This window comes from Ambystoma mexicanum, chromosome 2q, assembly GCF_040938575.1.
Source record: "Ambystoma mexicanum isolate Mex_15411 chromosome 2q, UKY_AmexF1_1, whole genome shotgun sequence".
Lineage (NCBI taxonomy): Eukaryota > Metazoa > Chordata > Amphibia > Caudata > Ambystomatidae > Ambystoma > Ambystoma mexicanum.
In genome coordinates, this window is record NC_090924.1 from 408716552 (window position 1) to 409167925 (window position 451374).

General features: G+C 45.4%; 1 protein-coding gene across 2 annotated transcripts; it reads left to right on the plus strand.

Annotated features, from left to right (window-relative positions):
• The first annotated feature begins 43933 nt into the window (after positions 1-43933).
• On the plus strand, positions 43934-424002 carry LOC138569454 (metalloproteinase inhibitor 1-like). 2 transcript variants are annotated; one of them, XM_069647435.1, is made up of 6 exons: positions 43934-44035; positions 74892-75064; positions 122790-122887; positions 156574-156682; positions 216886-217007; positions 423760-424002. In XM_069647435.1, the coding sequence occupies exons 2-6, from the start codon at positions 74941-74943 to the stop codon at positions 423880-423882; spliced, it is 576 nt and encodes a 191-aa protein (XP_069503536.1). In that variant the 5' UTR covers positions 43934-44035; positions 74892-74940; the 3' UTR covers positions 423883-424002. The 2 variants fall into 2 exon arrangements, with proteins under 2 accessions (XP_069503536.1, XP_069503535.1); XM_069647434.1 differs by lacking the exon at positions 423760-424002 and adding an exon at positions 275868-278394.
• Positions 424003-451374: the final 27372 nt, after the last annotated feature.

The window sequence follows — 451374 nt, forward strand, 5'->3', positions numbered from 1 at the left end:
TAGAAGTGGGTACAATCGAGTCACCTCTATGGCTCCCTCTTTTCCCTCGTCCTCCTTGCTACTTTCTGCTCGCGCTGATGGGGTAGCCGTGAGGGCGGGTTGATCAAGTGTGGTGTCTATTTTCTTTGGTCGAGGAATTTCCTCGAATAATCGCCATACATCTAGTATCTCCCTCCTATTATGAAATTGTTTTCCCTTGTATTTTAGGAATATGCAGGTGGCTACCATGTCTAGAACACTTTTATCGAAGGACCCTCCTTGTGGCCAGACCTGGGGGAGACCCTCCCTCTTCAGTTCCGTTACCCACTGGTCATGGTACTTAGTTATTCTTTCTGCATGGCCTGGTAAACTTTTACAGATGTGTGCTACGGGTGTCTCCGCTCCCATGCCTAGATATGTGTTATTCTGTTCTCCTGTATTAGTCTGTTCTGTCACTATGTGTGGGTTACTGTGTTCATGCAACTTCAACCCCTTTCACGTTATAATAAACAATTCACACTTTGCTCAATGAAAAAGGTGCTGGTTTGTCAAATCTTACCAGGCCATACTTACAATGACCGTACCCCCCTAGAAAAGTGCTTGAAAACAGTGCAATTTATACCGTGTCACGTAATTACAGAAAATCACAACCATTCAATGTGCACAACACACCCCAGACATTCATCATACCTCAGCATCCACATATAGCATTTACCCTCCGAGTCTTGCTCTTCGCCTTCTACGGCGACCCCCTCTACCCCTTGCACAACTCTTTTTTTGTTTCGTTTTTTTGAGGTCTTATTTCTACCCCGATATGAGAGGAATTTAGAGAAGAATAAGAAGAAGAGCTAGTTCTAACGTATTTTCCATGTCTCTTTACTTAGACACCCTTAGTTTATTTTTTCACAGTTTTACTTATTCCCAGCACTAGTCGAGATAGCACTACGCGTCGCTGCCTTCTAATCCCTTACAGAGTTAGGTTCCCGTCCTCTTTTCCCTTTTCACTTTAGTGTCCTAATGGCCATATGCAAAGAAAGAGAAAGTATTAGAAGTAAGAAAGTTCCCCTTATATTCCCCAATCCCTTTTTCGCATTTCCCCTTGTCCTTCAAAAAACTAAACATTTTCCCTTTTAATATCACTCACACTTAATACTCACGTGCCTGTCTTGATCCGAGACTCTCAGGATTTGGTCCGTCCAAGCTGCGCGGCCTCACACCCAAAGGCCCCACCCGGCTCCGGCGAGCGGTACTAAGGGTTTTTTGAAACAGGACCCGTACCCTCTTGCCCTAACTGCGTGCGCACATCTCTGCGTACCAGTTGCCGTAGGTGGGCGGCTCTGTTGAGCGGGCGCGCCGTGCGTCTCCACTGCAGCCGGGGTCGTCTCATGCCAAGGGGACAGTTTTAAAGTTAACAAAACAAATCACGTCTATGGGGTCACCATTGAATGTAAGTGTCCCCAGAAACGCACCCCCCTTAGTGAGAGGCAATAATGGACACACCCAGAAGGGGAATGAGGCCAGGACCAAGTGCGGGTGAGACCAAAAAGAGCTTTATATAACTCAATATAGGGCATGTAAAGGACTCTGCAAACTCCGAGAGCGCTCTGTCTGACAATAGCAAAGTCAGTCAGTTATATTACAAATACACGTCATGCATGAGGTAAGCGATAGGGGCCACAGAGTCTTAGGGATTGGGTGGTGATGGCTAGGTGGTATACAATGTATACAGTTGCTTCTCCAGGATTGGCGGACGTTGGTGCTGCGCCATGTGCTGCGCCACGTGGGGTGGGAGGTCAGCTGGGCTCATCGCAGTGTAGCGCCGGGCCGGACATGCCTTGTAACAACGATTGATAACTAAACTAACATTTGCCCTTTTGGCCACACATTCCCACCCATTCGTCACACTTCATGTGTCCTGTTGACTTGCAACTCTTGTAAGCGCTGACCTTAGATCAATGCATGGCCAGGAACATTGATATGTGATCTGGGTGTCTCAATATATCAGTTTGGTGGATAGTTCACTTTCAAACAATCAGGTCACATGGGCATGGTCTGGGGTATGGGCGGGGGTGCTTGACAAACCATCCTTGGCAGTTTCGGTGAGGGATGGTATTACGATCTGTTGGTACACGTGTGGGCGCCCCCCTTTCTAGGGTTTTTAACTCGGGGGCGATGGAGGTACTACTGGCCCGTGGGGGGCATGTGACTGGTGCCTGAAAGGCATTGGGATTTAGGACCAGGTAGCTCGTAAATCATGGAGTCAGGCTGTGGCGGCCTTTGACACGGGGGAGGGTGGCGGATGCTTGAAACGGGTCCAGCAGGGTCGGAAGGGAAGGCAGGGCTGTGCCGTTTGAACACCGTCCATCTCGAGAGGGCCTGGGCAGGAGGAGGGGGAAATGGCCTTGCAGCTCCGTGCGTGGCATCTTGCACGAGGCGGTTTTACTGTCGTATGGGTGAGGGGTGACTAACAACACAATGGGTTTCTAAAAGCACTCATATGTATTGTATTTACATGGGATACTAGCTGATGATCATACTTTTTTACATAGCATTTCACATCTACAGCTGACATACGAACATGAGGTAGTGTCAAGCAGGTGTGTGTAAAGAGTTCATAAAGAGAGCAACACAAGTTATTGTTCACAGTTATCAGCTGTCCAGTCTTTGTATATCTCTTCATTACATGTAATATCGGTTGCACAATTTTCTCTTTACCCATTCTCCTTTATATTAGCAGCGAACATTAGTCAACAAGGCACATATTACATAAATGGTTTCTACACGTTGCAAGGGCTTTCGAGATGGGTATGGGTTCGAGGTGCCATGCCGTCTATAGTTGGGGGGCTTGGTGCAGGGGTCAGGGCCTGCCGGGCTGGTCTCAGTTACATCCTAATGTTCCTGTTCATGGCTGGGGCAATGATGTACTGCAGAAGGTTCACAGCTACAGTGTTTTATTTTTTGTTGTTTGCTCGCGTCTGGTGACTTGTGAGAACGAGTCCTCAGCAGATCTGCCATGCAGTGGGAGGTGGGGGAAGTGTGGGCCTCTGTGAGCGCGGTCAGGTGGGGGTCACTCTGCAATGTTCAGTGTCTCTGCCTTGGGTTAGATATGCATGTTTCTAGCAAGATGGGGATGGCTTAATACAAGATGGCATCTATGCTCTGCCACATAACGTGGTGGTGCAGCCCCACGTGTCGGCATGCAGCCTCCCCGCCGCCTGGGCCCAGGAGGCCGGGGGCTGCCAACGAGTTATGGGTCTTAACCAATGTGGGACATGTAGTGGGAGGGGGGTCCTATTGACCTACCCTTCCCTACATTTCGCAAGCAGATGCACAGAGCTTGTGCTCAGATTCCGACAGAAGCAGACGTGTTTTCAGGAGCTCCTGCCAAGGTGAGAAACACAAGGGCACACACCGCAGACTACCTTCCAGCAGGCCACTTGCACATGGATGCTAAGTAGCACCAGTGCTGGGGAAGTTTGCCAGGCATTGTTGGGGAAGCACACAGTACAGCTGACATGCGTTGAGGGCCAAATGCCAATTGCCTTTACAAGTTGTCAGGGGCACACGCAGGGGCCATCAAACATATCCTCCAGTACCCTCTGCTCCATTGAAGCTGAGTAATTAGGGTGGTAGCATTCCTAGCCAGAAACTGATACAGCACACAGGGACGACCAGCGAGGCTCAGACTCGTGGTGAGTGCATGTAATTTGCATGTGCAAATTGCCACGTGCACTGCCTATTTAATTCTGCGGCGGCCAAAACACAACTTGTATTGAAGTTGCATCTTGCTATACGCGTCTTGCAGCTCACCCAGGGACCATTCTATCATGTCTGATTCTTGACCCATTGGTCTTCCATTTCCCGTGCAGCCACATGCGCCGGTCTTACTGCATTGACAGTGTATGTACCATCGGTGGGCCAAGATAACGTATGGGTACATGGCAGCAGACAGGGGTGTTTGTTTGTGGAGAAGTCACTTCATTTGGGGCATGGATGGGGTTGTGGGTGTGTGTTGTAAACACACATTCAGATCAGTAACTCACGCCCTCTTTGCAGCATTGAAGTGCTCCTGTTACCGGACCTGAGAGTGTGCAGGCAGGAGGCCAGCACTCACCCAGAGATAAGTGTCTCTTTGGCTTGCATTTGACTAATTTGGTACAATGTGCATGATGAACATGTTTTCTCTAATTGAGTATGTGTTTTTGTGATTAGTTGTATTTTGCCTACTTTCCCTTGCAAATCCACATGCACTCTCCTGCCCCTCTTTCCGGTTATCCTGAATAACAATGCCTGTCCATGCAACATATCCTTGACCCTCCTTCCCCGCCGGGGTCTCAGAAGCCTGTGTTAGTTTGACTTTGCAGGCGCCCAGACCACGGAGGGGGTGGTTGGTTCGTGCTACTCCTGCGCCTGGACACCGGAACTGTGACACTACCCATCAGTTGTTGCATCATCATTGTATATAATGTACCGTAAATCGTACCCATCCTGTTGCACCATTGTTCAACTGTGCTACCTTGGTTGTTCTATCATTGTGCTTGTACATGTGCTTTGACATTTCCTGCTACTTCAAGTCATCTACTGGAGACTCTTCCAGGGTTTTTGTTGGTGCTTACTGCCTTATACCCTGGTTTGTGGGTTTGCCTACTTGGAGTTCTATGCGATTTGGTGTTTTTAGCAGTCAAGGTGGACTCTTAGCTGGCTGGACCCTATTTACACGCAAGCTGGAACATGGAGACCAAGGGGTAAGGTGATCCTGTGGCCAGGTAGACTTGGAGGAAGAATGCTACATACCCCAGAGACAGTTGTTCAGAAGGTCACGGTGATGTGTAAGGGGGTGGAATTTTGTTGTTGGGCGGTTGGCTTGGCCTACAGTGTTTTGGGAACTCTGACATTGTAGTTGTGGGGTACTATGTACATGATGTGTTGTGCTGCTCAATGCCTGTTCCTGTGTTGTCTTTACTTTTCAGGTATCAGGGGATTGGTGTGGTTTGACATGCTGGGGTGTTCACATGGCCAATGTTCACATGTGATGTATACAGGACACTGAGGGTGACTTGATTTCACATGCATATAATGAGTGCATGTCCCTGATGACACACACAGTTGCACAATGATCCACCATACGTACATCCACACTTCCATGGCCACAGGTGCACACAGATTGCATTCTCATGCCCGCGGTGTCCATGCGGCACATGATCTATTGCCATTTGGGTACCCTGTACATGCATCATTTGGTTCTAGATTTCATTAGTCTTTTTCATGTGATGCTCAAGGTGTATCTTCAACACTATGGCTGCTCAAAGTGCTTTGTGCTGAGCAGTGTGTTGCAGGAGACACACACAGCACACGGGTTCGGGAGTCAGGATTTTGCCATGCCCAATGTGCATGTGAATGTGTTGTGTTCATGCTACGACTGTTGGAAAGCATTTGTGTCTGACTTTGTATGTGTGGGAGGTTGTTGGTTAGTCATTTCATCTGATTCCATGTCAGACCTCATTGTCTCATGCCAGTTTTCATTTATGACATGTCACTTTGTATATTATTGGCCATGTGTTGGCCTATTGTTATTGCATGCCATGTAATGGTGTAGCAGACAAGTGTGATGTGGTTTGGGAGGGTTTGGGTGACATACCAGGGATTGTGATGGACTGTTTTGCAGGGGTGTGTGATACACACCTTGCATGTGTTTCTTTTGGTCACACAGGATTGGTTATGTTTAAGTACCTAGGGATGCACACAATGTAGCACTTCCGTGGCAACGTTCTCAGGGTGGTAAGGTTGTGACAGTTGACTGTCTCTTTGTCATCATCGATTGTCACCTGGTATGTGCCAGGACTGTGTGCACTCTGCAGGGGTGGGAGTTTAGGTGAAGAATGTGGCCACAAGCTGGGTCCGTGCTGCTTCGCCACGTGCCCTGTCCCCTCCCATGGGCAGCGCCTGTACCTGTGGTTGGGGATGTGGGGGCACCACCATGTCCACTGGTACCTCCCGCCGTGTTGCAACATTGTGCAGGACACATGTTGCCACAATGATCCTGCACACTACTGGGGGTGCATATAGTAGCTGCCCACCAGAGTGGTCAAGGGAGCGGAAGCGTGACTTGAGCACTCCGAATGTGCGCTCCACTATGCCCCTGGTTGCAATATGGGCATCGTTGTATCTTACCTGGGGTGGTGTGGTGGGGTTTCCGGATTGGCATCATCATGTGGTTGCTGAGAGGGTAGGCACTGTCCCCTGGGGGGTGATAATGGTTGAGATTATTAGGGTTTGGGTACTTGTCTGTGTGTGACTTGCATGCATGTGCACAGGCATTTGTACTCACCTAGGAGCCATGTGTCGCCATGCTGCCCAGCTTCCAGGGCCCGGCTCAGGGCGGACATTCTGTATATGAAACTGTCATGGGTGGAGCCAGGGTAGTTTGCATAGACAGAGGTGATGATTCCTTTAGCATTGCATACAACCTGCACATTGATGGAATGCCAGCACTTGCGGTTTCGATAGATGTGCTCAGTGGCCCTAGGTGGACGTAGGGCCACATGGGTGCAATCTATGGCACCAAGCACTTTGGGGAAGTGTGCCACCCTGTAAAAGTCCTGGACCACAGCCTGCCTTTCTGCAGATGTTCTGGGCATGTATATGTGCCTGCGGACTGTGGGGCGTGCAGTGATGATTGCCAACACCTGGTGTAGGCAGCGTGACTGCGTGGCCTGTGAGACCCCACCCACTATGGCAGTAGTCTGCTGAAATGACCCAGTGGCCAAAAAATGCAGGACATTGAGAACCTTCTCCAAGGGGCTCAATGCTTGGGAGCACAGGGTGGGGGATGTAAGGTCATCTTCCCACTCCCTGACGAGGTCTAGGATGATACGAGGTGGAAACCTATACCTCCCATAGACGTGGTTGTCAGGCATCCCAAAAAGGCTGGTCCGGGGTAAAGAAATGTGGGCCCTGGCTATTCTCCTCCTGCGGTGTCCCACGATCAGTGCTGTGACAAATGGGGCATTAATCGTAGCTGTATATACGTGTTTGTTGTTTGCGCGCACTTTTGTACTGTGCGCGAGGATGCTTCCGCCTGCCTTCGTGTGGCGGATGCGTTGACGCCTATGCGCGTCTTTTGCCGTGCGCGGGTTTCCCATATTCGAATCCATGAATACGTGTTGTTCGCGTGCGTGTGGGCGTTCCGTGTATTTCCCTGCAGTACTTCCCCAGTGACGCCTTCTTTTTCACGTTGTGCGCTTTACCTGTGAGTGTTGCGCACAGCGTTCGGGATGTTGTAATGACATGTGCGCCCGTATGCGCCACGCATGGGTTTGGCGCACATCCCGAGAAAGACACGCGCAGGGACTTCCATGAATCGTACGCTTGCGCGTGCGCTTCCTTTTTCACGCTTGCGCCTGCTTACGCCAGCTTGCGCCAGCTTGCGCCACTTTTTTCGGCACACGTTTGTTCCATGAATCGGCCCCTAAATTACTTTTTTGAATTATTATTCTTTTATTAGAAACTAAAAATATGCTAGTTACATAGAATAACACGTGCACCCATGTCATAATTCGATATAAGGAAGGATTTTCCTGCAATGGATTTCAACGCTCTATCTGCGATAATGTGCAGAGCGCTGCCTGTTGTCGGCCTTGAACTTCTAAATCACTCTGAATCACAGCAAAACATGGAGAAATATAATCCCAGTTTTACATGCACGTTTAAATTATTATTATTAATGCAGCGCCTAAAAATGAACTGAATTATTTAACCTATGCTACATAGTATCAAAACATCCACTTCAATACGCTGCTCAATTACTTGTATAATTAAATAAATCTGTTGGCGATATTCCCTGACTCAGCTTGGTAGTAACACACAAAAGCCTTTCTGCTTGCCTCGCACAGGATCAATCACAGATAAGGTTGCTTGAGACTGCAGCTTTTCTAAGGATTGCCAACCCAGGAGAGAGACATACAGCGTGCAGCACTGCAGTCAGCAAAAATCAGCCCTCTCTTCCAGCACTTCTGCTCCCTACGTCAGTCAGGGAGGGAAATGACCGAACCCTCTCTGCCTCAAACCTTTTTCTAAAACCCATGTGTCACTCAAAAAGCATCTCGCCTTGACAAATCATCCCATTAAAATAGCATGTGATTTCCTCTGTGCCTTTACCCGAGATACAAACTGCATCACTGAAGATAAATTGTTACATTCCTCCGGTGCTTTCTGGTCCGAGACAATGCTATGGATTTAGCAGAACGGATCTCACATTCCACACTTTAAAACACAGCGCATCAATTGTATCCATATTTTCCTTTTCCATTTCCAGAGAATCATGCATTTTCATCATTCTGCATCCAGTTTATATCATGGACTGGTTTGCACAAAATATTGTTATGGAAGTCTGTTACGTGGGTAATGTAAATTGCTATGTTAGTTTCATGTTTGTTTTATTTTTTTTAGTGCTACTCAGCTCATTAAAATCGCATTGTGGAGCAAAGTGATTATTTTCTAGCAAGTGTTCTGTGCATTGGCATCTATTTAGATTTAGCCTGATTCTCATACCCTTGAGTCACATATATGAGTCTCACACCCTTGGCCGTAGTTAAAAAACAAACCTTCTCTAAAATGTGGATGATGAAATGCAGAGCCTACATTCCTACTGGGCTTTTTAAATGAATCACCATAGGGTACACCTCTACATCACTTAACATTAGATGGGTGTTGGGGTGATGGTCCTTATTAAGTCGCCTGTAACCTGGCAAAAGTTAATCACCTGGTCAGTATGGAGCCTTACTAATCTGACCCTTCGGACAGCAACAGGAGTCCATATTGCCGTATTGTTCAATATTGAGAGTACATGAAGTCGCTGGGAGATCCAGTTGCTACTTTTGGGCTTCCTGATGCATCTGTAGTCAGACAACATCCAGTTGTGTATGTGAGTGTCTAGTCCACTTTCTCAAGGGCTCCCTCAAAGTCATTGAGGGTTCAATGCCCTTTCATTTCTAAAAATTAAACAGAGACTGACCAATGAAAGTACATGTGGTCTCCCCTTTCACGTGTCCCTTGAACACACGTTACAGAAAATAGCCTGAATTGTATATGGCCACTGCATCCTAAAAGTAACACATGACCATAGCTGTGTGCCCAGATTCCCTACTGGGAGACAATGCAGCCACAGAATACAGGCGGGGAGAGTTTGATGCAGGGACTGACACTTTTGGAAGCACATTCTTTAGTGACAAAGGGAGTTGCTTTGAGGGAAAACTGTCTCTGCACTCATTCCCATGTGCCTGGTCTCCCCTATTAAAAACCAGATGCTTGCGGAATATGCTTTGCTGCATGAGTATGTTCATGCCCCTGGTTCATTTCCCTCCCCCAAACCAAACCGATCACGCTTTTAGTGACCAGTCATATTTATTTAATTCATTTCCACATCATGAACAGTGGAGAAACTGCAAAGATTTCATTAGTGGTATTGGGCCCTTGAGGGGCTCATTGGCCCCACATGGGTGAAAGCTTGACCTTAGTTCTCCAACCACTTATGGCTAGTTAGCCAAAGACATACCTAGATATGAGGAGGGCACCTGCCACTCAGGTATGGATGGATAGGCTGGTTGCCGGTACCCTTGGTCCTGCACCTAGTCCCTCCCAGTGTTCAGAAATCCCTTTGGAGAGTCTGCGATTTGGGTGCAGGATGAGAGGCTGTAGAATGGGGTAATGTACTCCAATTACTTGGCTGCTAATTGCTATGGCTGGCATCCAACCATAGCATTATCTAGAACCAGTGCATCTTTAATAAACAGAGCGGGCCAGATTCTCATCAAATGCTCAGGGCACTTTATTCGCAAAGGACCTGAGCATTTCTGGACGGGCTAGACTGTACATCAAAGATGCGCTGTCCAGCACCCTTGCATACATTATTGTCATTAGCGCACCCCCAACATTCATGTATGACAGGCTTCCAGAAACCACCTGGTTGCTGGCAGTGCATTTCACCGAGGCGGCCTATTAAAGGGACCGTCTTGGGCAAATGGCTGAACGAAATAAGCATTTCCATCCCTGTTTGCGAATGGAAATGCAAGTGTGACAGCCACAGTCTGTTTAAAAAAGCACAGGCGGAGGACCCTCCTTTCAGGGCATTTAAAAGTGTATCCCATTTGGTAATTAGGGACGTGCTTTTAAATGTCCATAAACGCCCCATTCTTTGCGCAAATGCAAAGCAAATGCGCAAAGGGTGGATAAGGGCATCTGAATGAGTGTATCTAGGTTGCGCTGATTCAGATGCCCTTTAAGAATAGGGCCAGGAGATGGACTAGCTTATCTTCTCACTTGTACCAAAACAAAATTGAGAATCTGGCCCAGTTCATTTCACACAAAATCCAAATAAGTGCAAGACAATTCCAAATGAAAGATATTTTAAACAAAGATGACATAGCTAAGATACTGGGATTAGAGAGAGAGGGACATCCTTTTGTTAAGCCTAACTGATACTGTTTCAGACTTGCCCTATCATTGGAATTGTCCCATATCGGCCGTAATATCTGCACTGGGATAGCAGAAGATAACCGTTTCTATATCGAATGTCGTGACTTTCCCACAGACTCACAACGGAGGACCGTACAGTTTGGCTTCACTTCTTTATCTTTGACAGATGGTACCTCCATTTGCTTGTGTGCCAACATCTCCACCATCTGCTCTCTACAGTATTATAACGCTCGCTAATCAATCGATGAGTAAAGCTGTGTTTCAGCTCAAATGTTTAGACCCTACCTCATGAGCCATGCACCATACCAGTTATCCTTGTTAGTTTGAACAAGTTTGTCCCCGAGTTTTCTTAACCAACCCTTGCTTTGAGTATCACCCACTTCTAAAATGTTAAAACATACACACTTTTACAAAACCTTCCAAGGCTCTTCATTTTATTTAATTTTAGTTATTGCCATTTCAACACCTGTTTCACAATCCATCATTCGGGTAAAGACACCCATTATTGACTATTAGAGCCAGACGACGTGTTTGGTTTTTGGCTCAAACAGAGGGCGTTCTGTACTTTTCTGGTGACCCATAAATAATCATGACTTTGTAATGTATAGGAAAACATTACAGCCAGTACGCACTAAATCACTCTCCAGCATTTCTTGGTATGTGTGAACTGGGAGACCATCGGTATTTGCTAATGCAGAGCTTCCTGGCACTTTCTCATGTAAACAAAGGGGGGGGGGGGCTGAGTCTGCATATACCAAGGATCATATGCGCCAGAATTCAGCCCACCTCAATAGTAATTGCCAATACAATGGTCATTGCTGGAATTGTAGTTACTGTGGCACACAACACGCCTCTCGTTTACAGGGCCTGTATGTTGGTCCTGAATTCCCATGAGGGACCATTGAAGGCTCTGCCCACTAGCTCGGCTGTAAGATGTCCGAATCCTTTTGCTCAGCTTTGTTATTCTGAAGGGATCTTCCTACATACTTCTCTTTTGTATTACGATTGCCATCATTCTGCAGGTTCCACGGGCTTCTGGGATAATGTCCCCTTTGCCCTGCCATGGATGTACCACTTACACTGCTTTAAAGCTAGAGTGGAGCGAGCACACAATGGCTGACTGCCATGGCCATGAAGCAGCGGAAACAAATTTACCGGAAGTGGTGGGATGACCACTCAGAAGACACTAATGCCTCAACAAGTGATGGTTTAGGATGCCATTTTTTCCTTGAAGGGAAAAAGACACGTGAATCCATGCCTATTATTTCTTGGCTCATTGGCCACATTACAGAAGGTGGATAAGTGCCTTGACCCCCAAAAGACCAGCCTCTCCCAAACCGCTAGGCCAAAACAGGAGGGAATAAGCAACCTGAGATGGGTTTGTACCATTGGGAGGTTAACAGGGAGTTGAGGCTTCAGCCTCAAGGTTTGTCATATCCTCACCACACAGGAAGCATTACGGTGTAGTGTCTGTTAGCGGATTAGCCCTATTGTAGAAGCCAGAGGGGGGCGGGGGGAGTTCTGGAATGTTGCCTATAAGAGTTTCCTTCATTTACACTAGCCATTGGCATTTTTCCACATCTGTGCTTTATTTTTATCTATATATATATTATTTTGTAATCGGTGCTGACTCCTCGATGGTGTGTGTTTAAGCACTGCATTTTTTTTATTTTTAGGCCCAAGGAAACAAAAAAGAAATGCCTCTCTCTCCACCCTAAGTTTGAACATCGGTTGAAAGTAGAGTTGGATACCTGCAACACCGAGGAGAAGCATGATATCTCCCTGAAAAGGACCAACATGGATAATGGATGCATCATGGTGAATGCACTGTTGTGGGATCGACCTTTTTGTATTGGCTTTTGAGTAAGTTGAGAGCAGGAGAGTTTGTAGAATGTTGCTGTTAAGAGCATTTTAAGTTTTTAGCTATTATATATATCAATGCGCAGTGGTTGTTTAAGCTTCTGGCTGGAGAGCGATTTACCTGTATTCCAGAGCTTGTCCAGCAGCATATAGATGGGCCATGGTGTCAAAAAGCTGCCCGTGATGTATTATAGTTGAAAGCTCTGTTATTGTGTCAGCCACTTTATGGCAGTTAGTTAAACTGCCTAAGTTGCAGCAACATTGTTGAATGCTTCTTTTGTTTCCATGCCCCCTCCTACTTCACGTTCATGCTGCCTTATAGTGTTTTGCTCTCACTGTAATTTTTGGAGCCTGATTCATTGATATTTTTTATATTTCTGTTAAGAGAACTTGAGCCTGATTCATCGAAGAGTGCAAAGTCCCTGCAAAGTACTTAGCACCTAAAACAATGTTGTGCCTACTTGGTTTACATGGATTTCAAACCGCAAAGAAACCCGAGGCACAGAGAAAAACAAGCTGCACCTGGAACGGCAACTACACGCCCCACGCAACCAAAAACCATTGCTTTTGTGTCTACCTTTGCCCCATCATCCAGCAACCCAGCAAAACGGCGTGCAGCACCCCGTAACTCAAGGCAGCACCCCGGCAAAACTGAGTTCAATTCCCCCACAATTCAAAGCAGCACCCCAGAAAAACTATGCGAAGTCCCCAAGTAACGCAAGGAAGAACCCTGGCGAAACTGCGGATTGTCACCCCTACTTTCAAGGCACCTAAACAACTGGCTTAAACCCCTAAATCACAGTAGCCCCCTGAAGTTCTGACAGCACGCCCCACAACCCCTTACCTCTGCCACAAACAACAGGCAATCGCCAGTCAGTACAAAACCCCTCACCACCCTAACCTCCCCCACAACCACCTGGCAGTCCCCAGCGAGTACACCCCCCTGTCCCCATCACCCTGACCTCTGCTCACTACCCAAGGCAGTCTACAGCCAGAACACCCCTCCCCTGACCACCCTGTTCTCCGCCACAACCCCAAGGCAGCCCCCAGCCAGTGCACACTCTCCCCTCACCCTCCTGACCTCCGCCACAACCCCAGGCAGTCCCCGGCCAGTACACCCCTATCCCCTCACCCCCTGATCTATGACACAACCTCCAGGCAGTCCTCAGCCAGTACATCCCCCTCCCCGCACCCCCTTGATCTCCGTTTGCTACAGCAGCCAGTCCTTAGCCAGCACACCACCCTCCCCTCTCCCCACTGACCTCCCCTCACTACCCCAGGCAGTCCCCAGCCAGTACACCCCCGCCTCACACCCCCATGACCTTCGCTCACTACCTAAGGCAGTCCCCAGCCAGTACACCACCCGCCCCTCACCCCCTGACCTCCACCACAACCCCCAGGGAGTCCCTAGCCAGTACAGACCCCTCCCCTCATTCCTTGACCTCCAGCACAACCCCCATGCAGTCTCCAGCCAGTAAACCCCCCTTTGCCCCTGACCTTCACTCACTACCCCCAGAAAGCCCCAGCCTCTACACCCCCCCTCACCCTTCTGTCCTCCACCAGAACCCCCGGGCAGTCCCCAGCCAGTAGACCCTCCGCCCATCGCCCCCCTGACCTATGACTCAACCTCCAGGCAGTCCTCAGCCAGTACATCCCTGTCCCCTCACTACCCTGACCTCCGCCCACTACCCCAGGCAGGCCCTGCTAGTCTACCCTCCTCCCACCACCCCCACTCACCTCCGCCCACTACCCCAGGCAGGCCCTGCTAGATTAGACTGCTATCAGTCAAATGTTGAACAACTTAATTCAACTTCTCTGGTCTGCCTCCAACATGAAGTACACAGGCCGTATATCCTCCTCCAACCTAAAGAACTGGGAGCGCTGCTAGCAGAATCTATGCCCGTAGCTCCTTACATGACTCCCTGATACATCATAGTCAGTTGCACATCAACAGGACGGCATAACGTAGCACCAACTACACTTTGACCACACCATATATCTGTGACATAGTTATGCTTTGGAATGCAATGTCACGTATGATTTTGTCCATGTGCCATTGCAATGGCCTCAATGCATTCTAGGTGAATGCCTTTGGAGGACCTAAGTCTGATACAACAGAGATTGGTCTGAGTCATTAGTAAGGTGTGTGTGCATTGTATCCTGTACAAAGGAAGGAATGAAGGTAGTCAAGTAGGTTGGCAGGGGTGGCAAAGTCCCTGCAAGTGACACAAGTAGAACAGGCTTGTGGTTGGGTGATGTGAAGGCTGTCAGAGAGTGTGCAAAACAAGGAGATGTATAATGTGTACATCCAGACAGATTAACCAATCATGTGAATATGCAGCATTTGAGTGGCAGATGTGCACCATCATATGAGAGCAGGTAATGGATCATTGCAGATGTTTTCAGGTGGTTGGCCATGCTTTGAGAGCTTTACATCGACCGAAAATTGAGTGCAAAAGTGATGGGCGTAGCCCACACATACACAATGATGCCCCAACCAACGTGACAGTCACAGAAGAAAGACATCTGTACAACATTGAAAAAGTGATTTTGTTCAGGGACAAAGAGACAGCAAGACGCGTGGTTTCAAGATTCAGAAACTTGTATTCCAACTATTTAAACAACAATGATGAAATATGGGGAAGGGTAAAACTTCTAGGGATGAAAACAAAATAAAAGCCCAAAATGAAACCTAACACTATAGAACTATATACACAGACAGCAGTCTTTCAATTCTTCCTCCGGGGCAGAGTCACACTCTTCAACTTCCACCTGGAGGCGGGCCTTTGTCCTTGCCTGGAAGGCTTGCAGGCCCTCAACCATCTGCCTCTCCTCCGTATCCCTGCAAGCATCCTCCAGGATGGCTGCCCTCCCCGTGGTCCGCCTCTCTGCCACCTCTGCCCTGGTCCTGGCAATGATTGTCTCCCTAGCACGCTGCCTCTCCATCACCAACTGCCAGATCCTTTTCCTTTCCTCCTGCCAGATGTTACACATGTCCTGCCTGATTTGGCTCCTCCGGTGGAATGACCCTGCATTGGCTGTCTCGGCACACTCCTCAACTGCTGCTGCCTGGCAGATTGTAAGCTGTGCAGGTACCCCCGCTGACTGGATGACACCTGTCGGGGGCACAGCACCTGCACTGGCCTGAAGTCCCAGCTGTCCCTCCACTGCCTGTTGCTGTGTTGGGGGCTGGGCAGTTACAGTGGCCACCTCACGTGGCATACTTGGGACTCCTACCACGGCAGAGACCTAAGGACACCCAGACTGGGCAGTGTGGGAGGGATAGGTGCACAGGGGGCTGTGGTGGTATATGGCATGGGACGCTCACTGGAGGATGACTGGGTCACAGAGGAGGAAATGGAGTAGGGGTCAATTGCATGTTATCATTGCACAGAGACTACCCAAGAGCAGTGCTTGTGCCAGCTGGCACAGGAAGTGGCTGATCGACTCATGATACTGAGCCAGCTCCTCGCGAGATGCTGACACAGAATCACCAGCCAGCAGGGCCTGCGAAACATCTCGGGTGGCCCCCTTGGTCTCAAGGAGGCCCTTGTTCTGGGTGAAGGCATCCACAAAGGTGCTCACTGCCACAGCAAATGGCCCAGTGGCACAAGGTTGTGCAGCAACCTCCACGGTGGACTGCACATCCTCATGCCTCTGTGCCAGGTTTGCAGCTTGACCACCCTCCTGGATGCCCCCATCTGACCACGTGGGCTGAACTGCAATTGCCCCTCCTCCACCTCCACCCCCATCATCTGTGATGACTCCAAAGAGTCTTCCACTCTCAATGGCGCCTGTGCCACTGGACCCTGTCCCACAGCTGCTGAGATATCCCCCATCTAAATTACCTCCTAGGACTTCTAGGACTTACTGCCAGCAGCCTCGCCTGATGGTACTGGAGATCCCCCAGCCAACTCACCCTCGGGAGAGTTTGTGTCAATGGGGGCTGGCTACCGTGTGTACCTGGGTCTGGTGGCCCGGTCACTGCCCTTCTGCTCCACAGAAATGCTTTGCCCCCCTTCACGAGCTGCAGCAACTGTGCAAAATGGGACAAAGAACATTGACAGCTGTCAGCAGTGTCAAGGCATGTGTGGCATACATAGCATTAATGGTAACATTCAATCATTACTTCTCAACCAGCAACTGACATGCACACACATGTGCGCACACAGACACACACAAACACAAGAATGTGCATGCCCATCCATGCAATCATCATGACTACTGACACACGACTTTAGGGACAATGATGACTCACAGTCATGACACATACACATGTCAACACAGCACATTGTCATGTGGCCACAAACACATTTCCCAAAACATGCAATGCCACCATAACAATGCCAAAGTGACACAGGTTTGACATGCAGCCAGGGCCATGGGAAGTGCACCTAGGCACTTGTCCACTCAATTAGAGTTAGCAACATGCATCCCCGGCATCTTGACCTGTAAGCATGAAACATGTACCAGTGCATATTTCTGTGGAGCAAGCACTTATGCTGTTTGCACCAGGACATTCATATGGCATAATCACAGATCAACTCGGGCTTCACATGCAGTGGGATGACACATCACATCCCCGTCCCTGAGAGATCAATGCACCAACATGACTTTCACAGACATCCATGCACATGTGTCACTCTCAGTAGATGTGTGTGGATGGACTCACTTGCAGATGTGCAACACATAGAGGTGCCCTGCATGCATATCCCTCACGTGGCCACAACATCGTAAGCCATCATCTGCACTCTCAGCACTTGTTCTCATGATCTCACGTAGCATGTGCACGAGTGCAACAAGTCACCAAGGACAAACAGTGCATGCACCAACGCATGTCCCATAAACATATGTCTGCCACCACATATACCCAGCATTGGCAGGTGTCTGCATGCCGCTGTGGCTCACTGCAACACACATGCTGTATACATGCTGTATACAGAAGGGGACACCTGCAATCATGCATGCTCATGTACAACACACACATACTGTAGAACATTGCAACACATGGGTATCCACCAGCAGCTTCCAGAGGTCATTTCCACTCACCGATCTTGGAGTGAAGTTCTGGATAGAACCACTCAAGGACCACAGCTGGTTTGGTGACAACTTCACATTGATGGCAGCCATGATCTCTTCGCAGATCTGAAGATGTCTGTCATGTCCCAGCTGCACCGCAGGATGGAAGAGGGCGTCACAACTACCCAGGACCCGATCCACCAGGATGCCAACTTCAGTGCTGGTGACGTTGGAAGCCCTCTGCCTCACTGACATGGGGTGCTGTCTCTCCAGGTGAGATAGATGGTGCCACTTACAAGGAGAGGAAGCCCGGTATACTACTGTACTAATAAAAAATTAGCAGTGTATACTCTGTCTATGTCCGGGAGGATAATGATATAGGTATCAGGAGACAAAGTTATATCGCAGGTACTAAAGGAGTGTGGTATATATACTCTCAGTAGAAATATTAACAGGGACCAAGGATGGTTAAAAAGACAATATCAAATTTTAATAATAAACAATTCATTCATATTAAAACCTCAATTAAATAAATAGGTTAGTAATACAGGCATTGTCAAATCCCATGTGCAACGGCAAAAATAGGGGATGCGTAACAGGCTCGGTGGCCAGTTAGAAAGGTGTTGTAACAATCATACGACCACTGGGGGTACTTTTCAAAGTAACAGGGTACCCTATCCAGGTATGGATAAATGTGTCATCAATTATACTCTCTGTTTAGGGTTCAGAGGTCTGTCTCGACATGTTTCTGTTCCTAAAGAGCAAGGTGTGGAACATTCATCAGGAGGAAGTACATAACAATATCACCTATTTAACAATTGGGATGAAGAGCAAAAAAATGCCACTACAGTATCATAGCACCTGCAAGAGAATAAAAACAACAGTCATCAAAGGTTAACTATTAAATAGTTGTATATATTGGAAAGTTCCAAGTATGAACTGGGCAACTATAAAGGAACACAATTACCTTATAGTGTGCCTGTGGGGGCTCTCTACTAACATTAGTAGGCATGGGGTAGTCCAAGTCACGACCCTAAAGCAACAACAAAAGGGATAATAGCCAGTAAATCAGCTATAACCAAGCCTAGTAGTACTCCAAAACAAACAACAGCAGCCTAAACGGAAAGAGACACCAAATATCCAGATGAGTGTGGCGGCGTGCACTGGGAAAACTTCCCTGGTGCAACCTCCCATGCAAGCGAAAGGCGCTTAACAAACACCATGTACAAGGGACGTATATCCATAAAGGAAAGCGGTGTGGGAGTCCAGGTGTAGACCAGAAACTCGTGCCCAGCAATTTAGAAAAAGTGTAAGTCACTATGTGATAATGCATAGGGCAGACAAGCATGCGACCGAGGTTAGTGAATCGAAATGACACCGGAATAGAGTCAGGGTAAGCTGGCATTCAATACCATGTTAATAAACAGGGTGCCCATGTAGCCATAGATATAGGGATGTAAGAAGGGATAATACCTTAAGGCGGTCAGCCTAGTGTCGTCACAGGCGATTTCTAACTATCCGCACTGTAAATGCAAAACAAAAGAGAAATGTGATAAGCTATACAGAGATGGGAAAGCATCGCAACACCGTCAGTAGGTGACGAATCAGAGAGAGTCACAACATATTGCACCAGACTCAATGCGGTGACTTACCCTATGCGGCGGAGTGAAAGGCAAGCAGTTGACTCGCTCGCGAGGAGCTAAACGAAGTGTCCGCTGTCAGCGCGAAGCTGCCGATGCAGGTTCGTAGTCAAGGACAACCCTTGGTTAGTCCTACTATTATGTTCATGTATCTAAAGACATGTGTTGAAGTTATGTCAAACATGGCAGCCATCTTACAATGGAGTAAAAGAGAACATCAAACACTAACTATAAAAATTAATCTCCAGAAATAGAGAGTGTCCCACAAAAATAGTGGCGTAACCCTGATTCAAAGGTAACTACGAATCAGTGGGGGACAAGAGAGTGATGGGCTCAAGAGAGGGGACAGTGAATCTTCGAGTGACACGATAGAGGTGCCAGCATAGGTATCAAAAACATGATGATAAAATTATGACGATATATACACAGAGAAATAGCACGGTCATTAAATATTATGCCAATCAATCGACTCGTTGAGTCCAATAACATCACTGTGTAGTGTAAAAATCATCTTTTGTTCCATTTTCAGCAGTTTCTTTTCTCGTGCTGTGTTCTTAAGTCCTTTCACAACAAACAGGATCGTCCAGGTAAAATCCTCATACTTGTGTTTCAAAAGATGGAAGTGTTTCACAAGGGGGGCGTTCTCAGTTTTATTCTTCAGACAGCTCCGATGTTCCATTATACGGGTTTTAACTTTTCTGATAGTCTTGCCAATATAGTGCAATCCACATTTACAGGTAATCATATATACAACAAAATCAGTGTTACAATTAGTTAAACTCATTTGGGTCCAGGGTTTTGAAAGACCAATATCAACTTCTTTCGTTCTCATGGTTAATTTACAAACGCCACATGAGCCACAAGGGTAGTGTCCCGTGGCTTCTGGGAGCCCCCAGAGTGAGGTTAATTTAGGTTCCGAAGTGTTAATCGGTTTCAATTTACTGTTACTCACTATATTTCCAATGGTGGTACTTCTTTTATAGGCGAAAATCGGCATAGGAATCGGTTGATGGTGCCAACATGGCAATCCTAAAGGCATGGTGTGCTTAAGCATAATCCTGGATATGTGCTGTGGAGCTGTGATGGAGGTGGTTGATGGAGGTGGTAGGGAGATATAATATGATGTGGCATTTATAACGTGCCTGTAAACAAGTGTTTCTAGGCGCGATAAGACAAGAGGTGGAAGTCCCAAATTTCCGGATGATGTGGTCACAGGCCCGACACAGGAGAACAGGCAATGGCAGAACAGCTGGCACTCCAAGCAGTGCTGGTTGGCAGGAAGCACTTACACTCAATCAGGCAGCAGCAGATGTGGAGTAGTGGAGGCAATGCAGGGCAGGAGAAGTCAAAAACCTTGGCATGAAGGCAGGAGGAACTTTGGTGTGCGTCTTGCATTTAAGGCAGCAGATAAAGGCCCTTCGCACATAAATTATGTGCTAGGTGCTGCACACAGCATGCCTATGTGGCTTACGTGGTACACAGCAATGACGGGGATATATAAGAGGTGCGATGTGCATCACTGGTTGCGGCATGAGAAGGTACGAAGACGGACGATTGAGTGTCACTGACACGCATTTGGGGGAGCTACGCCAGCCATTTCCTTCAAGTAGCGCATACTGCATTTTTCTTTTTGGGGGTTGCCTCTGCAGATATGCGCATGTATTTTTGTTCATTGTGAGGCTTTTATGTATCGCATACACATTTTTTCACTTTAGAGGTGCCACTGTGTATTGCAAACCACTTTTGTTCTGGTTTTTCAGAAGCTTTTGCTGTATTGTGTACCCATTGTTTGGTTTTTAGTGTAACACTGCATATCGCGTGCTGCTTCCTCTGTTTCTGTTTCTACAAGCTTTTGGTGGATCGTGCATGCATTTTTGGCATTTTTGGGTGCCACTTCATATTGCATACTGCTTTTGTTCTTGTTTTGAAGATTTGCGAGTAACGCATATGCAATTTCTGGTTTTGGGGTGCCTCTGCGCATTGCATATCACTTTTTTTTGGTTTAGCAGTGCCTTGCAGCCTTGCTGGACCACTTATCTATGTAGCCCATTACGTAGACTGTTCCATTTCATATTTCTTTGTGAGACACATTTGGGGGTGCTTTTTCTCTATTCATTTTGGCTGCACAATGAGTGGGAAGGCCCCAAAAGGGAAAGGGAGAAGACAGGAATGAGGTGAGGACACATGTGTCCCAGCCCCAGGTGGACATGATGTGCCTCAGCCCCCTAGGTGACCCGGAACCTGTATGTGGACATGGTCGTAGGCTGAGAGGTGGACCAGTACCACCAAGGGCCTCTAGGCCCAAAAGGGGATTCCCTGCAGTACAGGAAGAGGCGCCACCCCAAGATCAGGCTCAGGAGATGTGTCCCCCGAGGAAGAAGCACTTCACTGATGAGGAGCTTGAGATGCTCACAAATGATGTGATGGATCACCATGTTGAGATGTACCCCTCGATGGGCAGCAGCCATATTCCCGCCCAGTGAATGGTGCAGTGCGAGCATGTCACACAACTCAAAACCTCTGGTGTGACCAGCCTGCCGGGGTCTCAGTGCCCACAGACCACTGCCTTGTGTTGCAGGTGTTATGTTGAAACTACTTTGCTTGTATGTTGCAAGGGGCAACACTAGGCCAAGCATAGGTACAATTTACTGATAGAGGGTCATCATTCCAAGGTGGACAGTCTGGTACTCTCCTATTGTACTGTCTGAAGATAACACATGAGAAAAGGTAAGGGGATGCATAACATCAATGAGTGTACCTGTCTGCTTTGCATGTAATGAATGTGCATTTTGTAACTGAAGCAATGATCATAGAGCTCTAGGTGCATGTACACCATGTCCCAATGCATCCACAAGAGCACTTTGACAAGGAAACCACAGTTAACCTTCTCAGGCATGTGCAATATTTGATTTATTTATTTATATTATGTGTAGCAATGAAGTGATATTCATGAACCGTTGTCATGCGTGAATTGCAAAGACATGGACATTAAGTACATTGTATCTTTATATGTGTGTTTTGTTTTTCATCTTGAAGGAATTTCTGGATTTAGTCAGCTAACTGATGCTTTTTGCTGGATTTCAGGATTACAATGCCCCATGTGCAGTACATATCACAGAGACCACCAGCTCTGGTCAGGATTGGGTCTGGTCTAGGAAAAACAGCACCTCAGGCACGGGACTGGATCCTCTAGGCCTGTCACCAGATTGGCATAGGATCTGCTCTCCTAGTCTGTAGGTATTTGGATCAGCTGGATGGCGGGTTCCTCAGGCAAGCCTAGTGGTGGCAAGCCAGAGAATTTCTGGATACTAGTTCAAAATGGCTTTCACACACCACACAGCGCTTACTGAGTGGAGAGAATACATTTCAGGATTGTGGCCTTGCTGGAAATCAATAGTCTATATTGCTGGTAAGAGATTTGGCATCTGGATCTGGAAGAACATTTGAAGCTGGATGTAGGAAGCTGGATCAGAGTACTTTGCTGGAGTCAGGAAAGTGGCTGGATCGGTGAGTCCCTATCTGCTCTCAGCTGTCTCTATGTATGCCTTAAAAATGACATCACAAAGGGGGTGTATGGGCTGGTTTAGCTAAGCTTGCCCTATGAAAGGTGATTGGGTCAGAGTCTACTCTCTGCTTTGATAGGAGGAGAGAAAAAGAGTGTCATCTTTATGGTGTTATATTATGATGCTGAGAATACACACCTAGCCACTGGAACACAAAGTCTAATTTTGGCAAAATACATATTTACACATGTGCAACCTCTATAGAAATCACATATGCAGATTGCATATTTTACATAGCAGCTATTCCTCAAAACCCTGTAGCTGTGGGATCTTGTCTCTGCCTTCTACAGAATTTTGCCCTTTTCACTATTAACACAATGTGCAATTTTTCTATAAATTTCCACAAGTGTGCGTGTTTAATATAGGGATATGCGTGTAAGTTTTCACAATTCTAACCGTAATACATTTTGCGTAAAATCACATATCTTGCCGTTCCTGTCCAGAACATGTCACACAGTTCTGGCGCCTCTTCATACGTGCAGCCAGAAATTAAATTAACGACTCTGTCATTTTCATATTTTTTCACCATTTTGAATAGCAAGTTATAAGTCATTTAAAAAGGGTTCTTTGTTTATGTTCAGCAACAGATGGTCGCTTGGCTCCGCCTCTTTTTGTCTCCCTGCAGTCCAGGGGCATGCTTCTTCTTGTTTGTTCCTTCCAGAGGCCATTTACGACCCTCTTCACACTTCCTGAGCTGCAGCTTGTCATTGTTCCTTTGCTCTCTGTAGACCACATTCTGTCCTACCCTGAAATTAACACCTCCCAATGAGTTTCTGCTGGGGGGAAGGCCCTCCTGAGAAGAAACCTGCTTTCCCAGTTTTTTTCAACTTCAGCCAAGCTAATTACATCTGTCATGATGCATGCTCCAAAACCCCCGGAACTGATGGGCCCACCCCAGTCACAAGTACCTATAAGGGCTGTTCAAGCTCCTACGAAGTGCCCGAGGACCCGCTGGACTCAGTCCTGGTGCCGTTGGTGCCAGGCTCATAATATGTGTTGAATTGCATGAGCTATTTACTCAGCCTAGTTAGGCTAAGCCATTCTGTATATCCAGGGTGTGGCTGAGGGACTACTTTACTCGAAAGGCAGGGTGTGGTTAAGGGACTACTTTACCGGGAACTACTTACAAGGCTATTTAAGCCACACCCTGCAGATAGAACACGCTTCGCGTTATTCTGCACTCCTGCAGCTTAACGCTCACCGTGTCTGTCCTGTTCTCGAACTGCTACAGCCACTCCCGTCCAGAAAATCCATCCATCGGTACCTGAGAGAAAAAAGAAAAGAGAACAGGAGTTAGTACAGCAGCAAAGGCCTTACCTGCAGCATTCAATCTCATTGGTTGCGCTTTCAGCCGTTCTCCGGACCACCGCACCTGTAAAAGAAAAGGTACCCGCTCTGGCATCCAATACTCATCCGGTGTCAGCATTCTTCCGGAACACGTCGGAGCGGTTCTTCCATTCACCATCCTGGAGCCGTGCTGCATCTGCACGGAAGGAAAAGAAAATAGCAGGTTAGTCGTACACGGAAGGGAAAAGAGTTATTCAGACATTCAGCGCCACTCTCTCGCACAACTACTCACCTGAAGTAAATCTGCTCAGCATTTTAGGAAGAGTCAATCCTCCATTAAAAAAATCTGCTCGAGACTGCACCTGAAAGAAAAGACAAATACAGGTCAAAAACTAAATAACTAAAATAAAGACTTCAAGCACCTATACCAAGCAATCATTGGCATAGAGACTTACTTGTTTGAACCAGCTCTCCAAGACTCGGCAATCGGATCAGTGAAGTAACTAGATCCGGGAAAGACTGTGCTTATTGCGCCCCTACTAGAGACCGCAGGACGGAGAGCCTACCTCCTTAAACTCTAAGGTGAGATCGAAGAGGAGCAGGGCAGTAAGTGGTTAAGGAGGTAGGTTCAATCCAACACAACCCAGTAGCTAATATCTTATTTGGATCTTGCAAACAAACGCCTCTTGGGGTGATAACAAGGCAGAAGTCATGGCAAGCATCATCATCCGCGGAGTGCCACGCCAGTGCAGACATCATTCGTGCAGCCACGTGCTATGCCCCCGTGGAGACCAGGTGAGCGTGACAACTTCTTAAACCTAACAAAACCCACATTTGTTGCATCACATACAAATACATTCCTTCCTTGGCCTTAAAATCTATGGAATCGCGGGCGTGGCTTGACGCCGACGAAGATGGCGGCGTGACCTGGCAGCTCCGTCTCACCGTGTACTAAATAAGGCATTTCCCATTATTCTTTTCCCCTATTAGTTACCTTTTCCTTCCTGCGCCATGGTCCGGACCTCCTCCACGAACCGCTGAACGAAATTCAGCACAGCTCCACGTTTGCCCGCGCCGGCTCACCAGCTCCAGCTTACAAGCTCCGGGGACCACCGCAGCCGCCTTCCGGCATCCGCCCACAGTGAAGTAAGTGTCGGCGTCACGTGTTACGTGACGCGCCGGCTGCGGCCTGGTCCGCCCTCCTTCTCTTCCCCGCCTCAAAACTGCTGCCTCTGGTGCCGGCACGCAACAGCACCATAAATAAAGCTTTCCCTGAGAAAAAAAAAAAAAGAGGATTAGGAAGCCCAATATGGCTTTATATAAAGCCACACGCCACAAGACACAGAAACGATTTAAATATAACCAATATCTCGGCTATACCCTTCCACACAAAGAAGAAATTGAACATCCCATTTTCATGATCTCTGAGACTTTTGGGACTAAATAAAGAGGAAAAACAACAATAAAGAAACATAGAAAGGAATACTGTTTTATTGCACAGGATCTCCTCCATGTTTTGCCACTCATGTGACACAACCCTTTCTATTTGTTGCTCGATTTTGGTTCTGATAGCGAGCACACATAGGTGAACCACGCATTCTATATGCAGGAATATGCATGGAACTGGGTATAACTACAACTCAAAATTGAACTTGACTGTAACTGGATACCCATATTAACTGGAAGCTTCCTACCACTACAAAGCTTATAGCACTCTCAACTCACACCTAAGTGTACGCCTTATTATTCAACAGTGCTTCTATTAACCTCCTCTATCAGGTGTAGTACTACCTAAATAATATGGACGTAATAATTGTAAACTTTGGTACATAGAACCCCACGAAGTTGCTATTTAAAGACTCTATACATATGTGCTTACCATCACAAGCCCTTCTCAAAATAGCTTCGATTTGAAACGGAACCTACTATTGCTCTACATGTAACAACGTTCTGCAATTCTTTACCTTACATCATTAATATTGCTAACCAAGCTCTTTTCAATTGCTCATATATCCATATTTTGCATCCAATATCATGGCGGCCAACAAAAAAAACAATACTTCAACTACCAAAGAACCTAATACTCCCACCGCCAACCTCAAGAGACCCAAAAGTGACTCACCTCCTCTGTTGGGCATCTCGGACCCTGCTTTGGATGCCATTTTGGCAGAGATTAGATCACTCAAACCCTTCATCGAGACTACAAATTTAAAATTACAACAGTTGGACGACAGATGGAGGGGTTTTGAGAATAGAATGGACGAGGTGGAGAAGAGAGTGGATCTAGTAGAAGAAACTACACCTAAAGTAACACAACTGGAAAATGCAATAAAAGAACTTCAAAAACACAATGAAGATTTGGAAAATCGCAGCAGACGTAATAACCTCCACATTTCAGGGCTGCCAGAGGGATCAGAGAGAACTAATACCATTGTCTTTTTGCAAACATTTTTAGCAAAGCTGCTTCACTTACCCCCTGATCTAACACTTAATATTCAACGTGCTCATAGAGTCGGCCAACTATCTACTTCCACCTCTCCTTGACCTTCGTCCAGAACAATGATCTTTTATCTTCTGGAATACTCCCAACTTCAGCTCATTATATCCGCAGCAAAGGAACGTAAATCCCTTATATGGAATGGCTCTAAGATTTTCATTTCACAGGATGTCGCTAAAAGCACGGCCCAGCGCAGGAAAGTATTCTTATCCTTTCGCCCAGCCTTGAAACAGCTCAATATACGTTATGGGCTATACCACCCTTGTTCTTTCAAAATAACATATGAACGCCGTACCAGAATGTTTGAAGAACCAGCAGACCTAAAAGCATTTATACGATCCATCAAATCCGATAACATGGACACTACCTCGCCTGCAAGTACCTCCACCTCTTTTGTTACATGAACGTTTTACTCCCTTTCTCTCCTTACTATTACAAATTTAATGCCATGATTATCTCCTATATATATGACGTGGGACGGGTGGCCTCGTGACGTCCATCTTCCATCTTGAGTCACTCTACTTCCCTTTTGACGACTCAGCGGGTGTCACCCTTCCCTACAAATTGAAACTCCCCTAGCCTCCTTTTTTTTTCCAGTCTGATCAGTGTTCTATTCCATATCTCCAAGCCACTAGGCAACCGTTTATGATCAGACACCCCAACCCTCATCCTATTACCTCATGTGTTTTCCTAATGTGTCCTTTTCTCATTAATTGGTATTCAAAATATTGTTCTTGGGCACTCATTATTTGCATCTATATGGTTCACAAATGCTATTTCAGACACTGTTCTAGAGCACCTAACATTTGCATGTATATGGTCTTATATTATTGCTATGTTATCATAACATTTAAACTGTTATTATGATTTTTAAATGTGTCACATGGAACATTAAAGGTTGCAATAATCCCATCAAAAGGTGTAAGGTCATCTCGCATCTTAACAAACTAAACCCCTCCATAGCTTGTATACAAGAAACACATTTATCTGTTAGAGAAACACTGAAACTGAAGTCCTGTTGGATCAAAGAAATCATTTCTAGTCCTGCTGTTGCTAAAAAAAATGGGGTAGCTATTTTAATCAGCAAGAAACTATCATAAAAAGTTCTCGACCAAGGTGCGGACACAGATGGCAGATGGGTTTGGGCTAAACTAAAAATAGATTCTACTGATGTTACCATTCTGAATATTTATGGCCCCACCAACCCAGATCCCAAGTTTTGGACCACCATCAAACAAATGATACTTCAAAAAAACTTTACCAATTTAATTATGTGTGGGGATATGAATCAAGTCCTTGATCCTTTTCTGGATAGAAAATCTAGCTGCTTGTTCAAAAATAACAAAACACACAAATCCTTTTCAGGATGCTTAGCCGAAACTGGTCTTATTGATACATGGAGAATATCTCACCCCACTCAACTTGACTGTACTTTCCACTCTTCCCCACATAATACTCTCTCTCGTCTTGACTATATTTTTTCCACTAAAAACCTTACAGGTACCATTATAGATTCCAAAATAGAAAATATCATTATTTCTGATCATGCCCCTGTTTGTACCTCTTTCAGTCTTTCTGATGTTCGGAAACCGTCATCTCGGTGGAAGCTTAACAATTTTCTTTTACAAGACCCTCAATTCATCCTATCCATAGAGTCTTTTGTACAACAATTCTATGCGGATAATCAAGACAGTGACACTTCGGTAGTGAATAATTGGGATGCCTTTAAAGCTGCCTTGAGAGGTCACATCATGGCTTACTCTGGAAAAATGAAAGCTCTACGCAAAAAACACTTAGATGACCTTTATTCTCAGCTAACTACAGCCGAACAACATTACTATAGTGTTTCCAACCCTACCAATCTCCACAAAGTACTGACTTTACGCTTCTCAATTAATAAGGAGATCACAAATCTTGCTGCAGGGACAATTCTTAAATATAAAACGAAAATATATCAAACATCCAACAAAGCTGGAAAAGCACTGGCCTCTTACTTAAAAACCAAAAAGGAACAATTTTTCATATCCCACATCAAAGACCCTTCAGGCAATGTGCATCACCATCCCAAAGATGTACTAAATTGTTTTAGAGACTTCTACACCAAACTATATACTCCCGAGAACTCCATTCCCCATAATAACATCACGTCCTTTTTTGATAATATTAATAGATCCTCCTACCCCCAAGCTGATTTATCCTCTTTAAACTCTGTAATTACTCTTCCAGAGATTTCCAAAGCAATCAAAGGATTGGGTAAAAGCAAGGCTCCAGGCCCAGATGGCCTTTCCACAGAATTCTATGATAGGTTAGCTCAATCTCTCATACCCAAGCTTCAAAATCTATTTTCTTACTTTATTTCCCAAGAAGCGTCCTCAGGTTCCTTCTCAGAAGCCTTGCTTATTCTATTCCCCAAACCCGATAAGGACCCGTCATTACCAGGTAATTATCGGCCCATCTCTCTAATAAACGTAGAAAGTAAAATCTTTGCAAAAATCTTAGCCAACAGGATCGAATCCTCCCTTCCTTCTCTTGTCAAACCTGAACAAGTCGGCTATGTTAAAGGGCGCAACATCTCTTCCAATGCCAGACTCCTTCTAAATGATATCCACCTATCTAATAAAAATAAAAAAGATAAACAGGGCGCAGCGGTTATAGCACTAGATGCAGAAAAAGCCTTTGACCGAGTCAGCTGGGACTTCATGTTTCAATCCCTCCGCTGGCACGGTTGCAGTGACAAGTTCATTTCTCTAGTCAGTTTACTTTACTGATCCCCAAAATCTTCAATATGTATTAATGGTCTTACCTCCCCATTTTTTTCCCTCAGCAGAGGTACTAGACAAGGTTTCCCCCTCTCACCTATTCTAAACATCCTCTCCTTAGAAACGTTACTAGAATTAATCAGATCCAATAAAAATATTCCAGGTATAGCAAGTGGCACATGCCATATTAAAATAGCTGCTTACGCTGATGACATCCTTATTCTCATCAAAAACCCCAAAACACACCTCCCATATTTACTTGAAGTACTATCCCAATTTAGCTCAGTTTCAGGGTACAAACTTAACAAAGATAAGTCAGAAATGATGCCCCTCAATCCCTACTGCTTTAAACATGACATATACCCCTTTGGTTTTAAATGGTGCAGTTCCTCTATTAAATACCTAGGCCTTAGATTTGCTCCTACCATCCAAGACACCATTAAACAGAACACACAATCATTACTAGATAGACTTAAGGAATTAACATCCAGATGGTCCCCCTTATATCTGTCTTGGTGGGGCCGACTAAATACGATCAAGATGATGTTATCACCAATAATTTTATATTATCTACAACTCTTATGTGTTCTGATATCTCCTTACTTTTATAAATCAATTTACTCTATCCTACTAAATTTCCTATGGGGGAGGGCAAAAGCAAAAGAATAGCCTTAATCAAATTGAAGGCACCATATGACAAAGGAGGGGTCAGGTTTCCTGATTTCAAAGCATACCACACTGCTTTTCTTTTGAAGCAAGCTAGATATTGGTTTGCCTGCCCCATAATGTCAGACATTGCCACATGGTGTACCATAGAGAAGCAGTTAATGTATCCTGTAGAAATCACCGACCTCATTTATATATTTAAGCACTCCTCGCTGGCTATATCAGAACCCATTAGAGCCACAATATCAGCCCTCCAACTCTTTTTATTCACACAGATAGACTCCCCAAAAAAAATGCCTTTCTCCTTACCTATGGCATAACAATAAAATACTGATTAAGAATAAAACCCTAAATAGAAAATCCTGGAAGAAAAAGGGTATTAGATTTATACAACAAATCATAAATAAATCATCTATCCTTTCCTTTCAGCAGTTTAAAAATCAATTCTCAATCCCCAACACAGATTACAACTTCTATAATGAATTAGTTAATTCTTGCTTTGACGCTCTCCACAGCTCCTCCAATGATATTCTGACTCCTGATGCCTCAAGATTGCTACATCTTACAATGCCCACTGACACAAAGGCTTCAACATTCTACAACATTCTCATATCATCCCTGAAGTTGTGCTCGATACGCCACAAATGGGAAGATGACTTTGGATACATTTTAAATGATCACACATGGTCTAAGCTCTTCTCTAGAATCAAATATATCTCAACATCAGCAAATAACTCCCAACATTTTTTCTTCTTTATACACAGAGCTTTCATCACACCAGCCAAACTATTTCTATCCAATATCAATAACAATGATAATTGTTGGAGATGTGGAGTCACTCCTGCATCATATGAGCACATGTTCTTCTCATGTTCCTATTCCCTTAAGTTCTGGCAACAAGTGTGGAAATACCTTAACTCTATTTTTTTCACTGACATACCACTTTCATTTATGAATATTGTTTTAGGTAGTCTGGCTATTACCACCCACTTGCCCTCTGGTGCATCCAAGCTCTATGATCTTTTTATTTGTTTGGCTAAGAATTGTATAACTGCCAATTGGAAAGATTCTCGTTCCTTGTGTATAAGAAGCTGGTGGAACAATATATGTCTCACGCAAAAGATGGAAATGTGCATGGCAAACAATCTTAACTCTATACCTAAGTTTAATGCTAAGTGGTCATTTTTCACTCGCTATCTGAATCACTTTAATGTAACCACGCACGGAATGTGACATCCTCAAATATCTCATACTCCTTTGATGCTCCCAAGATCTTTACATGTGAATATTGATCCGATCACTCAACTGAATATTTACTGTAATATATGCCAATGTGCCTCTCTTCATTAATATCTACCTCCCTTCTTTTTCCCCCCTCCCGTCACATCTCGTGTTTGTCAAATGTCAGTCTTGTGTTTGTCTTCCCCTACTTAAGACATCATAATGCAGAAATCGTTCTACACTAAGTTTTGCACAACACTGTGCTATAGTTGTTTCGCGTATGTTTTCAATTGTATTGACAATTTGTTCCTCAAATGCTCAACTCCTAATTATACACAGTGTACTCAATTAACTGCTCTTTCGGAACACTTTCTTTTACCATTGTTTAACCTATACTATTGTAAAGGTTTCACTGCATTATGTTTATGAAGTTATGACTTTATGATTGTATACTACATACCTTAATAAAAAATTATTAAAATAAAAAAAAAAAAATCTATGAAATCTAAAACACAACTAAAACAGTATTCCTTTTTGGCAACAATCCTCTTTATGTTTGCTAATTCAGCAAACATTTGAGTTTTAGGTCATTTTAAAGCTGCCTTAGTACTCCTCTGACAGCTGTCATTCAGGCCGGCGCAGGTACTGCACCCAGATTTTGGCATAGAGGCTGTCAGTTTTCAGATTTTGTATGTTTCACAATGTTTCATTTGATACATGGATTTTAGCACCAGACAAGATTGTGAATGTTGAAGGGGTTGTGTTATAGGCATTTTGGAGTTTTTGGCAACAAAGGAAATGACAATTGTAGGCACATTTTTGGGTTTCAATTGCAAAGTGCTGCTTTTCTCTCTGCACTCTATTTGCTGGTTATGGAACCCACTGGCACATTTCTGCAGGGTGTGCTCTCTTCCACTGCACATGCACCATGGGTGGCAGGTTGTGCATCCCTCTTTTTGTGTGCTGAAGCACACGGTTTTTGTAGGTTTTTGGCGCGCAGCAGGGTTTTTCCGCCATTGTTGCTGTTTCTTTCCCCACAACTGGCAGGGTGATGCCGCATAGCAAAGCAGCGTGGGTCAATACATCCCACATGTCATATGCCATGAACATCCACAGGTGCTAATGACAATCCTCAGTCGTGTTTCTGACTTTTCTGCCTCTGCAAGTGAGGATGCAGACCCAGGTGTGAATGACACATTGAGGGACATGGACGGTGTCCCAATGGCAGGCCATATGGGGCAGTTGAGTCTGAGGAAATGAGCCAGGCTTCAGAGGAGCAGTCAATGGTATGCCCATGTCTGCAGTGGTTACGACTGCAAGATCGCTCTTACCTGAGTTGGGTTCAGATTCAGGGAATGATGTCCAACAGAGGGTTGCAGACCTGCAGCCAAGGACAGGGGTCGCACTGCAATGGGCCTGGACCCTGGTGTCCCACCGGTATCACCCCCACACACATGGTAGACGTGTGTATGCCGAGGAGACAGTGTGGGAGCAGCAGATGTTGAGTGCAGCCATCTTGCATGGCGACAAGTTGCATGAGATTTCCAGGGAAATGACTTGAATGACCGAGAGCATGTCCATAACAGCAGACCAGGATACACAACATCTGGACGGTCAGGGACATCAGCAGCAATTGTTGTCCAGCCTAGAGAAGAAACTGTATGCTGAGCTGAGGTCCTCAAGGCTATCCCACAAACAATCACTACTATGATCAACGCATCTTACTGGCTGCTTCCAGCTCCAAAGAGCTTTTTAGATTCCTCAGAGAGCTTGCGGATCCCCGCCCTCTAACATCACAGACTGCTAAAGATGCCAGATGATGTAATACCATTCAAGAGGCATTATTGGATACATTGAGGAAAATGCAATCCAATATTGCTGTGGAACGTGACGGAGGCAACACAGAACATGCCACAGTAGCCTCCAACACTAATATGACTTGCCCTGAATTCAACGTTGACTCAATATCTGAGCATGATCTTACAGACATTCTTGGTAAATTAAAGCCAGCCATCTGTAAAAGGGACATCTGCCCTGCCATAACAGTCAAATCTTGCTCTTCGCAGTTGGTTCCCCTTATAACTAAGTTTGTGAATGCCTCATGTGTGAAAAATTACATCCCTAATGACATCAAACAGGCTTGTATCCCCCCGCTATTGAAAAAACCCTCCCTGGACCCCAGTGTGCGAGGGAACTATCAGCCCATTACCAATGTTTCCTACCTGCTAAAAATACTCGACAAGGTGGCCTGCTTAAAAATTGAGGAGATCCTCTCTGAGCATGATATCTTGGGAAAGAAACAATCTGGTTTCAGATAAACTCATAGCACGGAGACAGCTCTTCTTCAATTAAAAACAGACATATTAAAGTCTTTGGAAGGTGGCCATACCATCTTGCTTGTGCTACTGGATCTCTTTGCTACATTCGACCTGGTTGATCACTCCATCCTGGCAGAGAGACTATGTAGCACAGCACACTTCTCAGCAGCTACTGAATGGCTGAAGTCCTTTTTGGTGGATTTTAGAGCAAAGGTTTTTTTCAAGGATGCCCAGGCAGAGTATTTTACGGTCACATGTGGGGTGCCGTAGGGCTTGTGCGCGTCACCCACTTTTTTTAAGATCTTCATGCTCCCCCTGTTTGAACAACTGGATAGGGCAGGCATCCTATATAGGAGCTATGCAGACTACACACTATGCCTTGTTCCCCTCACGGGGGATCACACTGCTGATTGCAGCACTCTGAGCATCACTTATGATCTCTTTCAGATATGGATGCAAGCAAATAGGCTCACACTTAATGATTCCAAAACGGAACTCATGGTTCTAGGTACTGCCTCTCAGTTGCATAAGCGTAGTCTTGAGTAGCAATAATTTAAGGTGCACACTGTAGCATTTCCACTGTGTCTAGGGTTAAAATGCTGGATTAGTGTTAGACCAAGAACGGTTCATGAAAGGAAAAGTTAATAACCTTGTTTTCTGTACCTGCTACTATCTGAAACTACTGGTTCAGCTATGCTCTTTTCTTACCTCCACGAATTGCGCCACCATCGCGCGTGCCATTATAAGAGCAAAATTAGATTACTGCTCCAGCCTCCTGCTTGGAATCTGAAAACATGAACTCACCCGCCTATAGGTCATTCAAAACAACACAATGCGGGTTGCTGAGGGCCTACACAGGACAGATCATGTTTCTGCGGCCAGGAGAGCCCTACATGGGCTCCCTGTCTGTGGTAGGATGACCTTTTGCATACAATGTATTAAGCTTAGTTGCCTATATGCACAGGCGCCCAGGTATTTGACCAATTGGCTCACACTGCTGCCATCCCACAGGGCGCTGAGGTTGAACAATTATTACCTTCTGGAGATACCTAGGACCCGACTGTCCTATGTGGCCCAGGGATCTTTTCCCCATGCAGCCCCTCAGATCTGGAATTGGACTTCAGAGCATGTCCCTTGCTTACTTTCTTTAAGTGCAGGCTGAAAACCGCTCTATTCTGCTAGTTCTCATTTGATACTGCATTGTACTGTACTACCCATCTTTCTGTTTTGCGTTGTTATGTCTTGTCTTAGTGCCTCCATGCCTCAGGGTCAGTTTTTCATGCTTTACAAATAAATTAAATAAATAAAAGAAATACATAAAAGTACCGACGGGCTGATCTGAAGTGTTTGCAGGAGTCCCTGCATGAAGAAGCAGGGGCACCCAGACACGCCCTGAAGCAGGAGATGTTGGCATCTAGAGACTCCAATCACTGTGAGACAGAGGGCTTTACGGCTTCACTGCATGAGGAACTGTCAGCTACATGGCCCCAGCTCCACGTGGAGATGGACGCCTTGAGGCAGACACTACCCCAGCAAACTGATGTGTCAAGAGTGAGGGCACATGCAGACTTTTTGGCCACTCGGAAGGAAGTTCATCGTGACCTCTCAGCCATTAGATTGCTGGCGCATACCTCTGTATCACGGGTATCCCTAGACAATGAAGACCAGGCTTTGGCACTGAGTGGATGCAACACCAGCCCTGCCATAACCAGATGATCCACCACAGGATGGCACTCCCAGTTCACCCATATCACCTCAACGACCTGTGCCTGATGTTCATGAGTCCATGGAGGATTTTCTTTTTTTTTGTTGTTTACTTTTTTTTATCCACTCATGTGGATATGGACACACACCTTCCTCCTCCCCCCTCCAGGATGGATGTTTTGTCTCCCCCGCAGTTCAAAATGGACATTTGTTTTAAACCTGTCCAGGACCTGTCCTGCTGACCTACCTGACCTACCTGCCTGCTGTACTGACTGGTTGCTTTGCTACCCTCAGAGTATCACTGGGTACCAGACCCTTTCTTGATCAGTCACCCTTGCACTGCCACCGGGCCTACCAGGCACTTACGGCTGTAACTTTATCCCTACAGCCCCTTGTTCTCCTTGCACTGCCCAGAGCCGCGCTGCCCCGGCTGCACTTACTCAAAGCATTGCTGCCCTGTTTTAACCTCCCCTCTCCCTTGCACTCCCCCCCCTCCCTTTCCCCTTGCACTTCGCGTTCTCACACTTGCACGATCTGAATGACACAAGTCCTAGTAAGATCGCTTGTCTTGTCCTCCCTCAGTCTTCCCTTTCTTGTCTTGTCGCACCTAGAAACACTTGTATACAGTCGTGTTGTAAATGACTTATTATATCATATCAGGATGGACATATTTTTTGTTTCTTTTCAGTGTTGAGAGATGTGTTGTTGCCCTCTCAAGGCCTTATGAGTAAAGGACTGGATATGTAGCTATGCGCAGTGGTGTCAACTGCCATTGTTCACTTGACTGCAACAGGACTGCACAGGTGAATATCAGTCAAAACATTGTGGTACATATGTGCAGTCTGCACGATTTACTCCTATAGCTGGTAGAATCCAATGTTCCATGTTGTTGCAGGGATCCTGACTCATTCAGTGACTGCACTCCTTCTGAGGTCCACCCAGCACCCTTTCACCTTCCTAGTGCCCATGCCCTCTGCCGGGCTCTGGCACATCATTCACAAATTCAGAGGAACAGTGTTCGGTGGAGGTGATGATCGAATCGCATCAGGTCAGCTATGCTGACAGGTAAGGTTGTGCACTGTCAATCATGTCAATGGCTGGTTAAGTGTGCACCACAATATTGGTATGCAGTGGCACACATAGGGCTTGACGGGTAATGTGATTTTGGGATGATGACTGTCAGTGCAGATGTGGGTTTGTCCACATGGTTGTGTGTGTGTGTCCCCTTGAACATCCATGCATGTGCATTCGTTTTCTGGTTGCTCTTCCGTAAAAGACAGGAGTTTCAAGAGACTGTGCAGCACTCACCCCCCTTGATCCATTGGCAGTCTTTGACCCATTCTTTACCACATTCTACGACAGCATCCTCACCCTCAGGCTCTATTCCCTGGACTTCTGAAATCTGCATTCTGATTGTTCAACTCTTGGCACGCTGACCGTTCTCAAGTCTTCTTCCTACCACCCTTCTCCACTCCCCCACCATGTCTCCTACAGGGTCCTGCATGTGTACTCCCTGTCCACACTACTCTTAAACTTGTGCCATACCCCGCTCCATACCCATATTTGCTCACCTGACCTTCACTGCTACAGCTACATGTCTTACACACATCCATTCACAGATCACCAAGACCTCGGCTGATCCACATCGTGATCTTGCCTCGGGAAACGTAGATCTGGCTGTATGTCTCCATGCACTCCACAGACCTGGTTTAGCACACATTGGACCATCAGGATTTGTACTGGTTTGCTCATGTGGACCACTGACAGCCTTTACCTGTGTGCCCCATAAACGTCACTTGTTGTTTATTGTTGTTTTTCTGTATGTTCTCTCCTCTTGAAAGTATAACTTGTTGTTCTGATCTGGCACTTTGAGTGACTGCACTGTATCTGTATATACATTATGGGCACATGCATGTGGAACATCATCCCCTCCTCACAGCATCTGTTTATCTGTCGTCACTGAAAGTGTTCGCAATACATCCTATGATCCCTGACCTCTTGCTGGGAGCGGCTCATCCAGAGTGTGTGATCCTTTAGAGGTGGAGGCAACAGCTGGGGAGTGATGACCTATCCATGAAATGTGGTGTCCAACAGGGGAGGTTGGTGGGTGGTGCAGAGTCTTGAGTGGGGGTGGAACAGCCTTATTTGCACGGATATTGCACACATGGGTCTTTTTCTGGTTTACAACCAATGGTGTGTTGTTCATGTTGTTTTTGTGATGTGAAGCTGAGGAGTCCCTTTTCGTAGGGGGCCTTTGTTTTGCAGTCTGCCCTTCACCCTCACCCCTATTGTCCTTTGACTCCCCAACCTGTGCTATTTTTCCATTGATGTGCCTTCCGGACTCTCTGCCCCGACTGCCATTTTTTCCTGTCCTTCTGTCACTGTCTTCCTCTCTTAACCCCCTTTTGTCTGCCCTCACCCACTGTAACAATCCCCATCTCTCTCCTCATCTCCCCACCAGCCAGATCCTACCTTGCTACCCAAATCCACCCCCTCTCTCATTATCTCTCTCTCTCTCTATTGCCCCCTCTCTGTCTCTTTCTCTCTGCAGCTGCACATTCATCCCTCGGTCTCCTTTCTCTCTCTTGCTCTCTTTCATACTTCATATCAGCTTCCGACTTGTACCTCCACTTCCCAGACCTTCACCTCCTCACTTGGTTTCCTTTTCCCTCCCCTGCATCCAAGGGTGACTCAAAGGCACATGTGACACCAGACGGATGGTGTGCATGGCTTGTATGCTGGCAATCAATGGCCCAGTTTATGCCCTCTTCCCACACCAGACTAAGGACTGTGTCCAGAGTGCATAATGTGCTGTGGTGTACATTTGTTTGCTTCACTGCCAGTGATAACCCTAGCAATGAGTTTGGATTTTGTTGGATTCATTGTTGTTCATGATCTTTGATATGGCCTTCCGGTTGTTGACATTGGGTGGAGCATGGTTGTCAGGTGACCTTGTCCCAAACAGGACAAATCAAGGCTGTCCTGTTTGTTTTCTTTCATGCCATGCAAGTCTTTGCAAGCAAAGGAAGTTATTTCAGGTGAAATGCTGAGGATGTAAGACAGGTGTGTACATTTTGGAGGTAAGTTCAAGGCACTCAGGGGGGCCTGGGTTGCAGTGTCATTGGTGGCAGGGAGGATGCCCCAGTGTGGGGTGTTTTTCATTGCGTTGGCCTGAGGTGAACAGGTCTGGCTGCATTGGGGCAGGGACACATGGTGATGGGACGCTCGCGAGTCATAGCTTGCAGTTTTGGCATGGCACTCAGGGGGGAACAAGTTGCAGTGTCATTGGTGGCGGGGGAGGCCACTGTGTGGGGTGCTTTTCATAGCATTGGCCTGAGGTGAACAGGTCTGGCTGCATGGGTGTGGGGACACATGGTGATGGGAGCTGGCAAGTCAGTGCTTGCAGTTTTTGCATGGCACTCAGGGGGGCATAGGTTGCCATGGCAGGGAGGCATCACTGTGTGGGGTGTTTTTCATTGTGTCGGTCTGAGGTGAGCAGGACTGGGTGGATGGGTATGTTGATGGGAGGCTGGCGAGTCATTTATTGCAGTTTTTGCATGTGTCATGCCTGCCACCCGGCATCCAGTTCATTCACCTTTTCGTGGCGTGTTTACCCATGATGGCAGTCCACTCAGGGTGGAGGTCCATAACAGGGTGGAGGTCATGCCCCCAGACACCAGGCACACGCCATAGACCTGGTGTTGTTCTTAGCCATGGCAACACAAACCATGCACAGTATATCAGCAGCTATTTAGACACCTGTTGATAGCTGCCCATTGGATCTCAATGCTCTATTCAGTTCCCAACGCATTGTTCCCTGTTCAGTACAGCCCCTCTGAGCTCTGCCTTCCCTTCCTCTTGCCTGTTCCCTGCTCCCTTTTGTAAGCCAGTCTCCTTGACCTCTGTTTCTCCTACTTTTATGTTGTCTGCTTGTCTCTTTTCTGACTGTTGCCCGCTGTTCCCTGCCTTCTTCTATGACTGCTGCCTGTTTCTCCAGGTGCCTTCTGACAGATCCTGTCTTCACTGCAATTGATGAGAAGGTCACCTTCCGTCATCTTGGCCATTCCATCATCTTCTCACATGCCAGTGTATCCTGCACTGTCCTGATGCTACGTTAATCAGGGGAAGCCAAAGCATGGCATTGGGTGGGCTCCCAAGGAGATCCTGGGTTTGCAACCTCTCAGTGATCTGTATATGGGAGTTCTCTCAGTGTCATTTTGACTACAGCTGAATCTGAAGGATCACAATGACCCCTCACCAGAACAAAGAGTAAATGGAACCTGGTCCTTCACAGCATGGCACTCGGGGGGCAGGCAGTGGAGGTGTTGTGAGTGGGGATGCTGTCACTGTGTGGGGTATTTTTCATTGCGTTAGGCTGATGTGAGCAGGTCCGGCTGAATGAGTGCAGGGGAGACATGGCGATGGGAGGCTGGCATGACACTCAGGGGGGCACAGGGTGCAGTGTCATTGGGTGCATGGTTGTGTTACCTGCTCTGACCGTGTGTTATTTTTTGGTACTGAGGCATTCTGCAAGGGGAGATGGTTGCTGCTATTCAAAGGAACAGTGCTGTGGGATGCCTGCACGCAACACCTTATCAGTGTACGCTGGTTTGGACACCTAAGTAGGGGAGCATGGATTCATCCTTGAGGACAGCTGAAGCAGGCTCACATGGGGATAGATGTGAGGTGAGATGCGCATCTATCTTGAAATACGCTTGCAATTGTCTCAGTCTGTATGACTAATTAGTTGTAGATGTGTATTGTAAGCATAGTTGTTGTCAGGTAATGGGGTGGACACACCACCTGTATATCGTTTTGAGACACGCATAGGGTGGCCAGAGCAGTGCTCACAAGTGTTAGTTACTGCTTATATTTTAGGCTGTGCCTTCCTACTTGTGTCCTCTTGTGTGTTGTTGGGGGTCTGTGTGAACACTCGTTGGCGGGGTGCATTTGAAAGTGGTAGGGGATTTTGATGATTGTGTTTTGTGCTTTGGTGCGAGCAACATGTATACTGTTGTTTACTCTTGCTATGACTGTATCGGTGGTCGGTGCCGTTGATTTGATGACTATGGACACACAGACAGTTTACCTCTCCCAGACACACATTCTCAGGAATTTGTTGTGGGCACAGTGGATTGACCCTGATTCATCATTGAATGGCACCAGGGATGTGGCTTCACTGTGTGTGCTCCACAGGGGCTAGTATTCATGTGAAGTAGGTTTGCACAAGCTGATTTCATGCAGCCTCTCCCTGTGCCCTTTGGCTGACCAAGGGCATGAGTGGTGCCTCTGGCTGAGGGCGATGTCCCTCCTATATCTCTACTGGTATGCTGCACCATGTGGCAACGTTGTGCTGGACACAAGTTGCTACAATGATTTTGCAAACTACTGGTGGGGCTTATAGCAATAAACCGCCAGAGTGGTTAAGGCAGCAGAAAAGTGACTTGAACACCCGAATGTGGGCTCTACTTTGCCCCTAGTGGCTATGTGTGCTGCATTGTACCCTACCTCAGCTGGTGTGACAGGATTCCTGAATGGCGTGAGCAGGAATGTTGAGAGTGGGTAGGCACTGTCCCCTGCAAATGTGTAAATGGTTGTTGTTGGCATTGATTGTCATGGTCTGTTATTCAATGTGTCATGTGTCTGCATGCATGTGGTGACAGTTGATACTCACCAATGAGTCAGGTCTTGCCAAAGGTTGCCGATGCCACGGCCCAGTACAGTAGTGACTGGTGGTAAATTAGGCTGTCATGTATGCTTCCAGGGAAATTGGCATTGAGATGCATCATGACTCTGTTGTGTCAAAGATGACCTGCACATTGATTGAATGCCAATGCTTCTGGTTGCAGTAAATGTGCTCTGGCAAACGGTGGGCAAGGGCAGTAGCACAAAATATATGTAATCAAAGGCTTAGAGTCCATGTGGAAAGTGTGCTAGTGCATAACACTCCTGGCACACTCTCTGCCTTACCTGCAGTGTGCGTGGCATGTATATGTGCCTATGCATACACAGACCTGATGTGATGCAGCCCAATACCTGGTGTAGAAACCTGGATTGCATGGCCTGCGATATGCCCCCAACAATGGCAGTGGTGTGCTGAAAAGATCCTGTGGCTAGGAAATGTAGCTCTGCCATCACCTTCTCCAGGGGTATGAGAGCATGGGAGAAGATTGTGGTTGGTGCAAGGTCTTCCTCCCACTACCTTGCCAGGTCTAGGTTGACATGCGGTGGTAACCTGTACCTTGCCTGCACCTGGTCATCTGGCATTCCAAAGAGTGTAGTACGCGGTAGGAAAATCCTGTCCCTCTCCATACTCCTCCTCCTCCTTCTTTGGACATGTACATTTGCTCCCAATAAAGCTGCATTAATCCTGGTACAGCGATGTTTGAATGGTGTGCATTGCGTGCTTTAAATACATTTCCTTTTGCGGTTGGTTCCTTTGTGCGTTGTACTTTGCGTCTCCTATCATGTGGTTATAAGATTAGAAGATTTGCATTTGACTTTTCCCAACGCGATGTTGCACATTGGAATCCATGAATTCGGTTAGGTTTGCGCTTGACTGGGCGTGTGATTTTTTTGTGTGGCACGTCCCTCAACACACCATTATTCCTCGTTCTGCCTCATTTTGCGCGGAGAATGGGGAATATGTTTGTTCCTCCCCCTATTTGTTTCTTTGCATAGGCCCATCTCACACTTTGTGAGGTGTACCGTGTAAATCGTTCGACTGCACGCAAAATCATGACAGACCCGTGCAAAGAAGGGGAAAGTTATGCAAAGTCTGATCCATTAATCGGTAAAAGGAGTTTTTCACACTGAAAAGTGAGCCAAGGCACTTATCAGCGCATAAAACATTCTTTGAATTAGGCCCCTTGTCTTTCGGGGGGGGGTGTGCGTGCGTGCGTGTGTGTGTGTCAATCTTGGGCTTCGGCATGTAATGTATCCATACAATTCGGTGAAAGAATCTATGCATTATATAGAGGAGAAATATGGAGGAGAAAATGTTTGCTTACTGATCAGTGTTTATTGCAAGAAAACGTAATTGTTTACTGGGTATCTGGTGGGGGAGGATTATTGCATTCATACTGACTTTGTTGAAACAACTTGTGATCAAGGTAGATCAAGGGCACAGGGAAAGTGGTCCCCCCTCAAGGGGCCACAGGGACACGAAGGCAGCTGCACACCAGGATATGCCAGGGGCCAAAACGATGTAGACATCCGTTAGTCTGAACACGGGAGGGGGGCAAGGAGGAGAAGTCATCAGCCGTAAATAGCCCTGCAGAAAACCCACTAACCGGCACAGAATATAAGAGGGACGCCCCCCTTGCCCCACAGTACACCACAATACGTGACACTGGCAGGGACGTGTACCACAGGTAGCCAAAGTGGAGGAGGTACGATGGAGCACCACCACTAGCAAACCCACTAAAAAACTCATCCCTCTGCTTACATCTCTCAAACTCTAAACAAAACCATACCTATTTTGCACAACAAAACACACACACTTCACTACACCGCAACAACGAAACAAACCACACATAGCCCAACACAACAGCACATGACAACTACCAACTGAAAAATCACACCTGCGCTCATTGAACGGTGTAAACCGAACTGAAGCTACCAACATAGCAGCTCTCTTGCTCTGTTCCTGATGAGCCCTACTAACCTACCCTTCTCTCTTACTTTTCAGATCTGTCAGAGCGCCAGGGGACCACTCCAGTGGTGATAGTGCGAGGTTTAAATATCCTTTAACAGAACATATTAATTCGGAAGAAAGTAGCAGTATCTAATCTAAACAAATGGTGTTTTTGGTACGCAAATGAGACCCTGGGTAACTGGAGTACCCATGATAGAAACCAATCAGACACATTAATACAGCAGTACAGATGCAGTACAAACAGTTATGAAAGGCATCATTAAGTGGAAGCTTTGGGAATTCTCTCCAGTGGAAAATCTACAATGGTACACCAATACATGTATCTTTTCAAATGTTGAAGATAAGCCTTTTTTGTTCTGTGAGGCTTTGAAAAATGTGTTTTCTACATTTAGAACGCAAGAACTATTGTTGCCACTGCCTATCTGTGTTCTTTGCACAATTGCTGGGGATTTGGCCAGCCCTCATTCCATGCTTGCTTGATATGCTTTCTCCATTTGTGCTGGCTGTTTTCTAGCCCCTATCAACATTTGTGGACCGTGTATATTCATCCTTCAACCCGTCTTACTTTGTTTCCTATACGATTTTTGACAATTTTTGTTCAAAATAAAATAGCAGATAACTAATTACTGCTGAAGTATGACAAGTTCCCTTTACTTGTTGTGGCACCACGATGCTCAATATTCCAAAGAGACAATTTATGGATTGTATTTTAACATCTACTGTAAATAAAAATGTACATTTAAAAGAATCAAGAGCTAGAATCAACTTCTGTGTGGCTTTCTTTTTGCTTATTCACTAGCTTTTTAGTTTCTGCGTATGCCATTATTTTGTTTTCTTTATTCTTTTTTTGCCCTTGGGCCATTTTTTCCCTTATGTTGTTTTATTCTTTAATTCGTTGCTCTACACTCTTTCTTTGTTTCTTTTATTTTGTTTTTGTGTTTTTGCTTGTTGTCTTGGAAAATTCATGTTTCTTCCTTTTCCTTAACTGATGTTCTAACTTCTATTTACTCCCACCTGTCTTTCCTGCACTTTTCCATTCCTGCACTCATTCTTCTATTTCTTTCTTTGTTTGTTGTAGTTTTCTTGTCTCCCGCCCCTTGCTTATGTATCTTACTCTCCTTCTTTTCACAGTCTCCCTAATCTTCTCTCTCAAGCTTCTTTTTTTTTTTTAATCCATTAGTAATTGTGTAACTACCGCAGCTGCCAAATTGCCTCCAGGACTAGAACATGCTGTGCCTGACCACTTGCGCCTGACTGTATAAAAGCAGACTCAATAACTGCACTGTGTTGCTTATGTTGACAACTGGACGGGTCTGACAGCTGTTGCAGAACTGTCTGCTAGTTTAAGTCCATAGATTTTTAGGTCACTTCCCTGAGCTTCAAGCTGAGCAGGTCTGTTAATTTAATTATTTTGTTATATTTCTACGTATGTTATTTTCAAGAGGTTGTATTCAGGATGCACAGCTGTTAAGGAGACTGCCCATGGTCACATGATGACATTATAGGTGAAAATGAGGATGATGATGATGAAGATGACTGATGATGACGATCATAACAACACTGTTAGTAATAATAATTATAATTAGTTGTGTGATTATGATGATTGTTCAGCATTATTATTACTATTTACTGGCTTATTTTCATTACATTGCTCTTAAGCTTGTTATTTTTATTATTATTGTTGATATTATTTGTTAGCATGCAATGCTTCAGCGACACTGCAACTAAGCCCTGCTCCAGTCTCTGTGGGGTGTCCAGTATGAACTACAATGTGTCTTTCTGTGCCCGGAAGCACATGCCATCTAGGCCCTCATTATGAGATCGAAGTTAACAGTAAAAATCAGGTGGCATTTGGCAATAATGCCATATTATTACTGCCCCCTTATTATGGGACCAATGATATGCACATAATATATCCTTAAGCAAAATAAGTGGGAGTGAAAAAGTGGGCATCGTATACCCTTTGCAATATAATGCAGGGACAGGTCAATAATGACTCCTCTTTTCATTATAGTATATACAGTATTACGGTGGCAGTATTATCACTAATGCGACAATCATTTTCACATTCAAAACAGAGATGGCAATGGATTATTTTGAAATAGGAAAGAATACAACATGCAGATCTTCCTAAATATGCAGTTTTAGGGACTCCACATCCACTACTAATGTGCCAGTGGCCTTCTTGCAGTGGGGGAGGGGATTTCACAGATTAACTCATAATGTTCAGGACGCTTCAGGTAGGCTTTCCATGAAAGTAAGTTTATTAGTGATCATCTTAAGTTATATCTTAGTAAGTTACAATGGAGCTGGACCCACTGGTGCCCATCACACAGGTTACATCCTTCCAACGGACAATCCTGGAATCCCTGGGTGGAACACCTGGACCACATCCTATGCATTCCGCACAGCACCCGTGACATCACTCATCTACTTAGATAATGTACAGACTTCTGCATTAGTCCAGCAAAACGAGGCATCCAGAGTTTATAAGGGTTGCATTGAGAAGGCATGAACGCACTATGGGCATGATTCATGGATTATTTGCCCGGTTCAAAGTGACTTTGCACTGCCGACACAAACCCTGATTCATGGAACTGTGCAAAGTGTATTTTTTCAGTAAAAAGTCCGGGCAAAGTCAGTGCATAGTCATTTTTGCATTACAAAATGACTTTGCCCGGACTTTGCATGGCAAAATCCACTTTGTACGGTTCCATGAATCAGGGGTTGTGTCGGCAGTGCAAAGTCACTTTTCAGCAGTGCAAAGTCATTTTGAACCAGGCAATTATTCCATGAATCGGGCCCTGTGTTTTTTGTGCATTAAATCATGCTCAAACAACATTCAAATTTTTAGTCATATGTTCCGATCATGAGAAAAAGCTTGAAATGGCTTAGCACACACTCATTAGCATTGCAGCCCCTCTAGCTTCCAGAGTTACTTGAAGTTAAAACATGTGCATTACTGAGCCAATATTAATCGAGGTGGCAGCCTGACGCCAAGGTTAATATCGCCAGTAGGACCCGTGTAGTTCTCTACATGGGTGCTAATGGTGTTTTTTTATGGAAAAAAAATAGAAATGCACATTGGGCCGTGCAGTGCTGCTGTCAATGAAATCCATTTTCAATGTTGATGACTGTGACGTCAACAACATGGAAAACAGACTTGGCTGACAGCAGCTCTTCTCCGTGCCGATGCGCGCAACAAAGGTACGTATTTTGTGTAAAAGAAAAGACATTTACAAAACAAAACGGGTGCTAAGTGGTGAAGGAGGAGCGGGCAATGGAGGGGAAGGGGGCACTGACTGTCCAGGCAGCTCTGAACGTTGTCTTGTTCCATACACTACAGCCCGTTTTCAGAGTCTCCTGATTGGCCAGCACCCCTCCCAGGGTGCTAATGAATGGTATGGCCCCTGTGCCTGTTAACATTTATATTGACGGGTGGTTCCCTTTCAGTCCCTCATAAAACATCTAAAGTAGTAGGCGTGGAAGTTTCTGTGAGGAAGAGAGAGAGAGAGAGAGAGAGAGAGAGAGAGACAGAGAGAGAGAGACAGAGAGACAGAGAGAGAGAGAGAGAGAGAGAGAGAGAAAACCATAACAATAGGTGAGGAGGGTTTGTCTTTAGTCACTGTCAACAACAAATGTCAGTGATTGGGTGTTTAATGGTATGGTAAGAGAGGGATGAATGAGCAGGGCAATATTTCCCCAACCATCAGCCAGGAGCATGCTCTGCTGGTTGATATTGGGTTGTATACGAATTGTTCGTTTTACAACTGTTCGAATGACAATTGACCTTTTCACAATTGACCGAATTGTGAAGGTCAATTGTACCATATATGTGGGGGGGAACCCCCCACAGCCCCCCACCCAACGCCAAACCCCCCAAAACCCATATATATATATATTCGGTCAATTGTGAAAAGGTCAATTGTGACCCTTTAAATTCGGTCAATTGTTCATTCAAACAATTGTAAATGAACAATTTGGGTAATACCTGATATTGTATATGCAGAGTGAGTCTTTCTAGGTGATTTACTTTTCTGCTTCTCATTCAGGGTACAGGGAGCAGAACTATGGGTATATCGTACAGGGAATGCTTTCCACAGAGAGAAAGCAGACAATCTATCAGTAGGCCATGGCATATTCCCTATCACATTTCAAAACCGAGGGACTGTCTGGAAGTGCCACCTATCCCTGTAGTATAGTTAGATATCCCATCATGCCGAATGAGCTGCCTCAAGGCAAAAGAGAATCACGACCTACGGACAAACCAGGATCTAGCGGCAGCTCAGGAAAGCCACAGACCTGTTGAGGGAGGGCCTCAATCTAACGTCTTTCTTGTTTTACCGTATCAGTGAGACTGTTTTAGATATTAGGGCCTGAGAAGCTGAATTCAAAGTGGTTGCTGTGACTGCAATTTGATTTATAGATATTGTAGGGATGATTTTTAAGGGAGCAAATGCCAGGACATTTGCTTCATTTATAATATTGACCATTCACATATTACAGGCTGTCTTTTCAGTTGTTTTTTGGTTTGCTCTTGGATAATCCTCTTGAAAACCTCATCCCTCATCTAATCTCAATTAATGTTCAGACGCGTGCACCTTCCTGGTAAAGTCTAATCAGTATCATCTATCTATGCTATGATATGTGCACTATACTAGTTGCTTCCAATCTGTCTGCTATACCCATGCTTGAACACTTGTATATTTGATTTGTTTTATGTACCTTCCTGAGGATATGCAATCTGAGTTCTGTGTTTCTGCTGGGGTTTATGTTCATTGTTCTTACAGCTGCTGATCTGCATCTTTTATTTGTACTATAGTCTGAATACCTTTTTCAGGGCTGTTGTTGTTAACATGTGTCCTGCACCTCTGCTAGAACACAAGTGCCCTCATCATTTAGTGCTGATGTTGCCCCGGGAATACCATCTGTTTATTATTCTGATTCCCTCACAGTTGAAGGGAGGAAGGGAAATTCAAGGAACTTTCCATATTTAATTTGATGACTGTCAGAGTAGAATACCAGGTTTGTGGATGTGATTGAGAAAAATGGAGGGGAAAGGTGAAGTCAAATTCCTGGTCACCTTAATTTCATTGGTTTGTGATGGGCTAATTCGTCAGTGCCCCAGGCCCCAACAACTGTTAGGAATGAGGCTTAAAGATTATTTTCCAAGCTTCATTCAAGCAACTCAGGTCAGGTGACAGCCCTTCCCTGAAAGATAGGGCTGGGAGGATAGTATAGGGGCAGTGCATATGTCTTGGAAGCAAGACAGCGACAGCAACAATGTTTCAAATCCCAGGCTGGTGCTTAGAGACTGGTCCTCGTATTAAGCGCATTATAAAAGAACAATTACAATGATATCCCTCACTGCCGTTTTCAAAGGGTCATGTAAATAGTTGTTTATCAGGTATTGTGTACTGAGTGGCAAAAATAACATGTGCAGGAAATCTTGAGGAATTCACTGGCAGGAAACATGAACATCACAGCCCTGAGATCAAACTACACAAATCTGGAGAAGCAGGGGAATGAAGCAAGAGATATTTATCATGAAAGCCAGCATGGGGAAAAAGCATGCCACAGCTCTACCTGATCCGATAATTGTGTTCCAAGTGATAACAGATATTGAGCCTCATTACGAGTCTGGCGGGGTTGTCTGGTTGCCAGGAGGCAGTGTGGGTGTGCAACTGGGCGTGTAGGGACCTGAGCCAAAAATCAGAGGGTAGCCAGGTAACCAGTGCAGTATCAGCAGGGGAGAGGAAGAGAGAAAGCAGAAGCAAAGAGGAAGGTCTTGAGGTGCTTCAGGAACCAGAGATGGTTCTCCTCAAGTTTCAGAGAGACAGGGAGGGTGTTCCAGAGGGAGGCCCTAGCTGAAGAAAGTGATTGATCACTAACCGGTTGCTTGAAGAAGCAACTAAACCTGAGGGAGTTGGAGGTGGAGGAGCTCAAGTAGGAAGGTATTTACAAAGAGAGAGTTGTAGGTATTGAGGCCCCAGGCCCCAGAAGGCCTTGTAGATAATGAAGAGAGTCTTGAACTTAATAATTGCAGCTACTGGGAGCCAATGCAGAGATTTCAGTGTTGGAGAGATACAATCCCTGGGCTTGAGGCCACGGACAAGTCTCGCAGTCCTGTTCTGGATGAGTTGTAGAGGGCGGAGAGTAGAATCAGGCAGATTTAGAAAGAGGCTGTTGCAGTAGTACAGCCTAGAGAGTACCAGAGCTCTAGAGACAGTGAGCTTCTGGGGGAAGGAGAGGAAAGGAAGAATACCTCTGAGGAGGTGCAGTTGGTAGTTTGACTTCTTAGAGACATTAGAGATGTGAGGAGAAAAGGAGAGTATGGAGTCGAAGATGACCCGGAGGTTCTTAGCCTCACAGGTGGGCGCAGGAAGAGGGCCAAGGGAGGCCAGCCAGAGAGTGACAGGAAAGGAGGGTGCAGGTGTGCCGATGAGGAGTATACTGGCATTAAAGCAGAGATTGTTGGTGGCACATCATTCCTGGATAACAGACAGACAGTCAGAGATGATATAAGGAGAAGACGTGGCAGTGGGGAGCCTGAAAACAAGCTGAGTGTCATCCGCATTGAACTGAAAGTTGGAGCAGAGTGTGGCAATGCGGTGGGTGAGAGGTGACAGGTATTGGCGTAGAAGTGATTCCCAGTCTTTCCTTGGTACAATGTTTGCTGGTGCCAACACGCAATCATTGCTTGGCCTGAGTGAAGAAATCCCACACAGTGGACCTGCATTGTGGCATAGGCTCTCATCACTGCTTAGTGTCCTGTGCAAAGATTCTGGTGGTGATGTGCTTACCACATGCCAACGATTGGTCCTAGCGCTGCCAGATCTGCACACAATTGTATCTGGCGGCAGCACTTTCAGCCTAAGAATTGTCGTTGAATCAGTCTATGTTATTGTTTCATCCACTCCTCATTGCAATCTGCTAATATTAATGGTGTCCTCTCCACAACAATACTTTATGCAATACAGCTGTGTGAGCTCAAGTGATTTAAATGCATCTTAAATGGTTAGACAGGCCATATTTTGATTGGTAATTGTAATTTTGTAATTGTAATTGGTTATTTGTGTTGCCCCGCTTTGTCTTGCTTCCAAGGTGAACTTGTTGCCCCTGAGCTATCCTCCTGGCCTATTGGTGGATTGAACACCCAGATATACCAATATTGACGGTTGTCCACCCCTTATCTCCATAAACAGCCTTATGTGACAAAACACAGCAATTCAAGGAAATACACTCTCTCAATTCAATGAAATTGATGTTTTCCTAAAATTAGTAAAACAAGCATTGACATTTTAAAAGTGGATCCAGGGTTTGACAGGCAGGCTGCACTCCCAAAGGAGCATACTGTGGTCAGCGCTGATGGCCATTTGGGATGACAGGCTATAATCTTTCGTGTTGCATTTATGCCGGCTATGCCTCGTACTTGGTAGGCAGTCTTGCTCAGGAGGATGCATTCGTTTTGTTTCAGTTGTTTTTATAGAGTAAACATAAAGGTAAGTGCTTTCCTTGCAAGCTTGAATGAGTGAGAGATAGTGTTTAAGCTACTTGATGATATGATCTTCAGGTATAGCTGGATGGCACCTGCATCTTTTATGTGGAGTTTGTGGATATGTTCTCCTAATGGCTATACAAAGAGATTGAAGATGATAGGTAAACGTATGAATCCCTGAGTTATCCTGCTGGTGATAGTTTGTCAGCATAGATGGTTGTTGGCAATTTGAGAGAATGGTTACCTCTTGATGTAGTAAGAGGAGACCCGTATATTCATTGAAAGTCATCTGTTTGGAAAAATGTTGAGAAAGGTTCTGTAGTTGACAGAATTGAATACAGAGAAGGGATTTAAAAGGGCCAATACAGGACCCAGGCCCCTCCAACCAGTATTTGCACTTTCCTCAGGGCCACTGCACTATGCTCAGGACTACTGCACTTTCTGCCTACGCTCTATGAGTGAGGCAGCTCTCTGCACTTAACACAGGGCCCTGTTGGACTGGACGCCTTTGTTCCCCGCAAACCCCTTTTCCTCGGCCCTCCGTCTGTACGCATGCATTAACTAAATGTACTAGGTTTAGTAGGTTTGTCTGTCCTGTCCCACCACCTGCACCTTTTCCTTACCCCCTCCCGAGCTTGGTTGAAACTGTAACACTTATGCAGTTGCATTCGGAGAAATGCCGTCAGGCCTAGTATGCTAATTTTCGGTTTAGATCATTCGGAAACTTCAAAGCCTAAGAATGATTACTGTATCCTTTTGTTCCCTTCCCACCTTGAAGCGCTTTGAAGCACTCCACCTGTGTATAAGCGCTGTATAAATAAACAATTACAATTAAAATAAGAAAGAGTCTTCTTCATCCAGGTTGTAGGATGAATGAGCAATGGCCTTGGTAATGGCTGTTTTAGTTTTGCATCTTGGATGAAACCCAGACTGAAAGTTCCGAAGGAGTTGCTGTTTGGTGCTTCTCTTTTGCAACTGTGTTGTGATGTTTTTTCAAAATGTTGGTGATAAGGGGAAAATGTGTGATTGGTTGGTAGTCAGGTAGTCAACCAGATCGTGTAGGTTTTGTGCGTAGATGAATAATTTGGCATACCATCAGGGATGTGGGATGGAGCCTATAAGCAACATGTCCTTTTCACAGAAGCGAATAGTCTCCTCAACCCAGCCCAATCCGGGTTCAAACCCCTCTTTAAAATTGAATCTTCTCTGGTCTCCATCTGCGATAACCTAAAATGAAACGTCCGACTGAGAAGGGTGTGCCGCATTCATCTTCCTGGATTTATCCTCAGCCTTTGACACAATCGAACGTCAAAATACTGAGGAACAGGCTCCTCACACTAGGCATCAAAGACCCTTTAATTGGATCACTCCCTTTATTTTGAATTACTCACACATCCTTCTCCTGCCCCCTTTCTGCTCCACCACCGCACATTCACAAAAGGGGTGCCACAAGGAGCCCCCCTTTCACCACTCCTTTTCATCCTCTACCTAGGCCCACTGCTAGCTCTCATCTGCTCGTACAGCCTTACTTGCTACAACTTTGCAGACGATACACAGATCATTTGCAAAATCCTCAAGATCCAATCTTCCCCACCTCCCAACCTCGTCTCTTGTCTCTTGGACATCTTCCATTGGCTGACCAACAATCACCTGGTCCTCAACCCGGGCAAATCAGAGATCCGTATATGCTGCAAAACCGCTCTTATCCCCCAAAGTTTACTGTGGCTGACTGCCCTTGGAGCCCCACCTGCCGCCTCCACCTCTGTCAAAATTCTTGGATGCACCATGGACGCAGATCTATCCCTCTCTATGTATATCAACTCCATACCCAAAACCTGCCACTTACACCTACGCATACTAAAATTAATCTTTCCTTACCCCTCTTACCCTCAAAGAGTCTCTGCATACTTGCCATTATCATCTCTGACCTGGACAATGCCAACTCCTTCGATCTCTGTGTCCCTGCACACCAGCTCGGGAAACTTCAAAAAACCTAAAACGCAGCAGCCAGACTGCACCATGCCCTCTCGCCCAGAGAACACATCACCCCCGCACTCAGAATTTTTAACTGGCTCCCGGATAGCCTGAGAGCAACTTTCAAAACTATGTGCATCACACTTCATGCCCTCCATAACCCAGGACCCCAGTTCCTTTCAGAACAAAACCATCTACTACCAGCCCCTCCAGAAACCTCATATCCCCTTCTGGCTATCCCACCGCACCACTCCTCCAGAGTAGGTGGCTTGGCTTTCTCTATTTAGCAACCACCATCTGGAACACTCTGTACATCTGCCACACCGAAAACAACCACTCCTTCAAAAATAAGCCATCGAAATCTGCTATTTACTCCATTAACCTGAAAACCCCTTACAAAAAAAAATACCTTGAAATCCCAAGTAAATGAACGGTCTCCCCAGGCAGGGACGGCTGCATTTGTGTTGTCACCAACCTTTTCCAAACACCTGACCGTGCTGGCTGTATTCCCGGTGGCCCGGACCACACATACACACTATCATACACCTTTCATGACACTGCCTTCCCCCAAGCGTCACTAGATGATTCTCAGCACTCATATAAGTAACGTCACAGGATTGATGGCTGCACCAGGCATGTACTGAAAATGGGCAAACCGCAATAAAAGGGGTGTGATAGAAACAATGCCACCGCCACCACAACCGTACACCCGACCGACCTAGAAGAATCTGGAAGCAAAACCTGTATGCCTTCTGTAGCTATTAGTTGGAGCATAGACTGTTGCTGCTGATAACCATTTTTATCACAGCCGCAAGAACCAACAGAAGAAGTCAAATACCTGAGCGGGTGCCCTGATAGCAAAGTGCCACCAATGGCGGCAAGGTACGTATTATACACCACTCCACAGGCCACAGGTATGGCTAACCACAGCAATGACTACAACAAAAATGTGGTTGTGCTGTTCACATAAACTCTCTGCCTACCGTTTTATAGTGATATTTTCGAATGCCATATTTTCGAAATACCATTTTGTCGACACATAATTGCAGAAAAAAAATGTCAGAATGTTTTGTTTTTTTAAAAAAAAATCCCTTTTTTTTATTGACACTTTTTTATACTCACAAAACAAAAATAAAACATATAAAATAAAAAAAACATTCGAAAATGTTTTCAGCAAAATGGTATTTCGAAAATATAATCGAATACCCTGCATACCTACACCAGACTATGCCTCAACACCTCTGACAGTGGAATGTAGTGCAGACCTACGACAAATTTGAGCACGCTGAACAAATAGTCTCTATCACTGACGCCACCCCTACTCCTCTCAGCACCTATCCACATGCCTGACCACATGGGTTGCTTCTCTACCAGAGCTTGGCCAGACCTGCTCAGACCTTTTGGCCAAATACACACACGTATCATAATCGTGCTCCATGACCTCCAACACTTTGGACCTCAGTCCTTCGAGGGCGTTCCCACCAACAGTGCATTGAGACTTTAATAATGGTAAAATTAGTACTATACAAATGACAAGTACAATACAATACAATACAATAGATGTATTGATAATGTGAAGGAAAACAGTGAGGTCTTCCCATAAGATGATTTGAACAAAGAATGCTGGAAAGCTGCTGTGACATGCTTCATCCTCTGCCGTTGGATCCTTGATGGTCTCCCTTGCTGACCAAAACTCTCGACCCTATCCCATTGATTTTCAGCAATTGATGAGAGTGTTATCATGTCTGTCAACAGAACCTGTGTGGAGTACAGGTACTTTTTGCTAGTAAAAAAATAAAAACATTTTAAAAAACACACCCCTGTAAAAGAAGACAGAAGGTGAAGAACAGAAATATTTAAGCACTCTGAATACTTTTTCATGGAGGAAACACAGGCAAGAAATGCAAGAATGTGCTCAAAAGCATATGTCTTGCTGGAAAAAAGGTGCAAAGGAGATTTAACCAGTCTATAGGGACCCAAAATTTGGATCAGGGGCAGGGGATCAGAGGAAAGTAACTATTTCCAATGTTAGGGGATGTCGAACCAGGCTTTGAGGTGCTGTAGATACAGGTCAAACTATATTTTGGAGCAGCGAGTCGTACTGGTTCAAGCAGATAGCTAGTGTTGAGTAATTTTGAAGGGGGGCTTGGTGTGGTACATGTGCAGCGTTCAAGGGATGTAGTTTGGATGGTTCACCAGCGTGGGTTCATAGGTCCAGTCAGTTTGAGATGTTTGTAAATGCTTGTTCAGGTCAGCGAGCTACGCGATGCCCCAGCGAAGTCGAGGTCCATCAGTTCGAAGCAGTGATCCTTATGCCCTGATGCAATGCTCGAAGAAGCAGCAGTTCGAAGTCATCTGTAGTAACAAACTGGTTGTTCAAGTCGAACAGGTGATGTGCTCTGCTTGGTGTGATGATTGAGTGAGCCAGTTTAACAGATGTAAGCAATTGCAGTTGGAAGTTTGAGTGAGTGCACACAGTTGGATCCTATTGGTTTGAGTGAAGTAAACATAGTTCAAATAGAGCTCAACCTGTTGGATCCAGTGAAACTGGGTGCTTGGCCATTCTGGCTCCCTGGATGCTGTGAGCCCCACTGCATGGGGCTCCAGGTAAAAAAGAGTCTTTCTGTCCCTGTTCTCCATGCCTAGGAAGGTCTGCTAGCAGAGTAGTATGCCCTGAGCAAAAATCCCCCAAATGTGCCCTGGGAGAGGTTAGGTAGTAGAGCCTGCCACTATCTTGGGGCACTCCTTCACCTCGATTGCTGATGTAGTTGGAAAGATCAACTCTCTCTAAAGAGGTCCATATTAATTCTTTCTCATGTACTGGATAGTCCAAAAGTGAATCAAAGATGAGTGGGAGCTTTCTATAAGAAAAATGCCAAATGGGATTGGTGGAAAGGGTTAAATCCCTATCCTTGTGACAAGTGCCCCTTGCCTTCTGATGTAATACCCAAGGTGCCTTGTGTGATGCTGGAAATGTATCGGAGGGACAGGGCCTCCATGTCCTTGTCCTGTACTCCCTGATCATGTATGTTCTGTGTTGTTTTCCACACAGGAGTCCAGTTGGGACTTCCTCGTTTTGGTTGTAGTGAACAGAGACCTTTGGGATACCATTATAGCACCCATGGGTGGGGGTACAACCATATACTCCTAGTGTATGTTTTTGGGCACCAGTGAGTCACCCACAGATCAGGGTATGGGCTGGTGGCAGCTCCATGCTGAATTTGACAGGTGCTCTGAGTATCTTCCATTTTGGGTTACCCAGGCCCTGCCATAGGAATCAGTGGATTCCTGATAGGAAACACGATGGCCCCTGTGGCCTCTTGATTTCTATTACCTGTTACCTAGTTTTCCCAAAGTCCTGGGAAGCCCTGACTTGTACCTTCCCCTGACTGGCTGTTGGGTGGAAGAATCATATGGTAATGTGGGGGAGTCCAGGCCAGACTGGCGGGACTTTATGTTGTGAGTACACCCTTGGGGTGGAACTTGGGTGAATGGAGTGTGTGACCAATATGCATTCCATGTTTTGGGTGTCTGGTATCTGTGTGTGTGTGAGACACAAAGAATGAGACAGCCCTGCCTGAAACTGACATGGATGCAGTGTGGTGTGCTGAAAGGCTGGGTGCTTGCCCCTAAACACATTCCTTGTTATGGGTGTCTGGGTGGAAGGGAATGACCTGAATGCACTGTGAGCCTGATTGGCTGCCTCCCTGCATGAATTCCCTTCTGACTGATAGTCTGACTGAGCCTGGCTCAGCAGTGTGAATGAGAGACAGAACTGTATATCTGGGGAACTCCCACTTACCAGAATTGTTCAGAAGCTGAAGTTGAAACTTGAAACTGCTTATCCTCGAAGCCTAGCTGGAAGAAGAAGAATTGCTGCTGCTTTCCTTTGACCCGATCCGAAAGCTGTCAAGTCTGTCAAGGACTGATCTGAGAGAGGACCAGGCTAGAAGACCTCTCCCAGAGCTATGAGGGAACATCGTCCAGAAGCTGATCTTCATCAAGGCACCCTGTAAGTCAGTCCCGAAAGGCTGTCGAATGGAGACGGGATTCGCCGAGAAATATAAAGTAAAGCACCCAGAATCGAGGCAGTCCATTACCGTCGACCAGGGTTTGGAGGATTGATGTGACTGCTGAAAGACAGTCGAGTTGTGTTGACCAGAAGAAGAGACAGCTTGATGTCGTGTTGTTCGACGACATGAGCTACAACACTCCACCGTTTGCCTGAGAACATTTAAACAAAGGACTCCCTTACCATCACTGTCGACTGCTTTGTCCCACCAGAGAAAGTGGAGGTGATCGATGAACCGAGGAGAATCCACCAGTGGGTTTCCTGCCACCCAAAGTCCACAAAGATGCTGAGAAGGAAGATCCAAAAGCCAGCCGTGGTTGAGTCCCGATCGCTGACGCCGACATCCGACACGACCCTCGATGCCCTCTGCCGGGCCTACGTTCTTCATTAAGTCATCTTTGACGCATCAAACTTTTTTCATCGAGGACTCTCGATGCCAGAGTTCACCTTCTTCGAGGACTCTCGACGCCCTGTGGCTCCTGCTTTAAAGGTAGTTCACGCTAGAGGGATCCCTCAATTAACAGTCAAAGGAACTCTGATAAGGTCAGGTGCATTGGGGTAGTAGAACATTTTAGCAAAAAACAAGACTATTTTAAACATATATGGACTGGACGTGTTGATGCACTTTATTTACAGGTTGCCCAGGTGGGGGGATACTCACAAAGAACTGTGCATTAGTAGCTAAAGTACTATTCTGCCATTGTTTAACCTATCTTGTCTTCCTTCCTATATCTGGTGTTGATTCACATTACTGTTTTATTTGTATGCCATTGGAACTGTCAGCAGTTGGTGCATTTTAAAGAAGTCAATAATTAAATGTGGTACCACATAGACATTGCATATATTTGCCATATTAGATTTAGCAAAGTACAAAGTGTGTTATTGATTGTGTATATATATTGAACCGTATTTATATAAAGAACTGTGATATCACATAACATAGTGTGTGGACATTCCTTTGAGTGGGCTTGGGGACTACACTGTACTTAAGAACCAGTACGCATCACCTCCTGAGAGCTTAAATGGATAGTGCGCTCACAAATTGTACTGCCCCAAAAAATGGGCAATAATCAAAAACATATGTAAAACATATTTTTAAAGAAAGTTCCTGTGTAAAATTTCAGCAAATGAGGCTCAAAGTGTTTACATAGGTGCATCCATTTTGTGATATCAAGCAGCCTCCTCTGTGCATGTTAAGCTCTGACAGCACTAATCAAGCAGCCAGAACAGAGCTTAACATGGAGAGCAGGCTGCCTTCACTTTCATTTTACCTCTTCTGTGCTCCCCAAGCCCAGGGAAGCACAGAAAACATAAAATGAAAGGCAGAGCAATTATAAATACTTTGCCGGGTGCCAGTGGAGTTTTTGTAATTGCTGCTACTTTCTTTTCTAGTTTCCCATGCGCTGGAAACTAGAAAAGAAAGTTGCAGCAATTCTGAATACTCTGCTGGATGCCGGCGAAGTATTCACAATTGCCTGGACTTGCCTACAAGAAAAGGCCCAGCAATTATAAATACAACGTTCTTGTATTTATGACTGCTGTGGTTAGAAAACCACAGAAATCATAAATACAACGAGGGAGCCCGGGAGACTCAAAGCTGAAGCCACCGCAATCATAAATACAACGTGGTTGTACTTATAAATGCTGTGGTTTTCTTTTTAAGTTTCCTGGGCTTCCCCGGAATGGAGGAGCCGGGAAACTTAAAACGAAAACCATGGCAATCATAAATACAACGCGGTTGTATTTATAACTGCTGTGGTTTTCTTTTTAAGTTTCCTGGGCTCCCCCGGGCCGGAGGAGCCCAGGAAACTTAAAAAGAAAACCACTTCATTTATAAATACAACAATGTTGCATTCATAAATGCTGGTACTTTCGCTTTGAGTCTACCGGGCTCCCCCGGCTCAGGGGACCCCGGGAGACTCAAAGCGAAAGCCGCTGCAGTCATACATTTATAATTGCTGTGGTTTTCTTTTTAAGTTTCCTGGGCTCTTCCGGCCCAGTGGATCCCGGGAAACTTAGAAAGAATACCACAGCAATCATAAATACAACGTGGTTGTATTTAAAATTGCTGTGGTTTTCTTTTTAAGTTTCCCAGGCTCCCCCGGGCAGGAGAAGCCTGGGAAACTTAAAAAGAAAACCACAGCATTTATAAATACAACAACATTGTATTTATAAATGCCGGTACTTTCGCTTTGAGTCTCCTGGGCTCTTCTGGTTCGGGGGGAGCCGAGTGAAATCAGTGCAGTCATAAATACAACACAGTTATATTTATAATTGTTGTGGTTTTCTTTTTAGGTTTCCAAGGCTCCACTGGCCTGGGGGAGCCTAGGAAACATAGAAAGAAAAAAATAATAAGCACTTAACCGCATGCAGCCTTCCTGCCTGCATTCTCTGCTTTCTGGCCATAATGAAGCAAAAGGCACTTTTGGTAGCTTTTTTTATTACAGCTGGCTGGCTTTTGCTTCATTAGTGCCGCAAGGGCAGAGCTTAACACAATCACAGGAGGCTCATCCATTTCACAAAATGGATGCCTCCTAGTCCTTGACATTTTCGAGTTTGAGCCCCATTTGCTCAAAACTTTACATAGGAATTTTGTTTAAAAAATATTTTTTATATATATTTTTTACTATGGGCCATCTTTTTAGCCAATAACATTTTGGAGTGAACTATCCCTTTAAGCCTTGGTTGTTCGTCCAAGCTACCAAATAGAGAACATTGGCTGGGGTGCTCTGTGCTTCTACTCTGCCATATAGAGGGCAGGAGTACAGATACCCACTCCAGTATTTACACCTTGTTCTCCAGGAAGTGGAGGGGATTACACTGGTATTCTTTAAATCAGCCGTGGCTGTAATGATTATGTGAACTACCAACCACCACACCAAAATAGTTAATGCTTTTATTTAATGTCACCAGGCCAGCAGTTTATTATAATTAAGATACTAAAACAAAAGGCCACAGGAAGAGGGTGAATCTGTTGAAGAATTCATCGAAACACCCAAGGGTTTTGCTAGAACATACTAATTCTTGGGACACACACTGATGGGAGATTAAGGGATCAATTCATGCAAGAATGTAAATATAGTGAAGTGCGAAAGCAAGAATGGTCTAAAGGTAACCTGTCGGGTGGAAAAGTCCTTCAAAGTACGGAGGTTGAACACACCAAGAAATGTGCAAAGGCCCTGTAGAAGGGGAAATCAGAACGGCCATCTCCATTGAATGATTAGAAAAAAAGGTTATCAGAAACCTCATATATCCATCTGGTACAAAGTAAACAGAAAATTAAGATTTCCAGAAATATAATGTTCACATATGGTAGGCTGCCCCATTATAACGTATTCCAAAACCGGTAGGCATGCACCCCCACAAGCCTATCATCCAATAAAGGTGCTATAAATGTGATGGATTGGGACACCAGCCAACAGCCCCTCAAGTCCAATCATTAATTTATCCTGCAAAGGATGCAAGCATGAAGGTAACCTTGCAAAGCGTTGTAGGTCAACCAAGATATAAATCTAGTTCATGAACTATGTGAGGAGTTAGAAGATTCTTTTTTTGCCATTAGGGGTGGCAAGGATGACCACATGATGTTGTATACATAGACGGCAGCTCAGTGTTGGTGATGAATGACTCAGGAGCCATCTATACGGATCCACCCAAAAAGATGTTTGACTACATTTGTCCAACGTGCGCTCAATAAAGTAGACATCAGCCAGTGGCATATGTAGCATTGAGAATTGATTTAGTTGGGTGGTTTCAAGGGAACTTGACATTTAAGGCAGATCAAACATGGGAGTCCAAACCTCTCCTCATTTGGGCTCATCAAAAGAGATTGGACATAAACTAAATCCCAATGCACTGAGACAATCTTGAGCTGTGAAGACAGAGTCAATGAAGACATCTTCAGAAAAGAAGTAGTTTGCCTAAAGGGATTTGTCCTTCAAAACAGACTTCATCCTGGCTATGCCCCTGTTGTTTACATTTTGCAAAATATCCATCTGCCACAAAGGAAAGAAGTAAAGTTTGAACTTGATAACTTAGAAGTTCAGGGCATCATTGAAAGGATAACACCACTAGTGCTTGTAGCAAACTCACAGGAGAGCTATGTCTGTGCATTGATCTGAGAATGCTAAATCACTGTATCATCCCAGATCGTTAACCACTACCCAACATCTCAGAATTGCTTGCCACGAAGGGGGTTCTCATATCTTCTGTACAGTCGATTTAACATCAACGTACCCCCGCAATCAGACTCCACCAGGTTCTCAACAATTAAAAAGCTCCATCACACCAGAGAGACTTCATCAATTAAGTGAATGCCATCTGAGTTGATCTCTTTAGTTTTCCAATGAATACTGTACAACCTTTTTCAAGGAATACCGCTGAACATGATCAAAGACTGTCAAAGGCACTTCAAACATTAGGAGAGTCTGGATTGATGTTAAGGAAAATGCTAATTTAAAAGGGACAGTATTGAATATCTAGGTCATATCTTCTCTGCTAGGGGCACTGAACTGCACAAAGACTTGGTTAATGTGGTCAAGAGCACTCCCAGACCCAATCAAAAGGTATATCTTTATTCTATTACTGGGGATTGGCAGAATACTATTCCCATTTTATACAAATTCTCATAGATGATACGATTGACTGGAGATATTTGCCCGAGAAGGATGCCCAATTGGAATGGACAAAGATATGCAACTCAACATTGGAACTAGTGAAGCAGTCACTGGGTCAAGCTCCTTATCACAGGAAATGAAAACTTGGAAGGAGAACTATCCTGTCAACAGACAAGAGCATTGTGTCTATGGGTGCAGTCTTATCCCTCATGGTGGGGTAAATAGCTTATAATAGCCTTTGCCCCCTTGCTCCTTAGTGGACAGAGTTGCTTCACTCAACCATTGAAAAGCAACTCTTAGCCATGAAATGAGCAGTTGACAGGTTGATGACATTTCTGTGGGGCACAACTTTCGAAGTCTTTACTGATCAGCCTTTGAGAGAGACACTTATGTCCAAATATCGAGACAACATGTCCATCCGAATTAAGAAATGGGTTACTTTGCTGCAAGAAAATACCTTCAATGTGGAGTATGTTCATGGAACGAGGAGCATACCAGTGGACTTCCTGTCACCACTCTCAGAAAACGAGGATGCTCTAAGTGTGAGGATGAGCAGGTGCTGGCAATAGAATAGTATGCTGTGCTGATGGACGATTGGAGCAAAAACATGACAGAAGAAAAATGTCTCAAAATAGCTAGGAGGGTATTTTATGGGGAAGGTCGCTGAATAAGCCAAACCTTATAAATTGGGGTTTGGAGCTTTTGTGGCCCGTTTGAGATGAAGTACATGCAGAGAAAGTGTATGTCCTAAGGGGTGACTGTATCATTCCTCCCATGAGGTATAAGAGAATATTTTATCAAAGTGGCACATGAGGGTCATCAAGGGGTAATGAAAACCAAACAGTAGGTCTGTGCCGAATTCTGGTGGTCTGGTTGCAATATCCAAATTGAGAGAGTTGTTAGAGGCTTCATTCTTTGTGACAACAGTAAATTAGGTCTCCAGTCCTGCTGCCCGCCCATGACAGATATGACAATCCCTAAACTGTCTTGGGAGATAGTGGGAATGGACCTTGTAAGCCCATGTATACAAACAAGGGGGGTCCTGGTAGTCCCTCTCTAGCGGCCTATATCCCGGGATAGTCTCAACCAGATTCCTTTGCTCACTATCCCTTTCACAGAAGAGAAATGTCCATTGCATATCAGTTTTTGTCCTGCCCAAGGGCAGTGCAGCTCCGAAATGCCAGGCAATTATCTTCTGAATGAGAGTACCAACAGCAACCCTAGACATGTGTTTCGGCCTGGTTAGGCCTTGTCAGTGAGGTGCAGCTGTGCCTCTCTAAGAACAGTGAGCAAGGGATCTGGGATTGCTGTTGGTACTCTTTTTCGTCTGAGAATTGCCTGGCATTTCTGTGCTGGACTGCCCTTGGGCAGGACAAAGTGATATGTAGTGGACATTTCTCTTTTGTGAAGGGATGGCGAGCTAAATAATCTGTTTGAGACTCTAACCCGGGATATAGGCCGGTAGAGAGACACTCCCAGAACACTGCTTACTTGTGCATACTAAGTAGCTTTGGGTTTTCACCCTAAATTACTAGGGTAATCCAGACGTGGAACCCTTGCTCACTGTTTTTAGAGAGAAACAGCTCCACCTCACTAATGAGGCTCAACCAGGCCGAAACATGTGCCTGGGGTTGCTGTTGATACTCTTGTTCAGAAGAGAATTGCCTGGCATTTTGTTGCTGGACTGCCCTTGAGCAGGACAAAGACTGACATTTAGTGGACATTTCTCTTCTGTGAAGGGATGGCAAGCTAAAGAATCTGGTTGAGACTCTAACCCAGGATATAGTCCAGTAGCTAGACACTCCAAGAACACCTCTTGCTTAGGCCCATATATAGCCAACACGTCTACCACTTTTTCATAGTTCTGAATGACCCGTTATCACGATAGGTGGAGGCAGTTTATACTAAGAACTTCTCCACCATAGCCATAATCTAATTTCTAGATGGAGATTATTAAAGGGAGGGATTCCACAATACCCTTTTCAGGGACAATACGGTGGAATTTAATTCTCCTGAGATGTTGTCATTTCTCTCAGAGAATGGAACAGAATATTGCTTCAGCTCAGCCTACCATCCACAATCTATAGACATGGTTGAGAGACATTGAACAATAATGTGGCTTGGCAGAAAGTGGCCTCTAAGAGAGTTGTAGCCCACCATTCTCACCACACTTCACTACAGGGATGTCCCCCTCTGAACTAAGTAGAGATAAAACCCTAAACAAAGCTGTGTTCATCCTGGATACAGGGAGCTTGTACGGTCCGCACTGACCCTGATGACCTGACTAACAAGATCATGAGCCGCCAAGGCTTTAATAAGACACAACATGATTTAAGAAAGGCTGTGATGAAGAGAAGTTTGCAGGTGGAAGGCCAGGTGAAGGTAACATTGCCCTTTGCTCCCGTTCCGAAAGGGCCTCTGCAAAGGTCCTTACCTGTCTGGTTCGAAAGGGTTTTTCACAACTCTCCCTGAGCCAACGAAGACCACAAGTGGAATTTGGATTGGGCATCCTTGCGCTCATTCAATAAATCCTCTAAACCAGCTGGGAGACCCGGTTCAGGAATAGGAGAGAAGGAAAACCGCCCTCACCAGCACAAAAGGCCACTCAGAGCAGTACACACTGCTGAGGGCCAGTCAATGGCCCTAAGGTGAGCTCAACTCTGATACTCTCAGAATCATATACGCATCACATTCAGCCAACATTCTCTAAGCTGTCATTTATCTGGGAGCTAGTCATATTTGTGTTGTTAAAAACCTCGAATTGAAAGATGGAGAACAAAATATATAGACTTTTTGTTTTTTCGATTAAATAAAGTCATATTGTAGGTTAGTGTAACCACAGTTTTGAACAACAAAATAATGATACGGAGGGTTGGGGTAAGGGAAGAGGCAGTAGGGAAAGTTTGTCCCCCCATACATATTTAATAACAAACATAATCTGAATGTAAAACATTAGGCATGTATTATATTATATATGTGGGAGAGGAAATAATAGTTACACTGTCTTGTTATGCCACAAACTTCAACTAGATGGCAGAGGATGACAGAGAAACAATATGGTGTTTTAAAATGAGAACGAAAATAAAATACAACGGAATTAAGAGGTTGGAGGTGAAAGAGGTATTTTTCCAGTGTTATAAATACATATAACCCATTTATCTACACTCACCAACATTATACTGACATGCCTTGACGACCAGAGAACAACACGAGTTCTTTGCGGTCACATTCAAGAACTCAAGGCCAGACACCTCAGAGTTCCATTAATGAGAAGAGAGAACTCCTGTGTTAATGCAGGTCCTGGAGACCGGGATGGGTGCAAGGCCTCCTCTAGTCGTTCCTCTGCAGTTGATGTGGTACATTCTGTACACGTCATGGACGAGTAGGTCTCAAATGCAGAGGTGGAACTAACAATTTTTCTGCATGGTGACCGGGCCCCTGTACCAGTCCCCGCTCCTTCCACACAGCACAGGGGCCTTTCTGTTGTGACGTCACTCCAGTCCATGTTGAGTCGTGTGTGCGTTTGTTCTGCCCTTCTTTCACAGCGTTAAAAGTTTAGCCTAAAATTGTCAAAGAAGAGCAGAACTGTTTAGGGTGTGCGTTTGTTATTGTGGGGATGGGGTGGCAGGACACCAGGTATGAGTTACATGTTGGCTGTGTTGGAGGCAGGAGTCAGGACACCAAGTATGGGCCGAGTTTCTGGTCTTATTGGCTAGCACTGTGGGTTCCTTCCCTAGGCGCCACACTACAGTCCGAAGCCGTGAAGGGGACTCCATTTCTTGGTGGGCTTTTCTTGTGAAAAGCACCCTAAGCTGGGGGCACTCATGAATGAGAAAGCCTCACTCCATCCCACACCCCCATCACGACCTGCACCGGGGAAGGGAAACGCCCACCTTTGGCTGGATGGAGTGAACACTGGCTTCGGCCCTGTGCAGTGCCGCCTGCACTGATGCGCGCCCTGGAGGCTGCCCCAGTGGATGCCCAGGACAGGGACCGTCCCAGGCCGGGTGAGTCAGAGGCTTGGGGCCCGGCTCAGAGAGGAATTCATGGACCGCAGCGGTGCGTATAGCAGCTGCCCGGCTCCCCTGCAGCACACGGGCTGCCATCAGGGGCCCACCTTGTTACTTGTGTGTCTCTCTATCTTTATGTTTTTCTCTATCTTTCTCGTCCTGCCCGCCTTCTTCTCCCTTCCCCTCCATCGCCCTATATCAGTCTTCATCTGTTTCTCTACCCTCCTCTCACCTGTGTTCTTCTCTCACCCCATCGCCTTTCCCCTTCACCCACGACTTCCTCTTCCATCCTATGTTCCGTCTTTCTTTCTCTTTACTCACTTTATATAATCTTTCTCACTCCCTCTCCCAGTCTTTCCTTATATTTCTTTCTCCTTCCTTCCCATCCCTTCATCTCACTTCTCCCTCGCCCCTCTTTCTCATCGCCCTTCTCTTGTGACCACACTTGACTCCGCCCACCCAAAGCTCTGCCTCCATGACCCGCCCACCTAGGGTCTGTGCCAGATGCACCCCAAGGGGCCCTTTGCCTTAAATCTGCCACTGCTCAAATGCCTGACGAGGTTGGAGGGAACTGTGTTTCTGTGATGACAATGGAGTTAAGTGTGGGAAAGGGTGGGAGGTCTGCCGAGCAGAGGACTTAAGGCTGTGTGCTGATGAGCAGGACTACTTGGTGGTTTTGGAGGTAGTGAGCGGAACATGTATGATGTTGAGAGGGTTTGGGAGTTAGGTGCTCGGTGTATAAGAGTTGTTTGCATATTTGAGGGAGGGTTTGGGGTGAGTGTTAATTTATATGCTGTGTTACCTGGTCAAGTAGTAACAGGAGTCCTGGCGCTTGGTTCACAACTGGCCCTGACAAGACCAAAGAAAAGTTGCCCTTCCATCCATTAACCTTTATCTACATGTGTCCGGGCAAGGCTGCCATCTGATGATCAGAAGATAGGTGGATGGGTGGAGCAGTGTCCAGTTTGAGTATAGGCCTTGTAACCCCGTGGGAGGGGGAGGTCTTGTGATCGGTGGATGGAAGTGAATGTCGGGTCTGGAGAGGCTCTGCGACAGGGAAGGAGCAGTGAATGTTTCCTGGTTCTGTGACTGAGGGCCGTGCTGATGCTGCCAGTGGCCATAGCCATTAAAAAGTCGTCTTGGGCAGGCATTGAATCGGGTGCAGGTTTTGCACGCGTCAAAGGTTCTGCTGTATTCTGTCAGGTCATTTGATCCCCAGAGTTATGAATCATGTGATGCCAATGATGATTGGGAACTGGGTTTGAAAGTGGAGCGAAGGCTGAGTGGAGATTGGCCCATGTTACCCAGCAGAACAGTGACGTCACGTGATTTTGCACAGACAAGTGGATGCTGGGTCTAGATAGTAGTTTCTTGCCCAGTGAAGGAGGAGTTAAGAGACAAAATCAAAGTTATAATGAGACCTACATCTAAAATAACTAGAGAAAAGCTGGTGGAACATGTTAGTGGCCTCAGAAATGTAGGTCATAAAAATAGCCGCTGACATTGTGGAGGGAGAACTAGTTGGAACCCTAGATGCCTTAGAATACATGGTTTGATCAAGATCTAGCTGTGAAGAAAAGAGAATTATGAAATTGTAAGAACATTTGGCCCAAGACCCATTAATGAAACAGACAGATTGACTTACAAAAGCAGGAATACTGCATTCCACAAACTGATCAAAAGAAATAAGAACGCGCTCTTCCAAAAACACATCCTATCTGCTGGTAGTGTGCCAACAGAAGTCTTTAGGACCTACTCGGAGCTGAGTAACCCTCAACAGACCAGCACCCAACATCAGCCACTTGCTGATCTGACTGACAAGCTGGCATCACCTTTTAGGGAATGATGACTATGACACAGGATACCCTTAAGCAATAACACAGGCCGAAATCTGCTCCTTCCCCGATCATCTAGACCATGGCTCAGTTTCTGCTCAGTTACATCAATTGCTTTGATAAAGAGACTCAGGGCCTCTCCTGTACAATGCTAGCCTTACCCAACTACCCGACTAAACGAGTATACCTCTATTTTAGCACATCTTTAAATTATTTAGGTTATACTTCTCTGTGCATTGGGATAGTTCGCAAAACACTCAAATCCAGAACCATCATACAAATGGTGAGTAAGTTGAACTGTGATTTTACTAAAACTACTTATTGTCAAATCTCTAATATCCCCTTTTTAGGCAGAATAATCGAAAGATTTGCTACTAATCAACTTATAGACTTTAATACAAAATAGTGAATCTCCGCCAAAGTCACCCTTCAGACTTCCACTCCCGCAAGAGAAATGTGACCCTGCTTGCTATTTGCCAAAGACCAATTGCTGGAGGCAACAGAGCACAATAGTTTTGCTGCACTCATTTTGACAGATTTGCCAGCTGCCTACAATACTGTCAATCATGCCCTGTTTTATAGAGACTCTGAACTGGCATGGAGCTTCAGGGCAATGCATTTAATTGTATAGAGGAGTAACTTCGGGACCGATGGAACCACGTAAAAGTAGGGGGATTTCCATCATCTCCATGCCCTTTATTGCATGCGTCCCAAGGATTCTATAATCTCTGCCTGGCTATTTAAAGCCCCCATGAAACCTTTTGCTAATTTCATAGAATATTTCTCAACAAATTTCCAAATGTAGGCTGACGAATTCCAGAGCACACTAGACTTAGCTACTCAGGAATTGGATAATAGCCCTGTCACAGCCTTCCTGCAACACATCCAGGATTGTTCAGAGGCAGCCATCTCTGCCTGAATGCAGAGAAAATGCAGATGATCTGCTTTGGATTCCCTGCTCTAAGCTCCCTTACATTATCTTGGACTACATTGTTGGGTCATTCGACCTCCGCTGCCAATAAAGATGTGGTCCCGGGTATTTTCTTTGACAGTCAGCTTTCACTTGTCCCGCAAACTAATCGGGTGGTACAAAAAGACACTTTCAACTACATGTGATAGGGAAAATCGGTTCTTAGCTACAGATGCCTCTGAAAATGGAGATTGCTCCAACTCTGGTTGTTTCCCCTCTGTAGTGCTGTAACTCAATGCACAAGGGCCTCAGGGAAGTCCCGATTCACCAGTGACAGCTTCTCATCAGTGACATTTGCATTGAACCATGGGATGCTTTCACTCCTATGCTGAAAGATTAACAGGCCGATTCATGGAATCAACGTGCGCCGAAAAAACGGCGCACGCGTGCGAAAACATGCGATTCGCAGAGAAACAGCGAAAATCGCAGTGCAAGTGTGATTATCGCACAGAAAACATCGAACATCAATTCATGGAAGCCCGTGCACGCGCGAAATATGGGATGTGCGCTGAGAAAGTGGCACACGCTGGCGCACAGGTCATCGAACGCCGTGCGATAAGGCCACAGCGAATTCGCACATAGCGCGGCGCACATAACAAAAGTAGGCGTAACACGGGGCGTCACACGCAGAATGGGGAACAACTCGTGAAAATGTGGGCGTCACGGGGGAAGTACAGGAGGCAAGTGCGCAGAACGCCCACACGCTCGCCTACAACACGTATTCATGGAATCGAATAGGGAAAAACAGCGCACGGCCAAAGACGCGCACAGGCCCATACATGTCCGCCACACGAAAGCAGGCGGTAGCGTCCCTGCGCAGGAAAAAAATGTGCGCCAAAGTCATACACGCGCGAGAAGGCCCACACGCGATAGGGCCTGGGGGAGCGTGTGCGTGTATTACAGGGGTGCGCGTGAAGTTCCACACGCGATTGGCCTGGGCGCGTGTATTTCAGGGGTGCGCGAGAAGTAACTCACACACGATTGGCCTGTGCGCGTGTATTTCAGGGGTGCGCGCAAAGTTTTACACGCGATCTGGCCTGGGGGAGCATGTGCGTGTATTACAGGGGTGCGCGTGAAGTTCCACACGCGATTGGCCTGGGCGCGTGTATTTCAGGGGTGCGCGAGAAGTTACTCACACGCGATTGGCCTGTGCGCGTGTATTTCAGGGGTGCGCGCGAAGTCTTACACGCGATCTGGCCTGGGGGAGCGTGTGCGTGTATTACAGGGGTGCGCGTGAAGTTCCACACGCGATTGGCCTGTGCGCGTGTATTTCAGGGGTGCGCGAGAAGTTACTCACATGCGATTGGCCTGTGCGCATGTATTGCAGGGGCTCGCGGGTGGTTTCACACGCAATCGGGTCTGGGGGAGCGTGTGCGTGTATTTCAGGGGTGCGCGAGAAGTTCCACACGCAATTGGCCTGGGTGCGTGTATTGCAGGGGCTCGCGGGTGGTTTCACACGCGATCGGGCCTGGGGGAGCGTGTGCGTGTATTTCAGGGGCTCGCGGGTGTTTTCACACGCGATCGGGCCTGGGGGAGCGTGTGCGTGTATTTCAGGGGTGCGCGAGAAGGTCCACACGCGATTGGCCTGGGCGCGTGTATTGCAGGGGCTCGCGGGTGGATTCACACGCGATCAGGCCTGGGGGAGCGTGTGCGTGTATTTCAGGGGCTCGCGGGTGTTTTCACATGCGATCGGGCCTGGGGAGCGGGGTACGTGTATTCCAGGGGCTCGCGGGTGTTTTCACACGCGATCGGGCCTGGGGGAGCAGGGTACCACGCACCGTCTGCCTTGCGTGTAGAAGAACGCGTAGCCAACACCCACCCGCTGTGAAGTAATAGCGTGTGAACCCCAATGCCTGCAAGACACACGCACTGCACCCCACGAAAAGCAATGCCCGTGCGCGATACGTACGCGCTAAGGGCCTTTGGTCCAATGGAATCACGTATGCGTGCTGACGCGCTTACGCGCTAAGGGCCTTTCCTCGATTCACACGCTGATGTGCAGAATTTTCACGTGCCAAATCACTCCGTATCAAGCTGGCCACGCGTAAGCACACGGAAGACCACGCTCCTGCCCAGAAGGCCGAACTACTGCCCCCCAGTCCCCTGAGCACGCTCCCATCTGCCATCTGCTGCTGCCTGACTGCCTGCTGCCCACGTGCCCTGTCATTTGCTGCCTGCACATCAGCCAGGGGTGCTGTTGCTGTGACCACCCCTGCTGGAACCGAAGACTCCCGACTGGGATTCCATCGCTCCACAGCCCAGCCCCAGGACCCAGTTGCCCACCCACTCCTGCCTCTGGGGTTGTCATGTCGGGGCAAACACCATCTGAGACCACTGACAACCCCCGGCCAGAGAGGCAGAGGGGCACCAGCTTCAGTGCCACCGAAGTTGGTGTCCTGGTGGAGCAAGTCCTGGGGCAGTATGATGCCCTCTTCGGAAGTCCCCGCGCCGACAAGGAAGGACGGACTCGGATCTGGACTGACATCGTGACTGCCATCAACGCGGAGGGGGTGGCAGTCCGTGACTTACAACATGTCAAGAAGCGCTGGGAGGACTTCAGGTCCAGGACCCTGAACAAGGCCCGGCGCCTCTTGAAGGCAGCGGATGCCAAGGGGCGCCGGGGCCACCTGTCGGAAGAACAGATGAGGGTCCTGGAACGCATATCCCCAGCGCTCCACGTCCAGGTCCTTGAGAGGCAGACCCGTCTGGAGTCGAGCGGTAAGTGTACATGCATCCTGATTGTGAGCAGTGCGTGTGGTGATTTTTCAGTAGTGTGCAGGTTGCAAATCTGTTTGTATGGGGTCGTGTATGGGTGGGGGTGTACAGGGCCGTGGGGCTAACACATGCAAGGGCTGGAATGTGTGAGACATGGATGGTGCTTGTGTGTAGGCTTGCATGCCAAATGCAGTTGTGTGGGCACACATGTTTGGATGAATGTGTATGTAAGTAGACATGTCCGTGATGTCACGCATGTATGTTGTTTTCGGCTGCATGTATCAGCACTGTGTACATGTGCATGTGTGTGTATTTGACAAGGGTGCAACAGTGATGCAACATGGATGCATGTGACAGCGGTATGTGGAAGCCTGATTGGCAGATGTGACATGGATGCCCGTCTGAACACTGCGACACTTGGCAGGGGTGTACACATGCATGCAAGTGTGGTGGTGTGTGTACATGTGTGGTGCACTTCCTGTGTTGCATGTGATGTCTGGCTCACCTTTGCCTGCTCATGCTGTTGTATGTGTATGGATGGTGCTGGCAGTTGCGATATGGCTGTGGTATGGCTCATGTGTGCGAGTTGAAATGACATGTGTGTTGGGGATTCTGATGACATGTCTGAGGTTTGCCAATGCCACTCATGTACAACTGTCATGTGTGTATGTGTCCATTGTACAGTGCCCTGATGCCTGTGTTTTGTTTCTCCCTGTCTGCAGCGTCAACTGATGAAGAGGGCGGAGAAGGTGCTGTGGAGCACAGCGGTGGGGATCCCACCGCCAGCCGGAGACGCAAGGCCCGGCTCCCCTCCCATGTTGCCATCTCGTCGAGGAGTGAGGAGTCCGGTGCCGCGTCCCAGGCCGCAGCTGCCGGGGGGAGGTCCAAGAGGCGGAGGTTGGAGTTGGACTCCTCGGCAGCAGAAGGGGCAGCTGGGACCCCACAGGGCCCAACAGGGGAAGATGCCACGGAGTCATCCAGGTTGGTGGGGGGTTTGGTGGAGGAGGAGGCCGTGCAAGCACCAGAGACGGGGTCTGGAGGTGGGGATCCCACTGGTGCTAGTGGTGCAGTGCAGGACCAGGGACAGGAGGCAGCACAGGCCGCCACGGAGGTGCCTGTGTGCAATCCTGTCCCTGATCCTGTCCCTGCATCATCTTGCACCAGCAGGGATGCCTACGTCCAGACCCATTTTCAGGCAGGGGATGAGCTCACGTCAACTGGCCTTCCTCTGCCTGCGGACGTGGCTATCCGGTTCCGGGTTGAGCCTGTCCTGACTGGTGTGGTGTTGCGTCAACGGGCCATGCGAGGTGACCTGCAGTCTTTTCATGAGGAGACTGCACGTCATCTCGAATGGCTCGTTGACCACGTCAGCCTGCTGGGACAGGTCACCCAGGCCGGATTCCTCCGTCTGATGGGGCTTGCTATGACCCCCTCCTCAACTGGACCCCCTACACGCCAGTCATCCTCCATGCCATCTTCCCACCCATCAGTCACCTGGGTGCCCTGTGGAGCTGCCTCTGACAGTGCGGCCAGGCTGGTGGAGGAGGCATCCCTGCCACAGTCGGGAGTCGGACGTCCAGCAGGGGTGGCCACATCTACGACTGCACCCCAGCCGGCGGAGGATGTTCAGGCAGCAGGAGGCAGTGCACGGGCAGAGGCACAGCAGCAGCAGCAACGTGGTGGGAGCCATGAAGGCTCGGGGCCTTCAACATCGGAGGGGCAGGCATCGGCCGGAGGGCAGGAGGACCCAGGACAGAGAGTGTCTTCCGTGTGGCAGCGGTTGGGCCACACCATAGATGCGGAGCGGCAGCGGGCGGAAGAGGCACGGCTCACAGTGGTCAGGGCGGAGAACTCCATGCGGAGGGCCCTGAGGTGGGCCGAGTGCCTCGAGGCAATCCGCAGGGGTTTGGAGGTGGACACGTCGACAGCCCTGCGGACCCTCGGGGCCATGGAGGAAGACCGCCTCCGGGACATTGAGCAGGAGTTCGATGATGCCCTGGCCCGGGACATCCACAAGTGAGCCGTGAAACTAGCCTGATGCCCTTGTACATAGTTATGTAGGTAGTGTTAGGTTTCCTTTTTTTTTGGATTTATTTTGGACCTTTTGGACATTGGCCACATTTTTGTATATAGTTTATTTTATTAGTTAGTGTAGTTAAATAGGTTTCATTTATTTTGTTGGGATAATGGACCCTGGCTTGTTCGTCTGTACATAGTTCACTGTTGGATTTTATTTTTCTTTCACAATTTACCCATGGAGCAATGGCTTTCAATTATTATTTCCAATTGGATTTTCTTTTGTGGACAGTGACTTTGGACACCATTACTTTGGATTATGATTTTTGGTTTTGCTTTCTTTCACGGACATGCTTCTTTTCATTTTTGTACATTCCCATTTCTGTTTCTTTATTTTTGAATCTATTTATGTTTCCTTTAATACATATTTTTTTATCGAACTTCAATGTGTAGTATCATCTCATTTGTTTCATGCATATCATGATATGGGTTTTGAGATTCACTGACACCCATTGGGTGTATGTGAGGGACATGTGTTTGTTTCGAAACTTGCAATTGGTGTTCTGTCATGTAATTGCCATTTCTGAGTGGGTGGATGCAATACTCGGGTGGGTATTTTGCATTTGGAGGCTGACCATAGTGTGGAACTTCTCGCGCACCCCTGAAATACACGCACACGCTCCCCCAGGCCCGATCGCGTGTGAAACCACCCGCGAGCCCCTGTAATACACGCGCCCAGGCCAATCGCGTGTGGTACTTCTCGCGCACCCCTGAAATACACACACCCAGGCCATTCGCGTGTGGAACTTCCCGCGCACCCCTGAAATACACGCGCCCAGGCCAATCGCGTGTGGAACTTCTCGCGCACCCCTGAAATACACGCACCCAGGCTATTCGCGTGTGGAACTTCCCGCGCACCCCTGAAATACACGCGCCCAGGCCAATCGCGCGTGAAACTTCTCGCGCACCCCTGAAATACACGCACGCAGCCCAATCGCGTGTGGAACTTCCCGCGCACCCCTGTAATACACGCACCCAGCCCAATCGCGTGTGGAACTTCCCGCGCACCCCTGAAATACACGCACCCAGGCCAATCGCGTGTGGAACTTCCCGCGCACCCCTGAAATACACGCGCCCAGGGCAATCGCGTGTGGAACTTCCCGCGCACCCCTGAAATACACGCACCCAGGCCATTCGCGTGTAGTACTTCCCGCGCACCCCTGAAATACACGCACGCAGCCCAATCGCGTGTGGAACTTCCCGCGCACCCCTGAAATACACGCGCCCAGGGCAATCGCGTGTGGAACTTCCCGCACACCCCTGAAATACACGCACCCAGGCCATTCGCGTGTAGAACTTCTCGTGCACCCCTGGAATACACGCATCCAGGCCATTCGCGTGTAGGACTTCTCGCGCACCCCTGAAATACACGCACACGCTCCCCCTGGCCCGATCGCGTGTGAATCTTCTCACGCACGCGTGTTCCCGACACCCGTAATACGCGTTCCCCGCTTTTGCCAGTCCGGTAAACTGGTACAGTGTTGGCGCAGCCCTTTGCGATGGTTTTGCTATCTTGATGGCTTTTCCTTGCGCGAGGGCGTTCTTGGGGGCGTAACTGGCGCTGCTGCAGGGTCGCTGTGCCACTCTGCGCCACGTCTGCTTTTGGAGGCGAGAATCCATGAATACGCTGTGCGCGGGAATTGGTTTTATCGCACGCGGCTGGCGCAGACATTTGCACGGGCACGCTGTGCGCCAGCCGCGTGCGACACTTTTGAGAGGAATTACATGAATCGGCCTATTAAATGGCTTCCCATTGACCAAAGAATCTCTCCTGAAACCCCATGCGCTGCTTCTAAAGTGCTTGAGTATTTGGGACTGGCATATCTGCATACGCAGGCATCAGCCAAGAACAATTTTAAGGTTACCAATGCCAATCAGTTATATATCCCTCCTGTCAGGTCCGGAGGAATTGATATGGGGGAAACACATTGGCAGTGGTAAGGTTCTGGAACTGTAATGTATAAAGGTTTTGGAGACTAACAAATGTTTGATGCTTATGCAAGCCTGGAGGGTTAGGTCCGCACTTTGCTATACTTTAGCTGCTTTCCTCAATATGTGTCCTCCAAGTAGCCCTGCTTAACTTTATGGGTGGTACCTCTGTGCCTAATGATGTGTAGGTGATGCTTTTCCTTTTACATTGTTAATGATGTTCTTCCATCTCCCGCATGTGTAATTGGCAACCCTGCTTGCTGTCTTCCACTGTGATTTGATTTCCATTTGTGTGTTCTCCATTTCCTCATCCCAGTTCCTCTCTTACCCGCACTTCGAAGCAGACTGCGCCGCACTGTGTTGCATTACCAAACCCCAAATAAAATTCAAATGAATAAAATAATGAATAGCCCCAAAATATTGGTGTGAGTTTATGGTCTGTGACATTTTCATAGTGAAATGCTCTGCAACTGCTATTCCTCATTAGAAAACCCACTGGCTAGCCTTCTTCAGGAGCCAGACACCTATTGATACTTGTTCTTGCATTCTTTAGACTCAGAGACAGCCTTTGCTCCTTGCTGATCCCCACCATCAAGAAGACCATGAAGAGCATGATGTGGATGTCGCTGGCGGTGGCTTCCTTGTTCCTGTTGACATGTTCCTCGGTGGAGTCCTGCATCTGCATGGGCATGCACCTGCAGAGGGACGTCTGCACATCCGACATTGGTGAGGCCTATTCTGAGCCCAGTTGCCGACACATGCATTATTCTATTGTAACTTATAGCCCCTGGGATTGATAGCAGTAATAGCATGTGCAGAAAGGAGAGATTGTGTGATGCTTACAATCCTCATTTAAACACTCCAAAACTAAATGTTTGTAAGGGACATTCTACCTGTTACTGGGATTGGATTAGTATGTTAATGTATATTAGTAATTAGGTTCAGTGCAATTCAGTCAATTGAAATATCATCGTGAAATATGCAATTCTAAGCATGTGCTTTGCATTTCTGAACTCTGTGCATTTTCCATCATGCGCGCGCCTTATGCATTGGCAATCATATGCCTTGCATATTTCTGCATTTCTGTGTTTATGTCTTTCTGTATTTCTGTATAAAACCCACACTGCAGCCACATGTGCATGCTAAGCCAATAAGCCCCTGCTATTCAGAGCCCACAGCTATTCCTACACAAGGGAAGGTCATCTACCTGTACCTTGCATGGCCTCGAGCTACTGTTTACAGTCATTCCATCGGCCACAATTTGTTTGTGATCTTTTAGTTTGAGTCTTGTAAGTCGGCTTTTTTTTTCTTTTTTTATATGTGTGTGTGGGAGGTTGTATGGGGATCGGTGGGGTAGGGGTTGTGGTAGGGTGTTATGGGGAACCTCCATTAAAAAAATAAATAATAGAAGAGTCCAACTTCTAGACCACAAACTAGCTGTGGCAGATGTAATCACAAAGAACCCTAAATCTACTTATTGCTATATATTATTATTTTCTCCCAAAATGTCAGCTTAGTGGGCATCAGTGCTGACTGGTAGGGGAAGGGGCAAAGCACCCTTGCCCTACGCCACAAATATGGTACCCAGGATGTGGGCAAATATAGTATAGCATAAATGATTAGCTGCCACCATTCCTATTGATGGTCCATAAGCACGAATATACAAAGTAGAATGAATACATTGTTTCATACATAGGGGGCAGTTTTGAAACCAGTATGGAGAGGACTGCATGCATTTGCATCTCGGTGGACGCAGCTCCCACTGAGCAATGTTCAGTGTTTGCACTTTGAAGGAGGTCATTAAAAAAACGCCCAGGTTGGAAAAGGAATCTGTAATCAAAGTGTAATGCCTGTGTGCCTTTGTGGCCCTACTTCTAAGGGGAAGTAGGACCACGAAGCAGAGTTTCCGTTTCTCCTATGTGTTGGATAAGAACCGCTGCGTTCTATGCCTGCATGAGAATCTATTAGTAAATGGCACGTGCAATGCAGAATTTGCAGGTAGTTCACTTCTTTTTTACAAGATGGAGCATAAAAGTAAAGAGCAGTGGCGATTGTGCCTACTTTTACTCTTTACTTTTGCACAGCGTCTTGTAAAAGTTGAAAATTGCACTCAGGGGACCCAACAGCACATACATCCTAATGCTGGCTGACCCCTGCATGCAGTTTGTATTTAATTTAAATTGACTGCCTAAATGAAACCAATGCATGGAAATTTAGGTGGACCCGGGTTTCCGTGCATTTTTGCACTCTGTAGTGTAAAACCATCATAAGTGCCGCCTGTCATGTTCGTGCATTGCAGGAGACATTTGCATGGATTCCTGAAGAAGCAACTCGTTTTTAACCGGTGCACCTGCTCTGCCTTTCAAAAAATGTAACATTCCCCCTGAGTGGTGAATTAGGAGTAAAATCTTGCATACATCTTTAATTGGTCCACCCTAAGTGCAGTGTGTGCATTCTTGCATGAAACTGCTCCTCATAATAGAGTCTGCAGCTGAAAGGCTCTTTGCAAGGCCGCCAAGGCCCTGACATGATGCTCATGTCTGTGATGGCGTGCAGTAAAAATGAATGTGTAAAATGTATGCGTAAACATTTTATGCAGGAATTTGACTCCAACCATATTGCCATTCATTTGCATGGTGGAGAGAGGGCACAGATCATAATTTACGATTCCACCCCCCTTCCTCTCTGCCACACAACTGCACCATTTACACCAGCTTGTCTTTTACATGCTTGTGTAAATGCTGTTGGTCTCTTTGGAATCTGCCTTTTTTTTCATCAGCAAAAATGCAGGCTAATTCCATATAAATCCATTGTAAACACTGCCATTCATGCGTAAATGGGGTGGCATTTACTCAATTTGGAAATCTGAGTGCAAAAGGAAGTTGAAAAGATGATTTTGCTTCCACTTTACACCTCTATTTTGCACTCTGATGTACAAATGATGAAAAGTTTGCAATGTGCAATTATTTGCATTGAAGTTCAAATGCAACAGGTCACCTCGAACTGAGCTTGCATACATTTAAAATATGTGTATATAGAATGGGATTGCCAGGTAATGAGCGTTCTGGTGATGTGTACGGAAAAACACAGAGGGATTTAAAATATGCTTAAGAACACATTTAGGAGGTTCATTGTTGCACAGTCAGAGGGCAGGAACTCAATGGGCACTGTTATACAGAACAAGTGCCAACAAACAACATGGATTTCACCTTGCACAGTCATTCAAGTTAATGACCTGGGACCTGCAAATGTTCAGTGTCAGTATTATATCTAATTAATATCCGACAAGGGGGGTGGCGGCCTCCCAGCCAATGAGTAATCCTGGAACAGGGTCTTTACCACACAGGGTCTTTACCTCCTCGGCTCGGGAGGCTGCCATCTTTCCTCGCCGGGAATCAGGTAAGTGGGCTCCCCGCTCTCCACACCCCAATCCCTCCCACCCCACTTTTCCACTTATTTAAGGTGCCCCTCTCTCTCCCCAGTTACTTTCTGCTGCATTGTCCCTCGATGGCTCTGGGGATATGACTGTTCCGGGGGAATCTCCATCCTGCGATTAGCCACCATGGAAAGCATGAAGGGACTATGTGCAGTCCCTTCCCCCTTTCCATGGCAGCTATTTTGTTTGTTTACATCTTTTTATTGCCCACCATTGAAAGGGAGAAGGGACTACATGTAGTCGCTTCTCCCTTTCCATGGCGGCCATTTTTATTTCCCCATTAAGTTGAATGGCTGCCATAGAAAGGTAGAAGGGACTACGACCACGAGTTGAGAAACGGTTTCAATGTTTCTTCTCAGTTTGAGAAAAAAAATGATATTAGTACCCTGGTACAACGTGCCAGGGTACTAATAGCAATTAAACCCTCAGAGGGGGGCACTACCGGTCTGGTAGCCAGTTGGGCTACATTAAAGCCCTTGCTTCGCTCTGGCTTGTAACTATCGCCCAGGGGCATTACCCGACAGCTAATCCCCCCTCCTCAGGTTCTATTGCTATATAGGAGGTGTGTCGTAATCAATCAGAGATATTAGAACGCAAGCAGTATCTGCCATCATTGTGCCACATTCTGAGCCATTTGAGGGGTTCCGTGCGCTTCCAGATTTCATACTGATAACCTTTTTGCCCTCCGTAGAGAGCTGTGCAGGTCACCATAGGCATCACAGATCTCATTAAAGGCTCTAACTTCACTTGGGTCTTTTCCTTGCTCTCTGGGCCATATGTCAGAGTCTGTCACACTTTCACACAAGACACAGAATGAAGCAATAGAAGTCTTGGAGTGGGGCATCACTAGTCTGGTAATGACACCGGGGCTATGTTAAAGCCCTTGCTTTGCTCAGGCTTGAAACTATTGCCCCAGTGGCATTACCAGACCAGTAATAGCCCCCTCCGAGGGTTCTATTGTTACGAGTACCCTGGCAAGTCGTATCAGGGTACTAAAATCGTTTTTTTCTCGAGCTGAGAAACAGCATTGGAATCGTTTCTCGACTCGAGAAAAAATAGGCTAAATAAATGGCTGCCAGGGATCAGGCAGAAGGGGCTACACGTAGTCCCTTCTAGCTTTCTATGGCGGGCATTTAACTTAATGGAAAAAAAATAAACAAAGAAAATGCCCAACATGGCGGCCAATGAAAAAATGTAAACAAACAATGTGGTCGCCATGGAAAGAGGGAAGGGACTACACGTAGCCCCTTCGCGCCTTCCATGGCAATTACTCGCAGGGCAGAGATGTGCCGGGAACAATCTTGTTCCAGACGCCAGCGAGGAACAACGCAGCCGAAGGTTAGTTATGTGGGAAAGTGGGGTGGCGAAAGGTGGTGCAGAGAGTGGGGAGTGCACTTACCAGATTCCCGGCGAGGGAAGATGGTGGCATCCCGCTCCAAGGAGGCTTGGAGCGGGGTCTTTCTCTGTGTGGTAAGAACACCGTTCCAAGCCTCCTCATTGGCTGGGAGGACACCATCCCACCCCCCCCTTACAGGTAACTAATGTTAAATGAACCTGGATGAGATGTTGTGTGCTCTGAGGCCCATGTGCATGTGGCACTTTATAAGAATTAAAATAAATAAATGAATAAAGGACACTGTATAAAATAATGAAAACTCTATCTCCCATAAAACAATGAGTATTGGGGCATAAACTGGTTTTATTCCTGTTCTCCATCTTAACATCACAGATGACTGCTGCGTACAAATGCTAGTGACACCGGACGGCCTATCTGACAGTTATTGTAATCAGTGCTGTACTGACCTGGGGGCGCCCTCATTTTCCTGAGACTCAAATTGCTTTCGTCTGTATCCTCCTTACTACATTTGTCGACAAGGGCCATACTCTCACTTCAGCATGGGGAAACCTATTCAGCCAAATTCGGAGTCACCTGAATGTTGCCAGATTCGGCTGAGTTAGACTTTCAAGAACTTCTTTCATGGGTTGGGCAAAGTGGTTTGGGTGAGCTCGGGTTGAAATGCTAGAAATGGGCAACGCATGGTTTGATTTTGTGATTATACTTGTAAGCAGAGGCAAGCATTGATATAACAATTGTGAGAAAGGGAGATAGTTGAAATGGGACTAAATTGAGGGAGAGTTAGATACTTAATATATTTTTAGTTTGAGGTAGAGGTAGAACATTAAAATAGGATTTAGTTGATGGAAAGTGAGAAACTTAATATAGGCTTTAGTTGCCAAAGACGTTTACAATTAAAATAGGATTTAGTGGTTGGAGAGCTAGAATACTGAAATAGTATACAACATCATTTGAGAGGAGAGAATCCCAGCGATCAGCTGACATGCAATACCAGCAAGTGACATTTCTTGTCTATGACTAGGGAGGGAGAAGAACCTCCCACAATTGTTTGCAGACATAAAGGAGATTACATTCAGTGTGCTACACTGCTGTGACAAGACATAATAGTTGTTGCAAAGAGAAAATCATGAATTGTATGGCGCAGGAGATTACGTTCAGTGGCTGTAAAAGAGTGTGACAATGTTTTGTGAAAGACAGACAACATCCAGTTGCTAAGGTCTGCGATGAGACAAAATGCTTGTTGAAAAATAGTCAGAGGCTGTTTTAGAGCAAGAAATTACATTAACGATTCTGAGTGTTCCAACTATTTTGAGACGCATGAGACAAAATAATAATTGCAAAGAGAAAATCACTAAATGAGAAAATCACAAAATCATAGAATCATTTGGGGCAGCTAAGTATATACATGTACTGGAAATGGGTGCGCCCCATTTTTGGGGCAGAAAATACAAAATACTAGATTTGTTTGGATGGGCTGGGGCATTTCATTCAGTGGCTATAACGAAGTGTAGCAACTTTTGACTATGGAGAAGATTTGTTAGGAGTTAAAATAGTAATTGTAAAGAAACATTCTTAAAATTTGTTTGAGGTAGCAGAGGTGCATACAGAGCAGCTGTTGTTCGATCTTCTCTCACACTTGCATGGGCACCTGAGATTTTCAGCGACAAACCACAGAGTACTATGCAGTTGTATGACATTGGCAACACATCTTGAGCAACATAAATGATACAGAACAACCGTCTATCTTGTGGCTGTGCAACTGGTACATGGAAGAGTCTATCCAGTAAACCCAGGTAGGAAATAGGGAAAACCGCCCATGTGCCATGACGATGTAAAAGGAAAAGAAAATAAGAATACAAATGCAGGGCCAGCCTGAAGGCACACAAATGGTCCAGGCACCAGGATACAGTGCTAAAGCAACATGTCCCTGTTCAGAATGACACCCTTTCACCGAAGTAATAGGACAAACCAGGAACAAGTGGGTAGCACTAGTGCAGGCAGTTCCAAGGTTCAGGTCAGCAAATCAAGGGCTTTTCGGAAGCAGGTAGGTTAGCACCAGCAGAGGCAATGCCAAGGTTCGCAACAGCCAGGTCAGCAAAGCAGTAGTAGATAGTTTAGCACAAGGGCAGGCAGGAAATAAGACGGTCAAACAGGGGACACGAACAAGGGGTATAGCGCTAGAGAGCTCACGGTTGTCAAGCACTGGATCCCGGGTCTGCCACTGTTTAACTACTCGGCATCGGCTCTATCCTTCGTGTCCTGGACGTGAGCAGTGTTTGAGGCACCACAGAAAGCGCATGCATGTCATATGAGGCCATGAGTCATCATGTGAGGTGTAGCATTTCCTTGTGCTGCATCATGGCGGCTTGTGCTGGGACTGCCACCTGTTATGAACAAGGGTCAAGTCAGCGGAAACCAAAATATTAATTCACTTCAAGGACATTGTCCTACCGTAGAAGAGATAGAGACAGTACTACTGGTCATAAGTCAGATCACCATACGTCAATCAGCACGTAATAAAAGATAACATGTTTATTACATTTCTTATAAATTTATTTCAATATATTAAAAAGAGATTAAATAGTCTACAATACTTGTGCAATACATGAAATTGTATCGTGCAATTAAAGAAATAAAGTGCATACTGCGGTAAAGTGCTAGTGCCAATTGTGAACCTCGAGGAAATATCAACGGGAAATAAATCGATCGTAATAAATCCTGAATGTAAACACAAGGATGACTAGAGGGTATCCCCAGATGAGTGAAGGGGATCACTCGACTGGGGAAACCCACAGTGACCCAAAAATAATTGGAATGTGCAAATAGCAAATGTCTATTAATGGCACATTCCACACAATGCAAAGAGTCAAAATCGAATCGATTATAATAATCAGCAAACAAGAGGACCAATAGCTAGAAAAAACTCAATACCAGAGTAAAAACACATCTAAAACATATACACATAGTAATACAAGTTAGGGATGCTATGTGTCTGCCACCTGTGCCACAGAGCGCTGCTATTAATGACAAAACATCCCTTCATATTGAAATGCAGTTAAAATGTGCAAAGATTAACAGATGTGGTAGGTGGAAAATAAATTGTGCGAATAAAAAATTCAGTAGGGAAATGCCACAACCCTTGCGATCAACACACCCCCAGATGTGTCAAGTACATTGCCTTTTCATCATCAGGAAGTTCATTCCTCTTGTCACCTATACCCTATTAGCACCCTGGAAGGGGGAGCCAGTCAATCAGATGGATAGGAACGCGGGCTTGAACCTAACCGTACAAGCCTGCGTACCATGCCACCTGACAACTGGATCCCCCCGTTGCCATCTTCCCCCCAACCTCTGTCACTTTATTAAACATTTTTTCAACACTGTCCCCTTACTTACCTTATTTCGGCAGTGCATCCACCCCTTCCCTTGTTCCCGCAGGCCTCTATAGAAAGGGAAGAGGGGCGCTGCCTGAAGCACTGCTTCGCTTCCCATGGCAGCCATCTTGGAAAAAGCTTTTTCTCTTCATACATACCACTGTACGAAGGAAAATCCTTTTCTTTTAGCACCCCGGGTTACCGCTTTGGTAGCACAGGGTGCTAATAGCCTTAATACCCAGTTCCAGTGGCTGGAATGGGGGAAAATGGCCTGGAGCCCTCACTATCTGTCCTCGCTTTGCTTGGGTTGATAACTTGCACTGCCAGGTCGTTATCCCCCGTTCCAGCCACTGAAACGTGGGATTAAGGCCATATTCTGTGTACCTACTATGGTTGTTATATGCCGGGAGACAGCAAGCCTGTGGTATACATTCCTCACTTACTCCAGAATCCTTAATGCTGATGACGATCAGCTAATGGGGTAATAGGAACATACATCCAACCTTCAGTAGCTCAGATGAGGGATGCTTTGATTCTTGATCAGCTCATACGAGATGGGGTTTTGAACCACTACAGTACTGGTTCAGTAAATGGTCCATTTGGCCAGCTGCACTTGGGAGAGGAGCCAAGAATCCTTACACTGTCCCCTGTAGGTGTACAGTCTGAGTGATTCATCAGGGATGCCAGGACTCCTCCATCTGACCATAATAGAAGCCTTCCAGTGACCCATATTGAGCAATTACCATTTATCAAATGGAAATGTCACCATATTGAGGAATACCATTGCAAGCAAACACGTCACTAGCTCTGATGTCTAGTCACACACAAATAAAGTGAACATTTTCTTTAATGGGGCTTGTCGTTGTAAAATAGGGAGCTGCTAGTCACTGTAATGTCATTGGATGTGCTTCTAATGGTCTGTTCTTAAGTCCTACTCCATATATTTCAGAAGCAGAAAGTTAGAAAGTATGACCCCCTTCCCACACATTCCATATAATTGAGAACCTCAAAATGACAACATGTTATTTTAGCGGGGCTTGTGGGGCTCGTGGTTGTAAAAAGGGGAGCTGCTAGTCACTCTAATGTCATTGGATGTGCTTCTAATGGTCTGTTCTTACGTCCTACTCCATGTATTTCAGAAGCAGAAAGTTAGAAAGTATGACCCCCTTCCCACACATTCCATATACATGAGCATATCAAGATGAGAACTTGTCTGGTTCTCCCGGCTACACATGATTGATGCAATGATAACTTTATTTCTCAGGGTATATCTGGTGTACAATAGCTCATTATGCAAATAATTAGCACGTGCTTCCCAAAAATACTTCTCAGGATCTCCCTGCTAATATTTATCAGGGTCCCTTTACTACTATTTCCCAGGGCCTTCTTGTTACTACTTCCTAGACTTGCCTTATGATACAACAGCTGCAGTCGCAAATATTTCACAGGGCCCCCATAGTAAGCTAATTTCTGCCCAGTTTATCTTATATATTTTCCCGTCTCCCCCTTGCTAAATTAGGTGGGGATTTACTGACATGCAGGTGAGCCTCCAGATCACCTTGGATTGCACTGTCCTCTGACTCCCCTTGGATCACTACCACCCTGCAATGCATGAAATGTATTCCAGTATGCTAGAACAGTCGATCAAGTGACAGCTCTCGTATTGCAGCCCTGCCAAGGGGTGCTGGGAGCCAACACAAGCCCTATCACTATGGTCGGTTCCATTGACTTTGGCTGGACCTCTTTCTCCTGCCACCATACTCCACATTGAGGTTGGTACCAACTTGAATCTGCAGAAATCGTAGGTGCTTCATTAATGATAGCAGGGGTAATGGGTGGCAATCGCGTTTTAATTGTCGCTTTATGACAATTGACGATGTTGATGCAAAATAGGGCCAGATTTAAATTTCTTCTCCTGGTTTACAAATCTATCTATTGTAAGGCACCACTGTATTTATACTCCTCTATCCAACTTTACAAGCCTTCTCGTAATCTCTGTTCTGCCTACTCGACTGCCCTAGTGGAACCATGCACACTCCCTGTGCTTCCTCTCCCTTCCACTCTCTCTTTCATCTTGCTCCACTTGCGTGGAATTATCTTCCCTCAGACATTCTAGAACCGGTCCTCACAGATTTGTTCAAAACCAAAGTAAAAGACTACCTCCTCACCACTGAGTTACCATCTTAACCTACCTCTCTTCTGCCATCTAGCTAACATTTATCCCTTGCCTCTGTCCTGCTAACATTTATCCCTTACCTCTGTCCTGCCTCTGTTCACGACTGTCGCTGCCTTCACTCTAGCACTTCTTCCATCATGGTCACATCCCTAACACCGCTGGCTGTACCACTTACGTGCCCTTAAAAATGTCTAATGTTGTTTGTGCTTAACCTATATATGTCCACTATTGTATTATCCCCTATGACTGTTCCATTTCCCCCCTCCACAACCTGGCCAAAACGGCACTAATACTCACCCCATTGTAAGTAGCTCCCTTCTATCCATCAAATCTGATTTCTTATCTATTGTACGTTAATTTGTGAGCAAACCAACATAGTGTTCCCTCTATATAAATAAATAAATAAAAGCAGCACCACAGCATGGGGCTTTCCGGAGCGTTGTCGAGCACTGGCAGACTGTTCTGCACCTCCCTTCTGTGGAGCAGAAAGGCTGCTTCCGGAAGGCTGTGTACGTCCTGTGGCAGAGCATCCATGGCAGCCGCCAGCGGGACCACCATGTTGTGCCACATCTGCAAGCACAGCAGCCCAGACTCCTGACACTATTCCTGAAAGGGGATACACATCATTAAGATTCAGTCAATATGTCTAAGGGCTAACAAGTTAAATGTAGTCCTTGTTATTATGGTGCGCATATATAAAATGAGGGCTCAGCAAGTATTCTGACATTCTAGTAGTGGTAGGAACAATACCCCTTGATTAGAGTATTTAGTCATTTCCTTGTGTTCAAGCTCTGAATCTAAAAAGAAAGTCAAATTCTGACCCACTTTCTTACCGTAGGCTGAAGAATTGTCCGACGGGTCATTAAAACATAAGATTTCATTAACAGAAGCTAGATGTTTTTTGACTTATAAAAGCCAAGGGATCGGTAAACAATTAGCGTCTGAGGCAAAGAGATAGGATAGAAGCAGCTGGGTAAGAGTTTCCTTCCCAGAGCTTCGCCGGTTCCAAGCTTAGCACCTGGGCCAAGGATTTCATGCCAAGCCAGGTCTGGATAGCAAGGTTTGGCGCCGAGCTCGGTAAACCGAGTAGGATTTAACAAAATAATAATTTCCTTCCATTTGGAGACAGGTTGCATCCACTGCAGCCCATATATCAGAACCATATTTTGCAATTGCTTTTGCCCTGGCCGTCGAGATTGTCAGCTGCAATTCTGCAGGCTGAGATTTAAAGGCCTTTGCAAAGCGTTGTGCACCTCCCAAAGTCACTACGCGACAAAACCAAATATTGAACCAATAAGCGAATATGAGCGGGAGAAACTAAAGATTTAATAGCTCTTAAAAACATTAATGAAAATGACCAATTTTAACTAAGGAGTTGGTATGTGGGATCATAGACAAACGTGAAACCAAGAGGAAGTCCAATGATTTAGCATAGGGGGAAAAACAAGATTGTGCTGCTTGAATATTTTCTGAAACCAACCACTTGACAATAGCAAATAATTATTTAAATTGAGAGAATAGTAAAAACTCTGTCTTCGAAGGGTTCAATTTAAAAAAAATAGAAGCAATCCAGTATTTGATGTCATGCAAACAATCAAAAGGCGATACATACCAACCTCAGACAACATCCTAATATAAAGCTGAGCATTGTCAGCATAATGATGCATATTCACATTATGATTCACAGCCAATTCAGCCAAAGGCTCCATATACAAATTACAGAGCATAGGTAATAGGATTGACTTCTGGGGAACTCTAACTGGCGCATGAAAAAGGTCCGGCAGGTCCACCGAGGGTAACTAACTGCCACCTATTGGATGAAAAGGAGCCAAACCACTCCAGAACCTGACCCCTAATACCCAATCACTATGATAACATCTCCAAAAGGACCTCATGATGGATGGTGTCAAATGCAGCGGATAGGCCAAGAAGGACCAATAAGCACACACCCCATCATCCAGGATCTCATATCGTCAAGGATTTGGATTATGGCAGATTCAGTGCCACAACCCTGTCAAAAGCCTAAATGAAAGTTGCCAAGTTATGGCTAATTACACATGTGAGAGGATGCAGTAGGGAGCCTGCGATAGGTTGCCTGCAGGTTGGCCTGGGAGGCAGGCTGATGGGCTTCCTAGAGAGGGGCTTGCAGCTAATGTTGATGGGCTGTCTGCAGGGGGACCTGCAGTAAGGTATGATGGGCTGCCTGCAGGGAGGGTTGGGGGGGGGCAGGCGGATGGGCTGCCTGAGTGGGGCATTGGGAGCAGGCTGGTGGATGCGCTGCCTGCTGTTGTTGCTGCTATGCCATCCATGCCGGTAGGCAGCAATCTTAGCTGGATGAGCTGTTGGGAAAATGCTCCTGCTCTTTTTTTATGGTGGACACGTGAGACTTGGGTGTGTCTGATTTGTATGTACTTTGCCAACCCTGAATTGCTGGTGGTATTCATGTGTCTCCTGTATTGTTGCTGGAGAGCATGTTCAGCTCATTTGACCAAACTGTGTAAAAGGCCATTTGTGCAGCTCCAAATTACCCCTGCTCTAGAGCAGGTTACATTTGTAGCTGTGAAAGGGAGTGCAAATGAAGTCGTAAGGTCTTGCAGTATAGAATGAGGTGCTCTTTATAGGTATTAACGTGAGGTGTAAAATGGAGGAATAAAGAGAAACAGAATCACAAGGTGGTGAAATCGCCTCAGGATTAGGCTTGCTTATGAGGAGTAAAGTTCAGGGGTTAAGGATGCCGTGACCATTATGAGGCAGAGCTCAAAACCAAGGTGTAAACCATTTGCACCTTGGTTTACCACCTCACCTTCTTTTAAAAAGGCAGTCATTTAGGCACGTCACTAAAAAAGCACAATATAAAATAAAATGTCACAAATAAAATGTTGAAAAATACACACAAAATATGCTCTGAATGGTTACACCAAAAGCATTCATGCTCTCCTAGTGTGTGTCAGTGGTATTCCTTCCTTTAACAGCCCATACCAACCCACCAACAATTAGTAGGTGACTCAGAGATGTTATGTATCCACAGTGTAATGACTGGACCTGCGGTCACGCAGGGCAGTCTGCCATCGCTGGGGACACCCAGCACACACTGTGACATTATTATTACAGGCTAGCTCCTGGGCACATGAGCCGGCATGGTTGTGTGGTGGGGGCACCAACCGTCATTGGTTGCAGGGACCACCCTGATGGGGCCGTCATCACATGGACCGAACAATGGCCTGGGGCACCCAGGCTCACATTCAGGACCACCCCGGTGTTGCCCGGCAGGGGCACCGGCGTCCATCAGCAGGGTTGCCCAGCAGGGACTCTGCTGTCGTATGGGAGTAGAGTTGCCTGGCAGGGGCTCTACCGACATGAAGGTGAGCCATCATGGACAGTGTTGCTTAGCAGGGGCATTGTCCTGGTGGAGGGCCCTGCGGGGCAGGCCCTCAGCCAGCTACGTAACGCCAGCATGGCGCTACCAATAGACGACACTGAACACCAGGAGTCAGTTGGTTACCAGACTAATGAGCGGGAGGCCGCTCATTCCTTTTTATTCATTGATGTCGCGTGGTCACTGCCACGAGGCAGGAGTACGAGCCCTGGGAGTTGCCATGCTCCCAGGAGGGGTGACACACTACACACAGAACGTTCTTAGATATTCTAGGGTTCGGTTTGACCCACCAAATCTCTCTGAGAGGTATGGTGGTTGTAAATTGCCTGTCAAATCTGAGCAAGCCTGCTGACCTCACATGCACATTCAATTGGAATATTAGGCCGTCATCAAATCCTGCAGGACCTCGAGAGTCCACAGTATCATAAATACAGTTTGGCTTGACACCATCGAGTTTGACCAGATGGAAGTTCAGCCATTGTGCGTATTGCTCTACATGGGAGTGTTCCTAGAAACGGGTGAGGAAATCACCAAGGATGGCTCAAGAAGGAATCTGAAACTCCTGCAAATTCTTAGGGTATATTGCACAGATTATGGACTGGTTATATGTGATCTTACCGACCACAAAAGCAGAGTGGTACATAGCAGAGTGGACAAAACATCGAAAAATACTACCCTTTATATATTTATTTAATATTTTCTGTGTTTTTCTGTGTTATTGTCCGCTCTGTTATGTAGCACTCTGTTTTGCTTGCAAAAAAAATGACTGGATACCATTGGTAACAGAGCTTGCAACGAGAACTAGCCATTTTGTCCACAGTCGAAAGAGGATTGTTGTAGGTGCTGGTCTGCCTGAGAGTGGGACTGATAAGACTGATCCTGAACTCTTCCCAACCCCCAGAGAGAGGAAGTAGTTATAAACTACTTGGTCACAAAATAACAGATGATCGGGACTGCATCTTTGAAGATGCATCAGATTTACAGATCCAAAATCCGGAATGGATTCCAGAGTGTCTTTCAGGCATTCAGGGAAAGATACGTTAGGGGGAAACCAGCACGTGCAGAGAGACCCCTTTGTCAACGGGTACAGATCCATGAAGGGAAACAACTGACTTTTGTGAACCGCCCAGCTGCATTGCTTGTGAAGGAGAATGTTTTTCTCCCTCCTTTCAGCTGCCGCATTTAAGAAGACACATACTTTCTTCTCCTTTCCCAAAGGAGAAAAGATTTTGCACAGGTGGGAATTTACTAGAGGTTTTCCTCTCCCATCGAATGGCCTTTTAACCACCAGAATTTCCAAACTTCAGGAGCAGGGCAGCAGCCAAACACCAGATCCTGCACTGTAAACCAACTGAACAAAGTACAATATGGACGCACACCTTTTAAAGACATCCTTCCCCTGGCTTGGAATACAAAGTCAATTAACCAATCAATTCAAATGTTTGCCTCAGCTAATTGCAGGATGGTGAGGGCTTTTAAAACAGAGGTTAATAAACACAGAGTACTGGGGCTCATTACATGTATGGCAGTGAGGGTAAAAATGGGCAGTAACGGAATTACTGTCACTTTTCCCGCACAATACCATAAATTTGGCTCTGGATTGGGGGATTTACCTTCAGCATCATGCTAGAGGTAAATCCCCCCATGGTTCGCTGAAAAATCTGCTAAATTGGCGGAATTACTCAAACTGTAATTCCACCAGCATTAATTACGCCAGCAGTAATTCTGCCGAAAAAACCCCATAGATTCTAAAGAATTGGGTTTCACTCTGTCCACCGTCATTTGTAATCTGAGGGTAATTCTCTTGGGCAGTATTCAAGCAGATTTACCACTGGAATACCACTCAACCCGTAATGAGGCCCACTAATGTCTTTTGGGCTGGGAGATTGAGCAGAGGAGCTTGCTTCGGAAGCAGGAGGGCACTAGTGCAGAGCAGACACTTGAGTCCAGAAGAGCAGTGCACTCCAGTGAGGAAGAGAAGAGCCCTTTGAACCCCAGAAGAAGGGTTGCCTTCAGTGAGGATGAGAGGAACTCCCTGAATCCCAAAAGAAGGGTGTGCTCCACTGAATGGGAGAAGAGCCCCCTGAACCTCGTAAGAGGAGTGTGCTGCGTTTAGGGGCAGAAAAGCTCCCTGAAAACCAGAAGAGGGGTGTGCCCCTCTGGGTAAGAGTTGAGCCCCTTGCACCCCGGACGAAGGGTGGGCTCTAGTGAGGGAAAGGAGTGCACCTTCAGACCAAAAAATAGACCACTGACCCAACAGGAGAGAGGATGGGTGAGAAATAGTAGGAGAGAGATTGCCTTTGACCCCAGAAGAAGGGATGTGCAAAATAAGAGAAGAGAGAGAGTGAGCATGGCACTGTTTCCCTTGGAGAGTGAGCAGGACACTGTATGCCTAGGACATTGAGGAGGGCACTGTATCCCTGGGAGAGTGAGCAGGGCACTATATCCCTGGGTGTGGATTAGTGAGTAAGACACTATATCCCTGAGTAAACGAACATATGAGGAGAACCCCTTGACCCGGTAAGAGGGAAATCAGTAACTGGGAGAAAGACAGCCACAGTGAAGGGGAATGCTTTTGGAAACTTGGCAAATAGAGAAAGCACTAAATCCCGAAAGAGCCAGAGAGTTCCCCAGAAGAAGTGATGAAAACAGAACGCTAGAACGACCTAAACAGGAGACCTGCCTGTATAGAACTTCTTGAATGCCTATTTGTTTGCTGTCCTTCATTTATGATCCTGAGTTCAAGGATTACATTTCCCAAGAATATGTATGTTACAGCTATACTGAACCAATTTCCATGCAATAGACTTATATTTTACTATTGTTTAATAAAACACTTTACGTTTTTTCTGGTGTCAGCAGTTGTGTATTCTCTCAGCCATGATACAGAATACAGATATCATAGTAGCAGCATTGGGGACCGGCTGAGCATGAGCCTTTGCACATTAGAGTGGGAAGATGTTGCTAGAAGCCAGTGCGTAAAGTGGCACGTGGCATATCAAGCTGCGGGAGCTTGATGTGTAGCTCAGTGCAAAGAGGCTGTACTGTACCTGGACATTGTGTTTTGTTCGTGTGGTGTGATGGTCACTGTATTTGGAGTGACTGCTACAGTGTGAGAACCTCAAACATATTTCATCACTGAGGGGAAGCATTTACTACAAGCATTCTGTTTGTAGGGGCAGAGACCTTTCATTGACAATGACATTTACCCCATTGATTTCAAATTCCTATGACAATGCTAAGACACTATCACCCTTTATATAATAATTTCAGAGTTCAGTGACCCACTGCCATTAAAGTACTGCAATATCGTCACATAATTACACTATATTGAGTCTATGGTTATTTAGAACACGCAGAATGTAATCATGCCCTGAGCATTTTTATCATTCTATGTGGATCATAATATATTGTGTGAACAACTTTTAGATTTTTTTCCAAGTAGATTTAGAGCCTCCTAGATGGTATTGCACTCTGCATGTGGCTTCATGTTACCTTACATCCTTTATGACATGTAGGGGGACATATTATTTTTTCAGAAAGGACTTTGAACATGTATGCCCAGCAACAGTGCTTCAAAGAAATTGATGCATTATTTGATGGTATGTTACTTCCAGGATTATATATTGATTACTGGAAGGATGACGTTTTGAGCATTTTGACCAAGTGGTGTTAACGGTAAATCCATTTGGTGGTGTTTCAACAGATAGCTGAAATACCACCAAACTTGTAATGAGGCCCATTGCCTGGACCTCGTTGAAGCAACTCAATCACTTTGAGCCGATCACAGGGTTGTTCTTCATCCGATTCAAAATGATCACAGCTACAGGACAGCACCACTTCTCTGTACCACGTCAAACCAACCCAACTCCCTCAATGCCCACTCAATCCATTTCAAGCACCTGACCGGATCATCTCAACACAAATTCGACCCATTTGAAAGTACTAAGAAGCCTGGCTCCATGCTGTCAACCAATTCATGAAGAACATAAAGGTGTTCATGTTATGTTATGTTATTTTATGTTATGTTAAAGGATATCAATACCATGCAGTATCACCACAGAGTGGTCCCCTGACAATCTGACAGATCTAAAAAGCAATAGGGTAGGGTAAGTTAGTAGGACTGATGGGAAGAAAGCGCCAGAGAGCTGTGATGTGCTGTTGGCAGCTTCTGTTCGGTTTACACCATTTGCTGAGCATAGGTGTGATTTTTTTGGGTGGTAGTTGTCATGTGCTGTTGTTCGAGGCTATGGTTTGTTTTGTTGTTGCGGTGTAGAGAAGTTTATGTGGTTTGTTTTGCAATATAGGTATGGTTGTGCTTTGTTTAGAGTTTGAGAGGTGTAAGCAGATTAATTCTTTTTTTAGAGGGTTGCTTAGTGGCGGCGCTCCATCGTAGCTCCTCTGTTTTGGCCACCTACAGTACGTGCCCCTGCCAGTGTCACGTATTGTGGTGTGCTGGGGTGGGATCTCCTCCTATATTTGTGCACGGTTGTGGGTTGTCTGCAAGGCTATTCAGTGGTGATGACTCCTCCACCCCCTGTGTTCAGATTGTTGGATGTCTACACGACTTTGGCCCCTGGCATAACCTGGTGTGCAGCCGCCATCACCTTCCTTGAGCTACCTGGCCCTGGGGTTTATCTGTTCAGTCAAAAGCAAAAATAAATGCCCCGCAAGGCAAACTAATGACTCATTTAGAAATGAATTCTCAAGACTGCTTTGGTGAAGTGGTGATGGAACGATACACAAAATTCCACTCCCATCTACATGACCCAATCCGCGGTAGGTAAGCTACAATCGAATTCTAAATAAATGAGTGGCAACTTGATGTTTTTACCCTACAATGTGCAGATTTTATTTAATTCTGACAGAATAGTTACTCACTGTGAATAATTACAAATAAACATATTTATTTGAAGCATATAAAACATATAATATATACACAATCATTAATAATCATTAAATCATTAATATTCCACATAAATCATTAATAAATATTCAAAATAAACACATGACTGGTTCCAGAAAAATTAGGATAGTAAATACAAGAGATGGGCATATTACAAGGCTGGTGATATGATATGATATGATGTGGCATTCATAATGCGCCTGTACACAAGTGTTTCATCTATGTGTTCTAGGTGGGTCTTCTATTTGAACTCTAAATCCTGTCACTAAAGACCTTACTGGCTAACTAAACCTCTCTAATGACCACTTTAGGGTATAAAGACCCAGTGACAGGTGTCTACGTAAGACACAGCTAGACAAATTGAGGCTGTGCCGCCACGCTGCTGCATGTCAAAAATGTTCAACAGCTGGCTGTACGTTTCGGCGGATAGATTTTTCATGCTCCGCCTTCGTCAGGACTGAGAATGGTAAAAGGTGGACCCCTGAGGATCAAGAAAGCATAAAATCAGATAAGATGCATGGTGCGATACACTCAAAGCACCACCGTGATCATTTATTAAAACATGCCCCTCATGCACAGAAGAAAAAGTGATTTGAAATACCTACACCCGAAAAAACAAAATAAAATAAAGTAGATTAAATTAGGACATCAGTGTCTGCATTTTGTGAAAGGGCTTGAATAAGAGTCCCCATTGGGACGTGAGAAGGCACTCCCTTGTAGTAAACTCACCCTCTGTATTGTGTGGGGTGCTTGTTCTTGATGGGGAGGGTTCTGGACCAGCCTAGGCTCAAGACGGGTGCCAAAGAGAGACACCCCATGTCTAGGACGTAATGCCGATTCTATAGACAAGAAGGGGGACCAGAGTTATTTTAAAGAGACTTGGTGTGGGGATGTCACGTGATCACGGGAGTGTGGTCTCGCAAGATCTGGGCATAACGAGATCTCACGAGCCCGCACTCCCCGAGACAACGTTCCCGCCAGTGTTGGCGAAGCGCGAGTGTTGGCGAAGCGCCAGACCAAGCAGGTCGACCGAGAGCGCTGCTCCATTGAAACTGAGGCACTGAAGAGCCTAATGACTTCAACTTCCAGGGCATAATTCCAAAGCCATAGGAGGCCACATGGGGGCCCTGGAAGCTTGCAGCGTGCCATCCTTGTGCCCACCTTGCCCCCAGTGATGTAACTGGGAGGGCCCTGAACTGAACTGTGAGTAGTTCCCCTGTTGCACTCAGCCAAGTTTATGCCCACCTGTTTGTCTTGCAATAAAGACAGTTAGAACCCACTGCAGCATCCTGTCATCCTTTAAGGCCACAACACTTGGTCTCCAAGGAAGAGACAATATTAGGTCACGTCCCGATGAACGGACATACCCATATTGAGTCTCCTTCTGAGGGTGACAACTTGCGCTCGAATGGAACTTCTCTAGCATTCTACAGATGCAAAGTTAAAACAGAACAGACGTGTGGTAAATTTAAATAAGCCGAGTTGCATCTCTATCTATGAGGTGGAGTCCAAAAGAAATCAAATTACTGGTCTCTATATTACCGGCAATTCTAATACTCAATAAAGGTTGCCATGGAAACCTTGTATTGCTCGCATTCTGTATGCAGGTCTTCCTCCTCAAAATGCTTGGAAATTCGGGCAGTTATATATATGAGAAAAGGGAGAGCGAGGGGGGCATGATCAGGCACTCTTAAATGTCCCTTTTAGATATACAAAAAATGTGCGAGCGCGAGTCATAGAAAACGCTCAAACACACTGCTGCTTACCTTATAAGCCTGAAGCCTACTGTTGCTCTGTGATCCCCCATGCCCTGGTAACCTAGAGAACCAGTATCGACAGAGATGTGGGAAGTGCTGCTTAATGATAGTTCCCAGCAGCTCATACAGGGAAATGACTCCACTCGGCTTGTGAAGAACAGTGGTCACCTAATTGGAGTGGATAAGGCCCCATATGTTTCAATTGGAATATATTCTGATATGTGGCCATTATTACTTGTACTGTATCTGAAAATATAAGCATGCACACTAAGAGTGCATGTAGGTCAAAGTCAAAGCCTCACACACAGTGAGAGGGAAAAGGACACAAAGTGGAATATCCAGCCACAGTTACACACAATACTTACGGTGTGGCCTGCCAGTTCAGATGGAATTGTCCCACTGGATATAGAAAATATATAGGCAAACTCGGCATGTGCTACGGCATGAGTCAATCCTGTTCCCGTGGAGGGAGGGCTTGCTTATGAGGAGTAAAGTTCAGGGGTTAAGGATGCCGTGACCATTATGAGGCAGAGCTCAAAACCAAGGTGTAAACCATTTGCACCTTGGTTTACCACCTCACCTTCTTTTAAAAAGGCAGTCATTTAGGCACGTCACTAAAAAAGCACAATATAAAATAAAATGTCACAAATAAAATGTTGAAAAATACACACAAAATATGCTCTGAATGGTTACACCAAAAGCATTCATGCTCTCCTAGTGTGTGTCAGTGGTATTCCTTCCTTTAACAGCCCATACCAACCCACCAACAATTAGTAGGTGACTCAGAGATGTTATGTATCCACAGTGTAATGACTGGACCTGCGGTCACGCAGGGCAGTCTGCCATCGCTGGGGACACCCAGCACACACTGTGACATTATTATTACAGGCTAGCTCCTGGGCACATGAGCCGGCATGGTTGTGTGGTGGGGGCACCAACCGTCATTGGTTGCAGGGACCACCCTGATGGGGCCGTCATCACATGGACCGAACAATGGCCTGGGGCACCCAGGCTCACATTCAGGACCACCCCGGTGTTGCCCGGCAGGGGCACCGGCGTCCATCAGCAGGGTTGCCCAGCAGGGACTCTGCTGTCGTATGGGAGTAGAGTTGCCTGGCAGGGGCTCTACCGACATGAAGGTGAGCCATCATGGACAGTGTTGCTTAGCAGGGGCATTGTCCTGGTGGAGGGCCCTGCGGGGCAGGCCCTCAGCCAGCTACGTAACGCCAGCATGGCGCTACCAATAGACGACACTGAACACCAGGAGTCAGTTGGTTACCAGACTAATGAGCGGGAGGCCGCTCATTCCTTTTTATTCATTGATGTCGCGTGGTCACTGCCACGAGGCAGGAGTACGAGCCCTGGGAGTTGCCATGCTCCCAGGAGGGGTGACACACTACACACAGAACGTTCTTAGATATTCTAGGGTTCGGTTTGACCCACCAAATCTCTCTGAGAGGTATGGTGGTTGTAAATTGCCTGTCAAATCTGAGCAAGCCTGCTGACCTCACATGCACATTCAATTGGAATATTAGGCCGTCATCAAATCCTGCAGGACCTCGAGAGTCCACAGTATCATAAATACAGTTTGGCTTGACACCATCGAGTTTGACCAGATGGAAGTTCAGCCATTGTGCGTATTGCTCTACATGGGAGTGTTCCTAGAAACAGGTGAGGAAATCACCAAGGATGGCTCAAGAAGGAATCTGAAACTCCTGCAAATTCTTAGGGTATATTGCACAGATTATGGACTGGTTATATGTGATCTTACCGACCACAAAAGCAGAGTGGACAAAACATCGAAAAATACTACCCTTTATATATTTATTTAATATTTTCTGTGTTTTTCTGTGTTATTGTCCGCTCTGTTATGTAGCACTCTGTTTTGCTTGCAAAAAAAATGACTGGATACCATTGGTAACAGAGCTTGCAACGAGAACTAGCCATTTTGTCCACAGTCGAAAGAGGATTGTTGTAGGTGCTGGTCTGCCTGAGAGTGGGACTGATAAGACTGATCCTGAACTCTTCCCAACCCCCAGAGAGAGGAAGTAGTTATAAACTACTTGGTCACAAAATAACAGATGATCGGGACTGCATCTTTGAAGATGCATCAGATTTACAGATCCAAAATCCGGAATGGATTCCAGAGTGTCTTTCAGGCATTCAGGGAAAGATACGTTAGGGGGAAACCAGCACGTGCAGAGAGACCCCTTTGTCAACGGGTACAGATCCATGAAGGGAAACAACTGACTTTTGTGAACCGCCCAGCTGCATTGCTTGTGAAGGAGAATGTTTTTCTCCCTCCTTTCAGCTGCCGCATTTAAGAAGACACATACTTGCTTCTCCTTTCCCAAAGGAGAAAAGATTTTGCACAGGTGGGAATTTACTAGAGGTTTTCCTCTCCCATCGAATGGCCTTTTAACCACCAGAATTTCCAAACTTCAGGAGCAGGGCAGCAGCCAAACACCAGATCCTGCACTGTAAACCAACTGAACAAAGTACAATATGGACGCACACCTTTTAAAGACATCCTTCCCCTGGCTTGGAATACAAAGTCAATTAACCAATCAATTCAAATGTTTGCCTCAGCTAATTGCAGGATGGTGAGGGCTTTTAAAACAGAGGTTAATAAACACAGAGTACTGGGGCTCATTACATGTATGGCAGTGAGGGTAAAAATGGGCAGTAACGGAATTACTGTCACTTTTCCCGCACAATACCATAAATTTGGCTCTGGATTGGGGGATTTACCTTCAGCATCATGCTAGAGGTAAATCCCCCCATGGTTCGCTGAAAAATCTGCTAAATTGGCGGAATTACTCAAACTGTAATTCCACCAGCATTAATTACGCCAGCAGTAATTCTGCCGAAAAAACCCCATAGATTCTAAAGAATTGGGTGTGATTTGTTTCCTCAGAAGCTGCGCTTCACGAACGAAGCAGTGTTGGTACTCTGCAGCCCAGCGTGAACCCGACAGCACTGCGAGCAGAGCTCTTGCTGCTTTCCCCTGCTTCCTGGAGGAGGCGGGGCTTTTCGTGGACACGTGAGTGGTCACGTGATTTCAAGGCCGCAATAACTGCCGGCATATCCGCCCGAGCGGCGTGTGATTTGTTTCCTCAGAAGCTGCGCTTCACGAACGAAGCAGTGTTGGTACTCTGCAGCCCAGCGTGAACCCGACAGCACTGCGAGCAGAGCTCTTGCTGCTTTCCCCTGCTTCCTGGAGGAGGCGGGGCTTTTCGTGGACACGTGAGTGGTCACGTGATTTCAAGGCCGCAATAACTGCCGGCATATCCGCCCGAGCGGCGTGTGATTTGTTTCCTCAGAAGCTGCGCTTCACGAACGAAGCAGTGTTGGTACTCTGCAGCCCAGCGTGAACCCGACAGCACTGCGAGCAGAGCTCTTGCTGCTTTCCCCTGCTTCCTGGAGGAGGCGGGGCTTTTCGTGGACACGTGAGTGGTCACGTGATTTCAAGGCCGCAATAACTGCCGGCATATCCACCCTTGCGGCGTTAAGCCCTGGAGGCAGTAAGGGCTGGAGTCGCTGTTTTGCTGTTTGGCTGTGCCAGCTCCAAGGTACTTAGGTACTTCACGCGAGCCCTATCAACCCTCATTAGCCACAAGGGTAAGGGGGGAGAGACGGACTCTGGCAGCTCCTTAAGCTGTCGGGCGTTCCTTACCCTGTGCCTAGTCATATTGTGATTACATACATGTATTTCGAGAACTCAGTGGTACCTATAATTGTTCTTAATCTGATTTAATATTGTGCTTTTGTTTGTTGTTATACTTTTAAGAAAAGCAAAACTGTGTAATAACTGGGTATAACCTGGAAAAGGAATTGATATTGGAATCGAACGTGCCTGCAATCATCTTCCCGGCACTGCGAGCATTATAGGGCTCTTGCTGGACCCATTCCGCTTTCTGGAGGAGGTAGAGCTTCCCAGGTCACGTGATCTATCACGGGACCTTTCCTCGCCCTGAAAAGGCAGAGGCAACCACCCTTGCGGCGATAGGCCCGGCGGGGACAAGGCCGCGAACTGTAGTTTACCTATTCTTCATTTAGCCCCAACTTAGTAAGTACCTCTTTACCGTAGACTATGAAACGCAACATGAAATCTTTAACAACAGGTATGCCCCCTGTTACTGAGCTGCACAGGCTCAATGGCTCAAACAGTTCCCAGATTCCTCACTCTATACCTACAAAAAAACCACGACTTTGTTCTACGCCAAGGTCTTGTACCATGGCTACTATTAAGAGTCGATCTGAGATGCTCCTAGGAATGGATATTCGTCCCTTTTGTAGAAATCCCACTGGCACTGAAACTAACCCATGCCCCACTAAAAACGCTGTAAAAACTACTCCAGACCAGCCTAAAACGACCTCTCTCAGCCAAAAAGATATTATACATGAGTTGGAGCCAGAATCTGGTATGCCTGAAAAGTGTTTAAGATGGCAAAAGGAGCCTTCAGCCACTGAGACAGACGCCAGACTTGGTGAGACTTTAAAAACTGGTATTATGTCTGGCCAATCTGTCATCTTTGCGAAAGAAAATGTTTCTCTAACTGATAGTGCCATTTTGACAAATGTTCTAACTGGTGTCGCAGTTTTGCACTCTGATGACCCATCAACTGATAATCTACTACTGAACTCAGTTGCTCAGGACATACCTGTAATTAATTTGGACACTATTGTTTCTATTGAGTCATCTCAAGTCCCATTGGCTAATTTGTCAAAATCCCCTGTGCTATTTAGAAATGTTAGCGCCTCAAACTCAGTTACAAATCTGTCCTTTATAGCCCCGACTCCCAGAAAAATGGCTGAAAAAAATCCTGCTACTACTGGCGGCCTTGATCACCAGACTGTCAGTACTAGCATTGCACTTACATCTATGAATAATGCTATTTTAGCCCTTGCTAAACTGTTTGAAGTGCTAGTTGTAAAAGCAGAAACACAATCAACCCAGCTTGATCTGTTGCTCGACAATCAATTTGTAATTTTTGATAGACTTGGGAGCCTGGGTCAGCTTGACGATATCACAAATGGTAAGAGGTCCGTATCTTCACAGACCTCGTACCTGGCTGAACCCAGGGATCAAGTCTTCCAACCTATTCCATTTATACCCGAACCCATAGTCGACACGATGGAAAAGGCAGTCGCGACTAAAACTGACTGGCAGAAGAGACCTTTATATTCCCTTTTTGGCTCTAAACCCAATGCGCCCGATCTTCAGAAGCCCCAGAACCCACTGCCTAAAAAACCTTGCGCGCTAAAACAGGAAAAAAAAACGAAAAATATTAAATCTGTTGCCCCTCACACCTCTCAAATCAAAGCCTTTATTAGCAAATTATCATCCCCAGCATCCTCTTGCGTTTTGGCATCTAAAGCCATCACAAGAAAATATTCACAACAACTTGTAAGGAAAACTAAGTTACAGTCTACTCCCATTGCCACTTCCATGACACATAGTCCTCTAAGCCAATTGATCAGTGCGGCTGAGCAGCTGTCACATACTGATCTCACTAAACCTAAGATGGGCAACTCTAGTGGTGAAGAGGATAATGCATCTAATTTAATCACAAGTAGTCTCATGGGTAAAACTCCTGTGGTACAGAAACAAGATCATGAGTATATGGGGAAAGAGATACGAAGAGCAGTTGACGAATACCTATCCTCAAAAATAATCCCTAAACACGTGACTTTTGCGCCGCTTATCTCAGCTAGTGAACCACTGCCAGGGGTAACTTCAATTTTGAAAAAACCCAGTCCTCCTGTTTGTGAGGACACAGCCACCTCTGGTAACTTTGTCCCTATATGTCCTGGCGGAACTGGTAACACTAAAACAGAATCACTTGGTGATATAGAACGAATTCTACAATCCACCTTCGCCAAGTTTTTAGAAACCTCTTTCGCCCCTCAACTAGCACAACAATCCAAAATAGAGACTAGTTCCTGCACAAACCCTAATGAGCTACTTGTACCAACTAAACAAAAACTATCAAACAAACATTTAAAGCGACCGGCAATTCATTGTCTGACTCTTAGCTGTCAGCCATTGCCGGCTAAGCAGTATAATTTAAATCGGGCTTCTGTTCTCTCGATATTTCGCGAGATTCCAGAGCTCGATGATATTAGCTCCATAGATATAGATCTTGTGGAATTCCCAGACTCCTCTAATCAGTCTGTCGTAAACTTATGGATTAACTCAAGGGTGGTTCTTAATACCATATGGACCGTGAAATCACAAATAGATGAGCTTGGCTTCACGTTGTTTCTCACCCCTGATGCTCCAGATAGAGCTCCTAGGTGTATAGATGCCCCCCTAAATAAACCTTTCAACAATCATCAAGCTTGCTCCGGAAAATCTTGTAGATGTCAAAATCAGAGCAAGCAACCTTAGCATTCATTTTCCCCTATATCAGAACTAGTCTTTGCTAGTTGGAACTCTAGAGGGAATCAGCATTTACTGAATAATTACTCTTCCCATCTGCTGAAGTATGATGTTATACTGTTGCAAGAAACATGGTTGGTTACATCACCGTCTTGGAACAATTACGATGTATGTATATTACCTGCTATAAAACATCAAATGGGTCGCCCAACCTCTGGCTTGTTAACAGCTGTTAAACAGTCATCCGGTCTAAAAATCCTTCCATGGTACTGCCCAAACAACTTCATACAAATGACCAGAATTGTATGTGAAAGCCATATTGGTGCCATTATTAATGTTTATTGGAACCCTCTTGGCATTTCGGATGACTCCTTTATGGAAGCCATATCTAAGGCTTTCGACATAATTATGATGGATGGAACCATAGATATGATCTATCTAGCGGGTGATTTGAACCTACATTGTTTGGGCCCCTACCTTAAATCTGAACAAAAACATTTAGACAGGTGGCTCCTATTCACTAAATCACGGAATCTCTACATGTTGAACGGCGCATATTCACAAGATATACCACCTAGAGCCACGTGGTATCGAGCACGTAGTCATGGGATTATTGACTTTACGTATGTTAACATGTATATGTCAAACATGGTCTCATCCTTCCAAATAATAGAATCAGAGATGAGTGATCATAACCTCTTGTGCACCATCTTTAGCTCGAATATGCCTACCTCCAAACCACATTCTGCCTTTCTTAAGGGAACGTACGAAATAAATCCTGCTAGAAACCGATTAAAGTGGACGGAGCAGTCTCTGAAGGCCTTCTCGGCACAATACCACGACAAACTAAACAATAATGACTTAAATCATCTGACGCCAGACACGGTTTTTGAAGATCTTATGCAGCTCTTTCAAACAAGCTCTACCACTGATAACCACAAACAAACTTCACATTTGCATACCCCCAACCATGAAATAAGACTTAGAAAATCTAGGGTACGTGCGGAAAAAAGGCAAGCGCTAAAATTACCATCACATCTCCGTGGGACTGCTCTCCTACGTATACAAACTGGCTATAGAAATTGGGTAAGGGGAATAAAAGCCAAACTTTACCAAGCAGATGGGAGTAACATGTTAGCATCTCTGGCAGCCAAGAACTCGGCTCAGTCATGGTACATTATAAACCAAACTACATCAGGCCATCAGGTTGCCTGTCAAATAAACGATGTAACAGAGGATGCGTGGGTACGCTATTATTCGGACCTATTTGCAACCCCGCGACCTCATATCTGTGCTACGGAATTAAAATCTAATCACCCGTTTTATCTGCATTTTGATAAAGATGATATCTTGAACTATATCAATCTTGCAAGTAATTCCCGAGCACCTGGTCCTGATGGCCTATCAAATGCACATCTTAAACAATTTCCCAACATATGGTCAGATATATTATTCACCATGTTTGAATCCATCAATACGTCACAAAAAATCCCGATATCATGGACACGATCTGTTGTTATCCCAATATATAAGAAGGGTGACCGTGCCAATCCGTCTAGTTATAGACCTATTTCATTACTCGATGTCTCGGGCAAGATCTATACCCGTCTCATACTGCGAGATCTTAACAAATGGACAAAGGGGAATTTCAAAAGGGATCCGTACCAATCTGGCTTTGTAAGTGGCCTGGGGACGATCCCGAATATCATCACTATTAATATGCTAAAGTCCCAATATGCATCCAGAAAACAAACTTTATATCTTGCGTTTATTGACTTCAGCTCTGCTTTCGACTCCATAAACCGAAATCTCCTCTTTACCAAACTAAAAGATCTCGGCTGCCCATCCTCACTCTTGTCCTTAATTATTCATTTACATACAGATACTACCATGAGAGTACGACTCTCAATGCAGGGACTTTTGTCCACCTCTTTCCCTACCTGTACTGGCTTAAAGCAAGGCTGCACACTAGCAGCCTCACTGTTCAATCTTTTCATTTTAGATTTGGGTTTATCATTTCAAGGAATCATAGCAGATGCTCCAGAGTTAGGGGGCCAACGTATCTCTTGGCTGCTCTATGCAGACGACTTGGTACTGATTTCCCAGACCCCGATAGGTCTACAAAATCTGCTAGCTGCATTGGCAACCTATGTAGAGGCAAATGACCTTATAGTAAATTTAACCAAATCTCAGATTATGGTCTGCAGTTCTACCACTAGACGCAAATCCTATAAGGGATTTTGGTCTTTCCAACAACAAACAATGGACATTGTTCCGGAATACAAATATCTCGGTGTCTCTATACAAAACACGGTTAGTGATGGGAAACTGCTACACATTTTAGACTCGAAATTGCTAAGTCTGACATCCCAAGCGAAAATTTTACTTTATAAATTTGGGAAATTTACGCTAAAACACATTTTGATGTATTATGAACAAAAGGTTGTCCCCATTCTACTTTATGGTGTCGAATCCAGACTGTATGCCAGAGATAGTATGTGGAACAGATTGGAGGCCACCTTTTGGAAAAAGATCTTGCGGCTCCCAAATTGTTCACCGCTTCCAATAATACGTTTTGAATTGGGATTGAATTCTCTCCATAGTAGAGCTAAATGGAGAATGTGTGCCTTTTTTCGCAAAAGCCTCCTCGGTTTGACCAATAATAATATACTGAGCACGGTTGCTCGACATCTATCTGGGTCTACATCTGGTTTCTCGCTAAAATGGAGAAACACTGTTTTGGACACTTTAGTTGGAGCAGATATTTCCTTACAATTTCTTATTGATCATCCGGCACAAGCAAAAAGGAAATTCCTTGATTGGGATTGGATTATAAATTACGATCTATGAGTAAAATATAGAGATTTCGATCCTAACCTCTTTGGTATTAAACGTCGAGGCCAAGCGGCAGGCTATCTTATGAAATGCCCATCTGCACACATACGCAACAAATTTTTGCGGACAAGACTAAATTTATGGCCAACGAGAGAAATCCTGGTCAGACGCAAATCTATCCCAGCAGACCATCACTTCTGCCGTTTTTGTGAGAAACACAATGTAAAGGAAACTCTGCAACACATAATTGTGTCATGCCCAAATTTAACAGCCATCCGTGATAGACACTTTAGTAAGTTACTATCTATGTACATGGAGAAGAATGACAATGAGATATGGAGTATCCTATTTAAGGATGTTAGATTTTCAGTAATGAAAGCCATAATTCACTTTCTAGAGACAGTTTTACCCGACGAGATATCAATCTAAAATAGCCCTCTATTGCTACAACTACTGCCACTAATATGACATTTATTCTTTATAGATCTAAGTATATCGCCATAATGAACTCAAAATTTTAATTTATAGATCTAATCTTAACCCTGCTTTCTCTGGTCATTCTTTTCCATTATGCTGATCTCTGCTGATCTTGTGGCTTGTTGATTGTATGTATGTATATACTGTGTTAACAATTTTTGTAATGATCCTATTTTTATGTCAATAATTTTTTGAAAAGTTGATGTTCTCAGCTATATCAAAATAATAAAAATAAAAAAAAAATAAAAAAAATAAAGAATTGGGTTTCACTCTGTCCACCGTCATTTGTAATCTGAGGGTAATTCTCTTGGGCAGTATTCAAGCAGATTTACCACTGGAATACCACTCAACCCGTAATGAGGCCCACTAATGTCTTTTGGGCTGGGAGATTGAGCAGAGGAGCTTGCTTCGGAAGCAGGAGGGCACTAGTGCAGAGCAGACACTTGAGTCCAGAAGAGCAGTGCACTCCAGTGAGGAAGAGAAGAGCCCTTTGAACCCCAGAAGAAGGGTTGCCTTCAGTGAGGATGAGAGGAACTCCCTGAATCCCAAAAGAAGGGTGTGCTCCACTGAATGGGAGAAGAGCCCCCTGAACCTCGTAAGAGGAGTGTGCTGCGTTTAGGGGCAGAAAAGCTCCCTGAAAACCAGAAGAGGGGTGTGCCCCTCTGGGTAAGAGTTGAGCCCCTTGCACCCCGGACGAAGGGTGGGCTCTAGTGAGGGAAAGGAGTGCACCTTCAGACCAAAAAAATAGACCACTGACCCAACAGGAGAGAGGATGGGTGAGAAATAGTAGGAGAGAGATTGCCTTTGACCCCAGAAGAAGGGATGTGCAAAATAAGAGAAGAGAGAGAGTGAGCATGGCACTGTTTCCCTTGGAGAGTGAGCAGGACACTGTATGCCTAGGACATTGAGGAGGGCACTGTATCCCTGGGAGAGTGAGCAGGGCACTATATCCCTGGGTGTGGATTAGTGAGTAAGACACTATATCCCTGAGTAAACGAACATATGAGGAGAACCCCTTGACCCGGTAAGAGGGAAATCAGTAACTGGGAGAAAGACAGCCACAGTGAAGGGGAATGCTTTTGGAAACTTGGCAAATAGAGAAAGCACTAAATCCCGAAAGAGCCAGAGAGTTCCCCAGAAGAAGTGATGAAAACAGAACGCTAGAACGACCTAAACAGGAGACCTGCCTGTATAGAACTTCTTGAATGCCTATTTGTTTGCTGTCCTTCATTTATGATCCTGAGTTCAAGGATTACATTTCCCAAGAATATGTATGTTACAGCTATACTGAACCAATTTCCATGCAATAGACTTATATTTTACTATTGTTTAATAAAACACTTTACGTTTTTTCTGGTGTCAGCAGTTGTGTATTCTCTCAGCCATGATACAGAATACAGATATCATAGTAGCAGCATTGGGGACCGGCTGAGCATGAGCCTTTGCACATTAGAGTGGGAAGATGTTGCTAGAAGCCAGTGCGTAAAGTGGCACGTGGCATATCAAGCTGCGGGAGCTTGATGTGTAGCTCAGTGCAAAGAGGCTGTACTGTACCTGGACATTGTGTTTTGTTCGTGTGGTGTGATGGTCACTGTATTTGGAGTGACTGCTACAGTGTGAGAACCTCAAATATATTTCATCACTGAGGGGAAGCATTTACTACAAGCATTCTGTTTGTAGGGGCAGAGACCTTTCATTGACAATGACATTTACCCCATTGATTTCAAATTCCTATGACAATGCTAAGACACTATCACCCTTTATATAATAATTTCAGAGTTCAGTGACCCACTGCCATTAAAGTACTGCAATATCGTCACATAATTACACTATATTGAGTCTATGGTTATTTAGAACATGCAGAATGTAATCATGCCCTGAGCATTTTTATCATTCTATGTGGATCATAATATATTGTGTGAACAACTTTTAGATTTTTTTCCAAGTAGATTTAGAGCCTCCTAGATGGTATTGCACTCTGCATGTGGCTTCATGTTACCTTACATCCTTTATGACATGTAGGGGGACATATTATTTTTTCAGAAAGGACTTTGAACATGTATGCCCAGCAACAGTGCTTCAAAGAAATTGATGCATTATTTGATGGTATGTTACTTCCAGGATTATATATTGATTACTGGAAGGATGACGTTTTGAGCATTTTGACCAAGTGGTGTTAACGGTAAATCCATTTGGTGGTGTTTCAACAGATAGCTGAAATACCACCAAACTTGTAATGAGGCCCATTGCCTGGACCTCGTTGAAGCAACTCAATCACTTTGAGCCGATCACAGGGTTGTTCTTCATCCGATTCAAAATGATCACAGCTACAGGACAGCACCACTTCTCTGTACCACGTCAAACCAACCCAACTCCCTCAATGCCCACTCAATCCATTTCAAGCACCTGACCGGATCATCTCAACACAAATTCGACCCATTTGAAAGTACTAAGAAGCCTGGCTCCATGCTGTCAACCAATTCATGAAGAACATAAAGGTGTTCATGTTATGTTATGTTATTTTATGTTATGTTAAAGGATATCAATACCATGCAGTATCACCACAGAGTGGTCCCCTGACAATCTGACAGATCTAAAAAGCAATAGGGCAGGGTAAGTTAGTAGGACTGATGGGAAGAAAGCGCCAGAGAGCTGTGATGTGCTGTTGGCAGCTTCTGTTCGGTTTACACCATTTGCTGAGCATAGGTGTGATTTTTTTGGGTGGTAGTTGTCATGTGCTGTTGTTCGAGGCTATGGTTTGTTTTGTTGTTGCGGTGTAGAGAAGTTTATGTGGTTTGTTTTGCAATATAGGTATGGTTGTGCTTTGTTTAGAGTTTGAGAGGTGTAAGCAGATTAATTCTTTTTTTAGAGGGTTGCTTAGTGGCGGCGCTCCATCGTAGCTCCTCTGTTTTGGCCACCTATAGTACGTGCCCCTGCCAGTGTCACGTATTGTGGTGTGCTGGGGTGGGATCTCCTCCTATATTTGTGCACGGTTGTGGGTTGTCTGCAAGGCTATTCAGTGGTGATGACTCCTCCACCCCCTGTGTTCAGATTGTTGGATGTCTACACGACTTTGGCCCCTGGCATAACCTGGTGTGCAGCCGCCATCACCTTCCTTGAGCTACCTGGCCCTGGGGTTTACCTGTTCAGTCAAAAGCAAAAATAAATGCCCCGCAAGGCAAACTAATGACTCATTTAGAAATGAATTCTCAAGACTGCTTTGGTGAAGTGGTGATGGAACGATACACAAAATTCCACTCCCATCTACATGACCCAATCCGCGGTAGGTAAGCTACAATCGAATTCTAAATAAATGAGTGGCAACTTGATGTTTTTACCCTACAATGTGCAGATTTTATTTAATTCTGACAGAATAGTTACTCACTGTGAATAATTACAAATAAACATATTTATTTGAAGCATATAAAACATATAATATATACACAATCATTAATAATCATTAAATCATTAATATTCCACATAAATCATTAATAAATATTCAAAATAAACACATGACTGGTTCCAGAAAAATTAGGATTTTAAATACAAGAGATGGGCATATTACAAGGCTGGTGATATGATATGATATGATGTGGCATTCATAATGCGCCTGTACACAAGTGTTTCATCTATGTGTTCTAGGTGGGTCTTCTATTTGAACTCTAAATCCTGTCACTAAAGACCTTACTGGCTAACTAAACCTCTCTAATGACCACTTTAGGGTATAAAGACCCAGTGACAGGTGTCTACGTAAGACACAGCTAGACAAATTGAGGCTGTGCCGCCACGCTGCTGCATGTCAAAAATGTTCAACAGCTGGCTGTACGTTTCGGCGGATAGATTTTTCATGCTCCGCCTTCGTCAGGACTGAGAATGGTAAAAGGTGGACCCCTGAGGATCAAGAAAGCATAAAATCAGATAAGATGCATGGTGCGATACACTCAAAGCACCACCGTGATCATTTATTAAAACATGCCCCTCATGCACAGAAGAAAAAGTGATTTGAAATACCTACACCCGAAAAAACAAAATAAAATAAAGTAGATTAAATTAGGACATCAGTGTCTGCATTTTGTGAAAGGGCTTGAATAAGAGTCCCCATTGGGACGTGAGAAGGCACTCCCTTGTAGTAAACTCACCCTCTGTATTGTGTGGGGTGCTTGTTCTTGATGGGGAGGGTTCTGGACCAGCCTAGGCTCAAGACGGGTGCCAAAGAGAGACACCCCATGTCTAGGACGTAATGCCGATTCTATAGACAAGAAGGGGGACCAGAGTTATTTTAAAGAGACTTGGTGTGGGGATGTCACGTGATCACGGGAGTGTGGTCTCGCAAGATCTGGGCATAACGAGATCTCACGAGCCCGCACTCCCCGAGACAACGTTCCCGCCAGTGTTGGCGAAGCGCGAGTGTTGGCGAAGCGCCAGACCAAGCAGGTCGACCGAGAGCGCTGCTCCATTGAAACTGAGGCACTGAAGAGCCTAATGACTTCAACTTCCAGGGCATAAGTCCAAAGCCATAGGAGGCCACATGGGGGCCCTGGAAGCTTGCAGCGTGCCATCCTTGTGCCCACCTTGCCCCCAGTGATGTAACTGGGAGGGCCCTGAACTGAACTGTGAGTAGTTCCCCTGTTGCACTCAGCCAAGTTTATGCCCACCTGTTTGTCTTGCAATAAAGACAGTTAGAACCCACTGCAGCATCCTGTCATCCTTTAAGGCCACAACACTTGGTCTCCAAGGAAGAGACAATATTAGGTCACGTCCCGATGAACGGACATACCCATATTGAGTCTCCTTCTGAGGGTGACAACTTGCGCTCGAATGGAACTTCTCTAGCATTCTACAGATGCAAAGTTAAAACAGAACAGACGTGTGGTAAATTTAAATAAGCCGAGTTGCATCTCTATCTATGAGGTGGAGTCCAAAAGAAATCAAATTACTGGTCTCTATATTACCGGCAATTCTAATACTCAATAAAGGTTGCCATGGAAACCTTGTATTGCTCGCATTCTGTATGCAGGTCTTCCTCCTCAAAATGCTTGGAAATTCGGGCAGTTATATATATGAGAAAAGGGAGAGCGAGGGGGGCATGATCAGGCACTCTTAAATGTCCCTTTTAGATATACAAAAAATGTGCGAGCGCGAGTCATAGAAAACGCTCAAACACACTGCTGCTTACCTTATAAGCCTGAAGCCTACTGTTGCTCTGTGATCCCCCATGCCCTGGTAACCTAGAGAACCAGTATCGACAGAGATGTGGGAAGTGCTGCTTAATGATAGTTCCCAGCAGCTCATACAGGGAAATGACTCCACTCGGCTTGTGAAGAACAGTGGTCACCTAATTGGAGTGGATAAGGCCCCATATGTTTCAATTGGAATATATTCTGATATGTGGCCATTATTACTTGTACTGTATCTGAAAATATAAGCATGCACACTAAGAGTGCATGTAGGTCAAAGTCAAAGCCTCACACACAGTGAGAGGGAAAAGGACACAAAGTGGAATATCCAGCCACAGTTACACACAATACTTACGGTGTGGCCTGCCAGTTCAGATGGAATTGTCCCACTGGATATAGAAAATATATAGGCAAACTCGGCATGTGCTACGGCATGAGTCAATCCTGTTCCCGTGGAGGGAGGGGTAAATAAGCAAAGGCCAATCTTACACATAGTTTTTTTAGTGTAGCCTATCAGAGCAGAAGGGTTGCTCTCGCTCAGTCTAGAAAGTCTACAGAAAGTATAGTAGTGTGCTTGATGGTCCCCGTGGGTATGGAGTCTGATTGCACATGCTGACTGCTTAGAATTCCTGCACTCCTCATGGAATTGGGAATACTAGATATCTGGGCTGGGTGTTGGTCTATGGTGAGCCCTAGCTAAGGTAGTTGGCCATTTCTTCATTAAGGCCTCTTTCTAGAGGAGGAAGGATAGCACAGGGGCAACGCGTTTGTCTTGAAAGCAAGACAGCACAGCACAACAGAGGTTTGAATCCTGATCCTGCGCTTAGAAACCACCCATGGTATTAAAAGGGAAGTTCACAAAAAAAAATGTATTCTTTTAAAAGATGGGCCATGATAAAAAATATACATACAAAATATTTTTTTTTGTATGTATATTTTTTTTAGCCGGTCAAGTGGCACAGCGAGTAGAGCGCTCGCTTTACGCAGGTTCGAATCCCGGCGGGGCCAAACTCAGCCTTTCATCCTGCCGAGGTCGATAAATGAGCACCACACACCGTGGGTAATAATAAGCAGCGCTCAGATACCTGAGGGTTTGTAGCGCTATATAAGTGCCAAATTATTATTATTATTATTATTTTAAAGTTCGTATGTAAAATTAGGTGGGCGGAACAATATTTATAATTGCAGTTACTATATTTTAAGTATCCAGAAATCCCCGGGCCGAAACTTAAAAGGAAAGTATCTGCAATTATCAATATAACGGCAGCTGTAGCCTGCCAGCATTATCTGCTCCCTGTAAGCAATAAGCAAAAGCTCCGAGTAAGGGGCTTTTGCTTGATTATTGCCCCAAGAGCAAAGTTAACATAAGTACAGGAGGCTCATTCATTTCACAAAATGGATGCCTCCTAGTGTTGACTTTGATGCTCATTTGGTGAAAATTTTACATAGGAACTTTTTATAAAAATATTTAAAATGTACATTTTTTATTTTGGTCCACCTTTTAAAAGAATACAATTTTTGGGATACACTCCCCCTTTAAGTGCTTTATAAATGAACAATTATAATTATAATTCTAGGCTATTGAGGCAATCTATCCACCTTGCCTCCTTGTGTAGGAGGAGTCTCTGAGGATTGGGCATCTGTTTAACTGTATCCAATACCCACCAGATTAAATCATCTGCAGTATGTTGGTATTCCAGAAAGTGGGAAGCTAGTGGATTAGTTATGTTTTTACATCGGATTCTTGAGCGATGCTCGTTTATCTGGTATGCACAGCTCTTGTTGTCAGCATTTGTTGTTTTGCAGTTAGATGTTAACTTCAGTTCCCATGTCCTGTTCTCAATTTTGAAGGAGTGTATCTTCCTGCTAAGGCTCCAAGCCTTACAGTTACCACAGGGGAAATTACCCTTGATTGGGCGTAACTCCCAGTTAGATCTAGTGGCCTATTCCTAGTTGGGTTTAGCACGAACAAATTTATCCTTTAGGCTCTGTGACCTCTTGAAGGCAAAAAAGAGGCAAAGACTCATTAGGTAGGCATGCGCTCACCATGGGCCAGTATTTCCTGACCATCTTTTTGATGTCGAAAGAGTTAGTGTTGTATGTAGTCACAAATGTGAGTTTCATTCTGCCTCCCTGGGTGTAAACCAAGCTTGTTTCATTGATTGTGTGATACATTTCATCGGATATCTCCTCTTTTTTAGGTTAGAGCTGAGGTTCCCTGTATGTTCGTAATAATCTTCCACATACGTACAGTTGCGCCTAAGATGCAAGAGCTGCCCATACGGTAGATTCTCCTTAAGGTCCCTGGGGTGAAAACTGGAGAAGTGTAGAGTAGTATTTCTGTCTGTCATCTTTTTGGCTCCTCCTCCTGCCTTCATAAGAAGGTCCAGAAAGGGTATTGTTTGGTGGTCATACTCCATTGTGAACTTAATCGTGGCATGACATCCATTCTGCCACAGCAGAAAGTTGAGGAATGATTCCTCGGACCCTGACGAGGTGAACACAATGTTGTCAATGTAACAAAACCAATTTTATATTAATTGAAATTGGTTATTTTCGGAGATTACAAATACCTCTTTGAATGATGCCATAAACAATATTGCCAAACTGGGCGCAAAGCCCGCGCCCATGGCAGTCCCTCATGTTTGGACATAGAACTGGTTGGTATTTTGGAAACGTTTCTTTTCAGCGCTATCCTCATAAGTTCCAGAATAAGCTCACCTGGGACCCTTTGCTGTGTTGCCGTGTGCATTGGGTGAACCCTCTGTTGTCTCTGTGACCTGATCTTGTGGAATGTTAGTATACAAGGATCCTATGTCCATGGTCACCAAGAATTTAGAGATAGGGTCAAATTGCAGTCACTGAAAGATTTGAATTGTCACCATAGTTTCTTTAAAATAGTTCAATGTTCCCTTACTTAAAGGTTGAAGAAAGAGATCAACAACTTTCCAAAGGGGCTCCAGAAAGGAGCTGCAAAATAACACTATTGGTCATCCGGGGGGCTTAGATGGATTCTTGTGTATTTCAAGGAGAGCATAGAACATTGGAGTTCTTTGTTCAGAGTAATTTAGAAACTAAAATTCCTCCTTTGTTATTCACCCCCATTTGCACCGAATTGTGTGGTTTCTAATATCTCTTGCTTTATCTCAGGTGAGGGATTCTTCTTAGGGTTTTATACCTGTCATTATCCTCCAAGAGGTCCAGGACCATGCTGTTGCACTGGGCATTATTAAACACCACTACTCCACCTCCTTTATCTGCAGGTTTTATGGTAACCTATGGTCAGTAGCAAGTGTTTGCTGAGCCTCCCTTTCAATATTTGAGAGAATATGTCTGACATGTTTTTGGGTCCATAGTTTTTTCAGGTCCCCTGTCACACATTTCTCAAGGAGGATTAGTTCCTTCGGTACTTGTTTTTCCATTGGTGTAAACAAAGATGGTATACCGAGGCCAGTATCTACAGCTGCCTCTCTCGGGTCATGATCCCGGAAGAAACATTGGAGTCTTAGTTTTCTAGAAAACTTTTTTAGCTCTATTTCCACTGTGAACAAATCTGTCTCGTTTGTTGGAACAAATGATAACCCCTTGCATAGAACCCATAGTTGAATCAGTGTTAGGTCTATAACAGACAGATCAAATGTTGGTATTTCAATGTCAGGTACACTCTCCTGTGGATCCCTTGTCACTCTTACTATCTGTTGTAGGCCCTTTCAGCAGGATTTCTGTCACCTTCTGGCCCATTTCGTAGGGCAACTTTGACTATTTGGTGTACATTGCAATCTCTCTCTGTTTTTTTATTTCCAGAAAATGTTCTCACATATACGGGTAAACCTTTTCAGTTTCACAATCCTATATGTCACGGCTACGTTTTTTGTTTTCCTTGCCAGTGTATTAGCTTTGAAATCTTCAAATTTCTTTGTCACCTCTCCTAGTTTCTTGTTAGCATTAGTAATGGCTGCATTATTGCAGAACATCTGCTCTTTTCCTTCCAGGTCCCTTTGAATTGCTGCCCCTATTCTTTGTGCTGTTGATATCATCAAAACCATTAAGCCCCGGCGCACTTGGTGGCTATATAACTGACGTTAGTTTTGTATGCTTCATCATCGAGAAACAAACTTGGTTCATTGTGTACCACCAAGCCAGCTGGGATAATGCTCAACTTTAGGTATTCCCAAAGGAAATGCCCATGTAATTCCGTTTGGAACACTTTCTTTTTCAGTTTGTGCAATTCTTGAGTATTCAGCTGCTGACTGGTAAAATAGGGATGTACCTCTTATGATGTCAGAAATGTGTGCCTGTCTGTAACTAAGGGTGGCATTCTCTGCAATCCCGGGGGGAGAGCGCCAAGCAAGCCCAGAGAGAACAGAAGGCCAAAAATAGTGTTTGCAGACCCCCCACACTCTCCACGTGTCCTAACTGTAAACAAACAACTGAACAAATTCTGCCTCTAGACCCCTTATGTGAAGGGAGAATACCAGCATGTGGCAATAGAACAGCAAGAACTGTAGATAAAGTATATATACTTGAGAGCACCCCTGTCACTCTAAGTGTGACACATGGCTAAACTTCACAATTCTATCTAAGTGTGACGCATGGTTAATCTTCACATTTCACTCTAAATGTGATGAATAGTGATTCTGCTCCCCTGGAATGGTTTTAAGGGGCTCAGAGACTGTAAATACCTCTTTCTGTACCTTGTAAAGACATATCCTTTGAAAATGAACATTGCTGGAAAGTCTGTTGACTATCCACCCCTTTCTTAAGACCCAGAGTTCCCCTTTTATAGAAAAGTCTCTCTATTATCCTTCTTGCTTCTCCACCGTGGGCTATTAGTGTTTTTATAAGTGTGTGTTTATTTTTACATTGATTATAGTCTGTAGTTTGGATCCTTCTTTACTAGGTCACACACCTCATGAAGAGCATAATCGGCCCTCAGCCCACATTACCACAAGAGACGAAGGAGGCAAACCTGTTGGGCAGTGCCTGTTTCACCCTTATGATTGGGACATGGCTGGTTTAGATCTAGTGTGGTGCTGAGTAAGAGTTTAGAAGCCACTTCTCGTCCCAGTATTCCTACAGAACAGTAGTTATTTCATCACACTGGGAGGTAGAGAAACACAAGATTAGAGAATGGGGATATGCTGTAAGAGGTAGCAGATAGCGAGTGGGATATTCTGCGAGGTGTACCACCCTTTCCCCCCCATTGACTTAAGAGACAACGTTATAGGTTTAGCCCATGTGGGCTGCAGTTTTGCAAAAATATGAGTGGGCGAAGCACGTAACGTGTTCAAGGGCGGATGATCCGAATTGAGAATGTGGTGAAGCACTGTGTTCAGTGTAAGATGAATGGCAAACGGAAATACTTTATTACACCCCCTTTTCACCCATCTGAGGTAACAGACACAATCTGAACCAAGCCTATGATCAGTATTAGGGGACTATTCAAGGTTTTGGGAACCACTCCAGTGTATGTCATGGGAAATGTATTTATTTATTTATTGTGCATTACAGTACAAATCTGTACTTTTCAGGCAAAAACATACATAAAAACAATTTTCCAAAAGAAAAACAAATTTACAAATCCCTAATAAACTTTAAAAGGACATTTGACAGTTTAATTTCATTACCTTACATTTCCCGGAAAGATTCCTACAATATCACCTAGTTTAAAATATTAAAAATATTTAAAGCCCATAAAACTTACTCATTAATTCACATAAATTCACATACATTACAAAATACCACTAAAATTACAAGGAACTTGCTTTTAAATGGGAAAGCATGAGTAGAGTTAGCACTATAAAATCATCAAGTTTTGCCCAAATGTGTTTGTCATGGAAGAATTCCAACCGTTGTCTCTGATAATGGAGACCCATGTCGTTAAGGGGAGATGCAGGAATTCCTGGGAGAAATGGGAATCACCAACACGCCAATGGCATGGCAAGAGTGGACTGACTCATCAAAGGAGCCATGCAGATGTCCGTAATCAACATACTCAATTGAAAGGAAGCTGCTAATGAAACAGTGCCCGCTTATCGGCTGGTGCCCCCTGCCATCAGTGAGAAGCACTGTTTTCTTCAAAGGAGAGGAAGTATACCCAACACGAGAAGGGCACCCCGTTGTAGGGGCAAACAAGGGCATGTGTCATGCATTCCGCATGGCGGCGTTTGTGGGACGTCTGGAAGCGCCATTAGCGGTTCCGTTACGTTAGCGGCCGTTCGGATTCAACGTTCTAGTTGTTATCCAAGATGGCCGCCGCGTCTATTAATGCAGGTTCGATCCTTTCTTCCCCGCGTTGCACCTTCTATGCTCCGTGAAGGTAACGCTTCTGTGTTCGTTCTTAATCCGTTATCACTTTCCTTCTGCTATTGCTTCTCCCCCGTGTCTCTTGCTCCAGACACCGCTAGCGTCCCTTCCATTCAGCCCTGTATCCTGCTTCGGATTTCTTGTGTTTCTCCTTCTGTGTTTCCCAGCTACTTACCCGTCTCTTCTTGCTGTTCTGTCTGGGATATCTCCTCTCTGGGCAGACTTACCTCTCAGTCCTCATTGGAATCTCTTGTGGATCTGCTCCGTTATCAGCCCTAGAATATCCTGCATGCCAAGCATCCATTCATCCGGACTCTACTCACTGCATACGCCTCCAACCGGCCTGCACACCGTGGAACCAACTAGCAGGGTTTTTTCTGCCATTCGGCTTTTTCCCTGCTCCGGAACCGGCTCCCGGGAGGCCCCCCTGTCTGGTTATAACATATACCGACAGCGTGGCATCCCAGGGAGCTCGTCCCTTTTTGCACGATAAAAAGACCAGGAAGAAAATAAACACAGAGAGGCAAGAGAGACTGAAAAAGTACCCAGACGATCCATCAACTCTCTCAGGTGAGGAGAAGGGGAAGGGAGTTAGAGCAGATCGTGACAGAGTGCAACGCCAAAGAAAGACAATGGCTTCGTTAGAACAGTACCAGGAATTGGTAGCTGCTATTCAAGGTCTTACTGTAGAAGTTCAATCCCTTCACGCTGAAAACCAAACATTGAAGCAACAGGTTACTGCTCGAGATGAATCCAGAGGAGATTTACCCCCGCTTCCTTTCCCATTTGGGAAATATGATGGAAACCCCAAGACTCTAACAAAGTTTCTAGACGCCTGTCAACTGTACTTTACCTTTCGTCCTCGGGCTTATGAGACAGCTAAAGCCAAGGTGGGGTTCCTTGTCTCTAATTTAGATGGGAATGCCCTTGCTTGGGCAACACCGCTAATCCTTCAGCCGGACCCCTCTACTCATGAGTACGACCAGTTTATCCAACGATTTAAAACACGTTTTGAAAGACCCGAAGTTTTATACACCACTTATGAGGCCTTTGTAGACATCAGACAAGGATCCCATGATGTCCAGACTTATGTTTCGACATTCATACGTCTAGCAACTGAGGCAGGGTGGCCGGACTATGCACAACAAACATTGTTTCGCCGAGGCCTACATGAAGACATCAAAGATGAGTTGGCCCGCGTAGCCAGACCACAGTCTTTTGAGGAACTTGTCTCTCTGGCCTTACAGATTGAATTCAGATTAGGGGAGAGGAAACAAGAACGAAGGAGACCAAGACTCCCTCTCCCGCCATTGTCTTCACCTTCGGCTGGTAATCATTCTGCGTCCCAGTTAGGGGAAGAACCTATGCAAATTGGCACAGCCAGAGGTCCCCTAACAGCTGAAGAAAGGAAGCGAAGAAGAGATCTGGGATTGTGTATGTATTGTGGCTCCAATAAAAATCTATTGCGCAACTGTCCAGATGTTCCTTCTCGCCGTCAGGGAAATGGTCTTCCCCGAACCTGAACAGGGTCAGGTCGGGGGAAGTTTGTAAGGATCCCTGTAACAGCTCTTTGCCTCTCTCCTCTCAAGAAGATCAGCGGCTGATGGTCTTTCGGATTAAGTTGTCCTGTGGTTCTTCAACAGTCTGGGATGTTATTGCTATGTTAGACTGTGGGGCAGCGGGAAATTTCATTGATGCTTCATGGGCGAGGAGGATGAAGATACCCATTCACTCTAAGGACAGGTCCATCCCGGTTGAAGGGGTGGATGGCACACCTTTGTCTTCCGGACCCATAACGCAAGAGACTCTTCCAATACAAGTGCAATTGTTCCAACATAAGGAAGAGATTGTGTTTGACCTTATAAAGGCAGCCCATTTTCCGGTGATTCTGGGGATTCCATGGCTGCGTCGCCACAACCCTCTCGTAGACTGGTCAGCAAATACCATACAATTCCAGTCCTCCTATTGTCAAGAGTACTGCCTTCATCAGACTTCTTTAACCAGGCTATCCAACAGCAGGTGTTCGTTACTGGCAGCCTCTTTACATCGGGTACCAGAGCATTACCAAGACTTTCTCGAGGTTTTTTTGGATAAGCAGCCACACTCCCTTCCTCCCCACAGGAACGAAGATTGTGCCATTGACACCCTTCCCAATGCTTCCATTCCATTTGGAAGGATGTACCCTCTGTCGCTTCCCGAGCGCAAGGCCCTTAAGGAATACCTCGATAGTAACCTGCAAAACGGTCTCATTCAGGAATCTAAGTCACCCGCGGGGGCTTCATTGTTTTTCATACCCAAGAAAGACTCCTGTGAACTCCGTCCCTGCATTGATTACCGGGGTCTAAATCAACTCACCATAAAGGACCGTTATCCGATGCCTCTGATCAAAGAGATATTGGAGGCAGTTCACGGTGCTTCAATTTTCAGTAAACTGGATTTAAGAGGGGCGTACCATCTGCTCCGCATTAGGCAAGGGGATGAGTGGAAGACAGCCTTTAGGACACCCCTGGGTCATTTTGAGTATCGGGTCATGCCCTTCGGTCTTGTGAATGCTCCAGCGGTGTTCCAACGCTTTATGGACAAACTTCTAGCAGACCTCCTGTTTTCTTCTGTAGTGGTTTATCTAGATGACATTTTGATTTATTCTTCTTCTCCTACCGAACACCGTAAACATGTTCGCGAGGTCTTGGACCGCCTAATGAAGAATCAACTCTATGTTAAACCAGAAAAATGCATTTTCGATTCCCCTTCTGTATCTTATCTGGGTTTCATTCTCTCACAAGAAGGTATCCGTATGGATCCAAGGAAGATACAAGCTATAATTCAGTGGCCTGTACCCAGGAACGTCAAGGAGACCCAACGTTTTCTAGGACTCGCGAATTTCTACAGACAATTTATTTCTGGTTTCTCCAACCTGGTCCTTCCTATCACCTCTTTGCTCAAGAAAGGGAAACAATTCAACTGGACACCAGAAGCAGACATCGCCTTTCAAACTTTTAAGAAGGCATTTACTTCCGCACCCATTCTAATCCAGCCTGATCAAGCATTGCCCTTCATCGTACAAACAGATGCCTCAGGAGGTGCCATTGGGGCAGCTCTTCTCCAAAAGAGCTTAGATGGTCTGGAACATCCAGTGGCCTATTACTCTAAGACTCTCTCTACCAGCGAAAGAAATTACTCCGTGATTGAAAGAGAACTATTAGCCATCAAGCATGCCTGTGAGGAATGGCGACACCTCCTTCAAGGGGCCCGACATCGGTTTACCGTCCGTACAGACCATAGCAATCTTCGAGTTCTTCAGCAGATGGAGTGTCGTAACGCCCGTCATGCTAGATGGGCTTATTATTTTTCACAGTTCGACTTTGAGGTCACCTATCTTCCTGGTAAAGAAAACATTCTGGCCGACGCTTTATCCGGTGGCTATCAAGAAGATGCTGAAAAGAACCTAGTCCATGACTTAATATTAGCAGGCAAGAACTTCAAGACCATAGCTAATGCTTTCCTAAGGGATGTACAACACAGACAACAAGGGAAACTCATGAAGGAATCTGTGGATCCTCGGTTAGAAGACAGAGAAGGCTATCTATTCAAGGGGCGAGCCTTGTATCTACCCGATATTAAATATCAAAGAATGGCCCTCTCCTGGTGTCATGATGCACCGTTAGCCGGCCACAAGGGCATTCGCGCTACCAAGGATCTAATCTCGAGACTGTTCTGGTGGCCGTCTTGGAGCCAAGATGTCCAGTCATATGTCGAATCCTGTCCCGTCTGCGCTTCTAACAAATACTCCACTTCTAAACCTCTTGGTTTACTTCAGCAGGAACCAGCGCCCAAGCAACCCTGGACTCATGTATCTACGGATTTTATTGTTGATCTACCCCGATCAGAAGGCAATACTGCCATTATGGTAACTATAGATTCCTTAAGTAAGTTGGCTCACTTTATTCCACTAAGAGCAGTACCAACTGCCCCTGAAATGGCCAGAGTGTTCCTCAAGGAAATTGTACGGTTACATGGCCTTCCCGACACTATCATTTCAGATCGTGGACCACAGTTCACCTCTTTGTTTTGGGGATCCCTTTGCAAGCAACTGGGTGTTCAGCGGCCTCTTTCATCTGGGTTTCATCCCCAAAGCAATGGGCAGACCGAGAGACTAAATCATACCTTAGAACAATACCTCCGTTGTTTTTGCAGCAAGAAGCAAGAAGACTGGTGTACCTTCCTCCCCATGGCCGAATTCGCCTATAATAACACCAGACATTCCGCCATCCAAATGTCTCCTTTTTTTTGCACTTATGGCTACCATCCTACCCATCTTCCTTTTGCCCAGATGAGACCGTCTAAACTGCCTGCCATCGAACACCTCTTGCAGGAGCTCAAGAATTCTCATAGAACAGCCAGGGAGACTCTGGATGCCAGTCGCCTATCGTACAAGACTTGGGCCGACAAGAAGAGGAAGGCTCCTCCCGCCTGGTCCGAGGGCAGCAAGGTTTGGTTGGCTACTAGGTACCTACCACGATGGATACATACAGGGAAGTTTGCGCCGAGATATATCGGTCCTTTCCAGATCATTAAGAAGATCAATCCGGTAGCCTTTAAGCTCAAACTACCCACCTATTTGAAGCATGTTCATCCTGTGTTCCATGCCTCACTTCTGAAGCCTTATCTACCTGATCCTTATAAGAGAAGATCTAGCAGAACAACCAGAACTGTTCCGGTAGAGCCTGCAGAATATGAAGTCTCTCATCTAGTGGATTCACGCTACCATCATGGTGTACTACAGTACCTGGTTCATTGGAAGGGGTATCCAGTGGCAGAACGATCTTGGGAGCCTGTGCGACACATACACGCATCTTTATTAATCAGGAGATTTCATATGTTACATCCCGGCAAACCGGGAGGCCCCCCGGTGTGGAGGAGGCATACTGTCATGCATTCCGCATGGCGGCGTTTGTGGGACGTCTGGAAGCGCCATTAGCGGTTCCGTTACGTTAGCGGCCGTTCGGATTCAACGTTCTAGTTGTTATCCAAGATGGCCGCCGCGTCTATTAATGCAGGTTCGATCCTTTCTTCCCCGCGTTGCACCTTCTATGCTCCGTGAAGGTAACGCTTCTGTGTTCGTTCTTAATCCGTTATCACTTTCCTTCTGCTATTGCTTCTCCCCCGTGTCTCTTGCTCCAGACACCGCTAGCGTCCCTTCCATTCAGCCCTGTATCCTGCTTCGGATTTCTTGTGTTTCTCCTTCTGTGTTTCCCAGCTACTTACCCGTCTCTTCTTGCTGTTCAGTCTGGGATATCTCCTCTCTGGGCAGACTTACCTCTCAGTCCTCATTGGAATCTCTTGTGGATCTGCTCCGTTATCAGCCCTAGAATATCCTGCATGCCAAGCATCCATTCATCCGGACTCTACTCACCGCATACGCCTCCAACCGGCCTGCACACCGTGGAACCAACTAGCAGGGTTTTTTCTGCCATTCGGCTTTTTCCCTGCTCCGGAACCGGCTCCCGGGAGGCCCCCCTGTCTGGTTATAACATATACCGACAGCGTGGCATCCCAGGGAGCTTGTCCCTTTTTGCACGATAAAAAGACCAGGAAGAAAATAAACACAGAGAGGCAAGAGAGACTGAAGAAGAAGTACCCAGACGATCCATCAACTCTCTCAGGTGAGGAGAAGGGGAAGGGAGTTAGAGCACATCGTGACAGCATGTAGAGGGAACATGGAGAGGGTGGTGCAGAAGATAAGAGACACGGGAAAGAGATGCAAAGTCTCCTTTGGCAAGCACTGTGGTGTCCAAGACATCTCATACAAGGAGCGAGGGGGAAATTCCCAAGGGAGCAAATGGACCTTTGGTTTAGAAGATGGCAAGAGGTGGAGTTGTGGAAATGGTGTAAATGTAAAAGACTCTGTCCCCGCCACAGCGAAGTGGGGAAAGGAAAGGTGAGCAAGGGAAATGAATTGTCAGAACTGTTCTGTGGAAGGTGGAAGACAAACAACTAAAGATTTGAGGTTCTTTAAACTACACCTGCTAATGATGTGCTGTGCCTTGATTACATAAAATTAAATTGTTCTTGTTAGAGTTAATTGACGTGTTCGAAACAATTATTATTTTATCAATTCACTTTGCCAAATTTCGTGTCTGAGAAAGGCGATACAATGTTCCTGCGACGCTCCATCGCCGCATCACAGATGCTGCTCCACGAGGAGCCTGGTCACGCTGGGGTCCACATTTGGCATTTAATGGAAATGTGTGATTAGGCCAAGCAAAATCTTCACTTTTCAGCTTTAATAGGCTGTCAATACCTGGTTGCCTTGTATATGCAATATTTGTATACAGGTATTTAATGTATGTATCTTTTTATTTTTATGTAATGAAGAATGTAAGACCCATAAAAGAAAAACATGTGACTCAATTATTTTCTTTATTATGAAGTGTCCTCTTTCTCCGGACAATAAATCTCATTCATTTTAACTTTCCTCGGTCTGAAGCCTCCATACAGAGTCTTGGCACCAGATTCCTTGCAATCATGATTATGACATGACATATCCAAATACTAGACGTGACAGAAACATACTCATAACCTGATTATAGAATTAGCTGCCAAGTGGCCCCATGTCATGAGTGACACGTAGAGCCAATCCTGGCTTTTAACTTTGCCTGCTGGGACTTGTAGGCCCATACATACAAAGGGAAAACAAAACTACAAATCCCGGCATGCAATGGCAAAAACAGGATTGCCAATTTTAAATACTGCATTTGAGCTGGCGCCTAAAGATGGTAGTTTCCAAACAGGGCAGGCCCATCTGTAGGTGTTCACACATTCAAATAAATGGAATGCTTATTCTCTATACAGTACCTTTGTTGCTGACTCTCTCTCTTTCATTCAACAGTTATTAAGGGCAAGTTTCTTCGCTTCGCCAAGGCATCCCAGACAGCCAATACAGGAAGATCGATGCCGATCTTTACCTTTGATGTTGAAGTCCAGGAGGTAATACTGTGCTTCTCTCATGATCTCAAGTTGTTTTAAACTGCCAGTTTTCATTTGGTATTTAAAAATAGTTGTGTTTTTAATTATTTCTAAAATGGTGGCAGGTAGCAGATTAGCACTGGGACTACCGCAGAGCAATTCTGAATATCAATAGGACAGTCGTAGAATGCCACTTTGCCTGTCAGGTAAAGTTCACTCAACCAAAAACAAAAAACAATCTAAGATACGCTCATTCAGATGCCCTTTGGGAATTGGGCTGCTCTTTTTTTTTGGCGCAAGTGAGGAGTTGCGACAAGTATTAGTGAAGATGACAACTATTCCCATGTACTTGACAACAGAGGCGAACACTCTTGCCGCTTTTCAGCCTGTGTCGACGAAGTCTGGAGAAGCGCAAATTAGCTTAATCCCCACCCCCATGCATCACAATGCACTCAGCTGCTAAGTGGCAATGCACTCAGCCACAAAGTGACAAACTGACAATAACATTGCGCCGTTTTATGTTATGCTTATAGCTGTTCCGAGTGTGTCTCCTTCTGTTTCCGTTTACAGAGCTACAAAAGGAAAATAACTCAGTTGTGGAAACAATGTTCCTCATGGACTGTGTGGTTTCCACCTGGATTCACTGTCCCTGACCAAAAACTATAAATCAATCGCTGAGGCAAAGGGCTTTGTATTGGGGAATGGGTTGCATTGTCTGTTGGCTGATAGTACAATAATGAATAATGAGGTCAGAAATAGCTCACAATGCCATGGCACAGTACACAGGCAACACATTCAGCATCATTTTTTTGCATTATTTCTTAATTACAGCACATCCTTTAATTCTCTTGTTGCTTGTAATCACACCCCACTCGCTGCCCCGGAAGCCCAAGCAGCCCACACTTGAATTGTCTAACCTTTCCATCTCTGATTATTCTTATGAAGGGAGGCACATACACACCTGCTTTCAACTGGTCACTGGTTTCGACTTTAATAATGAAGCTTTAACAGTGTTCAACATAGTGAACGATTGTGTGTCAGGCACTGTAAATGCAACCCCAACACCCCCAGGGCCAGGTGCTTTGAAGTTTCACTTTCATGTTATGGGCCCATGAAACAGATTTTTTACATTGCTACTATTTTTCTGACCCTGCCCCAAAGACATGGAAGTTGCTGCAGTTGCCAATCACTGGTAACTTTATACTCTCATCCCTCTCGCCACTACTCTATCCATTGACTTCAGCCCTCTTTTCCTTAACCACTCTCTCTCTTCGCTTCAATTTCTGCCCACAACTCAAATGGTAACTCCTCTGACCTTATTCTCATCTCCTCTCAACTTTCCTCCTATAATATCTCCACTTCTCCTTCTCCCTCCGATCATTCCATTGTCTGCGCTGCAATCTCCACTCCTACTTCCACACTTCTCTCTCTATCTACCATGCCCATTTTCAAACAAACATTTCCCTTCTCCACATTACCTATCTACCTCTATACCCTACACCACTCACTCTCCTTTAATGCAAAATGTACAGTTCACTAACTTTAATGTTGCTCCTAATGCTCCTTATCCTCTCACTTCCCTCTTACTACATTCCCTCTGAAACCCTGCCCTCCAAGGCCTTGGATTACACCTTCCATCCATACCCTTAAAACAACAATGAGGAAAATCTGCCTGCTACTACACTCTGCCCTCTGCAACGCACCCAGAACAGTACTGCAAGACTTGTCCTTAGCCTCAAGCCCATGGATCGTATCTCTCCAGCCCTGAAAACTCTTCATTGGCTCCCAGTGGCTGCAAAGATTAAGTCATTCTGGGGCTTGGGTCCTAAATACCACCAACTCTACCTTTGGAAATACATTCCTACTCGAGCTCTTTGCTCCTCCACCTCCAACTCCCTCAAGGTCAGTCGCTTCTCCAAGCAAGGAGTTGGTGGTAGATCTCTTTCTTCAGCTGGGGCCTCACACTGGAAAAACCTCCTAGCCTCTCTGATATTTGAGGAGAGCCATCTTCGGTTCTGGAAGCACCTCAAGTCCTTCCTCTTTGCTACTGCCATCTCTCTTCTTCTCCCCTGCTGATCTCTGCCTGTTCCTGCACTGGGCACCTGGCTGCCCTTCTGAATTTTGGGCCAGATCCCTGCCCACCCAGTGCATACCTGCACTGCCTCCTGGCAACCCTTGCACTTTGGTCTGTATCTGCAACCCTACAGTCCCCTTACCTGCACTTACTAGACACCCGTTGTCCGCACTTAACTGGCCAGCTGCTGGACACACTACCTGTTCTTGTTTGATCACGTGTTCAGCACTTTTCACTTCTCCCCTGCTCCTTGCTCTCTCCCCTCCACTATCCCCTGCACTTGAGCGCTCTCAATGTCACTGGGCCTAGTAAGATTGTTGTATTTCCTCCTTTGTACCCCTCCCTTGCCTTGTTGCATCCTGAAACACTTGTGTATGGGCGCAATATAAATAAAATATCATATAAATAAAATATCATATCACTTGGCAAAGAGCTACACTTCTGCTCTTGACTTCTATCTCTCTCCCATTCTGTATCAATCCTCTCAACCTAGGCACCTCCAAAAATCTCTCAACTCAATTCTCTCATCTCCTAAACCTTCATTTCCTCTACTCTTTCTGATAATGATCATCTCTCTGCTTTGCTTCAAAATTTTCCAACATTCAAGATACCATTGCAAATTTCCTTACATACCCCCATCAGCTCACTTTTCTCCACCACTTCTACCCTCCAGTTCTGTGACAATGTCGTCCTTTGCTCCCAATAATCTGGATTATATTCTTGCCCTTCTCCTCAAGGCTAACCCTTCATGTTCCCCCATCAACCTTCTATCTGCACACATAGTGAAACTCATAGCTCCCATTGTTGCTCCATATCGTACTTCCCTCTTCAACTCCTCTCTCGACAGTGACCTTTTCCATCATCCTACAAGTCAGCTACTGTCATCCCTAACTTTAAGAAACCTGGCCTAGATCCTAAATGCCCTGCCAACATCAGTCCTGTCTCTCTTATCTCACTATTCCAAAATCCTTGCATGTGCAGTTTTTAACTGTCTCACTGAGTTCCTGGACCCACAAAACCTCTGGAACCCTCTTCAATTCTAGCTCTGACCTCTGCACTCTACTGCATCAGCTCTCATCAATGTCAGCAACTACATCTCTTCCGCTCATCATGCTTACTATGCATCTTTTCATATTCTTGTCAACCTCTCTGCTGCTTACTATCAACAATTCTGACATTCTCCCAACACTATCTTTCTTAGGTATTGTGGACAAATTTGTACCATATCTCATCCCCGATGCATCCAGGTGTCCTGGAACAGCCTTACCTTTCCACTCAACCCCTTACTGTTCCCCAAGGGACAGTACTGGGTCGACTTCTCTTAACCCTATATACCTCTGCTCGTGGCACGGATATCTCCTCCTACGGGTTCTCCTAATTGTTTGCTAATGACACTCAGATCTTCTTCTTCTTTCCCTCCTTATCTGATGAGCTACAGTAAAAATATCCAACTCTCTCTCTGCCATCAAATATTGGATGTCATCTCACTCGCTCATGCTCAAATCCACTAAGACTGAAGTTCTCCAAATCCCATCCAATAATCTCTCCCGCTTCTATTCTTCTTTCCAGACCACCTTCCCTACTCTGCTTCTGCCCGCATCCTTGGTGTCATCTTCGGCCCACCTCACCTCATCTGCAAATCTACCTCTGTGGACAGACTTATTCTCCTCCACATCAGACAATTAAGGCATCTTCTCCCCTTCAACACTGCTAAGCAATTAATCGTCTCCTTAGAACTCTCTCGATCTGACTACTGTGCTAGTCTCCTCTATGGACTTCAGAAATATATATTTTTGTGTATTCACATTTTTATTGAAACATTTATATTACAATAATACAGACAAAACTTGTGAAATGGGATCTAGCTATTGTCCATGAATAAATCTCCAATCCATTGCACACCCTTCACAAACCAGTGTAGACACAAAGCGGTCTTCCAGTTGATCCACACTCTCTTATTCAGCTAGACTTATGTCCTAGGTGACATTGCGGATTCCTTCCCAGTAATTCCCTCAAACTTGTGCCAGGTCTTTCCCAAGAAATCCATTGCAGGAGAGGGGACATTACCCCTGACCTCCCAGTTGTCAAAAGTGCCTCAGAGACAAGCAGTGTATTCATACTTGATTTTGCCTGTGCCCAAACAACATGAGACTCCTCCAGAAATGGTATTGAATGGAGCACCGCAAAAACCAAATGGTACAATGCATAGTTAGGGACCCCTAAGCCTTCTTGTTCCCAAGGCAGTTGTAGTTTCCAAAGCTTCAGGCATGACTGTTTCTGCTCCCATAAAAAAACACTTCAATTGATTCTCTATATTCAATAAGCGTGTCCTCTTCACATGTAGAGGCAGCATACTCAGTACATAATTGATGTGTGGAGCCAAAGTCATCTTGATGGCGTTGAATATCCTTTTTTACCACTCACCAAGTTCTCAACTTTGCTGTCCACACACTCTTTAACCTTCCACGTTTCACCTCAACTTCTCCATCTTGCTGTCAACTGGGCTGGACATCAATGAGACAGAGGACAAAGTATAAACTCATTCTCATCATCTTCAAAACTATACACAGACTTACCCATCTCACTCCCTACTCTCCCCCTTAGTAGCTACTATCATCCTCACCTCTGCTCCTTGCCCCTTCCGCTCCCTCTCATTTCCACTCTCTCCCTCTCCTCACTCTCCTACTATGGAATGATATTCCTCTCCCTCTCTGCACTACTCTGACTCTACCACTATTTAAATCCAACCTCCTAGCTCCCCTCCTTTCTGAAGAACCATTTTCATAGCATTCTATGCCACCACATCCCTCTGTTCTCCTCTCCCCTACCTCTCTACAACCCCACAACACTTACCCACCACCCCATCATCCTAAACATAGCAATTCCTCCACTATCCCGATTCTATATAATGCTCTACTGTCCTCAACCCTTGTTCATGTTTCTACCTCCCCTGTATCTTCATGTCTTATACCCACATCCTCTCACCCATTATTAAGGACGCTGGTCCTGCGCTCTGTAATCAATGTTACAAATGTTGTAAGCATTGGTGTGCCAAAAATGCATTGCTTTCCCTGTATTTTCCATAAATAAATGAAAATAAATACACTAACTCCCCAATGTGTGTTTGGCAGTTACTCTCAGCTAGTGCCTGTGCTCATGGAAGGAGCTGAGTGGAAAGGCAGCCAACACGCATACATTCAGTAGAACATTAAAACATTCAATTATAGCTAACCACATGCCAAATTTCAGGTTTGTAGCATGTTGGGAAGTATGCTGAACATTTTGAACAGACACACAAAAACATATGCAAGCATTGCAGACTGCTTAAAAAAAATGCTTTCAATAAATAATTAGAAAAATATATGTTATACTTTTTAAACTGTCTACACCAGGGAATCTACCTACATGCCAAATTTCAGGTTTGTAGCATGTTGGGAAGTATGCTGAACATTTTGAGCAGACACACACACATATCCACACATGTTCCTTTTATATATAGAGAGAGATAACACGATGCATGTAGATCTGACTCAGAATGGGTGACTTGCCAACCAGCTCCTCCTTTCTTAAGTGCCATGTTAAACGCATAGAACCTGTGCTCTGCTGGAGCAGTACCCTGATCTGCAGGGCAAGCTCCCCAGTGGAACAGAGCAGGTTCAGGGATCAAAGGTGCCCTCATGACAGCTGCTTTTTACAGCCAAGTTTCTGCAGTGCAGGGGCTGAATTTAAGACATCTACCCCTGTTCCCAAAACCACATAACTATGAGAGTTACTATCCTGGTGGCAGTTGTAAACTTTAAATATGACCCATACCTGTTGTATTGGTCAATACAGGAGAGCTTGACCTCACCAGACACGAACATTGCATCATGTATTACATAAAAGGTACATCTCCCGTAAACACGACAGGCACATATACAGACAGAGACACATCCTGAAATCTTGGAGGCTGACAATACCCTCTGGTGCACCTGGTAATTGCACACACAACATACAAAATAACTGGGAGCAAGGGGTTTCATGTGCTCCATGGTAGAGGGTGCTGTACTAAAGAAATAAGGAAGAGACTACATTACCCATAATGCCGAGCCAACTGCCATCTTAGAGAGCAGCTTATAAAAGCCACGCCCCTTCAATCACCCTTGCTTGTCGTTCACGTTACTTCAAGATTAGAAGGTCTTACAGAGAAGCACTTTTTCTGGGCTGTTTACTGTCTGGGGTTTTGTCGTTGTTACCTTGTTTTTACGGGACGACTCATCACTCTTGGGATCTGTGGCTGGAAGGAAGTACTCTGGTGCTCAGTGCTGCAACAAGGGGGGTCACGCTGCTCTGTGCCTCATTCAGACGTGGAAGCCAAAAGTAAAGAAAAACAGAGAAGTGCTTGCAGCACTGTTGATGCCTGAGAGCTGCGAGAAATAACAAAAGTAATAAGCTGCGTGGAATAACAAAAGTAACAAGCGTGGGCATTGCTAATAGAAAACCATTTGCAAGAGCATTACTTACCTACACAATCAAACCCTGTTATAAATACATTACAGTCAAGTTCTGTGTCCAGGAACATTGAACATGACATCCAGACACTGCGCTGTGCGGTATTGAAGAGTCAAAAGTGGGTGGCTCTGACACAGCGACTGGCCGCTGAGGCTCCCTCCAAAAACAATATAACCCCATCAGAGAGACGCTGCAACCCCCTTGTGAAGAAATCAGAGGTACATACAGTGCAAGGGGGGAAAGGAATTGGATGATAGGGGACGAGTGAGGGTACATACCTACCATCTTTATCTCTCTCCCTTGTGCACAGGAAATGTGCGCCAATATAGGGGCATACAGTCTGAACCATGTCACCAAAGACATCCAGCATAGCGCCAAAACTCTTCCCCCCTTGGGGTCTGAGTGGGGAACGGTCACCCTTTAGGGTGGTCATCCAGACTCTTTCAGGAGAATGGGTGTTGACTTCAGGGAGGGTCCACCGCAGGCACACAAGACTCCAGATAAGGCGTTACCATACGTGAGTTCAAGGTATTGTGGCTAGTATCTCTCTTGATTCAAGCCACATCAATCCGATATCTTACATGTGTCAGCATTGTGAGCCCAACTCTGGTTTATGTGCATTCTGGTCAGACAGCATGGCCCTGCCAAGTGAAGGGCAGGCGACAAGTTGACTATGCCCCTCCTTTTGATCATTTGAGATACAGGAATCAAAGGGCACACCCATCCCAAAAGGACTAGCTTCACCCCAGGTTGCGGCAAACCAAAATGTCCTTTGATACTACTGACAAGGCAAAGGGGCAGAGCTATTATAGACAGGGGAGCTCTGAACAGCTGGAAGACGATTCCACCATGTTGTTTTCTCTATATATTTCTCTTCCATCCTATCCCCCTCGCCCTTCCTTTAACACCATGCACTTTGGGTATGATGTCAGAAGGCTGAGCGGGTGAGTGCAGGGTGAAAAGATCTTTCAATGTTGCCCTCCTGGGCTTGAAAATACTGCGTGTGCCTGAAATTGTTGTGTTCCTGCCCGCTGTCCCCTGATCTCCTGCTTCCCCTTCCCGTTGTTCTCCTACTCCCCACCCACCTCCCATCCTGCCCACACCCCCCTTGATTGGCTCATCCTCCCTTATCACTGACCTTCCCTGGGCAGCCCCGGCCCGGCAGCCCCACGGCTACGGGTGGCTCCCTGTTGGTGCCTGCATGTGTCTGCAGGGGACGCCAGTTGCCAGTCACCTCCCTTCTGACTGCCCTGCTTACCCCCCTTCCACTTACCGGCGGTTTATTCCCTGCTGTTTCAAATTGTATAAATTTGCCTGTATCAGTACAACATAAATTGCATTGTGAAACCTAGGCATTTTCCCCCTCTTTTGGACTCTCAAACCTAGGTGGCCTTCCACTGGTTGTTTTAAATTTGCCTGTATCAGTACCACATACATTGCATTGTGAAACCTAGGCCTTTTCTCCCTCTTTTGGACTCTCAAATTTAGGTCTTCTTTCCTGTCTCAGAATGTGCATTTTTTGAGTTCTCATCCCGAGTGCCATTGTCTTGTCCCATAGCTCTACTCACTTGCCTCTTGCTGTCTTGTCTGTCTACCCTAGGGTCCCCATTTCCCTCCCATCCCCCTCCTCTCCCACCTACTCTATGGTGCCCTCTGTCTATCTTTTCAAACTGCTTCTCTATTGACTATCCTGCTCTCCTCACTATGTCTGGTAGGAAGAAGTTTAAAAAGGACATCCTGGTCTCCAACCCAGGCCTCCCTATCGCTGACACCTACACCACTGCCTCCTCCAAGGAAACTCTCACCGACATCCTCTTTGTCGTTCCCTCCCCATACCTATGGACCCCTCAAATGGTCTCTGTGCTCTCTCCTTTCTCCTCTTCTCAAATTAATGGTGGCACCCATTGGGACGCCCTTGTGGCCTCCTGTTCTGACTTGAGTGTCGTGTAGACCGATGAGACCTCCGTCCCCAAGTGACGCACAGGGGAACAAAATAGAAACCCGCTGTGCGACCCTTGAGGCCACAGGTGAGAGATGTCTTCCCAGATCCACGGAGCCTCTGGAACACCGATGCTGCTGTCAAGAAGGAATGAGGTTAAGCACCAGGCAATCACAATACAGGCAGGTAAACAAAAGAATCTGAAGTGTCTTACCTATCTGGTGTAAGGGAGACCCAGGTAACCTAGTAGGGAGGTTCGAGGCTCAACAAGATACAGCGGTCCCTGGAGTGGTAGAACCGCAGGTAAGCGTGGATCCAGGTAGGCCACCTGTAAGATAGGGCTTGACTTGGGCGTAGAAGTACAGCAAGATACTCAGGGATGATCCAAAGACAAGTCGATGTGCAGTCCAAAAATCCGGCAACAGGTAAACAGTTCCAGGCAAAGGTACAAAGGGGTGTCCAAGAGAGTCCGAGATAGAGTTCCGTGGTCGAGGTAGCAAGGAGCAAGTAATAACGCCAAACAGGGTCCGAAGCCAGCTGAGAAGCAATGATCGTCCTGCCTCTCAGCTTTTTATACTGTGTGTCCCTGGGTCATGTGACGTCTCTGGGCCATGTGACGTCCACCAAGATCACGTGAGGAACGCCACACTGTATCACGTGACCGACGTGATGACGTAACGCCATCCCTTCTGCGATACATCCTCCAAGGCAGTTGCCAGTGCAGGAAAGGCTGTAAACGAGCCCGTACACCAAAGAAGGTACGGTGTCTTCGGTTCTGTGGGTTCACCGAATCCCTTGAGCCTCGAAGCTGGGGTGGAGATGTTTGGGGAATGTGAGCAGTGTTCTGATGTGGGGAGGCCTGATGTGCTGAGGATCGCCTAACATAGCCCCTCCCCAACAGCCCACGACCCCGTGGGCAGGATGGATGGTCTAAATGGAAACGGGCTACCAAGCGAGGGGCGTTCAGGTCAGAGGTGGAAACCCATGAACGTTCCTCCGGGCCGTAACCCTTCCAATCTACCAGATACTGGATCCCCCCCCTAAACCACCTGGAGCCCAAAATGGCCGACACCTCAAAAACATCAGGAGAGGACAAGGACACCGGCGCAACAGGGGTACGAAGACGGACAGAGTCGGGACATGGTTTGAGGAGGGAGACATGAAACACAGGATGGATGCGCCAAGAGCTGGGAAGCACTAGACGGAAAGCCACCGGATTAACAACCTTCGATATCACATAAGGACCGACAAAGCGAGGTAGCAACTTCCGACAACCCACTAGGCGAAGATGACGGGAAGACAACCAGACCCTGGAACCCACCACCAGAGGGGGAGCAGCCCGACGTTTGCCATCCACACGGGCCTTCATAGCAGCCTTTGCTTCAGTGAGATGAACCACGGTACTAGCGTGTAAGGCAGAAAGATCCCTAAGACATGTCGTGGCCGCAGGGTTCGCAGAATCAGAAGCATCAGGGACCGGCAAGACCTTGGGATGTTGGCCATAGAGGGCGTAAAAAGGAGAATAACCAGTGGCTGAATGAGCCGCATTATTATATGCGAACTCCGCAAGCCGTAAAGCGGCCAACCAAGAGGTCTGATGTTGCAATATAAGGCAGCGAAGATATTGTTCCATAGATTGATTCGTCCTTTCAGTCTGTCCATCGGTCTCAGGATGATAGGCCGAAGAATACCGGGTATCAATGCCCAATAGCTTCGTCAGGGATCTCCAAAACCGAGAGGTCAACTGTGACCCTCGATCAGATATGATGACCGAAGGAAGGCCGAATAGCATGAACACATGTTCAAAAAACAAATCCGCTAATACAGGAGCCGAAGGAATACCTTTGCAGGGAACAAAACGGGCCATTTTAGTGAACGTGTCCACCACCACCCAGATGGAGTCGAAGCCCTTCGATTTGGGGAGATCGGTAACAAAATCCATCGTCAACGTATGCCAGGGCCTGGGAGGTACCGGAAGCGGAAGCAACAACCCTATTGGTCGACCCCTTTGATGTTTAGCCTGAGCACATACTGCGCATGATCTAACATAGCATTCTACATCGCGCTTCATAGAAGGCCACCAACACCAACGCTTGAGAAGATCTAAAGTGCGCTCCTGTCCGGGGTGAGCGTTAAAGGGAGCGTCATGAGACCACTCAAGGGCCAGATTACGTGTGTCAGGTGTGGGAAGGAACAGGCGTTCATGTACGAACGGTAACCCATCAGAAAACACTGGGTCCCATTCTCGCAACTGGTCAGAATGATCGCTAGTCCAGGATCGAACCGAGTCTATCAGTGACAATGAGGGAGTACAGAGACAAATCACATGACTCTTTCCGAGAACAGTGTCGGGGAATGTAGGCAATTGAACCCCCCCCCGGGGAACGTGACAAGGCATCCGCCTTCCCATGTGCCGTACCAGGACGGTGCATAATACGGAAGTCAAAAGAGGAAAAGAAAAGATGCCATCGGACCTGTCTGCTATTAATGCATTTCAGAGAGGCCAAATCCTGTAGATTCCGATGATCAGAGTATACTGTGACAGGATATTTAGCCCCCAGAAGATGATGACGCCAAACACGGAAAGCGTCCATGACAGCCAAGAGTTCTTTTTCCGTAACGGTATAATGAGACTCAGTACTGGAAAACTTACGGGAGTGGTATGCCACTGGATGTAATTTGCCTGTATTAGGACATGTTTGTGACAATACCGCCCCGAGGGCAAAGGAAGAGGCATCTGCCTCGACTATGAACGGGAGGTCAGGATTGGGATGTTGGAGTACCGGTGCGGTAGTAAAGGCGGTTTTCAAAGTCTCAAAGGCCTCCTGCTGTTCTCTCTGCCACTGATATGGTACCCGAGGACTAGTCAGGGCCGTGAGTGGGGCTACAATCGTGGAAAAGGAAGAAATGAAACGCCTATAAAAGTTGGCGAATCCTAAAAAGGCCTGCAAGGACTTGAGTGTTTGAGGTACTGGCCAATCCAAGACTGCTTTGACCTTAGACTCGTTCATGGACAACGCCCCAGGGGTGATGTGGAAACCCAAAAACTCAACAGAGGTCTTATGGAACTGACATTTCTCAGGTTTGGCAAATAAGGAATGTTTGCTCAAACGGGTTAATACTTCTCGGACGTGTTTTACATGGTCATCCAGATCACGAGAGAAGATCAGGATGTCGTCCAAATACACAACCATGTACACATCCAGAATATCCCTGAAAATGTCATTCATGAATCGTTGGAACGTGGCCGGGGCGTTACATAAGCCAAAGGGCATGACAAGATATTCGTACAAGCCGTAACGAGTACAGAAAGCAGTTTTCCACTCGTCTCCCTCGCGAACGCGTACCAAATTGTATGCGCCGCGTAGATCAAGTTTGGTAAAGATGGAAGCATGTGTTAAATGATCTAAGAGTGGAGTGATTAACGGGATGGGATATCTATCCTTCTTGGTGATCGCGTTAAGACGCCGATAATCCACACAAGGACGTAAATCCCCCTCCTTCTTGGGTACAAAGAAGATAGGACTTGCCGCTGGTGAAGTGGAGGGGCGGATGTGTCCTAAACGCAGGGCGTTCTGTACATATTCTTTTAACACCAGTTCCTCCGAAGGAGACAAAGAGTAGATCCTGCCCGAAGGAACAGTGGAATCAGGAAGCAATTCGATTGGGCAGTCATAAGTTCTATGTGGAGGAAGTACCTCAGACGAGCCTCGATCGAAAACCGATTCGAAAGCCCGATATTCTGGCGGAATCCCAGACACCAACCCCCCAACAGTATGGGACTGTATGACTTCTGGATCGTCAACTGTCAGTGTGAGTTGTGCTAAGGCTCCCAAGACCCGAGAGGGTGTGTCAGGGGCTTGATGGATCGGGAGACAATAATTCTGACAAATATCGGACTCAAAGAGTACAGTGCCTGCTTGCCAATTGATCAATGGGTTATGTTCACGTAACCAGGGAATCCCTAGTATGATACCGAATTGAGGTGCGGTGATCAAATCAAAACATAAGGTTTCTGTGTGTGTGTCTTGTATGTTCAATAAGAGGGGTGCAGTTTGATGTCTAACAGGACCAGAAACCAATGCGGAGCCGTCTACGGCTTGGACATGTTCCGGTCGTGTTTTTACCACTAAGGGTAGATTGAGGGAATGGGCCAAATCAATATCTATGTAATTACCAGTGGCACCGGAATCAATAATGATATTGACTGCATGTAGAAGGCCAGTAGAGGGACATAGAGTAGCCTTTACGGAGATGGGTTGAACACGAGCAAAGGCAAGAGGGGTTCCCGGAGAAGAAGATGGGAAACTCGACCTGGTCTCCGGTTCTAAGGTCGAGCCATCCGAAAAACCTGACTCTTCTTGGGACGTCGAGGACACTCTTTCACGAAATGTCCAGTGGTGCCACAGTAAAAGCACGCATTATCTACCCTTCTGCGTTCCCTCTCAGATGTTGTAATAGGACTGCGTACCCCTCCTACTTGCATAGGTTCTTCAGTACCGGAAGCGGGAGTATTAACAAGAGTAGGAGAGGATGAGGCCCCCAATTCAGCTCTACGCTCCGATCGGCGTGCATCTACCTGCAGGACGAGATCAACCAATTCCTGATACTGAGTAGGCATAGAAGGGATCACTGCTAAAGCGTCTTTCATGGTGTTACTCAACCCCCTATAAAAGACCACCGCCCGCTTGTTTTCTGGCCATGATGTTTCCGCAACCAGCTGATTGAACCGGGTGATGTAATCTATCAGAGTTCTTTTGCCCTGAGTCAATTCCAACAACTCCAAATCCCTAGACTGTGCCTTGTGTCGAGTATCGAATACTCGGGACATTTCTAGGACCAACAAATCAAAGTCATAAAGAACTGGGCTATTGTTTTCTAACAGGGGATTAGCCCAAGCGGCAGCTGTTCCAGCTAAATGGGAAAGGGCGAAGGCGGCCTTAGCAGTGGACGTGGGAAAGGCCAAGGGCCTGCATAAGAAATGTAACTTGCACTGGTTAACAAAGGTTCTGAATTTCTTGGGATCACCCTGGTAACGTTCAGGAGCAGCCAGGGGGGAAGGAGTTGGGAGGATTATTGGAGTCGGGACTGTAGAAGCAGCCAAGGGAGGGGGTGTAGTGGAGGAGCTGCCATCTCCAAACTCAGGGTCTGCAGGAAGAGAATGCTGAACGCTCTGTATGGTATCCAACCTTTGATGGATCACTGTGTTTGCGGCGGCCATATCTGCCCTTAGTATTGTAATTGCCTGAACTAGAGCAGTTATGGGTTCGTCCGTGGATCCCTGCATCGTCTACACGACTATACGGCTTCTCAGTCTGTTCTGACTTGAGTGTCGTGTAGACCGATGAGACCTCCGTCCCCAAGTGACGCACAGGGGAACAAAATAGAAACCCGCTGTGCGACCCTTGAGGCCACAGGTGAGAGATGTCTTCCCAGATCCACGGAGCCTCTGGAACACCGATGCTGCTGTCAAGAAGGAATGAGGTTAAGCACCAGGCAATCACAATACAGGCAGGTAAACAAAAGAATCTGAAGTGTCTTACCTATCTGGTGTAAGGGAGACCCAGGTAACCTAGTAGGGAGGTTCGAGGCTCAACAAGATACAGCGGTCCCTGGAGTGGTAGAACCGCAGGTAAGCGTGGATCCAGGTAGGCCACCTGTAAGATAGGGCTTGACTTGGGCGTAGAAGTACAGCAAGATACTCAGGGATGATCCAAAGACAAGTCGATGTGCAGTCCAAAAATCCGGCAACAGGTAAACAGTTCCAGGCAAAGGTACAAAGGGGTGTCCAAGAGAGTCCGAGATAGAGTTCCGTGGTCGAGGTAGCAAGGAGCAAGTAATAACGCCAAACAGGGTCCGAAGCCAGCTGAGAAGCAATGATTGTCCTGCTTTTTATACTGTGTGTCCCTGGGTCATGTGACGTCTCTGGGCCATGTGACGTCCACCAAGATCACGTGAGGAACGCCACACTGTATCACGTGACCGACGTGATGACGTAACGCCGTCCCTTCTGCGATACATCCTCCAAGGCAGTTGCCAGTGCAGGAAATGCTGTAAACGAGCCCGTACACCAAAGAAGGTACGGTGTCTTCGGTTCTGTGGGTTCACCGAATCCCTTGAGCCTCGAAGCTGGGGTGGAGATGTTTGGGGAATGTGAGCAGTGTTCTGATGTGGGGAGGCCTGATGTGCTGAGGATCGCCTAACACCTCCTTCCATTCCTCTAAGGTCATCATTAATGTCTACTCTAATGGGACCATCTTGGTCCAAGGCCCTCAGGCCAACCTTCATCTCTTTGATAGACGCTTCCTGTGACCCATCAACTTTCTTTCTTCTCCTGCTGTCCCCTCCCACCTTTCCCTGACTTCCTCACCTCCCCCTTCTGCCTCCTCCTTGGCTACCTTGCCTCCTCCTTCCCTCCCTTCCCCCTCTCTGGATCCTGCTACACCTCCGAAGGGCATACCTGTGAGCTGTACCCATCCCCAGAAGTCCTGCAAGGATGGCAACCTTCTCCATATTGCCACTCTAAACTCTCACTCTGCTGTCAAACACACCTCTGATATCTGCCGCCTTCTGGAAGAACTTGAGCTTGATGTCCTCGGTCTCACCAAGGCATGGTTCATGGCTGGCTCTGTCACTAGCTTTGACACTCTCCTACCTGACGACTACACAATCCTCTCCGTGCCCTGGTCCAACCGCTCTGGTGGTGGTGTAGCCCTGATCTTCCCCCAGTGGATTCCTGCCACTGTCCCTCCTATGCAGGCCTACTCCTCATTTGAATGCCTCATCTGCAGGCTCTCTCTCTCCCCTAGCCACTCCCTTACTGTGGCTACTATCTATCGGCCACCTGATCAGATTTCTTCCTTCCTCTATGAGTGGGCGGACCTCTCCTCCTCACTCCTGGCCTCTACTACTCAACTCCTCCTTCTTGGTGACTTCAACATCCACCTAGATACCTCCTTTCTTCCCTCTGGGCTGTTTCGTGACCTCTGCGACTCTCTCTCACTCGCTATTCTCCCCTCTGGCCAGACTCACTCTGCAGGGCACACTCTCGATGTTCTGATCTCCTCAGACCTTCCCCTCTCTGTCCCTCTCTACACTCCTCTCTCCTGGAGTGATCACTTTCTCCTATCCTCCCACCTCACCCTCCCTACCCCTCATACCAAGCCACCTCCATCACTGCCACCCACCTTCTCGGTCATCCGACCCATGAAGCGCGTGTCAGTTAAGGCTTTCGCCGCCACCTTCTCACCCCTACTCCCCTTTTGGCTGACTCTCACCCTGACATAGCCAGCCTTCTCCACGCTCCACTCTTCTATATCTGATACCCTTGCCCCTGTCATGAGAATCTGCCTGAAGCCCAAAGCCAAGTGTAAATCTTGGTATGACTCAGACCTCGTCACCCTAAAACGCAAGTGCAGGGTGGCCGAGAGGAAATGGTGTGCTTCATGTTCATCCTCTGACAAACTGGCCTGCCGCCTGCTGCAAAGGCCATACTAGCTCTCCATCCTGACCAAGAAGAGAGCTCATATCCAAGCCCGCATCTCTGCGGCATCAGACAACTTGGCTGAACTCTTTAAAATCTGCAAGGAACTGCCAATCCTGCCACAGTCTCTACAGCTCCTGTCCCTTCCCAGGCCCTCTGCACGGCACTGGCTTCTCACTTCATTTCTAAAACTCAGGACATCCTGTCCTCACTCTCCTCATATCGCCTCCCTCCCTCTATTCCCTGCTTTTCTGCTGGCCCTTCTGCAGCCACCCCTACTCCCTCCTTCTCTGCCTTTCCCCTTTTCTCTGCACATGAGGTTTCTAGACAAGTCCGATCTATGAAAGTCTTGTTGAAACAGATTCACCCCTGTTCCTCCAAAACTATCAAGGTCCAGGTCAACTCCCTGGCTCCTGCCCTGGCTGATTTCTGCAATCACTCCTTCGTCACTGGAGTCTTCCCATCCCCCTTGAAGTATTCCCTTGTGCACCCTCTTCTTAAGAAACCCTCTGCCGACCCCTTCTGCCCGGCTCACTATCGCCCAATCTCAATCACTCCCTTTCTGGGCAAGCTCCTGGAGAAACTGCCCATCTCCCAGCTTAATTTCTGCACTGAATCTGTTGGTTGTCTTCATGACCATCAGTCTGGCTTCAGAGCTGTCAGAGCACGGAAACTGCTCTCCTGAACATCTGTGAAGACCTGCTCTCCAACCTTGACTCCAACACCCTGTGCGTTCTCATCTTGCTTAATCTCTCTTCTGCCTTTGACACTGTCAATCATGCCATCCTGCTCAACCGACTCCATGATAACCTTGGTATCACTGGTCAGGCTCTGGCGTGGCTGACTTCTTTCCTCTCCGACCAACCCTCCCAGGTCCAACTTGGGTCCTTCCACTCTGATATCTTTATCTCTACCTGTGGTGTCCCACAGTTGTCTAACCTCTCTCTCTGGCTTTTCAACCAATACCTGGAACTCCTTGCCCACCGCATCGCCACACTTTGACCCAACCTTCAGTGCTATTGGGATGATACCCAGCTCATTTTCAGGCTACCTTTGGCCTCCTCCTCTCCGTCCCTCATCTCTGACTGTCTGCCATCCATGAGTGGTGTGCCGCATACGACCTCTGCCTTAATGCCAGTAAGACTGAGATTCTACTCATCTGCACACCTGCTCCCTCCTTCTCTGCAGCTCTCTGGCCGGCCTCCCTTGGCCCTCTTCCTGCTCCCACCTGCAAGGCTAAAAACCTCAGAGTCATCTTCAATTCCACACTCTCCTTCTCTCCTCACATTTGCAACGTCTCTAAGAAGTCACACTACCAGCTGCACCTCCTCAGAGGAGTTTCCTCTCCTTCCCCCATAAACTCACTGTCTCCAGAGCCTTGGTTCTTTCTAGGCTGACTGTTGTAACAGCCTCTATCTAAATCTGCCTGCCACTATACTCCGCCCTCTACAACTTATCCAGAACAGGACTGCAAGACTTGTCCTTGGCCTCAAGCCCAGGGATCGTATCTCTCCAGGACTGAAATCTCTTCACTGGCTCCCAGTAGCTGCGAGGATTAAGTTCAAAACCCACTGCATTGTCCACAAGGCCTTCTGGGTTGGGGGGGGCGCAAAACCTTCAACTCTCTTCCTAAATATCTTCTTTCTCGAGCTCTTCGCTCATCCGCATCCAACTCCCTCAGGGTCAGTCGCTTCTCCAAGCAATGAGTGGGTGGTAGATCTCTCTCTTCGGCAGGGGCCTCCCTCTGGAACAGCCTTCCTGCCTCCCTGAATCTTGAGGAAAACCATCTCCGGTTCCGGAAGCACCTTAAAACCCTCTTCTTTGCCTCTGCTTTCTCTCCCCTTCTACCCTGCTAAATTCCTGGCAGAAACAGCACTGGTTACCTGGCCACCCTTCTGATTCTCGCGCCCAGGCCTGCCAGTTGCCCACCTGCACTGCCTCCCTGGCAACCCCTGCACCAGGGGGCTGTTTTCTGCATCCCTACAGTTCCCCTACCAGCACCTATGTTTGCACTTACCTTGCAGTTGCCACCAGTGGTTGTTTTTATTTATCTTATTCATTCTACTATTCCGTAACTTTCTCTCTCCTTTCCCCACACACTTTTCCCTTTCCCCCTCCCCATGCACGATCTGAATGATACCTGGCCTAGTAGGATCGCTGTTCTGTCTTCCCTTTGTTCCCTCTCCCTTGCCTCGTCGCGTCTTGAAACACTTGTGTATAGGCGCGTTATCAATGCTATATCATATCATATCATATCATATCATATCAAGGCAAAGTATACTTGTTCCCAGGACAGGGATTGGACCCATAAAGCAGACTTGCTTTAGTCCAATCACCTGTGGGGGTTTTCAAATTCTCTGATTCATCTCTGGACTTCAACCTTGAAGAAAAATGTGTTCGAACCTGCTGGGAGAGCAGTGCTTTCCAGTGATCTCCAGTTGTAAGATGAAGACAGATAGTACAAGACAGAGACACGTTCTGCTCCCTAAGCATCCCATGGGCACAATGGCTGTGACCTGCTGCTGGAGCAAGCCCTCTCTTTCTGGCACCCTGCCCTTACTGTGCTGAAGACTCCTGGAGGTGGGTGCCAGACTCCCCGTGTTTGGGAGTCCGAGAACAAGGACTACTCTTGCCCCTGAAAACCTGTAGTGGGCATATAGCACTTTAGAGCCAAGACAGCCAGGATTCCTGCAACTTCATAGTTCAACCAATACAAACCATGGTTCGAGTCTGTTTGATACTGTTTGAACCAACAGAACCCTCCAGTGGTGGCCTTTGGCAATCGCCGACCTTAGAACTGCTGTCCCACACATTCTAACCAGTTTACTGTTGCACTGCGCCGTTTGAAGCACATCATTGCTTTGGCTCAAACTAAGTATTGCTGCACTTGTAACACACGCAACACTGTTTGTACCGCCTCTGCCTTTTCATTGCTGATCCATTTGATGGTCAATCCAACCTCAATGTTCTCCCCGAACAGGGACCTTCGAATGCAGCATTGAGCCAACTCGCCTTGCGCATCCTGACCTCAGCCACTGAACCTCGACCACCAAACCGAACCTGTCAATCTCCCTAATCCTCATCCCTGCAGCATCGCTTTGAAACACAGCAACATTTAGCTCCACCCTGTCTATACAACTGCTTGCCATCTGGACTACCGTGACTGCCTCATTAAACACCTACGTGAACTGTTAGCACAGTGCTAAGAAGGCTGGTTAACTGTGCTTGAACAGCCAAGACACATCAAAGATATTAGTGATTGATGACTACCTCTGGTCCATTTCTGGGCGCTAGAGACTAGGTCACTTTAATCCCTTTTGCTAAAAGAACATATTATTTTTGAAGAACATTGTATTTGTTTGCCATTCTCCCCCTGCTTCATTACCCAGAGTGTTGCCTCTTATTGTCTTTGCATCATCTGTGTTTTTTCTTCACAGGTGGGTTTTTGTAGTGCTTTATATTTAGGTATTATTGTAAATAGTTTCGGCTCGGCACTTTCTCCTTTCCTTTTCAATATCTATATCCAGCCTCTTGTTAAGTTTATTCACTCTTTTGGGTTTCAGTGTTTCTCATATGGGGATGTCACTCAGATCTTGGTGTGTCTTGATCTCTCTCTTCTTGCTATGGCTGAATGGCGTCATAAGTGTCTGTCGACTGTCCATCTTTGTATGAGAAAAAATGGGCTTTGCCTTAACAGAGATAAAACAGAGGTCTTTCTTGTTGGTGTCACCCTTGAGTCCTCAGGAAATTCTTCAGCCTTCTGGCCGGTCGAACTTGGGCTCTTGCCTTCTCCGTCTTTAGTGGTACAATACCTAGGTGTGAAGCTTTCTGCCTCACTGTCTTGGCAGGCCCAGGTCAGCACTGTATGCCAGTCTGTTAACTATAAACCTGCACATTCTGTGTAAGGTTTTGCCCTACCTCCCTTGCTCACTGCATCCCTTGGTAGTATCTTCTTTTCCATCTGGACCTTTGGATTATTGTAACTCGCTTTTCCTGGAGCAACCCGTTTTTTTACTCCAGCGATTACAAATCCTCCAAAACATTGCAGCCAGGCAGGCCACTGGTGCTGCTCATTATTCATTATTCCTCTGCTTCTCCTATTTTGGATGCTTTGCATTGGCTACCCCTGGCTAAACCGATAAGGTTTAAGGCCCTCTTACTCATCTATCTGGCTTTTTATAAAACATTTTCTACAAGTTAAATCCATTCTCTATGTTCCATCCCACTCTGTGTTCTTCTACCGCCCTCTGGATTTTTGTTCCCTGGTCAAACTTTCCTGTGTGGGAGGTTGTTGCTTTTCTGTGGTAGCAGATCAATTATGGAACTCCTCCCCATTGTCCTTGCAAAACCTTTCTGTTTTCTGCTTAAGCTTTCTTCGTGTCCTCTTTGATCGCTCTCGAGTTTACACCTGAGCACCAGGATGCCGTAGCTGGTGAAGGCTTTGCTTTATAAATGCAGATAATATAACATAACAGTGTTAATTAAAGTATATATATCTATATAGAACCGTGATTGGACATTTGTTTTGGACTGTTGTGCTTTTCTGTTTGGGTTGCTACTGTTTCACATTCACACCCCCTGTTGAGAATGTAGCCTTCCCTTGGCCCGCATTACCACAAATGGCAAAGAAGGTATATTTCTTAGCTGTGCCAGTTTTACCTGTATGGTTGGTTTCACTCTGGTTTTGTCGAAGTGTGAGGGCTGAGTAGGCACTTTTGCTTCTACTCATTCTTGTACACCGGCAGGGCAGGGGTCACTGGTTCTATGCCTGAGGCTGGTGGGCATGCAATGACTTATTGAACATTTAGCATACATTTTATTTATGATAGTTTCTTAATTCAATTACAATTTTTTTCCAATATGTTTCCCTATACTGATTGACCATGCCATGCACTTAGAGGGAGGACTGAGGGTGCCAAGCAGCTTTCAGAGTAGGACAGAGACATATCGGAAAAGGGCAATGAGAAGTCCAGCATATGGCCCATCCCCCCTAAATCCCTTTTCTGTCCCAATGGCGGTGAGTTTTTTTTTTATCTCACCGTCATACTCGTAATGAGGCCCTGATGAGCTGATGTTCAGATCTCCAAGTGTCTGAAATGCTGAACAAACATTGGAAGAGTACCACAGGTGTTGGACAAATTGTGAAGGGGCGCAGGCAGAGATTGAAGAGTGGGGCCTTGAAAGACAGACTAATCCCTGGAGGGAATTCCATCCCTGAAAGGGAATCTGCTGATCAAATTCCCCTTTCATAAATCTCCATGCCAAAGGCATACCGTGTACGTGTGCCCTGCTTCATCTGGATTCTGATCTGCAGCACCTACTCTACCAGTGGCACAGAGCAGGTTCAGGGGTCACAGGTGCCATCGTGACAACTGCAGTAACAGTCAAGTCTCTGGAGCACAGGTGCTGTATTTAAGCTATGCTATACCCATGCTATAGAAATAATGCATACCTGAGTCAGGGTATGGAGTCCAGCTTCTCTTATAGTTATTCAAGTCATGTCAATTTGGTCTCACACATGTGTCAGCCATTTAAGCCCATTTCAGCTGTGGAAGGGTTATGTGTATTCTCCCCAGAAAGACGGAACCTTGCCCCTGCTGGCACGACTGTAGCCTTAGGGGATTGCCTCTCTTTGCTCCTTTCTGAGGGCAGGTACCTCCTCTCCGGAGAGACAGCCACTCCACAGGATGCTGGCCTCGGAACAGGAATCAAAGGACACAACCATCCACAAAAGGCTTGGCCTCGCACTAGTGTGCTGCATATCTAAAGGCCTTTGATTATATTGAGAAGGGAAGGGGAGTAGTGTAGACAGGGGAGAACCTTACAGCTGGACGATGGTTTCACCATCTTGTTTCTCTCTTGCTCTATCTTTCTTTCATGATCGCTTGACTTCCTGTAGCACAAAGCAGTTTGGGTGTGATATCAGAAGACAAAGTCCACTTGTTCTAAGGACAGGGATTTGACCCCTATATCAGGCTTGCTTTAATGCAATCACCTGAAGGCTTTTGCCTTTAAAAGGAGGGATTACCATTTTAATCATCTCTGGACTTCAAACCATTAAGAAGATTGCATTGTCCCTGTTGGTAGAGCAGCCCTTTCTGAAGTCCTCCAGTGGTGAGGTGAAGTCAGCTGGTCCAATGCTGATGAAAGCTCTGCTCTGTCCCCTAACCATTCCATGGTACTTTTGTGGGTGAACTGCTGCTGAAACAAAACATGCATCTCTGCCAGCCACAGCAGTGCCCAGGACCTCATTATTCTTTTCTCAGCGGTGCATTTTTTGTGTAATGTTTTCTAGTTGTTTATTAGTGTGCATGGTGTATTAAATCAAAGTATACATTTTTAAAGAAATTTGATTTGACATTCCTTTATTTTGGACTGTTCTACTTCACTGTTTGGGTTGCTACTGAACCACATTCAATCTCCTCTTTAATGTATAGCTTTCCCTTAGCCCACGTTGCCACAAAAGGTAAAGGAGGTGCATTTCTTAACTGCACCTGTTTTACCTTTATTGTGTTGGCGCTTGGTTTGTGGAAGTGTGAGGGCTGATTAGGCGCTATAGCCTCTACTCATACTCCTGCACGGCAGAAATCAATTTGTCACAGTAGGCCAAAAGGGCAAACAGAATATAATGGGGCAGTGAGGTTTGATAAAGTGCAGCCAAAATAAATCAGGACCAGCCTTGCAAAAGAAAGGAGGAGTCATGTTGTGTACTTGGATCAACAGACCAGACCAATCGTGATGTGTGTGTTGAAGGAGTAACTTGGGCAAAAATCCAACCTAATTCCCCTCCCCTTTAGGCCTGCTTAGGTGGCCCCTCTAATTTCTCTCAAAAGGTATTTTAAGCAATTTCTCCTGTAATAAATAACAGTTCCAAGAAATGCTGCTGTCTGTGGAATTGTCCGGATGAATTTTCCTTCCTCACTCTGTTGGATAGAAATGCAAGACTTGCTACCTCTCATTTTGGAGTACAATTTCCTCAGTCCCAAAATTCAAATTCAATTAAATGGTTCCCACTCCCAATGGGCTCATGTTATGATTCACAAGATGATGGGGTACCTCCCCATCATTAACATTCTCTGTTAATCCTCCATCTTGGATTTGATTGCTGGTGCGATGTAATCACCTCCATTATACTGGCAGCTCCCACAGTCATCATTGTGTCTTTATCCCAGGTTGGAGAAATTGGTGGAGTCTCCAGTTGGTTTTATGACAGAGCCAATTGGTTTTTCGTATCCTCGGTTCTTTAAAAGAGCTAAACAGAGCCTTATCACCTCCTCATCCTGGGGTCCTGGTTTCTACTTTCTGTTGCAGCTCGCTCCTCCTATTCTGATTGTAGGCCACATGCTTGTTCCGCCTTCCTCCATGGGTTTCATACCTTCATATTAGGTCCTCGCCCCTACACACTTCCTCAGGCTTAGCCTGCCCGCTATTTATTTCCAGCTCTCACTATCTAGGCTCTTGCTTGCTATTCGTCCCTTAGCTTGGTTCCAACCTCCGCTGGATGCATTCCTCCTGGAACCACCTGAATATTTCTCCAAAACCCCAGTTGTTGTTGGTATTTTTGCCCAATCTAATCTTGATGTCTCCCTCCTACCACACCCTCTTTACCTTCTTCCTTGACCTCCTGATTTCTTGTTCCAACCACCTACTGGTTTCCTTTTGCAAGAACCTTGTGATGATCCTCTCTTTCCACCTAGTTCGTTCTTCTCCAACTACCCCCCAGTTGTCTGTTCCCAAAAACCTCCTGATGCTTCTCTCTTAAAATCTGTTATTCTTCTCCAGCCATTTGCTGATGTCCTTCCACAACCTCTCCTGGTGCTTGTCTTGTACCAACTCAAATTCTTCTTCTCCAACCCCCTCATGATGTATTTATCCATCCACCTTCTGATGCTTCTCTCTAACCATCTTCTGTTGTTTTTCTTCAACTACATCCTGATGTCTCTTTTTCTCCTCTAGTCCCGAGCCACATTTGCTCTTCACTATTTCGCTCCAAAATTCTTCTGTCTTCTTCAAACTCATGCCACAACATCTTCCTCCAAACAGACACATCTCCTTCCTGGGATGTTCCTTTTATCGATTAGTAGGCCCTTCCCAGGGATTGGTTTTCATTTTAGGGCCAGCAAGTGTGTTGAGCATTCATATTAGTAAGGTTGTGTTATTGGTTAGATTTTAATTCATTTCCTTCCTCTGGTGTAGCATCATTTTCAGTGTTTGTCACAATTCGCAGCATGATTGCAGCTTTCAGAAGCAAGTCTGACATCTTTTGTGATGTCTGTATTTTTTTGGAATGAACATGGTTTGGAAAGAGGGCATTGGTGAGGATGCCAACCTCTTGCTTGAGTCCTTAAAGGGCCGGTATTCTTTTTTTCCAGCACCTGAGATCCCCTGCCCTGCTGCAGGGGCTATGTGAGTGTGACCAGGGGAGATTCCCCTTATACCATTACAGGAGCATTGTTGTTCACTAGCTGAAAGAGCGCCCTGGCCACCTTTGTCAATATACTAGAAGTCCTAAGATAAGGCATAGGACTTATTCACTTATAGAAAAGGAAGATGGAAAGAAAAATATCAGCAATAGCGAAGAGGCCATGAGAAGTGAGAGAACAGGAGAATGCAAGCAGGAAAAAGCACAGACCTCAAGAATGTTCTAGCTCCGAAGGAGGGGGGGATTGTTGTGACTTACCTTTTCCCCATCTGCTCTGCTCATTAGGTATGTGATGTCATGAGTGCCTGGATGTGGAATGTTGTATGAATGTTCTCTGCTGGGTGTTCTCTGGGTGACAGTTCATCAGAGACTGGCTTCGAGAGAGGGTGGCCTTCGGATTTGTACTTATGTGTCCTTATCTACTTGTGACCTATAAAATGTAACTTGAGCTATACAACTTGGAATTGAAGTAAAGAAGTTTCCCTTTTTTACATGGGACTCTGAGACATCTGTCAAGGAAGTCACTTTTCAACAGGGAGCAAGACAGATGAGTAGGAAAATGGAAAATAAGGAAGTAATGCAGCGAAACTCTGAGGAGGCTGGGAAAGATGAAGAAACCATGGGGGCATGACAGGAATATCAAGACAGGAGAATGGGCAAGTGAAAGAATTAAGTGGAAAGAGGGACAAGTAAGTGTCAAGAGGCCAGTGCAGGCTGCAGAGGAGACTGATCATGGAAGGGACTGTTTACCTCTCTATATTGTTATACAGGTAAATCAAATGGGACATCTATCGACCGAGATCCAAACCTCTCAAGTGCCGTGTGATAAAACCTCACAACCCCAGTGGTGTTGTGGGTTTCCCAGGGCTCCTTAAACCATTTCCTCTGACCTCTTTCCTGACAGGTGAACAGTTTCTGCACCAGTAGTACAGTCTTTTCACACAGATTTTTGCACAGCCAGTGTATCTCTGTTGGGGTAATGGTGGTTGTCTTCCTCTGATGACTCTTCACCAACCATCATCTTTGGATCTGCTTTCCCTCAGAACTTGGGGGCTGCACCCCACTACCCTGACTATTCCTCATCTGTCTTCCTGGTCAGGGTTTCACTCTACCACCCACCTCCCCTTAACTGACTTGCACCAGGCCAGCCTCCTTCTTCTTTTTAGTGTTTATTAGCTAATGGTTTGCCCTTATTAATCTTGTCAGATGTGAGTACGTTTTTCTTTTCCTTTATAAACACCTCTTCCATTTTTACTGCCACCTTCTCTCTGTATATTTGTAGGGCCCTAGAAAAGAGAATCTTCAGAGAGGTTTACGGTCTGGAAGAGCATTACACCAAGAGAGGGCGAAGAGGGCCTTGGATAGAAGATGAGGCGGGGGGCCATGAGACTAGATCCCTGGAAGGTACTGTGGACTGGCAAAAGGAGAACGGAGAAGAGGTTAAAAGCCCAAAGAAACCTGAGAAACGAATACCACCAGAAGAATCTGAGAACCCATCTTACGACAGGGCATAGAAAGAAGAGACATAAGCTCTGAAAGAAGAAAAGGAGAAGACAGAAGGGAAAACAGAGCCCTAACCCAGGGAGATGATGGAGAATTAACCCAACCATTATCCCAGCAAGAAAACCAGCTGGAGAAGCCACCTGGGTTTAACCCATTGAGAAGACAAGACAGAAGGAAATACCAGTACCCTGTCCCAGGGCAAACCATGTCCTACCGCAAATGTCTTGTAAAACTACGACTAATCAACGGTTTGCAAATCCATTGATTAGCTCAGCCTTTTTCATGGATTCATGAACCTGCTCCAATTATTCCTTGGAAATCACTTGTGCCATTTGAATCTGATTTATGTCGGAGAAGTCCCGATCATTTGAAGGCCTAGGTTCACCTTGGATCCCTCACCAGAGGAGTAGTATTGTTGTCCTTTATTATTCCTGGATTATCCTGGATTGTTGTCTTGTATTCAGAGTGTTGGGGTTCCTTGGGCAAAACACCTTTTCAGATGCAGACCAGTGGCACACAATGTGCTCTTTGAAGAAGGATGTGTTCATTATCCCTTTAAAGATGAGCATCATGCATGGCCCATGTTTTGAGGTGCCATGCTACAGCTGTGGTTTACTGTAACATTACCCTCTCTTCTGAAACATTATTCTGTTGAATCCTTCTACAGTAATGTCCGTCTCAACTGTAAACAGCATGTCTCAAAGTCCTCCTCAGCCAGGTTTCACTGTTTTGCATGCAATGCATGCTTATGTCATTGATCATAGGTGGCTGCCTAAACTTTAACAACAACACACTGTTAATGTTTTCTATTTTAACAATTGATCCAAACACTGCTCCAAAATTAAGTTTGTCACCTTTTAGGTCTATTAGGGAACCACACGCCTCAGTGCACCAGGGCCCTAAGACGTCCCCAAAACAGTCTTACTTTACTGCAGAAAGACACCTCACAGAAACAAAGCAGACAGCCAAAGCACGTTGTTCCTGCCTCCCCGCCTCCGCAGCCTATCAGGACAATTGTATTGTCATATTTATAATTGTCCTATTTATGTCCTATGATGCCACTTCCAAACCAGAGATAACTGATGATATTAAAATACTCTTGAACCTGAATCCCGTAAAGAGTTGACAGCTGCGATCTGAGATGGGACATAGTTCTTTTGACAGTATGCTAGGACTATTTGTGGTGATGGTCTGCGCTATACCCTAAGATATTATCTTTTGTGAGTCATTCAAAACTCTGCACCTCTTAAAATTAAATGTTATTTATTGTTGTGGTCAAACAGCCGACACGTGTTTCGACCTTAGGTCGTCCTCAAGGCAAATAGTAAACTTCACTTTCTGTCCTCTTATTCCATCATGCTGAGTTCAGCGTTCCTTCTGTTGGCCAGTGTCCTGCCCATACGTGTTACGAAATGGTGAGCTTTGTGGGTCTTGTAATTGTAGCAGTTGTGTTGGCGGTTTGCCTTCTGAAAATATTCTTTACAAAGTTTGCTCACATTTCTTGCAACTGATTGTTTTGCGATATATTTTCTTGCAATACATTATTTAGAAAGAAGTGCAACCGACTTGGGAAATGTGCAGCCAATCACCGCTCCTTATAAAATGACAAGATGAAGGCAGGCCACCGGGGACCCACTACACGTTTCAGTTCTTTGCACACATTTTAAAAACGAGTGCATTCTGGGAGTTCACGTCTTGGAGAATTCAATTGAATCTGGGCGTAAGCAACCAGCACAGAGGCTTCTAAAAGAAATGTCCGGTACTAGGAAAGATGTACAATTAATATGGACGTCCCTGTTCACATCGTCTTTAGTGGTTTGAGTGGCATGTACGTTAAATGGTAGCACTCATGGCTGACCGATAATTAGGGAAATTAAGTACATTACCGCCCATCTCACCACACAGTCAAAGTGTGATAATGCATAAGGGCTGGCTTTTCGTGTCCACACCTACCCTTTTTCCTGCTACAGAAAATCTGGGTCAATTTGGATTTCACTCGGAACCCAGTATTTTCTGTACTGTGCACCTTCTTTCTCAGAATATAAGGTACAAGCCTTAAAACCAGCTGGTGGTATGTCACAGTTGTACTCAGATGACATTAAGAACAACATCCTTTTTTGACCTCACCCTTTACCAATCAACCAACCAGACACAATATATCACATCACATCATTCCACAAGAATAGGGCAGAGCAGGTGAATTCTACACACTTTTCACCATCTTTAGTTTAGCACGTTTTTTTTCGTCTTTTTTAATGTATACTTAAAATGTAATGCATTATGATCAGGAAAACAATTCAGGTATTTTAAATACAAATTAAGGAGTACATAGTTTGCTATGTATTATACAAAGTGTTTCATAAATGTTCATTATGTTACAAGAATGGGCAATGCTGCATGGGCATCCCACAAGCGAGGCAGGGTAACTGCTGTTACCATCAGCAGCTGGGTGAGGGGCAGCCCCAACCTCCCTGCGACTGCTCCTCTCCTGCCCCCAGCTACGGAGACACGCAGTCTCGGCAGCACAAAAGCCACGGAAGGGTAAGGTGCGAATAGTCACTGCACCCTTCCTCCAAACAGCAAGGTGCTAAGCGCCATAAGGAAAACACCTTTGCAGATGTTTCGCCAAACTGACCATGACCTTTGACATTTGTTTGATACAGGGATGTAATTTCACCAAAATACTAGGGGTAGCAGAAGAGACATCACACGACCCTTGACCCCCCTGATGACATCACAAGAATTGATGTCATTTGCCCCCACCCCAAAGTGATAACACGGGAAGCTATGGAACACAACCTGTCACCCGTTGACAAAACGGGAAATGGCATCACATAGCTATGTACTCTACGAAAAATATGGTTACGATATCACTATAATGCGATGTACATTTCATACAAGAATGGATCGCCATATGTATCGTTAAGATCAGTGTGTATAGGCCCATATTACCAAATTACTGTGAATGCAAGCAGACGTCCATGACCAAATGACAATGATGTGTTATTATATAACACTTATGCTTAAGTGCTTTATATAGAAAAAATATAAACCCTATATCACCCAACCTGTGTTGGTACTTATTTATCGACCTCAGAATGATGAAAGGCTGAGTTGAGGCGTTTAAGAACAGACTAAATCAGTGACTCACCACCTGAAGTGTGCCTGAAATCAACCTTTAATAAGTCTAGCAATTATTGTATAGAATTCCAGAAAGACACATTATTTGGTATTCCTATTCTTTCTTATTTAGAGTCAGTGCTGAAAGTATTAGACTTGTGACACTCCTGTTCTTATTTTTCATATTTTTTTAAGGGGCCTGAACAACAAAGCCAGCCACTCCAGAAGTAAAAAGCCACATGGTGCTGGCCACAGCGCAGGAGCTTGCTTTACAAAAAAAAGGGGGACCACATAGTTTGCAAGGGAGACCTCAGAGGTCGCAAATGCGATCTCTTGCGATCCCTAAACAACATCCCTTTTTGATATGAGCCCCTTAACATTCTGTGAACTGCCACCTCCTGCGCCCAGCACCTACAAAGGTGTGATTGAACGGTTACATCCACAGGGAAATATGGACAGACGGGTATGCTTCCATTGATGACATTAATTTCTCATGATTGTAATGCATTGCATATCTCTTTGGGGGCCTCTGTGTAGTGCTCGGTCACTTTCTAGACCTCTCTGGCTGCCGGCACACGTATAGGACAATAAACCGAGTTCAATGTTCTTACCCATTCAGTGTGTTGGCTTTTATCTGACAGATAGTGTGTGTGTGTGTGTGTGTGTGCCAGTTAACCCACCCACCCTTGCCCATTCTCTCTACACCCACCCTTCCCCATTCTCTCTACACCCACCGACCCAACCCCCATTCCCTCTACCCCACCCACCCTACCTCCACTCTCTACCCTCATCCACCGTACCCCCACTCTCAACCCCCAACCACCATACATCCACTCTCTCTACCCCTTCCATCAACCGTACCTCCACGCTCTACCTCCTCCCACCCTACCCCCACTCTTTACCTCCTCCCACCCTACCCCCACTCTCTACCTCCACCCACCCAACCCCCACTCTCTACCCACACACACCCTCCATACCCAGACTCTCTCTTTCCCCAATCACCTATCCTGCTCCCTCTCTCTACCCCACCCTATTCCCACTCTCTGTGCCCCACCCACCCTACCCCCACTCTCTCTTCTCCACACACCCTACCAGAGACGTTTTTATGGGAGGGCAAAAGGGCCACGTGCCCCCACATGGCTGCCTGATTAAAATCAGTCAGTGCCCATTTGTTTTACAAAACTAAAATAATCCATACCATGTACGGTGCGCTGCTGAGGTGCCAAACGTGCAGCCAGGCTGTTGCTAACCAGTACATCTGGTCCTATCAATGAATCCTATCATGCTTTTTGTGATCACTGTAGTACAGTTTGTCCAGTCATTATAGCACAACTCCTGTAGTATTCTCACCCTTCTGTGGTTTATATATAGTTAGTGTGCCATACTGAAAGTTGAAATGCATATTGATATATTTGAGTGCCATGATTGCTCAGAAGATAGGTCAGTTTGTTAGGTACTGGTTACAGACATTTGTGTTCATATGTCAAATCACAGTACTAAATTCCAGCAAGGCCAACTCATCCTTTCCAATGTCTGAGGTTGTTTAATTGCATGTATACATACTTTTGTGATAGTAACACTTAAGTGTGCTACACAGCAATCTAATTGCACCAGTTAGCGCCAGCTATAGAAAGTGACATAGCATCCATCTGGTGCAGGCCTGAAGCTTTGTTCTTCCAAATGAAGGTTGTTAAAATCGCAACCACTTCCCAATGAGGAGCAAAAAGTGTTAGTAGGGCGAGGTGATTAGGTTGTCAAATACGAGACACTGGGACCAAAGTGTTGAGGCTCATATCCCAGCTGTTCCGGTGGAAGATACATTGATCCTGAAAACATCATTTTATGTCACCTTATTGTGCTGTGCTGTCTCGTGTGAAATGGTTTGCCTTCTCACTTATGGGTGGCATTTTTTAGCATAGTGCGTGATCATTCTTTTCATGTATGTCACTTGAGTGCAAGGGGTTCTAGAGAGAAGCAAGCCAACCAAATGTCAAAAGACCTCTGGCAAACGTATTTTCTAGTCTGCAAAAAACAGTCTGCTTTGTTAAACAATTTGAAAGGTACTTCTGCACACACTAAATAGCAGTCGTAAATAATTGAAAATCAAAGATGAAGCCGTTAAAGCTCACATCAATTAATATTGTGGTGCTAATAAACTTGCCTTGGTGATAGTGAAAATGAAGCTAGAATAAAGGTCCTTTTGCCTTAAATACTTCATATTGGGTTATAATGTGAATTGCATACTTTCCAAGTCAGTTCTTAAAACAATAAGGCATTATTTTATTTCATGAAAGTGAAACACAAAAAAATTGCACCTTGCTCTACGATAAAAACTGGGAAACAATGTGGTCAGTTACAGAAATTGCAGATTCGCTCAAATCTCAGCTTCACCTCTTAACCAACATGCGTGATCCTGGGCAACTCATGTAATCTTGTTTTGCCTAACTTGTCCGCGTTTCCAGTCTGTAAACTGTTGAAACTTCTCAGGGCTCGATTCTGTTGAAGGCGCAGTAAGCATGGTAAACACCATGCTTCATTGCGTCTTTTCATGATGTCCAGATACTGTCATCATTCTCAGGGGTTATTGGGCGTCGGCGCAGAGGACGATACTGATGTGTCATAACGATCTGCATTTCGCCTGTTTTTTTAATTAATGGGCGGATTGCACGTTTTTGGCAGCAGTTTTGTATAATTGCACAACATTCGCAATTTAACAAAAGCGCTGCCCAAAACACCCCTTTTTGCATTCCCTTTATTTTTAAGCTTTCCGTAGCACTGTGGAACAATCCTCATCAACCTGTCCCTCCAACACCCCAAAAAACAATAATCCACTCATTACAGGAATATTGCAGAGTTATGTTCAAGTAAGTGCAAAATATCTACTTAAACCAGCACGATTAATATCAGGCGTACTTGTGAGAGTTTCTGTTTTTGTTGAGAAGCACTTAATCTGTTGGATTACCCCTGTTCAAAGGCACATGTCTAGTTAGCTGTGTAAGGTAGGTTGTGACTGGGAGGGGGGATGGGTGACCTAGCCTCTTTTCACTGGTCACACTCCTCCACAATAGCGAAAGTGCAATAAGCGGACCATCACCAAAGGAGGTAGTGTATGCATCTGACATGTTTACACTGTCACTAATGTGGAGCAGTAAAACCAGAATCCATATACAAACAACCTGTTTATGGAACTGGTGATTGCCAGGTTGGTTTCATGCCAATGCTGGCAACAAGCGCAAAGGTTCCTGAGCTAGTGCATTGTGTGCTCCATCAGTGAAATCCGAGACCATCAGAACAGGTATTATTTACCGAACATGTCGGTAAAACATAATCTGAAATTTTCAGCAATTTACACCGAGCCGAGAATCGGGAGTTCGGTCTCTAAGAGCCTTTTGTTCTAAGGGTATGCTCTTCAAAAAAAGTCTCACTCATTGTTTTGCTGGCTACAGTGTTGAATTGTATAGAATAATCATGACCATTGATATATTGCACACCACAAAGTCATTTGTTCTTTGTGGACTAATAGCAAAACTTCTTGAAAACCATAGCTTCTAATTTATATCCACAAACTATGCAATCTGTCTACATGGTTGGGCACTTTTACTTTTAATGAGACTGCCAACCTGAGTCTTCTCTCTATGCTGGAGTAGGTGTGCCTTTTTCATACAGCTACTTATATGTGCCCTGCCTTTGAACTACACCTTTCTCGTGGCTGTTATTTCTAAAAATGTTCCTGTGCCTATGCTTGAACACAACTACCCTGGACTGAAATTATTGCCTTTCAAATGCTGATTGTTTGTTATTCTGATTGCAGCCAGTCTGAAGAGGGTAAGGAGGAGTGGTAGGGAGCCCCACACATATTTTCATTGCTGCAGGACAAAATATCAAGCTGGGGGCTTTGATCGCGATGTGCGTGTTTCATGTAATTTCTTTGGCTCAGAAGTGGGCCGCAAAGGAGTCTGTGCCCCGGTCCCCAAGACTCCTTAAGGTGGCCCGGCCTACCTCCACTCTCTTTTCCCCACCCTAACCCACTCCCTCTACCCCCATTGGCATGGCAGACAGCGTTTACAATGGATCCCTATGGAGTTTGCCTGCTTGCCGGTACAAAAACCCTGCAGGCCGTAGGGATCCCCAGCATTTGTGCAGTGGATGCAGGCACAAATGCTGGAGTTTTTGTGTTGTGGAAAGGAAGGCAGTGGCAGAAACGCAAACTGCATTCCGCCTCTCCTCTCCACAATACAAATTTTTGGGTTTACCGGAAATGCATGCATAAAAACCTTATGCAAGAGTTTTACGCATTGCATTGTTCGGTACACAGTGCAGAAAAGGAGACCCCATGTGTTTAGACAAAACATTGCACATGGGCAGTGCTGTTTGCATCTAGCACCACACCATGGAGAGAGTGCATATGCACTTTTACTTTACGGATCAGAGAAAAAAATATATATATTTCTTCGAAGACACTGAGACAAAGGGATTCTCATCACAGCAAAGGGTGCATCACATTTCGGCTGATATTACAAATGTCATTGACATATATGTATTAGTGATAACATTGGTTGCATGGTTAAATGCTATCTATCCAGAATGTCCTGTCATTGCAAGATTGGAAAATTGGTGGCCCAAAAATCAAAATTAAAGATTTAAAAATTCTGTCACTGTCAATGTCTTCTCACAGGTATTCAAAGGTGGTGAGCAAATTCGGGGAATGAATTTCACAACAACCAGCACAAGATGCACCTTTGAAATGAATCCCAGCAATTTGAATCTCGAGCACGTGATTGCAGGTAAGCTGATGTGATGAGTGGTTATTGGATATGCTGAACCTGGAGAGGATCTTGTGCAGATTATGGTGGTGTATTGTTTCTGCAATATTTGCTTATGTTCCATGAAGGTGTAGAGGACGAGACCCACCCATGAGAAGTGTGCATTTGGGAAAATACCTTTATTTTGTACCAACAAGAAAGAAGGAAACCTCTCTAACCCTACCTCTAAGAAGGGATTCCCTGCCTCAAATAAAACTAAGGAAATGTCAGAATGCACATAACTAAAAAGTCCACCGTTCTGTGTCAAAATCCTACTTCTAACCTTCCCACTTATAACAAAACTAAAAAGTATTTGTCACCTCAGGGACCAGAAGTATAACTCTCTTTTTCTGGATGGTGTGGTTCGCAAAGTAGGCAGAATCTCTCCCTTTTTCAGGTCTTTCTCTGGCTTCTCTTGTCATTCTACTGTGGTTTAGGGGATGTCACCCTTCCCCGGTCCTTTTCTGGTCCTTTCTCAGACACTTCCTTGTAGGTTAATGTGGTTGGCGGAATGGTTCCCTTCCCAGGCCTTTGTTAAGCTTCCCTTGATAGTTCACTGTGTTTGGGGGATTGCCCCCTTCCCAGGGCCTTTCTCAGGCTCTTCATGGTGATTCACTCTGGTTGGAGGAATGTCTCCCTTCCCTAAGCCTTTCTCAGGCTTCCTTTGATAGTTCAATGTGTATGTGGAAAGGTCTTCCTTCGCAGGTCTTTCTTAGGCTTCTCTTGGCAGTTCACTGGACATACCTGGTATACTCTCCTGCCTGGGGCTGTCTTCTTATATGTGGGACCCAGACCCCTTCTGATGCTTCCTCTTGATTGATTGTTCACTAGGCAGCACTGGTGGGCTCTCCTGCCAGGGTCTGCCTTTCACAAATATGGTCCCAAACCGCTTTTTATGCTTCTCTTATTTACAGGTCCCAGACCACCTTGTGTTGACTTCTTATTTGTGGGCCTCAGACCCCTTTATTCAGGCTTCTGAACTGCGGGTCCCAGACCCCTTTGTATCGTTTTTTTAAATACGGGTTGTTCACTGGTCAGCCCTGGTGTACTCTCCTGCCAGGGCTGTTTTTCTCAAATGTGTGTCCCAGACCCCTCCTTTTACCTCCTCTTGATTCTTCACTAGGGGGCCCTGTGTATTCTCCTGCCAGGGTCTGCCTTTCTTAAATGTGGGTCCCAGATCCCTTCTTAGGCTTCTCATATGCAGGTCTCTCCCTCTTTCTATTGACTTATCTGTGGGTTCCAGACCACGTTATTCAGGATTTTCAATGCAGGTCCCAGACCCCTTCATTTTGGTTTCCTGAATCAGACCCCTTCGCATTGGCTTCTGAAGTGTGGGTCCCAGGCCGCTTTATATTGGCTTCTTAAATGTGGTTCCCTGACCCCTTCATATTGGTTTCTTAAATGCGGGTCCCAGACCCCTTTAAAATGGTTTCTTAAGTTTTCCGGGGGTCCCTGGGAAGCTCCCACCCCTTCTGTCTGGGCTCCTGGTCCTTCACCTCCCTCTTGGGCCTCTGTTCGTCTTCCTGTTGCTCTTCTCTGCTGTTTCCTGTTCTCACACTGGTTTCTGTGCTCCATCACTCTACGGTGGAACCGTGCAGCGCCTACATTGTGCAGCGCTCTCCTGCACCCGGGCCTTCAGTCCTGCTTGTTCTCGCCACGTCGCACTTTGGCAAAGCAGGTAGGGATCTGGAACCCTACCTGTTTCGTCCTGGTCAGCAGCTGTAGTCTCATTTCTCCCTGGTATGGTCAAAGACCTCCGCTCGTGGTGCCTCTGAGGAAGGACTGACAACAATGGTACTTCCTCTTCCATCTTCAAGCTACTTGTAACTGGATAACTAGACCATGTGTTTGTTTTCTTCATCACAGTACTTTGAGGGGATGACTCAGTGGAGTTGGTCCTAATGTTCCATATGTCAGTACTTTGAAGAGGCAGCTCAGTGTAGTCTGCCCTAATCTTCTTGGTCCCAGCAGTATTACAACTGCTATAACAGAACTACATAGAGGACCTATAGGATCAAGGGACAACAAAGAAGAAGAGGAAGAAAGGTGGGTGAAGGTGTGCTAATACATGAAGGCTCCTGATGTCCTCCCTGTACCACCCTCAGGCAGACTATTGGGTAGCTGCCTGACTTCCCTGGCTTCAGGGAGGAGGGAAGACATTGTGAGATTCGTCACAGTTCCCAGTTTTCATTAACCTGTATGGTGAAAAAAATAAGCAGTTGTCTGTTTGAACATTGATCATGCTTGTTGGTACAAAGTAAAACCTGTAGCTTTTCTTAATGCCAAAATACCCACTGAGCATCTGCACACCTATGTAGGGTTAATAAAAACTATAAATATTCATACAATTCTCATACAATCTTTATTCAATCAAGATCTAATTTTGTAAACAATATTTCCAGCAAAACAATTGTTAATTACTCAATGCGTTTCGGACCCCAAGTCCTTTCTCAAGACCACGTATCCACAGCAGACATTAAAAGAGTTCCATCATGAGGAAACTTTAAAAAAACAAAAAACTATACTGCCATATTCAATAAATATAAAACAAATATTGCATATACATAACTAACTAAAATACAAATAATGATTACTATCTGCACCTATAATAGCTAACATTTCACTGATGCAAAACTCTGGGAGAATCAGACAACAGATCCTTCAAGATAACCAATCAATTTAGATAATGGTATTGAGCTTACTAATATGTAAAAATATGAATGAAATAAACCAATCTAAAGCTATATATCCCAGCCAAAATATGCAACTAAATAATGGTAACATACTATACAATGCAAAACAGTTCCCAACAAGACATCACTAACGAGAAATACTAAACAACAAGCTCACATGCACCCTGTTCACACAATTATACTGACTATAGACATCACAATATTCTTCACACTGCCCTTTCATTAGGTAATAGACCTAATGTGTAGTTCCCCTCAAATCTGATTTCTTATCTATTGTATATTCTTTTGTGATCAAAAAAGCATTGTTGCTCCCTGTATAAATAAATAAAACAAAAAATAAATAATGAAAAACTATTTCTCAATAGTCTCAAAGAAGAAAGCTAATAGAGACAAAAAATAAACTGTGCTTGTGATTAGCCTGTACATGCTGTTTAACCCCAACAATTCAATCTGCAACTATAGGACATTACTTAGGCAACATCTAATCCACCTAGATAAAAATTGCAAGGAAACCCAAGCAACCTTAGCTTAAAAATTGTACCTAAATCAAATAAGAGATCTGTTCCTAAAATTGTATGCAAGTAATACAAACAATAGGGAACACTCAGGTAGTGCGGGTGTGAAAAACCATGTCTATGTAAATAGCCCATGTAATGAAAGCAAAGAAAGACTTGCCATTCCTCTTGTAGCCATGTTCGATCCTGAAGAGGTTACGTAAAAACTTAGAACCACATGCTCACATTCTACTATGTTGGGTGTTCTGACCCACGTTTGGACTATTATGCTACAAAATTTGGTGCTGTGGGCTTAGGAAATCCAAGACGGCCAAAAAAGCCCACATGTGCGCCAGAATCTATGAAAACCGCGCAGTTTGTGCGCACACCAAAATGGTCGCCTGACTTGCCACCCCCCGGTGAGGGTGTGCTGGGTCAGAAGAGCCATGAGTGAAATGGGGTGCCAAAGAGAAAAACAGCAGTGCCTGTTCGCTAGAAAGCACTTTAAAAATCACCCTTTGTTTCTCTGAAGGCAAGCTCAGAATGCCCATTTCAAACATTGCAGAATATCCAACAATCTCACTGAACACCAGCAGACATTTGACAGAATAAAGTCTTGTGGGCATACAAAATCTGGAAAGAGGATGAGCTTAAAATAATGTTCATAGCAAAACTGGCTGAGCTGTGGATTTCAGCAGTTTAAGTAAATTTGGACTGAAAGACACTAAAAATCTAAATGTTTAAAAGAAATGAGTGACCTACTTTTGAGTGTCACATAGGTTGCAATTGTTTAAATGTCATAGTTTTAAACTTAGAATCAGCATTCTAGCTGCATGCGTAAAAATTGGAAGTTTGATTTTGACAGGAAAACTGGCAGCCAAAGAGACATTTAGCTGAGGCCTGGCTTAAAAAGAGAGGGAATTTTGCCCACCAGCTACCCCCGACAGGAGTTGAGACTTGCACAACAGCTGTGTTCCCAGGCCTAGCTGCCTTTTGCTGTTCCCACCAAAAGGGATATGACACTTCTCTGATTGAATTACCTGGGCTCTGCAGGAAATTGAACAAAGCCCTGTCCTGACTCAGGCAAATGTTTTATTGGGGGGGGGGTTAGGGGGATTCCAAGAGAGGGGTGTTATATAGGGGTAGTCATCCAGAACGCATGAACTGGACGTAAAGATATATCAATAAGGGTTTCCATTCAGTATCCCAGACTAGGCATTGACTTAGCTGTAGTGTTGAATTGAATCCTCTTACAAATTGGGGGCTCGAGCCGGACGTTTGGGTTAGATCTATCACTTGTGCAGATTAATACAGTGTGCCAGCTGACCAGATACACATATCCGGTCGGATCACCACGCTGTGTTACGCTGTAAAGCACTCCTCAAAGGAACGCTCTAAGGAAAAGGTCTGTTTTGCAAAAATAAAATATAAACTTCTGTAAGTCAGGACAGAGACCAATCTCTAGAATGACGACCTTGGTAGATATGAAAATAGCCAGAGAACACTTCTTACATAAGCTATTTGTGAGAGGTGAGTGGACTCATCAGGACCAAACGGTCTGGTTGCAGGCAATCGCGCAACAGGTCACTGAAACAGGGTCAGATACATGGGGAGATCAGGGTCCCCTACATGTGGCCCTGAGTGAACTATACATGGCCCCGAAGGCCAAGGATGAGCCCCACAAGATTGCCAGGGTAGCGGCATATTTATATTTACATATGGGAGCCATGCAGGACAAATGTGCTGAAGGCCAAGATCTGGCAAGTAGGCAACTGCTGGCATTACAGAAGGCCCAATCTGATCTGGACTCTTCTGAGCAGAGGCTGCTCAGGAGCCAGGAGTCAGAAAATGACAGCAGATGGTACATCACTAAAATAAAGGAGGATATGGATGTGCTGCAACAGGAAAAGGCGAACCAGGATACCAGATTTCTGGCCTTGCAGAAGGAGTACCAAGAAGGTTTGGACTCCCTACTGCAGAGCCAGAAAAAGCTGGAGCAACAGTTAGACTTCAATAGGGCATGTGCTGAGCAGGTAGTCACCCTGCAAAGCCACCTAGATAGGGAGAAGGCAGAGAGCAATAAACTGATTTTGAAAGACCTGGATACCCAGGCAGAGTTTGACCAGGAGCGCCAGAAAACTGGTGCCTTCCAAAGGCAAAGGGACGACCTGGCGGCACAGATGCAGGCTCTTAGTCAGGAAAGGGATACCTTAGGCCAGGAAGTCTGCCACTTAAAAAGGAAAATGGAAGAAAATCACCTGGCCCTCCAGGGACTGGGTGACCTCCAAAAAGAACACCAGAACGTGTTAGAGCACACCAGGAAGGTGGAGGATGCTCTGGCAAGAAAGGAGCAGGCCAATAGGGACACAGCTCAGAAGGTAACCCTCCTGCAGCAAAGACTGGCCCAGTGCTCCAGGACCAATCAGGAAACGCAGAGAGAGAATGAGGCTCTCTGCCAGCACAATGATAGGCTCCAACAACAGGTAGCGATGCAGGAGAGACTGATAGAGTCTAGTAAGGCCTTAACTGAGGAACTGAAGGCGCAGGCTCTTGCATTGCAACAGGGAACAGGGGCGGATAGAGACCAGGTTCGCTGGGTAAGGGAAACTCCTGAGCATAACCTCAGGAGCCCTAGTACCAGAGGCATTTATCTCTCTCAGTCCCTGGACTCTGCCACCCCCCTGTCCCCTGGTGCACATGAGCACCGGGCCACAGGGATGGCAGATTACTATCCAGCCAGAAGCATGGGGCTCATAGGCCAGTACCTCCCAGGAATGGATGGGCGGGCATCCGGGTATGGGCACCCAAGCACAGTGCAATTTAGTGGGGAACCCCAGGAGAATAGGCCCATTAAGGGCATCCTGAAAACTTCTGCCCAGTTAGGTCAGTGGGGGGGTACCCATCAAATCCTGGCAGCAAGGAGGAATCTGAAGACTCCTCTGAACGGCGCAGGACACAGGAGACCAGGTCCCCACATTCTGCCAGCCATTCCCAGGCTCGCAGAACCGGGAAAACCTGGAGGATCAGACAGGAACCTCTGGGAGCAGTGCCTCTGAGTCAGAGGATGAATGGACAAGGGTTACCCGAACCAAAAAGGCCAATAAGGCAAAAAGGGCCTTTCTTAAGGACCCATTGAAACAGATTAAGGCAATCAGGAGTGTCATCACGCCTTATCATAAGAACGCCAAGTACTCTGTTTGGGAACACTTGGAGCTCTATGAGCAAATGATGGAGACTTTCCATTTGAAGGACAGCAGTAGCTGCATCCAGTACGTCAAATGGACATTCTCCCCAGAATACTCCAGTTTCTTTGCGGGGCTGGAGGACCAAAATCATTTAAGATGGTCCACCTATAAGGCGGCCATGTTGAAACATTTTTCTGTTCACAGAAATCCTCAAGAGGCTCGCAAGGCAGCCTACAATTTGCAATGTGGGGAGGATCAGGCCCCGCAAGAATTCGTGCAAGAACTGAAACGTGCCTTTGCGCAGACCACCAGAAGGGTGCGCACAGACAGAAGAGAATTTGTCAATACATTTTTCCATGCCTTGCCCAAATATATAATGACCCAGCTCGTGAGAGATTTTCATGAGAAAAGATCTTTAGACTAGGTCATTGAACAGGCTACCCGGATCTACGAGGTGCAGAAGCCCATAGAAAATAAAAGCAATACCCAGAAAAATCCCAAAACCAACAGCACCCCTGCTGCTGCCAAGGTGGCAGAGGTAAAGGTCACCCCCGTTTTGGATTTGGAGATGGGGGAGTCTAAAAACCTACCTGCACCTAATAATGCTAGGCCCAGAAGGTCCTCGGGCCAGTCACAGACAGGGAGTGAAAGAGGTAGTCCCACAAATAAGGTCCCTCGCTCTCCTGACTATGTAAGTCCCGGTTACAAGGGAAACAGACCAATCCTGGGTTATGTGTGGACTCCTCCAGCCCAAGGGGGGGGTCCAGCCAAGCACCTGACCCGGGGAACTTCCCTCCTAACTTCCCCAAGGAGGGCAGAAATTCTCCAAATCCTGGGCAGAACTTTTTCCCCAGGTATCCACCCAATTTCCAGCCCCAAAATCATCCATCCTTCTTTCCCCAATTCCCTGAGCCCAGACAACCTAATCCGGGAAAGGGGAGGCCAAGGGTGGAGGGGTACCAAAATCTTCCCAACCAGGGGTACTACCAGAGAAGGGATAGCTACCCTTCCCGGGATCAGCCCAGGGGAGAAAATAGAGCCCCGTATCAGCCTGAGCGGGTTTCCCAGTTAGAGCGCCAGGTTCAGAACATGGCACAGGAGCTGGGTCGCGTGCTAAGGGCTCAGCAGAACCCTCAGGTGGGCATGCCAGCACAGAATGCACCAAACTCTGGGCCTGGTGCTCCAGAGCAATGACGGGGGCAGCACCCCGATAACACACCGGTTCCCAGGGAGGAGGCACAAGGGGAAGGGGGGTGTAAAGCCTTGGAGGAAGCTTCCTTCCCAACTTGTAAACAGCCCCTGGAAAACCAGGAACCGGAAACAAAATCTCCTGCCCCTGAAAGCCCGCCTCCCAAGGAGCAGAGGGGGGGTAGGAGAAACAAAGGACCCAAACAGACCCTCTTTGTGGAGGAGGTACAGGTCTTCCAATTTGAGGGAGAGGGATCCTTAGAGGATCCTGGGGAAAGGACCTTCGACTTCAGAGATGGGGGAACTCCTCCCAAGAAAAAATGGGTCCCAAGGGATGCCAATTCAGACTGGGGAGATATGGAGACTGAGCTACCACCGCCCATCATCTCATCCCAGAACCCACAATACCAAAATCCCCTGGTTCAAACCCATCCTGATGACTGCCTCCAAAAAGGGGGGGGCGGCCCAGAACCGGAACCAGGGGAACCCACAATGGCTCTGATCTCCAGTTGCCAACTTTTTCTTTCAGATTCCCAAGGCTCTCCACAGAATTCTGCCCAAATTTCTTCTCCAAAACCAGAAAGTTAGCCCACCAGTTGTCCAAAAATGTGCATTATCTGTGCCCCCTTGAGGAGAAGGAGGGAAGATATTATGCCCCGGTACAAGTACAGGGGCAGGGTACGATTTCAGCGCTGGTGGACACGGGATCTCAAGCTACCCTTCTGTCCAGAAGGGCCTTTGATGAACTGAATGCAGGAAGGGGAGGGAATTACCAAATTCCTCTCACCTCACTTCCTGGACAACTCCAGAATTTTGACGGGAAGGAAATTCCCGTCGAGGGGACGGCAGATTTGGACATTAAAATTGGGCGACACAAGTTGAAACACCCGGTCATAGTTGTGACTCCAGAGGGCACCCCTTGTTTACTAGGGAATGACCTCCTGAGAAGGTTGTCACCCCTAATAGATTGCGTAAACAAGGTCCTCTGGACCCAGACTAGCCGCCCCATAAAATTAAAACAGAGTGTCAACCATGTTAGTTTAAACGGCACATGCCACATGGTTGAACAAAATTCTGACCAAGTAGAATTCCACTTCCAGAATAACCAAATTCCAGACGTGACAGTAATAGCAATAGGACAACAGACTGGTGATGGGGGGTCCTCTCTATTTCTGAAAATCAACCTTCCTTCCAGTCTAAAGTGGTATTCCACGCTGGAAGGAAACACTCTGAAATTCTATACTAATCCACAATCAGAAACTCCCACTCCTATAGTCCAGAAAGATGTGAAATCAGCTCAGAGCTTGGCTGATATTCAGCAAATTGGAGAGCAGTTGTTCATCCCTGTTCAGTTAAATGATGGGAAGGACTCTGTTCTCGCTCGAGTGTGTGTGAACAACGGTAAGAGCTTCATCAGCGAAGCCATGTTCCGCCAACTCCCAAAAGATCCAGCCATTCCCACATTCAAACTGATAGACAAATGGGAAATGGACCTGGAAGCACCCAATTCCAAACATCTCCTGCCAAGCAGGTGTATGCTCAAAATCTCCATTGGCAACAAGAGCATAGTCCACAATTGTTGGGTCGTGCGAGACGTCACTGCCGCTTTTTACTTAGGCAGTGACATTCTCAACCGCTTTGCCATTAGTTTGGACCTAATAAACTTCAAAGCTTGGTCCCGATTAGCGGATAATCCCATGGGCTTTGATGATCCAGAAAAAGCATTTAGGTCAGCTCAATTGCTACCTTATGCAGTTGAGATTCAGATCAAAGAGGAAGTCACCATTCCAGAAAGGACCCGACAATTCTCCCTGGAAGTGAAAGTTAAAAGAGGACAACATTTGAAAAACCCTGATGCTTATATACACCTAAATGCTTCTCTCCAACAGCAAGGGTTGGGGGTAAACCCAACTCCATTAGTCAACATAGAACATGACACCATTCTAATAGAGGTGGATAACAGCGACTTAAAGAGTATTACTCTAGCCGCAGGCACCATTATTGGAATGGCGGTTGATGACCGACATTTTTCCATTGATCTAGGAAATGAACTGTTAGGACCAATCCCCAAGGACTGTTTTGACAGTGACAGTGAGGACAATACAACACCAGACAGGATTTTTACCCGGCATGGGGGGAACTTCCTGGTGTACACTTCCTGCCCCTGTGGTAAGGAAGATGTGACTTGTGACTTCAGGAGGGATGAGGTGATTTTCCAGGTCCATGAGGGTTGCCTTTCCCACCTGAGGCCTCCAGTCCAAATCAGCACTCTGACCAGGGACTTCTCCACCAAGCTGGAGGAGGCCGCTGAGATAGCCAAACCAGAAGTCTTTCCAGGCTTCAGGCAGATGGTGGAAGAGAGAGTCAACCTAGCTGATGCCTGTGTGACTCTGGAACAGAAGCAAAAGTTGAAACAAATTTTCTTGGATTTACAAGATCTCTTTGCGGTAGACTCATATGACTGTGGCCGCACCGACATCCACACAACAACAATCCCCACGGACCCTGGCATGACTCCTGTGTTTGTGAAGCAATATCGCTTGCCTCTCCCATCAATGGAGTCCCTTACTGAAATAATTAAGAACCTTGAGTCCAGGGGAATAATCCGTCCCGTCCACAGCACCTTCAATAATCCGGTGCTGGGAATATTAAAGCCAAACGGCCAGTGGAGACTCTGCGCTGACCTTAGGGAGCTCAACAAACGGGTCCATACTTCCCGATGGCCTCTTCCCTACATTGACCAAGGGCTGGCCCAGATTCAGGGGTCTCAGGTATTCACTGCAATAGACCTGACCAATGGATACTGGACCGTGCCGGTCAGTAGGGAGGACCAATACAAGCTGGCTTTTACCTTTGGGGGCCAGCAGTATACAAGGACCCGGACTCCCTTCGGATACCTCAACTCCGGCAATGAATTCAACATTTTCCTACATAAGGCCATGCCCGACCTGGGTGCGAGGGGTAACCTGGCTTATGTAGATGATGTCCTCATCAAAAGTTCATCTGTGGAGGAACACATAGCGGAGAACCGTTATGTTCTGACCCAGTTGAGGGCCGCCGGAGCAAAACTTTCCTTTCAGAAAGCACAGTGGTGTAGAACCCGTGTTAATTTCTTGGGGCATGAGATTACTCCTCAGGGTCTCTGTCCCCAGGAAAAGAAAGTGGAAGCACTTCAGAAACTGAAAGACCCCGCAACTCTGCGGGAACTAAGGAGCCTCCTTGGACTGACTAATTACTGCAGAAAGTTCATTGAGGGCTACGCAGAGATCACCAGACCCCTGATTCATCTCCTGAAGGGGGGGGTCAAGTGGGAATGGGGTCCAGAACAAGCCGAGGCGGTAAAACAACTCAAGAGAAGCCTCTCACAAGCGCCTTGCCTAGCTTACCCTGTCAGAAACAAGGAGTTCTTCCTGGAGACGGGGTTCTCTAATACGTGCTTGACGGCAGTATTATACCAAAAGCATGACAAGGTCAATAAAGTAATCTCCTATGCGAGCAAAACTTTATCCTCTGTGGAGGAAAAATTCAACGATTGTGAGAAGGCACTCCTGGCAACGGTGTGGGCATTGAAGAATTACCGCCTGTTTATCCATGGGGAACACATCATATTGGAGACTCCACACCAGCCTCTGCAATATCTCCAAAGTGACAGAATCCGGGCCGGAAATGTGAGTAATTCCCGAATTACTTCCTGGATTCTGTCAATGCAAGGCTTTCCTGTGGAGGTCAGATATGGCCAAAACAAGAAGAGTCCCCTCGCGCAAGGTCTGGCTGACTTGCATGATTGTGCCAGAGAAAACTGTCTCGAGGACGAAAGTCTAAAAATCAAGGACAACACGGAGGCATACCTTAATTCCCCACACAAAGTCTTTGAAGAGGACAACTGTGAGGGAATGCCCACTGTCTATGTGGATGGATGCTCGTACCATGTTGACAACGACGGGGAGAAAGAACTGGTGGCTGGCGTAGGGAATGCATGGGTGAAGGAGTTCCCAGAACCCTCCGCTGGATACAAAACTGGTCCCCGAAGTAGTCAGGTGGCAGAATTGATGGCTGTGCATCAGGCCATCCTCACTGCTGTCCAGCATCAACTCCACGAACTGGTCATAATCACAGATTCGGATTATGTACAGAACGGGTTCGTGGAGCACCTGGTTAATTGGAAAACCAGAGGCATGTTATGTGCTAATAACAAACCCTTGAAACATGGGAAGTTGATCCAAAACATTGATGATCTGGTCACCTCGAATGAGATGACCATCTATTGGAAAAAGATCAAGGGTCATTCCAAAGTAGAGGGACCAGACAAAACTGGAAATGACTTAGCTGATCAGCTGGCCAAAACCAGGGCCATCCAAGGGGATCTAATAGAAATAGAGTCCCTGTTGGGGGAAATCCAGGTCACTGCTATCACTACGTCCCAGACAAATGCTCACAATGATCTGTCAACTGCCCAATGGAGCAAGGAGACCCCTGATGCTGATTTGATTACCGCTCAGAAGGGGGATCCAATAATTGGTAAATTTTACCAACACATTGAGGACCCTGAGAACTTTCCCCTGACGGAGACTGATTACAACGGGAAAGAGGACCTTAGAGTGTTGATGAAATGTCCAAAAATGTTCCGGATCCAGGACGGTTTGTTGGTAAGGAAATCCAAAGCTGGCCACGATCAGTGGGTGGTTCCTACCTCATTCCGAAGCCTGATGTTAAGTCACGCCCATGATGCGGCCACCGCCGGTGATAGGGGGTTTCACACAACACTGGAAATCTTAAGAGAGGTTGCATACTGGCCACACATGGGCCAGGACCTCAACCAATACTTGAAGGGTTGTCTTGTGTGTGCACAATTTCAGCCAACATCCCTCACACACCGGGCGCCTCTCCAAAAGAGGGGGATGACACTGCCATGGTCAGATTTACAAATCGACTTCGTAGGCCCTGTGATTCGCTCGTCTAGAGGAAATAAGTACATGTTGACTGTGACATGCTTGTTTACCAAGTGGGTGGAATGTCTTCCAGCCCCAAATTGCAAGGCAGAAACAGCAGCTGCCCTGATGATTAACCACATCTTTTCCCGTTTTGGTCTACCTCAAAGGATTGAGTCAGACAGAGGTAGCCACTTTACCAGTGAAGTAATGACAAAGATGTGGGAGATACTGGGGGTCCAGAGAAAGCTACACATTGCTTACAGGCCAGCTTCTTCTGGAGCAGTAGAACGCTACAACCGGACAATTGTGAGCATCTTAAAAAAGTTTGTGGCAGATTCTGGGCCAAGTTGGGATATCCGATTACCTCTGGTCCTAATGGCCATCAGATCTACCCCTTCATCTGCAACCAAAATGTCACCATTTGAGTTGATGACTGGGCGCAAGATGGTGCTTCCTCAGCATTTGCTCTACAGAACCCAAGAGCAAACGTTGATAAATGCCTCCACAACTCATGAGTATGTGGAGAATTTAAGGAAACACCTTCAACATGCTTTTGCCTATGCTCAGCGGAATCTAGAAAGATCAGCTGAGAGTATGAAGACCCACTATGACCTGAAAACTTCCAGGAAGGAATATCAGGTGGGGGACAGGGTCTAGTTATACAATTTCCAAAGGAACCAGGCCAAACAGCGAAAATGTTTGCCTACATGGAAGGGACCCTTTGAGATTATAGACAAGATCTCCCCTGTGGCCTACAAGATTCGCATCCCCAAAGGCGGTTTGGCAGAGGGGGAAGACAAGTGGGTACATATAAATCAGCTAAAGTGTTGCCATCCCAGGCACACTCTGCAACAACTGGAGGAATCCTCTGGAATCCTAGAGGGCACTGTCTCAGATTAATTCAGTTCTAACTTAAAATATCCTACATATGGCCTATCAAATTCTGTGTTTCTCAAGTTTGTGTGTTCCTGTCGCTTAATTTAAAAAAAATGTGCATGTTCATATCTGTGGAGTTCTAAAATATATATGCCACCCCACTATATCAATGGTGGGGGAGAAATGTCCATGAATAGGTATTGCCGCTCTTACTTTGTCGTCCTAGGAGAAAGAAAACCTGGAGACTGGCCAAGGAGGACGATCCGGAGACCGGGAGCAGAGACGCAAGGGGCCGAGTGTACCGCCAAATACTCCCATCAGGACCGGCGAGGAGAACCGACTGATCCACCCCTGATGGAGGAAAGGATGCTGAACTTTGTCATCTGCGGAATTGGAAGAAGATGATGCGGACCTCCCAGCACGTGGGTCAACATCCTTAGCACCCGACATCCCCTCGACTCAATCCAAGTGCAGTCGGGCGGGGGGGGTTTGTTGGGTGTTCTGACCCATGTTTGGACTATTATGCTACAACATTTGGTGCTGTGGGCTTACGAAATCCAAGACGGCCGAAAAAGCCCACATGTGCGCCAGAATCTATGAAAACCGCGCAGTTTGTGCGCACACCAAAATGGTCGCCTGACTTGCCACCCCCCGGTGCGGGTGTGCTGGGTCAGAAGAGCCATGAGTGAAATGGGGTGCCAAAGAGAAAAACAGCAGTGCCTGTTCGCTAGAAAGCACTTTAAAAATCACCCTTTGTTTCTCTGAAGGCAAGCTCAGAATGCCCATTTCAAACATTGCAGAATATCCAACAATCTCACTGAACACCAGCAGACATTTGACAGAATAAAGTCTTGTGGGCATACAAAATCTGGAAAGAGGATGAGCTTAAAATAGTGTTCATAGCAAAACTGGCTGAGCTGTGGATTTCAGCAGTTTAAGTAAATTTGGACTGAAAGACACTAAAAATCTAAATGTTTAAAAGAAATGAGTGACCTACTTTTGAGTGTCACATAGGTTGCAATTGTTTAAATGTCATAGTTTTAAACTTAGAATCAGCATTCTAGCTGCATGCGTAAAAATTGGAAGTTTGATTTGGACAGGAAAACTGGCAGCCGAAGAGACATTTAGCTGAGGCCTGGCTTAAAAAGAGAGGGAATTTTGCCCACCAGCTACCCCCGACAGGAGTTGAGACTTGCACAACAGCTGTGTTCCCAGGCCTAGCTGCCTTTTGCTGTTCCCACCAAAAGGGATATGACACTTCTCTGATTGAATTACCTGGGCTCTGCAGGAAATTGAACAAAGCCCTGTCCTGACTCAGGCAAATGTTTTATTGGGGGGGGTCAGGGGGATTCCAAGAGAGGGGTGTTATGTAGGGGTAGTCATCCAGAACGAATGAACTGGACGTAAAGATATATCAATAAGGGTTTCCATTCAGTATCCCAGACTAGGCATTGACTTAGCTGTAGTGTTGAATTGAATCCTCTTACAAATAATAAAAAACAAAATACAGTTGGATATTCTGCTACTAAAATTAGGCAATCACTACAAGTAAATCACCAAAGGCAAACAAAACACCAATTCAAGTATGCATTACATAACATCCGCTGACATGCAAAACTCACCTTAACTACAAATGCCAGGGGGCCATATTGCGCAAAGACAAAATAAACCTCTTGGTATGCTATAGATGAACCCACCATTTACTCCATCTAAATAATTTGCAACTAACTACTAAATTCAGAAACCAAAAGAACCAATCTTTATTAACGTATTCAATAACAATACAAAACAATACTAAAAATGTTAGCAATGATAAGACAGACAGAATAAAAATGTAAATAAACTCAACATAGAACATTCAAGTCCATGATAACTAATATGTAGCAATAAACACATCTTCAAAAATTCAAAAGTATCAACTACATTCTGTCGTCCAAATATAAAAGTCTCCAAATATGAAAGATTGAAATAAGTAGTAGATCCAATAACCAATCAATAAGATACCTTCAAAAACAGTAAACACACTTGTAAACAATTCCTGAACAATCAAAGGAGAAAACTCCACTCTTAGTGTACCAACGCAATCTCAATACCTTTCCAACATAGGTAAAAATAGCTCTTCTTTTAACAATAAAAACTGAAAAATCAAACTCTTCATTCATTCCTTTCAGAAAAAAGTGCCTTGAATGTAGAGGAGAAGTCTATGGCTGCCTCTCCAATGCCTTTACTTCCTCTCTCATTTTTATCAGAGTTCTAAAATTCCTTGGTTTTAGGAAAGAGAGCTGTCTCCAGAATACCCTGGGCCATTCTCTTACCTGCCTTTACTTGATATTCCTTCTTCCTTCTGTTTTGTACCAACTCTTTTATGTCACCTCTATGATCAGGCTCTATAATGCCTGCTAAGAGGTCTAAACCATATCGACAAGCCAGGCCTGACTTAGAGGCGAGTCTAACATATGTTCCAGTTGGGGGTATAAGGAACAAATCAGTAGGTATTAAAGTTCGATCGCTGGGTTGGATCAATTACCCCCTGTTACCAGGCAAATCAAACCCAATGGAATGCTCTGTAGCTATTGATGGAGTGGAAGCTGAGTTTGTTAAACCTAAGAGTTCCCCAGTTTGTGTCAACTGAGCTTGATCCCACCTCTGACACCATATGTGAGGCATCAGAAACGAAAGTCAGACACAGGTTTGACATGTTTTTAGTTAAATACTTTTATTAAATGAAAAGGGTTTGGGAAAATACCTCTCTGACCCTGCTCTAAGTGTAATTTCCCTACCTAAACCAAAAACTAAGGATTGCTCTATGCTCGGATGTAAAAAAACAAACTGTCATGTGTCAAAAACATCCTATTCTCACCCTCAAAGTACAAACATTACTAAAAGGTGAAAAGGGAAATGTCTTTATGCTTGTAAGGTTCAGAAAAAAAGTGTTCATAAAGAAAAAATGATTCAAACAAAAGTTCCTAAAAGAAGAACGTTCTTGGTTCCAGAGGGTAGTGGCCTTACCCTGGATTCTTCGTTGCTCCTTGAGGCTTTTCCACACAATGGTTCTTTGGGCCTCGCTAAGCCAACTACCACCATTGTAGACAAAAAAATGGTTTGAATTTACAATATTGGTTTCTTTTTTCTTGTTTTATACAATCCTTTCTGAATTGCCTGCTGCACTCTCCTGCAAGGCTATTTGACACACACACTTCAAATGTCCTTGTTTACTCCCCTGCCAGAAATTGTGTTTACACACACTTGCATGGCCTGGTTTACTCTCCTGCCAGGACTTCCGTTTTCACCCACCTGGAGCCTTTGCCCGCTCCCACAAGACCTCAAATATAAGGTTGGATACCATATCCCTGTGATATGTAATCCTCTCACTGTTCTTTAAATGTTTGCACTCCGCACATCCACACATTAGTAGAGTTGTTAGTTGCAAAAGTAAATTCCCCCATTTTCAATATGTCCATATTGTGTATCTGTAAATTGCTTTTCATATGTTTGCATTCTGCGTGATCACCAAAATGCTTCAGTGTCCCCTCTGCTTCTGTGTGGACTCACCAGTCCTTGTTGGTGTTCATTCTCTCTCTCGTTATCTGCAAATTATGGATTCCAGCCTGCTTTCACCTTGCGGCTGCCTTCTCGTCGTTTTGATGGATAAGTGGAGTTGTCAAAGGTGATTCCATCAGGTTGGCATAGTTGGTTTTTAGATTTTATATGAGGGGGTTCCCTGTTCTTCACAGGGAGAGGAGGCATGACAATAGGCCATGAGGGCTTCAGACATGTGGGAGGTTATTTTCAAGGTAAAATTGGGGATACTCAATCTTAACCGACGGAGCCATGGCAAATCCCCAGAGGCTGTCTCCTCCCATGCGATCCTCCCTTATATAGCCACAGCCAGGGTCAGGATCAGGTAGCAGCTGCCGTCCCCTGGCCACATGGGAGGGGGTTATGGCAGGGGGATTAGTGATGACTCTGTCAGATTCCTCGCAATACGTCTAAAATCTGGAACTGAATTTGTGCCATCGTGTGCTGACAGGTCAAGAAATAATGTATTGCGAAAGATTTGGTGTTCCTTGTCCTAACACTCGATCTATGTTCATTCCATCTTACTTGTGCTTTTCACAAAGTTTGCCCCACATAATATAACCCACAAGGGCACTGTATACAATAGATCATACATAAGGTTTCACAAGTTACAAAATTATTCAGTTGAATCTTATAGAGCCATTATAAGGATGATAAACAATAGGTCCTTAAATGATTGAAGGACAGTTCACACTGCTCATCTTGAGAAAAGTATCCTTTGTTTGTCTATATCCAGAGATGACTAAAATAAAGGAGGTTGTTGTGCCATCACTAAAATGCCTTTATAATTTCTAGACCATTTGTAAGCAAAAATACATAAACAAGCTGAGGTTCTCTCTTCACTCTGTTGTAATTGTTCAACCAAATCCAAAAGTACAGAATCTGTATACCTCCTCATACAGAATTTGTGTAACATCTTCTCTTGTTGATACATTTTATATCCAATAAGAGAAGATGTTACACAAATTCTGTATGAGGAGGTATACAGATTCTGTACTTTTGGATTCGGTTGAACAATTACAACAGAGTGAAGAGAGAACCTCGGCTTGTTTACATTCTGAACCAAAAAGGGTGGATGGAAACCTGAAGTTAAAAGTACATTATTCTTATCAGTAGGTATGACATGTAAATCTGTCACAAATTGATGATTATGAATAGAAATTCTTACGTCAATGTAATAGACTTCGGGGTCATCAATAAGATAGGAGAATTCAATCAGCTCATGTAAGCTGTTCAACTGTGTAAAAAAACAAGTAGTCAATCACTATTGCCTGAACAAATACCAAAGATATCATCAATATAGGAGTAAAAACAATTCACATGCTATAACGCCAAATCAAGAAGTAATATATTGTCTTCTTCAAGTTTAGACATGAATACATTAGCATATGCTAGGGAAATGCTGGTCCCCCATCAAAGTACCAGATACTTAAAATATCTCCTTCACAGCAAATGAAGTTGTGGTATAGTAAAATTTGTAATCATTGCATCACAAATAAACATTCAGCAGGTACATTTTCCTTTGTCAAATGTCTGCTTTCAGCTGCCTCCATACCCTACATATGGGGTATGTAAGTGAATAAAATCCAACTATTATCAATATTCTGTAGTCGTACCAAAAGTTGAAAATATTGGGTTGTATCTTTAACACAAGTCTTACTTGATTGAACTAGTAATTGTAGCACAATATAAACTCACAAAATGTCTAAGAAAAAATGTGTGCTGGCCACTATTGGCTGACCCAGAGGGTTGACTAATCTTTTATGAGCCTTCGGTAGAATCTAAAAAATTGGTACTACTGGATGTTTCACCAACAGGGACAAGTTAGTGTGATGGAAATCCACTGATTCTCTTCTGCACTTGCCAAGCAATCCCTATTCATCTATTGTATTTTTATTGTAGGATCGGAATCAAGTCTGGCATAACTCGCAAAATCAGGAAGTAAATGTCTACATTCTTTATCAGAGTCAACACAGTTCAAAATAACTAATGCAACACCCTTGTCTGCTGCTTTGAATATCAGATGAGGATTTGAGCGTAGTCGTCGTAAAACAGACCAGTCAGATTTTATTTGATTACTACGTTTTATATTCTTATAGTAAAACTCCTTCTTATCATCAATGATGCATCTATGAAAGTAATCCAACGTAGCATTATCCATGTGGGGGTTAAATGAACTTTGATGACATAACTCTGAAAATTCCGAGCAAGAAACACTTTCTACTGATATTTCAGTATGAGAAAAGAATACCTTTAGTTGACTCTTCGCATAAACTGTTCAGAATCGGTCTTAGGTGAAAAAATAGTTTTCACAATCCTGAAACTAAAAAAGAACGATTTAGAAAGACCAAATAAAATCAATGATTTGTTCTTACTAAATAACTCCTAAAACCCCTCTCACCCACTTGAACCCTATCTTCACTCACCCCCTTCAGCCCCCCCACCCGCACTTTCCTTGCTCTGTCGAGGCTGTCCTCCTCTTGGTGCACACCCTTTTTGGGATTGACAGTTGCTGCATGAGATGCACACTAGGGTGAGGGACGTTGTTGAAGCAAGGTCAGTCTTTGGGTGTGTGCATGTGTGTGTATATGTATGTGAGGGTGAGGTGTGTGAATGTATGTAGTGGGAATGTGAGGAGGTGGGGCATGAGTTAAAAAAAGTATTTTAAAAAATGTAATAGATGGAGTGAGTGTGAAGGGAAAGTGTCGGGCGGGACAAAAGGGGGCATGAAAGAGGTATTTGGGGGTGAAACCCCCAAATACCTTAAAAACCGAGAGTCAGGCCCAACGTGATATTACAGCATTTTGAAAACGAGACCAAAAACAACTAAAATAAATCAGTATTTTTGGTGTTCGAGTTTTAAAATGCGGTAACATCAAATAGAACCTCAAAGTCAATACGGACTGGAACTCATCAGCTAAATAAGTAGGAACAATAGTCAAGCCTTTATCGAGGGCAGATTGTTCAACTTGTGTTAATTGTGTGATAACTCATGGGAACTCATCACTTCTCCCCAAGAGGAGGCACATGCTGTGAGGATAGGGAGATGAGCTCGCTCCACAACACCCTGCCCAGAGGTCGAGACAAGTGGTAACCCACTGGTAGAGTCTCCCCCTTTGGTGACAAGGACTCCTGTTCCTGTGAGGAACTTACTAGAGAACCTTCCAACAGTACCTCTTCAAACCCATCCAGTAAGGAAATGTGTAAAGAAAATGCCAGTATGTGCTATTGTCAGCAGGAAAGTGTGATTAGTCCTTTAAAAACAAAAAACACCTTTTACTGGGAAGAGGAGGATGGCCTGTGGAGGAGAAGAGAATATGAAATTAACAAAGAGAAAGGAATACGGAATTTCACTGAGGAAGACCCACGGCTAATTAATATATGAGAGGGTAGGATACTGGAGACAGAGAGAGGAAGCTTTTGAGTTATGATTCGTCTCGCTCGCTTACACAGAGAAGATGCTGGACATGTGGCATCCTGTGGCCGCAAGGAAGCAAACTGCAAAAGTAGACGCGGAGCATCGTGAAACCAAAGAGGAGAGAGAAACCACGTTGGATGCATGGCGTCTCAACCCAGAGAGAGAGACTGCAGAATAGTGGCATGACCACAACAGACCACATGGTGGACCAACGGTCTCAGGAACAACGCTGATACCACTACGCTAGAACTAATGTGGAACCTACCGGTAGATGAAGTAAAGAGGTGCCCGCTTATGCAGTGACACAAAGTAAAAGCAGCAGAATAGATCACTAGAGGCCAACCTGACAACCCAGAGAGAAGATCTTATCTGAATAATACACCCAGTGACATTATCCCTAATAACTGCAGGTAATGAGGAAAATGGGAGACCCGGGAGGGGGACGTAGAATAATTATTGGAATGCTCATACTGATCCCAGACAAGATAAACTATTGACAATTAGAGGATTGAATGAGAATCATTATTGGAATGTTCCTACTCGTCCCAGTCTGGAGAGGCTATTGACCCGTAGAGAAGTGAATGAGAATCATTATTGCAGTACTCACACTTGTCCAGTCAAGAGAAAATATTCACTTATAGAGAAGTGAATGAAAATCATTATTGGAGTGCACAAACTTATCCCAGTCATGGAGACAACCTTAGCACACTACAAAAATAAAAGAGTGAACAATCCTCAAGACTGGAATGTTCATATTAGTATTAGACCCGATAAATACAGTCTAATTAAAGAGAAGAGACAGAAGAGAGAAGAAAAGCCTGGAGATAAGGTTGAAACAGAGAATACGAACAAAACACAGAGGGAAACCAAAGACTGTGAACTGTACACCAAAGACCAGAGAGTCTGAGGGTAGAGCCCTAAGTATTGGACAACGTTACCTTGGAAAGAGAGGAGAATAACTATAAATAAAACAGTTCAAGAAAGGAACAAGAACGAAACAGAGAATAGTTACCAAAGAGGGAAGACTCAGTAGATAAATAATGCTGAACAGAATCTGTATGAGCAGATAAAAACAGTCACCAGGAACAACTTTACTGAACTAAACTATGTGAGAAACATGTCCTTAGGAGAAGGGAGCCACTCTCCTGTCTTAAGTTATTATAATGGTGTTAGGGCCAGAAAGGGTTAGTTTAGACAGTGGGCAGATTCTGTTTACACTATCACTAATGACTGACAAGCACCTTAGCTACTTTTGCTAGGTAGGGAAACCCCATAGTATAGGGAAAGATAGGCAGTTATCCTTTTGTTTAAAAAACCTTTCTTTAAAAAAAGACTGCAACTTTTCTCATTTAAGAGTTTTATTAAATTTCATTAAACTAGAAAAGAGGTGCTTCAAAAAGAGAAATGCTATTTTTATAAAGGGGAAAAGTGTGTAGTAGAGTTTAACAGCACCTCACAGATGCCGTATTTTTTAAACTCCTTTATTGACGTGCTGGGAGGAGAATCCTTTACATCCGGCTGCCCTGCCTGCATTCCTGATGGCTGCTAGGGCTGTTTGCAAACCATAAATCAGGCACATGCAAAAGCTGAGGCTTTCATGTCCCCACACCACATCTTGTCTTCATCAGAATATGGTATTTGTAAGTAAAGTGTTCCTCCTTCATTCAAGAACGCTTTCCTAGATTCTCACGCACCCCAGAATCAGCCCCAATGTCATTTTTATGATCAAGAATGTCACATCTAAAGTTCTTCAATTTCTTTGCTTGTAGTTCCTCCTTGTACTTATGTAGTTTCAGAACACTGTATCTGCTAGAACATGCCATGAAGGTCGAAAATGGGATCAAAGTTAACTGTTTGGTATTTGTAATTTCTCCTTTTTTTCAGGACTGTAGTCTGTATGTCATCCTAGACATACAAGCAACAGTCCTGTATACAGTAGAAGGGTATAATGTGATTCACATTATACCCTTCTACTGAATATAGATGCACCTTTGGCATAGTTGCAAGGCAGTACTGGAGCACCTTCCACAATACCAATAATACCAAAGAAAATGTAGAGTTGTTGCAGTCTTTCATTAAGTCCACCTGTGTGGTATAATGATCTCATTGCTGGGAAAGCACTGACCCTGAAATCCAGCAATGTTTTTTTGTAGCAGTTACAGGTTGTGGTTTAGTCATGGGTGGTCCTGTTAATTTAAAACGGATTTTGTATGGAGGGGTCAGCCTCAGGTTGCACTTAAATGAAAAAGGTCACTGCATACAATGTTTCCTCATTTCAACCAAGTGTTGGAAAGGTGAGTAAAGCATAAAGAAAATTGCCTTGACTTTTCACTTTTCCACTGTGTTGATGGAAAACTGTAAATGCTTCCTGCAATTAACAATTACAAGAGTCATTTACAGTGGATTCCTAAGCAATCTACCTGCCTTTACCATGTGGTCATTCTTGCAGATTCCACAGAGATCTATGGCGTTATCGGCAGCTTGAAAATCCATGCATGTGGTAAGGCGCCTGCATTTGTCAGAAGGAGTGGGTAATGGAGGGGGCTACAGTATATCTCCACTGATCCGCCAACTCAGGCTAACAAATGCACAAAAAGTAGGTGAATGAACAAATGCGACAGGAGCAGTGTTTTCCTCCTCTTTTTCTGAACGTTTCTAAGCACAGACCCAGGGATCGAACCTGTGGTGCCCTGCATCGTATTGCTTCTAAGGTGAGCACATTGTCCCTGAGTTATCCTCCCAAGACAAGGTCGACCTGGAAAATGACCCAAATCAAATTGGGGGAAGTCAAAAAGGACAATTGTGGAAGAACTCCTCTGAAATTACAGATTACACTGACACAGCAGCTTTAGTAGGGAACCTTCTGTATTGTTCTATGCATAAAGTGAAAACGCTTTTCCCCACCCGCCCTTACCCTTACATGTCCCCAGCTGCACCACTGCTACATAAATACATGGAATGTCTTAGGCAGTGGTATCTTCCCCAGGTTTATGAGAGGGCATCAGATATCACTGCATCTCTTTAATCCATCTTGGAGGTCATTGCTTTACGCTCAATGAGGAGCCCATTTGAGAGGAAGTCACATTTCCACTGGTTTGAATGGACATCTAAGGATGATAATCATTGTCTGGGAGTTCACTATCTTGGAAGTCACTGGCATCAGGCGAATCTTCAGGTGTAGTCCGAGTTGGCCTTTCTGAAGAAAGATGAATTTTAGAGTGATACATGCATCATCTTTTTGTGCAGTGATCATTGAACCCTTCACATCAGTAATCATCAATGTTTGAGGATCAGTGTGCTCTAGAGGTTACTTAACTTTCAAATTGTGGAATTTTAGCTGTTCAATGCTTATCTGTGTATATTGTGTATATTTTCATGTTGATTTTCTCTGTTGCATTTCTTTCCCTCATATCTTGCATTTTATCAGAGTTGTTAGCATCACATGGGATGCGTGGCATTCACGTACTCCCATTTCTATCACACTGGGAAAGAGCATGCATTATAGATCCTTTGCTAATGTGACAGATCTGAAGGGTCCTCTCCAAGTTACCCATGAATCGGCCAATGGATTTATTGGCTTGAGGCCATAGCATAGTCACCCGACCCAGATATTCCAAAACCAGTTTGAAGTTCTGTTCACTGAGTGGTGGTCAATTGTCAGTTGTGAGTATTTGGGGCAACCCCTAAGTTCCAAACAGTTTATCATAAGTAGGCGCACATTCCAGGTTCCAGGTATCGAGAGATTTCTCTCGAGAGAAAATGAAATCTCTGTACGCACCAGAATGCATTGGTTACAAAAGTCAATGGCCCTCATTCCGAGTTTGGAGGTAGCCATGGCGCTATTTGCGCCATGGCTGCCTCCAAACCCGGGTCTGTGTCCGGTCTGGGTGAATGAGGACTTACCGGGACATTCCGACCTGTGCAGACCTAGTAAGTCCCCATTCACTCAACCATTCCCCATTCCCGTTTGCGCTCCCATAGGGCTCAATGGAATGGGGAAGGCGCTAATTACGGGCCTGCTAGTAGTAGGCCCGTAATTACCACCCTGGTCCCTTCGCGGGACCCGTAAAGAAAATGTGGTCCGACCATATGTCCTCGACGGTTCCCGCTAAGGGACCTCAGAATTGGGTGGTAAGGGATTACCGGCACCAGTCTCCTTACCGGTGCCCGGTATCCCTTACCGCCCAACTCAGAATGAGGCCCAATAGCTTCTTCTTCCCATTTACCTGTGACTAATAGAGTCCTCTGTTGTAGTTGTTGTTGCTTTGGGTGGGAGACAAACTTTTTAAAGGCTGATCCACAATTTTGTATTTCTACTTTCAGCATTTGTTGGATTCTGCTGCTACCTCTGTGTATAAGTGGCCCAGATGGTGAGCAAAGTAAAAGCACTATTGAAATAGGTGGTGCCATTTCCCTGGGAGGGAAAGCCATTTGGGCTCTGTTTATGAAACCAACATGTTGTGCAATTATGAAAGGAAAGTGTTGCATGCTTCTGATGCTGGAGCGTACTCACTTCACAAGGGCCTCTGATGTCTGACTGGGTGCACATTACCTTGCTGGAACAGGGAGAGCATTGGTTTACTGATTGCTTATTGTTTCAGCTACACATGTGTTGCCCTTAATGGTAAGGTGTCCTTAAATATCCTTATGTGACTCTGCTATGCATTAGGGTGGGAACGAAGGGCCTCTTTACAAGTATGACAGTAAATTTGGTGGTAATCCCACCAAATGGATTAACTGTTACTGCTGTGGCATCAGGCGGAATTACTGACATATCACAGGTTGACGGGAGTGTGCACAAACTATTGGTGGTAACAGTAATTCCACACAGTGGAATTACCACAGAAAATCAACTTACAACAGTAAATCTGCCTATTTTTGGCAGAATTACAGAAACAGCTGTAAAAATGGGGGAATTACCGAATGAATTACTGAATGGTAAATGGGAACACTCAGCAGCAGCCATCTTTAAAAACAGAATCCATCTTCAATCCGTAATTTCCCTTTGCCATACAGCAACCAAACCTAGTTGAAACATCTCAGGAGACATGAGCAAGATGAGGGTGCCAGAATTCAGGGTCCACAAACTCAAATGCAGTGAGGCAGAGCTACAGGTATTGGCAGATGTGGTGGTGCCCAATGCCGATGATCTGTTTGGGGCAAATCCTCGCAAATATCTGTCCGCAGCAGAAGCACAATATGGGCCAACATAAGGGACAAGGTAGTGGCAGTGATTACTTTGCAGCGGGATGTGGAAGCCTGCAGGAGGAGGTGGAATGACCTCAAACGCAGGTTCACATTCTCCTCGCCACTCATCACCGTGAGACGACTGCCAATGGAGGAGGCACAGTGGTGCCACTGCACCTTAACCCCTGCGAAGAGAGAGTGGCAAGCCTCTTTAACATGGAAAGAATAAAGGGAATCAGAGCAGCCGAGGCAGGAGCGGGAAGTGAACCAGAACCAAGTGAGTACAAAAGCACACCACAAAATGTGAAGGCAGCACATGTATCCCAGCCAGCATTAGGCTAACACACGTGTCAGTGTTGATGTTGAGTCCCTTGTTGGCTCACTGTCAACGCTGCCACAGGAATACGAATGATGACACATTCCATTTGTACACCTGGAAGATGCTCTATGAGGCAAAATATGTAAACAAATGTGATTACTGAAGACATTGATAGACTAGTCACTTCATGCACCTTTGACAGCCAGAAATGCACAATGTTACGACCAGCATTCCAAAGTACCCCTGGTCATGCCGTATGTACCTTGCTAGATGATTGTTATTACCAGGCCCCCACACATGAGCCAACACATGCGCCATACTGAATCAAAAGGTTTTCCACCGAGTACTATCACATGCATGGCAGGACACATAAGGGCTGGACAGACACCCTCCACAAATGTAGTCCTACGACTGTATCCACCTGTGTCAAGAACCCACAGGACACATCCTAGTGTCAAACAAGGAAGATGAAACACATGCACCCTATAGCAGACATAGACCGCTAGGTAATGTTGAAGGTGCATAGGCAACACACACACCCCAGTGCACTGTGCATAGGAGACCCAGATAAGTGGATGCACCCAGGTACCTGACCATTCACTGTGTTCCATGCATGTACATGCCACAGTACACATGACAACTGAATTTAGGTCTTTTATTTCATTACAGTCACACAAGGCCGCTAGGGTGAAGGTACGATTGGCAGTGATGTAGTGCCTCCAAATGCCATGTCCATCAACACAGCAGTAGACCCTGCTACCCCAAGCACCTCTTATGCCACCCATGCAATCCAGACATCAGGCAGTCAGCGCAAGACCCCAGCCAAAAAAGCTGGATCAAAGATGTACCAGGAAGCAGCTGCCATCTCTACCAGCATTGTCCCCCTATAGTGACCTCTTCACCTGCCACTGCTACCAAGCTGCCTGCCCTCACATCTGCTGCTGCACCAATATACACCTTGGCTGCAATGCCCTTGCTGATTGTACCATCCCTCAACTCAATTGGCAGCAGTGTGCCTGGATCAAGTAAAGCAGGATTGCCACTGACAACCACTATCACCAGGCACCCTTTATCGTCCTCCAGCATCAGCTATTTCTCACCGGTCAGGGGTGGGGCTGGAGTTGACCTGTCGTCGTCCAGGCCCCCCACTCCAGGCCTTGGTTCTCCTGTGATCAGTCCTGTACCCGTTGCTGTAGATCTGCAGTCACTCACACAGCCCAATGGCAGTGATGATGCTTCGGACGGTGTTGATGCAGCAATCTTTGAGAGTGATGTCACACACACCACCTCACCTGTTCGCCCACCTGATGCCCTACCCAGAAATGCCTCATCCACCATCTGGGAGAGGCTTACAAGAATGGTACAGTGGCAGGAAAGGATGGAACTCTGGCAGAGCTCCACCTGCAGCTTGCACAGGCATTGTGGGATGTCGTGCACTGGGCCACAAGGAGAATAGCAAGGGAAATGGCACGTCAAAACCGACACCAATTAGACTCTATAATGACGAATACTCTGCTTGGTCCTAGTGTGCATGAACTTACAGAAACACTGTCATAGAAAATATGCAGAGGGCACTTCTCACGATGCAACCCATGCATTCCCTGCAGTCTGTCGGCTCTGTCTCTGTTACCCTCACAGAAGGGTCACAAGCAGTGAGTCCCCTTAGGAAGTCATTGCCCAACATCACTCAGAGACCAAAGGTGCCTTCCGGCCATGGCATGCGTGTTGGGGATTGAGGGAGGTTGAATGCCATGGATTTTGGGGATTGAGGGAGGTGGGAGGACATAGGTGTAACGCTCACCTGATTCCCGCAGAGGCGCCGGTCTTGACTGGGTGAATGCTGTATCTTCAAAGGTGATGTGTAACACACGGTTGGCTCTTTGGGCTGGTCCTCTGTGCACTGTATGTCTGACTCGAAGAGTAAGATGTCTGCAGATAGAAAATATGGGATTAATGAACTGGGTTTATTGGGTGCCTCTCTCCTCTTCCCTTTCTCTTCTCCTGTAGAACACCAGAGGTTAACGCCCTCACCTTAGGTAAGTGAACGCCGAGCTCTCCATCTGCCTCGGGGCAGGGTGCCGTAACCAGTTTCTTCACTGGATAAGGGTGCAGGCCTCTTGACCTCAGAGGACTGCTGTCCGTCGTTAACTGCACGAACGGTAGGTTCTGGGCACTTCAAATGTCTTAAAAGTCTTTTGTAATGATATCTCTTGTTTTGCAGGGTTCCGGCGATGGCGGATGGCGGGCTGATGAGAATTGAGGATCGAACCCGCGTGAGGAATAGAAGCGCCTGGAAGCACGTAAGTAAGCGCTTGTAGCCTGCTTCACTATGCGCACTAACTGTCCCTTTTATCTTGCAGGTACAAATTCGGAGCTTTAGAGAAGCTGAAGGGTGCTGGAATACCCACTGGATTCGGCGTGGGAAGGAGTAATGGCACGTGAGTAATAAAGTTGCCCAATGTCTTTAAACGCACCTTCTTTTGTCTTTCAGATGCGGGATGCAGCGCCGAAGGCCTCCGGAGCGTGCGAAGAGCTGGTAAGCTTTTGTCTTTCAGATGCCGGAATGCAGTGCGAAGACCTCCGGAGCATGCGAAGAGTAGGTAAGCCTTTGTCTTTTAGATGCCGGAATGCAGCCCGAGGCGTTGGTGACAGCCGATGGACCAGATAAGAGATGCGCTGCCACTGAAGACCGTAGTGCTTACCTGTTCTTTCTTTGTCTTTACAGGTGCTGCTGAAGACTGGATTCCAGGATGGTAAGCCTTTGTTCCCTTAGGCCCAGGATCAGAAGCAGAAGACACGATGAGCGTTCTGCTGCAGAGAATGCAGAATAACGCAAAGCAAGATTCATCGATCGGGTGTGGTTTAAATAGCCTCCTGTAGTGCTTAGGTGTCTCCTTCCACAGCCACGCCTAGGTAAGAAAAGAGTTCCTGCTTTCCAGAAGAGTTCCAGTGTTCTGAACCTAGGGAGTGGCTCCTGCCCCACCCAACAGGAAAAGTAGTCCCAAACAGAAGAGGATCAGGGGTTCAACTGGCAGGTAAGTAAGCAGAATGGTTTGCTGCAGGTAAGTCCACCCAAGCATTATGAGCCCGGCGCTTCCAGCGCTGGGACTGGGCATCTTTATGAGCCTGGTGCCACTGGCGCCAGGACAGGGTCCAAAAGGTCCCAATTGGGACTGGCTGGCACTCGGAACCGGGGTTATGGGTCTGCTTCCAAGGGAGTCGGGCAAGTCGTGATCTTTTGGAAGCAGAGATCATGACAGCACCCCCCCTCAAGGCCCCTCCCAAACCAGGCTTCTCCGGGGGTTTGGGCTTGTTAGGAAATGTTCGATGAAATCTTTTGATTAGACGAGGCGCGTGGACATATTCTGCAGGTTCCCAGGATCTTTCTTGGTGACCGTAGCCTTTCCAGTCAATCAGGTAAAATAGTTTAGATTTGGAGATCTTGGAATCCAGGATGCTTTTGACTTCAAACTCGAGTTCTCCATCAACTAGAATAGGTTTTGGAGATGTAGTTAGTCTGGTTTGAGGTTGCACAGGTTTTAATAGAGAGACGTGGAAGACCGGATGTATCTTCATGTGAGGGGGTAAGTCCAACTTGACCGCTACTGGATTTACTATGGTAGTGATGGAATAGGGACCAAGGTATCTTGGGTTGAATGTGTGTGGTCCTTTTAGAGGTAGATATTTGGTGGATAACCAGACTTGATCTCCTTCTTGATATTGGGGGGCTTCCTTCCGATGTTGGTCTGCTCCTTTCTTGTATTGTTCTTTAGCCCTTTGAAGGTGAGAAACGGCTTGCTTAAAGGCTTGGGTGATTGTAGAATGCAGGTGGTCTACTGCTGGTGTTCCAAGATCTTGGAGTGGATCCAACTCCGAGGTTCGAGGGTGACTACCGTATAAAAGAAAAAACGGGGTCTTCCCAGTTCCCGAGTGGACAGAGTTATTGTAGGCATATTCGGCTATCCAAAGGATATTTTTCCAAGTTTTTTCAGTTTGTTGTAGCATGCAGCACAAATACTGTTCCAGGGTTTGATTGGTCCTCTCGGTTTGTCCGTCGGTTTGAGGGTGGTGGCTGGTCGAAAGTCTCACATCAATTTGAGCCGACCGACAGCAACTTCGCCAAAAATGAGAAATAAATTGACTACCTCGATCCGAAATTAGAACTGAAGGAAAACCGTGCAGTCGGACGATGTTTTCGAGAAATTCTCGGGCCAGAGTTGCTGCTGTTGGTAAGCCTTTGAGTGGAATGAAATGCGCCATCTTGGAGAATAGGTCCACGATTACTAGGATCGTATTGTATCCGGAGCATGGAGGTAGATCGGTGATGAAGTCCATAGAAAGCGTATGCCAAGGGCGAGGCGGGATGTCAATAGGGCGTAAGACGCCGGCTGGTTTTTCCTTTTGACTCTTGTTTTGGGCGCATACTCCACAGGACATTATAAAGTCTCTGATATCTTTTTTCCAAGACGGCCACCAGAAGTAGTGCTTGATCTTTTCCGAGGTCTTGGTCATACCGGGATGTCCTTCCATTAAAGAATCGTGATAACAAGAGATTACCTTTTTCTGTAAATCTGCGCTGGGCAGGTATAACCGTTCTTGGAAATATAATAGGTTGTCCTTCACCGTAAAGTCCTTTCCCTGCAGATGCCAATTCTGTATGTCTGCTGGAGTTACCAGTAGCCCGGTTTTATCCTTAACTTCCTCTATGGATTGTGTGGCGATTACACCTAGAATTCTTTGTTCTGGAATGATAGGTACAGGTTTAGGATTGATCAAATGTACTTCGACTCCCATCCGAGAAAGGGCATCAGCTTTACCGTTTTTTGTACCAGGTCGATAGGTAATTATGAAGTCAAACTCGGCAAAGAATAGTGCCCAACGGAGTTGCCTAGAGGATTGAGCTTTTGCGGTTTTCAAATATTGCAGGTTTCGGTGATCTGTAATCACAGTAACGGTGTGTCGGGCCCCCAGAAGATAATGCCGCCAAGCCTTAAAGGCGGACTTGATAGCTAGAAGTTCCTTATCAGTAATAGTGTAATTGATTTTAGGAGGCGAGAATTTGCGGGACCAAAATGCCACGGGATGCAACTGATTGGTTACTGGGTCCTTTTGTGATAGAACTGCTCCCATGGCAAGGCTCGAAGCATCAGTTTCAACGATGTAGGGGAGTTCTGGGCGAGGATGTTTTAAGATCGGTGCAGAGATAAATCTAGTCTTCAAATTCTGGAAAGCTTGTTCCGCCTCGGTAGACCATTCAAAACGTTTGTTTTTCTTTAACAAGGCGGTGATGGGCTGGACTATTCGAGAGAATTCGGGGATAAACCTGCGGTAAAAGTTAGCGAAGCCTAACATGCTTTGAACACCTTTTACGGAGGATGGCGATGGCCATTTGAGAATTGCATCGACCTTCTTTGAATCCATACGCACTCCTCTAGGTGATAATATGAATCCCAAGAATTCAACTTCAGTCACGTTGAAAACGCATTTTTCCAACTTAGCGAAAAGTTTGTGTTGACGCAATCTCTCGAGGACCATTTTCACGTGTTTCCGATGTTCAGTTTCCGATGAAGAATAAACGAGGATGTCGTCAATGTAAACAACAACACACACATCTATGAGCTCTCTGAGGACATTGTTCATAAAATATTGAAAGGCAGCCGGGGCATTGCAAAGTCCGAAGGGCATGACCTGATATTCAAATAGCCCATACTTGGTGCGGAAGGCCGTCTTCCATTCATCGCCCTCTTTTACTCGTACCAAGTGGTAGGCTCCTCTAAGGTCCAGCTTTGTATATATGCATGCTTTTCTGACTTGGTCCAGGAGTTCAGGGATCAAAGGTAACGGATATCTATTCTTAACAGTGATCTGGTTCAGGGCGCGATAATCTATACAAGTTCTAAGGTCCCCTTCTTTTTTTGGAACGAAGAACTAAGCTGAGGAAGCAGGGGACTTGGAAGGACGAATAAACCCATTCGCTAGGTATTGATCCAGGTATTGTCGGAGGTGAAGATTCTCAGGCTCGGTGAGGGCATAAATTCTACTACAAGGAGGAGTAGATCCAGGTATCAGGTCTATCTGGCAGTCATAAGACCTATGAGGAGGTAGAGAGTTAGCCTGATCCTTCCGGAAAACATCTTGGAATTCTAGGTATTCAGGAGGTAACTGGGGAGCCTCCGAGGAAATTGCTGCCAGTGCAACACCAGGTCGAGGGTGACAAGTAGAGACACATTCTGGAAACTGAACCGTTCTTGCTCGCCAATCGATCTGAGGATTGTGCTTCTCTAACCAAGGAATTCCTAGAATAATCTGGAACTGAGGGGCCTTGATCACATCGAACACGATCTTCTCATGGTGTCCATCTTGACTTACTAGCGTCACTTCTTGGGTGGTATGCGTTACTGGTCCGGAGGCTATCTCCGTACCATCCACCGTAGTAATGACGTCCTTTACAGCCTTTGGACAAAGAGTCAGATTCATCCTCAAAACCATTTCATGATCCACATAATTGCCGATGGCACCGCTGTCGACGTAAGCTTCAATCGCATGTAATCGATCCGGATGTTCAGGGCTAATGAGGACCATAGGTATCACGAAATGCGAGGTCACGGAACTGGTTTTAACGCTCGGCAAGAGGACCTCTATTCTTGTCGGGCGAGGTCGTTTCCCTGCTCAGAGTTTGTGACCCTGGTAACTGCAGCTCCTACTGCCTTCTTGGCTGGTTTCACCGGACAGTCTCGAAGAAAGTGCCCCGAGTTTCCGCAATAGAGGCATAATTGCAGCTGTTTTCTCCTTTCCCGCTCCTTTTGTGTTAGTGGTCCTTTCAGGCCCCCTATTTGCATGGGTTCCCGGAGTCTACTCCTTTGGTAGGAGTTGGTGGTTTGGAAAATACTCGAGCATCAAACTTGGAACGATCGGCCTTCCTGTTCTGCAGTCTGTGGTCAATTTGAACGACTAAGTCAATATAGTCCGAACAGTCTTGCGGGGGATTCACTACTTGGGCTAACACATCTTTGAGCTCTCCACGTAGACCTCTATAAAACAGCGTAATCCTTTTGTCCTCAGGCCATCGAGTTTCCACTATCAGTCTGTTGAAAGACGCAATATAAGCCAAAAGGTCTTGATTACCCTGTCGCAATGAAAGGAGCTCTTTGTCCAAGGCCTGCGCCTGTGAATGTCTTGCAAACAGTTTTTCCATACTGAGCTGAAAAGCTTGAAAATTATGGAGAACCGGATCATCTTGATTAACTAGAGGGATCGACCAGTCTGCCGCATTGCCACTAAGGTACGAAAGGACGAAAGCTACCTTAGCTTGATCAGTTGGAAAGGCTGCTGGCCGGCATAAGAAGTGCAACCGGCACTGATTAATAAATACTGCAAACCTCTTTGGGTCACCAGAAAATCGTTCGGGCGGAGCCAGAGGTACATTCCCAGGTAGGTTGATCTGCACTGGGTTCGTAGAGGATGTTGAAGGAAGATTTGCCCCTGATGCGGGTAACAGTGTTTGTCCGGCTTGTGACCGTAGCAATTGTCTAGCGAGATCGTCTGTTCGCTCCTTGGAAATAATCAGTTCCCTTCTTAGAGCATTCGTTTCCTGACGGGCTGCATGCACTTCTGCTCTTAGTTCCCCAAGTAACTGGGCTAGCTGGTCGGTATCCGAGGTTTCCATAGCGCCTGCGTGGGAGTTTTGCGGTAGGCTTTGCGTTCTGTAACGCTCACCTGATTCCCGCAGAGGCGCCGGTCTTGACTGGGTGAATGCCGTATCTTCAAAGGTGATGTGTAACACCCAGTTGGCTCTTTGGGCTGGACCTCTGTGCACTGTATGTCTGACTCGAAGAGTAAGATGTCTGCAGATAGAAAATATGGGATTAATGAACTGGGTTTATTGGGTGCCTCTCTCCTCTTCCCTTTCTCTTCTCCTGTAGAACCCCAGAGGTTAACGCCCTCACCTTAGGTAAGTGAACGCCGAGCTCTCCATCTGCCTCGGGGCAGAGTGCCGTAACCAGTTTCTTCACTGGATAAGGGTGCAGGCCTCTTGACCTCAGAGGACTGCTGTCCGTCGTTAACTGCACGAACGGTAAGTTCTGGGCACTTCAAATGTCTTAAAAGTCTTTTGTAATGATATCTCTTGTTTTGCAGGGTTCCGGCGATGGCGGATGGAGGGCTGATGAGAGTTGAGGATCGAACCCGCGTGAGGAATAGAAGCGCCTGGAAGCACGTAAGTAAGCGCTTGTAGCCTGCTTCACGATGCGCACTAACTGTCCCTTTTATCTTGCAGGTACAAGTTCGGAGCTTTAGAGAAGCTGAAGGGTGCTGGAATACCCACTGGATTCGGCGTGGGAAGGAGTAATGGCACGTGAGTAATAAAGTTGCCCAATGTCTTTAAACGCACCTTCTTTTGTGTTTCAGATGCGGGATGCAGCGCCGAAGGCCTCCGGAGCGTGCGAAGAGCTGGTAAGCTTTTGTCTTTCAGATGCCGGAATGCAGTGCGAAGACCTCCGGAGCATGCGAAGAGTAGGTAAGCCTTTGTCTTTCAGATGCCGGAATGCAGCGCGAGGCGTTGGTGACAGCCGATGGACCAGGTAAGAGATGCGCTACCACTGAAGACCGTAGTGCTAACCTGTTCTTTCTTTGTCTTTACAGGTGCTGCTGAAGACTGGATTCCAGGATGGTAAGCCTTTGTTCCCTTAGGCCCAGGATCAGAAGCAGAAGACACGATGAGCGTTCTGCTGCAGAGAATGCAGAATAACGCAAAGCAAGATTCATCGATCGGGTGTGGTTTAAATAGCCTCCTGTAGTGCTTAGGTGTCTCCTTCCACAGCCACGCCTAGGTAAGAAAAGAGTTCCTGCTTTCCAGAAGAGTTCCAGTGTTCTGAACCTAGGGAGTGGCTCCTGCCCCACCCAACAGGAAAAGTAATCCCAAACAGAAGAGGATCAGGGGTTCAACTGGCAGGTAAGTAAGCAGCATGGTCTGCTGCAGGTAAGTCCACCCAAGCATTATGAGCCCGGCGCTTCCAGAGCTGGGACTGGGCATCTTTATGAGCCTGGTGCCACTGGCGCCAGGACAGGGTCCAAAAGGTCCCAATTGGGACTGGCTGGCACTCGGAACCGGGGTTATGGGTCTGCTTCCAAGGGAGTCGGGCAAGTCCTGATCTTTTGGAAGCAGAGATCATGACAATAGGTGTTGGGGAATGAGGGGGGTGCAAGCCATGGGTTTTGGTGATTAAGGGAGATGGAAGGGCATGGGTGTTGTGGATTGAGGGAGGTGGGAGGACATAGGTATTGGGGAATGAGGGAAGTGCAAGCCATGGGTTTTGGTGATTAAGGGAGATGGAAGGGCATGGGTGTTGTGGATTGAGGGAGGTGGGAGGGCAAAGGTTTCACAAACTTAATAAATGTTTGTATCGCAAGTGAAGATCTGTAGTCTTTTGGGTTGTGCCATAGAGTTTAATGAAGTGATAGATTATTTACAATGTGTATTGCGGATATTGTTTTCTGACATCATTGTTTATCAATTCTTGATGCTGCATGCACCCATCCCTTAAATCTGCACGGCCATCCTGTGCTGGTCTGCCAGCCATGTCTCGCTACCCTCCTTCTCTGAGTGTGCCTGTGCCTTGTCCTCCACAGCAGGCAATGCTACATTCCTCTTGATGTACATATTGTGCAGCATCACACATACACAGACTACATTCCCAACCTTCTCTGGACTGCACATAGGTACCCCTACAGTCCAGTGGAGGCACTGGAATCTGCTTTTCAAAAGTCCAAATGTGCATCCTATGAATACCCTGGTCCTTGTGTGTGACTCGTAGGCAATTTTATTAGGTGTCCCAGAGTTCCTTATTGGGATCATGAGCCATGGTTTTAGTGGGTATCCAGATTCACCTGTAACTGGAATGAAACTGTGTTACTTTCAAATCGTTAATGGTTGTACTTCCTTGTCCTGATTCCTTGTCCTGACTAAGTGGTGTATGCTTTTCACTTCTATGAAGCTATTTGAGTACACTCTATTTCCATTGGGGGGTGTTTCCCTTGCATTTAACAATGCACACTGGGCCTCATTACGACCCTGGCGGAAATCGAAAAACGATGGCGGAAATGCAATACCGCCATCGAATAGCGCTCGGTGCGATCATGACCCGTCACCGCAAAGTACGATGCCATTAGCGACACCGTAGTGAACGCCAACGCTAACTGCACCAAGTACGCGCGCGCGCGCGCGCCATGCCAAACCGTAATTACCACCATGGCGCAACGGTACGCGAATTCTGACCCTAGCGGACATGCACCTAACGCCATCAAGCACGGCGGAAAGTACCATTCCGCCATGGTGAGAAGTACGGCATCGCGAACCAACCGTAAACGGCCCTACTGAGTGCCTGTACACCGCTCCCTGGCCACATTGTACAACTCCCCGTAGGTGCAATGAAGTCACACAATGCAACCAGTGAAATGTACTAGTCATCCATGCCTGCCAACGAACAAATGAATCTCAAGAGGGGCCAATGGGAGCTGCAGGGCACAGATGGCACGAATACAGAAGCTATACAAATGGACATGACCTCAGTCTCCCACCAAGAAACGCACGCAAACACAGGCACCTGTGACCAGCCATATTCCGATAATCACATCATTCCACCAATCCAACTGGCTGACCGGCATCTGTTACACAAAAGCTAATCCCCCGCCCCTGAGCATGACATCATCAAAACAGTCATATTGGCAGCCCTTATCCCTGACCTCACTGGGCTTCGTAGGCAAACGCGCCCAGCACAGTACCACGCAACTATACTCCGAAGCTGGAACCCAATGCAGATCTCCTCACAATACATCGCTCCCCAAATAGGAATATGCCACATCACTTGCAAAGAAGAACGCTACACGGTTCATATCAGAATAGAAATTTAATGCACAACAAATTCACCAAGCCCATACAGCCATTAGGCCATGAACTCCAAAATACATTTCACCATTGTGGGCTGCATCCGCAATAAATGACCAGCTATTTCTTGTGTGACGCCCTGTTCCTTCATGGTACACAGGGGCTACATTCTCGTACGAAAAGGCAACATGGAAGCGCCTAGAACCGCAGGGCCGTCCCAATAGGGAGGCACTAGTCCAGCTGAAAGGCCGAAATGTTGCTCCTAGCCACTAGTACTGCGTAAGGGCATGTGGCCCATTGGCGATCGTCCCATAAGATCGTAATGCTGCTCCACTAATTAACACGAAGCAGCAGGTGTTGGGAGTAAAATCCATCTGCAGGAGTGGCATACAGATGGCAGTGGCAAAAGGGGAGGAGATACCTGTCACCCAAATGAAATGAAAAAGAATAGTATGGCCATCAGAACTACATTTGAATTACTCACTTCAATGATCACACCAAATCCACAGCCATATGCATGCTAGCGCACTCCAAAGGATCATCACCACCCAAAAACCACTTGCGAATCATAACTATCTATATCGAGGTGAAAACACTATCACAAACGAGTGTACCTGTGCATGCGTCTGTTAAAACAGAATCCATCAGATGGGATTGGTAACGTGCATAGACACAAGTGTCTGAAGGCGCGTCGAGACAGGGAGAGCTCAACAAGGCCAGATAGACGATGGTCCCACTATGGCAGCCCTGCATCACATAGCGCAGGGGAGGCGGATAGATTCCAAGAAGCCCTGTACATGGCAAACTCTGTATCAAATCATCTGTCCATGCATCCATACATCATTCCCTCATCCCGTAATGAAAACGCCTGTTTCCATACTCACATAACATGTGAAATTTCCATTGAGTCTGTGCGTTATGCAGCCTGCAAAATCCACTGTGCCCCAGCCCGTAATTCCAGTGTTGTGAAGTAACATGTATTTGGGAACGTCCGGCCTTATCGCCCACTTCGCTATTGCGCATCCCAAACTATTCATATCAATCATTGCATCCTCGCCATGGCCCCTGTCCCAAGGACATTGAACAATAGAACGTTATATTTGCAGTCAGACCTGTGGGCATCTCCTCGCCGCTAGCTGAAAACCGAAAGCGCCGCCCTTCGAATTCCTCATTTGCAACATCACGTCGAAAAGGCATCTGTGGCCGCTTGAAATCACAAATTAATCCATCTAGTGCGGCTGTGTGTGAAAATGGCAACTGCCTTCACTCACAAATGGGACGCCCCGCCCGTCGGTGAACCTCGGTACAGTGTTGCATGAGGGTCCACCGTTACTCGAGTACTACGTTCCACTGACCCTTCACAAGTCTGTTCGCGACTGCAAAGATAGTATGTGAAACAATGGGACCATAGCAGAATGAACATATCAACCAATGTTACACTGCCATCGGGTACAAATACATGATTGTAATAGCAAGATGCCATTCGTCGAATTGCAGCGTTGTGTGCGGGACGTGCTCGCCCAAAGGGGAGAGCAGCTTGCACAGGTGGAATGAATCACCACAGGTGGAGGCCATACAGCCTGAAAACACATAAATTGCACACCCAGCCTCCTCCCACAACCACACCCACTCCGAAATGCTACCGGCAGGACTAGCTATGTTGGCCCTGGGGGACCTGATAGCACTGCAAGTACTCCAACTTCAAGAAGAAGACGAACACCAACTACAACCGGCCGCACGGAGGAGACGCAGGAGGAGGAGGAGGGCAAGGCAGGGCCAGCAAGGGCCGCCAGCACAGCCACTACCACCACGCAGGCAGCCCGCAATCCCACGCCTCCGAGCACATCCGTTCAACCTCACTGATGAGCAGATCCACACCCTCTACCGTTTGGACCGGGACACCATAACCGCCATTGTGGACATGACACAGGCTGACCTTGTCAGCATGATAGATAGCCCAACCGCCATCCCACCCCTACTGAAGGTGGTGTCTGTACTCCACTTCCTGGCCACAGGCACCTACCAGCACACAGTCGGACAGTTGCATGGCATATCACAGCCACTGTTCTCACGGACACTATTGCAAGTGCTCGATGCCCTCCTGCAGCACGCAGACGACTACATCTCTCTACCACGCTCGGAGCAGGAAATTACCAACACAAAAGTGGGATTCCATGCACTTGCCGGCATACCAGGTTGCATTGGTGCCATCGACTGCACCCATGTGGAATTGGTCGTCCCACATGCCATGGAGGCCCAGTACCGCAACCGAAAACAATTTCATTCTCTGAATGTACAAATGGTGTGTGACTCCAACAGGATCATTACACATTGTTGTGCCCGATTCCCTGGATCAACCCATGATTCTATGGTCTTGAGGAACTCTACAATACCACGCTACATGGAGCGACACGCAGGGAACAGATCCTGGCTACTCGGTGAGTCTCATTTCATGCATGATGATGTGGGGTATGTGATGCGGCAATGACCTGGCAGGAAGGGGGGGGGGTGCGTACGTAGCAATGGCATTCCTCAAAATTCCTTTATTGTCCACATACAGGTGATGCCGGGTATCCACTGAAGAGATGGCTCCTCACACCAGTCCGGAACCCACGGGACCAGCATGAGGAGGACTACAACCATGCCCACTCACGTACCCGTGTAGTCATAGAACAGGCATTCGGCCTACTGAAGACTCGTTTCCGCTGCCTCAGCAGGTCTGGCGGGGCACTCCTGTACCGCCATGTGAAGGTTGCAAAGATGGTCATGGCATGTGTCATGCTCCACAACATGTGCGTACGTAGAAATGTGCCCATGCCCCCTGACGCAGAACTGCAAGCACCTGAAGATGGTCATGATGAGGGTGGAGATGTGGCAGCACCTCAAGGAGTCTGCGAGGCACAGGAGGGCCGTGACATTCGTCAGCATCTCATAGATGCATGCTTCTAGCACTCACGCCTGGTGGCTGATACATGGACACGGGACTCGTGGCACTGTGTGTGTCTGGAACATGCACAATATGGACTGTACGCCTATAATGGCCTCGTACACAAAGATCAATGTCCACACATCTCATTGGATGATCGTGCATTGTTTATGGCATATGTGATATCATGTTAAACACCCTATCGACCCGCCACCCAAGTGAGCCCAACACATCCCCTCCACCCTCCTACCTCCCCCCGAACACCAGTGTCCAAAGATGCTCATTGTCAGTGGGCAGTCGCTATTGCAAGCCCCCTCTCCGGGTATCAGGGGCACCCCTGCCTGTGGAGCGCAGGTTCCTCCCAGATCTACGTTGGGGGCTGCCCTGGACGGAACTTGCAACGGATGATGTCTATGCCTGCTCACGTCCATGCATGTCCCTAAGGGTTTGTGAGAGCTCAGTGAGCACACGGCGCACTGCGGCAAGTTCGGCACATACGTCTTTGGACGTCGCATGCAGTTCCCCCCTCAGGCTCTCGGTGCTTCTCTCCATTTGTACTCTCAGGCTCTCTGTGCTTCTCTCCATTTCTACTCTCAGGCTCTCGGTGCTACTCTCCATTTGTGCCCTTAGTGTCTCTGTACTTCTCTCCATTTCTGCCCTAAGTGTCTCAGTTGATGTTTCTATGTCTGCCTTAGTGCCCCCACATTCATCGGCATGGTCCTTGAGGAGCGTGGCCAGTTGCTGCTGTTGCACGATTACCTGGTCGAGGGACTGTTGCCTCTGCTGGGCCATGGCCATTTGCGGTGGTGTCACAGAGTGGCTGATCACCTCATGTTGCCTTGCCACAGGGCTTGTGGGGGATGGCCAGTCGTCGTCTTGTGGGTGCCCCTGCGTGGTATCCTCATGGTGTACGGGATGGAACAGACAGGGGGATTGAGACAGGTCATGGATGGATCTAACTTCGACATCCCCGTTTTCTGTGTCGGAGCATGCTGCCATTAATGCAGTGTCACCTATGGTGCTGCTGCCACCAGAAGCAGTGCCTACTGTGGCATCCATTGGGGGGACCTGTGGTGGTGCTGTTGTGGGCATGCTGGCTGCTGGGGTGCCTGTTGGAGTTCCCTCCTCTGTGCTGCCACTTGATTTGTGCTGCTTCCGTGTCTTGATGCGTGCAGCTGAGGTGGAGGGTCTTTGGCCGTTGGTCTTGGCCCTCTTTGCAGGTGTGCTGGTAGGGGTGCCCTGGAGCTCGTCGTTTGGATCGGACCCTGTGGTGGAGTAAAGGAGGGCGAGCGTTATTAATGGGTCTGTGGGAATTGGAATGGCAATGTATCACATGCATTGGGGTGGTACCTGAGGGTGATTTGGGTCGGGGCCTTGGAGGTGGTTTCATTTGTGTGTGGAGTGAGGGTGCAGTTGTTTTGCAGCCTGCAGTTAGGGTGTGCCTGCTGCACGTGTAGAGGGTGTTTTTAGGATTTTTAATTATTTATGTATTTGATGTGAGTTTTAAAGTGTGCTATCAGGCCTATGTATGTGGACGTTCTCCTGGACATGTGTTACTGTTGCACTATGTGGACACGTGGTACTTCACATGATTGGACATTGTGGTTTTGGCATTGTTTTATTTGGGACACCTACCTGATTCTTCGGATGTCTGCACTCCTTTCTCCATCCCTCCGACTCCCTCTATGCTCTCCATTCCAATGGTGGAGGCACAGATTTCTTCCCAGGGGGTCAACTTGATGGGTGATTCCGATCCTCCCCCGGTAGCTGTGGCAATGTTGCGGTTGGCAGAAAGTATGCTACGGACGCGTATCCGCAGGTCGTCCCATCGCTTTCTGCATTGCTGTGGGTTGCGGTCCCCACCGCACTTACCCGCTGTGCCACCAGGGCCCATATGGCCTTCTTGTTCGCAAGTGCCGTCCTGGTCATTTGCGTGGAGAAGACGGCGGCAGCATTCTCCTGGAGGATCTCTGTGAGCACGGTGAGTTCCTCACGGGAGAAGTGGACCTGCCGCTTGCGGTCGCACGCTTTCTTCGCTACTTTTCCCATTTTTCTTGGTTTCACTAGGGTGGATGACGGGTTGGGATGTGTCTCAGGGTAGTATTTTTAATGGTTGTGTGGAATTTGTGGTTTTATAGGTGTACGGCGTAATGTTTCCCGTTCCGGGACCATGCTTTTACTTCCGTTTCCGTATATTTCCGGTCACCGTACTTTCCGGTTGGCGCTCACTGCGGTGTCCGCTAAGATGGGTGGCGGTATTGCACCTAGTGCGCCGTACGGCGACGGTGTGGGCCGTTTTGGGGTCATTTCCGCCATCGCGGACTTTGCACTTCCGCCATGGCGTGGTGCTCGTGCCCGATGGGTCGGAATGAGCCGCACTTTGCTCTGTCGTGCAATGGCGGAAACGCTATTTACGCTATGGCGGTCCGGTCGGTTGATTTCCGCCAGGGTCGTAATGAGGGCCACTGACTTTTACACAACCTGCACTGCAGCATATGTAAGTACCCGTATAGTCTGGATTCGCCAATCGTCCCTGCACATCCCAATGGTTACTGTATATGTTGCAGCCTGTGCTGCCTTTTACTTGCCAGTGGTGCATTTGATGTGTGCTTACGGCAGTGTGTTTGCTTGCCCTTTTTTATGTCTCCGTACTGTGTGCTACAGGGTATGGTGAAGTGCTGTTAAGATGGATTTCTAAACTCTGACCTGATGAGCTGAAGTTTAGGAGGCCACCCTAGTTTAGTGGAACAGGGGAACCTTCTGGACAAACCAGACCAGCCTACGGTAGCTTGGCAGGCAGTCAAGACTAAGGGCCTCATTACGAGATTGGTGGTAGTCATGGTGCTATTTGCTCCATGACTGCCACCAATAACGGGACCGAGTCCGGTGTGGTGCAATGGGGATTTACCGGTCTAGTCCGACCCTGGTGGGACCGGTAAGTCCCCATTGCACCAACCATTCCCCATCTCCATTTGAGGCCCCATAGGGCTCAATGGGAATTGGGAGGGCGCAAATAACGGGCTTGCGAATGGCAATTCTGTTATTTGCGCCCTGGTCCCTTAACGGGACCCGTAAGGGACGTGTGGTCCGACCACACGTTCCTTACGGTCCCCGCCAAGGTACCTTGGAATAGGGCGGTCGGGGATTACTGGCAACGGTCTCCTTACCAGTGCCCGGTATCCCCCTACCACCTGACTCGTAATGAGGCCCTAAGTCTCAAGAGGGGTGAGAGTGAACAGAAGCTCACAATGAGCACACACAGTTAAACTCCACAGATTACTCTTAGACAGATGTATATCAAAAATATATTTATTATAGGCCTTATAACTAAACACAAATAACCCACAGTATTAATAAAACTGTTACCACACACGCTTTTCACTATGTAACATATATACAAAATGCAATTAGACTAATGCTGATGAAAAGAGGAAACAACCACAACCTGCAGCAGAAGGGGTAAGTTCAACACACATATCGTATTAGGCAGTTCTTCGAAGTCAATCCCTATCTTATGCAGTCCAGCCCTAAGAAGTGAGGAGTCTTATGCTCAAAGTTCAGCAGTGCGCAAATAATGCGCAGTCGGACGCAAAGTGAAAAGTGTGTTCTCTTCAGGGAGTTTTAACTGTTCAGGAAGGGGGTTGCGGCGATGAAGAATAAAGCCCTACTTCTTGAGGAGGGTCTACCCCTGCAGATAGAACAATTTTTGGAGTTCGGGAATAGCTGGGCCGCGCAGACCAGGCCCAACTAAGGTGAGAATCTTTTGAGGTATTCTTGTGCATAAAAACAGAGGGATGTGCCAGGGGGCCACCGGTAAGTGGTGCAAGTACTCACCGACCCTCGACACAATCTGGACCAAACTTTGCCAGTCTAGTCCACTTTGCTGGTAGGGCCACCCCCCCCTGCAGTTACAGGATGCGCCGGCTCTCAGTGGATGCTGGATGGGATGATTTTCAGTAGCCTTTTCTCAACTCTCAACGAAAGGAGAAGGATAGTTCCGGTGCAGCACAACTCAGGACAGGCTGGGGCAGGTCTGCAGGCACTTACAGTGACAGTCACCACAGCGGGGCGACACAGGGACCTAAAATGCTCATGGCGTGGCACACTCTGATAAATTGTGACCCAGAGAAGCTAGGCCAATGGGTTTTGCGGTAAAGGGCCAAGGACCATAAGTAAGCGATGCCCAGAATCTCGAGTCTCAACTCAGGACAGCAGCGCTGCTGTACGATATCCCGGGTTTGAGCTGGTCAGTTCGCTGGATGGCCCAGGAACACTTCCAAAGAGGCTGTTTGCGAGGGTAAGCAGGAGGTTCCGAGAGTAGGTGGTCCCACTACTCCAAATGGTGAAAGCGCCCTTGCAGGTCTTCTTGGTACGATACAAAAGCAGGGGTCCGATGGGACAAAAGTGGAGTCAGGATGCCAAACCTTCCAGCACGTCTCTGGTGGTTCCACGAGTCTGCTCTTTCGTTCCGGATACTTGGCTCCTTCTGTAGTTTGGTGTGAACTTCATGTGATCGACCTGGAATTTTGCACCAAAATCTCAGATAACCAATGGAAGATCTCCTCTCTTGCATGCCCGCCAGGCCCATAGTGGTTCCAGTCATTCAGGCCTACCAGACATACTCACACCAGTAGTGTGGATTGGTACCAGACAGTCCTAACCCTCTTCCTGGGCACTAGCAAACGTGACATGCAGGAGCCCGCGAAAGATGCGTTTTTCGCTGGAGGCATGCATGCCAACATAAGGAATACACCGGATCTCTCGATCTGGGGGAAGGCAAAGGGACAAAATGGCCATACAACAGAACAAAAGCACACAGTCAGGGGCCAAACGTGGTAAACGCAGTATGGTCTATAAAAATGAAGTAAACATACTTTAAAAGTAAACTGCTGCCACCAGTTCAGCATAGGCACACTTCTACAAACAACACACAAATCCTTAGATGGTGGCTAGGGCCATAAAACAAAAGGCCCCTAATGTATGGTACTGTAAGGTACTTGGCACGTAGATAAAATGTTGCCAAGAAAAGGCAACATAGTCAAAGACTAGGGAAAACATTGTTTCCCAGTACTGACAGCCTGCGGGATGTGTCAGTTTCCCCCTAACAAATGAGCAAAAGCCCCGCGGAGCGCAGCTGAATGCTGTGCTCCAACGTTAAAAGTCAGGTTAGGTAAGCCAAACAAAAGTGCAAAGTTTGGTGGGGTCCATAAATGGAGGGAAAATTGCACCTAAGGGAAATCTTTGCTAACAAGTGCTTTCAATTTCTGCCACCATGGGTGGCTACCTGGGCCCAGCATCATTCCTAAGGGGTAGGGAAGGGGACACTCTACCACAAAAATGCATTTTCAGTTATGTTGCCCTATGCATTCTGGGACTTGTGGTCACTTCAGTCCTACTGCTTTAGTGTGGAGGGGACATGGCAGGTGGAGTTTTCAAGGCCATATGGATCATGCCCCAGGATACTTTGTACTATATGTGTATCTTTAGCGAATGTGGAGCCAAACATGAAACTGTCATTACTGTAATTTAGGCAGTGTGAAATGTGATTTACAACTTTATTTAATTCCTTCTTGAAGATGCCAACAGCCAATGAGACATCGAAATTCAAGGTCTTGTAATACAATTATATGATATGAGTAGGAAACGTGTTTATGTATCTGGAAGAAGGTTTCAATTCCATCTGATGTTATTCTCTTTTTAAATTAAGTTTTGAGAAGGTAGTTGCCCCATTAAGGAAGTAATGCTGGGAAGTTGGTGTCTTCCTCTCTGGATATCATGATTGGGAATGAATATACACATGCAGAAGTGGATGCAACCACCAGAGCCCTTCTTTGGGACAGGGGCTATGGACGAGACCCTGGTCCTCTTGCCAGCTGAATGATAACTTGGTCAAACAATATGCTCAATTCATATTCTAGTTAAGCAATAGAACCCGAGCGGCGGGGGCATTTCCGACTCAGGTAACACCCCGGGGCCCATAGGTAAGTCCCGAGCGAAGCGAGGGACTTACCGAAGGCCCCAGGGCATTACCTGAGTCGTTAATGCCCCCGCCGCGAGGGTTCTATTGCTATTAGTATCCCGGCCCGCAAAATTTGCGTGATCGGGGTACTAAAAGCAATTTTTTTCTGTCCCGAAACGCTGTGGCGTTTTGGGACAGAACAAAAAAATTACCAAGAAAATGCCCACCGCCATGGAAAGGGAAAACGGAGTCCGTTTTACCTTTCCATGGCGGCCATCGGGAGCGGACGCGCTGGGAACACTTGTGTTCCCAGCGCGTCCGCTCCCGAAAAAGGATTAAAAAAAAAGGTAAGTGGGGTTGGGAGGGCGGGAGTGGGACGGGGAAAAAAAAAAGTACCTGCATCCCTGGTGGGGGACGAGGGAAGCCCCCAGCCGTGTGGAGGCATAGAGCGGGAATGGCCCCGCTCCGAGTCTCCACACGGCTGGAGACTTCCCCCGTCCCCCGCCTGGGACGCAGGATCAAGAAGGTAAGTTGGGGGGGCGGGTGGGAGTTAGGGCAGGGAACGGACAAATAAACGAAAAGACTTACCTGAGTCCCCGGCGGGGGGCGAAGGCAGCCTCTCAGCAGAGGGGAGGCTCGGAGCGTGGATGGCCCTGCTTCGAGCCTCCTCATTGGCTGAGGGGCCGCCACACCCCCCGCAGGCTGTGGAATCCTGACAGAGGGATTCCCGGCCGGGTAGGGACCTGGCGAGAGCCAATCAGAATGCTTGTTGCATTCTGATTGTCTCTCGCCGGGGTACTAATTGTTGTTGAATGTTGAACCGTTTGTCACGATAATGTTGAGCTATTGCTTGTCTATCATTTTTTTAGCTTTGCCAGACCTTCGATAGGGAAGGAAATAACTCTTAGTTAGTTACACATATCCATTTTGCTGGCTCACCATCAGTTGATATAGGAAGTGTATCTTATCCCTTTGCACGGGCACCTTAAAATGGAGGCTGCAAATGCTATTTATTTTAGTGTGAATTACATGGATATTTAGGCTGGAGATTTGGTCTTTTCAAGCTGTGGTAGCATAGAAAATTGTTAGACACAGTAACCGGTATGTGGGCCAGAAGGATAAAGGTCCGTGAAGATGGATGAAGAGCAGGTAGCGACCTGAGGGATGGCTATTCCTCTTTCACCGTGGACATTGACAATGATCTCGGTCACTATATGGAATTTTAATGGTTGACTATTGATTTTCAATAAGGTAATTAGAGCGTGCTTGGTTGCTGTAGTGCTTTCTGAAGCAAATAACTAACCTTTTGACCTCTCCTTGCTGGATGAAGACAGTATAACACAGTGCAAAGGAGATTTTGAGACCAAAGCAGTGGACCCTATGACGGGTTTCCGTGTGGTAAGGGTGAGCATTTTAGGTTCTCTTGTGAGTGTCAGTGTTCCTGTTTTGTAGCCATTACTTACTGCCCAGAAGTGGTTTCATGGCCACAAGCATTGCATGAATGACAAACTACTTGTCAGACACCTTCATGAGAGTGCTCTTAGGTGCCTCTGAAGCATGCTTTTGCAGCTTTTTCAATAAAGTATTGATGAAAATCACAATTATTAATTCACTGTCTGTTTTGCCTGAGCCATGATTTGGAGCATGTGATGCTCATAATCCACGATTTTGGCCTGGCACAAAATATTCATCCAGTCTTGTTTTCAGTTGCGCAAACATATCAGTCTTGTCTCTCATATACAATGTTGTGATCAGAAGGACTCACCAAGTGCATCGCAAACCTCTCGTCTCATGCTATTGTCATCCTGCAGATAAATTGCGGCCAAAAACACATCAAAACCACTCTTCCATCTTACCTATTCCACCCAGGTTACACTGAAGTCAGTCAGGGAACTACGGTTTGCATCTCCAACATTACATTGTTTTTATCGGCTGCAAAAAAAGAGTTAATTTTGTATTCTATATTAAAGAAACAGTCAGGTGCAAAGCATTAGTCATTTGCATACGTTGCTTTCTTAGAGCGTCCCACCCATTCCAATTTGTTACTTTTCAGAATAGCCTGTTGGAGTACTACCAAGGGGCATTCTTGGTAAAATATTTGGTAAAATATGCGGCAAACTGTGCATTTGAAAGTATATTTTCTTAGTTATATTTGTTAAACCTAGTGTCGTAACTTATGAAACTGGTCCACTCTGGTCTAAAAAGTGGCCTGTTCTCACCAGAAAAACTGGCCCGTAACAGAATCTTTGGCTGGCACTTCAGGCATTGCCCTATTGCCCTTCAGTCTGTACCTGATGATTATACACAAGTAGAAAGTCCTACACTTCCTTCAGGAAGTTGTAATAGTGCAAAGGGGCAAGCAGACTTTTGATATCATTTGTGCGGTCATTATCTTGTATAAACTGGCATGCATGTCAAATTAGTCTCGGTGAATTTGATTTGGTATTGCCATTGTTATGTAGCTGTTCTTGTGATTTATTATGGTTAATAGATATATGTATATAAAGAGACAGTTTAGTTTAAAGAATTCATCGCAAATAAACCCATGAAACTCTGCAGGTTTTGGAAATGATGCAAACTTAATTCTGAGTGCCCAATTTCTGAGCTCAGAAGCACATTGGTGATGTGCCCTAGCAACTTCAAGTTTCCTCTTTGTGATAGATGGAATAACTAGTAATGATCACAGACCAAATAATCAGACAGACCAAAGAAAGAGGGTAAAATACTGCTTTCATCTCAATGAAAGAAAGCAGGGAGGAATACAGCTATCAAGCAGATGCTCGATATATTCACACCTAAATCTCCTTGCACAGAGTTTATATACTTTCACATTCACCATCCATGACGTCATCCTTCGTGGCATTTCATAAAAAACTAATGCAGGGAGGGATTGGATTAGGGGAACATGTCTACTTATAGAATTATATGTGTTAATATGTCATTGGCTGCCCCTTGTCTGTAGGATACGCCCTGGGCTACTTCTATGTATGTCACATACTGATTATAGCAGAGACATATGGCAGCGGGCTAATAAGTTCAACATTGTATATGAAAGTATGGGCAGGCCTTTTTGATTGGTTGGCAACCCTATACAACTTTGGACTTTCGGCTTGTCCTAGCAACATGTGAACAGAATGAAACCTAGGTGTTCAAGCTGCGTCAACTTGTTCTCTGTTTTTCCATTTAGTCCATCATATGCCATCCACCTGATCCTTAGCCAAGGTCTATTGTTTCTAGTTGACCTGGTAATGTGCTCACTGTTCTGAGACATACGAGGAAGTCTTAACACAAAGCTCTAATAAATAGTCCTTTGGAGTTCTTCTTTCGGAGACCACGGTTTTGCCCATTTCAGCCCCTCAATTACTGCTATTTGATTTCATTGAGCATGGTATCATTACCCGTTCTGGACTTTAGAAACATGTTCACTCCTCCTCACATATACTTTTGCATTTGTGGTTGTCCAATACTTGACATCAGCAAATGTCCTTGCCCTCCTAATCTTAGCAGAAATGTGTTTTGCACACATAGTCTGTTCATTCAACTCGGCTTCTGCCTTGCACCCATCTCTCGAAGTAGCTTCCTTGACTTCTGGTCAATGTACTCCCTTATTCTGCACACGGAAAAAGCTTCTTCATTAATTCTTCAATTTACAATCCTAGGTTTGCATTTTGAGGTAGCTAGGTTGATTCGTTAACATGGGCCATCGTCCATTTTCTTCCAATGGCCGTCCTAAAAGTGTGTATATATATATATATATATATATATATATATATATATATATATATATATATATATACACACACTTCTTTTTAGCAAGCTTCTATATGCTTTATCTACCTTGCGTTACAGCCTATTTACAGTTATTGGTCAACAAGTTAATTCTTCTTCTTATTCTTACAATAACTTACATGGTACATGTTTCTCTTAATGCTTCTGTTACATCGTCAGTTTTAAGATTTTTCATATCGTTTGAGCTTAGGCATTATATTACGGTCGTCAACCTTTTCTTTGAGTTTGTTCATGATTCCCATATCTGCATTCTGGCACATCGGCAATGGACATCCTTCTTGGTAACTTCCTTCCATTGCCTCAACATGAGGGTGTCTTCTGAATGGCTGTCTGAGTCCATATCGTCTTTCGTACAATTAACACAGTATGGACATGTCACATAAACTTGTGCATGAATTCGCAATTGTAGCTCTTAGTCTGCTACTCCAATAGGACGGTGGTGAAGGGACGGGGACTAGAGAAGAGGTACCTGCCTGCTCCTCTACAGTGATATCACAGATGGAATCACCAATGACATCATAGATGAAATTATATATGACATCAACAGGGGACTCAGAGTTAATGTGGCGTTACTTCCAACCTGCAGAATTTTTTGGCTTTTGTTGCATTTCATTGTTTCAACTTAAGGGTCTCTCAATTAAGGGTTTTCTCTGAATTTCAAGTTGTTTATGCATTATCTTACACACCTGTAGTAATAAAAGACCATGTTCTTTGGCCATGGCCAGTGGCAACCATGCACCAATTAAGGCAAACAACAGTGGTGCACTGGCAACTGCCTTTTGCATGGCCAGTAGCCACTTTTCAAACAAAATAATTCTCCATCAACATATTTCTACAGTTTATTCTGGACTCATGTAGTGAAACATCCTTCTCTAGTGGGTAAAAGAAAGACCATTTTATTATATTTATGTAATGAGTGTCAACAATAGGATAGGTAATAGTGTACACTACAATATGCACAGGCAATTATTTCATACAGTTGTAATATATAGCTTAATCAATGAAGCATGAACATACAACTTCATAATTAATTGACAGCATACAATTTTGTCAACATATGTTTCGATAAACGGCAGCAAAGCAGCTCCTTAAAGATCTGTGTCCCTGCCAACCCTCGTCTTCAGGATTTCCTATGCTTGGTGACATTCTCTACTAGTACTTACACACCCTTTTTTGGCACTACAAATCTCATGATGCTCTTTAAAATATCAATTTCGAATATAATAAGTCTTGCTCAAACAGAATCTCTGTTCTGCATTCATAGCAGCGTCCCATTCTTCGAGTCAAGTCGAGTCAACTAGAGAAAGAAGGTGACTGCCAACTCTCATTTATTACATATTGTAAAAACATGTGTACACAGGAGCTCATTTTGGTGCAGGGCGTAACATAAATGGAATGCGTAAAAGCCATGCGTGCAGGTTTTATGCCTTCCATTAACATAGCTTCCCATTTGTATGTATTGTTATCCCTTCCTCTTTGCTATACATACTATAGCATTTGTGCTGGTATGGATTTTTATGCTGGCACATATGCTGCGGAATCCTATGGAGTCCACCCTTTTGCACCAGCAAAAAGCAGGTGAACTCCATATGAATCCATTGTAAACGCTGCTGCCATGTGCACATGCCAGGCAGTGTTAACTCAATCTGTACAGTAGAGTGCAAAAAGGGAGGGTGAAAGGCAGAGTACATTCTTGTACACCGTCTGTTGTGCTCCACATTTTCACTGTGCTGTGAATGGAGCGATTTCTGGAAAAGCACCTGGAGTAGAGTGATTTGTGGGGCACAGATTTATCCACTACTCAGTGGCAGCTGCTATTTACAGCGGTTCAGAAGAGCGGAGGGCATATTGATGTTAATATTTGTAGTATTTATCTAGCATGTGATAGCAGATGGACTCAAATGTCCTCTTCTTGTTCTACGGTGCTTCCAGGTAACCACAACAAAGGGTGGGGATCCAAATGCAGCTTCAGAGTAGGTGAATTTCCCTCCTTCTGGATCACCTCACTTTCCCTACCCCTTTGTGTCTTTTCTTGACCCTTCCCTGCTTCAATCATAGTTTTGCATATCCCCTCTCGTATCGCCCCATGGTGGATCTGGTCAATAATGGTTTATTTATGTCCAATATCGAGTGGTTTTATTGCAGTGCTTGCCCTTCATTGAGTGATTGCTTCCATTTACAGTGATATAGTTATCTTTTATATGTGCTCTACCAAATTTGTTATAGCCACAGTGTGTTATAGCCATAGTGGCCATTCAATTTTATATGCATGTTGATTTTAAATAGGTCTTCAACCGAATAATACCCCTATTCCCATATAAAAACAAACAGAGGGTAAAAAAAGCAGTTAATCTGCCAGACATGTGTTATAATAAATTTGACCATTTGTGAGAGATACTTATATGTTCTTCTACATAGGAAAATCATCATCATAATTTAGCTTTATTCAGCACTATACCTTTAGCATACAAAATCCAACAAAGTATCAATTAATAAGTATACATGACATCCAGGGTACACATTCCATACATAAACACAACAATATTCCAAAAGATAAAAATGCAGATAAATAACTAACAAGTTATAAAAAAAAGATATATTGAGGGTCAGATATGGTTCAGTTCCTCAATCAAAGAATTTCTACATGACCAGGCTCGATAAATAAATCTTGCCACAAAATGTGTCGTTGATTGATACAGCTGATTGACATAAGGCTAAAGCTCCCATGGCATGATTAACATGAGCTCTCTTAAACAACGGCAATAAGTACAGCCTTCTCAAGTCCTTGTATCGATCACAGAATAACATCATATGCATGATTGTCTCTGAAGATGCGTCACACAGCGGGCAGGGTTCCGAATTACTGACTTTCCAACCACAGGTGAATTTCACAGTCCTGAGAGTACGTGTCCAGACCTCCATTAACAGTGAGTGTATACGCTGGCGAGATCAGGTCTAAATATTTTTTCAGCTCCTTGTTCTGTTTTCAAAGATATGTATTCCTGTCACATCCTTCGACCTAAACAGGAGTTTACAAGAGATTCATGCGAAGCCTGTTTAAAAGCAGATTTCACCTTCTCTTTAATACTGTGTGGTAAGTTCTCTGGCGTCTGCCACATGCCACTCAATCCTAATACACTTAGATGATGCTTTACATGTTTCACCCATGGGATTGAAGATCCTCTTTGATAACTAAGTAAGTTTATAAAAGCTTCTCAATATTTCTCAAGCTCTGGCATTACCCATAGTCATATCCAATTAAATACAGGTTTCCAGACTATCTGGGTATCTATCGTTCCAGGCCACATTCCATCAACAAAGCGGCATTTGGAAAATCTCTTGGGAGCCTCAATAATATTTTAAAAACTTGTTCTCCACAATCCCCAGTTTCTGGCAGTTAGTATACCCCCATAATTCAGGTCCTGCATCGTTGGCAAAAAATTATGGTGGAAAGGTTTCAGTGCCTGGCATCGAGGATCAAGCCTGCCATCCTGACATCTCGTCGTCATTTTCAAAATCACCCCATTAATGTAAAGGCAGAACAGGAGCGGGGCAAAGACACAGCCTTGCTGCAGGCCCCTGTCCACCCTAAACTGTGTTTCTCCACCAAAAGCCCACCTCAGCACCGCCTTGTTGTTGTAAATAAAGCTGGCTCATTACTCCTACCAGTTTGGTAGGCACCCCCCGCTTCAATATAATCTGTCACAACTGGTCTTTGAGAACACAGTCGAAGGTGGTCTGGAGGTCTACGAAGACTGCATACACCCTCATCCTCTTTAGTACTGTGTATTTTTGTAAAACAAGGGACAGGTGAAAACATTGATCAATAGTACCTGTCCCTTGCTGAAACTGACCCTGAAGATGAGAGATGAGTTTTTTCGAGGTCAGCCACTCCTGAATCTGCTTTAAAACAATCTTAGCAAATATTTTCTGGTGGCATTAAGTAGGAAGGTAGTCCTGAAATTACCAGGCTTCTCCCTCCCACCTTTTTTGTACACTGGCACAATGTCAGTCGTTCGCTCTGAGTCAGGGACTTTGTTAAGTTCAACCACTGATAGAAACAATTTCATTCAAATGGGTGACCAAACATCTTGCTCATCTTTCAACAAATCGACTGGTATCCTGTCCGGGCCCAGAGCTTTCAGACTTTTGGAGTTCAAGATGGACCTTTTAACTTCTGCCAATGTGATTGTTGGGCTATTATATTCAGTTGACACTGTACATTTTTCACAAGTCCCCTCAATCATTGATCCCCTTCTTGTCAGAAGCCTGTGCCCATAATATCTTTGAGTCTTTCCTACAAGCTGCCTCTAGAAGGTAATCCCATTTAAGCTTCGCAACTTTCCACCTTTTTCTTCCGAATTATGTTCTCATAATTAGTTGTGCAGAAACATAACTATTTGCTCTGCCTTCGATTATGAGGTCCTCTGACAGAGCTCTCTTGGCTGAACTGCACTCGTCATCAAACCAAACATTCTTAGCCACCCCTTTCCTCTTTATCACATTTGCAGGTCTAGTGAAAAGGGGGTAAATGTCAACAACCAGGCGATCAAACTCCGCCAGGACCTCTCTGCTGTTTAGGTCCCCACCACAAATACGCTCGATGCTTGTCAGGACCCTTTGGTAGATAGTGTGTTTAGGCCCAGTCGCCTCTAGTTTGTCCCATTTAATAACATGCCTGGCGTTCCTGGTAATCGTGATCGGTACAGTTGGCAGAGGCATTTCACAGAACCCACCATTTAGTCTCACTAACAACAAGATGGGTTTATGGTCCTTTCTCTATGATCAATAACCGTAAACTGCTCAACAAGTTCCCAATCGCTCATCAATACAAGAATGAAATTGATACTTGAAAAACAGTCAGACCCAAAAAATGTATTCCTACTAGGGTGATGGCCACTACATCTACCATTTTATGATCTTAGATTAAGCCCTTGCAGTATTCAGCCTGAATCTAAAGCATGTGTGTGGGCCCATGATGGATAACTACCCTCTAAGGCAGGGATATTCCACTCCAGGTCAACCTCATTTCATAGACCCTCCTGTTCTTTTAGGGGTTCAAACTGTAGGATGAAATCACCCCTGACTGTAATATGGAGCTTCCCATTTGTCATGTGGTCCTGGCTAATATTTAGTTCCTGCAGGAGTGTTAGGGGTCCCAAGGGGTTAGTCCCATAGGGCCTGTTGAACAAATTGAACACACATAAAGTGTGCCCTTCCTTGTTTTTAATAATTACCAATTGCAAGTCTTGAGTACTCTGATCACTCATCTCTGTTTCCCACCCAGAGTCTACTGCTATTAGGGTTAATAAACCCCTGCCCCATGGTCTTCCTCTAACACCCTTAGTCGCTGGGATATTGAATGCCTTGAAACATTGTACCTCAACCGGTGATAAAGCCCAGGTTTCCTGGATACATATGATCTTACTACTACAGATAAAGGCCATCCAATCCGGTTCTGCCAGTTGCCTTTCTATCCCAGCAACATTGCAAGACAGCACCCTTATTCCTGTGGATTTAATCGGGGCGTCAGTGCTGGGGGAGGAGGGACCTGTCAATTTGCTTCTACTATTTCCTCACCCATTGGTGAGAAGCTACACATAGCTTCAATCCGCAGTTGTCAAGGGATTCCTTGTAGGGTCAAAAAGTCTCAGCGAGATCAGTGTTCCAGGAGGGGGATAGCTTCAATTGTTAATAGACCCTCAACCAGTAGCTTACCTTTCAATGTCAATTGACTAAAGTCACTGTCCATTGGGCATAGTCCCTCTGTCACATGTGATAATGTCCTCTCTTATAACAGAGGTACATCCTCTAGCATGATATACCCAATGCATGCTCTTATTAATTAGCATCTCTCTATTCTTGTATGATCCCAGTCTTAGTTTGAGAACATGAAACATGTAGACATATGCGCCACTTTCTGTCCCACCTTGTTGGCTGGCAACGATCATGGGACTAAATCGACTTGGGTTGGGCAATTTATCATATCTGCCATTGCCAAAACATCTTGGCGGGTGTGTAGGCTCATGCTTATTAATAGTGTCTGTTATTGATGTTGCCCAAGCAGGGGTTTTCCACACCCTTACAGCTTTGGCTTGGGTCAACACTCTCTCCTTTTTTTATTTTTTTTATTTTAACATGTAGCGTAAATAAATACAAACTTTTGCTTTTTAAAAAATAAAAAATAAATGTGTATGTCTCAATTACCCAAACCAACTCTAGGTGTTTTCCTTTTGTTTCTGTATCAGTTCATTCCAAGGGATTCCAATTTTTTGTTTGTCTAATCTTTTCCTCTTCGGTTTGGCCTGTTTTGACATGTCTGGGAATTATGCTTGTTCTACCATTGTGACGTCCTTTTCTGTTTCTCAGTGAGGTGCTTGTTGGTTCTCACTCTCTCCTTTGTGAAACAATTTGCCTTGTGCTGGTACTGTGTCAAGGAGGACCCTTTGTCCTTGCATTGCTTCACAGCCTGCCCGGCTGGAATAACGGGCGGTCGGGGGGTTGATGAATATATGCATTGTGTATCCTAGATAAGTGCTTCCCCTGTTCGGTGGCTATGTTGGTTAAATGGGCCACCATTTCTTTGAGTTCCTAACCTCACACATTATTTCCCCTTAAGTGAATACTTAGGTTACATTTGCGCCCACGGGCCAATGTCCCTTGCACTAGTTCAGAGTTCAATGTCAACTTTTTCTTGTTATTTTGTATTCCCATTCTAGTCGTAGGCGGTACTTTGTTGGAATTACATTTACCCTCAGTGATATCCCTCATGTTAGAGGATTCACCATTAGCAATATCTTTAATTTTCAGCACATTTGGGTTTGCATTCTACTGCATCACTTCCCTGGAGTCCTCTGCCAGCAGTGGAGAATATCTATTTTGCAGTGGAATTTCAGGTGTGATTATGACAGATCCTAATGGCTCTATAGAATTTGTCAAACTTGTCAACTTGACCAAACTTACATCTTGGCCCATCATACAATCCCCCTCTAGGTCATTGGAAGTTAGGTCTATCAGATTCATCTGTTTGTGCGTTTCCCATTACTTTATCTAGTTGACTGTTTACTTCCACCATAGTGGTAGTAGGGGAACCGAAGGATTTGGAACTATGTACAGGGATAAGATGTTTTCCCCCCTCTTGTACCGTGATGTTCTCCACTAGAAAAATATTTAATGGGGCCTCACTACCCAGTCTCCTCGCGCATCTTGAGCTCAGGATTCTTTGGTGGCTAGAGACAGAACTAGCCTCGCCTACTACCTCTATCACACCTATTGCGTTTACACCCTCACCCAGGACTGCACAGTTAGTTTCAATGGCTCTTGCCCCCCCATCTATGTCACGCAAGAAACCTTTGATTTCCGAAATGAGTTCATTCACTTCATTAATAGGCTCAAAGAGTTTGTAACCTCTTTTTCGTCCAATTTCTGGTGAGACAGTAGAATTAACTTTGCCCTTCACCGTCTTTAATGCTAATTCATCACTCCTCTGTGTCAATAATCAGGATTGCGTATCAATGCTTAGGTTCACCTCCTATGTTATGGTTAATTACTATATAAACCTCAACAAGGTCTCTAATCTATAATACTACGTTGCTGCTATTTGAGGCTTTTCATAATTGCAGACTCACAATCTCCAGTCACCAAGGGAAGAGCAGAACTTCAACTTCCACCTAAACAATGAGATAAGGGAATTATTGTTGTTCAGGAAAAAAACACCCCCACCTCTTAACTGTTAGGTTGCTACCTCGCTGAGAAATTGTAACTATTAAAGTGCTGCAGTCCTCTAGTGCTTAAGGTGCTTAATCAATGTAAGGTGCTAAGTACACAATGTAAAGTGCTTATTCCTATTGATATATAAACACACTCGAGCATATTCAAACAGATTAAAACGATATAATGTTCCAATACTTCAAGCAAAGCTATATCTTGGTAATATCAAACCCTTCAAATATTTCCTTCAGAGGGTACAAACAACCTAAATACACCACTAACAAATGCACAATAATTAGTGCAATCCTCTAACTGGTCAAGTTATCGCTCTTTCAGCACAAGTTAATATAGTTACAAAATTCACAATTAGAGTTTATGATTGTTCATAAGATTGTTCATAAAATTGTTGTGCAAGAAAAAGACTCCTTGGTTTCTAAAAGTCTCTATATAATGTCTGGTAAAATGATTTATTTTAAAAATCTTTGAACCAAAAACCAAAAGGTTTTAGAATGTAAAACTAATAGTGTAATAGTGTAACAAAATAACAGCATGGAGTGTGGGGGATGCTTGAGCACGGAGTGCGGGGGATGCTTGAGCACTCAGGCAGCATCCATAGCCTGTCTCCCCCTCCCACTCCTCCCATCACTGTTTGGTGGAAGCCATGTGGATCAGGGTGCTCAATTCAGAAGAGGTTGATCTCCTTAACAGGCCGTGTCAACAGTAGTAGAAATAGATTTAAAAATCGAAGTAAATGTTTTCCCACTACACTATTCTTAGCTGGCTCTGGCCTTTAACTATGGTCATTTTGGTCCATCGCAAGGCGTGGCTTGTATCTTATAGCTAATAGCTGACACTTGGATGCCGCTGCCGTTAGACTGGAGGAAAAAAGGCACTCGCAAAACTTTACTTAAATATATTCATAACGTGCGCCATGTGGCCCGAAGACTTAATGGCACGAGACAAACAAACAGAAATACCAAGGGTAATCCAAAGAAAAGTCCAGATAACAGCCAGGTAAAAATACATTCCTCGAGATACGGGAGAGGTCCTATCTAAATAGCAAGGTCTTCAACTTCTTCTGTATCCAATAAGAAAGTCTCTGCTTGTCCAGGTTGCCTTCCGCCTACAGAGCTGGCACTCTCCAGACAGAAAAAGCTCTCAACGCGGCAAGCCTGGAACATCGCTGGCAGTCCTGACGCGCTAATTAAAATTCACCCAGTTCCCCCAAAACAGTGCCCTTTACCGTAGCATCCTTGGTCACACTGTTGGATATAGGACAGATGCCCCCCTCCGGCGTGATCACCGGCAGAACCAACACCGCCCTTAGCCTTGCTGGGCTTTGCCTCTACAGGGTAATGCTGCAGGAGATGTCCCTTCTGGGGGTGCGCCCTCACAGCAGCTCACTCACAAGCAGTGGCAGCTCATGAAAATGAATGGAAGCAAAGTCAATCACGGCACCAACACCGCCCTTAGACTCGCCAGACTATTTAAAATGTAAAAGATGCATACCTAGATTTTACCAAAAATGTTGACTCACAATCTTATTTCTTAGATAAATAGATTACGCTATTCTGAGGGGATTGCAGGCTCCATTCTAAAACAAGTAGCCTAGAGCTTTAATAATTAATCTCTAAACTTTGACTGTCAAATATCTGGTACCCCTACCTCGCCTAGTCTTCCCATTCCTTACTGAAGTTATTCATCCTGAGTAGCCTAGAGCTTTAATAATTCATTGCTAAACTTTGAGTGTCAAATATCTGGTACCCCTACCTCGCCTAGTCTTCCCATCCATTGCTGAGGTTATTAATCCCGCTGGTCGGGATGGACTGGTCAGAAATGATGTCACAGGTAATTCAGTGTTTCAGAGAATAAATTTGTCCAGGACTAGTAAATGGAACTGACTAGCAGCCAGATTTTAGTATTTAAATGGGGCTAGGTTTACCGAAAAGAAACGACAGAAATAAAATAGAAATGTTGGAACATTATGTACCATGAAACAAAGGGCTTCATTACAGTGTGAGGTTATGTTTTAGGGGGATTCCCAGCTGCGGTAATTACCATTACTGTATGTGGTTATCTGAAGTATCCAACCAGTTACAATAATACCACTATATACGCGGTAACAGTAGCGGATTTCCCGAAAATCTTCTGTGTGGTATTTCAGAAAATCTACTTCGAATATGTTTTCTTTTATTTTTTTGAACCATTTCAACCTTCATTTGGAGAGTGGAAATAGATTGTGTGTGGTATTGGCTGAGACCACTACTTAACATTTTTACCAATGGGCAAAATGTCCAATTTGGACCTTTTTATGCATTACATTAGGGAGGTGGTGAGAAGGTGAGCATCATAGAGGCCCACCTTTTCACCCCTTCCAATGTATCCATGGACACACCATTTCCTATAGAACAAGCACTTACGTCTGTACAGGAAACAACTTTACAAAAGTTCTGGAGACATTTTACAAGTTTTTACCACGACCTGTGTTCTGAAGGTAGAAACTGGTTGATTTTAAAGGTGATTCTGCACCTTGTAATTCGGCGGTATTTTCTGATGATGCTATTCCCTAGAAATAACGCAGGCGTTATTTGCTGCCTACATGAAATATGCTGGGGTTCTGCCTGATTAAGGATTACTACCGAGGGTTTAACGAAGTCCAACATCTTGCCCTACTGTATTTAGTTTTACAGGTCCCATAAGTGTCCATATTTGATTGATCTCTGCAACCACCAAAAATGAAGCCATCGATTTTTTAATTGTTGCTGATACTGTTGTCCTCCCACAATTTGCATGCAGCAAATGGTGCAACCTGTCCTTGCCTATGGGCAGAAGAAACATAGCTGGCATTTTCTTCTTGTGATAAACACCAGGCAAAAAGCTTAGTCAAACAGGCGTACCAAGGCCTGGCAAACTGCCCCTAGCAAAGGTTTAAAAAAATGAAAAGCTGTTTCACATCTAAGTCATTGCATTCAATCCTTGCTATCAACAAAATACATGTCAATAAAGTCTTTTTTTTAATAAAGGTTCTTTTTTGATTAACAACATACAGGTAACATTGGACCTGGCAGTGTGGAGCTGAATAGTTGCAACTACATCAAGCCTTGGAGCGAGCTCTCAAGTGAGCAAGTAGTGGGCCTGCGCGGGGCATATGCAGAAGGTTGCCGCTGTGAGGTGAGTGCATTGGAGCTTCCATTCTTAAGAGGTTCTGTTCACCACATTCTGTTGCTGAGGAAACTTTGATGTTGTTTTTCTTCTGAAGCCCTGACTCCTGCTTGTGATCCAGTGGATCACAGGCATGATTGTTGTGGTTCTTATTAAAGGCAGCCACCATATTGAACTGGAAACGTCTTTGCAGAGGCATTGCTAGGTGGGGGCTGATGGGGATATAGCTCTGGGTCTCTTGGTTGTAGCCTCAAATAGTCGCTCTGGGTCTACAGCCAAAAGGCTAGCTAGCCCTGAGTCGCGACAGTCCCAACATTGGCATAGTCCCAGATCTTTTCCAGGCCTAGCAACACCCCTGCATCTTTGGGTATCCCGAATTCTGGTCCCAGTAACACTTGCCATGTAGATATCGTGTAACCACCTGTGTTAAAATTCCACTGTAGGAGGTTATTAGTGGTGACATGGAAAAAGCTCTTACCCCTTAAGTGCCAAGGACGAGTATGCTTCTCCTATTTGCATAGACCTGCACAGAGCTCTGCATTTAAGGGTTCTGATGGCAACATGCTTTCCCTGCAGGTTGTGCGGCACCTAGTAAGTCAAACCTTACCATTATGTTACCTTTCCATTTTGGCCGCAAACTTGACTCTCCTGGACATTACAATGTCGCATAAATTACAGGTACAGCTATAATAACTATATACCTGAAAGGCGATGTCTCTACCCAGTAAACAAGGACACTTATAAGAGTCCCAGGAAAAAAGCTATTCAAATTGAGGAATAATGTAAACTCCCATGGGGTTGTGCCACAAAGACATTTCCAGGCATACATGTGACACATTAACACGCATCAGAAAATGTATTCAAACATCTGGAAACGGCAAGTGCCTGTGCCATTTCTACATTAAGTTACAATTTCATGAGAGTGATAGGAATGTGTTGGGGGTACAGCCATGCCCATGATGGCCAACCCCTGCACAGGGACATCAAAATGCAAGGAATAGTGGAAGGAACGTCTCCCCCTTGCCATCCCTGAAAATGACAATGGCTATTGATCATTATAACATCACAGGAAGTGATGTCACTGATGTTAAACCAGTGTCCTATGAATGTGCCCTCTGCTGTTGCTGTGCATGTCATTATTTGCTTGTGGGATGCATCTGGTTCAGTTAATTCCCACAAAACACCTTTCTTTCTAATGCTTTGTTCAACGTGTAACTGGGTCTTTAATATTTGTGTTTTGATGGAAAGCCCTAATTTATTCAATGTGTATATGTAATGTGGTTTTGTTTCCTCTTTAAGTCAACATGTGAGGTTGGAACAGGCATCGTTGGGAGATGTTCTATTCTTTGAGGGTGTTTCTGTATTGTGGATGCTTTAGAACATACAGTACATGTGTCCAATGTTGTTCCACGTGCCCTAGGGATTCTGCAGAGCACATCAGGCCAAACAAAATCCAATAGATTTTATCCTGGTATGTGTGGCATGTAAAGACTGGGAATACCTTGCTAAATCGTATTCAGCTGCCACATTCATAGGAACAACACAGTATCCTCATGTCCCATTACGTCCAGGCCTTTAGTAGTGCTCATGTATTCAACACGGCTTATTTTTATTTTATTGTTTAAAGAGCGAACCTTGCTCGAGAGCAGAAGAATGCTGTACAGGGTGTGGGTAGCTAACGTATGGACTGGCATCTTTTAACAGGAGAGCAGTACTGTGAGATGCAGTTTGTGCATCCATTGGGATTAGTCCTTGGTCAGGTGCTGTTGAAAAAGCCACGTTTTGAGAGATTTGTAAAACCAGAGAATTGTGTAGTCATTCCAATCTGATCCCGGGATCGAGTTCCACAGGGTTGATGTCTGGCAAGAGAAGGACTTCTTGTGGGTGCTCTCTTTGTGGATGAGTTCCTGTCGGCTGACCAATTTGCTGGATGAGAATTGTGTGCCACAAGATAAGTGGAGATTAGCCACTATGTACACTGGTGTGCTACTCATGACCGTTTTGTAGATGATACAGGCAGTCTTGAACAGTATCATGGCTTGTTGAGGAAGTAAATGTAGTTTGAGTAGGATGGGGTGATTTAGTTGAATTTCTGCGCACCCATAAAAAGATCTGCTGCAGTGTGCTGAGCTGCTTTTAGGGGAGCCAATCGAGCACCTGGGAGCCCTAACTGGAGAGCATTTCCCTCATTGAAATGTGAGACCACAAGCGCCTACACTACAGTCCAGATGTTTTATGGAGGGATGAAGGGTTTGATTTTGGAAGAGTGGTGATTTGGAGCCATGCCATTTGGGCCTTCTTGGCTATGCGTGTCTGGAAGGAGAGGCTGCTGTCAGAGGTGAAGCCTAATGATTTAGCTGAATCCGAGAGCTGCAGGTCAAATCCTTCTACGCGCATATTACTGAGCCATTGTTTAACAAGTTATTGTTCAGCAGGGGGACAAATGAGGCTGAATTCGGTCTTCGATGGGTTAAGTTTGAGGTAGACAGTCAACCTCCAAGATTGGATGATAGTTATATAATCACGGAAACTACTGATGTCCTGTAGGCTTTTTACTCTCATGTACAACCTAGTATTATCTGTGATTGGTGAAAGGCGACATCCAAGTCTTTTAGGAGTGTGTCCAGAGGATATGTGTAAAGATTAAAAAGGATTGGTGAGAGTGTGGAGCCTTGGGGGACCATGCAGGAGACTGGGAATCGGTTAAAATGCAACATGTTCATCTGGATGGCCTGCTGACTGCCTGAGAGGTAAAATAAATCAAGACAGTACCAGAGAATCCCTTCCTGTTAGCGAGGAGGGAGTGGAGGAGGCAGTGGTTGATGGTGTCGAATGTAGCAGAAAGGTCGAGGAGAATGAGGAGGCATAAGCCCCCGACCAACGTACATGCTCCAAGAAACGGAACAGCTATGCTTCACCATCCCAAGCTACACTCCCCTGCACTCTACCCGCGAGAGCTGTGCCACACCCCGCTTACCACACCATCTTGTCTTCCCCCTTCAATTTCCTCAACCATAAAGATCCCACTAACAACCAAACTATCACCCCGCCCTGCTCATGTACATCTTTACTTCCCTGTCCGACACCATTCCTACTAGCCTTAAAAATAACACCCACCCCGACCTAGCACACCCACCTCTTGCATACCTAGGAGAAACCCAGCCATGTTTCGGTGACTCATGGCTTACCAGATTTATAGCCAGAACAGCCTATCTTCCACATTCCCCTATCAACAAATAAATTGTCTGGGTACAGTAGACCCCCACAAGTCCTCTTCACATAACACCCTCCCCACCACCCCCCTATCTTTCAAATGCCACAGGCCCCTCAACAGCCATTGACTGAACAACCTAACTGCCTCAAAGGTGCTCTGCTGAACATACGATCATTGGGAGCCCATGCTAGAGCTATGCATGACCTTGTACTTGAACACCAACTTGACTTCCTAGCCACCACGGAATCTCAGCTCCATGACACCTTGGGTACTCTCCTGTCCTGGGCCATCCCACCCAACTACACCATCCTGATGGATGACCACCTGAATGCCATAGGAAGTGGAGTGGCACTCATAGCCAAAAGCTCCCTACATTTCAGAGCCTGACCCATTCCCACCACTCCTGGGTCTGAAATCATCCTACTAAAACTGTCAACCAACCTGAAGACCACCATTAATATCCACCTGATCTATCGGCAAGCTAACAATGCCAATCATCCCAACTTCGACATCCCTTTCTGGTCATGCCCCTCTTCAAACCTGCCACCAAATTCATTATCTTAGGCAATATTAACCTGGGATATAATGACATTTCAGACTCCAAAGCCACAACAAATAGTCTCCCCTATACACATCAAAGGTCATATACTTGATTGGCTTCTCACAGCTAATGTTACAGCAGACCTCACTGCCATCAATGAAATCCCGTGGTCAGACCACTACTTGATCCTTTTCAAATGAGTCACCACTTCTCCCATCACCACTCAGACTTCCAAGTTGAGTCCCATATTTGTCAGAAATAACAGGAAAAAAAAATCGCATGAGGTTCTAAAGGCCACCCTGATGGCTACACTGGAATCAGGCTTCACATGCTGTAACTTGACCCCCACAATATGGCTAACCAGTATCATGACTGTCTGCACATTGCCATTGACATTCACACACCTGGCCATGCGAAAACACATAAACCTCTCAAGACAGACCACTGGTTCAATGAGGACCTTATCTCTGTGTAGGAACAAAAGAGCCCTTGAACATCTCTGCTAAAAGAAGCCCTCTCCTAGCAACTACAACGCCCTCCCCACTGCCTCACACAACTACAAGGCTGCTGTCGATTCCCCCAAAACTAACTTGTTTAATGATCGCATCAGCAATGCAGGCTCCAACAAAATAAATATCTTTTTACTATCCTGAGAGAGCCTGCGATATTTGATGTACTACCATACAAGATGCCCTAGCACACAACATCACTTCCCTGCAACTGAAAATGAGTGCAAAGAAAGCCAGCCTTGCAACTAACGCACCCACCCCAACCACATTCTACCCCCCTTTGATGGCCCTGCGCTCTACTATTGCCCTGTTCAAGTTCAACAAAGTCACACAAGAGGAAGTGCTTGCCACCATCCTTGCACTAAAACCATCAAGTTGCAAAGGTGACTCCTGCCTGGCACATAAAGTGACATTCTGTGCGCTCACTTTGTCACCTATTATCACACATTTCGTCAATGCCTCTTTCCTAACCAATGAAGTCCCAATCAACATTAAATCAGCACTTAAACCCACTACTATAAAAAATCATTGCTCGACCCTTCCATTCCTACCAACTACCATCCCATCACAACGGTCCCCTTTCCCCTCAAGATACTAGACCGAGTAGCCTACACACAAGTACAACACTACCTAGAGCTCAATCATCGGCTTGGAAGGAGGCAATCAGGCTTCCGCCCCAAACATAGTACAGAAACAACTCTCCTGGACCTAAAAAAACAAATAGATACCACCAGGGACTCAGGCCGCCTAGGCATTATTCCACTACTAGACTTCTCTGCTGCCTTCGACTGTGTCGACCACAGCCCCATCTGTCAGCACCGAAGCCAGCATTTCCACTTCTCTCTGAATACCACCGCATGGATACACTCTTTCCTCAGTGACCGGACCACTAGAGTTTTCATCGTGGAGGCTGCTGCTGATCCTATCCATGCCCCACCAGGAGTACCACAGGGATCCTGCCTCTCACCCACGCTATACAACACATATACCAAATCTCTCTTCAACCTTCTTGAATCTTTGGGTGTCATCTACACTAATTTTCAGATGATACCCACATACTCATCCCTATCATAGGTAACTTCACCCAGGAGACCAACACTATCAATTATATTTACAGCACCATACAAAATCGGAAGACAACACACACTTTGTGCTTGAACGCCGAAAATAACGGAGCTCCTCATTGTTGACTCCCCCTACCGTTTCAAAGCCCTGGATCCGTCTTCGCCTCTCTTTGCATAGATGGTACCATCATCCCTGACCTGAAACTGGTAATATCCCTGGGAGTACACCTAGAAGCAGAACTAACCATGACAAAACACATAAATGCTCTGCCATGGCCTAGACCTCACGGCTTCTATCACCGAGCAGACAATTCCTGGCTCTCAACAACTGCCTCATGCTTGCACGTGCTCTCATCCTCTCAAAATTTGATTATTGCAATGTGCTTCTCTAGGGCACCTCAGCCGCTAACCTAGCCAAACTACAGCTATTGCAGAATAAAGCAGTGCAAGCAGCATTTGGGCTTAAGCGCTCTGACCATATCTCTGCCACCAGACAAGAGGTCCATTGGCTGCCAGTTAAAGAACAAATTGAGTTTAAAACCTTATCTCTTGCATCTATAAAGAAGAACTCACATATCTCAATGACACACTCTCCCAGAAACCCCCCGTTCAAGTACTTCGATCCAGTGCCAGTATCTCCTTGGTCACCCCCACTTTAGTAGCAAAAGGGCTGGAGGCTCTAGTTTCAGGGTTACTTCACCTGCACTCTGGAACACCCTCCCCATGGAAATCAGAACTGGCCAATCGTATAATGGATGAAAAAAGACGTGTACAAATGTGGCGTTTCAACAAGTATGAGTGATGTGTGACAACCATGTAACCTGGTTCTGCTTTCTCTGTAACAAACACTGTGATACCCCAGGTTTTGGGAGTTATATAAATGCCATAAATCAGATAAATAAGTAAATTATAGCCTGAGATCTGTACACACCCAGTGCCGGGGCAATTGTGTTATTTATCAACTTCTTTGTGAAATTAACAACAGACGTGCCTCCCTTTTCGAGGAGGATCTTGGCTTTCTCAATTTGACTTGATCATTTGCCATTGGAGGTCAATCTAAAGTCGAAGTAGTCAAAAAAGGGGAATTCTTCTGTGGGGAACCTTCCATTTTCATCTGCAGGTAAGAGTGCTTTTTCATTTTATTCCCACATCTCATGTATTTAGTTTTCGCTGTGTCGATGGTCAGGCCCTTCTTAATGCAAAATTCTCTAAAAGGTTTGTGCTATTTTGGAAAGTCCGCTAGGTGTGCCATAGATGAAGACCACATCATCTGCATGTTTTTTTTTCATTCCCCCAATTTAGGGGAGCCAGTGTAATTTACATACAGGTCACACACCACACCATTAAAGTAGATTGAAAAGAGTATGAGGGCAAGGACACACCCCTGCCTAACCCCTTTCTGTACTGGGAATAGTGTGGTGGTTCCCCTCCCATTCCACACGTAACTGCGTAGGTGTTATTTGTGGAAAGTAGTAAGATAGCCCTAAGCAACGGTTGTTGGATATTCTTACTCTTTAGGGCCATTGAATGCCATTGTCAGATCAATAAATAATAAAAATAGCATCCCTGAGAGAGGATCAACATATTTTTCAATCAGAATACTTAGGCTAAATGCCAAATGCCAGACCTGTGGTGCTAGCCCCCCTTTTAAATCCAGCTGATCACTGATGCAATTTGTCACAAAGGCCCATTCTTCTACCCTGTTCAGGATTCATTTTGCCAATATTTTGACAGAGGCATCTAATAGCAGTATGGGATGTTAATTGCCTGGCACTTTTCACCTCCCCAGTCACGACTTGTGTCCATGTGTCCGGGACGTTGCCAAGCTTGCAGGAGAGGTCCATTGTGATTTGGAAATAAGCAATCCACACTTTGGACTCTGCTTTGCACATATCAGCTCGTACCATATCTGGGCCAAGGGATTTGCCTGCATGTTGTGACCTCAGAGTAACTTCTGTCTTCTTTATAGTGAATTCCAGATGAGTAGCCTCATGCGGGTCTGTGGTGGCTGATGTCATATCACTGAATTCTACTCTATCTTCTCTATGTAGGTCAGATAAATATGTATACCACTGATTCTCTGTAATTGCAACCTCAAAGGGACTGCTATCATTTGAGTCTCCCTTATAAGCAATCCTTTTGCCTGACTTTCTCATGTAACTTCTTCCTGTTGTCCAATAAAATATCATATTTTTTCCTTTTGATCAACTTTTTATATTCATTTCTAATTCTTGGAGTGGCCTCTTGTGATTGCCGCTGATTTGATTTTAATGCAACTAATAGTTCTCCTTTTTTGATCTGCACTCACTATCAAACCATCTGCTATTTCTTTTTTGTTTGCCCCTAGAGGCTATGGTTTTACAAAGTCGGCTAGGATGACTATGCAGAGTCCTTGTTATAATCACATCTGTATACCACAAGATCTGGTTGTATGCTCTGACTTGGCAGAGGACTACCTCAAGAAGAGGGAGAATTTCAGAGAGTATTGATGGAATGCTATTATTGGACTTGTTACCCTCCTTCTATTGTTCATAATTTAAATCATCTGGCCAATAGGAGTTGACCCTTTTTTCAGGGGCTATTAAGCTGATGGCAACTGGATAATGGTCACTTTCACTTCTACATTGAACATGCAGATTGTTCAACAGCTTCCAATGTGGTGAATCAATTAAGATGTAGACTATATGACTCTATGCCTCTGTATGTGATGGCGGTATGTCGCCTGTCAACTGATCATATAACCCGCTAGACTCAAGGGATCGAATGCCAACATCTCCTGGAAGCCAATAATATCATAGTTTGGTATGAAGTCCGTCCAGTTTGAATCCTCAAGGTTTTTTGCAAGGCCAACAATGTTCCAGCTGACAACGAGCAGCAGGACCAGGGAATGTACTCACATGGGAATGATTTCTCAGGGGTGAAAGTTATTGCTGCCGAGTGGGAGGGGGAGGGAGTCCTGCCAATTACTTCACTCGTTGTTTGCCTAATTATCTTAATAGTTTTCTTAGTTCGAGGTTCACCTTTCACCTCAATTTGGACGCCCATGGGTGGTAGGATTCTGTAATCGATAGCAAAACTTCTGTTCCATTGAATCCTACTTTAAAATAAAGGCCCTGAATTTGCACTATGCTTCTGATGTTCTCTCTAATCACTGAACAACAGCCTTTTCTTGTTTGTAGCCAATGGATACATTTCTTAACAAGTGAATCTTTTCTTTCTATCTGGCATATTGATAATCTTGGAAGATTGACCGGGTACAGGAAATGGCTGCCAACACCACTGCTAGTTGTAAGGTGTGACCTATTTAACCCAGGTGTTACGGGAGTAGATAGTGCCAGGGAACCTAGATGTGAGCCTTCTCTCTCTTGACTTACATTGGGTCGGGGCAGGGTAAGCCTGGGATGTTATTTCGTGGAGTCCCTCAGTCTTTCCTGATGTTAATATTTGACATGGGAGGTGGATGGTTACTAACAAAATTCCCAATAAAGCCATTCAGGTCGTCAGTCTGACTACTCTGATTGGGTCAACAGGGCCTTCCTCAGCTAGTGGTTCCAATCGATGTGTACCCTTTATGCCATTGGCTAGGGTTATGTGTGTTTTCAGCTCATCTATGTTATCCTCTCCATCAGTTATGCGGACCTCATCAGATGTGGGCTCTTGTTGGGGCACAACAGCCTCATTATGCAAGGGGGTGGCAGAGCCTGCGTGCATGTCTACTGAAAAAGAATATCCGCTGCCCGCCCTTCTGTGTGCCGCTCCTACGGAGAGCTTTGGGGTCATCGTCGTAAAATGTCCCCCCATTTTTTAGTCCTGTGCTTGTAATTCCGAAGTTCATCTTTGTTTGCCTGCTCTTCTCTTCTCTTGTACCCCTGATTTCACAATGGGGGCTTGCCTTTCTGCCTTCATTCGGTCTCGAGCGTTGATTTTGCGAACTATGTCACTATTGTCACTATTGTCGCAATTGTCCATTAGGACTTATTTTTCATCAATTAGGACGCTAACCTCTTTAAGGGGTGCCGGGATGTGGGCAGTCTTTTTTTTTTAGGGTGCGGTTTGGATGGATACATTTCTGTCCACTTTGCGTTTTGTCATACATTGCTGCCCCTATTAGAATGATGCTTGGCCTCTGTGGGGTATGAGAGGTGCAAATATAGAAAAGTGCAGGAACACCCTATAGTGCTAAAGTGCGATGCAACACTACAGTGCAAAAGTGCAACACAAATATTAGGAAATGGTTAAAATAGGGCAACCAGGGCCATGGCTTGCCTCGATAGAAAGACTTGGTTTGAGAAGGGCATGGCGACTTGTGTCTATGCTTCAATGGGCAGGGGGGAGTATACAAATATTAAATGCATGCATTAAAACATTCACAGTGACATTCCCATTTTTTCCATTTGAATGATCGGAATACACAACTTTTCCCTAAAATCATAATTGTAAATTCATGGTTAAAATGCAGGTATGCTCAAAGCCTAGTGAGTAAAATAATTAATGAATACACTGGACCGCAACTGTATAGTCTGTTATCTATTAGAGTGCACATTAATTGACTACACTTACATTGGATCCAATTAGGACCTAGAAGTTTGCTTAAAAGGTCTGAAGAAAACAGCAAAGGGAGAGCTACATTTAAAAACTGGTGTAGGAAATCGAAAAATAGGCAGCGAAAAGGTCGAGATGAAACCCACAGTCGCTGCCACCGTTATTAGGTTCTGTGCATGTGTTTTGTATTCACTTAAAACTCCCGTAGGCAGAAAGTCATAAAATTAAACGATAGCTTTAAGGCTCCATGGCCCGCAGTCGCTGTGTCAAAGTAGCAAAACAAAATCTGTTCCCCAGCTGTTAAAAAAAAACACACACAAAAAAGGTACTTCACTAGCCTTGGTGTCCTCTCTTCTGGAGGCGATCGACCAGACAGCCAGACAACACCTCCATCAGGCTCCAGTCAGTTGTGTGTCCCAGTGCAGGGCTCAGGACAATGTAGCCAAAGTCAGGGGCTGCACAACCTGCAGGATGGCCTTGGAGGCCCCCCCCACCTAATGGGATGCCGACCAGACGCCCGACTGGGACAATGGGGGAGGGAAGAATGGGACATTCAAGGAGGGAGAGAGGGCAAGAGAAGAAGGAGGATCATGGGAACGCCAGGTGTGAGGGGCTGTCCTGGCTGGTGGTAGTGGGATGAGGCAAGGGCCGGATTAAGGAGAGGGAGTAAGGGGAGTAGCCCTCTTTGTTTCCAGCTGTAGATGGCGATGGACAAAGAGTTGGCGGTCCCTGGTGAGTAAGGGCAGAGGTATAGGGTGCCCGGCCCTGTGGTTGGTGTTTAACCAACATCAGCCCCCTGGATTTGGCGTGGTGAGCTCAATCCTACTCTGTCCATTGGCCTCCATTAGCTATGGAATGCTTGGGTTACGAGCGTGATCCTGCAGCTCAGAATTGTGTGTGGCCGTAGTTCAGAACGGAGGCGGGGGAGGGTTAAGATAGGCAGTATACTCCCCACCCCTACGCCACATATCAGACACAAGGGTCAGGGCAGGTTTTTAATGGTACTGACGTTCGGAGGGTTGATGCGCTGCCTTGGCATGGCGGTAGAAGGGGGGGGGGGCTGCTTCTCATCAGGTTATTGGAAATGCAGAGCTCGGGTGGCTCTCGCTCACCCTGTTGCATGGCACACTGTGACCCATATTTGTGACTTTTCTCATTTCCCATGGCTCGCTAGGTGTGCTTTCTGTCAGTCAATGGATATTGGGATTTTTGATTAATTTGGAAGGTGGGCAAGGACCTTTGGTGCTTCAGCCAGAATGAGGGCTGGCAGCTGGCACTATAAGCTCTGTGGGGAGGGGTTGTCTTGATGCTTATTGGCATGTAGCGGGAGGGTGGGGGACCCTGCAGGGGGCGGCACTGAGACCCCATGAGTTTGTGTTGTTGTGTCAACCAGAGTGGAGAGTTTAGGGACTTGGCGATGGTGGCCACAGTTGGGTACCATTGATGTGGTTCGGATGCTCATGTGTACACACAGGGTCGGTCTTAGGATGTGCAGGGGCAACTGCGGCAAGTTAAGTGCGGGCCCCTTAATGTTCATGGGGTAACATCACAGGAAGTGGCGTCACATGAAGTGACATCACAGGAAGTGTTATTTGTGCACAAAGAGTTCTTCATCATTTCAATATTGACTCAGACCGAGAAATTCCAGGGGTTGGGATTGCCTCCAACCCAGAGCAATCACACCCCTCCCCCCTAGGGAAATGTCACCTCCCGCCTCCCTCCGGTCCTGAGCAGCTGTGGGAGGAAGGGAGCCATGCATAGTTGAATCCGTGACTACTATCTAATAAATGTGGCATGCACTGATGAAACCGGGAAGTCATGAGTGATCTCCTTCAGTGCTAACCACTTTCCACGGCCGTTTATGCATACACTCCCCCGATGTTAAATAAGTCTGCACTAAGCCACGACCGAGGGGTCTGCCTTGCTCAGGTAATAGTCTACTAGTGTTTAGCATCATGTGCCCCGCTGGCAGGCACATCCCGATCCCAAAAACAAGAAAACCAGCGCCGGGTCAGGTCTAGCCATAAAACACTTCAGCAGCTCGGTTCTGAAACCGCGCCTAGACTACCTTTCGATATATATGGATAAGAATCCTTGGGCATCTCAGTGGGCATTTGCGCCTGCTTACCACGTCTGGGTGTAGATCACTCTGTAATTGTATTTATCATTCCCAACATTACTCAACTCAATCATTCGCTCAAGGACGGTGTGTTTAACTTATGAGTAACACTGGCTAGAGCTCTGCAGTAGGCACGTTAACCAACCAAGCTGTCGTACAAAATTGAAGCCACAAGGAGGAGATTGGATCACACACACACGTGACTGAGTATCCCCAGCCCTGCTGGTCTTTCGGAGGTATCGGCATGGCAGAGGTTTGCGTTTTTATTGTTATTCACTTAATTTTGATCACCCACATAAGGATGAAAAGTGAACTATCGATCGTTTGGCTTATCATTTTCTTTTCATGGCCTTTAACTTCCTGAGTGCAGCTGCACATACTGCACATGGCTAGCGCAGGCCCTGGGTACATGGATGGTGAAGTGGTGCAAGTCTGCATAGTTGGGGGTCAGCTGGGCTTGGAACTATAGCAGGGCCACGGGATTGACGATCCCCGCCCCATCCCATCGCCTCTTTTATGGTGAGCAGTTTGACCTGGTTGTGCCAGATTAAAGGGGCAGAAGGATGACACCATACCACTGGCCCAAACCGAGGTTTGGAATGTGGGGCACACAATGCAAAAGGGGAGGGGGAGGGCAAAGCTGGCTGGAGAGGGAGTTAAACTGCAACGGCAGTACAATTAATGAATGGGGACCTTTGTACTGGTAGTAACTCTGTGGTAATCCAACAGCAAAGCATTCGTCACAGCCAAAAAAAATGTCAGGCAAAAGTGAGAGGGGAACTGTGTTGGCTTAATGGATGGCAAACTACTTATTTCTACGTGCCAGTTGATGGAGGAGTGTGCTGGACTTTCAATTTAGTAGGGAGAGCATTTTATTTTTATTCAGCGTTTTCAACCTTCATCAGCCTTGACTGGGGTGGGGAAGGATCTATTGGGGGGCATGGGGAGGAAGTCAAGTCCTGAACATCTGAGCAGGCACATTTGCCATTTGAATGCTGAGATCCCGATATCACACTTGGGAAAACTGGAACCCTTCAAGTTAAGCAGTAGTGTGCAATCCACCGTAGATGAAACAGGCTGCGCGCCAGAGAATCGGCCTGCCTGTGGCTGTTGCTTAGCACATATGGATCAGCACAACGTAGGGGCGAGGGCTCACCCACCAGGCACACTTTATACTGACGGGTATTGTGACAAGAGGGTTATAGTAAGAGTCAATCAGCCTGTCCATCCATCACGATATAAGGATAATGGATAAGTGCCTGGGACAGCCTGCCCAACTGAAGTGGTGCAGATACATAGCGGGGCTAACCTCTACTATGGCCCCCTTGCATAGTAACAATAGCATGCATAAATCCCCATACCCTGTTTACCCCCAATGATAAGAGCCAGAGACTTTCTGAAAGTCAGAAACATAATACACTTTATTGGAAACATATTGGTCGCATTAGTAGAGTCACCCTATCGGGCGGCCCCAGCCCAGCTCAGGTCTTATGCCTGCCTGGCCAAACACATAGTCCTTTCCAGGGTGGCTCCGCCAATCCCGTCTAACAAAATCCCATGTCCAAAACATGTGAGCCTTCTCACACCAATTCTGTTCTTGTGAGAACGACCCGCCCTGGTATCCGACTGCCAGTTCAGTCACTCCCATTTGGACAATGGAGCGAACCCAAGGCCGCTGCATGGGTTGTTGAGGAGTCACCACTGTCCCTAGTGGTATCAGTGCCCGTGTCACCCCATCATGACTGAAGCAGTCAGTGGTTGTAGATCACGGGCCAGACTGCAGCATGCCTCCTTCTCTGGGACCGCCCTGTAACTTTGCCATGCTTTGGTGGTGGCCCTCGCAACCCCAATGCCCCCACCAAGTAGGAATCTGTCACCCTGCTCCCTTAGGTATCATGAGCCCACCTGCCTTCTAGAAGCTCCGAACATACCCTTCAGAAACCCCTAGTTGTCCTGTCATCCTGGTGAAACACCGAGCTTAGCAGGGTCTAATGGATCTTCCTTGCCCAATCTCCTAATCCTGAAGCAAACCAATGCTCCAAGCACGTCTGCCTCTCCTGTCCCCCACACCAGGGACCTGTTGCTCTATGTTATTCCCATTACCGGGTGGCCCACTGATATTTCTGGAAGTAACTCTCAAACCGTGCGTGGAGCCTGTCCCGGAGTCCTCAGCTGGTACTTAAATATTCTCCCCTACCTACTTCTGGGTGCTCCATGCCCAGTTGTAATTGTCATCCTGTCAAGACACTAACTTAACGAGATCTAGGGGATCTCCCTTGCCCAATCTCATATTCCTGAGGCAAACCAACACCCCAAGTGCATCATCCTCTCCATCCCACCGCCAGGTACCTGTTGCTCCATCGTATTCCCACTACTGGGTGGCCCATTGATATATCCGGGGGGCAACTTGCAAACTCTGCATTCAGCCATCTTACCCTTTAGTGAGTGGGCCACCGGTACGTAGATATTCACCCTTACTTCAGGGTGACCCATGGCTTTCCCAGGGCATTCCAGGTATCCACGTGCCTTTATCGCTCATCCGCACAAGCAGCCCATTGACAGTGTTACCCACTGTTTACTTTTCAGCACCTCCTGCTAGAACATCATGCAACTCCAGCTGCCACCTGGACCCACTCCTGGCACCGGCAAGAGTGTTGGATCCAAGCATCCCTCGACTGATCCCTGTCTCCACAACATTATGGATCGCCTTTCCGAGAGTTCAGTGCTGCTACACCAACCACTCTGAGCTGTTGCCACACTGTATCTCTTTCCTGGCAACCTTCTGCCTGGTCCTTTGATCCTGCGACACAAATTCCAAAATTAGTAGTTTAGACATCCCTGCCCCCACAAACTCGCAGGCTGCCTGGTGCCTGGGAGGCAGTAGTGCCTGGGAGGCATTAATGCGTCAGTGAATGCTGCAACCTTGTTTCCTATTCCTATACAGCACCCTCCTGCTGTATGTAGCCCATATTCACATATAATTATCTAAATCCAATGTCCACCTATGACGCCAACCCCCCCCCACTTTGTCAACCCTTGATCACCTCTTGCCTTCTACAATAGTGTAGATCTATGCATATTGTAGGCTGTAATTACCTTTTTCTGCACCCTTCCAACCATGCTGACGTCCCTTGTGTCCCTCACCTCAAATGTTCACCAATATTGGGGTGTTATTAATCCACCTAGTCTGATTTCACTTTACCCGCCTTCCAGTGACAGGGGAGCCCACTGAGGAACTCTCTGCTAGTACCTAGTGTTCCGTACATCCAAAGTTCACCTAGGATGCAAACCCATCCCTGTGTCCAGCATTCCTAATAATTTCCCATTTAACCATTGTATAGCTCTGTCCCAACATTCCATTTGCCCCCATTGGTGCGTGGAGACAAAGCGGCTCCTGGTCGCTATGGTTATGCCAAAGAACAACCACGTATCTCAGTTTTAAACATCTGAAGGAAACCTGCACTCTAACGAGGAGTTATTAAGCCATGCCCTACTTAATAAATTAGTACCATTAAACCCAAGGGTAACACTTCTAATAAGTTCCTGTTAAGTCTTTCTTCCACACTTCCTGGGACACACCCTCCTAGCTCCAGGGGGGTGGATTAGGCACGGCCCATCCAGCATACGGCGGTTAGACACGCAACCGAACAGGAATAACCCTAGTACTGGTTAGAGGTAACCCACTTACACACCCTTAACTTTCGTGCTGCAGCGCAGCATATTACCTTGCCCTTAAAGGCTGAAAATTAACTGCATCCCTGGAAGCGTGGCGTTCATGTCAATCTTCCGTACGATGCCCGAGCAAGTCGCTGCAAGCCCTATGCAAAGCAAAATCACCATGTTCTTAAGTTAACTGAGTAAACTTGAACCTGAGCGTCCACAGAATCCCTTTAAAATCATATGCAGTTAAGTTCCCCAATGTTCCCAATGTTCTCCGATCACCTTTCCATTAACATACGTGTAGCTCTGTTCAAAACATCTTGAAATTTACTGGGGAGGGATTGTGCCTGTATTTTACATTTGCCTGCAGATATTTCATACACCTTGCCTGTTCTCCCAATCCTCTCCTGCTTTATCCAGTTTGGAACCTTGATGTGATCTGATAGGTTATTTATAATGCGCTTGATACCCAGAGGTTCCTAAGCGGGGACCGGGGATCAAACCTGTGTTGCTCCTTGTCATCTTGCTTCCAAGGCAAGCATGTTGCCCCTGAGCTATCCAACCTTCACTGTAAAACATGCTCATTAGACACTATCACTCCTAATCACTCGAAGTAATAAAGCAATGCCATAATAATAAGATAATGCCATCAAACCAGAAATGTAATACTGTCTGTGCTGCACAGCAAACTTATCCTCTTGTCCTTTGTTCCTCTTGCAGCAAAGCAAACTCCTTTAAGTGTTGAGGGTGGGGGGGGGTTCCTTTGTAACATATAGCGATACTGTCTTAAGCTTGCATTATTTTCTGGTCTGAAAGTTCTATACTCCCCGAGGGCACCCGCCAGGGAAAAAGCTATCCTTCTATTGCATTCCTCTCGCTTAGTCCGGGAATGAACCCTATCCTCGCCCGCTGCAGCATGACACTTAACCACAAGCTCACCACCCTACGCAACCCTGTCGTGATCCAAATGCACAACCTCCTTGTGATGGCAATTCCCTTAGAAGCCTGCTGCGCTGAAAGGTTGGTTACAGCAACGTACCTTCACGAGCCACCAAGTGAGTTCCTTGATAGAGTATGCCTCACTGACAAAAGCCATACAAGTTCCTTGTGAATTCCACCTCCCTAATCACTTTAAACACACTGTGTCACCCATGTGTCACGTCTATGGCTGCTATAAAAACCCAAAAGCAAATGCTGTCACCCTTGCAGCTCACAAATAATGCCACTGCTACCGCGCCAAGAATACAATCAGCTACAAACTCACTACTTAGCCTTTACATCATGCCATTCTGAGAAGTAACTGTAGTAGTAAATAACAGCCGGGTATGGTTTTGTGTCCCCCACCTGGGACTTTAACTTGGCTCCACCCCTTGCCACACATTGGGCCTCATTACGAGTATGGAGGTAGCCATGCCGCTTTTAACGGCATGGCTACCCCCATACCGGGTACTGGGTCCGGGTTCCTGGAATGGGCAATTATCGGGCCAGTCTGATCTTGGAGGGCCCAGTAATTCCCTTTACCGGGACCCAGACCCGGTACATACCCATTCCCATTTGAGCCCCCATAGGGCTCAATGGGATGGGGAGGATGCTAACAATGGGCCTGTTAATGACGGTCCCGTTTTTAGCATCCTGGTCTGCTAGCGGGACCCGCGAGCAGACCACGTAATGAGGCGGTAGAGGGTTAACGGCACCGGCAGCTCTACCCATGCCGTCAACCCTCTACCGCCTGGGTCCTTATGAGGCCCCTTGTTTGTCTGTGCATTTAAATCTGCCATAATGACAGATACCTTTGCTACCTTTGGGGCCGTCCTGTCCTTCAGGCCGCCCCAAACCTATACCACTAGCTGATTTGCCACTGATGCCCACTGCGTCTGTATGGAAAAAACCTTGTTAAAAATTAAACTGGTGCAACAGGAGGCACCTCAGACATCCTACCTATGGTTTGTAAACCTAAGCCCCCCCCTCCCTCCAGGGTGCTTCATGCAGCTGCACCAGTGAAAATAAGGCAGATAACACACAAAGAAGCCCCCCTGTGGGGGTGGACGCCTTACAAACCCGCTGTAGTTCCTTTGGCATTTGAGTTATGGCAAGTCCCTTCATACCCCATCCTAAGCACAAGGTTGTGCCTGCGTCGCCTCCTGCCCGTTACTCCCTTATCTAGAAGGTTACCCTGTCCCAAGAAACTAGGCTGGCCTTCTGAACCTCTGCCCACCAGGCCAGAGTTCAGTCAGAAGTCCTACCTTCCCAGCATTGGCTACTGTTATAGTTTTAAGTTCTGGCGCTCTGCTGGTCCCAGTCCTATAGAATACCTCCCCAAGAGCACAAATGTTATATAAAATTAAAGCCCTAGACCCGAGTGGTTATAGAATGGCGGCAGTACAACCAACCCCTGCCAACTGCAGCAGCCTCAATTGCACAGAGCGAACTGGCATTTGAAACCTTTAACACCACATTTATGTGCAACAACTACATTACCGGTTGATGTGCAACAACTACATTACCGGTTGAGGACAGTTTAAATGGGTACTTTCAACTAACTGCAAGTAGTTATGGAAAAAGGCGGCAGCATGACCCCACTACAGCGCCGCCAATCGCACCTAGCGAGCCGGCATTCCTGCGTAACCTGGGTACCGAAACACTGTTGCTTGAAACATGTCCTCTAATGTAGGCGTGGTATGTTTCCCCTCAAGCAAGAAATGTGCTCCTTACAGAACGCTCAGCCCCTGCAAACTAGGCCCAACCAAAAGATTTAACACTGTAGTGTGTAGCGGTGCGGGAAAGCGCTACAATTGGAAACAGTCACCATCTTGTAGTTTATCTGCCGCCGCAATTAAACAGGCTAATCCACCAGCCAAAACAAAAAGTGGCACACAAGACATTCCTCAAATTGAAACCTGGCTGTAAACATGAAATATTCCTTAAATGACCCATGCTAGAACACTGCATTGCTAGCCCCTCCAAATGGCTGCACTTGGCAAAATTGTGGGATACCCCTACAATGCTGCTCCAAATGGGTCCAGAACCATAACCTATCCCAAACCCCGTTTGAGAGTCGGCCTTTAGACACCAGGACAGTCCAAGCTGAACCTGAAATATTCCTTAAATTCCCATACGGCTGTAAACATCACTCCTTGTTCAAATGAAACCATTGTAAAATACTGCATTGTTTGGCTATCGTCACGGCGCACGTTAACCCCTGCAACCCTGAAACGCTTGAAATACCTGGCACTCTGCCAGTTGCAGAAAGTGCACCCGCGCCACTCCAAGGGCTGCCCACCGAAAAATAATCTTCCCACCCAATGCAGTCTTTCACCTTGCAAGACTGGCCTTGCCGAAGCCCCTTGCTGTACTTAAGAGCCTTTGCGGCTGGCACCACAGCAGCAATAAAATTGCCTGCATCGTAGCACAGTCCGCACTCATGAATGACGGGCTTCGCTGCCGCGCCACTATCCTGCCCCTGAAATGATACAATGCCATCCCAACCTTTATTACACCTAGCACCGCGACGCCACAGCCGCCGTCCCAACCTTAAATACACATTGTACACTGGCACTGGGGCAGTGCCCCCAGACGGCACAAACCTTCATCGCGGTGCTATGTTAAAGCGCCGTAACAAAGAACCAAACTGAAACTTGCATCTGTTAACCTATAAATAGACGCACCCCATTATCCCTGCTATTAACTCTGGGTAATCCATCGGGAGGCGCACAGTATTGCTGTCTTGGCATCAAGAAAAACCCCATACACCCTGCTCTATCCTCTGCCCCTCCACACACCAGGATTGGAAGCTGTTACCGCGATAGAAATGCCAACGGTCAACTCACTTTTGTGACCTGAGAACAGAGCTGATTGCACAGATGCCAGCCTGCAACACGTGGCACAAAGATTGTTATCACACCTTTCTACGAACTGTGCAGCATGGCGACCACTTTCCTGCCCCCTGCCACAGCCCCCACACCTCAATCCTGATGCGCACCTATCTGGCCCCGAATATTCCCCAGGCGAAACAGTGCCTATCGCTATTCCGAAACATAACGCCATAATGTGGCACATGGGCAGGCCCCCCATGAATTAAAACCTAACTTGTTGCCTGTCACAATTACCCGGTGGTCCCAACGCCCCTGCAGCGTATCTTGCGCTGTATTTTTACACCTCTGTACGGGAGCCGCATGTTGAAAATGCGTCTATCACACATAACGTGAATGGATACAAGACCCGCCTCTCACCATAACATTCACCCACACGTGGCCCTGAGACCACTGTGTTCGCTATCCACACTTTGAACCTGTTTAAACTCAACGAAGGCAAGGGTTTGTGCATGAGAAAGGAAGCCGCAGCATGGAGTCCGCCCCACAGTTCATGGTGCCACAGCTGAGCAATACATGCACTCTGGAGCTACCGCCGTACACATTTATAAAACCTCATGTCGCTCACCTCAATGGCAACCGCCCTTTCACTCCCTTGACAACTGCACACAACACCCCACAATTGCCTCATATTGACCCATCTGCGTAAAACACTTGTTGCACATTCTAAATCAAGCACTTTGGGTTTATAAACAACCAAGAAGACCCAACGACAAGACTTTTGAGCACAAAGAAAACACTTGGCGCGGAGACCGCCTCACAGTTCAGCCAGATATAGCAAAGCAGGGTAGGAAAGCACTGTGCGTACGCCAAGATTCACGTACAGAAACCACCCCCAGCCACCTGCTGCAGCGAGGCGGGATAGGAAATACAGACTCCATGCAAGGGCTCTTGATCAATAAAGGAAACCCGTGGTAGGAGACCGCCACCCGCGCCTCGGTTCACACCGTAAATCAGGAGGGTTGCACCCACCCGTAGACCTTTACCAAAAACGTGCAGCACGGAGACCGCGTTACTCTGCCCCGTCGCCCAAAGCACATCATGGCCCGGCAACCTAACATGCAATAATTTGGCACAGTACACGCACCACTGTGAGGCTGCGCTCCCCAAAATGGGAACCCCATGCAAAACGGCGACACCGCCTGAACACATGGTCATAAGAAGAGAAAAAAAGAAAAGAAAACGACGTATCCTAGCAGATATATGCGGTGTGGTGCAGCGGCAATCTTCTCCCTTGCCCAGGTCCAAGACTGTGGCTACTTTCCCAAGAAGATATATACGCGGCAAGGCGACCACGATAACACGCAATCCCCCGCCGCATGTTTAAATACGGCCACAGCAGCATGACTTTTCCCTGTTCTATATGGCAACCCTAGCCTACATGGAGGAAATGCCGAGGGCTAAATTAAGCCGGCAAAGGTAGACGCAGGCCGCACTAACCTATCCGCTCCATTCACCATACCTTTCTGAACCCCTATTTGCACGTCTGGCTCTCGACCGTAACGTGTCGTAGTTGGAGCGCGCTTGGAATGTTGTTTGGGTTTGTATAGCAACATTCCAGATGGCACATAGTTGGATATTTATGCTGGTCTCGGCGGCGGCTGCTGTGGGGTCTGAATAAACAGTTACTTACCTTACCCGGTGTCTATGCTTTTATCACTGGCGATGAGGAGTCAGACCCTGCATACCCCATGCATGCTGGTGGCCGTATTTGAGGGCCGCCGTCGGAAGGGGTATCCAGCATCGTGGAGGAGGAAGATCGCCGCTTTGGGGACAAAGGATCAGAGAAGGAGGCCTCTCTCTGATTGGAGGGTGCAGGCAGACCAACGGGTAGCTGTCAACGCTCCTTTCCCTTTCTGCAAGTCTTCGCGGAAGTGTGGCTCAGTCTAACGGAGGAGGGGCACTGCTGATTTGGCCAAACTGGCCTGAGGAAAGGACTTTGCGCTTCCATGTCTGCTGTGGTTGGTAGCGCCTTCTGCACCTCTGGGGCTTAGGACCGCCCTATTGGCATGCAGCACTAAACCAGTGTCACACGTGTGCAGGCGCAGGCACACCTTCATTGTCTGTTCATCGGAAGACTACGGGAGACCATCGCCACGTGCGGCAGGCACTGGCACACTGGGACTGCCTGTGCATCGGGAGCTGTGTACCTTTTAAACCTCTGATGTGCCCAGACCCCTCGAGTAGCAGGTGAGGTGGGGTCTGCTAAGCTGTGAGGAAGCAGCCAAAAGTGGACATGGGCTAATGGTCCTAGATTTGCGAGACCAGTATCCGGAGGTTTTCGCTGACAAACTGGGGAAATTGCGAGTGTTTGCATTTCGTATTGTGCTGAAGAGGGGAGCGGTGCCCTAAGTTCAGAAGGTCAGGAGTGTTCCTGTCTTGGCTATGGAGGGATTGAGGTGTGAGCTGTAAAAAATGAAAGGGGAGGGTGTTATTGAAGAAATAGAGAGTTCTGAGTGGTTATTCCCAGTAGTTTTGGCAAGAAAACAGGACAGGGTTTGAGAATGTGCGTTGACCTCAGGGAGCTGAATACCAATATATAGGTGGATCGACATCCCTTACCAAATATTAATGAATTGTTGTTGACTCTGGGGGAGGTGAAATGTTTTTCAACATTTGATTTGTCATCGGCCTATCATCACATTGATTTGCACGTGCAGTCACAACCTTTAACATCTTTTGTAACCCCTTTTGGTGCATTCAGATTTTTCTGTATGCCGTTTGGTTTGGCGTTGGCTTCTGCTGTGTTCCAGCAACTTATGCAGGATTTGTTCAATGGCGTGGCTGGTTTTAGTTATTTTCAAGATGACATTTTAGTTTGGGGCAAAAGTCGCATGGAACATGATGAGAAAGTGCACAAAGTCATGAGGGTGTTGCGGCAGAAGGGGCTCACAGTGAAACTGTCAAAGTGCTATGTCTGTGTATCGAGTGTGTCATATCTGGGCCACACTTTGAGTGCCAAGGGGGTGAGTCGCAAGGCAGAGTTAGTTAAGGTCATGAAAGATGTGCCTGCTCCATTGAACAAGGAGCAGTTGAGGTCGTTCCTAGGTTTGATGGATATTATGTGAAGTTTATTCCCAATTACGTGGAAAAGACTGCATCCATGAGGGGTTTGTTGAAAAAGAGTGTCAGATGTGAGTGGTCTGGTGAGTGCCAGGAGGAATTTGAGTTGGTTAAGGAAGATATAGATCAGGCTCTGTGCCTGCGGCCTTTTGATCCAAAGTTCAAGACAGTCCTCACTGTAGATGCTAGTGAAGTGTATGTCGGGGCGGTTTTGGAACAATGGTATGATGGCGCGTATAGACCTATCACATTTGCTTTATGTGGTTCCAAGTACTTCAGGACATTTTTGGGGGGTATTTCCTACGTAATTAGGACGACTGATCATAAGCCATTAGTGCATGTTCTCACTACTTGGGGTACTACATCTGTGTCCCCTAGGATAACCAGATGAGTGGTGGAATTCCAGGAGTACAATTTTACAGTGGAGTATCTGCCTAGAAGGAGGAATTTAGTTGCTGATAGTTTGTTGCGGTTGCCTGTGGTGGTGCCCAACAATGAACCGGACATGGGTGACGTGGTGTAGGTTGCGAGTGTACTACCTGCCATTGACAAAGGTGAATGGGAAGAGGAAGGTGGCAGTGATTTGGTACTTGGTTGGATTAAGGAGGGTCTTCTCAAGGGTTGGGATTCGGTCAGAGGTAGGGAGGAAGGAAGCATTTATGCCCAAGTTCTTGATGAGTTAATGGAATGGCCACGTGGAGTGTCTAGGGTGACAGGTTGATACCCCCTTTGAGCATAAGGAAAAGGTTGTTTGCGTTGGCACATGAAGGTCATTTGGGAAGGTCGTTAACTAAGAGGCGGTTGCGTGAGAATTATTGGTGGTCCGCCATGGACCAAGATGTTGAAGAGGTGGTGAAGGACTGTAGTGTGTGTGCTGTCAGCGACAACAGCAAGGTTATGCATCCACAGCCTGTTTACCCAGTAGAAGTTCCTAAAGAAGTGTAGTCAAAGGTGGCGTTAGTCATTATGGGCCCTATGGACTGTTTGCAAGCGGAGGCGAGGTTTCTGCTGGTTCTAGTAGACCATACCTCGCGTTGGGTGGAGGTTGCTGCTTTTAGTAGAGTGACATCGGAGGCCTTTATTGGTTTCCTCAAGAAGGTTTTTGACAGGGAAATTGTTCCTGAGAGCATAGTTAGAAACAACAGGGTTTAGTTTGTGTCTAGAGAGATGCAGGAGTTTTTGGAACATTTTAATCAAACATCATCGAACTGCTTTGAATAACCCTCGTGCTAACAGTTTGGTGGAGAGGATGAATGGGGTAATTAAGATAGCAATCCAACTTGCATTGGCTAATGGTTTGGATTGGCAGGGTGTTGTGACAGAGTATATTTTGGCTTACAAGAGGACGTCATCTGTCATGACTGGGAGGACACCTTTTAAGTTAATGTAGGGCAGGAAGGCGGCGTCAAGATTGAGGACAATGACACTGGCAGGGTGGGGGTCTGTGTTATATGGATCTTACCAGGGTGCTGCAAAGTGTGCAGTTGCACCAGGAAGGGGTAAGGATGAGTTAGAGCTGTAAGGAGGCCTTGGTAGTGAGGGTGGGGGATGTAGTATGTTTGAAAAACCCCAGGTTTGTGCCGAAGGGGAGAAGTATCTTCAGGTCTCCTCAGGTGGTGGTTAAATGTGGTTTAGGGTATGTGGAACTGGAGGATGGTTTGAGATGGAGAAAGAGGCGTGTGGTTGTTTTCGATAAGAGCAAGGGTGATGTGCCCATTGGTAATCAGTCAGATAATGGTTCTGACGATGTGGTGTATGATTTTCGGTTTCCGCTGCAGAGGGGTCAGGAGCCTGTGGGAAGTTCGAGTGGTGCAGTTCCGGAGGACATTCCTGGAGCAGCTAGGAGTATGGGTGTTGAAGGTTCTTGCAGCGAGGTTGAGCATGCTATAACGGGTCGTACCAGTGTTGAATGGATTTGCAGCAAAGTTAAGGGTGCTATTACGGGTCGCCTCACTAGGAGATGTGGGCCCCCAGTCAAGTTGAGTGACTATGTGTGGTAGTTAGTGTGGTGAAAGAATTTTACGTTTTAACTTTGTGATTCTTTATCATTCATTGTTTTTATTATTTTCTCATTTTCCCCTTTATTGTACTTAATGTTCTATTGCTATGTATTATTGCTGTGATGTTTATATTTTCCTTTGTTAAGGGGGGGAAGATGAGTCGTAGTTAGAGCGTGCTTGGAATGTTGTTTGGGTTGTATAGCAAAATTCCAGATGGCACACAGTTGGATATTTATGCTGGGCTCGGCAGTGGCTGCTGTGGGGTCTGAATAAACAGTTACATTACCCGGTGTCTCCGCTTTTATCATAACGCTAAGTCTGACCTCGGATCCCTGTCTGCTGCTACCTGGGCTGGAAAAGAGAACTTGATCTCTCAGCCCATGCTATTTATGCCCCTTGAAGGGCTGGCCGTTTCTGGCTGGATGCCCGACGGCACCTGCGCAACGCCCACCTCGAGGAGGTGAGCCCACAGAGGGGGTGGACAGAGGGGCGGCCCACTATGTGAGCTGCACCTCTAGCGCCCCCTGCATGGGCGGGTGCAGCTGCTTATACAGAAAGAGAACACTGTTATGCAGAGAGTAAGACAGACATGGGAATAACAAGCAGTGGGGCAGCACGGCAGAAGGTGGGACACTGTGTGGCTATTGTATGTCAAGATTGTGCAAGCCAGGACCATCTGGACGACTGCCCGGGTTGCCCTGCCATTAGCCCTCCACCTCACCAGCTCGGGGGAGTCTTTCAAAGGCTCCCCCGAGCTGGTGAAGAGGGAGAAGGTATGGCCACACTCTATACGGGAGCAGAGCATATTTAATAACAAATGTGACACCCCCACACCTCCGGCAGGACCAGGGGCGTGTGGTGGGAGGGGTGCCAAATGTTGGTTTTGCTACCGGGGCACTGTGGCTTCTAAGAATTACCCTATGTGCTGGATTGGTGGCCCTGGCATACCATTTTTCCTCATGTACACCTGCCAATGACGTCACATAACTCCTTAGAATTAAGAAAGCATGCTGGCCTTCCTTGACTTACGTCATAATGGCCAAACCTGCCTGAGTGACAGGGCTTGACGCAAGGGAAGAGTGACAGAGTGCTGAGTCCCCTCTGGAGTTTCGCATCCTTCTGGTAAGGTGTAAAGTTCTTCCTGGGGAGAAAGTCAGGGGGGCTGTGTTTCGGGAAATGGAATACATTAGTACGCAGTGTCAGGATTAAATAATGGAAGGCTGCTGCTCTCGCTGACTGTACATTGTGGCCTACATTTCTAGCAAACATTGGGACCCAGTCTGGAAATCTGGGCCATTCAGCGTTTTCAATCTTCATCAGCAGCAGGGGCGCAGTAAGCAAAGCTCTCAGTGTTGAACTATGGGTTTAAAATGTGTATTTTGCTTACAAGACCAAACAGCTATTTTCTCTCTTCGCAACCTGGTGCTTAAAGGCGTGTAATTCCACTGCTTGATCTAATGGTGGGTGGGGGGGCAGGCCATGTGGCGTTTCGCTCGGCTGCCCATTTATCATGCATGTTGGGCAGAGAGTAAAAAAAAAAATATATATATATATATATACGGCTTGGCTTGTAGTGGCCTAAACATGCAGGACGCCTGGGCAGCAGCTCGGCTCATTCAGGCCAAGGATTTGTTTAGCGAACAGCAGGAGTTGCCTACTTCTTTGCCCACCACTGGGGCAAAAAAGGCCAATTCGAAGTATAGTGCCGAGATCACCTTACTCAAAGACATTGAGAAGTTGCGCAAGAAGGAGATCTCGAAATGGTGGGAGGAGCACTCACTGCAGAACTACTTGGACGTTGGACGTATTCCTCGAGGATTGCGCATCATAACAATGCCATCATTTGAGGACCAAGATCCTCGCATGCTCCAAGAATGGGCTGTTCTGCCCATTTTCTTACCATCTTGGTAAAATATGCCAAATTTGATCGTGGCTTGGCCCTTGAAGAACTTGACAAAAAGGAAACAGAACCTAATAAGGTTCCCAGCACAGAGTCGGGCAAGCAGTTACGTACAAAAATTAATGAGGCTCTTATTATATATGAAGAAGACATCAAACAGCGTAAACATCGTAAGTTCATAAGGGACAAACTTGACTATGAAACTGGTAGGATATTCACCTTTGCCAAATGCTTTGATTCTTTGCAGAAACCTGTCAATAAGCCTGCTTCCGTTGCTTCTGATGATCTTGGCACAGCTTCTTCTGAATCCGATGTGTAAGTCTCGGAAAATGAGGAACCTATCATCAAACTTAATTTTTTAGACGAGATGCGGCTACTCTGCCAAGATGGGAAAAACCAAAAACGTGGCAGAGGCCAGGGCAAGCCAAGAGGAAGAGGAAAAGGACAGAGACCTCAAAAAGGACTCACCGAGGCCGACGTGGGAAACGGCTTGGGTGCAAACCAGGAGGGCAGATCAACGCGCTCTGGAGCAAAAAAATAACCATCAATACTATGAAGATGTGTCAAATAATTAATCTGTCCTCCCATATACTTACGAAGCCGGAAACCTTGGTTCTCTCTCTTGGGCTTAATTTTTGCCCCACTAAGGCTTTTGACTACGTCCAAGCCCGTTTAGATCTTGACAAATTCTTTCGGAAGATCAAGCTCAGGAAATTCTTCATTCTAAACCCCACTGTCATGAAGCCTTCTGTACCTCAGACTGGCTGTACCAACCTCCTCATTTCTGATATTCCATCGCTTTTGGATCTTGCCAGTCTTGAAGACACCCAGTTCTATCCTGTCAATGTTGATTTTACTGATTTTGACATTGACCCTTGCTGGGATGTACATACAAAGCTCAAGAGCAAATCCAGATTCAATCCGCAGTTCCCTGTGGGTGGTTGTTTGGAAGCTTTTTATGATTTGTGTGTCAGTGATTTGAGAAAACTACAGACTAGCACTGACAGAGTTAAATATAATCTCACTGCATCACAATTAAAAGCCATAGGTGAATTGCAAAACCTGCCCAATATTGTCATTAAGCAGGCTGACAAGGGATCTAATATCATGATCCAAGATAGAGTCCATTATGTTTCTGAAGCCAACCGGCAATTTAGGGACCGACTGTGTTGTGCCAAATTACTCAAATATCCTTTTCATGATATACAGTCGGAATTAAATAATCTCTGCACCAAGTGGGCTGAAAATGGACTTCATGAGGAGGATCTAGTTAAATTTCTTGTTCCCTCTTGTCACATTGTCCCTACCATCTATTTTCTACCTAAGACACACAAATCTCTTACCCACCCACCCGAGAGACCTATTGTTACCCTATGTGGTTCCCTTCTTGAACACTTGGCCCAATTCATTGATGAGACTTTGTTTCCTTTTGTTTCCGTTTTGCCATCTTATTTCCAGGACACCAGGGATTTTTTACAACATATCAATGATACTCCCTGGGAAGAGGGTTTTCTTTTGGCCGCCCTTGATGTTGTATCATTGAGTACCTCTATTGATCATCAAGTTGGAATGCAAACCTGTCAATTTTTATTGGAAACACGGTCATTGAATTTGCATGGTCACAGTTCTATGATTTTGGAGATGTTGCTTTTTTGCTTCACTAATAATGTCTTTTTGTTTGATGGCACTTTTTACCGGAAAGTCAGGGGTACTGCTATGGGCAGTACCTTTGCCCCATCGTATGCGAACCTGACGATGGATTGGTGGGAGGCTACATTCTTACACAATCTACTTGCATCCAGCTTTTCCACCCAAATTGTTGCCTGGTGCGCTACATCGATGATGTGTTTGTAATATGGAAGGGGACCATCAGTGATTGGCAACCTTTTTGTGAGAACCATCAATACTAACATGGTGAATTAATGCCATAGCACCACAGAGGTAGTCTATCTCGATGTGGTGGTATCCCTGGACACATCCGGTTTCCACACAGTTCTCCACAAGAAACCCTCCAACACTGGCCTACCCTTGCATGCCACCAGTTGTCATCCGTGGCCATGTAAACGCAGTATTCCCTACGTCGAATGTATTTGCTACCGTAGGAATTGCACCGATTTGGTTGCCTTTGACCAGCACTGTGCTTGAGCTGCCACTGATTTTTTGCAACAAGGGTATACCAAAAAGAACATTGAAATGGCCTATAACAAGGCCAGAGGCCTTTGCAGGGACAAATTATTGTATGGCATTCAATCGTGCAAGACTGCTACAGATGATGAACCTAGACTCATTGTCTCCTTCGATAATGCTTCCAAGAATGTACGTAGGATCATTGAGCGACATTGCCGTGTTCTAACTTTGGATCAAGATTTATGCTCTGTACTTTCCAAACGCCCTACCATTACGTACAAAAGAGTACCATCGCTTAGAGGCAAGTTAGTCTCCAGCTTTCTGTCACCTATCGATAAAAGTCCCCCTTCTTCCAATTGGCTGGTGGTCTCCCCCATTGGCTTTACCAAATGTACTAAATGTAAAGCATGTGCCCACGCGTCTCCCTGCAAATTTTACTTGCATCCTGTAACCAAGAGTAAGCAAATCATCAATTATTCCATCAATTGTGACACTACTTACGTTGTCTATGTTCTTACATGCCCCTGCAGGAAGTGGTACATCGGGAGTACCACCTGTAAGCTTAAACTCAGGATTCTCCAGCATCTCAGGGCACTTAAAAACTCTGATCCTGCGTACCCCATGTGCAGGAACATGCGAACGACTCAAGTTTGCTTAATTTTTTTGCAGTGGCACACATCCCTATTCATCCCAGGAGTGGAGACTGTTTTTTAAAGTTAAGACAATTAGAGACACGATTCATTTTGGACCTCGATACCAAGTTCCCTAATGGACACAATCTTGATGAGGAGCTTTATACGTTCCTCGGGACTTGAGGCTGGCTGACATTCTTACTTTCATTTTCTGTCACTCCCTCCCTCTTGCTGACCTATCTCGATTATTCTTTTGGTTTTAGTGGCTTCAGCTTCTATTTTTCTCCATATTTTGCATCCTTGGCCTGATTGTGTTACTCTTTAGATAGCGGAAAGACATCCAAAGGAAACAATTCAAAAATAACGGTATCAAGGATTTTATTAAACCTGATACTAATTTAATATATCAAACAAATCATGATTAAATCTGCACTTGTAATAACAATTTACATAGCAGGAAACAACTTTTATTAAAAAAGACACATCTATATAATAAAAATCATCTTATTCAATCATCCAAGCATACAACCTCATCCATCCATTTAGACAAACCATTCATACTAAACACCAATCAATGTACGACATAAAATCTATAAGAAAATTCATCATAATTAATTCATCTGAAAGATTTATAAAAAGAACATGAAATCAATTTGACGGGCCACAGCAGATAACATCAGTGGCCTAGGCAATTAAGATGGGTCCCAGAGTTTTCTAACCACGACCTCATCTTAGTCCAAACTCGACCGGTTTCGACGTATATACTTTAGTGTAGTGACGTCTTCATCAGGAGTAACAAAAGTATATTCTTCATTCATGCAATGGAAGGCTGTGCGTCTCTTCCTTAAATTGTACGCTGTGTTCACTTATATTAAACAATAGCTTCTCCGTAGAAGTTCCTGCAGATAGCGAAGTGTATGGACGCCAACGTTCTTCTCGAGAATGTCCAAACGCTCGTTCAACCAGCCTTCCATTGCATGAATGAAGAATATACTTTTGTTACTCCTGATGAAGACGTCACTACACTAAAGTATATACGTCGAAACCGGTCGAGTTTGGACTAAGATGAGGTCGTGGTTAGAAAACTCTGGGACCCATCTTAATTGCCTAGGCCACTGATGTCATCTGCTGTGGCCCGTCAAATTGATTTCATGTTCTTTTTATAAATCTTTCAGATGAATTAATTATGATGAATTTTCTTATAGATTTTATGTCGTACATTGATTGGTGTTTAGTATGAATGGTTTGTCTAAATGGATGGATGAGGTTGTATGCTTGGATGATTGAATAAGATGATTTTTATTATATAGATGTGTCTTTTTTAATAAAAGTTGTTTCCTGCTATGTAAATTGTTATTACAAGTGCAGATTTAATCATGATTTGTTTGATATATTAAATTAGTATCAGGTTTAATAAAATCCTTGATACCGTTATTTTTGAATTGTTTCCTTTGGATGTCTTTCCGCTATCTAAATCTTAATTAATACTCCAATCCAAAGCGTGGGGTTTCCTGTGTCTTTCAGAGAATACTGATTGTGTTACTCTACACCTTATTTTCTTGGTATTTTTACATTTATTTTCTCTGTATTAGATTTATGTATGTTTATTTGTCTATCTGCTGCAGCATGATTTGATTGGACTTGAGCTCTTCATTGTTCTTTTTATTCTTAGTTGTCCTTTTTTTCCATTCTTGTGGTCCCACCTTCAGCTTCACAGTCATCCCCCTCTTTTCATTTGTACTTTTGTACCAACATATTTTTGTTAATATTAGCTATTCCATCCTTCCATTACCCTTGTAGGTTCTATGACTCTGGGCATCTTTGACATTAATTTCTTCTTTTTTGGCCAGCCATGTGCTGTGTGATTTTATATGTGTTCCTTGTTATCATTCTGGCTCTTGTATATTACATCTTTCGAGGTTGCGATTGTTTCTTTTTAACGATGCCGACACTTTGCAATTGTTACAATTTTTGACTCTGCAATAATGGCCCGGCATATTTGCACATTAGTATGCTGCTTGCACTTGCACTTTATTACTATTTTTAACAGGGCCATCATGCTGTCCCTTGCATTGTTTTAGATTTGTATACTGCTACCTCGCTGTAGCGCACTGGTGCTACACAACTATGCTGCTAAATTACATGCACTTGCACTTTATTCCATTTGCCTGAATGCTGCTACTTGCCTTGTTTACACATATTGTTATTGTAACTTTTATCTTGCATTTTTGCACACTCATTGACTGCTAGAATTGTTTTTAACATCCTATCATGCTTCATTCATCGACATTAGTCCTATATATCTATGTCCTATGATGCTCCAGATTGATGTCATTTATCCTTTAGTGTTGTTGCTAGACGGTGTGTGTATTTCCATTTTTATATAATGGTTTTATTCATTAGGGGCGGATAAGTAAAAAAAAATGTTTTGGGCTGTGTGAGTACATCATTGATTCCCATTTTGTACTACTACTGTTGTTTATATTTGGTGCTACCCCAGAACCATGGCCCTGTCCCACATGGAAGGCGTGCTCCTGATTATATTTCATGGTCATTTTGCCATGTTTCCCATTTTTTTTATGCACTTACTGCATTCTTTATTGTGGTGCCACTTGGCCTTTAATCCAGCTCATTTTTACCATTCCATTTCAATATGGCCGCCGCCTTCTCCATTTGTCCAGGTACCCATGTAGTTCCAGGGAAATAGTAAAAGGACTTCTTTTGTCAAATTATAAAAGTGCTCTAGTCCTTCCTCTCTTCACGTGAACAAGCACTCAGTTGAGTGTGAAATGCATTGTGTGTGGGTCGTGCATCCTGGCGTCCTGCCTCTGTTTTTGCCGCTGCTCCCCAGCCGTATTTTGTGTATTTCTTGTTTATTTTCTGGTCACATTAAATACTCTAAGACCTTTACTTTCTTTGTGAGCTGTGCTATGTGTGTTTCCTCATGGATTTTCGTCCTTATTGACCGCGGAGAGTGTGGTTCACTCTCTCCTCTTTTTATATATATATATAGGTATATATATATATATATATATATGCACGTCTCAAAAACGTGGTTAAAGCCAAAGCTAAAACATTAGGACACAAACATCATGGGAACGCGGGTTGGAGCATGGTTGGGGGAGGTCGGGGAGCAGCAGCATCATAAAGATAACGGTTGCCATGGACTCAGACTGAAACAATAAATAAGGAGAATGCTTCATTCGCAATTAATTTTGAGCATTACCGTTCTTCCTCTGGCATCACACACCCTGGCTGGTTCAAGGGTTTCCCTGGTGAAGACTCCTTGGCAGCAAGACAGCTAAGATGAACCAAAAATGGCTCTACCGTAGAAAATGTGGTGGAAGGCAACGCTGTAGGCTAAACAAAGAAAACTGCCTCGCTAAAACTAGGAATTGGTCAAATGAAGATTAGAGTGGGGAAGCCTGAGCATTATTTCATTCTAAATGTTGATGTTGGGGCAGTGGCCAGCCTCTCAAGCGGTCCCACCCAGTTGTGTCCAAAGGAAGCTTTTCCTTTTACTTGCTGAAGTTTGTATGGATCCAACAGGCCTCTGACTGGCAGCTTCTGAGTGCTCTGTGTGGCCTCTAGAGTAGAGTTACAGGAAAGTGAAAATGTTCTGCAGAAAATCTATTAATCTTGGTGGTCAGATTTGCATTGAATATGGAATGAAGGGTTATTCATTCATCCATTTAGTCATTTTGTCAGTTGGTATAGTGCCTCTCACCACAATTATGATCCCAATGTGTTTTTGTTCGAACGCACTCGGGGCGGGGTTTGGGGGTTTGGTTTATTCCACAATTTGGGAGAATTTGGGAGGTGTTATTATGTATTTGTGCATTTTTGCGAGGGTGGCCAAGACCCTGCTAGTCATCCATGTCTGTATGGAGTGTGTATGGGCGCAGCAAAAGGATACTATGGACTAAAGAGGGGATTGTGTTTAAGTAGATAGAGAGTTGAAGTGGGAAGCTACAGTTCAATTTTGTCACTTAAAGTAGCTTCATTCGTATGCCAGAGGTGATGTGTGTTTGTGTTATATGTGAGTGCAAGGTGGCTAGAGAGAACTGTGCCTTTCGCTAAGGTTTCAAAGGGGCAGTGCGAGAGTAGATAAGAGTTAGCTGTTGTAAGGAAGGCGTGGTATCAACAGTAAAACACAGAAGTGACCACAGTTCAAGGGTGGTTATTGAATTTTCACAAGGGTGTGAAAAACGCCTATCTGAAGCTAAATCTACAAATGGGAGCAAGCTACGACCATCGAATAATAATAATGCAGTCCTAGTGGAGTCTTGTCAAAATAAAAGAGCCTAAACTTAAAAAAAAACTATTGCCAATCCTTACCCCTAATTTACAAATAGTGTGGGGTAATGTTCATGAAAAAGAAAGAAGTGTTCACAAAATGATATGTCAGGATAATCAAGCCGTTGGCCTCCCTTCCCCATGTTTTCAGCACAGGGCAAAGGCGGTTCCCTCGAGCAAAGTACACACTCTGGCTTCTTCGAAATGAGGACACAGTTTTATTTCCAGCAACAGGGCCTTCAGTGCCCAAGTCTCTTTTCTCATCAAAGTCTCTTGATTCAGAGGGTCTGTTTGTACAAAAATAAGATACATGGTTCTTTTCTACTTACAAGTATTCAACACGAGTGCTTCACTCTGGATCCCCTTCAGCTGGGCTCAGATTCCTGTTATTTTACGGTCGTTTCTGCGGATCCCCATCAGCCGAGCCCAGATCCCTTCCCCTTTTCAATTAGTCTACCTCAGCCGGGCTCGGATCAATTGTAGTTCTATTCATTTTCTCAGGTTACTCACGTTTCACCCCGGATCCCCTTCACCCGGGCTCAGATGTTTCCCCTTTTCAATTAGTCTCCCTTAGCCGGGCTCAGACCAATTGTAGTTCACCTTGGTTTATCGAAGACTTTCGAATGTGCACAGAATTTGGCTTGACCTGTTGCAGGAACACTTCAATACAAAGTTTAATTTTACAATACAGCTGCCATTCAGTTTGATACCTAACAGAGACCTTTGAATGAGCACCCATGTGGTGATGGACCACTATGTATGAGTTTTTCACTTGGCCTCCCAAAGTTCATTCAATCCTTTGGTTTCCAATTATATTTGCGTCGCTCATCACATGCGTTTCACACACTGTCATCTTTGGATTTCTTCATACAATGTTACCTTGGTTCAAACACAAGCTGGTTTGGTATCAGTCTCTGTGACTCACCGGCTGTGCTGTCTTTACTGGCGTTGCTTAGTGGTAGAAGCCAAGGACAGTACCACGGCGGCATTCACTCCTCCCCGCCTTGGTTATCGACGTGTGAATGCCCCGGGCACCTTCCTTGCACAGTGTAGGTTTGTTCAGCTTTAGTTGCCAGCCTTAGGCTTCGTACTTTCTAAGGGTTGTGAAAGTAACAGTCTTTAAAGGCAAGGGCACTACTCTCCTTGAAACCCTCTCTGGTCTCACAGTCTTTCGCCTTGTATTAAACTGCCATCTCGGAACTGTTGCTTCCTCGTGTGCTTTTCCTCGCTTAGAGTATGCTTTCATGCTCTGCATTTTATCCATGTGGGGAATGTGATGGAAGTCAGGTATGTGTAATGATCAGTAATTGCCTGACCTTGCCAGACCATTGTGTTGGGACGTGTCAGGTTATACAGCTCTGGTGTTAGTCCGTTGTCGCTTATGGTGAGCTGTCCGTGAGAAAGTGCTTGTGTCAGGAAAGGGGTTGAGTTCCTAGGTATCCTACCTGGTAGGATGGGGAAAGGTGTTAAAAGGACGGGGATACCGTTTCTCACCATCCGGCGCCCCACTTCCACTCTCAGAACACCCCTCATCCAGATGATCCTCCTGCACTTGTACACCCCCAGGAATTGCATCCAAAAGCGATGGCCGTGTCCTGGCCACCTGGATGACAGAGCCGCGGAGACTAGCCTACATTTCACAGGCAATCTAAGCACTAGATGGGGGTAGATCTCTCTCTTTGGTTGGCGCCTCCCTCTGGAACAGCCTCCCTGCCTCTCCTAAACTTGAGCAGAACCATCTCCGGTTCCGGAAGCAGCTGAAGACTTTCCTCTTTGCTTCTGCCTTCTCTCTTCTGCTACCTTGCTGATCTCCTTTCTGACACTGCACTGGTTACCTAGCTACACTCTGAACCATGGCCCCTGGTCTCTCCCCTCCCAGTTGCACACCAGCACTTCCTCCTGGCAACCCTGCACTTGTGGCGGTATCTGAAACCCCACATCCCCCCTACCTGCACTTATCTAACACTTTATTCTGCACTTACCCCTGCTCTGCCACTTGCTGGCCGCACTTCCTGTTTTCAATGTTTGATCCCATGTCTTGCACTTGCTCCTCCTCCCCTTCCCCTGCCACTTCTCCCCTTCCCTCTCCCCCACACTTGCGCAATCTCAATGTTACTGGGCCTAGTAAGATGGTTCTTGTCCCCACTGTTCCCCTCCCCTGCCTCGTTGTGCCTTGAAACACTTGTGTATAGGCACACTACAAATAAAATATCATATCATATCATGAATGCATAATACTCACCCTCTGAGAGGTTCTTAGCGATTGCCATCCCTAGTTCCTTTTTTCATGATTACATGCAGGTGCATGGCCTACCCTCCTGTGCTTTATAGTCACATGCATTGCCAACAAACAGGCGGAGGGTTAGCTGTGCCGGCATAAGGGTACAGGATCATGGGAATTACAGGGTTCTTTGTCTTTTATGGTACGCAGCATCTCCCAAAGGTAGACCCGGAGTTTCAAGGATGGTGGCAAGAGGCAGCAGAGGGTCGCACAAGTACACAGGTAGACAATGGAACAAGTGGATGGAAGGGGGCATAGTAAGGGCAGCAGGGGGGGAATAAGCTCTAAATGAGGAATAAAGTGTAATAGAAGGGGGGTTGGATAGAAAGGTCGGGGGCTGGGACACCACGTGGAGAGGGGGGCTCTGAGGATCTGGGAGAGATTAAAAGGGGCACATATTGGCAACACTAATAAATGTATAATTCAATTCACAGACAATCATGCTTGGACGTGATAGAGGACCCTTTGATGCAGTCAGAGGAAATATCCATTGATGAGGAATTTCCGAGCACAAGCAGAGGATGCCATACAGATGAGGGATTTTGGGACCGCCTGAATGCATTGGCCAAGGACAAGGGTTGGGAAGCCACAGTGGGAATGATGAGAAAGGAGCAGGGAACAAGGTGGGGAAAGGTGAGACTACCGGAAGAAGTGATTCAGTGATAGGAGAGGATAGCAACGGGGCAGGGTCAAGTAAGGAGACCCAGGGACCAAGGAAAATCCAGGCTAAATGTATTTCGGGGAGCAGAAGCATGATAAAACGGAAGGAGCTGAAGGACGAATTGGCATCAGCGAGGGCATGCATGGGTCATAAAGAAGAGGAACATGACAGAGGGGGTGCGGCAAATGTGGCACCAGTGGCATGAACGAAGGAGCCAGGAAGGAACAGAGCAGAGGGCAGGGAACAGAGATAGGCATGATGGCACCATACGGAATAGAAAATTGGGGTGAGTTGCTAAAGGAATTGTTGGGAAAAATTGATGGCATTGCGGCTGGAGCTAAGGGGGGGATGTAACGGGGCAGGCGACAACTGAACATGACGGAACAGGGGCTATGTGTGGCGGCAAGTTGGGATAGGGCGACCATGCCGAAAGCAGGTCGGGTATGGGAAGGGAGAGGCTGACGGGGTGCAACGGATCGGGCTACAGCACTGGTACTGAAAGAGAAAAGATTAACTTTGGGGGTCAGCGGGACCATGGGTGAAGGGAAGGGACATGGGGAGTTAGGGGACGTATTCGGGCTGCAGCAAAAGGCAGAGGGGGTTTTCCCTCTGGATATCACCCGCCGGAATCACTTAAGTTGGCACATATCAATCGCAGTGAAGGAAAGGCTATGGACATAGGGGTTTATAAAAATCTTTTCCTTGTTAGAATATGAAAGGGAAGGCTATGACACGCTGCAGGGTCACAAGAAGGAGGAAGAGAAGGGGAAGAAATGAGTGAGGCCAGCAAAAACACTGGAGAATTAACTGGACGCATTTGCTTTACTAGCACAGATAATAATGGATAAATACCCGTAGCAGGGGCTAGCATTGCACATGTATGGTAATGGTATTATGGAGTATGCAAGAAGGGAGGGGAGACTGGGTTGGCTGTTATAAGACCAAAAGTTCGGATTAAAGATGAAATCGGATGCTAAGATGTTATGGCCCAACAAAATCATAGACTATTGGATGGATCATATGGGGGCACGCTGAGGGTGGTGGGTCAGGAATAGTAAGGAGCAGGATTGGCCAGCTGGAGGGGTACTTTACAATCAGGACACAAGCAATGGGTCACAAGAGTGGGGGCACCTGGATACGGCAAGCTAACAAGGGGGTACAAGGGCAATGGGACATTATGAGACAGCAGGCATATATGGGAAGGGGTCAGGGGGGAGGAAATGGCACAGAAAGAAATGAGCAACCAATATGCAGGCTGCTCAATGGTGGCGCATGATGGTGGGGGCCCAGTTGCAATTTAAGCACACCTGCTCCAATTGTGGAACAACTGGGCATGGAGCAGGGGCACGCAGGAGGGGGAATGGGGCAAACAGCGGATCAGGCTGAGTAGTGATAGCGCAGCTGCTGAAAGGCAAGCTGGGAGAATTAAGACAGACAGAGTATTACCACCCGCAAGGAGAGGGCGCAAAGTGATGGGTGGATTAGGATCGGCCGGTGGGAGAACGCAATTTGTACTCATTGAAGAAGTGGAATAAAGCATTGTAACTTATGTATTGATGCATTTTGATTCACAGGCACGAGAAAGAGTGGGAATGCTTGGAATGGGAAGGCAAGGCGGTGCCCGTGTGACAAGCAAGAACTGCAGCAAGCATTGAGTAGGAAGAGGAATGAAGGGGCGACATGGGACTGGACAGGGGAGGTCATTGAGGAGCGATGTTGGGGATAGGGGAGGATGGGGGAAGGCAAACAGGGAAAGGGTAGGGCAGATGTTAACAGCACGGTGCCTGAGGGATATCCACTGCCCTTGAGGGGCCCATCTGCCATATGGGTAGGAAAGGTACTAGCATGGTTACAAAAATACCCCCTCAGAAAGGAAATGGGATGCTTTAGTTAGAGGTTTCACAATGGGCTTTGAAATCCCTTATAGAGGTGCTAGGGTGGACAGATGGGCACAACATGCCTTATCAGTGCAGAAGCACCAGTGGTAATGGAAAAGATAGAGAAGGAGTTGAAGCTGGGAAGGGTAGTTGGCCCATACGCAACAAGACCAAGAGAACACTTGATCATTTCACAGTTGGGGGTAATAACAAGGAGGGGGGGCATTTATATTAATTCACAACATGACAAACCCTAAGTGGAACTTAGTGAATGATTGGTTGGAGTCCAGGGATTTGTCTTTGATCTGTACTTACTTTGAAGAGGCAGTCAACCTAACTCAGAAGGCAGGTCGCGGGATTCTGCTGGCTAAAGATGACATAGAGGCAGCATTCTGCTTGTTAGCGGTACACCCAAATATTTTCCTCTTGTTAGGATTCCAATTTCAAGGGGCCGATCCACATTGACCATTGCATGCCAATGGGTTGATCAATTTCCTGTTCTTACTTTGAGCAATTCAGCTCTTTCCTGGAGTGGGTGCTGAATGAGAGGGCACCTGAAGGGGGGAAAACACACTATTTGGACGATTGTTATTTGTAGGCGAGAAAGGAGGAGGATCATGTGCAAGACTGTTGTCCGAGTTTAGCACACTGGCGATGGCGTTAGGGGTCCCACTGGGGGCAGAGAAGAACCAAGGCCCGTGCCCAAGGCTGACATACTTAGGGATAGAAATGGATAGAGAAGGTGGGCTGCCCAGACTACTTCCATAGAAAGTGAAGGAATTTGCAGCTATCATTATGGATGTACTGGGGAAATGGAAAGCAATACTGAAGGAGATACAGGTGCTGCTGGGGTGGTTGAACTTTGCAGCAAAAATTGTACCAGCAGGGAGGGCATTCGGAAGTAGAGTAGCGGGAGCAATAGCAGGTGCAACAGAAGCAGGGCACTACATGAGGTTGAATAGAGGCTTGAAGGAAGACTTGAGAATATGGCTTAGTTCATGATAAACTTTAATGAGGTTAAGGGTGTGGATGACATCTTGGACCCAGTATGGGCAGGAGTGACTATTCACAGACACATCAAGGAAATGGGGGTTCGGGGTGATATTAGGCAGAGAATGGTCCAGGGAGGCATGGCCGCAAGTGGCACATGAAAGGTTGGAGAAAAAACATAAACGCATTAGAACTTTTCCCGGTGGTAGTGGCTTACAGAACTAGCTAATAGATGCTTTACAGCGTGGTCAGACAACACAGGGGTAGTTCAGGCGATTAAAAACCAGACAGCACAATGTGCCTCATTCTAAGTATGCCGGTAAACAGCATCAGTACCGGCATGCCGTTATTACCATTTTCCAGTGGGTCATGTGCCCGATTCACCTACGTACTATGAGTCTGCAGTTGCCTGCACATCCCGCCGGCAATGGCAATACCGGCATGCCGGTGTTACCGGCAACAAAGATAATGTCGGATTCACCAGCACCATAAACTGTGTGACCGCCGGAACAGGAAGGCCTGCAGCGGACATTATTAAAATCATAAACCATACAACTCTCCCTGTTCCTGCAGCCATCCAGGCCCAGAATCAAGGCAGAACCATGTTATAGGACAAAATAACCCAGGCCACAGATCCCCGGCTCAGAAAGCCAAGGTTTACTGATGCTGAGCTACCGCATTGGTGGACACAGTAGTCCTGCAGGCTGAAGAACTGTTTCGGAGAAGGCAGAGGAAGACCAGCATCCAGTGCATGACTGCCATATGGTCTGAGGTGTTAGCAAGTATGACAGGAGTTGGGGCTGTCCCCGCACCAACAGGGACTGCAGAAATAGGTTGGATGTCCTCAAGACGAAGATCTGTGGCCTCATCGCTAAGCAATGAAGGGAGTGTGCTGCCACTGGAGGAGGCACGGTGGACCCCCTTTGCCTCATTTCCTGGGAGGAGAGAGCCCGCGGTATCCTGCATATGGATGGCATAGAGTGCATAGGAAGCGCTGAGGCCAGTGCAGGGACTCAAGGAGATGACAGTAAGTACAACTGCATGTAGACTTGTTTGAACCCCCACCCCCAATTTCATGCTTGATCAGCATATTATGAATAAATGGGCATGTCATATGGTTTGAAACATGCCAAGCACAGCAAATGGGCAGTGAGCGCACACACGTCAAGGGATGTGGTTATACAAAACAATGCACATCCATACACAGTGATCAGGCACCACCACCACCTATACACGGGCAGCCATCTGAGCAATAGCACCCATGTGAGCCACAAGCAATCGACAACTGTGGGACACACACACCATGGCACGGGTGGAATGCAAGACCACAGACATGTCTGCAGAATTACTAACAACAATTCTAACTTTTCCAACAGGTACACTGTCCACAGACAGTGTAGAGGCTGGTCCCTTGAATGCAGCCACTGTAACAGTCCTCAACCAAGCGCAGGCCAAAACAACTGCAAGCAGGAGCAAGCAGCAAGGTGGTGCTGTGGGCCCAGCCACCGGCTATCACACCTGCAACAGCCCAACCACCTCCTCCGATGTCTGCCATTGTTGAGATCCTGACGAGCCCTGAGGTGGACACCACACCCATGCCTGTGTCCAGTGCCCCCCGCACCAGCACGCAAGGACCCCAATCACATTGACTACAGTCCATTGCACAGTTTGACAGGGCCTGTGTGCCTTCCAACTTGTGGGCAGTACAGGCAAGGATGGACAACATAGAGAGGCAGAAGGTGGACATCCACGCACTTGCGGGCCAACAGTTCACAGAAATGCCGGCAATGCGGGCAGGGGCATAGGAGATACTCAAAATCTGGGGGCATAGGGAGCACAGTGGAGACTTTGCTACAGACGCAAAACATTGTCATAGGGCTAAGAGCTGTAGCATTAAAACCCCTATAAACATATGTCTTGTTAGATTTATTTTAAGAAAGAACACCAAATAATGGCAGTTTTAAAAACACAGATACACTTCAAATAAGTTCTAGATTTCTCATCTAGGGCACAAAATGTAAATATGATTGTCATTTTATCAACACAGAAATAAAGTATATGTGCACTGCTTAAACAAATTTTGAAACGTTTGAAATCTAACAACAGGGATTTGAAGGAAACAGTTCTCTAAATCTCTTTGAAGATTTCAATGTGGTTATAGTGAGGGGTATTTTATATTGTTCAACTGATGTGTTGGACTTGAAGAATGTTTTATATAGGGCCACAATAATTGGTTGACTTTTATTCAAAAAAAGGTAAATATCAATATGTCAATGAGGTTCCTCCAAATGAGGAAATAAAGTTCAGAGATCTGTTTCTTCACTTCTGGACTCCTGTAATATTGAGCACAGGAGGGAGAAGCTTAATCTTGTCTAAAAAAAATCAATTTCTTATTCAATCAAATAATCCAGATGTGTTTTTTTAAGTACCTTTGGAGCTATTGTTACACAGACTACTTTGGAGCCTTATATCACTGACAATACATCAGTGGAGAAAGCCCCACTGCCGGTGTCCAATAGCACTACGGTGGCATAGTTCGAAGGAACCCACATGTGATTTCTGTTGCATGGGGTGCCACTTCTGGGAGAAGTTCAGAGTCCTAGGGCCCCAGAGCACTAACAGGACAATATTGATGGAAGCTCACTCAGAGTGTAGGCAATAACACATGGTGAGTGAGAGGAGATCATGACAGTCCCATCCTCACACCATTGACATTGTCACCAACATTCACAGGCAGCATTGAGAGTGTGGTATATGCTGATCTGGTTAATGATAAAACATATCACCTATCCATAAACAATAATGTGAACCACAAAATAAGTTGCATATGTACTGCATAACACATACTGGTTAATTTACAAGAGTATAAAGATCCATAAGTCAGAAATAGAATTCTATAAAATACATTCAATATAACAAGTAGAATAAACATGAAATTCCATCTGGACCGATCATCCCCATCTCCTTGACTGCTGGTTGCCTTCTCCTTCACCATCTCTCTTACGAAGAATAGCCACATAGTCAAAAGGGCCATTTATTTCATGGTCAGTGAGGATCATGAGCATTTGTTACGTTTTTTGTGCCATTCAGTCAGTAGGCAGGACAAATTATTTTGCTATTGCTTATATTGCTTCCGGCTCCATGTTATCTTCATGTATATTGAACACAGCAACATGAGTCAGTCTTTTCTGGGACATTGTTAAATGTAGCAAGGGTTTTAGCCCCTACAAAGCACTGGCGCTTCTATCTGTCTCACAGGAAGAAGCTGGAACAGTTAAGAGGACCCTCAGTGGTTTCACCTGTGCAAAGAAAGCTTTTTCTATCGGAAGGATCCTTCCAAACTTCCAAAAAATTCTACCAGTTCTGAGACTGAAGAATATATTTTGATGCTGGATAAAGTTGTTAATTGTCCAGAGAGATGGAAATATTTGATTTCTGGCTATTTAACAATCGTTTCAAAGCCTCTCACTGGTTGGTGGAAAAGTTGAATGGAAGAGAACGGGAGGTGGGGGGGGGAGTGCAAGAAGGGATTAGACAGGATGAGCGTTGTTAACACATTATTTTAAGAGTGGTGGCAAAAGAAGAGGATCTCGGCGGAGGAGCATTTGAGAGAGGGAGAGGAGTCGCAGATACCTGTGTCCGGAAGATAGCTCAGGAGCAACGTGCTGTTTTGGAAGGAAGTCAACTCCAAGCAGCATGGGTTCAAAACCCAGTCCTGTACTTCGAGGCAGGACTCCAACATGAAGTGATATATAAGAACCCCATTTTTTATAATGAGCGCAATAAAGGTTGTCAGATCCAATTACTTATTTGTCTATGACCATGCCTGCTGTAACATTTTAGACACCACTTAGAACAAGTATTGATCAAACCAATAGTTTTAGCTTATCTTTAAGCATTTTATAGGCACTGTCATCATAACTCTAGACACTAATGCTAATTATCAGCTATTTCCCTCATGAGCCCAGAAAGTACCACAATTTCTCAGGTATTGTCATGACGTACTCTGGTACTCAAACCATGCACCATAATATGCTACCCTATACCAGGTAATGATATCAAAAGCCCTTGCAATCACCATTTCAAGGTTTTCTTATCGGATTTCAAGGTATGCATACAATTACAAGGTACTGCCTTCATTAAACCAGGTTCTTATACCATTACCATTCAATAGACAGGTACTCACGCCATTGTCAAAGCTATGCAAATTACTAAAACAGTACAGGTCTCCATGATTCATTTTAGGGGGCGGTGCCAGGTTCACTGATGCCTAGATAGGAAAGTAGTGAAAGATTTCATTACACCCAACTTATACCAAGTTAGCACAGTGAGGCCAAATTCCATTATTTGCATTCATCACAATAAAGCAAGATAACATTTTGACCACCAGCACCGTAAACCCAGACCTCAGTATGTCTGTTAGCCCTCAAAGACACATCCTGTATGTGTGGGTATGGTGCAGTGGGGTGAACATGTGACTATGTGTTGTGCTGAGGCAGAGTGAGCTGCAGGGAGAAATTTCTGGAGTGCACTGCTGGAACGTTATGTGTGTGTGCACAGTGCAGTTTCTGGGGTGGTGTGCACACAGAGCCTTGGGGGGTGAGTGGTGTTTGTGCAGTACTTGGGCAGTGTGTGTATGCAGTGCTGGACTGGTGGTGTGTGCTTGCATGTTAGTGCTGAGGCCATGTCGAAGCATTGCTGTACGTGCAAGCATTGCTTGGGCAATTTGTGTGTGCAATGTTGGGGCAGTATGTGTGTGTTAGGCAGAATCATATGCAGTACACTTTGGGAACACTACACACAATTAAGACTACAAGTGTCAGTACAATTTCACCTTTGGTGCAAGCCCGTACTACACAGTAATGTGGTAGCAGTGGCTGAGCAGCCAGACCTATCTCTAGAGTAAAGTGAGCAGTAGAACAGGTTACAAAGGATCAGCAAATACAATGATTCAAACAAACACTTAAGGTTTCTTGGTAAAAGAATATACATTTATTTACACAGTCATTTGGAAAACATTCCACTAGTAAGAGCAGCTCAATATCACAATCTAATATACTACAATACACAACCAAACAGTTTCTGAACAAGTTCAGCTCCCCTGAAGTGGGAGCAAAATGGCAGTTACTTTAAAAAGGGGTAAAAAGACAAGGTTTTAAGAATCAACAGCACAACTACTTTCATAGGCAGGGCAATTGGTTTCAGTTCACTACAACCAGCAATTCAATTCAATAGGCCTGGGCCAAAGTCAATAGTTCAGAGTCTTGTATATCTTGTATTGGAAAGCACATTTCTGGTAGTAAACAGTTAAGTCTTTCCCAAGTATCTTAGAAGAATTTGGTGAGACGAAAAGTTAGATGTTGGTTTAGGGAAGGACAAGCCTTCGATGTCGGGAAAGTTTCACAAACTTTCACTGCGGCCGAACAGAGTTCTGCACCGCACTTGCACAGTAAGTGGGGACAAGAAGGAGGACGTCAGGTGGTTCCTGCACTGCCCAGGGAAGAGGCCACAAGCTTGGCAAAAAGTCAGGTTAGGGTGTGAGTGCCTTAAAGTCCACAAGCTGGTTTCCTTCCCCCTGGCTATCTGGTTTTCAACAGCACTCTGAAGAAAATTCGACCAGGTTGGGGACGGTGTCCAGGTGGTTTACGAGTTGGTTGTTCCCACCAAACTCAAGGGAAGAAGTTAACCTTGAAGGGCTTCTTTGTCGATGGAGTTTCAGGCAATTCGGACCTGCAGCAGGGCTTCACCGGTGGACCAGGAGTTGCAGCAGTCGTCTTCCTTCAGCTCGTCTTCGGTTCTTTCGTTCCATGTGTCGACTCTGCTTTCCAGGTCCCAGAGACCTGCTTTTAAACAGTTTTCCCCCATTCATTCCAGCCTGGCTGTCACTCACATGGCAGGGTAGCTGTCCATGCCGGACAGCCAGCCGGCCAATCACGCCAGAGTGCATTTGGGTCTCCTAGGAGACTAGGCACAGGGAGTTTCGGGCACCTCCCTCACATCCTGTCCACCCCAGACACTCAGGCGCCAGAGGAGGGCTTCAGCACTGAAACCCGCCAAAGACCAATGAACAAAGGGACCAAACCTGGTTTGGTGCGCAGAGACAAACAGAAGAAGGACCTTTCCAAAAAGAAATGGCTAAAAAAGTTGACCAGAGTCTGTTTTTACAGATAGGTTTTGGGGGCCATATTGGAAAACATGTCTGACTCGATTTTTAGCTACCGGTGTTCACGGTCGGGAAAAATCATGGTCGTTTGTTTAAAACCACTGCCACCAGCCATTTCAAGTGGGAAAGGGAAACATTTGACTGTTACATGAGTGTTTAGACTCAGGGGAAGCTAGGCAACCCATACAGCACTCTATAGGAAGATAGTGTGTGCTGGGTCTGTAAATTTAAGAAGACTAGTAAAGTCAATTTAACTTTACATGCTCTGGGAGACAGTAGTCAGTCCCAGAGAAGGTATTTAAACCTTGGGGAGTTTGAAAGACACCCCTGTGTCACTGCACTGCGGGTGCTGTGTGACACACAGGAAAAAGATGATGCCTATGGAGTTGTTTTAAAAATCTATATCCAAAGAACACAAAAGTAAAACACACATCAATATAGAGTGGGAAAAAAGGCTCACACTCTTCCCAAGTAAAAAATCAAATCCTAGAAATCCAGCAAAGTTGTTGGGGGTCTCAAAAGGTAAGGGAAATTTGCACATTCTTGAGAATTCTCCCTAACAGTGTGTGCAGTGCTGGGGTAGTGTGTGCACAGTGCTGGGGTTAGTGTGTCTTTGTAAACTACAATGAATTGCTGGGGACAATGTGTGTGGTGGTGAGATTGATTTGTGTGTATAATACAATGTGTGCAGTGAAATAGCCTATATGTGAGTGCTGGAGATAGTGTGTCAGTGTGTGCAGATCAGTTTTGTGGCTGCAAGACTGCATGCAGTTTGGTGATGTGTGAGTGCATAGCAGGAGGAAGTGTGTGAAGAGCAGTGTTGGGGCTGTGTACATTCATGCATTGTGTGGATGATGCAAGATTAGAGCAGTGTTGGGGCTTTGAGCATGTGTGCAGTGTAGTGTATGGTGTGAGTGTAGAGCAGTGTGGGTGTGCAGTGCAGTGGGGTGATGTGTATGAACTGTGCTTGGCAGTGGAGTGTGCAGTGCAGTGGGGAGGTGTGTGTGCACATTGCTAGGTGGTGCATGTGTGCCATGGAGTAGGCTGTATTTTCAGTGCGGGGGCGATGTTGGTGTGCAATGGGTTGGTGTATACACAATGATGAGGAGGTTTGTGTGCGCAGATGTTGGTGTTTGCGAATGTGCAGTTCTATGATTTCCCTGGTCAGTTCTGACATGTTTATAGCCAAAGCACATTTGGGCAAATGTTGTACCTGCTTTATGCTTTATCTTTAAAGGAGGTTCATAATGCTGTACACATCTCAGAACACATTGCTTTTCAATGTACCTAATAAATCGAAAAGAAAAGCCTTTGTCACACTTTTTAAATAAGTTTCGCTTTGCCAAATTCTAGCCAAAATTAAAAATATAACTATGTATATTCAAACAATTACATTGGTGTTATCACTTGCGGACACAAGCATGCAGTTCCTTAGCACTCTTGTAATCAACTAATGCTTCTAAAACTCACTCAATGGCACTCAATTCATCACTTTCTGTAGGGTGTAAGTCTCAGTTGGCCCTGATGGGACGGGATGCAGCTGGTGCATCAACCAACTAAACTATTTTACCACTGCTTCAATGTAGTAAATGTCCAGCAGAATTGCACACACACACATTTACTGAGCGATTTTACATGTGTTTATTAGCAAAGTAGCAAAGCTGGGTTCTGTAGAATTTGGGTCAGTCTGGCAGGTGGCTCTGGGGCAGGGACAGCTGACGATGTATCAAGGCTAGTGGGGATTTTCAGCATGATGTTTGGGACCCTCCTTTGTTTTACAACTGGTAAAAACAGTCAGAGGCGCAGGTGGGGTGGTACATTATAATCAAATTAAAAGAATGCAGTGAGGTTGTTAGTTGCTGTCTATTAACACAGGAAAGGCAGCCAGCAGGAGACTGAATCACTAAATGTCCCCTGAAAAGCTATGAATTGCTCTTTGGCAGCAGGATGCTAATGATGGGAAATTCTGAATAAAAAGGCAACTAGGTGCTAAGAACATTCCTAGAGAAGGAGGTGATGGTCTGCAATGTGTTGCGCTGTGCACTTTTAATGTCCCAAATTTAAGGGTTTTGTTTCTGTTTCACAAGACTTTCAACCTGGGGCACCTGCTCCCAGCCCCCAAAGCTCCATGGGACATTTCAACTGAAAAGGCCCCGACACCATCCCTGCTCTGGTGTGAGGCGAAGTCAGCAGCCAGCAGCTCTCCCCGAGCGGCAAGCAAGTAGGTCCACTAGGAAATGGGACCAAGAAGTAGCGTTTCTAGGGCTGGGGACTGAAAAGCTCCTTCAGGTCCAGGTTGGGAAACTGCAGCACAGACAAGACTCCTCTTGTTCAGATGGTGAATGATGTTTTAGTCAAGCATCTGTCTTTTATCTGTTCTTTCATTCTGTACTTGAGTTGTGATTTGCAGAAGAAATGTTGCCCTCCCAACCAAAATGGTTGGAAGAAGTCACCCCTCTTGTTAAAAGTATGTCTTCCGGTAACAATTGTCACATTTTCTCTGTGTGACAAACTGTGAAATATCAGTTTTGCACCAAATTTCTGGCCAGGCCGTCAGCATGAACTGCTAATAAAGCACCCTCTTTCTGAAAGTGTGACGTTTTATGTATCCTTCTGGTACAAAAGCACAGGTCTCCTCTCCAACCCATCACATACATAAAATAACAAGTATGTGTGTTACAGGAAAGCAATTCTCACCTAGCTAAATCTAAATAAAGAAATTTAACACTAAATGGGGGCAGCCCAATCTGAAATCATTCGGCACTCCAAAGATGCCCCCGTCTGTGCTTTTGTCACAAATCAGTGGATGTGGTAAGGGCGAGGAGGTTTAGATGGATTTTCTTTGCTTTTAATACATTACAAAATTACAGCCATTCGATTTGAATATTATTATCTTTTAAACTCGGAATCACACAAAGAAAATATTACTTAGTGACCTTGTGGGCTTAACATTAAAATCTTTTCACTATCTTGTAAAAAATGCTTTGAAGAATGCCTTTGATTTCTCGGATTTGCTCTCAAGCCTCTGACAGGAAGATGGGATGGGGTGCGACAGCATCCCGCTATGCACCCACTCACTCCCTACTCCACAGAACAATGACTTTAATGGGCAATGCAAAGGAAGGAAATCACATTTGGTTTACATGTCTAGCACTTGGGAAAAGAAAGGCAAGTTTCTAAAAAGAAGGCCATGCTTCCCAATTGTTGAAATAAACAGCCTTTATTTTCACTTGCTCCAGATTCGGGAGGGGGTGGGTAAATATTATTGTATTCCCCCCGCTTAAAATTTTGTGGGGGTTTATCCCTCCTTCCCACCCATTTCTTACACCCATTGATGTGTGACTGCCTGCACCCGGCATATGGGGAGCTCCCGGGGCCCTGCCACTGCTGACATGGGGACACCGGGCTAAAGGGTGCGTGAACATACAAATTTCACCTCATCATCAGGAGTCACTGAACCAGGCAATTCAGTTGACTCTGCAATACATCCATGCCCAGGGATCGGAGCCATCAACCTCCGCAACACCGACTGAGGGCTCACTTGAAATCCCCCCAAGGCTCCGTACACTCTGCCAGCTCACTACCAGGGATCGGGATCATGCTCTCAAGTCTAAGTGTCCACAAAAATGGCTCATGGACACAGCTAAGGTGTAGTTTAGTTGTTTGGGGAGGGTGTGCTAGGGTGGTTGTTTGGGGAGGGTGTGCTGGGGTGGTTGTTTGGGGAGGGTGTGCTGAGCTGCTTGTTTGGGGGGGGTGTGCTGGGGTGGTTGTTTGGGGAGGGTGTGCTGGGGTGGTTGTTTGGGGAGGGTGTACTGGGGTGGTTGTTTGGGAAGGGTGTGCTGGGTGGTTTTTTGTGGAGGGTGTGGTGTTGTGGGGATGAACTCTGCATGTCGTACATAGTTAGATACATTTTTCTACTTGCAGCAATGAGCGGACATTCATCATTGAGTGAATGTGTTTATTGTGCAAAGTCATTCCAAAAAAGGTGCCTGGGTAGTGATACTGGGTGTCCACATCAGAAGAAGTTGTCAATGAGTTCCTTGCGAGCCAGTCACCCAAGTATGGTCTCTGCACGCTCAGTGTGTAGATGTGTGACACCCACAGGAAATTAATCATCCTCCTCAGCGGGTTGCATGTCCACATCCTGGGGCAGGGGTATGTCGCACCAGATGCAAATGTTTCACAACATGGCATATTCTAGCACTACCATGACCGCCTTGTCTGGCCTGTACATTAGCAACTCCCCCATCCGGTGTAGACCTCGGAAGCTGGCCTTCCATAGGCCGAAGGTACGCTCAATTGACACCTTGGTCCTGATGTGGGCCTGGTTGTATGCCACCTCATTTGGCGTCTGGGGATTCCTCAGAGGAGTCATCAACCACTGAAGCTGTAGTTATCCGGAGTCATCTTCAAGGAGGAGAGCCATTGGAGTCTGTCATGGTATACTGTTGATGGGTTCATTATTACTGCAGTTTCACAATAGTCAGCCTGTTCATGCATGTCACGTGTCATCCCACTACGTTGAATCACATTGCAGCCTTTGCATGTGGCGTCTGCTACTCAGCGGGGAGGGTTTGAGCAGGCATGGCACACCTTGCACACAGCCGTTAGTCGTAGCATCCATGGGCGTTGCTTGACAGGTCAGGTCAGGTAAACATGGCGTGTTGTGTGGATTGGGCTTTTCTTTTGCTCCTACGCATGGTTAATAGTGGGGGTCTGGTTTACATGTGCGTGTTGTTTGTGTGCATCAGTTGACTGGGTTAAAATGCGTGGTGCACTGGTCAAATGCCATGTCTATTGCTAGTGTTGTGTCCCTCAGCTGCAGTTCTTTAGGGGAAATGTCATGTATAGCATTGTAATTCAGGCCTTGACATGGTGTACACCTGTAAATTAGGGACCCCCAAAAATACAGTTAAATCTCCCAATGGAGTCAATAATGATGCGTCCCAAGAGGGAAGGAGACCAAGTCTAAGTGCTGGAAGTAAGGAAAGCTTTATCTAAATTAGGGCAAGCAGAACCTACTGTGCTCACGCCGAGAGCGCTCTGTAGAAAACATGTTACAATTTAGTTATATACAAAAAAAACGTCATCAGTTGTGGGAAGGTCTAGGGGGCACAAAAATAGTCAGGATTAGACACTAAGAGTGGTCACCTATAGGTCCCATAGGGTCGGAGGTGCTCGATTGGCTTGAAGGCACGTTGTGAGATGACGTTGTGTCCTGGGTCAATTGGTCAGCTGGGCTCATCGAGCTGGTATGCCGGGTTGACACTTATGTTTTTTCGGTTGCCCTGACCATGTGACATTTGCCCTTGTGGCCACACACTCCCATTCATTCACTACCATAATCTGTTTGTCTGGTAACCGCCAAGACCTGTATCTTGAATACTTGTAAAAACATGGTTCAAAGGTAGGTTATTTATTATTGGTCATAGATTAAACTTCGTCCATTAAATACTGTGCTTGGCTGTTTAGATAATTCAGAATATACTGACTAAGGGGTAGAGCTCATGGGGTCATTGTATGGTCCGGGGTGTCCACCTGGTAACAACAAAGGGGATTCTCAATATATGGCTGAAATGACTGGGTCGCAAAAGGCACATATCACTATGGGTATACATTTCATGGTGGGGGTTCAGTAATTGAATGTCCAAACATCATTAACTCTCTGCTGACCTATTTTGACACCATGATGGCATCGGAAAATCGAGACTTATTTGCGGTACGGTTCTTTGTTGCACAATGAAACAGGGCTTTTAGAACACAATTTTACATACAGGCATTTATACGTGGCTTGCTGTGTTGCACTCAGGTCATACTGGTTTAAAACATATTATATTTTCCATTTGTCTCGGTATTCTTATTATAACAAAGAGAAACAACGGAGTTCATTTAAAAAATACAACATATACTCGAATCAGTGTTCATCTTTTACACATGTAAGAAGGAAGAGGCGGTTCATACTTGTGGCCTGTATGTGCACCCTTAGCAGAGATTATGGATTGCTGAGAGTGATGAGCTGTTGTATTATGTTTACACCGTAATACACATATATTTTCATTTGAATTGCTCAGTGCCAGTGTGTACAGTGTTATATTGATTATGCATTACATTGTTGCAATTTATTTCCATGAGCATTCTTATGTCCCGTGTTAATATACATCATACATTCATCGTTAAGGTTTAACATGAGGATTTCTGGTTATACATTCATATTATATTGTTCACTCGTATACACATTGGCCCTCATTAGGTTTACATGATCCTGTATGTGAGAGGTATGTTGGCTCTGTCTATGTTAGAGCATACATGATCAAAACGAACTCAAGGGCCATTCGTAGCTGTTGACTCTATCCTAAGGGGGCATCATGTTTTTTTATGGCCGGGCTCTGTGGGGGTGTTGGGCAGGTTTATAGAGACAGATAGCTTTTGCTCTGTCCCATGCACAGGGCTGTATCTGGATCAATGAAGTAAGACGGAAGACAGAAGATACAGTTTGGATTTTGTTGCATTCTCACAGCCAGTCTTCTCATGGGAACCGAACAACTGCAGAGATGGCAAAAAGGGGAGGAGGTGGGGGGAGAAAGTCGCTCGCGCTGCGCGTCTGGGTGGGAGAGCTGCAGGCTCGCGTTGGAATCTCACGGTTGTTGTGATATTACAAAATGGAGTTGGTACTTTAAAAAATAGAGTCTTATCCACCTCTGGTTTTATACTGTTATGAGGGGCGTCACAAGGGGGGTCACAGTTCCAAGAGGTATTCCTGCATGGCTGCTGCGGGGCCGGGGCCCTGAACCCAGAGCAGCCGCGACTGGGCCTACCTGGGAAGTGCAGGAATAGGGGGGGGTTAAAAATGTCCCCTCCTTCCACTCACACCCCAGGGGCTTGTTGGTGGGACACGCCCCCTTTCCATACCCCAGTCCCTCAGCATGCACAATGGGTGTCTGGGGCATGGCAGGCCATTCAAGCGCCCAGTGCGCCATCATGCTGGCTGTTCTACTTAATTAATTGGGTGTGTGGTTCTACTTTCCATGGCGGTGACCTTGGTCATCATGTAGGTTGTCTTTGCACCTCTTTGATGGCTCTTGGTGCCCCCTAGACATACATTGGATGCCCCTAGGTGGGCAAGCCCCCACCTTGCAGTTCATGCATACGGTGGGATGTGCACTGTTTGCTATCTGGCACCTGTGGTCCAGTGTGTGTGTCTGGCCTGTTTTGGTTGGATATCTTGGCCCTTCACCTCTGCTTCATGAGTCATGCCCTAGTACGGTGGCCTACAGCCTGTCATGTTTTGGGTGGGTGGGTGGTTCCTGTGTCTATGTGGCCTGGTCAGGGCATGCATTTGCATTGTGGGTGGCCACCTCGCCACTCAAACATCAGGCTTAGTGAGATGGGACATGTACTCACCCAATGCCTAGGTGGGTTGGCCTCTGTGCCCCTCAATGTACGCTGGCAGCATGCTGTTCCACAGGACTATGGCATCATGGGTTGTTCCAAAGAACTTGGCACAGCAGTGGGTGATTGTGAGGTCCGCATCACAGGTGACCTGGACATTGAGTGAATGGTTCTGCTTCTGGTTCCTGTAGACTTCCTCCGAGGCCTGAGGTGCCACCAGCTCGACGTGCATGCAATACAGGGATGCCAGCACATTTGGCAGGTCTGCAATGTCATAGCATCTTGCTTTGGTGGTGATCACCTGTGCCAGGGTGTCAGGGAGTGCAATGTGCTGTCCAACAGGCCACAAGAGTGCGTCCAGCACCTCAACCATCAGTTGTAAGAATGCAGGCGGCGAAATGACATGCAGCTGGCTCACAGTGTGTTGAAACGTGCCCGTGGGAAGGTAGTGCAGGACCAACACCAGCTATACCAGTGGTGGTATGGCTGTCCTGTTGTCAATCCTGCTCCCAATGTCTTCCTGGATCATGTTGAGGACATATGCTCCCTGTCAAAGTGGTACATGGTGAGAATTTGTATTTCCGTGAGGGTACATGTGTGGCCTTCACACGGGGTATGGTTGCATGCCTTGCATGGCCTCTCCTCCTTATATACCTCCTCCTCATCCATGGCCTCCTGTACCCTCTGTTGATCATTCAGTCCCTGCAGCACTATGTTGGCTGGAGCAGCGGCATGTCGATTCTGACTGCAATCAGTGGCAGCATGGTGGCGTTGGGAAGTGTGTCTGTTGAACGTGTGGCCTTTTTCAACTCCTCAATGATGCAGTGGCTGCAATTGGATCCATTAGGTGCATCTGTATCCTCATTTCCCACACCTACTGGTATTTATCGCCTGCTTTCAGGTGGAAGTTTCACCTCCTAGCATTTTCCTGTATTACCGGCATATTTATGCCGGTAATACAGGAAAATACTGGCTCAGAATGTGCCGTTCTTTCCATTGCACCGTCAATACCAGCATGGGTTTTGGGTCCATCCAGTATTTTATGCACCGGCTTTATGGAGGCGTTGATACCAGTGCCGGTGGATTCTTACCAGTAACAGTGTATCCGGCGGCTGTCGTCAGGCACACCGTAGTTGGCTGGTCCAGTAAAAGTATTGGTAAAATGTATTATCTGCACTTTTACTGTATACCGGCCAACTCGTAATGAGGCCCAATATCTGGTAACAATGGGGTTGATTCCCCATGGGCAGGGCTGCACTTGAATATGGAGTTATGGGCAAGACATTTGCCGTGTTTACGGAATACAGCCGCTGACACACTTTCACGTTCACAGATTGAGAGGTTCAGGCAAGCATGTTCCCAGGCGGACAGGGAAATTACACCATTCGATCAGCAGCTATGGGCACTGGTGGAGTGGACGAAAGGGTGAGGGAGCTAGATGAAAAGGCACTGGCGGATGGGACAAGGAATAAATACAAGATATGTATAAACTTGCTATGGGCGGTATGTCTGGAGCTGGGGCAGATCATGGACAATAGGGCCAAGCGTTTGGTGGTCTGGGCAAAGGACTATATGAAGTCAACAACTTGGTTAGCGGAGCACCTGGAGGCCATAGTATTTTCTGAGAATTTGTAGGGTAGAGGAGACCCAACTAAGAGCTTCACATTCAGGACCGCGCTGGAAGGTTGGAACAGAGGGAGGACACTGATCCCATATGACTGACTGTCAATAGACTTCCGGGTGCTGAGGCAGCTGGTCCACCAAGTGGGTGGGTTTTGCAAGTCGCCCTATGATGGTAGGTTATTTAGGGCAGCCTTCTGTGTAGCTTTCTTTGGGGAATTCAGAAACAGTGAGCTGGTTGCCCGCTCCGGGATGGAAACCAGCAGCAGAGCAATGGGAAGAACAGACATAACAATGCACAGGACACACATGAGTATTCTCATTAGATGGTCAAAAACGGACCAGGATGGGACGGGTCAGGAGGTCACATTGGGTGTGCTAGGTGAGGAAGAGAAATATCCAATAATATTTATTCTTGCATCAGGATGGAATACATTTGACACAGTTTGAATTTAGGAGGGTGCTGGCCATGTCATTAGCAAAGATAGGTCTGGGACAGAAGAGATATACGCCACATGGTTCAGGATAGGGACAGCAATCATGGCCTATGTAGAGGGGCTTGAGGAGAAGCGAATAATGTAGTTGGTGAGATGGAGGTCATTCCAATTCCAGAGCTACCTTTGGCCAGGGATCGTCCTGGGGTTAGTGAACAAGGGTACAGGTCAAGGGGTAAGCAAGAGCGGGAATTGAGACAGTGGACAGGCTGACGGGGGAACAGGGCACAAGGGAAGAAACACCACTTCAGAGGAGGAGGCAGGGGCAAAAAAGGGAGGATGGAGCAGGGGGGACACGGAAGCATACAAGCAGATGAAAAAATTTAAAAAACACGAGAAACTGAATCCATACTTTTATTCTCAGGGCAAACTGAAACCTGGCTGGTACGACAGTCGTTCGTCATGCGAGCAGCAAGGAGCATATGATAGGCAAAGCGGAGCATGGAAATGGGGCTTTTGGAGACAAAGGTTGAGTGGAACGGACAGGAGCGTGAGATGGTGCGAGCTAAATGGGCTGGTAATGGGGGGAGGTAGCACGTAAAGGAAGGCTGCACATCCTGGTAATTTACCTTGGGGGGCAATGACTTGACGGCAAAGAGTAGAGGACTGTTGTTACAGCTAACGCGAGGCACACTGAGTCCAAAATTGGGGGACACAGAGATAGTATGGTCGGAATCCATTCCTATACATAAATGGAAGCTGTTGCAGTCACACAGAGCGGTGGAGGGATCACAGAGGCGTTTGAATGCATGCATTGGAACATTTTTGAGAGGCATTGGCTTTGGCAGGGGTCAGGCATACCCTAATCACCCTAAGAACACCAGAGTATTTTAACCAGGACAATGCTCATCTGTCTGATGTGGGAATGGCATTGATGAGAAGCAGTATCAGGGATACGTTGGAAGGGTATGGATGCAAGTAAGAACAGGAAAGGGAGAAGAAAGGCATTATGCAGCATAAAAATGTGGAATCCCCGGTAAGGGGGAGGGCAGTGCAGACAGACATCTGGAAGGTGATGCAACAAAAGAAGAAAGAGGGCTACACATGAAGGGTGGGTTGACAGCAGCAAGGGGTGCACCAGGTGGAGGGAAATAGAAGATAGTCTGTGTGGGGGAACTCGGCGGCAGCGATTGCCGCGGTATAGTCTTGGCGGAGTTACCTGGTGTATCCAAAGATAAAAAGGGCTATAACGGGCAAAAGGGTCTGGCGGTCATAAGGAGGGAGTTGGGGGAGAGGAAACACGCCCCCCAGAGAACAAGGCCTTGGGGAGGCATGGGAGATAAGCAACCGATTGGGGCGAAAGGAAAGGGGGAACATTACTGCTGCAAGCGAGGTCAGGGAAGGCTGGCTATAGTAAATGCAACTCGGGGAGATGGGACCTGGGGAAAGGAGGGGAGGGAGGCAGCGGCCACCAAAGGGGGAGTGTCTGATGCCAAGGGGAGAGGGTCAGCGATATAAGGGGGTGGTTTGAAAAGCCAGTTGGGCTCGGGGAATGGGGACGAGATAACTGGCCACCTACCAGCAAAGGCAAGCAGGGGCATTTAGGGAGGCAAGTGCTACCAGGACGACACAGTGAACCAATGGATTCTATCTCAGTGTAGTTCCTGCGGGTGGGATTGTCAACACAGATCACCTGTAAGCTAACTCTCGCCAAAATAAAGCAGCTGTGTCATGTTGATCATCGACAAAAATGGTGTGGCTGTGACTTATTGGGGGGGGGGAGAATGGGAGGTGATGTATCGGGGAAACTCAGATGGGAGGGGGTCTGGGCAGCCTAGTGTGGGATGTCACCGGATGGGTGACCCCCGACTGTGACATTGGGGGAGGGCAGCTCGGGACATGAAAGGAGGGGGGGCATGCCATCCAGGGTGCAAGGACGTGGGGAGGTATGGGGCATAAGCATGTGAGGTCAGGGAAGGCTGGCTATAGTAAATGCAATTTAAGGGAGGTGGGACCTAGGGAAAGGAGGGGCGGGGGCAGCGGCCACCAAAGGGGGAGTTGCTGACACCAAGGGGCAGCGATATAAGGGGGATGGTCAGAAAAGCCAGTCAGACTCGTGGAATGGGGATGAGATAACTGCCTGCGGGGGGAAACGTGCAGGAGTTGGCGCTTCCAGGGAGTTTGTGGCTGGCAAGGAGGTGAAGGTCCCCTGCTACTTGATTGAAGACGGGAGTAACTCTCTGACGGTATTGTTTGCTTTCGCCGCTGAAGTTGCTGAGTAGGCTGCAAAGCTCCTGGAGGTCATGTGTGTGGCAAGTGGAATTGGCCCAAATACTATGGTTGCCGAATTAGCAAGACACGAGATAAGGCGGGAAGGAATGTTATAACGCTGCTATTTTTAGAGTTGAACGTGGTCATTTGAGTCTGAACAGGCTCTAAGCGGAACTTGATCTGTGCAGTGCGCCCACGTCATATTTTCCAAAAAGGACTTTTTTTATACTCTCCTGACGGTCAACTTAATTTGCGAGATGTTATCACCCGACCTTTCTGCAACGTCCACAGTATTAGATCTGGCACCAGCACCTTTAACAAAGAGGAGACTAAAGGAGACTGCTGACTGTGAAAAGAAAAATCCCTGTAATAATTCATGAAACATCTTCTCCTTTTATAACATGTGTTGCCGAAAAACAGTCTACTTATGCCCCAACACGCCAGGGGAAGCCTTTTCGCTTATAAGCGAAATACATCAGTCCTTGGGTTCATTTAATGTCCCTTTGCTCTTCTCTGCTGGAGGACTTGTGGATATTTAACATGATATTAGCGCTGGCAGCAGTTGTTGATTTCACTTCAGTAAGACTGTCTGTTACAGGCAGAGTCATCATCAGAACCTAAGCCATTTACTAATAGAAATATTGCAATCTGGTCTAGGAAACTGGCAACTCCTAGAGCCTCCTAAGGGCATGCAAACAATTACGCAGCGGCCATCTAATTCAAGGTTTAAAGTGGGAATTCAAGGCTACGATTGTTTATAACACTTCTCGAGTCATGTGAAATAGGACCTGCATTAAGGTTGCCTCTAATTATTTTGTGGACTGTATTTATGTACATTTTGTTTAACGAGCCTTCGTTAATTATATTTACTGTTTACTCATTAGTGCTTTTAGTATTTTGCTCTTGAGTATTGCTTCTATGTATGGATTTCTCTAATGTCATTGAGATTTTTAGATGTATTTCTAATATTTGCTGATTTTTGGTAAATTGGTGTTGCTTTTATGGCAGTTTTTACTGTCGAAATAAAGCATTATTATTAATAATATTAATAATGTAATGTTATTATTAATAAGTAAAAGTGTGAAATACCTGTGAGAAACCCCACACAAGTGTGTCATCATTTCTTCTCTAAAGCTGGTAAACGTTGCTATAGAAACAGGTCGGCACAATGTGGGAGGATCTGCTCAATTGTTTCAGGTCTTTTGGGTCTTCTTGGGGACTAGGATTGCAAGGGAACGTTTTGGCTTCTCTGCATGTAGAATAAGAGGACAAGGGAAAGGAATCACTGATTAGGATCCAGTAACTTAGTGACGCGGCGCGGAAGAACGGCTTGTTAGAAACTCGCAGAAATATAGATTGGGCAGTCGCGTTTGCCTCCCTAACCTGTATACTCTCCTAACTCTCTAGCCCCACTCTCCATATCTTTCTAGCAGCAGCCTTAATTTTCTAGTCTTCTTTAAACCACATTATCGTAGGTTTTACTTGATCTCCTTATGTTCTCAGCTAGAATTGCACTGCATGAAAACACAGCATGTTCTGACTTACATAGATAGATGCTGAAAATAGTGGCCTGAATTGCAGAATGACTAGTGTTTCACCACTATGTTCCTAAACATGTATGTTGTATTTGTTGTTCTTATACACTAGGTTGCTACAAAAAGGTACGTCTTTGGAAAGAACCAGTGCATTTTTGATGAACCCGGGCCACAGCGGACGGATCAGGACCTGACAAAGAGGTGTCTTCTAAACGTTAACGGCACCTGCAGCTGGAAACCTATGGCATAAATTGAATATTAAATTGTCAAAGTGTATGTGGTAGAAGAGGTCACTCGGTTCATTACCCTCATCATGTATTCTTTTGAAGTGTAATTTCTAGAAGATGTAATTAGATGCGTATTGGTGTCAGCTTTTTCTTCGTGCGCGCGCGCGCACGCACACAAAAACACACACACACACACACACACACACACACATACACACACACGCACACACACACACTGCATCCAGATGGTTGCATATGTTATGCAATATATGTCAACATATCCAGGTGTTCCATGTATTCTTGTGTGTGCCACTTCACATCATTTTCTTAGTCCATCACTCAAAAGTATATCTTCCCATGACTCATGCCTAACTTTATACCCACCCAATCACATACAGTTCTTCCACCGTCCCAATGCATCTTAGCGCAAAACAGAAGTAGTAGAGTCTGATGCAAATCTGTGCGCAGCCAATCTCTCTCTTGCAACTCTTGCTGCCACGCTCTTTGCTCTCAGCTGATATCTTAACGTAATCCAGAATAGTGTGGCTAAATCCCGCCAAACACAAGCGGATTAACATTATCTCTTAAATAGCGTCACATTTTAATGAATCACCTGAACAGCAACTATGACTTTAGGCCTTTTGAAAAATAAGTCCACATGTACAGCAACATCATTCCTTCGTCTGCTGATGAATAGAATGGACAAAACAACACCCAGAGCTATGCACTTCCATGACAAAAAGGTTCTATTTGCATATGAAGGACCCATTACATGGGTTAAACGCCTTACCACTTTCACTGCATTCTGCAATCGGATGCTAGTTTGCTTTTGGTTTTGTTAGTGCCCAGTTATTCCTTATGAGCTACTTAGCGACACATTTTCCTGAACGTGTGGAGTGGATTAACCCTTTCACTCCTGCATAGTAGTTCACCTAGACATCTTTCTCACCCATAATTGCCCTGAGCGTTTTGATCTCATTGTGCTAGCGTAGCCCACTCTTCCAACATATCCAATGCATGCTCCACAGTATTCATGAACACCTCATCATCCTTGTGGGCCCTCTCCCAATGACCAGGTTGATTTGCTCTGTAATTCATTTTCTTTGATCAATTCCATTCTTAAGTGTCTTCATTCAAAGGAAATCTGCAATCATGTTCTTGTAACCTGGCAGATATTCAGCCTGGATTTCATCTCCTTGCACTCTGCTTACCCAGAGAGATGTGCCCCAAACTACCCTGCCAATCTCCTTTTCTAAATAAACTAAGCCTAATTTCCAATAAATTGGTACTGCATCTCTTCTCTGCATAACACACTGGAAGCACAGGAAATGGCTACCTTACAGCTATGATGTAGGTATTTGATTAGTCTACTAAATATACACATTAAACCCCTTCCTACTTATTTCCATGCCTCTCTCCTCCATTATTGCCTTCATATTTTCCATTTCATGGCACACTCACTACCCGACAATTCATGTCCTATTCAGTTGCCCTTTCTCTAATCCTGCACTCTCTAGTGTGAGTGCAGCTTACTCTCCACTTTGAATTCACCAATCTGTCTGCAAGAGCAAGATGTCGTGTCAACCAGTCACTGTGTGCTCCCCTCCCCCAATAAACAAGGCTGACACCACACCACCTCCCCCTCAAGTGGGATTCAACTAAAATAAATCATAAACAGAAACAGTTCCACAATGTTTTTCTAATATTATCAACCCTTTCAGAACCAGCACAATGATCTGTGTGCCATAGAGATGTTCACTGACTAACACTCCTCTTCGCTTAAGGCCCCATACTTAACTATGTTCTACCTGTCTGGTTGACTTAAATATTGAATAATAAAGTCCAGATTCAAGGTTATGGTTAACCTAGAATAACAAGGATAGGAGCTGTGCCTAATATTTCTACGAAGAGAGCTTATAAAGGTCTTGTTGGCTAGATCATAACAAACTCGAATCATATTTATTTGACCTTCCACTTGCTGTTGAGTTTCCTTTATTGTAATTGGAGTGTTAATATGTCCAAGCATGCCACTAAGTGGATATCAAAGTGTTATCATCTCTTGAATGAATCAATTAATAGAAATAATTTGATGGTTTGGGAATTTTCATGTTGATGTTACTCAGACTTCATTTCCTCTTGTTCTCCACTTGTCCAGACTCGTTTGTTGCATCTCCCAAGCATGACATAACTTGTATTGTGGAAAACTGTTTAAGGGTCTTGGTGATTGCATGTGTCCTCCTCCTTTCCACATTATGAAGACAAAATAATAAAGATTACTCCAAAAATGAATCTTCTTTATCGCATCATTTTAATGGTAACCTTTTAATAATGATTTTGCAATTGTATTGTTACAAGACTCCGTTGAGTTTAAAGTGCTCCATCAAATAATAAAATCTGTTTTCATCAATCCTCTATATTTGTTTTAAGGATATTTGAAATGAAGATCCTGATGCTCTAAGTTCCCTGAAAAGTTGTATTTGTTTTTTCTATTTAGCATTTGGAATCAAATGTGTATGTGCATTATTTTTTAATTTGATATTATGCCCAGTCATTTTAAAAAATAATCACATCTCTAGCACAGCATTTTTGGTTAAAGTATAGACTTCTGTGTTCTTTGAGAATTAGGGAAGGCCAATGGTTGAAATTATTTATACTTCAATTGAGAAACAGGCATTTCGAGAAGCCACTGACGCAGTGGCTTCATACCATCCATAGATTGATGGTGTTGGCCAACCTGACTAAATAGTGTGTGTTACTCTTACTAGATTTCTAAGTACAAAGAGCAAGTAAAAAAGTTTAGCGAAAATATGAACATGAATGTGCCCCGGTGACTCAATGAACCAAAAAACGAATATGGCATTTGTTGTGGCTGAAAATGTGCTCTTCTCGAAAAGTGTAAAAAAAACTTACATTTTTATGAACATCTTCACTCTGACAAAAAGTGAATCATATAGTTTTTAAACAGTTTGCCAAAACTAAATTCCCCTGGAGGTGTACTTAAAAGACAAACCAAGTCAACGTATATTTACTTTGGCATTTAATTGTTGCCTGTCTGATCTGTTAGTCATATTGCAGCCGCCTCAAAGGATTGGAGGGTACATTTATTTATTTAGCTTGGTCTATTGAATTTATACTGCACTTTCACCAAAGTGCTGGACAAATAAAATACACAAATAGACTGGAGGCAGTCAACACTCCTGAGGATTGGGAGAAGTGAGAAGATAAGTTTTATAAAAAGAAGCAAAAGTAGAGTCGAATGAAAAGAGAAGAAAATTACAGAGCTTAGACGAAAGGAGAAAGAACAGAAACAGGGTGGATGAGGGACAGGTAAAATGTAAATAGAGGAGGAGAAAAGAGTCTGAGGGTGTAAAGCAAGGTAAGAGAGATAATGGGAGGTAAGGCATGAACAGGGTTCTTGCTAGGTCTGGAAAAGATCCGGGGCTATGCTAATTTTGGGACTGTCGGGAATGGGGGCTAGCTAACCTTTTTGGTTGTAACCCCTCAGCTTCTATCCGGGGCTACAACCAAAAGACCCGGGGCTATAGCCCTCTCATCCCCGCTCTAGCAACGCCTCTGGCCATGAATAGATTTCTAAACATTACAGAGTTTATGAAACTGTAGATGAGCAGGAAAAGTAAGCCATCAATGAGAAACTAGGGTAGACAAAGATGGGCAAAATGTGTGTGAGCAGAAATAGAAGAGGAATAGCAGAATTACAGACAACGTAAAACAGAGAGGGAGAATAAACCAGGAGGGCCAAAAAGAAGTGCGAACAGTAGTCAGATCAGAAAAAGAATAACTGTGAGAACAAGCATCTTGGTGGTAAAGAAGGTACAAATCAGACAAATCCTGCAGGTGTTGTATGGTTGAAAGTGGCAGGACTGAGCAAGAGAGGAAATGTAAGAGGAGAAAGACAGTAAAGGATCAAAGTAGCTCCTTTCCCTTGGGCTACTTTCGTGCTCCCGTTCACCTCAGTGCACAGCGTCTCCTGCTGTGGTCCCCTGTTTGCTGGGTCGGCTTCTCCTGGGTTTCCTCGAAAGAGGATGCATCTCTCCATGTTGGTTTCCTTCTGATGTTTTGTAGTTCCTTGAACCAATCAAATGCCTTTAGAGACTAGATTGTTCCCATTGGTTCTCAGAAGGATCTGCATACTTCAGGTCACATTTCTATTAACAGTACTTGTAATGGAGCTATTTGGAAGGCAATTGGTATTTTTAGAGCCACTAGTCTGGTCTAAAGTTAGTTGATATTACCATAGCATATATTGCCACTGGTGGGAAAGAGGGAAGGAGGATTTGTCTTGGTGAAAGAGGGAGGGTCTAACAAGGCGTTTGTATCACACATTCTCTAGGAATGGTTGACCCTAATCCCATAAGGGGCTTCGTCTCCAGTGTGATCTATCTCTGGTGCCCTATCCAAAGGGGCATTGTTGTTCTGTGGACGCACCAACCTGGCCCCATGGAACAGACCTCCCCCTAGGGGAGAAGGGATGACATCCACAGATTCGTCACAAGTTATTAATGTTAAGTTTAACATTCATATCATTTAATTCATATACAAATATATGTATAATCATTATATATCATATTATGCATATTATGTTATGATGATTGGACTGCCAATCAGTTCTAATACTCAAGTCATGTAACACATTGGACACACACATACACACACACACACACACCTTCCCCCCTTGTAGTGTCAAGTGTCAATCAATCAAATCTTTATTTAATTTGGATTTCTCCATTAAACAGAAAACAAATTACAAACATCATCAAATTACATGCATCATACTTTATACTGTGTTTAAAATGAGTGCTCTCCTATTTAGTGCAATAAAACACAGGTATTTAAATTGTACAAAAATACCTCGTCATTATTCTCCATAATGAAATTAATTGCATCACAGTAACATCAGCTAATATGTAGGGCTTTTAAAAAATGATTTAAAAACTGTTTGCGAATATCTAAATAGCATGGACATAGCAGTAAGAAGTGGCCCAAATCCTCAACTCGATTATGATTACTAAAACAGTTCCTCGTCCTTTCACTCGAGCCCCCTATACCTGTCCTTCTGAGGTAACAAATTGAGCCTTGCCATTATGATGAGCCTTCTACATGGCCTTGATCTGATTAAGCAGATCGCCCCACCTCCAAGAGAAGTGTCTCTTGAGGCCGTAAAGAAAGCAAGTGAAGGTAGGGAGCATGCCATTCTAATATTCCTTTCCGAGTCTCACCTCCTTGCTTCCTTTTTTAACATTATATCTACAATGTTGCTTAACGTGTCATGAGACCGGCATTCTTTAAAAGGAATATGCCATCCATCATTAACTTAGTGCCTTCATTATATCATTGAAATTTAGAAAGTGCCAGGGATGTCTCAATTTCCCCAACCAAGTATGCGTTTAGAGATTGGCCCGTCACTACACTTTTTAAAATACGACGCAAACATTCTCTGGGCCTGTTACCTCAATTGACGGGATCCCCAATTCCATAGGCAAAGCACTATTTGGTGTGTCTTGCGGGAGGCTCACACATTTTTTCATTTCATTTTTTCATTGTTCTATTCTGCTGTTTCTCCAATACATAACAATTAGTGAAACCCCAGATCTCACTCCCATAGGTCATCAAGGAGCGGACCATGGCCTTATATACACCAAGGCACTTGCCAAGCATGTGTCCCCCATACATATGATAAAATCTGAGAAGGCCACAAAGCCTAGCTGCGGCCTTCTCTGCAATGGCTTCAACATGTATTGGCCATTGCCCATTCTTTGTGAACAATATGCCAAGATAGCAGTACGATTTTACAACCTCAATCGCTTCTCCTCCAAGAGACTGTTTGGATTCCACTCTTCCTTTGCCAAAGACCAACATTTTTGTCTTTGCTCTATTCAATGTCATTCCGTGGGTGGTGAAATATGTCTGCGGGCTTAATAGTTATTGATCTGTCAGTTTCCAGACTTTTCATGGCAATCCGTTATTCTTTATCTAGATTGTCCTAGTAAAAATGTTCTTTTTTGAAACCAGCCATTACGGTCTTGATGACAATTTTTTCAAAAGTAATTATCTCACCTGGGGTGGAGCCCGGTGGGGGATAGAATTTAGAGTGTTCTTTCAGACCCGTAATGTTCTCTGTGTTTCGGCGTGGGTCTACTGTAGCTTCCGTATTGGATGGTATATACATTTCAAAGAAATGTTTTAAACGAATATTCCTAAAGAATTTCCGTAATTCAAGTTCAATTTCAAAAGGTCGTGTCCTTTGGGCGGGGACAAAAGATAGACCCTTACCTAGGAGCCGCAATTCTGATGCGGTCATGGTCCGGGAGGATAAGATGAAGACTGGTATACCTGATTCTGCCCTTGGTTCTGATACCATTGGCGCGATCTCATGCGCTGCCCTGACTGGGCCGGGGGTCTCTTCGGTCGTCCTCTTTGTCCGCCCCTGGGAAAAAAAGGTTGTGGTGGCTGTCCTGTTAATCCAGTTAAACTAGAGGCACTGCCACTTCCACTCGATGAAGTGCCTGCGAAGTTTACTGATCTGTTTCTCCTGTTAGAATATTGACCCGCTCTCTGTACGCAGCCTTTTGACAGCCTATCTGGCCCACCACCAAAGGTAAATTCGCCAGCATGGGCACTTTTAGTTCCACATGAGCAGTCGTTACATTCAGACACTTAAATGTGACTTTCTGTTTACTTGCAGCCATACCTTTGATGGCTGACCGCTTTACAACACATTGGACCTTTTCACCTGTAGTTATTCGGTGAAAGGTAAGACACGTTTTATGCTTTGTGTACATTTATATTTATTATGTACATAACGGCTGGGGTTTAGACTCACTCCCCCCCCCCTTTTTTCTGTTCAACACAACAGGAGTACCTAGAGACCAGCCCAGTGTGGCGTATGGATCTCTAATACAGTGCCTATCAATTGCTACCTAGGTAATCTGTGTGTTTTCTATTTTGTGACTACACATTTTTGATTCAGTCAATTTAAATTAGTTCTGCGGCTCATACACCCACCTGATTGTGATCTCCCTTCCCCACAGCTTAGACGTCCCGTGTACAGAACCTTGTCCTGATGATGGCCGTCCCAAAGATGAGGCTCATTTAGCCCAATTCTAAACGGCCGAAACACCTGGTGTAGACATACTACTCCCCGAATTCACAGCACATTGATTGCTGTCCACACATGAAAAATCTTATCTGTTGCCTCTTAGTTGTTTTACGTTGTCTTTAGAATTCCGCTTTGAATTGTTTCACAATTGAACTGTGTCTGTTTTGACAAACCTCCACAGAGGTTGGGTTTGTTGCACACACACCATTTTCAACTTTATCCACAGCATTGGTGGTAAATGGTGTTTTAAAGCATTTACGTTTATGTTCTGTTATGGTCCAACACACCATTGATGATGTCTATTCTCTCTCTGTAAATTGTGTTGTTGTGTTTTTGACTCATGCAATTACAACATAAAAAGTCCTCTAGAGATCTTTCTCTATGATAACAATTTGGAAGAGTCATTTTTTTTTAAACCAATTGTGGGAGCCCTTCATGTATGAGTACCCTTGAACCTATTCATTGGTGTATTTTGTTTCTGATTTAACACCTTTACCCAGGCCATATGACCTTTCCCCAGGGGCTCTCCTGGGACCAGTGCTTCAAGGGTAGCACTACCATACCAATGCCCCTTTCACATTCACCCTCTGGTCTTTGGAGTCCCTTTGAAGTCAGCAGGCATGGGAAGTGGGTTAAGAGAAGGGTCCCATCATCTTGGTTTCTATTCCTTTTCTTTTCCATTTCCACTAGGCAAGCTCATCTGGATGTGAAGACAGAAGGCAAAGGGCACTTGTTACAACAACCTCAATAGGATCCCCTTACAGCAGGTTTACTTTGGGCCAACCCCCTCTGACATGTTGCGTTTTACAGGAGAGGGCCTCCTCATATTTCTTTGATTCGTCTTTGGACTTTAACAAGGACAAGACCTCCTTTGGAAGTAGTGGGTACTTCAAAGTCCTCTAGATAGAGGTGAAGACAGAAGCCATCCAGTGGAAGAGAGCTCTGTGCCCTACCCATTCCAAGTGAGATGTGGGGGTGACTGTTGTTGGAAGAAGACCTCACCGCTGACTGCACTGGAACCAGGACCTTGTCCATTGGGTATCAGGTAATATTGTCCCCATATATAATGTCAGCATACATATATTTACCGGGAAATGGCATAGGCGACATTATATATGGTGACAATATATAGGGTAAATGCCCCCTTTAAAAAAAGTTGGGGGTTGCAGGGGTGTTCCCAGCAGGATCCATATGATAATGCAGCCACACAAAAAAAAGCACCATTCTTGTATGGCAACATTATTGCCGGGACATTATCACATGGATCCGTTCATTGTAAGTGAAGGATCCCCTGTAGGTTCCAGTCAAGCTCCCTGGAGAGTGAGTGCAGAACAGAAGGACTCACCTCATCATGAGGCCTCTGAAATGGGACACTCAGCACCCACAAAATCAACTTCAATGCCATCCAAGCTGCTGCACGGGATCTGTGGGAGTCATCTCCAACCTCAAATCCAAACTGCCTCCACATCTCTGAGTTGCTTTTGATGTCAACAATGAAGCTCAGCCATCTCCATATTTGAGACCAAGAGTCTTCCAGTGTCCTGAACTGCCACCTAGTCGCTAGCTTCTTTGAGCTGCAAGTAGATGCCTCAGAAGTACCCCAATGCACTATTGAGACTGCTTGCAGCTGAAGGCCAGTGTTCTCTTCTCCATAACTGACGCTGCCAAGTCTCCCAAGGCTGTAAACTAACATCACCTGTGGTCCACAGCATCTTTGACCCACAAGCTGTTGCCTCTGCTGAACAGCACTGCATCACACTGCCTGTTGCTTCTGCTCCTATCTACTCAACACTAGCCCATTGCTAAAAGCAGCCAGTTCCATGTGATAATGTGCTCACAAAAATGTAGCCATGCAAAAAATGTGCTGAAAGATGGCAGTTTTTCCGGAGACATTATCACATGGAACATGCGGGAGACACCCCCGTAACCCTAAAAAACTCTTTTTTTCCAAGAGGAGTGGGGGGAATCCTGTGCAACCCCCACTCCCTCTGTACCCCTGTCCCTATATATATGATCACAGATATAATGTCACCACAAACCTTTCCCTGCAACATTATGTACGGTGACCATAACTATAGGGATACCTGGTACCAAGCAGCCAGACTAATGGTTCAATACAAAAAAGCCTGGTTCAAAGCTTTTGAGCCCCAAAGACAATAATCAGGTTGTTTGAAGAGGCCCTGTCCCAATGTCCAGTTTTGGGACCATCGTGACATTCAAGCCTCTTCCCCACATTTTCCTTCCAAAAACATTGAAAATTGAGATGTCTTCCCAGTCTGATTGCCTGAACTCCACTGCCCATCTACCAAGACATTCAGATTGCAAAATGTCTGCATGCCCTGTGCTTCTTTGACAAGGGTGGCCTTTTCTAGTGTTTTCTGATTAGTTGTTTGCATTTAATTTTTTCTTTAAAAGTCTATATTTTTATTCAATCTTGACTGCACATTGTTTTAATTTGGAGACGTTGTACTTAAGTTTTTTGATTGCTACTGTTATCAGTTCATACCCCACCTGAGATATAGCCTGTCCTTGGTGTGTGATACCACACAATGCACATCCCTTTCGGGCTCTGCCTGTTTCACCTTTACAAATAGGATTACTGCTGGTTTAGTAGAAGTGTGGAGCTGAACAGGTGATTTAAACACTAATCATCCCTTTTCTCCTGCAGACTAGTAGTCATTTCGTTGCTAGGGCAGGGGTTGGATTTGATACAGACTGCACCTATAGCTCAGTCATCCAAATTAAAAGATGGTTTAAATGTTAGAACAACTGGCAGACATTTTATGATTGCCAATCAATGGAACTGACTGGAAAGGGCTCAGTGAGGAATCATAGGTTTAGGGCTCTCCACCAGCTATGCCAGGAAAGAGGACTAGTCCATGGCAGTGAGGTTAGAAACCTGAAATGCTTGAGAGTCCCAAAACATTTGAGAAAGCTAGGGTAGTGGAGAAGGCCTAGTGGGCCAAAAGAGATCTGGAGCCCTCAGCTTTGGTACCCATTCAACTAGTGGTGGTGTGGGGGAGATGGAGGGAGACAGTGATGGAGACAGTTGTTATTGCCATACTTCACAGAGGATGGGTAGTGTGGTTTCCCAGAGGTTCTAGATATCAGTAACATCCTGAGTTTGAGTTAGATCACCTCAGCCAGTTCCCATGGTGGTCTCTCTAAGGTGGAACCTACTGAAATAAAGCTCCTCCTAAAGGAGAGGAAGCTGGCCCTAGCAGAGAAGAAACAAAAACATGTTTTGATTCTGCTCAAGGTAGAACTTGAGCAACAGAGAGAGGCCCACAAGCCTTTAGTGGGGAGGGGAATGTTTCCAGCGATGCCCTCCAAAGAAAGCGTGGTTCCATATCCTCAAGGACTTAGTTCAACTGTATGAGATGATGAAGGGAATCATTGAATGGTTGAAAGCACTAAAGTTAGCATTCCAGCTCCAGGAGATGGTAGAGGAATTGGGGGAGCAAACCTAATGAGACATCTACCGACAGCTGGAACTGATTTTGATCATTCAGTTGACTCATTAGGAAAGGCCTATTTATATCAAAATGTGGTCCACGTCCTCAGAAGGGGGCTCAAACTTTCATGGAGTTTTCACACATCCTGAATTAGCCAAATCAGTGGGTCACAGTGAGTTGACACTTTGAAGGAATGTTTAATTTGGTTGCATTTGAGCATGAAATTGCGGGGCAGAGTTCCACCAGCATCTAATGAACAAGACACAGATCCTATATAGCTTGAAAGAACTGCTGAGAGGTATGTGAGTAATTGCATCCAGAAGAAGGCTCAGACAAACACACCAGAAACAGAGTCATATGAAATTAAGTCAAACACAACAAGGGTAAGGAGATAGGTTCTGACCTTTTCTCCAAGAAATTCCCCCAAAAACATGAAGGAAAATCCCAGACACATGGCTTGTCCACCACCACAGAAAAGAAGAGTGAGGGTCCCTCTACCAGTGAGGCACCCAAACGCTCAATGTGGGGACTTGCAATTTTGGAAGGGAGATCCATCCAGCCTGTAAGAGTAGACCCAAGCAGATGGGTGTGGCTGCTGGTTTCATGGAAGATGCCATAGTCAGTGTGGGTATCATAGCAGATGATGTCCCATTAGGCTAGGGAGTGGCTGAATGTTCCTTAGATACTCTGAGAGTAGAGGGGAGAGCACTGTGTCTCCAGAGGTGCTGCCAGTTCCCACCAATACTCAAAAATGTGTAGAGCTTGTGTTCACAAATGGGGAAAACCTTCCACTTTGTGACACTCAGCTATCAGTGTCAAAGATGGTGCACAGTGAATGTATACATAGGTGTCACTATATGGATGACAATGATTCAGTTGTGCACACTATGAGCTGACACGCCCATATAGGAATGTACAGAAAAGGGGGAATTCCATATCCTGTATTTCTATCTCAAAGTCAAACACATAAATTAGCCCAAAGGGCTAAATAAAAACACTGTATAAATTATTTGAATGAGTTCATCAAGTACATTTTGTTTGAAAGTAGACAGTTATAGCCAAACACTGTATATTAAAAACATGTTTTTTTAAAAGAAAAAACAAGAACAAACATAAAGATGTTATTGTATTGAACACTAAAAAGAAATAAGGCGAGAGAAAGGAATGGCTGTGGGAAGATACTCAGAACCACCCTGTCTTTGTAAGGCAGAAGACCTCACTTAGAATTGTACCATAACAGTTTGTGCAGAAAAGCAAAAAGGAAAAGTTGTGAATGGAAAGGATAAATCTCAAAGGAATAACATTACATGAACATCATATAATCCAATAGGGATTAACACGCCGAGTTACACACATGTTTGGCCCTCCAGGGAGAGAAGTCTCCAGACCATAGAAAGTAAAGTTTGAATCAACATAGGTCTAGGGACTGACTTTGGCCATGATCCCCTTAGGATGTAAGCAAAGGAATATCAAAGTAACCCATGATGGAATGTCTTTAGGAAAAACAATTTAAATTGGTGTCAACTTGAGTTTCGGCTTGTGGTGCCAAATAAGTCCATGGGGCCCAGCCTTCTTAAGGGCCACAGATTTATTGAGTCTTGAAAATCAAAGACAGATGGTAGTTGGCAGGATATTCCTGTGAGAGATCCAAAAAAGAATGGCCCAATTATAAACATTCTTTCAGTGGACCAATACAACATATGTATGAAGTCTCAATAATTTAAAATGAAAATTAAGTCTGACAAATTCTGAATTTTTACCTGAGAATTATTATGCTGAAAATGCCTTTATTTTACATAATAATAGAACCACCTCATGTGGAAAACCACCTCCAAACTGTAGCTACTACAGATGTGTCTGCAACAATACCAAAAAGCTTCCATGTGTAAACCAAAAAATGAACACCGATCCTGAAAAAACTTTGTACAAGCTGACACCAAATGGCTAAGTACACAGTTGAACCAGACTGCAGTGTCAAGAAGTTTTAACTTACCAAGCAGTCAGTTGTTACATCAGATGACATATAGTCATACAGTACAAAAAGAAATGGCATGAGCCGTATCAAAATGGCAAGAAAGGGGAACACTAACCTGATAACGTCAAGTCCAATACATGTGGAAAAATTACAAGACAAGTAGTCTGTCCAGCTCTATAGGAGCAATGTTTGAGCACTCAGTGCAAAGGTCCTAAGAGGAAGATAAACGGGCCTCATTGAGGTATGACGAGTACAAGTGGACTGGATACAGAGTGTTGTTGCAAATGGAGCTTGCGAAAAGCATCCAGACTTACAGAGTGTCGCGAAAGCTTCAGTTCTTCCTGATCTAAAGTGCTCCGGTCTCTGTGTATCAATTCAAAATGGTGTCTTGTGCATTCTAGCTATGTAAGTGCACAAAAGTGGTGCGCTACTCCAGTCTGGTCTAGCGGGTCGCTATCTTGAAGTGGGCTGAACTCCGGCTAATAACTGTGCAAAAAGCCAGCCTCAATGTAAATTATGGGCTCGGGGCTTTAAACAGGACTTGCAACCAAATGGAGGAAACCTCCAGGGCAGCGTGTAAGTTGTTATGCTCACAAGTGTCACGGCAAGCTGCCGTGTGGTTGGAGATTCACAGAGCATAAAAATAGGGTAAACAATACAAAGGAGATTTGTGAATGTGCCTTTAACTTGTCTGGATCAAAACAAAGTTTAGGATGAGTGCACCAAGTCCACTACTGCAGTTGTGGTTGTAAAAATAATAATAAAGATGGATTGTGGCCGAGGGTTGTCCTATCAGGCATTTTGGGGGTCTCACAATAGAGCGGACCATTGCAGGTCTTCATTCAAACCATCCTGGTGAGACTTCAACCAGAATATATATATTTATGTTCCAAAACAGAACAAATGTATTTATTTATTTGCATTTTTAAAGCACTCACACAGCCTTGGGCATCAAGGCACTGTTACAGGAATTCTTTATTAGTTGCGTAGTTGTTTGTCTTAGTTGCATATTTATAATGCACTTGATGTCTTAGTTGCATATTTATAATGCGCTTAAATACCCAGAGGTTTCTAAGCACGGACCTGGGGATCGAAGCTGTGTTGCTTCGTGTCGTCTTGCTTCCATGGCGAGCACGTTGACGCTGAGCTATCCTCCCAAGGACAAAATGTATGATGGTAATCAAATTGTGTGGGTCAGGAATAACTCACTCCATTGGAATTGGAGTTCTGGAGGTATTGCAATTAAAAAAATGCTGTACCAGTGGGGCTGTGGTCCCCGTTTTGAATGTGGCAACTAAATTCTCCAATACGTATGGAGACTTTGCTGGTAGCCATTCCAACATACATTTCTTGACAAGGACATCTGATGATGTACACCACCAGGTTGGAAGTATTGAAATATGGATAAAATCTCAGAGACCAGTTGATTTCTTTGTGAATGAACACTCACTGGCGAGACTGAACACACAGACAGCGTACAAGCCGCACCGGTAGTGACCAGCAATCAGTTGTTGGTATGTTGCCCACAAAGCCGGTAAAGTAGTTGGTAGAGATGAACGTGCATGGAGCCTAGCTTGTACTATTGGATCTTTATGTTACACCTCCGTTTCAGGGCAAAGAGGGGGGATTTGTCCGTACTGCCAGTGCTAACCAACAAGTTCCAGTGTTATTTGATTCATTTTTTTTAGACCAACCGTAGTTTGTGAAAATGTGATCACCCAAACCCATTGATCATCCTTAAGAGTGTGATCACATGTGGCCAACAGGAAATCCCGATCTGTGTGGTACGCATACTTGGCAGTGTGAGTCAATGTTTTAGAAGGATAGCCCCTGTCAGCGATACAGGAGATCATGGAGTTGGCATGGTCTGCAAAATCATCTTGAAAGAACAATTTCTATGAACCCGCAATAAATTGCCATCCGGCAGGTTGTCTCTCAAAGATTTCAGATGTTGACTACTGTATAGAAGAATGGTATTGCTATTGGTAGTCTTCCAGTATAGGGTAGTGTACATTAGCCCCCGGTCATGTTGGATGAGGAGGTCCAAAAATGGTATTGAGTCCTTGTTGGATTGATGGGTGAACTTTAAATGTGTGTTACAGCTGTTGATCCACAACATAAAACTTTGCAGTTTGTGTCATTTCCTTGCCATACAAGAAACACATAATTGATACATATCTCTTCCAATGTCTTATTTGAGACATGAAGGGATTATTCTGAAAAATGTGTAGACTCTCAAATTCAGCCATACCAACGTTATCTAGGGTGGGGTCAAAGACTGTCCCCATGGCTGTACCTATGCATTGCAAACACAGATAATTCATGAAATAGAAGACCTTCTCACATAGGGCAATCCGAAGTAGTTCCACCAAAAAAGCAGTGGGAAAATTGTGTGGTTGAGCGTGTTGGTCCAACCTGCTGGAGGTCACCCTGAGGGCTTCCACCTGCAGAATGTTAGCATACAGTGCCGTTATGTCACATTTGACAAATGTGCATGTTATACAATTGTAGGATTGACCTTGTAGGTGAGGAATTGTGGTTGCAGTATCTTTCAAATATGAAGAAGAGTGAGGCATTAGTGGTTGTAGAAGGTTGTCGATGTACTTACCACAGGGTTCCCCAACAGGCTCACACAATGAAACAAAAGGGCAACCTACAGGGTCTTCTTGATTTTTGACAATTTTTGCTAGTGAGAATGTGGTTGCAGTGTGGACACCTCTTGGAGTCAGAAACATAGCTTCTTTGTAGCTAAGAATACCACTTTCAACACCTGCTGTGCACATATCATGTAGCCTCTCCATGATGGAGTTGTCAGAACGGTCCAAATTGGCATATAATGGTCATGGTTGTCAATAAGAGCTCTCACCATCTGGATGTATTTGGTGGCATCCATAACCACAATCCCACCTCCTTTGTCAGTGGATTTGATAGTAATGTCGCCGTACTGACCGAGTTGTTTCAATTCAGCGACTTCTTGATTGCTCAAGTTCTTTGTGTTTGAGCTGGCTATTGGATTTAATCACTTTCAGGAAGTCTTTCAGAATCATCTTCTCTAAGGTGATCATTTCCATGGAGAGAGCGTACAGCCAATCAATTTTTTCTAAAAACGGCATGCAACTCCAATTTGGTAGTGTCACCGTCTATGCGCTGAGAAAACTCAGACCACATTAAAGGACACTTATCTGTGTGGCAGATAAAACAGTGGAAGAAAAATTGAAGACTGGGAGATCTAACAGGGGTAGTTGGGATAACTGTGTTGCCGGGTACTAAAGGAGTCCTGGTCGAATCTGGTCGATTGAACCTGATTGTCCTTCTGTGTCAGACGATGCCTGCAGGATTGTCCTCTCCCTAAAAAAGTCCTGTTGGAATTGTCAGACTGATCAGATTCAGTAGGGCTGTTTGTATCTTTGTTGGAAGAACTAGAGGTGTCCGAGAAGGACACCCACTTGAGTCTTGGACCTTCCTGCACTCTCTGCTCCTGCCTAAATTGGAACGGTGGAGGTCGTAGGAGGTCGGTAGTTGGAAAGCAGGTAGGGGTAAACTCGTACTTTGGTAGTTTGAGACATCCTTTTTGAGTTTGCTCCATTTTTTATGTAAGTTGCAGTTTTTGAATTCTTCAATCTCCCTATTTATCTTTTGAGTTTGACAGCAGCAGCAGCTATAGCTATGCTAGTCGGAAAGGCACAAAGGGTTGGTCATTCATTTTTATGTCTTCATTCTTCAATCTCCCTATTTATGTTTTCGAGTTTGAGAGCAGCATCAGCTATAGCCGTGCTAGTCACAAAGGCGCAAAGGGATGGTCATGAATGTTTTGTCTTGTTTAGTTTTCTTCGAATGTCGAATGGCAGTGTTGACAGTGTGGAGCATGAGATCACAACTTCATTTGATCACAATTTTTAAGAAAAACAATTTTGTGTTCTTCATCCTCAAGAAACAAGACCGGAGCCATCTGAATGTGTAGTCCTAAATAAATGACATTAGCTTTTAAGTAATCCATGAACAGATGGCCATGGAGCTCTGTATAGGTATTGTGAGAAACCAGAGGGTATTCTCACTCCTACTCCCCTTCGATCCTTTACGCAGGTGGCCAGGGAAAGGACATTGCTTTTGGATCCTGATCCCTGGGGCAGCAGAAGTGAGGGAGGATCACCTGCATGGAGGGTCTGTGAGGATTGGGAATGGGGTGCCCTTAGGACAGATATGGTATCCCACTTTCCCTAGTGATAAACAACCCAAACCTCACCTAACCTTTATAGGCTATTATAAGCTATTATAAGCAAGTTGCCCTCAGTCATCCACATATCACACTTGACAGTACTGGGACGAAGAAGAGACCACCAAGAACAGTGAAGATTACCTCCTTTCACCACTTGGTACTGGGACGAGGAAAATGACTACTAGAGTTGTGAGGGTCAGGTATGTCCTGCTGATTGTGGCCAGGCAGGGCTAATTGGTCAGCCACACCTGCAGCCTGTCAAGGTGTATACATGGAGATCAGTCAGACAGAGAAGGAGAGAAGAAGCGCGAGATGGGGAGCAGCATGTAAGGAGGCAGCCATGGTGGGACTGGAGCAGCACAAGCCAGGATGCCAGCAATATTTCCAGTGGACTTGGGGGACCTGATGCAGCTGGGCCATGTGAGTTCCCCAAGCCTGGGAACTTCCAGATCCCTGAGCATGCAATAGGAGCAGCCGTGGAGCCGGAGCAGAGAGGACGCTGCCTATACGCCGACCGAGGCACTGAAGCTGCCGGTGTGCAGAGAGATGTAAAAGGCAGGTGAGCTGGGTTTGCGGTGCTAAATCAAAGGAAGCCGGTGAGTGTCGGGAGGGCAGAGTGGCTCCAGGGCGCTCCAACAAGACTGTGAGGCAATATCGGTCTGCAATATGGAAACAACTGTGTGTTAATTAAATAACTAACTAAAGAAAAACGGAACTTTGAACAATTAAATACTTATTGAATACTGAGCACAAATGAAACTTAACTTTGAACAATCAAAGGTTTATTGAATACCAAACTGCAGAGAAACTTATTTATGAACACATTTTCCTTGAATACAGAACTAAAGGTACACTTAAACATTGAAATAAATATGTGCACATTGAATCTTGAACTGAAAAGAACTTTAAATATGAACAATAAACGTGCACACCTGAACACTGAACCAAATTGAGCCCATTTGCCACAGCGATCTAATTAAAACATCAAAGACAAGAGTATTCAAAAGGGGAAAGAGCCAAACAGTGACCGTTTTGAGAGTGAGTGCAATGTGACAAAGCCACAGCTTGGCAGGTGGTAGGGGAAACATGGTGGCAGAGCGACAAGGCTATCAAGGAGAAACCAAGGAAGTGGAATAATACCCACACAGCCAAGAGGCCAATAACAGGAGATAAGCGAAGGTGACTTGGTACATTGGAGCAAGTGCCAAGGAAACCTATGTGCGTGTTCTGAGGAGTCCTGGGGCCCTGGTTCCTTGACCTGTAAGAACACTGAACAGCATCCTAAGGAAACCACTGCATATGAGCTGTCAGAGTGGGCCAGAAAGAAGGTCAGATTGACCTGGTGTTTTGTTAAGACTCTTTTCTTTAGAAAGACTATACCAAGTCTTGGGGTAGGGAAACCAAGGCTTCTAAGAACCACATTTGTTGTCTTGTCCTTTTTCTTTTGGATTGTGTTACTTGAAATTTTGGGAAGGGAACCACAGGATTGGTTCGGAACTATACCACCTTGAACTGGCAAAAAGGTCAACTTTGAGACTTTTTCTTGGAACTTTCTTGTAGTTGGGGAAGGGGTGCAATAAGTAAGCTGTGAGCTCGAAGAACCTCAGAACTTGAACACTATTTCCTTTGACTGTAACATCCCTACACATTGGTTAATTGTAGTGTGAGGGCAACGATAGGTTTTGGACAGTCTTTTAAGTTGAACTCTTTGACTCAGACTTTCCTTAGTTTCGTTCAAGTAGGGAAATCCTACTTTAATGTAGGGCAAGGTAGGCCTTCAACCATCTTGAAATTTAAGTTCATAAACATCTTTTATTTGAACTTTAAGTCTGTTGTCCTGTCATACTTCATGATGCCTTCACAGTATGCAGTGTGAGATGCTTGGATATATCCACCGGAATGGCATGTACACTGGATTAACAAGAGTTGCATATCAATTGTTTGGAACTTTTGGCAGGGTCCTTTGCAATCAAAATCCTCCTCTAATATCATGCAAACTGCTTTGTGTTCCAGTGAATGGACAATTTGTTTGCAATCTAGCATGTGAACTACCTGGGTGATATGAGATCCAGGCTAACTGCAAACATTTCTGGGCATTATTGTCTGGATGTGAGCTTATCAATCAGAGCAAAATATCTATCGGGCAAGAACAATTTGGTGGTGGACTGGAATACCAGGTATGTACGTAAGCATGTGTTTTATAAAGGCCCAAGCTAGCTAGAAAGCAATTGAACGCTGAACAAATTGGATGGACACAAGGGTTGCACGTAGGATGCATAGGCTGCAGAGAAGCTGCAATGGTTGGTTGAGCAGGGAAGGTGGGAATTCCAGAGAGGGAGAAAGGGTTGAGTTGAGCGATCAGTGATTAACGAGATCTTCTTTGAAGCATAGGGTCATCAGGTCCCTCCTGAAGTGTAGGCTGGAGCGGCCAGTCTTGTCTGTGTTGGTAAATTGTTCCAGAGACAGGGTGCATCACAGGAAAAGGCCTATTTTCTTTTTTTTGTCTTTTGCATTTCTTTGTTTACAGTCTGGCGATGTTTGGGCTTTAAGTGGCACACTCAGACAGAGATGGCGAGGGTCTCAGACAAGTTGAATTATGTTTGTTTTGTTTTGATTGTGACTGCTGTTTACCTGAGCCTTGCATTCAAAGCTTTGGATTGGCACCCTCCCACTCGCAGGACTCTGCAACAAATGGAACCAGAGGGTTCCGGCAGTCTCCCCATTCTGTAAAGAGCAAGTGGAAACAGATATTCATTTTGCTTTAACCTGTCCCTTTTACTTAGATCTCAGGTTAAGGTTTCTCAGACCCCTCATGAGAGACACAGGTTAGATCAGTCGCTGAAGCTATGCTACTTTGTTGTTGTAATTCTGATATGCTTGATAGGCAGAGTGTTCTGGTTACCTGATAGCTTTCTCTTGTCATTGCATTACGTTCAACAACGTGGTCACGAGGGCATTTATATGCTGTAGAACAAATTACTGGTGGTTTTTAAACTAGATCTTGTTATCTAATGATTTTAGTCCCTGATACTGTGTATTTATATGTTGAGTGAACAGCCCTGCAAGTTCTGTCTTTGTTGGAGCTGTCAGTGATATGTTTGTATGGTATGATGCTTTTGAACCCGTCAGGGTCCTTCAAGACGAGGTAACAGTATCTGAGATGGATGGGGATGCAGATTTTACTCATACATCAATAATCAGACTGACCCAGGAAGTTGGCAAATATTAACTGTTTTAATAACAAGTCTTTAAAACAGGGAGTACAACGGACATCAACGGACGCCGCACAGCTTGCTCAACGAGTTCCCAAAAACATTTAATAAAAAACAATACTTTATGCTAAAAATGTGTCGTAAGTGATGTCATACTACGTGGCAAAATAAGAAAACCTACTAGGGGATGTGATAGGCTTACAGGAAACATCTACATATACTTTCTATGGGGTAGAGGGTCGTGATTGGGTCTCTAAAATCAGGTGGACAACTAAGCTCATCCCAAGTGCAAGTCATCTTCGGTGTTAGACTAATACACAATATACTATTGGCTTCTCAAACTTTATGGCTCCATAATACGTGCCCCTCTACAATTGGTTGGCATGCCTGTACCCTTCTGGAATATTCCACATGCTAGCAGCACGCAAACTGGTACCCCTTGTGCTGGGGCTTGGCCTGGTCATGCCTCCCCACCCAATCAGCCCAACATCCACGGTCTGCCATTCAATTACTTTGTCTGAACTCGGCCTGCTAAGGCTCATTGTGCCTGAGAATAAAAGGGAGTGAAGGTCTGGTTTTATCTTCTGGTCTTGGTGTAGTTCGCCGCAAAGTCTATTTTCATCTGACCATGTGACTAGAGACCACGTTTGAGCTCCTCCGTTGTATTTTATACTATTAAATGAAGAAATCTTGGCACTTCCAGAGTTATTCTGTTACATCTCAAACAAGAGCTCAGCTTGCTTCTCATGTTATTGTATCTTCTCGAACACGCAACCAGACTCTTGGCGGCCCTGACTCTTGACACTAGGCCAGGCAAGCCTTCTTGAATCTTCATTCGCTGTCAGCTATTTAATTCAACTGTGCCACACTTCCAGCCCTTTCATTCACAGGGTCCAAGTTCCCCAAATACGTTGTAGAACATCCAGATTCTATACATTCCTATATATATACATATATACACATTAGCGCATCGCCAAAAATCTATTCACTACATAGCCAGCCTCATGATTACTTTGTCTATTTGCGTTACTGCGTCTGTACATTTGTAAAATGGCTTTGCATTTTCTTCAGTGCTTCTCCGCACATACAATCTTCATTTCGCTGCCGAAATGTTTCTTACTTTGATACTTCGTCATCAGATTCTTTAAGGTCTATATTCTTTCTTCATTGGCCTCTCTTCTAGGTTCGTCATTTCAGCTTCTTGTGACGTCACCAGTCTTCTCTTTCACTAATTTTCACACTTCTTCCGGAACTTCCTTCAGAATACCGTCATTTCTTTGTGGATACATATAGGGTTTTCTCAATGGATACCTTGTTTCAAGGACTCTTCGCGGTATAGGTGCCATTATTGGCTTTGCACATGTTGAAATTTCCAGTTGCCAAAATATAGGCAGAATGGGGGCGGGACTTCCGGTAGAGATACTTGGCTGCTCCTCTACACTCCCCCCTCTGGTTGATTTATCGACCACTCTCCCATCAGTCTTCACATCTAGACATCCTTCTCTGAAGAAGTGCTTCTTTGGAGTCCATATTTTCATCACTCCTTTCAGACCTCCTGCTGATTTCACATGTTCATCAACACACCAGGTCATAAGACTACATTGTCCATTTAGGCTGCAGTAAATCCATCTTCCCACATACTTCTTGTGGTTCTTCGGACACAGGAACTTTGTTCCTTCAGGTGCATGAATACTGGCCTTTACATAGTCTGTGATTTCCTCATCTGTCAGCTCTTTGGGTGCAAACCCAGACTCAACGTCAATCATGATCTTTATTCCTGTTGCTTTCTTTACGGTCTTCTTGCACTGTGTGATTATCATTCTGATCACACAGAATCCAAACCTGATCATCACCAACAAGGCTCCAAGGAACTTGAAGATATTCACCATCCACTGTGAAACCCATGAGAAGTTTGATGCGAACCAGCTGTCATTAGCAATATCTTTCACTTCATCTTCCATCTTGACATGCAAGTTTGTCAACATCGTTATGTCCTCTGTCAAGGTCCCATTCTCTGCATCGTGAGAAGCTGTAAATGTGCAACATGATTCTATGATATCAGCACAAACATCACCATCCATAGCTGTAATCATTTCCAGGACATATCTGTTCTGAAGAGTGATCAATCTTATTACTCTCAGCTCTTCCTTGATAGCATTGAATCCCTTTATGGTAGTGTTGATCGTCTGCAGGCGCTCCCATCTGGTTATCTGCAACCATCTGGCATTTGCCATCGTCTGAATCCCTGGCATGAAGATTGTCGTGAATACCGCTGACGTCTGGCTGAACAACCTGTGCTCATACGGAATGCCATTAAAAGCTTCTATCGATTTAGCTGAGAAGTAGTTCTCCCTTTTTGTTCGATTGAGGAATACAATTGATCTCTTCTTTCTCAGGTGAGCATCTGCTTTTGGAAACTCTCCAATGTTCAGGTCACTCTTCGGAATCACTAATGCTGGAACATGAACAATCACCATAGAACACAGTCCTCTCCAGTATCTGGGCAGCTTCATTTATGCTCTGGATCCACAGGCCCATTAGTGATCCATTATAACTACTGTCCCATCCTTCATTCCTGGTAAATAGAAGATTCAACCGCACTGCTGATTCTCACCAACTTTTCTTGTGCCAATATTTTGAAACATAGCTCTGCACTAGCTAGAGGTACTATCTGCAACAGACTTCCTTTGTCTTCAACCCATGTCAGCAGATTCACAAGTTTCGGCCTGAGAGGTTTACATCCTTTTTCCACACAAACTATAATTGGTTTGTTATGTCCAGTTAATGCTGCCGCTCTGGTTATGACTATGCCTTCTTCCCAGCCATCTGGAGAAAGTACTGTTCCCCAGATCTGCATCTGTCCTCTTTCCTTGCATCTTTGTATTTCTTCATCATTCTTTCCTTGACAATTGAGCTTCTTATTTATCTCCCATCTGATTTCTGCTCCTTTCATTCCAGGCTGCTCATATCATATCACATGGTCTCTGGTGTGTGCTCTTGCTCTTGTCTTCAAATCTTGAACATGATCATCTTCTTCTGGAGTTGACCATTCAGTCACCCATACCAAAGATGCTGATCGACCTTAGAATTGACCTCTTGTATGGCAGAGTTCAAGGTGAGTCAGGCAATGAGCTGTTTGGACGTCTAACATTATAGCTATGAATATCTTAGACTACCCCATAGATTAAGGTAGGAGAGAACAAACATAGCATTCCTCCTCAGAGCCTCTTTCCCACCTCTTTCATGTGTTGATACCACATGGGGTTCTCCAAATGTGCTGTACGGAGTATGCTGCAGAGTCTTTCAGTCTTTAGGCTCTGCAGGCTCTGCTGCACCGCTGCATGCTCAAAGACTTCCACAAAAGATACCTGCTGTCTAGCAAAACCATGCTGCCACAATGCTACTGTCGAGACCCAGCAAATTCTTTGCAGTGAGTGACACACGACCTTCCCGCTGCCCACCCCCCCAACAATCAGAGCCTCGTCATCCACTGGCACAACTGGACAGCAGAGCACAGTTACAGAAACCGCAACCCTTCCCCGCTCCGCCCACCCCTTCCCACCCCTCCCCGACCTCACCACTGAGCACCTACACACAAATAACCCACATAGCTGCCCGCCGCGATCCTTTTCCTTCCTCCTCCCCAGGCGAGACTTGCGCCAAAGAAGCGATCCTCCCGGTGAGAACCCCCTGCACCCCCCCTCGCCTACCCCACCCCACACGTCGACCCCCCCTGGCCACCATCAATAGCAGCGTTACCCGGCACCTCCACCCTCCCAGCAAAGACCCGTGCCGGCACCAAGCAATCCTCCCACCGAACCCCCGCCTGTCCCCCCTACGCTCCAGCCCTGATCACGAGTGACCCCACACTTACCTCAAAACACACGCCGACCACTAGTCACCAAAAACAACAGCACTACCCGGCACCTCCGACTTTCCACCAAAGACCTGCGCCGGCTTCAAGAGATTCTCCCAGTGAAGCCCTGCCTATCCCCCTGCGCTCCGTGCCTGGCAATGAGTGACACCTCTCACGAAACCCAGCCCGCCACTCTGTGCTCCCGTTCCAGCCCCTCCATGACCTTACCCCTTGAACTGCCCCCCGCATGCTAGAGACAGAGGCTCACCACGAGCGCTCGAACCCCCAGCACTCAACCCAGCAAACCACTTGCAACAGAGTCTGAAACTCCGCACGCCTCACAACAAGGAAATCTTCTCCCTCCAAACCCAGAGACACACGTGAATCGAGACCCCCCCCAAGTCACACAGACCAACCACGGAAAGAAACTCAGCACAGCTCTATTTTCGACATAAAATTACAGAGACCACCTTTCTTCTGATTGCGGTCACCAACAATCAAATACTCCTGTAACAAGAAAAAAATAAATAATTAAACTCTTCAACACAAGACCCCTTTGTGCTGACCGCACTGCAAGAGACCGCAGGGGCTGTCTTTCCCCTCTGATCCTGTCGAGCACCATTAAACAATTGCTCCAACAACAGTTATACATAAACCCTGAATCACAGGAGACTCCAGGGACTTTTTTCCCCTCAATCCTACCGAGTACTACAAATCCACTGTCGCAACAAGAAACAAACCTCCAATACAAGAATTCTCTTGCTGCCTGAACTATAGGAGACTGCAGGGGCTTTCTCCCCTTTGATCCTATCCAGCATTATCTATCCACTGGTGCAACAAGAGATAAACCTTCAAGACAAGATTTCCTTTGCTGCTTGAACTACAAGAGACTGCAGGCGCCCTCTCCCCTTTGACCCCACCCAGCACTACCAATCCACTGCTAAAACCAGAGGCAAACCTTCAACACAAGAATTCATTTGTTGCCCGAATCACAGGAGACTGCAGGGGCCTCTCCCCTTTGATCCTGTCCAGCGCTACCAATCCTTTGCTGCAACAAAAGACAGACTTCAACCCAAGAACCTTGAAATCCACCTTAGTACAGGAGACTGCAGGGGCTTTCTCCCATTTGATCCTGCGTTAACTATAGGAGACTGCAGGGGCTCTCTCCCCTTTGACCCCACCCAGCACTACCAATCCACTGCTAAAACCAGACACAAACCTTCAACACAAGAATTCTTTTGTTGCCCAAATCACAGGAGACTGCAGGGGCCTCTCCCCTTTGATCCTGTCCAGCGCTACTAATCCCCTGCTGCAACAAGAGACAGACTTCAACTCAAGAAACTTGGAATCCACCTTAGTAGAGGAGACTGCAGGGGCTCTATCCTCTTTGATCCTTCTTGAACTACAAGAGACCGCAGGGGCTCTCTCCCCTTGGATCCCACCCAGCACTACCAATCCACTGCTAAAACCAGAGGCAAACCTTCAATACAAGAATTATTTTACCGACCGAACTACAGGAGACTGCATGGGGCTTCTCCCCTTTGATCCTGTCCAGCGCTACCAATCCTTTGCTGCAACAAGAAACAGACTTCAACTCAAGAACCTTGGAATCCACCTCAGTACAGGAGACTGTAGGGGCTTTCTCCCCTTTGATCCTGCACAGCAGCACCCCTTCAGTGCTGCAACAAGAGTCAAATCTCATAACAAAGCCATCCGAATTAACGAGAACACAGGAGACTGCAGGGGCTCTTTCCCCTTTGATCCTGCAATAAAAGACACCCTAGCACAGAAGATCGTAAAAATTACCTCCCACCCCTGATCCTCCCCAGCACAGCGCTTATCGATACAACGATACAAGCACCTGGCAGTGAAACATCACCCACCCAGAGTACAGGCGATTGCCTCCTCCCCCCGCTACCTGACCACCGACTGAAATGCAACAAAAACAGACGACAGGCCCGAACACAAGACTAAGAGGAAAACTGGGCACGGATACCTCACAACCAACGATGAAACAAGTATTCCAAAAAAAGAAACTAACCAGACCTCCCGTAGAAAACCGATCCATCCACAATAAATCGGAAACAACCACCACAAAAAAGAAACAACTAGAGGAACCAGAAAAGATCAGCCCTCAAAACCAACACCAAGCCCTTGCTCAACCCAAGTGGGACCCAGCGAAAAACACAGAAACAGCAAATCGGACCGAAACCGAACCTAAAACGACAAGCACTCTAGAACTGCAGATTCCAACCATCTGGAACCCCATTGAAGACCCACAACCACCAAACAAGGGTGAATCAACAAACGACACAACTCCTAAAAATCAAACAGACAAAATCCGACAAAAGGCAACCCAACCTAACATCCATCACTCAGCAGATACTCATCACGAGACCTCAAACGCAACCAATCAGCAAAATGGATCACCACCAGAACCAGACTCATAAAAGACCCACGCAAACCCACCACTGACAACCTTAAAAGAGCTCTGCAATGCTCAACGACCTAAAACAAAAACAGAAAATGGAGAATTAGAAACAACAACAAATATTCACCACCAAAATACGACCAGTGAACAATCGCTGAACAAACTCAATCCAACTCAGACTTCAAGATTATCCACATCTGGGATCACAAAAAAAGAAAAAGCAAAACAAGCAAAACTGCAGTGGCTTCAAGCTCACACAGCTCAAAAACTTCTCAAGGAAAGCTCACACCTCCAACCGATGGCAGTAATAGGCAAGGCCGTGCGCCTATCCCTAGACATCACCGAAATAGAATCTATCATGTACAGTGCGGAAAGAAGGAAAGAAATCTTTTGGCGAATCGATGCACTCCGTGGCACCCAACTGCACCTCCACGCCCTTGATCAAGAGCACCAACACTCAGAACTATGACAAACATCATTCTAGCAGAGACCCACTGCACTCAACCATAAAAAAAGAACAGAAAACGACCGAATTTACATACAACGCTGAAGAATCGTTCCACACCCCAGCACAAGAACACGACACCAACCACCCAAAACTCAAAACAGGCAACCATACAGAGAGCAACGCCACATACGAGGATATCCAAAATCAGAGACTACCGACAACTATGCTTGAACTTCAAAACATGCTGCTTGCTGTGGACTCACAATCCATGAAATCATTCCTCAAACTGCGAGGCAACCAAAGACAACATACGTGACCAAGGAACATTATTGGCAATGATACATTCTAAGCAAGTACACACAGAAGACGTCATAACAACCATAGAAAAACGCCTAGTTTCAGAGGCCGACCATTCCCGCATCTGGCAACAAAGACTATTCGAGATTGCAAGTGGAGACAGAGAGGAGAAAACCCAACTAACCAAGGAACTCATGGTATGGCTCAAAGGCCAACAACAAAAAAAAAACACACCACAGAATACAGCAAAAGATCACACAGAAAACTCAACACCCATCTGTCTGATAACAGAAAAACTAAACCTTGATCAACAGAGACACACCTCATCAACAGCATCGGACCCCGCACCAAACCAAACTCCAATCCTCTCAAACGCGAACAAAGACAGAACAAAGAAAACAGATCCATCGGAAAACACAACTACAAACAACATTTTTGAGATTTTTGACTTGGAAAAGAAAACTCCCAAAGAACAGCCAAACAAATGCAAAAACAAACCGGCTCGAGAGCCTTTTTACGAAATCTCACAATCCCGAAACCTACCACAGAAAAAACAACAAGCAACCAAGCGAAGAAGCCCACACCGATCCAACCTACACAACCAGGGGCAGGAACGAATAACCCAAAGAAAAAGCAGACAGCAACCTCTGCATCAATCCACAAAGAACCAAGCCCAGAACCAGACAATTTACTCAATCTAACAACTCACAAGGATCCACCAACACAAGAAACCATGAAAACAAAAAGTCAAATAAACGATTCAAGTCTAATAATAGTCGACGAATAGCAACCGCGCCATTCCGTCAGCGACACCCTATCGTGTGAAGACATTTCTGACAGATCCATGACCTACTCAACCGATGACACAAAAAACCACACAACATACGACAAAATCACCACAACTTCGCTAGCCAATGAAACAATGAACACCACCAGAACCAGACTCTGCATAACCTGACCGGCGCAAGAAAGATTCAATGCGAAAAATCAAAGCGAACCCACAGATCCATCTGAAATAAGATTCACAAACCCATGTCGACAAAGAGAAAACCACAGTGTGAACATAGAAAATATCATTCGCAGATCAATTCCATTGGTGCTGAACAGAGCGAACATTCTAATTCTCTTCCAAGCAATTCCAAACCTGAGCAAAATACGCTCCAGAGACATCGAGCTGGTCATCTTCGAAGATGAAAAACGCAATGACAAAATATCACTGAAGCTATATGATAAAACAACCATGGAAACGATACTAACAACAAAGAAGATAGTATACAACCTCAGGTTCAGATGCAGGCCTGGCACGACACCTAAAAACGAACAATCTGAAAATCTAGGTACGCAAACAAGCGACCCCTCACTGACACAAAGAGGAAAATGCTCCCCAAAGCAACGCAAGGCGCAAGACTCAGGCACAAAAAACGATCTATTAATAACGCTGCAAGGAAATCCTACTCAGTTTATCAACCACCACTATGAAAGTGTGCATACCAACGACAGCTACACCAGCAATAAACATCCGATCAGACGAGAATACGTCTCAGAAGACAGATCAGACTACTCAACCAAAACAAACGCGAGCATTATATCATAACAATCAATCGAGCCAAAGAACACCTGGACCCTATGCTCGTGGAACACGAGAGGCAACGGCCACCTATTTTATGAATCATCACCAGAATTTGAAACTTACCAGATCATCTGCTTCCAAGAAACCTGGCTCTCCCAGCCCCCATGCTGCAAAGGCTTCTTAACCTTCCTCCACCCACCACCCACAAGACCTAAAGGAAGGCCATCATCAGGACTACTAACATACTAACATTAATCAAGACTGACCCAACATGGTCCATAATCCAAACTACAAACATCAAACCATGGACACAAAACACTGTCGTAAAAATAAAAGGTAGCCCAGACTTTTCAAACAAAAAACATCAGGACAGAATAATCTCCATCATGAACCTTTACTGGAATCCTGCGCTCATTAAAAATGAAAACTTCCTGGACGGTGTCTTCTTAACAATGGACAAACTTTCCAACGAACACACAACAATCAAATTCATACTATGTGGAGATCTCAATCTCCACCTTTGGGACAAAGATGGACATCCTATTCCACACAAAGACCTGACAGCACGCGCCAAGAGATGGACAAAAGAAATAACCATTCGTAACCTATCACTCATTGAATACCCCACAGACAAAACAAACAAGATACTATCTACATGGCCCCGTGGAAAATCATCTGCCTTCATCGACTACATCTACTTCTCAAAAGAACTAATAGATGCAGTAGAAAAAGTCTGCATAATAGAAACATCAAAGAGCGATCAAAATCAGCTTGTCATACATGGACAAAACATGCTCCAACGACCCCAGTCTCGTCGCACTGTCCCACTCGAAGTCTGCACAGGGGGTGGAACACTACGCATTACTCAACAAGCCACAACTATGCTTACAAATCAATTTCTCCAAACAACACTGCCCGACGCCCAGAAACTTAACTACCAATGGCTACTTATACCACACTACAAGGAAACGATGAACCAACCCAAAAAGACACACCCACATGCCTACAACAGCGAGGTAGTTGAAAGGAAAAGGATACTGAGAAACACAGTGCGAAAACTAAAGGAAAGCAAAGGCAAAGAAGTATTCAAAAAAATCAAAGCTGCAAAACAAAACTACAACAACTGGATCAAAAGCCATCATGGAAACCTACAAAACCCACAATCTCAGAGATTTATGGAACCTACTAAACAACAACTCAGCCGATCAACACAAACTCATGGGAAATGTCACAGAACAGCGATGAATCCAACACTATTCGAACATATATAAAGCCCGAAATTCACAAATCGAAGAAGAAGCCCAGACAAAAAAAATCAAGTGGACAGTACTCTGCAACCATCAAGACATACTGGACATAATACAGAAACTCAATATATCCCGTGCCTATGCCCCGACGGGACCTCAAATGCAATGATCAAGAAAGATCCACAATCATGGGCCAATCTCATGAGCAACATCGTAACACTCATAGACAACCTCAACCAGATACCCTTGACATGGAAAACCGCAACAATAGTGCCCATCCACAAACAAGGACCAAGAGACGACCCGGCCAACTTCTGCCCAATCGCACTTCTAGATCTTTTGGGGAAGCTATTTGCATCCATCCTTCTGAAGAAATTGAACCAATGGGCAACCGCGACACATTGATTCGCAACCAGACAAACTGGCTTCACTCCAAGTGTGGGTACAAACATCAACCTCCTCTTGCTGAACCTGATCAAGCAAGAAGCAATCCACAACAAAACAACCATATATCTGGCCTTCATCCATCTCCACATGGCTTTTGACGGGATCTCTAGACAAAAACTATGGGACAAACTCGAAATATGGAAATGCCCAAACGACATCCTGGGACCAATAAAATAAGTCTATTCAAACACTTCAATAACAATAAGACTCACAAGCAAAGGACAAAGAACATCGAAAATACCCACCGTCAACGGTCTAAAACAAGGCTGTTCCCTAGCGGCCACGCTTTACAACCTCTACACAGCAGATATCGAGATACATCTCCAACCAGACACCATGAACCCACCAAAGATCAACTCAACAGCAGTAAAAATCATGACGTACGCAGACGACATCATTCTGCTGGGCAAGACTCCTTCCAGCCTCCAAAACAGCCTCACACAACTAGACCAATACATGCGCATCAACAAACTCACAATCAACACAAAGAAGATGAAAATCATGCAGAATACCTCATAAAAATGGAAAACAACTGAAAATCTCCCTAAATGGCAACCAGCCAGATGAAGTATCTATATTCAAATACCTAGGGATCAACATAAACCAATCCAAATCCGAAAAAGAATGGACCACGAAACTGGAAGAAAAAACTCAATCATTGGCAAGACAAGGTTGCATAATACAACGAAAGTGCGGAAAATATTAATTCAAGCCAATCAATACATACTACAACCAAAAAGTGATCCCAACCATAGTCTATGGAACAGAAGCAATGATGAATGCGACCGATTATGATTGGACAAAACTAGAAGCCTGCTTCTGGCGCAAAGTCCTACAACTTCCATCCTCTTTTCCTACGCCCAGAATAAGAAACGAGGTAGCAGTGCAATCACTCAGCTAAATCGTCCTATGAAAACATCTCGACCTATACTGCAAGCTGCTGACGGATGAAAAAACACTGGCTATTCAAATTCTAAGATCCCACCCCAACGCAATGAACAACACAACCCTCCGCAAGTGGAAAGACAATCTTGAAGAACAGATGATATCCGAAGAGATCTCCCATGAAATGCTTAAGCTGCAACCTCAACACGCAAAAACAAAGTTGATGAGAAATGACTGGATAAAAACACTCGACCAAAAAACAAAATATAGCCTGAACATACAATGTGAAACAGATATAAGATCAATCCACGAACTCCCCGCCTATCTGGTCATCTTTCCGGACGACAAAATCCGAGCAACATATCTGAGAATACGTATGAACATCATACCCACCCGCTTCTATCTAGCAAAAACAAGGCAAATTCCCATAACAGAGCAATTCTGCTGATTCTGCTCAGACACACAGAAACCAGAGACATTATACAATCTCGTCATGGAATGCATCAACCTCTCAGAACAAAGAACCCGCTTTGGTGCTTTATACAAGATCGCAGACCAGACAATGGAGACAGAAGAAAGATGGATGACAATCCTAAACGGCAAATCAAACAAACTGATCCTTACGATATGCCAATTTCTTCAAGAAATACTAAAACTGGACAAACATACCGCAGACTGAAAAGACAAAAACCTTGCAAAACCGAGACAAATGAAAAGTTTATAAATTAAACTATAACATTTTTTAAAAAAATGTGCTGTACTGTCTAGATCATTATTTAACCCATAATCATCTTCTCTTGAACTTCTTTTGGGTCTCTTTCTTTCCAAAGGGATATATGAAAAATGCTCATGGAGTATATCAGTCATCAACCTTCCTACAGGTGGGATCATAGGTACACTTGTCAAAGAAATAGGTGACCTTTCATGTGTCACAGGTTTAGGGATAATTCTGTATGGCCTTGGTCTCCTTACAACATCTAATTCTGCATAGGTTACTGAAGTGGGGAGAATCAATGGAACTCCTTCCTTTCTGGGACCAGTAGGGTAAGCAGCCTGCATTAGCAAAAACAGAAAAACAAAAATAGATGCTGTTCACACATATATTATGCACCAGTACACGAGACCCCACCACTGGTGTCTCTCCACATGTCATGGAGTCTGCGCACTTTCTGGAACTGCATCATTTTCAATGGACCGCATTGTGCCTGTGTACTACTTTTAAGGAACGAAAAAAAAACTTTTTAATCAGGCAGCCTCGATAGATGCTCAGGTAGCTGCCAAATTTGCTCAATTATTGCTGCCAACAACCTTCTTATCGCAGGGCCATTCTTAGGATCCTGCACAAAAGTATGAATGTCAGTGCTACCCCCAACAAGAGCAGAGTAAGCTCAGAGTATAAAAACAAAGACAGCGAGAAGGAGTCTATGGATATCGACATCAGACAGTACCATAGATCTGACCAAAGAGAAACTCAGTGAGGAAAGAATCAGGGAACTGCTCCCTTTTCCAGTCGTCAAATATGAAGTCAAGATCTGGCATTTTTTGCACAACAGCACTTTCTAAAATACAAATTGTCACGATTCCTGTGGCTTCAGAACAGTTACTTTTTGACATTCCTGCTAAAATATCTATAAAGAGTGCCCGGGCTAAGCCACAGTCCAAATGCACACTTGCATGTATTTAATCAGGAATCTTAGCATCTTTCTTACTCGTCATCGAGTCTGCATGTGCTGAACTGCTTCTTCCCTTCTTGCTTCCGAATCGGGTGGGGGTGTTCCGGTCTCTCCAGCATACACCTTCACGTCACCCAAGTGAATCCAGCCACGCCTTTCTTGGACTTTTTTTGCAGATGGAATAACATTTTCAACTATGTATGGTCCACTCAATTGGGGCTCCTGCCACTTCCTAGTGAAGTTGCAAATTAAAATGGGATCTCCAGCAAATAGTTTAGGTACAGACAATTCTTTAGGTCCGGTTTCTGAATGGTCTTCATCTGTGTCCTGAGACCGACACCCCTTATGCTTGAGTTGATCTGAAATGACAGAGATAATAGCGCGCATACATGTTAAATACACATGTAGCTTATTTCCTAACAATTCTGGCGTAATCTGGGCATCACTTCTACTCCTCGATGGAGGGGGCAGGGGCGTTCTCATTTGTCTTCCCGCCACTAACTCATGGGGTGTGAGGTGGTGGTCCGACCAAGGCTGATTCCTTAATGCATATAATGCAAGGGGCAGGCAATACAGCCATTCCGTCTTCAGTGTTAATTTCAACTTGGCAATTCTCTCTTTGAGAAGTCTGTTGAGACTCAAGTATCCCATTCACTTGCAGGTGACATGCAGAAGAAAACCTGTGGTTTATACGAAGCAATAGACTGATCTGTTCAAATACTTCATTCACAAAATGGCGCCCATTGTCGGTTATCAGCACCTCACATACTCCACATCTAGGAAAGACTTCTCGGACTAAAAACTTTGCAGCACAAGTGTCATCAGGGTGTGTACATGGACCAGCTTCAATCCATCTCGAAAAGGGGCACACCACCACTATCATATACCTATATCCACTACATACTTGCAGCAGGTCAACATAATAGATATGTAAATGCTGAAAAGGACCATTCAGCTGAGGAATTACTCCTCTGATTGTTCGCAATCAGAACCCAGCAGTAAACATTTGACATATGATGCAGTTTACTACATAAAATGACCCTCATTACAACTTTGGAGACAGCCATGCCCTTAATAAGGGCATGGCTGCCTCCAAAACCGTTGTCAAACTGGAATATTAATTATGCCTCCTATTGTAACGATTGTACGTATATTGGCCTAGGCCAAGTTGCTTAAAATTGTATGCAAATAACTCTCTACGGCAAGGTCTTGACCTTTGAAATTGATGTACGCCGCCATCTTGAATCAAGCCTCCATTTTAGGTTAAGAACCGCCATTTTGGGGGTTTTGTACAAAGTCACCCTGTAATCTAAAATGGCCGTCTCTTGTGCTCTTGTTCTTGCCTTAACCTCTTCAACCTCTGTAGGAGAGTTAATGTCCAAACTGCCTTCAGGCTACATGTTAGGGTCATGTAGACCTTGTCCTTTGTTGACCTCGGGAGCAGGGGATTACTTGAATCAGCAATGTTAAACTACAAGTATACAAGAACAGTAAAGCTATCCAAATACGATATGAGAAACATTTGTTTGATCTGTATTAAAACGATATGTGAAGGCAAGCGTACCCAACCAGCACGATCCTCCCCGCAATGAGAGACAATGATGGACTCTCCCAGAATGGGAATAAGGCCAAGACAAGTACGGGTGAGCGTAAATGGGAGTTTATCAATCAGAATAGGGCATGCAAAGAACTCTGCAAACTCAGAGAGCGCTCTGTCTGACAATACCAAAGACAGGCGTATATATTTACAAAAAACGTCATCAAAAACCTACACACTATAGGGGGCACAAGTTCAATGGGATTGGGTGGCGACGACTAGCTATAGGTGCTGCTGTGATGTGGTTGGTCTTGGCTGGAGGACGTCACTGGTCAGCCTCGTGGGTTGGGCTGGGCCTGGCGGGTCAGCTGGGTCCATCTGGGTGGTGTTGTTGTGCCATTGTGGCCAGTGTCAGAGATGAATGTCTTTTCCTGACTTCTTTGCCCTGGGCCATGCACACCGCAGTCATTCAGTCATTTGCAATATTATCCTCTTTAGTAAATCTCCCAATAGGTTATGCTACAGGTTAATGCAACACAGGAGGAATGCACCTTGAGAGGGGTTTGATGGCGATTCATCAGTACATGGTTACCAGTGTCCTGTTGACCGGGTACCATAGGTCGTGGGGCTAGGTCTCAGGACATGGGACAGACGGTACATGTCCTCCTGTCTTGTTAGAAGTCGTTATGAATGTGTTGCTGTAATGTTGCCATAATATTGGGTGTCCTAATTTTACAGGGGCCATTAACCTAAGGTGATCCGGTGGGTTGTGGGGTTTAAGAGAGGGCGCCTCGGGATTTGTGTATTCAGGTGGAGGTTTACTGCTGGGCTGTAAATAATGCAGGTGGCGGGCCGTGGCCTTGGGTGCTGCAGTGGGAACTACAAATCTTTGAAGCGGCTCCAGCCTAGTTGGGGGAGGTGAGGTAGCGCGGCGCGGGCCTCTGCTCTCTCGTCAGACAGGCTTCGCAGGGAGGGAGGGGGAATGGCCTTGCACATATTCACAAAAGGTATCTTCCTCGTGTGTTGCCGATTTTAGGTGAAAGCATCATAAACATTTGAATACTATACAATACTCATTGAATCATTCCAAAGCTTACATTTTAACTTTGCTAAATGCCTCTCAAATATAGCCAGTCCGAGCACATTATTTGTACACTATGTTTTAACAACTACAACATTTTGTTATATGCATATACATTTGCAGTAAGTGAGGTAGTAGTGAGGTTGGTGGATCACATAGAAAACGACTCGCCACCGTACGTGACGTTAGGGGCACATAAGGGGCTTGGACACACAGTATGGTTGCATTTGTCTTCTCTTGCACTCTAGCAGCATTAGTTCGGTTATGGCGCAGGACCGTGGGGTGTAAACTTGTCAATGATACGCATAACAAATATCCCCCCGGGACGCTTCTACTATTTGTACATAACTGCAGTGGTGTGGGTGCTTCATTTCTAATGCCATGTGAACATGCATTCTGCCATATCTATACATCTTACAGGTTTTCTAATCAAAGAGGTTTGTGGAGAAAATGCACCCATCGCAGGTAGTTTTGGCATTAGTATTTGGGAACTCTTGCTTTTATCCGAGGGCCATTTTACAGTTCTTTTTCCACCCAGGCTCTGCTGGCCGGGTCATGTTGGGAGAAGTGATACACCGCGGAAGGTGAAATGTTACAGTGTTGGTATCTTACACTAGCTCATGTCCGTCTTGTTCGTGGGAACGGGCTCACAGCGGATCTGCCAGGGAGCTGTGGCCACAGGGATAATTGAAACTCTCCAAAGGTGGGGGCCGCGCTGCAGTGCGCCGAGCTCACACCATCTTTATTAGACAAAATGGTTTCTGAGGCCTAGCTAAATTCAATACGTTTGGGCAATGTCTTCAGCAGGTGAGCCACCCACCACCTGGGCCCTGGTGGTAAGGAGGGGACACCCGATGAGCCATGGCCCTCACCTGGGGAGGGGATGTAGGCAAGGGGGGTGTTTTGGACCAATCCTCCCCTACATATGTAAAGAGTGTAACATTAAATTAAAGAATAATGGAGTGTGTTAGTAAATGTATTCAAAAGTAAACCGCATACACGAGATATGTAAATTAGAAAAGTGAACCTGGCGCGACCCTAGCCCAATGTGTTATTAACTTGTAAGAGGCTGGACATCATTTTTACAAATTGTATAAATACGTCGAGGTCCAGCTAGGAAATTCTGTTCACTGCTCACATTGAACCCTGCTGGTGGTCTCTGTGATGTATTGACGGCCAAATAGCTATTTGTGTACTTTGTTGAATACTGTTCAGTTTTGTAATAAAGATTCTGGGAATCTTTACAAGCCCGTGTCGGTGTATTTTCCTTTGCTTGGTGTAACAGCCGTAATATTGTATTTTTTCTGATTCCACAGATGGCGCCCGAATAGGGACCCTCAAAATTGACTTCGTCTCGTTGAAGGTTGGCTCGGCTATTGGACCGGGATCGGACGGTGCCAACAGAAATGGCCACTCTAGACGAGAAGCGAATTCCTCGACGAAACTGCACGATCCGATCGGTGAGCTGTAGCCCGAGACGACGTCTTGACGGTCCATATATTTGAGGTGGGTAAATTTGCCGAAAATCACTAGACACGTGGGTCCTTAGCATTTTCCTTAGCAACCCGATCGGGCCTCCCAGTCCTTTGGTCAGGTGAATCATGTCCCGATTCTTAATCTAACCCTGACAATTTGAATTTGGAGCATTGTGCTCGCAAGCACAATTATTTAACCAGGTAACACCAGAACTTTGATATGCCTGGGAAATTGTCTGCATGCTTTAGGGCATTATTCCGCAGAGACAGACAATCTTTGGAAGATAGCCGTCCCGCACCACAGGAGGGGTCGCCGGCATGTACTATGTACTGTAAGAAAGGCTTTGGTAGTATAGCATTTAATGACATTTGGCAAAGACAGACCAGACATTATTCTAATCTTCGTGGCCAACCAATGGTAGTTTTGAAATCCCTCGTATAGAATATCTAGTCTGTATTAGTATAGAAAAAGGCTAGACCTGCAGCATTTGAAGCATTACATATTTGGAAAACAGAAGCTTTGCAGAAAAAAAAGAGTAGAGAGAAACATATGCGTAGACATATGACAAGTGTCGAAAAGGCACGGTTATATGATCAAAATAAACAATTGGAGTCAGTTAGGAACACGGACCGGGCGTTTCAATTAGGCATTCAGAAAATCTACCCTTCAAAAGATTTTCATACGTCAGATGAATTGATTAATAAACTTTTGCATGAACGAAGGCCCGATGCCTCCGCGCCAGCTCCGTACGTCCCTCCTCCTGGCGCTCTGGCCCTTCCCGTTGTTGTTCCCCCTCCTATAGTTCCTCCGGTCCTCCCTGCTGTTCCTCCTGTTGTTCTTCCAGCCGTCGTTCCTTTGCCTGCCCCCTTGCCTTCACCTGTTGATATTCAGCATGTGCCTACTCTTCTTCTTCCAAGTGATTCTGCATCTGCATCAGTTATTCTGATAGACCAGGGAGCGAGACCAAGGGTTGTGACTCGTAATACAGTGTCCCCAGACAAAAAGAGTGAATTGATTGCTTGGGCTAAACATTGTATGGAGAAGGGTGAACAAGCCGATGTTTTTTCCACACTCGAAAATTTAAAAAGTATTCCTGAGAAAAATGTTTTTATTGAAAGATTAGGGACTCATTTGAGTATAATGTGGAATAGACTAAATGATGTAGATTTCCCACAAGGGTTACGGGATTTGAATGCCTTAGCATTGTCCAGAGATACTGCGGAGAAGGTATATGAGCATGTTGAGAGGATGTTTGAGTATAGGAAGGAGTTGGAAGAGTTACAGAATGAGGAAGCAGATGGTGGTAGTTTAGGTATTATGTACTTACAGAAACGGTTTTCTCCTCGCTGAGAATTAAAAGGAGAGGAAGCGCAAATTTGTATAAAGGATGCGATAAGATGGATTTCGGATATGTCGATAACTCCAGATGAAGTATATGACACATATAGTCAGTATACAATAGAAAAGCAAAAGAAAGTGATACAGGTGATGGTAGGGCACCTGCAGAATGAGTGTGTAAGAAGAAAGATTTGTTGTCCCGCAGAATTGTTGAGTGTTTATAAGAGAGCCTTTTCGATTGATACTTCTTCAACTGCCTTAGCGCTTGATTTGGCTCTGTTGCTTAGTAAGCATTCAGAGCTGCCTACTTCTCAGTTGCCTATGAGAGAGGCCCCTCCGACATTTGTCCCAAAGGTTGAGGTTGCGGCCGATGCTGCACATGGTATACTCGCTGTGAACATTCCCGCACATTATGTATCACAGTTTGTTCACGTCCCGTTTTCAAGACAGGAAGTGAACACCATAAAGCAATCTATTCCCGATATAAGAAAGAATCTGACCGGATTCTATAAATAAATACAGTCGTCGGTATTCACCTTAAGTGATATTGTCCTATTATTTCCCGTACTCCTGCCAGTTGATTTGTGGAAATAGATTAGGACTATAGATGACATACCTGGGTTGGGAGATACATGGGATAACATGGTTAGGATAGATAGAGAAAGACCAGCTGGCGAACAACCACCTCAAGTGATATTAATCTTGCCTGATAGAATTATTGTAAAATTGAAAACTATGGTTCCAGAAAAAAAGAATCATTTGGGACAAGCTTACGGCCTGTGTCCAAGGAAAGTCTGAGGGTGCTAATTACGCCATCGCGAACCAACCATAAATGGCCATGTAAAGTGAACCCAGCTGCCACAGGTGCACAGAATCAGCACAGGTGGAGGCAAGAGCACACCCCACCCCTTCCCACACCCAGTCACACTCCACAATGATACCAATAGGACTAGCAATGTTGGGGCTGGAGGACCTGATAGCAATGCAAGTGCTACAACAACAACAACAACAACAACAGGCAGCACAGAGGAGACGCAGGAGGAGAAGGAGGGCAAGGCAGGGCCAGCAAGCCCCACCAGCACAGCCAGTGCCACCACGCAGGCAGCCCCCAATCCCACGCATCAGAGCCAGTCCATTCAACCTCACTGCTGAGCAGATCCACACCCTGTACCGTTTGGACCGGGACACTATCACCGCCATCGTAGACATGACACACAACGACATCGTCAGCATGATAGAAACACCAACCGCCATCCCACCCCTGTGTCGGGGACATGCACACTGTGGACTGTACACCAATAAAGCACACATACACATTGAACAATGTCCATACATTTGATTTGTGCAAAAGGAAAATGCGTATTTTAAATGTGAATTGTTGTGACACACCCACTCCCCCTTCCCCCTCCCCCCTGAACACCCCAACACACCCACTCCCCCCTCCCACCTCCCCCCTGAACACCCCAACACACACACTCCCCCCTCCCCCCTGAACACCCCAACACACCCACTCCGGCCCCTCCCCCTCCCCCCAGAACACCCCAACACACCCACTCCCCCCTCCCCCCTGAACACCCCAACGCACCCACTCCCCCCTCTCCCCTCCCCCCTGGACTCCCCAAAACACACCCTGTGACTAAGTGGCTAATGTTGCATGATAACGGTGGGCAGCCGCTATTGCAAGCACCCTCTCCCGGCCCCCGGGGCACCCCTGCCTGTGCTGTGCAGGTTCCTCCCCGATCGGCAGATGGGGCTGCTTTGGGTGGAACTGGCAGCAGAGGAGGTCCCTGTCTGCTCATGTGCAAACATGTCCCAAATGGAGTTGGCTAGCTCTGAGAGCACGCGCCGCACGGCGGCAAGTTCGGCACACATGTCCTTTGAGGAGGACTGCATTTCAGCCCTCAGGGTCTCTGTGCTCCGCTCCATTTCAGCCCTCAGGGTCTCAGTGCTCCGCTCCATTTCAGCCCTCAGGGTCTCAGTGCTCCGCTCCATTCAAGCCCTCAGGGTCTCTGTACATTGTTCCATAGCTGACCCTGCCCCCCCACATTCTGCAGCATGCTCATTCATAAGCGACGAAAGTTGTTGCTGGCGCGTGATTATCTCCTCCAGGAAATGTTGGCTCTGCTGGCCCATGCCTATTGCAGATGGTGTTACGAAGGGGCTGCTCCCCTCCTGCTGATTTTCTACAGGGCATGGGGTGGATGGCCAGTCCTCATCTTCTGAATGCCCCTGTGTGGGATCCTCATGGGAGCTGCTCTGGGACAGACAGGGGGAATGATGGTGGTCAGTGGGGGGTCCGACGTCGGGATCCTCTGTGTCACTTTCAGAGCATGCTGCAATGGCAGCAGTTTCGCCTATGGTACTGCTTCCTGCAGAACCTGTGTCTTCTGTGGCGAACATTGTGGAGATGTGTGGTGCTGCTGCTGCTGCCATGCTGCCTGCTGGGGTGCCTGTCAGTGGCCCGTCCTGTGTACTGGCAACGGATTTCGGCTGCTGCGGTGTCTTGGTCACTACAGCTGAGGTGGAGGGTGTTGGCACAGTGGTCTTGGCCGTCTTGGCTGGTGTTGTGGCAGGGGTGTCCTCATCCTCGGGGTTGGAATTTGAGCCTGTGGTGGAGCAAAGGAGGGAGAGTGTTATTGGTGGGTCTGCGGACATTGGAATCGCGATGACTGACATAATTTTGGTTACTAGATGCAGCACATTTGAGGCAGGGGCATGCAGGTTGTCTCCTTTTTGTGTGGCTTTAGAATGGAGGTATGTGGGTGCCTGCAGTTAGGGTGTGCATACTACATGTGTACAGGGTGGAGGTCGGATGTGGCTGTGCGCAGTCTCCTGCTGATGTGTTGCATTGACACTGTAGGGCAACACTGTGCTACACATGAATGGACTTCAGTGACTATTGCATGGCTTGATTTGAGGCACCTACCTGCATCGCCTGATGTCGGTGCTCCTCTCTCCATCCCTCCTACCCCTTCTATGCTCTCCATGCCGATTGTGGAGGCACAGATTTCCTCCCATGACTAGAGTTTAATTGGGGAATCCGATCCTCCCCCGTTTGCCAGGCCCAGGTTGCGGTTTGCGGAGAAGATGCTCCTGACGTGGAGCCTCAGGTCGTCCCACTGCTTTCGACACTGCTGTGCGTTGCGGGGTACGGTTCCCACCGCACAGACCCGCTGTGCCACCAGGGCCCATATGGCCTTCTTCTTGGCAATTGCCGGCCTTGTCATTTGTGTGGAGAAGACCACCGCCGCATTCTCCTGGAGGGTCTCCACAAGCATAGTGAGTTCCTCCCGAGTGAAGCGGTCCTGCCGCTGCCGATCGCAGGCTTTTTTGACAACTTTTGGCATTTTGTAGTGGGAAAATGGGTGGGTAATGGGTTTTGACAGGTCTCAGGGTCGGATGTAGACTGGTTGGGGAGGATGGCAATGGATTGTGTTTTTAAAGATGGCCGCCGTGCTCTTTCCCGTTCCTGTGCGATGACGCTACTTCCGGTTCCGCTTATTTACGGTGACCGCTAATTACGGTTTGTTAGAAGCCCTAGAGGGGGTAATCAATTTAGAGGTCGGTACATTCCACAGGGAAGTGCGCCCTTGGCTCCGGTAACCATTAACCAGTGTGCCTATTGCCGGCAGGAAGGCCACTGGCGCGCACAATGTCCAACCTTGCAGCAAAGGTCATTTGGGAACATGGGTAGACGATCCAGAGGTCGCCCAGGTGCAGGGGGCCCTGGCAGAGGTCAGTTTGCACCGGAATCACAGCAACCTCCTTCACAAGATAAGCAAGTTTCGAATGTGGATAAAAGAAACATTTTTTGATCACCCTTCTGCCACGTACCTCTCTGAAGAGCTTCCTTTTGATAATATTCTGTTTCGCTAGGATTGCCCGAAGCAGGATTTGGAACCTATGCCTATTCCCGTTCATCAGAAAGGCCCCTATGTTGAGATGGTGGTGGGAAATAGGAAGCATCTATTTTTAGTAGATACGGGAGCACAGAAATGTTCCATTGATCATTCACGGGTTCCAAATATTCCCCTGTCAGGGCAGTCCAATGTTTCCGTAGGGTTTTCAGGCACACCTGTAGTTTGTCCGGTCTCTTTGCCGGTACCGATAACACTGGGTCCCTTCACGGAACAGTGTCCATTTCTACTTACCACAAACTGGGGGGAGAACTTGCTGGGGCTAAATTTGTTGAAGACATTGCATGCAGTAATACATTGTTCTCCGGACGGAGTTCGGTTAACAATTTCACCTCAGCAATCACTCACCTCTCAGTTTTTGACTCGACCTTTACTGCCAGAATTTAGTAATGTTCCAGAATGCTTATGGGCAATTGATGATAATGATGTGGGCATTCTTCAAATTGAACCTGTTAAAATTATTTTGAAACATGGAGTAAAATTGCCTCGCATCCCGCAATATAAGATCTCAGTTGAAGGCGAACAGGCTTTGAAATGTATAGTTTCTGATTTTGTACATCGTGGAGTAATTGAGGAGATTACGGGTAGCATATGTAACAGCCCCATTTTGCCAGTATACAAAAAAGGTGATAATGCGATTCCCTTTCGTTTTATAATTGATTTACGTGCTATTAACAAAATTGTGGCTCCTCAATTTCCTATTGTACCTGATGTTACAACGATACTAACCATGATTCCGGCTTCTGCCACTCATTTTAGCGTTGTTGATCTTAAAAAGGCGTTTTTCAGTATTCCCATACACAAGGATAGCAGGTATTTGTTTGCGTTTACGCTAGGTGGACGCTCGTTTACATTCACTCGTGCACCACAAGGGTACACTGAGAGTCCAAGTATTTATAGTAGGGCATTGAAAGAGCTGCTCAATACTCTCGAGTTGCCAGCTACCTGCATATTACTACAGTATGTAGATGACCTCCTCTTGGCTGCTGATTCTGAGAGCGCCTGTAAAGAAGGCACCGTGTTGTTGCTTTGTCATCTAGCAAAACATGGCCACAAAGCTTCACTTAAAAAATTCCAATATTGTTGTCAGGAGGTCGCCTATTTAGGCTACCTCCTGTCAAAGGAGGGAAGATGGTTGACACCTGAACGAATAAAGACTATTTCTGGCATGTCTGTCCCAAATACACAGAAGGAAGTTAGAGCCTTGATAGGTATGGCTTCTTATTGTAGATTGTGGATCCCTAACTTTTCGTTAACGATTAAACCAATGCTGGCTTTGACAAAGAAGGGCATTTCTTTGCCATTGCCATGAACTTTGGAACACCAGACAGCATTTGATTTGCTCAAATCCGCGCTGTGTTCAGCGCCGGTTTTAAGAACTCTGAATTATGACAAGGCCTTTGTATTGTTTGTGCATGAACGTGATGGATGTGCTTTGGCTGTATTAACGCAGGAGCATGGAGGGAAGAATAGGCCGTGCGGTTACTATTCCTCCGCCCTTGATCCTGTATCATGTGCTTTGCCAAGATGATTACGCGCTGTTGCTGCTGCTGCTGCGTCTGTAAAACAGAGTGAGGGAATGGTCCTGGGTCATGCGTTAACCCTAATGATACCTCACTCTGTAGATATTTTATTGAATAGAACTCAAACGTAACACCTCACTTCTGCACGATTGACAAGATAAGAACTAATCTTGTTTGCCCCCCACATTCAAATTCAGAGGTGTTGTGTATTAAATCCAGCTGAACTTTTAACTGTTTCGCAAGATACTGTTGATGGTGACGATACATCACACGATTGTCTTTATATAACAGAACAGGAGCCTAAAGGCAGAATTGATCTGAAAGACATGCCTTTGAATAGCCCACAAGGAGAGCTATTTTGTGATGGCTCTTGTTTTAAACTTCCAGACGGTGCATCCACGGCTGTTTATGCTGTCACCGCTCTAAGCACAATTGTGGAAACTAAAAGAAATATGCATAACTCTGCGCAGGCCGCAGAAATTATAGCGTTAACTCGAGCTTGTGAACTTTCTGAAGAGCTTACAGTGAATATATATACTGATAGTCAGTATGCTTTTGGGGTAGCCCACAATTTCGGTAGACTTTGGAAAGAACAAGGTTTCTGATCCTCGCATGGAACGAAAATCCAGCACGGCACTTTAATAGTGCGATTACTTTCAGCACTCGCACTCCCTGTTCAGTTGGCTATCATAAAATGTTTAGCACATCAAAAGGTTACAGATGATGTAGGAAAAGGGAATGCTTTCGCCGATCAGATAGCTAAACAAACTGCCACTGATTTCAGTTCAGAAATATATGCTGTAAAATAAATTATACATGTTTGCACTTTGGGTGAAAGTATCGATGCTGTAAAATATATTCAAGCAGATGCTACCATAGAGGAAACTAAGAGATGGATCGAGGGTGCAGGGAGATTGGATGACGATGGGTGTTGGGTAGACAATATTGAAGGGAAATGGTTACTCCCTGACGCCTACATTACAATGATGGTTGTTATGGCTCATGGTCCGACACATGTTTGTGCGCGAAAATTGACAAAAATGCTACACAGTGTATGGGCCAATGATAGGATTTTTAAAATTGCGGAGCGTTTTGTCCAAAGCTGTATGGTCTGCTTGCAGCACAATGTAGGAAAAGGTACCTCGACTCCTAGAGGAAGTTTTACTCCACCTTCTGTTCCGTTTGAGATTATTCATTTTGATTTTATTGAAATGGAACGTTGTAACAATCTGAAATATGTGCTGGTTGTCATTTGTGCCTTTAGTAAATGGGTCGAGGCCTTCCCGGTTAGAGATGCAACGGCCATAACCACTGCAAAAACTCTGTTAAAATAGTTGTTTCCTAGGTTCGGGCTGCCGAGAGTCATCTGGTCAGATAAAGGGCCACACTTTATTGCCACTGTAATCCTACAAATTTGCAAAGGATTGCAGATTGACAAGCGGTTCCATTCAGCCAGACATGCCCAAAGTGCCGGATTAGTGGAAAGGCACAACGGCATTATAAAGAACAAACTCGCTAAGACGTGTGCTGGCACTAAGCTAAAATGGCCGGACGCCTTACCGATTGTGTTACTGTCGATGAGAACAACCCCTCAAACTAAGACTGGGCTCTTTCCCTTTGAGGTGGTAATATTTGGGGTATGCCAAAAAGTCGCTCATTGCGGGACATAGAACATGTGCTTCTTTCAGATTACTGTAACCAGTTGACTAAAAATCTGTTTTCAATTTATCACCAGGTGCGAGAGGCATTACCTGTGCGCTACGAGGGTCCTGGTCACAGTCTACGACCGGGGGACTGGATCCTCACGAAGGTTTTTGTCTTGCCTTGCACCTCGGTGGAGGGGTCGTTACCAAGTCCTGCTAGTCACCCAGACTGCTGTGCGGGTAGCGGGTCCTGAGAACTGGATCCATGCGACGCACACCAAACGGATCCCACAGCCCGTGCCATACGATACTGAAGACACAGAATCCCTTCCCACTGTTGTAACTAGTGAACCTGAAACAGCAACAACCAACAAGGGAGAATCGGAGACCGCTTCAGAATCCGCAGGGCCGGACAAAACGGCCATCTTGTCTCCGTACTCCCCAACAGTGGAACTTCCGGATCAATCCTTTTCTGATCCCATTTCGCCACTTGCAGGAGGAAGTGACGACACTTTGTCCTCACCAGAAACTGCAAAATATAATTTGCGTCCAAGGAAGTAAACGTACAGCATGGTCTGACTGTGCGATTGAGAAAAATCATTTGAGGGCTTACCTTTTGGCCCGACTGTACGGGAAGATTCTGTTGGCTAAGGGTTGTGGGAAAGACATTAAGAAGACACGCGACTGGAGTCGTCAGCAAACGAACAATTGGTGTTTTTTCGGTTGAAGACGACAATGCCTGCACCCGCTACCGCTCGTACCAAACTTTTAGATAAACATTTGACTAGCAGAGACAATGAGCGACAATGTTTCCTGTCTCCTCTTTTAGTTCCCTCAATGGATACAATCCTTCATCTTCTGTACTATCGCCATTTACTTCGGGTGCGGTAAGGGGAGCAGAAGACCCAACACCTACCTTCCTACACTGATTGAGCATCCAATCCTCAGGAAGAGGATCTTCTCGTTCCTCCTGGTACATTTTCTAGAGCTCTAGACTAGCTAACCTTTTCTCCAATTTCTTCCCTGTGTCCGCAGCATGCAAGTATGTGGTCATGTGTTGTAAAACAACTTTTGACAGCAATCCCCCTTGTGGCCATGGCATGAACATTTTATCAGCGGTGCCCTTAACCCATTCTGCACTATACTGTTTGACCTTGGGTGCGTGTTTTGGCAGTTGCCTGCAAAGATGCATCAGTGGAGTAACATCCCCCATTGCGACGAGTCTCAATAGACCATCAATACTTACCGTTAATTTACACAAAATACATTTTTAGAAAAATAACAAATATGAGTGTGCACCACCAGTCGCCTCTCAAAGCTTCTACTTCACAATTTATTCCAATCTACCTATTCAATCGGCGCCGACAATGACTAAAAAGAAAAATAATAACTTTTCACCTCTATTCAACACAGTCTATTTGTGTCGCTCTTCAATACTTCACTTTTTCAATGCACAAAATATGCAAACAGACAAACTAGTCAACTTCAATATATATCTCCTCAGTGCTGTTCGCTGCTATCTCTTGCCCCTAAGAATTCTATGATAGGAGTTTAAATCATTTCCTCTCATGGACCTTTTCCATGTGCCGCTTATGTACCCCTTGGGTTTTGTAATGACGTCCTCTAAAAGCTCCTTGAGCGTATGAGTCTGGGCTTATACGTACGCTCCCCATCTAGACTCTCCTTGTCATATATTACTCAATCAACCTCGTTACTTCTTTCTGTTACCACAATCCCTTATTCCCATATTTGTTTTCCAGTCCCCTCAATCCACTAACCATTTGCCTTTCGGCTCCTGACACTTGGGATCGTCTTCAACCGTTGCCTTCGGACCTCTCAGCGCCTGTGGAATCCAGGAGGGATTTTGTGAAAGAGGGGCCTGTCCCACCTGTATCCCACCTGTATCAGTCTCCTTGCAAGATTTCTATATCGGCCGCTCTCCACAGGAAGCCTCGCAATCCTCCAGATGAATGGCAGAGGACGCCCGGTATTCCGAGAATTTTCAAAGCCTACTAATCGATGGGTCTTTGAAACCATCCTTTGCTACCAAGTGAACCCATCAGAGTCCTTTTAGATGAGGTAAAAGTATCTGAGATGGATGGGGATGGATGGGGATGCAGACCTTACGCATACATCAATAATCAGACCGACTCAGGAAGTTGGCAAATATTAACGGTTTTAATAACAAGTCTTTAAAACAGGGAGTACAAAAGACATCAACGGACGCAGCACAGCTCGCTCAACGAGCTCTCGAAAACATTTCATAAAGACACGACATTATACAAAAGATTTGTCAAAGTGATGTCATAGTACATGGCAAAATAAGAAAACCTGCCACGGGATGTGATAGGCTTAAAGGGAACATCTACATATACTTTCTATAGGGAATAGGGTTGTGATTGAGTCTCTAAAATCAGGTGGACAACTAAGCCCATCCCAAGTGCAAGTCATCTTCCGTGTTAGACTAGTACACAATATACTATTGGCTTCTCAAACTATAGGGCTCCTTAATACGTGGACCTCTACAATTAGTTGCCACGCTTGTACCCTTCTGGAATATTCCACATGCTAGCAGCACGCAAGCTGAAACCCCAGGTGCTGGGGAGTTGGCCTGGTCATGCCTCCTCACCCTATTAGCCCCAACATCCATCATCACTCCTGCGGTCTGCCATTCAATTACTTTGTTTGTACTGAGCCTTGCCAATGATCACTGTGCCAGAGAATAAAAGGGAGTGAAGACATGGTCTTATTTTCTGGTCTTGGTGTAGCTCGCCCCAAAGTCTATTTTCATCTGACCATGTGACTAGAGACCACGTTTTGAGCTGCTCCATTGTATTTTATACTATTAAATGAAGAAATATTGGCACTTCCAATGTTTTTCCGTTACACCTCAAACAGGAGCTCAGCTTGCTTCTCACATTATTGTATCTTCTCGAACAGATAACCAGGCTCTTGGCGGCCCGACTCCTGACACTGGGCCAGGCAAGCCTTCTTGAATCCTCATTTGCCGTCAGCTATTTTATTCAACTGCACCACACTTCCAGTGCTTTAATGCACGGGGTCTGTTGGGTGTCCTGACCCACGTTTAAGCTATCCTGCTACAACATTTGGTGCTGTGGGCTTAGAAAATTCAAGATGGCGGAAAACCCACATGTGCGCTGAAATCCAGGAAAGCTGCGCAGTTTGTGCGCCCACCAAAATGGTTGCCTCACTTGCCACCCACCAGTGCGAGAATGAAAGGCCGGGTTGCCATGAGGGAAATGGGTTGCCAAAGGAAAAACAGTAGCGCCGGTTAGCTTCAAAGCGCTTTAAAACCACCATTGGACTACCCGCACAGTAGTCTGAAACCATTGGGAATGGCAATGCTGATTGCCAAATGCAACCTAGAAGTGTGGGGAAGTCATTTCTTAAATCCCAAAAATGAGTGCAGTACCAGTACTCACCACTATCCAAAAGCCGGCGTTTTAAAACCACTCTGTGTGTTTTTCTGAAGGCAAGCAAAATGCCTATTTCAAACCTTGCAACATGTGCAAAATATTCACTGAACACCAGCAGACATTTGGCAGAATGGAGTTTTGTGTGCCTACAAAATCTGGGAAATGAAGAGCCCAAAAACAATGCTTATAACAAAAATGCTATGGAGTCAGCAGCTTAAGCCTAACTGCAACTGGATTTAAAACCACCAAAATCGAAAATGTTAAATTAAATGAGTGACCTATGTTTGGTGTCACATGCCTTTGTAACTGTTGAAATGTCATAGTTTTGCACTTAGAATCAGCATTCTAGCTGCATGTGTAAAATTACAAGTTATTTTAAAAGCAACAAAAAGTTAGCTGAAGGTCTGGCTTAAGGAACTTGATTTTGCCTAGCAACTACCCATCAGGAGTGAAACTTGAGTCACCACTGTGTTCCCAGGCCAACCTTCCTTTTGCTGCTCAAGCTAAGGATATGCCATCCATCTGATAATTGAATTATCTGTGCTCTGCAAGAGAGTGAACAAAGCCCTCTTCACTCAGGCAAAGGTTTTTATTACCGCAGTCGTAAATTGTAGCTTCCTCTTGGCAGGAGCTGGGAGGAGCACTGCCTGTGAGAGCAAGCTGGCTTGGCAGAACTGGAAAGAACCAGAAATTCAACCTTGTGCTGAGGGTAAACCACACCCCTTTGGAGCCAGAACATAACTTTAAAAAGATGAATAACTCATAGAGCGGACATGTGAAAATTTTATAAATGATACCATAATTCTTGTGATTTTTCTGCCCACAGTTTAAGACGTGGTAGGAACCGGTGGTATGTTCAGGGGGGTTTTAGCGGAAAAGTGGATATTACTCTAAATGTGTGCATGTTAAAAATCTGAAACTTCATCAGTTAATGTCCCTACCCCCTGCACACATGTATGTAAAGTTGGGTCCATGTCAGAAATTGCAAAATCAGTTAAAAAGTGAAATATGTGCCAGTTCTGAATGCAAGCTCCCAGGAAGAGCAGAGTTTGAACAGGGGATACCTCCTGTAATGCATGATGGGTGCATATGATTTTAAAACAATATGTACCTCTGCAAATATGTATTTGTTTCAAATCTAGATTTGCGTGTAAGTTGACAGGAGGAGTGGACTTTCTGCAGGCTGTAAAATGACATCAATCTGACTCACAGTTCAGTTTGCCAATCAAATGATAAATGGAAGTTTGACCAATTAGAAGCTGAGAGAGAGGTAGGGTCAGTGATGCTAGAACACACCCACATTCTAAACACATAAAAGCAGAGAGTCAGGACACATAGAGAGATTGAATTTCATCTGCCGCTGGAAGCCCTGCCGGAAAAATCCATACTTACCTCCATCAAACTCCAGAAAGCCAAACTAGAGACTTCAATCTATCCAGAGCAGAGACCAGACCAGAGAGAAAGCAGTGCTGTGCCTAGCAGAGACCAGACCAGGCGCTGTGAGCAGAACCCGGAAAGACCTGACCAGACTGTTGACCAGATCGTGACCAAGCCGCTTTCCTGTTCAAAATCTCTTGTGAGTACTTAGCAAAACTCAGAACACATCTCTTAGTTAAATTCATCTAATTCAATCCATTTAACCTAAGTAGAACTGCCTCCTAGCTGTCACCTGTCATTCTAGCTGCAAAAATTTGTCACTTGTCATTTTGAAAAAGTGTGCGTTTAAAATTTACAAAATCAAAAACGACCTTTACTAAATCGCTCATATCTCCGCGACCGTTTGAGCTAGAGACTTGCAGTAACTTTCCTCTGATAGCTTAGAATCGTGGCTTTCCTAGGAACCTAGAACCGCAATCCTACCCCTTATAGTTTTACCGCAATCGCGAAACACGCATCCGCAAATTTTGCCGCGATTTGCAATTTCTTCACATGTAAAAAACTGCTGCTGCTGATTTCCATTGGCCAGAAATTCGTTTAACCTGCTAACTATCCCTGCATCATTGCTAGTGTGAGCCTGGACTAATATTAACTAGATACCACTCATCCTGAACCTCTAAAGGGGAATTAAAAGCAAATTTAGCATATTTCTCATTCATTGCTAGCACCTATCAAAGCAATTGCCTGTGTTTTCAAACTTCTGTTTAAGCTTGCTGGATTGAACTGAATTACAGTTGATTGCATTTCTGAGAACTGTGTGTTTTCCTTCCATTTCCTTGCCTTGCATCAAGGGGGGGAGGGGAGTAGCCAGAGAAAAGTGATTACATTGTTTGGTTGAAATCATATTGCGTATTTTCTGTACTGCATTCATTGAATATTGCATCCACCTGAGCCTACATAAAGCATCCTCTACCACATTATATTTTTGTTCCTATTTACCAGTGTGCTACCTTATCCATTTCATGTCAACTCAGTAGTCATTATAAAGAAGTGTGCTAGTGCCAGATTCTCCGTTGTTGATCTGTATCATATCAAATTAAGTGTGCTATTCAATTATTAATTTATTATAAAGTGTGATACATATATTTTAATTTATCAAATAAACCTTTTAAACTTGCAAAACAGAATTACTTCTTGGCTCAGTGGGGTCAGGGGGATTCCAAGAGAGGGGTGTTATACAAGGGTAGTCATCCAGAACGCATGAACTGGACCTAAAGATATATCAATAAGGGTTTTCATTCAGTATTCTAGACTAGGCGTTAACTTGGCTGTAGTGCTGAATTGAATCCTCTTACAAAGTGGGGGCTCGAGCCGAGACGTTGGGTTAGATTTACCATTTGTGCAGCTTAATACAGTGTGCTAACTGACGGGATACATACATCCAGTCGGATCACCACGCTGCATTACGCTGTGAAGCATTCCTCAAAAGGGACACTCCAAGAAAAGTTCTGTTCTGCAAAACTAAAATACTAACTTCTGTAAGTCAGGACAGAGACCAATCTCTAGAATGACGACCTTGGTAGATATGAAAATAGCCAGAGAGCACTTCTTACACAAATTATTTGTGAGAGGTGAGTGGACTCACCAGGACCAAACAGTCTGGTTGCAGGCCATCATGCAACAGGTCACGGAAACAGGGTCAGACTTATGGAGAGATCAGGGTCCATTACATGTGGCCCTGAGTGAACTATATATGGCTCCTAAGGCCAAAGATGAACACGACAAGATTGTTAGGATAGCAGCATACCTGTACCTATATATGGGAGACATGCAGGATAGATGTGCTGAAAGCCAAAATCTGGCAAATAGGCAACAGATGGCGTTAGAGAAGGTCCAATCTGATCTGGACTCTTCTGAGCAAAGGCTGCACAGAAGCCAGGAGTCAGAAAATGAGACCAGACAGTACATCACTAAAATAAAGGAGGATATGGATGTGCTGCAAAAGGAAAAGTCAGAACAGGATACCAGATTTCTGGCCTTGCAGAAGGAACACCAAGAAGGTTTGGACTCCCTACTGCAAAGCCAGAAAAAGCTGGAGCAACAGCTAGACTTCAATAGGGCATGTGCTGAGCAGGTAGTCACCCTGCAAGGCCACCTAGATAGAGTGAAGGAGGAGAGCAATAAACTGATTCTGAAAGACCTGGATACCCAGGCAGAATTTGATCAGGAGCGCCAGAAAGCTGGTGCCTTCCAAAGGCAAAGGGACGACCTGGCGGCACAAATGCAGGCTCTTAGTCAGGAAAGAGACGCCTTAGGCCAGGAAGTCTGCCATTTAAAAAGAAAAATGGAAGAAAATCACCTGGCCCACCAGGGGCTGGGTGACCTCCAAAAAGAAAACCAGAACTTGGTAGAGCACACCAGAAGGGTGGAGGATGCTCTAGCAAGAAAGGAGCAGGCCAATAGGGACATTGCCCAGGAGGTAACCCTCCTGCAGCAAAGACTGGCCCAGTTCTCCAGGACCAATCAGGAAACACAGAGAGAGAATGAAGCTCTCTGCCAGCACAATGATAGGCTCCAACAGCAGGTAGCGATGCAGGAGAGACTGATAGAGTCGAGTAAGGCCTTAACTGAGGAACTGAAAGCACAAATGCAGGCTCTTGCATTGCAACAGGGAGCAGGGGCGGATAGAGATGAGGTTCGCTGGGAAATGGAAACTCCGGAGCATAACCTCAGGAGCCCTAGTACCAGAGGCCCTCATACCTCTCAGTCCCTGGACTCTGCCACCCCCATGTCCCCTGGCGCACATGAGCACAGGGCCACAGGGATGGCAGATTACTATCCAGCTAAGAGTATGGGGCTCATAGGCCAGTACCACTCAGGAATGGAGGGGTGGGCATCCGGGTATGGGCACCCAAGTACAGTACAGTTCAATGGGGAACCCCAGGAGAGTAGGCCCATTAAGGGCATCCTGAAAACCTCTGCCCAGTTAGGTCAGTGGAGGGGGTACCCATCAAATCCTGACAGCAAGGAGGAATCTGAAGACTCCTCTGAACTGCGCAGGACACAGGAGACCAGGTCCCCACATTCTGCCAGCCATTCCCAGGCTCGCAGAATCCGGGAAAACCTGGAAGAACAGACGGGAACCTCTGGGAGCAGTGCCTCTGAGTCCGACGAAGAATGGACAAGGGTTACCCGAACCAAAAAGGCCAATAAGGCAAAAAGGGCCTTGCTCAAGGACCCCTTAAAGCAGATTAAGGCGATCAGGAGCGTCATCACGCTTTACCATAAGAACGCTAAGTATTCTGTTTGGGAGCACTTAGAGTTGTTTGAACAAATGATGGAGACTTTCCATTTGAAGGACAGCCAAAGCTGCATTCAATATGTAAAGTGGACCTTCTCCCCGGAATACTCCAGTTTCTTTGCGGGGCTGGAGGACCAAAATCATTTAAGATGGTCCACCTATAAGGCGGCCATCCTGAAACATTTTTCTGTTCACAGAAATCCTCAAGAGGCTCGCAAGGCAGCCTACAATTTGCAATGTGGGGAGGATCAGGCCCCACAAGAATTTGTGCAGGAGTTAAAGCGGGCTTTTGCACAGACCACAAGAAGGGTGCGCACGGATAGCCGTGAATTTATAAACACGTTTTTCCATGCCTTGCCCAAATATATCATGACCCAGCTCGTGAGGGATTTTCACGAGAAAAGATCTTTAGGCTGGGTCATTGAACAGGCTACCCGCATCTATGAGGTGCAGAAGCCCATAGAAAATAAAAGCAATGCCCAGAAAAACCCCAAAGCCAACAGCACCCCTGCTGCTGCCAAGGTGGCAGAGGTAAAGGTCACCCCCGTTTTGGATTTGGAGATGGGGGGGCCTAAAAACCTACCTGCACCTAATAATGCTAGGCCCAGAAGGTCCTCGGGCCAGTCACAGACAGGGAGCCAGGGAGGCAGCCCCACAAATGGGGTCCCTCGCTCTCCTGATTATGTAAGTCCTCGCTACAAAGGTAACAGACCCATCCTGGGTTATGTGTGGACTCCTCCAGCCCAAGGGGGGGGATCCAGCCAAGCACCTAACCCAGGGAACTTCCCTCCAAACTTCCCACAGGAGGGCAGAAATTTACCAAACCCTGGGCAGAACTTTTTCCCCAGATATCCTCCCGACTTTCAGCCCCAAAACCATCCATCCTTCTTTCCCCAATTCCCTGAGCCCAGACCACTGAATCCGGGAGAGGGGAGGCCAAGGGTGGAGGGGTACCCAAATCTTCCCAACCCGGGGTATTACCAGAGGAGGGACAGCTACCCTTCCCGGGATCAGCCCAGGGGAGAAAACAGGGCCCCGTATCAGCCTGAGCGGGTTTCCCAGTTAGAGCGCCAGGTTCAAAACATGGCGCGGGATATGGGTCATATACTGAGGGCTCAGCAGAACCCTCAGATGGGCGTGCAGGCGCAGAACGCACCCAACTCTGGACCTGGAGCTCCAGAACAATGACGGGGGCAGCACCCCGATAACTCACCGGTTCCCAGGGAGGAGGCACAAGGGGAAGGGGGGTGCAAAGCCTTGGAGGAAGCTTCCTTCCTCACTTGTAAACAGCCCCTGGAAACCCAGGAACCGGAAACAAAATCTCTTGCCCCTGAAAGTCTGCCTCCTAAGGAGCAGAGGGGGGGTAGGAGAAACAAAAGACCCAAACAGACTCAGTTTGAGGAGGAGGTACAGATCTTCCAATGTGAGGGAGAGGGATCCTCAGAGGATCCTGGGAAAAGGATCTTCTCCTTCAGAGAGGGGGGAACTCCTCCCAAAGAAAAATGGGTCCCTAGGGATGCAAATCCAGACTGGGGAGATGTGGAGACTGAGCTACCGCCGCCCACCATCTCATCCCAGAACCAACAGCAAGAAAATCCCCTGGTTCAAACCCATCCTGGGGACTGCCTCCAAAAAGGGGGGGGGCAGCCCAGAACCGGAACCAGGGGAACCCACAATGGCTCTGATCTCCAGTTGCCAACTTTTTCTTTCAGATTCCCAAGACTCTCCACAGAATTCTGCCCAAAATTCTTCTCTCGCGATGTCCAAAACCAGAAAGTTAGCCCACCAGTTGTCCAAAAATGTACACTATCTGTGCCCCCTTGAGGAGAAGGAGGGAAGATATTATGCCCCGGTACAAGTACAGGGGCAGGGTACAATCTCGGCACTGGTGGACACTGGATCTCAAGCTACCCTTCTGTCCAGAAGGGCCTTTGATGAACTGAATGCAGGAAGGGGAGAGAATTACCAAATTCCTCTCACCTCACTTCCTGGACAACTCCAGAACTTTGACGGGAAGGAAATTCCCGTTGAGGGGACTGCAGATTTGGACATTAAAATTGGGCGACATAAGTTGAAACACCCGGTCATAGTTGTGACCCCAGAGGGCACCCCTTGTTTACTAGGGAATGACCTCCTGAGAAGGTTGTCACCCCTAATAGATTGTGTAAACAAGGTCCTCTGGACCCAGACTAGCCGACCAATAAAATTGAAACAGAGTGTCAACCATGTTAGTTTAAACGGCACATGCCACATGGTTGAACAAAAATCTGACCAAGTAGAATTTCACTTCCAGAACAACCAGATTCCAGACGTGACAGTAATAGCAGTAGGACAACAGACTGGTGATGGGGGGTCCTCTCTATTTCTGAAAATCAACCTTCCTTCCAGTCTAAAGTGGTATTCCACGCTGGAAGGAAACACTCTGAAATTCTATACTAATCCACAATCTGAAACTCCCACTCCTATAGTCCAGAAAGATGTGAAATCAGCTCAAAGTCTGGCTGATATTCAGCAAATAGGAGAGCAGTTGTTCATCCCTGTTCAGTTAAATGACGGGAAGGACTCTGTTCTCGCTCGAGTGTGTGTGAACAACGGTAAGAGCTTCATCAGCAAAGCCATGTTCCGCCAACTCCCAAAAGATCCAGCCATTCCCACCTTCAAACTGATAGACAAATGGGAAATGGACCTGGAAGCACCTGACTCCAAACATCTCCTGCCAAGCAGGTGTATGCTCAAAATCTCCATTGGCAACAAGAGCATAGTCCATAATTGTTGGGTCGTGCGAGACGTCACTGCCGCCTTTTACTTAGGCAGTGACATTCTCAATCGCTTTGCCATTAGTTTGGACCTAATAAACTTCAAAGCTTGGTCCCGATTAGCGGATAATCCCATGGGCTTTGATGATCCAGAAAAAGCATTTAGGTCAGCTCAATTGCTACCTTATGCAGTTGAAATTCAGGTTAAAGAGGAAGTCACCATCCCAGAAAGGACCCGACAATTCTCCCTGGAAGTGAAAGTTAAAAGGGGACAAGAGTTGAAAAACCCTGATGCTTACATACATCTAAATGCTTCTCTCCAACAGCAAGGGTTGGGGGTAAACCCGACTCCATTAGTCAACATAGAACATGACCCCATTCTAATAGGGGTGGATAACAGCGACTTAAAGAGTATTACTCTAGCCGCAGGCACCATTATTGGAATGGCGGTTGATGACCGACATTTCTCCATTGATCTTGTAAATGAACTGTTAGGACCCATCCCCAAGGACTGTTTTGACAGTGACAGTGATGACAACGCAACACCAGACAGGATTTTTACCCGGCATGGGGGGAACTTCCTGGTGTACACTTCCTGCCCCTATGGTAAGGAAGATGTGACCTGTGACTTCAGGAGGGATGAGGTGATTTTCCAGGTCCATGAGGGCTGCCTTTCCCACCTGAAGCCTCCGGTCCAAATCAGCACTCTGACCAGGGACTTCTCCACCCAGCTGGAGGAGGCCGCGGAGATAGCCAAACCAGAAGTCTTTCCAGGCTTCAGGCAGATGGTGGAAGAGAGAGTCAATCTAGCTGATGCCTGTGTGACTCTGGAACAAAAGCAAAAGTTGAAACAAGTTTTCTTGGATTTCCAAGATCTCTTTGCGGTAGACTCATATGACTGTGGTCGCACTGACATCCACACAACCACAATCCCCACGGACCCTGGCATGACTCCTGTGTTTGTGAAGCAATATCGCTTGCCTCTCGCATCAATGGAGTCCCTTACTGAAATAATTAAGAACCTTGAGTCCCGGGGAATAATCCGTCCAGTCCACAGCACCTTCAATAATCCGGTGCTGGGAATATTGAAGCCAAACGGCCAGTGGAGACTCTGCGCCGACCTCAGGGAGCTCAACAAACGGGTCCATACTTCCCGATGGCCTCTGCCCTACATTGACCAAGGGCTGGCCCAGATCCAGGGGTCACAGGTATTCACTGCAATAGACCTGACCAATGGATACTGGACCGTGCCTGTCAGCAGGGAGGACCAATACAAACTGGCTTTTACCTTTGGGGGCCAGCAGTACACATGGACCCGGACTCCCTTCGGATACCTTAACTCCGGTAATGAGTTCAATATTTTCCTACATAAGGCCATGCCCGACCTGGGTACGAGGGGTAACCTGGCTTATGTAGATGATGTCCTCATCAAAAGTTCATCTGTGGAGGAACACATAGCAGAGATCCGTTATGTTCTGACACAGTTGAGGGCCGCCGGAGCAAAACTTTCCTTTCAGAAAGCACAGTGGTGTAGAACCCGTGTTAATTTCTTGGGGCATGAGATTACTCCTCAGGGTCTCTGTCCCCAGGAAAAGAAAGTGGAAGCACTTCAGAAACTGAAAGACCCCACAACTCTGCGGGAACTAAGGAGCCTCCTTGGACTGACTAATTACAGCAGAAAGTTCATTGAGGGCTACGCAGAGATCACCAGACCCCTGATTCATCTCCTGAAGGGGGGGGTCAAGTGGGAATGGGGTCCAGAACAAGCCGAGGCAGTAAAACAACTCAAAAGAAGCCTCTCACAAGCGCCTTGCCTAGCTTACCCTGTCAGAAACAAGGAGTTCTTCCTGGAGACGGGGTTCTCTAATACGTGCTTGACGGCAGTATTATATCAAAAGCATGACAAGGTCAATAAAGTAATCTCCTATGCGAGCAAAACTTTATCCTCTGTGGAGGAAAAATTCAACGATTGTGAGAAGGCACTCCTGGCAACGGTGTGGGCATTGAAGAATTACCGCCCGTTTATCCAGGGGGAACACATCATAGTGGAGACTCCACACCAGCCTCTGCAATATCTCCAAAGTGACAGAATCCGGGCCGGAAATGTGAGTAATTCCCGAATTACTTCCTGGATTCTGTCAATGCAAGGCTTTCCTGTGGAGGTCAGATATGGCCAAAACAAGAAGAGTCCCCTCGCGCAAGGTCTGGCTGACTTGCATGATTGTGCCAGAGAAAACTGTCTCGAGGACGAAAGTCTAAAAATAAAGGACAACATGGAGGCATACCTTAATTCCCCACACAAAGTCTTTGAAGAAGACAAGTGTGAGGGAATGCCCACTGTCTATGTGGATGGATGCTCTTACCATGTTGACAACGACGGGGAGAAAGAACTGGTGGCCGGCGTAGGGAATGCATGGGTGAATGAGTCCCCAGAACCCTCCGCTGGATACAAAATTGGTCCCCGAAGTAGTCAGGTGGCAGAATTGATGGCTGTGCATCAGGCCATCCTCACTGCTGTCCAGCATCAACTCCACGAACTGGTCATAATCACAGATTCGGATTATGTACGGAACGGGTTTGTGGAGCACCTGGTTAATTGGAAAACCAGAGGCATGTTATGTGCTAACAGCAAACCCTTGAAACATGGGAAGTTGATCCAAAACATTGATGATCTGGTCACCTCGAATGAGATGACCATCTATTGGAAAAAGATCAAGGGTCATTCCAAAGTAGAGGGACCAGACAAAACTGGAAATGACTTAGCTGATCAGCTGGCCAAAACCGGGGCCATCCAAGGGGATCTAATTGAGATTGAGTCCCTGTTGGGGGAAATCCAGGTCACTGCCATCACTAGGTCCCAGACAAATGCTCACAACGACCTTTCAATTGCACAATGGAGTAAGGAGACCCCTGATGCTGATTTGATTACTGCTCAGAAGGGGGATCCAATTATTGGTAAATTTTACCAGCACCTTGAGGACCCTGAGAACTTTCCCCTGACGGATACCGATTACATTGGGAAAGAGGACCTAAGAGTGTTGATGAAATGTCCAAAAATGTTCCGGATCCAAGACGGTTTGTTGGTAAGGAAATCCAAAGCTGGCCACGACCAGTGGGTGGTTCCTACCTCATTCCGAAGCCTGATGTTAAGTCACGCCCATGATGCGGCCACCGCCGGTCATAGGGGGTTTCACACAACATTGGAAATCTTAAGAGAGGTTGCATACTGGCCACACATGGGCCAGGACCTCAACCAATATTTGAAGGGTTGTCTTGTGTGTGCACAATTTCAGCCGACATCCCTCACACACCGGGCGCCTTTACAAAAGAGGGGAATGACACTGCCATGGTCAGATTTACAAATCGACTTTGTAGGCCCTGTGATTCGCTCGGCTAGGGGGAATAAGTACATGTTGACTGTGACATGCTTGTTTACCAAGTGGGTGGAATGTCTCCCAGCCCCAAATTGCAAGGCAGAAACTGCAGCTGCCTTGATGATTAACCACATCTTTTCCCGTTTTGGTCTACCTCAAAGGATTGAGTCAGACAGAGGTAGCCACTTCACCAGTGAAGTAATGACAAAGATGTGGGAGATCCTGGGGGTCAAGAGAAAGCTGCATATTGCTTATAGACCAGCTTCTTCTGGGGCAGTAGAGAGATATAACCGGACAATTGTGAGCATATTAAAGAAGTTTGTGGCAGATTCTGGGCCAAGTTGGGATATCCGATTACCTCTGGTCCTAATGGCCATCAGATCTACCCCTTCATCTGCAACCAAAATGTCACCATTTGAGTTGATGACTGGGCGCAAGATGGTGCTTCCGCAGCATTTGCTCTACAGGACCCAAGAGCAGACACTGATAAATGCCTCCACTACTCATGAGTATGTGGAGAATTTAAGGAAACACCTCCAACATGCTTTTGCTTACGCTCAGCGGAATCTAGAAAGATCAGCTGATAGCATGAAGACCCATTATGACCTGAAAACTTCCAGGAAGGAATATCAGGTGGGAGACCGGGTCTATCTATACAACTTCCAAAGGAACCAGGCCAAGCAGCGCAAATTTTTGCCTACATGGAAGGGACCCTTTGAGATCGTCGATAAGATCTCCCCTGTGGCCTACAAGATCCGCATCCCCAAAGGCGGTTCGGCAGAGGGGGAAGACAAGTGGGTCCACATAAACCAGTTGAAATGTTGCCATCCCAGGCACACTCTGCAACAACTGGAGAAATCCTCTGGAATCCTAGCGGGTACTGTATCAGACTAATTCAGTTCCAATCATAAAACATACCACATCTAGTCTCTAACATACTGTGATTGTATGAAACTGTCTCTTAGTCATACTGTTTTTATTAAAATAAGAATGTAATGTTTCGTTATGATAAAATGCATATGCTGCCCCACTATCTCAACAGTGGTGGAAAAAATCGCCTATGAGTAGATATTGCCGCTTTTGCTTTATCATCCTAGGAGAGATGAAACCATGAAGGATGACCAAGAAGGACGATCCGGAGACCGGGAACGGAGATCCAATGGGCCCAGTGGACCGCCCAATACTCCCATCAGGACCGGCGAGGAGAACCGATCGATCAGTACCGGATGGAGAAGAAGATGCTGAACTGTGCCATCTACAGAAGAGGAAGAAGATTATGCGGACAGACCGGTGCATGGGTCAAAACCCTTGTGCACGCGACTCCCCATCGACTCAAATTCAAAGTGCAGTCGCGTGGGGGGGACTTGTTGGGTGTCCTGACCCACGTTTAAGCTATCCTGCTACAACATTTGGTGCTGTGGGCTTAGAAAATTCAAGATGGCGGAAAACCCACATGTGCGCTGAAATCCAGGAAAGCTGCGCAGTTTGTGCGCCCACCAAAATGGTTGCCTCACTTGCCACCCACCAGTGCGAGAATGAAAGGCCGGGTTGCCATGAGGGAAATGGGTTGCCAAAGGAAAAACAGTAGCGCCGGTTAGCTTCAAAGCGCTTTAAAACCACCATTGGACTACCCGCACAGTAGTCTGAAACCATTGGGAATGGCAATGCTGATTGCCAAATGCAACCTAGAAGTGTGGGGAAGTCATTTCTTAAATCCCAAAAATGAGTGCAGTACCAGTACTCACCACTATCCAAAAGCCGGCGTTTTAAAACCACTCTGTGTGTTTTTCTGAAGGCAAGCAAAATGCCTATTTCAAACCTTGCAACATGTGCAAAATATTCACTGAACACCAGCAGACATTTGGCAGAATGGAGTTTTGTGTGCCTACAAAATCTGGGAAATGAAGAGCCCAAAAACAATGCTTATAACAAAAATGCTATGGAGTCAGCAGCTTAAGCCTAACTGCAACTGGATTTAAAACCACCAAAATCGAAAATGTTAAATTAAATGAGTGACCTATGTTTGGTGTCACATGCCTTTGTAACTGTTGAAATGTCATAGTTTTGCACTTAGAATCAGCATTCTAGCTGCATGTGTAAAATTACAAGTTATTTTAAAAGCAACAAAAAGTTAGCTGAAGGTCTGGCTTAAGGAACTTGATTTTGCCTAGCAACTACCCATCAGGAGTGAAACTTGAGTCACCACTGTGTTCCCAGGCCAACCTTCCTTTTGCTGCTCAAGCTAAGGATATGCCATCCATCTGATAATTGAATTATCTGTGCTCTGCAAGAGAGTGAACAAAGCCCTCTTCACTCAGGCAAAGGTTTTTATTACCGCAGTCGTAAATTGTAGCTTCCTCTTGGCAGGAGCTGGGAGGAGCACTGCCTGTGAGAGCAAGCTGGCTTGGCAGAACTGGAAAGAACCAGAAATTCAACCTTGTGCTGAGGGTAAACCACACCCCTTTGGAGCCAGAACATAACTTTAAAAAGATGAATAACTCATAGAGCGGACATGTGAAAATTTTATAAATGATACCATAATTCTTGTGATTTTTCTGCCCACAGTTTAAGACGTGGTAGGAACCGGTGGTATGTTCAGGGGGGTTTTAGCGGAAAAGTGGATATTACTCTAAATGTGTGCATGTTAAAAATCTGAAACTTCATCAGTTAATGTCCCTACCCCCTGCACACATGTATGTAAAGTTGGGTCCATGTCAGAAATTGCAAAATCAGTTAAAAAGTGAAATATGTGCCAGTTCTGAATGCAAGCTCCCAGGAAGAGCAGAGTTTGAACAGGGGATACCTCCTGTAATGCATGATGGGTGCATATGATTTTAAAACAATATGTACCTCTGCAAATATGTATTTGTTTCAAATCTAGATTTGCGTGTAAGTTGACAGGAGGAGTGGACTTTCTGCAGGCTGTAAAATGACATCAATCTGACTCACAGTTCAGTTTGCCAATCAAATGATAAATGGAAGTTTGACCAATTAGAAGCTGAGAGAGAGGTAGGGTCAGTGATGCTAGAACACACCCACATTCTAAACACATAAAAGCAGAGAGTCAGGACACATAGAGAGATTGAATTTCATCTGCCGCTGGAAGCCCTGCCGGAAAAATCCATACTTACCTCCATCAAACTCCAGAAAGCCAAACTAGAGACTTCAATCTATCCAGAGCAGAGACCAGACCAGAGAGAAAGCAGTGCTGTGCCTAGCAGAGACCAGACCAGGCGCTGTGAGCAGAACCCGGAAAGACCTGACCAGACTGTTGACCAGATCGTGACCAAGCCGCTTTCCTGTTCAAAATCTCTTGTGAGTACTTAGCAAAACTCAGAACACATCTCTTAGTTAAATTCATCTAATTCAATCCATTTAACCTAAGTAGAACTGCCTCCTAGCTGTCACCTGTCATTCTAGCTGCAAAAATGTGTCACTTGTCATTTTGAAAAAGTGTGCGTTTAAAATTTACAAAATCAAAAACGACCTTTACTAAATCGCTCATATCTCCGCGACCGTTTGAGCTAGAGACTTGCAGTAACTTTCCTCTGATAGCTTAGAATCGTGGCTTTCCTAGGAACCTAGAACCGCAATCCTACCCCTTATAGTTTTACCGCAATCGCGAAACACGCATCCGCGAATTTTGCCGCGATTTGCAATTTCTTCACATGTAAAAAACTGCTGCTGCTGATTTCCATTGGCCAGAAATTCGTTTAACCTGCTAACTATCCCTGCATCATTGCTAGTGTGAGCCTGGACTAATATTAACTAGATACCACTCATCCTGAACCTCTAAAGGGGAATTAAAAGCAAATTTAGCATATTTCTCATTCATTGCTAGCACCTATCAAAGCAATTGCCTGTGTTTTCAAACTTCTGTTTAAGCTTGCTGGATTGAACTGAATTACAGTTGATTGCATTTCTGAGAACTGTGTGTTTTCCTTCCATTTCCTTGCCTTGCATCAAGGGGGGGAGGGGAGTAGCCAGAGAAAAGTGATTACATTGTTTGGTTGAAATCATATTGCGTATTTTCTGTACTGCATTCATTGAATATTGCATCCACCTGAGCCTACATAAAGCATCCTCTACCACATTATATTTTTGTTCCTATTTACCAGTGTGCTACCTTATCCATTTCATGTCAACTCAGTAGTCATTATAAAGAAGTGTGCTAGTGCCAGATTCTCCGTTGTTGATCTGTATCATATCAAATTAAGTGTGCTATTCAATTATTAATTTATTATAAAGTGTGATACATATATTTTAATTTATCAAATAAACCTTTTAAACTTGCAAAACAGAATTACTTCTTGGCTCAGTGGGGTCAGGGGGATTCCAAGAGAGGGGTGTTATACAAGGGTAGTCATCCAGAACGCATGAACTGGACCTAAAGATATATCAATAAGGGTTTTCATTCAGTATTCTAGACTAGGCGTTAACTTGGCTGTAGTGCTGAATTGAATCCTCTTACAGGTCCAAGTTTGCCAAAATGCATTGTAGAACATCCAGATTCTATACATTCCTAGATATATACATTGGCGCATCGCCTGCAATCGATTCACTGTGTAGCCAGCCTCATGATTACTTCATCTACTTGAGTTACTGCGTCTGTACATTTGTAAAATGGCTTTTTCATCAGTGCTTCTCCACACAAACAATCTTCATTTCGCTCCCGAAATGTTGCTTACTTCGATACTTCATCATCAGATTCTATAAGGTCTATATTCTTTCTTCATTGGCCTCTCTTCTAGGTGCATCATTTCAGCTTCTTGTGACATCACCAGTATTCTCTTTCACTAATTTTCAGACTTCTTCTAGAACTTCCTTCAGAACACTGTCATTTCTTTGCAGAAATATTTAGTGCTTTCTCAATGGATACCTTGTTTCAAGGACTTTTTGCGGTTAAGGTACCTATATTGGCCTTGCGCATGTTGCAATTTCCTGTTGCCAACATATAGGCAGAATGTGGGGCGGACTTCCGGTAGAGGTACTTGGCTCCTCCTCTACACTTTGTTGTTTGATTTTATGTTTATTTTCTTCTGTTTTTGATTGTTAATATTGTGCTGCTTTTCTGCTATATTTTATCGACATAAAGCTGAATGAAATGAAATGATTGGCAGTCTTGACCATGAAGCATGCTAAAAGGGGCAGCCAGTGCAGCTCCTTGAAGATGGGGGTGATTTCGGTGAATTTCTCTATTTTTGTGAGGGGGTCTGCTGCATCATACCGGACAGTTCTGAGGGTTCAAGGAGGCATTGGGAACTCCTGTGAGTATGGTATTGCCACTGTTCGGGTGTAAAATGAATAGGGCTAGGGCAACTGCTCTGAAACTCAGGGAAAGGATGAATGATGTACATTGTCAAGTAGAAGAAGCTGGTACCCTGCTGCATGGGTCTTCATGACAATGCATGTTTCAAATGAAAGATCACAGTAGATGGTAAAGCCATGATATTTTGAACTGGGTGAGAGTTCAGGCGTGATTCCATGGAGCTTCATTCCAGAGAGCCAATTCTTCTCACGGACAGTTTTGGTGGGTTGTCATGGAGAATTAAAGTGGTCTTTGTAAGGTGGAGCTTCAGGGAGGTTTCATGACATCCAGGCTTGGGTGAGGGACAGACTGGGCTTGAGTGGATAAATGTCATTGATGCAATTGATCTTTAGGGAAATATGTGTTTCAACTACATATTGGTTTATCTTGATGTAGGTGTTAGTGAGGAATTCCCCAGAGGTTCCATGTATAAGTTGAAGATGACCGAGGATAGGGTGGAGTCTTGTTGAACTATGAAGATTACTGGGCAGTTCTGGATCTGTTTAGGCCCACCTGCATGAGTTGGGCTGTGATGGAGAGGTATAAAGAAAGACACAGCATGACTGTTCCATTGAAGTGCATGGTTGTGGTGAAGATGTTTAAGAGGGATTCATGGTCAATGATATGGAAGGCAGCTGAGAGGTCAATGAGGAGTCAGAGGCAAGGGTGCCATTTGTTCAGGATGTGCAGAGCAAAACCAGTAACCTAGATGGTTGCTATTCCTGCAGTGCATTGTGGTAAGAACCAGATTGGTATTCTATTCTGCATTAGATTGTGCTGAGTTATCCTGTCATGTAACTGGATGAGCTATAACAAGGGGGTTGTCCTCCCCTCTATGAATCTAAGGGGTGCGCAAGATGAATACAGTACACACTGGTTTTTAGACCCTTTTGGGTGCCCGTACAATTTGGGCAACCGTTGTTAGAAACAACATGTTTGCTGCTGCCAAACACATATTTCAAACTCATATAAAAATGTCAGCTTTTTATTATTAGTTAGCTGATGCTTTTTTCTTTATGCAAAATGTTTAGGTTGTTTTCTATATACATGACATTACATGGTGTCCATTGTGGAAAACAAACACATAGTTAAAGATTCACTATGACATAATTACAAATGACATGGGGTGTGGATCAAAATCACTTATACATTTAACAGACAACTTGTTTGTAAGTGGAATGTTCCAGGCCATTGGGTGTAGAGAACACAAGATAGAAGTGCAAGTGGAGGAGACGTTGATAGTAGGTCTCCTACGCCCGGCTAAAGTCTGTCCTCATATTTGGTCTACGTCTGGGTATGATGTTAGAAATGGAAATGCAGCACAAAGTAAAAGCCCATTGGGAATCTGGGTAAATGTGCTGCTGACGTTTCGGCAGAATGGATGGTAGCTTTCCTCTGGGGCCAAAGAAGTCAGGAGACTCTGTCTTTAGAGAAACAGAAAAGGTAAGGAAAAAAAAATATATATATAAGAGAGCAGTGTTAAAACAACAGCATGGTGCTGCAGCGGGTCAGTATAGTGTATTAAATACATAAAAAACATGTCCTAAAGAGGTTCCAGGGACAGACTCCACTCACCACTGGTCATGCGTCCAGTTGGAGCAGATGAACTCAGAGGGTTTCATCATAGGACAGATGAAGAAACCGGAATATCCTGTGTGGGCATTAGTAGAGAGGGCGGCCGGAATGTGGACGGGCGGCCCATGGGCAGCAGGTAAGGGACCCCTGGAGCTGGGTGCGAGGTCCGGTGGAGGACCGAGAAAGTCGAACCTGGAGAGCACAAAAAGAGGATGAGGAGAGCAGGCAGCACTGGTCATGGGGTGGCTGTGGAGACAGAATAAAGCAGGCAGACTGTGGAGGTACATTCACTATGGTGGGGGTGTAAGAATGAAAGTGTACTTGGAGCTAATTGATGAAGTCAGCCAAAACAGGAGGAGGGCCGAGTCACAAGTGAGCCAGGAGCGAAGTCATCAGGGCTGAGTGGCTCGGATCAAATTTCCGTCTCGTTCGCCCTGTAGTACAAATGTAAAGAAAAAATTTAAAGAAAAAAGGGGCGAAAGGGTTCATAGTTGAGGACCCTAGCAACCAGGAGCGGCGCTGTCAAAAAGGAAGGAGGGAGCAAGAGGTTGCCAACCTGCATTCAAGTGTGGGTGGGAGACATACCTGCACAGAGTCGAGGTGAGCAGCAGTGGGACTGGCGTCTCGAAATGGCACCTGTGCTAGCTCTAAAAGAAAGAGCTGCAAATATGCGTTGTCGAGCGGGATGTTGCTGCACATGCGTGAGAGAAAAGTGTCTTGCTGTGATCACGCCATCACTGCGCAGTATCCAACGGGTAGTGGCTCGCTACTGAGGGAACTACACGGGATCGTGGGAAAGGATCTCCCGTGCAGCAAAGAAATGGCTGCCCATGGGATCTGCCGATCCATATTCAAAAGAAAGGGGAATCCACAAGGTAAGTGCTCCCATCACGGAGGTGGGTGGGAGAGAAGTATCACTGTGAAGGGAGAAAAGCCTAAATGGGCTGAAAAGCTGAAGTGAAATCGGCCGATATATAAAATAACGGCACTGTATGGAGCCGTGACAAGGAAAGGCAGAGTTGGTGTGTAATGTACCAGCAGTGGGATTGCCCATAGCAACGGAAGGCAAAGTTAGTAACTAACAAGCCCAGGTGGATGGGATGGGGAAAGGGCGGTAGGCCACATTGAGTGAAAACTTAGTGCGTGTGGCGGGTGTACATGACCTGTTGGGCGGGGGGGCGAGGTTGAAAAGCCCCCGGGCAGGTACAGGTAAATAAACTGCCAGACATCCAGAGATCTATCTAACTCCAATAGATCTGCAATTCCATCATTTGCAAATATCTGCAAAAAGACACACAAGTTCAAACATTCTTTGGTATACATACAAAGTGATCTGTGTAACATAATAGGAGCAGAAATTACAGCAATCTCAATATAGAGTTCGAACATGAGTCACGAGTCAAAGTGATGGACATGAAGAATTATAGCAACAGGTACAGGCACAGAAGAGCATATATCAGTGACTCGGAGCATGGTAAATACTGGTCTCTATTGGATGCAACTGCATAGATTATAGCAAAACACAGAAGAGTTGTATAAAAACACATTGCAGGAGGCAAAAAATGTCACGAGGGATACATAAGAGCATGTATCGATGGCAGTTAACATTGTGATTATTATCCCATCAGATCTGTAATTGCATTGTTGCTATAATATTGGGCAACGTATGCATGTGCTGCACACTTGTACATGAAGGCAGTGATTATAATGGGGTCGGTCTGGATTGCATAAAGAGAACATGTGGCATGGTCTCAGGTTCAGGTATAGAGACCCAAAAGTTGAACATGTTAGATCTCGGGTATATGTTTTTGTTTTCCACAATGAACACCATGTAATGTCATGTATATAAAAAACAACCTAAATATTTTGCATAAAGAAAAAAGCATCTGCTAACTAAAAATAAAAAGCTGACATTTTTATATGAGTTTGAGATATGTGTTTGGCAGCAGCAAACATGTTGTTTCTAACAACGGTTGCCCAAATTGTACGGTCACCCAAAAGGGTCTAAATACCAGTCTGTACTGTATTCATCTTGCACACCCCTTAGATTCATAGAGGGTAGGACAACCCCCTTGTTATAGCTTCTCCAGCCCTCCAGTCCTTCCCGTTTTAGGGCAGCCTCTTTTTGCTGTACTATGTAACTGGATGAGGACAATCTTCCCAATCACTGTGTCGAGATAGGGTACCTGATGTATCACAGTAGCTATTGCCTTGCAGTGTTTCTAGTGTAACAACTCACAAGTGGGGCCTAGCAGAAGCCGACCACGTCATATTACACCTTAACTATCAGCTGCCAAGATTTTTCATTTAGAAGTTCAATCTGGAAGCTGCTGAATGGACCTATTTCTGCAAATATTAAGGTTAGGGAAGAATTGTGTATTTTCCGCTTCACATTAATAGCATAGAATCTAATTTGAGTGATGACAGAGCAGTTGCCCTTAGTAAGAGTGATGCCATTTTGGACATTACAACCATGATTTGTGGATCTTTCAGAACTGTTTATTGATTTTCCAGTCTAACATTGCTGTAGACCATCACTGCTTGAAGTGGTTTATCCTGTTATTCTCTAAAGGTTCTTAATGCTGGTGGTAAAAATTCCGAATGTGTGGCGATAACCTGGAATTTCAGGTTTGGCTTTGGCTATCATCTGGACTCCTGAGGCTCCTTGATGGCCAGTCAGCCTGAGCTGCTTGTTCTGGCTGGTGTGTGGAACGAAGTGTCAATCCTGTTTCAACAGTTGTTTTTATGATTGTGAAATGTATAGTTTCTCTTTCGGGTTAAGGGAATTGACATTAGGACAATAGATGATTAATAATAAGCCATTTTGACCAGTAATGACTTTGTCAAGAGCAAGCTGGTTGGTGAGCACTCTCTAATGTATAGTCCTCTTAAGGGTGCCTGTTTTTTCGACCACCCACCTGTCGCACTCTTCTGTTTAGGATTTGAACTGTACATTGGGAATGTTTGAATTTTGCCCAGAGAATTCATTGGTGCCCCTCGAAGGTCCTCGCAATGAACTTGAACACTCCTTTACGCCTGACTTAATGTAAGAACATTTGTGTTCATGTCATGTAGAATGTTTCCCTTGAAGCTGTATCTTTCATCATCCATAGGTAGTTTGACTAATGGCTTCCGCAGCTTGCCTGTTTTTCCAGTTTTGTGTGGTCCATTTCCTGCGGGAGTATGGGCAGTGGACGTTAACAATTGCTGATTGCTTTGTGTAGGTTCGTTGACACTGTTTTGGCTTTATTGTTGTCAAGTAAGTTTTACACAAACACTCTGGGGCTCTTTTTTGAGTTTCCTGTAAAAAGGCGGTGGGGAGCTGTTACGTTTACACTTCCAAGTACAGAGGCCCCAGCTGCCTTATTTTCATCATTTGCACAGTGGAGTGCCAAAGAGGAGGGTAAAAAGGGAGCATACATGCTTTTTTGTCACCCTTTTGCAGTCCGTCGTGCAAATGCCATCTATGCATGCTAGACAGCGTTTGCAATGGATTTCTATTGAGTCTGCTTGCCTTTTGCTGGTGTAAACGCAGGTGAACTCCATTGTAATCCACAGCGCTTGCGCCAGCATGAAAAACCATGCATGTGTAAGTGCTGTAGTATTTGCATGGTGGAGAGTAAGGGGGCAGTGGGATTGTAAATTGCGATCTGCTCCCTCTCCACCATACAGATTAATGAAAATGAACCGTAACAGGATTTTAGTGCATAAACGTTTACGCGAGTTGTGTCTTGGCATAGAATGCAAATTAACCATACTAAATAGTAAGAGGGAGTACGGATTGTGTAGAAGAAATCGTGGCGAGTATTATCTGACCCTTATGTCTATTGGCATAATGCATTGTATCTGTTGTGGTTTATGGTCTGGACTGTTGTATATTTTTTGCACTCCCAGAGTTTTGGTTATAGATGGGGTTGTCAAAGCTTCTAGAACACTCCCAGTTCAAGCCCCTCCTGGCCCAAAATACCTTCTCAAAGAAACTCTTTGAGGTTGCTTTGATCAAGCCTTACCATCAAATGTTGCACTCAAAGTTCCCGCCAGTGTTTTTTCAAAGCAGTCTTCTGAGAGTTAATGACTTAATTGGAGCTGTAAATTGGCTGCTGGTGTAATAAAAAATGTCTTAACATGTCTGCCTTCAGCCGCTCGATTTATCAACACTATGCATGTCATTCATTGAAGTTCAGTTAAAAACAAGCATTGGCAAAGCCAACAGTTTTGACTTGTGTATATGTACTAGGCATTTGCCAGGCACTGCTGTTAGATGTATTCGCATAATTTTGCACCTTCTACCATCAATGACCAGTTAATACCACCAAGGTAGTGCTTGGCAACTGCCTTTCCAATGTCTACACAAAAGCCCAAACTGTTGGCATTGCCAATGCTGGTTTTGCTTGATGTTTTTAAATCAGGTTTTCTGTTCATGCACCTACCACAGTTGGTGTGCAGTCTTCTAACTGAATGTCAAAAAAAGACAACTAGGCGAGTGGGTATGAGCAGCATTATGACCCACTAACGTGAGCAGGTCTGGTTTACATGGACCTTTACACCTTCATAGCTGTCTTTGCATCAGACTAGGGCATATAGGCTGGCTTCCACAACCACCTGGTATTGCCCATGGCTTATACTGTTGTGCTGTCCTTGACAAATATATTTTCGATTGTTCTGCATTCATTCAGTACTGTCCTCTGGTTCAGGATAGGATACAAGCTTCAGAACCTTTGAAAAAGTTAACGAAAACAAATAAAGGATTGCACAGGTGTCCTTGTAAGCAGAAGTTACTGACAACCTTGATATTTGCATTATCCACGGTGGAAGAAAGACAATGGGCCTCATTACGACCCAGGCGGTAAGTTACCGCCTGTGTCGTACCCTTACCACCATGGTGTAAACTACGTTTACACCATGGTGGATGGCGGATTTACCGCCCCATTCCAAGGTGAGTGGGGCGGTAAATCCCCATTTCCCATTTTACCCTTCCCACTTCCCATTTTTGCCCCATAGGGCATAATGGGAGTTGGGAAGGCGCTAATTACGCCACCGTAAATTACGGTGGCGTAATTAGCACCATGGTCCCTTAGCGCCATGGATTTTAACGCCTGCAAAAAGCAGGCGTTAAACTCACCATGGCGCAAAGGGACCTCGGAATCAGGCTTTAAGGGTCGCCGCCGTTTACGGCGCCGTTAACCCCTTAACGCCTGATTCGTAATGAGGCCGAATGTAAAGCTTCACCACATTATGTAATTTTCTTTGAATGTTTAAGTGCATGCAGCTCTTTTGCTCCCAATCTCAGCACTGGCAGATCTCCTTCTTGTAACAAGAAGCAAATAGTGTCACAATTAGTGGACACTCCCGTTCCCTGCACACTAATAGTATCTGAGATAACTCAAAGTATAAAACGTGTCCATATAGAAATAGACAGTTTATCAAATTATGGTTTATTCTGAAAAAAATCCGAATTAAATTTGTGATATACAGAAAGTAAAATCGTCATGACAAACAAAGATCACAAGCTCTACGCGCAATCTCGGACACTATTGGTGTGCCGGGGATGGCAGTGGCCACCAATTGTGACACTATTTGTTTTTTGTTGCATAGTAGCAGCATAGAGTGCCGGAACTGTGTTTTCTACCCCGCACACATAAACTTCGGAACAAAATTAATGGCATGCTTCCAGCGTCTTGACTGAAAATTCGAGAATAGGCGTGCGCATCACTCGATCTTTATTGTTCAATCTCCTTCTGGAACCAGTCTTTGCATTTAGGCTTTGATGTGCCCATCAAGGCTTCCGTCATCAAGCTATGCCGCTGGGTTTCATGCATGAGTGGGCACTTGGCATCGTAGAGCTCAGTTATTCTACACTATTATTGCTTGCTTCTTCTCCCCTACATCCCATGCCACAGCATGCCCAACGGATAGGATTCCATCTTCAGGTGAGAGGGTCTCATGAACTACAGCAATTACTCGACAATGACATCATTGAGCGAGTTGATGGTCCTACTACTTGGGTATCTACCCTGGTTGTGGTTCCTAAGTCGGATAGACACCTTCGGCTTTGTGTGGATATGCAAATTCCCAATACTGCGATCCAGAGGGAAAGACATCAGGGGCCCAACATTGAAGATATGATAGTCAGGCTCAACCAAGCCACCAGATTCTCAAAACTGGATTTAAATCAGGGTTACCATCAATTAGTGATTGATCCCGCTTCCAGGCCCATCACTACATTCACCACGCATGACGGTCTGTTTCGATATAAGCGTCTCAGTTTTGGCATATCATCTGCAGCAGAAAAATTTCAGGAGAGGATAAAAAGACTTATTGCACCCGTCACAAATGCTTTCAATTATTGTGATGATATCCAGATATTCGGCATTACTCAAGAGCAGCATGATGAAACATTGCGACAAGTTTGCACCATTCTTCAAAACAATGGTCTAACCCTGAATGGCTCAAAGTGCACCATCAATACACATAGCTTGTGTTTCTTTGGACTTACATTCTCTGATAAAGGGATCAAATCAGATCCGATAAAAGTCAAGGCAATCGTAAATCTAAAGGCCCCACGGGATATAACGGAATTACGATCTTTCCTAGGAATTGCAGGTTATTGTGTCCGCTACCTCCCAAACTATGCAGTGTTAACAAACCCGCTTAGGGTACTCCTCAAGAAGGACTCGAAATTCATTTGGGAAGAGACCTGTCAAACAGCTTTTGACGCAATCAAAAGTGAAGTTACCAGTGATCGCCAGCTTGCATATTTCAATCCCCGAATGGGATACTGAGATTACAGTAGACGCTAGTCCGGTTGGCCTGGGTGCCATGCTGGCTCAAACCGGTTCGAAAGGAGAGTCAAATAGACAAGTTGTGGCATATACCTGTAGAGCATTGACCAGTGTTGAGCGGGCATATTCACAGGCTGAACGAGAGCTTAGCTGCAGTCTGAAATTGTGAAACATTTCATCATTTTGTCATAGGGAGAACATTTGTCCTTGTTACCACCAGGCTCTCCTATCCCTCTTTGGAAATCCCAAAATTTAAATGCCTCCTTGCATAGAGCAGTGGTGTATCCGCTTACACGAATACAATTACTCCATAGTTCACAAGCCGGGGAAGGAGGCTAATCCTGTGGATTATCTTTCTCGACATCCTTGTGGAATGCCTGAAGATGTGATGCAGTTGGAAGCAGAAGCATACATTGCATACTTATCCCTCAATGCCCATCCCCCGGCCAACACAAAAGAGCTGTTTGCAGAAAGTAAAGCTGATCCTACTAGCCAAGCGGCCATTCAGTTTACCAATACTAACAGATGGCAGTGCCTGGCCACGGAACAGTCTGAGAACGGGGAGGTGGACAGGAGAGATTTTCATAGGTTGGCGCATGTTAAAAAAGGCATAGGGTCTGTACTTTGCATGATTCTTCTGCAATCAGAAATGCCATCAAAGGCAGAAGAAGGTGGGTGAGAACAGTGTTAAGCGTGGTGAAAGAAACCATTGTCATGCAATGGCAAAAGTCAGATACCACCATTTATGAGGGGTGACACAAAGACAGGAGGAGGCCAGCAGCTGGTGAAAGGATCATATGGAGATTGCCATCAGCAAGAGAGGTCCTATAGAACAGATTGGGGGCCTTTCCTTGAATCATAGAACACATCAGATTTTGCTAGTACTAGAACACGCCCCAGATTTCCAAGTGCGGGGCAGAGGTTATCTGAATACCCTGAGTGTTGGGCCTTAAATACATGTTATAGATCATTTAACTGTAACAAGCTAGATCACGCCTAGCCATCTACACTGGCCCTAAACCTAGGGGCCTTCACATAAAGGGTAATAGGGATAGGATAAGGTTATGACGTAAAACATCCCAGAGTGACTCATGGGGCATGTCTATACTTCATTGTGTTTCAGTAGAATTTTTCTTTATTTTTGCTTTATACTTTTAGATTCAAATAATGTTGTTACAATTATAATTACTACTGTTATTGATGTTCATCATTCTAATCCTCGTATAACATGTTACTTTGGCTGTCTAACTTCCTTTTTGCACACATTTGCGACTATCTGTATCCTCTTGTGATAGATATGACTTTTTCGTTGACGTGCTGTAATCATCTATTATTATTTATATTTATAGAAACAAACAATAAAGCATTTGGTAGAAAATGTAAAACGCTTCCAGTTGTGCAATTGAGGACATATATTGATACGCATAACTGTGCCTCAACTTGTCCATGTAATCTGCAATATGCTCACGTGAAGCACTGTGAGAGGACATGTGATAGTGGTCAAAATCGTTTTCCAGAAGAGTCAGTGCCTTCCTTGAACAGTTCGGCTGTGAGTGCCATACATGCCACTCTCCTTTTGAAATATATGATAAAAATGGACGGCACACCACCAATTAATAGTATTTTGCAATAGATGAAGACTATATAACAGTGCTGCCACTAACTAGGTCTTCAGCGTAAAACCCGATATCCTAGATTAATTTGTCTGGCCCTTCAAGGCCCCATGTAGGAGAAGTGGTCCACTCTCTTAGGGCAAGTAAAATGAGGCACAAACCCATGTCTAAACCTTTTGTACGCATAGTACAGCAATTAAATGGGTGGTGAAAAATACTGGCCTCTTGTTCAGCTACATATGCCAGAAATGGAAGTTTCGAGATTTGCTCTTTTAATCTCAAGGACCAACTACTACATTCAAAGCATTCTTCAAAAATTCTTCAAAATAAGGTAATGAAAAATTGTAGAATTTATGTCTAGTAGTTGGCCACTACCCTTGCGGGTAATACTGTAAAGGTATCATTCTTTAGGATTCGTACTAAGGATTGGCAGTTAAGAACTATGACCAACTGTTGGACCAGCAAAGCCATGTATTGTGTCAAATGGCCATACAACTCAATGTACGTGGGCCAAACTATGAGAGAAGTTTGCATAAGAATTGCGGAGCATCGCTCTAGAATTAAGTGTACAAAATCAGGGCCCCAATAGTCCAACATTATGTCGAACAGAATCGCACATATGACGAACTTTTCTGGTGGATTGTTGAGTTCTAATAATGGAGAGTGCACTATTACACAAGGAATCCTAATGGTTACATCATCTGCAAACACATATTAGAGGCCTTAATGAATACTATCAAGCACTTTGGGATGGTTATGTTCTGCGCAATCCAAAACTGTTTTCAGAAATTCTGTTAATTGTGACTGATTTGTAGTGCACGTATACCAACACGATTTAGAAGCAATGCTCCCTAACGATCAACTTTATTTAAGTCAGCACTTTTTTGAGGTGAAGCTTCATCATTGTTGAGGGCAATACTGCTCTCCATCCTAATTAAACGGATTGGTCCATAGAAAAGTCTACTTCAAAGTCGTACATCGCATATGATCGTTTACGAATAAGTCCATTTATGTATATGTATTTCTCATTAAAATAGTGCGAGGTAGAGAAGTAATACTAGTTCCAGATGGCTCAGTTGACGCCATTGTTACTTACGAGCATTGCCTCTGTCATGGGGTATGCTTTCTCATAGATGCACAACATCATGTTGTTTCCTATGCTACTCGTACGTGGAAGCATCTGTTAATCTGCCTTCGAGGATGACGCTGGTTATGTGATTTGAATGGGGACCGGGCGCCATGTAAGACTGTAAGATGCTGACTGCTGAATATAGTAGGTACGCTCAATTGCTCCATGCAGAAGAACTTTTAAACAAAGCAAAACTAGTGCATTGTTAGCAACCCCTTTCTTTCCCATTATTTATTTATTTTTCAAAAGGTACCAACTGGGTGGTAGCCAATCCATCTGAAAATTGTATATAGGAGCCCTGATGACAAAAGGTAAAATTGGTGTCTTTATAGCTCCGTGACAAGCCAGAAGGGACTGTTAGTAATTGTAATAATTAAGCTGTATGTTGTTTTTTTTTTAAATCTAGGGTTATATTTGATATGGATTGAAGGAACATGAGGAGATCAACAAGATAGTGTTTGTTGTTGACCATGATTTCTTTGTCTGTTTCACTGGCTTTCATTTGGTGAGTAGACATTGAGGCTCAACTAATCTGGTTAAACTTGTGTTGCAGATGGAATGGGACATCATTAATTGGTTTAACTGAAGCTTTATCTATTTGTTATTAGATGTAACTGATTAAGAAAAATGATAGACAAACGATGTTATACTTAACTGATCTTTTGATAGAGATTGGTCCTGAAGAAGGCATGTGTAAAGCAGAATACACCAAAACGTTAAATACAACATTGAACAATCCTCCTATGAACGATAATTGGGACTGGGGTTGGATATGATTTGTTCTGTTTAAGAGAGTTTCGTTTCTCTGAAAAATTACTATAACCAAAAGGTCACTGAATTATAGTTTTATGTAATAGTAGAGCTGTATGTACTTCATTCTGATAGTAATACGTTTTGTCAGTTAAAGATTTGTTTTATTATTTGTCTGATTCTGCACTTGCACTTTTTAGGGGTAAACCAATTAGGGATGCACTCACACGTTAGCTGTTATGGGCCATGTATGTCATCCTTATCTGTTAATACTTCGAATACATGTGTTGCTATGTTTGCCTCATGAACTGTGTGGATTTATGAATTTGGAATACATGTGTCTAAGAAATTGTATGAACTGTTATAGCGGGAACATTCATTTGATATTTATATTGCACTCTCTTATGCAGCAATAACTTTACAGATTTAGCAAAATCTAAGAAGTTCAAATGTGACCAGTAAACAATGATCGTTGTCGTTTTAAAATGCAATGATTTATAAAAGAGCAAAATACAATGTAATCAGACATTTTACTAACATTAATCTCCATTTCTTGAATCACTATTATAAAGTAAAAACATTGTATTTTTTCTTCTGAACATATTTTCAACGTATCCCCCTCCCCCATGACTCAATGTTCAGTATATAATCCAAGATTGTATCATGCACGGTCAGATAATTTACTCCCCTTTTAAATCTCAAAGTTAGCCAAATATCCACTGGTAGACCTCGCAATTAGCTACCATTAAGCACACCAAGCGGAGGAATAACTGTGTCCTACATTAATGAAAGACATCAAACAGGCCAGTGTCGCCCCTCTGAAAACCGCGAATACTGAACTGCATATATGAAAACGTTATATATAATGTTTCCAATGCTGTTTTCTACCTTTACTTTATCATATTACTTCTATCCATTTTTTATTATTTTCTGTTCCAACAAATACAATCATGTCTATGAAATTTGGAGTGTGTGTTGCCAAGAGCAGAACAATGTAAATGGTTATTATTATTAATCATTTGTGTGCCTTGGAGTCTTTTTGTGTTTTATGAATACTGTGTTCTGAGAAATGTATCACCGCTACATACCTCTGTGTGTGTATCAATATGGTTCTTACCGCTGCCCTAAAGGATTCTGGCTAGCCTCTCTTTATTGTAAAGCTTTACCTTTGTGAACGTGTGGCTAGGGCATAATGGCTTGTCAGTCTCCCTTAAAACTAGACAGAGATCGTCTCTCTTGAAGAACTCTTACCTGGACACCTCCGATCTTGGAACTCTCAGGCCTGTCATTGCATTATCCTTTATGGGCAGAGTTCTGATTGCTCAGTCATTTCTTGTACAATGCGCTGCCATGTATTTATCACCTATGTTTCTGCTTTCCCTCTGATAGTCATAGTCGGCTACCTTGTACATTTACAGGATGCTTGCTGGATTGAGGGGGGTTGGCAAGGCTGTCTCCTTACTTGTTCTGTTGGACCTTCAAAAGCATTTGAAATATTCAACTTTGGGCTGCTGATTTCCAACCCATCTACATGTGTGAGGGATAAGGAAGGTTGTGGGTTGATCCAGCTTCGTTCTTTCTAAAGAGCACCAAAACTGTACCTGAGAGTGCTTTTTTGAGATATTGCTCCGTTTTCTAGCTGGAAATGGTGGTTTCATTGACATGTATTGCTACTGCTAAGGCTTCAAAAATTCCCTGAGATTTGGTTGAAACAACTATTGCAGGGAATGTCAGTTGTCTTGCTACTAGATGTTCCGTTGTCATTCCACGGGTGCCATAATAGCTCAGTGGCATTGTGTTGCCTTGGAAGCAAGATGACAGGAAGCAACACAGGTTCGATCCCCGTGGTAGTTAAGCGCGTTATAAATACGCAACTAAGATGAAAAAAAAATAAGTACGCAACTAAAAAACAAACAATTTCTGTAACAGTGCCTCGATGCCCGCGGGCTGTGTGAGCACTCTAAAAATGCAAATACAATTTAAAACATAAAAATAAATAAATAATGCCTGTACATGCATGCTTTGTTCACAAGACATAGGGGTGCAACATTATAAAGGCCATATGCACTCAGGTGACCCTTCATAGCCAGAGCAATGTTGGGCTAATGTGCAGAGCATGTCCTGCAGAAGTGAGGCAAGCAGCCATGAGTATGGGCTTGATTTACATACCTAACGCTCTCCTGTAACCTTTTTTACATTTTCATATTTCATCCATTCAGGAAGTTCTCAAATAAGGGCTCCACTACGTATGTGCTATTTATTAAATTCAGTTTTGACAAATATAAATGTTGTGCTTGTGTTGGGGGAGAGGTGGTCTTTTCCAACCCTCTCGCCGTTCCCTCATGGTCAGATTTCGTTTGGGTCTAAGGGGGGTAGACGTCCCCCCCTCCCGCTCAGATGTAATCTTTGTTAACCTCTTCTAATTACTAATAAGAAAAGGATGTAATCAAGCCCTTTTAAGGCTCAAGGCTTCCATTTTGTACCGCACTAGATGCCATTTTTCTACTAGGCCTGAAAATGATCTCTAAGAGCCTGTCTCTCCCGCTCTGCCCAGCGCCGCTCACTGCCAGCCTGGCCCCCACCCCATGCCTCCTGCAAGCTCTGCACAGACCTTGTTCTGCAGCGAGATCCAGGGCTTCCCGTCAAGATCCACCCTCACCTACGGCTGACCAGAAGTCAAAATAAACACATACGCTCCCATGCAGTTTTTGTGGATCCCGGCTTTGCGAATTACCCAACTGCTCGCCAGAGCCAGGCAGGACCAGAACGGGGAGGGCCCCACTTGTGGATAGACCACAAACGTAGGCTCTTGGAGTACCATGGACACGTGAATATTGATTGCAAGGGGAATTAAAGGAGGGAAGGGGAAGGTGTGGAGCAGATTTATTAATGGGTATATGCAAGGGTTGGGTTGAGAGCGATTGAATCAAGTGAGAGTTGGAAAGCAAAGCACTTTTTCTTTTTCATGGCCATTATGTTTTTATATGGAAATATATGGTAAGAAAATAAGAGGAGATACGGGAACCTAGCTCTGAAAGGGGGTGGAAGGCGGTGCCGCGAAGCACTATCCCGACCAGTGCAGGAAATAAGTGAGGATAAGGAATAAAGTAGGAGACTTGTATATTCAGTAGGCTCGGGAAATAGTAGTATTTCATTCACTTTTAGCAATCTATAACTTTCAGGAGGTAGGCCCAGGAGGGGGCAGGGTGATGTGAGTGCAGTGTGTTGAAGAAGAGGAAAACTAGGGGTCAGACGGGAAGGGGTTTAGGGCAAATGGGAATGTGGTAATAGTTTTATGTTTTTGGTTTTATGTCGTCAGTATCTTTGTTGACTTGTCTGTCCAGATTAAATGTTTAAACTATTTCTGTTGTTTGTGCCGGTTATGATGATGAATAAGTAATGTTTTAAAATTAGGAATTGAAAAATATCATAGCTGCCACACTAGCGGTCAAAGTGTGACAGCAAAAGGAGGAGGCAGGACAGGAAGAGAATGTCCTTTGACAAATATGGGTTTAGATACACCACTCGCACACATTTGTAAGCACCTCCCCTTGTACAGTGACCGAATAAAGAAATATCATGGGCAATGGGTGATGGAAATAAAGGGGGAGGGGTCATCACACATCTGACCAGAGGAAGGTTCTTTTGATAAGAGGATACTAGACCATGTATCAACATACCTAATGGCAAAGTATAAGGGAAAACAACTACAGAATAGATGGGAGGTGTTCGATTTGTGGAGGATGTTTGAAGAAACACCCTCTACAAATAAGCAGAAACCAGAAACAGAGCCCCTAGCCCTGCAAACTAGCAAAGGGGTAGATAAAGAAAAGGAGAAAGAAGAACCGAGGATACTATACCCAGTGCTTACCAGGCCTGCTGAGGCATATGCGGACCCAGTGTATGTGCCAGGACCCAGCGCTCCCATAACCCCAGCGACAGCCCCACCTCCTCCCAATGATCCACTAAATACTACTTCTGCACCCGCAGGACCTATCACTTGAGATTTTGAAATAGTGTTACCATCCACTCAGGAGGAGCTGGCCAGGTTACAAACAGTATGCAAAACAACATTACCGTTGGCGTGGGTGGGCACACTCCGGTAACACCTCTATTAGCAAATGCCCCAGCCATACCAGAAGACAAATGGAAATCTGTGGATTTCCTTTTCAGAATAGACAGTGCTCCGATCAAATCTCTGCGGGTAGAACGAGAAGGGGAGGAGGAAAGCATGGGATACGATCCAGTAGCATCAGAATGAGATGAGGAATGTTGGAGAGACTTTGACGAGGTTGAGGAAGGGGCAGTAGGAGGGACACAGCAGATCCAGTGGGCTACTCCACAAGTAACCACAACCGAGGAAGGATGGGAGGGGAGGCTCCAAAACAGGTTAGGGAGAATGGCACTGGCCAAAGGAAAGGAATAAAGGTGAGTAAGGGAAAGGTGAGAACAAAACTACAGATGCCACTCTTCCATAAGGGAGTGGGACGGCCCCATTATGTGCTCTGGGCATTAATGGACAAAAACAACCTACTGAAAGCACTGCCATCACTTTCGGGGGGGGGCAGGAAAATGGATATATGCCTTTGAAAAGAATACTGCAGTAGTGCCATTAGCAATTGGAGACATCAGAAGCCTATTAGTGTCTGCAGTAGGAGATCAAGCAGACGCAGTGTGGGTGAAGGCAGGATTTCCGGGAGTGACCATGGGAAATGACTTGCACGATGGGACATCCTTTAATAATGTAAGAGTGCAGGTATGGGATGCACTGCGAAGGACCTTCCCTGACACCCCAGATTTACACTCTGTAATGCAATGCACTATGGGGGACGAGGAAGATGCTGCGCTTTTCATTCTTCGGGTGCAGGAGATGTGGAGGGCGGAGACGGGCACGACCTGGTATCAGTGCACCTCCCTTTTCTACTTTATTATCAAGAGAGGCCTCCCGAAGGAGGTACAGAAGGCCCTTGATAAAATAGCTTGTATAGAAGCCAAAGGGTGGCAAGAAATACAAAGCATTAAAGTACACCATTGCAGGAGGATTAAAGAAAGGGAAAAAGAAATGGCCCAAAGGACATTGGAGGATGAAGTGAAACTTGTGCAGAGCAAGTTAGTGAAGGTCGCGGCAGCTGCAGCAGTGCTGCCCTCAGAATGGCAGGGAGAAGAAGGGGAGGGGCAACTAGTGCTACATGCTAGGATGGCAGCCTCATGGGCAGACAATGGCCAGGAGCAATGGGATGGAGAGGAGCGCTATATGGGACCCCAATGGCAAGGAAGACCCGGAAGAGGTGGGTACCGAGGACAACGAGGAGGGGGATATGGAGGGCAAGAACCAAGAGGGGTGGACCTCGACCATGTTGGTCATGTGGGAGAGGGGGCCATTTTGCGCAGGAATGTCATGCCCGACCTGTGGTGAATTATCAAAACAATCAAAGGTTTAGCAATGAACAGCAGTACGGCCACCTACATCAGGGTAGCCCGTATGGTTTTCCCATGGGAAAATTTGAGCCAGACGGCCAACCTGACAGTAGGCCCATGCCGGGGTATAATACACTTTGACACCCCCCACACTACCTACAGACCTGCCCAACTCAACAACAAGAACAACAAACCACACACACACATACATGCCAATCCATTCGCCACCTCAGCTAATGGCACACCGGTCCCATATCGAGGAATGTGTGTGGTAAGTGAAAGCATCTTTTCTTGCCCAGGGACAAACACTTACCCAGATTAGGACAGCCCACAGAGAGCACTTCCGTGTCCAATCCTATCCACTACCTTATGTCCAGACGAGGAACCACTGGTGGGGGCAGAGATAGGAAACAAGCAGTTCATCTTCATGGTAGAGAAATCATGTCTATATGAGGGCAATTTCCCGTTATCTGGAAAAAATCTCGAGACAAAAGGATTCTCTGGGGCTGTAGTAACGGTTCCTTACACAGAAGAATTAGATGTCAAAATTGGAGGAAGAACAGTATGAGCACCCCAACTGTAACATGAGATCTCACCTGTAAATTTACTAGTACAAGATTTACTCAGTAAGCAGAACATGACTATTGTATTTACTGACAGTGGAATAATATGTTCCAACCCGGGTATGTGCCCCATCCGGGCAATGCTTCTCATACAAACCCGAGCAAATGAAACTGCCATCCGAGGGGTACCCACAAATGCAGACATGTTTATTTATGCCATACAATAGTTGGCGAGGGTGGTACCAGAGATTGCACGCAAAGAGTGGAGAGAATCCTCAGATTTTGTCTTCTGCCCAATAGCCACCCGGAGGTATTGCCTGGCACTGTTTTGTCTATCAATTTACAAAGGGTACATGTTTCAGCAAAAAGTATTGTGGTGGTTGCCTGGACATGCATGGCTGCGAGTGGAGGACAGTATTGTGTATTGACCCAAAACATACCACTGCACGATCTAACTGATGAAGAGCTGTTCACTGACAATGACACTGATGGGGAAACAATAATGGAAATTTGCATGCCATGCGACATAATGATACAAAACAGACAAGTGACTAACCCCCTTATGGCCATTGTCAGTAAACCGCCATCTTTCTGTGATATGGATCTGCAGCAAGTGCCCCCAAATGTGTGGCCTACAAATCCTCATGATGTAGGGTTACTGAGGGAAGTGACTCCAGTAAAAATAAAAATTAATCCAGGGGCGATGTTTTCCCTGGGTAAGACAACCCCCCCCTATCGAGAGAAGCGGAAGAGGGAATAAAAGAGACAATACATGAGCTTCTACAGCAGGGCATTTCTGTCCCCTTAACCTCCCCATGCAATACTACAATCTATCTGATAAAGAAAGTGAAAGGGGGGGTCGTGGAGGATGGTGCAGGACCTTCCCCCACTTAATGATATTGTCCAAAAGGAGTTCCCTCTAGTCCCAAATCCTGCATATATTTTGTGCAGCATTCCAAAACAGTCCACGCACTTCACGGTTGGGGATTTAAAAAATGCCTTTTTCTCAGTACCACTTGGTTCAGAATAAAATACCTGACAGCTTTCACTCTAGGGGGGAAAAGATATGAACATTGCCGGCTGCCCCAGGGGTATTGCAAAAGCCCAAGCATTTTCAACTGAATATTGCATGGAGAACTCGGCAATATTGATGTTCAAAGCACATTGATTCAGTACGTTGATGACCTTCTAGTGTGTAGTGAGGGAGAAGAGATGTGCAGGAAAGACGCCATTACTTTTCTCACTCTATTAGCTCAAAAGGGGTACAAAGTAGATAAGAATAAACTCCAGTACTGCCTAGCAGAGGTACTGTGTCTGGGCCAACTGATTTCAAAAGACAGTAAAATAATAATACCAGACAGCACAGCAGCAGTGCAAGCAGCAGCAAGACCCCATACAGTAAAAGACATGCAAAGGTTTCTAGGGATATCTAACTATTGTAGGACATGGATTTTAGATTATGCCGCCTACACACGACACCTACTGCAGGGATTAAAAGAAGCACAAAAAGAAAACACAGCAATAACATACACCAGAAATGTACACTGCATTCACGACATTAAAAGAACTGTTCTGCACAGCCCCCGTCCTCGCCACACCCGATTATGATTGAGAATTTGATCTGTTCTCCCACTCAAATGGAACACTGATGACTGCAGTTTTGATACAAAAGACATCCCTGGGACACAAACCAGTGCTTAATTTGTGCCAGTGTTTGCCGGTGGCCAACACCGGCACTGTTTTTTGGCACCAGCAGTCTTTCTGCAGCTGCCCTTCATCACGGCTCACTGTGCAGCAGTGCCCAGGGGATGAAGGCATTCATCAAAGAAATTTAACACGTAAGGGTTAATTATCTTTCATGAATGCAATCGCTCGCTGAGGTCATGCTGACAGTGCCCCAGCTACCCGCCAGTGTGGCAGTGTGCTCTGCTCTCTCACAATAACTTTTTTGTGGGTGGACACTTGTGCAGAAGTGAGAGAGAGACTGTATCTACTTCAGGGAACGGCCGGGAAAGAGGTGAAGGGGAAGAGGAGTTTTCATAGGAAGCTGTGCGCAGGACAAAGGGTTTTATTTTTCACCCGAGGGGGTAACGTTGCGCTGCCTGCCTTCAGACAAGCATCTGCATCAGCCTGCATTCAGCTATGCTACCACGTTTGAATTGGAGCGACAGGAGATTGGGGAGTAGCTGCTGCGTTGATGGTTACCGATAAGAAGCCCAGACACCTCACTGTCTGTCCTTGCACCTGGGCTGAGGGATATGTCCTACAGTGCTGTGGTAATTGGGTTGTACTTTCAGGCTGGATTTGAAGAAGGTTCCATGAGGGACGCATTGGTGTGGTAGCATAAGTGCTAACATTTTGGCGAGACAGCGTATGTGCACGTTTTACGTGGGTTTAAAGAATGAGCATTCGGCTTCGAGGTCAGTATGAAATTGGTGGGATTCATTTTACATTGGACTTTTATAAAGCACTCCAAGCCCTAGGGCATCTGGACGCTTTTTACAATCTGTGAAATGCGTATACCTCGGGTAATAAAGCCAGTAACAGTTAGTAAACGCGCCCATCATGGCAGCCAGCCAAGTTCAGCATTATGGGTTTGCCCAACCAATGAGGGCCTTCCTCTGTGCCTCCTTGATAGGGGAGCCCTGGGACTTGTTTGCAGAGGCATGCCATGGAGGGCACGTGCACAGCAGCAAAGCGAGTCAGGTGAGCAATAAGGCAGTGACAAAGAGCACAGGCATGTTGGATCCTTGCACGCTTTTGCTGAAGCCCTAGCTCTTTCCTTGGTCACATCGGGAAGTGCATGGCCGACTCTTTTGTGTCCATCGGTCTGGGTGTCACCCGTGAGCATTTAAAAAAAGCAGTATTCCAGACTTGACTGTCGAGCCACTGCTGTGGGCCCCTGTATCGACCAACTAGATCAGTGACAGTCCCATAAATCCAGCATGATATTCAAATCCTGTCTCCCCCTCCCCCACCTTTACATGCTTGAACTTGTAAGTCCAGGAAAAAAGTCATACCCCCCAAAAAAGGGAGAGGGGTGATTCCCCACCATGTTCTGGGTCATTTGGCCCTGTACACTCCAATGCCGCGTGACTCTCCCACCTGGGGCCACAGTCAGTCACCTCGACGAGGTGCAGGGACTGCATAGCGGTTTGTGCACAGAAATGATGTTACTGTCTCACGTAAGTTACTGGATAACCACATGTCAACAGGAGAACTCGTTTCCAGCCCTTGGCTTTCGTTTAACAAACAACTGCATTCTGGGAATTGTGGTTTTGATTAGCTTTAATTTTAAAACAAAAACTGTATGTTAGTACTCAATGCCAACGTTTATAAAAAAGGGACGGTGATCACGTTTATAAAAAAGGGACGGTGATCTGCCGGAGTGTGAAAGGGGTATCAAGGAGAGACACACTGAGAAATGCTGTTGTTCCGTTCAAAACATGCCAGCTGTCCTGAAAAATTCGGGTAGGTCCGGGCACTTCCCTTCAGTGTGCATTTTACTGTTATGTGTGCCTGAAGTATGGAGGTTGGTGGTAGGTAGAAAGTGTAAAACACACAAGGGGTGAGAATGGGAAACTGTTTTGGGAGCGTGGGAACTGGATTATCGGCATCTCAACCTGTGCCCCGGGCTGCGAGATTAGCAACTGTGATCCCATCAACCTCACACGTTACAGCACAAGTGTGTGTCGGACATTAAATCATAATCTGACGAACTGGGTGTGTTCCAACTGATAAAATACTAACACACATGACTACAAGTCCCATCATGCAGAGCTGCAGTCTCCAACGTCAGAACACAAATTCATATCCTGGATCGAGTCTTACTTACCCGTGTGTTGTAAATATCACACCCACGAGAACAGGTTTCACACCTTAAGAGAAAACGCCCAATTGAGCAACACCGCAGCACATGCATAAATACATCAGCGTGTGTGTCATCAGGAAGCAATTCAAACAAACTGTAAAATACAAAATTAAAACATAAAAAATCCACAGCTCTCTAGTTTCCAGTGGCCATGTGTGAGAAAGCCACAAAGCCCCGTTATTCTGCCACTTGTAGTTTTGTCTTTTCCCCATTTCAAATTTAGGAAAAATACAAGTCCCCGAGTCCAAATGGAAATAAAAACAATGTCGGGGTGTCCTTCTCACGCATGGCCAAGGGAAACTTGAGGGTATAGTGACCCTGCTAACAGTCTACTAGTCTTGTAACATATGGATCCTGGGCTTGGAAGTGCTGCTAGTGCCCCATTAGAAACATAACTGAGTTAAGAAGAAAAATAACAGCCTCATTTGAAGTGTGGCAGTCCTGTTAAGTGGTGCAAGTATGACCTGTTATCAGCGTACATGTGTGAGCGGCCTAGAGGAGGCACTGGTTTTATGTATTCGTTCGTGAGTGGCATGACCCAGAGTGAAAAAGATGAAATGTGGGCAGTCTCAGCAAGTGCCAACTGATCTCTGCTTTGGCTGACTTTTTAAATCAACCAATCTGAGCAGAGACATGCTCTTGGTTATATATGAAAGGTGACTTGGCCTAATTTTAATCGAGGCAGCATGCATTAGTGCACCCAGGTATTTGTCCAGAAACTAGAAGGCGAACGATTCTACGAGGAAATGCAGGAAGTGCAGTAGGTGTGTAATGTGTGTATAGCATTGAGTAAGTTGTCAGTTCACTTGCGCACCAAACATCAATTCAAACGTAACCTGACAATTTTCAATAGTAGCGTTTATGAACATGTGAGGGTGAAGTAACGTCCTTGGTAGGATCAGGTGACTCCAGGTCACCGGGCACTCCTAACCCAAACCTGGGGTGTATTGTAATGGTGCTAGGGATACAGTTTCCTGTTTAATTCCCCCATTAGACACATTGGAATTACACATCTGCTTCTTACCACAGGGTTCTGACAAGGAAAGTCCTGGATTAGTAAACTGCTGTCCGGAAGGGACATGGAGTCATTTGGCCGCCCTGAAGCTAAGCGTGTTCATTGTAAGGTGTTAGCCCAGTTGCCTTCTGAGTAGCAGCGGGACTGTTGTCAGGCGGTGAAGTGTGCAATGTGCCTGTCCTGCTTTTTATGTGCAAGGCAGCACTACGGGTTCTGAGGCAGAAGATAAGAGGGCTATCCTGAACATAACCTCCACTACAATATGAATAGGAAACCCACATAGAAAAGACATGTAGTGGCCAGTGGCCATATCCTAGGTCATAGCAGGGGATGTCGAGGGGGGAAGGGGTCTGACCAGGATCACAAACCTTGGCTCAAATAGTTGGATTTCAAGGTCTACACAGTAATAAAGCCTTGTAGAGTTTACTTGAAAAAACACAAATTTCTAATTAAAGCCACATGACATCATGTAAATCCTTATAGCAACACCTTAAGCCGAAAGAATATCATTGTGGTTTTAATGTTAAACTATAACTCCCAGAATGCAAGATAATGCCAACCTGAAAAATCTAGTCAATCCCACAGTACATTCAGTGAATTAAAACATGTAATAAAATAAGTTGTGAAATAAACAAAGATAGATATGTGTGCTCCTTCCACATCCATCCCACTACTAGCCCGTGCCAGCAGATGCTGCAGCGCTAAACATGTGACATGGGACAGTAGCAGTGTGATGGGAAGTTGTAGGCCGATCTAGCACTGAGCTGGGCTACTGGCACTGCAGCGCCACCGGGGCTGTCATTAATGATCCAAGATTCTTTGGGCACTGGCACTTATTTTTTTACAAATTAAGCACTGATACTGCAGTGGGACACTTGACCCAGTAATGCACGGACACTTCGCTTGCGAACAAGCCCTTGCAGCTGCTGCCTTCGCCATTGAAAAAAGATCAACAATTGTGATGGGATGTTCCCTCACACTATTTGTGGAACACACCTTGTTTGCCATACTTGAACGAGCAAAATCAACCCTCACAACACAAAGGGCTACAGCCTATTACATAATCATCTCAAGCCCAAACGTTCATGTTGTACGTTGCAAGTCTGTTCACCCAGACTCCTTTCTCACAGAGCCAGGCACTCTAGAGGACATGCAGGGTCACGATTGTGCCACCTATGAAGGCTAAGGAGCCGACATTCCTAAAGTGAACGAGAATGCTTTGAGTGAGGGGGAAGTGTACTTTATAGAGGGATCAGCATCCATTTGCCCAGAGACTGGTGAGAAACATTTTGGTGCAGCAGTAGTAAGGATGGAAGATGGGGAATATGAAGTGTTGGTACAGAAAAGGTTGCCCATACACTACTCAGCACAAGCAGCAGAATTGGTAGCATTAAAAGAAGCGCTCCATGCAGCCAAGGGATGTGCTCTAACAATATACCCCAACTCAGCATATGTAACCACTACGGTACATGCTGGACTGTCTAGATGGAGAAGGAGAGGGTTCAGAAGGGCAGATGGGCCCCAGTGAACAATGCAGAATTATTGAATGATTTGATCCAAGCACTTGCAGAGACATCATTAGTAGCATTGGTAGAGTGCCAGGCCCACACTAACAACAGTGACACGATAATGTTAAGGAACGCGGTGGCGGATGTCGCCGAAAAAGAGGCAGCGTATCTCCAGAAAGATTCAACAATCCAATGCGCATCAAAGGAAAAAAATGAGCTACCAAAAGAGTACGGATATAATGCACTTCCGACAGCACACATAATAGAGCTCCAAAAGAAAGCAACCCAATTAGAATAAGAACTATGGATAAAACAGGGGTGTATACAGTCACCAACAGATCTTTTATGGAGGCAGGATACAACAGCTAAGGTAGTGATGCCAGTCGAGCTGTTACAGATTTCATTCCAACAATTGCACTTCCCCTCCCACACCTCGAAACAACACATTGTTGCTGGCATCCAGGAGAATTGGCTTGTTCCAAACCTTCAGGAATATCTTGCTAAATTAACAAATTAGTGCATCACATGCCAGAAGTTCAAGTCAGGGATGACCCTCAGAACACTACAGGGGACACGGCCCTGCACCATTGGACCTTTCTGCAAACTGAACATTGATTATGTAGATATGGGAGAGAGGTGCAATGGAGCCAGGTACCTAATAGTACTGGTCTGTCCTTTTTCGCGATGGGTGGAGGCAGGGCCCTGTGCTCACCCAACAAAGTGTGCAGCTAAATTCTTAGTGAGAGAGGTGTTGCCGTGATGGGGAATATTTGATGTCATATGCTCCGACAACGGAACACATTTTTTCAAGGAAGTGACAACTTTGCTGGGAATTAAACATAAAATGTGTTCAATTTATCACCCGCAAGCGAATGGGATGGTCAAGAAAATAAACAGACTAATCAAAAGCAGGCTATCCAAACTTTGTCACTTCCTTAAAAAGAACTGGGTGTATTGTCTCCCACTAGCATTATTCCAACTACTCACTCAGCCAAGCAAGGATCATCATTTATCCCCCCATGAAATAGTGACAGGCCGACATATGCAAACTCCTTTCTCCCCAGTAAGAAGAATGGCCGATGCCCATAAGACAGCCACTGTGTTAGGAGAGAGTTTAAGGAATACCTTACGCAGCTCACCAGAGCAGTACGAGCAATTGCAAAACAAACAGCCCCACCCTTTACAAGGGACAGTGAAACAGACACTGTAACTGCATCCGCGGACAGCCCGCCAAACCAGTTAATGCCTGGAGAACTAGTGTATGTCCGTAGCTTTGTCCACAAGTGGAATTCTCCAAGATGTCATGGCCCTTATGAGGTAATATATTGTACACCGTCAGCAGTAAAGGTGAAGGGCCTGAAATATTGGATACACCTGAGCGACGTAAAGAAAGCGCATGATAGTGTAGCACCAGAAACAATGCAAACAAATTAATGCAAAATAGTCATCCCCTAAAAGATACTAGCTGTGAAAACACAGCAACGGTAGGTACAATAGGGGTGTAAGAACGTATAGCGAATAAGAAACAGACTATGCATGTACTGAAGCATAAATAAATATTATTGAAATAAATGATTGTATAATAAGTATGCCACGTATAAGGTAGCACAGCTTTTGTATTGCTTCCCTTTCACCACTACTATCTCTCTCTCTGTCTCTCTCTCCCTCTCACTGGTTCATTCTCATAGTGTACACTTCAATGGAAGAATAATGAATCTGCATTACAATATATGGTTATTGTTTGTTTGTTTGTTTTCTTTCTTAACTGAAAGTATGTTTAACCCATTATATCGAACTCTGTAGGTACAACAATGGCGGAGAGAAGACTGCATTAGATAGCAGTAGGGATAACATAAGTGCCACCAGGGCCTATTCATATGATTGTGGGTTGTATTTTGTAGCAATTACTTTTTTGATAATATTGTTATGTTTAGGGATGTACTGGAGCATTACTTTTATTCTTGGGGACAAAAGAGGGGGGGGGTAAAATTAATACAAGAAGGGGGCAAGCTGATATGGGATGGGGTAAAACCTATCTGGGATAATACAATGTTGCCAAACCTTACCACGCTGTATAAAAACATAACCAATCTTACCTCAGACACTAAACATTTATGAATGTTTCACATGTTGAAATGGTTATAGGGTGGAATCCCAACATTCCCACATTACAGCATACCTCACAACCTAATAACACAATTACCTCATGGTTCACACCACAGTATGATGGGTTTCCTGCCACTGCCCTGAATGAGTTGTCTGATACCCCATCATGGCAGCAACCAATTTACCACACACCAGACACAGATACTGAACTATTTCCACCGTTCCATTCTCCACCCTTTTATGAGCACGAATCGCATTACATTATGAACAAGCTATGTAAACGGTCTTTGGTAAAATGACAGTCCCATCGATCAAAAGGATGGAAAAGGAGACAAGTGAAACAACATAGCTATGATTCCTATCATGGGTTGGGGTTAAATACTGTGGAGGATCTCTGCCATCCAGGACAGTCTAACAAATGGTACTCTGACATGAGTGTCACGGGGAGACAGGCCACAAATGAGAGTTATGTGTGTTCACTAATACCTCATGCGTCAGGTACGCCTAAGGTTTTAGCGCCACAGGAGACCCCAATAGTGGAGGGCCAGTGTCATACTCATATTGCACTATGTAGAATTCGGTACCTTCCAGGCGCACACATTTAACCTTCAGCTATTACCTCCAGGCGAAAGACTTTGCAAAACAGGATCCCAGCTCTGCTCAACCTGACTGGATCTTGCTAGGAAATGTTATAATCCTTTGTTAAACTGTCCACTATTAGTGTTGAAAAAGTTATTGTACATTTTGTGAAAGCCTCTTGATGTGTTCTGATCCATGCAGTAAGAACTTCAAAATCACCAACAACCTACCAGCTTATCCACCCAAGGTGATGGGCAACTTGAATAGGCACTGCTTTTTGCATTCATAAATGTCCTCATAGTTTTAGCTTTTATTTACTGTGTGTCTAACAGCACTCGCAGTAAAAGTTCCTGATCACCTAGAACACCCCTCCCTTATCCCTTACATCAATGACACAAGCGAGCTTTGATCATATTTATGAAGCACTCACTCCACCTGTAGGTATTTGACTTATAGTGTTTTCTGTAGTTATTCTGGATTTCCAGGCTGGAGCCTACATATGAATCCACTTTTTCATTAACAGTAGGTTCTTAAGCCTTCAGGTGTGCTGCATGCTCACAACAATTGTGGTCATCGGTGGTCACCGGGTTAGAACACTAAGAAACTAGTTTGACGAGTTTGACAAAGGCTGGGGTATTATGATGGTAAACCCCATGACAAAAAAAATCAATGTTCATTTTAGGCTTGCTTACCTTACTCTAATCAGATTAGTAGAGAAAAAAGTACATTTCTATTTGTATTTCTCTATGGATGAAGGCATTACTGCCAAAAGGTTTTTGGAGTACTCGACGACAACAAACCGAAACAGAGAAAATGAGGGTAACTCTAAAATTCAAATAGAAGGCAATTTGGGCATGTAGAGGTTTAACACCTACCAATTCAGATTACTGAAGGCATTACGATTTTGACAAACAATGTTTAGCTGCTCTTCATCAAATATATGGCCAACCCTAGAATGTCAATATTCTTTCACTTTTCTTTCAGGCAACTCTGCCATGTGCATGATCTAATGCCTCTCACCATTTCTCCATAAACAGCCTTCCCTCCAGCTGCTGCTTCTCAGGTGTGCTTCACCTTCCATTATTGTAGTCACTTTGAGGGGTAAACCTGCCTTCGCACATGGGTCAGTTGTATTTGCACTTCATGGAGGATTGATGGGAGAGTAACACATTTACGCAGTACCATACTATTGAACATCTCAAACAAATCATCTATTTTTAATTTAAAGCCCGTTTATGGTCATTTCAAATAAAAGTTATTACAAAATAAACAGTAGAACACTGGTGGAGAGGTTTGAATCTAGTCCCCATGGAATATCCCTAATGTATCTGGCATAATCACTTATATTGGCATTGCTTGATTTCCTCAACTAATGGCCACCTCCTTTTTGATTTCAGCAAATGTTTGTTGTGCAAGCCACAAAATTGCAGAAACCACTCTTACAAAAGAGAGAGGTAAATGGGGTTCTGAAATGAGAATATTTGGTTGTCATAGCAACCAGAAATGCCACAGCATGAAATGGCCAACTCACTAAAATGTCTTTTTCCAAACTTCTCCACCGTAATACCCAACGTGTAGCTCCCTAACAAGATGTTCTCCAATCTGCAGCTTTGTAAGAAGCAAGTCTACCGGGCTTTCCATTTCCCAGCTGTGTAGTGATTTGTCTATTTGGCTATTTTGCATACAACAGGGCTATTTCTGGGCTACTTTCAGAGGCATTCTTTGTTATTCCTGCCTTGCTACTGTGACCCACCCACTACACTACCACTCTCTCTACCCCCACCAACTCCCCCCATTACATGTGCTGGTTGGGTTATGTTTGGGCTATAATGGGCTATATTTGACATATTTCCTGCCCCAACCAACTACTACCACTCAGCCAGCCCACTCCCACTCTATCCACCCCACCCACTCAGCCATCCCATCCCCACTCTCTCTAGCCCCACCCAACATACCCCCACTCTACCTTCACCCACCCACTCTAGCCCATTCCCTCAACACCCACCCCTCTACGCAACTTACCCCAACTCTCTCAACCCTTCAACTACCCACCCTGCCCCAATCTCGCTACCCCCATTCGCCATCTTTCCACCCCACCCACACTCTCTGTACCCCACCCACCATTCCCCCATTTTGTTTGCTGCCACCCAGACTGCCCCCCGCTTGCTCTTCCCCCACCAACCCACCCTAGCCCCTCTCTCTCTACCCAACCACACTATCCCCACCCACTTACCCTACCCCACTCACTCTATCCCTACACCCACTCTTTACCCTCTCTCTACCCCCACCCACACACCCTACTCCCACTCTCTCTAACCCAATTTTTCTACTCCCACCAACCCCCACTCTCTCTACATACTCTGACTCTCTGCACCACCACCTGCTAACCCTACCCCCACTCTCTCTACCTTCACCCACACACGCCCCATTCTCTCAACCCCCACCCCTACTCTCTCAACACCACATGCTTACCCACCATAACCCCATTCTCTCTGCCCTTTCCCACCACCCCTACCCACCTAACCCACACTCGCTCTACCCCATCCACCCACCTTTCCTCCACACTTTCACCTCCAGATTCCCATCCACCCCAACCACGATCCATCTACCTACACGCGCCCACCCTCCTCCCACTCTTTCTACCCTCACCCACCCACTCTACCCCCATTCTCAATGTCATACCCCACCCTCTCTATCCCTGGACACCCACCCTGCCCTCACTCTCTCTACCCACACCCACCCACCCTAACCCCACTCTCTACCTTCACCCATCCTTCCCACCCCCAATCTATCTACCCCCACCCACCCAATCCCACTGTCTCTATCTCCACCCAACCTCACTATCTCCATCCCCACTCTACCCCACCCAACTCTCTCTAACACGCCAACTCTCTGTACCCCTAGATAACTTTCTCTACTCCACCCAGTCTACCAACTCTCTCTACCCCCACCAACCCTACCAACTCTCTCTACCCCCAGCCTCCCACTCTACCCTCATCATCTGCCCACACCAACCCACCCTCCCTCTTCTTTATCTAACCCCACCTACCCCACATCCTCTCTCTCTATCCCCATCCACCTGTACTACCCCATCTCTCACTATCCCCACCAGCCCCACCCTGTCTCTCTACCACCAATCAGTCTACCCCTCTTCCTCTACTCAACCCTGCCTCTCTCTTTACCACCACCCATCCACCCTACCCCCAGTCTCTTTATCCCCACCAACCCTTCCCACACTCAGCCAACCTACCACCTCTCTCTCTTCTGCCAACAGCCCTACTCTCCCCCCATCAACCCACCCTACCCCTCTCTCTACCCCATCCACCCACCTTTCCTCCACACTTTCACCTCCAGATTCCCATCCACCCCAACCACGATCCATCTACCTACACGCGCCCACTCTCCTCCCACTCTTTCTACCCTCACCCACCCACTCTACCCCCATTCTCAATGTCATACCCCACCCTCTCTATCCCTGGACACCCACCCAGACCTCACTCTCTCTACCCACACCCACCCACCCTAACCCCACTCTCTACCTTCACCCATCCTTCCTACCCCCAATCTATCTACCCCCACCCACCCAATCCCACTGTCTCTATCTCCACCCAACCTCACTATCTCCATCCCCACTCTACCCCACCCAACTCTCTCTAACACGCCAACTCTCTGTACCCCTAGATAACTTTCTCTACTCCACCCAGCCTACCAACTCTCTCTACCCCCACCAACCCTACCAACTCTCTCTACCCCTAGCCTCCCACTCTACCCTCATCATCTGACCACACCAACCCACCCTCCTTCTTCTTTATCTAACCCCACCTACCCCACATCCTCTCTCTCTATCCCCATCCACCTGTACTACCCCATCTCTCACTATCCCCACCAGCCCCACCCTGTCTCTCTACCACCAATCAGTCTACCCCTCTTCCTCTACTCAACCCTGCCCCTCTCTTTACCACCACCCATCCACCCTACCCCCAGTCTCTTTATCCCCACCAACCCTTCCCACACTCAGCCAACCTACCACCTCTCTCTCTTCTGCCAACAGCCCTACTCTCCCCCCATCAACCCACCCTACCCCCTCTCTCTAACACCATCCACCCACCCCACACCACTCTCTCAACCCACCCCCATAAGCCAATTCTCTCTGCCCTAAAACCACCCCGCCTTATGCACAATGTCTCTATCCCCATCCACCCACCCTTCCTTCACATTCTCACCCCCAGCCACCCACCCTACCTACACTCTCTAAATACATCCACCCACCCTACCCCACTCTCTCTACCCCCACCTGCCCACCCTACCCCCACTCTCTCTACCACCACCCACCATCATTCTCTCTGTTGTACTCCCACTCTCTCTGTTCCCAGACACCAGCCCCACCCCCACTCTCTCTGTCTGCACCCACCCAACCTAACCCCACTCTCTCTACCCCTAACCATTCACTCTACTCCCACTCTCTCTACCCCACCCACACTTTCCCACTCTCTCCACCCTTACTCACCAACCCTACCCCACTATCTGTACCCCCAATGCACCCAACCCAAATCTCTTTAAAAACCAAACTCTCTCTACCCCACCACCCACCTTATACAACCCTCTATCCCCATCCACCCTACCCCCACCCTCTCTAACCTCACCAAACCACCCTACCCCTTCTCTCTCTATGCCCACCCACCCTACCCCCCTCTCTCTATCACTGCCTATCCTACCCCACTCTCTCTACTGCCACCCACTCTGCACCACTCTCTGTACCCCACCTGCCCACAATACCCCACTCTCTCTACCCCTCCCACCTACCCTACCCCACTATCTCTACCCCCACCCACCAACTATTTCTCACTTTCTCTACCCCACCCATCCACCTACCCAACTCCCTCTATCCCCACCCACCTAGCCTACCAACTCTTTTCGCCCTCACCCTACCATATCTCTCTACCCCCACTCACCAACCCACTAGCCTCACCCTCTCTACCCCCAACACACCCTACTCCCACTCTTTTTCCACATCCAACCCACTCCCTCATTCTCTACCGCCACCCATCCTACCCCTTCTTTCTCTACTCAACCATACCCACTTTTTCTCTCTAGTCCCACCCAGCTGACACCCTTTATTATCCCACTCTACCCATTCATTTGCCCCACCCACCTATTTTACCCCCTCCATCTATGCCCTCTCTTCCTTCCTCTCACACTCTCACTTTATTTCTTACCCTCTTACTCTCACCCTTTCTCGCACATATTTCCTCTTGCTCTTCATTGATGGAACCCTCTATCAATGGCTTGCTCCCTTGCTCTATTCCCCATCTCATTCTATTGCACATCTGCACCCCTTATCACATCCTCCTTTGAAACTTTGCAATCTCCTTCTTGAACCCTGGTGCCTACAAATGCAAAATGCAAAGAAGAACAGTAAACACCAAAACTATGGGTATTTCCAATGCTTGATTTTGCTGTTTGCCTAACATCACCAAAGAGCATCCCCCTTCAAAGTAGTCTATAGCACCATTTCCCCTCCTTCCGCACAGAGGAGATACTTTAGGCATGGCACACTGTAAGCAAGGGATCAATCTGGAATGGGGATCTGCCCTAAAAAGGGCACTATTGTGTTCACCGCTGTGCAGTTCTTTTCCCTTACTAGGAGATTACAACATTATTCAAAATGAGCAAGATGGGGCCCATGCTAGCATGGAATAGCATATAAGAACGCCATCACTGTAAGGCCACCCAGACTGAAGCAACACATCACACCAACCAATCATGCATTACATGACGTTTGGCTTTAGAAAAACAAGTTGAGCACTAGTGGAGAGGTGCAAACCCAGCTGTGAGGCATGATTTAATGTTTGATTTATTAAACATATTTTCATTATACTTCCAATCCATCTAAAAACAAGCATAAACCTTAAAAAGAGACAGACCAATGATAGAGAAGATCACACCCAACTCTGAAGGCTGCTTCATTTTTTCAAAATCGAGTGTCCAAATCTTTACAGTACAAATAATCTGGTACAGATATATAACCTTAAACATAGCAAGGTATATCACTATGCACGTGGTTCCATCTTGAAGACGACAATGTATGTTTATGCTGTAGGTCAGCAACAAATGCGAAATGTTGGGTACAGGTTGGGCATGGGCATTGTCGTTTGTTTCTAGCCTACACACAGCATGGCAGGGTTCAAACTTCCCTAGAAGCACCAAATGTAGAAAGGAACCACGAAGTGGAATTCATAAATATTCCCCAGTTTAGTCCCCTCTGGTCATCTAATGTTCATTTTTGGATAAAGGTCAGTCAGAAACAGTATTTTACAGTGGCCATTACAGACTATTTACACAAATGACCTTTTCAATTATTTTGATAACACATTTTATTCATTTTCAAATGAGAAGAAACAGCACAGCAATAAACCATTTGTGAACATGTTTAGAGAAACAGACAGAGCAAGGCACGTGGGAGACCACACACAAAGTTAATCCAATGAAAAATAATTGCTGTAAATAGATGTAAATAAAACAGGTCTTTCCGAGGGTCGTTTAAGAATTAACGACCAATTTCTTTTGGCAAGTGTCTGAGCACTGCATTCCAAAACGTTTGTATCTGAATTGAATGAAAAAAGGAGCCACTACTGTTTTTACATATCAAACAGTATGGGTTTTTGGGAGCGACTGCATTTAGAAAGAAACTTGTAATAATGACACACACACGCACACACACACACACCACATTAACCACACACAGAGGAACAACGGTCAGGATACTACACACCTCCCTTTCTACCAAACACATTAGTCACACCCACAGGAAAGAGGAGCACAATACCGGACACCTCCCTTTCTGTGAAACACCTTTGTCTCGCATGCAGGGTGATCTTTACCAAAGTCACAGAGAGAGAAGGGGGGGAAAGAGCTCGGTAGGCACACTGCTGCTTTGTAAGAGGAGACGGACAAATGGAATTGTAAAAAATAACAGATGTCCCCACCAAATACAGAAAACAGGGACCACTTAGACATCTGCCCCACACAGTCTTAGCGAATATAGGAGTGAGCACACACACTAGCAGGGAGGACAAGAACTACAGAAAACACCACTCTCTGGGCACGCACACATCCTGACTAGCCATGCTAAAAGCAAGCCAAGTTAATCTGATAACATCCCAGTGGCATAACACCATATCTTATGCATAAATGCACAGTATTATGTTGTTTTAAAATATCTTGTACTCTAATTGTTATGTGGAAATCCCTTGGCGTATCGGGATCCAACGTTATTCCATTAACCAATGCTCATTACTCTTGCTTTTGGATGACCCTTGGAGAACCAGGGCACCATTTACCTCCGTCCAAATAATGCTTAACACAGAACCCTTATGGAGGCCCCTTGGAGAACGGTGGTACGGTAATACGCTAGCCTTCCTAAACCATGCTTAACACACATCCTATTTGGAAACCCCATGGAGTAACAGGGCCTAACTAACATTTTGCAACCTTATCCATACAAATTCATGCAACTTTATCACTGTGCAAAACGTGCAAACTTTGTCACATTAATGATTTACAAATCAACCTTTTACAACACCCCTTTCTTCCTCGTGATTCTTGTCACTGTATATAGCGAGGCCATTCCCCATTGACCACCACCCCTGCTTGGGGTATAAGACATCATGCAATCGTTACCCATACCTAAGGTAGCCCCTTGGTTATGTCAGACTTGTCATTGTCTTATAGTTCCAAGGGACACTTGTAAATTTCGGCTTGCAGAGTAGCCGATGTCCGCCTTTGATTGTAAACTGTCAAGCAGTAATTCTTCGGGACCACTGAATCTCATTAGCGAGGAGTCTCAACTGTCCCTAGAGGACTCAGTGCCAGTTGTCTGTAGTTGGCTCGAGTGCGGTCACCGGTAAACTACTGTAGGGGAGGAATGGCCACGAGGCCCTCCTCACCTACAGCTCCCTCCCCAGGTGAGGACCATGACTCGGTGGGCGCCCCCTCATGCCACCCGGGCCCAGGTGGAGGAGGGTTCACCCGCCGACGACATTGCCCACACGCACCCTGTCTTTGCAGTTACCAAAAATTAAGTTAGGCCTAGACGCCATCTTGCATAGCAAACATGGTGTGAGTTCAGCACACTGTAACGAGGCCCCCACCTTTGGAGGGCCTTTCATGCATCTCTGCCGCCTCAGCAGCCCTGGCAGATCCGCTGCGAGCGCGTTCCCATGAGAAAGTCGGAGATGAGCTAAACCCGAGATGCCAACACGGCAACATTATATTAGTAACAATGTGATATTGCACCCCGTATGACCCGGACCGCAAGGCCGGGGTAACGGGGAAAAAGCTGAAGCATCACTATCTGAAGAAGGTGGAAAATAATTCAAGTATTGGTATTAATGAACTACCTCTGTTTAAAATGTGAATAAACCATAAAAATGTAACGTTATATGATATCCCTCCAGGTCTGGACTAATGCTGCTATAACCACGGAGAAAGATGTTGACTAAACGTGTAACCTTTATTTTGTAAAAGTGTTTTTCAATAGTATGTAGAAACTTGAACTCATATATGTTTTTGAATCACCCAAAGCGGCGAGCATCAATCTCTGTAGGCCATAACCTAGATATCCCTCGTATAACGTCTAATGTACATACAATACGCACACAATGTAGTGAATATAATGTTAGGTAATGAAAAGGTACTGGAACCGACTGTATTAAAGAAATGTGTAACGAAATTGAAATATATATGTGTGTCTAAATAACGTCAAAATAAAGCAGAACAGTATAAAACTTCTGCATTCACTGATCAGCAACGCACGAGGAAAATACCTTTGTGGATATATGCAAGGCCATTCCCTCTCCCACCCCACCAAGCCTGCCAGATAAAAAAGCTAAGACTTGTGCCGCGCTCCCTCACCTCCCCCAACCAAGCTGGCGTTACTTCAGAGAGTCAGAGGCCCCGGCGCCGCAACCAAGGCCACAGTCCACCACCTGTGTTATTTACAGCACGGTAATAAACCCACGGATGAACCCACTGATCTACCAGCACCCTCTCATAAATCCCACGAACCCCCCAAGAATCCTGACCCCGTGTAAGGACGACCCCCATCATTGGGACAAGACACAGAGACCCATCTATATAATAACTTCTAACGCAGCAGACAGACATGTATCGTTCGGCCCAGGCCCCAGAGCCCCGTCCCGCGACCTAAAATACCGGTCAATAGGACACAGGTAAATCTCACCCCAACCGACAACCACCAGACCTCTCACGAGGTGCATTCCTCATGTGTTGTGTTTATTTTATAAGATAAGCTGCTGAAGCGATTTATTAACGAACTTAAATGTCATTTTCTGAATAACTGCAGTGTGCATGGCCTAGGGCAAATGAGACAGGAAAGGTATTCGTCATTGTCACAGGCTGCCCCAGCACATCAACACCGCACGGATGACCTCAAGCCGGCCTGTCAGGCCCAACCCAACCCACGAGGCTGACCAGTGACGTCGTCACGCCAAGACCAACCCCGCTGCAGCAACACCTATAGTTAGTCAACGCCACCCAATCCCAATTGACTTGTGCCCCCTATAGTGTTTAGGTGTTGATGACGTTTTTTGTATTAGAAATACGCCTGTCTTTGCTATTGTCAGGCAGAGCGCTCTCGTAGGTTGCAGAGTTCTTTGCATGCCTTATTTTGGATAAACTCCCACTTACGCTCACCCGCACTCTGTCTTGGTCTTATTCCCACTACGGGAGAGTCCCTTATTGTCTCTCATTGCGGGGAGGATCGTGCTGAATTGGGGGCGCTTCCTTTCAGTGGTGACCCCGATAGCGTGATATCTCCAAACTATTTTTCCTAACTCCTTCTTAACGACCCCCTTGTGGCACGAGAATCTCCGGTCGAGAAGGGATACGCACGGTGAGCCGTCTCCGGGAGGCCGCCCGCCAACGGCGACCGGCACAATAAGAAGTGCGCACTCAATGAGAAAGGGTACGGGATCCCGATTGGAAAAAAATCCCCTTTGAGTGCCGCTCGCCGGAGCCAGGGGCTGACCGTTGAGTTACCGGTGACGCCGCCTGGACGGACCCAGTTTCGGAGAGTATCGGTTCAAGACGGGCACGTGAGTACCGAGTGCGAGTGATCGTCAAGGGGAGAAGAAGGGGAATTGGGAATAAAAGAACGGGGACAGGTAGAGGAGAAGAATATCGGGGGTCTACTAGAGACGGGTCTTGAAACTTTCTTTATTCTTTCTTTGCATATGGCCATTAGGAGTAAGAAATAAGTGACGTGGTAGAAGTGACGGAAACCTAGCTCCGAGAGGGGGTGGAAGGCGGCGCCGCATAGTGCTATCTAGACTAGTACTGGGAATATATGAAGAAGTGAGAAATAAGTTATTGGTGTCTAGCAAAAGGAGACACCGGGAATATTTTTTAGTGATTGTGCTCTCTCTCTCTATTTCTTCTTTTTCCATTTCCACGGGGTAGGGGGCGAAAATGAGAAGGGTATAAAGAAGTTAGAACATCTTAAAAAGTGGGGACTCAGTAGTGGCACGTACAGACGTGAACACAGTAACCTTAGCAGGAAAACAGGGACAGCTGGCTAGGGAGGAAAGGGAGGAGAAAGACAAAAGTGTGAGTGGAAAGTATTGTGAGGGGTGCGCGCACCGTACGAGTGTTGGAGACGAACGGGTGGCCGCGAGGTGGTGTCAGAGAGTGTGGCCATAACCAGTACTTGATCAATTACAAGTGAGATCACATAAGAGTGCCTGGGAATGGGAAGGAGATGAGATATAGTGAGTGAGAAGAGATTTGTGCAGTGAATAACAGTGGGTGATAATTTTGAGAGGTCCGCTCTTGTCTGTGCCATAAAGGTATACATACGCATATTTACACCTAATAAAAAGTAACGAAGGCGAACGCGGTAGCGCTAGCGATTTAGAGGATGGGGGCTGAAACTCCCTTGTCACACATTTGTAAGAGCTTGCCGGGATATGCTGAACGCATAAATAAATATCATGATCAATGGTTAACAGAATTGAAAGGGGAGGGGTTGCCCCAGATTTGGCCAGAAGGAGGGTCTTTTGACAAAAGCGTTCTTGATATGGTATGTACATGTATTCGCCTCAAGTATAAGGGAAAACAATGGCAGAATAGGAAGGAGATATTAGATCTTTGGAGATTGTTTGAGGAAGTACCCCCACCCAAAGCTCCAGCTCCAAATATTGATTTACCTTCCACCACAGACAATCCACTAATGATCCCGCGAGAGGAAAAGGAACAGTTAAGTACAGAACAGCCTGCGGAAGTGGTTATGTTGTACCCAATATTACCTAAACCAGCCCCTGCAGCAGGATACAGCGACCCGATTTATGTGCCTCCCCCTTCGACCAGCACGCCACAAAGACCAACTGCACCCCCACCATACGAAAACACCAGAGAGCGCGCCCAGGGAGGCACACAGAGGGTGGACATAGAGAAGTTAACGAGTGACTTAGAGTCGAGGCTTACAGTGGCAAGAGATGAACTCTCAAGAATAAAAGACATATGTGAACGCACAGCATGCGCCCCCACACAATCTGGACGCACGTCTAGAGCGTCGAGCGAAAGTAGACAAATTGAGGAGGGATGGAAAAAGGGGGAAATACTGTTCAGAATTGAGGAAGAACCGACCAGGATAATAGAAGTGGGGACAGCAGAAGGAAGCATTGGTGACGTCTCGCAAGAGAGAGGGATCAGAGAGGATTTGTTATGTGATGTCAGAGAAGGGGGGGATGAGAGTGATAGATTGAGCATGGCAATAGGAGGAGAAGGCGAGGAACTAGATGGTGCATGTTCACTGGGGACTATAGAAGATGAATGGATGGGACGACTAAGAAATAGGGTGGGGAAGATGGCGTCATTAGAGTCAGCAGTGACTAAGGAAAAGGAAGCTGCAACGGCAAAAGGGAAATTACAACTCCCATTACTCCACAGGGGGGGCGGGAGGCCAAACTATATACCGTGGGCTCAGATGGACAAGGCTAATTTAATGAAATTACTACCACAGCTGTCAGGAGGGGCAAGCAAGTGGATATATGCATTTGAGAAACATACTGCTGGTATACCACTGGCAGTAGGCGATGTGAAGAGCCTACTAGTGTCCGCAGTAGGGGATCAGGCAGACAGAGTATGGGCTAAAGCGGGTTTTCCAGCTGTAACTTTAGAGTGTGATCGCCATGATGGGGCGTCTTTTAACACCGTGCGAGCAAGGGTGTGGGACGCACTGCGGGAAACCTTCCCAGATACCCCTGATTTGCAGTCAGTAATGCAATGTACCATGAATGACGGGGAGGACGCTATGGATTACATTCTCCGGGTGCAGGAGATGTGGAGAGCGGAAACGGGCACGCCCTGGCACCAATCCACATCTCTATTTTATTTCATCATTAAGAGAGGGCTCCCAAAGGAAGTGCAAAAGGCACTAGATAAAATAGCAGGCGTTGAGGCAAAAGGCTGGCCGGAGATCCAAAGCATAATAGTACACCATTGTAAACGGATCAAAGAAAGAGAGAGGGAAGTAGCACAGAAAAGGTTGGCGGACGAGGCGAAGTTGGTGCAATCAAAATTGGTGAAGGTCGCAGCCGCGGTAGCGGGACTCCCACTCATACGGGAGGGAGAGGAAGGAGAGGAGGGGCAAATAGCAATACAAGGAAGAATAGCAGCGAATTGGGCAGGACAAGGGCAACGACAGTGGACAGAGCAGGAGCAGAACGGAGGTCCAACGTGGCAAGAGTGGGCCCCAAGAGGAGGAAGAGGTGGGTACAGGGGTCGAAGAGGAGGACAAGGGTATGGAGGATTGGGAGGAAATGGGTGGCAGGGTCCCAGAGGTCCACAGGGGAGCTGTTGGAATTGTGGGAGATGGGGGCATTACTCAAGAGAATGCAGGAGCAGACAAAACAACGGTTTCCAAGAGATAGAACAGTATGGACACCCCCATCCAGGAAGCCCCTACGGCCTCCCCATGGGACAATACCAGCAACCAGACAATGTAGTACAAAGGAGTAACGCACAACTACACGGACATCAATACCGAACACAAACCAGCCCACAGAATAATGACACTGTGCACTACACGCCTGGTAATACTTTCGCCACAGGAGCTAATGGGGCACCAGCCCCCGCACCTTACAGTGGAGTGTCAGTAGTTTCGGGGAACATTTTCGATCAAGGGGGGGCAATGAGACACCCCGCATAGGACAGCCCACAGAGAGCACTTGCGTGTCCAGTACTGTCTACGACCCACAATGCATCAGAGGAACCATTGATAGGAGCGCAGATAGGAGACAAGCAATTCATATTCATGGTGGATTGGGGAGCGGAGAAATCATGCATTAGAGAGGGCCGGTTCCCGTTATCTAATAGAACGTTAGAGACGCAGGGGTTCTCTGGGGCTGTAATTGAAGTTCCTTACACAGAGGTATTGGATGTGACAGTGGGGGGTAAAACAGTGAAAGCACCCTTACTGTACTATGAAAACTCTCCCATCAACTTACTGGGGAGAGATCTCTTGAGCAAACTAAACATGACCATATCATTCACAGGGAGCGGCATCGTATGTTCAACGCCAGGCATATGCCCCCTCCGTATATTAGCAGTAATACACGGCCACACAATAATAAAAGAGATCAGAGGGGTACCAAGAAATGAGGAGATGTTTGTTGAAGGCATGAGAACATTGGCTCTCATAGTACCAGAACTAAAAAGGGTGGAGTGGAGGATCCCAGCAGAATTCCTTTTTCGTCCCATAGCAAGCCCTGACACTGCTCTTGGGGCAGTACTATCGTTGGATTTGCATGCAATACATGTATCAGCAAACAGAATATGTGTGATTGGTATTGACATGGAAGGGTGTGAGTGGCGGACAGTATTGTGTACAAATGCAAATATCCCGCTGAGAGAGCTCTCGGACGAGGAGCTATTTTCTGACACTGAGGGAGATGGTGAAGTAGTGATGGAACTGGCAATGCCCTGTGACATTGTAGTTACAGCCAGACAAACTAAGGTTGAACTAATGGCGGTAGTAGGAGCACCGCACACATTTTTTGATGAGGACATGAGTTCAGTACCCACTAACTTATGGACTAATGGCCCCCACGATGTAGGGTTGCTGCATGAAGTTCAGCCTGTGGTGATAAAAGTAAAACAGGGAGCAATACTACCCCGGGTGAAACAATATCCACTGTCGCGAGAAGCAGAAGAAGGGATCAGAGAGACAATCGATGCACTGCTAGCACAGGGTATAATAGTGCCCTCAAACTCCCCATGCAACACATGCATTTACCCAATCAAAAAAGCAAAGGGGGGTTCATGGAGGATGATACAAGATTTACGCCCACTGAACGATGTGGTAATGAAGGAGTTCCCTTTAGTCCCGAACCCGGCGACAATACTGTGCAACATTCCAAAAGTAGCATCACACTTCACAGTAATTGACTTAAAAAATGCATTTTTTTTCGATTCCCTTAGCGGAAGAGAGCAGGTACTTGACAGCATTTACATTGGGAGGAAGGAGGTTCGAACACTGCAGACTACCACAAGGATATTGCGAGAGCCCAAGCATATTTAACAGGGTACTACATGAAGATCTGGGGAATTTGTCTGTAGAAAGCACAGTGATTTAGTATGTTGATGATTTATTGGTTTGTGCACAGGCAGAGGAAGAGTGCCGACAGGACTCGATAACACTTTTGACTTTATTGGCCAATAAAGGATACAAGGTGGACAAGGGGAAGTTACAGTACTGTCTGACAGAGGTCCTATACTTGGGTCAGCTGATATCAAAGGATGGCAAGCGAATTATACCAGACAGGGCACAGGCGATTAGAACAATTGGAGAGCCCAAAACAGTAAAAGAGATGGAGAAATTTCTGGGTATGTGTAACTATTGCCGAGCATGGATATTGGACTATGCGGCGTACACAAGGCCCTTGTTACAGGCACTGAAAGAAGCACAACAAGAACACAAACACATAGAATGGACAGAGGAGATGAACACAGCATTTAACTCACTAAAAGAGCTGATATCAAGCGCTCCAGTACTAGCAAATACTGATTATGGGCGCGAATTCTTCTTATTTTCACACTGCAAAGGAACACTGATGACAGCAGTATTGACGCAGAAAACATCTTTAGGGCACAAACCACTTGCTTACTATAGCGGCACCCTAGACGCAGTAATGCAAGGTCATTTCGCGTGCGAGCAATCCCTAGCTGCAGCCGCGTTCGCAATTGAAAAAAGTGCCACGATAGTGATGGGCTGCCCGGTGACACTGTTTGTGGAACACTCACTTTTTGCAATATTAGAGCGAACAAAGAGCACATTGACAACACAACGCGCCACAGCATATGAGATAATACTGTCCAGCGCTAACATCCATATAGTAAGATGTAAAACAGTGAACCCAGCCACATTCATCACAGAGGCATGCACCGTAGAGGACATGCAAAACCACAACTGCGCCACGTACACAGGTGACGAAAGTAAGGATCAAGTGATTTTTGAAAATGCCCTGACCGAGGGTGAGGTGTATTTTGTTGACGGGTCAGCATCAATTGACATGGAGACAGGAGAAAAGCATGTGGGTATGGCAGTGGTACGATTAGAGGAAGATGAATTTGAGATACTAGTACAACACCGCCTCCCATCACACTATTCAGCGCAAGCAGCAGAACTAATAGCGCTAATAGAAGCATTGCATGCCGCCAAGGGGTGCGCAGTGACCATATATACAGACTCAGCATACATGACAACAACAGTTCACGGTGGGTTGGCCCGGTGGGGGCGGAGAGGGTTTCGGCGAGCAGACGGAACGCCAGTCCAGCATGCAGAATTATTGAAAGAACTGATTGAGGCCCTGCAAGACCCCACGGCAGTGGCCATCGTAAAATGTCAAGCTCATACCGCAAATACAGATTTTGTATCTTTGGGGAACGCGGCAGCAGACGCCGCTGCCAAAGCAGCTTCATATTTACAAAAAGGTGAAATAGGGGAGTACATGTTGCACCACACAGCAAGCCAAGAGGTCCCCACAGGATATAACATGATGTCCACACAGGAGATAATAGAGCTGCAAGAGGGAGCTAGTGCAGAGGAAAAATTGCTGTGGACTAAGAGAGGATGCAGCAAATCACCAACTGATTTATTGTGGCGACAAGAGAGTTCAGGAAAAGTGGTAATGCCAATTACGCTGCTAGAAATAGCATTTCAACAACTACACTTTCCCGCACACAACACAAAGAAACACATAATGGCAGAAATACAAGAAGATTGGTTTGCACCTTGCCTCCAGGAACACGTCACAAGGTTAGCTCTAGAATGCACGACATGTCAAATTTACAACTAAGGTATGACATTGCGTACACTAAGGGGTACGATACCAATACCAAGTGGCCCGTTCAGAGAGCTCCACATTGATTATGTAGACATGGGAGAAAGGTGTAACGGGGCTCGATACATGATTGTGGTTGTATGTCCATTTTCGAGGTGGGTGGAGGCAGGCCCATGTGCCCGCCCTGACGCGAAGGGCGCCGCGAAGTTCCTAGTGCGGGAAGTGTTTCCGCGCTGGGGAATTTGCGACGTTATTCGCTCAGATAACGGGACGCATTTTGTTAATGAATTATTTAAAGAAGTGACTACATTATTGGGTATAAAGCACAAATTATGTTCGATTTATCATCCTCAAAGTAATGGCGTCGTGGAAAAGATAAATGGCCTGTTAAAAAGCAGATTATCAAAACTTTGTTTTTCCCTTAAAAAGACTTGGATGTACTGCCTGCCTTTGGCCTTGTTTGAACTACGAAACCAGCCCAGTAAGGATCACCATTTGTCCCCGCACGAGATCGTCACGGGAAGAAGAATGCACACAGCGCATTCGCCTCTCCGTGAACGTTCTGATGCACACAGAAGCGCAGCTATATTGGGGGAGGAGTTCACAGAATACCTGCGAAAATTGACACGGGCAGCGCGCGTAATTGCAAAGCAACTAGCCCCCCCCTCGACAAGGGAGGAGGGGAACGCGACTGAACCAAACGGTTTGCCTGAAAAACCACTACAGCTAATGCCTGGTGACCTTATATATGTTAGAAGTTTTGTGCGGAGGTGGAACGCACCACGCTTCCATGGCCCCTATGAGGTAGTGTTTTGCACGCCTACAGCAGTAAAGGTTAAGGGCCTGCGATATTGGGTGCATTTGACAGATGTACGTAAAGCTTACAGCGCTGCGGAGAGTGAGGTGCAGGATGAGGCACAGGCAACAGCGGACGATGAAGTTGTGCGGAATGAATGATTGGAATTTTGTGTGCTTCATGAAATGAACAGTGAACACAATTAGCGCGCAACAAATGTCCTGGACTAAAACACGTACACATGTATATGTAAATTTTCTTTTTTACAATTTTTGAAAGTTTTGCGTGGGGTTCTCTTTTCCCCTCCTGTGCTCTTTAAGATGTTTTTTATTATTGTTGTTTTTAAAATGTCATGTTTTTTTTATTATTATTTATATATATATATAGTAAGGTACGAATAATGATGACTGAAAGCTACCTTGTCTGTCAACAAACCCCCTCCCTCACCCAACCCTATATTTTATCACCGAAACGTTACAACGTGGAAATGCTTACATGTTTGTATTTAATGAACTTTTGTGTCTCAAACAGGATTTATCATGGCATCGAATGGGCAGCCTGCAACTAATAGATATGTTAGATTTAGAGAAATGTTAGTGGCTAGATTAACATATTCATTTGAATGTGGTTTATCAATATGTGCTATCGTGTTCTTCATCTCAATGTTTTGTCTGGTGTTACATTGGATTATAGCGTTCATCTCTACCGAGATGAACGAGGGGGGAGGGGGGAACAACACCACCCTTGCTCCTGGAACGAAAACAATTCCGACTGTAGGTATCAAAGAAGGTGATTTCTTGATCTGGGATGGATCACACTTTGTGTGGGGATACTATACTACACCACCCACTGCTGTCCTGTCACAATCGAGAACCAAAAATGTAAATAATGACACAATGTCCCAACCTGGAACATACAACAACCACACGATCCCTCCCGCCCCAATTTCAAACAACGATCTCTTGTTTATTAAGGAGGATGGAAAAGTGATTATGATGACAGAACACAAGTCCCTATATGAAGAATTAGAAAAGGGGGGTGGGAGGGAGGAAGGGGGGCCTGGTTCTTCACCTCCTATAACTAGAAGGTACAGAAGAAGGGAGAAAAGTAGGCGGAGAAGAGAGACTGGTGGAAAAGGGTATGATGAGTATTATGGGCTAGGGTTAGACAAAATGGAAGACCCACGACACCCTCACCAAGCAAATAAATGGTATGCAGACATGAGCACAACAGCCAAACAAACAACCAATGAGAGCTGTTATGTCTGCTCACTTATCCCCCATGCATCAGGCACACCTAAAGTATTGTTGCCACGAGAATTGCCCATTGTGGATGCCCAATGTCTCCTTCATCTCACGCTGTGTAGAATAAAGAACACCTTCCAAGCACACGATGTCTCTTTCAGAATGCTACAGAACAACAAAACGTGCTATTCGCAAGCGTCTGGAGTGATCTGTCTTAAAGAACCTTTCTTTGCAATACAAGGGACACTGTTTTCCGAAAACAAATGGAAAGACGAAGAAGTGCTGTGCAAGGCAGAAGCACTGAAAGGTGTCCAACCGGACAAGTTGCGGTGGATGGAAAGAACGTGCTTGCCAATATGGAAAGAACACATCCCTAAACTAACATGGGTAACAGCGATGGAGAAACCCTTCAAGCTACAAAGTGAAATACAAAACGAACTATGTTTCAAGGGAGAAGGAAAAATGGCAATAGGAACGAACAAGAACTGTAACAAAACTCTCACCATCCCAGATATGAAAAAAGGAACAGCAGCACTAATGGACACCTACTGGGTATGCGGAAACAAGGCGTACCTGCACCTTCCCCAATCATGGAGTGGTAGCTGCTCAATGGCCACTTTGCATTCAACACTAATGGTGATTCCCGAAAGCCATATTGACAGAAGTAACATGATGAACGGAGGCTTGAACCAGAATGCAGCGTCTCCAACTACACAAGCGCACCTTTATGTCCTGTCCTCCAGAGGGAAAGGAGAAGAGCTCTCAAGAAACAAGCGAGCCTCGAATTACATATCACAAGCATCATCTGATTTATTGGCACAGATCCCAGACAAGTATCGCCTGTTCAGCTCCGTGGAAACATTCTTTGCTTCGCTAGTATCAAGTGTCCAAGCAAGAGCAAATGCAAAATGGCTCCAGATCACACGGTGGGAACTGATCCAGTTGGCCAATGACACTGAAGAAGGGTTTAACATAATAAAGGTGGAACTACGAGCTCTGCGATTAATGACCATGCAGAACAGGTATGTTCTAGACCTGTTAACAGCAATCGATGGAGGTGTTTGCCGAAAAATAGGAAGTGCGTGCTGCACGTTCGTACCTTCCGAAGACGCAGAAAATGGGTCCCTGTCCCACGTTATTGAAGCAGTACATAACCTGGGCGAGAAGATGAAAATGGAAGGTGGAGCGGAGGATAGCTCGTGGTTCGACAATATCTTCTCTTGGGTTCCCTCATGGCTTGGAGTGACAATGAAGTTCCTGATACCAATAGTGGTGATCATCCTTGTGATGTTCTGCCTGTGCCAGGTGGGCCTCCGATGTTGTGCTAACGCAGTTCCTAACGGTGCAATGATGATGGTGACAATGGGCAACTCCGGTGGTACAATTAAAGCAACACAAGAAGTACATGTGCAGACAGGAGCAGATAACACCCCCAGGTATCAGTTAGTGCCTATGTGCCGTGATAAGTACATAGTAGATAAACTATGGCACACCACTATCAAAGAACCACGAGACGTAGAACTGGAATGGTATGAGGAGGTCTGGGTAGATCTGGAAGAAACTGGCGACTGTATATATTTAACATGTACACCAGACGAGTATGCTAGGAGAGGTGAGAGTTTAAGGGGGGTGTGCAGAGCATGGATGCCTATAAAAGGAACCCCTGCATGGGATGACGCAGTGTTAGAGGAACAAGAATGTAGGAGATTGGAAGAGCTAAAGAATTCGTTACTTTAAGTAACGAAAGGGGGGAAATGTAGGGGAGGAATGGCCACGAGGCCCTCCTCACCTACAGCTCCCTCCCCAGGTGAGGACCATGACTCGGTGGGCGCCCCCTCATGCCACCCGGGCCCAGGTGGAGGAGGGTTCACCCGCCGACGACATTGCCCACACGCACCCTGTCTTTGCAGTTACCAAAAATTAAGTTAGGCCTAGACGCCATCTTGCATAGCAAACATGGTGTGAGTTCAGCACACTGTAACGAGGCCCCCACCTTTGGAGGGCCTTTCATGCATCTCTGCCGCCTCAGCAGCCCTGGCAGATCCGCTGCGAGCGCGTTCCCATGAGAAAGTCGGAGATGAGCTAAACCCGAGATGCCAACACGGCAACATTATATTAGTAACAATGTGATATTGCACCCCGTATGACCCGGACCGCAAGGCCGGGGTAACGGGGAAAAAGCTGAAGCATCACTATCTGAAGAAGGTGGAAAATAATTCAAGTATTGGTATTAATGAACTACCTCTGTTTAAAATGTGAATAAACCATAAAAATGTAACGTTATATGATATCCCTCCAGGTCTGGACTAATGCTGCTATAACCACGGAGAAAGATGTTGACTAAACGTGTAACCTTTATTTTGTAAAAGTGTTTTTCAATAGTATGTAGAAACTTGAACTCATATATGTTTTTGAATCACCCAAAGCGGCGAGCATCAATCTCTGTAGGCCATAACCTAGATATCCCTCGTATAACGTCTAATGTACATACAATACGCACACAATGTAGTGAATATAATGTTAGGTAATGAAAAGGTACTGGAACCGACTGTATTAAAGAAATGTGTAACGAAATTGAAATATATATGTGTGTCTAAATAACGTCAAAATAAAGCAGAACAGTATAAAACTTCTGCATTCACTGATCAGCAACGCACGAGGAAAATACCTTTGTGGATATATGCAAGGCCATTCCCTCTCCCACCCCACCAAGCCTGCCAGATAAAAAAGCTAAGACTTGTGCCGCGCTCCCTCACCTCCCCCAACCAAGCTGGCGTTACTTCAGAGAGTCAGAGGCCCCGGCGCCGCAACCAAGGCCACAGTCCACCACCTGTGTTATTTACAGCACGGTAATAAACCCACGGATGAACCCACTGATCTACCAGCACCCTCTCATAAATCCCACGAACCCCCCAAGAATCCTGACCCCGTGTAAGGACGACCCCCATCATTGGGACAAGACACAGAGACCCATCTATATAATAACTTCTAACGCAGCAGACAGACATGTATCGTTCGGCCCAGGCCCCAGAGCCCCGTCCCGCGACCTAAAATACCGGTCAATAGGACACAGGTAAATCTCACCCCAACCGACAACCACCAGACCTCTCACGAGGTGCATTCCTCATGTGTTGTGTTTATTTTATAAGATAAGCTGCTGAAGCGATTTATTAACGAACTTAAATGTCATTTTCTGAATAACTGCAGTGTGCATGGCCTAGGGCAAATGAGACAGGAAAGGTATTCGTCATTGTCACAGGCTGCCCCAGCACATCAACACCGCACGGATGACCTCAAGCCGGCCTGTCAGGCCCAACCCAACCCACGAGGCTGACCAGTGACGTCGTCACGCCAAGACCAACCCCGCTGCAGCAACACCTATAGTTAGTCAACGCCACCCAATCCCAATTGACTTGTGCCCCCTATAGTGTTTAGGTGTTGATGACGTTTTTTGTATTAGAAATACGCCTGTCTTTGCTATTGTCAGGCAGAGCGCTCTCGTAGGTTGCAGAGTTCTTTGCATGCCTTATTTTGGATAAACTCCCACTTACGCTCACCCGCACTCTGTCTTGGTCTTATTCCCACTACGGGAGAGTCCCTTATTGTCTCTCATTGCGGGGAGGATCGTGCTGAATTGGGGGCGCTTCCTTTCACTACCCACGGCTGAAACTGCAACGTAAAACTCATCCTCGGCTAGAACCGCCCTCTAACTCCAAATGTGACAGCAAAAAAAAAGTTAGCAACCATACACCACTTATGACCAAAACACGCTCGCAAACGTACACCCTTCAAAGTCTGCTGAAAAGAAAAAACATTCAAAATCCTTAATTACATATAAGTGAACCAAACCTTATAACAAGCAATCAACTTCCTAATTACGTATAAATGAACCAAAAACGCATGACCTACTCTGCAAATTTCTGCTTCGTGCCCATGCCATCCTACCTAAAGCGGGAGGCAGGGTGGGACTTCAGGTGGGGGCTGCAAAAGAGAATGGGCTATGCAGCCCCCCGCCTTATTACTACTCCCCGGAGCACAGCTGGATGTGGCTTGGCCAGGGATTGCCCCTTCCTCCCCTGGAGGAGGCGAGGTGAAAGTACCCCGGAGTGGGGGGGTGGCCAGAAGTGCAGCCCACTATGCAGGCTGTCCTTCTAGTGACCCCTAAGGGGCCTGCACCACTTAGCGGGCCATTCCCCATTGCCCCCCGCCCCGCTCAGGGTATCAGACATCATGCAATCGTTACCCATACCTAAAAATCACAAGGACAAATTGTGTATATTTGGAAACAAATATCACATTTATTGGAGTCATCCAACATTTTGGGGGGTGGTCCCAGCCCAAAGTAAATTCACATCTCCTTAGACTTCTAAGGTAGCCCCTTGGTTATGTCAGGTTTGTCACTGTCTTATAGTTCTTGGTGACAGTTGTCACTTGCGGTTTGCAGAGTAGCGGACGTCTGCCTCTGATTGTAAACTGTCAAGCAGTAATTCTTCGGGACTATTGAATCTCTCTGATGAGGAGTCTCAACTGTCCCTAATGGACTCAGCGCCACTCGTCCGAATTTGGCTCGAGTGCAGCCATCTGGAAACCGCACACAGCCGAAACCGCACAGTCATACTCCTCCCCTGCTAGGACCGTCCTGTAACTCTGCCACACTTTGGGGGTGGCCCCCCCTCTGCCCTGGGTGATGGGCCTTACTTGTATTGGAGGGCAGTGTTGTCCTACTCCTTCTTCCTGCACCCCCGCAGCAGGTTCACCAGCTTTCCTTCAGTTTCACGCTAAGATACTTCTTGATAAAAGACTAGCTCATCGCCAATGAAATGATGCAGCCTCTAGCCTTCTTAGGATTACTTGTAAGGTTTATTACATCTTCTTAGGTACCATTACAAGCTGTTGCATAGTTCACATTTAAGATACATATAGGACAATAACACTGGCAGCCCATCACCCAGGCAGGGGGCTTACCAACTACCTGGGTTGGAACCTTCACCCACACATTCTCACATTCAGGCATCAACACTCCACATGACACCACAACATCCCTTCTTGCCTAGGTAAGCCATACACAACAGTATGAAGCCCATGCCTTTTGCAAAGTTTTCAAAATCATAACTTGTGAAAGGTGGGCCATTATCTGATTTCAATATTGTTAGTATGCCAGACAGATAGCATACGGTCTAGTGCAGGAATGACAGCGTTTGATGACGTGGAATCTATGATCTGTGACTCTGTAAATCTCGAATGTTCATCAATAAGCACTATGACATATTTTCCATTTTGCAGGGGCACAAACAAATCGACTGCCACCTCCTCCCAGACACCTCCGGCAAGTGTCGACATTTGTAAAGGATTTGGTGGCGGCTTGGAAGCCACGAAAGTACAAAGATCACATTTCCCACCACTTGTTCCACTAGAGTGTCTAGTTTTGGAATCCAAACTTTTTCCCTCAGGGGGCGTTCTGTGGAAGCTAGACTGCGATGACCCTCATGAGCTAGTGCAATTACACGTTCTCTTAGCGTTGCGGGTATGACAATTTTTGATCTTGCCATCAGTATGTGGTTCTCAATTACTGTCAGCTCATCTTTCACAAGTTCCAGAGCTTTGACGTCTTCTTTTACTGTCTCTTTTTCTAGTTTGGCTTGTTGCTTGGTATGGAAAATCCTGTCAGTACGTAGGCAGTGAGTTATATGGCCAGGGCTTTGTCGTTTTCTGATTTTTTACTGAGAGTAGTCCATTCCACTAGCAGTGGTTGAAGATTATGTATTATGTATTTGATGTACTTATCTGCAATGGAGGCATTGGCACAAGGTGGCCCAGCATAGTGTCTTGACAGGTATTCTGCTTGGTTATGTTATTTTCCGGGGTGATGTATGATGTCGAATTTGTAATCTAACAGGCAAAGTCCCCATCTTGCTATTCTTGGAGGCATTTTTGACTTTGGGTCACCGAAGATTGTAAGTAGTGCCTGGTGATCAGTTATTACTGTAAAGGCCTTGCCATACAGAAAAAGATGAAAGTATTCACAAGCTCATACCACTGCTAAGCTTTCTTGTTATGCCTGTGAGTAGACTTCTTCTGTCGTTGTGAGGCTCCTGCTTGCGTAGGCCACTACACATTTTTCGTTTGGTTCTGCAGGGTTGCATTGCGTCAATATGGCACCAAGTCCCATGGGGCTGGCATCCACTATTACTCCAGTTTTCTATTCTGTGTAATAATATGCCATGTTATCTGCTCTTGTGATATTGTCTCGAATGGTTTCAAAAGTGGTTTGACATTCTGCAGACCACTCAAAGGCATGGTTCTTACGTGTGAGGAGGCATAGGGGATTACTCACTTTTGCATAGTCTTGTATGTATCGATAGCAGTAACTAGACAAACCAAGAAACAATCGTAGTTCTGATATGTTGTGTGTTGGTTGAGTTGAGGGCCGCCACTTTTTCTGGGTCAGGTCACATTCCCTTTTCTGAAAATATGTGTCCAAAGAATCTCAGAGAGTCTTTCCGGAACTCACACTTAGTTCGATTAAGCGTGAGACTAGCTGTTTCAAGTGCTGTGCACACTTTGTGTAAAGCTGCATCATGTTCTTCTTTGGTCTTTTTGTAAACAAGTACATCATCTGAGTAGTTCAGGCAGTTTGGAACATGGTGGATGACCTTATGCCCTTTTTCCCTGAAAGATCTCTGCTGCAGATGAAATACTAAAGCTGAGTCTTTTGTATAGAAAAAGTCAGAGGTGGGTCACAAATGTGGTAATGCATCTGGATTCCGGAGCAGTTTCTATTTGATGGTATTCCTTAGTAAGGTCTAGTTTAGAAAAATACTTGGCTCCATGCAATAAATGAATCATATGTTATTCTTTTCCTCATTTTTTTCTTTGCTATTTCTTTACCAAAGGCAGGGGTAGGGAGGCATTTTATTTTGCCTATGAGGACCCTTTTTCCGACCTGGCTACGCAAGACTTTTCTTTGCCATTCTGTGTTCATGTGGTGGCTCTTTGTATAGCCTTTCTTCAATATTTCCTTTTATATTTTTTTAAATTTAAATAGTAACAATGGTGCCGGACTTCCAACCTGCTTCCCTTTTCACTCCCCCTTTTTATAAATTTCCCCAGTGATGGGAAGGTGGGAGACAGTGTACGCTCGGCAAGCGCTAAACGCTACCAGTTTATGTGCTTTACTCTTTTTTTTTCCTTCACTAACTGTGCCGGGCTCCCGGAAATATCAGATTGTTTAATACATGTGATGCGGTTTACCTCACGGCATCTGGAGGCGCGCCAACACGTGTATGATGTGCTTGGCAGCACCCTCCTCATCAATTTCTGTCTTTCGTGACAGGAAGTTTCTTTCACGATGCAGGCTTCAGGCTCGCAGCATCCTCGTCGCCAGTTGACCGGACCCTCAAGCAAGCCTTGCGAGGGTCCTACTCTCAATGAGGCATGGTGGCTCAACCTAGGCCAAATATCACGCACATACGGAGATGGTGAGAGGCACGTCTTTATTCATCTACCACATAACAGACAACTGCCAAAACCTGGACCCATGTGACCCACTGGACCCGCCCCCCTCCCTAGCCCACAGTTCCCTTAATAGCTCTTTCGACCTGAGCTTGAAGCCACCAACATAATGATGTGGGGTGGCTGCAGGTGATATCTCACATCGCCAGTGTAGCCATGAAAGATGTAGTCCATTTATTAAGATCTTGGATACATACAGATCAGGTGCATATCATGCGAAGAAGACCCATCGGTCCCCACCACCCAGATATCTATTCAGCTGTCACTGTTGGAACCTAGTGACAGGAACCTTCTCATAAGCATAGATTCCAACACTCACTCTGACATCACAGCTGCAGACACTGCATACAGCAGGGAAGGGGACGGCAGGATACTACAAAGCTCTCATGAATAATATATTCTGTGAAGTATTTGTAGCTGGACCAGACAGAATTTGGCTGATATAACCACTTCATGTGGGAACATCAACGCCCCTCTTCAATCTTCTGACTCTGAAGGACCTAGGTCATTTCCCATATTAATAAAGGCTGAGTTCTTAAAGTGAGAACAGCCTGGAGTGGCATAGTGTTGAAGTAGGGATTTTGAGAATGAATTCTTCAATAAGATTAGCTTCAAGTGGTGTTTGAGTTTGAATATCGGAATCGCTTTGAAGCTCTGTTTGCAGAGTGTGCCTAACACACAGATAGTGGTGGTGTTCTTTGGTTGGAAGTCCACATTTTTGACAGAGGTCTCAAAATGGCACAATATCACTGTCCACACTTTTATAATTAAAATTAGTATATTACTGTCATTCCAGCCTTTAAACAAATCCAGCCTTCTGAGTTCGGGCACTTTCGGATTGTTCATAAAGGGACGCTAATGTAATTTTGCCGTACTATCCACAGCTTTTAATCCAGATAACTTGCTGTGTTTTCATCAGCGAATGTGTAGCCACCTCCCCCCATCCAACAGGGCTCATTGCGAGTTTGGTGATCGCTTCTTGGTAAATCCGCTGAGATACCATCAAACTTTAGTACTGTTACAAGCACTTGGTCCAGTGGTATTACTGGCAGATTACAAGTAGTGGTGGCAGCCTTAGTCCCCATTTATTTGGAGTCCAAAGGACTCCATGGAAGATTGTCAGAATTACTGTGGCAGTAATTCCGCCAGTAGCAATTCTACTGAAATTTGGTGGCAAGGTAGCGGATTTACCTCCCGCTTATAGCTGTAGGTGAATCCTTTAGCTTTCCACCCAACTCATAGTTGGGCGGTATGGTAATGTAGCAGTAACAGTATTACTGCCACATTTTTACCACACCACCCAACTTGTATGAGGATCAATGTCTGCAGAGGGCTGAAGTGACCCTTCCAAGCACATTTTGCCTTGACATGTTGCAAGGCAGGGTTGCCATGGACCTATTTGTTTGCCACAGTTAATTGGGAGGCTCAGGAATATTTATGTCAGGCAAACCAATCCCACCATCCCAAACCGAGTTAAAGTATGCAAGTCTATTCTGGGATGATAGTCGAGCCATAGAAGGATCTCAGAATGTGTTCAATCTCATCAAATTCAGATTTGGGGATTGCATGGGAGTGTTTGGATTAGTGCATAGGTATCAAGGTAGCATCCTCAATTTTGAGCAGTGCTGCTAGGCCCAGAAATGAAAGACGTTAATGTTGCCCAGAATTTTGTGCCAGCCTGAAACCTTTCAAATTATCTTTTTCACAGGCACATCTTCAGAAAATGATGACTATACTTTAAGGTTCAAATTATTTCGATTACATGCATTTTCCTGAAATAGTGTTCATTATGGCGCAACTAAGTCAATCTGTTTAAAAGGCACGATTGCACATTTGAAGCAATACAGCGTGCTGCGAAATGTTACAGGCTTTGGTCTGGCACCTTATAAAAACCAACACAATTAAAATAAATAAATATGGAGCATTTTGCAGTTGCTTGAGTGAGGCCGCTGCTACTCATCTGTCCCACCGTCAAAACGGTGTCACTTACATTAGCATTTCCAGTAGGGGCAGGTGTTGAACAGCAGCCTCGGTAGGTTCATTGTTACCCTTGAAGGTTTCTTTGCATTTCAAGTGGGGGAGGGACAATGGTGGCCCAAACCAGAGTATATCCTGGAACCATAAATGGCATGCTCGTTTTTTTGTATCCATCCCCATGGAACAAAACATTTAATATGGAGAAAAAAAATAAACATGGAGAAAAAAGAATAGAGAAGAAGATAACTACCAGAGGGGTTAGAAATGTGCTCACATAGCAGCTCCCATTTATCAAAGGCGAGAGTCATGTCCTCTACGCGACTAATACTCTGGTCATGATGTTCTTACAAGTATATATAAGCATAAACACACCATGGCATCTCACTCTTCTCTGGGTCCAATCTTTTGTAGAGTATTCAAGTATCTATAATGCAGGACAGCCTAAGACATGTTGAGCATAACTTTGCACATGGGCAGTGCAGTTTGCATCTAATGCCAACCGTGCAGACAGTGGCATGGTGTAGTTAGTTTCTTCTAGCCGTATCAACAATCGGACACAATATATATATTTATTTGCATTTTTATGTTACAGTTAAACATTTTAGCAAAAACATAGACATAAACTGTCTTACATTGGTCTTCCACCTTTAATTCAGTCTATGGGCCTCATTACGAGTATGGAGGCAGACATGCATTAGTAAGGGCATGATGCCTCCATAACGGGTTCCAGTACCAGGTTCTGTGAATGAGGAATTACTGGGTCATTCCAACCTTGGAGGACCTGGTAATTCCTCATTCACAAAACCAATCCCCCAAAACAATTTCCCATTCCCATTGAGCCCCCGTAGGGCTCAATGGGAATGGGGATGGAGCTAATAACGGGCCCGTTAATAACAGGCCCGTTATTATCTCCTTGGTCCCCTTGAGGGACCCGCAAAGACATCTGGTCTGATCCGACGTTCCGTGCGGGTCCCGCTAGGGGACCTCGTAATAAGGCATCCCGTAATGAACAGTACCGGTCCTGTACCGGCACCCTTCAATACAGGAGCGCCAGCCTCGTAATGAGGTCCAATGTCTGTCATCCATCGTTTATCCTACTTAACAGTGAGTCAAGTAGATCTGGATTATCTCAGACTCTTGATATTGCTTGCATTAATTCATTTACTTAGATGTTGTCTTTTAACCAGTGCTTCAAAGACAATTAGATCATTAGAACTTCGCCAAATTCGGTTCCAGCACCCTCCAATAGAATTGCACAACAGCTGTCAGCAGTGACTTTTGTGGTCCCCCAATAATCTGTTGCCACCAGTCATCCACCGATAGCATCCTGAATTTCACAGCAAACAGCTTAAAATACTCTGTTCTATCCTTGTTGAAATATGGGCAGACCATAAATAGGTGGTAAAGATTTTCTTTGCTTTCTGGCTTATTGAAGAATCTGCAGTCTGCCATTCCTTTGTTGAGTTTAGAACGGAGCGTGTTAATTTCATTGTTACGACACAAATTCAGTCGCAGACTCATGAAGGTTGACCTAATTTTTGGGTTTGGGCATTTCTGCATGCATTGTTCCTTTATCTCCATTGCCAGCGGTGTGTGGAGTTTTAGCTTTCCAACCTCCTCTAAGGTTTGGATCCAGTCTGCCTCAGTTAGGTGTTCATGAATTCGCCCAGATCAGCGATGTAGATGTTATGGAGAGCCGGTGCCAGAGCACAACCTTGTTTCACCCCTCTGTAAGTAGAGATTTCATCAGTCAACTCACCGTTCATGGATAGGTGGATGCGTACAGAGGTGCCTGTGTATAGGCTTTTTATCTGATCTAGGAGATCCGGCGGGCATTGCTTGGCATCCATTTTGCCCCATAGGTGTTCACAGTTCAGACTGTCAAAGGCCTTCGTAAAATCTACAAATGCCACATAGATTTTGATGTTGGTCTGTTTGGCTTTATGTTTTAGTAGATTTAACAGCAAAGCTGGGGGAGCAGTACCTAGGCCTTTTACAAAGCCAGCTTGAAACTGATCATTCAGCCCTTTTTCATGTGAGCAGCCAGACAGCCTTCTAAGTAGCAAGGTGGCATATAGCTTACCCAATATGTCTAATAGGGCTATGGGTCGGTAGTTCGCTGGATCTGAATGGCTGCCGTTTTTAAAGATTGGAATAATGTTCGCTATTTTCCAAGATGGAGGAATGGATTCCGACATGAGTATGTTTTTGAGCACCAAATTCAGGATCCGGGCCCAATGCTCTGGATTTTCGTTTAAAGTGATGTTAGATAGGCCGTCAGGACCGGGGGCCCTCAAACTATTCAGGCCCTTAATTAGTGTCACAAGATCATCCAAATGGTAAGTTAAAGCCCATGCAGCTGTTGTTTTAGCCACGTGTTTGTACTCCCCTCCTGGTAAAGCATATAGAGCTTCAAAAAAAGATGACCATACTGCCTCAGAGACACCATTACTCTCTAGTGATATTTGCTTCTGGTTCAGAGATCTTATCAGAGACCAGGTTTCGGCCAAGGATTTGTTTTTCAGGGATCTTAGCATACTTTCGGCATCATTTTGGTACAATATGCTTCTATGGCTGATACACCATGATCTATAGTTTACTTTCAGCTTCCTGATTTCCATATCCCTTGAGTTAGATGGTGGCTGCTTGCTCTGTTCATGAAGAAGCCGTCTTGCCTCTTTCCTTTTAGGCACCAAAACCTTGTCGTAGGTATGGGAATGCAGTTTTTCCTTGCCATGGCCATTTCTTGATTTTCGATAGCTCTGAAGGATGGAAGTATAAATAGACGGGATTCATGGCCTTAGACAAGAAACCATCATTTGTCTTAGTCGATAGATAATTTAAGATTTGCTTAACAGCATGTGAGTTTAGTTTGAGACAGACATGTATTCAGCCATTCCATAATGTCATTCTTTTCCTCATACACACTGAGCAGATCTTTTGGAAACTTTGGATGAGAGGAGGCCCCAGACCCATGTCCAGGACCCTTGGTCCATTGGCAACTTGAAGCATGTCCAGTTCCAACTGGTGATCCCTGTCTTTCTGTTTTTCTACCTGTTCGATTATTAGTTTGGCCATATTGAAATCAAGATCCTTCTGCCTAAACAGCAGTTCTTGCTTCTTGAATTCAAGTATGGCCTCCCCATCAGCACTGGCAGAGGAAACATTGGACATTTAATCCTCCCTGTCCTCGTGGTCGCTCTGGACCAGTACAGCGGCAGAACTGTCAGTTCTACCAGTGAGAGCAGCCCCACCTCCTTCTGCACTGTCCTCTGAAGCTATAGCGCTAAGCTGAGCTTATTGCCACGCCATGATTCTTTGGATCATTTCCATTTTGGTGCCTTGAGAGGAGACACCTCTCTCAGCACACATCTTTATCAATGTTTCGGATTTAGAAGCATTTAAAGTTAACACTGTACTTGTTTCCATACTGTTAGATAGGACCATGGCCTTTAAAATGTTATACCAAGACAATTTGCTACGTGTCCCGTTAGAAATAACTTGAAATGCCTTCGCTCGTGCGCAACACTGGATTCCTTCAGTCCTATCCCACTGCTGTACACCAATTTGTTAAGATGGATTTCTGAACTCTGACCTGGAGGGGCAGAGGGACAGAAGGCTGGCCTAGTTTCTTGGAACAGGGTAACCTCTGGACAAGCCAGGCCAGTCAGGGTAGCAATGGCGGCGGTCAAGACTAAGTCTCAAGAGGGGTGAGGGTGACTGAAAGACCTCAATGAGCACACAAAGCAAGGACACTTACAAATTACTCCAGACAGGTGTTATATTAAAAATATAGACACATTTATTACAAGGCCTTTGTAACATCGATCATAGCAAAGAATCACAATAATACTAAAGTAAACCAACACATCACAATCAATACAATATATATACAAGACCGAGGGGTCTAAGGAGTTAGAAGCACAAAATATGTAGACCACCTAGATGGGGAGGAAAACAGGCAGCACAAGTAATCATTAGACCCAGTTCGACATCAGAAATACACCTAACTAGGAGGAAGTCCGAGCCCTACGAAGAGAGGAGCCTTATGCTCAAAAGTACTTGCACGCGCTGGTGCCAATGGATAAAGTAGAGTTTCTTCCAGGGTCTCAGGCCATTCAGGAAGGTGAATGAAGTGATGCAGAACAAGTCCCCACTAGTCAAGCAAGGCCTCCACTTGTGGGCAGAGGCAGGGTGAGAGTGCGGGATAGAGTCGCTATTTTGCAACAGCGTTAGAAAAGGAACGGGCTCCTGCGCGAGGGGCCAACAGTTGGGGTATGGACTGCTCACCGGTCCCTTACGCAGGCAGACCCACACATCTCGAGTTCAGTTCACGTTTCTGGCAGGTTCAGCTGCGATGATCAGGACGTCTCGACACCGTGTATATTCTGTGTAGCAGGATGCAGGTCGAGGGTGTCCCAAATGCAGCGGAAGTGCACAGGTTGTTACCACAGCAGAGCAACACGACAACTGCGTTTACTCTTGTCCGGGCGCACTCGTTTCACTTCAGACCTGGGAATGCCAAGTATACGAAATTCGGTGTGAGGGTGTCGTGGACACAGAGCAAGCAGTAAACCAAGTTTCGAGGGCTTCCCCGAAATGGCGGCGGTGACAGAGCAAAGCGTCCTGCGTAAGCTGGTCAGCCCACTGGTTGGCCCAGGGACACTTCCGACGAGGCTTACTTGCAGGGTTTGATGAAGGTGCCGGGAATAGTTGATCCCACTATTCCAATGGGTCGAAGCACCTTCGCAGACCTTCTAGGACGTTCAGATGCAGAGGGGTCTTGCAGGACGACAGCGGCTCAGGGTGCCAAACCTTCAGCGGGTCACCAGCGGTTCCTCGACTCAGCTTCTTGTTGCAGGATACTTGGCTCCTTATCCCTTGTTTGGTGTGAACTCAGGAGATCGACATGGTAATGGTGTTTTCAGCCTCCTCTTATCCAAATTTCCCTTCGCGCCAAAACGGAGAGGACCCAATGGGAGATCTGCTCACAAACACTCACACCATACGTGGACCTATCACGGACCACTGTGGTCCGAGGCATTCAGAACACTCTAGACTCTGTGGCACACAGGATGTGTATTGGGAACAGACATCCCAGCCCACACCCTGGAGGCACACACAAGCATGCAGAAGCCTGCGAAAGCTTTGTGGTTTCGCGGGAAAGTGCATGACCAAATAAGGACTGACCCGGGTCGGCTTGACCTGGGGAAGGTGAAGGGGCAAGACGGTCAGCGGAAAGGACAAAGAACCTCATGGCATGGCCATTTTGGAGCGAGACCACTCATTTGTGTCAAACGCGGTAAGCACGGATAACAAGGCGAAAAAAGGTTCCAAACACAAGAGAAATGATAGCTGCCACCAGTCATGTCCGTGACACACTTGCACAGTTCATAATAAGTCCAGCGAGAGTTTCTAGGGCCTTTGGAATGACTAGAGACCCAAGAGCACTGTAAAGTAATTTACAGTGCACTCTTGTTTCATGTTGCACAAAAGCTGCAACATGAGGAAAAGACTAAGGGAAACAAAGTGTCCCAGTACTGACTGTCTTAAGGGCATGTCAGTTTCCCCATAAGAATTGAGCGAAAACCCAGAGGAGTGCGGCGGAAGGCTGCGCTTCTCTGGCAACGTCTAGATCAGGGTTTAAAACAGCAGCAAAAAGTTTGGGGGTTGCCACATGGAGGGAAAATTACATACAATTATGAAATCTTTCCTAACAGTTGTCTCTGGAGAAATGACTGCTGGACCACTTCCATTCTGCTTGCGCTTGACAAATGGAATACATAGTTGAGACTCATCTATCATTCCTATCATGCTCATCCAGTGCAGTACATTACCTCTTAACTAGTTTGTGGAGCACAATGGTTTGGACTTTTCTCCATTCTAATACCTTTCTTTCATGGCATCCTTAAGATGGCGAACACTGACACTTTTAAATATACCATTTAATATACCGCACACTGCCCCATGGCGCTCTGGCAGATCTGAAAGGCAAGACTTTAGGGCAAGGGTAGGGTAGGTAGGGTAAGGGTAGTGTAGGGTAAGTTAGTAGGACAGAATGGGAGAAAATAGCAAGAGAGCTGTGTTGTGCTTTTTGCAGCTTCAATTCGGTTTACACTGTTCGCTGACCTTTTGTGTGTTTTTCAGTTGGTAGCCTTCATGTGCTGTTGCACGAGCCTATGCGTGCTTTGTTTTGTTGTTGCGGTGTAGTGAAGTGCTTGTGGTTTGTTGTGCTTTAGAGGTATGCTTGTATTTAGTTCAGAGCTCGAGAGGTGTACGCAAGAGGGGTGAGATATTTCTTTTTATTAGTAGGGTTGGTTAGTGGAATCACTGTCTAGATGAGGCGCATGCTGATATCCACAAACCCATCTAGATGGGATACATGCTAATCTTCACAATTCTATCTAGATGTGACTCAAGGCTAATCTTCACAATTCTGTCTGGATGTGACAAATGCTAATCTTCACAATTCTGTCTACAATTATGCTTCCAATTTCCAAGAAAGGGCCCTTCAATCATTGGTGACAAACTTGTGAATTTATGATGTCAAGGGATCTGAAAATTGACATAAAGAAATCGAAAGTCATGCATATTGGCAATATTAAAAGGATAGATGGTGCCATAGTGGTAGAAGGGCCTTAACTAGAATGGGTTGATTCTTTTTTCTATTTGGGCATCCATTTGTTGGAAGGGTAGAATTGGGATATGCTCATTGTTACCCAAGCAAGTAAGTCTGCTTAAATAAATGGTTCTATAATACACTATGGGCATAAATTGGGGAGTCTCCCAATGGATCATGCTGTACAGTTTTATAGAACTAATTGCTTACCGGTGGCTATGTCATTCAAGGAAAGATCATTGTTTTCTGAGAGCAAACATGGGAGTAAATCAGGGCTTTCCAGGTTATCTGATCCATCAGGAATGTAGTTTGGCCTACATTTCAGATTTTATTCAACTTTAGCCCATAATATATTGGTTGAGTTTGTAAACCAAGCTTGACTCTAACGAGTCTTCTTATTAGTGATATTATGTGTTCAGATGGCCATCACATGCACACTAGGTTAAATTATGTGCATAGTACACTCAATTCTCTTGACCTGGCAGAATATTTCAGCCTTAAGATAGGTAGGAATGGAAAAGATGTAACTATTGTGGCAAAGGCCTTTCTGAACTTTACGCAAACCCAAAGGGAAGACTGTGAGTGACATAAGAAGAGTATTCAGAACTTCCTTAGAATTATGTCATTGATGGTCAGGCAAGTTATATCTATTGGTTCAATGAAACAAGGAAGAGGGCAATTGTGTTATGCTTGAGAACTAACTTTCTTTTTACAAAAAGATACTGCATTGGATAAAAATAGCAAAGGAGTGAGCATATGCTTTTGTGGTCGGCACGATGCAGATTATCTTTTATTATTGTGCCCTTTAAATGCATATTTGAGGTGCAAATATCTCTGCACAAAGCTAAAAAGCTGTGGGTAAGATGTATTTATTTTTGCATTTATAGATGCACACTAAACCTCAAGGCATCAAGATGCTGGTTACAGTACAGGTGAAGTGGAAGTAGAAAATAAAGAAAAGGAGATAGAAAGCAGCAATAGAGGTAGTTGAAGAGTCAGGTTCTCAATGTCTTTGCAGGATAAAGTCAGTTGAAAAGCCATGTTTTTAATTATCTTCTGAAGGGACAGTAAGATGGTTCGGAGCGCAGCACCAATGGCAGTGAGTTCAAAAGGCGGGTAGCGCTGACTGTGAAGCTGGAGCAACCTTCTCTGCTGAGTTTGAATCTTTGTGTGGCAAGACGATGGACGTAGAGGGAGTGCATAGGTTGGCTGGGGGTGGCTTTGTTTAGTCTTTGTGCCTGGTATGATGGCGCAGCATTTGAAAGGTAGCGGTAGGTGATAGTAAGTACTTTGAAGCTTATGCGTTTCTGAACAGGGAGCCAATGGACAATTTTCCTAGAGGTGGAGATGTGGTCATGCTTGGGAAGAGCTAAGGTGGCACAGAGGGCATTGTTTTGGATTGCCTGCAGTTTATCGATGTTGTATTCCGAACTGCCCGCAAAAACATCATTGCAATAAAGTTGCGAACCAACAATGGCATGCGCTAAGGTGAGGCGGCTGTGAGAGGAGACGAAAGGTTTGATCGCATGTATAACCTTGGTGGAGTGGGAGGCCGAGGAGGTGATGGCATTGACTTGCCGTGACATGTTGCGGGTGGAGTCGCAGTACACGCATCAGGTTTTGATGTTGGAAGAGACCGGAATGGTGAAGGAATCAATCTTGAAGGCACAATAAGCAGGGTCAAGCTTGGACAGTCGATCACGGGTACCGACGATGAGGATTTTGGTCTTGTCATCGTTAAGGCAGAGTTGGTGGGAGGCCATCCATGCTTGGATGGTGTTGTAAATTGTGTCAAGAGTGGTGGTGTCTTGGGAGTAGTTGCTAGAGAGGGGGAGGAGGATTTGGGTGTTGTCAGCATAGACGGAGTAAGTGATGCCAAGGGAGTCCATGTGGTCAAACAGAGGTCGAGGATAGATGTTGTAGAGAGTAGGACAGATGCAGGACCCTGGAGGGGCTCCACAGGAGATGGGTCTAGGGTGGGTGGCAGCATTTCTGGCAAAAATGCAGGCAGTTCTGTCCATGAGAAACAAAGCAATGCAGTTGGAAGCTTCAGGAGAGAAATTGGCCTTGGTAGAGAGATGTGGCAAGGGTTTGGTGGTTGACAAGGTCAAAGGCAGCGGATAAGTCGAGTAGGAGCAGGAGGGCAAGGTTCCATGCATCTCAGATCAAGTTGGTGCTTCAGATCTAGCAGACCAGATTCCGTGCCATAGGCAGGGCGGAAGCCAGACTGACGAGTGGTAAGGATGTTGTGTTGTTTGAGATTGGATTTGTTGTAAAGATCAACCAGTGTCGTAGGGTTGGAAGTGGATGGTGGGATGAGAGAGGGGTCAGAGGCTAACAGAGTGAGGAGTTGATCGTTCGTGAGATTATGGGAGCAGCGTCAGAGCGCTGGAGTTGGGGTGAGGAGGTGCTGGTTGTGTGATTAGTCATAACGATGGAGAAGGTGATGACATGGTGGTTGGACCAGGGACAAGGGGTGTTGGAGGTGATTGTGGTTGACTAGTCGAGAGTGCGCCCGAGTGTGTCTGTGGGAGCAAGTATGCATTGGGAGCAGCCCAAGGTGTCAAGGGCAAGGGAGTGTGCATCTTTGTCTGTCGGGTCATTCAAAACTAAATTGAGATTACCAGTGTAAAACTGGAGGGGATATCTGTACTTCTGCCCTCTATATGGTTTGGAAAGAGGCACAGAGGCACCCCAGCGAAGGCTCTCAATTGGTAGAATGGATGAGCAAATAAGGCTGAGACTCAAGGGAAGTGATTCAGGCTGGTTCTTAGGTATAGTGAATCCCCAAGCCCCCACACAGGAATGTCTACACACTATGTTATGTGCTAACACAGTTCTTTTATTAAATGATGAAAAGTCAGGTAGATATAGACAAATAAATATGACTCACTTTGTGCTAGAAATCTAAACAGGCAGTTGAACTTAATATATTCAAACAGATGTTTATCAGTAGCTTTCAATATGATTTTGTCATTGCAAAACGCAAATGAGATTGACCTTTTTACTGAACGTGCGCTAGATTTGAGAGTGCACTTACTACAGTGTAAATAGTTTTAAACTGTCATTTTAGTTTCTAAACCATTATAGACTTTGTTACTCTTATACTGTATTTTTGAGGTATTCTTATTCATGGAATTATTGTAATGTATGTAATGTGTTTTTGTGCTATCTTTCATGGGTCCAATGTGCACGAAATAAGGATTTTACTACACGTCGATAAAAAGTCCCACACAATGAGCTCTTTCATCACACAGGAAATGTTCACCGGGAAAAGTAAAGGTGCTGAAAAACAAAGAACAGAAGCGGCTTTCATGGAAGAATAGAAGGTTTTATTCATTGTCTCCCTGACCTTCATTCTCCTGCCCGGTGCTTGATCTGTAGCTTCTCCACGCCCGCTGCCTCGTCACTGTGTGATGTGATGTCATATGCAGGGGCATCCACACCTGCCAGATGCACTTTCTGTTACAGCAATGAAAGAAGGTGATTGAGGGGGGTGCATCAACAACCGCGTGACCAGCAAAGGTCTACATATTCTCAACATTCAGAGAAAAAAAACACAGTAAGTGCTTCATTTATGAAGCATTGGGACATGCTTCTTATCTGTGTGGTCAGGTTTTAGAACATCAGTAGCTGATGAAAATGTTGATACTGGAACATAGCCACATATACAAATGCAAGGCATTTGCTGGAGAAAAATAATTATTTTGGTGACTGGCGGAGAAATACATATGTATTGCTCATTTTCCTCTTCCCAAATAGGATGCTAAATTGAAGATAGCTAAACGTTTACTTGTATTTATTACTTGTGTCCCTGTGACTCTCAGACATGCTTTTTTGAAAAAGAGTATATAACATTTGTGTTTTGGGGTGTGGACAGTGCAATTGCTAGGGTTACTGAAGATTGTGGAGCAAGTTAAACCCAGTTTTTTATCTGAGCAATGGCCTGCATGTCATCAGACCTGGTTCAGAGAGTTGTTCAGGAATCTTGAGGCTGGGGTTCCAGGACCAGTTTCATGACAGTTTTATAGAAGCGAGCACTGCCTAGTGTAACTGGAAATTCAAGGTAGTATTTTCAGCATTTTATGACATGCTATAAGTTACCGGGATCAAGCACCTGGCATAATGCAACCTTTACTTATTGTTTACAATGAAACCTGGCCCTGCTGCCTCAATTGAGCGCATTAAAACAAGGCACCGACTGCCAAAATGATACCTGACTTTACTGTGATAACTGTGAGTAATGGAATATGAACATCTTCCAACATTTCTGCAAAAAACATCTAGAGAAAACCAGCAAACCAAACATCAAGGACGATTATCGAGACGGAGAAGGCACGTCTCTGATGACGGGCAGCGGCCCAGAGCTCGTCACTCGCTTTAGAATGATTGGAAAATGCATCCATAATGAAAAGTCACACTATTAAAATATGAATAATTGTAATCTATTTCTCATCCCACATAAATAATCCTCTTTCCTGCCCCGATGTTCTCAAAAAATACAATGTTCTTCCAATGTATGGCTATATTATTACTGCAGGACAAAATGCAACATTAGTAGATCATGGTCACGTTTGTAAGTGTGTAGTGTGCTGCTTGAATTCCTGTATGCAATGCAAGCCCATGGAATGTTAGCAGTAGTGGAACCTTGAGTTCCCTCAGTGTTGCTCAGTCTTCCAGGGATGTCATTTGGGACATTCAGGATGGGAGTCATAGCTTGAAGGATGCCCTTACCTCCGTCATACCTTATACCCTGTAACATAATAAAGCTTCATCTACTTTCATACTTACTGGCTCCTGTGTGATTCCTGCATCTTACCTGTGATTCCTGCGAATCCACATACTCCAAAATGAAATAAAGTTTTATTCATAAATCTCATGCCAAGTGACCTACTCTGATATCCAGGATACTAATGGTGAAAGAGGGCGGAACATGTTTTCAAGAATACAAGGAGTGCATTTTAGAAATAAAAAAGAATGGAGAAGGAGAAGGTCGAGAAAAGTTTATTTGTGGGATGCATAATACATCTTCTCAGGTTCCTAAAGTGTAAGTAGGGGAGCAGCAACATGCTATGATATGAAAAAAGGTAGCTGGCACCTTCTCACGAAAGAAAATGGCATGATAACCTGTTCTGTGGTTTTTACCCACTGTGAGAGTTTACAGCCATCACTTTTAGCTCATTGCACAAAGGAAGAATACCCATTTGCATATCAGTCTCTGTCCCGCCCACAAGGGCAGTCCAGCACCGATGCCAGGCAAACCTCCTTTGAACAAGAGTACCAAGAGCAACCCCATACACGTGTTTCAGCCTCGTTGGGCATCATCAGTAAGGTGGAGCTGTGCCTCTCAGAGCACAGTGAGCAAGGGGTCCACGTCTGTGTTCCCCCAGGTAGCTTAGGGTGACCAACCCCAAGTTCCTTGTAACAATACAAACACTGGTAGGCGCATTATAAATAACTTATCATATCATATCATAGCATTAAAAACACTGGTAGAAAGCACCCCTCTCTCGAAAGAACATGGTATTATACTGTTAATTGGTTATCATGCCATGTTCTTTCAGGAGAGGGGCGCTTGCTAACAGGGTTTGTAATGCTATGATATGATATGATATGATAAGTTATTTATAATGCGCCTGCACACACACGTTTCTAGGCGCGACAAGACAAGGAAGTGAAGACAAAAAGAGGACAAAACAGCGATCTTACTGGGCCCTGTGTCATTCAGATCATGCAAGTGCATGGGGGAGGGAGGACAGAAGTGCCAGGGAGGGAGGAGGAGGGGAGAGTGCAAAGAAATTCATATGTGCTGCCAGGGAGGTGGCTCATAAGTGCAGATAGTCAGGGGACTGTAGGGCTGCAGATACAGCCCATAAGTGGTTGGGAGGTCTGGAGGCAATGCAAGGGCAACTGGTCATGCAGGAACCTGGTCCCATAGATTCAGTGGGTGGCCAGGTAACCAGAGTGCGCAGCAGACAGGGATCTCAGCAAGGGAGAGGGAGAGAGACAGGAGAAGCGAAAAGGAAGGTCTTGAGCTGCTTCCTGAACCTTAGGCGGTCCTGCTCAAGTTTGAGAGAGGCAGGGAGTATGTTCCAGATGGAGGCCCCGGCCGAGGAGAACAATCACCCCCCACTCTCGGCCTGGAGAAGTGTCTGACCCACAGAGTTGGAGGGGGATGAGCGGATGGGCTTGAGAAGGAAGATGCTGAGGAAGAGAAAGTTGGATGCAGTGTGGTCCCGGGCCCCAGAAAGCCTTGTGGACAATGCAGAGGGTCTTGACCTTGATCATTGCAGCCACAGGGAGCCCGTGGAGAGATTAAACGGCTGCAGGGATACGATCGCAGGGCTTGAGGCCAAGGTCAAGTATTGCAGCCCTGTTCTTGATTAGTTGTACAGGGGGAAGAGTAGAGGCAGGCAGATTTAGAAAGAGTCTGTCACAGTAGTCCAGCCTAGAGAGGACCAGGGCTCTGGAGACAGTGAGCTTCTGGGGGAAAGTGAGAAAAGGAAGAATACCTGTGAAGAGGTGAAGCTGTGACTTCTTAGAGGCATCAGAGATGTGAGGAGAGAAGGAGAGGGTGGAGTCAAAGATGACACCAAGGTTCTTAGACTCACAGGACGGTGCAGTAGAGGGCCCAGAGTGGGTGGCCAGAGTGAGACAGGGAAGGCAGGAGCAGGTATCTCAATGAGGAGGATCTCAGTATTACTGGCATTAAGGCAGAGATCGTTGGAAGCACACCATTCCTGAATTGCGGACAGACAGCCAGGTATGAGAGAAGGAGCAGAGGAGGCTGAGGAGAGTCTGAAGGAGAGCTGGGTGTCATCCACATAACACTAAAAGTTAGAGCAGAAGGTAGAGATACGGTGGGCCAGAGGTGCCAGGTAGTGGTTAAAGAGCTAAGGAGAGAGGTTAGACCGCTGGGGACACCACATGTAGAGAGATAGATAGCAGAGAGGAAAAACCCAAGTTGGACCTGGGAGGCTCGATCTGAGAGAATGGAGGTCAACCAGGCTAGAGCCTAAGCAGAGATGCCCAGGTTGTCACGGAGATGATTGAGCAGGATGGCGAGGTTGACCATGTCGAAAGCAGAGGATAGATCAAAGAGAATGAGGACAGAAGGAAGGTTAGAGTCTAGATTGGAGAGTGAGTCTTCACAGGTGTCCATGAGAGCAGTTTCCATGCTCCTGGCTGCTCTGAAGCCAGACTGGTGGTAATGGAGACAACCAACAGATTCAGTATGTAGATTAACCTGGGAGATGGCCATCTTTTCCAGGAGTTTGCCCAGGAAAGGAGTGATGGAGATCGAGCAATAGTTTCCGGAGAGGAAGGATCGGCAAAGGGCTTCTTAAGGAGTGGGTGCACAAGCGTGTGCTTAAGGGTGAAGGGGAAGTTTCCAGTCACAAAAGAGTGATTGCAGAAATCAGCCAAGGCTGGATCAAGGGTGTCAATATGGTCCTTGATGGTTTTGGAGGAGCAGGGGAGCACCTTCTTTGATGAGACTTTCATAGATTGGAATTGTCTAGAAACCTCATCGGGAGTGAACAGGGAGAAGGAGGAGAAAGGAAGAGGAGATATGGCCGGAGGAGGACATGGAATGGTAGAGGGATAGGGAGAGGAGGTAGATGAAGAGGAGAGAGTGGACAGGATGTCATGAGTTTTAGTGGTGAAATGAGATTCCAGAGCTGTGCAAAGGGCCTGGGGAGGGGAACAGGAGAGGTGGAGACTGCAGCAGGATTGGCCAGCTCCTTGCAGATTTTGAAAAGTTCCGCTGCGTTGTTAGATTTTGCTGAGACTCGTGCTTGAATGTATGCTCTATTCCTAGAAAGGACAGAGAGTCTGTATTGCCTTTGGAGCAGGTGGCAGGCCACTTTGTCGGAGGATGAGCCTGATGCCCTCCACTTCCTCTCCGCCACCCTACACGTGCACTTATGGGCGGCTAGGTCGGAATTGTACCAAGCGTTGCACTTGGATGCAGACTTCAAACAGATCCCCATGACAAAGAAAGGGATGTGCTAGGCCAAGGGAGCAGGCACAAGTTGCATGGAGTGTAATGCAGAGAGGGATGCGCTAGTCTAAGGGAGCAGGGACAAGTTGTGTGGGGCACAATGCAGAGAGGGAAATGCTAGGAAAGGGGAGCGGGGGCAGTTGTGTGGGGAGTAACACAGAGAAGGGATTGCTTTTGTCAGGGAGAGGGGCAGGTAGTGTGTGAATGTACATGGTGCAAAGATGGGGCTGGGCCCAAGTTGCGAGGGAGCACACATGGTGCGAGGAACGGGGGAGCAGGGCCTAGGTTGCAAGGAATGCATGAGACCCGAAGACTGGGGGCTGGGGCTAATTTGCGAAGTAACGCAAGTGGGGAAAGGGAGAGGGGCTGGGTGTGCAGGTGGGGGCAGCGGGACCTAAGTTGCGAGGGAGCACATGTGGCACAAAGAACGGAGGAGCAGGGCCTAGGTTGCGAGGAATGCACAAGGCCCGAAGACACGGGGTGGGGATAAGTTGCATAGGAACGAAAGTAGGGAAAGAGAGAGGGGACAGGTACACAGGCGGGGGCAGCGTGCCCTAAGTCCGAAGGAAGCAAGCGGGAAGGGAGAAGGGCAGAAACGCAGGCGAAGGAAGCAAGAAGGACACGTGTGTGGAAGAGGAGAATGGGACAGACGTGCAAGGTCAGAGAGTAGCATGGAATGCAGCAAAGCTACTCTCCCACCCCACAACTTTTTACCTTGTGGAGGCAGCTGGAGGGTGAAATTGTCTGCACTCACAATCTGCGCCGCTATCCCATAGCCGCCTAACACCTGGGTTATACAGCACTGCAGCCTTTTCCTATGCAGGCTTTGCCGCATAGGGTCCGATTCTTGGTTCTAAAAGGCTCAGGAACGTGGAACGTTGTGTTATCAGGAATGCGTGCCAAAAAAAAAGAAGACCGAGAAAAATCTAATTTTCAGTCCGTCAAAATATTGTTGGTTTAATTGCAACATGTTGAAAGTAAGGCAGGCAAAAATGACAACACTGAAGAAGATATGGGGCAGATGAACATAAAGTGGCGCATGTAAAAGAAAATAAACACACAGGATGAGCACCAGTTTAAGAAATGCACAGGTCACCCTCTTCACAAAGATGACCCCCGCATTAATTGGAGGATGTACGGCAGTGCAAACAATGCGCTGGCCAATCTTCTTGCATACACTAGTGTATGAAAGGCTCACATCACCCACATGGGTGATGGAAGCACATTTCCCAGAAACATGCCTTTAAAGGGCCATGACTGAGAAATGTAAACAAAGAAAAAGTAGTTATATTCCTGTTTGGGGGATAGAAATGCAAGAATGTCAGCAACAGTTTAAAGGACTGTTGAACCACTTAAAAACAAAAAATGAATGCCAGGGTCACAATTGAACCTATCATGCTTTGCATATGTCCTCATTTTGTTTCCAAGAAGAGTATGGAAAGTGCCTCATTCTTGCACAGTTCAAAGACCATCCTGTGTGTGAATTTGTGATGCACATTGAAATGCGTAGAAATTACCCCCTTTTTTGTCAAATTTGACAAAGGTGGTGTGAAAGGGCATCTGAATATGTGCATCTGATATGGCACATTCAGATGTCCCTTGAGAACAGGGTGCCACTTTTCAGAATCTGGCCCATGGACTGCAGCAAAAGGGTTCCATGTCAATTCATCGCGGGATGTTTTTTTGCAGGGTTTTTTACCCCGATTTATTTTCGAAAAAAACCATCATCGTTTTTTTGGGGGGGGGGCCAGGGGGTTCTCCCCAAGCCCCCCATTTTCTAAAAAATTCAATGGGTTTTTTTCAAAAACAAATTCGCGGCAAAACCCCCCGCAAAAAAACATCCCGCGGCGAAAGGACGTCGTACCAGCAAAAGAGTGTGCGGGCTAAGATCTGGGCAGTCAGTGGAGCAGCAGCGGTGATGTCTTTAACTTTCCCTTTCTTGGAGTAAGCCCCACCTTCTTTCATTCACCTGAATTCTGTTAAAAACCCAGCACTGTGTGAAGCACATGAAGGATGTACAGGCTAAGAGTACGGAAGTCGGCAGTCTGATGCCTGAATTCTGAAGATCTGCTAATTCAGCCTCAATTGCCAGCCGATTGTGTGGCAAGGTAAGCACAATCTGTTTTTGCGGTACTTGCACTTCCCTGAACACAGTTGAATTTTTACTTCTTGGCTCGGCTTGTTACACACCCGAGTTGTATATAAGCATCCTTTGAGGCCTATTTGCACATGCTACTACTATTGGTATCATCTTGGTTTGGGAAGGGGTGTGGTGTGTGGGTGTGCTCCTTTTGTACTGGCCCTGACTCCATTGCCTCCACCTGTGCTAATTGTGTGCACCTGTGGCACTTGGAAACACTGCTCAGGGTTCCTAACGCCTGGTCGGCGATGCCGGTATTTACACCATGCCGGGAAGCCTTTTTCGGCCTTCAGGAGGCTGTTATTTGCATGTCCGCATCACTTGTGATCTTCTCCGGTTTACGGCATGCCGCTAATGCCGGCATGGTGTGTCGCGCGCGTGCGCCCAGACCGCTATTTACGGAATCGTAAAGTACGATGCCGTAAATAGCGGTCTGGTTGGTCAGAATAGCCTGTAGCGGTAAGCGATGCTGGTAATGGTAAGCGGTGCTGGTAATCCTTTACCGGCATTGTTTTTCCCTTACCTCCAAACTCGGAATGAGGGCCTAAGTGTGTATGGTGTTGACCGGGATTAAAAGGGTGCACTGAAATGGAACCATGCTTCCCTTTTCCCTCATTGACACAAGGCACCATAGAATCATCCCACAGAAATTCGGAATCAGTGCAAGTACAATTAGCACTGGGGCAAAAACTACCCTCGTGCAAAATCATATTCTGTTGACTTATTCTTGCTCGAGGGCGTTTTCTTCACTTGTTCTGGAACTAGGGCAACCTTGGGCCAACAATTTCCCTGGCCCAAGAGCTTTAAACAACTTTGGGCCTGATTTACAAAAGCGGTTTTCAAAGGGAGTCTCCTATTGAAAATACTTTTGTAAATCATGCCCTATATGTCTAACATCACACGCCAATACTTGCTAAAGTTAAGAATAACCCACCTTATTTCACACCATCATACATGGATGTCATTTCACCAAAATGCCAGGGGTAGTGGAAGTGACATCACATGACCCTGCCCTCTGATGACATCAGAGTAAGTGATGTCATTCAACCCCACCCCAAGGGACATCACAGAGTGTTATGGCACATGACCTTGCACCCCTTGACAAAACAGAAAGTGGCATCACATAACATTGTTCCACAGTAAACTATGAAAAATATGGTTACGATATGGTGCAAACAAACTCATCAATTACCCATTTTTCAGCAAGTATGTCCTTCTCAAATACCGAGTACAGATGTTCTGCCCCTTTAAGATCCACGGGGGCAAGATAAATGACCTATTTCTGGGCCTTTATCATTACTTGCATCCCTTAAAATGTTGGTTTTCCAAATGAATTAAAAAACGGTTGAATATGGATTCATTTTACAAAGTTCTGCTTCGCTCATTCACATTTATGTGGGAGCTCCTATTTCCACAGAAACCATTGTTCTTTCTTTACAGGTTGTCTCATACTTCTGGTAGAACAGGCAACATGTTGCAGCCACTTCCCATAGTAGTCTGCCATCACAGTGAATGTGACCAATGGTCTTGGGTACAGAGCTGCCCATGACGGTACCCATGAGGTCCTTTTTTAGTCTAATCCCCTTTCCACTGATCTCATGGCCAAAGTGATATATGGAGTCACTTCTAAACTACATTTCTCCCAGCTATGCTATAGACCACTCTTGCACAGCAATTCCATAACAGACTTCCGCCTCCACTCATGATGCCGAGTATTACACACACACACACAACTATGCCATCATTGAAAAGGGTGACACCAGGTACATCTCATTAAACACATTCCTATTGCTGATGCAGGCACCAGCAATCTTAACAAACCGATATGGGACTGCTGATGTAATCAAGAAGGCCCATTTTGGGGGCAGGAGTGTAAACAATACCTGATGTTACACCACTCTCAAAGAGTGAAGAACGCTCTGACATTCCAACATGGCCAATCTCTCGCTGATGTTTTGTGGGTGGGGAGGGGGATTTCTTTTTGGTATTACATAATGATGGAGTACTCTTGTATGATTCCTAGGCACACCTTTTTTAGGGTTTTTTCAACACTATCAGAGAAGCCAGCCAGTACACCCCCTTTGCTTTTTCAGTAATACCCTCACTCTCCAACCTTTGCAATTGCCTTCTCTCTCTTTCCTATGGTAGAGGGGTATTTCTTACACTGGAGATACACGTACTTTTGCAAAAATGCTTCTAAAGCTCTAGTATGCTTCCATACAGACCTCTCCCATGCTGATATATTAGCCCTATGAGCAGGACATGACTACCTCCACTGCAATGGAAACTAACTAAATCTAACTTCACTTCAAGAATGTTTGGTGCAGCCAAGTAATGGTGAGGACCCTTTCCTTGATACATACACTTTGGGAATGGTGCTGCATACAATAAACTCTAGCTCAGCCGAACACCACTGCAGACATGATTGCTGTTACTGGTTAGGCTGAACTGTGGGTGAGCATCCCCATTTTCAAGTGAGGCTGACATTGCAGCTAATCTTTATTTTATGATAGCTGGTGCACATAAACAATGTAGGCAAGTGTGCACCTTGTTGGTATGTGAGACTGAAGAAGGTGTGTGTGTACAATGTTCATTGCTGTAAGAGTGGTGTTCTTTACTGTTAATAAAATGTCAGAAATGGAGGTCAGCATGTACCTAAGAAATGTAATAGTGTGCTGGCATCGAGGATTGATTGCCTATGCACGTGTGGAGGTATTTCCAAGGATGACAAATAAGTGCACACACACACACTTTTGGTAGTTATTACATTATTCATGTACACACGTTGTTTTCCTTGTTCATGGTGCAATGATCTTTCCATGTATATTCATGTGTCTTTTGCACTACAAAGAGAATATTTTTTTGGACGTTCCACTGGAAGAAACGTGCCTGGGAAAGATTGTTAGTATTTTGAAGCCTGAATATTACATGTGGATTTGCTAGAACCTTTGATAATTTCGGCTTTTATACGCTTCTTTCGCTGCACCGTTCACCCTACAGTAAGTCTCACCCTCTTTCTCTCTCTGCTACCCTCTGTACAGTCCATTTGTCAAACAATGTACAGTATATTGCATACTGTACACTATACACAACACATGAATAGGTAAATGTACCTAATGCTGTGTGCAAGACATACAGAGGAGGGATTTCAAACAAGGAGATAGACATCACCCTGGTGTGTCTCTGAAAAGGAATACACCATGGAAGAATTTCCATGGAAGGGGCTTTAAAAGCCATGACACCTGAACAGCTATCTCCACTCCCCATGTGCATCGATGAGTCTAATGTATGATGGAATATGTAGCAGCATATATATTAGAGTCTTTTGAGGAATCAATTTATGTCTTTTAAAACCACTTAACTGCTGGAGTGGGCAGAGCATACAATGATTCCTTACGGGAATTCAGGACGAACATAGACACCCTTAGCACTTTTATAAGATGCATTGTGTAAAAGGAACTTGTGGGTTCAAAATGAAGCATCCGTGAGAAACATGGGCTGTGCTCTTTTGACAAGGAGTATGTTTTGGACACCCCGTTACAAAAATTATCCAAACTCACTCAAAAGTTGTGAAAAATACATAGAGCTCATGGAGAAGGGATAGTGAGAGGGGTGGATGGAGCAATCCAGGTGGAAATTAGTGCTACAACATAAATGAAAAGGGAAGAGGTGCTTGGGAAAAGGGAAGGTGTGAAATTCAGACATTCAAATAAGTATGATTCAAGGGTTCCCCATTTATCCTTTTGAAACCCATTCAATGTGCAGTATGATGTGATATAACATGATAGGTTATTGGTAACGCGCTTAATAAGAGTTACTGCATTATACTCCAGAAACATTGATGAGCGCTAACTGAAATCAAATCGACAAGCTGGAGGAATTGTGGCAAACCATGCCCGTGAGAACATTTGGTACACATACACAACGGCTAATTAGTTGGCAACCGTGAGCAAGATCGACTACTGTGGATGGGCCCTTTTTAAAAGTATGAGCTGCAAGAAAGGTGTAGGGTTGTGTTAATGCAGGACAAATATCCCCAAAACTCCAGGCTGGTAAATTATGTAACAGCCACATTATGTCAAAGGCTCCCAAGCACATTAGGTTTAACTAGTGCAATAAAAGTGGTCAACACAGGGAGTGTTTGGAAGCAGTAACCTGCAAACCTTCTTCTGAGAGCCGCCGGCCCGTTTTCACTTCAATGCAATTTGGCATAGGGATGGAATAAAACAAAGTCATAATACAGGGGTCAACTACCGGCTATGTCCAAATGTGGTGAAATGCAAAACAAAGCATGAGAGGAGAAGCTAATATGGAAACATTCAAAACAGTAAAGTATGGCAATAAAAACGGGAGACGAAGATGCAGGATTGTTCTGTGTCTGCTTCGATGCCCCTCCCACCCGTCCCACACTTGCCTTACTCAGCCAACACTAACTGATAGCATTACAACCACCACTACACTCAAATGTTTGTTGCTCACAGCTATTGTCCTCATGAGCGGCTAGGGCAGAGTTTCTGTTTCGGGAAACAACTACAGCGCAAAATGCAAGTGCCATTGCTGAGTTTCAAAATGTTCTCAACTTCAAGAAAAAGGAGCAGAAACAAATCCAATAGTTCAGGTTGTTGTATCTTGAAAATAATTGTTAATTTCATGCACGCAGACACGTTCTAGCGGGTGGGGGATATTTAGAGCAGAAAGCAGAGTGGAGAGAGGGCTAGGAGTGGAGGATGAATGAATAATAGCAGTATGTGGATACATACTTGCCAACATTCTGTGACCAAAAAGATGTAGGATTTTTCAAGTTTGAAAAATAATAATTCCCATAACAATGACATCAAAGGAAAATACAAAACATACAAACAGCGCAACATGGAAAGATGTTGAAATGTTAAAAATGTATAATTCTGAATGGTAACACCAAATTGTCGGCAGATGCTGTGTGATGGTGTTACACACTGCCACTTGCTTTAATTGCTGGTTCTCCTAAGGGTTGCCCCGGCAAGAGTGCAGGACAGAGTCAAGTAGCTGTCAGGTCAGTGGATTGGTCTGAGTGCAAAGTATTCACCTACCAGTCCACTGTATAGACAGACTAATGTGTTGCATGCTTGACACTGTAAAAAGCAGTAGGATCTGTCACTGAAATCTGTAGGCAGTAGGACTGCTTCAAAAGCAGTAGCCTACTGCCTAAATCTGTAGGGTTGGCAAGTATGTGGATAGATGGAGTGTGGTTTTGCCCCACCCCCATGTGTTTGTACAGTACATTCCTAAATCCACATGGTGCACCATTCCTCACTCTGCACACACACATATACACTCTCCCACCTTACAGTATATACACACAGATATATTACATAAGACTCTCTTTTACACACTCCCATGCTCCAGCACGCACACACGGAAGCAGCTCTGGTTCCTGTCATGCGCAGCAGAGCACAGGAGCCAGAGCCATCCTTGCCCTGTGGGAAAGGGTTGGCACGGACACAATGAAATCATTTCTTTTTGAAGTCACTTTAACTGACTTCAAAAAGAAATGATTTCCGTTTAGCAAAACCGAAACGGAAATGATTTCTTTTTTGAAGTCAGAGTGATTTATTTAAAAAACAAATTATTTATTTTTGCAATCCGAGCAACGCCCCCCAAACCTCCCACCCTCCCCCCCCCCAGGCAGGGGTTGCAAAGGCAGGGCCAGGGGTAGCTTGGGGGATTCCAGGGGTTGCAATTGCGACCCCTCGCTTCCCCCAAATGACGTCCCTGCCATCTTATTGCAGCAGCTGCATTATTAAGATGAACATGGAATACCCAGTGGTACTTTTTGTTGTTAAAATCATTTATGGCCCGGGTTTTCCACACAAGGAGTGCTCTGCTGCCAAATGCAGTCATTGTTATAGTACATTATTTGAAAAGGGGATATGTTTTATGACTTGAGATGTTATTAAATTGCACTATACCGCAACTAGCCACATTTTCCACCATGTCAACCTTGTGTTACGCAGTTTCATGGCTAACGTTATTGCATGAGATTTGCATGTAGGGAAGTGGATGGCGTCTCTTTAAGCCACACTGGTGTACTGGGATTCTTTTGTATGGTACAATTGATATACTGTCTACTTTGAAGGAAATCCTTTGTGACTTTTGGTATTTTTTGTAACCGTGGTGAGTCTTGAGCCATTTCAGAGGTCGAGGCCATGGATTGACATGGCCAAAGTAACTAAAGACACATCAAAACCTAGCCCCATTTCTACAAATAGCCCCTAAACGCAAATGTATTTATTCATTTATTGGATTGGTGGTACGCCCAAACCCAAGGGTATCACAGTAATACATTTTAACCAGAACCTGTGTCCTAAAGGTAACATCCTATAGATTTGTACCCCTCCCAAATTACACAGTCCTTCTGGCTTTTACAAAATGGCCAGTCATATTGCATACCCTTAACCATGAAGCCCGAACCAGCCGTTTTTCTCCTTTTATAATAGCTGCCATGCTTCTCCTGATAACGGAAGTCACCCTCTATAAATGTAGCAGTTGCTCGAGCTTGAGGTACAGGAAGTGGAATGTTATATTGTTTTTATAACACAAAAAGAATTCCGAGTGTTTAGGAGTACATTTTGAAATGGTAGCATGTTTTGAGTTATTTTCGTGACCATGGATACGAGTGTCCAAAAAAGACAACATTTCACAGTTGCCATTCCCCTCCCAACTCACAATGAATTCTGGCTTCTAAATAATAGCCCATCCTATACAATAACATTCCCCATGATGCACTCCCCAGCTGTTTTGCTCTTTTTAGGGAGTTTTCATGCTACTTTCTGTGTTGCAGGCCCACATCTTTACCTCAAGCGCATGGGGTGGAGGGAGGCGAATGGCATGTCTTTATGGGGCCCAACAAAGGTATTTGTCAGTCTTTAGCTATTAATCATGGAGCAACCTGAACACTTTTCAAAAAATAAAACGAATAAATATTTATGAAGCACATAGGTGAATGACATATTCAATACACCAGCCAGGGTAGGCAAAAGGAGCGCTCACATGCAACATTGTAAAAGCCTTCGCTCAACCTACAAAGTAGGCCCGGGTTCCTCAAAATGGATTATACTACAGTACAGCCTTATCCATGCTGCACTCGGCCATACATGACAGAGCAGCCTATTGTAACTAGGTACCCTTCACCGACTGCTGCAAGAGCTCGGGCAGAGAGCTAATGCTCTCTTTAACTAGACCTAAACCAAATGGCTATGGGAGTACTCAGTTAGGCTGAAAGAATGGTATTGAGCAATGGAAATTAGAAAGGAGGTCTGACTAAGGCATGACAGCATGGTGGAAGGTAAATTGTCTAATCTATAAAAAGTATATATATCCTTTTGAAGGTCATTACACATTTATACATGTGGTAGGTTAAGAAAATGCATTTATTATTATGAGGGTATTTATTGGGTGCAGACCTACATTCTGGGAGCAATGGAGCACTTTACAATCATAGGGGGAAGAACACAGCAAGGAAAGCAGGGAATTAAGGAGCAGCAAGCTTACAGGGGAGGGGAAGCATGGGCAGTTGGCAGCAAGGGACCGACAAGCAAAAAGGGGAGGAGACAGTGGGGAGCAGATCACAGAGTCTCAAGTAGGGTGGGGTGGACCTAGGTGTTAAGGAGGAGCCATTCCTTGAAGAAAAAGGTCTTGAGTTCTTTCCTAAACTGTAGAGGTGATGGGGGGAGTCTGAGGTTCCAGAGTCTTGGAGCATAGACAGAGAAGGCCTGTCTTCTGGTTCTTTCCTTCTTGCACCATTGTAATTCAAGTCTCCACATTTCCTTACCTCTGGTGGATTACAGGCCTGCAGAGATGCTGAGTTTCTCAGTGCGTTCGCTTGGGGACTTTATGATGGCAGCCTTGTGGATGATGCAACAGAATTTAAAGATGAAAAGGAGTTGCATTGGGAGCCAGTGCAGTTTGATGAGGGTCCGGGTGATGTGGTTGAAATTGTAGAGTTCTTTAATGGCTCTTGCTGCAGCATGCAGGACACATTTCAGGGGTGCCAGGTTAGTCGCTGGACCAACTTCCAAAAGGGCATTGACACCGGTATGCTGTGGTTTTGTCAAATGGATAATAACAAATAACATTTTGATCTAAACATTTTAAATGAAGAAAATTACAGATTTTTTTTTAAACTATGTATGGGGGTGGGGTAAGGGGTTAAAATGGGTGGGGAGGGGGATGCGGTGGACAGGATGGATACTTGTGAGACTCCACAAATGATGGGTAGAGTTGGTGATCATGAAGAATCCATTTGTATGAACTGTTGACGATTCGCAAGGTAGGATTTGAAACAGCTGATCATGATCTTGCTGATCCCCATGCAGTGATGTAGATTGTCATTGAGTGACTGGAGGTCTACTGTGTTAAATGCTGCTGAAGGAGAACTATGAGGTAAGGATGGCCATCATCGAGAATTTTAAGGGCATCGTCGATCAACTTGATGGTAGCTATTTCTGTGCTGCATCTGCGTCTGATGCCAGACTGGTACGCCTGAAGGAGGATATTGGCTTTAATGTGTTGGAGGAGTTGCGTAGCTAGTGTTTTCTGAAGGATCTTACCTAGGAAGGGGTGATGAGTTGCTGAGATTGTCAGGGTCCAGTGATGGTTTCTTAAGAAGCAGGAGGATTTGTCTGGTCTTGAGGGTCGAGGGGAAAGTGCCTTGAGTTAGGGAGCTGTTGGCGATTGTCAGGTGAGGGAGGACTGCTTCAGTCAGAAGGGTCTTGTGTGCGGAAGCAGGGACGGTGTCGTCTGCAGAGGATATGGGCTTGAGGGATGCTAAGGTGGCAGTGAGGTCTTCCATAGATAGTGTCTTGAAAGTTGGCCATATATAGTTGTGGATTTGTGAGATGGGATGTATAGTGTGCTGTCAGTATGTGTTGGCGGATCATCTTGATTTTGTTGACGAAGAAAGAATTGATGGCGGTGGATTTTTCGATTGAGTCTGCTATGGGTTGGTGCAGTGCTGGATGGCTTTGAAAAGGGTTCTGCTTTCATTGTTGGCCTTGGCTATGGTGTTTTGGTAGAAGTTGGCCATGGCAGTGTTGATCAATCGCTTGCATGTAGCATGGAGTTTTTTGAGGGGCGAATACGGATGCACTGTACAATTTTTACCAATGTTTTTCTAATTTTCTGATGATTCATTGGTAGAGTTTGTGAGTATACCAGGGTGCTGAAGGCTTAGGATTGAGGTATGCTGTTTCACTGGGGCATGGTGGCTGATGCTGTTTGTGAGGGTGGTGATGAATTCTTGGAGGAGTGAGCCCATGTGAGGGGGTGATTGGTGAGGTTTTCTGTGAGAGCCTCCATTGGGGAGTTCTTGAAGGATCTGAAGGCTTGATTGCTTGGCTGGCAATGAGTTTGCTTGAGAGGTGTGGTGTGACTGATGTCAGAGGTGATTGCCACATGGTCCGACCAGTCAGGCGGAATAGGGGATCTGTGATGGAGGGTGGAGGGTGGGCAGTGTGGTAATGATGAGGTCGAGAATATTACCTTTCATGTAAATTGGTTCTTTTGCGTTCTGTGTGGTGTTTAGTGTGTCGAATAGGCAGTGGAGAACTTCCTTAATTTACTTGGTTGCCAGGGATATTGAAGTCACACAGGAATAAGTTGTTGTGCATATGTGGGAGACATGGTGACCAAGTCCATGAACTCTTCTATAACGGAGGAGTTGGGTTTAGGTGGTCTGTAGAAGAGATGAAAAGTGACTGTGTCTGTTGGGGAGAGCGGGAAGTGTCAGGATAGGTTTTCAAAAGAGCAAATGGTGGCAATGTCCAGTTGGGTGCATGGCCATGATGCCTTGTGAATGATGGCAAGGCCTCTGCTGATCTTGTTTGGACAGTCTTGTAGAATTCTGTAGGTTGAGGACATCTAGGGTGTGGGTAGAAGTGTATGTCAGCCAGGTCTCGGTAAGGAAGATGGCATCCAAGTCATGTGTGGTGATGAGGTTGGCAATGTCAGCTGAATTGATTACTGAGTGGACACTGGCAAGCATCATTTTTCATGTAATGGTGGATGGTGGAGTGTTGATGGGGTGTATGTTGACATGGGTGAGGTTGCTGCATTTGGGGGTCCATGATGTTGTTGCTGATCAGCGTGGTTGGTGATATGATATGGCATTTGTAACGCGTGATGAGTGGTGATGGTAGGAATGGGCTTTTGGGAGAGATGGGTGAAACACATATTCAGGGAACCTACCTGATGTTAAGAAGGGCAGGGGTTCTGGGCCTGGGCACTCCCAGTCTCAACAAGTCGAAACAGGAATTGCCCTTTTCTTCATTTTCTGTTTTCTTTGGACATCTGGGCGAGAGGCACCCTTGATCTAAGAGTTACTAACAGAAAGGAAGAGGCAGGACAAAGAAGGTGGGTGAGGCTTAAGTCAGGTGACCTAGATCCACTTGCACCTGCTCAGCTACTGCAAAGGAAAAGAGGCTGGAGGGCTGCTTCGGTAGAGAAAAAGGGCTACAAAACAGGAAGGCCCAGAAAAGCAACGCTTAATTTCTCGACCCTAGCATCGCAGTACTTGACCACCATCAATGTCAAGTCTAGACAGCGTCCGCAGGTGCTGAATGATCAATGAACCCCAACTGCAAATGTGAAATTAACTTTTTCCTTCAACCCATAAGTGAAGCTTAGATAACTCAAATACCCCTAATAACTTCAACAACATATCTGATAGAGGGATTGGTCTGTAGCATGTTGAGTTCTCCAGATCACATAATTTTAAAATTGGGACAAAGACATTAGCCAAGATAAAGGAATAACTCTTAAGAGCAACACTACATGGAAGACATTAACCAGCAATAGTGGCCATAATTGTGTGTTATCATCAAGGCCAGGAGCTTCTAAAGGTTGCAATTGGCTTATATATTTGTTTATCTTATAGAAAGTTATTTCTTCTGCAAGACGTGTGATGTGTCTAGTGGTGTCAACGTGTGGGGTGAGGGGGGTGTTTCACTTTAGTTGTTAGAAATCCAGGAAAAGTGATTGAACCACAATAACGCCTTTATATGAACATGCAATGCATTGTCTACACTATTAACTACTCTCTAAATTATTATAGTATCCTTATCATAACAGGCATTGTGTGTTTGCTCCCAGCTTTCAGTCTGAGCCTTTTTGAGCACCATATAAAGTTGTTCTAAATTCAACCCTATCCATATCTGCCTGGGCTTAATAAAGTTTACATCCTTTAAACAGATCAATTATTTCAGTTTAGCAATTTTACAGCCACTGAGAAATTTCCAGTTCAATATCAGATATCCTAACAAGTTCTCCTATTACCTCCTTCCAGAATCCTGCCACGACGGAACAACTCCACCACATATGCACAAACTCAACTTTACATGTTTCGCAGCATGGACATTGTCCTGCGTCACATGGTTTAATGTGTTTCAACCTAAAACCTGTGAGGTAACATTTCTGCAGGCATTTTCATTTTACAAGTTGGCATCTGACATTCTGGTATTCATATTTTGATAGTGCCTATTTCTTTCACTGTCTAGTACCTCCCTATTTCAATGTCCCATCTGATTGAAAATGAGGTGACTCTAATCCCCTTCCAATTAGTACATGCATTGTAGAAGTCTGCTATCATCCTCAACAGGTTTGGGTGATTTGTCTGAAAATAAAAAATCGAATCCCAAAGGACTGTTTTTTTCTTCTTTTGTTTTCTTCTTTTGTTTCTCCCCATTTGATGGCATATATATGCGGGGGGAGACTCCCTGCAGTCCTGCTCCATTTACATGTTTTATTAACTCCCCCTCACCCCACATATATATACATGCAGTCAAATTGGGAATCCCATATTCGCTCTTTTAGGATTCGGTCTTTGTGCCCTGAATCTTTTTGGGTAATACCCTCCCCAACCACTACCCAATTCCATAGAGTGGCATTAACAGTGTTAATGCAAGGCTTGTGTGGAAAACCCAGGCCATACTTTCCAATGCTGTGTTGCATAACCAGCATAAGTAAAGAAGTGACCATTCATTATCTGACATTTCTCACAAAAACTGACAAATCCCAGAAGTTGGCCATCCTCATATTGCTGTTCTATGCAGTTAGGCATCAAGTCCACTGGCATGCAATCCCTCAGAAACTTGGCATACTAAACACAACTCTGTTACCTCATAAGGGTAGTGGGAGAATGCACATAATCGTAGATGGATCAGAGTGTGCAGTATCAACATACATTGGATTGTGTTGACTGTTTCCGGCAATACAGGTGACTGCTCACTGGTTTGTCTTGTGATATTCCTGAACTGAACATGTTAGATCAATGCCCTCATCAGATCAGTGATTTGGTCTTGCACACCTTCCACAAGCTATGGGGCCACCCACTGTGATTATGCAGTCATATAATGTGCCCAAAAACTAGAGCCGCTACCTAATCCTGTGAATAAGGTAGTCAAATTGTTTGTAACCAATTCGTCCCCCCTCCAACATTCTAAAGCAAAATAAGTGGCAAGGAGTTGAGCCTAGCTAAATAGGACCAGGGTGTCTGCATACATGGAAACAGATTGTGCTCTCAGGAGAAAAATAATTTTAGGCAGCGCCACTCTGCCAATAAGTGACATGGGACATTTCAACCAGAACATGATAACGGTTTTCAAAATGTGGCAATAGGCCTGACCTATTTACTTCATAGATCTATAGCCCTTGTTTGTTCATTGATGCATACACCAAAGTACATGAATGAGGAAGAGCAACCTGTAATTGAAGCTCCTAAAGCAAGATAACTTCAGCCCTACGTAATGGGTACATAAAAGACTTTGATGAGTTTATTTGAAGCCCAGAAATCAAACTGAACTCCCTGAATAACTCATCACATCTCACTGAATTTCCTAAGCAGGCCTACTCACATACAAAATGATGTAATCTGCATATAGAAAGATCACTTGGCACTGATCTACCTTACCTAGACCAGGGAGCCCTACATGATGACAAGCAAAGGACGTTGTGAGTAAGCCACGGAGAACCATGAAATAATTGGTAAAGCAAGCCAGAAGGTGGGTCAGGTGGACCTATTATTTTCTTGTATTGAACAATGAGCAAGTGAAATCAGTATAAGTACTACAGTGAAATCTTGGGTTAAGGAACCCTGAGAGTCGAAGGTACTGAGAAATGCTATTTTGTGGAAGGGAACGTCAAGACATCCTTTTTGTGTGAACTGTGCTAGATTGAACTTGGGGAAGGGAACATCAAGACCTCGTTTTTGTGTGAACTGTGCTAGATTGAACTTGGCGAAGGGAGCCTCAAGACCTCCTTTTTGTGTGATCTGTGCTTTATTGAAGAGGTGAAGGGAACCTCAAGACCTGGCGGAACATTATTGAGGCAAGCAGCTATTGGAACTTTATTGAACTTGGGATAGGGAGCCCAAGAAGAACATAAACTGAAACGAGATTAGATTTACTTTTGACCACTATTTGTGTTGGTTAAGAAGAACCCCACACCGCGTTTATTTCTAGATGTGAGGGCAAGCATACGTTTTTGACACAGACATACCTTTTATTTGGATTTACAGACACAGACTTCCGTTAGTTTTCTTTAGGGAGGAGAAATCCCTACTTTAGTTATAGTGCACGTTAGGCCTTATACCTAGGGGGAAGTCTGCACAAATCTGGGACAAAGCAGGCAAACAAATGGTTGTAGTATCAGTGCAGACTACGACGCCCTTTTCTGGTTCCTCAACCTATCGGCTATCTCCCAGACGCCATTGTATCATTTCTAATTCGGCCATAGGAGACTCATATAGCATAGACAACCATCAAATGAATGACACACTTAGCCGACTTCCTTCATATAATAACAGTCCACACGGTTGAGTGCTTTGTGCGCGTTAAGGCTTATATATTATAATCTGTTTCCTTAGTTTTATGATGATCTAACAATAACAATAACATGCAAAGAGCACACACTGTTCCCCGCAAGGTAGCAACCTAGCTTGATCTAAGTAAACTACTGAGGCAATAATCCTCGAGCGGTGACCTGCCAGAAAATTAGCTAGTATCTTGTTATCTTCATGAATCATGGAAAGAGTTGATTTGATAAGACAGAATGAACAGGGTCAGAGAAACCTAAAGCACACACTTCTATCTTGAATACAACAAATTCCACAGTATTTACTGGTTATTCAGAAGTTTTACTGTACATCACAGCAGGATGCTCAATGTTTTTACACAAAATCAACAAAAGACACAATTAATACCGATCCAAAGTCAATGTCTTGGATACTTTGGTTGAATGACAAGTACATACCCTGGGAACCTTGAAGGATCGCATGAGTAACACATTATAAACAAACAGTACATAGTGCTTAAATGCACCAAAACTTTAACCAGTGTGAGGTAGACACTGAGACTCAAAGTCATATGGTCAACACAACTGTGTTTCAGCCTTAACGGGCTGGGTTTGCAGCTGTTCTTGTATGGGCCTTCATCAGGACACGATAAGTGGTTGTGGGAGCTTCCTGTGGGCTCTGTCAACAAAATGGGACAGAGAAACGGATGAGGAGTGTGTGCGGGAATCTTAACTGGAACTATTGTTTCATAAAAATGGGCAATCGATGTATAATTATAGAGAAAGGTGTTTCCTGAGGAGACTAGTCTGTGATTACTTACCGTGATGTATTGATACCACGGTAAATTGTGTCAGACCGTCGGGACTCTATCAATAGATCATTAACTTGTGCAGGGTGCTGATCCAGTGCAAATGAGTCCAATCTGTTTGAGAGGACCAGGTCTGTTATTACAGCTATACTATGTGTAGCGCCAGTGTGCCGAATAGACACAGACTACTAAGGGTCAAAATAAATACAAATAAATATAAATGTCTATCTTACCTAATTGGATGAACCCAATCCTAAATCAATAGTTGGATGGTGAAGTGTAATTTGTAGAATGTCAACGTAAATTAATTCGTAGTGTCCATGGGATTACACCTGAAAAATGAGATAAAGACAAGCAGAACCCTCCTTTAGACAGATATAACGAGGGCGCACTCGTGTTTATGTTAGGGTAAAATAACATGCACGGGGAATGAGAACCTGATCCCTGTAGTAAGTTCCAAGCCTGGTCAGTGAAAAAGTGAATCAATTATCTTACCTAACGCTGGCGGGTAGAACAAGTCTGCAGGGCGCTAGAGCCTCCGGCCAACTGCGAGAAGAGTTTGTATCGTTGTCATGGCTACCGCTATACTTATAGCGGTCGCCATTTTGTAAATTGTCGATGTGGCAAATACTCGAGCCTCGAGTAGCGGCCGGGTAATAAGACATTATAGGTGCCATCTGTCAGAACCAGATAATTTACGTGGAAGTACAATGTAAATGAGGCAATGTCACAGCGAAAGAAGAACAATCAATTATTTTGTTGTCGCAGGTTGCCATGGCAACACGTGAAGCTCATACTGACAATGCCTGATAATGATAGTCTGTGAAAAGGGCATCACATTGCTCAAAAAAGGTTAATCCCCAGGGTGTAGTGCAAAAACGCCCATGTTGCGACTGAACAAAGCCCAAGAATAGTGCAGGGTATGTCATTAACGCTGTGATCGGCTATATGAGTGTGCCCCGAGTCAACAGGGTGTTCTTACTGTGTTCATAATTTACCACCGGCCAATTATCTATATATGTTAGTCAGTGTTGGATGGACGACCCACAAGCGTGTCTGTGGTATGTGTAACTTGTGCTGGACCGAGTATGACACATGTTGAATCCGGTGCGGGTTCCTATTGCAGATATACATAGATACCACAACACGCAAAAGGCATATTACGGACATGGATACAGGCCCCTTGTTCAGTCATAGTAATAAGAACATTGGTGAACAACAGTCTTAATCAACACCCTAATGACATAATTGCTCCTGCTTAGTTATCATGATCACTTTACCACTTTAATTTGCGAACAGCATGTGGTGTGGGGCATGGGAGGACCATCTAAGGTCCAGATAACCCCATTGGTGGAGGCCAAGGAGGGACAAAAGGAAGAGCATATGCGGCTATGCAGAGCATTAATAGAGAAAGATTTCCATTCAACTGATATTTTCAATCGCTCTTTAACCTTATTCAGCTTATGTAACCACTTTTGCTCCAGTTGGGTTAATGCTTTGTCAATGTCTCCACCCCTTTGTCTCGTGGACAACTGCTTCAGGACAAACCACTTAAGGTCCATGTTGGTGTGTTGTTTACGGATGTAGTGGTCTACTAAAGGTTTGTCAGACACTTTGATTTTAAAACATGAATGGTGTTCTGACATCCTGGTTTTGACCAACCTGATTGTTTTACCGACATACAGTAGTTTGCAAGGGCACAGAATTCTTGATTAGATGCCAGTGTTTCTTAACTGTCTTTTTTATCAAGTTACTCAGAGGGCTAAAGTTGGTGAAGCAGACCAGTCGATACAAGTCAGTCTTGGGTTTCGTCGTGAGACAGACATCTCTAGCAGTGTTAGCTGATCTTTTCTTGGCATTCTTGATTGTCCTGTGAGGATAACCCATGTTAGTGAGTCTACTCTGTAGGTCCCGTGCATGTATCTGGATTTTTGTATCTGGATTTTTTCAGTATCCGTGCAGTTTCTCCTAATTTGCAAAAACTGTCCATATGGCAGATTATATTTAAAGCCATCAGGGTGGTAGCTGTTGAAGTGAAACAAGCTGTTTGTGTCCTGATCTATAAATATGGAGGTCCAGAAAGTCAATACAGTGGTAATCCCATTGGATAGTGAAGTTGATATGTTCATTGCATTTATTCAACCACTGGTAAACGAGTAGGCCAGTCGATTTCATACCTAGCTCATGGTAACACAAGGAGAAATCAGGCGGGAGCAGTATGGGTAAGAGCTTGGAGGGCAAGGTCAGGTTAATATTCATGATTCCATTTAGAAACCGCTTACCCCATAGAATAGCGAGAGACTTCCTGTTAATTTTACATGACTTCCTTTGTGCCAACCTGGACTTGATGCAACGCTCTAGTGTTTAGGCGAGGCTCCCTATAAAAGGCCACGCCCAAAGAGCAGGACTTGCTTCGTGTGTTTTCTCTGTACCAGTGAGGACGCGCTTACCTGGTTCAGTCTCGAGAGCTATTCTATTGCTTCCTGCAGTCCCGATCCTTGGCCGGACGACATCCTTGCGTCCTCGGGCTCCACACCTGCAAGAAGGAAAACAATAGAAAGCATTAGTAAGCTTTGTTTTTCTACTCACCTGATCTTCGGTGGGTCCGATCGTCCTTTCAGTTCGATCTTCATCACGCGGACCATCTGGCTTCTGCAGTTCGTCTGGATTTCCTTTCGGCAGAGGTACTTCTTGACAAACATGTTGGGAAGAAGACAAAAGAAAGGCGGATTAGCCACTATAGACAATTCTGGTACAAGAACCCCAAAGGACATACTTCTTTTTTCCTTACCTGCGCCTAGTGAAGTAACTGGGCCTCATCCTTACCCGCGCCTAGTGAAGTAACTGGGTCTCATCCTTACCTGTGCCTAGTGAAGTAACTGGGCCTCGGCGGACACTTGGACATTGAACTCTCACATCAGCCATATAAGGGTCAGTGAATAAACTGCCCTTCGACTTACTACCGGATCTCCGGAACAACCAAAGACTCGAAGAGGCGGTCTTACGCCGCAACCCTCACAAACGGGGACAGCATCCCATACAGCACAACAGCCATCCGGCCCCGCACCGTAGCGCCCCTGCTGAGCCAGGACGGAGAGCCCGCCTTACCACATTAGGAGGTGAGCCCCAAAACACCGCACTAACTCAGGGTGCTGGGAGGGGGTTGTTATCAGGGCCTGGTATAGTATTCAACCAGTTCTTTACCTACCTTTACAGGAAGAATCCCAGGAGAGAGAGATAGAACAGAATTCAGATAGGAGAGCAGAGGCCGAGAGAATCCATCGCTCCTGCTGAGTTTTCAGGTGAGCGTGACAGTAATGTTGTCCATCTCATATTTGGCCATATAGAGGTTATCAACGTCAGGGGCAAAGTTTGCCCCCATACTAACCCCTTTGGTTTGCTTGTAAAGTTGATTCTGAAACAGAAACCAATTCTCTGACATGGCGAGTCTCACACACTCAAGGATAACGTTTGTTGGAGTGGTGGTGGTATCATCTCTCTGATCAAGGGAAGTTCTAAGGGCCTCTAGACCTTGTAGTTGCGGAATCGAATTATAAAGTGCCTCCACATCCATTGTAGCTAGAATGTAGTCAACTTGTATGATGAGGGTATCTAGTATATTGATGGTACCGGTGGCGTCTTCCAGAAAAGAGGACATCTGGCTAACAAATGTTTGAGGAAAACCTCTGTATAAAGAGACAGCAGTTTCAACAAGGAATCACAAGCCGATACAATCGGCTAGCCTTGTGACTTTGTGGCATTCTTGTGCACTTTGGGTTGTACGTAGAAAGCTGGGATGTGTGGATGTAATTTATTAAGAAACATACGTTCTTTGCATATCCAGCCCTCTGCTTCTGCGTGTCTGGTTAAACTGTTGATCTCTTCTTGTAGATTTGTAGATCTTTCTTGGGGTCATGACTAAGGACCATGTAAGCTTCCCTGTCTCTGACTTTGGATCTGTATTAATTGTGTCTTTTGTTGATTGTGTGTAAAAACATTGAGCATCCTGCTGTGATGTACAGTAAAACTTCTGAATAACCAGCAAATACTGTGGAATTTGTTGTATCCAAGATAGAAGTGTGTGCTTTAGGTTTCTCTGACCCTGTTCATTTTGTCCTATTGATCGTTAACCTACCTGATGAGAACAGGGTCGTAACCAGGAGCCCGACACAATTTAATCGAGTTGATTTGATCCACAATCCAGTGTGTCCTTGCCAGATGTGGGACGGAGCATTATTGTCATTTCTCTTAAAGTTTCTGGAAGTACTCCCTTTTCCAAATCCTTGTTGTATATTGCTAGAATTAATCCTTTTCATGTCTGATCTTATTCTACTGGGAGCTTCTCCTATCTCGCAAATTCTTAATAGCCGATTCAACTTCCATTAAATTCCATGGGATATAAAGCTCATCCTTCTTTTTCTGAGCCAGGTAAAATCTAGTATGCCTTGACCTTGCTCCAGGTATGTTCTGATTTGCTGAGGATACAGCATTTTGTTTTATTCTTCAAAGTCACTATTATTTTCTTATTGTGAATTAACTGCCCCATGGATGTTTCCATTACCATAATAGAACTATTCCCTCTCTCCTTATTCACTAACCATACACAGGTGCATCTAGCTGTATCCCCCTCATCATGTTTCCTAGCAATGTACATTTTGTAATGATAATTTCCAAACCTATTAAAAGCCTGCAGTGAGATTCCCAAACTCCCTATCTTAACATGTGGGGATAGCTGGTCAATATGGATGGGGTTGGTCTGACCACTACCCAATATGTCTGCCCAAAGGAGGATGAGTCTGTTTCCCATAGGCCTGCTAACTTCCAAAAACATATGGCAGACACCAGGCCCACAGTAGGGCAGAAGATAGGGGCAGCACGTAGAACAAAGTTGCAGAATACATTTTTCACCAGGCAGGAAGGGCAATATTTAAGAGTTGACCACATAGGTATATATTATAATTGTGATCAGAAGGAAGAAACCATGACTCCACAATTGTAATCAGCCAAGCAAATAAGAACAGAGGAGAGACCAGAAATGAAGCTCAGACTCTTAGGATCCACTGAACCTTCTTGGCTAAGGGCTGGACATTTCTTATAAAGAAAGTGGGGATACAAGGGCTCTAATGAGCATGCTTGTTTAGAGCAGCCGGAATATGGAACTGTGCAGCAGTGAATGCAGGACCTTGAGCAATTACAAGATTGTGTTATTTGCTAGAGTTGATTGAGAGAAATTAAGTGGCAACCTAAGGTAAGCAATCACTCAGAGAGTACACTTATCAGACCATAAAAGGGAATGATTTCAGTGGTAAAAGTAATCAAAATGCATGGCTATAACAAAAAGGGGAATAGCCTATGGGTGTGCAGAGAGGGAAACCAGACCCTCTCTGGAAGCTACAAGAGGCCTGAGAGAAGCACTATTCAGAGGAACAACCCTGAGGGACACAGAGGGGATCAATGCTGCTCCCTTTATAAAAAAGGAAGCAAGGGCCATATAAGATATGAAATGATATTTTATTTGTATCACGCTCATACACAAGTGTTTCAGAGCTCGACAAGGCAAGGGAGGGGAACAGGGGAGAATACAACAATAATCTAACTAGGCGCAGTGACATTGAGAAAGCACAAGTGCATGGGAAAGGGAAACAGGAAAAGTGCATGGAAGGGGGAGGGTGGAGAGTGCAGAGACAGAGGAGACCAGATAAATAATAATAAGTAAAAATAAATAGATAATAGAGTCAATAAACAGTGGTAGTGCAGCCAGCAAGTGGCAAGTGCTGTGTTTACGGCAGCAGACTGGGTAAATCTGATAAGTGCAGAAAAGGAAGAAAATGGGGTGGGGACTGTATGGGTACAGATACAGTCCCCAGAGCAAGGGGTGTGGAGGAAGCAGTGCAGGAGGGTGGTGGGTGAGCAGGTACCTGGGCCCAGGGGACAGACGGTGGCAAGGTGCACTGTGCCAAGAGAGAGCAGATCAGCAGGGGAGAGGGGGAGCAAAGGCAGAAGCAAAGAGGAAGATCTTGAAGTGCTTCCGGAACTGGAGATTGTTCTCCTCAAGTTTTAGAGTAGCAGGGAGGCTATTCAAGAGGGAGGCCCCAGCCGAAGACAGAGATCTACCCCTAGCTCGTCTCTTTGAAAAACAACTGACCCTGAAGGAGTTAGAAGTAGAGGAGCGAAGAGCTTGAAAGGGAAGGTATTTGGGGAGGGATAGCTGAAGGTATTTTGGACCCAGGCCCCAGAAAGCCTTGTGGACAATGCAGAGGGTTTTGAATTTAATCCTTGCATCCACTGGGAGCCAATGGAGAGATTTTAGAGCTGGAGAGATACGATCCCAGGGCTTGAGGCCAAGGGCAAGTCTCGTAGTTCTGTTCTGGATTAGTTGCAGAGGGCGAAGAATAGAGGCAGGTAGATTTAGAAAGAGGCTGTTGCAATAGTTCAACCTAGAGATAACCAGAGCTCGGGAGACAGTGAGCTTCTGGGGGAAGGAGAGGAAAGGAAGAGTACCTCTGAGGAGTTTGACTTTTTAGAGACCTCAGAGATGTGTCAGAGAAGGAAATTGTGGAGTCAAAGATGACCCTAAAGTTCTTAGCCTCGCAGGTGGGGGTAGGAGGAGGGCCAAGGGAGGCGGGCCAGAGAGTGAGGGGAAAGGATGGTGAAGGTGTACTGATGAGGAGGATCTCTGTCTTGGTGGCGTTCAGACAAAGATCATTGGCGGCACACCAATCTTGAATGGCAGTTAGGCAATCAGAGATGAGAGAGGGAGAGGAGGTGGTCAAGGGCAGCCTGAAAATGAGTTGAATGTCATCAGCGTCACACTGGACATTTGAGCAGGAAATAGCAATGCAGTGGGTGAGAGTTGCCAGGTTTGGTATTGGTTGAAAAGCCAGGGCGAGAGGTTAGACCCCTGGGGAACACCACAGGTAGAGAGGAAGATAGATGATAGGAAGGACCCAAGTTGGACCTGGGAGGGTCGATCAGAGATGAATGAGGTCAGCCAGGCCAGAGCCTGATCAGTGATACCCAGGTTATCACTGAGACGGTTGAGCAGGATGGTATGGTTGACTGTGCTGAAGGCAGAAGAGAGATCGTGTAGGATGAGGACAGAGGGAATGTTAGAGTCAAGGTTGGAGAGCAGATCTTCATGGATGTTCAGGAGAGCAGTTTCCGTGCTTCTGGCAGCTCTGAAGCCAGACTGGTGGCCATGGAGATAGCCAACAGAATTGGAATGAAGGTTAAGCTGAGAGATGGCCAGCTTTTCCAGGTGTTTGCCCATAAAGGGAGTAATGGAAATTGGGTGATAGTTAGCCGGACAGGAAGGATCAGCTGTGGGTTTCTTGAGAAGAGGATGCACAAGGGAGTGCTTCAGAGGGGAGGGGAATGATCCTGAGGCAAAGGAGTGGTTGCAAAAATTGTCCAGGGCCGGAGCGAAGGTGTCAATGTGGTCCTTGATGGTTTTAGAGAAACAGGGATGAACCTGTTTTGAAGAGGCTTTCATAGATTGAACTTGTCTAGAAACCTCATCAGGGGAGGAAAGGACGAGAAGGAGGGTGGGGGCTGGTTAAAGGGGGGTCAGAAAGCACAGACTCAGAGGGAATAGGAGGGGCAGGTGAGGAGAGGGTGGACAGGATATCCTGGGTTTTTGAGATATAGTGAGAGGCAAGGGCATTGCAGAGAGCCTGGGAGGCAGGAGGAGGGGTAGAGACTGCAGCATGGTTGGCAAGCTCCTTGCAGATTTTAAAGAGTTCGGCTGAGTTGTTAGATGACGCAGAGACACAGGCTTGAATGTGGACTCTCTTCTTGGTGTGGACAGAGAGTCGCTATTGCCTTTTGAGCAGGCGACAGAACAGTTTGTCAGAGGATGAGCAAGAAGCCCTCCATTTCCTCTCAGCCGCCCTACTCTTCCATTTTAGTGTAGCTAGGTCAGAGTCATACCAGGAATGGCACTAGGCTTTGGACTTCAAGTTTCCTAGCAATGTACATTTTGTAATCATAATTTCCAAACCTATTATAAGCCTGCAGTGAGATGCCCAAACTCCCTTTCTTAACATGTGGGGATAGCTGGTCAATAGGGATGGGGTTGGTCTGACCACTACCCAATATGTCTGCCCAAAGGAGGATGAGTCTGTTTCCCATAGGCCTGCTAACTTCCAAAAACATATGGCAGACACCAGGCCCGCAGTAGGACAGAAGATAGGGGCAGCACATAGAACAAAGTTGCAGAATACATTTTTCACCAGGCAGGAAGGGCAATACTTAAGGGTTGACCACATAGGTGCATATTATAATTGTGATCAGAAGGAAGAAACCGTGACTACACAATTGTAATCAGCCAAGCAATAAGAACAGAGGTGAATGAGGTCAGCCAGGCCAGAGCCTGATCAGTGATACCCAGGTTATCACTGAGACGGTTGAGCAGGATGGTATGGTTGACTGTGTTGAAGGCAGAAGAGAGATCGTGTAGGATGAGGACAGAGGGAATGTTAGAGTCAAGGTTGGAGAGCAGATCTTCATGGATGCTTAGGAGAGCAGTTTCCGTGCTTCTGAAGCCAGACTGGTGGCCATGGAGATAGCCAACAGAATTGGAATGAAGGTTAAGCTGAGAGATGGACAGCTTTTCCAGGTGTTTGCCCATAAAGGGAGTAATGGAAATTGGGTGATAGTTAGCCGGACAGGAAGGATCAGCTGTGGGTTTCTTGAGAAGAGGATGCACAGGGGAGTGCTTCAGAGGGGAGGGGAATGATCCTGAGGCAAAGGAGTGGTTTCAAAAATCGTCCAGGGCCGGAGTGAGGGTGTCAATGTGGTCCTTGATGGTTTTAGAGAAACAGGGATGAACCTGTTTTGACGAGGCTTTCATAGATCGGATTTGTCTAGAAACCTCATCAGGGGAGGAAAGGATGAGAAGGAGGGTGGGGGTTGGTTAAAGGGGGGTCAGCAAGCACAGACTCAGAAGGAATAGGAGGGGCAGGGAGGAGAGGGTGGACAGGATATCCTGGGTTTTTTAGATATAGTGAGAGGCAAGGGCATTGCAGAGAGCCTGGGAGGCAGGAGGAGGGGTAGAGACTGCAGCATGGTTGGCAAGCTCCTTGCAGATTTTAAAGAGTTCGGCCGAGTTGTTAGATGACGCAGAGACACAGGCTTGAATGTGGACTCTCTTCTTGGTGTGGACAGAGAGTCGCTTATTCCTTTTGAGCAGGCGACAGAACAGTTTGTCAGAGGATGAGCAAGAAGCCCTCCATTTCCTCTCAGCCGCCCTACACTTCCATTTTAGTGTAGCTAGGTCGGAGTCATACCAGGAATGGCACTTGGCTTTGGACTTCAAGCGGATCCTCATGACAGGGGCAAGAGCATGATGAGTATCAGAAATAGAAGATTAGAGAAGGGACAAGGCTGTGTCTGGGTGTGAGTCAGCCATTGGGGTAAAAGGGTAGAGAAGGGGCCAGCAAAAGCCTCATCTGACACACGCTTAATAGGTCAGATGTCCGAGAAGATAGGTGGCAGTGTTGGGGTGGGCTTGGCTAGGGGGGAAGAGAGTGAGAGATGAGAGGAGATAAGGTAGTTGTCACTCCAGGAGAGAGGAGTGGTCAGAGGGCTTGAGAGTGGGAGGCCAGAGGATATCAAGAAAGACATCAAGTGTGTGTTCTGCAGAGTGTGTAGGGCCAGATTCAAAGATAGAGAGAGAGAGGGAATCGCAGAGGTCGCGAAAGAGCAGAGATGAGGGACAAAGAGAATCCAGGTGGATGTTGAGGTCACCAAGGAGGAGGAGTTGAGTGGTAGAGGTCAGGAGGGAGCAGGAGCGGTCAGCCCACTCAGAGAGAAAAGAGGTGATTTGACCAGGGGGCCAGTAGAGAGTAGCAACAGTAAGAGAGTGACTAGGAGAGATTGAGAGCCTGCAGACAAGGCATTCGAAAGAGGAGTAGATCTGAGTGGGAATGATAGTGGCAGGAATCTACTCAGGAAAGATCAGGGCTAGACCCCGTCCAGGCCGAGTGGATCTGGGTGCGGAGATGATCTTGTAGCCATCAGGGAGGAGAGTGTCAAAGCTCTTCACAGAGCTGGCCGCAAACCATGTCTCCGTAAGACCAAGGACATCAAGGTCCAGTTCTTCAAGGAGGTGGCAGATGTCAGAGGAGTGTCTGACAGCAGAGCAAGTGTTGAGAGTGGCAAGATGAAGAAGGTTGCCGGCCTTAAAGACCTTTCAGGGGATGGGGGGTACAAATCATAGGTACGCCCGGTGGAATTGTGGAGGTAGCCTGAAGAGGGGCAGAGGAGGGAAGAGTAGGCAAGGTAGCCAAGGAATGAGAGGAGGGGACAGCCGGAGAAGAAAGGAAGTTGATGAGGCGAGGGAACCGCCTATCGAAGAGGAGGAGATTGGCCTGAGGATGTTGGACCATGACGGCGCCATTTAGGAAGACATTAAGGATGACTCTGGAGGAGTAGAAAGAAGCCATGAGGACTTCCCAACAGGTGCCACCATTTATGGGGGAGGAGGAGACAGGACAGAGCTCAGAGATCTTATGGGTGGGCCATAGATCCAGCAAAGGAACACCAAAGAGAATGTCGGTGAGGGTCTGCCTGGAAGAGGTGCTGGTATAGGTATCAGCGATAGGGAGACCAGGGTTGGAGGCCAAGATATCCTTTTAAAATGTCTTCTTTCCAGACTTAGTGAGAAGGAAAGGATAGTTGATAGAGATGCAGTTGGAATAGATGGAAGAAACAGAAAGCACTATGAGTGTAAAGAGAGGAGGCAGAGGGAGGAGTAAGCAGGTACAGCGGTATAGAACAGTCACTGGGATAGCAGGTTACAATCAATGGCCAAAGTTAGATACAGAATACACCCAAGTTTGACTTTCAAGTAAAATGCTAATTACACCCAAGTTACATCCAAGTTTGACTTACAAGTTAAATGCAAAGTACACCCAAGATTGACTTTGAAGTTAAATGCAAAGTACACCCAAATTTGGCTTTCAAGTTAAATGCAAAATACACCCAAGTTTGACTTTCAAGTTAAATGCAAAGTACACCCAAGTTTGACTTTCAAGTTAAATGCAAAGTACACCAAAGTTTGACTTTCAAGTTAAATGAGGCCCAGGTAGTTAAGAAATTGTTAAGGAAAGATAGTACATGGCCCCACATTCACAATTCAATTCCTTATACAGTCTACTATCCTAATATGTACTTCTCTTCCTCTGCTTTCAATCTTATAGAATATCACATAATTACATTTTTGGCCCAAGCTGTTCTATGAAATTCATGGACATGACACGTACACTTTGAGATGTACTCTCTCATTTGTCATGGTCATGAAATGATCCCTTAAACTATCCTCATTTGAGGAATCATTTCTTAATTATGTCTGCCTGTTTGTAATAACTCTCATATTTAGTGAAGCTCCTTTTCAGTCTCTCAAATTGTCCATATGCAACGCTCTGCCTCTAATTTTTGCGATGCTGGCTTCCTTAATGTGATATTGTATTTTTGTATGTGGACTTCCAGTATAGATGGTAAATAAATTAGCATAATCCTCACAGATCAGGGATCATCAATTTCACTTTCATTACAGGTTACACACAACTTCAAGAGCCCTGTTCATTCAATCAACTCTCACAATTTGGAGGGTTAGTGCACTACCGTGGCAAATAATGACATCACCTGGGTACATACACATAGATTTTTTGTATAAAGTCATTCATCTTCAACTGATTTGCATCACTGAGCCTAAATGCCCTGCCCATTACTGTTCCATTAATTTTTTGTTAAATAGTACCTTAGTATGAAAATTCATTCCACCAAATATAGAGGTCCACTATGTCTACTACTGCTGCTTTTCTGAGGAATGTAGGTATGCAGTGCATCTATATCCAGTGTAACCAGTGGATTGGTTATATTCCATACCGTACACCACATTGCTTATTGATTTTGACTCTAACAAAATGGTTGTGTTTGTGTCGCCAAACTTTGAAAGAACCATTCTACATACTAAAACAAGGCTGCACCTTGATACGATTGGTAATCTGCATCGTTTTGGGGGTCCTTGTGCACTTTCAAGAGTGCATAATAAGAAGGGTGATGTAGGTTAATCATATTAATATATTGGCATTTGTTATTAGAAATACACCAATCATCTAAGCTCTCATAGTTTCTGCATAAAAGAGGGCCTTCATTTTAATTCTTTGTTCTACACTTGTTGGTTTCTACTCAGGGGTGGACTGGGAACCAAAAGGGGCGCTGGAAATATGAGAACATTTAGAAATAAAATAGGTTACCACACAAAAGAGGACCAGGGTGCAGAGGCCTACTGAGTTCCATATAGGCCGGTCCAACCCTGTTTCTACGGTGCCGAATAATGTTAATTAATGGAAATACTATTTTATCCTATTGATCATAATCCGAAATAGTGATACTGCCTCCCCTTATCTGCCAGTCTTGTGATCAGGGAAGGTTTCTTCTTCCGATCTTGATGTGAACAGTGGCTTTCTTTTGTAAGGTCTATATGTTGGTTCCTTATGACTGTTATTAAGTCCTACTGCAATAACATTTTCAAAAGTGAGTATCTCTAGGCAGATGACATTTCCTCCAAGAGTGACAATTGATGGGTTCTTCATCCCAGTTTTGTCCAGTTATATCCATCAGAGCATAGATTTGATGTTGATGATGATGTCGCAAAAAATATTTTTTCAATCTAATCTTATGTCTTTAGAGCAATTCTAACATTGCTTTTCACCCCATGCCAGCATAAAGCATCTAGCCCCTGTAGACTGGTCAAACCTTTATAGTCATCATGTTGGCTATACTCCAGTAAACCTATACTAACAGTAAACTCCTCTTACTATTTGAAACTAGCATATCACAGAAAGTGCCTAGTCATGCCTATGCTACACCTTGCTATAGCCCTTACCATAATCTGCCTTACGAGTACATATTTATCCTCCCTAGCTACCACTAGAATTAGCCCTTTACTGCCTTCCACCATAGGACTTAACCCGACTCAAAGAACGTCATGCATCCGTGTCTCGATGGCTTTAAGTCTACCTTTAATTGGACCTTATACCACCTACAAGTTTCTTACCTCTGTTAGGCAGGATTATATGCAGTACCCTTTGGGAACACCACACACAATTAGGACTACAAGTGAAAGTACAAATTCACCTTTGGTACAAGCCTGTACTACACAGTAAAGTGGTAGCGATGGCTGAGCAGCCAGACTTATCTCAAGAGTAAGTGAACAGTATCAATAGTTACACAATTACTATGATTCAAACAAACACTGACTCAAGGTTTCTGAGTAAAAGAATATACGTTTTTTTACACATCAGTTATATAACATTTCACTAGAGCAAAGCATTGAAAAATCACACTCTTAATACACTACACCACACCCAATAGATTCTGGACATGTTAGGCTCAAAATGAAGTGTGAGTAAAATGGCACTCCAGTAATTCAAAAAGGGAAGCAAAGAAAAGTTGTTCAAAATTTAGCAGTACCAACAAGTAATAGGCAGGGCAATCTAGAAAAATGAACTACAGTGAAGAAATCAATTCAATAGGCCTGGGCCAATGTTAATGGGTCAAAGCCTTTTGCCTACCTAACTTCTCAAGATCTTCCTCTTTGCCTCTGCCTTTGCGCCCCTTCTCGCCCGTTGATCTGTTTCTTCTCATGGCATTGTGCACCTGGCCACCCTCTGTTCTTTTGGGCCCAGGTATCTGCTCACCCTGCCACCCTCCTGCCCTGCCTCCCGGCCACCATCTGCACCAGAGTTCTGTATCTGTACCCATACAGTCCCCCTCCCACGTTTCTTCTGCACTTATCAGATGTACCTTTCTGACTAACTTTCACCTGCCACTTGCTGGCTGCACTACCATGGTTTAAAGCCCTTATTTATTATTTATTCTATTTAATATTTATTTATGTTTCCTTTCCTATGCTTTGCACTTTCCAAACTCCCCCCACCCCCTGTACTTCTCCCCCATTTTCCTTTCCCTTTCACTTGCACTTTCTTAAATGTCACTGGGCCTAGTAAGATTGCTGTTTTCGGTTTTTTCTTTGTTCCCCTCCCTTTCTGCCTGGTCGCGCTCTGAAACACTTGTGTACGAGCGCGATATAAATAAAATATCACTTCATTTCATTTGCATCACACCTTCCCTAAGGCCTCACCAAGACACATAAACACCATTATCCTACATTCCATCTACTACCAACTTTAGGAATCTTCGACTAGGCTCCAGATTCCCACTGCTTTACACTGATCCCATTTTCAAACGTACTACCATGGTAGCCAACTCCTCAAAGAAGTCTGTATCCTCTGCTCCTGCACTCAAATAGAGCACCCAACAATCTAAATGCCATTTGGACATCTCCCTATCCTCAATGAAATGTGCCCTTATCAATGCCAAATCATTGACAGCCCATGCATTTGATATTGCTGATTACAAAACATCACATGACATTGACTTTATAGCCATCACAGAAACTTTCGCATGAGGACCATCTCTTGCCCTTGCTATCCCCGGCAAATATTCCATAATCCGGCATGAGCGATATTCAGACGGATGCAAAGGCGGGAGTATCGCCTTTATTTGTAAAACCTCACTTGGATTAAGAATCATTGCCAACCAAACTATGCCTTCCGCAGAACTATTATCCATCAAACTACCTACCTCGCCATCACATACTATTACCAGCAACCTAATCTATCGACCCCCAGGCCCGACTACTACATTCAAAGATGATATCTCACTCCTCCTATTGACTAACACTAAAACCAAATCCCAAGTTATCCTTTTCAGCGATCTCAACCTGAGCTTTCAGGACCACAAAGACCCAAAGGCATGCACCATTGCCAACACTATCATTGAACTAGGATTCTTACACTGTATAACTGAACCAACACATAACAAAAGTAGTACCTTAGATTGGTTAGCTGACCTTAACCGCAACAATAATATCCAGTCCAACACACCCTGTGCATGGTCAGACCATCATCTAATCTCTTTCACCATAAAAGAAGGTAGTCAGCCCAATCAACAGAACCAGACTCCACCTATGAATACCAGAAACAAACATAACATAACTATGGAGAAACTATTGCCCCTGCTCTAGACAATTATAAACTCCACTACGACACTCTCAGATCCCACGACTCTCTGGAAAAGTATCACCTCAATAGCCAACAAAGACAATTTCTCACTAGCCTCTCTTAATTATAAAGAGGCCATTGTCGAAGCCAAAAGAGACAATTATAAGGACCACATCACCAGGGCCAAATTCAGCACCAAGGAACTCTTCAATATCCTGAAAGAATTAGAATCTCCTGCCCCAATACCAGATACATGCACCAAAGATATTTCATGGATTATTAATATTCAGAATGCTCTACAAGATAAAATGACTATGCTTCAAAGTAAAATTAAAACCAAAAAATGTTATATCTCCAATGCCTCCTCTATGCCCACCCCTACTACTCTAGGCAGGACTACCCACAACCAATTCAACGTTCTCCCCCCTCTCTATCAAAGAGGTTGAGGTCATCATCACAAAACTAAAACCCTCTAATTGCCAGGGAGATATCTGTCCTGCTTCTATCATCAAAGAGGCTGCAAAGTAACTTGCCCCCTTCATCACATCCTTTATTAATGCCTCATTAAAATCCAGTATTGTACCTAACAACCTAAAAGGTGCTTGGGTACTTCCATTCCTAAAAAAACCTTCTCTAGATCCAAACAATCCTTCTAATTATAGACCTATAACTACAGTACCTTTTCTGTTGAAAATTTTGGACCTAGCACCTTATCTGCAGATCCAACACCACCTTGAATCTAACAATCTTCTTGGTATCCGACAATCAGGATTTAGACGCAGACATGGGACTGAAACAGCGCTGATTGACCTTAAGACTCAAATTCAGGCCCTTAAAGAGAAAGGTAAATTGGCCCTGCTTCTCCTACTCGACCTGTCAGCAGCGTTCGACTTGGTGAACCATAAAGTCCTTTGCAACCACCTAACATCTGCTGCGTATTTCTTGGATGAAGCTAACGCTTGGATCCAGTCCTTCCTCAATAATAGATCCATGAGGGTCTTTGCACCATCAACATCTGCAGAACCAACACCGATCACATGTGGTGTCCTTCAAGATTCCTGCATGTCACTGACACTATATAACGTGTTTACTAAGCCACTGTTTGATGACCTTGACTAGTTGTGTGTCACATATACCAATTATGCTGATGACACCCAAATACTCAACCCTATTAATGGTGACTATGCCACAGACAGCAAAATACTTATTGACATCTACCTCATTATACAAGCTTGGAGGGCTAAGCATTGACTCTGTCTTAACGATGATAAGACAGACTTGCTCCTTCTAGGTTCACCTGTTAACCTGAACAAACTTGATGAACAGTTCACCTCCTTCAACATCGACAAAAACACAATCAAAATCTCCAAGGAAGTAAAAGCCTTAGGCATATACATCGACTTGGCTCTCTCATTAACAAGACAAACTAAGCTATTGCCTCTTCCTCTGCCTACACATGTAAATGAATCACTGCTTGCAGACCATTCATAACTCCGGCAAATTGAATCACTATAGCAAGAGCCTTAGTCCTTTCCAAACTTGACCATTGTAATGCACTATATCTAGGCACCACACAACGGAAAATAAATAAGATGTGAATTATTCAAAATAACGCCATTAGGGCAGCTCTAAATATCTTGAGATCACAACATATCTCTGAAACCAGATACAACCTGAACTGGCTTGCCATCAAGCAAAGAATCACACTCAAAACACTGTATCTTACCCACAAGTGTCTTTCCAATCCGGCACCTAAATACTTGTCCAACAGCTTCATACGTAACATACCAACCCGTCCAACCAGAAGTGCTCAGACTCATTGCATCAAGATCCCCTGGTTCAAGCGACAAAGAAAAGGCAGGATTAATTTCCCGGTCTTAGAAGCTAAAAGTTGGAACTCGCTCCCCATAACACTAAGAGCCGAACCTTCCTACCGTTTATTTAGGAAGAATGTCAAGCTATGGTTACATTAGCAAGAACACATCAAATCTTCATAACACTGCCCACCGGTACAGTTATATTCGGGCACTGTAACTATTATTTGCATAGCTCTCCACTCAACTTAACTATTTTAATTATGCTAATTTTGAAGCCAAGTTCACACTGACATTCCCACTGTACCACTCTTTTGCATCTGTTAAATGTAATTGTTTATATGTAACCTTCATTGTTCCTGTGAACATTTTTCTTTTTTTTCCTTTATATATGTAATTTTTGTTTTTTTAAGATGAGTGCCTGAATTATGTAACCTGTAAATTTAACGTCCAGATAAGGCTCTACAAATAAATAAACTAAACTAAACTACGTGGTTTTACGTAGACATTTTTTAATATGAATTTCTGTATCCTGATGACATATATCAGTGGTTGGTTTGAGCTGAAGCCCTTTCTTAATTCATCTTAACGTAAATTCATCCAAGTGATTAAACATCAGTATTATATACTTGTATGCTTTCCTCATATTTTGAAGACTCTGCGCGTGCCTTCATTTGGGTATGCATCAGACTAGAACAACTATTCTCTCTACTGGGTTGATCCCTCGCCTAAAAACGACCTTTGGTTGTGGTTGAGTTATTGCTCCCCACTCTGGTGTTGCTCGTTGCTAAGTCATGCTCCAGAAAACATAAACCGTTTTCTGTTCTTGTGTCTCTAGCTATTATTACCCCTGCAGTTCCTTTGGTTGAACCCAGTGTTCGGAGTCAAATGCTTAGCTGAATAGTGATCAATCAATCATTTCTTAAATTTCACATCAGCACATCAGCCTGACAGGAGTGAGTGCATGCTGAATTTGGTTCAACATGGCTGCTCTGCAGGAGCATACCTCAGATTCTCTTGCTGAATTCCAGTCTCCAGTGACTGACTCTGATTCTCACACACGAAAGACAGACGACAGGACCCCGTGACTCCCCTCAACACACACACACATCAGACAACATGACACAACCTGCCCTCCAGGTTAACAGAATATTGAAACTCGGAGGGTTCAGTAAAGCACTACGGTTCAATTACACGTCTCGTTAAACCCAAACCTCATATCTCCCTTGCTAAGCAACTCACACAGACAACCACACACACAGAAGCTTGTAATGCCTGCCAATACTATTTATTTATTGTGCATTTGTAAGGTGCTTATACAACAAGCTATTGTGTTTCAAAGCGCCCACGGGGCAGAGGGGGAAGGGATCTTGGGAACAACAGGCAAATAGAGAAACAAACTGATGGAGAGGAGAGGCTTGTGAGCATTCAGAACGTGAAAGTGTAGAGAGAGGGGGAAGGGGAAAGGGAACGGGATAAGTACTTGGCAGACAAATGCCAGCGGTCGCATCTGTAGTTGTATATTTCCCACATCCATGCAAGTAGGGACCCTGGTGTTCCGGTGCTCTGACGCAGTCAATCTTGGACTCTCCTCTCTGAATCTAACAGACACTGACATGTCATCGCCACCACCTTCACTGAACGTTACCAACACTCAGCAATCAGGGGCTTACAGCCTGCAGTCCTGAACTCTGCCGCCACACATACCCCACTATACACCAACCCTTCTTTTTTTGTAAAGTCATGCATAAAATGGCTGCCAACATGGCTGAGAAATGCTATACAAGACAACTTCACATGACATCACACACTCGCAAACAAGCACACACTCTCTCTCTCTCTCTCTCTTTGCTGTGCTCATCCAACATCTTCAGGTCTGATGGAGACCCTTTCTTTTGCTCAGTCACGTATGCACTCAGGCACCATAAACTGCCCACGCCCCCCTATACCTGCACTTATTTAGCTGTGACACGGGCTGTGCTCGTTTGCAAATATTAGAACGTTTATATTAGACATCTTCATATCATATTTTTTAAATAGTTAATGATATCAGGTTAATCCCTATTCAGGGAGTGGGATGAATAGGGCGCAGTGGATATGCATCTGGTACAAAAGTGGATCACACTGATACAGTACCAACAGGGGTGTTGGTAGGTCTGGGGAAAGATCTGGGGCTACTCTAATGACCGGACTGGCGGGACTCGGGGCTAGCCAGCCTTTTGGTTGCAACCCGTGAGCTTCTATCCAGGGCTACAACCAAAAGACCCGGGGCTATAGCCCCCTCAGCCCTCCCCTAGCAACGCCCCTGCCATGTACTGTGAAGACCAGAAGGGCGAGTGCTGACCCTTCTGTACATTGCATGGCAAACGGGGTGAGAACCTAGGCACCCATTTGGGGGTCCCACTGCAGATTTCCAACTCCCAAGCATGCAGTATTTACTACATTTTTTATTCATTGGAAATCTGCATGCGTTAAATACCCTATGGACCATAATAAGAAAGGAGGGCAGGAAAAGCATAAATACCCCATGTTTTTCCGTTACCTCCAGAGTCACAGTGAGGGATGTACAGGGGATTGGACAGCATCCTGAACCTTGAAGACTGTAGAACAGCAGCACATGATCAATGGGCAGTGCAACAGGTCCGATTCAGCGACTCCCGTTTCATTTTGGCCTTGTTATATTGATTGCAGTCGAGGTGTTTATATTGTTGCTTGTGCATGGTGCTGGCAAGATGGCGGTCTGATCTGATCTGACACATGCTTAAGGCAGACCTTTCTTTTCTGACGCTGACACTGGTCCTCAGACCGTGTTCAGCTGTGATTGATCTCGCTAGAGATAGTGTGCATAGTCCACACAAAATGTGAATGGCCACACACTGCATTTGTGAGTCTAGTGTGTGTGTCGGGCAATTGCATGACTAAGAGCTGCTGTTTGTGACTCAGACAAAAGCAATGAGCCATCGCCTGAGCGCAGACATGTATTCTTTCTTTTTATTGCGCCTGCTGGACTAACAGGCAGCGTCAGGACTGCACAGCAACTCGCCAACTCCAGGAGCAGCGTGGCGAGCAGGGTCTGGCTGTCCCTTTCAGTGGCTCTACCTGTCTTGCTGACCTCTTATACCCTGTTGAGAGCTGCAACCTGTCTGGGGGTTCACTTGCAGAGGGACTTCTGCAATTCGGGCTTTGGTGAGAAATGATGACATCACAGTGTCTGGCACATTCAGCGTGCTCTCACAGTGTACTGCCACTGAGATGACTGGCAGCATGTGCAAGCACAACAAGCAGTGACAAAGTCCACAGTTCTGTTTTTATTTGTGTGGGGACGGGATGGGTATTTGCCAGGCCCTACCTGGTCATGAGATGGCAACACCTGGAACATGTGGGCATGTGGTAGCAGTGCCTGGCAATATGACTAATGCATATAGACAAGGCAAAACTGATGGCTTTGTAAGTGCTTGTTTTTAACAGGACTTCAGTGCAAGGAGCAGATATAAATGAAGTGGCTGAAGGCACTCGTGGCTTTAATTAAACCAATAGCACTTTCACAGCTGCAGGTGAGCAGTTGAAAATGTAACATTTATGACTGGATAGATATAAAACTACCAGGTGAAAGTGTGGTGTTGCTGCTTAATTGAGCGAGCTCAAAGCAGAGTCATCTTTAGCACCTTTTAATAGAACATCTTTCTTAAGCGAAGCAAGATATGTATGTAATATTTCCAAACCCCATCTATATCAACCAAATTTCAAATGATTTTCTTTAACCTAATGTCCTCCCAATAATAGCAGAACCGCACTTTACTCATTTATATTTGTCGTCATTTAAATTTAAGAGAACGATCAATACTATTTTATTAAAATGTATTCCCATTCATAAATTCCAAAGGTAATGCCAAAGCGGCTTTGACATATAAGAGAGAGGGAGATTATCTGTATGCATAGTCCTATGTCCATAAGTATCAGCAATGCCCGCCTAACATTTCATTTCTCAAACGTATGCGTGCTATTTGTAAAGGTGTGATTATGTAAAAACAAATCACATACAAAAAACCATAGATAACAATCACCATGGGATGATGCCCTTCCTTAAAAGAGCTGTTTAGGGTTGTGACATGCATCGCACTCTTCCCTTTTGATTATCTATTGGCAAATGTAAATATAATAAGATTCTGGTTCCAATCAACTCTGATGATCTCTTATTGTTGTAGGGCGTGTTGATCATCTGGTTACCTAGAAACCTACATTTTGGTTCTCACCATAGTTCGTCTGGCATTAAGGAGTGATGGGCGTGTCTATACATTCAAAGGAGTTACTTCCTTTTTCAGAAGTTGCTTAGGATGCACATTTCTGTTCTCAATAGGGTGTGTGGTTCATAACCAACAGTTCTAACATATGTAGAACTTTGTTTCTAAAAATGTTATTCATTTTGTCTTTTGCTGTTCTGTTTCCCCTCCCTGTATCCTGTGAATATGACTGCTATTGGGTTATTTGAACTTTGTTACATTTTCAATTTTATGTTTGTGATATTCAATATGATTTTGTACTCGCATATCCCATTACACGTCGAACATTTTGTAATTTATTACATAATTACTTTGAATGATGTTGTCAGCCTTGAAAACGACGCTCAAGTCGAAACACATGTCAGCTGGCCCTACAATAATAAATAAATTATCATAGTTGATTGGAACCAGAATCTTATTATATTTACATTTGCCAATAAATCATTAAAAGGGAAGAGCGTGATGCATGTCACAACCCTAAACAGTTGTTCTAATTATTACGTGTTGGCGGTTATGCCTTTTTTGTGAACTGTGCACTGCAGCGCAGTCTCGTTCAAAGATTATCGCGTGGGCAAAAGCGCACAGCACAGACCTTGACTCGCAATCCTTTTATTTCTTCCTTAAAAGAGGTATGTCTAAAAACATTCGGGGCACAAAATGGACAAGATGAAAGCAAGTACGGTACATTGGCCCATTGGCCTGCTATCCAACAGTCGAAAATCAAGACTACACTTTAAAATCTAGCGTACAACATGGACACTATTTAGTAAAGCTGCCAGCCACAAAGATTGACGTTTTTGTCGCCAGTGCTTCAATTGAAAGAACCATATATTTAAAATATTTACGTATGGCTGCATTTATTTAGGATCATTTAATCTGTAATCAGGTAGAGGGAGAAATGCATGGTTGCCTGTTATGAAATAAATAACTTTTACACGTGTGGGCAAATTGGGATCATAAGTGGAAACGCTCCCTTTTTGTGTATGATAGATATATTATATACATTGGCCTGATTCAATAAGCCAAGAAAGAGTGTAAATTGTCTGACTTCAAAAGAAAAGGTGTGTCTCTTCTGCCTGTGTAACTTCTGCTGATTCCCCAGCAGTACTTTACAATGGAGGGCATAAGAGAAACACAAGAGCGTATTCCTTGGCTGAAGTTACGCCATGAGCGCAAATTACTCCCTCGCAAATTGAAAAACGCTGAATAGAATCATCCAAAAATCATCCAACTGGGAAAAATAATCAAAAAATTGCACGCACACCCCTATTCAATACCAGTAAGGAACTGAAGACCCTTCTCTTGCTGGGAACATGTTGTGGCACGGTGACCTCTCGATTGAACTTCACCATCCACCTTCCTCCCCTTGTACCCCCCGCCCTTCCCTCCTATTGTGAACGATGTGTTCAGTATCATTAAGCTATAGCACGATAATGCACTTGGAACGCATGCTTTTCACCAGGTTTCAGTGATTTTGAAGTCAATTGTCAAACACAGGAAGTGCTGGACATTGTGGTTTTCACTGACTTGTTAGACAGGATGTACTGAAAGACAGACATTTTCTTAAGATCTTAAGAGACTCTAGAATTTACATTGGCATCATGGAGTGGTGACATACATCTGAAGAGACCTGCAAGTCAGATATAGACCCTGGCCAGGCAAACACACAAGCCTGCAAGACTGCTGCCACATCCCTGTGTCCACTGTCCACATCATGCGGGTGGACAGCTGTGGGTGCAAATCGAGTAAGGACATAGGTCGTGTCAGCAGAATAAAGAAACAAATTGTAAAGAAAACCGGCACAAAAACAGAGGAAAGATCCCACAGGTTCTAAGTCACAGATCAAGCAAACAAAAATCTACTGGAAAAATATGATAATTTTATTTAAATTACATCATTTAAAAAAATACATATTAAACCTTGTTATGAGCTCATATCTAATATAAGCATATTATTTGTAAAGATAAAGTGCATAGTCAAACAAAGTGCTTATATAAAAACAAGACTGTCAATCCAATCAGAACTAACACAACGCTCCCGAACTATCTGGGCACCAGTAGGATGAAGGGGATCACCCGAGTGGGGGCCAGAGGTTACGGATGCATTAACAAAAATACTTAATGAGCTTAAAAGGAATCACAAATATATAATCAAACAGTGATAATTTCCTTAAGAGCTAGTAAAGGGGTGCCGTACGTCGACTACTAAACTGTCATAACCCGATATGCAACAATAGGTCTGGCATTGATGGAAATTAGTAGTTTCGATGGTATGGAGCAAGGTTGATGCCCATCTTCTTCAGCACGGCGCACTCCCGTTAGGATAGTTGCCACTTAGAATTTTTATATATATACTGTATATAAGGCAATGGTGCAATTGACTATGGAGATTGTGCAAGCAGGATCCATAGTCTCACCTAAAATTACATCAAGAAAGGAGACAGAAAAACAATAAAGCAAAACCATAAGTAATTGCATAAAAAACAGAAAAAAGCGAAGGTGATCTGTGAGTAAAGAACTGGGGGCCCCCCTCCAAATAAATATGTCCGGAAAAGGCCTTTACACTTGCAAATGGGAGAAAAAAGGCTTTGCAATTTAATTAATAAATTACCATTTTCTCAACCAAAGGCCGGTCCCATCTTCCTGAGGGTAAGTCTTAGGAGTAAATATGGGCCATGCCTGGACCAGATCTCTATGAGGTAGATCTGTAAAAGCAAGTACAGGAGCATGTTAAAATTTAACAGGGACAACCAAGCCCTAGTAACCATTCCAAAAGGCAAGAGCACAAACAGATAACGGCAGTCATTCCCACGGGTAAAAATTAGAACAATGAAACATGAATAAGAAATTAGTCCATCAATCGGACAGGTCAAAAGGCATGTAGGTCGACTCAGAGAATAGTACTCACCTGAGTATTGGTGAGCAAGAGTGAAGTCTCAGACCAAATGGTCAGGTGCAATCAATGATCGAAAGTTGCACATCCTCCAAAATGCGCCTTAACGCGGCGGAATAATGTCTATCACACTTTAGTGAAAATGGCTGAAATAATGCAAGAAACAATTTTGAGGGCTTTGTAATGGCCCTTTGACGATATATGGTAAACGTAGCAAGGCATGCGTCATAGGGCATATGTAATCA

Excerpts from the sequence above, each read along its gene's own strand:
- LOC138569454 (XM_069647434.1), top strand. The coding sequence starts at position 74,941 with ATGAAGAGCATGATGTGGATGTCGCTGGCGGTGGCTTCCTTGTTCCTG. Across the intron at positions 75,065-122,789 it reads CGTCTGCACATCCGACATTG|TTATTAAGGGCAAGTTTCTT; the intron begins GTGAGGCCTATT and ends TTCATTCAACAG. Across the intron at positions 122,888-156,573 it reads TTGATGTTGAAGTCCAGGAG|GTATTCAAAGGTGGTGAGCA; the intron begins GTAATACTGTGC and ends GTCTTCTCACAG.